We start from the raw sequence: 494,336 nt of genomic DNA, 5'->3' as shown, positions 1-494,336 counted from the left end.
GGTGTGTGATTAAGTAGTCACCCACCCCTTGGTTATCCTCTGCTAACGATCTTATAGACCAACCACTTTCCCTTCCCTGCCCCGTAACCACCCCAGATACAGGAGGGCCTGATAATGCCATCCTCTCCACTGGAAATGCTCAGATTTCCATCCACTGCTTTTAGAAAAATCATGTCCTCCTTGCTCTTGGAGACTGTCTGGGGCATGAGCCTTGTGTCCCTTGGTGGCAGGCAATGGCCTCAGGGGAGAAGTTGGTGCCCTGGTCTGCACAGCAGGGGGACTTCTCAAGGGCTCTTCACTGCCACGCTTCTGCCTGCACTTTATTAGTCATAGTCTTCACAGTCTGGTACAACAGGAGGTGCGTCTTCTGGTTGCTTCTTCCCAGGGACGTTCCATTCTGCAGTTTCACTGCCACCCACGGGTGATTTACAGCCAGCGTCTGGAGCACTGTGGAAGCTGGGTCTCTTCAGATGCGTTATGTTCTGCCTTTTCAATAAAGATGAGCAGTAGTTCAGCCACAGCAGCAAAGTGATGTGTGTTTCTTCTGGAGCAGGGAGACTGCGGGATTTCCAGCATGAGCCTGGAAAGGCCATTTCCGTGCTCTGGGGTGAGCACCTGCGGGTCATACCTGGGAGAAAGGGGGGACTGAGCCCCGTCCACTTTTGCTGTCTCCTGGGTTCCCATCATCCCACACACCTGCAGATGAGCCGTGTGATCCTGGCCTCACCTCATGAGGGACACGCAGCTTCAGTAATCAATGCCTGCAAAAGTGCACTCTGATCTGTGCCGATGGGAACTCCCCAAGTCCCCATTATCTGCTGCACTTGTCATCTTACAGCCCCCCTTGCCACTGGCTCATTGCACGAGTAGGAACTGTTCATGCAGGAAAAACCCAAGAACTGCTCAGAACTTCACACACTTTAGCCAGCCTATATCACAGCATGGCCTCTGAGCCCTGGGGTTTGGTTCCACCTGGTGTGATTTTGCCAAAGTCATATAATAAGCAGGAGCCCAGGAGTCACAGGCTCATGGCATATGGCCCATAGCTCGTGTTGGGGTGAGGCTGTATCTGAAGGTAACCCTCACTGGACTACGGGTCTGGGCCACTGTCGCACACCACCCCCACACCCCTCCCCATCCTCATTTATTTAAACACACATCACACATTTGTGCTACCTGCCTAGCAGCAGAAGTTAACAGGATTCCTGCTTCTGTGGTGCAAGTCTCCATCTTCCTTGGGGGAAGAGAGAAGGTGAACTATCACATGACTACAGATCAGTTGTTAGCTCAGCAGTGTCCATATTCTATGATGGTTTAGGCTCTTGCACACACATCTCATTTAATATTGATAATAATTTCATCAATAGTGATTCTGATTATCATTCTCCAGGAGGAATCTGGGGCTTCACGAGATTCCATTGCCCAGGGTACACACTAGGACAGGTGGCCTGTCAAGGCTCCAAGTCCATCTTTCTTTGTTTGCATGTGCTCACCTGCAGGATGGGAATGGCTTCACTTCTGCCATAAAGGCTGTCAAGAGGGTTGAAATTACTCCTAAAGCTGCTCAGCATGATGCCTGAGAGCCCATACACACTCAATAGGTATAATACAAATCTTCACTGTGAGTGTTAAGTACTCACCAGAAAGGACCAATGCATGTCATAAGGAAGAGGATTGGTGGGATTCCATGTGATCTTCTCACCTTTCTAATCACTGTACAATATTCCAGCTCTTTTCCATTCTCCTTTCTGAACCAGCTACTTTTCTTTCACAATCAGTAGCTGGTTATTCCTCTAAATTTACCATGAAAATATAGTCCATCAAAACTGTGTTTCCTCCCCTTCCTTGGGTCGCATAACCTGAACTTGAGACTTCAAGTTTTATTCAGTGGATAAGCTGAGGACTTAAGCCTGGGAAGTGCCTCTCAGGTAGCTCTGAAGGACTGTTCCAAAGAGGTAAGGGAGGAGCCAGAATACATGAGTTTTTGCAAAAACAAAACCAGACAGACCATCAGAAGATTACTGTTAGTTCAGGAAAAACCAGACATCTCAAGTTAATGAACTGAGCACTTATGTATGTATGGGAAGATAGAAGAGTCTGGGCTCACTGAAATCATTCCTTTGATAAGCATCTTACCTGTCTGGGGCCAGCATCCTATTTCTCTTTATCCTGAATCCCCTCAGGGTGCACAGTCGGCTGCTGCAGTGGCTGCTGGCCCGTTGGCCACACCATCCTTTGTTTACTGATATGGCAGGGGACGTTCTTCATCCACACTAGTGTGTCACTACCTGCCCCCCTTCTCTCCTCCCTCCCAACTCAAAGGAAGAAACATCACGTCCCTCTGGCCCACATCCAGGGTCAAATCCTTTCTCCTGAGTCCATATTGCTCCTCTCAAAACCTGGCTCCACCAATGTTGCCTCATCATGTGTGTGTGTGTTGCCTTTTTTATTAAGTAATTTTATACAACAAATTGAAAGTCATGTCAAACATAAATGCAGTGCAGACAAATAAGTTCATGTGTAAACAGAATGAATGCATACAAAATATGCGCAATATCATGAGCCTTAGTGAAGGCGCAGAAGCTAGAAGACTTGAGGCCAAGTAATGCCTTTGAACTAGGTTTTCAGGGAAAATATAGGATTCTGTATTTTATAAGTGAACAAAAAGTATTTTCAGAACCAATATGACCCAAATATTGCACAGGATCTACCCTACAAAATGCATCCATTGTCCATTTGTTATTGACGTTTAACTGGGCATCCTGTATTTTTCTTTGCTAAACTTGGCAACTCTACTCTGAGCTTTAGTGTATTTTCACTGATAAAATAATACCTAGATAGCTCATCTGGCTGTTAAGATACTCAAATGGGGTACAATGATAGCATGTCATGAATCTTCTTTGACTTAAATATATTCAGCTCTTTGCCTATCTGCTGATGTCTCCAAAAAAGAGACAGAGTGAGAAGGAAACAGAGACCAAGACATGGAGAGGGAGACGTGAAATAGCAGGGACCATCCACCCAGCCCTCCGCTGCCTGAGCACATGCCCGGGGTGACAGTGAGACGGGAGGCTGCTTTTGCTGTCCTCGGTCTCCCTGACGCTGCTTCTCATAATGTGAACACCTGGTGGTTCCAGACTGTGATTCTAGAGTTGAAAGATACTGACTTTTAAACTGTATTTCCTAGTTGGAGTATACTTGCTTTACGATGTTCTACTGTACAACTACGTGACTCAGCTGTAGGTGTATATATCTCCCCTCCCTCCTGGAACTCCCTCATCACAGAGCACCGAGCTGAGCCCCCTCTGCTATGCAGGAGCTTCCCACTAGCTTCTGTTTTACACATGGTAGTGTGTATATGTCAGCCCCAATCTCCCATTTCATCCCACCCTCTCTTTTCCCTACATGTCCAAAAGTCCATTCTCTACATCCGTGTCTCTATTCTTACCCTGCAAATAGGTTCATCAGTACCATGTTCTTGATTCTATATACATGTGTTAAAATACGTTTTTCTCTTCTGACTTACTTCACTCTGTATGACGGACTCTAGCTTCATCCACATCACTAAAAATGACCCAATTTCATTCCTTTTAATGGCTATTCAGAAACAGTTTAGAAAGGATTGAGGCTGTCTTTAAAGATGGTGACACTGAAGGCTCCTGGACTCCCTGCCTCCAGTGAACACCAAATGGACAGCTACACAGAGCAACTCTGAAGAAACTCACTCACTGGTTAAGCACCTCTTACAAAATGAGGGACCAAGATAATGCCTATGTCGAAATGAGTAGGAAAGGCTGAGACACGCTCTTGCTAAAAACCCAGCGGTGGCACAGAGCCCTACAATTGGAACAGAATAGCCAAATACCAGTTTCTCCCTGAGGGATGAAGGGTCTGGACCCCATATCTACAACTCCAGGTTTTAAGTTTCCCACCCAAAGGCCTCCAGACAAGTTCCTAGCTCTAAAAGTCAATGAGGTTTGAATCCACCAGTTCCACAGACAACAGGAAGCAAAGAAGCATTTGTTAAAGGCACAAGCACTCACCTCAGCAATCCCCTCAAGGTCAGCACAGATCAAGCCCACCTCCCAGTCTCTCTCTGGATGGGGTCTACTTGGGTACTTTAAACGCTGCTGCCTGAGGGTCAGGCCTCTAATTGAGCACCTATCTAGGCGCTGACTGCAATCCTCCCCAAAGGCACCATCCCTGCCTGCTCTGTCTGACCTGCTCCAAGTTGCCAGGCCCTCCCTGAAAGAAACCTGTGCACACATCTGCATCCCAGCCTCTGTGGCTACTGGTAGCGGGTGGGTCTCCAGGTCAGCCATCTCTGACAGCCACCAGGGCGTGCCTTCAGAAGGCAGAGAGGACAACAGAGGCGGTTTTAAACTGGACACCCTCCTCCCCCCAGGGGTTAGCACAGAGGGCATATAGAAATGCTCGACTCCCAGTCCTTTCCTGAAAAGAGTCTATTTGCCTACTTCTAAAGCTTCTGCTACCCACTCCAGTATTCTTGGGCTTCCCTGGTGGTTCAGATGGTAAAGAATCCATCTGACATGCAGGAGACCTGGGTTCGATCCCTGGGTTGGGAAGATCCCCTGGAGGAGGGCATGGCAACCCACTCCAGTATTCTTGCCTGGAAAATTCCCATGGACAGTCTGCCAGGGTTTACAAAGGGTCGGACAGGACTGAGCAACTAAGCACAAAGCTTCTGCCTGAGGGTCAGCCTTCTAATGCATTCTGCACCTAGGGGCGGACTGTAATCCTCCCTTAAGGGCAGAGAAGCCAGCAGACACCTCTCCCTCCAGCCTGTCCCGGGTTGCTAGTTATCTCCCTGGAAGGAGCCTGGACACATGTCTCTGTGCCCCAGCTTTTGTGGCTACCTCCTCAGGGATAGGTGCCCAAGCTGCTTGGTTCTGAGAGCAAACAGGACTTACATTCATGTAGCAAACAAAGAAGTTCTTAACACATTATTGGCCAGAGACATATTAATACATCTTCTGTTACCCAAACGTTATTCATTGTACAACTTATGACTGTCGTCGTTATTCACATTTTGCTCTGTGAGGTTTTTGTTCCTACCTTATGTATATTATACATGCAAGTTAATACTACTATAAAATTTTCAAAAATGATGCATCACCAAATTTTGAGTGAAGAATTTTTCGGTCAATTTTATGCAGATACTTTCTCTTGATTGTCTGAGCAACATATACCTAAGTGTCTCAGAAGAAGATTGGAGAAGGAAATGGCAACCCACTCCAGTATTCTTGCCGGGAGAATCCCCATGGACAGAGGAGCCTGGCAGGCTTCAGTCCATGGGGTCACAGAGAGTCGGACACAACTGAGTGGCTAAGACAGAAGAAGACAGTTCTTTAGGACCTCTCTGGTGGTCCAGTGCTTAAGAATCTGCCAGCCAATGCAGGGGAGATTCCATGTCACATGGCAATTAAGCCCGTGTGCTGCAACTACTGGGCCCATGCGCCTAGAGCCTGCAAAGAGAAGCCATCGCAATGAGAAGGCTGCACACTGCAGCTAGAGAGCAGCTCCCCACCTCTGCCCTCCACAACTAGAGAAAGCCTGCACATAGCAATGGAGATCCAGTGCAACAAAAAATAAAGTATTAAAAAAATGACAGTTCTTCAGGTATAGTTAGCACTCAGATGATTTGAACATTAGACCAACAAAAAGACAAAAAACCTTAGTGACCGACTCTGCCACAGAAAGTGAAAATGAAACTCACGGTGCTGGAGAATGCTCCTTTGCTTCTGCAAGAGAGTGGATTGAAGACATTTCATGAAAATTATAAGACTTTATAGGTGTGTCAGATATAATGACTGAATGTAATAACCTGCAAAGTGTTACTGAAATAACAGAATTGATTGTGGGTAACTGCTTTTTTGAGTTAGTCGCTTCTCAAACTTTTATCACCAACAGAATGAAAAATCGTTTAAAAGTATGATAAAGCTTTAAAATGGACTCATGTAAGCAACAGTGACGTAAGAAATTTCTTTTAAAGAAGTTTCTTGAATTTATAATTTTGGTGGACAAATGAGAAAGTCACACTGGATCCATTATTTGAAACATCTATCTTTCCCAAGGTTATGACGAGAAGAAAGTTTGAACAAATAATGACATTTCTTCACTTTAACAATAACTTGGAAACTCCACTCTCTGAAGACAGACTTTCATGAATTAAACACGCTGGGGTTATTCCGATAATTCCTCACGGCGGCGGCTGGTTGGGTGTGGCGCTGTAGCGACCGAGCCGCTGCTCGCAAGGCGGCCGCGCGTCGAGCTCCAGCCCGGGCTCCGCGTGCGCTGCGCACGCGCTCCGCACCCCTGCTGCTGCCCGGGCGCTGAGCCCGCTCTGGCCGGGATGATGGTCAAGTATTTCCTGGGCCAGAGCGTGCTCCGGGGCTCCTGGGACCAGTGTTGGCTGCCTTCTGGCGGCGGTACCCGAATCCCTGTAGCAAACACGTCTTGACGGGAAGACAGGGCAACGAGAGGCGACCTCTGACCAGAAGCTCCTGTCCCGACGACTCCTGACCAAGACGAACAGGATGCCCCGCTGGGCTGAGCGACTGTTTCCCGCCAATGCTGCTCAGAGTACATCCTGGAGGACTCCATTATGGACCCACAAAAGCCAGACCATGACCACCTTTACGTCAACCACGCCCAGCTGATGGTGGTGGAGGAACGATGTGTTTACTATGGGTACTCTGATAACAGCAGCTGGACCGAAATCTGCCAGGAAGCCTGGGTCTCCTCTAGCTTATTTATTTGGCGTCTCCAGAGCTGTCCAGGAATTTGGTCTCACATGGTTCAAAAGCAACTTGACCTAGACTATGAAGGCTTTTAAATACACCTCAGCCAAGCTGCAAAGTGAGGTCCCTCCCAAAACCCTTCTTGAAACAGCCAACGAAACCCAGGAGAAGGCCAAGGAGACAGCACTGGCAGCTACAGAGAAGGCCAAGGACCTTGCCGGCAAGGTGGCCACCAAGCAGCAGCAGCAGCAGTTCATATAGCAATGCCCAGGCCCCGAGACAGCAGCCTAGCAGACTATGGGCTCCAGTCCCCGAGCCCCCTCCTCATGTACTTTATTATTGAAAGCCAGCTTCCAGCCCTGTCGACTGTCTGGGTGGTAGGCTGGGGGTAGGTGCCCTGTTTGGCACCTTCAGCACAGCCAGCTGGTTACCCACATCTGAGCCAGGCCTCCTTACTCCTGCATCAGGTGGCTGAGGACAGAGGCGCAGTGACTTGCCCAGGTCACAGCATCCCGGTGAAGTGGTCATAAATGCTAGACTGTAAGCTCCACGAGGGCAGGGACCATTGTTTTATCCTCTGCTGTGTCCCAAGTAACTGAAACAAAATCTTGCGTGTAACAGGCACTCAATAAATACTTACTGAATTCACTCAGAAAAGAAAAGAAAAAAAAAAAAAAACACTTTGGGGTTATTTTCTACCAGAATTTCAATTGGTCTATATACCCAAACAGAGTTATCACTAAATGAGGCAATGATAAGGTGAAGAGGACAACTCAGATTCAAAACCTATAATCCAGAAAACTTACAAAATATGGAATTTTGGTCAGGATGGTTATAAGTGAAATTAGATATATATGCAACTTTGAGATTTACATGGGTGAAGGAAGGAAACCACAAGAAACAATATTATCGGTCCTGCAGCCTTATCTTGGTTCATGGCACCATGGTTACCAAAGTAATTTTTCCAACAGTGTGTCCACATCTGAAATACTGTTGAAAAGTAAATCCAGAGTTTGTAGGACTATAAGAGAGAACCGTGGTCTACTAAAGCAAATTAAAGGTGAAATCTAAAAATCTACAGAGTGGAAAAATGACATTCTTACAGAAGAAGGATTTCCCTGATGGCTCAGCAGATAGAGTCCACTGCAATGCAGGAGATACAAGAGATGGTGGTTTTGATCATGGGTCGGGAAGATACCCTAGATAAGGAAATGGTAACCGACCAGGATTCTTGCTGGAAAAATCCCACGGACAGAGGATCATGATGGGGTACAGTCCATGAGGTCACAAAGAGTTGAACATGATTGAGTGACTAAGCACAACACACAGAAAGGAATAGTGATTCTTCTTATATGGAAAGACAAAAGGCTAATCTACATGGTGACAACTGTTTATAACACCTCCATCTACAGGAGAGGGAGACAGGAGCACTGGCCATCAGATAACTAAGCCCACTTACATATTAGAGTGTAATAAATATATGAAAAGAGTTACTGATCTGATTAGTATCTGGCAAGCTTCAGTATCTTCTGGAAAACTCAAAAATGGGCTTCTATTTGAGTAATTTTGGTTTATTCGATGCATTTAAAATCTATTGTAGCCTCAATGCATGTAATAAAATGATTTACAAGCAATTTTTGTTACCAGTAGCCACTGACCATTCTGGTGAATGTCAAAGAATGTTCAAGCTACTGCACTCTTGCAATCATCTCACAAGCTAGCAAAGTAATGTGCAAAATTCTCCAAGGAAGTCTTCAACAGTATATGAACCAAGAACCTCCAGATGTTCAAGCTGGATTTAAAAAAGGTAGAGGTACCAGAAATCAAATTGCCAACATATGTTGGATCATAGAAAAAGCAGGCAAATTCCAGAAAAATATCTACTTCTGCCTCACTGACTACACTAAAGCCTTTGACTGTGTGGATCACAGCAAACTGTGGAAATTCTTTAAGAGATGGGAATACCAGACCACCTTACCTGCCTCCTGAGAAATTTATATGCAGGTCAAGAAGCATCAGTTAGTACCAGACATGGAACCACAGACTGGTTCCAGTTGGGAAAGGAGTACATCAAGGCTTATTTAACTTATATGCAGTTAAATATCTTATATGCAAAATGTGATGGGAGGAGATGGTAAAAATATAGAATTTTAGGATCATTCAAACTTAAGTTGTTATCAGCTTATAATAGAATGTTATAACTCTTAGATGTTATATGTAGGCCTCATGGTAACCATAACACAAAACTCTACCAAAGATAGACAAAAGATAAAGAAATCTATGCATACCACTCAGAAAAATCATCAAATCATAAAGGAAAAGAACAAGAAAAGAAAAAAGGAACAGAGGAATTACAAACAGCCAGAAAACAATTAAGAAAATGTCAATAAATCCATATTAGTAAAAGCAGAGAAGTCACTTTGCTGACAAAGGTCTGTATAGTCAAAGTTATGGTTCTTCCAGTAGTAATGTATGAATGTGAGAGCTGGACCATCAAAAAGGCTGAGCATCAAAGAACTGATGCTTTCGAACTGTGATGCTGGAGAAGACTCCTGAGAGTCCCGTGGATGGCCAGAAGATCAAACCAGTCAGTCGTAAGGAAATCAACCCTGAATATTCATTAGAAGGATTGGTGTTAAGTGGAAGCTCCAATACTCTGCACACCTGATGGGAAGAGCTGACTCACTGGAAGAGAGCCTGATGCAGGGAAAGACTAAGGGCAACAGGAGAAGGAGACAATACAGGATGAGATGGCTGGCTGGCATCCTGACTCAATGGACATGAGTTTGAGGAAACTCCAGATGGGGAAAGAGGGAAGCTGTTGTGCTGTACTTATGGGGCTGCAAAGAGTCAGACATGACTGAGTGACTGAACAACAAGTAATTGCATTAAATGTAAATGAACTGAACTCTCAAAAAAAAAAAAAAAAGATAAAGATATACAGAGTGGCTGAATAGATGTAAAAAAAGAAACAAAACCAAGAACCATCAATGTGCTACCTATGAGAGACTCATTTCAGGTTTATACACACAAACTAAAAGTGAAGGGATGGAAAAAAAATATTTCATAAAAATGTATACCCCCCAAAGCTAGGGTAGCTATAGTTAAATAGACCTTAAGACAAATTTTGTAATAAGTCAAAGAAGATCATCATGTAACTATAAAGGGGCCAATCCAACAACAGGACATAACATTTGCAACTACTTATGCACTCAACTTAGAAAAACCTAAATGTATCAAACAAATATTAACAGACCTAAAGGGAGAAACAGCAATACTAGAGTAGTAGGGACTTCTATTTATTGACTACACTTTCATCAATGGATAGATCATCTAGAGAGAAAATCGATAAGAAAACACTAGACGTAACTGACATGTTAGATCAGATAAACTTGGCAGACATTTAAGAACATTCCATCCAACAGCAGAATACACATTCTTCAAGTATATATGGAACATTATTCGAGATACATCACACAAAACAAGTCTCAACAAATTTAAGAGGACTGAAATTATATCAAGCATCTTTTCCAACCAAAGAAGTATGAGACTAGAAACCAATTATAAGAAAAAAACTGTAAAATTCACAGATATGTGGAGATTAAACAACATGTTACTGAACAATCAAGGAATCAAAAAAATCAAGAGAAACAAAAACGTCATGAGACAAAAGAAAACGCAGCAAAAGCTGTTATAGGAGAGATTAAGTGAGAAATGCCTACATTAAGAAACAAGAAACATCTCAGTATGGTAAATAGCTTTCCACTTCAAGAAATTTAGAAAAAGAACAAACTAAGCCTAAGGTTAGTAAAAGGAAGGAAATAACAAAGATCAGAGCAGAAATAAATAAAATGGAGATTAAAATGACAAATGATCAATGAAAACCTGGTTTTTGAAAAGATAAACGAAATATGCAAATCTTTAACCATACCCACCAAGTGAAAAAGAGAGGACTCACAACTAGAAATGAAAGGTGAAATTTTACAACAAATATCACAGAAATGCAGAGATCATAAAATACTTTTCTTTTGGCTATGCTGTGTGGTTTGTGAGATCTTAGTTCCCTGATGAAGGATAGAAAACCTGTTCAGTACAGAGTCCTAACCAATGGCCCGCCAGGGAGTTCCCTTAAGAGACTGTTATGTACAATTATATGCCAACAAATCAAACAATTTAGAATAAGTGCATGTATTCATAGAAACATAAAACCTTCCTAGACTGAATCATGAAGAAACAGAAGATATGACGAAACAATTACTAGTAAGGAGATTGCATCAGTAATCAGAACCTCTCAACAAGTAGAAGTCCAGACCAGATGACTTTGTTGGTGTATTCTTCTAAACATTTAAGAACTAATACCAATTTTTCTCAAACTCTTAAAAGAAAAAACAGAATAGAATATTTGTAAACATTCTACTGGACCAGAATTACCCTGATACCAAAACCAGAAAGAATAGTACAAGAAAATTATAAAGATTCAACAATATTCAGTATTCAACCACATTAATGGGAACATAGAGCATGATCAAGTGGGATTTATTTCAGGGATTACAAAAAGCATAGTTCAACACCCACAAATCAACGTGATATTCACATTAACAGAATCAAAGAGAAACATGACCATCTCAGTAATGCAGAAAACAGTACTGGACAAAATTCAACATCCATTCATAATAGAAACTCTCAATTAACTGGATATAGACTGACTGAACTCAACATAATAAAAGCCGTATGTGGTAAGCCCACAGCTAAGATCACACTCAATAGTGAAAGCTGACAGTTTATCTTCCAAGATCAAGACTAAGACGAGGACATCCACTCTGATCACTTTTATTCAATTGAGTACTGCAAATCCTAACCAGGCCATCACACAAGGAAAAAGAAATAAAAAGCATCCAAATCAGCTTCAGTTCAGTCGCTCAGTCATGTCTGACTCTCTGCGACCCCATGAACTGCAGCACGCCAGGCCTCCCTGTCCATCACCAACTCCCGGAGTCCACCCAAGCCCATGTCCATTGTGTCGGTGATGCCACCCAACCATCTCATCCTCTGTCGTCCCCTTCTCCTCCTGCCCTCAATCTTTCCCAGCATCAGGGTCTTTTCAAATGAGTCAGCTCTTCGCATCAGATGGCCAAAGTATTGGAGTTTCAGCTTCGACATCAGGCCCTCCAGTGAACACCCAGGACTAGTCTCCTTCAGAATGGACTGGTTGGATCTCCTTGCAGTCCAAGGGACTCTGAAGAGTCTTCTCCAACACCACAGTTCAAAAGCATCAATTCTTTGACACTGAGCTTTCTTTATAGTCCAACTCTCACATCCATACATGATCACAGGAAAACCATAGCCTTGACTAGACGGACCGTTGTTGGCAAAGTAATGTCTCTGCTTTTCAATATGCTGTCTAGGTTGGTCATAACTTTTCTTCCAAGGAGTAAGCGTCTTTTAATTTCCTGGCTGCAGTCACCATCTGCAGTGATTTTGGAGCCCAGAATAATAAAGTCAGCCACTGTTTCCACCGTTTCCCCATCTATCTGCCTTAGAAAAAGTAAAATGTCTTTATTTGCAGATGACATGCTACAAAGAGCTTCCTTGGTGGCTCAGACAAACTCCTGCAATGACAGAGACCCGGGTCCAATCCCTGGGTCGGAAAGATCCCGTGGAGAAGGGAATGTCAGTCCACTCCAGAATTTTGCCTGGAGAATCCCATGGCAGAGGAGCCTGGTGGGCTACAGTCCAAGGGTCACAAAGAGTTGGACACGACTGAACAACGAACACACATGCCACTATATATAGAAAACTCTAAAAACTACACCAAAAATGTTAGACAAACTAAGTTGTAGGATATAAAATATACAAAATCAGTTATTATACACACACACACACACACACAAAACCACAAGCAAACTGAATCATTCACTCAACATTCAAAGTAGTAGATAAAAATTTAAAACAACCTTTGGCACTATAGAGCAAGGACCGTAAGGAAATGAGGAAGAAGCGCTGTATGTTAGCCACTCAGTCATGTCCGACTCTTTGCAGCTCCATGGACTGTAGCTTGCCAGCTTCCTCTGTCCATGGAATTTTCCAGGCAAGAATACTCGAGTGGGTTGCCATTCCCTTCTCCAGGGGATCCTCCCAACTCAGGGATCAAACCCAGGCCTCCTGCATTACAGGCAGATTCTTTACTGTCTGAGCCACCAGGGAAGCCCCATAGTGGGCTTTTAAAGAAGCATTAAAGCAATAAAAAGCACAGGTTATTCTTCTACCTCTGCATAAGGATTTAACTAGTAAACAGTAACAAAGGGAAGTGAAGTGAAGTTGCTCAGTCATGTCCAACTCTTTGTAACCCCATGGACTGAAGCCTACCAGGCTCCTCCAGGTCCATGGAATTTTCCAGGCAATAGTACTGGAGTGGGTTGCCATCTCCTTCTCCATAACAAAGGGAAGTTATTACTAAATATCTCAAAACCAAATGAGCTGCTTATAAACAGTTTATTAGAATAAACTCATTGGACTTCTCTTGTGATGCGGTGGATAAGAATCCACCTGCCAATGCAGGGGACATGGGTTTGATCCTGTTCTGGGAAGATTCCACATGTCGTGAAGCAACTTTGCCCGTGTGCCACAACTGCTGAGCCCGTGCTCTAGAGCCCACAAGCTACAACTACAGAGTCTGCGTGGTGCAATTACTGCAGCCTGTGCTCCGCAACGAAGAGTAGCCCCTGCTCACTGCAATTAGAGAAAGCCCACACAAAGCAACGAAGACTTAACACAGCCAAAAATAAAATAAACAAATAAAAAAAATTTTTTAAGAACAAACTCATCTATGCTGCAAAATGGAGAGAAGAGGTGACAAGCCTCACAAGCCTGATGATATTTGATTGTCCAAGAAAAGAAACTTATTTCAACTTTAAAAATTACAAAAAATTATAAGTTTCAACTTTTACAAAGGTACAGCTTTTTAGAAATGGGTATGACCTTATCTAGAGAGTAAAAATAACATCATAGCTGGCTTAAAAGCAGTCACCAATTAAGAAGTCATTCAAGCTCAATAATGACTTTATCTTACTATCAACAATAAGCATATCAATGCCTAGTTTTACACTGGACTGATCTATTAGCTAAAAGAAGCAATAATGTTAACATGAGTAGCAAGAACTATTTCTCCTGTATAAGCTTATATCAATTACTGATAGTTAACAGCTGCTGCTGCTGCTGCTAAGTCGCTTCAGTCGTGTCCGACTCTGTGCGACCCCATAGACGACAGCCCACCAGGCTCCCCCATCCCTGGGATTCTCCAGGTGAGAACACTGGAGTGGGTTGCCATTTCCTTCTCCAATGCATGAAAGTGAAAAGTGAAAGTGAAGTCGCTCAGTCGTGTCCGACTCTTAGCGAGCCCACACAATTCAACATCAAAATACATACTAAGTACATTGTTAACCCAACACAGGCATGCACTCAAGCAGATTTCTTAAAGAGTAAGAGGAACTCAGCAAATGTAAACCCCACTTGTTTACCAAAAATCCATCACCTCTAGCATAACTAGTATTAGAGGCACTGCCTGCCCAGTGGTGACTGTTAAACAGCTGAGGTATCCTGACAATGCACAATGCAAAGGTAGCATCATCATTTGTTCTCTAAGTGAGGATTTGTATGAATAGCCACACGAGGGTTTTACTGTCTTTCACTTTCAATCAGTGAAACTGACCTTCTCGTGAAGAGACAGGTATAACAAAATATGATGAGATGATCCTATGGAGTTTTAATTAATTCACCCCAAGACACTAATTAAACCACCAAGGGATAACAAAATTTTCATATAGGTTGATGGTTTTGGTTGGGGTGACCATGGAGAACAGAAAAGCCTCTGAGTGATTAAAATCTAGACTTACTAGTCAAAATATATTATTGATATATTTTTATTAATATATATTATTTGCATATTTATTGATATCTTTTTTAAAGTTTTTAATAAATTTAAAGATAGGCTACATTTGAGCAAAGAGCGACAGTTTTCATCAAAACAGTAATTAATGTAAAAACTGACATATAAAACATGGGTTTTAAGAGTAGTAATTACAGGGAAACCATTTCAAAATGAAGGTTAAAATTCAGGATTTTCTTTTCAAATACAGTACTTAAAACATGCAAGACTAGTAGTCTTTAACAGAATGTCTCCATAAAAATGAACTTTTGAGCATGCTTTTGAACTGTGGTGCTGGAGAAGACTCTTGAGATTCCCTTGGACTGCAAGGAGATCCAACCAGTCCATTCTGAAAGAGATCAGCCCTGGGATTTCTTTGGAAGGAATGATGCTAAAGCTGAAACTCCAGTATTTTGGCCACCTCATGCGAAGAGTTGACTCATTGGAAAAGACTCTGATGCTGGGAGGGATTGGGGGCAGGAGGAGAAGGGGATGACAGAGGATGAGATGGCTGGATGGCATCACTGACTCGACGGATGTGAGTCTGAGTGAACTCCGGGAGTTGGTGATGGACAGGGAGGCCTGGCGTGCAGGCCTCACGGGGTTGCAAAGAGTTGGACACGGGTGAGCGACTGAACTGAACTGAACCAATAGATGGGCCCCCTGGGTAGCTCAGTTGGTAAAGAGTCCACCTGCAATGCTGGAGACCCCAGTTCGATTCCTGGGTCAGGAAGTTCCCCTGGAGGAGGGATAGGCTACCCACTCCAGTATTCTTGAGCTTCCCTGGTGGCTCAGATGGTAAAGATTCTGCCTGCAGTGCAGGAGACCTGGTTTCGATCCCTGGATTGGGAAGATCCCCTGGAGGAGGGGATGGCAACACACTTCAGTATTCTTGCCCAACAATCCCCATGGACAGAAGAGCCTGGTGGGCTAGAGTCCTTGGGGTTGCAAAGAGTCAGACATGACTGAACAACTAAGCACAGCACCGCACAGCCAGTATACACAGACGGTCAGATCAAGACCATACACAGCATGCTATTTTCAGCAACGGAGAGGCACAGATTACCCTGAGAGAACCGCAAAGAGACCGAAACAAAGCTCTCCATTTTCCAAGCTCTGGAAACTTTAACATGGCAATTTAAAGAATGTTTAAGAAGATACAAGTTCACATGGCAACCAAACTGGACTTCACAAAGTATTTGAATAGAATACAAGCATAAATACAGAATTTTGGATGGCAACAATATTCAGTTAAATTCTATTCACCCTTGCCAGCCAAATATTAGTGAGGGAAATTAATTTTTGTTATGCAAAGTGGGTCACACATAGGGGAAAAAATATTTTTCCATCATAACTGAATTATAGAGAGTGAAATAGGATAAATTCCTTCAAGTTCTGATTAAAAGAATGAGTACCTCACTACTTATTAAATCTATAGCTATAGCCTTTACAGTCTTGATTTATAATAGAAATCACATAGTACATAATCGCCAATAAACTCTTCAAAAGTGACTGCAACTTTAAAATTATTGGAAAAGCAGCCCCAACTAGTGGAGATTCCAAGAAAGAACTAGAAAAAGGAGTTCTACCTTCGGATCTAAACTCCACCAGTTATTAGCTCTGAGACCTGCTTACCTTTGATAAACATTCAAAAGGTGTAGAGAAAAAATAAGAAAGAAAAAAATGACTCCAGATTTTAGGGACAGATGAATGGAGTAAAAGATGATGCCCTGATAGGAAACCATATTATAATGGGCAGCATCTGGAAAGGCTAATTCTTTGGGGGAATAAAGGATTGTAAACTGTGTCAAGTTTAGGTTTGCAGCATAAGCCAAAGCACTAAAAATGTAGGCTTAAGGACAAACTGAGGCTGTGCTCACAGGTAAGTTCCCTGTGACAGTGAAGATAGTTGGAGAATTGGACTTTGGTTGATACCAGCATTCTTCAGTCAAAATTTTTGAGATGATGGAAATGTGCTGTATCTGCATTTTCCAGTATGGTAGCCACTAGCCACAAGTAGCTGCTGGTACTACTGAGGAAGTAAATTTTGATTTTAACTAATTAAAATCAAAAGTTATCCATACAACAGAGTATTATTTAGCAATAAATGAGCTATCAAGCCATGGAGAGACACACAAGAACCTTAAACATACATTGCTAAGTGAAAGAAGACAATCCCACCCACAGAACTGTACAACACAGAGAGTCAAGTGGAACATAAACTATGGACTTCAGTTAATAACTTGTAAATACTGGCATATCAGTGATAACAAATGCACCAAACTAGTGTAAGATGAAGTAACTGTGTAACTGTGGGGGAAGGCATACATGGAAACTCTATATTTTCAGTGTAATTTTTCTGTAAACCTAAAACTGCTCTTTAAAATAGTCCATTAAAACTTTAAATAATGACATGTACCTAGTGGCTGGTAGTAAATAGCACATGTTTATTAATGAAAAGACTGATATGGGAAGAAAATGAGAATGGCATTTCATTTTTTACCACCAACTCCATAAATATGCAAAGTTTATTTTCATCTGGAATACTAACATTTGACAGCAGAAAATGTTCAAATAATCTAGATGAATATCTCTCTAAACTGATTTCTATTAAACAAAATTTAAGTAATAACATTTATTGAACAGGTACTATACTGAAGATATATGTTAGCTGATTTAAATTTCAAAACAATCCTTTAACACAAGATATTACCATTTCTGTTGTCAGAGATGAAGAATCATATATGATAAAATATGGGAACCAAGATACATCTGACTCCAAAGTCTACGTTCTAATATATTCTGTGTATAGTTCTATGATTTCCCAAATCACACACACAAGTGAATTTTTCCAAAATGAATCTACCATCAAGAACAATAGGTCATACAGCAGAATACATAATTAATTAATGATACACTGTATGGGTGTGTTAGTCGCTCAATCGTGTCCGACTCTGAGACCCCATGGACTGTAGCCCGCCAGGCTCCACTGTCCATGGGATTCTCCAGGCAAGAATACTGGAGTGGGTTGCCATTTCCTTCTCCAAGGGATCTTCCTGACCTGCAGCTGAGCTCGGGTTTCCTGCATTGCAGGTGGATGCTTTACCATCAGAGTACTAGGGAAGCCCAATGATACACTAAAGAGTCTAAAGAAGCATCTCTGTATTAAACCATCCCAAGCTAATGTGATAATTCTGGGCTGGATGAATCACGAGCTGGAATCAAGATTGCTGGGAGAAATATCAACAACTTCAGATATGCAGACACCACCACTCTAATGGCAGAAAGTGAAGAGGAACTAGAGAGACTCTTGATGAGGGTGATAGAAGAGGGTGAAAAAGCTGGCTTCACATTCAACATTCAAAAAAATTAAGATCATGACATCCAGTCCCACTTCATGGCAAATAGAAGGGGGAAAAGTGGAACCTGGCAGACTTTATTTTCTTGGGCTCCTAAATCACTGCAAATGGTGACTGCAATCATGAAATTAAAAGACGTTCACTTCTTGGAAGGAAAGCTATGACAAACCTAGACAGCATATTAAAAAGCAGAGATACCACTTTGCTGACAAAGGTCCATGTAGTCAAAGCTATGGTTTTTCCAGTAGTCGTATACAGATGTGACAGTTGGATCATAAAGAAGCTTGGGTGCCTAAGAACTGATGCCTTCAAATCATGGTGCTAGAGAAGACTCTCGAGAGTCCCTTGGACTGCAAGGAGATCAAACCAGTCAATCCTAAAGGAAATCAACCCTGAATATTCACTGGAAAGACTGATGGTGGAGCTGAAGCTCCAATACTCTGGCCACCTGATTTGAAGAACCGACTCACTGGAAAAGACCCTGATCCTGGGAAAGACATGCTGTTTTGAGCAGCAGCTCCTCTCGGCTCCAAGTCCCCATGGCTGTTGCCACTGTCACGGCAGCCACCGTTGACTCTGCCCCAGGCCGCCACCAGCAGCACTGCCTCCAGCCTCCCACCTGCTGCTGAGGCTGCTCCTGCAGCAGGGCCCATCTTGTTGGTCTGCCTCCTCTTCCTCCTCCCTCTTCCATCCTGTTGCTCATTGACCTCATCCCCTTCCTCTCCCTTGGGTTCCCAATATCATTCATTGATCCAAAAATTGATCAATGGAACACGTTACCCTAGGGATAGCAGTGCAATCCTATTCTAGAGTTCATATCAATGATGTATTTGTCATAAATGATTAACCATCTCAATGCTGGACCAGGACTTCCCAATAGTATACTCACTATTAAAGATCCATTTGTTAAATGATTAAAGTCCTACGTAATCTGAGCTCATACCAAAATAATCCAGGTCACTTTCTATCTACTATGTATTTTTCCCAGTGTGAAAGGACATGAGAAATAAGGTCTACATTTAAAAAGTGTCTTAAAACTAATTAATGATATAAACTTAATTTAATTAATATATACAAAACCTTACACAAGAGCAGAGTTTCTTAGAGAAGCACAGCTGGGTAACTGCACAAAGTTTAAACCTTTATAGCCAGGGGTTCAAATCCTCTCCTTAACAAAATGTTCATAATTTTTATAATGAGTTGATAAATGTTTACTTTATAATGAGTAAACTTAATACTTGTTATCCCTATTCTTCTAGCCATGGGATTCCTCACATTAATCGAATGAAAAGTTCTAGGCTACATGCAACTTTGAAAGGGACCAAATAATGTACCATGTGGCCTATTATGGCCTATTGCTGATGTAGTCAAATTATTCATTAAAGAATCACCATGACCAGCTACATCTTCCATTTCCGTATTTATCACACCCACTTTAGCCCTAATCTTAGCTCTAACCATACGAATTCCCTGACCTGTATCTCGTGAAAGTACTGTCAGTCACTCAGTTGTGTCCAACTCTTTGTGACCCCATGACTGTAGCCCACCAGGCTCCTCTGTCCATGGAATTCTCTAGGCAAGAATACTGGAGTGGGCAGCCTGTACCTTACCGCCTCATTAACAAAAACTTAGAGGAGTATTACTGACATTTATATCAGATACGTCAAGCCTAACTGTCTAGGCTTGAGCCTAGACTTTGATCCGGATGACCTTCCAATGCAAAATGTGCACTAACTGGCGCTCTATGAGCAACAGCACCGATAGTTTCACGTGAAGCAATGCTAGCGATTCTTCTTCTATCAGTCCTTCTAATAAACGTATCCTGGGACTTCCCTGGTGGTTCAGTGGTTAAGAATCCGCCTGCCAGTGCAGAGGACATGGACTAGACCCCTGGTCCAGGAGGATCCACACACCGCGGAGCAACTAAGCCTGTGCACCACAGCTACGGAAGTCTGCGTGCTCCAGGGGCTGTGCTCCACAACAAGGGAAGCCACCATAAGGAGAAGCCCAAACACCACAGTGAAGAGCAGCCCCACTCGCTGCAACTCGAGAAAGCCCGCATGCAGCAGTGAGCCCAGCACAGCCAAAGAGAGCGAAATAAAAGTCATGGATCCTTTACGCTCTCAACCCTCATCTCAAGGACATTTACGAATAATCTTCCCATCACGACCCCTAGCCATAAGACAACTTATCTCTACTCTAGCAGAAACTAACTGAACCCCCTTCAGCCTAACAGAAGGAGAACCTGAAACTGTATCAGGCTCCAACATAGAATATGCAGCAGGCCCATTTGCTATATTTTTCTTCACAGAATATGCCGACATCATCATAAAAAAATTTTCCAAAATAATCATTTTTCTAGGAGAATTCCACAGCCCCCCACACTAGAACTATATACAACCAATTTTATTATCAAAATACTATTGTTTACAGTTTTTCCATTGTTCTAGTTTTTTCAGTGTGAAAACAGTTTTACACTGTTTACAGTGAAGTCGAGCATCCTATCCTTGAGTTCCAAAGAATAGCAAGGAGAGATAAGGAAGTCTTTAAGTGAGCAATGCAAAGAAATAGAGGAAAGCAATAGAATGGGAAAGACTAGAGATCTCTCAAAGAAAATTAAGAGATACCAAGGGAACATTTAATGCAAAGATGGGCACGATAAAGGAGAGAAATGGTACGGACCTAACAGAAGCAGAACATATTAAGAAGAGGTGGCAAGAATACACAGAAGAACTACACAAAAAGATCTCAATGACCCAGATAACCACAATGGTGTGATCACTCACCTAAAGCAAATCCTGAAAGATGATGCTGTGAAAGTGCTGCACTCAATATGCCAGCAAATTTGGAAAAATCAGCAGTGGCCACAGGACTGGAAAAGGTCAGTTTTCATTCCAATCCCAAAGAAGGGCAATGCCAAAGAATGTTCAAACTACCGCACAACTGCACTCATTTCACATGCTAGCAAGATCATGCTCAAAATCCTCCAAGTTAGGCTTCAACCAAGAACTGGACATCCAGATATACAAGATGGATTTAGAAAAGGCAGAGGAACCAGAGGATCAAATTACCAACATCCATTGGATCATAGAAAAAGCAAAAGAATTCCAGAAAAACATCTATTTCTGCTTCACTGACTATACTAAAGCCTTTGACTATGTGGATCACAACAAACTGGAAAATTCTTCAGGAAATGAGAATACCAGACCACCTTACTTGCCTCCTGAGAAACCTGTATTCAGGTCAAGAAGCAACAGTTAGAACCAGGCATGCAACAATGGACTGGTTCCAAATTGGGAAAGGAGTGCATCAAGGCTGTATATTATCACTCTGCTTATTGAACTTATATGCAGAGTACATCATGCAAATGCCAGGTTGGATGAAGCACAAGCTGGAATCAAGATTGCCAGGAGAAATATCAGTAACTTGAGATAATGCAGATAACACCACCTTTATGGCAGAAAGTGAAGAGGAACTAAGGAACCTCTTGATGAAGGTGAAAGAGGAGAGTGAAAAAGCTGGCTTAAAATGCAACATTCAGGACTTCCCTTGTGGTCCAGTGGCTAAGACTCTGTGCTCCAAATGCAGGGGGCCTGGGTTCCATCCCTGGACAGGGACTTAGATCCCACATGCCACAACTAAGACCTGGCACGGCCAAATAAATAAATAAATTTTCAAAAAGAAACAACATTCAAAAAACTAACAGCATGGCATCCAATCCCATCACTTCATGGCAAATAGATAGGGAAACAATGGAAACAGTGAGAGACTTTATTTTACTGGACTCCAAAATCACTGCAGACAGTGATTGCAGCCATGAAATTAAAAGACGCTTGCTCCTTGGAAGAAAAGCTATGACAAACCTAGACAGTGTGTCTAGAGCAGAGACATTACTTTGCTGACAAAGGTCTGTGTAGTCAAAGCTAAGGTTTTTCCAGTAGTCATGTATGGATGTAAGGTGAGGGTTGGAGCATAAAGAAGGCTGAGCACCAAAGAATTGATGACTTTGAACTGCGGGGTTGGAGAAGACTCTTGAGAATCCCTTGGACTGCAAGGAGATCAAACCAGCAACCCTAAAAGAAATCAACACTGAATATTCACTGGAAGGACTGATGCTGAAGCTGAAGTTCCAATACTTTGGCCACCTGATGTGAAGAACTCACTCATTTGAAAAGACCCTGATGCTGGGAAAAACTAAAGACAAGAGAAGCGGATGACAGAGGATGAGCTGGTTGGATGGCAACACCAACTCAGTGGACGTGAGTTTGAGCAAGCTCAGGGAGATGGTGAAGGACAGGGAAGCCTGGCATGCTGCAGTCCATGGGGCTGCAAAGAGTCGGACATGACTGACCAACTGAACAACAACAACAATCCTTGATTCTAGTATGATCAACTTTTCAACAAATTGAAAAAATTTCCTACAAGGAACACTAGCCCTGTGCATATGACACATCTCACTACCTATCATAACAGCAAGCATCCCCCCACAATGTAAGAAACATGTCTGACACAAGTTACTTTGATAGAGTAAATAACAGAGGTTTAAACTATCTTTCTAGAATCACAGGAATTGCACCTACCCTTAAGAATTCAAAAATTCTTCCTGCTACTGCATAACACTACCTTCTGTAGTAAGGTCAGCTGAATAAGCTAGTCAGCCCATACCCCAAAAATGCTGTTTTATATCCTTCCCATACTAATAAATCCTATCATCTTTATCATTATTGTAACCATTATATCAGGAACCATAATTGTAATAACTAATCACACCGATTGCTTATCTGAATTGGATTTGAAATAAATACAGTTTCCATTATTCCCATCATAATAAAAAAGTTTAATCCATGAGCCATAGAAGCATCCATTAAATATTTTCTGACACAAGCCACCACATCAATATTATTTGTAATAGCTGCTCTTGTTACTCCATTATATTCCAGCCAGTGAACTATAAAAAATCTTTATCCCAACAGCATTAACAGTCATAGAAATAGCTCTAATCAACAACTAGGACTCTCTCCATTCCATATCTGAATTCTCATTAATAGCATACAATTTTATTAACAGGACACAAACTCACACCAGTATTGCACTGAATTTTACCATCCATTAAACTTAATACAATTAATATTTACATCCATACTATTAATTGGAGGATAGCAGTGAAAAGAAGAGAAGCAAAAAGCAAAGGAGAAAAGGAAAGATATAAGCTTCTGAATGCAGAGTTCCAAAGAATAGCAAGGAGAGATAAGAAAGCCTTCATCAGGGATCAATGCAAAGAAATAGAGGAAAACAACAGAACGGGAAAGACTAGAGATCTCTTCAAGAAAATTAGAGATACCAAGGGAACATTTCATGCAAAGATGGGCTCGATAAAGGACAGAAATGGTATGGACCTAACAGAAGCAGAAGATATTAAGAAGAGGTGGCAAGAATACACAGAAGAACTGTACAAAAAAGATCTTCACGACCAAGATAATCACGATGGTGTGATCACTCACCTAGAGCCAGACATCCTGGAATGTGAAATCAAGTGGGCCTTAGAAAGCATCACTATGAACAAAGCTAGTGGAGGTGATGGAATTCCAGTTGAGCTATTTCAAATCCTGAAAGATGATACTGTGAAAGTGCTGCACTCAATATGCCAGCAAATTTGGAAAACTCAGCAGTGGCCATGGGACTGGAAAAGGTCAGTTTTCATTCCAATCCCAAAGAAAGGCAATGCCAAAGAATGCTCAAGCTACCGCACAATTGCACTCATCTCACACGCTAGTAAAGTAATGCTCAAAATTCTCCAAGCCAGGCTTCAGCAATACATGAACCGTGAACTTCCTGATGTTCAAGCTGGTTTTAGAAAAGGCAGAGGAACCAGAGATCAAATTGCCAACATCCACTGGATCACAGAAAAAGCAAGAGAGTTCCAGAAAAACATCTATTTCTGCTTTATTGACTATGCCAAAGCCTTTGACTGTGTGGATCACAATAAACTGTGGAAAATTGTGAAAGAGATGGGAATACCAGACCACCTGACCTGCCTCTTGACAAACCTATATTCAGGTCAGGAAGCAACAGTTAGAACTGGACATGGAACAACAGACTGGTTCCAAATAGGAAAAGGAGTACATCAAGGCTGTATATTGTCACCCTGCTTATTTAACTTATATGCAGAGTACATCATGAGAAACGCTGGGCTGGAGGAAGCACAAGCTGGAATCAAGATTGCTGGGAGAATATGCAGATGACACCACCCTTATGGCAGAAAGTGAAGAAGAACTAAAGAACCTCTTGATGAAAATGAAAGAGGAGAGTGAAAAGGTTGGCTTAAAGCTCAACATTCAGAAAACGAAGATCATGGCATCTGGTCCCATCACTTCATGGCAAATAAATGGGGAAACAGTGGAAACAGTGTCAGATTTTATTTTTGGGGGCTTCAAAATCACTGCAGATGGTGATTGCAGCCATGAAATCAAAAGACGCTTACTCCTTGGAAGGAAAGTTAAGACCAACCTAGGCAGCATATTAAAAAGCAGAGACATTACTTTGCCAACAATGGTCTGTCTAGTCAAGGCTATGGTTTTTCCTGTGGTTATGTATGGATGTGAGAGTTGGACTGTGAAGAAAGCTGAGCACCAAAGAATTGATGCTTTTGAACTGTGGTGTTGGAAAAGACTCTTGAGAGTCCCTTGGACTGCAAGGAGATTCAACAAGTCCATCCTAAAAGAGATCAGTCCTGGGTGTTCATTGGAAGGACTGATGCTGAAGCTGAAACTCCAATACTTTGGCCACCTCATGCAAAGAGTTGACTCACTGTAAAAGACCCTGATGTAGGGAGTGATTGGGGGCAGGAGGAGAAGGGGACAACAGAGGATGAGATGGCTGGATGGCATCACCAACTCAATGGACATGAGTTTGGTGAAACTCCGGGAGTTGGTGATGTACAGGGAGGGCTGGTGTGCTGCGATTCATGGGGTTGCAAAGAGTCGGACACGACTGAGCGACTGAACTGAACTGAGGCAGTCTAAAGCAAACCAAACTATGAAAAATCATAGCTTACTCATCAATTGCCCATATAGGATGAATTACAGCCATTATATTGTATAATCCAATACAACAATCCTACTAATTTATATTGTAATAACACTTACCTTATTTATATTATTTATTTGTAGCTCAGTCACCACACTGTCACCATCACATCCATGAAATAAAATGCCCACTATTACAACCTTTATTCTCATCACCCTACTACATATATATATATATATGTGTATGTAAATATACATATTAGATATGTGTGTGTGTGTGTGTGTGTATGTGTGTGTATCTTTCTCAAACAGAGGCCTGCCTTGAGTCTCTGCCTTAGGAGTTAGTAACAGTCCCTCAACTGATTATAAGACCTGAGACAGTTCATAAAGTCCCTTGACTAAAGAGGGGGTCAGAATTCTGAAGAAAATCTTGTGGTAACATTACAGAATACTATAAATCTTCCTAGTTATCTACAGGTGCTCCCTAGTGTAAATATGCCCCAGAGAAGGGGAAATCCTAAAGCCTTTATAAGACTGGATAACAGCATTGAGTATCAGTCAGAGGGGATGCTTGTAGGGGCTGGGGCTGGGGTCCCACTGCAAATGGTGTTCTGGCCCAAGTCCACGTCACAGTAAATCGCACAAGTCTGTGAACCCATTCTGCAGTTATTTCCCCAGCTCCCCAGTATGTGGTTGGAACAGACATTCTTGGGGCCTGACACTGGACTCCTGAACCTCACAGTTAAGACTGTGATGGCAGGGAAGGTCAAGAGGAAACCCTGAAGCTTCTCCTTTTAAGCAATGCAGAAGTATATAAACAGTAAATAAACCAGAATTCATAAGAACAGTATTTTACCAAATAGGGAATATCAATAAGGGAAATCATAAAAAGGTACCAAAGGAAAATGCTGGAAGGGAAAACCACAATAACTGAAACGAAAAATTCACTATAGGGGTTCAACAGGCAACTTCAAAAGAGAGAATAAATAATAAGTGAACTTCAAATGGGTCCAGTGAGATTATCCAGTCTGAGAAACAGAAATAAAAAGGAATGAAGAAAAATGAACAGTGCCTAAGAGGCCTGCAGGACACCACTGAGCTTACCAACATACACACAGTGAGAAACCCAGAAGAGGAGGATGAAAAGAAAAGGGCAGAAATTAAATTAGTGGTTGCCAGAGGCTGGGGTGAATGGGAAATGGTTTTCTTTTGGGGTGGGAAAACTGTTTTGGAATTAGATCATGGTGTTGTTTGCAAAACATTATGAATATACTAAAGAAAAAAATTACACCTTACCATGGCTAAAATAGTGAATTTTTTGTTATATAAACTTTACTTCAATAAAAAGAAATAACCACATCTCAGTTCCTCCTGCTTTACACCCCATCATCCTAAGCCACACTGGGTCCAGTTCACTCAGCACCCAATGTCTCTGCTTTATACTATTCCCATGCTTTATATTTTAGTCTCTCTCTGTCCCCTCTCAAAAAACACCTTATCCAAGTTTCAGAATCTGCTCAAAGTTTGTCATGATTCTCATTTCCCATAGTAACTGTTGTAATTCTTCAAAATTTTATAGTGTGGAAGTGGGTAGCTATTGGGAAGCCTTAGGTTATCCAGTCTAACCTCAACTGGAAAGCCTTGTGAGGCATCATTTTAAAAACTTTGGTTAGAAAAAGAAACCCGTAGCGTTTACGACCTTAGCCATGTTTAAGAGTACACTGCAGTAGTGTTATAAGGACACTGCAAAACAGCTAAGCGTCACTAGACCCTGATTTGTGAAGCCTTCCTGAACCCCCTAACTGCAATCAATCACCCCTCCTTCTGTGATCCCATAGCATTTGGGGCACACTCCCATTCTAGAGTTTGACCAGTTTTTTTTTTCTGTTTGGCTCTTGTTTCTGTCCCCTTCCCTAATTTGTGAGATCCCTGAGGGCAGGGCTTATTGTGACTTCATCTCTGAATTTTTTTCCCCTCAGTTCAAAATCTATTTTTTTAAATTTATTTTTAATTGGAGGATAATGGCTTTACAATGTTGTGTTGGTTTCTGCGGTATAACAACGTGAATCAGCCGTAAGCATACATATATCCCCTCCCTCTTGAGCCTTCCTCCCACCCCTGTCGGTGGGCGCTCATCACAGACCCCAGGCTGAGCACCCCGTGCTACAGAGCAGGCTCCCACTAGCCAGCTATTTCACACGAGGTGGTGTGTGTGCGTCAGTGCTCCTCTCGATTCATCTCACCTTCTCCTTCCCCTGCTGGGGCCACAAGTCTATCCTCTTAAGTCTGTGTCTTGATTCCTGCCCTGCAGATGGGTTCATCAGTCCCATTTTTCTGTATTCCATATATATGCACTAATATATAATATTTGTTTTTCTCTTTCTGACTTGCTGCTGCTGCTGCTAAGTCACTTCAGTCGTGTCCGACCCTGTGCAACCCCACACACGGCAGCCCACCAGGCTCCCCTGTCCCTGGGATTCTCCAGGCGAGAACACTGGAGTGGGTTGCCATTTCCTTCTCCAGTGCATGAGAGTGAAAAGTGAAAGTGAAGTCGCTCAGTTGTGTCTGACTCTTAGCGACCCTGTGGACTGCAGCCTACCAGGCTCCTCCATCCATGGGATTTTCCAGGCAAGAGTAATGGAGTGAGTTGCCATTTCCTTCTCCACTTTCTGACTTACTTCCCTCTATAACAGGTTCTAGGTTCATCCACCTCATTTCAATGAACTCAAATTCACTCCTTTTTATGGCTGAGTAGTATCCTCAACATCTAGGCTTCCCTCTCTGATTTCTAAATGAAACTAACTGAACACATGTTGAGGGAAAAATGAGGAGATGAAGACAGAATCATGTACCCAGAATGGTGAGTACTGGAGACATGAAGAGAAAGAAGCAGAGGATGACTGCCTTCATCACCCAGGCTGCCTCCTCTTCATCTACATCCTGGTCTAACTTCTCACTCCAGCCTTGGCCAACCACAGGGGCCAAGGGGATCACTCCATGGGTTCCAGGTCCTGTCAGCTGCTGGCCTCATGGAAACTCTTACCTCCAGGACAGTTTCTTCCACGGCTAACACCCTACAGTAGCTGAACTGCCATTGTCCAAAGCTATCTGCTCTGTGTATGAAGATCCAGTCTCCTCCTAGCTTTCAACTCTCCTGGACTCTAAGAAACATCCTTGTTTATGTTGCTTTCCATCTTATATCTGCTCACCAATCTTATACAACCAACATGCAAGAAAATACCTACTTGGTAAATCATTTCTGGGTTATCCAGATACCATTCCTCCAGGGAGGGGATTAAAAAGCTTCTGGCTCCTCTCCTGCCTCTTTACCCCTGCTTCCATCCCCTTCATGTCAATAGAACTTGCTGTCTTTGGCAGTGGAGATTGAGTATAGTGAAGGGGTAAAGCCCCATGAGTTTGTCTGCTTTCTTCAGCTTTTGCTAAAGGCTCAGAGACGAGGCTGAACCAAGAAACTGAAATGAAACTTTTTGATTATCTGTGTTTTTCCAATTAATCCTGCTCCCCACTAAGGGATCATGAGTTGGCTGCATCACTGTGTCCCTAAGTGATGAATCCCCATTTGCCAGCTGGCCATGCATGAACCGGATGGCCTGGCATTTCATTTCTTCCTATCCAGTAAAATGAGAAAACTCAAACCAGACACTGAAATGTCTTTTTCTTTTATTAAAAACATTTCTCAATTGTGTAGCTGGGTACTCTGAGAGTGAACTTCAATATTTCTGAACCTCTGAATGTTGGAAACAGGGAAAAAACTACCATTCAAAGAAGTGCCAGACAATTACATAATCTGTCTCTGGTCTATGGTTCTCAACCCTGGCAGCCCATTAGGAACAACTGGAGAGCTGTAAATAAAAAGATGCCTGCCAATCTGCCTCCTTCTTACCTGAATGGGGCAGCAACATCAGCTTTAAAAACAAAACAAATCAAGCCAAGCAAAACAAAACACCTTCCATATGATAAAATGCGGCAAGAATCGAGAAGCTCACTGCCTGCTCTGAGGGTAAAATAAGTTATTAGCCTTCAGAGTAAGTACTTTAAGAGTAATTGGGCTTCCCTGGTGGCTCAGTGGGGAGGAATCCGCCTGCCAGTGCGGGAGACATGGGTTTGATCCTTGGTTCATGAAGATCCCCTGGAGAAGGAAATAATAACCCACTCCAGAATTCTTGCCTGGGAAATCCCATGGACAGTGGAGCCTGGCAGGTTACAGTCCATGGGTCACTAAAGAGTCAGGTACAACTTAGCAACTAAACAACTCTAGGAGTAACTATCTCAGGGAGTCCCCTGGGTAAGAAGATATTGAGGTACTTGGAGCACCTCTGAATACCGGTAAATTAATCCAAATACAAATATTAATAGTTATACTGATATGTTAGCTACCTACTGCTGGATAACATAGTACCATATACCTAGTAATAACTGTGTAATTACTAATGACTTAGTGAACTATGAGCTAATACATGTGCATTGCTTTATTGCCTCAAAGTAAGACATGTTTATTGTCTCGCAGTTTCCATGGGGCAGGAGTCTGGGCATGGCTTAGCTGGCTTCTCTGCTTCAGGGACTGTCAAGAGGCTGCAATTGAGGAACTGGCCAGGGCTGGGGTCTTATCTGAAGGCTTGACCTTATTTCCAAGGTCACGTGGGTACGGTAAGATCGGTCTCTTGCAGGCTGATGAACTGAGGCCCTTAGTTCCTAGCTGGCTGTTGACTGCCCTCAGTTCTGTACCAAGTGGCCTGCTCCAGCTGTTTACTTCATCAAAGCATACAAGCCAAGAGGGCAATAGAGGAAGCCCCCGAGTAAGATGTAAGCTACAGTCTCATCTAACCTAATCAAGAAAGTGCAATCCTATCCCTTTACAATATTTCACTGGTGAGAAGTCACAGGCCCTGCACACACCCAAAGGGAGGGCAACACACAGGACATAAAGACCAGGAGCTGGGGATCAGCCAGAGGGATGCCTCCAGCTTTGTTTGGCTTGCTCAAGATTGCATTGGCTACTTGGGGACTTTTGTGATTCCTTAACAAGCTTTAGGATTTTTTAAAATTTTTATGAAAGTACCATTGGAATTTTGATAGGAACTGCATCGAACCTGTATGTGGCTTTGGGTAGTATGGACATATTAACAATATTAATTCTTCCAACCCATATACATGGGGTATCTTTCCATTTATTTGTGCCTTCTTTAATTTTTTCATCAATGTCTCATGGTACTAATCTTTCACCTCCTCAGTTAAATATATTCCTAAGAAATCTGTTGTACTTGATGCCATTGTAAAGTGCTAGTTTTTTTTTTTTTTTTTTAAATTTCTTTTTCGGATAGTTTGTTGTTAGTATATGGAAACACAACTGGATTTCATGTGTTGATTTATATTCTGCAACTTTACTGAATTCATTTATTAGTTCTAATAGGTTTTTACTGAAGTCTTTGTGTTTTCTATATTTAAGATCAAGTCATCTGGAAACAGATAATTTTACTTCATATTTTCCTTTTTGGATCCCTTTTCTTTTTTTCTACTTAACTGCCATGACTATGACTTTCAATGCAATGTTAGTTAGAGGTGGTGAGAATGGGCATACTTTTCTCTGATCTTCAAAGAAAAGCTTTCAGCTTCCACTGTTGAGTATAATATTAGCTGTGGGCTTGTCCCAGATGGCCTTTATTGTGTCCTACTGACATATTTTTAATTACTGTCTCCACCATTTCCACAGCTGAGTATTTTTATGAAGGACAACTGGTAACCGTGAAAGTAGCTGAAAGTCACAGAAGCACTGATAAATCTTTTATTGTCTCCTTGATGTAGTCCAACATCCAACAAAAAGATCCATGTAAGAGTCAGGTAAAAGCAACACAAATCCAGGGTGAAAGGGAACTAAGGATTCTGGAGGCCAACTCCATAATCAAGACCTTCCTTCAGCCCTCTCTTACTTGGGGCTATAATAGCAGAATACCATAGTTTTGTCAACAGAACATGCTGGTCATAGCAAACACCCTTTTCCAACAACAGAACAGACAACACTACACATGGACACCACCAGATGGTCACTAGTGAAATCAGATTGATTATGTTCTTTGCAGTCAAAGATGGAGAAGCTCTATACAGTCAGCAAAAATAAGACCTGGAGCTGACTAGGGCTCAGATCATGAGCTCCTTATTGCAAAACAGGCTCAAATTGAAGAAAGTAGGAAAAAAATCACTAGGTCATTTAGGTCATTCAGGTATGACCCAAATCAAATCTCATGGTTATACAGAGGAGGTGACGAATAGATTCAAGTGATTAGATCTGTAGACAGAGTGCATGAAGAACTACGGATGGAGGTTCATAACATTGTACAGGAGGCAGGGACCAAAACCATCCCCGAGAAAAAGAAATGCAAGAAGGCAAAGGGGTTGTCTGAGGAGGCTTTACAAATAGCTGAGGAAAGAAGAGAAGTCAATGAAAAGGAAGGAAGGAAAGATATACCAAACTGAATGCAGAGCTCCAGACAATAGCAAGGACAGATAACAAAGGCTTCTTACAAGAACAAGGCAAAGAAATAGAGGAAAACAACAGAATGGAAAGACTAGAGATCTCTTTAAGAAAACTGGATATATCAAGGGAACATTTCAATCAAGGATGGGCATGATAAAGGACAGAAATAGTAAGGACCTAACAGAAGCAGAAGAGATTAAGAAAAGGTAGTAAGAATACACAGAAGTACTATACAAAAAAGGTCTTACCATGATCGTGTGGTCACTCACCTAGAGTCACACAATCTGGAGTGTGAAGTCAAGTGGGCCTTAGCAAGCATTATTATGATTAAAGCTAGTGAAGGTGATGGAATTCCAGTTGAGCTACTTCAAATCCTAAAAATGATGCTATTAAAGTGCTGCACTCAATATGCCAGCAAATTTGGAATACTTAGCAGTGGCCACAGGACTAGAAAAGGTCAGTTTTCATTTCAATCCCAAAGAAGGGCAATGCCAAAGAATGTTCAAACTACCGTATAATTGCACTCATTTCACATGCTATCAAGGTTATACTCAAATTCCTTCAAGCTAGGCTTCAGCAGTACGTGAATCAGGAAGTTCCAGATTGTACAAGCTGGGTTTCGAAGAGGCAGAGGAACCAGAGATCAAATTGTCAACATTCGTTGGATCATGCAGAAAGCAAAGGAGTTCCAGGAAAAACATCTACTTCTGCTTCACCGACTACACTAAAGGCCTTTGACTGTGTGAATCATAACAAACTGTGGAAAATTCTTAAAGAGATGAGAATACCAGACCACCTTTCCTATCTCCTGAGAAAACTGTATTGAGTTCAAGAAGCAACAGATAGAACCAGGCATGAAACAATGGACTGGTTCCAAATTGGGAAAGGAGTACGTCAAGGCTGTATACTGTCACCCTACTTATTTCACTTATATGCAGAGTACATCATGAGAAATGTCAGGCTGGATGAAGTACAAGCTGGAATCAAGATTGCTGGGAGAAATATCAATAACCTCAGATACGCAGATGATACCACTCCAAAGGCAGAAAGTGAAGAAGAACTAAACAGCCTCTTTAGAGTGAAACAGGACAGTGAAAAAGTTGGTTTGAAATGCAACATTAAAAAAACTAAGATCATGTCATCTGCTCCCATCACTTCATGGCAAATAGAAGGGGAAAAAGTGGAAACAGTGACAGATTTTATTTTCTTGGTCTCCAAAATCACTGCAGATGGTGACTACACCCATGAAATTAAAAGATGCTTGCTCCTTGGAAGGAAAGCAATGACAAAACTAGATAGCATATTAAAAAGCAGAGAAACAACTTTGGCAACAAAGGTCCACATAGTCAAGCCTATAGTTTTCCAGTAGTCATGTATGGATGTGAGAGTTGGACCATAAAGCAGGCTGAGCACCGAAGAACTGATGCTTTTGAATTGTGGTGCTAGAGAAGACTCTTGAGAGTGTCTCTTGAACTTCAAGGGGATCAGACCAGTCAATCCTACAGGAAATCAACCCTGAATATTCACTGGAAAGACTGATGCTAAAGCTCCAATACTTTGGCCACCTGATGCGAAGAGTCAATTCATTGGAAAAGACCCTGATGCTGGGAAAGATGGAAGGCAAAAGGAGAAGGGGCCAGCAGAGGATGAGATGGTTGGATGGCATCACCCACTCAATGGACATGAATTGATCAAACTCTGGGACACAGATGAGGACAGAGGAGCTGGGTGTACTGCAGTCCATGGGGTCACAGAGTCAGACATGAGTTACCAACTGAACAACAAGGAGGCTTCAACAACAAACTTCCTTTTCACAGTTCTGGAAGCTCAGAAGTTCAAGACCAAAGCTCTGACAGATCTTGTGTCTGGTGGGGGCCCTTTTCCTGGATTATAGATGATTGTCTTCTCCAATCCTCAAATGACAGCAAGCAGAGAGGAAGAAAGACCTCTGTGTAGTTTCTTGTAAGGTTACTAATTCCCTCACGAGGCCTCCAACCCCATGACCTAATCACCTCCCCAAGACATCATCTTCAAATATCTTCACATTGGGGATCAGAGTTGTGACAAATGAATTTGGGTGTGTGTGTGGTGGGGGGACACACATTCAGTCTATCGCCTTCTCCACTGCTGTTTAGGATCCACAGGCAAACTTCCAGTGATGGAAAGAATGCTTCCCCAACAGAAGGCCCTCATTGTGAGAGGCAAACCCACGGTGCTGAGATTTATTATTGTTCTTTTGTAAGTAATGTGAAGATGATTCAGCTTCTCTGTACTAATGTCCCCATTAGTAAAATTAAAAATCAACCTACCTGGTCTTTTTATGTTTATATTTGCTTTCCAACATAGCCCTGGAAAACACATCAAGAAGATGGGTTCTGTACACTTGCTCAAGTCCATGGATCTCCTCCAAGGAGCAGTTCTGCCTACACCCACCCTGTGTCTGCAAGCGGCACTGAAAGCTGGCTTTCTTCCTTAAGTATGACTCTGAGATGGATCCCCAAGGCCATTTTTTACTTGGAGTTAATAACTCAGACCCAAGTCTTTATTTTGGAAGATGTAGATCATTGTAAATCTCTGAGTTACCCAATCCAAGGCCAAGTAAAATCTTTCTAAACGTCAAATGCAGGGAGGGGCCAGGCCTTCAGCTTTCACAGCTCCCTTCCAGGTAACCCCTGTCAGTGTCCTGGAGGCATAAGCCTTCACACCAACCCAATCTGCCTGCTTGCCAAGATCTGTACACATCACGGGAACTGCTGAGAAGAAAACAACACAGCAGTTTGAGAGACAGAATTGTTTTAAATCCTCACAAATTTTTCTTGTGCTGATCATGAGCCTCAGTGATGATGAGAAGAATATTTGTCCTGCCACCATGACAGAGCACTCACCCACCTGCCATAATGCTCACCCATCCATCACCCACCCCAGCAGGCAGGATGAAGCTGGGCCTGCAGCGTCCCCACCCCCATCTGCCCACAGTGATGGATGGCCCACCAGTGACTGCAACAGGGTCACTGGTGAGGGTGGGAGGCCTCAGGGTAGGGGAGCTACAACTGGCTTTTAGCTAAAAAACAAAGGGATTCTCCCACAGCTCTAACCCCCATCACATAGAACCTATTTCTACTTTGAAAATCATGTTGGTCATGATTATACATGCTTTTGATGAATACTTTTGGCCATTTTTAATTTTTACTTTTGCACTGGGACTTTCAAGGATGACATTACTTTCTCTTTTTTTTTTTCTTTTGTGGGTAGTAGTGGGGAGAAGAGGGAAAATTATAACCCACAAAGCATAACAAAGAAAACATAACCACACAGCATTTCACAGATAACTATTCTTACACCTCAAGGAAAAGGTTCTACTCTCATTTTTACCAGTTTGGTGTCAGACACCAGTGCCAACAAGACAACAGCTTGTACACATCAACTGCTTCCCATTTTCTGGCTCTCAAACAATCAAATATCAGCAAGGTTTGGGCCGGAAGGGTCACCAGCTCCTCTTTCCTGGAAACTCAGGCTGCAAAGTCCTAAGCCCTCCCTTTCCTGATTTTCCTTTCAAAATACTGTGACTGATATACGCAGATGTTTCTGGCACTTTATCACACTATTTAGTGAGAAAGAGATAATTTCTCATCAGACTAAAAAGAGGCATAAACAATATTTCAAAAGAGTAGTAAATTCTAACATTTCCCTGCATGGATCATGATTTCTCTCACACTATGAACTCTGGCCTCCTCTAGAAAAATGGAAATTTGAACAGGTTTTCCCTTTGCCTTGATGCCTCCCTAATGGCTAATTCACATGCATAAATTAATACTTTGTTGTTCAGTTGCTAAGTCATGTCTGACTCCTTGCGGCCCCATGAAGTGCAGCACTCTAGTCTTCCCTGTCCTTCACTATCCCCCGGAGTTTGTTCAAACTCATGTCCATTGAGTGGGTGATGCTATCAATCATCTCACCTCTCCCTGCAGTCCAAGGGACTCTCAAGAGTCTTCTCCAGCACCACAGTTCGAAAGCATCAGTTCTCCCAAGAATACCCTTTAGGAACCCTCCTAGGCTATTGGTGGGAATGTAAATTGGTACAGCCACTATAGAAAACAGTATGGAGGTTCCTTAAAAAGCTAAAAATAGAGTTGCCATATGAAGTAGCAATCCTACTCCAGGGCATCCATCTGGAGAAAACGATAGTTTGAAAATATACATGCACCCTTATGTTCATAGCAGCACTGTTCACAATAGTCAAGAAATGGAAACAACCTAAATGTCCATCAAGAGACGAATGGATGAAGATGTGGTACATATATACAGTGGAATACTGCTCAGCCATAAGTATGAAATAAGGCCATGTGCAGCAACGCGGACGAGCCTAGAGACCATCATAGTGAAGATAAGGCAGACAGAGAAAGACAAACACCATATGATATCACTTATACGTGGAATATAAAGCATGATACAAACAAACTTACTTACAAAAGAGAAATAGACTCACATACATAGAGAACAAACATGATTACCAAAGGAGCAAGGGGGTGTTCAGTTCAGTTGCTCAGTCCTGTCCGACTCTTGCGACCCCATGGACTGCAGCACGCCAGGGCTCCCTGTCCATCACCAACTCCCGGAGTCCACTCAAGCCTATGTCCGTTGAGTCGGTGATGCCATCCAACCATCTCATCCTCTGCCATCCCCTTCTCCTGCTGCCCTCAATCTTTCCCAGCATCAGGGTCTTTTCAAATGAGTCATCTCTTCGCATCAGGTGGCCAAAGTACTGGAGTTTCAGCTTCAACATCAGTCCTACCAGTCAACACCCAGGACTGATTTCCTTTAGGATGGACTGGTTGGATCTCCTTGCAGTCCAAGGGACTCTCAAGAGTCTTCTCCAACACCACAGTTCAAAGGCATCAATTCTTCAGCGCTCAGCTTTCTCTATAGTCCAACTCTAACATCCATACAGGACTACTGGAAAAACCATAGCCTTGACTAGACAGACCTTTATTGGCAAAGTAATGTCTCTGCTTTTTAATATGCTGCCTAGGTTGGTCATAACTTTCCTTCCAAGGAGTAAGTGGTGAGAGGAGCTACCCCATGTCCAAGGTAAGGAGCGGCAGCTGCGCTTTGCTGGAGCAGCCGTGAAGAGATACCTCACATCCCAGGTAAGAGAAGCCCAAGTAAGATGGTAGGCACTGAGAGAGGGCATCAGAGGGCAGACAGGCAGAAACCACAATCACAGACGACTAGCCAATCTGATCCCATGGACCCCAGCCTTGTCTAACTCAATGAAAGGGGGTAAGGGAGGGATAAATAAGAATTTGGAATTAGCAGATTCAAACTACTATATATGAAATAGATAAACACTGAGGTCCTACTGTATAGCACAGGGAACTATATTCAATACCTTAAAAAAAATCACAATGGAAAAGAATATGAAAACAAATCTATATATATATATATATATATATAACTGAATCAGTTTGCTGTACACCAGAAACTAACACAACATGGTAAATCAACGATATTTCAACTAAAAAAAAAAAAAGAATACCCTTTAGTTAAGAGTAACAGAAGTCTCAATCGTTGCAACTTCCCTTTATAAATTTTACTGCCACTTCACTGCATATTTTCTTTGCTGGGCCCACTGTCCCTTCTTCCCAGCTCTCAAGAGATTTGGAGGACAGATGTTGCCGGGAAGCAGAGCTCTGTGATATTTTCAGCCTTGTTTTTAGGAGAGCTAGCACGGAGCTTCCCATTCCTCTCCCAGACGCTGGGTACATGCTGCATTCCCAGAACTCTCCACTTTGTTGGCATGGAACATAAAAATAGCCTTCCCCTGCAGGGGACAGTTCTTGATTAGAAACCTTTAAATATCTTCTCAGTTTCACTTTCCATGGAAGGTACTAGATTTTAAACCTGGCAGCTGGCAAACAGCCACATCGGTTTTCAGCTTGCTGGCCCTGACATCTCAAGAGAATAACTCAAAACACCTACATAGATCTTCCATTTCAGGAGCTTAGCAGGGACTTACAGTGGATCCACCCATCTCCGGGCCATGATCCTGCTGATAAGGGTGTATATGCCAGCCTGCTCAGTGATGGGTGCCAGTGGCACCCCACGCCTGTATGTCTTGGGATTCCGCCATGCTGTTTGCCTCTACACTACCTGGTGATTATTCCCTGTGTGGACTTTATACTGCAGTTCCTTAGACCTGACTCATCCTGCATACTGAAAAAGTTTATACCCATTGAATAGCCACTTCCCATGTCCCTTTTGGGCTTTCCTGGTGGCTCAGTGGTAAAGAATCCATCTGCCAATGCAGGAGATGCAGGTTCAATTCCTGGGTTGGGAAGATCCCCTGGAGAAGGAAATGCCAACCCACTTCAGTATCCTTATCTGGGAAATCCCATGGACAGACGAGCCTGGCAGGCTACAGTCTATGAGGTCACAGAGTCAGAGATGACTTACAAGTGTCCCTGCTCCTGGCAAATACCATTCTACTCTCAGCTTCTATGAGTATGACTATTTTGTTAAGAGGGTAGAGCTCATGTTAAATGTTTTTATTATGAACAAAACCAAACCCATTCCTCTTAGGCAGAGGGCTTGGTGATCTGGAGTAATGGCTACTCCAGTCCATGCTCGGAGCATCAGTTATTCCACTCATGGTGTCTCTGGCAAGAGCAGCTCATTCACTTCAACAAGCATTTATTGAGCACCTATTATGTGCCAGGCATGGTGTGAATTCTGGCTGATAGTGATGACCACACATGTAGGGCTCCTTCCATTATACAGTCTAATTCTTTCCACAATGGAGGGGAGAAATAAAAAACATAAACCAATAACTATAAATGAATGATAGGAATGAAATTAACAGTGTGCTGGGTGAGGAAAGGCTGCAAGGGAGGAGATCTATTTTAGATAGCGAGGCTGGAGAAGGTCTTTCTGAGAAGGTGACTTTTAACATACGACCTGAAAAACGGGGGGTTAGGAGGAGTCTGAACATATATATGATCATGCAGGAAAGGGAGTTATTCACCGGAATGTGGTGACTGGCTTTTAGTGTCTATTGAGAAGCATCTCTATATTTGCCTCCCCTTCCCGGTCCCTAGACTTTGCTTCGTGTAGGCACCTAGAGACACTGAACTAGACCTTGGAGAGAGACAGGAGAGATGGTGCCCACTGCAGTTTCAAGGAGATGCAGTAACAATACACTTTACACTGCTGTGGACATTGCCTTCTATCTTTAGCTTCAACTTGCCCCTGAGCTCCAGACTCAGATCCACCTACACACATACCATGTCCATGTGGTTGTCTAATGTGTAGGTCCATATTTTCAAGTCTAAAGCAGAACTCTTTAATTTTCTGCCTGAGTTTCCTTTACTGCAAGAGACACCAACATCTGCCCAGTAGCACAAGCCAAAAACACAAGAGTCATTCTTGATGCATTTTTTTTCTCTCTTTTCCCTCATCCAATACATTGGCAAGAGCTTACCACCAGTATGTGTCCAGAATCATCACTTCTCTCCTTCTCCAAGGCCACCACCCTGTACGGTCCAAGCCCTCAGCATCTGTCCTGCTACAACAGCCTCCTATGAGGTTCCTTGCTTCTACAGTTGTTTCTTCTATGGCTAATTTTCCACAGCATAGAGTGATTGTTGTAAGGTGAAGTCAGGTATTCTTAATCCCCTTTGTAAACCTTCCAATGGCTTCTCGTGGCCTTCATAATTCCTGAAAAGCCACTGATCCCTGCCATCCTCAGACCTAAGACCATACTCCTTGCTCCTGGCTGTCAGCTTGCTCACTCCACTCTAGTCATTTTGAGCTTTTTATTCCTTACTACTCAAGGTCATTCCAGCCTCAGGGCCTTTGCACGTGTCATTCTTTCTGCCTGGAGCACTTGTGCTCCAGATCTCTGCATGGCCTCCTCCTCCACTTCCTCCTACTCCACCTTAAAATTTGGTTCGGTCACCCCTTGGTTCAGCACCCTTTCCTTGGGTACACTCTCTAATTTATTCCCTAGCTAACTGCATTACTTTGTCTATACTAATTTATAACATATTTCCATTTCTATCCACAGTTATATTATTTTAATTTGTCAATGGTCTCCCCATCCTCACTGGAAAATTAGCTCCAGGAGGACAGGAACCCCATCTATTTTGTATATGGCCTTGGACAGCAAAGAGACCAAATTAGTCAATCCTAGAGGAAACCAACTCTGAATATGCATTGGAAGGACTCATGCTGAAGCAGAAGCACCAATACTTTGGCCACGTGATGCAAAGAGCTGACTCACTGGAAAAGACCCCAATGCCAGGAAAGATCACGGCAGGACAAGAGGGTGACAGAGGATGAGACGGTTGGATGGCATCAACGACTTGATGGACATGAGTTTGAGCAAACTCTGGAAGGTAGTGAAGGATAGGGAAGCTTGGCGTACTGCAGTCCATGGGGTCACAAAGAGTCAGACGTGATTCAGCAACTGAACAACAATACCACCCAGAAGGCTGGGTCCATCCTTCCCACTTAGAACAGTGCATGACATGTAGAAGGTGATCATCATACATTTGTTGGATGAATGTATAAGTAAAACAGTGCAAAATATTTTTATGACAGTCTTCAAATATATATTAAGAGAACATTTTATCTCCATTTAACAGATGAGGAACTAGAGGCTGAAAGACCCAGAGAGATCAAGTAACTTGATCAGAATTACACAATGAATCTGCGATGAAGCTGGGATTCAGACCCAAGTGATCTGACTTTAGTTATCTTTTTTTTTTCTTTTAACAATAAGAATCTTTTATTTTTCTTAAAGATTTTTCAATCACCTTTACTGAGTTATAAATCACGTATAATAAAATGTGCCCATTTTAGCTATATAGTCCAATGAGTTCTGACAAATATATATAACCATGGAACTCCACTATGATATAAAACAAAATATAGATTATTTCTATAACCCCCCACCAAAGTTTCTCCGTGTCCCTTTGCAGGCAGTCTCCTTTGTCCTGGCACAGGGAAACTACTGATCTTCTTTCCATTGATATGTGCACTTATTTTTCGGTGTCTGAATTACTTTTCACTACCAAGGTCTCTGGCCTCTCTAAGCTTTAGGTTTCTCAGTTGTATCATGTTATTGTTGTTGCTCAGTTGCTGTCGTGTCCAACTCTTTGTGACCCCATGGACTGCAGCACGCCAGGTTCCCTGTCCTTCACTATCTCCTGGAGTTTGCTCAAACTCATGTCCATTGAGTTGATGACTCCATCCAACCATCTTACCCTCTGTCGCCTCCTTCTCTTCCTGTCTTCAGTCTTTCCCAGCATCAGGGTCTTTTCCAATGAGTTGGCTCTTCACATCAGGTGGCCAAAGTATTGGAGGTTCAGCTTCAGCGTCAGTCCTTCCAATGAATATTCAGGGTTGATTTCCTATAGGATTCACTGGTTTGATCTCCTTGCAGTCCAAGGGACTCTCAAGAGTCTTCTTCAGCACCACAACCGTATTATGTAGATGATGAAATGCAGTGTTTTCCTCAGAGGTGTACACCGGAACAGCTGATGTTTACAAAATGCTTATGATGGTGTTGGCTCTTCTATCAGTCTGTTTGGAAGGACATAGCAATGTACCATAGACCGAGTGCCTCAGACAACTGAAACTTATCTTCTCACAGTTACGGACACTAGAAGGTGCCAAAAGATTCACTTTCTGGTGCGGGCTCTCTTGCTGACCTCCTCACTGTGTCCTCACATGCCCTTAGCTCTGTGCCTGCACAGGGCGAGAGAGAGCTCTCTAGTGTCTCCTATAAGACATTAATCCCATCAGATTAAGGTGCCCATCCTTGACCTCACTTGGTCCTAATTACCTCCCAAAGAACCCATCAGAGCTTCAATGTATGAATCTGTGAAATGGGGTGAGGGACACAATTTAGTCCATGACTGCTGTTATTATCAGAGTCATACAAATAGTAAATTTCAGAGCTGAGACTTTTGCCCAGGACCTCAGGGGCTTGCTTACTCCATTACTGTAGTCTTTCTACCTTTTTACAAAAACTATCAGAATGATATTAATAGTGACAACGGGAGATGGGTCATCTTTACTTGCAGAAATGTGACTTTCCTAGTAGCCCTGCATGGTGACAGTCTGGCCTTAATTCTAGCAGGAGGCAGACTAGATTAACAGAAAGGGCAAGGCTTTGGGGTCAGATAGTTCTGGAACAGAAACCTATGAGATGCGAATAGTACTAGCTGCCCAGAGCACGGCATCGAGCCCATGAGGTCATGTATGTAAAGAACCTCCCACATGCCTGACTTTTAATAGGTCCTCAGCCAATGATTTTAACCTTTTCAAAAATATATTAAAATGATCCTACACTATGATCAAATGGGATTTGTTCCAGGGATGCAAGGATGGATCGGTATCTGCAACTCAGTCAATGTGACACGCCATATTAACAAACTGAAGAAAATCATATGATCATCTCCATAGCCTCAGAAAAAGCTTTTGACGAAATTCAACATCCATTACACTAAAACCTATTAACAAAGTGGGTGCAGAGGGAACATACCTCAACATAATAACAAACCTATGGCCAACAACATTCTCAGTGGTGAAACACAGAAAGCATTTCCTCCAAGATCTGGAAGAAGACTGTCCACTGTTGCACCTTTATTCAGCATAGTACTGGAAGTCCTCACCACAAAAATCAGACGAGAAATGAAAGGAATCCAAATTGGGAAGGAAGAGACAAACCTGTCATAGTTTGCAGATGACATGATACCATATGTAGAAAATTCTAAAGGTGCTACTAAAAAACTATTAGAACTAGTAAATGAATTCAGTAAAGTTGCAGGATACAAAATTAACATACAAAAATCTGTTTTTTTTTACATAAATAATAAACTATCAGAAAGAAAAATTAAGAAAGCAATCCCAATTATAATTGCGTCAAAAAGAATAAAATGCCTAGGAATAAATTTAACCAAGGAGGCAAAAGACTTGTACACTGAAATATGTAAGACATTGATAAAAGAAAATACAGATACAAATAAATGGGAAGGTATTCTTTGATGCTGGATGGAAATAATAATTATTATTAAAATGTCTGACCATTCAAAGCAAGCTACAAGTTCAGTGCAATCCCTACAGTGGCATTTTTCACAAAAATAGAACAAACGATTCTAACATTTGTATGGAACCACGAAGACCCAAGCAGTCAAAGGAACTGGAGCAGGAACAAACCTGGAGGCATTATGCTTCCTGATTTCAAACTATATTACAAAGTTACAGTAATCAAACAATATGGTATTGGCATAAAAGCAGACACACAGATCAATGGAAGAGAACAGAGACCCCAGGAATAAACATGTGCATGTTCAGTCAATTAATTTATGCCAAAGGAACCATGTGTATATAGCAGGGAAAGGATCGTCTCTTCAAAATACAATGTCAGGAAAACAGGACAACCAACATGCAAAAGAATAAAACTGGATCACTATCTTATACCACACACAAAAATAAACTCAAAGTACGTTAAAAATTTGAGTGTAAGACCTGAAACCATAAAACTCCTAGAAGAAATGATAGGGAGTAAGCTCCTTGACATTGGTCTCAGCAATAATTTTCTTGATTTGGCACCAAAAGCAAAGGTAAGAAAAGCAAATATAAAATAATAAGCTTCTTCACAACAAAGGAAATCATCAACAAATGAAAAGCAACCTACTGAATGGAAGAAAATATTTGCCAATCACTAACCTGATAAGGGGTTAAAAGGCAGAGAATGCACACAACTCAATAGGAAAAAAAACTCCAAAAATATCCAATCAAAAATATACCGAGGAACTGAATAGACAATTTTTCAAAAGAAGTCATATAAATAGTCAACAAGTACTCAACATCAACATGAAAAAGTGCTCAACATCACTAATCATCAGGGAAATGCAAATCAAAACCACAAGATATTACCTCATACCAGTTAGAATGGCTATTATCAAAAAGATAAGAAATAACAAGTATTAGAGAGGATGTGGATAAAAGGGCACCTTTGTACACTGTTGGTGGGAATGTAAATTGGTGTAGCCACTACAGAAGTTCTTCCAGAAATTAAAAGTTGAACTACCACATGATCCAGCAGTCCCACATATGGGTTTTTATCTAAAGGAAACAAAATCACTATCGTGAAAAGCTCTCTGCATCCCCATGTTCACTGCAGCATTCTTTGCGATAGCCAAGATACAAAAGCAACCTAAGTATCTATCAGCAGATGAATAGATAAAGTAGATGTAATATGATGGGTATTACCTAAAATTCAGCCATAAAAAAGAAGGAAATGCTGCCATTTGGAACAACATGGATGAACCTTGAGGACTTTATGCTAAATGAAGTAAGTCAGACAGAGAAAGACAAATACTGTGTCATCTTACTTACAGGTAGAATCTAAAAAGAAACTGAACTCAGAGATAAGAGAACAGGTCGGTGATTGCCAGAGGCACGAGGGTGGGAGGTAGGCAAAATGGGTAAAGAAGGTTAAGAAGTACAAACTTCTAGTTATGAGATAAATAAATCCTGGGGGTGTGATAATGTCCAGCACTGTGACAATAGTTAATAACGCAGTATTACGTATTTCAAAATTGTTCAAAATAAATCTTAAAAGTTCTTCTTGCAAGAAGAATTATAACTGTGGTGATGAAAGTCAATTAAATTTACTGAGGTAATCATTTCACAGTCTATACATGTATCAAATTGTCATGTTGTACACCTAAAACTAACACACTCGGCCCTTGTACGGCATAGATCTGAACAGTGCAGGTATACTTATAAGTAGATTTTTTTCACTAAATATACACTACATGATCCATGGATACAGAACCCAATCGATGCAGATCCAAGCCCACAGATGGGAAGGGCCAACTGTGAAGTTACATGCAGATTTTTGACTGCGTGTGCGTGTGTGTGTGTGTGGGCTGGGGGGCGGGGCGGGGAGTGTCAGTGCCCTTAATCACTTGTTCAATGGTTGACTGTACAATGTCAATTAAGTCTCAATAAAAAAGAAGAGAGAGAGGTATAGGGAGTCCCTTTTAACCACTGAAACAGAGCTTCAGTCAGTTCAGTCTCTCAGTCATGTCCGAAACAGAGCTTAGGTTTCGATTATTGAACCAAAAAACACAAGGTCTCATGAATAGCCTACCTCAGGGTATTCAGAGAACACACACACACATAACAATACTACTCTATACTTTACATATTTAAAAATATACATTGAAGATTATTCCATTTCAGTAAATAAATTCCTCATTCTGAAAGCAAGTGATTATTATTGTCCATGGTGGGTTAAGTTTTGTCCATGAACTAAGAGGAGTCCTACTTAGTGATGCTCTCCCCTGTTGTTATGTTAAGTCTAACAAAACGCTCTGGGAACACTTTGCCTTGTGTGGTGCTGGTGTGGACCCTAACGTCACGGGGCAGGGAGGGGAGCTGTGACTAACTGCACATCCCTCCTTCCACTAGTACCCAGGGCGGGGTGTGGCTATGAGTGGCCAGCAGGAAAGCGGGATCCCGGAGGGATGGGAGAGTTCTCAGATCAGGAGTATGACAAAGCGCCCCCTCCAGAGAGACTGAAGCCACACCTACACCTTAGCCAGATGCACTGGAAAGGGGGGCTGCCTTGCAAGGAGGGAGGCTGATACTTAAGTTCAACATGTAAGTAGGACTTGGCTTTCCTATAGCTCTGTTCTCTACTTGAGACTGTAAAGCAAGACATTTCCATGACAACGCCAGTGTCACTCCACTATAGTCCACTGGAGAAGTTACATGTGGGCCCACACAACCCACAGAGGGTCCCTAGCTCCTCCCACAGGTTCTCAGGAATATCCACAATTATGAGCTCCATCCTTAGGAGCTAGTCAGGGCTCTGCTGGGCTGAGTACCATGGGTGGGAAATGGCAGCTTTTCAGAAGGACCTCCCTAAAGGGCAAGAATGTGGTCGGTGTTTTATAAAAAGAACAGGAGAAAAGAGGTGAGTTGGGTGGCAATGGGGAGACTACTGATTCAGACAATTTAGTTTCCATCTTTGATAATCCTTATCATTCAAAACCCACTACAACCTTTCTCAGATGCAGAAGAAAAAAAAATCATCTGCATCTCCACAGTTCTCAACAACAGCCATTTATCACGTCTCAGCCTTCAGCTCTTTTGTACTTTTGCTCAAAACCAGCTACCAGGGATGCTTTTTCTAGGTGTTCTCCCCCACAGTGACGTTAGGCCGAAGCACTCTCTGTTTTTCAGGGGAAAATGGGCATCTTCCTTTCCAAACACTCACCCTTTTGGTCACCACTGTTGCAGCCAACTCTGCCACCACCTCCGCCTTCCATCAAAAATGAACAAATGAAAATCCCTACAGTTTTACAAAGTGACATGCAATTCTGCCTCTTACACACCCTGGTGTCAGGCAGAGCTTTCCTTTGATCCGAGTAATTTACACTCTGACCTCCAGAGAGGAGTTCTGTCAGTGTTTGTTCCATCTGAGGCAAATGCTGCAGTTTTCTGGCCAGAACCTGATTTCCCTTCCTCTTAGGAAGGAAAGGGAATGCTCCTTCTTTCTCTTCTCCCAGCAGAAGTTAGGGGGGAGGATAATGCATTCTACCTTGGTGGGCAGATGCCCATCCCTACCCCACCCAGAACAATCCATTCTGAGCTCTCCCTCTGGGTCACTCGGAGGCAGGGCCCCTGTGTCCATCCCTGAGGAGCAGCAAACTGCTATTATAAACACATTCATTCATTCATTCTCTCTCTCTCTCACCCACACACATGCCTGGGTAAAGAGCCAGGAGTCAAATCTGACATCATGGACTGTTGTCCCAAAATCTCCTCACTGTTTTGAGCCTTAGCTGCCTCATCTTGGAATGAATGAATTGGAAAGAGGACCCATATGGTCTTCAGCTCAAGGAGCCTTTGATTTGATAAATGTTCACATGAGAGCTGGGACTTCCTTGGTGGCTCAGCAGTAAAGAATCTGCCTGCAATGCAGGAGATGCAAGAGACACAGGTTCAATCCCCAAGTTGGGAAGATCCCCTGGAGGAGGAAATGGCAACCCAGTTCAGTATTCTTGCCAGGAAAATTCCATGGACAGAGGAGCTTGGCAGGCTATGTCTGTAAAGTCACAAAGAGTTAGACACGACTGCACAATTGAACACACATGAGAGGTGGGACTGAACGCCCCAAATCCCACAGATCAAGGATCCCTAACCTCCAGGATCTAATGCCTGATGATCTGAGGTGGAACTGGCATCATCATCATAATAATATGCACAGTAAATGTAATGAGCTTGAATCATCCTGAAACCATCTTCCCACCCTGGTTCCTGGAAAAATTGTCTTTCACAAAACTGATCCTGGTGTCAAAAAGGCTGGGGATTGCTGCCATAGGTAACCAGGGAAGATGCTACTATTAGAACCAGGGAGGGCAACTTGATTTTAGAAAACAATCCAAAACACTTGCCACAAAAATCTACACCCCCAGAATGAGTCCTCCCATTCCACTCAAGGGCAGTAGTGAGGATGCTAGCTGGCACCTGAGTGGTCTCAAATATTGGTTCCCAACCCACAGTGTGTTGGAGCTAGATGACACAGACGTGTTAGAGATGACTGCATGCTTCTCTTCCTAACTTAGTGACTTGGTGGCAGCTTAAAATTGCTTACAGCACAAAGGAGGCTCACAGTGTGTTAGTCACTCAGCTGTGTCTGACTCTTTGCGACCCCATGGACTGTAGCTCACCAGGCTCCACTGTCCATGAGATTCTCCAGGCAATAATACTGGAGTGGGTTGCCATTTCCTTCTCCAGGGGATATTCCCGACCCAGGGATCAAACCAGAATCCCCTGCATTGCAGGCAGATTTTTTACCATCTGAGCTACCAGGGAAGCAAGAATATATTAATACAATGGAGAAAAGATAGTCTCTTCAATACATGGTGCTGGGAAAACTGGACAGTTATATGTAAAAGAATGAAATTAGAATACTCTCTAACACCATACACAAAAATAAACTCAAAATGGGTTAAAGACCTAAATGTAAGACTGGACACTATAAAACTCTTAGAAGAAAACATAGGCAGAACACTTTTTGACATAAATCACAGCGAGATCTTTTACAATGCACCTCTTAGAGTACTCAAAATAAAAACAAAAATAAACAAATGGGACCTAATTAAATGTAAAAGCTTTTGCACAGCAAAGGAAAGCATAAACCAGGTGAAAAGACAACCCTTGGAATGAGAGAAAACATTTGCAAATGAAGCAACTGAAAAGAGAAACAAACAACTCATGCAGCTCAACATCAAAACAAACAACCCAATCAAAAAGTGGATAGAAGACCTAAATAGATATTTTTTCAAGCCAACAGACACATGAAAAGATGCTCAGCATCACTAATTATTATAGAAATGCAAATCAAAACTACAATGAGGTACGACCTTCCTACTGATCAGAATGGCCATTATCAAGAAACCTACAAACAATAAATGCAGGAGAAGAGGGAACCTTCTTACATTGTTGGTGGGGATGTAAACTGGTGAAGCCACTATGGAAAACAGTATGGAGGTTCCTTAAAAAATTAAAAACAGAGTTACTATATGACCCAGCAATCTCACTCCTTGGCATATATCCAGAGAAAACCATAATTCCAAAAGATACATGTACCCCAATATTCATTGCAGCACTATTTACAATGGCCAGGATATGGAAGCAACCTAAATGTCCATCAGCAGAAGAATAAAGGAGACGTGGTACATATATACACTGGAATATTACTCATCCATTAAACGGAACAAAATTTTGCCATTTGCAGAGATGTGGACAGACCTAGAGACTGTCATACAGAGTGAAGTCAGTCAGAAGGAGAAAAGCAAATACTGTCTATTACTGCATGTATGTGGAATCTAGAAAAACGGTACAGACAAACCTATTTGCAAAGCAGAAAGAGACAGATGTGGAGAACAAATGTGTGGAAGCCAAGGGCAGAAGGGGGCAGGTAGGATAAACTGAGAGACTGAGACTTAGGCATGTAGCTGCTGTGTGTAAAGCAAAGAGCTGCTCAGGGCCTAATGTATAGTGCATGGGGAGAAAGCAGGCACCGCAAGACCAGGAGCTGAGCGCGGCTCTGGCGGTGAACTCCTCATTGCCAAATTCAGACCAATTGAAGAAAGTAGGGAAAACCACTAGGCCCTTCAGTTCAGTTCAGTTCAGTCACTCAGTTGTGTCCGATTCTTTGTGACCCCATGAATCGCAGCACACCAGGCCTCCCTGTCTATCACCAACTCCCGGAGTTCACTCAGACTCACGTCCATCGAGTCCGTGATGCCATCCAGCCATCTCATCCTCTGTCGTCCCCTTCTCCTCCTGCCCCCAATCCCTCCCAGCATCAGAGTCTTTTCCAATGAGTCACCTCTTCGCATGAGGTGGCCAAAGTGAGGTGGAGTTTCAGCTTTAGCATCACTCCTTCCAAAGAAATCCCAGGGCTGATCTCCTTCAGAATGGACTGGTTGGATCTCCTTGCAGTCCAAGGGACTCTCAAGAGTCTTCTCCAACACCACAGTTCAAAGCATCAGTTCTTCAGCGCTCAGCCTTCTTCACAGTCCAACTCTCACATCCATACATGACCACTGGAAAAACCATAGCCTTGACTAGACAGAGTCGGCAAAGTAATGTCTCTGCTTTTGAATATGCTATCTAGGTTGGTCTTAACTTTCCTTCCAAGGAGTAAGTGCCTTTTAATTTCATGGCTGCAATCACCATCTGCAGTGATTTTGGAGCCCCCCAAAATAGTCTGACACGGTTTCCACTGTTTCCCCATCTATTTGCCATGAAGTGATGGGACCGGATGCCATGATCTTCGTTTTCTGAATGTTGAGCTTTAAGCCAACTTTTTCACTCTCCTCTTTCACTTTCATCAAGAGGCTTTTTAGTTCCTCTTCACTTTCTGCCATAAGTGTGGTGTCATCTGCATATCTGAGGTTATTGATATTTCTCCCTGCAATCTTGATTCCAGCCTGTGTTTCCTCCAGTCCAGTGTTTCTCATGATGTACTCTGCATATAAGTTAAATAAGCAGGGTAACAATATACAGCCTTGATGCACTCCTTTTCCTATTTGGAACCAGTCTGTTGTTCCATGTCCAGTTATAACTGTTGCTTCCTGACCTGCATACGGATTTCTCAAGAGGCAGGTCAGGTGGTCTGGCCTAAATCAAATCCCTTATGATTATATGTAGAAGTGACATGTAGATTCAAGGGATTAGATCTGATAGAGTGCCTGAAGAACTATTGGATGGAGTTTGTAACATTCTACAGGAGGCAGTGATCAAAACCATCTCCAAAAAAAAAAAAAAAAAAAGAGAGATGCAAAAAAGGCAAAATGGATGTCTGAGGAGGCCTTACAAATAGCTGAGAAAAGGAGAAAAGGAAAGATATATCCATCTGGATGCAGAGTCCCAAGGAATAGCAAGGAGAGATAAGAAAGCCTTCCTAAGTGATCAATGCACAGAAATAGAGAACAATAGAATAGGAAAGACTAGAGATCACTTCAAGAAAATTAGTGATACCAAGGGGACATTTCATGCAAAGATGGGCAAAATAAAGGACAGAAATGGTATGGACCTAACAGAAGCAGAAGATATTAAGGCGAGGTGGCAAGAATACACAGAAAAATTATACGAAAAGTATCTTAATGACCTGGATAACCGTGATCATGTGATCACTAACCTAGAGCCAGACATCTGGAATATGAAGTCAAGTGGGCCTTAGCAAGCATCACTACCAACAAAGCTAGTGGAGGTGATGGAATTCTAGCTGAGCTATTTCAAATAAAAATGAAGCTGTTAAAGTGTTGCACTCAATATGTCAGCAAATTTGGAAAACTCAGCAGTGGCCACAGGATTGGAAAAGGTCAGTTTTCATTCCTATCCCAAAGAAGGGCAATGCCAAAGAATGTTCAAACTACCACATAACTGCACTCATTTCACATTTTCACATGCTAGCAACGTAATGCTCAAAATTCTCCAAGCAAAGCTTCAATAGTACATAAACCAAGAACTTCCAGATACTCAAGGTGGATTTAGAAAAGGCAGAGGAATCAGAGAGAAATTGCCAACATCCACTGGATCATAGAAAAAGCAAGAGAATTCCAGAAAAACATCCACTTCTGCTTCATTGACTATGCTAAAGCTTTTGACTGTGTGAATCACAACAAACTGTGGAAAATTCTTAAAGAGATGGGAATACCAGTCCACCTAACCTGCCTCCTGAGAAATCTGTATGCAGGTCAGGAAGCAACAGTTAGAGCCACACAAGGGACAATGGACCGGTTCCAATTTGGGAAAGGAGTACGTCAAAGCTGTATGTTGTTACCCTGCTTATTTAACTTATATGCAGAGTACATTCATGTGAAATGCTGGGCTGGATGAAAGAAGCACAAGCTGGAATCCAGATTTCTGGGAGAAATATACACAGATAACACCACCCTTATGGCAGAAAGAGAAGAGGAACTAAAGAGCCTCTTGATGAGAAAAGAGGAGAGTGAAAAAGCTGGCTTAAAATCAAACATTCAAAACACGAAGATCATGGTGTCCAATCTCATCACTTATGGCAAAAAGATAGGGAAACAATGGCAACAGTGACAGACTTTATTTTGGGGGGCTCCAAAATCACTGTAGATGGTGACCGCAGCCATGAAATTACAAGACGCTTACTCCTTGGAAGAAAACCTATGACCAACCTAGACAGCATATTAAAAAACAGAGACATTATTTTGCTGACAAAGCTCTGTGCAGTTAAAGCTATGGTTTTTCCAGTAGTCATATGTGGATGTGAGAGTTGAACCATAAAGAAGGCTGAGCACTGAAGAATTGATGCTTTTGAACTGTGGTGTTGGAGAAGACTCTTGAGAGTTCCTAGGACTGCAAGGAGATCAAACCAGTCAATCCAAAGGGAAATCAATCTTTAATATTCATTGGAAGGACTGATGCTGAAGCTCCATTACTTTGGCCACCTGATGTGAAGAGACAATTCATTGGAAAAGACCTTGATGCTGGGAAAGACTGAAAGCAGGACGAGAAGGAGACAACAGAGGAGAAATGGTTGGATGGCATCACTGACTTGATGGGCATGAGCTTGAGCAAGCTCCGGGAGATGGTGAAGGGCAGGGAGGCCTGGTGTGCAGCAGTTCATGGGAGCACAGAGTTGGACACAGCTGAGCGACTGAACAAAAACAACGAATCTGACAGCAGGACATAAGTTAACCCTAAAAATGCATTCCAATATACATTAGGTACAGACAAACAATGTTTGATCCCACTTCTACGAGGTAGCTAGAATGGTCAAAAATTGCCAGAGTCAGAAAGCACACTAGTAGATCCCAAGGTCTGAGGGGTACGTGGGGAGTTAGTATTTAACAGGGACATAGTGAAAAATTCGGGAGGTGGATGACAGTGAGAGTCACAGAACAATGTGAATATACTTACCTGTACAGTTAAACATGGCTAAGATAGTATGTTTCGTGTTATGTGACTTTTACCATGATAAACAAACATTTTAGAAATTGGTCACACAGTGCAAGTTCAGTGCATGAAGCAGAGCACCCAAAGTCGGTGCTCTGGGACGACCTAGAGAGACAGGCGGGGAGGGAGGTAGGAGGGGGTTTCAGGATCGGGGGGGGACACATGTATACCTGTAGACAATTCATGTTGGTAGATGGCAAAAACCATCACAATATGTAATCATCCGCCAATTAAAATAAATTTAAAAATAAAATTTATTTTTGTAAAACAGAAAAGAAATTAGTCACAGCAGAAATCAGTAAATGATACAAACTATGGCTCCTTTTTTTTTCTTACAGAGAGCTGGTTTATCAGTACATGTTGTCACTATACACAACAGCCCAGACGTAGAAGCAACTAAATGTCCATCAACAGAGGAACGGATAAAGACGTGGTACATATATACACAGTGGAATGCTGCTGCTGCTGCTGCTGCTAAGTCGCTTCAGTCGTGTCCGACTCTGTGCGACCCTGTAGACGGCAGCCCACCAGGCTCCCCCATCCCTGGGATTCTCCAGGCAAGAACGCTGGAGTGGGTTGCCATGTCCTTCTCCAATGCGTGAAAGTGAAAAGTGAAAGTGAAGTCGCTCAGTCGTGTCCGACTCTTAGCGACCCCATGGACTGCAGCCCACCAGGCTCCTCCACCCATGGGATTTTCCAGGCAAGAGTACTGGAGCGGGGTGCCATTGCCTTCTCCAGTGGAATACTACGCAGTCATAAAAAGAATGAAGTAATGCCATTTGTAGCAACATGGATGGACCTAGAGATTATCATAGTAACTGAAGTAAGACGAAGACAAGTATCATGTGATATCACTCATATGTAGAATCTAATTTTAAAATGATACAAATGAACTTATTTGCAAAACAGAAATAGATTTACAGATATAGAAAGCAAACTTATGGTTACCAAAGGGGAAATGTGGAGAGGCAGGATAAATCAAGAGCTTGGGATTAATATATACACACTACTATAGACAACCAACAAGGACCTACGGTATAGCATAGGGAACTATACTCAGTATTTTGGAATAACCTATATGAGAAAAGAATCTGAAAAAAATGAATGTGTGTGTGTGTATACACACACTGAATAGCTGAATCACTTTATTGTGTACCTGAAACTAATACAACATTGTAAATCAACTATATTCCAATAAAATATTTTTAAAAAGATAAATATATGTATATCTAAATAATGAGCACTCTCTCTCTCTCCATCCATTCATCCATCTTCCTATTGGTTTTGTCTCTGGGGAACCCTGAGTAATATATTCCCAAACCTACAGGTCATCCCCATCTCCTAGTCATCCTCATCTCCTAGAGGAACCTGTATTGCTAAGAAAGAGGAATTTGCATATTTGTAAGTCTCCTTTTACCAAATATAGATCATTTAAATAAAATTCAAAAGGAAAAAATCAGGGAAAAAAAAGCACAAAGAATCCCAAAGTTCTAGGTCTCTATCTTAATTCTGAGCCAACCCTGATTTCTCTAAAACTCTGCCTACAAACTGCTCTCTCTCAGAATCCCTTCTCTATAAATGAAAGAAGGTTTCACCCCAGATGCAAATTTCTGCCTCAGATTCACCAGAACTTCACCAGCCTCAAGTTCCATAGGATCATATTTCTGTCTCCCTCTAATTGCAAGATTTAGAGTGAGAATCATGGCACTCTTCCACCACAAAGCTTATCTGATGCTCTGTCCCCTGGGTAAACAAATTTCCAGCTGGGCCTGCCAGCAGCATGGAGCTCTGGCCAAATTCAGCAGACATCAAGGGCTTCAGGTTCTTTTCCTTGTTCTCGGCTCCAACATGGCCGTGAAATATCCCTACTCCCCAAAGCCCAGCAGGCATTCAGCTATCCTGCTGTGTGCTCGGCTTGCTGACTCAGCCGTCTTCCCTGCGAAAAGCCCTGTACCCACCTTGCACTTGGCTGTCCTTTCTGGGACCAGGGCAGTGTTTGCACCAAGCCTCTGGATGGCCTCACAGCTCATTTCAGCCCTGCTTCCTTCATCCTGCTCAAGAGGGAAACGTTTAGTTACTGGAACCAGGGCAACTTGAGGGGAAAGGATCAGGGTCAAGAAATGTTGACAGCAAATGGCAACCCATTCCAGTCTTCTTGCCTGGGAAATCCCAGGGGCAGGGGAGCCTGGTGGGCTACAGGCTATTTGTCAGACATGTCTTAGTGACTGAACAACAGAACAAAGAGGCATGTAAGCGGCCACATAGTTAATCCCACTTGGGGACTGTAAGCATAAAAAAATATGGGAGAGCCCTTTAAGTGAATGATTATTCAGGAAAGCAGATTTGCTTAACCACGAAACCAAGCAGGCTTGCTTAGCAACAAAAGCTGCAACAGAACCACAAGATAGGCCCCTAAACAATAAAATAATGGCGGCATGAAACCTACCTCCCGTCCAGTGAGCTTGGAAAGTTGATGATCTCTAGGACACGCTCTCTGCACTCAGGGAAAGCAATCATTTGCGGATCTAGTTTGACCATGAAGGACAAGAAAACGCCCCTGCTCAACCTCGATGAGAAGTTGATGATGGAAGCATGTCTACTCAAGAAAAACAAAGAAGTTCTCCTCCTCCTTCCCACTTTTCCTTTGACTGTAAAACTGTAGTCCAGTAAGTTCTCAGGGCACGGCATTTCCTGCCTGCCTGCTTGTAAACCTCACAAGAGTCCTATTCTAATAAATCACTTATCTAAAATATATAAAAAAAGAAATGTTGATAGAGACTGTCCCAGAATTTCAGTTAAAGGCCAAATATAGGAGGAAAAAACCAAAAAGCTGTGCTAGGTACCCTTCATGCTAAAGATAGCCGTTCACAGTTAGGTACCACAAACTGGGGCCAGCCACTCTTCTGCTCAGTAACCTAGGACATGTCCTCTCCTGGAAGATGAGCTTGACTGGAAAGTAGAAATTCTGGTTTTCCTTCCTTGCTGGCTGTCCAATCTTGGCCTCTGCCAAAGGAGGCACCAAATTCACCCCTACAGACAGTCTGCCTCCGTGAGCATGCCATTTCCTACCCAGTTAACCAGAACTTCCACTTCTTCCTCTTCATTTCCTTTTTCTTTCTGGTCACATGGAATGTGGATTCTTGGTTCTCCCACCAGAGATCAAACCTTCACCCCCTGCACTGGAAGGTGGATTCTTAACCACTGGACCACCAAGGACATTCCTTCATTTCTATTTTGATGGTGATGAGATAGAGGTGAAGAATGTGGAGGCGTATTTTGTATCAAAGCCTCAAGAACTGGAGGCTTTGTTTTAACTTTGGACTTCAGCTGAACTTCTGAGAGGTCAGGAAAAATCTCTAGTATTTTCATTTTAACAGAGATTTGTTCCTAAGTTTAACAGAAAGAATAGCTCTGAAAATAAGAATTTCGGATGCAGTAATAGGTTGAGGGTTTGTATTTGCAGACAAGTTGACTTTCAGCGTCTTCCCCATGGGGGACCACCTAGGCAGTAGCTATGCTGCTGCTGCTAAGTCGCTTCAGTCGTGTCCGACTCTGTGCGACCCAGTAGATGGCAGCCCACCAGGCTCCCCCGTCCCTGGGATTCTCCAAGCAAGAACACTGGACTAGGTTGCCATTTCCTTCTCCAATGCGTGAAAGTGATAAGTGAAAGTCGTGCAGTCGCTATAGGTCAGGACAAATCCATTCATCATTTACAGAGAACATCAGTCAACTTACAGCGAGGAAAAAAGCACTCCCTGTGTCCATCTCCTTCTATCCTGTGGCCCCTGACTCCTGTAATGTCTCAGTGCAGAAAGCTGCTCAATGAGCAAGACTTTCCCCTCCCACTGCGGGGCTTTCTCTGTAATGACTGGAATGTAACTCACAAGGCACCAAGAGAACTTAAAGAAAATAAGTCCTAGGGTCAGATCCCTGATGTAGAAACATACTTGAACTAGATGGGGAGTTTCTCTGGCTTCCTTTGAAATCACTGGAGCTGCTTATTATGCAGGGGAGGGGGGGTTGGGGTGATGAGCTGAGGGTGAACATATAGGCTGTGCAGTGAGGATGGAAATCAAATAGACATTTATTGTCCAAACTGGGTCACTTCTGAGAGTGAAAAGGGACAGTGGTGATCAGCTGGGGCAAATCAAGACATAGGTCAGCCTACTTCCTACATGTTACAACTGTGATGCATTAGGAACCTGCCTGACACACAGGTCATCACCCTCACCACACCACTTCAGTAATTCCAGGGCCCATTTTAGCCACAGGAAGAGGATGGATGTCAACTTGCTAAAAAACTTTCTGGATGCTTACACTCACTTTCTGTATTTTTCTCTCATCACAGACTGCATTTTGAGTAGCACTGGAGGCTACTCACAGATATTTTTTAAAAGTAATTTTATTTTTGGCCGTGCTGGGTCTTTGTTGCTGCACAGGCTTGCAGAGAGCAGCAGCTATTCTCGAGGTGCAGGCGTGGGCTTCTCACTGCGGGGGCTTCTCTTGTGGAGCACAGGCCCTCGGGCACGTGGGCTTCAGGAGCTGCAGCTCGTGGGCTCAGTAGTTATGGCTCCCAGGATCTAGAGCACTGGCTCAATAATTGTGGGGCACAGGCTGAGTTGCTCTGCAGCAGGTGGGATCTTCCCGGATCAGGAATTGAATCAGTGTCTACTGCATTGGCAGGTGGATTCCTTATCCCTGAGTACCAGGGAAGCCCCCTCGTAGTAGATTTGAGAGTCTTTATTATGCAAAAAAAAGATCCCAAAGCTTTTTCTGGAAGAGACTGTAACTGGAAAAAGAGCCACAAGAGGTGAGCGGAGCCTAGGCTCTTGGGCTTGAAGTGACAGGGCAGATACTTCAGAATGACAGAAGATAAATAAGGACAAAGTCACTGAAGCCGAGATTGAGGCAACTTTTAGTGGTCACACCAGTCCAATGCAACACAGAGCTGGTGCAGAAGGAACAAATGGAAACATCCAAAATGTAAAGGAGACAAAAGCTATGAATTGGGACCTGGTTGTCCAGCAGAGGCGGGGTGGTCTGTGGATGTTCCCCTCTTCTCAATATGCCCATCACTCCTCAAAGATGGTCACTCCCCTTACATATGACTATCACTTCACGAAATGAGTCTCTTCAAGTCTCACACTCCACAAAGTTTAAAAATAATGTGGCTTTATTCTACTCAGGTGCACGTGTGCTAAGTTGCTTCAGTCCTGTCCAACTCTTCCTGACTCCGTGGACTGTGGCCCACCAGGCTCCTCTGTCCGTGGGACTCTCCAGGCAAGGATACCAGAGTGGGTGGCCATGCCCTCCTCCAGGGGATCTTCCCAACCCAGGAAGATAGAATCAAACCAGAGTCTCTTGTGTCTCCTGCACTGGCAGGGGTGTTCTTTTTCACTAGTGCCACCTGGGCAGCCCATTCTACTCAGGAGCATATCTATAATTTGAGTAGCTCTAGGTCATCTAGAGACATTTTTCAGTGGAAATGAAATTATATATGCCCTCCTCTTGTGCAATTCCCAAAACTGGAAAATTCTGTGGAAGATCTGTGAATGGACACCCATTTTTCTAAGAATTCCCAGCCAGCTATCCGAATAAAGTCTTATTCCTTGCCTCCATACCTCATCTCTGATTCACTGGCCTGTCACACGGCCAGAGAGAGTCTGGACTCAGTAACATTATTTAACTTATATGCAGGGTACATTATGAGAAATGCTGGGCTGGAGGAAGCACAAGCTGGAATCAAGATTGCCAGGAATATTATCAATAACCGCAGATATGCTGATGACACCACCCTTATGGCAGAAAGTAAAGAAGAACTAAAGAGCCTCTTGATGAAAGTGAAAGTAAAGAGTGAAAAAGTTGGCTTAAAGCTCAAAATTCAGAAAATGAAGATCATGGCATCTGGTCCCATCACTTCATGGGAAATAGATGGGGAAACTGTGGAAACAGTGTCAGACTATTTTTGGGGGCTTCAAAATCACTGCAGATGGTGATGCAGCCATGAAATTAAAAGGCACTTACTCCTTGGAAGGAAAGTTATGACCAACCTAGATAACATATTCAAAAGCAGAGACATTACTTTGTCAACAAAGGTCCATCTAGTTAAGGCTATGGTTTTACCAGTAGTCATGTATGAATGTGAGAGTTGGACTGTAAAGAAAGCTGAGCGACAAAGAATTGATGCTTTTGAACTGTGGTGTTGGAGAAGCCTCTTGAGAGTCCCTTGGACTGCAAGGAGATCCAACCAGTCCATCCTAAAGGAAATCAGTCCTGGGTGTTCATTGGAAGGACTGATGTTGAAGCTGAAACTCCAATACTTTGCCACCTGATGCGAAAAGCTGACTCATTAGAAAAGACCCTGATGCTGGGAAAGATTGAGGGCAGGAGGAGAAGGGGATGACAGAGGATGAGATGGTTGGATAGCATCCCCAACTCAATGGACATGATGAGTTTGGGTGCACTCCTGGAGCTGGTGATGGACAGGGAGGCCTGGCATGCTGCAGTCCATGGGGGTCACAAAGAGTTGAACACGACTGAGTGACTGAACTGAACTGAACAATACAATATTTCGCTTCCTCCTCTCTCTGTACCATTAGCCTTCAATGGGGCCCTGCAGATGTCGAAAAGGTATTCAAGATTTGCCATCTTCCAGTGCAGTGTGCTGGGTTACAGAGAGTTTCCAGCATCTAAGAGAAGGTAACAGGCCAGCTAGAAACAGCAGGTTTGGGATATTTACAAGGGTTTGAGGCTGGAGAGAAGAGTTCAGGACCCCATATACAAACCAGGCAGAATTTCCCCTCTTCTTCCTGCCTCTTTAAACCTTGGAGAAATGGACAGAATCTCTACACTCTTGTCTTTAAATTATAGCTCAAGATGAGGAGAAAAAAGTGATTCCAGAAAGGGTTAAAGGATGTTGAGCAAATTCAAGAGCAGATCACAGTAAACAGAAAATCTGCACTAATGTCCCCATGTTAACCATAAACCAGATATTTTATTAATGGCATAGCAACTATGCTAATAAACTTCAAGGAAGAAATAAAAAATAAAGGAAAATTTATAGCCTTAGATGCTTATATTAGAATATCCAGAATACAAAAAGAAATCTAAAAATCAATAACACAAAGAAAGTTTAAAAATGGTAAAAGACTTAAACAAGAATTTTCTAAAGAAAAAAATTCAAATGGGCCAAATAACATAAGGAAAGGTGCAAGACCTCAGTAGCAATCAGGAAAATGAAACTTAAAACCATAATGATATATAAATATAGAATCACTATTTTGGCAAAAATTTAAAGCCTGGGAATTCCAAGGGATGGCAACGATACTGAGTAACAGGACTCCTCAAACAAAGCTGCTAGGGTTCTATGTTAACTGAAACAAACGCTTTGGAAAATTATTTGACATTAGTAACTATAATTGAACTTGTTCATACCCTATGACCTAAGAGCTTCCCTCCTGAAGTATAGTCTATGTTTCAGAAATGTAAGTGTATATATACCAGTAGACACAGAAGCGAATACTCATCAACAAAAACGGGAGGACTTCCCTGGTGGTCCAGTGGATAAGAATCTGCCTGCCAGTGAAGCGTACATGGGTTTGATCCCTGGTCCAGGAAGATTCCACATGCTTCAGAGCAGCTAAGCCCGTGTGCCACAACTACTGAAGCCTGCCCGCTCTAGAGCCCACGCTCTGCAATGAGAGAGGCCACCACACCGAGCAGACCATGCGCCACAACTAGACAGCAGCCCCACTCACTGCGGCTAGAAAAAGCCTGCGCACAGCAGCAGAGACCCAGCACAGCCAAAGTAAATGAAACGATAAAAGACAAAAGCAAAACTGGAAACCAACCAAGTGCCCATTTACTGTAGAATGGATAGATGCATTACAATCTACTCAGGGACATCCTGGAAGGCATTTAATAACAGCGGGGCTGGGGGTCGGGGGTAAGCCCTGATTTGTAGACAATTTTTGTGATGTAAATACTCCCATCATGGCTGATTTTAGGCTCCCAACATGGTATTAACCAGCCTGCAAAATTCCTGAACATTCAACAGTCAGCTCCTCTGAGCCTGTACAAGCTGGTTCCAACACATGATTAAGCAGCATTCATACCCTGGAACCCTGCTGCTGCTGCTGCTGCTGTCGCTTCAGTCGTGTCCGACTCTGTGCGACCCCAGAGACGCAGCCCACCAGGCTCCCCTGTCCCTGGGATTCTCCAGGCAAGAACACTGGAGTGGGTTGCCATTTCCTTCTCCAATGTATGAAAGTGAAAAGTGAAAGTGAAGTCGCTCAGTCGTGTCCAACTCTTAGCGACTCCATGGACTGCAGCCCACTAGGCTCCTCTGTCCATGGGATTTTCCAGGCAAGAGTACTGGAGTGGGGTGCCATTGCCTTCTAGACAGCAGTAAAAATGAATGAACCCCAGCTTCATGCCCTAACGTGGGTGAATCTCACAAACAAATCTCAAAACAATGCACAGACTATGATTCCATTTACATACAGTTCAAAAGAGGCCAGATTAAATCAGAATGTCTAGGGAATGTATACTTAGGTGGCCAACGTATAAAGAATAGCATGGGAGAGATCACCGTAAAAGTGAGGATATGGTTAACTCTCATGGGGAAGAGGAGATTACAGATGGGAAAGGGCATGTGGTGGATGTGTGGGGCGCTGGCAGTGTTCTGTTTCCTGGCCTTGGTGGATTATACGGTGTTCTCTCTAGCAGAACTGGTTACAGTGCACACACAGGTTATATGCATGTGTCTGCGCATAGGTTAGCATTGCTACTGTGCTCCAGTCTGCTGGTCTGCCTCCTCACACCCACTAGTGCTGCTGCGTCCCAACTTCACAGTCAGCGAGACATGCTGGAGGCTAGACATAAGCCATTCCTGATTTCTGGGGCTATTGATACCACTGCAATGGGCAAACAACAAGTCAGTGCTTTTCTTTCCTCCTTCTTCTTTTTTAGAACTGTCTTAATAGTACACTGCACCCTTATGGCAGAAAGTGAAGAGGAACTAAAGAGCCTCTTGATGAAAGTGAAAGTAAAGAGTGAAAAAGTTGGCTTGAAGCTCAACATTCAGAAAACGAAGATCATGGCATCCGGTCCCATCACTTCATGGGAAATAGATGGGGAAACAGTGGAAACAGTGTCAGACTTTATTTTGGGGGGCTCCAAAATCACAGCAGATGGTGACTGCAGCCATGAAATTCAAAGATGCTTATTCCTTGGAAGAAAAGTTATGACCAACCTAGATAGCATATTGAAAAGCAGAGACATTATTTTGCCAACAAAGGTCCATCTAGTCAAGGTTATGGTTTTTCCAGTGGTCATGTATGGATGTGAGAGTTGGACTGTGAAGAAAGCTGAGTGTCGAAGATTGATGCTTTTGAACTGTGGTGTTGGAGAAGACTCTTGAGAGTCCCTTGGACTGCAAGGAGATCCAACCAGTCCATTCTGAAGGAGATCAGCCCTGGGATTTCTTTGGAAGGAGTGGTGCTAAAGCTGAAACTTCAGTACTTTAGCCACCTCATGTGAAGAGTTCACTCATTGGAAAAGACTCTGATGCTGGGAGGGATTGGGGGCAGGAGGAGAAGGGGACGACAAAGGATGAAATGGCTGGATGGCATCACTGACTCGACGGACGTGAGTCCAGGGAGGCCTGGCGTGCTGCGATTTTTGGGGTCGCAGAGTCAGACACGACTGAGCGACTGAACTGAACTGAACTGAACTAATAGTGCAATATTATATTTAACTGACTTAACAGCTAAATATAATAAAGTTAAAAGTTATCTCAAAACTGACTTATTTAGGCATTTAATTTTCCAAGACTGCATACCCTCAATAATCTCAAGGCAAAATGGCATTCAAAAAAAAAAAAACTAAACATGACAATATCTCTGCAGTGAAAAAAGGCTTGAGAGTTAAAGAGAATGAACTGAGAGAACTATAAAGTGTTCGGGACATCTAATTATTTTGTGTGTAATAAAAGCCGTCACACTGATGGTAAAATGAATGGCCTAAGGACCTGCCATCTTTCCTTAACAAAACTGTTCTTGACGAACACTTAGCAAGATGGTGAAAGACACAGTGGATCAGGAACTGTTTTAGTCTACCGTTCAACCTCATGGTCTCGGTAAATTTATAGTACAAGTGGCAACAAATGGTAAACTATTTCAATTCTTTGACACCTATTTTGGGCAGCTCTCCTTGGTAACTACAGTCATAACTTATATAACAGTGAGAAAACATTGTTATTTTCTACATACTTATGTGAGTCTATGTTCTTAAAAGTTTTTAACCCTAGTAAAGAGTGCAATGCCAAAGAATGCTCAACTGCTGCTGCTAAGTCACTTCAGTCATGTTCGACTCTGTGCGACCCCATAGACGACAGCCCACCAGGCTCCCCCGTCCCTGGGATTCTCCAGGCAAGAACACTGGAGTGGGTTGCCATTTCCTTCTCCAAACTACCACACAATTGCACTCATCTCACATGCTAGTAAAGTAATGCTCAAAATTCTCCAAGCCAGGCTTCAGCAATACATGAACCATGAAATTCCAGATGTTCAAGCTGGTTTTAGAAAAGGCAGAGGAACCAGAGATCAAATAGCCAACATCCACTGGATCATGGAAAAAGGAAGAGAGTTCCAGAAAAATCTCTATTTCTGCTTTATTGACTATGCCAAAGCCTTTGACTGATGGATCACAATAAACTGTGGAAAACTGTGAAAGAGATGGGAATACCAGACCACCTGACCTGCCTCCTGAGAAACCTATATGCAGTTCAGGAAGCAACAGTTAGAACTGGATGTGGAACAACAGACTGGTTCCAAATAGGAAAAGGAGTACATCAAGGCTGTATATTGTCACCCTGCTTATTTAACTTATATGCAGAGTACGTCATGAGAACGCTGGGCTGGAAGAAGCACAAGCTGGAATCAAGATTGCCAGGAGAAATATCAATAACCTCGGATATGCAGATGACACCACCCTTATGGCAGAAAGTGAAGAGGAACTAAAAAGCCTCTTGATGAAAGTGAAAGAGGAGAGTGAAAAAGTTGGCTTAAAGCTCAACATTCAGAAAACGAAGATCATGGCATCCGGTCCCATCACTTCATGGCAAATAGATGGGGAAACAGGGGAACAGTGGATGACTTTATTTTTTGGGCTCCAAAATCACTGCAGATGGTGACTGCAGCCATGAAATTCAAAGACGCTTACTCCTTGGAAGGAAGTTATGACCAACCTAGATAGTATATTCAAAAGCAGAGACATTACTTTGCCAACAAAGGTCCGCCTAGTCAAGGCTATGGTTTTTTCAGAGCTGGACTGTGAAGAAAGCTGAGCACTGAAGAATTGATGTTTTTGAACTGTGGTGTTGGAGAAGACTCTTGAGAGTCCCTTGTACTGCAAGGAGGTCCAAACAGTCCATCCTAAAGGAGATCAGTCCTGGATGTTCATTGGAAGGACTGATGCTAAAGCTGAAACTCCAATACTTTGGCCACCTCATGCGAAGAGTTGACTCACTGAAAAGACCTTGATGCTGAGAGGGATTGGGGGCAGGAGGAGAAGGGGACGACAGAGGACAAGATGGCTGGATGGCATCACGGACTCGATGGGCGTGAGTCTGAGTGAACTCTGGGAGTTGGTGATGGACAGGGAGGCCTGGCGTGCTGCAATTCATGGGGTCACTAAGAGTCGGACACAACAGAGCGACTGAACTGAACTGAAAGATTAATGTGATACCATTTATTGTTTATTTTGGCTTTCCTGATGGTTTATGATTTAAAATCTTATTTTACATTAAAATTAGCCCAGATCTATTACACTGCAGAATAAGAAAAGTTTCAGTGGTTTTCAAGGTAAACCTTAAATCCACAGAACATTTGGGGCTTGGGAGTGGCTTCTTCAGAAAATAACTTCAAATCCCTTGTGAGGCTGGGGCACAGAACCTCTACAGCTGTATTTCAGTGGAAAGGTTTCCACTGTTAGAGAAGGAATTCAATGAGGCAAGATTTTTTTTAAATTATAAAATATGACCATTTTAGTTCAAGTATCAATCTGATAATAATGGATTTGGTTAGATGTTAATTCTAATTTAATGATCTAAAGCTAACCTAAAATGAATTTGGTTAGATGTTAATTGATTAGATGTTAGATGTTTTTTTGCAGTAGTCACGTATGGAAATGAGAGTTGGACCAGAAAGAAGGCTGAGTGCTGAAGAATTAATGTTTTCAAACTGTGGTATTAGAGAAGACTCTTGAGAATCCCTTGGACAGCAAGGAGATCAAATCAGTCAGTCCTAAAGAAAATCAACGCTGAATATACTATTGGAAGGACTGATGCCAAAGTTACAGTATTCTGGCCACCAGATGCGAAGAGCTGACTCATTGGAAAGGACCCTGATGCTGGGAAAGGTTGAAGGCAGGAGGAAAAGGGGACGACAGAGAATGAGATGATTGGATGGCATCATCGACTCAATGGACATGAGTTTGAGCAAGCTCCAGGAGATACTAAAGGACAGGTAAGCCTGGCATGCTGCCATCCATGGGGTGACAAAGAGTCAGATGTGACTTAGCAATGGAACAACAAAGATGCTAATATCTGCATGTATAAACATGCAATGTAGAAAATAGCTTGACTGGAAAATACTGCTTTTATTTGGGGGGCCTGCTGCTATGAAGAGTAGGGGTGGGAGAGGTCCCTGACTTCTTGAATGATTCTGATTCATTCGTTGCCATTGAAAACTTAAACATTGGGACCAGATAACCATAAAGTATAGTTATGTTCCCACTGGTTCTTGAGAGGAGTGGTTTACCTTGAGCGGTATGGGATAGGGGTAGAGGAGACTGACTGCGGGAAAGTGCCTTCTTCAAGCTCTGTCAGAACTAAGCCTAAGTCATTGTAAGAAGGGGAACCACCTCCCCCAGTTAAGGGATCTCTTTGTGCTTGTATGTAAGTATTTCTACATATAAGACTAGAATTGGTTAGTGACATGCAACTCTACTTGGCTGACCTTTCTACACAATTATTTCCACCACAATCATGGTATACCATAGTGTGAAGATGTACTGAAATCCAACCACAGGCACTATTGCTCCAGACTATTCTAAGCCATAAGAGAATTATTTCACAATTATTTTCAGTTGAAGGTGGTTTGTGGGAAGAAGAGAGTGGTATATCAGAATTATCGGTGGAGCTCTTCAAAAACGAAAATGTACATTCCAATCCAACCTAATATTCCTACCTTCTCAATTAGAATTTCCTAAAGGATGAGACAGGCAATTTTGTTTGAAAATGTTGATTCTGATACACACTTTCTGGTGGAGAAGTATGTGAAATGGGAAGGTCGGCTTATGAGAACTTCGGACAGGAGGATAAGGAAGAATTCTTCCCCATTTTTCCAGAAACTTAATACATTCAACAAAGCCCCATTCAACAAAGGAAAGAAAAGAAAGAATCCCTGGCTTTAAGAAGCTTGTGTTCTACAGGACAGTTGAGAATTCAAATATGAGCCCCATGAACAAGAAGGCCACAACACAAAGCGGGCATGTGCAACTCCTGGAGTTTGCCTGCCCCTTCTAGTGGAATTAGTAGCCAGCGCCCACAGGGCCAGAGAATTCGGGGGTGTCATCCTGGTGAGGTTACGAAGGCACACTGCAACTCAGAATGTTGAGGATGAGCCACTCAGACATCAGAAAGGGGGGTCTTCAACCACAGCAGACTGAGGGGTTTCCAACTCTCACAGCCATAGTGGGGAACAGAGCTGGAGGAAGGATGCCCCTTGTAAGGGCAGCACTGACCCTCTAGCCCCCACCACAGATAAAGACCTTGCTATCACATCATCCAGCAACTGCACTCCTGGGCATATAACCAGAGAAAATCAAACGTCGAAAAGATACATGCACCCACTGTTCATTGCCGCACTACTCACGATAGCCAAGACAGGGAAGCCATCTTAATGTCCATCAACAGATGAACGGACAAAGACAACGTGGTACATACATATGCAATGGAATATTACTCAGCCATAGAAAAGAATGGAATAATGCCTTTTGTAGCAACATGGATGGACCCAGAGATTATCATACTAAATGAAGTAAATCAGACCAAGAAAGACAAATATCACAGTATCACGTTCATGTGGAATCTAAAAAATGATACAAATGAATTTACCTACAAAACGGAAACAGACTAACAGACTTAAAAAAAAAAAAAAAAACTTTTGGTTACCAAAAGGGAAAGGTGAGGGGAAGAATAAATTAGGAAATTGGGATTAACAATACATACTGCTGCTACTGCTAAGTCACTTCAGTCGTGTCCGACTCTGTGCGACCCCAGAGATGGCAGCCACCAGGCTCCCCGTCCCTGGGATTCTCCAGGCAAGAACACTGGAGTGGGTTGCCATTTCCTTCTTCAGTGCAGGAATGTGAAAAGTGAAAGTGAAGTTGCTCAGTTGTGTCTGACTCCTAGTGACCCCCTGGACTGCAGCCTACCAGGCTCCTCCATCCATGGGGTTTACCAGGCAAGAGTACTGGAGCAGGGTGCCATTGCCTTCTCCCACAATACATACTACTATATATAAAATAGATAATCCACAAAGACTTATTGTAGAGCACTGGGAACTCAACTCAAAACTCTGCAATAACTGATATGGAAAAGGAATTTGAGAGATACATACATATGCACAAATGAATCACTTTGCTATAATAACTAACTGGAATCATTTTTGCTATACCTGAAACTAACACAAGATTAGAAATCAACTATACTCCAAAATAAAATAAACATTTAAATAAAAATGACCTTGGTCTCTTCTCCATACAGAAGGCCCTGCTGGATGGCAGAGAGCTAGTGAGGTGTGCGTGCTCTTCTGCTAGAACAACTGAGAAGTTCATTTAGAGACCCCTGGGGAGTTGCCCACTCTTTCTCACCCCACAGCCACCCCAACTAATTCAGGTCCTCCCTTCCTTAGACAAGAGATGCTCACATTTGGGATGAGTAAGAGGTGCATTTTCTCTCTGCACGGAGTAGACTGGAAACCTGCTCAAAATCCTTTCCCTTGGAAAACCGCCCATATTGTGTGGGTGTAATATTGTCTCTTGTAATGCTGGTCAGTCCTGCGATTTGAGGTGGGAATGACCACCCCTCTGGCTCCAGGGGTGGCCACGGGATAAACATAAGAGCAAATTAACCATTCAGCTTCATTGGGCACAGTCACTCAGGGGTAGATGTGTGGCTCAAGCCAGAAAAACCAGCCTTGAGACTTCCCTGGTGGTCCAGGAGCTAAGACACTGAGTTCCCAACGCAGGGGGGCCGGGTGAATCCCTGGTCACAGAACTAGAACCCCATGCCACAACTAGAGACCCCACAGGCCGAAATGAAGACTGAACATCCCACATGCTGCAATCAAAGATCGAGCACAGCCAAATAAATATTAAAAAAAAATCAGCCTTACCTGTTTCTGCAATGCTCAGAAGAGATGATCTCTTCCACTGGGATCACAAGCTGTTAGGATTCTGTGAGGCCACAGCCCCCAAGGGCCTTCTTTCCCTCTCTATAGAAAGACCTGTATGGAGAAAAAAAAAAGAGCTAAGAAATATGGAGAGAGCTTCCTGGATACATCTAAATACAGCCCCAATGCATGGACTTGTCAGTTATATAAACCCAGTGATTTACCTTTTTGTTTTGCTTCAGTTGTTTGAGCTGGGTTTTTGTCATCTGGAAGAAAAAAAAAATCCATTTATCTATTACATCTCCCAGTTTATAAAATAAAAATACAGGATGCCCAGTTGAATCTGAATAATTTCTAAGTATACCCACAATATTTCATAGGACATACACTTTTAAAAAATTCACTGTTTCTGAAATTCAAAATTTCACTGGGCATCCTGTATCATATTGGATGCATAATGTATGTCAAAAGCCTTTTTAAGTCCTTTACTCTGAGAGGTATGGAGTATTTTCTGCCATATCAGTAAACAAGGATGTCAGTCATCAGCAGCTCCGGCCCTCCAAATGTGAATTCCGGAGCCCTAGGGACATTCGAGAAAGAGAAAAATACCTGTACAATCTGGCAGCCATTAGGCTGTAGCCACTCCCTATAGTGAACTCTGAGGAACTCAGATGTGAAAAAAACAGGACACTGGCCCCAGGAAGCTGAGATGCATATACAGAAAGAACGATTTCAGTGAACCCAGACTCCTGCACCTTCCCATACAAAGGAAAGTGCTAAATTCCTTGAGACACCTGATTTTAATTCATGAAAATATTTTTGATGTTCAAACTACCTGCCATTTGTTGCAAACTTCTATATAACCTGACCCCTCCTCGGAGAGTTCTCTCAGAGTCACGTGAGATGTTTCCCACGGGCTTGAAGTCCTAAAAATTCCCACCAAATAAAATATAATTCTCAACTTTTAGGTTGTGATTATTTTTTAAGCCAACAACTCAAAAGGGAAGAGACTGTTCACCTGGTGGATTTATCCTTAAAGAACACAGAGAGAAGACTGGGACCCATAGCAGCATCTGAATTCAATCTTTCTTTTCCACATCACCCCTGCTTTGTGTAAGCCAAATCATCAGATCTAGAAATCCCTCAGCTGGGCCAGTGAGGCCCCCCTCATGCCCAGTACTCAAATCATATGTGCCTGCATGCTCAGTCATGTCCGACTCTTTGTGACCCAATGGACCCATGACGTGGGATTTCCCAGGCAAGAATATTGGCGTGGCTTGCCATCCCTCCTCCAGAGGATATTTTCCTGACCCAGGATTCAAACTTGTGCTTCCTTTGTCTCCTGCACTGGCAGGAGGATTCTCTGCCACTGAGCCACCTGGGAAGTCCCTCAAATCACATGCTGCTGCTCCTGCTGCTAAGTCACTTCAGTTGTGTCCGACTCTGTGCGACCCCAGAGACGGCAGCCCACCAGGCTCCCCCGTCCCTGGGATGCTCCAGGCAAGAACACTTGGGTGGGTTGCCACTTCCTTCTCCAATGAATGAAAGTGAAAAGTGAAAGTGAAGTTGTTGAGGGAGCTTTAAAATTCCCACTGCAGAGGTCACCCCCCAGACCAATTCCATTAGAACCAGCAAAATGCACATGAGTGATTTCAATGATCATCCACATCCAAGAACCACTGAACTAATCCTTAAGAAAGTCAGCTAAATTGTAGGAGTTCAAACCAAAGACGAGAAAGGTCATCCTGATATATCCCACTCCCAGCCCCCAGCAACCAGGAGTGAGCAAGGCACCCCAATTAGCCGAGAGGGCAGCCTGCAGGCTTGGACGCCATGGGGAGGGCCTGCCACGGGGCCTTCATCCCAGGCTTGCCCAGGCCTGGCCACGTGGTCAGCAGGTGTTCAGGCCACAGAGAAGCAGACAGGGAGGCCCAGCCATGCTCACAATCGGCTCCAGAATGAACAAAGCACGTGACAGTTTCCTGCCTGCACTCAGCTCAGGGCCTGCTCCCCGAGGGTGCGGGAGGGGACAGGCAAGTGTGGTGGGCAGGTCCCTAGATGAGCTCCCGTGATAACCAACTGCAGCCTCTCCTTCAGGCTCTTGCATGTGCAGACAGCCCACCTCTCACGTCAGGATCTGCCACCTTGCATCCCTGCGGGCTCCAGGTCCTAATCCATGACTTTCTATTCCTGTACCTTACTTTCAGAGGAGCAGGTCTATTTCAGAGCCTCAAAATCACCAACAAGGCGCCCGGGGAGGGGACTCCTCACCCACCTCCGAGTCTGCACAGCATTCTTCAGCTGCCAACACAATCTCTGACCATCACATCCCTCCACCTTTGAGGGAGGAAACCATGTCTATTCCTTTTCAGACTATTTTTAGAGCAGTTTTAGGTTCAAAGCAAAAATGAGGGGGATGTGAAGAGATTTCCCATCTACTTCCTGCTCCCAGACATGGGTGGGCTGGGTGAGCTGGCTGGGCTCCCCCCCATCAACATCCCCCACAAGAGCGGAGCATTTATTGTAACTGATGGACCTACATGGATGCCTCAAAGTGGTGTTACCCCTTGGATCACTGCCCAAAGTCCACAGTTTACACTAGGGTTCACTCTTGGTGTTGTATGTTCTGTGGGTTCAGACAAGCACATGACGACTTGTATCCATTACCACAGTATCATACAGAGTATTTTCACTGCCCCCCAAATCCTCTGTGCTCTACCCCTTCATCCTTCTCTCTCAGCTCTCCCCTGGCAACCACGTCTATTGTCAATTAGGTCCTTAAAGCTCCTGCCGTTTTCCTAGGCATGCTGAATGCATCAGATACAATCGACCAACTTAAAGGAAATATCTGGAATTGCCCGATTCCACCGACTTGGAACACTGCCCTTTCCAGCTATTACACTAAAGGGCCAGGCTTGGGGAAAACTGAATCCTGGGTGAACATCCATCCCAGTGGTAGGACAACCCTGAGATGACTCAGAGATGACCCCAGGCGAGGTCCAGGGCAGGCTGGTGACTGGTTTCCGCAGTGGTTGCTGGTGGGTTTGGGTCGCTTCCCAGAAGCCACTGCTACCCCTCTGCGCTCAGCTGGGATGCTCAGTTCTGAACCAATAATACCCTTTCAAGTTTAAAAGTCCCTCTGCCAGGACAAAGAGGGAAGACAAAGGGGATAGGGCAAAACAGGAGCATTCTGAACTCTGTTGCAGTTAGACTTCAAGGTAAATAAGTCCTACCTTATGCTAAGCCTGCCTCTGATGGGCCCCACCAGCAAGCTGATGGAGTCACAGTGGGGCCGGTGGGGACGCTAAGCCAAGTTTCCTGCTGCCCACCCTAAGCAAGCAGGGCAGCAGAGCTAGCGTACCGGCCGTTTCTAAGAGGGCCCTGAACCTACCAGGCTAATGACTGGCCAGAGGGAAAGTGAACCAGCACCGCTGAGGCAGTCAGCGCCCAAACACGCTGGCTCCAGGTGGAAGGGTGCAAGGTGAGTGGCCTGGCGGGACCATGTGTATATCCACCCATGACCTGTAACTGCCAGAGAGGCTGACCTGCCAGTTCCATTTACTAAACCAGTAACTTGGCGATTCATGAACTTGGCCAACAAATAGTTATTCTGAGTGCTGACTTGTGTCCTAAGGATGAAAATAACGAGCAAAACAGTCCTGGCCTTTGCCCTCATTCAGGCCCACCTTCCACTCTCACCATCTGTAACAAAATAGCCAGGGGTTGATATGAAGCAGCCAGGCAGGGGAGAATCAGCCTCCTAAACTGATTCACAAGCAAGTTGGCTCCAAGTGTGAATCTGTGGACAGATGTCTTTAAAAGCATCACAAGCTAATTCACAGTCACTTACGGAAACTTCAGAAAACCGCTTTACTTTCTCTAGGAAAAACATAACTGCACACACATACCGGGGGGTGGGGTTGGGGCACCTTGCTTTGCTTCAACCAAGTCTAGCAGCTTTTCTCCCTGCTGAGGAGGGGAGACCCAACCTGAGAGAGGACGATTTTTTTTTTAACAACTTCGGGGCATGCAGGATCGTAACCCCCAGACCAGGGGCTGAACCCATGTGGTGCCCCTGTGTTCCCCACTCCCCCCCCACCCCGCCCTTGTGGCAACACCCAGCCTTTACTCAACCGCCAGGGAAGCCCCAGACAGCAGATGAATCATTCCTCTCTCTTTAGAGACAGTAGCAGTTTCCAGCTATTCACAGTAGTGTGGGGACCTAGAACTCACAGAGGGTAGCTTCCTTCAGAAAAATCCAGAGTGCAGGAAGAGCCTCAGTGGTCCCAGGAAAGAAATGGCTGCCCCTGGGGCTCCTGGTCTTACCTTGTCCAGCGGGTGCTGGAACCAGTCTTGCCTGGCAAGTCATAAGAGCCAGCTTATTCCCGCTGGACCTGTCACACTGGTGGCTCAGAGGGGACCTTTCTACGAAGAGCTACCCTGCAAGGGCTACTATGCTATCAGCCTGAGCAGAGACGCAGCCCCACTCTTCCGCCTTCAGGGCCATCTTTAGCTGCTCAGCTGTGGCCTGGCCGCCTAAAGAGCATCTCGTCTCCGGCTGGAGTGTCCTCCTGCCAACAGGGGTGCTGTGGTGCCCACCTGCTGGGCTCTTGATGGCTACATCCACTCCTTGGAGTGGGTGGGGATGGAGCAGGCCACCTCCTGATGATGAGTTGCCGCCTCCCTTAGTTACTACCTGTAGCTTCTGTGCTACGTGTATAGCTCACCAATGTCAGCCTCTGTTGGATTCCACCCCTGTTGGCTAATGCCAGCTAAAAAAGGCTCAGAAAAGACCAACTCCCCTGCTGAAGACGCAGAGATGGTAGGGTCTCATTGCTCAGGGTTGCGGACTTGTACCAGCCACACCTGCCTCTCTTGTGAACGTGTTAGAAATTTAGAATCTCGATCCCCATCCCAGGCCTACTGAATGGTAATCTGCAGTTTAACGAGATGCCCAGGTGTTTTCATATGTCCGGTTAATTTTGAGAACCATCGTGCAAGGGCACACACTCCCATTGCAGATGGTTCTCTGTCAGTAGGAGCATTTTACCTGTATCCCTTGCCATTTTCTCTCTTCATTGTACTTCTCTGCTCCACGAGGTCGCAGGTGTCACTCAGCACACTGACTGGAACTTATTGTTTCATAATGCCTGCTTTATAAGATTTGTCACGATGTAATAGGCTTGGATTTTTAAGACAAGTCACTAAGAGGTCTGGATATTTATTCCCAAGTACTTTCCCTCCCTTTAGGGAAACGTTTTCATGGCAGCTTGGCTGGGATTGAGGACTGCTGAACAGTGGCAAGGTTGCCTAATTCCTTGCCTGTCAACTGATGAAATATGTCTCCAACATGTACTGACTGTTGCTCAATGGAGGTAGAGGCCCTTGGAGTAATAAGATACAAATCCAGCTTTTACTTTACCGAGGTATAACTGGTCCACAAAGAACTGCACGTTTAATGTGTACAATTTTATAAGTTTGGACATATGCAAACACCTGTGATGCCATCTCCACAATCAAGGCAACAGAGAGATCCAATACCTCCCAAAGTTTCCTCCTGTCCTTTGGGTTTTGTTCATTTTGGTTTGATAAGAACACCTAACTGACGTTCACAAGATTGCATTGTTAGCTCTAGGCATGGTGTGTATGGTAGATCTGTAGAATATATTCATCTAGCTTAACTGAAACTTTATACCCACTGAATAACAACTCTCCATTTCCCTGATGTCTAAGCCCCTGGAAACCACTGGTACATTCATTCTCTGCTTCCATGAGTTTGACTGTTTTAGATAACCCCATATAAACAGAATCATACAGTATTCTTTCTCCTGAGATTGGCTCATTTCACTTAATATCCTGGTTCATCCATGTTGTCACAAATGGCAGAATTTCCCTCTGTTCTAAGGCTGAATAATATTCCATTGAATGTAAGTACCATATTTTCTTTGCAAATTCAGTTTTAAAAGCCATTTCCCCCGTCTTAGTCAGTCATACTTGCTGGTATGCCGAGCTCATAAAAAAAGGGCCACATTATTTAAGAATTTGTGGACACTACTCTAGTGGTCTGAAGTCCCAAGTTCTCTGGAGTGTCTCAGTCAAAAGACATTAGTACCTATTTACTCAGCTGTGAGTTTCAAAAAATTTAAGTGTTTAAGAGTTAAATATAAACACTGACCTATTGTTTTTTTTTTTTTAAATAAGGTCTTTATGGGGGACTGTTTGTACCTGGATTATAGTTATATATTTGTGTAACATGAGTTACCGCTGGGGGCTTCCCTGATAGCTCAGTTGGTAAAGAATCTGCCTGCAATGTAGGAGACCCCGGTTCAATTCCTGGGTTAGGAGGATCCGATGGAGAAGGGATAGGCTACCCACTCCAGTATTTTGGGGCTTCCCTTGTGGCTCAGTGGAGAAGGCAATGGCACCCCACTCCAGTACTCTTGCCTGGAAAATCCCTTGGATGGAGGAGCCTGGTGGGCTGCAGTCCATGGGGTCACTAAGAGTCAGATATGACTGAGCAACTTCACTTTCACTTTTCACTTTCATGCATTGGAGAAGGAAATGACAACCCACTCCAGTATTCTTGCCTGGAGAATCCCAGGGACGGGGGAGCCTGGTAAGCTGCCGTCTATGGGGTCGCAGAGAGCTGGACATGACTGATGTGACTTAGCAGCAGCAGCAGCTTGTGGCTCAGCTGGTAAAGAATCCACCTGCAATGAGGGAGACCTGGGTTAGATCCCTGGTTTGGGAAGATCCCGTGGAGAAGGAAAAGGTTACCCACTCCAGTATTCTGGCCTAGAGAATTCCATGGACTGAATAGTCCATGGGGTCACAAAGAGTTGGACACAACTGAGTGACTTTCACTCACAGGGTCTTTGGTAGAAAGGGTAGAAGAAGGATATTGGAAAGAAGGGACATTCTATTAACAAGGAAACTAATCTGACTCCATATTGGGTCTGTTTCTTTTACTTAAACCTTTGTATTCTATTGTTTTTGCTAAAGGGTCTTCCCAGGTGGTGCAGTAAAGAATCCACCTGCCAATGCAGGAGGCATGGGTTTGATCCCAGGGTTGGGAAGATCACCTGAAGAAGGAAATGGCAACTGACTCCAGTATCCTTGCTTGAGAAATTCCACGGACAAAGGAGCCTGGTGGGCTACAGTCCATGGGGTTGCAAAAGAGGTGGACACAACTTAGTGGCTAAACAACAACAAATCACTAAAGGGATGTTGCCTTTAGCTTAAAGTAGACATAACGGCCCATCTCTTGGAACTCTGCCTGCTATGTCTGAGCTTAAACTGAAATATCTTTTTTAGCTCACAAGAAATAGCCTGACCGGGCCCACCTGTGAGTGGCTACAGGAAAGAAGAAATTGACACATCTCCTGAGCATGGTTGGAACCAGGAAATATTTGCAACAATTTACAGGCTTTTTTTACTTTACCTTTCCACTTCCCTACTTTGTTCTATGAAAGCAACTAAGCTTCCAAACCAGGCAAGATGGTTCTTTGATGCTAGTTCACCATCTTCTCAGTCTGCTGGCTTTCCAAATAAAGTTGCTATTCCTTGCACTAACAACTCATCTCCCAATTTATTGGCCTGTTGTGCAGCGAGCAACACAAACTTGGACTCAAGAACATCATGACACCACTTTTGGTCCTGTATATTGTCCTGTATATTTGGGTTTGGTCAGTTACAAGCCCTCAGTCAGTCTCCTCCGGTATAAGCCCTCCAACAATAGATGTCTGCATTTTCTATCTACATATTTTTGCATTGCAACTTTTTCAGTTACAACAGTGCTTAGAGACCAAGAATGTCGACAAACTAGACTTGAAATCAGACTCCCAAATTGCTGTGTTATATAAAAATAAACAAGATACTAAATCACATTGATGTGACAGAGATGAATACTGTTTCGTTGACAAGTTTGTTTCGGTCCTGTCCTTTTAATTTTCTATCTTTGTGTATGCTTTGCATGTTCATCGGTAAGTACAACACTAGATGCCCATAATTTCCAAATATATAAACATTCATACATTAGGGATGCTTGCATGCTCAAGAACTTTATCAAAAGAGTGCACAATTGAAACTGTTTGGAGACCAGTAACTAGATGAATGATCTCTTGCTGTTTTTTTGTCAACAAATGGATCAGAAAAGTCCTTTTATTGCCATTCTTTAAAGCCGGCGTCATGCTATCACATTTTCTAGGCCTGAGTCATCCTTGTTAACATTCCTCTTTCAATTTGCTCATTTAACACCAGACTTGGAAAGAACTGACAGGAAATGTGGGTTTCATAACTACTGTAACAAGTCTAATTCACACTCTTCCTTGCCTCTGGAAAAGCCTGAAATTCACAGGTTCTCAGGAAGCAAGCAGGGTACACTAGACATGGCAACACCCTCTTCCAGACAAAGAGCAAAACCCCAAGAGAGACACTGGCCCCCGGCAGAACTGTAAATGAGGATTCGGTGATGTCTGCGTGTCACAGGGTTTGAGGGCTGGAGGCTACCTTGGGGACCTGTCATGGCATAAACGAAGACAGGAGGCAGAGATCAGAATGACTTACTCAAAATTACACAGCTCAACAGTGGTGCACCCAGGACCATGTCTTTGGATTCCATGTGGGCACTGGGACTCCCTGACATCCCCTCAGGGCTGATGTTGGGGAAGGGTGGGGAAAAGCCATGATTGTTGACCTCGGATGAGACACAGACACTGGTGCTCAGTGATCCCAGGCAGTGTTCTAACAACATTCTAGCCACGTGGCTCAGCGTGCCTGTGTGGGGTCCACAGAGAGAGGATTGTAGCGGCCTCCCCCTGGGAAAGTTGCCTCGCACAGCCCTGCCCCTGGAGAGGAGAAAGCTTACCTGTGTCTGCCTCCAGCTCCAACACACATTGAGGGGCTGAAGGCCAATGAAAGAGGAGGGGACGGAACCCCGAGGAGGTCAGAGGTCCTTATGCTAGAGCATCCCCGCCACACAGGAGGTGCTCCGGAAGTTGTTGAGTGAGAGAGGCCTCACCTGAGAGGTTGCGACAGGGGCGAGTGAGGGGACCCAGTTTTCAGCCCTGATCATGCTGGACTTGCAGGGGGAGGAGCCCCCTGCCCGGAGAGAGGATTGGGAAGGAGCCAAGAAACATCCCCAGGCGATGTGTTGTATTTCCTGCCGGCCTGGGAGGCCTCGGCGAAAACGCACATCCTTCTTTCCAAAGCTGGGAAATGAGCCCACTTACATATCCTGCACTTGACAGGCTTCCCCGCTCCTCACTCGCTCAGCCTCTCAGGCCCAACTCTGACCTGACACAAGTCACTTCCTCCCGCTGAGACTCAGTTTCCTCGCGTTCGGAGGCAGAAGTCAGGCGCTTTCCCACCCACCTGCGGAGCTGCTGTGAAGACTGAAGGATAATTAAAGGTCAAGGGCTTCAGCGGCTATGGCGAACTGCTCCGCACATGCGCGTTGCCTTTAGCGAGAAGGGGCCACGTGTATCTGGTCCACTGGTGGATTTCGCCTGGAGAGTGTCCCCCACTATCTTCAGAAGGAGGGGAATCACTTAAACTGGCCCAGAGCAAGAGCCCTTTCCAGTCAGTCTCTGCGCCCGGGTTTAACCTCAGTCATGAGGCCCAGCAGCTGTGGGGCACGGCTTCATTTCCCAGCTCCACGTGGTGCATCGACTCTTGGATCGCTCAATCTCTTTAAGAAGAATCACGTGGGCACCGATTGGTAGATGGGGTGCACCTGCGGATTTCAGGATGTGCATGTCCAAAGCTTACTTATTTTTTTTTTTTTCCCTCGGGGTGCAGTTAAAAGCTTTTTCTCAGGACACAGGGAATGCTGTGTCTTGAAGCTTGCAGCTTCCCCAGAGCCGTTTGCTAAGGCTTTGGTAAGTTTGCGCTACATTCTTACAGCAAATACAAGATTTTAAAGACATTAATTGGATGAATGTCGTTCTGAGAACGTCTGGGCTCTTCGCAGCATCCCAGGGCCCTGTTTCCACTGCCTCTCCCTAAGCACGTGGATTCCGGCCACAGATCACAGTCCAGCCTCACTTCTCTCTCTGGTCAGCAAGCGTGGGTGAGGGGCCATGAGTGAGGCAACAGAGGGACAAAGGTGTGGGAGCCAGCTGTGCAGAAGGCCCCCAGTGGGCCCCACATCCTGGTGGTCACGCCCTTGGGTAACCCTCACTTCTAATGAATAGAATATGGCAGAAGCACTGAGGTACCAAGATCAGGTAATAAAAAGACTGTTGTTTCCACGCTGCTACTTCTGTGTTCTCTCACTGCTGCCTGTCTGCCTGTCTCCCCCTTCAGCATCACTCACTTTGTCAGCAGCCCTAGATGAGGCCCACATGGTGTGGCTAGGAATGAAGCCCATGAGGGCACTTTTTCACCAGCGATCCTGGTGCCGTTGACCCAGGCACTAGTATTTCTGAAATGATCTCAGGGTGATTCGAACGTGCAGGCAGGCATGAGGACCACCAGCGGCAGCAATACCACCTGGGAGCTCAGCCCACACCCCCCAGACCTGCTGACTCAGAATCTGTGTCTCAGCAAGATCGCCGGGGGGCGGGGGAGGTAAGGTGTGGGAAGCTTTGGGATGCAGCTTTGAGGCAGTGCACACTGGGGACCGTTTGTCAAGCAGCACAGCTGAGGGGGTGGGGCTCCCCTTTAGGGCAGTCTGTACCAGAGTGATGCCAAGTCCCCTCACCACTTTTGGTGCCCCTGAGAGTCCATCACTATTGGGACTACTGTCCAGACCTGAGACAATTTGTTTAAAAGACTTACTATGAATAAGCTTTCTCTCCTCCCATAGGGGTGCCCTGTGACAAGCACTCTGGGACAGGTGGGTACAAAAGTTAGCCATGTTCCACTTCCATGCTGGGAACAGCTGGCCCTAACGAGAGGGATCGGTCAGGATGCTCTTCTCCGTGACTACAGCCAGGTTGGCTGGCGGCTCAGCATCCTGTGTGAGTTTTTCTCCATGAGCCGATATAGACAGCCTGAATCAGCAAAGCCCACAGAAATGAATCCTGATACCCCCAAGACAAATGTAATGTTGAAGCTAAAACAATGTTTTTTTATAGACTGGGGGAAGAAGCAGCCTGAGATGAAGGCAAGAGGAAAAGGGTTCATAAGTTGACCACGAATTGCATTTTCCTGGCCCATTAAGTCTTTCTGGACAGAGTCCGTGCTTGCTGGTGGAAACACATTAGGAAGATGAACTCATGCTAAACACAGTTCCTCCCAGGGGAGGATGGAAGAGAACCAGAGATCTGAGACACTGTCTTGAAAATAAATCAGCGTTTTTGAAGGCGATCTGGGGAAAATAGCAGACAACAGGGAGGTCTGCATGTCAGGGATGAAACTCCGTGTATACGAAGAGAATTTCCCAGTGGTATCAATCAGAGTAAGAGAAGAGACTAACTTAAAACACAAACCAAACAACCCAGCAGTGTTCTGATTATCGTCTGCAGCTCTGATTCTAGATCAAATCCAGCTTCTGTGACACTGCCCCTGAGACATGAAACAATGGAACAGCAGAAAACACATGGGCTAGTAACACAGTTAGGCCTGTGTTCCCTCTGCTGTTGTTCCTCATTTACTGAACTTGTGTAAGACTAGGCTGAGATGCTAAGAGAAGTTTCTCTTGGAGATGTGGCGTGACAGACCTTAGGAATGGTGCCGTTCCAGACATTAACTGATTCTATGGTGTCAACTCAATAATTACTAGTGGCCCCCAGTTACTAAACAAATGAAGTCCAGATTGGGCAGTTTGGAATTCAGTGACTTGCAGGGAATTATGAGAGGAAATACACTGGGAAGGCCTTTGATGTCAGTCCAGTTGAGTTTGAAACTCTGCTGCCTGCAGGTAAATCATTTAATCTTTCTGAACCCATTTGGGGAAGAAGGGCACCTTTCTTGTTGAGCTGATGGTTAAATGAGATACTGAATGGAATTCAGTTAGCCCAGTATCTAGAACAGACAGTCTACGGCGTGGTTAGTAGTAGCAGTTATTGCTGCTGATAATAATAACAAAGTATGGTACTTTGGCCACCTCATGTGAAGAGTTGACTCATTGGAAAAGACTTTGATGCTGGGAGGGATTGGGGGCAGGAGAAGAAGGGGATGACCGAGGATGAGATGGCTGGATGGCATCACTGACTTGATGGACGCGAGTCTGAGTGAACTCCGGGAGTTGGTGATGGACAGGGAGGCCTGGCGTGCTGTGATTCATGGGGTCGCAAAGAGTCGGACACGACTGAGCGACTGAAATGAACTGAACTGATGGTTCTTGTCTGGATGGTCAGTTCTGCATCTATGCAGGAAGGCTTTTAATTCTTGTACCACTGGTTCCCTGTATGTATTCTGGCCAATGATAGACAATCCCAAGAGAATGTGAAGAGCAAAGTTTTCCTGAAAAATAGAAGGAAATTTGAGGTGAGTTTCAATGCATATTGAACATTTTTTGAGCCCCAAGGGGGTTTGGTGAATGTCTGAAGGATAGAGGTGCTTGCTGGTCATTGCTGCTGGAACTCAGTGAATTCAGTTTGCCCTTAAACATTTTAACTCTAAGGCTCTAATAAAGATTAGCTTCCTATTAGGATCAGTTTTATACTTCCGTGCACTTGCTTTGGCTAAATTTTCAGTCACAGTTGGTGAGCCTTCTCTTTAATGAATCCTTACAGATAGTTTTCAAAACTGGTTAGGTTACTAGAGTTCCTTCGTTCCATAAAGCCTGCATTAACTATGTCACCTATGCACCCGCTGAATGAACCGTTATGATATAGCTCCTAACCAGGGTCTGCGTTGAGAGAAGCCACATCAGCTAAGAAAGGACTAGACATCAGGTATCAGATGATGGATACTATATTTATTTGGGGCTCACTTATTTCTACTAAGGTTCCTGCTTTTTTCACTTGTGTGGGTGTTTATTCTATATTTCTACAACCACGTCCAATTCCCGTTTTCCCCCTTGACACAACTTATTATTTGGATTGGATCACATCCAATTCCCACCGTATATCTGACGAGCTGTGGGCTGTAGGTGTTCCAACCAGGAAAAACAAACAATCAAACAATATTCACTTTTCTGATTGAAACAGAGCAGGACCCTGTGGTCCTCACCCTCATGTCCTTTGCCTTCATTTTGCCTGTAGAAAAATGTTAGCCAAAGATCGTTTAATTAGAGAAGTGAGAAAATGTAGAAATCAAGGACAACGGTCAAACAAGACCAAATAATGATCGTTCAGTCGTTAAGCAAAGTCAAGAACCTTTAGTTCCTCCTCAAGGGCTGCAGATAATATTCTGAACTATATCTTGTGAGATGTCTTATAGATACTACCAGCGGAGAAGTTTACAGGATGGCTGTGAACTGTAGCCATGACATACGTTGCCACAGTTCCAAGAACTGGCCCCAAGAAATGGAGACAAACTACCCTGGAACTGAAGGTTAACTGTACTTACAACAATCAGGGTGACACTGATCAGACCACTGATGACCAATTTCAAGAAGACTATCCAGAGCTCACTGTGCCGTTTCTGCATGTAAGGCCCTCTCTCTATCTATAAAAGCTCTTGCCCACTGATTGTAAATGGTGGTGGGGGGAGTTAGCCTTTGGTGAGGGGTCTGCCCGCCCCCTCCCTGGTTGTTGGCATCCAGAATAAAGCAAACTTTCCTTTCCACCAACCTTGACTCTTTATTGGCTTTTGAGCGGTGAGCAGCCAGATCCCACTTTTGGTTACGTGGTCAGAAAAGAATCTTCCTCTGGGCATTGAGAATTCCCAGGCTGTGCCCAGGAAATGGACAGGTGTGGGCATGTGTGGGCAGGCATGCAAGACTCAGAGAGGTTTTCCTGAAAATTAGTGTTGGCTTTTCCTGCAAACAACTCGAGTATCTAGTTAGTGTGATCTGGGTTTCTGGGGGCTTCTGGGTCCACCTCCAGCCACCTTCTACAGCAGCAAGGCAAAGGGGGAGGCTGAGAGCCCACCAGAAGCCTCAAAACCAAGCTGTGCCTGCCCTGCCCCCATCCTTGGCACAATTCCTGCATGGGATTCCTGGGGTGGTGATATAAAGGATTTGCGTGTGCCTGCCCTGCCCCCATCCTTGGCACGATTCCTGCACGGGATTCCTGGGGTGGTGACATAAAGTATTTGTGTTGTGTTGTTTCATTCACATCCAACTCTTTGTGACTCCATGAACCATAGCCTGCTGGGCTCCTCTGTCCATGGGATTCTCCAGGCAAGAATACTGGAGTGGGTTGTCATGCCCTTCTCCAGGGGATCTTCCCTACCGAGGGACTGAATCCGCACCTCTTGTTTCTCTTGCATTTCAGGCGTCAGCTGCTAAAGTCACTTCAGTCGTGTCCAACTCTGTGCGACCCCATAGACGGCAGCCCACCAGGCTCCCCCATCCCTGGGATTCTCCAGGCAAGAACACTGGAGTGGGTTGCCATTTCCGTCACCAATGCATAAAAGTGAAAAGTGAAAGTGAAGTCGCTCAGTCATGTCTGACTCTTTGCGACCCCATGGACTGCAGCCCACCAGGCTCCCCCATCCATGGGATTTTCCAGGTGTGAGTACTGGAGTGGGTTGCCATTGCCTTCTCCTGAGCCATCAGGGGAGCCCCATAAAGTATTTAGGGGACCTTATGAATTTCCAGGGGCTCAATTCAACTCCCTCCTTCAAATCCAAACTTAACGGAGGAAAGAGAGAGCTGTTGAAACACTCCAGTCTGGCTGCTTATGGAGGAAACAAACGACACACATCTGAAGGTGATTAATTGTCTTTATTGGAGGAAAACAAGAAGTCATCAATCTCATCATCATTATGATAGAAATCTTGATATGTGTACATGATTGTCAAGGCAGAGAATCATTTGCTACACAGGCCCGTTAACAATTTTGCAGTGCCACAAACCTATGTGGAGTAAACTTCTTGCAGAGTTTATTACATGCATGGAATAAATGCACAGTTTCCCTTCTTTTGGACAAGCATGTTTTTATGGAAAAATTGAACCAATTACAAGCCTAGTAATAATAGACACAGGGACATTCCTGGGTTCAATGTCATAAGCTTTTGGAAAACATGCTCACTGTTGGGAGAGCTGCAAGAAGGACTATGGCATTATTGCAGTGACCAGAGCCAATTTAGAAATTGTTCCAAATTTTATTCTGGACAGAATGTACCTTTTGTATTAATATCTTTCAACCTTAACATGGGGCTAAGATAAATGTTCTCTGAAACATGCTGCCTGTCTTGCAAAACAAAGATGTTGCTGCAAGGTTGTAGCATTTTTGTCATTATCACATTGTTTTTGTTTTTAGAACATGTCAAGAGCCTGGCTGCCAGCGCTGCCCCAGCACCTCCTCCCTCAAGTGCAAGGTTACCACGAGGGCCCAGGAACCTCAGTCTGTCCAGATTAAGGTTTTTCTTTGAGAAGTAATTTATCCAGTGTTTGGGGCTTTTGAGTTCCTGGTGATATCTTATCTCTGTGACGAAAGCCTCAACACTCCTTTCGTTTTCTTTTTTCCTGTCCATAAGAAAATAAAATCACCTCGAAGTAAAAGAAGTTGGTAAATCATCAGAAGACACAATCATCATATGAGAAGTTCCCTGGAGACCAAAAGGTTAAAAATGGATATGGCGAATGCAGAAGCAGCATTAGTACAAAGGGGGAAATGCAGTAGTCAGTCCCTTTGGTGTAGAGAGAGATACAGACACCAAGAAGCCATTCCACACTTTGTCCACGAAACCAGACCTGGCAGCCACATGCTGCAGGGTTGGCTGCCAAATGAACAGCCTTTGGGTTTGCAGAAGCAGAGGCCCCGGAGCCACAAGCGCGGCTGCTCCTGCTACAAGTGGCAGGGAAGGTGGGAGAGACTGATGCTCCCGCCGGTTCCATTTGGCCCAGAGCAGGAGGTGGGCCAGGTCGCGGCCAGCATGCAGGGCTGACTTCACAGTGGGGCTGGGCTCCTGTGCCTTGTGCTGGGCTGCAGACTGTACATGGGATCGATGCACTGGGACCACACTGAAGGTCAGGGCTGAAGGGGGCTTGGGCCTCCTGCCTTCCTCTTTCTCCTCCCTGCCTTCTGGCCAATGTAGAAGTGTCAAGCAATCTCATTGGCAGGCTGGTTTTCTTGGCATCTCTGTGAATTAAGCTCCCCTTTTAGAAATCTGCCCAATTCACCCTTCCTATCTCAACTTTTTCAATTCTGAAAACCAACTGGAACACTCTCTGGCCAGCTTGCAGCCCCAACCTAGGACCAGCCCCCTGTCCCTCGCAAAAAGTGGTGGGTTACAAACTGGTATATACATTTTTTTAAAAAAACAAACTGAACAGTGTTTGGTCTGGAATGTGTTTAAGGAAAAGGCCAACTCTGCAGAGTGTAAGTGGACAGAACGGGAAGCAGTATTGTTTCAGAAGAACATGCAAAGGTTTCGTGCATCAGTTGATTCAGAGGACCTTCATTCCATTTGCCAGAAGTGACAGTGAGACCCTGGGAAAGAGCACATCTTATTTCTGCTTATGGAAATGGGAGGAGCTGCCCTCTACTGGGCCTTGCTGTCCATTTTCACAACCAGAGGAAGCCCAGAAGGGAGCTTGCAGAGACCACAGAAAGTTGGCAAGTCGAAAGTGTTGCAGGCGAAACACAGAGGCCATAACCCTCCTTCTCCCACCCTCACACCTTCTCCAAGGTGAAGAATCAACACAACCCAGGCCCTGGGTGGGTGAGGGGGCCATGGTGGCCAAAGCCTTAAAATACTTAGTTATCTCCACTGGGATACAGTCTTTTCTCACAACACATCAAACCGCAGGGCATGCATCAAGCTGTCACTCCTGCAAAGAAAGGGTCAACCCCTTTCTCTGCAAGAAGGGACCACTTGCCTTCTGTCCCTTTGTCCCTAGTGTTTTGGGCCTTCATTCTAAAGGAGGGGGGTCTTCCTCTTCCATTCATAATCCGCCCAGATCTTCTGGACACCACGGGGGACAAGTGAACAGGATGAGATTGGAGCTGCAGGTAGACTGAGCGGGGGGACGTGTGTCACAGGCCTTTCACCAGCTCACGCTCCCTGAGTGCCAGACACTTGTCTGGTCAGCTCTAAGTCCGACTGCCCAGTTCCCTGGACGCTACGCTCAGAGCCAGCTGAAGGGCTGGGACTTGCTCAAAAGTCTGTCAGGGCACACTTGGGTGTACGCTCTGTTTCAGACAAACGCTAGCCTCCCTGATGGCCTCATGGATGAGATGAAAATCAGGGAAGTGAAGGAGAGACAGGCAGGCAGCTGAGGGCAAGACCATTCAAAGACACTCTTTCAAATAAGAATAACCCACTTGCTCTGAGGAGGTGAAGAGACCAAATTGGTGGGGGTGGGGGGTGTTGGAAGGAAGCCTGTGATGAAGTCCACGGTGCATCCTTAGCCTACCTACACGCACTGGCCTTGAGGGGATGGGCAAGCCGGGTGCCCCTATGAAAAGCTCAGCTTCTGTTGGTATAATCTGACATCAGTGAGGGTCCTAGGACTCTGCCACTCCACTTGGCAGGTGTACCAAAAGGCATATTCCGAGTTCTCTTCCTGTGTTGTAATCAAGTGTAAATAACACGGTTGAAAGAGAACCTCCATTTTTTAACCACTAAGGCTCTCTGAGCAGAGAAGCTTTTCCATGTGGGGCTTATTTTCTCCTCTTCCTAAAACAATGGGGAAAAAACCGGAGGCATCCAGACAGCAGAGATTCACCTGATGTCAAGTTCAACAGAGTCTACTTTTGGGCTGAAACAGTCACTATCTTCTTGCAGTTTGATACTGAGACCTGATGTCGCCAACCATGGCCAAGAGCTGACCCCAAATCACAAAGAGACACCTGCAACCTGCCTGTCTTTCAGCTCTTCTGCACTTTTCAGGTAGGACATATTTTCAAACTTCATTGCATAGAACATGCATCCCACACTTCAGCTTCAGAAAATAATTCACCACCAATAAATCTGGCTTCAGATACTGCTTTCCAACTGCAAATGATGTGTAGTGCACAGTTCAAGGAGCTGGTAACTATTTGGGCACACGTTCTAAGTATCAGATTCAGGCAAAGTATCACCCTTCCTCCATAACATCTAAGAACTTCTCCTCTTATACTGTAGGAACCTGGATCTTCCACTACATGTGTTAGTAAGCAACATTCTACTAAAGTTCTGGGAGACATGCCTCAGTTTTCTGATTCTGTTAATAATATTCATGCTACTGTCCTCCAAATGAGGCAATACTTGCTTCTTAACTGGGTCTTATGTCATTTTATAGACATTTCCAGACTTTTTACAAATTTTGAAGAGTAGCAGCTTGATTTCCACTCTGGATACACGTATGGCAGATGTCAAGTGGGATTCCTGTCAAGGGGCTGAGTGTCTGTGATGCAGGGGACATGGGGTGGACCAGATGCCTGTCTTTCCAGCTGCTCTTACACACAGCTGCACTGCTATCCTGAAGGAGGCAGAATGCAGCTGTTGAGCCTCATAACACTGTGTGTGTGTGTGTGTGTGCGTGCGCACGCGCTGAGGGGGCCATCACTGAACATTTGGCCTACACCCAGGCAAAGGTGTAGAAGTGACAAAGCCTGACCAACGGGATGCACTGAGTGTGACTCTCTGTGGGAGAAGAGCACGAGGACAAGGGGAGTCATGGGACCACCAAGAAGACGTGCAGGGGCCCACTGCGGCTCGAGGCCGACTGTGCGGATGCAGACTCGGGGCGTCGTGTGGGCACGAGGGCTGAGGGAGGGCTTCTGCATCTGGCACCACCCACTCGCTTCTTCATGACAGCATCTTGGAACGCTCGTGGAGAAGCGCTTTGTCCTGGGTTTCACACTGTGCTCGCTCTATCCTGCACACCCGTCCACCACATGGGTGAACAACTTGGCCCAGTTTTCCTGGGACACTGCTGGTTTGAAAGTCCTATATTCTGGGAAATCCTTCAGTCCTGGAAAACCTGGGACCACTGGGGACCCCACCCTCTCAGATCTTTGGTTTGGGGATTCCCTTCGTCAGAGGGATGGCTTTGCATGCCAGCTGGGCCTGGCTAGGGTGGTCTCTGGTTCTCACTGCAGTGTTCAGCGTCCCACTGGCCGGGCAGGTCACCTCTCCTCACCACCTCACATCAATGGGGTCTTTTCCAAGGTCATTGCCCTCTCTTCCCTTCTCTGGATCCTCACCCTCTAAGAACAGTGTAAACACTTGCAGAAACAACTGGTGTGAGCTGGAGGCTGTTTGCAGTTGTAAGATTAGAAATGCATTTTTAAAAAACAGAGAGATCAATTTTAAAACTGCATAGCTGGGCTTTCACATGCCACCCTCCTCATGAGAAAGGAGAGCTGTGTGAGAAATTTGCTCCAAATAAAATGGCATCGTGCTCTTTCTGTGCGGGAGGCTCTGAAATTTTTGCTGGGGGAGAGGGGTCATCTCCTTCATCACAAGTCTAGCCTTTCACCTTGGGGGAGCAGGCTTCTTCGCTTCTGACCGCCGATGGCCAGAAGCCCCAGGGTCTCGATTTGGAGAGGGCTTCGCTAGAGGAGCTGCCAGGCAAGGTTTTCTGCAGGTGCCCTCCCAGGGGCTCCCCAACTCCCAGGGAGGAAACAGGCCTGCAGCAAAGGTGAGTTATCTTCTCAGAGAACTGCCCCTCCAAGGAAGAAAGGGAGACAAGGAGAAGGAATTGAAGTAAAGTGCACTCTTCACCTTGGAGACAGATTCTCGAGCAATCCTCTATTAGAATTTTAAAAAATACTTTTAAATTCCCTTTGAAGGAAAAAGAAAATCTCTTAAAGGTTAACATAAAATTCTACTCCCGACAAGCAAAAGATACAGGTCATGGAAATAAGAAGTATAGCTTGAAAGGACACATTTCTTAAAAGGAAAAAAAAAAAAGAAAAACAAACCCTAATGCACAATATTTACCAATACTTAAATAATCCAGTTGAAACCTTTTTTTTGTCATGAATGAAAAAATACAACATAGACGGTTACCTCTACTGAGAAGAGCGGGAACGACAGGGCTTGGGGAGAGGAACTGAGAAAGTCCGTCCTGTTAGAGCTTTGCGAGATTCATATGTACAGCACCAGATCCTATTAAGTCAGCTCCCTTGAGTCAGTACAGTTTGTGAGAAATGAACACTTCAGAATTGCAGTATAAAATATGGCCATAAAAAAACTGCTGTCTTCCAGTCCTGTGCAGGGAGGCGCACCATGCAAGGTGGGATCACTCTGGAGTGGCTGGTGGCGCTGGTGACCCCCGGGGGCCCCCTTCCCTGGCCTGGCCCCCCGGGCCCCACCTCCGGGGCCAGTCACTTGCTTCCAGAGTGCACTGTCGTCACAGTGGTGGGCCTCGGTCTCCGATCCGCTCCCACTCCTGAGACCCCGGACGAAGAGGACATGAAACTACAGAGCGTGGAGGGTGTCAGACCTGCAGGGGGTCAGCGGACACAGGAAGTTCAAAGCTTTAGAAGAATGTACTCACTCCCTCTTCCCACTGCAAGGGTTTGTTGGGGTGGGGGGACAAACTTTGAGGTCCTTGATTCTAAACTTTTATCTACCCACAGGAAAACATCTGCAAAGATCCCAAGTCTTCTTAGGGACTCATCTTCCCTCCTTGCTTCCACATAGCAATGATAACCGTGTTGTATTTGGATACATCATGGTTTAGCTACCATAACAGGATGGCTTCCATTTACTGAGCATTTACTACATACTAGGCATCAGGCTAGGTATTAAACACATGTGTGTGCGTGTGTGTGTGCGTGCGTGCGTGCTAAGCTGCTTCAGTCATGCCTGACTCTTTGAGACCTATGGACTATAGCCCGCTAGGCTCCTCTGTCCATGGGATTCTCTGGGCAAGAATACTGGAGTGGGTTGCCATGCCCTCCTCCAGAGGATCTTCCTGACCCAGGGAATGAACCCGCATCTTTTATGTCTCTTGCATTGGCAGGTGGGTTCTTTGCCACAAGCACTGCCTGGGAAGCCCGGGAAGTCCTCATAAGAACTGTTTATTTCTTATAACAGTGCTGGGAAAGCAGGGATTTTAAGAGCGAATAAAGAATGACCCCAGCTTGGTGTGTGCTCTGGACTTTTGGCTAAGAAGCATCTGTGATCCAGGGCACACTGACCTAGTCCTGCGTGCATCGCAGTCCCCCAGTCTAGAACAATTCCTGACATGCTGCACCTCCACCGTTCCCCAGGGAGATGCTGGCATCAGAAATGTCCTGTGTGGGATGATCTTAGGTGTGGCAGTGTACCACCCACCCTTGCCACCACGAACTCATGAGCGCAAACACATGGATGCCGTAAAGTAAGTGACGACGATGGCTTTGCTGTCAGAGCCACTGCCTGAATCTTCAAATAGACAATAGATTGTAGGGTTTCCTTTGACTGGAAGGTAGAAAGGATTTGTGCTGAAACGTAAACTGGGCCTAAAGCAGTGTGCAACTGTGTCAGGAAATGCTCAGTGGAGGTTTCCTGGGAGAACTTAAAGGCTGGACATTCAGAAATGAGATGCGAGGATTATTTAAAGATGAAGGGAATCGTTTTTTGAGGAAGGAAGTGTCATGCCAAGGGTGAGACCAAGCTGAAGGGTTTCAATGAAGGAAATTCTGCAGTGCAGATGAGAGCTTCCCTGGTGGCTCAGAGGGAAAGAATCCGCCTGCCCGTTCAGGACACACCTGAGTCAGGAAGATCCCCTGGAGAAGGAAATGGCAACCCACACCAGTATTTCTGCCTGGGAAATCCCATGGACAGAAGAACCTGGCAGACTACAGTCTATGGGGTCACCAAAGATTTGAACATGACTTAGTGACTTAACAACAACAAGAGGTGCAGATGAGCCCATGGAAAAGCCTAGAGATTAAGGTGAACGTGTAGAGCGGGGATTGGGAGAGGAAAGGAAAACAAGGAGGGTGTGCGTGTGTCCTCGGCCATGTATTGCTCCACACAAACGTGGAGAATGAAACATTAGTGTGGGCTGGCCAAAACTCTGGTTGAGGTGTTCTGTAACATATCATGGAAAAACCTGAACCAACTTTTTGGCCAACCTAATATCATTACTCTGATTGCAAAGCCAACACACTTCAAATAAATTAGGCCAAATGATCATCCAATAATGCAGTTTAAAAGTCAGTGAGACCCAGGCTGTCATGAGTCTCTCATTGGTCCCTAAGGGTGACGCCCAACGAGGAGCAAGTCAGATCATAAGGAGATGTATCAGGAAGTGCTGGCTTCCGTTCACACATGGCTGGGTGGGACTTGAGCCACTGATTTCTCATCTCGACGTGGAAATACTAGGACTTAGGGTTACACAGATATTAAATAATTAAAATTTTAAACTATTTTGAAAAACAGTGTCCTGGAGTTGTCGGGAGTGCTAATGAATCGAGTATTAACTGCCTGACACACGGTAAAGTGAAAGTGTTAGTCGCTTAGCCAGGTCCACCCCATGGTCTGTCCATGGAATTCTCCAGGCAAGAATACTGGAGTGGGTAGCCATTTCTTTCTCCAGGGGATCTTCCCGGCCCAGGGATCGAACCAGGGTCTCCTGCATTGCAGGCAGACTTTTTACCATCTGAATTAGCAGGGAAGCCTGACACAGCAGGTACTCAGAGTCCCCTTTTCTCCCTACCAGATCTGTCTCAAACACCAGTTGGAAGGTTCTGTTTTTGCTACATACGCACAATCTTTTTGGCTGGCCAGACTGAGGCTGCTCGAAACACTTGCATTTGAACTGTCCAGGCTGCTGCCAAGATGCAGTTTTCTCATATGTCTCACGACGGCCGTGGCATTAAACGCTTGCTGGAATTTCAGAAAGAGGAAAAGCAGACAAAATATTTCAGCTAATTAGGAAAGCCTCAGGCTGTCTCCTATCATTTCTCTTGTAACCCGCAGCAGTTTAACTTCTGAAAGCGTTCTCACGATCCTCTAGAAAGGAAACTTACATTGCCGCTTCCTCCAAAAGTACATTCATCCTTTGACCCTCTCTCCCCTCATCAAAATACATTTTGGAGATGAAGAGAATATTTTTCTTCTGACATAATAACGTAAACTATAGAATAAATGTAAACCAATTCTCTCCATAATTTAGAAGTGACTTCTAGAATGAAAAGCATGTTGTAATAATGCAGTACCTTAACATCGTATTTTTAAGAGTTTTCATTTCTGATTATTGGTGTTTTTGCCCTAAATAACAGCATTTCCTGTGAATAAAGTAATTCAATGGAATTATTATCTGCATAGTGTCCACTTGTTGGCTCTCATGGAAAAATAGCCAGCTCTTAATTACCCATGCTTATGAGGACACAGGCTAATGGTTTAAGTCCATCACATTTTTACTGGAATGTAGTGATAAGTTCAATTGAGATTTCCTGTTTCTCCTTTCCATTTTTATATTACTTTTTAATAAGAGTCAATTCCTTAAAGTTCCAGCAAAGTGAAGAAAGACAACAGGGATTTCTTAGGAAACTGCAAATGAGGAAGCACTGGCAATATTGCTGTTTCTGGATCTCAGAAGGAAGATATTAAATCATATACTTTATCCTTCTCACACCTCGATGCTCTCTTCGAGTCTTAATCTTTACTACTTAAAATCAGCACCATTATTTGGGTGAGGTTCTGGGAATTTTCATCAGACCTCCTGGGTGAGAACAACCTTTAGAAAGAAGCAGCCCTCCAGCCATAGGGCAGGTCTGAGTGGTCAAGTTCACCGGGAATGCAGGAAATGAGCACTTACTCTCCACTTGCTTTTGGCGAAGTTCTTTCGGATCTGGGCGCTGACCGACTCGTGGATGTTTTTGCTGAGGGCTGTGTCACCAGCGATCCTGAAACCAAGGCAAAGATGCTTCTTCAGAAGGGTTTTGTAGGCGGCGGGGTGGCGGGGGGGTGTGGGCTCTGACACGGGGTCCCATGCTTTCTTGGCGAAGCCATGTCCTGTCCCCTTTGCAGGTTTGCCAAGGGGGTGGCTTGTACCCCCACGGCTCTGGTTGCAATGTTCACAGTCCACCACCACCGCACTCCGAGCCCCGACCCACCTCCTCTCCGCACCCCTCCAGGCTCGGGCAGCACCGTCATGGTAGACCGCTCTGCCTGGCTTCCCCGTCTCCCCTTGTCACCGCCATCCCTGCAGCTTCAGAGTCCACATGGACCACACAGCCTGGGCTCAGCTCCCCTCCCTTTCCCCCAGCTTTCTACCTGCTAGGCCTCACCCCTGAGGCTGCAAGCAGGTCCGCCACCTGGTCTGACCTCCCAGCTTCCTCCCACCGGCCCCTCTCCCTGGCATCACCAGAGCCTCTGGTCCACGGACCACTCGCCGTCCCGGGCCTACCGCTCCATTCTGACTCTATCCCGGCTAAGCTAAGTTCTGCCATGTTCCACTCTTGCTCCCACCCTCGGGGCCCCTTATCTGCTCTGTCCTCAGTGACAGGACCCCAGTCTCAGCTCAGCCCTGATTGGCACACCTTCTCCTGCATTTCCTTGAGAAGTCCTCAGAACTGCAAGGACCACAGCCCCCTAGATCCCACTGGGTCCCTGACATCACTGGGCAATCTTGATGTCATTCCTGCTTGACCTTGGCTTTCTATTACAGGGAAGAAAGGCAGGCTTGGTCTTTGCCTCCTACCCTCGGAGTCCCGCTCATCCTATCACTTCCTCCCTCTGTTTTGCCATCCCTCTCCTCCCTTTCTTCCCTAATTCCCTCCTCCCCTGACCCCAATCTGTTCTTGCGCCTCCCTCTTTTCTCTGGGCCTGCAGACTCCAGTCTCACTGATGGCCCGGGGGTCTCTCCAGCCCATCCCTCTCCCTCACATCCTTCTCCACCTCCACACCACCCTCACTCGACATTCGATCCCCACCCCCATTCTCTGGCAATCTCACAGGAAACTGTTTTGTTTATTCTTTTCTGGGCTTGAATCCACCCATCTTCCCTTTCTCTCAGCACCAAACTATTCAATTTTAAGCTGACTTCTGATGCTTCAGAAATAATTTCTTGGATTTCGGAAAAGTTAAGGGGTAGACAGATGCCGGGGACACTGACCATCCTTTCTGGCTGGAAGGTGACCTGTGGGTGAGGGAGTTGGCCGGGTCTCAGACTCATATAGCCCGGGATACAGGCCAGCCTGGACACAGACTGCTGTGTCCATTCACTTCAGGACATGAAATGAAGAAACCGCTGCTGTATGAAATACACATTCCCACCACCAGCCTCTCCCACTAGAACTGAAAACATGGCTGGTGCACTCTGGAAGGGAAGTCTGTCTCAGGCTGGGTCTAAGTTTAGAATACAGTCTCATATCCCAGCTCAGCGCAAGGCCCCCTCAGTAGACTCCTCTGGTTTTCCCAGCAGGGCCGAAAATACACAACTCAGACGACGCTCAGAAATGAACCTCAGCCAGCGAGGTTTCCATTTCCTTTTCACTTTTTTTTTTTTTTTTAAGTGAAGTATAGTCCCCAAGGACTGTGGCCTGCCAGGCTGCTCTGTCCATGGGATTCTCCAGGCAAGAATACTAGAGTGGGTTACCATTCCCTTCTCCAGGAGATCTTCCCAACCCAGGGATCGAACTCAGGTCTCCTGCATTGCAGGTGGATTTTTCTTACCATTTGAGCCACCAGGGAGGCCCTAGGTTTCCATTTCCAACAACTGTCAATAGCCCCCTTTCCCCAGACACACATCAGTGAAGAGAAATATCTGAATGAACAAACCCGAGGAAGCAGACATGTCATGAAGCCTCTTCTCCTGGAGGGCTCATGCGCTTCCTCATGCGCTTCCTCCTGCGCCTCTTGTAACAGCTACATCCTCAGAAAAGAACACCAATTCCACCTGTCGGTGGCCAACTCTTTCTTGGAAACCTGGGGGCAGATGTGGCTGGAAAGACAGAACTCCTCGGACTAAGCACTGCTGCAAGGCAGAGTTCCCTCCAAACCAAACAGGCTGGGGTGGGGGTGAGGGGGGGGGCGGTGTCAGAGAGACGCCCTTCCCTGTGGGTGAGCCCAGATGAGAGCGGAAGAAAATGCAAACCTTCGGTTGTTCTGGCAAAGTCCTGTGCTCACTTCCCAAAGTGCCCAGGCGTGCTGCCACTGGCGAAGGACCCAGCAGGACAGACAGTGGCCCAGAGGCCCCTGTTAAACACCCGGCTTGGAGGTGAAGCCAGCCACCTTGGCTCATGACAGCTCATGACCACCTTGCTCAAACAGGCATCACTCCCAGCAGCCAGGAAGCTCCCAAGGCTAACGTGGGATGCTCAGCGCTCCCAGCTTTAGCATTGTTCACCGGCAAAACCAGAGGCACAGCATCTTAGAACTAGAAGGGAGCTGGGATGTCACCTCGACTGTCCTAGGAACTGAACAACACCTCAGATACAGAAGAATTTCCTGATGCTTCTGTGCACACATGTGAAGCTACAGGCACCTCTATTTCACCCGGGTCCCCGACTCTCTCTTGCTTCCCAGCTCTCGCCTCTAGACTAACTGGAGATGGCGTTTACATCAGTCATGCTCTGTCAGGCCTGCCTGGCTCTTTCTCACCACACACAGGTCATCAAACTCCTCTCCTCACCTTCTGGTGCTGTGATACTTTGTATACAGTCTATTCTGGGCTTCCCAGGTGGTTCAATGATAAAGAATCCACCTGCCAGTGCAGGAGACACAGGTTCAATCCCTGGGTCGGAAAGATCCCCTGGAGAAGGAAATGCAACCCGCTCCAGTATTCTTGGGACTTCCCTGGTGGCTCAGATGGTAAAGCGTCTGCCTACAATGCGAGAGACCCGGGTTCAGTCCCTGGGTCAGAAAGATATCCTGGAGAAGGAAATGGCAACCCACTCCAGTATTCTTGCCTGGAAAATCCCATGGACAGAGGAGCCTGGTAGGTTACACTCTCCATGGGGTCGCAAAGAGTCAGACACGACAGAGCAACTTCACTTTCACTTTCCATTATTCTTGCCTGAGATATCCCATGGACAGAGGAGCCTGGCAGGCTATAGTCCACGGGGTTGCGAAGCAGTCAGACACGACAGTCTGTTCTATTAGTACCTACATAGCTCTGATTGTGCGTTTTTCTAACCACTTGCTCAAGACAGGCTTGGTGATGCCTAGTGTGTCTCCCAGACCCCTGGGATCCTTCCCAGTTCCTGCAGTTACTGCAGCTCAGCTGCTTGAAGCCCCGGGGAAGGGAGGGGTCTCCATGAACACTGAGGAGAGCTTCAGATACCCGCTGGCTGGGCCAACACAACGTCCCCTCAGGAGGGCAAACTCCTGTTGCCCTGGGGACTGGCTGAGTGTCACCTGGGGTCACCTGGAGTCACCTGCTGACCCCCAGGATCATCACTGTGGTTTGCTTGTCACTGAAACTGGAGGCAGAGGCTCAAAACAATCCAAATGAAGTAAACAAACCTCATCAAGGTGCTTCCCTGTCACTGGGACTGGATTCCCATCCTGCTCTTTAGCCATCAGCCAGCACTCAGTTGGCTCCTGACTGTCCATCACTTAGAGGAAGGCAAGGCCTCCTGTGTGGGGCTGGGGAACATATGCTGAGATGGGCTGACTGCCCTCTGCAAGGACAGCTTGGAAAGGAGCCCTGTCCTGCCTGGAGGGGTCTGTTTTGGGCTAAGGGGAGGCCCTGCCCTAGCCAAGCCAACCGGCCTTGGCTCAGTTGGATGAGCAAGTGCAGAGTAAGAGATGATGCTCTCCGGGTGTCATCCATGAACTGGGACCATGGTTTCCAGAATGGGGATGCTGGTAATGCCACGTCTCACATCCTGCAAGCTCTCAGTTGAATCCGTGTTTTCAAGTTGCCTTGGCAGCTTTACATATGAGAAACAGGTATATTGTAAATGCAGGCAAGCGGGGTGTTTCTAGAATGCTTGAGTCAAACCATCTGTCTTTGCCATTTCCTGACACTTGACTTTCTGGGAATTCTGAAATGCGTAGTAAGAATTACAAAACATGGGGGAAAATCCCCACCTCTGAAGTAAGGAGGCATTTATTTGTGCAGCTCACATGCCAACACATCTCAATGTGACCCAGGCTGACGACCCTGAAGTCATCTCAGACTTGATCTCTTTCCTGAGCTCCAGACTCATTCTGCAAAGCACCCACCAGAATAGACCGGCATCAAGATGACACAGCACCCTTGTTCTCTTTCACTCCAGCCCACCTGTTCCCCCAGCACAGCATCCTCCCAGCCCCTTGAACTGGACAATCTGGAATAACCTCACTGTTTCCACAGGTCAGAGCAGGACCCGTAGCCTCCCCACCCCTGGCCTGTCTTCACCCTCTCCCTGCATTCCCAGGACACTAGGCAGACCACCTCCACCCTCCTGGGGCCAGCCCTCTCCACATGACTGCTCTGCCCCTCCTGGCCCCTCCCATGCCTAGTCCCCAGTCCTGCTGCCAGGCTGAGGTTTTGAAAATGCAAATTTGATCACTCAGCTTAAAACCTGTCTGGGGTCCCCACTGCCCCAAAGCAAAAGAATTCCAATAGACTGGAGATTATTAGGTACTCTTCTTCACATGAATTATCTCATTTTCTCCCTTAAAAATCCCTCTAGGATACATTCCACTGTTATTTCCCATCTCAGAGCCACAGGTGAGGTCCAAAGTTTAAAGAGCTGGCTCACATAGCACAGCCCGAGTCCAGGACTGGGGTCCACTGGGCCCAGCTGGAGCTCACCCCAGAACCTGCTGGGTCTCTCCTTTCCAAGCTCGTCTCTCAGTTCTCCCCGTCCACTCTCACTAAATGCTGCAGCTTCATGGATGGGTGTACAGTGTAAGCCCCCAGGCCCAGCCCAGGAGGCTCATGCAGCCTGGAATCCCTGCCCCACCCTAGGTGGCCTGATGACAGCTCTTTCATAGCACAAAGCGGGCATCTCTGTGAAGTCCTGCTTGATTCTCAGCCCTGCCTTGCCCCTCTGCCAACACCAACAGTCTGCATATTGTACTGGCTGTTTTACTATTCCTGGTGTTTGTCTAAAGAAGGAGGCTCATGATGCTTTAATAAGAAGAGCTTAATGATGCATTTGCTATGTGCCAGATGTGCTAAACCCTCTGTGTGTGCACGTGATCTCAGACACTGCTTACATTGACCCCCAAAACTAGGTACCATCATCCTCACTTGAAAGATGAGAAAATTAAGGCTCAGAGAAGTATAAACCCAAAGTCACCAGGTTCAACCCTAGTAAGTGGCACAGAAACAAGGTGGCTTCAGGCTTCCCTGGTGGCTCAGAGGTTAAAGCGTCTGCCTCCAATGTGGGAGACCCGGGTTCGATCCCTGGGTTAGGAAGATCCCCTGGAGAAGGAAATGGTAAACCACTCCAGTATTCTTGCCTGGAGAATCCCATGGACGGAGAAGCCTGGTAGGCTACAGTCCATGGGGTTGCAGAGAGTCGGACACAACTGAGCAACTTCACTTTCAGGGAACCACAGGAAATGTAGTCCAGGATGTCGTAAACTATCAATTCATCCCACTGGAGGCATCGAAACACTAACTTGAAAAGCATCTTAAAAGAAAAAGAACATATAACCTCAATCCACTTACTGGCTGAGTAATAAGCTCAAGAAATAAAACTCCGCTCTTAAAGCCTCCTTGGGGGATTACCTTCAATAAAAACGAGCCTAAAATATCTCACATAAGGTGAAAAAGCTACAGCTATTTCTTGTACATCTGTCATTAGTGCCTTCAGAGACCGAGTCTTCCAAGGTTGGGTGCGGAAAGGAAGAAAGCGGCTGGCCCGACGGGACGCCAAGCCTCACCCGTGGTTTTCACAGTGGAGACCCAGCCGACTGGCCCCTCGAGTGGGTGCTGTTCTTACCATGGGTGCCGAGCTGCCTGCTCGCAGGTGTATCTTTTATTCGGATCTTTCTCCATCAGGTTCCGAATGAAGTCTTTTGCTGTTCGAAGAGAAGGCGCAAGGAGAGAAATCAGTGTGTGCCTGAGATGCGACAGTAAGATGCCAGTGGGTCTTTGGGAGTATCCAGGGCACCATGACAAACAGGAGACCAGCCTTCCACAGCCACTAGGGACCTGGGACAAAAGGCAGGCGGTACCCGTGTTTGGGGAAAAGAGAAGCTGAGATCTGAGGTTCTGAGTGGTGAGGCAGTGAACGAGGAGGTGCTGAGCCTGGCCTGGGACCCGCCTTCCTGGCTCTGGGTCCCTTCCCGCTGGCAGGCAGCTAGTGGCACCCGTGGCCCAGGGAAAAGATGAACAATCCCTGTCACCAGGCGCCTCTCACTCAGCTCACCGCTGCCTCAGGGAGCTGTTTTGTTGACGCCTTCTCCATGTTAAGACATCACTGATTCAACAAAATTGCCCAAGCACCCACTAGGCTCCCCAGGGCTTGGGCCAGCCCTGCGGCTGCAGACACACAGCCCGCCAGAAGCACCCCCTGCAGCCCCCGTGGATGATGACAAACAGGCAGCAGGAAATCATGAGGAGGAGGTGTGCCCTGGTGGCGAGGAGGAACTGCTTGGAGGCCCAGGAGTGGGTGTGGCCAGGGCAGGACGCTGATCACACGGGGGTGGGGGAGGGGCTGGGTCCCAGAACTGGGGGATGACACGTGCCCGGGGGGAAATCTGTCACCTCGCGGGCCCAGCAGCTCACTGCCCGCAGGACTGGACTTCTGGGGGACAGCTGTGCCCTTCCCAGCTCAGAAGTAAACCGGTCCCCATGCGGCTCTTTCCTGAAGAACCACAGCCCCATCCCAGGTTTTAGGAGACTGAGGAAGAAAGCAGGGCATTTCCAGTTAGGAGGAAACAATGCAAGTAACACAGTGTGATATTTGGATAGGTGGTTCGTTGTTTCATTGGATCCTTATGCCACCTGTCAGAGTGGGGGGCGTAGTGTCACCATCCTCATCTGTTGGGAAGGAAGGTGAAGTTAGAGACGTTTGATCTGCTCTTGTGGGCCTTGGGTTTGATCTTTCTCCCTGAGCGGGAAATGGTGAACTTCCCTGGGAATGTTTCCTGTGGCACAGTAGCTGAGATGCAGGCTCTGGCTTGAAGGTATGGGTTCAAGCCCCAGCTCTGTCACTTACTATCTGTGTGGCTTCAGTCAGGTTATTTCACCTTCTGGGGTCTCAGTTTCCTTATCTGTCAAATGGGGCTAACAGGACTCCCTACCTGACAGGTTGTCCTGTCCTGAGGACTGGGTGAGCTAGCACACATCTGGAGCTTACGGTTCTTTGCACACAGTAAACGCTCAATAAACATGAGCTAACATTGTCTCCTGGAGTTTAGGAGTTTGAGTAAACTCCGGAAGGTGGTGAAGGACAGGGAAGCGTGGCATGCTGCGGTCCATGGGGTCGCAAACAGTCGGACACGACTGAGCGAGTAAACAACAGCAAACACCATCTCACTGCAGAGCACCCAGAGCAGCGTATGGCTGAGCAGGGCAGGAGTGAGTCCCCGCCCCAGTCTGGCTGGGGCACATGGCCCAAGCCTCTCCCTGCTCACAAGTCAATTCAAAGTGTTAGCTCAGCACCATTCTGAGCCGTCAGGGCCTGTCGGAGATGCAGGTGGTCTGGGTGTAGGGGTCCGTGAGCCATGAGACCTACCAGAGTCGGAGATGTCATCCCAGTAGGGGGAGTCAAACTCATATTCCGCCTTGAGGATCTGCTCAAAGAGCTTGGAGTCATTTTCATCATAGAAAGGAGGGTAGCCGCAGAGCCTGGAAGACAAGAAGGCGTGAGGATCTGAACCGGCAAGCTCCACGTGGTGGCTCGACGTCCAGCCTGGAGGAAGAGCTGTCTTCGCTCGAGTGCAGAAACTTGCACTGCGTGTGCTGCAGACACAATCTCAGCCAAGAATCCAAACCTTCTGCGGGTTCACGTGGCACAGAAGTAAAACTGATTTCTCAGGCAGCAAAAAGGGTTAACCCAGGTGGTGACAGAGGATGAACATGTACACTGAGCTCATCTTAAACGTTTCTGATCTTACTCCCTATGATATCATCCCCAGTAGAAAACAGGTTAAGGAAACAAACAGAAGGTATGTTCGGTGTACTCTATAGAGAGCTTCCCTGGTGACTCAGCAGTAAAGAATCTGCCTTCAATGAAGGAGATGTAGGTTCAATTCCTGGGTTGGAAACGTCCCTTAGAGGAGGGTATGCCAACCCACTCCAGTATTCTTGCCTGGAAATCTCATGGACAGAAGAGCCTGGCGGGCTACAGTCCATAGGACTGCAAAAGAGCCAGAAGTGACTTAGGGACTAAAATGACAACAAATACATTTTAGAACCTTCCAGGTTCACTTTATTTAATCACAGCAAAATAGGGAAATTTTACAAACCTGAGTAACCAAGTGGCCCCCAAATGCACAGTTTCACCCTGCCACATCCAACCTGGGTATCTGAAAGGTTGCAATTTCTCCCATTAACATGTAATAAGCAGAAGCTGACATAAGTTATAATACCATAACCTTTTCCCCAATGAACCCTTAAAATTGAATTTTCAAAGATAATCTAGGTCCAGTGGTTAGGACTTGGAGCTTTCACTACAGCAGGCCTGGGTTCCATTCCTGTTCAGGGAACTGAGATCCCACAAGTTGTGAGGGGCAGGCAGTCAAAAAAAAAAATTATTTAGGATGTTGGTAGAGAAAACTTCTAGTTCTGGAGGTACTGACAGTCACAATAGCAACTTGTGCCATGAAACTGTGGGTTCTCCCACCCAGGTCTGCTACCAGCTCTGACGTGACCTTCACCACTAATAGGCCAGTGATACATTTTTCTGGACCAAGATGTCCTCATCTAAACACAAAGAGGCCAGACTGGAAAATTCCTAACATTCTTGTTGGCTTTATGATGCTGTGGCTCTGTGCTGCTTTCCCCCAATTTGTTTGGCTGGCTGTGCTTGCGTGCATTCTAAGTTGCTTCAGTCATGTTAGACTCTTTGCGGTCACGTTAGACTCTTTGCAACCCCATGGAATACAGCCCGCCAGGCTCCCCTGTCCATGGGATTCTCCAGGCAAGAATACTGGAGTCAGTTTCCACTGGCCTCCTCCAGGAGATCTTCCTGACCCAGGGATTGAACCCTTGTCTCTGGCATCTCCTGCATTGGCAGGTGGGTTCTTTACTGCTAGAGCCACCTTGAAGCCCTTGACTGGCTGGGAGACCGAGGGAAAGATCTGGTGCATGCTTGAGGCCTGGGGGCGGGAGGGAGGGACGGGGGCAGACAGGCCCTGGTTGGGACTGGACATCGGAAAGGGGTGAGATTTAGGCTGTGACTGTGATGGACAGAGCAGAGGGCAAGGCTGGATTCCAGAAGGCCAGGCAAAGCTGGATGGCACAGAACTTGGTTCCGGGCCTGAGACAACCCCCAGGGTGGCAGCAGCCACCGTGAGAGAGTCCTGCCCCCAGACGAGCCCGGAATCTTCCCACGCAGCCCAGTGTTGTTCAAAGTACAGCTACAGCCGAGAGACCAGTTTAATGAGAACAAGGGAACAGGCATCAACAGGCTCCAGGCCTTTGAGGGATTGAGGCTGTTGGCACGTAAGAAATTTAAGAAAGGTCCAAAACACAACTTTCAGGACATTTTTTCAGCTGCTCCTGCACTCTGCACAGCCTCGCTGCCTCTGCTGTATAGGGGAAGGGCTGACGACACTTTTAAATGCTGTGAGACATTCTGTGGGCCGATAAGATTCAAAACCATCTCTCCCTACAGGGTTGGTTTAGGGGCTAGGAGCCTGGAAAATTTCATTTTTAAAGATTTGCTGCTTTTGGCGAAATGAGTGAGAGCCAGTGCTTCTGAAACCACGAAGCCCATATTTCACTTCCCAGGAAAGCCTGGGGCTGAGAGACAGACGCAGAAATGCTTCCCATAACGAGGATTCAGGGTAAATGAAATGTGCATATTAGGAAACGCAGACAGAGCGAAATGTTAGTTCATCCTGGAAAACAGCGAACTTGTAGATACGTGAGGTTTCTGTTTGTTAACAACAGAGTGTGTTTTATTTTACAGTTCGGCTTTCAAGGGAAAAAAAAATCTCTAAGAAAATTTCAAGAAAGATTTATTCTTCATGTGGCAATCTTCTTAAAGTAATCTGATTTCTTCTGGTTTTAGCTCTTTTGGGGAGGGGAAACACAAAATACTGTTTGTGTTTCGGTACTGAGGATGGAGGGCTTCTCTGATAGCTCAGTTGGTAAAGAATCCACGTGCGATGCAGGAGACCCCAGTTCGATTCCTGGGTCAGGAAAATCCCATGCAGAAGGGATAGGCTACCTACTCCAGTATTCTTGGGCTTTTCTGGTGGCTCAGCTGGTAAAGAATCCGCCTGCAATGTGGGAGACCTGGGTTCAATTCCTGGGTTGGCAAGATCCCCTGGAGAAGGGAAAGGTTACCCACTCCAGTATTCTGGCCTAGAGAATTCCATGGACTAAAATAAAATAGTCCATGGGGTCGCAAAGAGTCGGACACAACTGAGCGGCTTTCACTTTCACTGAGAATGGAAAGAAAGGAAACGGATGGAGCTTGAGGACTAACTTAAAATTAGGAAAGAAGGTTTTAAAACAGGGATTGAAACAGAATGGAAGGGCAAGGAGAGGTTGTAAAATCTTCCTTAGACCTAGAAATTTCACAGGGCTCCCAGGCAAGGCTATTTCTTGAGTGGTTTGTGTGGCAGGTTCAGTTAGCAGAAATGACAACTCTGAGATGTTTCTATCTCCATATTCAGGATGCTGACTTCCACAGTCCTGGGCCTGCCCATTTGCAGGTTTTGTTTTCATCTCTGTGTTCACATTTTACATATCAAACCAGCTAAATAATCTACAAATTGATAGGTTCTCAAAGACGACAAAGCCATTCCCAATTGTTCTCGGCTAAGAAGCCCGTGGTTCAGAGTAACATCTGAACTTGCCCACGACAGATGGTCCCCCCAGTGCCAGCAACCCGGCTCCACCAGCTCCCCACTCATGTCCATTCCAGCCTCGGAGGGCCATTCAGGGAGCATGCTTACCCCTCCCGCCTTCCCTCTGCTGCTCCGTCTGTCGTCTCATCTCCTCTGGCACACGTACACAGCTGTACGCTGGGCTCTAGTATAGCCTCAGCCGAACGCTTATTCGGGGTCAAAAGTCATACCATGCGCTTTGCTCTATTCTCTCACTTAAACCTCACTCCCCCAGGAGGGGTGCATCTCTGACAGCCTGCCTGGACCTGCAGAGCCACCCTCCACTCCGCTCCGTCCCCGGGAGGCTGGCCTGTATGGAGGGTTGCTGAGGGCTGAATTCTCTGACATCTGCTGGGGGGTCAGCCAGCAGGGACCCCAGGGGAGATGGGGGGGATGGAGGAGGGCAGGGCAGGGCGATGCCCTGGCCCCTTCCACCTGAGACTCAGGCTGGTTACAACACTGAGCCAAGGGCCGTGCTGCTCCCAGGGAGGGGGCTCTACCAGGCTCTCCCTTGGGCGGGCTAACTGCTTCCTCCCTCCCTGATCACTGAGGGTCTGGGTGCAATTATGGCTCAGCTGCCATCAGTCTCAAGGTCACGGTGCTATTCCTGTGGTCCCTTCACACCAGAGCCCTGTATACAGTCCCTTGTATAATTCTCATGTTAAAGGCAGAGAAGCTAAATTGCAGCGAAGTTGGGACACGAGCCCTGTCTGTCTGATTCCGGGTCTGTGTTCTTAACTGTCTTGCTTGTTCACTAAAGGGAAGGAGGCTTGAGAACTGAACCTTAGGTTTCAGTCTTGACTTTGAATTCTCTCTGCAGGCCCTTTTCTTTGCCCACTGGCCCCTTCAACTGCAAATAGAGCCCAGCCACTGGACCCGACTTCCCCTTTCCCAGACACTGGGTCTAGCTGCTAAGACGCTTAGCAGGGTTGGTTTGCAGTCCACAGAGCACTTTTTATTTCTGGGCCAAAGTGAAGGTCTGCACTCTAGCTGGGCTGCCCTCCCCTGGCCTGTTCCAACTGGCACATCCCAGCTAGGGTGTTACTAGGAAGACCCAGTCCTCTGCTGCCGGGCAGTGTGGGTGCCCTGCTCAGTGTCCCGTGGCAGCGCACAGAGCTCTGTCATGACCCTTCCTATACGGCACACTGCCCTGACCTCCACACCCCCCTCAAGGCAGGACCATGTCTCATATTTTGCTTTCTTCTTGGACTTCCAGTGCCCAGCTCAGGGTCTACCTGTGGCAGTTCCTGGGTCAATGTTTGGAGGAGCAAACATGCTTTTGAAGAGGGGGTTCCACTGCTGGCTGCTGAGCCCTCTGGCTGGGCTCTGAAATAGAGACAAGGTTGAAGGAAGCACGCAGGAGCACCCACTGGAGCACAGCCCAGGGCGCCGTCACGGTCCTCACTCACCCTGACTCCTCCCTCCTGCACACCACCCTCCCGGAAGGTGGGAAAACAGCAAAGCTCGGTGCCACTGACGGACGTTCCAGAAGAACCCAGTGAGCAAGGCCAGGTGCTGGGAGCAACCTGGCCTCTGTCTGTAGAGAGAATGCATTGGGTTACCTAAAATGCCACTACCGTTTTGTGGACAAGTCTCATGGAGGAAGTTTTCCATGAAGAGGGCTGTTAACATGAATGAAAGTGAAAATTACCCACGGCCAACCATGGCTGGTCCAGCAAGGCACCGTTATTCTTGGAAAATGAAATGGTGTGATAGTGTTAGAGCTTCCACTGAGTGGTCCTGAGACTTGACTGCATTAATTGTGCTAAATTAAGGGATGTTCCACCTCCTCCTTTGGACAATATCAGGGTCCCTACAAAAATGGATGCCTGCTGAAAAGACTTCCAGATAACAATCAGTTGTTACCTCTTTCCCCTTTTATGTAACTTTACTGTCATGATTCACTGCAGCCTTCTAACTTCTTGCATATCTCTTAGACCTGATTTAAGGTTCTGCTTTTCCTTATTGACTTTTGGTTTGAGAGACAGATACAGAGAAGACAGGAAGGAGCCGGTATCAGAAGTAGTGACAGGCAATGAGTTATTACATTTACACCTGTTAGGATGGTTATTATCAACAAAAAAATAATAAAAGTTAACTAGCGTTAGGATGTGGAGAAAATGGAACCCTTGCGCACTGTTGGTGAGAATGCAAAATGGTGCAGCCACTATGGAAAATGATATGGATGTTCTCCAAATATTAAAAATGGAACCACCACATGATCCAGGAATCCTTCTTCTGGATATATTCCCAAAGGAGAAGACATCAGTGCCATGAAGAGTTATATGGGCTCCTGTGTTCACTGTAGCCAAGATGTGAAAACAATCTGTGTCCACTGATGGATAAACGGATAAAGGTGGCTCAGTGGTAAAGAATCCACCTGCCAAGTGGGAGACATGGATTTGATCCCTGGGTCAGGAAGATCCCCTGGAGAAGGAAATGGCAACCCACTCCAGTACTCTTGCCTGGAAAATTCCAAGGACAGAGGAGCCTACAGGCTACATGAACAGGCTACAGTTCATGGGGTCGAAAAAGAATCAGACAGGACTTAGTGACTTAGCACAGAGAGCAAGGGAGCATGTGAGCAACTGCCTTTGTAGCTGTGCAGAGGATGGGTGCGAGGCAGGAAGGTAAGTCAGCCGCTGTGAGCAGACAAGGAAGGACCGGAGGCACAGGCGGTGGTAGCAGTGGGGGAATGGATTCCAAAAGGAGTCCGGAGGGAAAAACAGGAAGATGAGGTGATTAGCTATGGAGAAAGGGAAGGCCAGGATGCCTCTCTGGTCTCCAGTGTGGACCACGGGGGCTGCGTCAACCACGGTGGAGAACAGAGGAGAAGGGACCAGCGACAGCCCCAACGTGTCACCACAGCATCTGGCAACTCCAACCTCTCTTTTTAATAGACACAGCCCTCCTCGGGGAAGCAGCTCTGGACAGCTGTGTTCTTACAGTTAGGAGATCAACACCTAATGTCCTACCCCAGCCTGTCTTCTAGAAAGACAGGCCCATCAGTGGGAGAGAGGGATGAAGAAAAGTGAACTCGAGTCTTTGCTGAATCAAACAAACCCCAATAAGGTCACATCCGGTAGCCCTGGTTCAGTGCTTGGCTCCCCTGCACTGCTGTAGGGGGTACAGAGGATAGCAAAGCTGCTGTCCAGACCCTGGAGCTCAGGGCTGGGCAGAAGTTCCGGCCTGGCTCTCTTACCCAGAGTAGCTGGGAAAGCAAGTAACACATACAAGCAAACCTGAGCACCTGAAATGTGCCTCCTGGGCTTCCCTGGTGGCTCAGCTGGTAAAGAATCCACCTGCAATGAGGGAGACCTGGGTCGATCCCTGGGTTGGGAAGATGCCCTGGAGGAGGGCATGGCAACCCACTCCGGTATTCTTGCTTGGAGAATCTCCATGGACAGAGGAGCCTGGTGGGCTACAGGCCATGGGGTTGCAGAGTCGGACATGACTGAGCGACTAACACACACACAGCACAAGTGCCCAAACATACTGCAAATATTCTACATAAAAAGCCTCTGAGTGCAGCAGTCCACACTGACAACTGAGTCATCATCTGGAAACAGCAACCCGGAACGTGCCCTTTAGTCTAACTGGAGGAAGAGCGTGAAGATGAAGAGGTGGGTGACTTTGCAAGTCCTGTCCCCTGAGGGCTGACTTTGCTTTCAGAGGCATTTTGTGGTGCGGCTTCCTCAGCCTGGGATTCAGAGAGATAAAAGACACAGATTCAAATTCTGGCTCCAACAAGGCCTGGTGGAGTGACTTTGGGGAAATTATGTATTGTTTCTAAGTCTCAAGTTCTTCTGTAAAATGATGAAAATAGGACCCACATTATAAGAGATATTATAACATATATCACATACATTGTATAATAATTTATATTACATATAATGCACAGATAGATGAACAGATGGATACAAGTAAAATATATAACATAGGAGTGCCCATCACTTCGCAATCATTAAATGCCAGCTCCCCCCGTCTTCTCTCCCCTTGTCTCTTTTCTATCCCACCAGCTCCATCTAACTTTTCAGCTTCCCTCTGCTGAAACATTGTGCAGTGAGGCCCCACTCACCACCAGGAAGACCCAAGGGTGTGGGAGAGAGGAACAGATGAGTCCGAAGGGACTCAGTCCAGTGTCCTACCCTCTAAACATGGAAACAGAGCAACATAATTAAAAATTTTGTACCAAGTCTCAGAATCATTCATGACTGACTGTACATCCTGACCTCAGCTTCTACACTGCTCTGGAAGGGAAGGATAGAGAAACCACCTCTAGCCATGATGTTATGTGATGGATGCACGGACAGGATGTTCTGGAGACCTGCTTTTCAACCTTGATCTTTGAGGATGGGTATTTCCAAGCATTTTACCAAGGAGTCCTCAATTCTAGGAAATTGCTCAAGCTTCCCTGAGAACAATTCCTCAAAGGCATATTAGTGAAGAAAGTATTTTTGTGCATTGATGCTTTCAAACTGTGGTGCTCGAGCAGACTCTTGAGAGCTCCTTGGACAGCAAGGAGATCAAACCAGTCAATCCTATAAAAAATCAATCTTGAATATTCACTGGAAGGACTGATGCTGAAGCTCCAATACTTTGGCTACCTGATTCGAACAGTGAACTCTTTAGAAAAGACCCTAATGCTGGTAAGGACTGAAGGCAGGAGGGGAAGGGAACGACAGACAAGATGCTTGGATGGCATCACTGACTCAATGGACACGAGTTGAGCAAATTCCAGCAGACAGTGAAGGACGGGGAAGCCTGGCATGCTGCAGTCCATGGGGTCCCAAAGGGTTCGACATCACTTAGCGACTGAGCAACAACAGAGCAACTGGGCGAGACAACCAACGTCTACGCCTATCACAAACCAGAGGAACTGAGTAGGGCCAACCCAGGCCCAGCGGGGCTCTGCAAAACGCTTGAAAACTCAGTCAAACCTGGGCTTTCCTCCTCGGGATAGTAGAGTCTGCGGGATGTGTGACAACCACTGGGCAGCCACCAGCTGGCCCTTCGTTTTGGCTGTCTGTGAGACTCAGCAAGTGTTTACTGGCTGAATGTCTGGAACACATACTGAGCAATCTGAGTTCTGTTCCTCTTACTCTGGTTAATAGGGCATATTTTTTAAAATAATAAAATAAAGCGAAGCTTTTTAAGCTGTCAAATCTCTGTTGCTTAGCTGCAAAGCTCCCTTAGCAAAATAGATTTCAGCACATTATTCGGATTTGTAGACCAGAATGACCAGTGAGACCTGAATGTTTACAAAGATGTACTGCAATTACTTCAGCAACTAGAGATTTGCTTATGTGCATGCCAGAGCTTCCTCCTCGCAAACCTGAAAGGGACAAGGGAAGGTTCACATATTAGAACCATGTGCAGGCTGACTTCAGCAAGGCACCGCTGGTGAAATGCAATGGCCAAATGTCCCGTTACCCCTGAGATTTGGTTAATACTTTGAAAGCTGAGAAGGTGGAAGCCGATCCGGGAAAGTTCTAGAGGAGGGAAAAAAAGGGACAATAGAGGGGAGATGGGACACACATCCCTTAGAAAGTTTATATATAATCAGAGCTGAAGTCCAAGAGTTGGGCAGGAGGGGAAGAAGGACAAACGCTCTTCCCCAAGCGTGAGAAATTGGCAGCATACTCCATTCGGAGTGAAATAGTTACCAATAATAATAATAATAATAAAATAAAACTTGTCCACAGTAAAGAGTTGGGCTGGACAAGACATTGTCCAAAGCTGTGCTATGATCCAGGGACCTACTTCCAAATGTGTAACTTTTCAATTCTTGCATCAGCCTAAAGGACAGCATCCCCAGGAAGTCTAGGCGGTGAGCACACAGGGGAAACACATCTGAGGGAGGTTCAGACAAACCCACTTTCAACTCAGCCTCTACTGACAGTGGATTGGAGGTGGGGAAGGGGTGATCAGAGGAGGATAAGTGAGGGGAGCTTCCAACAGCCAGGAAAGTTGTGTTAGAAGAAACACAGCGAAACTTTCAGCAGCTAGAATTAGTTCTCACAAGTGATGAATTTGCACCAATTAGTGCAGACATCCAGGCTGGAGGTGATTAACAGGAGCGCTAACTGATGAGTCTGAACCCCGGGCAGATTGCCAACTCCACCTGTGCATCTTGTGGGGTTTTTGCTCCCTGTCTCCCTCCTCCATCCCCTCGTCTTCCTTCTCTCTCAAGTTCTGCTTGGTAAGCAGTTACGAATCTGTGCATATAACAGCCGCACTTGGGAAATGTCTTGTACGTCCATCCTGTTGGCCTTGGCTTTTGATTGCACTTTTTGCTTGTCCCTGGCCTCCAACAGCTCTCTCACAAGGCACTTTCAAAAAAATTTTTACTTTTTGGCTGTGCCATGTGGCATGCAGGCTCTCAGTTCTCAGACCAGGGATGGAACCCATGTCCTCTGAACTGGAAGCGTGGAGTCTTAACCCCTGAACCTCCAGAGAAGTTCCCACAAGGCACTTGTGAGGATGACTCGAAATTGCTTCCACCCTCAGAGGCTCATCCTCGGACGTGCACTGTGAGAGCACAGCAAGCCTATCGGAAGCTGCGGTGTGGTCTTGTGAGCAGCCCCGGCGCACCTGTACCTGCCATTGAGTCACGGGCTCCTGGTCCCTCCTCTGAACCACCTCCATGGTCGTTCCAGACTTGCTGGTGTGAACTGGTATCTCTCCTCTTCCCACCTCCATCTCTTCTCTTCCTGGTCAGAAACCCAGCTCAGACTAAGAGGTCTGAACTCACGACTCTTATTATTACGGCTCCTAGCGAGCCGGCCACTTTCCTCTCTGTGCGCCTTTTGGTTTTCTAACCAAAAGAAAACCTGTACCACCTGCCTCCAGCCTCCATGCTGGCACACTCCATTCCAGAGTGTAAACCTTTTAAAACATAATAAAAGCCTAGTTTGATTCTTTCGTTCACTCGGTGTGGTGCTAGACAAATGAAACATCCTGATATTCAGAGATTTTACTTTCCCCATCGCTAAGTATTGGTGACACATAAGTTTCAAAGCTGGATCAACTCTTCCAAGTTTTATTTTAAAAATTACGTCTCAAATTGAATGAGCCATCTTTTATCCAACACAGTAAGCACATCATATCCTTAGATAATTGGGTCTTAGATAATTAACCATTTCCCCTGCCTGACAACCTGGTGGATACTTGAAGACAATCCTTCCAAGTCCAGATCACTGTACGCCACTCTCGGGGAGCCTTCCTCAAGGCTTGGGCAGGGTCCACATCTCTTCCAGCAGCTCCTGCCACCCATCTTAGGGACAGGCAGCAAGACCAGATTGTAAGTTATCTGTTGACTGCCTGTTGCCTCTGGCAGACAGGAAGCGCCTGTGTGGCCAGGGCGGTAATGAATCCATTTCAGCAGCCATGCCATATTGCCCAACAAGTATTAGTTTCAATAAATGTTAGTTAAGTGAGCAAATGTCAATCCCCTGCCTTCCATCCTCCAGGCTAAATATCCTGAAGCATTTAGATGCTACTTAAATGACAGTCTCCAGGAGACGACGCTTACATGAAGTAAGCGAGCAGAGGGAGTGAAATGCTTTTTCATTTGTCCTGAAGCCACACTGTGGCAAAGGAGACATTCCCTTCCTGCTTCTCCCGCTGGGCGTCCTTTCTACCTTGTTGTTGTTTAGTCACTAACTTGTGTCCAACTCTTTGTGACCCCACAGACTGTAGCCTGTCAGGCTCCTCTGTCCATGGGATTTCCCAGGCAAGATACTGGGGTAGGCTGCCATTTCCTTCTCCAGGGGATCTTCCCGATCCAGGGATCGAACCTGCATCTCCTGCGTTGCAGGCAGATTCTTTACTGCTGAGCCAATGGGGAAGCGCCCCCCCCCCCCCCCACCCGCTTCTACCTGGGCCTTTGCAGAGACAAAGGCACAGATGGGGTAAACTTCACCTTCCCCAAAGTCACTGGCAGGAAATTGCTCCCACCACTGTGGAAAATGGAGCTTCTCTTGACCTCAGTGGTACTGTTTGTAAATTTCCTCCATCACCCTGTGCATATCCCTGCACCCACTTCTTGAAACCAGAGAGTATTTTATGCTTGGTTCTTTCCTAAGGGTTAGAGGTGAACCACGGAGAAGGCAATGGCACTCCACTCCAGTACTCTTGCCTGGAAAGCCTCATGGACGGAGGAGCCTGGTAGGCTGCAGTCCACGGGGTCGCTAAGAGTCGGCACGACTGAGCGACTTCACTTTCACTTTTCACTTTTATACACTGGAGAAGGAAATGGCAACCCACTCCAGTGTTCTTGCCTGGAGAATCCCAGGGACGGGGGAGCCTGGTGGGCTGCCGTCTATGGGGTCGCACAGAGTCGGACATGACTGACATGACTTAGCAGCAGCAGAGGTGAACCAACTGTCAACAGACCACTAATAGTCCTTCTCCCAAAGCAGCGGAGAGAGGGTCATGAACCCATGAATGAAGCTGAAATATGGTCAAGCAGGTCTTGTAAACAAATGGCACTTAGGCACCCACAAGGTCCACTCAGTATAGACTAGGGGGGGTGGCGAGGATTGGGCATCTTTCTGAGACTCCTCAAAAAGCAGCCACACTGAAATGCAGGAGTAAAATCAGTGAGCCTGGAAATTATAACCAACATCAATGCCTGTTGAAATAAAAACAGTGAGGCTAGAACAACAAAAGAAGAGTGCAGGGTGGTGGCTGGTCTTTAAGGTGGAGGGAGGCAGCAGGTGTAAGAACCGTCTGCACGCGGCCACTCTGCCCAGAGATGTGGCAACAGTGGTCCCCCCTTGCCAGAAATCACTTTTGGGAGACAGAGGTGACCGGAAGCCCATGAAGGGCTTTATGAAACCACCCAAGGCCATCCAAGTCCACCCAACTCCTCAGCTCTGATCCCTGGTCACTAAGGAATCTCCCTGTTGGAGTCTGCTTTCTCCTGGAACTTGCTAGTCTGATGACATGCATATCTCATTACTTTGCAGGGCATGCATCTCATTATGATTTAATAAATGGACATTCCAGTTGTGTTTTTTTGTTTGCTTTGTTTTAAACTCTTTGGAGTCTGGCTAGTATGAATCAATTCCCTGGGATCATCTGTAAGATGGAGCAATAGATCTGATTTCATTTCTAAATGTCTAAAGCCAAGGTTAAAACTATATACCCATGGTGGCCTAGATGTGGCAATATGTCCCAGTCTGCGAAGTTTATGAAAAGATGATGACTGCCGCCTGCTGACAATGCCAGCTCATTATTTCTATCAGGATTAAATGAGAATAGGAACGATCATAATACCCCAGGCTTGGATGTTTCACTGGGGCTCAATAATCACATCGTGTTCTCTCCTGCTGAAGCGTGGGTTTGTGCTGTCTCTAGGGGACACACGGGCCCATAAAGGGGCAGCTCTCAGTGGTGGAAAGAATGATGAGTTCCTTGGTAAGGAGCATCCTTTGTCTCAAAAAATGGACCTAGTGCACCAGGTTAAGCATTCTTAGTTCCATTCTTACAAAGCTAATTCTGCTGTGTACCTTGGTCAATTTATTTCTGTGACTTAGTTTAAAAAATTGAACAATGTAGGAAGCCAGTCAAAAAGCAAGGGTATGAGCATGAGTATTCACCTGGGATTTCCTCTAGGCAGAGAGGTCAGAGGTCACAGCATGGATAAGCGCCCTCACCACCCACAGCAGATCTGGTCAATCTATCCCTAACCATCCTTTAGCATTGACTGGTTTCCTTTAGCATTGACTGGTTTGATCTCCTTGCTGTCCAAGGGATTCTCAAGAGTCTTCTCTAGCACCACACTTTTAAAGCACCAATTCTTTGGTGCTCCACCTTCTTTGTGGTTCAACTCTCACACTTGTACATGACTACTGGAAAAATCCTAGCTTTGAGTATATGGACCTTTGTCAGCAAAGTGGTTTCTCTGCTTTTTCATACACTGTCTAGGTTTGTCATAGCTTTCCTTCCAAGGAGTAAGTGTCTTTTAATTTCATGACTACAGTCACTGTATTCAGTGATTTTTGGAGCCCAAGAAAAGAAAATCTGTCACTTCTACATTTCCCCCTTCTATTTGTCACGAAGTGATGGGATGGGTGCCATGATCTTTTCTGAATTCTGAATTTCAGGCCAGCTTGTTAACTCTCCTCTTTCACCCTCATCAAGAGCTCTTTAGTTACTTTATGCTTTCTGCCATTAGAATGGTATCATCTGCCTATCTGAGGTAGTTGATATTTCTCCCAGCAATCTTGATTCCACTTGTGATTCATCCAGCCCAGCATTTCTCATGATGTACTCTGCATATAAGTTAAACAAGCAGGGTGACAATCTATAGCCTTGACATACTCCTTTCCCAATTTGGAACCAGTCCATTGTTCCATGTCCGGTTCTAAGTGTTGCTTTTTCACCTGCATACAGGTTTATCAGGAGACAGATAAGGTAGTCTGGTATTCCTATCTCTAAGAATTTTCCGGTTTGTTGTGATTCACACAAAGCCTTTAGCATCTCAATGAAGCAGAAGTAGATGTTTTTCTGGAATTCTCTATGATCCAATAGATGTTGGCAATTTATCTGTGGTTTCTCTGCCTTTTCTAAATCCAGATGTACATCTAGAAGTTCTTAGTTCACATACTGCTGAAGCCCAGCATGAAGAGATTTTGAGCATGTGAAATGAGCACGACTGTATGGTAGTTTGAGCATTCTTTGGCATTGCCTTTCTTTGGGATTGGAATGAAAACTGACCTTTTCCAGTCTTGTGGCCACTGCTGAGTTTTCCAAATTTGCTGACACACTGAGAATAGCACTTTAACAGCATCATCTTTTAGGATTTGAAATAGCTCAGCTGGAATTCCATCACCTCCACTAGCTTCCTAAGTAGTAATCCTTCCTAAGGCCCACTTGACCTCACACTCCAGGATGTCCAGCTCTAGATGAGTGACCACACTGTCATGGTTATCTGGGTCATTAAGACCTTTTTTTTTTTTTTTTTTAATAGTTCTGTATATTCTTGCCACCTCTTCTTAATCTCTACTGCTTCTGTTAGGTCCTTACTGTTTCTGTCCTTTATCGTGCCCATCCTTACATGAAATGTTCCCTTGGTAACTCCAATATTCTTGAAGAGATCTCCATTCTTTCCCATTCAATTGTTTTCTTCTATTTCTTTGTATTGTTCATTTAAGAAGGCCTTCTTATCTCTCCTTGCTATACTCTGGAATCTGCATTCAGTTGGGTATTTTTCCTTTTCTCCCTTGCCTTTCACTTCTCTTCCTTCCTCAGCTATTTGTAAAGCTCCTCAGATAACCACTTTGCCTTCTTGCATCTCTTTTTCTCATTAGACTGGACACCAACAAATTCATTATGGTGTCCAGCCTACTCCATCTTCAATCCTTCCCAGAAGCTTAGGCTACTCAGTCAAAGATTTTTTTTTTTTTCCAAGTCCTGATCCCCAAAGGAAGATTCCTGGCAGGGAAAGGACCTACCAAAAGGGTTTTTAAAAAATGAGTCTCCTTGTTAGGAAAAAAAATATTTCTCTTGCCAAATAATAGATAACATAAATGACTTGGAGATCCAAACGAGAACCGATTTATCAAGGATCTACGTCAACAAAATGAAGAATGTTTGAATGGCATGTGGAGAGGAGAAAATGGGGTGTCTGGTACAGCCACTGTTGCTACAAGCTGATATCTCAGGGCGACAGGTTCATCAAGGGGCAATAACGCTGCTGCACCCCCAAAATGGCAGAGGCTGACCTCTTTCCCATGCCAGGAGACACGAACGATCAAAGGCTCAGCACGGATTCCCCCGGGGAGCACCGGCTCCTCTGTGTGCTGCCTATCGGTCACGACCCACTCAGCAGCCTTCCTCATCAGTCTTCAGATCAAGGATGGGATAGGAAGATCAGGCATGGCAGACCCATGCGGAATAGCCAGAGTGTGAGGTCCACGAGTTCTCACTTCCGACACGAGTTCAGCCCAGAGCCGACCTTCTAACCGAGAATACCAACCAAGTCAGAGCCTTTCAGAGCGTATTTTCCGGTCCTCAAACATGCCCAGTTCCTGTGTCTGCATCCCTCCCCAGGTTGGGGTGCTGTCCTCTGGCTTCTCTGCTTACGTTAGTCTTTTCCAAACTTCTGGATATCCTTGGGATGATGGTCCCTCCTTCCTGAATACCCTATCCTCCTCAATGGTGGTTTCATCCCAGGAACTATGGGAGCCGGACAGCCTTGAGTGTCTCTCAGTCTACTTAGGAAACTGCTTGTCCCACCATATACACTGTACTCTGATGAGAGGCATCCTGTCTTTGTCATCTTGATTATTTTCAGCACCACACACAGTGCCTGGAATAGAGAATGTACTCAAGAAATGCCAGTTGTTGACACCAATAATGATGAATTTGAGCCCTATTATGTAGCAATTTATATCTAGGATTTGGCCTTTCACTCATAATAATCTGAGCATTGTGGAAGGTGTAAGTGAGATGTCCAAAGTCCATTTGTTCTCTGCTTGAGACTCTCTGAGCTCTGGAAGGTACCAAGGAAGATAAAAACCCAGGCTGCCACTTTTAAGTCTGACACAATCATGAAATCAACCTGAGATCAATCCTTGAAGCAAAGCTAGTGATGACCAGGCAACCACCAAGTTTCAGCTTATCAAGTTTATACTTAACATGAAAACAAAGAAATACAGTATTTCTTTGCTTAATGCTCTATGGGAATCCAGCCAAATATTATATTGTATACTGCACTGATAAGGAGTGGGATGTATTCATTCTACTGCTCAGCTCATACCCAATAAACCTGTCAGTATCTCTATCCCAGATTTCTGAACTCCACACGTGCTTACCGTAGTCAATGGATGTCTCAAAGGCGACTCAAGTTCAACATGACCAAAATGAAATTCCTAATCTCGCCTACTCCCTAAATTGTTTCTGCATCACTCTCCTAGCATCTGTCCTTAAGTTGGGTTTATCCTTGAAGCATCTCTACCCTTCATCCTTCACATCCACAGTATATATACCATTTCACCTCCATCCCTGCCCCCATGGCAGAAGCAATCATCACCACTCATCCAACCTAAGCCTCTGAACCATCTTTGCTCTCCACTTCTGCCCTGTCTAATCCCTTGTTTGAAGAGTAGCCAGAATAATATTCGAATGAGAATCATTGTAGTACACAATATAATATCTGGCTGAGTTCAAGTAGAGTGCAGGGTGAAAATCAGATCAGGTCACACCTCTGGTCAACTCTTCTTTGACTTCGCACTACAACTTGGGTTAAAATCTAAGTTTTGGGGACTTCCCTGCTGGCCCAGTGGTTAAGACTCTGTGCCTCCACTGCGGAAGGCACAAGTTTGACCCCTGGTTGGGGAATTAAGCCATGTAGTGGGGCCAAAAAAAAAGAAAAAAACATCAGTTTTCTTTCAGGTCTCCCCTTCCTCTGGCTCTTGCTTATATCCTGTCTTGATTCTCTAACCATGTTGGCCTTCTGATATTTTCCTACTAATGCGCCATGGCAGACACAGTGCATTACCTACAGCAAATCCATTTCTTGCCTTCTTCCTCACTAGCAGAACTCTGATTTCACTCAAAGATACACTGCACTGTTATACAAAGGTTTGATATCGTTATTCTAAAGTGTGTGCCAAGCCTGACCTAAAATGTCCATGTTTCAAGGGGATTCTGCTTTAATATTTTCACTAAGCTGAGGTCAACCAAACAGTTTACTGTGGACTAAACTGTGTAACCCAAAGCCATATGTTGAAACCCTACCCCTCAACATGATGGTATTTGGAGATAGTGCCTTTGAGAGATAATTACGTTTAGATGAGGTCATGAAGGTGGGGCCCTCCTGATGGGATTAGTGCCCTTAGAAGGAGAGATACCAGAGAGCTTTCCCTCTCAGCAAGAGGGGGAGGACACAGCAAGATGGTAGCCATCTGCACACCAAGCCAGGAAGAGGGTTCTCACCAAGAACCAAACCAGCTGGCACCTTGGCCTTGGACTTCCAGCCTCCAGAACTGTGAGAAATAAATGTCAGCTGGTTATGTCACTCAGTCTGTGGCATTCTGTTAAAGCAGTATGCGCTAAGGCACCACTGCTTGGCTTTAAACTGCTTATCCTAGCAATGCAGTACATACCTCCTCTCAGGTATTCTGATATATGGTACCCCAGGGCCAAGACTTCAGGGGAATAATTATATATAGACACTAATGCAGACCAGAGCAATGGCTCAAGATTCAGAACAGATGTAATGAAACAAATAAGCAGAAGGCCAGGGAAAGGGTCAGTTTTTCACCTAGACCCATGGAAGATTTCTCTAGATGACATCTGCTTTGGTGCTTTGCAGGAAGAGGACTGGCTTATCACTCATTTCTCTAAGTCTTTCACAGTCAAGCTAGTCAAGGATAAGAGCTTTACTTGAGGGTTTAGGGAGCCAGGGAAACAACACAAGGCCACGGCCAGTGTCTGCTCACCTAGGACCCTCCAACACAGTACGCAAAATTGTATGGGTGTGAGTTTATAGGGAAGAGGATACACAGCTTCAGTAGATTCCCAAAAGGGTCTGGAACCCACCTCCCTGGATCACACTACTGCAGAAGATTGCCAAAGTGCCTCAGAATTGAAAGCACTCTAGGTGCAATGTGTTAGCTTTGTATAATAGCTCAGATGAATCTGGCTTTTACCTAAATTCCATAAGTGGGAGCCCAACACCCAAGTACATCATAACAGATAAAATTCTCCTGTGATAAGAATCTACAAGAGCTGTCAGCTAAATCCTCATTAAATTGCACGAGTTGCCAGTTGAAAGGATGCTGTAGAAAGACTATTTGCTTCCCAGATAATGAGACAAAACCAATACAGGGGGGTGTTTCCAGTCTTTCTCCCATCACAGTCTCTCCTAGCCTCTTGGGTGTGGTGGGCTTTGTCAGTGAGAGAACACTCCCTTCCTTGAGGATGTTAAGGAGAAGAAATTCATCTGCTATCAGTTAGGGACTCACTGACCTAAACCTACCCTGAAAGTATGCTCCATAATAAGTGTTTGAAAATATCACTACAAAAAGAAACTGTAACTTAAAAATAACTTTATAGTGAACTTAAGCAAATCAACACATAACTATAAAAAGGAGGAGAAGGGGACGACAGAGGACGAGATGGTTGGACGGCATCACCAACTCAATGGACATGGGTTTGGGTGGACTCTGGGAGTTGGCGATGGACAGGGAGGCCTGGCGTGCTGCGGTTCATGGGGTTGCAAAGAGTAAGACACGACTGATGACTGAACTGAACTGAAAATAAGTGCAACAGGCCTATGACCGTGGCGTTCCCTGGGTCGCAGAGATAAGGCACCTGAGAAGAAGTGAGGAATTCCAAGGCTAAGTTTTGGTTTTCATCACATTTTTCTTACTGTGATTTCTCTTTCTAATACATGATATTTGGTCTTAGTTGCAGCACCTGGGCCCTTTGCTGCAGCACACAGGTGCTCTAGTTTTGGCTGCAGGCTTAGGTGCTCCATGGCACGTGGGATCTTAGTTCCATGACCAGGGATTGAACCTGTGTCTCCTGCATTGCAGGGCAGATTCTTAACCACTGGACCACCAGGGAAGTCCCTCTTCCTGTGATTTCTGTTGGATTTGCCCTAATATTTTCATATTGGTTTGTATCCTCAAGCCAAGGTGGTAGATGAAAAGATGCTCAACATCACTAGCTGTAAGGGAAAGACAGTCAAGCCCACAATGAGATATGACTTCATCTTCCCACCTAATAGGAAGGCTATTGTCAAAAAATGGAAAAAAATTAATTGCAAGGATGTAGAGAAATGGGACACTTGTGCATCCCTGCTGGGAACGTAAAATGTTGGTGTTGCCTTAGAAAACAGTATGACAACTCCTCTAGTAGTTAAACACAGAATTACCACATGACTCAGAAATCTGAGGATACTCTCAAAAGCATCGAGGTATTACTACACCCGCATTCATAATAGCATTACTCACAATAGCCAAAAGGTGGAAATAACCCAAGTGTCCATCGATGGATGAATGGATAAACAAAAATGTAGTATATACACACAATGGAATATAAAGTAAAAGTGAAAGTGAAGTCGCTCAGTCGTCTCCGACTCTTTGCAACCCCATGGACTGTAGCTTACCAAGCTCCTCTGTCCATGGGATTTTCCAGGCAATAGTACTGGAGTGAATTGCCATTTCCTTCTCCAGAGGATCTTCCCAACCCAGGGATTGAACCCGGGTCTCCCACATTGTAGACAGACACTTTACCGTCTGAGCCACCAGGGAAGTCCCAATGGAATATAAGTCAGCCTCAAAAAAGAATGAAGTTCTGACACACACTACAACATGGATAAACCCAGAGGACATTATGCTAAGTAAAAAAAAAAACAGACAAAAAAGGACAAACATTTTATGATCCCCCTTCCATGAGATACCTAGAGAAGCCACATTCATAGAAGCAGAAAGCAGAGTGGTGTTGCCAGGGGCGGGGGGAAATGAACGAGAGTTGACATTTAGTGGGTTTCTGTTTGGGAAGATGAAAAAGTTCTGGAGATGGATAGTGGTGATGGTGGTGCCATACTGGCAATGTACTTGATGCCACTGAATTGTACTCTTCAGTTCAGTTCAGTCGCTCAGTCGTGTCCGACTCTTTGTGACCCCATGGACTGCAGCACGCCAGGCCTCCCTGTCCATCACCAATCCCAGAGTTTACCCAAACTCATGTCCATTGAGTCGGTGATGCCATCCAACCATCTCATCCTCTGTCGTCCCCTTCTCCTGCCTTCAATCTTTCCCAGCATCAGGGTCTTTTCCAATGAGTCAGCTCTTCACATCAGGTGGCCAAAGTATTGGAGTTTCAGCTTCAACATCAGTCCTTCCAGTGAACACCCGGGACTGATCTCCTTTAGGATGGACTGGTTGGATATCCTTGCAGTCCAAGGGATTCTCAAGAGTCTTCTCCAACATCACAGTTCAAAAGCATCAATTCTTCAGCATTCAGCTTTCTTTACAGTCCAACTCTCACAGTTAGAAATGGTTAAAATGGTAAATTTTGTGTTCAAAATAGAATGTATACTTTGTTACAATTCCTTTTAAAAAGAAAAAAAAAAGAAGCCAAGATGGCAAGCCATACTTACAAGATGTAGGCGATCACCCCGATGGACCAGCAGTCGACGGCTTTGCTGTAGGGCTTCTGGGCGAGGACTTCAGGAGCTGTGAGACAACAAAGGAGAGAGACAGCCAGACCATTTAAATGACAAGAACATAAGGCGGTCTGGGGGCGCCTTTTCACTTTTTTGGTCTGCTACTTGGGCTTAACTTTCGATGATTCTAGAAACTGAGAAGAAACATGCAATCTGATATATCTGTTGACTTCTGTAACTGGACAAAAGGGGAGCGTTCACGTATGTGTATAACTGGAGGCTGTAAATCAATCAGCACACACTGCACAGGAGATAGTTTACGTCAGTGCTGTTCTAAAGCTCAGACCAGACAGAGAGGAGGGAATACCCAGTCTGGGGCCTGGGGTGTGACGTCACCTCAAATCAGTTCAAGGAAGCATTTCTGGCCCCCGTCTAGGGTCTTTCTAGGTGCTGTGGGGAGAGGCAGGTGAACCCCCCTCCTCCTGCCTTCATGGAGCTTATAGTCAAGATTAGACTTAAAAGAAGTCTCCAGGGTCCTGCCTCGTCTGCTCCTAGCTCCTTCTCTAAGGTTTTGGATGGGTTGTCTGTCACTTGTGCCATTTTATTTTCTCATCTGTGAAACAGGAAAAATGCTACTTAATCTCATTTCCTGGTTCTAACACGCTATTCAAGACTCGCCTGTCCAGGGCCTTGGTTTATTCTGTATTATTTCCTGTTCCTGGCCTGTGGCTACTGCCCAATGTTGAACAACCCACCGGGTGTATGACACTTAGCACAGTCTGCTGTATGTATTTGTGCAAAGAGTAAACAAATATAGAAAGGGAAGCAAACCTTCTTCACAAGTAAAACCTCCTTTTTATGCAAACACATCTGGTTGAAGTGTCTAGGATAGACTCTGCAGAAAATTTAAGAAGGTAGAGAAATAGAAATAGCTCCAGGTTACACGGTACTTGTCACAGGCTGATCTGTGTTCTGTGGGCTGGGGATGCATTAACCCCCTACAACTGCATTGGTGGGAAAGAGCTTAGTTACCATTATGCTGTTTCCCAAGTTACAGGTAGGGGTGCATGGGGCCTCAGAGAGTAGGGCACTTTTCCACAGCATCCAGCTACCAAGTTAAAAGTTAGTGTTTAGTCGCTCAGTCATGGCTGACTCTTTGTGACCCCGTGGACTGTAGCCCACCAGGCTCCTCTGTCCATGAAACTCTCCAGGCAAGAATACTGGAGTGGGTTGCCATACTTAATTTCACCTGAATTAAGCGCCTGGGTCTCATTCTGGTCATTCGTAAACGTTCTCTACTGTCCTTCCAAGAACTCTGCACCTCAACAGTAAGGAAAATGAGCCTTGGACATGTGCCTTTTCTTTTTGATTTTAACTAATTAACTAACCTTTGGCTGTGCCAGGCCTTCGTTGCTGCTCAGGCTTTTCTCTAGTTGCGGGGAGCGGGGGCTACTCTCTAGTTGCGGAGCAAGGGCTTCTCACTGCGGTCGCTTCTCTTGTTAGGGAGAACGGGCTCTAGGGTGTGTGGGCTCAGTAGTTGTGGCGCATGGGCTTAGCTGCTCTGTGGCATGCGGGATCGTCCTGGACCAGGGATCAAACCCAGGTCTCCTGTACTGGCAGGCAGATTCTTGAGCACTGAGCCACCAGGAAAGCCCTGAGATGTGCCTTTTCGGACAACACCCAGGAGATATGGCTCAGGAGATACTGAACACAATTCAGTCTCATACTGTTCCTGCTCTTTCCACTGGAACCTACTGACTATGAAGGTGAGCGTTTCTTCAGTCTGCAAGAAAAGCCCTTCTGCAGAAAAACGAACAGGTAAGTCCTCTTACCCTGTTGCAGATACCTTCCTGAGCAAGAGGGAGAGACACAAACTCCTGTGGATGTTTCTGCTTATGATGGTAAGAAATACAGTCCACGGATAACTCCCAAATCTAATTGTAGGTCTCAGCCCCAATTCCTCCAATCACTTAAAAAAAAAAATTTTTTTTTTAACAAGAGCAAAATAAACACATTTCTACATCTTTGCTACATTCACCTTCAACTACAAAGCTAGGGAACCCACCACCTGGAGAAATGGCCCTTGGATAACTGGGAGCTGGCTACAGCCATCGTTTCTTTTCTCCGGAACTGCTCAGAGCCTGTTTCTCAGATACTTCTATTACAGCAATGGATGAAAGGGAGCCATTTCCCACAGCAAACTAATTTAGGAGGTAGGCGGTCTCAGAGCTGATGTTCTAGTCTGAGTGGCCACAAGGGCACAGGTGGTGGGAAGGGCCTGTTTCTGCAAGGAGCTTATTTTTGAGCCTTCAGGGCCATCCTTGTGGCCTGATGGAAAGTTCAAAAGAAGCAGAAAAGGCTCACAGAGCAACGTCTGATCCAGGTCCATGCATGCATACTAAGTCGCTTCAGTCACGTCCAACTCCTTGTGACCCTATAGACCATAGCCCACCAGGCTCCTCTGTCCACGGGATTCTCCAGGCAAGAATAATGGAGTGGGTTGCCATGCCCTCCTCCAGGGGATCTTCCCGACCCAGGGATCAAACCTGTATCTCTCATGTCTCCTGCCTTGGCAGGCGGGTTCTTCGCCACTAGTGCCACCTGGGAAGGCCCTGATCCAGCTCCACCTCCCCGCAAAGCTGAGAGCAGATGTCAGGAGCACCAAGCAGGTGGGGAGAGGCCCCAGCTTCCATGTCACATAGTCTGTCGGGCTCTTTAGGGGCACGAGAGTGGTGCCCAAACACTCCAGGATACCAAAGGATGAGACCCAGCCCCAGCAAAGCACATTGGACTCCTACCAAGAGCTAATCCTCTGTGTTCTCCTCCTGAGCACTCCATTCTCACAGTCTTCCAGTTCTATGAATGTGGGAGGAAGAATTCTTAAAAAAAAAAAAAAATCCTCCTCCTCAACATCATCTGTTAGAAAACAGAAAGTACTGGCCACCATCCACTGTTCAGCAAACAAGGGAATAAAGAACATGGTTTCCCTTTTGAAATCCACATGCCTGGAGACACCTGCCCATCAAGCCCTTGGACTGCAGTCTGACAAATTCCGAGACTTGAAAAGCAAGTGGCTGAATTTTATGCAACTTGGAGCATGGATGTTACTGGGGATGTTTAGATTCTTGAAACCACAGATGACACCTAATTTTTTAAAATATGAGATTCCTGTTTAAATAATACACTTTTAACATCAAGTTATGCTTTTTTATTAAAAGACCTGATATAGAACAACTGCAAAGATGTTAGGGAAAAGTTCTAAATGATGGGTATCCACACTGGGGGTGGAACTCTATGTACTTGTACCGAACATGTCTTGTCCTCTTTGACATTGTGTCTTATCTGGGTTATAGCAACTGCAGCAAAACATAAATACTTTTTAATCAACTGGCACCAGAACCATTTGCCCTCTGGTGAAGTTCTTCATTGCACTTGAACCAAATCCAGAGGGTGAAGCCAGATATCATGCAATATCATGATAAAAAAGACAAAGCAAACTGATTTGGAATTAAAATTCTTACCAACTCAATATATTCTTAAAATTGCATGATGGTGCACACATGAATTGCTTAAATTCTGTTTTCTCTTGAGAACCAAATTCTGTTTTCCTGGAATCAAATGTTCTTTCGGTCATGGTTTGAACAAGCCCACCTAGCTTTAAATGGCTAACTTTTCATCTCATAGTAATTCTTGGAAAAAATAAACTCTCAGGCAATATTCAAAACCTTCTGGACAAATAGACATAGTGATCAAATCATGATGAGCCCCTGAGGTCATGGGGGGATATTTTTCCTCCTAGTCTCCATCTGTGTTCTGCACTTGGCTCTATTGTTCTGTCAGCCGGTTTCACTCCTCTGGTCTTTGGCCCTCCTACCCTTCCCCCTCCTACCACTGTGGCTCAGACAGTAAAGAATCTGCCTGAAATGCAGGAGACCCAGGTTCAATCCCTGGGTCGGGAAGATCCCCTGGAGAAGGGAATGGCAACCCACTCCAGTGCTCTTGCTTAACGAATTCCACGGACAGAGGAGCCTGGTGGGCTATATAGTCCATGGGGTCTCAAAGAGTCGGACATGACTGAGTGGCTAACACTACTCCCACTCCCCTGGTCCCTTTCAAATATAGTGCTGGGGGAATTCCTTTTCTCTGATCTTTTTTTTTCCCTCTGATCTTTTGAAAGACCAGTTTTCATTCTGAGAATCAGCCAAACTCCCTCACGTTATGTTATCAATCTTATACTATTGGCGAGAACTCACTGTAATTCTAAAAAGTCACAGCACCCAACTTACAAACTTTCAAACAACAATTGAGGGCGATGGCAGGGCACTGTCCACCTGGAGCGTCAGGAAGTGATGAGGGTTCTCTGTGCCACTGCCATCCCATCTCACCCCCGGCACCCGCAGGAGCTGCCAATTAAGAACTTTTTCATCAAGCAGAAATAATTTTCTCTAATTGTACCCAGCACGATTCACGTGTTGTGGCAGGTTGGCAATGACTCTAGCCACCCCCACACCGTCTAACTGAGGGCGGCTTTGAATTGAAATATCTTAGCTGGAGCTACTGACAAAGGGCGCAGTCACCGAGAGGCACTGCGGCTTGTCTGCGATGCCATCAGCCCCCAGGCAGAGCAGGAGAGGGCTTGATTTCCAGGCACAGACACAGCAGAAGAGGAAAGCTCAAGTGGAAGAATTCCCTGCAAGCCCAATGGTTAGGACTCCATGCTCCTAAAACAGCAGGTTCCATCCCTGGTCAGGGAGCTAAGATTTTGCACGCCACATGGTGCAGCCAAAAACAAACCAAAAAAACCTAATTTTTTTTCTTTAAAAGACTCAAGTTGGGAGGGCACACATGTTCCTCCAGTGCATTTTAAGGCCTGGACCCATCAGTGGCAGTAGAGGTGTCCACCCACCCAAAGTGTTGAAGGGACAGATCCGATAGGTGGCAGGCCCAACCTCCTGACTGCATCTTAGGCTTGGCCTAAGTCAGCCTTTTAGAGGTGGAGAGAGTAGGGGTGGGGTGTCAGCAGCCCCACCTGGGTGACTTGGGTGGAACCTGACAGTTGGGTTCCCAGGTCCATTCATCACAGACCTGTAATCCACTAGCCTCCAGCAGGCTCCTACGGTACTTTATCCATCCCTTTACTGCTGTGTGAATCACACTGTCAGCACCAGACTTCATGCTGCTGGAGGCCCATCTCTAGACTGTATTTTCCGGCATAGTACATGCTGATTATTCATCAAATGGTGATACAACTGAATCCAACCCACTCCATACACACATGCCATTATTTCTACAAGAAAATGTTGCCCAGGACTTCCCTGGTGGTAGGTGGATACGAATCCACCTGCCAATGCAGGGGACATGGGTTAGATTCCTGGTCCAGGAAGATTCCATATGCTGAGGAGCAACTAAACCTGTGCACCACAAGAAGAGAAGCCACTGCAGTGAGAAGCCGAGCGCTGTAACCAAAGAAAGCCTATGTGCAGCTACAAAGACCTAGTGCACCCAAAAAAAGAAAATTCCAGAGATGATTTACAAATAAACTTCGCTGCCTCAAATATTTTCAGTGAGCAGCCATAGGAACCATAAAAAAGGAAAGAAAACATAAAACATAAAAAGAAGACAAATTTTGGGTTGCAAGCCGCTGTCATTTGGGAAGTCCCTGTATTATGTACATTGTTGTTCAGTTGCTGAGTCTGACCCTTTGTGACTCCATGGACTGCAGCATGGCAGGCTTCCCTGTCCTTCACCACCATCTCCTGCAGTTTTCTCAAATTCATGTCCATTGAGTCAGTGATGCCATCCAACCATCTCATCCTCTGTTGTCCCCTTCTCTTCCTGCCTTCAATCTTTCTCAGCGTCAGGGTCTTTTCCAGTGAGTCAGCTCTTCACGTCACGTGGCCAAAGTATTGGAACTTCAGGTTCAGCAAAAGTCCTTCCAGTGAAATTTTCTTTAGAATTGACTGGTTTGATCTTCTTGCAAACTAAGGGACTCTCAAGAGTCTTCTTCAGCACCACAGTTCAAAAGCATCAATTCTTCAGTGCTCAGCATTGTTTATGGTCCAACTCTCACATTCATACGTAATTACTGGAAAAACTATAGCTTTGACCAGAAGATTAATTGCTAAATACCTTTCCTTAAGCAAATTATTTCTGACATGAATTTGGAGGATAAAAGAAGCAGAATTATCCCTAATTCTCTGAAAGTGGGTGTTTGTCATTCACCCTGCTCTCCTTTGAAAAGCTTTTCTTGAAGGGATTTCAGAATTATTAATACTAGTTCTAGGGCTAAACAGCAAAAAAGGTAGTCTAGTAAGTGATCTCTCAGAACCTCCTTCCTAGATCTTGGGGCTATTAATTCAGATTTTGGGGGGTGCTATTCCCAATAGAAACAGTATCCCATCAGCTGAATTTACACCAGTAAATAGAAGTCATCTCCATGTAAGCCACACAGCCTCGGCAGAGCCTCCCACGAGCTCCTGGAAGGATCTGTGGACAGATGTTCCGCCTTCTGAGCCCCAGGCTTACCCCACGCTCTCCAGTGAAACAGTAGGTTCCAAAATGACAATAATTAAATTTACTGTTATGAGACTCACTACCAACCCACTGTGGAAAATTCCACTTGGTGGGAAATGTCTCCTATAAACCAAGCTGTTCTATATTGATTTAGAGCAAGGATTTCTGGTAAAGGGAAGGACTCCAAAGATTTCAAAAAAAAAAAAAGAAAAAGAAAAAGAATTCCAGAAACCTTTCATGTTGTTTTTAAAACAATTAAGTTGCCCATTTTCCTTACTGAATCAGAGAGAGAGAAAAAGGCCTAACCAAGTGGAATTGGAAACACGGACAGTGGCTTGTGGGAGTGGGGGCCACAGTCATCAATCCTCAGGCTCTAATAAAACAGAAGAGGAATTTTCCCTTTCCCTGCATCCAAGGATGTGCTGCAGAGAGAGGGGAGACTGAGACCTCGCCGTGTTGCCACGTTCATGTTCAAGGTGATTTGTTTCCTCCACGGATGTCTGAGGACCACTCCTCTCCATAGGTCAAAGATGACCACTTCTTGGGGAGAAGAGGGGCGCTGGCAGGAGGGGGTAGCCCAAGGTGGCAGGAGCAGCCCTCAATGCCGGAAAAGAAGAGCCAGTGGTCCAGAACCACAGTGGGGGTGCTTCTCCTTATTCAATCGCTTAACGGGTTGCATCCCACTTCAGGCACTGGCCTATAGGTGACCGCAGCATAGCTGGCCCCTGCCCCCAGGGCACACCTGTTCTCTGAGTCATTGAGGGTACACACAAGCCTCAGCCACCTTCCTAAGGACGATGATTATACTCAGACAAGATCATGGCAGGTTTGAGAGGTGGTGTTGATTTTTAAATTTAACTCATTTGAAATCCAGCTCTGAAGATACTGAAGTTACTCTAAAGTGAAAGTGTTAGTTCCTCAGTCCTGTCTGACTCTTTCATGACCCCATGGACTGCAGCCTGCCAGACTCTTCTGTCCATGGGATTCTCCAGGCAAGAATACTGGAGTGGGTTGCCATCTCCCTTCTCCAGGGGAATCTTCCTGACCAGGGATTGAACCCAGGCCTCCTACATTGCAGGCAGATTCTTTATAGTCTGAGCCACCAGGGAAGCCTTAAAAATATTCAAGGAAAAAAATAAATTACCTCCAATAGTCAAATGAAAAATAAGGTGAAAATAGATAGTGAAAGATACAACCGGGGAAAGAAATTGCTGTGGCCAGTGGTGTTGTAGGAATATGCCTTCATGTTGTACTGTAAGAAAAAAGTAATAGGTGTAGAGATAAATGAGTAGGAGAGGTCTGAAGGATGTGGAATGGTTGCCAGGATTTAGGTTCTTGTAACAGAAAATGACTTTAGCTGCCTGGATATAAGAAGTGTTAAATAGCTGGGTACATTGGCTTTTCAGTGAAAGAAACCTAGGCTCTACCATTTACTGCATGTGTGGACATGGGTAAGTCCCTTAATCTTTCTCAGCCTCCATTTTGCTCATCTGTAAAATGGGAACATCAATAGAGCCCAACTTTGAGGACTGTTATGAGGCTTAAAGGAAATAAGCAGCACATAACTTATGGGTATAATTAGTAGTTATTACGTAAGGAAGAGAAGTTGGTAACATCAAGGGAGCAAAAGGAATGTAGGCTTTATCACTTTCTAGAATTAAGGCTGGATAGATAGATTCCTGATATCATGTAGTACTTTCCTTTGATTCTAGCTTAACATAATGGAAATGATTCATAAAGGAAGATTTCCACCCTTTTGATGAAAACCCTCAAAAGTCAGGACTGAGCCAGGCTCACACAAGACTGGAAGGGCAGGTCGGGAGAGCTCGAGTCTTAGAGCTGGCAGGAGCCAGGTGGACACTTTGTTCATCTAGTTAGGGATCCCTGTGGTCACCTCATCACCAGCACATTTACATCATCCCCTCTTGGTGCAACACCAGCCCTGACCCAGTAACAGGAACAGCCTGTTCATCATGGCGGACTGACAGTGGTGTGAGCATGAGGACCACTTTTCCTGGTATCAGAGATCCATGCGATGGCCGGGGACTCTGGCTGTGAGTGACACCTTCACGGCTCTGCGTCTAGTGAGGGAAGGACAGACTGAGCTCCTTCCACATTTCCCCCCCAGCCCCCACCTCCCCTACACCCACCCTCTCCTACCTCCAGGCCAGGGGTCATCAAGGTTTCTATCTCCATCGCCCTGAGCCCTCCTTATCCTTTAAGCAGTGACAAGGGTGCAAAGCCCAGTTCTAACCAGTTCTTGCTTTCATGGGCCTCAGTGTTAATTCTTTTTTAAAGAAGGCTGAAAATTATTCTGGAAGACTGGTTATAAAAATGCATATATCCTAATTTTTCCCCTAAGTTTTCCTTTATTGAAATATAGTTGATTTATAATGTTGTATTAGTTTCTGGTATATGGCAAAATGATTCAGTTATGTGTGTGTGTGTGTATATTATTTTTCATATACTTTTATACTATTGTTTCTTACAGGATATTGAATACAGTCCCCTGTGCTATGCAGTAGGACCTTGTTGTATATCTGTTTTATATATAGTAGTTTGGATCTGATAATCCAAACTGGTAACTAATCCCTCCCCCAAGCTTCTTCCTTGGTAACCGTAAGTTTGTTTTCTACATCAATGAGTCTGTTTTGTAAGCAACTTCATTTGTGTCACATTTTAGATTCCACACTTAAGTGACATCATATGTTGGTATTTACCTTTGTCTGATTTACTTTACTTAGTATGATAAGCTCTAGGTCCATCCATCCATGCTGTTGAAAATGGCATTATTTCATTCTTTTTATGGTTGAGTCTGGGCTGGAAGAAGCACAAGCTGGAATCAAGATTGCTGGGAGAAATATCAAGAACCTCAGATATGCAGATGACACCACCCTTATGGCAGAAAGTGAAGAGAAACTAAAGAGCCTCTTGATGAAAGTGAAAGAGGAGAGTGGAAAAGTTGGCTTAAAGCTCAACATTCAGAAAACAAAGACCATGGCATCTGGTCCCATCACTTCATGGGAAATAGATAGGGAAACAGTGGAAACAGTGTCAGACTATATTTTTGGGGGCTCCAAAATCACTGCAGATGGTGATTGCAGCCATGAAATTAAAAGACGCTTACTCCTTGGAAGGAAAGTTATGACCAACCTAGATAGCATATTAAAAAGCAGAGACATTACTTTGCCAACAAAGGTTCGTCTAGTCAAGGCTATGGTTTTCCCAGTGGTCATTTATGGATGTGAGAGTTGGACTGTGAAGAAAGCTGAGCACTGAAAAATTGATGCTTTTGAACTGTGGTGTTGGAGAAGACTCTTGAGAGTCCCTTGGACTGCAAGGAGATCCAACCAGTCCATTCTAAAGGAGATCAGTCCTGGGTGTTCTTTGGAAGGAATGATGCTAAAGCTGAAACTCCAGTACTTTGGCCACCTCATGCGAAGAGCTGACTCATTGGAAAAGACTCTGATGCTGGGAGGGATTGGGGGCAGGAGGAGAAGGGGACGACAGAGGATGAGATGGCTGGATGGCATCACTGACTCAACAGACGTGGGTTTGGGTGAACTCCGGGAGTTGGTGAAGGACAGGGAGGCCTGGTGTGCTGCAATTCATGGGGTTGCAAAGAGTCAGACATGACTGAGTGACTGAACTGAACTGAGTATTCCACTGTTCGTGTATGTATACATATGTATATACACACCACATCTTTATTTACTCATCTGTTGATGGACATTGAGGTTGCTCCCCTGTCTTGTTATTGTAAATGGTGCTACTGTGAACACTGGTGTGCACTGCTTAATTCTCTGGAATGTGTTAAACTGCTGCCACGTGAGCCATTTCTGAGATAGAGCTGATGGCACCCTCAGAGCAGCAGCACCTCTACCTGTCTTTAAATGAGCTTCTGTTTTTTGAAAATGAACTTGAAACATCCCACCTACTATGTAGCCTATGACATCAGCAGACAGATAGGCAGGCAGACGGGCAACCTGCCAGTCTATGGCTTAGTCTAAGGTTCATCTGTCGCTCCCTGTGGCTGACCTTGCTGAAGTCCCATACATTAAATGGCACAGTATTTGCATACTATTTACAATATTCTCCTACAAACTTCAAATCATCTCTAGATGACCTGTAAAACCTTATACAATGTTAAGGCTGTATAAATCATTGCTGATAAGCAACAAATTCAAGTTTTGCTTTTTTGGAGCTTCTTCGCAATTAAAAAATATTTTTGATCTGCATTTGGTTGAATTCAAGAATGTGGAATCTGTGGATACAGATGGCCAACTGTAATGTTATGGATGTATGTCCCAGGACACTTGAACCAAGTCTTCCTGTCCCTGAGGAATCTCCACAGGTGGTGAGAAGGGTCACAGCAACTCTGCTGGTGGATAAATGGATAGAGCCTTAAACCAAACTGCAATATAGTTCCAAAGGATTAGTGACATCTGTGTGTCATCGAGGTGGCAAGAAGGACTTCACTGAAACAGTGGGAGATACAAACCACTATATATAAAATAGGCAACCAACAAAGACCTACTGGATAGCCCAGGGAACTCAGCTCAATATCTTCTAATAACCTATAAAGGGAAAGAATCTGAGTAAGAATAGATATTAATACATAGATACAGACGGGCTTCCCTGGTAACACAGCGGTATAGAATTTGCCTGCAGTGCAGGAGACCCAGGTTCGATCCCTGGGCCAGGAAGATCTCCTGGAGAGGGGTGTGACAACCTACTCTAATACTCTTGCCTGGAGAATCCTGTGGATAGAGGAGCCTGGCAGGCTGAGTCCATAGGGCCCCACAGAGTCGGACATGGCTGAACAGACTCAACAGCAGCAGCACCGGCAGATGTAGACGGGCTTTCCCAGGCGGCACTAGTGGTAAAGAACCTGCCTGCCTGTGCAGGAGACACAAAAGACGCGGGTTAGATCGCTGGGTCAGGAGGATCCCCTGGAGAAGGAAATGGCAACCCATTCCAGTATTCTTGTCTGGAGAATCCCATGGACAGAGGAGCCTGGTGGGCTATAGTCCTTGGGGTTGCAGAGTCGGGCACTACTGAATCGACTTAGCATGCACGCATACATAGATATGTATAACTGAACCACTTTGCTGTACACCTGAAACTAACACATTGTAAATAAAAACATAGTGGGAGAGAAAGAGGACATTTCTTCCCAGTAGTGACCTGTTCAGACACAGTAAATAAAATTCTAAAGATCAAGGAAAATAAGATTCAGGCGTATATATCAGAGGAGAATCCAGCCTCGGAGAGAGCTGCATTACAAAGAGGAGGCGGTATTGAACAAGTTTACTCAGATCTGCTTCCTGCCAGTAGAATTTTCAGCAGGAGGGGTATTCAAAAAGAAAAAAACCCTCAGTGAGGGGCTTTACTGTGAGTATAATGTTGCTTCACCTGGATTTAGAGTATTGCAATCTGGATAGCTGGCAAACAAAAACACAGCTGAAATACAGAATCCTTCCTTGCTGGTGGTTTGTCTTCAGCCCGAAGTTGCACAAGTCAGGAGGAGCAGAAGGTATTCGGGACAGCTTGTTCTCATTGTGCTGGTTATAGGTTCCCTAGCTCTTTCTCCTCCTCTTTTCAAGTCGTAATTCACTAAAAATGCATCACAGACGAGCAGCTCACTTGGATTTTCCTAGTCGCTTCTTGAATTTTACCACAGGCATGAAGAGTCTCCATTAAAGCGCCATCCTGGTTTCTCATTACCAGTCTGACTGGAGCTGGGTTACTATTCAAATGCTCCCGAAGCCAAAATGTGGCTGGTGGGAGTCAGGGAAAGAACGGGAAGGGAGTGGAAAACAGGGAGGGTGACTGGTATCTGGTGTTTTCAAATGTGGGAGAGACCTGGAACTCAGCGCAACAGAGGAAGAAAAACGTTCTGAGTAAGGCATTTCAGAGCACGGTGGCATGGATAGCCCCGTAACGTGTTCCCTGCAGGTGGTCCCAAGATTCTGCCTCTGCCCTAAAGGGTTTGTGACCACAGCCAGATGGCTCCTTTGCACTGAAGCCCTCCTCGCTTCTGAAATCTGATGAGCTATACACTTCAACACGAAGAAGACTGTTACACTCATTTCAATGTTTTGGTCTACAATCATTCAAAGGAAAAAAAAAAAGAAAGTAAATTCCAAAACGTGGCAGAGCTTCTTTCCACTCTATCACCGCAAAAATGGTATCAGTTCAGAAACCATGAAATTCCATCCGAGGATTCAAGTATTGAGAGAGGAGCTGTGAAGGAATTCCAGGATGGAGACTGCTTCACAGTTTTAAGAGGGATTTAGTGGGGGCGGGGACTCCTCCAGGGCAGGGCTGCGTTCCCTCTGCTTGTGTTCTGCTCATGACCTTTTGCCCTCACCCATATTCACTGTCAAGGGCTAAAAGTCTTGCCCTAAAACTCTCCCCACGTGCAGGGTGGGGGGCTGTTCTCTCCGACCAGCGGGGTCTGGGTGCAGCGTCCAGTGTGAAACAGTTGCTGTTGGTTGTCACTGGGCAGCTGCTAAGAGCGAAGGAGAGAGGAAGTTCTTATCTGGACCTCCCACTCGGTCATCTGCGTGACAATTTATCAGTTACGGAAAATCCTGTTTCAGCGCTAACAGTCTGAGAGGGCGAGAACAATGATGTAAGGCTCAGAGACGTGTGCTAAAATTTAAGTGAACAACAAGTAAAGCCCCAGCTCTCTGGGAGAGAATGACCACACAAGAGTGCAGATGAAACCATCAGGAACAGAGGATCCACGAGGAACGATGAAAGGAACCAAGTGGCTTAGCTTGCTAAGAGACGGATGATGTCAACTTAATTGAAGTTCTTTCTTGTGTGTTCTGAATGAAGATGGGGAAAAAAAAAGACGGTCAAATTTCCTTGACACACACATATTTATACACTAAAGGATACTAAGTCAGATGTCTGTAGAAATAACAGGATGGTAGAACCAGAAAAAAGGTCACAGAGGTCAATCTGTAAGCATCTTTTGACAGGAAAAATCTCCTAGTAGGAAAGTTCTCTGCAGGTGGCCCCTCTGTCTTGCCTCATCACTAACCTTAAACAAGACGCCCCCATGCTGTCTTCATCTCCGGCCCTGGCACACCGTACTAATCTTTTGTTCACACAGTCCTTTGCCTACATTGTTGGTTCTTTCACAGATCAAAGAAGCAGAAATGAAGACTAAGGAACTGACAGAGGACCAGATCTCTTCCCTAGCTTCTCTTCAGCAATCTTGCAAACAAACTGCGTGAACAAGATAACACCTGAAGAAAGACCAGGAGGAGCTGACCAGCCAGCACACAAGTGCGTATGCGGTGGAGGAGGGTGATGACTGGCCCCCTGCCTCAGGGATTCACAAGAAGACTTCCCTGTTTCCCTTAAAAGCTTTCATGGCAGAGCAGAATCTTGGGAGGTGGTTTTGTGGGGACCCTGAGTCCACCATCTCCCCAGATTGCTGGTGTTCTGATTAGAGGTACCTTTCCTTTCTATCAACGTGAGTACCGTTTTTGTAAGTGGTGAGCAGTGGAACCTGATTTGATAATCAGTTCCGCAGGCTTATTTTACAAATAAGAAACTGAGAACCCAAGAGTTTAAGGGGTGGCTCAGGCTTTCCTCGGAGAAGGCAGTGGCACCCCACTTCAGTACTCTTGCCTGGAAAATCCCATGGATGGAGGAGCCTAGTGGGCTGCAGTCCATGGGGTTGCTAGGAGTCGGACACGACTGAGCGACTTCACTTTCACTTTTCACTTTCATGCATTGGAGAAGGAAATGGCAACCCACTCCAGTGTTCTTGCCTGGAGAATCCCAGGGACAGGGGAGCTTGGTGGGCTGCCGTCTATGGGGTCACACAGAGTTGGACACGACTGAAGTGACTTAGCAGCAGCAGACCTTCCTTACAAGTAACCAGTGGCAGAGATAGAATCTCACATTCAAGACCCCCTGTTGTGATGGCCACCAACTACAGGCTGGGCAGCTTTGAGAGCAGGTCTTCATCCCAACATGAAAAAAATCCCCGGTTTCCAAGATCTCATCCAAACCCCAAGTTCCTCAACAAGTTTTCACAATGCAATGATCTCATGAATTAAAAAAATTTCTCTAACAGTGAAAAAATATGCCAAGAATGCTGACCAACTGTTCTCCATTTCCATTTAGAGGGGAACACACGAAACTTGTCTAAACGATTTCAGACATGTTAAGCCAGGGATAGACCAAAGCCTTCAGCAATGTCTCTGCAGGCAACTAAGTTATGAGAAGAGACTGGAATGCCTCCTTCTTCACAGTTTAAGTAACGTCACAGTAAGGTACCTTCTAAAGGACCAAGAAATAGTTCTGCTTATAAACACAATGACAGCTCAGACAGGCTTCTCTCCTTATTTCTGAGGAACATCCAATAATGAAAAAGTGGTTCCTGGTATGTAATCCAAATGGAAGACTGCAAAGTGAGGGATCATCACTCAAACAGCTCGATGGAAAAAGAAAGTCTCATGGAGCTCAAAGGCAAACATCAGTGAGCGCCACTGAGCACCACGCCTGCCTTTTTGCCCTTTTGAAAATGAAGCTTGCAATCTCTGAAAAAGAAAGACTGTTCTCTCGAAGAATCAGAAAGAGCACAGGCTTGCCCTCTGGTGAAGCACTTCGTCACCTAATCCAGAGACAAAGGTTCAAAGTTCTTTTAAAAGAACTTAATTTTCCAATAGAATTTCCCCCATAGAATCTGAGAAATCACACCAGTGTGCAAACAGCAATTATCTAGAAGTCAAACATCCGCTTTTCCCACCAAACAGAAGTACCTTTGTCATCTCTAGCCTCTCATCAATTACACGACTGGTACGAACGCTTTCCGTGACTTATTGTTTCTGTTCAGTGATTCAGGAGAGCTCGTTGGTGTTTTAATTAATGCAGCAGAGCGAGTCACATAAGCAATGTTGCAAACTTCTCAGCTCTGACTCTCATTTCTTATTGGCGGTGCCAAGGGGAATGTTACATTTGGCTCAATTAAATGGATTCCAAATCCAGGTCAGCACCATATTGACAGTCACCTTGTTACCGAGGAGCTGATTGCTACCAGACAGCCTGATGTTTCTCCTAAATTCTCTCCAAGGACTTATTAATGTACGTCTGCACTCCAAGCCAAGTGAGTCTGCTCATCCCCCCAGACCCTGTGTACCTGAAGTCATTCACAACCCTGGACCTTTGTTCTCCTGCTTGCCTGCATCCATCACTCCCTTCATCTTGGCCCAGCTTCTACCCTGCCTTCAAATCCTGCCTCCTCTATGAGTCTCCTCCCTTGTGGTTCTAGCCCTCACCCATCCCCCTCTCACCCATACTACAAGGTTGCTTCTGAAACGTCAGTTACTAGATACTGCAAACATGGTCCCTTATATGGGTCCATGTTGCCCACTGGCCATCGTGTATTGGAGCAGCCCCCGGTGTCGACAGAGCCCTAGGGGCTGCCTGCAGTAGGAATGCAATACACCCAAACACCAATATGGAGATTCCCGCAATCCTGTCACCAGTGACCTGACTCCCAGCCCAGGCCCAGGTGCCTTATACAGGCTGTGTAAGGACCTCGTGGCTTCCCTGGTAACTCAGCGGTAAAGAATCTGCCTGCCAGTGCAGGAGACTCGGGTTCCATCTCTGGGTCAGGAAGATCCTCTGGAGCAGGAAAGGGATACCCACTCCACTATTCTTGCCTGGAAAATCCCACGGACAGAGGAGCCTGGCAGGGTCCATGGGGTTGCAAAGGGTCAGACACGACTTAGCGACTGATCAACAACAACAAGGACCCTTAGCAGCTGCTAAGGGTCAAGGGTGAAGTTCAAAGGGCTCAGATTCCTTTGCTTTCTCCCAAGGTACCATGTGTACTGGGATATGTGAGATAGACAGCCATTTTTCCAATATTACTTCATTATTAGAGAACTCATTTAAATTGAAGTAATGACGTTGGTAAAACTATTCAGCTGCAGATTCGTTTAGGTGATAACTGACACAACCACAAAACAACCGCACCTGCCGACTGAAACCAGCACGGCTGGGAAGGATTCTGCACTAAAGCTGACAGCCGGCCTCTGCTCCTGGCTTGGGCCTGGGCGCATTCAGGACCCCCAGGATGGGCAGCAGGAGAACGGTACTCTCTTCCTTCTCTCCCGGAAATGCCCACTGGCCCTGCCTTGTTCAGATCAAAAACGGCTGGGCAAAAAGGAGGCTGTGGCTACGGCCTCCACGTCCAAGGTCCCAAACACTTTCCCCATCAGACCACTTACTGGGCGGTTGGGGGGACAGGTGGACAGTCCATTCCCAGGGCACTCTTCTCTCGAACATTACTCTGACTACCAGGTTCCCACAGAAATACCTGATTATTCAATTCATCCATAATTCAAGCTTCCCCAAACAGTGGTCCCCACTCCTCAACCTCCATGTTACCTGAGTTAACAGCCACCACTGACACAGGGCACCTCACCCTTCCTGGAGCACTGTCCAAATGCCGTGCTCCCCTGCACTTCACCTCTGTTCCTTCTCTGTCCCTCCAAGTCCCCAGGACTCAATCCCGGGACCATTCCCTCCTCCTTCTATACCTGCTCGACCCCCCACCGGCCCCCCATCCCTCCTCCACTACACCCGCCCCTTGCGGATTCCATGCAGGCTCACAGCTTTAAAATGCACCAGAGGGAACTTCCCTGGTGGTCTAGTGGTTAGGGCTCCCAAGCTTTCACTGCAGGGGGTGCTGGTTCAGTCCCTGGCTGGGGAACTAAGATCCCGCATGAGGTCCAGCACAACCAACCCCCCACAAAACAAACAAATAGAACACATCAGAAGCTATCAGTTCCCAAATAAAATCCATCCTCACTACTTATGGATTCTGTATCTGAATTTGCCTACTTGCTACAATCCATTTGCAGCCCCCGGATCAATACTTGGCATGCTTTTGTGTTCATCTGTAGACCTGCCCAGAGTGGCCAGAACCTGGCGTTGCCCGCAGCGCTCGCTCCCAGCTGGGGCACACGCAGCGGCGCTCCGTCCTGTTTCACCTCTCACACTGTCCACAGCATGGTTTTCATGGCCCAGTTACTGCCACATTTTCCCACATTTTTGTGCCTCTCGTTGACTTTGCTATTAAAAACAGCCCTCAGGTGTCAGGGCCAAGGTGCTGTCCAGGGCTCCGAAGCCCAAGAAGGCTGGGTGTGCCTTAGAGAGAAAGCGTGTATTCGATAAACTTCATTTAGGCATGAGTTACAGTGCTGTTGGCCTGAATTCAACGTTAATGAATCAATAATAATATTAAATAAAGCGTCACTGAACAGACATACAGGGACTTCCCTGGTGGCTCAGATGGTAAAGATCTGCCTGCCATGTGGGAGACCCAGGTTCAATCCCTGGGTCGGGAAGATCCCTTGGAGTTTATCACAAGGGATAAACTGTCTATCACAGTTTATCACAAACAAACAGAGAGACAAAAATCACAAATACACAACTAACTACAGTTCTGTACCTATACTGTTAGCCCCATTTAGCATCATTCTGAGGGAGCAGGACTGACCTTACATACAAGTCCCTTTCTCCCACAAAACTGAATGAAAAAACAAAGTCAGCATCTTTTAAACCAGTGGCCACATAGTAAAAACTGTACATTGTTGTCCATTCGTTTAAAAAGCAAAGTCGCTAGATGGTATAAAAGTGATAACTGGTACCTTTGTGATGGATGATAAACACTTTTTCTTTAAGGTTGAGAATTAGCTCCACTCTCTACGTAACCAGAGACACTTTCTGTTCTCTTTCCTGCTCAGACACACACACACACACACACAGACACTTTCTATTCTCTTTCCTGCTTTATTTTTCTGCACAGCACACATCACCATCTAAGATATTAATTAATACATCTATTAGCCTATAGTCTGTCTCTGTCTCAAACATAAGTGCCAAGAGATTGAGGATTTTTATATTTCTTTTTTCTTTGTATGGATACATCCCTAGTGCCTAGAACAGAAGGTAGGCACTAAATAAATAATCCTAGAATGATGCATAATGTGATTCAATTCACCTGTTGGCCCTCTGTCTCTCGCAATACTGTGAACATTTTGAGATCAGAGACTCTGTCTATCTAACCCATATTTGTATTCCTAACACTACACTACTGTGCCTGACACATAACAGGAATTCAATAATTGCACCCTGAATGAATGGTAGGGGAACAGAGAAGAAAAATCACTACTGTTCATAAGCTTAGGTGTTTATTCAACATGCATCTGTGCAAAGATCAGAGAGCACAGCCCCTGCTCTACTGGAGCACGGGCGAGACACGAATAAAGGTGGACCCAGATGCAACGTGACCGGGGGCATGAGGAAAAAGGAAAAGAACTAAGAGGACAAAGGAGACGACTGGTGTTGGGATAGCGATCAAAAGAGGGTTATGGAACCTGGGCTTTGGGGGTCAAATAGGAGCGCGCCACACGGACTGTGGAGCAGAAACAACCTGAGCTCAGCTGCTCACTGCCCAAGGCCTGTCTACAGAGACAAGCTCCCCAGTGTGGCGCCTTCTTTGCTCTAAGAGGTCTCTCAGCAGTCTTGGTGCTTAATAAATATGAACAAGCAGAAATGCTCCGTTCCCACGGTCCTCCTCCCCTCTCTCCTCCCTCAAAGCAAACCTGTATCTGATGACAGAATCCCTGATGGCACCACCCGCCACCATGTAGGACGATAAGAGCAAAGGCCACATCCAAATGTCAGTCCCAGTTCCCAGCCCCGCCAGCATCTGACGTCTAAACAGAACCAGACCCCTCGGATGGCAGCCACTTAGAAACCCAAAGAGCCTGCCGTTCCAGCAGCTCTGCCAAATGCAAAAAAGCAGAAATCGATTTAGAAAGTGCTAGAGCTTTCCAACATCAGAGCCAAATATGAGAACGATGTGACCCATATGTAAATATGCACATTCTGTGTCAGGACATCTGAACCCGCTGTCCCGAAGGGGAGCTGGGGGGCTACAGCATCCCCACCGGGACATAGCAAGGCCATTGTGGCCGGGAGACTGGACCCCTTGACCTCACAGGCCTGTCCATCTTCTGATGCCTACGGTTCACCACAGTTGGAGCAGGCTTCTTCCCTCCCTGTCTTTTAAGAGAAATGAGAATAGCCTGTCTCATCCGTTGTTACTTGCTGCTTGCTTGGTGGCTTGGACTAAACCGGAGAAATTCTACACACACACACACACTGCACACTCACACATCACACACACCCATCACACACCCACATTTCCACACATGGCACTACTCCCAGGCATACACGTGTGTCTCCCCACGCATCTCACACCACAGCCACCATTCTGAGTTCTCCTGGTGGGGTGCAGGCTCTTCCTGAAACCATCACTTTTCTGTCCTAGAACAGGGACAACTTACCCTCCCATGCACCTCCATCAGATGTGCAGCCTCCTCAGACAGGATCAGAACATTCTCCCTTCCCTGTCCAATGCAAATACACAACCCGGGGACAAAACCCAGGGGCGGTCAAGAGCTAAGAGGTGCTGAGCACGTCTTTTCCTCCCCGCCCACACTTACACCATCGTGATCTTCTCCCAGGTCTGTCGCTTCTTCCCATCCCCTCATTTTCTTTCTCTATTCCCCTCAAGTCTGTTTTTCCCTCCCCAAGTTCCTTTAAGAGTGCACCGGCTGTGACATGAACAGGGATGACTTCACGCCCATTATTATGCAAGCACCTGAAGCGCCCTGAAGTGCCTCCAAGGTCATTTGGAGTTTTCCACAATGCTCGGGGCCCCACACTCATTCTGGATGAGGCCTGCTTCCCTCATATAAGGGAAGGTCACATGCCACTGGTCATATAACTTCACCTCTTCTCCCTAAGGGCAGGTTTACTGTTATCACTAGGAAAAGCCATCATGGTTTGTATGATGAGAATTCAGCCTTGGTCTCCGGTTCCCAAGTCTTTACCAATTTCCGTTTCTCTGGCTCTTGGACCTTCCCGGCTTGTACTCTCTCCGCAGCACCAGCTTATACCTCCACTCGGAACACTGTCTCCTAACCTTCCCATGGCTGGGGCTGCTTCTCGTCACGAAGGCCAGTGCCCAGGTCTCCTCCTGCCCCCTTAGCCATTCCAACTCTTCCTCACACTTGTCACTCTGTCTCATACCCCTGTTTATATCTTCTTCATAGCATGCAAGGTCTGAAACGCCTCTGTTCACCTGTTTCTTTGCTGTCTGTCCCTCCCAACTAAAACGTCAGCTCCGTGAGGGCAGGTGCCCCATCTATATTCACGGTCTTCACCCTAGTGCCTAGTGCCTAGGACAGCATCGAGCACATAGCAGGCACCTGAGTGTACATTTGCTGGAGGAATGAATACAGTCCTGTAAATGAAGTCGAACTTCATCCACAGCTCCGACGGCCTTTCTCCAGGCCCCCAGAAGATGGAAAACGACTCTCGGTATTTGAGTGCTCGGATCTGCCACAACCTTTTCTGCATTCTGCTGCGTTTGGGACAAAGGATCCGGGGTTCTGATTGTAGGAAAAATTTTTAATTCTTGGCTTCTCCAGGACAGGTCAGGATTGGTGGATAGCCCAAGAGACTGACTTGGTCAAGGTTTGAAGCAGACTCCGCTGATTGATCTTTTCTTTCTACCTGTGCCTATCTCAGCATTTAAATGTCTCGCGTGTGTCTGCACCTTACTGCTGTCTCAACGTGTCACTGTAAATATTTGAAAACATAGATACATGTGCTGTATTTCTGGTCTTAGAAACAGGGAACTGACCCAAATCAATTCCTGCCCTCCACGCAGGCCCACACCCAAATCAAACAGGATTTCAGGGGAAGGTTTCAGGGGAAACCACATCCCTTGAAGCTTGTTCCAGTGTCTCTCAATCTTTTTATTACTCCCTCAAGGGAAACAAAGGCAGGTGCCAGGCTCAAAAGCTAAAGACAAGTGATCGGGCTGACAAATGGGGAAATACAACACGCAAAGTCCTTACCGACATAGCCTGGGGTCCCACATGCTGTGGACATCACGTCTCCTTTGCCTTCCATTTTGGACAATCCAAAGTCACTGATCATGATTTTGGACTCCTCATCTTGGCTGTAGTACAACAGGTTCTCAGGCTAGAAAGAAAAGTAGGAAAAAAAAAATTACAAACTATGTTGATAGCTGGGTTAGTTGTGGAAGCTTCACCAACTCACCAAAACTTAATGACAATGGAAGGACAGACTTGAACTTTACACACAGTAAATACCTGGAGAAAAGCAGTGTTTAATGAAAGCAATGTGGGGGCCTTACCTAGTATTGGGGCATTTATGGATTATCAAGAAATGTGAGTCCATTTCCCTTATTAGTATTTTCTCTAATTAAAACAAATGAAGTATATACTGGAGCAACTAGAAAGTAGATGCCTTCCAGACTTGTCGATTCATTTGCTGGGTTAGGGGAAAGGAGATTTCCAGAAAGAATACAGGTGTTCTGTGGTTTCTTTTATCCTGGCCCTTGCCTCTGACCTAAGGGTCTCTCCCGGATCTCGGAACCCTCCTGAGTTGTGCAGCTCTGCACATGCATTGCACACCCCCCTTTCCTTAGCCAGCTGATACCTGCGCACTCTGCTCCCTGGGAAGCAGAGGGAGGTCATCCTAGAATGCACTGATGTGGAGGATCCAGAACTTTCTGGCCATGTGTCCTCAAGAACTCGAAGCCTCTGCTTGTGTTTCTGTATAACATGGAGTAATGGCACCTCCTGTGCTTCCCTGACTGTAAATGTCAGAGTTCAGGAAGCAGTAATTCCCCACATGCAGCAAAGGTTTGATTATAACTTTGTCTCCACTCCAGATCTGCACGTCAGTGGCACCTTCGTGGTATCTATGTGGGAGAGGCTTAAGGGTGACAACCCTGGGGCAAACTGGGAGACGATGAAACCTCATCTGCATGGCATCTTCTGGAAATTGGGGAACTTGGGTGTTCCTGGCAAAAAATGGGGGAAGGGCTTATGGAGCCCTAAGGAGCTGTTGAGCAAGAACCCCTCTACCCTTGCCATCTCCTCTTAGTAATTTTCCATCCATGACCCTTTGCTCTGTTCAACGGTTATACATCCTCATGTGTCCTTGCTGAACTTGGAGCCCAGCTCTCTCCCCTAATGCGATTTCCCTCTTGCAGGAGTCTTGAATAAAACATTCCTTACCCTTTGAACATCTGTCAGAACCAATCTGTTTTTCCTTTAACAGAATCCCCCCAAAATACTACCCTTCACCCAAAATAACAAGCTAAAAGGAACAGCATTTATCAACCACAGGGACATGAATCCTGTGGACAAAGCATGAGATTAGAAGAAAATCAAACGCATGTTTGCAGATGTTTTCAGTGAATTTTAAACTAGAATAAAATGGGCCAATCAATAGTGGCAACAATGCTCAGAAAGCAGAGGGAAACAATCTAACCAAACAGTGCAGGTGGCTTCTCTGAACGCTTAGGGATTAGCATTTGGTGAAGAGTTAAGAATCCAATCATGGGGGCAGAAAGATTTAAGTTTCTGATTTTGAAACTTCCGATCCCTGACAGTGCTTCTGCAGCTGTCAAGGATCTCATGCTCCTAGACAAGGCTGCATCCAGGCAGGAGATGGCCTAAGAGCCCAGAATCTCTCCTTACACTTTATTCCTACAGGAGATGCACCTAGATCAATAAATGGCTTTTCTGAAGGGCAACTACTGACAAGGATTCACTCAGCTGGTCATCCTCAGGTTAGGTCAATACTTTTACTTGTCTCAAGATTTAGTAACGACAGCAAGACTTTTCTCGATGGAGGGGGAAGTCGGGGGAACAGAGAAGAAAAGTGGGAGAGAAGATGGGCTCAGGGATAATGTGGGTGGGGGCCCCTGGCTGGCAGAAGGAGGGCTGTGGGTGATGGGGGAACAGAGGGGATCTTACAATCCTGTCCGGGGTCCTACAAGGCCCAGGACTCACCTAAAAGATTATTTTTTTTCTGCATTTTATGGAATGTTTGCAAGACAACTGGTGGCCAACACATGACTTGGGATGTCAATTCCAACCCTTGTTCATGTAAGTTTTTAAAAGATCTGAATCAACATTTCCTGTAGAGTTCATGTTACATATAATCATACTCCTAATCCAGTGATATCTTTTGCCCCCCCGAGGGAACACCTGGCAATGCCAAGAGAGACATTTCTGGTGATCTAAACTTCAGGAGTGGTACAGGCGTCTCATGGGCAGGGACCAGGGATGCTGCCAAACATGTCCCCGTGCATGGGACAACCTCCCCCAACAAAGAATGACCCAGCTCCAAAGGCCAACAGTGCAGCCCCTCCCCAATAGGAGGAGGCAGCAAGGACACTTCTCTTGCTTTGAAAAAAGGGCAACTGAGAATCTTCGTAGCTTTCTGGGGCGAGAAGACACAGGAATGCCTTTGTGAAGGGAGAAAGAGGTATGCTCATATGTGGGGGCTGAGTAGTATCCTAAGTTGTGCTCTAATCTTTTAAAAAAAGATGCTACACGGGCTTTTCTCCAGTTGCTGCAGGGAGGACTATTCTCTAGTTGCGATGTGTGAGCTTCTCACTGAGGTGGCTTCTCTTCGTGCAGAGCGTGGGGCTCTAAGGCTCAGGGGCGCCTCAGGCTGCGGCACTCAGGCTCAGCAGTTCTGGGGCACGGGCTTCGCTGCTCTGCACCAGGTGGGATCTTCCTGGATCGGGGATCGAATCTGTGTCTCCGGCACTGGCAGGCAGATTCTTCAACACTGAGCCACCAGGGAAGCTGCCTAATCTTAAATTAACCCAACCGTAAACTCTCTATTTCCCTGGCCTAGATCACAAAGGTAAGTTTTTTAGAGGTTTATGAAAGTTTAATTTCTGAATCCCAACTTCCTCCACATACATAGAATTTATTTGTGCCTCTGTAAAGAGATCACAAAATTGCCTTAAAATGGTAATGTTCTTGCCACAGTGATAAGCCTAGTGATCTTAAAGCTCTACCAGCTGGGAGACGTATGTACTTCTCCAAAAGCATTACCTGCGTATAAAAACCCCTATCTCCCATGCAGCCAATCTGTCTTTCTAAGGGGAAATAGACACTGCCCATCTAGGAAATGGCCTATCTGCTTAGGCTGGATTTCCAGAGAGTACAGATAACTTGCCCATCATATCACATCTTCATGGTCACCAAGCTAACTTGTTTATGAAGAGTTGCCTGCTGAGGTCTAGAACACAGAATCGGCATTTGGTGAGAACACAAGTGAGCAGAGAAGGCTCCACTGCTTGGCTTGGAGGTGCCATGTGGCCTTACCGAGCCCTCACCTGGCCCTCTGAAGGATCCTCAAGGTCCTGAAGATTACCTACTTGTGCTCACAGCCCATTTCACCCATCAAGAAGCCTACAAAGGCTGTAAGAACACCATCAATGTCCTCAAATACCCTCATCCAGTGGTTCTCCAAGTGTGATTCCCAGGCCAACATCAGTATCACCTGTAAACCCCTTAGAAATGCAAGTTCCCAAGCCCCGCTGCAGACCTGCAGGGTCAGAACCTCCGGGGGAGGGCCAGGAATCTGTTTTTCACCACCTCTGCAGATAAGTCTTCGCTAGTGGTAAAGAACCTGCCTGCCAACGCAGGAAACATAAGAGATGCAGGTTCAATCCCTGGGTCAGGAAGATCCCCTGGAGGAGGGCATGGCAACCCACTCCAGTATTCTTGCCTGGAGAACCCCCATGGATAGAGGAGCCTGACGGGCTACAGTCCATGGGGTGGCACAGAGTCGGACTTAGCTTGCACAAATGCAGACAAGTCTGATGTAGGCTAACATTTGAGAGCCACTACTCCAGTCACTGGGAAAAGATTAACACGGAGAAAAGAAGAACAAATTTTACAGTGAGTCCCTATGAAAGAAAAAGCTATACCATTTTACACCCTGACACCCAGTACCAGATAATGGGCAGATGTTAACAATCTGTTTTCACACGTTTATGATTTATTCTTTACATTGATTTAGATTGCCCATAGTCGTGAACATCACGGCTTCAGTACATATAATCCCTGTGTTTCTGACAGGAGTGGTGCGTATGCCTAATGGGTAGGGTTTCCATCTTGACCGGTCAGTGAACCCTGGGGGCTGGGCCTGGACCTACTGTAGAATGAAGCCACTTTATAGTTTCGGGTCAATTACACCAATTTTTTCTGTTCCTCAAATTGGTATGTTTGATCCTTACTCTTGGTACTAGGATACCGACCCTTTGGCATCTACTGGGACCTTTGAGCCAGGGTGACCGAGGCCCAGATCCTTCAATGCTATTAGTAAACGGCGAGTATTCCTAAATATTGTTGGGAAAAGATAAGAATGGAACAGCCAGGACACAGGGAGAAGGCTGTACTTGCAGGTCATTTAATCTGTCTTCCCTGATAATCTTCGATTTCCTTTCTCTCTCATCTCATCCCTCTACGCCGCTCCCTTTGTTTTCCCCCCATGTAGTGGGTTGTGCTGAAGCAGGGCCGGAATTGGGAAGAGTGAACAACTGCACTGGGCAAAGGGTCTTCATGGCCTCTATGTCTTGAACATAATTACTCTTTAGACAAGCTTGAACCAATACACAACCTACCTCTCCCATGGACCTTTTGGTGCATAATGGTTATTAAATGTCTCAAACAATGGTCAGCCCCATTGATTTTCATCATCTTTCAAGCCACTTCTGGGTCCCACAGGCCCTGACAACTAACAGTAGGCAAAGCCCACTTGCCAAACCAAGGCAACCTCATCCCTCCTCTGGAGCCGATCCTCTCCTGACAGTTCATTGTGGGCTGGAAAGCAGCTGGAGAGTGTTGCTAAGTGTTGGCCTCACCTTGAGGTCTCTGTGGACAATACCCATTCTATGGAGATAGTAGACCGCATCCAAGACCTGGCGGATCAGAGTGCTAGCGTCTTTCTCTGTGTAAAATCCTTTCTCCACTATCCGGTCAAACAGCTCTCCACCAGATACACTGTTAATAAAAAACAAAGAACAAATCAGTATAAGTTTTGTTTTTTTTTTTTAAATGTTTTATTTATTTAAAAAAAATCTTTATCTTTTTGACCAGGTCTCAGTTGCAGCACACAGGATCTTCAGTCTTGTGGCACGTGGGACCTACTTCCCTGACCAGGAATCAAACCTGGGCCCCCTGCATTGGGAGCATGGAGGCTTAGCCATTGGACCACGAGGGAGGTCCCCAAATCAGTATACGTTTAAGAAGACACATTGAATTGTTCAGGGAAAACTATCAATAAGACCGATCAGTATGGTGAAAGACTAAAATTTTATCTCAAAAATGAATCTACTTTCAGATTTAAATGCTGTCTCCTTATTCCCCAGAAGTTATACCAGGGAAGTGTTTTATGCCATGATGGCACAGATGGTCTAGAAGGAGAGAAAGCGAGTAAAAACACACTAGGATCTGGGGCCAGGCAGGCCTGAGAAGCCTCTCTTGGCCTTTTTTTCCGTCATGCTGGGACAACATTAAGTCAGAGCAACTTTCCAGAATCATCAGTGACAGGGAGACAACACTGGGGAGGGGCCCACCTCACATGTGAGTGTAGCCTTAAAGATCTGGGCGGTGGGAGGGGGTGTTTGTGGGCAAAACAGCAAGCAGCCAACAGGATGTCTGGGTTCTTGACCCAGGTCTGCTCTTAAGATGCTGAGAAGATGAAGACTCTGGGAACCTTTGCACCTCGGTCTTTTCATCTATGAAATAAGGGAGTTAATCTAGTCACTCATTCCCTCAGATGCATCGGAACGTCAAAGCCACTTCTGAATTACAAAAAGATAGAAGAATGACACTCCAGTATATTGTTTTAATTGGGTTTGGGGGAGAGAATATTCCATTTTAATTTGAGTTTCAGATTGCATTAACCATTTTTCGGTATTTATCAAAAGGGGACCTAGGTCACCAAAGGTCAAAAGGCCTTGGTGGACAACCTCCAGAGTCCCTTTCAGCTCTGATATTTGATGCTGCTCTGAGTTTCACAAAGTAACAGAACTGCAAAATCCTGAACAGAAACAATTCAACACCTCTGCCTTCAAATTCTTAGACTATAGGATTCTCAAAGAAAAAGTGTTTTGTTCAAATAATTAAGCCATCTTGGAAATTAGCTTCAAGGGATTTATTAGCACTATTTAATAAAAGAAAAATAAATTTCCCAAAAATAAAATGAAAAAGATATATTTGAAATACCAAAATCATGAAAGTTTCACAGATAACTTTTACATCTTTAAAAGACAGGCACCAGCAGTAACACACACATACACCAACACATGAAGCTATGATTCATTTTCTGCAAGTCAAGGCAATTAATGTTCAATAACTGAGCCACTGAAATGTTCTTTTTTAAAGAACTAATAAAACAAAATTGCAGCTATAAAAGGCCTGTGTATGAGTCTCTCCCATTACTTATAATCAGTCCGAGCCATATTGAGCTTGGATAATGTCTCATTTCAAAGCAAACTGAGCAATCTAGATAAAAGAGAAAGGCACTCTGGAAAAATAAAAAAGCAATTCAAAGAGTGAAAAGAAACAGAAACAACAGGGGAATAAGTACAGCTGGACAACTGCACTGTCTAAATGACCCATCCCTGGGTAAACCCGAATCCCAGGACACTCACATTCCATCTCAGCAACTCACATCTAGTTCTCACCCCTCTTCCTTTTTTTCCAGACTCTTCTTCCCAGTGAGCTTCAATGCAAACACTGCAGAGTCCAAGAATGTATTACAGGAGATGTACTGAAGCTAGGGGTAGGGTAAACTTGGGTGCATTCACCTGGAGGGAATTCACTTCACCAGATCATTTATTCATCATTCATTCGATGTGTACTGGGTGCCCACTAGGTGCCAGCCACCCTGCGCAGCTGGTGCCAATCAAGGCGTCATTAGCAGTGCAGGAGGAAAAGTCTGTCTTGACTGTGCCCCTCCTCAACCCCTACATCGGCTCACCTTCAGTAAGGGCGCTGAGCTAGTGTTCTACCACTGGGCTGCTACTCATGTGCGCTGCAAGGTGCCTGAAGGCCTTAGGCAACAATGCTCCCCACCCCGACCCCCACCCTTGGCACCCCATAACCTGTACTTTGCCAGACCTCTTCTCTCCCTCCAAACTGATCTTTCCTGCTTTCTAGTCTTTCAAAGTCCTCTTCTCCGCAATGGGATGTAAGGTATTAATAGCTATTGAATAATATTTTCTCTGTGATAGTTCAGCAATGCAATAAGATCTGAAGCAAGGACTTCCCTAGTGGTCAATGACTGAGATTTCGTGCTCATAATGCCGGGGTCCAGGTTCAATCCCTGGTCAGGGAACTAGAGCCCACATGCCACAACTAAGAGCTCACTCACATGCCATAACTAAAAGCCTCCATGTGTCCCAGCACAGATCCCATGTGCCACAGCTAAGGCCCAGCACAGCCAAATAAATAAATAAAACTAAAAAAACATGATGTGAAGCATCAGAATTGAAGTGTAAGATACTCCTGTGCTAGGTAGGGTCAGGGTCTCAATTTTCTGCCCATTTAATATTTCACTTCTTAAATTCCAAATTGCACCAGGGATTTATTTTTCTGAACAGTGCTCAGAAAGAATGCGGTTTCCTTGGAAACCAAGGAACTGGGGAAAAGTTTTAAAACTTGCCAATAAAAAATGTAACAATACTGATAAAAATACCTTAAAGTTTGTAAGTTTTTATACTTTGCAAAAATCTCCTCAAGCATACATTTCAAAAAGGCCATTCTGACAGTTTGAATGTTTGAGCTCCCCCAATTCATAAGCTGAAGCTCTAAACGCCCACATGATGGTATCTGGGGGTGGGAACTTAGGGAGGTAATTAGATTTAGTTGAGGTCATGAGAGTGCAGCCCTGATTATGGAATCAGTGTGTTCATGAAGAGAATAAGGGACACCATAACACCCAGAAAGAAGGCGGCCATCTGTAAGCCAGGAACAGTGCCCTTAAATGGAATCAAACCAGCACCTTGGTCTCAGACATCCTAGACTCCAGGACTGTGAGAAATACATCTCTGTCCTTTAAGCTGCCCAGTTGCTGGTATTCTGTTATGACAGCCTGAGCTAAGACACCCAATCATTTTCAAAATCACTTTTGAACAACCGGAATCCCAGAATCACTGGTAAGGAAATAAATTTAGAATTGTACTGAGGGGCATGTCTCATTTTCTGGCTGGCAGGATGCATGAAGGTTGGGTGGTCAGCTGCTGAGCTGACAGGTGGTTTTCTTGAGTCAATATTCTTCTACAGCGAGCTTCCAGTGTGTGTGGTTTAAAGGTCCTCATTAGAAATGGAGTTCCCCAAGGAAAACTTGCAAAGCACAAGAATGCAATTAGAAGGATGAGGTCAGGTGATTGGAGAAAAGGAGCAGGACCATAACAACAGGTCAATAAATAAAATTACTTAATGGCAGCCATGGGAGAGAGGTTCAGCTTTAGGGAGATGTAAGTATACAAGACTCGATGGACGTGAGTTTGAGTGAACTCCGGGAGTTGGTGATGGACAGGGAGGCCTGGCGTGCTGCGATTCATGGGGTCGCAAAGAATTGGACATGACTGAGCGACTGAACTGAACTGAAGTATACAAGAAAACTGGCTACCCACACTAAAGGAACAGAAGACAGGGGAGATGGCTCAAAAATTCTCTATCCTCTCCGTTGAACTTGGACATTTATTTAGAACAACTTGTCTGCAGTGAACTTAGGTTTGCTCAGTCTCTGACCTCCGTGCCTGTAATAGTGCACTGCTATCACTATGTGAATCTTAACTACTCATATACCAAGTAGCTGGATGTAATGGAGTTGCAAAGAGTCGGACACGATGGAGTGACTGAACTGAACTGAACTGAATGATCTCAATGGGCTTCCCGGGAGGCTCAATGGTAAAGAATCCTCCTGCCAATTTAGGAGACACGGATTCAATCCCTGAGTCCAGAAGATCCACCGGAGAAGGAAAGGGCAACCCACTCCAGTATTCAGTTCAGTTCAGTTTAGTTCAGTCGCTCATTCGTGTCCAATTCTTTGCGACCCCATGAGTCTCAGCACGCCAGGCCTCCCTGTCCATCACCAACTCCCGGAGTTCACTCAGACTCACGTCCATTGACTCAGTGATGCCATCCAGCCATCTCATCCTCGGTCGTCCCCTTCTCCTCCTGCCCCCAATCCCTCCCAGCATCAGAGTCTTTTCCAATGACTCAGCTCTTCGCATGAGGTGGCCAAAGTACTGGAGTTTCAGCTTTAGCATCATTCCTTCCAAAGAAATCCCAGGGCTGAACTCCTTCAGAATGGACTGGTTGGATCTTCTTGCAGTCCAAGGGACTCTCAAGAGTCTTCTCCAACACCACAGTTCAAAAGCATCAATTCTTTGGCACTCAGCTTTCTTCACAGTCCAAACTCACATCCATACATGACCACTGGAAAAACCATAGCCTTGACTAGACGCACCTTTGTTGGCAAAGTAATATCTCTGCTTTTGAATATGCTATCTAGGTTGGTCATAACTTTCCTTCCAATAAGTAAGCGTCTTTTAATTTCATGGCTGCAGTCACCATCTGCAGTGATTCTGGAACCCAAAAAAATAAAGTCTGACACTGTTTCCACTGTTTCCCCATCTATTTCCCATGAAGTGATGGGACCAGAGGCCATGATCTTTGTTTCTGAATGTTGAGCTCTAAGCCAACTTTTTCACTCTCCTCTTCCACTTTCATCAAGAGGCTCTTTAGTTCCTCTTCACTTTCTGCCTTAAGGGTGGTGTCACCTGCTTATCTGAGGTTATTGATATTTCTCCCAGCAATCTTGATTCCAGTTTGTGCTTCTTCCAGCCCAGCGTTTCTCATGATGTACTCTGCATAGAAGTTAAATAAGCAGGGTGACAATATATATAGCCTTTGACATACTCCTTTTCCTGTTTGGAACCAGACTGTTGTTCCATGTCCAGTTCTAACTGTTGCTTCCTGACCTGCATACTGACTTCTCAAGAGGCAGGTCAGGTGGTCTGGTATTCCCATCTCTTTCACAATTTTCCACAGTTGATTGTGATCCACACAGTCAAAGGCTTTGGCATAGTCAAGAAAGCAGAAATAGATGTTTTTCTGGAACTCTCTTGCTTTTTTCCATGATCCAGCAGATGTTGGCAATTTGATCTCTGGTTCCTCTGCCTTTTCTAAAACCAGCTTGAACATCAGGAAGTTCACGGTTCATGTATTGCTGAAGCCTGGCTTGAAGAATTTTGAGCATTACTTTACTAGCGTGTGAGATGAGTGCAATTGTGCGGTAGTTTGAGCATTCTCTTGCATTTCCTTTCTTTGGGATTGGAATGAAAACTGACCTTTTCCAGTCTTGTGGAAAACTGACCTTTTCCACTGCTGAGTTTTCCAAATTTGCTGGCATACTGAGTGCAGCACTTTCACAGCATCATCTTTCAGGATTTGAAACAGGTCAACTGGAATTCCATCACCTCCACTAGCTTTGTTCGTAGTGATGCTTTCTCAGGCCCACTTGACTTCACATTCCAGGATGTCTGGCTCTAGGTGAGTGATCATACCATCGTTGTTATCTTGGTCATGAAGATCTTTTTTGCACAGTTCTTCTGTGTATTCTTGCCACCTCTTCTTAATATCTTCTGCTTCTGTTAGGTCCATACCATTTCTCTCCTTTATGGAGCCCATCTTTGCATGAAATGTTCCCTTGGTATCTCTAATTTTCTTGAAGAGATCTCTAGTCTTTCCCATTCTGTTGTTTTCCTGTATTTCTTTGCATCGATCGCTGAGGAAGGCTTTCTTATCTCTCCTTGCTATTCTTTGGAACTCTGCATTCAGATACTTATATCTTTCCTTTTCTCCTTTGCTTTTCACTTCTCTTCTTTTCACAGCTATTTGTAAGGCCTCCCCAGACAGCCATTTTGCTTTTTTACATCTCTTTTCCATAAGGATGGTCTTGATTCCTGTCTCCTGTACAATGTCACGAACTTCATTCCATAGTTCAGCAGGCACTCTATCAGATCTAGGCCCTTAAATCTATTTCTCACTTCCACTGTATAATCACAAGGGATTTGATTTAGGTCATAGCTGAATGGTCTAATGGTTTTCCCTATGTTCTTCAATTTAAGTCTGAATTTGGTAATAAGGAGTTCATGATCTGAGCCACAGTCAGCTCCCGGTCTTGTTTGTGCTGACTGTATAGAGCTTCTCCATCTTTGGCTGCAAAGAATATAATCAATCTGATTTCGGTGTTGACCATCTGGTGATGTCCATGTGTAGAGTCTTCTCTTGTGTTGTTGGAAGAGGGTGTTTGCTATGACCAGTGCGTTCTCTTGGCAAAACTCTATTAATCTTTGCCCTGCTTCATTCTGCATTCCAAGGCCAAATTTGCCTGTTACTCCAGGTGTTTCTTGACTTCCTACTTTTGCATTCCAGTCCCCTATAATGAAAAGGACATCTTTTTGGGGTGTTAGTTCTAAAAAGTCTTGTAGGTCTTCATAGAACCATTCAACTTCAGCTTCTTCAGCATTACTGGTCACGGCATAGACTTGGATTACTGTGATATTGAATGGTTTGCCTTGGAAACGAACAGAGATCATTCTGTCGTTTTTGAGATTGCATCCAAGTACTGCGTTTCGGACTCTTTTGTTGACCATGATGGCTACTCCATTTCTTCTAAGGGATTCCTGCCTGCGGTAGTAGATATAATGGTCATATGTATTACTGCCTGGGAAATCCTGTGGACAGACGACCCTGGTGGGCTACAGTCCATGGGGTCACAAAAGAATCAGATGTGACTGAGCAACTGAACAACAATGATCTCAATAATATTTCCTAGCAAAATTTTAAGTAATGCAGATCTCTTCAAATTAAAAAATAGTCAAGAAACAGTTTCAAAATTGCTGGATCAAGTAAGTAAACTGTAAGTTTTAATCCTAGACCATAATATATTCTGTAATGTACTATACACAACTTTGTCAGTATACCATGCATCCATTGTTGGTATTAGGCAGACTACCCTGCTTTTTACATGCAGTTGAACTTTTCCATCTGATTTTGGTAGATTGTTGTTGTTTAGTAGCTAAGTTATGTCCAGGTCTTTTGCAACCCCATGGACTATAGCTCTACCAGACTCCTCTGTCCATGGGATTCTCCAGGCAAGAACACTGGAGTGGGTTGCCATGCCCTCCTCCAGGGGACCCTCCTGACCCAGGGATTGAATCTAAGTCTCCTGCATCTCCTGTTTGGCAGGAAGATTCTTTACCACTGAGCTACCTGGGAAGCCCCTGATTTTGGTAGATATTATCCTCTTATTTTAAGATTTACTGTTAATTACAGCATGTGTTATAAGTTATAACAATATCATCCACACATCCATTCAAAACTTATATTTGTGCTAATGTGGGAAAATAGGCTCCAAAAATCTATTACTCCAAAAGTTAGATTTAATAAAAGATGAAAAAGGCCAATGGAAACCAGAGTATGTCACCCCAATATATGCCTCTTAGACATAAAATTATTTTGAGTTGAAGGCAGTTAAGAAGTAAGTGTAGGAAAAAGCTCCCCCTGTCCTGTCTAAAGGGAGGAAATAATTTCTCCTTTCACTGGAGACACACTCTGATCAACCCAGAGTGGAACTGGCAACCAAACCGAGTTCAACTAATCCTTCTCACCTTAGTTATGTCTTCCTCATTTACTACCCCTATTCCAAAGCCCTTTGTATTGTTGTTGTCCATAAATGTATTGTTTGCCTAAAAGGTATAAAAGCTTTCTGCTCTGGTCACTTATTGAGGACTTAGTTGCCTTGTGTAGGGTACGTATGTAAAGATTCAATAAAATGTGTCTGCTTTTTCCCTATTCATGTGTCATTGTGAGTTTCATCTTCAGATCCAGCCAGGGGCCCTCAGAGGGTTGAAGGAAACTTCCTCCCCAACAAGACCAAACAGTATAGCACTGTGCTATTAATATTAGAGACAGGAGTCTGAGAGGTATCAGTGCTGATACTGGGATAATACAAAGCAGTGTTACAGCAGACATGCCCTGAAATTCACAAGACTGTCACATAATGAGGCAGCACCAGTATTAAAGACCCAGGTGACTTGGTTACAAGAGCCATATGGCCTTAATGTGCCCCAGTGCAAGACTGGTTACAATTGTGTGTTTTCTAAGAACCATTTCCCCTATTTACATAGAATCCTGAGGGGAAGGCAGTCCTGAAACATGCAGGTTGTGATTGAGAGGCTGAAAGCAAAGCATTTTTCAAGTGTGAAAGCCCAAGGCTCAGATGACAGAAATACACATTCTTTCCACCCAGCCAGGAGAAAGAAAGGGGCCATCAGTCCTGCCTCAATCATGCCTCTAGGACTTGCCTCCTCCCACACAGGACACACACTGTCACTTCGCCCCCACTCGCCAATTCTCGTGACTTCATCTGCCTTTGGTGCCCCCACCTTCTGCTCCTGGGGGGGGCTCTGTCACCCTCTCCAGGAAGATTAAGGGTTTATTTCATGAAACCTCTGTCCTCAATCTTTCTCTCCTTCAGCAAATCCCACTTTAATAATAAAAATATCTTTATTCTCAGAATTCGGTTTCACAACATCTTCCCAGCCTCAATCTGTTCGGAAACTTCTAAAACACAAACACATGCCTCTCCATGGGATGGACCAGAGACATTTAACCCCTTGTTATGCCGCTGAATTTTGATTCTGGCTCTTTTGCTCTCTAGGTATCAGGGTGTTGTGGACGGAATTGTGCCCCCCGATCCTAGTTTCTTAATGTTGAAATCTTAACCACCCCAGTACACCTCAGAATGAGACTGTAGTTGGAGAAGGGCCTTTAAACAGGTAACACAAGTTAACTGAGGTACACAGGTCTAGTATAGACGCCAGGGATGAACAGAGGCTGGACCCTGTCAGGACATAGTGAGAAGACAGCCGTTGGCACACCGGGGAGAGGCTTCGAGAAACCAAACCTGCCCACACTCTGATCTTGGACCTGAGTCTCCAGATTGGTTAGGAAGTAAGTTCCTGCTGTTTCAAGTCACCCGGTGTGTGGCATTTTGTGGCGGGCCACTCCACAGCAGATGAATACACTGAGCAACATCAAGGACAGTCCATATCCGTGTAGTGAATCTTTGGATGCATTATTGTTGTTTTGTCACTCAGTTGTGTCTGACTCTTGGTGACCCCATGAGTAGCCCACCAGGCTCCTCTGTCCATGGGATTTCGCAGACAAGAACACTGGAGTGGGTTGCCATTTCCTTCTCCAGGGGATCTTCCTGACCCAGAGATCAAACTCGCATCTCCTGCGTTGGCAGGTGGGTTCCTTACAAATGAGCCACCAGGGAAGCCCCTTCAAGTGTATACCCTTCTTTATATTTTTTCAAGGTTTATTGGGAGAAAACATTTTTGCTACTTGACTTGTATGCTTTTGTATTCACCTAATCAAATAGTCTTGTATCACTTGATAAAATGTGTTTTCCTCTTTCAAAGGGGCACATGGCCCAGTGTGTATAGAGGGGGTGACTAGGACAGACAGAGAAGAGAGTTGGGACTGAGGGGTGAGGGTACTTTGGAAGACCACAGAAAGACACCTAGAAGAGGCCCCGGGGACAAGGCAGGAAAAGGTGAATCGAAGCCGTCTTAAAGAAGGAGCAGTATTTGGTCAAGTGGAGAAAAGCCCGGTGGGCAAGGAGAGTCCAGTCATTTGAACGATCATGAAAAGAGTTCTTGCTGAATTAATTTCCAGGGAAATAGAGTCAATGAAAGAAGTGTTAAGTGAGCACCGTCTATAAGCCCAACACGTGGCATGCAGTTTAGCTCATATTTGGGGAGCTACAAACGAAGTTCAAGTTGACCATCAAGACCACTAGCAAATAATGACTTGCCAGATTGTGACCCAGGCTGGCTGACCACAGCACAACCCAGAGGGGAGAGATTTGTGGTTAGAGAAGGTTCCTGAAGGGGATGTTGGAACTTCCTCTGTGTCTGGGAGTCTGGCACAGCACTCAGTGAAAAACGTCAGCTGATTCCTGAAGGAAGGCGTTAGGAGGAAGATCACGACAGGGAGGAAGAAGAGAGAGGTGGGAACGGAGAAGATATGCAAAGAAGCCTGACTTATCTGGAAGATGCGAGTGGTGAGGATGAGATCAAATCACGAAGGATTTTGAAACCCGGGCAGTGGAGACGGTGTGGGCTGTGCTGGATGGTACTTAACTCCAAGCCGCCTGTGACCTAACGAACCCCCTTCTGAGAGAGACGCTGCTGAGAGTGTGGCCATCGGTGCCTGTGGGCGTGGAGGCAGGGACGTACTGGAAGGGGAGTCCTTTCGCAGGATATGCACACGATCCTCCAATGTAGGTCTGTCCTCCCCATCCTGGAGGTTCACTTGCTTTTACAGTTCTGATCCTGCAGGCTTCCTACCGCCTTCAGATATGCGCACAAGAGCAAATCCACTCCTCCAGCCCCAAGTCAGTCAGCTCTGCAGTGTGCTCTGATTCTTTCATCCATCGAGGCAACAACTTTCATTGCTTTGGTGGGACCTCAGTGATTCCTTACGACCATCTCCCCTATTTATCAACTATGAACCACCCCCTCAACCACCCCTCCCCACCTCCCCCAGTTCCCATCCAGCCTCGAGGCTGGCCTGGAAAAGTGTGGTTAGAGCCGAAACGATGGGTAAGAAAGAAGTGAAAGTGTTTTTATTTTGAGTATGAAACCTGCCAGCTGAGACTCTGATAAAGAAATTTTACTTTTGCATTACTCATAAGAAAAGGATGAAAAGATTTATTTAAAAAATTATCAGCATGCTCAAGATTAAAACAGCTGATCTCTTCTAACTCCAACACCTGTCCACATTCCAAAAAAAGATAAGTTAATTACAGATCATTTTTATGGGCCCAGCACGCTTCCGCGGCGCCACTCTGCTACAAATCATTTTTAGACTTTTGTATTCCAAGAGGGCAAAGCATGTCTTATCCATACTGAATCCCTAGTATCTATGACTTATGTTCCAGTGAGGGAGGAAGAAAAAGGAAATAAACGAACAGATAAACGTGAAACGGTGTTGTTGTTGTTTAGTTGCTAAGTCATGTCCAATTCTTTCGCGACCCTACGGACTGTAGCCTACCAGGCTCTTCTGTTCACAGGACTTCCCCGGCAAGAATACTGGAGTGAGACATTAAGAGTCTGGAATGCTGTGGGGAGATGGAAACAAGCTTGGGATGAGTATCTGGTGGAGCCACTTTAACGTGGGCTTCGAGATGGCCCCATTGCAAGACAGGGAAGAGCCAGCCAAGTGATGACCAAGGGGAGCTTCTGGGCAAAGGGGTGAGCTTGTCCTAAGACTAGGATAGCCCAGTCTTAGGGCATTTGGTGACCAAAAACAAAGTCATGGTGAACTGGAGTCTGGTGGGCAGTGCAGCGTGGTTGAGAAATCGAAGGCCTCAGTCATATAGGGCCATGCATTATGTGTTGAATGTTTATCCCTACCCCCCACAAATTCATATGCTGACCTAACCCCCAAAGAAATGGTATTAGGAGGTAGGGCCTTTAGGAGGTGACTGGGCCAGGGGTGGAGCTGTCATGAATGGGATGAGCACTCTCATCAGAGACTCCAGAGACCTAGCTGGCCATACTTCCACTACATGAGGACACCAGGAAAAGTCGGGAGAAGCCAGAAGAGAGCTCTCACCAGAATGCAGCCATGCTGGCGCTCTGACCTGGGACATCCATGCTCCAGAACCATGAGGAACAATCTTCTCTTGTTTCCAAGCCACTCAATCTACGGTACCTTGCTATGGCAGCCCAAACGGACAAAGATGCCAGGTAAACTAAGATTTAACAACAGTGGGTTTATGCTACATCAGATGAAGTATCATTGGAGGGTTTTCAACCAGAAGACAGGAGAACTGTTTTACAGTTTTCAAAGACTTGGCTTTGAAGTGCCTGTGGGCGTGGCTGCCTGTTGTGTGGACGATGGTTATAGCACAAGAGTGGAAGCAGGCAGATTGCTGGGGAGTCCCTGTAGCGATTCAGGTGACAGAGGCTGCTGGCTCAGCTTGGGGAACGCTGGGGTCTGAGAGGAGTACAAAGACATGAGATATGTTTTAGGGACATAGGAGACAAGACTCACTGATAAAACTGATACAAGGCATGCTGAAAGGAGAGGAATCAAGAATGTCTCCTGGGACTTCCCTGGTGGTCCAGTGGATAAGAATCCTCCTGCCAATGCAGGAGACACGGGTTCGATTGCTGGTCTGGGAAGATCCTACATGCCAAGGAGAAACCAAGCCCATGCAGCCCAACAACCGAGCCCACATGTTGTAACTACTGAAGCCCACAGGCCTAGAGCTCAGGCTCTCTGCAACAGGAGAAGCCACTGCAATGAGAAGCCCACGCACGGCAATGAACAATAGCCCCTGCTCGGCACAACTAGATAAAGACCGCACTCAGCAATTAAGCCTGAGTGATAATAAATAAACTAATAAACTCCATAAATTCCAGCATTTACTCCATAAACTCAGCGCAGCCAAAATGAAATAAAATAAAAAAAGATGCCTCTAAGATTTTTGACTTGAGGAACAACTAGATTATCTGAAAAGGGGGTCCCTGGTGAAAGCACAAGTTTGGAGGAGATGAAAACAACTAGGTCAGCACTGACCACCAGAACTTCCTGCAGTGATGGACATGCTCCTTATCTGCCTTCTGATGTGGTGACCACGACTCACAGGGAGCTACTGTGCATTTGAAACGGGGCTCGTGGCACTGGAAAACTGACTTTTAAATCTTATTGAACTTTAATTAATGTAAACAGCTCCATGGCACCACCATATTGGACTGCACAGATCTGGAGCCTTGGGTAGGATAAGGAAGTCTGAGGTACCTAGAGGATGGATGGAGAGGTCAAGCAGGTAGCCATGGATATGAGACTGAAGTTCAGGGGAAGATCAGGGCTAGAGTTCAAAACTAGCAAGTCATCAGCATGCAGACGGCCTTCAAAGCCAAGAGGGTAGACCTGATCCACTGGGAGAGTGCAGCTGGATAAGAGAAGGCGGCTGAGTGCTGGGAATGCCAATGCTCAAAGACGAGCCAACAAAGGACCAGACAGAGGTAGGAAGCAAAGGAGCAGTATGGGGCCATGGAAGTCAAGGAGGAGGTCTGGTCAACCCTGACAGATGCTGCTGAGAGATCAGGGAAGATACGGACAGGAAAATGTCCACGTGTTTAAGAAGATGAAAGTCAGGACTGGAGGCAGAGAGCCAGGAGTCAGCGGTATATGAAATGGTTTCTCGACTTTGGGACTGAAGATGCCTGAGGACACAGAGAAGAGAAAGGTACCCAGGACTGGCCTCGCTGAGCCTCATTTTCTCAACTACACAAGGCGGAATTATGCTTGCTTTAAGAATTAAGTAAGACAACGAAGGGAAAATCCCTAGGCAGACTCCCAGCATGTTGTAGTGTTTTATAAATGTTGGTCCCCTTATCCCTTTTCTGCAGGGCATGGAGGGGAAGTGGGGCAGGAGCTGATTGATAAGGGATCAGTGTAGAGGGAGTTGGTATAAAGAAAGGAGCTTGACATAAGAGCTTCTGGTTCCACCAGCATAAGGGTCCCCTGCTCTCCTCTCTGCTCTGGGTAAACAGGCTGGGCTTTTTGAAGATATTCATGCACTTCATCACGACGTGAATTTGTGACAATGTCAGCTTTCTTATGTAATCTCACAACTTTGTATTGTGACTTCTGTATTAATTACATGTATTCCTGTAACTTTACATAATGAGGACTCGCAAGGTGAGGGTTGAACGTTGTTGACCTCTGATGGTGCGTTTTCCGAGATGTTCTTAGTTAACGAGAAGCTAACTGATGGGCCAGAGTTCCAAGCAGTGACCTTGTGGTAGAACATACATATACGCACGAGCTCTGTATTAACAGATGTTCTTGAATACATTAATTATAATTTTTGGAAAAAATTCTGTAACGAAATGTTTGTTACATACCAGCCTTCCCACCGCTAGTTCCAATGAGGAAAATTTCACTTGGCAACAATTATTTTCTTTTGCAATTTTCGAGTATGAACATAATTTTGTATTTCTCAAGTAGGTAACAACTGGAGGAGATTGGAGACAGCTTTGGAACAGGTCTGGAGTATGGGTTGGTTACAGATAGTTCGTAAAATCGCCAGCTCCCACGTGGGGAACTGCCAGCTGGCTGTCAGCACATCTCTGCCTATCTTGAGTGAGTTTGTTCAAAACTAACCGAGAACAATTACGCACCTTCACACATGCTCAGAGGTTCAGAATCTGAAGGAAACTTGATGCAGCCCCAATTTTATGACAAGTCTAAAAAATATATTTTAATTCTTTTGTTTGTTCAGCTTTAATTTACTATGTGTATTTATATTCATTCTAGTGTTTCTCAGCTAATCTCTACTGAAAATCTTACAGCAGGTGTGTGTGAAAGCACATGCAGGGAAGTAATATGAGAAAGGTCTTACAACGCCTTCAAAAAAGCACAACCAAAGTAAAAACTGTCTACCTATCATTCGGACTTAAATCTGTGGAGTTCAAGTTCACACTTTATCATCCACAAATGTGCAAGATTACAGCTGCCCACTGTAGGGTTCCCTGGCTCTGGGCCACCTTTGTATCTGTTGAACCACACACATTTTTTATCTTCCTAATTATCAATCATCATTTAGATCCAAGCTTGGACATCATGACTTCAGAAAAGGCTTTCCTGACGCCCATACCACATTAGGTCCTCCCCTCCTCCTGCCCCAAAACACTCTCTCTTAGCATCTATATTTCTGTCCACCACTCATCGTAGAATTAAACATTGAAATATTTGTCCAATGCTGACCCTCCTATGCCATTCCTGCCTATTCTGGACTGAGAACTCCACAAAGGTACAGGTACCATCAGCCTCTTTGCTGACACTGTTTTATCCAGGACCTGGCACAGACAGAAAGCTAACTCAATAGATGTTAAATAAAGAAAGATTTTGCACATATGCAAACAAAACAAAACAGTGAGTGGGATCTGGGTGTAGCCGGGCATGGCTTACATAAGCAGTCATGCAAATCCTCAAAGCAGACACCATGAAGCGTACAAGAGAAAAGTTCTGAAGCCCACCTCATCCATCCAGCCATCCATTCTCAATTCTCCCAGGCACCTCAACTTGCTACTGGTTTGCATCTTACACCTCTATCTCTCCAATCTTATCTCCCCTTGACATCCTAATGCCCTGTGTTTTGCTTTATTGCTTGGAAGAGGCACCCCACTGAACAATGTTCTAGAGCCCCCAACTCACCCAATGAATGGTTCTCCTGCCTGGTTGGTTCTGGCTTTGTCTGTGAACCCTGAGCAGGCAAGACTCGGTAAATTCCTCTTAATAGAAGATTGCACCTAAAAGCATCTAAATAAGAGGACCTTTCAGCATATTTTTATAACTATCCATTTTAAAATCATGTCAAAAATCCGTTTAGGATAAACTGCTAACAGGTGAGTTATGAGTGATACAGAGCAGTGTGTGGGGACAGAGTGACCCAGGGTGTGAGTGCCTGGCTGGCAATGTCATGGCCCAATTGTGTCTCCAGGACAGATGGGGCAGATCAGAAAGAAAGGCTTTCCTTCAGATCAGGAAACCCTTTTCTGAAATCATGATGTCCAAGCTTGGATCTAAATGATGATTGATAATTAGGAAGATAAAAAATGTGTGTGGTTCAACAGGTACAAAGGTGGCCCAGAGCCAGGGAACCCTACAGTGGGCAGCTGTAATCTTGCACATTTGTGGATGATAAAGTGTGAACTTGAACTCCACAGATTTAACTCCACACCAAAGCCATTTGTAGAATGAAAGCAGCTAAGCCATCATAGTTTCCCTTGAAATTGCATAAACATAAATTATATGCTGAAATGGCTTCTTCAGTTAATTTGCTCTTTACGAATGAAGACAATAAAATAGAGATTTTACTTAAGTATACACTACTGCTCTTTCTCACTGGGAATATACCAAAAGCTCCATCATACATGTCCCATGTGTTTAGTCCATTACTGGGCAAAAAGAATTCCTGCTGATAGATTTCTACTTTTGTAGCATCCATACATTTACCTTGCACATGTAGCACAGAGTGAAATAAGATGTAAAATGACACTGAACGTGATCCCTGCAACATATTTGAAGACACCATTTAACAACCTACAAAACCTCATTAGGGTTGTGTTAAGGACAAGCCTCAATACAAAAACAAAGAAAGGTTTTCTCCTAAGACAGACACCACTAACCCCCAGGAATGAAGAGCAGCTTTGTGAAAACCTCCCTGAGATTTGGAGATAATTTAGAATCACTACCTCTGAGACATCATGCCTGAAATATAGGAGCTGTCTTTAAACAAAGACTGATGGTCCAAGTGTGAATAACTGGTATGACCTAATGTTCATGCTTTCACATGAGAAACTGTCTCTCCATAAAAACAAATTATTAGAATAAGAGTGTGAGTACAGAGTTCATTATGTGGTGGAAATATTCTGGAATCACATAGTGGTGATGGTTGCACAAGCTTGTGAGTATACTAAAACCCCAGTGAATTGCATTCTTTATTATAAGGGTGAATTTACAGTTTATGAATTATATCTCACTTATTCTTAAAAATGTTTTTCTTTTTAAGACCCATTATTTTATCAATAGGATGACAAATGTGCACAAGGCATTTATACCAACCCTGGAAAGAGCTTAGTTTTTTGCCTTGACCATTTCAGTTCAGTCGCTCATGTCCAACTCTTTGCGACCCCATGGACTGCAGCACGCCAGGCTTCCCTGTCCATCACCAACTCCTGGAGCTTGCTCAAACTCATGTCCATTGAGTCGGTGATGCCATCAAACCATCTCATAAGTTCCCTTCTCTTCCCGCCTTCAGTTTTCCCCAGAATCAGGGTCTTTACCAATGAGTCAGTTCTTCGCATCAGGTAGCCAAAGTATTGGAGCTTCAGCTTCAACATCAGTCTTTCCAAAGAATATTCAGGACTGATTTCCTTTAGAATGGACTGGTTGGATCTCCTTGTAGTTCAGGGGACTCTCAAGTGTCTTCTCCAACACCACAGTTCAAAAGCATCAATTCTTCAGCTCTCAGCTTTCTTTATAGTCCAACTCTAATATCCCTACATGACTACTGGAAAAACCATTGCTTTGACTAGATGGACCTTTGTCAGCCAAGTAATGTCTCTGCTTTTTAATATGCAGTCTAGGTTGGCCATAGCTTTTCTTCCAAGGAGCAAACGTCTTTTCATTTCATGGCTATAGTCACCATCTGCAGTGATTTTGGAGCCCCCCCCAAAATAAAGTCTCTCACTGTTTCCATTGTTTCCCCATCTATTTGCCATGAAGTGCTGGGACTGGGTGCCATGATCTTAGTTTTTTGGATGCTGAGTTTTAAGTCAGATTTTTCACTCTCCTCTTTCACTTTCATCAAGAGGCTCTTTAGTTCTTCTTCACTTTCTGTCGTAAGTGTGGTGTCATCTGCATATCTGAGGTTATTGATATTTCTCCTGGAAATCTGGATTCTAGCTTGTGCTTCATCTAGCCTGGCATTTCACATGATGTACTCTGCATAAGTGAAATAAGCAAGGTGACAAGCTTGACATAATCCTTTCTCAATCTGGAACCAGTCTGTTGTTCCATGTCCGGTTCTAACTGTTGCTTCTTAACCTGCAAACAGGTTTCTCAGGAGGCAAGTCAGATGGTCTGGTATTCCCATCTCTTGAAGAATTTTCCACAGCTTGTTGTGATCCACACAGTCAAAGGCTTTGGCATAGTCAAGAAAGCAGAAGTTGATATTTTTCTAGAACTCTCTTGATTTTTCGATGATCCACTGGATGTTGGCAGTTTGATCTCTGGTTCCTCTGCCTTTTCTAAATCCAGCTTGAACATCTGGAAGTTCTCGGCTCACATACTGTTGAAGTCTAGCTTGGAGAATTTTGAGTATTACTTTGCTAGTGTGTGAGATGAGTGCAATTGTGCAGTAATTGACATTCTTTGGCATTGCCTTCTTTGGGATTGGAATGAAAACTGACCTTTCCCAGTCCTGTGGGCACTGCAGCTGGCATATTGAGTGTAGCACTTTCACAGAATCATCTTTTAGGATTTGAAATAGCTCAGCTGGAATTCCATCACCTCCACTAGCTTTATTTGTAGTAATGCTTCCTACATCTCCCCAGGTCACCTATCATGTGACCTCAAATGGCACCTCACTCACTCAGAGGAATTTGTCTTTTAAAAATTCCTATCAATAGATCTCTTCAGCTAAGAATTTAATTGCATTAAAACCTCACTAAAGTGATCTGCTTCAAAATATACCAGGAGTCATTTTCAAAATGACTCTAATATGCTAATTAGGGTAATAAAAATGTTCTGAAAGTGGATTCGAGTTGCATAACTTGATAAATTTACTAAAAATCACTGAGTTGAGTGAACTTTATGGTACATAATTATACTTCAATGAAGTTGTTAAAAACAAAACAAAACAAAAAAGCCCAGGTGGGCAGAAGTGGGAGAAATGGGTGGAAGTAGAAGGCAAGCAAGTTGTCCCTTAGGCTGACAATGGAGGAGGCTGGGTGATGGCTAAAAGCAGTGGATACTGCTGGTGTCAGAGCTTTCCACATGGTTCAGTGGTAAAGAATCCACCTGCCAATGCAGGAGATTCAGGAGACTCAGGTTTGATCCCTGGGTCAGGAAGATCCCCTGGAGGAGGAAATGGCAACCCAGGCCAGTATTCTTAGCTGGGAAATCCCATGGACGGAGGAGCCTGGTGGCCTATAGTCCTCAGGGACAGGACTGAGCGCACACATACACTGCTGGTATTGCCTAGTGTGCCCCTTCCAGGCCACCCTGGTCCACAATTCTTAGAAGTGACTGAGGACGTCATTGAAATTGCCTTTAACTCACCTCCTCTCTCTGACCTGACCGCTTGTTTCACTCCTGACAGATGCTGATCCCAATAGCTCTTCTCAGACAATCACCTGCACCCGAATTCCTGCATCAGAACCTGTTTCCAGGGAACCAGACCTAAGACAGAGGCCTATTAAACATTCTCTCTACATTTTAAAGTGTTTAAAAATTTTCATAACAAGAAGTGATAAACAAAGTTTACACACCTAGAAGTTTCCAAAACCGAAGTGCCACAAACTCTAGAAAAATTATACAGGATGTTTCACAGACATTGGGGCCAATACTAAATCTGTCATTCTATGAACTCCAAGTCATAGAAATCTGCCACCTCACTATCTGTCTTCCAGGCTCTTTCATAACGGATGGTGAGATGCATTCACCCATCCGTTCAGATGGATTTGCTGAACTCAGAAGGTCTCTTCTTACCCTGTCGGCAATAGCTTCAAGAGTACGTGTTCTCTGCCGAACACAAAGAAAGGAAAATGAGAAAATCTGAGAGTAATGAGATCCTCAAGAAATGCAAAGAAATGCAGGAAAGTCTCGAATTTAAGAGTCCATTTTTCCCCCTACATTTAATTTAATTGCACTTTCTGCTAGAAAGCCTGCAGGCAAGGGGATAATAAGATTTTGGTGATTAAATTATTTAAAGTCTCTGATATTATAGCATTTTAGAGAGCGTTCCACATATTTTGTCTATTAAAAGGATGATCCGGAAAATCCCTTTTCCTTAGGGAATCCAGGAGCCACCAATTATCTGAAATTGCTTTACTTAAAAAAATCCCACTTATTTGAATTGGGATTGCTTGTTGTCTTACTGTTATTAACTCCCACTGGCCCATTACATGAATGTTGGCACTATACTAAATGTCCTCAAACAAAGAGATGCTAATTACAGATTTTGTTATGTATGGTAAGTCCAAATAATACCTAGCACTATGGAGTGTACTGTCCAATGCAAAAGACAGATCTCTCCCAAGGAGGCAATGCCACCTAGGTTCTTGCAATTTGCTCCAGAACTGCCTCAGTTTACCTATCTGCTCCTTGTTCAGTGTCTCATCTCCTCCAGATGTAAGCCTATCTTCATCAGTTCATCCTGTCTACCTCTGGTCCCATCTTCTGCTTCCGATCTTGGTACAGACCTCAATGGATCGCTCACTTACAACACAAAGTCCTCTCCTCATGTGCATTTTCCCCCACAGACTGGCCCCTGTGCATGCTGACCTACAACCCCAAACCACATGTGCTAGAGGGTACGGCCCCAAAGGAGAAGAGGGGGATCTGGGGCATGGGCAGGGCAATGCACAAGGAGAAATCAAGAAAATTAGACCCCAAAGTATGTGATGAAATAAAAAACCACACTGCTCAGTTACGACACTATTATATAATATTTTTACAAGTTAGGAAAAACATTTGGCATAAATATCACCTTTCAACTCTTAACTGCTGTCAAACTTTATCTTTCAAAAATATTTGTGTAATCAAAATGGCAATATGAGTTTTCTGCTATCTTACCCCCAAGGAATGCCCAACCACTTCCCCAAAGCCCAGGGGTCCAGAGGAGATGTTCCAGGACATCACTGGAGCAAAATAAAATCTGAGGTTGCATCCACTGAAAGGGGTGAGAGGAACAGTTTCAGTTTTCCCATGTCAATCTCCCCAAGACAGCTCAGGGCTAAGAGGACTTCTCAGCCTGTGATTCCTCTCAGAGTCCTTGGCTTTCCCAGCTGTGCAGAACACTGTCAGAGACCCATTTCCATAACAGAGGGCAAAAGAAGGGGAGAAGGGGGCAAGAAAAGTGAGAGCATGGGCCCCCATATGGGGGGAACTCGCGGGTCACTTGGAGCACGAGAAGCTCCACAGAAGCCCTGTCATTTGGCGCCATGATCGAAACCTCGGGATGAAAAGAGGGCATGTTTCAGGACTTGCTACAGATCTGGCTCTCCTCCATACCAGCTCCTTCCGGCAGCAGAGCCTTCCAGCCGGTGCCAAATTTAAACAAAAAGAGCCCACAGCACTCACTGGCTCAGAGCTTCTTTAAAATTCCTCAACGTGCCTACAATGGAATTTCAATCAAAGTCAGCTTATCCTTCTTTTTCCCCTTGCAATCTGAGCATGCTGCCAGCTCTCTCTCAATCCTACAGCAATGGAATACTAGGGGGTTGGGTATGAGGAATGCAGGTTTTTTTTAAAGGAGACTTTCTTCTAGAGCAGTTTTAGATTCACAGCAAAACTGAGGGGAAGAGACACAGGTTTCCACTTACCCCACCCCTCACATAAGCACAGCCCCCCTCATTATCAACACTCCCCATCATTTGTTATAACTGATGAACTTACGCTGACACATCAGCATCACCCCAAATCCACAGCTTATAGCAGGGTTGACTCATGATGTTGTACATTTTAAGTGTTTGGACAAATGCATAATGACATGTATCTACCATTACAGTCGTAGAGAGTTCTTTCACTGCCCTAAAAATCATCTGTGCTTTGCAAATGAACCTATCTACAAAACAAAACAGACTCAGAGAGATCAGACTTGTGGTTGCCAAGGTGCGGGGGTGGGTGGAGAGGGATTGACTGGGAGGCTGCAGCTGGTAGATGCAAACTATCACATTTAGAATGGATAAATAAGGCCCTACTGTATAGTACGGGGCTTCTCTTGTAGCTCAGCTAGTAAAGAATTCACTTGCAATGCAGGAGACCCTGGTTCAATTCCTGAGTCAGGAAGATCCCCTGGAGAAGGGATAGGTTACCCACTCCAATATTCTTCGGCTTTCCTGGTGGCTCAGCTGGTAAAGAAACTTCCTGCAATGCGGGAAACCTGGGTTCAATCCCTGGGTTGGGAAGATTCCCTGAGAAGGGAACGACAACCCACTCCAGTATTCTGGCCTAGAGAATTCCATGGACTGTATGTAGTCCTTGGGGTCATAAAAAGTCTGACACGACTGAGCGACTTTCACTTTCACTGCACAGTACAGGGAACTATATCCAATCTCCTGGGATAAACCATACTGGGAAAGATTTAAAAAGAATGCATTCCTGTGTTGCCGCTGGTGCTTAGTCGCTTCAGTCATGTCCGACTTTGTGTGACCCCATGGACTGTAGTTCGCCAGGCTCTTCTGTCCATGGGATGCTCCAGGCAAGAGTCCTGGAGTGGGTTTCCATGCCCTCCTCCAGGGGATGTTCCTGACCCAGGGATCGAACCCAGGTCTTCCGCACTGCGGACAGATTCTTTACCATCTTTGAGTCACTTTGCTTTTCAGCAGAGATTGTCACAACACTGTAAATCAACTATACTTCAATTTTTTAAAAAACAATTTAAAAATCATCTGCGCTTTGCCCATTCATCTCCCTTCTCCTTAACTCCAGGCAAACACTGATCCGTTTACCATCTCCATATTTTTACCTTTTTAAGAATATTATTGTAATCATACAGTGGGTAGACTTTTCAGACTGATTTCTTCCCTTTAATAATACGTATTCAAATTTCCCCCGTGTTCTTTCATGGTGAGGATAGCTTTTCATTTCCTTTCTTTGTTTTAAAGAAACACACTGACTGTGCCACCCCGTAACTCCACTGGGACTTGAACTGGCCAGGCTGCCCGCTGCTCCCTGCTCCACGGGCAGAGCAGAGCATTCTACATGGTGTTTGGTGACCTGGACCAAAGGATGCAGGGAGAGGGCTGGCACCCCAGATGGAGGAGAGTGTCCAGTTCCTTCTAGAGAGACACACTCTGCCAGTGTTATTGTGCGGACGGAATACAATGAACGGAAGTGGGAAAGGTTCCAGGTGCGTCCTTGCCCCTCTGCTTCCAGCTCCCTGAGTTCAGGTACCATACTTTACACCCTAGATCTCGTATCCGTAAAATGGGCGCAGTAACTGCAGGTATTGCCCAAGATCATCGGGAAGATTCAATAAGGTGACGTATGGAAAACAGGCACAGAGCAAGCGCTCCATAACCACCAGCCATTATTATTATCATAGTCACTGTAAAGCACTTCGAAACAAACACCTGCGGGCACATCTCCATGTCACAGATAGGACTGAACAAGTGTTTACTGTTCAAACAAATGTTTACTGAACGCCTGTTTTGTGATAGGTACTCTGAGGTGTGGGGAGGGATGGGTCCAAACGCCTAAATCCATCCTCCTAAAGAACTACTTATGCACAACCCGGTGCCAAACAGCTGGCTGCAAAGTCCTTTTGAAAGGACGCAGGAGATACAGCAAGAGGAAAAATATGTACTATGAGAAATAAAGCCACGTAAGAGAGTCGGACACGACGGAAGTGACTTAGCAGCAGCAGCAGCAAGATAGCAAAGTGAAGACGGGGGAGCAGAGAGGCAAACTCGCAAAGCCACCAACTTCTCTGTCCCCAGTGAAGGCAGTCACAAACTTGATTCTAAGATGTTTCTACAGCCAAGTCCAGGAGGTTTGTGTCTAGAATTTAACATGAACCAATCGCTCAAGGGAAGCACAAAACATGGAGGACTCGAATGGAGACTTATTCTGGGGGCTTCATCACAGAGGGTCTTAAACAAGCTTCAGATTTCATCTGCTAAGATGTGAACCTCTGGCTTTTCAAAAACTTTAATTTAGAAATTAATTATACATGCATCAAACACACGTGGATATGTGTGCTTTTGAAACTCGCAACGAAACAAGTGAATTTTTCAATTAGTTGGAGAAAAGCAAGTTCAATTCAGGACCCAGGAAACCATTTGAGCCAAATGTCTCTGAGAAACGAAGGCAAATAAACCTTATGCAGCAAACAGCTGGTGCTTCCCAAGAATAGAAGGATCAACAGTCACTGTGCTCCAGACTGGAGGCACAGGGTCTCATGTGAAGATTTGGGACCAGGGAGTGACATTGTAATGATATTGTAAGCAGTTACTATATGCCAGGCACTCTGTTTAACGTTTTATATACATTATCTTATTTGACCTTTACTCTATGGACATGAGTTTGAGTAAGCTCCGGGAGTTGGTGATGGACAGGGAAGCCTGGCATGGTGCAGTCCATGGGGTCGCAAAGAGTCAGACACGACTGAGCAACTGAACTGAACTGAATCTCTGGGGTGTGTACTATTATTGTCTCTATGCAACAGGTGAGGAAATTGAGAATGAGAGGGGTTAGTACTTGCCGGACAGTAAGTGGTAGAGATAAGATCTAAAATGAGGTCCAGGGAGTTCTCTGTAGTCTAGTAGATAGGACTGTGAGCTTCCACTGCAAGGGGCAAAGAAAGATTTGATTCCTGGTCAGGAGAACTAAGATCCTGCCAACAAATGAATAACCAAACAAGCAAACCTATCTGCTTGGCCAAAATATCTAAAGGGAACATGAGTGCATTTAAGAAATAAAATGAGGTCCGTTGTGGCTCCAATGCCAATGTCTTAGCTCAATCCTAAGACACAGATCATCTTGCCAAATGCTAGCTAGCATCATGGTCCCCCATTGCTGCTGAAAACTTTGGACTCCAGATCCCTTCCGCCATACTTTCCAATGATGTCATTAGCTCTTTGTTGACGGTCCACCTCTCCAACACCATAATGCTTAGTCATTTCTCTACACATAGATTACCCTGCTCATGCCTGAGTCTCTCAGAACCTTGAAGGAGGGCCTCTCGGATCCTTCAACGAGGCAGTCGTGCACCCTAACCTCACACACATTCATGGTCCTGGCTGTACCCGGGGCCTTGTCATTACTAGTAACTGCAATCCATCCACAATCAACACCAGGCAAGCTCCTATCTGATCTCCACCTTCAATCTTTCCAACCCACTCCTTCTCATATGCAGAATCCAGCAATCCTTCAGCTCCACTGGACCCCTAATCCATCATTTCCACCTGTCATCTTTTCACTGTCTCTAATCAGCTCCAAGTTCTCTCTTGCTCCTTTAACCAGCTTCAACTCCATTATAACATCCCCTTTTATATCCCCTTGCTCCTCTCCTGTCTCATTTACTTGGCAAAGCCATGACCCTGGTTGATCCAGCTCTACCTATGTTATGCCTGTACCTGTGCAGCTAAACACGGTGGCAGAAGACACACGAGGATGCCAGGCCCCACTTTCAAATCCCCGACACTGCTTGGCAGCTACAGTCTCTGTTTCCCTACATCCACTCTTTGAGTTATTCTGATAGACCGTCACCTCACAACTTCTCTCCTCCATTCTCTATCTTCCAAGACTTAGTTGATAGGATCTAGTTGATTTCTTTCTTCCCTGACAAAACTGAAACAATCAGAAGAAATTTCCAGAGGCTTTTACCACCTAAAGCAACTACACCAAGTTACTCTGCCCTTTTATAGTCGACCTCATTCTTCTAAAGTCAATCCTCCTGCCTGTGCACGAGGTCTCCTTTCCTGGTCCAAGTCCACATCTGGACAATTCTCCATGCTTCCCTCCATAGTATCAGCTTGTCTCATCTCTGCTGGATCATCCTCACTGGAACACAAGTAAGTACACTGCACCTTTTCTCATTAAAACAAGACTCTTATCTTGATGTTGCTTCCCTGTCAGTGACTGTCCTATTTCTCTCGTCTCCTTGGTAGCAAAGCAAAATATACTCTCTACACTTAAATTTAAATCCTCTCCCCACAGTTCTAAACCCTTCACCTCCCATCAGGCTTCTGCCCTAGCACTTCACTGAGACTGCTTTCATTAAGATCACCAAAGTAGGAACTACATTAGTGGTTCAGTGGTAAAGAATCCACCTCCCGATGCAGGGGACACAGGTTTGATCCCTGGTCCAGGAAGACCCCATGCCTTGGAGCAGCTAAGCCCGTGCATCACAACTACTGAGCCTGTGCTCTAGAGCCGTGAGCTGAAGCTACAGAAGCCCACGTGCCTAGAGCCCATGCTGCACAAGAGAAGCCACTGCAAGGAGATGCCCAACCACGGTAAGCACGGTGTAGCCCCCACTTGCGGCAACTACAGAAAGCCCACATACAGCAAAAAGACTTGGCCCAGCCAAAGAAATAAATAATTAAAAAAAAAAAAAGATCACCAAGGTGGTGATTCTCTACTGCTCAACACAGCTGTGAAGTCTCAGTCCTCAGCCTACTGGAGCCATCAGCACATTGGACAACCATGGCCATGACTTCCTTCCCAAAACACTTTCTGGGCTCACCTTCCAAGGATCTGGATTTCCTGCCCAACTCACTGGTCACTCCTTTTCAGCCTCCTTTCTGACTCCTCTTCTTGCACCCCCTACATGCTGGGGAGCCTCAGGTCTTGGTCTTCAGTCTTTTCTCTGTCCACTCTCACTATCTTGGTAATCTCATTCTGAGATACAGACAAATTCAAATCAACATACCAATGACTCCCCAGGGTCTATCTACAGGACTGACCTCCAGCCTAAATGAATCAACCTGCCTAATCCAACTCTCCACTTGCTTACATCTCAGGCAATTCAGACTTAGCACATCCAAGAATGAAATGACCTTCCTCCCCAATCAGCTCTAACTCCAGCCTTCATATCTCGCTTCAGTTCAGTTCAGTTCAGTCGCTCAGTTGTGTCCGACTCTGTGCGACCCCATGAATCGCAGCACGCCAGGCCTCCCTGTCCATCACCAACTCCTGGAATTCACTCAGATTCATGTCCATCGAGTCTGTGATGCCATCCAGGAATCTCATCGTCTGTTGTCCCCTTCTCCTCCTGCCCCCAATCCCTGCCAGCATCAAAGTCTTTTCCAATGAGTCAACTCTTCGCATGAGGTGGCCAAAGTACTAGAGTTTCAGCTTTAGCATCATTTCTTCCAAAGAAATCCTAGGGCTGATCTCCTTCAGAATGGACTGGTTATCTCGCTTGGTGGTAACTAAATCCTTCCAGCTACTCAGAGCAAAAATCCTGGTACTACTCCTGATGCCTCTCTTTCTCTTCTGGGTATATTTCCAACCAGGGAATATTACTGAACCTCAAAATATTTCCAGAATCCAACCACATCTCCCTATCTCCCTTGCAACCATCCTGGTCTGCAGCCCATCCTAACCGGGTCAACGCAGCAGCCTCTTTTTCCCTTTAAGACTTCTTTATGTATTTCTGGCTATGCTGGGTCTCCGCTGCTGCATGGGCTTTTCTCAAGTTGTGAGAGCAGGGGCTACTCTCTAGCTGGGGTGTGCAGGCTTCTCACTGCTTCTTACTGCACTGGCTTCTCTTGATACAGAACATGGACTCTAGAGCACAGGCTCAATAACCGTGGCACACGGGCTCAGCTGCTCCACGGCATGTTGGGTCGTCCCTGACCAGTGGTCCAACTCTCATCTCCTGCATTGGCAGACTCTTCACCCCTGTGCCACCAGGGAAGCCCTGTGGGAGCCTTTCAATGGGCCGCCTGGGTCCACCACTGCCCCCTATAGTCTATCATCAGTGTAGCAAAGCAGCAGAATTCTTTTACCATGAAGTCAGGTCACAATTCACCTCTGCTAAGAATCTCCCAAAGATTTTTTCAAGCAAAGATGTGCACAGTAAGGGACCAGAAATGGTATAGACCAAACAGAAGCAGAAGATATTATGAACAGGTGGCAAGAATACACAGAAGAACTATACAAAAAAGATCTTCATGACCCAAATAATCACAATGGTGTGATCACTCACCTAAAGCCAGACATGCTGGAATCTGTAGTCAAGTGGGTCTTAGGAAGCATCACTACGAACAAAGCTAGTAGAGGTGATGGAATTCCACTGAGCTATTTCAAATCCTAAAAGATGATGCTGTAAAAATGCTGCACTCAATATGCCAACAAATTTGGAAAAGTCACAGTGGCCACCGGACTGGAAAAGGTCCGTTTTCATTCCAATCCCAAAGAAAGGCAATGCCAAAGAATGCTCAAGCTACTGCACAATTGCACTCATCTCACACTCTAGCAAAGTAATGCTCAAAATTCTCCAAGCTAGGCTTCAACAGTACGTGAACTGTGAACTTCTAGATGTTCAAGCTGGATTTAGAAAAGGCAGAGGAACCAGAGATCAAACTGCCAACATCTGTTGGATCATCGAAAAAGCAAGAGAATTTCAGAAAAACATCTACTTCTGCTTTACTGACTATGCCAAAGCCTCTGACTGTGTGGATCACAACAAGCTGTGGAAAATTCTTCAAGAAATGGGAATACCAGACTGTCTGACCTGCCTCCTGAGAAATCTGTATGCAGGGCAAGGAGCAACAGTTAGAACCGGACATGGAAAAACAGACTGGGTCCAAATCAGGAAAGGGGTACGTCAAGGCTATATACTGTTACCCGGCTTATTTAACTTATATGCAGAGTTCAGTTCAGTTCAGTTCAGTTCAGTCGCTCAGTCATGTCCGACTCTTTGCGACCCCATGAACTGCAGCATGCCAGGCCTCCCTGTCCATCACCAACTCCCGGAGTTCACTCAGACTCATGTCCATTGAGTCGGTGATGCCATCTGGCCATCTCATCCTCTGTCGTCCCCTTCTCCTCCTGCCCCCAAACCCTCCCAGCATCAGAGTCTTTTCCAATGAGTCAACTCTTTGCATGAGGTGGCCAAAGTACTGGAGTTTCAGCTTTAGCATCACTCCTTCCAAAGAACACCCAGGACTCATCATGTGAAATGCTGGGCTGGATAAGACACAAGCTGGAATCAAGATTGCTGCGAGAAATATCAAGAACCTCAGATATGCATATGACACAGCCCTTATGGCAGAAAGTGAAGAGGAACTAAAGAACCTCTTGATGAAAGTGAAAGAGGAAAGTGAAAAAGCTGGCTTAAAACACAACATTCAGAAAACTAAGATCATGGCATCTGGTCCCATCACTTCATGGCAAATAGATGGGGAAACAATGGAAACAGTGACAGACTTTATTTTGGGGGGCTCCAAAATCACTGCAGATAGTGATTGCAGCCATGAAATTAAAAGACGCTTGCCCCTTGGAAGAAAAGCTATGACCAACCTAGACAGCATATCGAAAAGTAGAGACATTACTTTGCTGGCGAAGGTCTGTCAAGTCAAAGTGATGGCTTTTCCCGTAGTCATGTATGGATGTGAGAGTTGGACTATAAAGAGAGCTGAGCACTGAAGAATTGATGCTTTTGAACTGTGGTGTTGGAGAAGACTCTTGAGAGTCCCTTGGACTGCAGGGAGATCCAACCAGTCCATCCTAAAGGAAATCAGTCCTGAATTTTCATTGGAAGGACTGATGCTGAAGCTGAAGCTCCAATACTTTGGCCACCTGATGTGAAGAACTGACTCATTTGAAAAGACCCTGATGTTGGGAAAGACTGAAGGCAGGAGGAGAAGGGGACGATGGAGGATGAGATGGTTGGATGGCATCACCGACTCGATGTACATGAGTTTGAGTAAGCTCCAGGAGTTGGTGATGGACAGGGAAGCCTGGCATGCTGCAGTCCATGGGGTTGCAAAGAGCTGGACACTGTTGAGCGACTGAACTGAACTGAAAAATCTCCCAAAGGCCCCACAATCTTCTCAGAGTCAATCCAAAGTCCAGTCATGCACATACAGCTACAGAGAGTAGAGAATCCATCCCTTACGGATCTAGACCCCTGTCTCCATCTCTTCTCCCCTGCCTCACCCTCACCAGCCACACTAGCCTCCTCACTGTTCCGTGGCCAGACCAGCCTCAGATCTTTCCACTTACTGTTCCCTCTGACTGCAACAATCTTCCCCTAGATATCCACGACGTTTACTTCCTCAGCTCCTTCAAGTCTCTGCTCAGATGCTACCTGCTCAATGAGGTGTTTCTCACATTCTGCTCCTGTGTCCTTGAGCACCCTACACTGCTTCATTTTTCTTGAGAACTCAGCACCTTCCAACGTATTACAGAGTAAACTTATTATATTTATTGGCACTGTCTGTGTCCTCTCCTCTATAGAGACAGATTTTACTGTCTATTGTAAAATATAACCATCCTCCACATTCAGTACATACTTAATATACAAGACTGGTTTATGAAAAACATACACACACAGAACAGCCCTGTCTAATGTTTCAAAGCTCTATTATTCTGGGAACTCAATTATACTCAACCACAATGACACGCAGGCACAAAGAATGGCATTCATCAGGATACTGAGAACCTGAGTAAGGATGTAAGGCCAATTTCAATTATTGATACTTTTCAGATTTTTCATGTGCTGGATTACTTAAAAATTTTTTTCTCCCTTGTTTATAGAATTGGTAGTCATCACAATTGCTCATTGTAAGCAGGTACACCGTAAGTAGAGATACTCCGATACTGTCATACCTTCTAGCATTTTTGTAGGTAAACAACTAACCAAAGAATCAGGTCAGAAACATGAGTGTACACACACAGACACATCAAAAGCCAAAGCATGGTGGCAGCCTCTATAGAATCACTGACGTTGGCAGTGAAAGCATGCAACCCTGCAGTATGAAAAAGCAAGGGGTTCCCCGGGGAGGGTGAGTGAATAAAGTTTAAACAGCAGAGACAGAAACCAGCCTGCCTCATCTCATGCAGCCATCAAAGGCGCAAAGACAGCATCTCTCCATAATGATTTTAGAAGCCAGGTGTCTGGCTCAATCCTGTTACCACTTGCATAATGCAATATTGGAAGGCTTCTTCCCAAGGACTAATTCATAGCCTCCAGTTCCTGCACGTGGACCCTATCAGGCCACTTAACTCTGTTCTAATGCCAGTTCCCATCACTGGCTGTCTCCACCCTGCAGTGGCTGTTACCCTCAGACAGGGGCTCTCCTGATGGACTAAAATTAAAACATAACCCCAATACTTGTGTGGGTGTAACCGGTCTTGCCCAAGGATCTGTACAAGCGGCAAACTGGGATGACAAAAAAGATAGAGCTGTCCCTGCAAGATGTCAGCAAAGATGGGTTGCTACAAAAACATGCAAGATTTACTTAGGTCTTGAATTGCAGAAACTGCATATCCAGGCATTTAGTAAGACGGGTAATATCAAGACTGTATCAGCCCACTAACACGTGATACCAGAATCGCAACTCGGTGTCATGGAATCAGCTCTCTGCTTTGCTCCCAGGGAGGCATTTAAGCACATCTTCCAGTTCAGCTTCCCTGGTGGCTCGGACAGTAAAGCATCTGCCTACAATGCGGGAAACCCGGCTTCGATCCCTGGGTCGGGAAGATCCCTTGGAGAAGGAAATGGCAACCCACTCCAGTACTCTTGCCTGGACAACTCCATGGACTGAGGAGCCTGGTTGGCTACAGTCCATGGGGTCGCAAAGAGTCGGACACGACTGAACGATTTCACTTTCACTTTCCAGTTCAAAGGGCACAGATCTACTTAGAAATTGACACATTTTAAAAGTTCTATAGCTCTTAGATACATCACAGGATATTACATAGTGATACACCAGGATCTGATCTTGCACATAAATTGAAACAATAAGCCTCACTGCCTTGATGTTGAGAGCTGTGTGTAAGGCTGGGACATATTTCAGGGATCACCACATGGTACAGAAGTGTCCCCTAAAACACCCTCATCCCAGTGTGTGTGATTTCTGCCTCTGAACATTTTATTTATCAACCCATTCATTACACTTGATCTATAAAATACAACGGGCCAGCACACACTGTACACGATCTCAGTTCAAATGTCAAAATGTAAATTGCTTAGACATTCACATGCCATCAGTAAAAAAACTACTTGAAGCAAGATTTTAAGAACTATTGAATTTCAGAACAGACTTGTGACAACTTCTTTGTCCTCAATGATTATTTAACTTCAGATGACAAATATACCCTGGTGTGATGGTTTTGAGTCTTCATTCTTCTAACATTTCTGGGCTTGAAAGGGATTATTTTAAAAAGTCTGCAGAAGGCTTTAAGTTGTAGCCTACGGTAATCAGAACAAGCCTGATTTTTGCTTCCCTTCCTGGGGTAATGAGCTTTTAGAAAACAGCAAAGCCCCAAATGCTGGCTTTTTTGACCCCACAACCCACAGCCCTTGCATGCAACAGGCACCCTGGGTAGAATGGTCAGAGGACCACGGAGGGGGAGGGTCCGGATATGATCGCAGGCACAGCTGTCAGGGGGCATGGTTTTAATGCAACTGCCCCTCCCCTCAGCCTTGGGGGTCAGGAGTACAGCACAGAGGAAATTTGGTTCTGGTGAACTTTCACCTGGATGAACAAACAAGTACAAAGTATAGTTTTTTAAAAAAGCTATTCTGGAGGAAACAAAAGTGGAAACTGGGAACTCAAACCCTCCCCGTATCTGAAACCCAGTGGTGGTAAGCAAAGTTTGGGACCTGGGAAACGTGAGAACAGATCCAAGCTGTATCACCCAGGCGAGTCACTTTTGTCTCCCGATCTCAGCTTTCTCAGCCATCACAGAAGAGGCATGAGGAGACGGTAAGGCGTCTGTCTACAATGCGGGAGATCCGGGTTCGATCCCTGGGTCGGGAAGATCCCCTGGAGAAGGAAATGGCAATCCACTCCAGTACTACTGCCTGGAAAATCCCATGGACAGAGGAGCCTGGTAGGCTACAGTCCATGGGGTCGCAAAGAGTTGGACACGACTGAATGACGTCACTCACTCATAAAATGTTCAGCACAGCTTTGCTCCATAACAAGGAGTCTACAAGTAATCACTAATCATAATAACATGCTCTGATTGTGGCTTTTGTAGAATTTTCAGGACACATCTCTCTGAACTCTGCCAAACTGGATCTAATTAATGTTGACAGCATGTAAGTCTGTTTTCTATTAGCCTTCGGTATTCCCATTTATGACATTAAATGTCATCAATTCCATTTTATAACCTAAGTAAAAGTCCTGATTAACTATTTATTAGCTAGAAAAAGCACACAGCATGTGAATAGGAATGAAATACTAAAAACTTCCACCCCAATAATTCCTTTCCAAAGTGTTTGCAACATGTGGGGAGAGTGGAGAAATTACTGTTTATTTTGAAGATTTTAAGTGCTGTCTATAAATATGTTATGCAAACAAAATCTACTTAAAGAAAAACAAATGATAAAAGTGTGTGTGTGTGTGAGAATCCATTTTAAACACATGCAACATCCAATTCCAAAATTTCATTCTGCTATGGTCATTGACTGTGGAACAAAATTGGAAATCCTCCATAGCAATGTTATTTTGAGCCTACGTCTTTCATACTAAGTGTACTCAGAAGTACATTAAAATGGTTTTGACCTTGAACATGGGTGAATCAAGACTATTCCTTAGAAAGAGACAGAGCCTTATACAATCAAATGCCATACTATTTGGCAGCATCTAATCTGCTAGGAAAAGCTGACCAACTTTGAAATCCTTTATAATCCTTCCCTCTCAGGACAGGTACAGACATGCCCTATGGTATTAATTTTATATGCTAGACTCTAAGATGAAAGAAGATGAAATCTGAGGAGAAAAGTATTAACTGACATTGCCAGAGGGTAATTATGATTTTTTAAAGGGAGCAGTTAAAAGTTGTCTGATTACAAGCACTGTGGATGAATATTCTTTGAAAAAATTTTAAAATTATGTTTGTGTTAATATATCTGAAGTTGTTTTGTGACAGTAGTTTATAAGGGAAAAAATTCAAAAGATACCTCCATTGGATACAGTATGAGCTATTATCCCTTCTTTAAAAAACGAGAATAACAGAAAACATCCCATTTTTATAAAATTAGTTTTATTTCATCAACAAGGATACCTCTAAAACAGCTGGCAATTTATCTGACACCTCAGTATATCAATTTATTATTGCCTGGTACATATTTTTACGAATATAAGACTTAAGTATAAGGAAACTGTACAATTATTTGTTTACCTCTTGATAAGCAATCTGGAAAGATATCATAACACAAGGAGTATGATTTGTTTACTATATAGGCCACTTTTCCACACTTAAGAAATTTTTAAACAAGGGAAATTGTACATAAATTTCATAATGTGGCTTATAATTTCTTACAAGGAGACAAAGTTGACAGGTCAAAATTAGCATCTGAATGTCAACACTGAATCAACATTCAAAGTTTTAAATAACTTTTGACAAAGTTATTTAATGTAATATTCTATTTTTAAAAGATAAAGCTATCAGAATTACGTAGTCTATTTAAATTAATCTCTTGTCTATGCCTGAGAATTTTAAATTCTTGATGTCAAGTTTCAAGTAAGCATTCTTTAAAGCTGTGTGCTATTTAAGAAAATGCACTATATTCAAGTGTCAGTGTATTTTTGTTTCTGTAGCATTGCTAAGTCTACATAACTGTTCAAAGCATTTATATGTTTGTATATTCTGGTATACTTTTATAAACAAAAAGACATAGCCAGACCAGGATAAAGTGCAATACTTAGCATTGGTATAGCATTATAATTTATGAGGTAATAATCAAATCATGAAATTTAACTACCCTCAATAAGACACTCTGGGCTCAGGTATTTTAAGTACTTTTTTTTAACCAAACAATTTCTTTTTTTGTTTGTTTTTTTGTTGTTGTTGCTCAATAACGTACCATATTTTTCCTCTTTTTACCTTTCGAACCCCTTCACCAATTTCTCCAGCCCCTCACCCCTCCAACCCTAGCAATCACCAATCTGTGAGCTAGATCTGAGTTGGGCATATATCTGAGTTGAGGTTACATTTACTCTCTTTAAAATGAGTATTTCATGTCTTTTTTTTTTTACTATGAAATCAGTCTATTTTTTAAAAAAATTTATTCAAGTATAGTTGATTCACAATGTTGTGTTAATTTCTGCTGTACAGCAAAGAGATTCAGTTACACACATACATATATACGTATGTATGTGTGTATACACACACACACATCTTCTTTCACAGCTCTTTTTCATACTCTTTTCTGTTATGGTTTATCATGGGATATTGGCGATAGTTCCCTGTGCCATATGGTAGGACCTTGTGAAAAGACCCTATTTTTGAGCTGAGATGTATAGGAACATACTAAGGCCTGACATTGGTGAGGATTTCCACAGTCATGACCACAGAGCGCTTTCACGTGCATGTTCTTACTCAGCCTGTGGCAATCTGGTGAGCAGCCAGGACAGGACAGATCTGCAAGCTGATCTTGTAGACAGAGGACTGTGGATCCGAGAGGCTCCCCAATTCCCCCAAATTACATGGCTCCAGAGAAACGGGACAGGGACACCCTTCTACTGCAAACTGCTAGACAAACGTACTTACTTATTATTCAACAAATGTAAATCTTCAAGAAAGTTGTGATAGAAAGAAACATGCCTTTAATACTTCCACGGTTGCATCAAGCATCTCAGGTGGCAGAAGGTGGGACACAGATGGACACACCATGCCACCTCTCAGACCTGAGGGAAGGTCCTGAGGAGTAAGGCTGAGTGGGGCTTTACTCCGTTCTAGGTAGAAGGAGTATCTTACTTTTAAATCTTCAAAGTATTAACACTTCCCCAGACAGCCTTTACATGCAAGTACCTCTCAGTGTCTATGACCATGTACTCAAGCGCCTTCTTTAAAGCGGACTGACAAAGTTTTGTTTTTGTCCAGCAGTCGTGGTTCATTCTTACCCCTGAAGATGTGGAGGTACGGCTGCAATACATCTAAAGCAGATGAAAACTCTGAGGACGTGAGGTGACCCCTACCTTCAGTTACTGTGTACATGCTAAGTTGCTTTGGTCGTGTCCAATTCTCTGTGACCCCATGGACTGTACCCCACCAGGCTCCTCTGTCCATGGAATTCTCCAGGCAAGAATACTGGAGTTGCCATTTCCTTCTTCAGGAGATCTTCCTGACCCAAGGATCAAACCAGAGTCCCTTATGTCATCTGCAGTGGCAAGTGGGTTTTACCACAAGATCCATCTGGGAAGACCTGTTACTGCAGAACCCTCTGCAGACCTGTTACTGCAGAACCCCAAAAACCCCAGAACACAAACACTAAATAGCACAATCACTTCTCCCTAAGTACTGATACCCTTTTCCTTACACTTTTAAGATAAAAGACAACCAAAAATAATATGATACAAATCTGGAAATACATTTTAAAACCTTGCTTGTGTGCGTTAAAACTACCTCCAGGTCACAAGCATGGTAATTTATGTTGTATTTTAGTAGAAAAAGTTACTTTCTGCTACATAGCAGCTCTGCTGCCCATGGAGTGCTTGCTCCCATGAATATATAGGCTGATGAACTTAAAGCGAACCAGAAGATGCAGGTTCCCTGGGCTATTGTGCAGTCACAGCATGTTCTCACGTAACTGATACATCTGTGGTATGTTTAGTCATGTGCTTCCTTACACAGATGACTTCCCCCTTCTTTCTGAGATGCCCTGAAACTGAGCATTCAGCTTGTAACAACTAAAACATGCCAAGAACTTGACTATGGATTTCTCATAACACCTCTTTGAAGAATCCTTTTCTCCATCTTCTAGATGAGAGTGATGGAGAATACATTTCTATTACTTCCAAGAGATGACTTTTCTATCTGTGCTAACTTCAAACCTCTTTGGGATTATATTAAAATGCAACCCAAATGTCAGCAGCTCCTGCTGCCTTCCACTTCCTGTGTCCCCTGATCAGACTTTGTCATAGCCCACTGCCAGCCTGGACACAGAACTCAGCCCATCTTTGAATTTATCAAAGAGAATTCAGCCACAGAAAAGCAGCAGTGAGCGCTGAGAACCAGCTGAGGTTTTAAGGAACCACAGAGGAGGGAGTTCACCTCTGGATCCACTCAGCAACAATAAAGAAGCAAACCCTCATGAGACAGCGCTGTTCTCGTGCTAAAGTCCTTCCCCGACCCGTCCGTCACCAGCAGTCCTAGGTTTTCACCAGCCCTCCTGCTCACAGGCTTCCAGGCTCCAGGCTCCTCTCTCATGAACTGCTCCCATTTCTCACTCCCTCTGCAGTACAGACCAATTTTCTCTATCCTGCAACCACTCCTCCACTCACTTCTTCCTAATGCACCTCCAAGATCAGTGAAACTGGGGTCCCTCTAGGTGCAGAACCCATTGCAGTTAGAGACCAGCAAGCAGTTTAATTAATTCCTATAAAAACTTCTGGTATGGAATGTTAGGTCTACCCTGGTAATTCTGACATGTAGAGTCGAGCACTGTATCCATAATAACACAAAGGCTTGTCTATAGGAAGGAAGACTTGGGCTCACCCAAACCTACCATTTCCTGCCAACGTTTTCAAACAGATCTTCACAACGCTCAACACAATCGGAAGGACCTTGACTGTTTATGTGTGGACTTCATTTCTGGGTTTCCCTCTAACAGATAATAAGTTCTGTGAGCGCATGGCCCTTGTCTGCTTTGCTCACTCCTGTATTGCTGATTCGCAGAAAGGGCCTTTCACCCAGTAGATGCTCAGTAGATAGTTTTTGCATGAATGATTGAACAAATATATGAATGAATAGTGGCCAGAGAAGGTAGCATTCAGTTTTGAAGCTCTGAGCCATCAACAGCATGCATCCCAGATTTTGACCTGCAACCAACAGTGCAAAACTGAGTGATAAATGATCTCCCCAACACTCCTGATGAAATTCCATTCCTCCCTGTGTAAAGTTCTAGAAAGTGTTTTCATAACCTGAATGTGGAGGGAGACAGAAGTAAAGAGACTGCTCTCTCTCAGTGAGGATGAGAAAATGTACTGTGATTCATCTTGAATTATTTACTGAGTGACTGAAATGTACCAGAAACTGGAGTAGGCAAGGAGACTACATGAGTTGCAACACGGTCTCTGTCCCCATGTTCATATATCCATGCTTTTCCAGACACTAGTCCTTTGACTTTGAAGACCTTGGTTGTGCCAGGCAAACTCACTCTCCTCTCAGGCTCTGCTCACTTGCACCTCCCCTGACAACAGGCTGTCTACTGTTGGTGCTTCCCAAGCATACTGGGATTACCCAATATCTACTACTCCCGAGACATAATTCAACCAATCTGTTATTATCTGAGTACATACATCTACAACCCACTAAAACACAGCGAGCCTGATGAGTCAAAGCCTACATATACGACCTCACAGAATCTTACCGAAGATCTCTGCTGAATGAATTAGTAATTTGCAGAAGACAGGTGTGCTGCTCTTGGCTTCTGAGAACTACTCACAAGCATGGTGCAAAGTACATCTTTGGGCTGCAATTAATTCTAAGGCTGAAAATATTAACGAATGACTGTACACACAATAGATTTCTCAGCATAACCTGCCAAAACCCACCGTTCTTTAGATCTGAAAAGTCTTAGATATAAACTCCTATTGATTCTTTAGAACCATTCAAGAGAAAAAAATTTTTTTCCATTGCCGCATTTCATTCTCAAAAAGCAGCTTGGCTTGAAAGTCTCCCATTTTCATGTCAAATGTCTGTTAAGACAATCAGGGTTTTGTGCCAGCCATTGGCTGGGAACAATGGATCTGTGTTTACCTTAGTTGAGATTAGAGAATTTGTCAGCAGTCACCTTATCAAAGACATCACTTTTGGGTCTCACTGCCAGTAAGTAATGGTTGGGTTGAAAGATTAGTAAGAATGTCTTGAAGTGACTTGTTAGAGGCAGTAGGTCAAAGACTCGCCATGTTTCTCATCACTCAACCTGGCTCTCCGTGTTCAAAAACAGGCATCCATTCTTCTGCATTACTAATGGGACCATGTCTTGAGATCTGTCTCAATCATCTTCTTCTAGATATAAGTAAAGACATAAAACCAGTAGGGGCATTCCCTACATGATGGTCCAATGCCCTTCCTCTTCTCTCACTGAAACCCTAAGAGTTACTGTTTGCTAGGAATTCTCGAAATGGACCAAGTTGGCTATTTTACACTCTAACTAAAGTTATATGTCTCAAGTCACACAAAATCATGCATGGTTCAGAAAGAAAGAGCTTTCTGTAGCATCACTCTGTTTTTCACCTCAGTTCAGTTCAGTTCTGTTGCTCAGTCGTATCCAACTCTGCGACCCCATGAATCACAGCAAGCCAGGCCTCCCTGTCCACCACCAAATCCCGGAGTTCACTCAAACTCACGTCCATCAAGCCGGTGATGCCATCCAGCCATCTCATCCTCTGTCGTCCCCTTCTCCTCCTGCCCCCAATCCCTCCTAGCATCAGAGTCTTTTCCAATGAGTCAACTCTTCGCATGAGGTGGCCAAAGTACTGGAGTTTCAGCTTTAGCGTCAGTCCTTGGAAAGAACACCCAGGACCGATCTCCTTAAGAATGGACTGGTTGGATCTCCTTGCAGTCCAAGGGGCTCTCAAGAGTTTTTCACCTACAAAAGCATTTTTCACCTACTAAGCATCTCCTTAGAAGTGACAACGAGTATTAGAAGCATGTTCTCGAAGGTCTTGATACTCAAGGAGGAACCCCTGGAGGAGCAGCATTAGCACAACCTGGGAGTACAATAAAATGCAAATTTATGCCTCCTTTCCTACCCAGGTTGACTGAATCAGAATTGGAATAAAGGTGGGACTGAGGAATCCTCGTTTCAACAAGATTGCCAATGATTCTGATGTGCACCAAAATTTGAGATGTGCTTTCAAGTACTCCCATGTCGATTTCTCAGCCATACTTCCCTAAGGACCAAAATTAAAAAGCTGGAACAGGCAATCATTTTCAGGTTCCTACAAGTGCTAACAGTGTTATACACAGGTTTTGCTCTAGGATAACTGCAAGAGAGACTTGCTAAATAAAACTTGTTCGCCAAAGGAGCAGAAGTAAGATTGACAGGGGAGGCAGAGGTCCAGAACTAGCCGTTGGTTCTCTTTAAGTTCCTAGTGTTTGCTGATGAGTGGTTTTGGGTAAGGTCAATACAGAGTAGTTCTAACCGCCCCCAAGGAAAAGAGGATTATGGGTGAGTCCTCTTATGGATGAGTTTAGCCTGCTTACTCCTCCCTGCCTCACATGAGGTGATCACAGAAACATCAGGTGAACTTCTCTCCACAGATTTCTTCATCATTACAATAATTTGCACCATGAGACATTCTGTGGTACATCTATGAAATGAGTGAAATTCTGAACCATTCTCAGGGTGAATCTTTAATGAAAAACTTCAGAAGAGACATTACAACAGATGGAACTGATGCTTCGGAAGTGAAAGAGATCATAAGAGACCACTATGAAAAATTACATACCATCACATTACAAAAAGCCAGTGCATAAAACAGAAAAGAAGCAGAGTCAACGACAGAGAACAAACTAGTGGTTACCAGTGGGGAGAGGGAAGGGGCAGGGGCAATATAGGTTTAGGGGACAAAAAAGGGGTCATTATGGGATTATATGAAATCACATGTGTGAAACTTTCAAAAACTGTACAGCACTACAGAATTTAAAGAATCTTTCATTCAATGAAAAAACACATTCATGACAAGGAAAAAAAAGGCGTGTTTCTATACACCTTATGGTGTACTATAATAATAAACCATACAAAAGGGAAGTTAAGAAAACAATCACAGCCAAAAGAATAAAATACTTAGGAATAAACTTAATCAAGAAAGCAAGACTTGTATGCTAAAAACTACAAAACAGAGATGAAGAAGTTAAAGAAAACACATGTAAATAGAAATATATCTTTCTAGTCTTCATAGACTGGAAGATTTGATATTGTTAAAATGTCCATACTACCAATAGTCATCTAGAGAGTCAATGCAATTCCACAATAATCTCAATGGCACTTATAGGAAGAGAGAAAGCAATCTTAAAATTCATACAAAATCACAACAGACACTAAGTAGCAAAAACAATCTTGAGAAAGAAGAACACAGCTAAAGGGATCACACTTCCTGGTTTCAAAATATATTACAAAGCTAAGCAATTAAAACAGTATGGTGCTGGCATAAAGATAGACATATAGATCAGCGGAAGAAAATCAAGAACTCAAAAATAAACCCACATACATACGGCAAGTGATCTTCCACAAGGGTGTCAAGAAAATGCAACAGGGAAAGGACAGTTTCTTCAACAAATGGAGTCTGGGAAACTAGATATCCATATGCAAAAGAAAGAAATCAGATACTTACTTTATATCTTGCATTAAATCAACTGAAAATGAATTAAAGACTTACACTTAGGACTTAAAACTGAAAAATTCCTAGAAGAAAAACATAGAAGGAAGCTCCTTGACACTGCACTTGGCAATGACTTCCGAGATACAATACCAAAAAAAAACCAGGCAGCAAAAGCAAAAATAGGCACATGGGACTACATTAAAGGAAACTATCAACAGAATAAAAGAGCAATATATGAAGTGGGAGAAAATATTTGCAAACCATTTACCTGATAAGGGGTTAATATCCAAAATATATAAGGGATCCCTACAACTCAATAGAAAAACACCAAATAATCAGATTTTTTAAATGGGCAAAGGACCTAAATAGACATTTCTTCAAAGAAGACATACAAATGGCCAACAGGTATATGAAAACGTGCTCAACATTACTAATCCTCAGGGACATGCAAATCAAAATCACAAGACATCATCTCATATCCACTAGAATGTTCTGTGTTTGTGCTCAGTTGCTCAGTCACATTTGCAACCCCATGGACTTTAGCCCTCCAGGCTCCTCTGTCCATAGGATTTTCCAGGCAAGAATACTGGAGTGGGTTGCCATTTCATTCTCCAGTGATCTTCCTGACCCAGGAATCGAACCCATGTCTCTTGCATCTCCTACACTGGCAGGCAGGTTCTTTACCACTGTGCCACCTGGGAAGCCCCTGTTAGAAAGGCTGTTCTCAAAATCTAGAACTTATTCAGCTGAAGATCTGCTGTACAACATTGTGCCTATAGTTAATGATACGCTACTGTGCAGTTTAAAATTTGTTAACACGTTAAATCACATGTTAAATGCTCTTACCACAATGAAAAAAACAATCCCATTATCCCTTTCCTCTGTCTCATTTTGATTAAACAATCTCCCTGTGGGGTTTTGGAGTTCTTGGCAGATGTGAAAGTGCCCGATTGTGAGGACTCTGGGAAGCAAGAAGGCAAGGTTAGCAGAGACTACCGACTTCAGATAAGCAACAAAACTTCCACATTCTGCTTTGAGTGTGAACTCCCAGAATCTTCAGAAAGCTTAGGGCCAGTTGTGAAACCCCTAAGGCATCATACATTCAAGTTAAGCAGGACAAAAAGCAAACAAGATACAAAGCATTTGTACCTTGAATGAAAAAAAAAAAACAATAAAAAGAAAAGCTAATGAAGAAGATAAGTCATGATGCATTGGTGAAACCATCTTGAGAATCTTGTATAATCACCCCTGATAGCTCTAACCTATCAATTCAGCTTGAAACTATGAACATCTGCTCACATTGTCACTTTTTATTATTCAAAATTTACTGAAGTCGTTTTTTCAAGGCAAGTCCATTTATTTAACCAAGTGGATATTTAAAAACCTGAGGGAGCCATCTGGTGGCTTGTGTGCCTAATTAGAATCCTTCTCCTGGGCACAAGATTGCTGCCCTTTGGGGACAAGACAAGACAAAAAAGAGTTGACAAAAAGCATTCTTATGGTGTATGAAAGCCAAATAGTGTCGTTTAGCTACAACCAAACCAAAATTAAGGGTGGGCATCCTTAAGAGTAATTCTGATATTATTTTCTCTACCTGTTCTGAAAAAGAAACTAAATAATGGCTATGAGTAACAAAAAATTCTGTTTTGAACTCTATTTCAAGATTGCATTTTCCCATAGAATAAGGAGGCAATTCAATAATCAAAAAACTAGAAATCAAACCAAAAACATACATTGATGGCTTGCTGAAACAATGCTTAGGTTTAGCCAGCTATACATCTTATTCTGACTTTGTAAGAGAGCAATAGCATAAGATGGGAAGATACAAGTCCTGCCCAGAAAAATAAAAAATTCAAGTCCTGAGCATTGTTAATAAAATAATTTAGTATTTAATACACCTAGTACATCCTTTTATTCAGGTCCAGAATGTTAATGGTTTCGGTGCAGAGTCTACTTCTTCAAATACTGGAAAATTCTTTCTCTGTAATACATTTTTTTCATATTTTAAAAAGCATATGCACAATGCTCATTAGGAAGGAGAAAAGAGGACTTCAAAATTTCAGATAATTGCCTTGAGTAAGAAGTGGTTCTTCTGTAACAACACACTTTATAAACTTTTCTTATAAAGCTTCCATTACTCCAACTTGCCCAGGATCAAATAAGTTACTGGAAATGATTTTTTTTCCTTTGACATGAGGAAAACCCAGTTTCTTAACGCAAAAGACGAATTACACTGATTTCACTGGCAACCATGAAAAACAAGCACTTGAGAGTTTCTCATTATTGCCTGCACGGTTTGTTGTTAAAATAGAAACTGGCTATAGAAATGTACCAGAAAGCTGGAGTAAATGCTGAAAATAAACATGAAACTTTTCAGATTTCTTCTAAAACCAATACAAAGACTACTTAAAAAAAGATGTATCTCCTAAACTACAATTTAAACCAAATACAACATTAAAAGACTATGAAATGCACACTGTTGCTGGACTGTGTCTAAATTAGTGGAATTCTTTTTTTCATCATTTAACATTTTTTAACATTATTATTGTGGTTGTCTTGGATAAACTGAACACTTTCTGTGGTTGACAGCTAGAAGCATGTAAATTACATGCTAATTTAAACTACTTTAATTACATTAAGAGTATGTTCCACCTTTTATTGAACTGTTATCTTTAAATCAGTCTTAACTCCGATTGTTACCGCCATATGTGTTTATTTTCCACGGATATTAAAGCATATCCTGTTTTTATTTTTAATTTATATTCATCTTTGTTTTGTATTCAATATGAAACATTGTTCAGTTTCTAAAGCTCAAATGATTTCTTCACATTCAAATCAGAAATTCATTATTTTAAACTTAATGAAACAGAGGCATTTTTTGTTGTAACACTTGCTTTGGAAATATGAACTTGTTCGAACATGACTGATATATTACAAAATTTCCCATTTGCATAAATGTAATTCTGCCTGTGAGAAACACTAAGTCAGATCCAAATCAGGGCAATTTTGCTCCTGAGAGGATATCTGGTGATGTTCGGAGACATTTCTGACATTTAGACATTAAAGGCGCTGGCAATCATCCTACCATGAGCAAGACGGCTCCCCCAACCCCCCAGCACAACACAGAATTATCCAGTACCAAACATCAGTGGCAAAGCGGGTAAGGGACACTGCGCTTGGTGAACAAAATGGTGGGCTGGGCAGGAGAAACAAAACGCACACACTGCACATCCTTCAAGCCTGGACCGGGCACCCTGGATTTCCCTGCGCCTCTGTCACAGTTACAACTTCCCGTCGGATTGCTGACCGTGCTCCGCCCCTCCCCTTCCAGTAACCAACAAGCTCCAGCCCTTCTTACACCCACTTCCACTAGCACACTTCAAGTAGAGTTTTCAAGGGAACTACTTCTAAACCACTTAACATGCAAACAATTATGCTGTCTCTAGTAGGTTCCCATGGACTTCTGGAGTGTTGCATACCTCACACCATTTCTCCATAAGCTCTGTGGTTTTTGTGATGATTGTGTGATTTTTGCATGACACAAGAAGTCTTAGAAAAATATACAATATTATTATAGTAGAAATGAATGCATTTTTATTTCTGTGTTAAATATACATATTCTTCTCTCCTCTCTGATTAAATTTCTTAACGTTAAAGCATTTTCAAAATATGTTCCATGGTCTACACAGATTTTTAAAACGACTTCCAAAAGATGGCTTCTAAGCATACATAAGGGCACGAGAAAGGGGTGTTCCCCTGGTTCTACCACTACCTAGAACTTGAAAATAGATGTCTACTCTGCCTGATATATAACAGGCACTCAGTATTTACTATATTTACTAAATAAGCAAAATGCTTCTGCCACCCCACCCCCAACAAGATCTAAGTATAATCTGATAGAGGGTATAAACATCCATGACATTTCTACATTTAACCTTTAAAAATACATTATACTCTCATATAATATACAATGACATGGCCTTCTGCAAAAGTTAGATGCTCACACAATCAATCAGAGCTTTGCATTTATGACCAAAGTCAAGTTTGAGTTGAATCACCATGCTTGTCTGTAAAACAGTATTTCATTGTTGGAATATCTTTGACATTTTCCTATCATTATTTGCAAAAATAGATGTTAAATGATAAGATGCACCTGAAGCAACTAGTGATAAAAATGAAGATCTTACAACAGAAACGCAGGTGAGACAAAGACGGCGCCTATGAAACTGAGCCAAAGTGACCAACTGACTGCTTACTGCTCTCTGGCTTGTCCACTGTTTGGGTTTAGTTATGAAAGGAAAGAACAAAAGTCAAAGAACTATATGGGATGCTAGTAATACAGCTTCAGAAACTTTGACTGAAGGATTAGGGGTAATGAAGGCTTCTGGATATTTTTATATGCCTATTTATATAAATATTAATGCATTTAAAAATCTGTCTGGAATAGAAATATTTAAGTGTACTGGTCAAGTTTTGCAAGTAAGTGCCATGTTCTGGGGAATACAGTCTGCAAGAGGATAGAGGTTTGTATTAATATTCTAAAGAAGAAACACACCTATGAGGGTGAGCATGGGAATCAAGCAACAAGGGAAACGCAGAGAAGAGGGTCAGAGAGGCCAACCAGGACCAGAGTGAGCAGTGCCTTCCAGCACTGTTGGGGGACACTGACTGTGCCCATCGTCTGCGGCAGGAATGTGCCTACAATGGAGGTGAAGGGTTCCGACTATCCATCACAGCTTGACGGCAGCAACCATTAAAATACCCCCCTTGCTCTGATTCCAAGCAATCTCCTGATTGTAGCTTGCTTCTTCAGATAACTTTGCTTCAAGGCAAAGAATAGAATGCTTAGCAAACATGAGCTCACTGGATAATTACACAGTTCATTATTAATCAATAAAACTGGCTTTCTCCTTCTGTTGATGGATTCTGTTCTGACCAAAAGATCTCCTCTTGAAGTGCTGAGAAATCAGTAAGGTCTAGATGCTGGCCTTGCAGGGCACTGATGCAGCCAGGTATATGCCACCCCTTGAGGGCCACCTACACGCGCAGCTGACCTTCCCCGGCTCTTCCCCAGTCCTAACCACCATCTGCAGCTGCATAATGTTCAAGCACAGGGATGGCCCAACCCCACTAGCTTCCATTCTCTCTACTCTGATTCCTACAAATGTTGATCAAAGTCTACATTCCCTCCCTGGTTGTTGTTGTTTTTTTAAAACCAAGATGCATGTGTATCTGGTGTGCCGACACAGAACGTCCAGGCCTTAAATGTCACTGCCGTGAAAAGCCGGTTAGCAATAGGCACACCTAGAATTCTCAAGAACAAAGTTAACCTAATGCCACACTTTGACCAACCTCTGGATAACAGGTACTTAGTTTATGGAAACTCCAAAGCCTAAACAAGACCCATAACAAACCTATGGTGTCTTCCACAAGTCTTCGACAGTTTGATTTCTTAAAGGTAGAACCCACTTAACAGAAGCCCTAAGGAGATCTGAAATAGGCTCCCCCGGGAGTTTCAAAAGAATCTTTTCCATACAGAAATGTGTTTTATCATGTGATGATGCTTTGCTCTTTTCGCAGACAGTGATCTTTGAAACTCTTCAGAGTGTCAGTTTGACAGTGTAGCCGCTGTTGATAAGCTCCTTCCTCTCTGCCCAGGCGCGCACACACACACGCACTGGGTCTCTCTCCACTTTTTTTTTAAAATGTGGACCATTTAAAAATCTCATTTATCTTGGCTGAGCTGTGTCTTCACTGCTAACAGGCTTTTCTCTAGCTGCAGTGCACGGGTTTCTCAGTGCGGCGGCTCCTCTTGGGGCAGAGCACACGCTCCAGGCTGCATGGGCTTCAGTAGCTGTGGCTCCTGAGCTCTAAAGCACAGGCTCAGTGGTTGTGGTGCACAGGCTTAGCTGCTCCGAGGCATGTGGGATCTTCCTGGATTAAAGATCGAACCCGTGCCTCCTGCACTGGCAGGGGGATTCTTTACCACTGAGCCAACAGGAAGTCCCCGTGGCCATTTCTTGAAGCTGGCTTTGAACTACCTTTATGTGCACGCCTACCCTAGCCCCTTGTCTTCCATTTGACTGTAAATACTCTAGAAACAAGGGCTGCACCTGAACATCCCTGAATGTGTCACAATGACCGCTGCCCTGTGATGTTTCAACAAACGTCCGTTCCTATTGGCTCTGAGGAGCTTCAGGTGAAGAAGAGTGGGATGTTCCTCAGAATGCAACTAAACTCTGGCTCTTGAACTTCTTGGTGAAATTCTTAAAAGTATCTTCTTACATCTTCTGTGTCTCCTGTTCATGGCAAGAGAGCAGATGCCCCAGAGATAGGTACTGACAATATGCATAAGTCAGCAAATAAACCCTACTTTGCCCCTAGAAAGTAGAAGTAAATGAAGTTAAAAGAACAGCAGCTGAGTGTGGCTGAGTATATGAGAAACATGATCAGATGGCATGGTATACAGAATATTTCAAATCAGGTTTGTCCAAGAAAAGTGTATCATGCTTATGGGAAACATGTTTATTTTCCCCCCAGTTTAATTGAGAAATAATTGGCACACATCACTGTGTAAGTTTAAGGTGTACAGCATGATAGTTTGATTTACATATATTGTGAAATGATTACCACAATAGGATCAGCTAACATCCATTTTCTCATAGATATATAAAAAAAGGGAAAGAAGAGAGATCCAAAAATTCTTGGAAATGTATAGCTTATCAAGACTGAATCAGGAAGAAAATAGAGAATCTGAATAGACCAGTAACTAGTGAGGAGACCACATCAGTAATCAAAAAAATCTCTCAAAGTGGTTCTGTGTACCACAGATGGTTCTCTGGTGAATTTTACCAAAACATTTCAAGAAGAATTAACATCAATTCTTCTCAAACTATCCCCAAAAATGAAAGACAAAGGAGCACTCCCAAGCTCATTTTACAAGACCAGTATTGTCCTGATACCAAAACCAGAAACGGACACTACTAGGAAAGAAAACTGTAGGCCAATATCCCTACTGAATACAGAGGCAAAAATCATCCATAAAACACCAGCAAACCAAATTCAGCAGCACATTAAAACGGTCATTCACCATATTCAAGAGGGATTTGTCCCTGGGACACAGGACGGTTCAATATTTGCAAAGCAATCAAATCAGGAAAGCTAATATTTTAGAAGGAAGCCAAGAATATTCAAATGGAGAAAAAATAGCCTCTTCAATAAATGGCGCTGGGCTAATCGGATATCCATATGTAAGAGAAACTGAGCCCATATCTTATGCCACTCAGAAAAATTCACTTGAAATGGACTGAAGCCTGGTACTGGGTTTGCCCTGGGAGCCAGTTTGCCTGCCCCTCTCTTAGCTTGAATGTTGCTGAGCCACACAGCTGCCAGGAGTTGTCACCAGCATTTTTTAATCAGACGGGGCTGAAGGCACCCTCCACACCTTGCCTGGAGTGGGGCAAACCTGGCTCTAGGGCCAGCAAAACTCCTCATTTGAGGATCCCAATCAAGCAAATCTTTACCTCGCCCCGTTTCCTAGTCTGAGTGACTCCTGACTTGGTTCTTCAGGTGAGCAAAGCTGCTGGTTGGGACTCTGTAGGCAGGAACTCCGTTTGTCAAGATTCAAGTGCTAGGTGTTGCAAATCCTTCCCCTCCTCTCTGTCACAGTCAGATTCCCAGGGGTTTAGCCTACAGATTTCCCTGTAATCCCCACTCCATGAGATCAGAATCGGGGCTCCCACAAAGTCACCCACAACGCTGGGGGAGGTCGGGTGTCTCCCCAGGTTTTCTTTCCCTACTGGAGGAACCAGGGGCTCAGGGCAGACCTCTCTATGCAGTGTGGCAACGGCCCGGGGCAGGGCAATGGGGTCAGCACATGGCTGCTCCTCTTATCCCTCCAGAGCAGCCTGTCTTGCCTTGGTGATGCAGGGGGTACTTCAGTCTCACCCCCAGTTCTACCATTCTCCCAGTGGTACCCTGTTCTTGAATAGGTGTTAGTTGTCCTCCTCATGAACACAGTGGAGCTAGAAATGACCGAAGTGGCCATCTTGGTAACATCACTCTCTCAGGAAGTATACATACAAACAGAAGAATCCCGGTAGAACTCTATTGTGGACCAACTCATTTTTCCCGATATATGGAAAAACTAATGTTGGATACTCTTCATTGTCAAGATTCTCTTAATTCTAGCCTAGCACTGTTGGAACAGGTGGGTGGGTACAAGTGGCCTAGATATTTAGAACAGCTGGAAAGGACAGACATCAAATGGTGTGACAACTGTGGTCAAGTCAGAATGTCCTTCCCTGACTCATATGGACAGAATTTGCAGGAACATTCACTTTGTCTCATCAAAGCAAGGAATGTTTGCATGCACTGTTTTTTATTAAAAGAGTAGCATTAAGCAGCAGGTGCTCTGGCGAACAATTTTAGGGTCTCCGCACTCTAAAAGAGGGAAAAAAGGGCTCCCCTGGTGGTCCAGTGCTTGAGAATTCCCTTCTCAACGTCAGGGACATGGTTTCGATCCCTGCTCCAGGAAGATCCCACATGCCGCGTGGCAACTAAGCCTGTGCGCGGCAACTACCGAGCCCACTGTGGCAACTACTGAAGTCCACGTACCTAAGAACCCGAGCTCTGCAGCAAGAGAAGGCACTGCAATGAGAAGCCCCCGTTGGAACTAGAACTAGAGAGCTGCCCCCCACTCTCCATAACTAGAGAAATCCTGTGCGTGCTTCAGTGAAGATGCACCCAGCACAGCCACAAATAAACAAACATGAAAATAAGTGAAAACACAAACTTTTGGAGCTCTGAGCATTGCAAAAGGCAGGCATGAAGGGAATTCATCAGAACTCTTGCAAGGATGCATTCTCATGTGTGTTTATCCACAAGCAATCCTGCCGAGTTTTTTTTCGCTATTTATCTTGTGGAACTACCTCTTAATTTTCCTTTCTTTCCTGCAAAGCAAGGTTCCGATGGTTCTCACTGGGTGTTTTCCTCCCTCAGCCCTGCAGATGGCGCTTCTGCTCCAGGGCGCTCGGGCTGCCCCGCTGGAAATAGATTGTTTCCTCAGAAGCTAGTATTTGCTACATCACCTTATGTAACTAAAACAGGCAGTTTTCTATTTCACTTTTAGCCAGAAACCAACTGTTCCTGGAATCATAGGGCCATTAGATTTTATTAAGCTGAAATGAATACAAAGAGGGAGAGAATAAAAAAGAGAAGAGGCTTTCATGATTGAGAATTCTAGGCAACAGGTTTAAGTGGGAGATGGATTTTTAAATTCAGGGTCAATCAGACAAACAGTACATACAAAAGCACGGTCTACCAACCACAAACCCATCTTCAGTCTCAACAAATTGATGGAAATTCCAACTACAGAGGATCAAATATCAATCAAACACAACAGGGATCTGTGTAACTCTTGTGTGCTGGCTGTGTGGATGGATGCCTTGGTGTACCCTTGGGGGAACACGTCCCTGAGAGCCCCTTGTTCTTCTTGGGCTTCTCCATTGTACGAGGGCTGTGTTGTGTGACTGTTGCTTGCTTTAGTGGAATACAGCATCAATCTTCACAAAATCTCCCTCTGCCTGGATTCTGACTACAAAAGTATTGCGCTTTCACTGGCTGAAGTTGGATAGTGTACCGGGCAGCCATAGGTGGGTTAGTCCAAGCATGCTGGCCACACTTTGAGGACCTGAGTCCTAAAAGAGCCAGTGACCCCGGTCTTCTCAATCATCATCCAGAATGCTAACAACTTTCAGGTAAAAACCAAGAGCTGTCATACTGCATCAGAAGTACTGCTTTGCTGCTCTGTGTCCACTAACCTGCAGGCTCTTTATTTTTCATCTGGTGCCTTCCACAGCTAGTGTAAGCCCTAGTCCAACACAGGTGTCCCATAAACATGTATGGAAGGAATGGCTTGGTACCGCTCAACTACAGAAAACTGTCAAGAGACTGTCCAAAACCTTCTTGAAGGTGGCACGACACTATCACGTATAAATCAATGGCTTCCCATCTGGACCCACCTATTATACCCGTTTACGGAGATATAACCTAGGTTCTAAGTGGGGAAACTAAAGAAGTTGTTGTGTGTCTTTCGTCAGTTGGTTATAAAGGACAATAGGCGATATTTCTTTGAAAAATTATGTGACAGATGCAGTGTTAAAATCTCATTTAATGCTCACAACAATCTGTGAGATAAATATTTATTACATGTTAAAGAGAGGAAATTGAGGCACAGAGAAGGTAAGTGATTTGCTCACACAGTAGGCGGCAGAGTCAGGTGCAAACACATGTAGTCTGACTCAAGAGCTGGTTCTTTGAATCATCACACGGTCCTGCCTCCCTTTACTGTGGGGTCGTCTCTGATTCTCTTAATGGAAAGCCTGAAGCAGCACCCACACTAATACCAGTAACTTCTTTCTTGAAGGTAGGGAATGGGGAGAGGTAGGCAATGGCATCCCACTCTAGTACTCTTGCCTGGAAAATCCAACGGACGGAGGAGCCTGGTAGGCTGCAGTCCATGGGGCTGCTAAGAGTCGGACATGACTGAGCGACTTCATTTTCACTTTTCACTTTCATGCATTGGAGAAGGAAATGGCAACCCACCCAAGTGTTCTTGCCTGGAGCATCCCAGAGACGGGGGAGCCTGGTGGGCTGCCATCTCTGGGGTCGCACAGAGTCAGACATGACTGAAGCAACTTAGCAGCAGCAGCAGGCCTTATTCAACCTTCTCAGTAGCTGATGATCCGTGTTGTTCCTATATGCATATACATGCGTGCTCAGGTGTATCCGACTCTTTGTGACACAATGGACTGTAACCCACCAGGCTCCTCTGTCCATAGGATTTCACAGGCAAGAATACTGGAGTGGGTTGCAATTTCCTCCTCCAGGGGATCTTCCTGACCCAGGGATCAAACTCGAGTCTTCTCTGTCTCACGCGTTGGCAGATGGATTCTTTACCTGGGAAGCCCTTTGTAGTTCCTACACATACATCATCGTCCACTATGGGGAGTTTCCAGCTGTTTACTTCAGAGTTTCTGTAGTTCTCGTCATTTTCAAGTGCTTCTTGCAGACCCCATATTCTAATTCAGATGAAAGAGATTACCTAATGAAATTATGATGACAAGCTCTCTGGGACAAAGCCCCAAATTGTACAACGGCTCCAAGGCAGCAGACATTGATTTCTTGTGCACACAAGCCCATGAGCTCATGATCACTGCTCTCCTCTCGGGAGTGACTCCTGGATACAAGATCCTTCCTTCCAGTCATCCCATCTTCTCCAAGAGGAAGGGTCTGCATCTCCACCCAGCCAGTGACAGGAGAAACAGCAGAAAGAATTTTGCATGGGAGGTTCAGATGGGCCAGGCCAGGAAGGGCACTTACCACTTTCGTTCACATTCCATTGGGCAGAATGCAGTCATGGGGCTGAATCTAATTGCAGGATGAACTGAGGAATTCAATTTAGCATTGTGCCCAGGAGGAAAAGGAAATGGGTTTGATGAATAGCTAGCCAGCTTCTCCCACAGGCTAATCTTAGAATTGACAGAAGATGCAATCAATAAAAGAACTTCAAACCTCTTCATTATTTCAGTATATCACGTATACATTTTTTTTCTTTCTTTTAAAAGAGAGAACCATGATGTTAGAACTTTCAGGCTCTTTATTTTGTGTAAATAGATCACCATCCCTCTGTAAACAGGACATGGGCAATCTGAGACGTGCGTACACAAAATAAAGCAAAGCAAGGACTTTGACCTCCCCAATTTCTAAGACGTTTCATCCACACAGGGAGACCCCTGCTGATCTCCTTCCATTACTTACAGGTTTTGGCTGTGCTGGCAGGAGGATACTGTGCCCAGCAAGTACTGACTTCCGCATTATCATTATAAGGGACACAAGCCAGCATTTCAGACCATCCTCTGATGAAAACATAACCATAAGTGACAGATGGCACAGAAGCAAATGTGCTGGTGGCTGCAGAAATCACAGAGAGATGACCGTATTCTGTGGAAGCAGGGGCAGAGAACTCACCCATCACGCTCCTCACAATTCCTTCTCTCAACCCCAGTCTCCTGGCATCTTAGGGCTCTGGGCGAGAAATTTGAAAACTACTATTCAGGAGCCATGTCAGCAGCTATAAGGAGCTATGGACAGACTGATTTTTAAAAAAAATCTATGCTGTGGGGATGACCCACAGATGTTATGGGGAGGGAGGTGGGAGGGGGGTTCATGTTTGGGAACACATGTAAGAATTAAAGATTTTAAAATTAAAAAAAAAAAAATCTATGCTGTTATCCCCAAAATAAGCATTTCCACATCTACCTCCATAGCTGTGGTTTAACAGCAACAATCTGGCACTGAGGAGCGCCCTTATTTTAAGATAAATACTTGTCAAGTGAAAAATGATGGATGGCTCTATCTGTTTCTGTAAACACATCTATGCAATACTGGAGCTTTCTCAGGACTTAGGCTCAGAGCTCACAAGCCTGGGGACCAGCCACAGATGCCAACTTCTATGCCACTTTCACTGCAAAAAAAGGGTATCTTGCCACCTTTGCCAGAAATCTGAGATTGCACCTGCCCCCATGCCTTTCTAACTGACCAAATAAACTGAGTAGGATCCCAAATAAGTCCATGTCTAAACTTGGATATCCAATGACTGGTAATACAAAGCAGCAAAGAAATTTGACTAAGACATTCAATTATTTGTAAGCCTTTGTGATGAGTTAGCTACCTTAAAGGATTTACCTTTTAGAGGATTTGTTGTTCAGTTGCTAAGTCGTATGCGACTTTTTGCAACCCTATGCGCCACAGCATGCCAGACTTCCCTGTCCTTCACTATCCCTTGGGATTTGCTCAAACTCATGTCCTAGTCAGTGATGTCATCCAACCATCTCATCCTCTGTTGCCCCCTTTTCCTCTTGCCCTCAATCATTCCCCAAATCAGGGTCTTTTCCAATGAGTCAGCTCTTCACATCAGGTGGCCAAAGTATTGGAACTTCAGCTTCAGCATCAGTCCTTCCAGTGAATAGTCAGGACTGATTTCCTTTAGGACTGATTGACTTGTTCTCCTTGCTGTCCAAGGGACTCTCAAGAGTCTTCTCCAGCACCACAGTTTGAAAGCATCAATTCTTCAGCACTTAATCTGTCTGCAATGCAGGAGAAACCTGGGTTGGGAAGATCCTCTGGAGAAGAGAAAGGCTACCCACTCCAGTATTCTGGCCTGGAGAATTCCATAGTCTATGGGGTTGCAAAGAGTCAGACATGACTAGCGATTTTCACTTCACTTTAACCTTCTTTATGGTCCAACTCTCACATCTGTACATGTCTACTGAAAAACCATAGCTTTGCTATGTGGACCTTTGTCAGCAAAGTGATGTCTCTGCTTTTCAATATGCTGTCTAGGTCTGTCATAGCTTTTTTCCAAGTAGCAAATGTCTTCTAATTGCATGGCTGCAGTCACTGTCTGAAGTGATTTTGGAGCCCAAGAAAATAAAATCTGTCACTGTTTCCATTTTTTCCCCATCTATTTGTCATGAAGTGATGGGACTGGATGCCATGATCCTAGTTTTTTAAAGCTAATGTTGAGTTTTAAGCCAGCTTTTTCACTCTCCTCTTTCACCCTCATCAAGAGGCTCTTTAGTTCCTCTTCACTTTCTGCCATTAGAGTGGCATCACCTGTATATCTGAGGATACACATGCTCTAATTCGAGAAGACAGAATGTCATTGCACTGCTGCTGCTGCTAAGTTGCTTCAGTCGTGTCCAACTCTGTGCGACCTCTGGGATTCTCCAGGCAAGAACACTGGAGTGGGTTGCCATTTCCTTCTCCAATGCATGAAAGTGAAAAGCGAAAGTGAAGCCACTCATTCGTGCACGACTCAGCGACCCCATGGACTGCAGCCTACCAGGTTCCTCTGTCCATGGGATTTTCCAGGCAAGAGTACTGGAGTGGGGTGCCATTGCCTTCTCCGGTCATTGCACTAATCTATTTCTATTTTCCTTTCTTTCAGATGATAAAAAGGACAGTGAGGCAATCATGCTCTTAAAAAGAAAAAAAAAACCTCTTCATGGAGGTGCCCTAAGTGGTCTCTATGTAAGCATGACAAGCTTAAAAACAAAAACAAATTCCCAAAAGTGTAAATATGACACAACACCGTAAGTCAACTAAATTTCAACACTTAAAAAAATGTAAATATGGTCAACTGTGCTTATAACAAGAAATTCTGGGCACCTAGTCTACCTTCTTGTATTTCTTTCCTATTGGCTTCCTGTCAAAAGTAACTTTTCCTTCAAAATGTACCAACTGCTGAATATGCTTAAAGTCTGCCAGTGACTAAAAATTGAATTAAACAAAGTGGCAAAACTCAAAAGAGAAATATTATCAAGCTGATCGAATCATAAATTCTTCTAAGGCCCTCCTAACATGCTGGGTAAACAGACAGTTTCACGGATGCTGCTACAGGGAGGAAACAGGATAACTCAATCCTGCAGGCGCTGAAGACAACGCTTGCCATTTCTGAGTTAGCAGACTCTCAACTTTGGGCTCCAAGCCTCCATTTAGATACTTTTATCCCCATGAGATTTAAGAACAGTCAGTTCTTTATAGGCCTCATATTTTCACTCTCCTTCCACTGACTCTTAATCGCATTGCAAAGTCCTCTTTTCAGTTTGTCTCTGTGTCCACCAATAGCCCATGGGTGGGGAGAGCTGAGTCCCCATCTCCCTTTACTAAGAAAAAACAAACCAAAAAAGAAGAAAAAAACAAAAAGCAAAAACCCTCCAACAATGGCCTTAGCACTCTCCTCACATTTTCTCAGCCAAGAACTTTTTTAGCCACAATGTATTCCATCTTTACAAACCCTCCATGTCTTTTTTTGAAAAAAACTTTCCATTTATATCACTGTGGAGGCTTTCCCTAGGTCTCCACGATCAGGTTCTTACCCGCCCCTAAACAGTGACTCATCCAGGAGCAAAGTCTGATGTGGGAGGCTGGGTTGGGCAGCAACCTCATCCAAGACAGCCACCCACCACCCCCCAGCACAGCTCAAGCCCTGGAGAGTCAGGGCCCCTCTCTTGGCCTTTCTGCCAACTGGGATGCTACAGAGGAGCGCTAGCTCCTGCCCACTTCCCCTAGCCCAGCTTCACACCTAAGGTCAGCCATGCTTCCAGAAGCCACCCCAGCAGGTCTCAAGAACCCTCTGGGCCTCAGGCCTCTCAGTTCTGGCTTTCAAATCTCTTAAGGACATGCAGACCTGGATTTGGATCCCAGTTCAGTTCAAATCCTTGTGGCTCAGCTGGGAAAGAATCTGCCTGCAATGCAGGAGAGCTGGGTTCGAAACCTGGGATAGGAAGATCCCCTGGAGAAGGAAAAGGCTACCCACTCCAGTATTCTGGCCTAGAGAATTCCATGGACTGTATAGTCCATAGGGTCACAAAGAGTCAGACATGACTGAGTGACTTTCACTTTCACTTCAGTTCAAATCTGTGAAGTACCCATGAGTTAAGCATCACCCACAGGACCCTCTATTAAACGCCTCCATCAGGTAAATTTCAGGCTTCCCTAATAGCTCAGCTGGTAAAGAATCCGCCTGCAATGCAGGAGACCCCAATTCGCGTCCTAGGTTGGGAAGTTCCCCTGGAGAAGGGTTGGGCTACTCACTCCAGTATTCTTGGACTTCCCTGGTGGCCCAGATGCAGGAGGATAAAGAATCCACCTTATATGATCATGCCTGCAGTCAGTGAATTTCACCTGGGTCCCCAGAGCACCCCCAGTCTCTGCTGCCTCCATGCCTGCCTGACCTTACCTGTTTTCTTATTCTGCCTCATACACTGGAGACCATCAGCATTTGCTTGCTTGAGGGCCCAGGGGTTCAGTTCTACCCTGAGAGCTCCATGTAATTCTGTTATTTCTTTGCATTCTAACAACACTTGAGCAGGGCCAGGCACCGGCTCATGCATTCTACAGAGCGACAACCTCCGCCCAGAAGCCCCGTAACTTGTTCCAGGGGCCTGAGCTAGTAAAAAGTACAGATCTTTTTTTTTTTTTTTAACTCCTAAAGTTCCATATTATTTTCATACTATCTAGTGTTTCTGATGATCACTTCGGATTTGCAAATAAGTTTCAAAATTAATTACCCCCAGGCTTTCCAATCATGCTCATAAATGGTAAGAAAGGTAAAGTCACAGAGTAGCCAGGGAAGCCGCCCACAGGCTTCAGTTTGGTAGACACTGGGTGGTCGGAGTGAAGCTGTCGACAGGCCTGAGCAGTTCTGGTCTTTGAAGATTTTTTTGAGTGTAATATTTTGAACTGATTTCAGGACACAAGTTGTCACCATCTGCCTGTGGTGTTTAATTTGCTTGATGACTTAAAAGCAGTGGGGGCAGAGAGGAATTCAGACTAAGAATTTCATAGGATCTGGGAGCCTTGAACCAACGACTTCTCCCCAGGGAGTTCAACAGCCTTCCCCACAATGAGCATCTCAGCTGGACGTCAAGACCCAACTCACTTTAATTTTACAACACTGGGTTTTGAAGAAATGTGCATCTGTGTGTAGAATGTAGCTATCTGTTTCACATATTTCCAAAAATCAAATATTTGTGCCTAGGCGGTTTAATACTACAAGACAAACTCTAAGGAATGGAGAGAGATGGGGGAAATTGACTTTGAACTTTGTGGAGTGTTGATGCCAGCTCAGCTTCTTACCAGGTGACCTGAGGATTTCAAGACCCCAACGTATAAGCATGATCATTTAAAATAAACTCCAGTACATCAAACAAGACATCCATGTTCAATACCCAATAAAATCCCAGATTAGTCAAATCAGAAGTATACCTACAATATTACGAAAATAAGAAGCAGTGAACGGTCCCGCCACCTGCTATTCTGATTACAGTGTCTTGGGAGTTAATATATGTAAAATGAGGGACGAAATCGGTGCCACTGAAGAATAGAGAGACGCACAAATTCTTTGAAATGACAGGAAAAGGAAAAGATCCCCAACTCTCTTGCTGAGGTCATCTGAGGACTTTAGAGAAACATGGAACAAAAGTGTATTATAGCAGGGATCCCCAACTTTGGGGATCTAATGCTTGATGATCTGAGGTGGAGTTGATGTTGTTTATTTCTATGTAATCATAGAAATAAAGTACACAATAAGTGTAACGAGCTTGAATCATCCAGAAACCATCCTTCCTCCCCAAGTCTGTGGAAAATAGTCTTCTACGAAACTGGTCTCTGGTGCCAAAAAAGATTGGGGACCACTGTATTACAGACTTTCCCACAAAACCAACTGCATTTATGCTACCTTAGCCATATTTTATTATTCTAAGTTGACATCTAACTGGGTTCAGGAACCAGGCAGAAGAGAAGTAAATATACACAGTATCTTGGTCATCCTTCCTATGCTTTTCTGACGTGCAGATTGAGTTAAGCTGTTTTGTTCTGCACCTCACCTTCCTACCACCACCACCTCCCAAAGTCCATATTAACAACAGTAACAGAGCACGTAAACACACACCCCTGGGACTTGGGAAGAACCTCCCAGCTCACAGAGGGGGAGCGCTGCCAGCCTGCATCACAGATGGCAGCATTCAGACTACACAGACGTGTAACTCTCGGGGCGAGGGGTGTTATTAAGACCGCAGGTAAAAAGACTTGATTTGCACTGCAAGGAAATCCTTCTGTTGTACAAACCTGCTTTGAATGTGAGAGGGAACAAGCCCAGCTAGCTGCAATGCGTGCCCAGCCACCGCAATCACCATGTCGTTTTCTGTTGTTCAGCTGCCAAGTCGTGTCTGACTCTTCGTGACCCCACGAACTGCAGCATGCCAGGCTTCCCTGTCCTTCACTGTCTCTTGAAGTAACCATGTAATATGAAATATATATACTGTATCTTCTTAAAACAATCGTGTGTGTGTATATACATATACATATATACACAACATAATATTACTCAGCCATAAAAAAGAGTGAAATATTGCCAAGTCAGGCAGAGAAAGACAGATATTATATAACATCACTTATACGTGGAATCTAAAAAATAATACAAATGACTATATACAAAACAGAAACAGACTTACAGATACAGCAAACAATCTTATGGTTACCAAAGAGGGAAGGGAAGGGATAAATCAGGAGGATGGAATGAACAGATCCAAACTACTATACATAAAGTATATAAGTAATGAGGACTTACTCTATAGCACAGGGAACTATATCAGTACCTTGTAATAACCTATAATGTCAAGTAATCTGCAAAGATATATATATATATACACACACATATAACTGAATCAACTTGCTGTACACCTGAAACTAACACAAATTGTATATCAATTATATTTCAATTTTTTTAAAAAGATGCCAGATTGGATTTGTAAGGAAAAAAACTCATCATCAGTATTATACAAATCCCATTCTACCCTAGCCAGAACAACTAAACCAACAAAAAATTACCCAAAATCTCTCCTAATATAATTAAAACGAAACACATTATTATGATCCTGTTTTCTTATACACTTAAACACAGTGAAATCTTAATTAACCAGACCTCCCCTAACTGGCACTCTGAATAACTAGAATTTTTGTTCTGAATTCAATCTTTAAAAGAAGCAATGGATACTCAAAGCATATCAAGTGCTGATTACAGAAACATACACTGCGTTCTGGAGTCACAGTGTCCCCCCACCCACCTCTCTAAAAACTCCTATCTTTCTGCAGCTGGAGGAGTTTTCTTTTGTCTGTTAAATTTTAATTTCAAAATTCTGTGGTGGGTGTTATCTTCCTAAACCATGCATTCAGTCCTTCCTTCTTTAACATCCCAGATAACTTTACACACACGTCTCTCTATTCTATCACTTGTCATCCTGAATGGCTGTTGTGTATCTACAAATCTGTTTCTGTCTCTGGACCAAGGGACAAGGTCATTATCTTAGGGTTCCCACAGCATAGCACATAGTAGGTGCTCAAAAGAAAAGCTTGCATTCGAGAATAAATAAGGAGAAGCTGCTATAGAGCACAAGGAGCTCAGCTTGCTCTGTGCTCTGTGCTCTGTGATGGCCTAGACGGATGGGATGAGGGGTAGGGGGCGGGAGGCTCAAATGGAAGGGGATTTATGTATACTTACACTGATTTATGTATACTTACACTGACTCATGCTGTACAACAGAAACTAACACAACACTGTAAGGCAATCATAATTAAAAATCACAATTAAATAAGGAAATGCATAAACAGCTCTTTCTCATCTTCTATCTCCATATCCATAGATATGGAAAAGACCCTGCCGCTGGGAAAGATTGAAGACAAAAGGAGAAGAGGGCAGCAGAGAATGAGATGGTTGGATAGCATCACTACTGACTCAATGGACGTGAATCTGAGCAAACTCCAGGAGATAGTGGAGAACAGAGGAGCCTGGCGTGCTACAATCCATGGGGTTGCAAAGAGTCAGACACAACTTAGCGACTGAACAATAAATATCCATATCCACATTGCTGCACTGTGGTTCTTTGTTTCAGAATGATGATGATGGAATTTCCTAAATTGATAAAGATGCAAGGCCTTTAGCATAACTAAGTGCTAAATACGGATGCTGAAGTATTACAAGGCATCTCATAGAGATGTTCAAATAGTGACAAAATCATGAAATCGGGAGTTTCTAGTTAACACTGTGCATGTGTGCTCAGTGGCTTCAGTCATGTCCAACTTTTTGCAACTCCATGGACTGTAGCCTGCCAGGCTCCTCTGTCCACGAGATTCTCCAGGCAAGAATACTGGAGTGGGTTGCCATGCCCTCCTCCAGGGGATCTTCCCGACCCAGGGATCAAACCTGCATCTCCTATATTGCAGGTGGATTCTTTACCTCTGAACGACTGGAAAAGCCCCTTACCTACATATGGTAACTAACATTTCCTACTCTTTTTTCTCTTTGTAAAGCCAGTTATAATCCAATGAACTGAATTCAAAATTAGATGGTGGATCAAGACCTCAGTATGAAGAAATCTACCCTGTAGTCAAAAAACGACCAATTAAGCAGCACACAAGTCAGCTCCCTGAGTCATCCCTGATCCCTCCTGATCACAAATGATGGTATAGAGACAGCACACCAGTCCCTCTAATTTTTTTTTTTTTACCAAGTCTTATTTCACACTTCTAGAACCAGTATTACTACCAACGCCACCACTGCAAGGGAATAATTAGAGGAAGAAGAAAACTAAGTGATGTTTAACTCATAAATATACACTAAAAGTAGACCTTCCATGGGAGATGTATAAAATGAATGCCACCAAACATTTAAAGGCATTATACATACACGCAATGCTCGTCATCTGACAATCTTCATGTCCTACTCCACCCCCTGCCCAGAAAGTTTTACAAAACCCACTGTAATCTCAGTCGTCATTTTATTGATTGTCAATCATCCAGAAAAAGTACTTCACTTGAGCTTCTACTCCTGATGACTCATTCTTGGGAAAATATCTCTTCTTTTTGAGTTATCATCTTAGGTAGGGAAAATAAGATGTTTGAAAAATGTAGCATGTTGTATAAAGCCAGTTATAATCCAATAAACTGAATTCGAGATCAGATGGTGGGTCAGAAGCTAAGTATGAAGAAATCGACCCTGTAGTCAAAAAATCATTGATTAAACAGCATACAAGTCAGCTTCCTAAGCTATCCCTGATGCCTATTGTTCACAAATGATGGGAGGTCTGGCTATACAGACAAGGGTCTCAAATCAAAATTGCAAGAGCAGGTGACAGGGCCCAAGGACCCACATTTTTCATTTATCCCCAGCCATTTTAACTCAGTGTTTCATACAAAACTAAGATAAAACTATAACTGGCAAAATGAACTCATGTTTCTTTTTCAACAGTGGGAGGGTACTGATAACTATAATTAGCTATGTCGACAGGATTTACTGATAACAGCAAGGGACTTTACATAAACAATGTTCTGGTTTTTAAACCTTGATCTAACAAGGCTGCCTCTTAAAATTACCTTTTAAAAAGGTTTAAAAGGAGGATGAATAGCACAGCTGTGGGCATATCTGCAGTGAGCTCATTCACATCACTAACTGGAGGGGCCACTGAATCCTTCAGCCCACACACACACTCACACACACACACACACACACACTTCAAGACAGTCAGAAAATAAATAACTCAGAGGACAACACTGGTCTGTTTTTGGCTCTCCAAGAAGAATGAATTGAGTGTCAAACCTTGGATGGTTCGTCTATGGTATCCATTGTTGTTGCTGTCCAGTCGCTCAGTCGTGTTTGACCTCTTCGCGACCCCACGGACTGGACTGTAGCACAGCAGGCTTCCCTGTCCTTCACCATCTCCTGGAGTTTGCTCAAACTCATGTCCATTGAGTCAGTGATGCTCTCTAACCACCTCATTTTCTGCTGCCCTCTTCTCCTGCCCTCAATCTTTCCTAGCATTAGGGTCTTTTCCAATGAATTGCATCAGGAGTCCAAAGTACTGGAGCTTCAGGTTCAGCATCGGTCCTTCCAATGAATATTCAGGGTTGATTTCCCTTAGTATTGACTGGTTTGGAATACATGTAATCTATACCTTTGAATAAATATGAGAGTTTACTTTTTGATAGTATTTCACTTGTTTTACTAAGCTTAGTCATTTTAAAAAAAAATATCTGGGTGATGGATGAAAGACTGCTGTTTGATAAGGCAGTTAAGTGCGTGCCATTTCCAGGTGGGCACTACAAAGGCACCTTTCCTTAGGGGGACTTGAGTCACTAGGAGACAAGACCACTGCAAGACTGACTCCCACAACCCATGGGCCTGGCAGCTTCCACACAGGCTGTCCTGAGCCCTGCTAGCAGGACCCTTGGAGCCCTCTGCCATTCTGCACATGAAACAGTAACTCCAGCAATGAGAATCTTTGCCTACTTGGGAGTGACAGCTGAAGGGGAACCGCAGAGCTCCAGCCAGGTTCCCAACTGGATGTCATACACATGAGAAAGAAGCTTCTATCATAAGCCTTTAAGAACTGGGACTGATCTGCTCCATCAGGAAAGAACTCCAGATTTCTTTTCCAGGAGCAGGTGACTATTACAACTTGTGTCTGGAGAAAAAGAAAAGAGCCTGAATTTATACCAGGCTCCTCCAGAGAATACTAGCAAATTACCTGGAATTTGTGGGAAGATGGATATTTAAGAAACACTTCCAGATGTTTATCACAGGGGTGTCACTTTAAGAAACCACACTACCTTAAACATACTGACCTGACCCGGAAGAGGCAATCTAGCTCCGGACCAGATTTATTGGAAGAGTCTGAAGTCTGTTTAGGTGTGGACTTAAAGCCATGGAAATGATGACGATTAACTGCAATTAATTGAGTAATTAAGCTTTCTGTAATCTTTGCAGGTGTTCATATTGTTCTGTTTTGTCTTTACAGATCACTTTAGATTATGATTCCAAGGAATAAACCACTGGAAGAGAAGGTTATTCATTAGACACTAAAGAATAAGGTGTAGGAAATACAAAAATGAAAATGTCACCATTTAAACATGGTGACAAGTTTTCAAGCATACCCAAGGAGTGATAGAGAATTCAATATGCTGGTGCTGCTGCTAAGCCACATCAGTCGTGTCTGACTCTGTGTGACCCCATAGATGGCAGCCCAATAGGCTCCTCTGTCCCTGGGATTCTCCAGGCAAGAATACTGGAGTGGGTTGCCATTTCCTTCTCCAATTGAATTCAATATGATTTACAGTAAAAAACAAAAACCAGCTACCTTGAAAAGTGAAAGTTGATCAGTTGTGTCTGACTCTTTAAGACCCCATGGACTGTAGTCCATCAAGTTCCTCTGTCCATGGAATTCTCTAGGCAAGCATACTGGAGAGGGTTGCCATTCCCTTCTGCAGAGGATCTTCCCCACCCAGGGACTGAACCTGGGTCTCCTGCATTGGAGGCAGATTCTTTACCTTCTGAGTTACCTTGCTGCTGCTGCTGCTGCTGCTGCTGCTGCTAGGTCGCTTCAGTCGTGAGTTACCTTAGGGGTATGCAAAATATAGCCCAAACAAGGTTCTGGAATAATACAAGGATTTGCTCAGAATTTAGAGGCAACAATGGAATCAGATTTGGCTTAAACATCCTGAAGTCTCTCAAAAGCTTCTACCTGTTATACTTCCAAGAACCAGAAGCGGAGTGAGAATGTAGAATTTTCCAGGGACAAGAAAGTGATCCTCTTTTAACAAAGGCTCACTCTTTTGTTACCAAGTGTGAAGCAACAGAGATTAAGAATAGGAATGTGGGTTCAAGTTCAGCAGTGTTGCTAAATGTTTTGAGAATGCAACGACATTTCTTAAAATCAAGGACAAATGAAAGACCCTTGGCACAGGGGTACTTCCTGCATCTCCACTGACATTACTGACCTTACCAGCCTTTTGGCTTTGGTTGGGATTTTGGCCACCATTTGGAGGGAAACACCCGACTTGTGTTTCACCCGTCTGTAGAGAAAGGTAAAGAAAATTAAAATACAAATCCAGTCGGACCTCATCAGTCGTGGATTTCCTATTTGCGAATTCACTTACTTGCTAAAATGGCTTTGGGACCCCAAAATCAATACTGGCGGCATTCTGTGGCCATTTGAGTACATGAGTAAAAGGGAGAAAGAATATTTAAGTCCCAACATGCATGCTTCCAGCTGAGGTGGAACAGAGCAGTGTTCTCACTCTAGAAACCAGTATCCTCTTGCTGTCGATTTATTGCCACGGTTTTCGCATTTTTGTTGCTGATTTTGCTGTTGAAAATGGCCCCAAGCACAGTGCCAAAATGCTGTCTAGTGTTTCTGAGCTCAAGAAGGCTGGGATGTGCCTTATAAAGAGAATATATGTGTTAGATAACTTTTGTCCAAGTATGAGCTATAGGGCTGTTGGCTGTGAGCTCAGTGTTAATGAACCGACACTAACTTATTAAATGAGGTCTCTTTAAACAGAAACACACAGAAACCAAGGTTATGTACTGACAGGTGGATGAAAATGTGACCAGAGAATCACAGGCACCTAAGCCTCTTTTCCCCTAAGTACAAGAGCTCAGGATTTGCTAATTAAGTGTTCATGGTGACGTCATACGTCTAAAAATCCCAGTGAATATAGCTTTCAGGAGCATGTATTGTTTCAGCAGTTGAGGCACACTAGAAAACTGGATCCGATCTGACAATAGAGTTCTACTTACAAAGTTACCACCATGAGAAAACGAGCGTCACTCTTTCAGTAAAGAGCAGCCATTCCAAGGCCATCCAAGCTTTCCTATCAAACCAGCAACTCTCGGCAAATACACTGAATGGCCTTTGTAAGACTTAGTGGTTTTGGAAACAACCAGAGCCATTTCCTGCAGATCATCTGCAAAGCTACTGACCTTTTACACCACGTGGCTGCCTGCACCCCAAACCCTGAGTGATGCCAGCCAAAACCCAGACTACAGCCAGAAGCTCAGTAACATCGATGCAAATGCAGAAAGTGTGCCTGGGTGGAGGGGTCTTTCCCTTGTCTTTGATTTTTAAATGCATTATTGCCTTCTCAAAAAATTAAGCAACACTGCTGAAACTTAGCCCAGATTCCTATTATTAATCTTTGCTGGTTTTTCTACAGTAATAAACTAGCAAGCCAGGAGGTTAAAAGTACAGAATGATTTCCTGGTCCCCAGAGAATCCCCAATTCCAGTTCCAGCTCTAGGATATATGAAAAGGTAAAAACATTTCAAGACATTTTAGGACTATTTAACCCAAACCTGATTCCATCATTGGTATTGGGCATTGGTATATTATTTCTACCTCCTGCTTTAGGCTATACTTTATCCTCACCCTAAAGTAGCCTGTTTTTACTGTAAATTATGTTGAATACAGCATCCTTTTTTTTCTTTTCTTTCTAAATTCAGTGAAAAGCAACGTTGGTACGATCACAAACAAGCTGCTTAGCTGAGAACTCGAATCCATTCTGAAAAAAATCCAGGCAGATAAGTGTCCTAGAATATTAACTGACACTGCCAAGATGGAGCCACGTCTAACCCCAAACTGTGTGTATTTATACAAAACTGTCAGAGCTTCATGAGCTATTTTCTTCGAAAGTCCCATTTTCCCATAAAAGCAAGAATTCAAAGTTTATTACTAGAACTACTTGTTCTACTGAGTAGAAAATTCTTCTGTTTCCAAATATAATGAAGAACATCAAGAATTACAAGTAGAATTGAGTCAGTAAATGACAGCTTGTAGAGAACGACATTTTCATCTATTAAGACAATTACTGATGAATGTGAAGATGAATATGTAACTTAAGTAGATGGATATTTCTTCAGGCATTCAGACTCCTGAGATAATTTTAAAGCAGCAATTTTCAAGCTTTTTCAACCTGAGGACAATTACTGAAAAAATCTGGGAAATATTCAAACTCCATGTCTCTTTTATAAGTTAGAAATTGGCAGCATTTCCAAAGAGATGAAATATCCCTTTATTTTTTAACTGATACATTGTTACATGTATTATATCACAGAACTGTTAAATTTCAGAGCCGGGTGGGAATACAGTGCTTCAATTGGGGGTTATCAAAATGTGGCTGTAACTAACAAGAAGGGCATCTATCAAGGGGTCTGTAAGCCCTTCTCTACGTCCAGACAACTACAGGCCACTTCATGGTAACTAAAGCATGGACCCTACTGTGTGGCATAAAATATCACCTTTTACTTACAGTAATTACCAATGCCACTGTCATAATGCCCTGGCCTCAGGACCATGGAGGAGAGAGAAGAGAGCTGGGAACGGGCAGGGATGAAGCTAAAGGCAGGCCCCAAGGATGGGGTAGTCAGAACAGTGGCTCCCAAAAGTTGTCCTTGTCCCCACAACCCATGAGCCTGACAGGTTATTGCCAAAAGAGACTTGGCAGATGTGGCGAAATAAAGGATGTGGAGATGGGAAGGTGAGCCTGGAATGCGCAGTGTAATCACAAGGTTTCTTAAAAGAGCCAGGGTGAATTCCTTGGTGGTTCAGTGGTTAGGACTCAGCGCTTTCACTGCTGAGAGCCTGGGTTCAATCCCTGGTCAAGGAACTAAGATCCTAAAAGCCACTCAATGCAGCGAAAAAAAGAAAAGAACACATATTAAAATTATTCAGTAAAGACATTGCTTGTGGAAGAGCAGTGATTTGGGGTGGATCACCGCCGGGCCTGGCAACTTAACCTTTGCCTGCATGGTGCGTTACCTGCTCTGTCATGCCCAACTCTTTGCAGCCCCATGCACTGTACCCTGCCAGGCTGCTCTGTCCATGGAATTCTTCAGGCAAGAATACTGGAGTGGGTTGCCAATCCCTTTTGCAGGGCATCTTTCCAATCCAGGGATCACACTGAGGCTCTTGCATTACAGGCAGATCCTTCACCACCTGAGCTGCCGAGGAAGCCCTGCCTGCATGCTGGGTAAGTACGAAGTTAGGAAATGCTCTGTAGCTCTGGACAGGTGATGCATTATCTTTAATTTGACCAGGTGATTAAACCTGCTTTCATTAAAACATATGACTCTCTGGTTCCCCTGGAAGAAAAAAAAAGAGAAAACCTATTTAAAAAAAAATAATAAAGTTTCTCTTGATAAAAAAAAAAAAGCCAGAGAAGGAGCTCTCATGGAAGAGAGAAAGATGGCATACTGATAGCTTTGAAGGTGGAGGAAGAGGCTGGGAACCAAGGAGGGCAGGTGGCCTCGAGGAACTGGAAAAGGCAGGGAAACATTCTCCCCTAAAGCCTCCAGGATGGAGGCTTAGAGTATGCCTTGATTATGTAGCCTAGTGACCCCCACTTCGGACTTGTCACCTCCAGAATACTACATTTGCATTGCTTTAAGCCACCGGTTTTATGGTAATTTGTTACAGCAGCAACAAGAAACTCACACAGAAGACAACATCTAACTGTCGGCATGTAAGAAGAGAATGAGACAGTGAGATGGGGCAGGATCCCGGCTATCATCGGTACTTCAGGGTAAGTCAGCGACTTCAGTCGTTGGAAACAGAATCATAGTGATTGGGGTCAGGGTCTTGGCTGAGTCTCTAGGAAGTGAGGTTTGGCAAAGGCTAGGTAAGTTTGGGCCAGGACCCTAGTCCCAACAGGGACCCCACCATATAGATGGAAACCACGGTGGCTGCTCTGCCTCAGTGCCCAGGCATTCGAGAGGGCGGTGAGAGGACAAGCAGACAGTGAGTTCCTGCCCTGCCTTCTGCTGGAACTTCCGGGGAAAAAGGAGAGTTCCTTCCACAAGTTGAAAACATGAGTCTAGGGCTGTCAGCTGGAAAAATTGCCTAAAAAATAAAGAATCCAAGAGGACACAACTAGATGATGAAAACAGATTCGGAGAGAAATCCAATTGCGTCAAGAAGCAAGTTTGACCCCTGATGACTTTTAGTTTGGAAGCGATACTTTGTGCTTAATCCAGTGTGAACAGGGTTGCTAAGTGAATGAGTCCTGAATAACACAGTCATTAAGAAAACTCTCTCTTCACATAGAAAACATTAGCTCTCTGGCATTTTGCTTGTGTAGTTGCTAAGTCGTGTCTGACTTCTTTGCAACCCCACGGACTAAAGCCTGCCAGGCTCCTGCCAGGTGAAAATACTGGAGTGGGTTGCCATTTCCTTCTCCAAGGGGTCTTCCTGACCCAGGGACTCAAATCCACATCTGCCTTGGCAGGTAGACTCTTTACCACTGAGTCACCAGGGAAGCCCATTTTAATGAGGGCAAATAAATTTGCGGGGAGGCAGATGGAGAGGAGAATAAAGGCTGGAATGCATGCGTCATGTCTTTTGTTTAGCCAGCCCAGCACTCTAACAACTCTTTTAAATACTTAACAAGTTAACATAGGAACTGTATAACTACAGACACACATACAAAATAAAACAAGTCACCTGTTATTACAGCAGTTCCAGGAGAGAATGGATGAGGCGCAGTAAGCAGGTCTAGCGCTGGCTAGTTGGAAGAGTTTCCGTGATGAATGACTTAGTTTGAGCAATAGCTAGGGTGTAGGGGTTGCCTTAAATTGTCTGGCCCTGAAGGATTAGAGGAGTGTTGTTCCTGAAAGTAAGAGCCCCACAGAGGAGGAGGCGAGGGTGTGGGCTCTGGGTTGGCTGGTCATACAGAAGGCATGATCATAGGTGAGTCATGGACTATCTCTAGGAACTGGCTGATACTGGGAGGGGCAATCCTTCCAGCATTAACAAGGCCCCAAGATGTCAAAACTTCAGAAACACATGGTTAATACACTTATATCATCCCATAACACTTCACCCATGTGCTATTTTCTTGTTAATGTATTTATGTTCTGTTTATTTTCTATTAGCCCCACTGGAATGTAAGCTCCTTAAGGCAGGATAATTATCTGCCACATTCACTGCTAATTCCCAGCACCTACAACCGTAGATGATGCTTGATTCATGTGTATTGAAAGAAAATGAATTTCTCTTCCTGGAACTGCTATTTCTGTCCCTTGCCCATTTTCCTATTTAACAATGCCTTGTACTTTTCTTATTGCTTTGCACTTTAATGAATACAAAAATTAAAGCTTGGTCAGTGATATGTTTTGCAAATATTTTTTCCAGTTTCTCTTTATTTTTTAAGATGGTCTTAGCCATAAGGATGGAGAAGGAAATGGCAACCCACTCCAGTGTTCTTGCCTGGAGAATCCCAGGGACGGGGGAGCCTGGTGGGCTGCCGTCTATGGGGTTGCACAGAGTCGGACACGACTGAAGTGACTTAGCAGCAGCAGCAGCAGCAGCCATAAAGAAGTTTTAATTTTTATTTTCATGTAGTATCAAAGTTATCAATATTATTCTTTATGGCTTCTGAGTTTTAGGTCAAGTTTCTGCAGCTCAATATGATATAAAATAGCATGATATTTTAGGGTTTCATTATAATTAATATTTGGGACAATTAGAAATGATTTTGTACAGAGAAATAAGGTGGGGATAATTACTAGCACTATTTATTCAACAATCTACATTCTCCACTGGTATAAAATACGTTCTTTAACATATACCAAATTGTGTATGTATGTGTGCATGTGTACATTTATATTTTTATACACACACATGTTTATAAACCCAGGTCTCCCACATTGCAGGCAGATTCTTAACCAGCTGAGCCACAAGGGAAATCCAAGAATACTGGAGTGGGTAGCCTATCCCTTCTCCAGCAGATCTTCCTGACTCAGGAATCGAACCGGGGTCTCCTACATTGCAGGTGGATATAAATTGGGAAGGGCATATTTTGTTCTGAACTCTCTGTGACCCCTGACTAGCCTTATATCAATATCACATATTACCTCAATCGCTATGAACCAACAGCCTCTATTCTAACCAACAAGAGACAGGCCACACTCTATTAGCAGATCATTAAAGGGGCCAGTTTTGCAGCTGACGTGAACAGCTGTATCAAAACACAGAAATGCCTGCAAAGGGGAAATAAAAATACCAAAGTGTAACCCCCCCCCCATGCATGAAATCAAACAGATACTCTGTTAATATAGCCCTTATGATAGAGCAAAAGAGTTCAATCATTTGGTTTAAATCACTTTACCTTAAAAAAAAAAAAAGCAAAACAGGAATTGCCACACCTGTCTCATCTCTCTTTGGAGCCAAAGGTGATTCTACCGACCTATGTCAGCCTCAGGACCAAAGTGAGCTGCACCAGAGGGCCGGGGCATGGGTCCCCACAGCTACAGGGGGGTCAGAGTCACTTTTCTTCATCATTTCTGACCATCTCAAAACGGACACCTATAGGATACAAATGTTGGTTTGGTTATGGAAGGCTTCCCTCTCCTCCTCTTCATTTTATTCACAGAATTTAATCTTGCAGATTAAAATACAGAGAAACTGAGCCTATGCCAGGCATCAAACCTCTCTGTCCGGAGTCCTTCCACAAATGCGCGCTCACACTGCGGCCTGACCACCTTCATTCAACTTCTCCGCGTGTAACCTCTATGTCACGTATCAGCCCAACTTCTGGAAGGCCCTACCCACCATGACTCTTTGTCAGTTTCAAGCATCACTTTGAGGACAACTTTCAAGAATCTGGGGGAAGGAAGAGGGAGCTTCCTGACACCCTCTGTGCTGTTTTTTGTTTCAGAAATGAGTGCTTCAGCCACGCACATGTGACCATCTGTGTGTGACACAATGGTGGTAAGCTCTAGTCAGCGGGAGGTATGACTTGAGTTGCCTTCAGTAGCTGGCACTGAAATATTAAAGGAGTCGGCACACACAGCGCGTGGAACACTGGCTGGTCCCACAAGTGCTCAACACTCGGGAGTTCATCAATATTCTTGCCAGCTCTCCATGATTCTCGTCAAGCCTACAGGCATGTGACACACAGTCCTGGCATGTTTGAATGAAGCTGACAGGTCCCAGTGGACATCAGAGAGAACCCACCAGTCCTCAGGGCATAGATTACGGGTCAGAGTTACTATCAAGACAAGTCATAGCAATTTCCCTGGTGGTCCAGTGGCTAAGACTCCAATGCAGAGGTCCCTGGTTCGATCCTTGGTCAGGGAACTAGATTCCACATGCCACAACTAAGACCGATCATAGCCAAATAAATAAATTCAAATATTTTTAAAAGACCAAACTCATAAAACAACATCTCTCAGCATCCATGATCCTGGCACACTCAAGAGTTCTCTGTGCACTGTCTTATTTACTTTTAACCTTTCAGCGAAACTGTGAACCCCTGAATCAGCATGAACCATAAAAACGACAAAATAAACCTCCTTTTGCTTTCCACCTAATGATAAACTGAATACAATGAATTTTATAAATAGTAGGCCCAGTTCAAACCAGTTCCTAATATCTACACTTCTGTAAGAAAACCACTTCATATATGCTTTTACCCGAGTTTTCTGTTCAACTATACTTTAAATTGTAGATGAGGGGTAAGAGAGAAGTGAAACCTCTTTATGAAGCAAGCTGTCAAACTGCCATGATGAGAAATAAGCTATTAAAGAGTATACTTTATTTAGTTAATGAGCCTACATAACCAACTAATAGAGATTAAGCTTCATTTGAAAGGGGAGGGGATGGGAAAGGGAAGAGAACTGAGTGAGTGATGAGAGCTGGTTGCCAGGGAAACTTCCTCTCTGAAAAAACAGTCACCCCACAGGGTGGTCATAATTTTTCTCCTTTTCAGTTTAATCCAAGTTGTAGGAAGCAGGAAGTCAAAGGAGGGGGGCGTTAATCTCTCTCCTCTAAAGGCTTATATAAGATGGCTGAGAAGGGAACTCTGTGCTTCTTTTCTCAGAAGCATAAACAGCCTTCTAAACAATCTGAAAGAATATAACTCATTACCCAGACATCTGAGGATAAGTTGAAGCTGTAACCGTTTCGGAAATTAAAGGAATTCTAGGCCCTGAAGGATCTACATCATCTCACTGACTTGCGACCAAGAAGTTCTGCATAAGTTTTCTACCCAAACGTGGCAGGGGGAAAAACTGCCGATGTTGTAACAGTAACATCAGGACATCAAATTCTATTGACTTGTTTGTAATTCTTAAAATCTTTCGTTCCATAATTTATCTTCAAGAAGCTAAACACGGGTTGGTAATTAGCGACTGGTTTGCACTTATTCTTATTTCAATCAGTTATTACTTTTTTAAGGATGAAAATAGATGTGTGTGGCCAGAAGCCCTCGCACTATGAATGAGTCATTCACACCAAATGAAGTCTTATCAGCTGACCCACAGGCCACTCATCCACCTGCTGCCAGGAGAGGGTCAGGCCTGGAAAGAACCAAATGGCCCCTAGAAGGCAATTCTGGAAAACAAGAGGACATATGCCACAGTGATATTTTTCTAACCTTACAAAACAGAATTAGAATGTGAAAATACTTTCTCAGCAGAGCCTGGGTTGAAATGGTATTTCATTCATCTTAGTCCCGGCTGGTTTTCATCATGTCCATTTCTGGGGAGCACAGATGGTCTGTTTTCAAGCAACTTTAACATACTGGACACCTGAATATATATAGGTCATTAATCAAATGTATTTTTGCCCATGCTTAAAGTCACAGAAGTCTTGAAATCACAAGAACTGAGACGAGACACACTGTTCCTGGGCTTACTAGCCAAGATGTTCCTGAGACAGTGTCAGGGAAGAACATGAGGATAATTGGCAGAGAAGCATAATTTGTTACAGCCACACAGATCTTCAATGGGAAAGCCAAGCTTCCTGGTTATCACAGTCCTCAGCAGCCTTTTTTTAAATTTATCTCCAGAATAGAGAGAAGGGGTCTTTATTTCAGTCTACCACTTGCTCTGTTGCTTGCATTATGGCAAAGGATGCCTCCTGTTCCAGCCTGATGTCTAAGCCCTTTGGTTTGGACACTCCACTCAGACGGTAAAGCGTCTGTCTACAATGCAGGACACCCGGGCTCGATCCCTGGGTCGGGAAAATCCCCTAGAGAAGGAAATGGCAATCCGCTCCAGTACTCTTGCCTGGAAAATCCCATCGACGGAGGAGCCTGGTAGGCTGCAGTCCATGGGGTCGCTAAGAGTCAGACACGACTGAGCGACTTCACTTTGACTTTTCACTTGCGTGCATTGGAGAAGGAAATGGCAACCCACTCCAGTGTTCTTGCCTGGAGCATCCCAGGGACGGGGGAGCCTGGTGGGCTGCCGTCTATGGAGTCACACAGGGTCGGACACGACTGAAGCGACTTAGCAGCAGCAGCAGCAGGCTATACATACACAGAGGCCTTCAGTTTGGTTTAGTGATGTGGTCACAAGAAAATATAATCCTGCTAAGACTGAGGCACCAGTCCTGGTCATCCATCAACCATTTCACATTACAACAAAATGAGAAGCTCATTAATTCACAAAGGTTCTATAATCATATATTAAAGTCATGATGGAAATTAAACAGCATCTTTACGGCAAATGTAAAATCCAGCAGGGAGAGAACAGGTGTAAACATTTCCGGCATACAATTCTGGAAGCACAATACAAGCAGCATTGTGTTGACAGGCTCTTTGTCACAATAGATGGCATGATATGTTTTTTCCTGAGCGTAGACTCAATAAATCAGAGGGAATGGCTGACCCTGAATCAGCATGAATTGCTCAGTGAGATTAATAAAGACCCAAACCATTAAGGACTCAGTTCGACAGTTGATATTAAAAATGAATCTGTTCTGAAAATGCACCATATCAGATTTTTTCTCATTTAGAGTCTGATATTATTTGTCAATGTAACTGCCTCTCTCTTAATCACATCTTCATGGTGGAAGATTTGACAGCTGATTCTCGATGCTTCAAAAATTATTGGTAGAAGCAAAATAATTACTATTCCAGGCTGGCAGTGAAAGATCCAGTGGGTGAAAGACCCAAAGGGTCTTAATGATCTGATAAGTCATTTACAATAAAGTCTGAAAACCCCGGGGTCCCTTAATTTTAAAAAAAAAATATGGTTTAAGAAAAGAAATTCAAGTAGTATAAAAGGGTATATATTAAAAATAAGTTTTCTTCCTATTCTAAATGTGAATGCTTTCCTCCAAGAATGAACTCTGAGCAGTTTTCTGAATATTCCTTTAGACACTCCCTGTATATATAAGCATACATGTGCCTGTATAACCTATATAACCTTATTTAAAAACACAGGTATGAATACATGCTACAGGGACTTCCTGGTGGTCCAGTAGTTAAGAATCCACACTGCCACTGCAGAGGGCTCAGGTTTGATTCCTGGTCAGGAAAGTAAGATCCCACATGTGGTGTGGTGTGGCCAAAAGATTTTTTTTTTTAAGGTACATGCTACATAATGTTATGCACAGTGCTTATCAAAACCACCCATGTAAGAAATTAATGAAGTAACTTTATCCAGGGCATAACATTTCCATGTACGTATGAGAAATCTGTATGCAGGTCGGGAAGCAACAGTTAGAACTGGACATGGAATAGCAGACTGGTTCCAAATAGGAAAAGGAGTACGTCAAGGCTATATATTGTCACCCTGCTTATTTAACTTATATGCAGAGTACATCCTGAGAAACGCTGGACTGGAAGAAGCACAAGCTGGAATCAAGATTGCCGGGAGAAATATCAATAATCTCAGTTATGCAGAGGACACCACCCTTACGGCAGAAAGTAAAGAGGAACTAAGAGCCTCTTGATGAAAGTGAAAGAGGAGAGTGAAAAAGTTGGCTTAAAGCTCAATATTCAGAAAACGAAGATCATGGCATTTGGTCCCATCACTTCATGACAAATAGATGGGGAAACATTGGAGAGAGTGGCTGACTTTATTTTTCTGGGCTCCAAAATCACTGCAGATGGTGACTGCAGCCATGAAATTAAAAGACGCTTACTCCTTGAAAGAAAAGTTATGACCAACATAGATAGTATATTCAAAAGCAGAGACATTACTTTGCCGACTAAGGTCCCTCTAGTCAAGGCTGTGGTTTTTCCTGTGGTCATGTGTGGATGTGAGAGTTGGACTGTGAAGAAGGCTGAGCGCCGAAGAATTGATGCTTCTGAACTGTGGTGTTGGAGAAGACTCTTGAGAGTCCCTTGGACTGCAAGGAGATCCAACCAGTCCATTCTGAAGGAGATCAGCCCTGGGATTTCTTTGGAAGGACTGATGTTGAAGCTGAAACTCCAGTACTTTGGCCACTTCATGGGAAGAGTTGACTCATTGGAAAAGACTCTGATGCTGGGAGGGATTGGGGGCAGGAGGAGAAGGGGATGACAGAGGATGAGATGGCTGGATGGCATCACTGACTCGATGGACGTTGAGTCTGAGTGAACTCCGGGAGTTGGTGAAGGACAGGGAGGCCTGGCGTGCTGCGATTCATGGGGTCGCAAAGAGTCGGACACGACTGAGCGACTGAACTGAACTGAATATGGTATAAACGGAACTTTCGGTGTAGAAACAATGTTAATTTCTAGATGCAACTTGAGCGTCTAGAAGCTTAGAATCAAGATGTCCCTGTGCAACTATGTTGATTTACTTACAGAGGCCACTGCAGAGGTCTGACTGTTACTCATGGTTACTTGCTGTACTCTAACCCAGAAAACTGTTTCTTTCTCTGCACAGGATGCATTAACCCTCTGGGTCATATGCAGAGTGGGTGGGGTGCTACAGCTGGGAGATGGATGAAACAAAAAAATACAATTGAAGGGCCCTCAAAATCTCCTGCAAAACTTCCCTGAAGTGTCCAAAATTCCTGCTACTGTCCACTCAGTTGTCCTCGAGATACAAGTCCACCCACCTCTGGGCACTCACCCACCCTTAATCTCCCATGTTTCCACCACTCAGAAATGCCATCTCCTCTAACAAGCTGGGGATGACTGAGAACAGAAGATAGTGAGTCACCATAGAGAGGGGCTGGGAATGGCTTTTCTGAATATAAATATGCATAATTCAGTGGCTGGAAAACTATTCCTGGAATCAGATGATGAGCTGCTCAGGCTCTTCATAAGGGACCAGGGTCAATTTACTTAGTTAAGCAAACTGCTCTTGGGAAGGTAGATATTTGAGCAAAGTTAGTCATTTAAACATTATTTTAGAACAAGTCCATTATTTGCATGTACTTTAGTTTTTAGATACATGAATTAATAAATTCCAACTCTACTCAGGAATGGCTAAAAGATTTAGCCACCTCCTTCAAGGACCTTTATCAAGGGTTTATAAACTAAAATAGCTGGAGTCCTTTCTTCCAAATAACTTGGCATCAATCGGCAGGAAATGTTCTGGTTGGGACTGCTTCTGAAACGCTCACTTCCTCTGCACTGACCCCATATCTGACCCAACACGCTTTCTCCCCAACTCCCCGTCCCCATCCCATCTGACCCTACAGAGATGCAGTTCAGACAGATGTTACCAATCCTCGAAATCCCCTGCTGACTCAAGGAACTCCACTCATTCCAGGAGAAGGATGGTTTCTTAAAACTTTTTAAGATGTTAGAAAACACTTCCGGCCGCATCCTAGTCCCTGAATGGGAGCCCCTCTGCCTATTCATAAGGCTTACAAACTGGGCTCTGGGCTCTGTGGTTAGTATACTAGTGATGTCTATGTATATCATGCTCTCGCAGACAAGAAATTCCCCTTCTTTAATGATGCACTTTGCTTAGGCTTCACTGGTTTGTTTTAAAGGCATCAGATGTCACATCTGTATGCAATGCAACTTCATCCCTATTTTAGAGAGCACTCCTGCAACCGTTATGAGTGCAGCTGCCCTGAAATGTTTTCAATCTCATGTGCTTGTCACTATGGGGTCTGAATAAATGGTTATTGAACAGTGATGAAAAGAAAGGTATGTTGAATGCAAATGCATATGGACACGTTACCTTATTAGGGTGTTGTACAAAAAAAATCCCTAGATTTCTAAATTCATTTGCTTAACAATCATTTTATGAATAATGATTTACTTAATAATCATTAATAATCAGAAATACTCATTATCAATAATCAGAAAGATTTACTTAATATTCATGAACCTTTTCAGTTCCAGGCATTGGGATGAATCTTGATAATGCACAAATGAGACAATGTTTCAAGGGAGCTTACAGTTAGAAGAGAGACATGTGTGAGCAAGTTAAGAGCAAAAAGAGTGCAATGAAATCATTTATGGGACAGTAGGAAAAGACAGGAAGGACTGGTTTAATTCTTAGAGATAAGGCAGATTAGAAAGAGAGTTGCAGCAAGAACTACTGAATTACTTAGGAACTAACCAGCCTATTCAGAGAGTGAAAGAAGCCACTGAGGTTAATAAAATCATATGATATCTGAATTTTTTATTTATGGATGACAACTGGCTTACCACAGTGGTATGTCTATGAAAGAGAATTTTGTTTAATAGCTATCTGCAAAAAGAAACTTATTTCCAAAAAATAAAATAACTTACATCCACATATATTAATTAAAAAAAAACCTTTCTGTTGACTATATGAATATCAGAAAATAATGTAAGCAGAATAAATACTTCTGGAACATAGTCACCTATTTTCATTAATTTTTAATTGATATCCCTCTTTAAATCCATATCTAAAGAATTCACTTTTTCTAATGTGGACCTATTATTTAAAATTTTTCATAAAATTACTTACAATCTTCAAAGTTATATTTTACAATCACTAAATTTGAAATTGTGAACACCCGTGGTGGATTCATGTCAATGTATGGCAAAACCAATACAATATTGTAAAGTAAAAAAAAAAAGAAATTGTGAACAACTTCAAGTGAATTTTTTCTATTAGCCATATTTTTAACTTAGAAAACACTCTATGTAACTGCTTCATTACCTAGTAATTCAAAGTAAGTCCTGCTAAATAAAAACATTCTAAATTGTAAATTTTAAGTCAAATTAAGTATAAATACTTCAGCCCAAGTATTTTTATACAGTAACTGTCATTTTTCTACATTTCTTGAACAAATACTATCTTTCTTTGATAAATACTACCCTCCTTTTAGAGAAGGAAATGGCAACCCACTCCAGTACTCTTGCCTGGAGAATCCCGTGGAGGGAGGAGCCTGTTAGGCTACAGTCCATGGGGTCGCAAAGAGTCAGACACGACTGAGCGACTTCACTTCACTTCCCTTCACCCTCCTTTTAAAAGATAAACCCTGTCAAATTTGTCTCTATTGATAATTTTTTAAATGTTTATCTATATGTGAAAGCTGCAAAACAGTCTTCCCAGTCTCAATCCACTGCAGCACAGATACACAGTCACCCAATTAAAAGTAGGAGTTCTACCAAGATGCTGCTCACAGATTCAGTTATTCCAAAGGACAATCAAAAAATTTGAAACTACGAGTTTGTGTACATATATACAATGTATATGTATATGACATTACTTGTATCTGTATGTGACATTACTTGTATATGTATGTATACATATACATATATGCATATATATAAGACTTTATTTGAGCTCTCATCATGTAATTTGTTCAGTTTCTTTCTTTCATGGGGACGTGTTTTCAAGTTTTGTCTTCAGTAACTGCAATTTGTTAAAAATGTCAAAAGTTGTTATTGTTTTGCACTTGAATTGTTGAATACTTTGATGAAAGATTTCCAGCTGCTTTTTTAACTTATACAATCAAAATATGGGGGATTTGTTTACAAGAAGCTTGATACCATTTTAGTATCCTTGTATTGATTTACAAAGCACCATCCTTAAAGGCTCATACAGTTCTAATACCCAATCGATGGAGCAGGTAGCTCAGAAGAACAACGCATGTCTGGAGTAAGGGGAAAACAAGAGAACAGAAGAAGAATCTTGCCAGAATCACAGGAAAAGAAAGCTGAGTGATGCTGGACTGGGCTGAGATTGGAGACCATTTCATTTTCAGCAGATCCAAGCCACCAGAATGTATCCTATCTTCCAGTGGTACCCAGCAGCGCTAATGTAGGAGCAGAAGTCACATTGATGTCAAGTTTTGCATCTGCAAGATGGATACAGCAGGCAAGGAAGGAAGGATGCTGGCAGGGGAGTGTCCATGGAGATACTGGAAGGGTGCTGACTATATAAGGAAACCCAGCAGGGAGGCATTGGGGGACCCCAATAATGCCAAAGAAGAGGCAAGAAACTTTAAAAATTGAGGGATTGTTGTCAGCTAGGCTGAGAACAGGTAGAAATTGATGTGTCAGAAAACAAAGTATTCAATGTATAAAAGAAGGTGGGGCCAAACAGTACAAACTTCCAATTATCAATAAGAAGGAGGCATATAATTTACAACATGATAAATATAAATAATACTGCTGCATATTACAAATGAAAGTTAAGAGAGTAAATCCTAAAAGTTCTCATCACAAGTACCTATATGAAATGATGGATATTTATCAAAGGTATTGTGATACCACTTCATGATGTAAATGAATCAAACCATTGTGCTGTATACCTTCAACTTACGCAGCCCTGTGTGTCAATTCCATCTCAATAAAACTAGAAGGAAAGAAAGAAGATGGGGATGACAGAAACAAGGAAGGCTGAAAGAAAACAAAGCTTGAGAGTCTGAGCCTCAAAGAAGCAAGGATTTTGATTTCAAGATGTAAAGTTAATTATCCAGATCTAGCAGAATTCTAAATGCCTGCTTCCAGACAGCAACCAGAGAACCTCTCTACAACCCCCAGCCATTCCCGCTTACCCCGCCCTGTAAAACATCAAATTTCTTACACTAATCTGGGCTGCCACACCAGCTTCATCATCAACCTGCCTTATTTATGAAGCCCCATGGATTCACAGAGACAGAACATGGTTTTAAAAGTACCAGCTTGGGAAATGGAGAGACTGGGCTAGCACATGCAGAAAACCAAACTGCTGGATTTCTCATGTCTATGCTTGTTTCACACTGAGAAAATGGGGACAGCAGATGAAGCAGACTACGGAACTTGAGAACTGAGACCTCCGGCTTGTCTGACACAAGAAAACAATGATAAGACTCTTCCACTTTACAGACAAACCAGGGAGGCCAGGAGCTGAGCTGTCAAGGGACTCATCAGAGTCAGGAGATGGCCCGGCATCCATGGTACTTTCCATTTGCAGCATCCTTAAATTAATTTCTTAAATAAACCCCATGAAGTGAAGTGAAAGTTGTGTCTGACTCTTTGCGATCCCATGGACTATACAGTCCATGGAATTTTCTAGGCCAGAATACGGGAGTGGGTAGCCTTTCCCTTCTCCAGGGGTTCTTCCCAACCCAGGGATCGAACCCAGATCTCCCACGTTGCAGGCAGATTCTTTACCAACTGAGCCACAAGGGAAGCCCAAACCCCATGAGACCACCCCCAAATCTCCTTCCAGATGCTGGACAAAATCTCCAATGGAACAGGAGGGAGTTTACACTGAATAGCCTCAACCTTCCCCATGAAATAATCTGAAAAACCATTTGGATTTCCATGGTCCTAAGGAAAGGGCAGTGATTCCCTCAAAAGAACAGAAGTTGGTGTTGAATTCGATTATTTCCAAGGTTATCTTGGGCTCTATCCCAGGACTTAATGGTGTCTCTGCCGTGCAGGAACTCAGATGTGAATCGGCAATCCAGGACGCAGTCACTTAAAAGTAAATGTGCCACGACACAGGTAAACTGCAGAGTGTTCTAGAACTCCCCCCTTCAGACCTCCTCCCTGCTACCCCTCCTCCTCCTGAATCCAGGCCCCACTCGATGTGCCCCAGCTGGGGCCCTTCTGCTGAGCTGCTCACCTGCGCCCTGCCTCTCAGCGGCCTCTCAGGCCCCCTGACTGTCCCCTACTGTGGGGCGCACCTGCTCCACCCTCACCATGCACCTGCGGTCACGCTACCGGGATGTTTTCTCTGACAGCCACATGCAGGGTTGGCCACAGCAAAGGCTACATGAAGTGCAAAATAAAACCAAACGTTTCTTGCTCAGACACCAGGAAAACTTTCCTCCCCCCCCCACTTCTTCTACTGTCTCTCACTCAACCTGTCATGGTGCTTTTTTCTTTTTTTGCATTATTTAACGTCATGCTCCTTCAGTCACGGGGATACTCACCTGTGGGGTGAGTGCAGACCCCACGGCACCTGCAGTTCCGCTTGCACTGGGGTGTGGGCTGCAAACATCTGACCAGAACCCCTACCATGCCCAGATCCCCACAGGGTGGGAGCAGGGGAGAAGGTGGCAGGTGGGAAGACAACAGGAGGTGGAACTTGATACAAGCCGATGCTCCAAGCTCCTGGGACTTCACTTACAAAACACAAATTCAGAGTCAATCACTGCTATATTTAGAATGGACAACCAACAGGGACCTACTGTATAGCACAGGGAACTCTGCTCAGTGTTACGTGGCAGCCTGGATGGGAGGGGGATTTGGGGGAGAATGGATACATGTGTATGTATAGCTGAGTCCCTTTGCTGTCCACCTGAAATTACCACAACATCGTTAATCAGCTATATTCCAATATAAAATAAAAAAGTTTTATTTAAAAAAGAAAAAAGAGAATTTTAAGATGGCAAGTACAAAATACTGACCTCCAAGTGTGGGGGCTTTTATGGGTGCGGGGCTCCGTGAGCCACACCAGTGAAGTCAGGCCCGGCCATGTGGTTCATGACCTCACTCCCTGCAGGTCTCTGCTCAAATGCCACATCTCAGAAAGGTCTCCCCGACCATGTGTATAAAATAGCAAACCACTCACCCACCTTTCAGAATTTCACATCCTCCGACTCTCCTTTTCTCGACAGACCTTACCACTGCCTGGTAGATGGGATCTTGTTTATTAAGTGACTTGTTCATCTGTTTCTGTCTCTCCTGCTATAATGTTTGCTCTGTTGAGGAAGGGCGTTCGCAGTATTCATTGTAACATCTCCTGGGTTAATAAACCCACACATATGGCAGGGGCTCCAGAAGCACCTGCTGAGTACATGAATGAATGGTTATTAAGCTGCACAATGACCGCGACAGGTTGTAAATGTGCAGAATTTCAGGAAAGAGTGAGTCTTTGTGAGCTGGGGCCCTGGGACCACAGCAGGTGCACAGCTTACATTCTAAAGAGGAGCAATTTTATCACTGCTTTCTTCAAGGTTTGTGTAGAATTCTCTAAGGTCACAGAGAAGGCTCTAGTGGAGATGACACCCTTAGGTGGAAGATGATTAGGACTTAGCTTGATGGATGTGCTGGGCCTAAGGGGGTTGTGCTGCAGGCTGAAGGGCTGCTTTAAAGAAAAAAAAAGAAGCATTAAGGAGTCTGGGTGGTATATGAAGGATTTAGTCTGATGGTCCAAGAGAAAAGAGAGGGTCCAGATGCCTCAGAAGAAGAGAAAGAGTATTTAAAAACCTCGTGTATACTATCATGTAAGAATTGAATCGCCAGTCTATGTCTGACGCAGGATACAGCATGCTTGGGGCTGGTGCATGGGGATGACCCACAGAGATGTTATGGGGAGGGAGGTGGGAGGGGGGTTCATGTTTGGGAACACATGTAAGAATTAAAGATTTTAAAATGAAAAAAAAAAAAGAAACACATTAAACAATACAATCCTACTGTAAAAAAAAAAAAAAAACCTCGGAAGATATGAGAGAAACTCTGAGGCTAGGACATTCACATCCTATTTGCAGAGCATGAGAAAATTGGTTTGCTTGGAGTAGAGAGTCTGGTTCTTTTAATAAGTCATCAAATGGAATTGTAATTCAGGGGCATCTTATACTAGAACGTCTAATCTGATATATGCAGAAATTTATTACAGAAATTTACTGTATTAATTAATTTATATGCATGCTTTTTACAAGCCTCAAATGTTTATCTACTAGAGAATTAGAAGCAATGAAGTCCACAGAGATATCGCTATTTTTTCATTTTATAAGCTCCAATTGCTGACTCTACACCATTATATGTATTCTTAAATCAAATAAATATGTGTACAATGTGTAAGTTAGTAAGTGGGTAATTTCTGAAATTGATGTTTTATATTCTATGGATGCCTCTACTTTTTATATATGTTTATGGATTCTCAAATTTGAATCCATATTAGTGACCAGATGCAACCTATCAAAATTTTTACAATTATTCTAAAATGTATGGTAGTGGTAGTTTAGTTGCTAGGATTTTTAAATTGTGCATACTTTAAAGAACTCATTAGATTTCATTAAAGTAGTTCAACTTTGTTCAAACTGGATAAAATGGTAAGATGTTGCTTGTACTGTGCTTAATTGCTCAGCTGTGTCTGACTTTTTGTGACCCCATGGACTGTAGCCCACTAGGTTCCTCTGTCCATGGGGATTCTCTAGGCAAGAACACTGGAGTGGGTTGCTGTGCCCTCCTCCAGGGGATCTTCCCCACCCAGGAATCGAACCCAGGTCTCCCACACTGCAGGCCGGATTCTTTACCATCTGAGCCACCAGGGAAGCCTAAGAACACTGGAGTGGGTGGCCTAGCAACTGAACGGGGGTCTCCTGCATTGCAGGCAGATTCTTTACTAGCTGAGCTACCGGGGAAGCCCAAGATGCTGTTTAGAATAAAATTATAATGTATCAAACATAATTGCATTAAAACACGATTATAAAGTCAAACTGTTATAAGAGACAATGAAGGACATTACATGTTGATAAAAGGATCCATTCAACAAGAAGACACATGCATCAAGCATGTATCATGTCAGAGGTCCAAAATACATGACGCGAACATCAAAAGGACTGAAGAGAAAAGCAGCTCTATAGAACTAGAAGGAGACTTCAATACACTACTCTCCATAACAAACGGAACAGCCAAACAGCATGTCAATAAGGAAACAGAGGCTTTGAACATCACTACGGCCCAACTGAACCCAAGAGACATACACAGACTATACCACCCAGCAACAGTACGTGCACATTTTTGTCAAGTTCAGATGGAACATTCTCCAGGATACATTAAGAAACAAGACACACAAAATTAAATTTTGAAAGAATGAAGTCATACAAAGTTTCTTTTATGATCACAAGGGAAGGAAACTAGAAATCAACAGCAGAAGGAAAGCTGGAAAATTCATAAATATGTAGAAATTAAACAACACACCAAGTCAGAGAAGAAATCACAAGGGAAAGGAGAAACTATCTTGAGACAAGTGAAAATGGAAACACAATATACCAAAAATAGGATTCAGCAAAAGCACAGCTAAGAGGAAAATTTATAGCTGTAAATGCTTACTTAAAAAAAAAATCTTAAAATAAAAGATCTAAAAAAACGTGATTGTATTTTGGCAGTTTCACAGCTGAACCTAGTGAAACTGGTCCATGATTATACTTCATCTCGGCTTTTTCTTTTCTTTTCTTCATAACTCTCTAAACTCTTTAACTCTCAGTAGGTTTTTCAGTGGCAGGAAAGACAATAAAGCCACATTACGTAATTAGCCTGGAAGATAACAGCTGCAGTACTGGGTTTGTCTCCGTCACAGACTCCAGCCATATCTCCCACCAAGAGGACACACCATCTCCAATCCCAGCCAGACTGAAACCCCACAGGACTAAAACCACATAGAGCGTGAACCCCCAGAGACATGTCCCTACAGACCGAACACATTACAGAAGGCACCTTTCACAGGCCGGACCCTCCACGGATTGAGCTCCTTACGACAGACTGCATCCCCCATAAACTGAGACCCTTAAAGAACCAACTGCCACAGACTGGACCCCCTTCATTCTAAACCCTTCAAAAACTGGACCCCCCCCACACACACTGGACCCCTCACAGACTAAACCTCTCATAAACTGGACCCCCCATAGACTGAGCCCCTCACATCCCACCCAGGCTCCTCAAAGCCTCTCTGTGTACCAGCCTTTCGGCCTTGCATGTTATGATGGTTCCTCTGCAAAGAGAGCCTTGAATTCCCCCAACCACACCTCACATGGGTCCCCCAGCCCCCTGCCCACCCACCCAATACTAAACAGAAGTCACAGGTCTCCTGGGCTCTCAATCAGTGCCTGTTGTGAACAGAGATAAGACTTTGGTAATCTATATGTAAATATACTAAGGTGTCATAGTCAGTAGCACTTCTGTCTCCATGATTATGCTTGGCTACTTACAAAAGACTTTCTATTGGGAGTCATAATTTGTGTTCTAATTAAAACTGTTTCTGGGAATACACAGTATGAATTATGAATACAATGTCCACATGAAGCTAACACTGACAACCCACAAGCAAGGAGCTATTCAAACAGCTTCGTACACCAGCTCGTGAAGTAGATAAATCATATTTTCCCTTGGAAGCTGCATACGTTTTTGTGTCTTGGACTGCTCAGGAATCAAATTAACATTCTTTAAAGAATATGTGTTTAATCACTAGTTTTCAGGCTCAGCGGGTAACTAGCTGTACATATCTTAATGCTATCATGGAATAAAAGGATATCTTTATCTTATGCAGTATATGCCAATGCAGAAAGTCACAATATTGATAAAACACATTCATTCATTTCTTCATTAACTGAAAAAAATTATCTAAGAAAGAGACATGATCATTGCTGTGAATGAATTGAGATTGCTTTAGCGTTTCCTGTGATATCATTTAGTAAATTTTCCCCCTCACAAACTACTACAAAATAAAGGGCATTTTATAGTTAGCTAAGCTTTTATGAAATCCTAAGTAATACATTTTTCCAGGTAAACTGAACTACTCACATTAATATTACCTACGAGATTCTTTCCTAGAAAATGTCATCAGTATATTGTATTACACTGATTAAGTGTATCCACTGGGTCACCCTCTGGCTTGGATGAAGGATCCAACATTTCTGCTCAGGTCCTTCATGTACAATTGGGATAAGAGTTGCTCCTTGGGGTAAGAATTAAATGAGTGAATAAATGTTAACCACTTTTCCTTTTATATGTGATCATTAATGGAACAAATGTTTGGTAAGGGCCCACCATAGGGTGCAAGCACATTTCTAAGCAGAGAACAAAGCGGAGGGACGTTTTCTGACGGTGGGGTAGAGAAAAATCGAGCTGGGAAGAGGACAGGGAATGAATGAACATGTGCCAGGAGACGGGAGGAGAGGTGCTGTTTCACAGGGGAGCTGGGGAGCAACTCACTGGAAAAGTGACATTCGGCAGAAATTCTAATATTTCTAGCGTTCCCATGACAGCATGAAGAGACAGTTCCAAGCAGAACAAAGGTCCACTGGGGCGCAGGCACAGTGTGTTTGAGGAACAGCAAGGTGAATGAAATAACGCAGCTGAATGAAGTAACGAGAGAGGAGTGGGAGATGAGGTCAGAGAGGTGACCAGGGTGTCTGGACACGGGCGATCCCGGAGACTGCTGCCAGGACTCGGTCTCAGGACCTTCCCTGGCAACGCAGTGGTTAAGACTCCGTGCTTCCACTGCTGGGGCTCTGGGTTCTGAAATGCAAAGGCAGTGGGAGTCCACAGAGGCATGGCAAGGTCTGGCTAACACGCTGAGCGAGAACAGTGCAGCGGGGCAAGGCTGGGGGAGGAAAGACGAGCTTCATTCATGGCGGTGATGAAGGCGAGAAAGCGGCTGAATCCTCAGGATAGTCTCGAGGGGGTAACCATAGGGGGTGCCAACGGACGGGACTGCGGGACATGAGAGAATAAAGAGGAGTCGAGGAGGACTTTGCTTTCGGCCTGAGCAATTGGAAGAAAGGAGTCTACCATTTGCTGAGATGAGACCGACAGCAGAAGCAGATGCTGTGGACCGTTCAGCAGTGTATTTCAAATCTCATGAGTGAGTAACACTCATGACCCAGCCAAGCGGAGCCACTGGGCAGACAGCTTGGGTGTACAGCCTGGCTGCAGGGAAAGGTCTGGACGGAGGATGTAAATTCAGGAGTTACCCACATATAGGCATTTAAGCCTAACTGAAAATAGGATATAATTCAACACAAAACGAGGTATAATCTCATTCTTTAACAAGTATTCTGATTTGTCCTTTGACAAATCAGCCTGGAGTGTATTTCACATCCTAAGTTGTTACAGGTGTGGAAGGGGAGGAGTTGAGGGTGGTCTTTTATCATCTCCAGGGATGTGGGCCAGAAAGTCAGGCCAGAAATGAAGTTTAAACAAACTGACTTTTCTTCTATAACTTACCCCAGTGTCATTTTGACCTCACAGTATCTAAAGAAGAATGTTCCAAAAAGAACTATTCATGATGTTGTACACCTAAAATGAATATGAAGTTATAAGCCAATTATCTCTCAATAATCACAAAAAGAACTAAAACAGAGAAGCAAGTTCCAGAAAATAGCATTCTGAGAAAAAAAGATATTTGTCCCAAAACCCAAATAAAATTTAAATATAGACCTCTATAAACAATCTAGTCTCTTTTGCTGCAACAGCAATGGAACAAGTATGCTACATACTCAGAGTTGAAACAGCAATTAGCTAAGTAATAAAATTAGGGGGCTGAGCATCCTCTATTATATCTAAGTGTCAATGACCAAGATGATGTTTCCCAGGAAACCAGCAACCTCCCAGGCACAAATATTGTGAAATACAGTTCCCCTCAAATGCCGTGTTCTAGATCAGTCCCGAGGACAGAGAAAATAAGGTCTTTCTAAACTCTTCAAAAACAAACAAAAACACCCAAACCTCCTTCCACTGATGTAGGCAGAAAAGACACGGGGGTCTTGGGAACAAAAACTATTGAGACTTATCAATAAAAACTAAAACGCAACAACAAAAACAATAAAGCCCACCAGTCCTCAACCTGACTGAAGATTTTCCCAGGACTGTATTCTGATATATCAAAGCTTTTCCGTCATTGCTTTTTTCCTTCTTTCCTTCCTTCCTCTCTCCCTCGCTCGTTTCTTTCTTTTTTGTCATTGCTTTAAAGAAATATCACTGGTTTAGATAACAAACGGAGAAGAGGAAGGAATAAGAAAAGTCAGTCTCAATTTTTAAAATATCTGACATAAAATACTTTAAAGGAATATAATTAGGACATTAAAATACACTTAATATTTAGGACTAAACTATCAGCACTTTACCAAATACAATTCCTTTGGGGACCAACCAAAATTAATGTGAATTGCAGATGACATGACTATTTAGATAGAAAATATTTAGGAATCCACAAAACAACTACTACAACCTGTAAGTCAATCTAGCAAAGTTGTAGCTTAATGTACAAAAATCAATTGTATTTTTATACAATTATATATACTATATATATAATAGCAGCGAGTCAATGGAAACATGAAATAAACAAGAGGATTGAAAAGAGAAAATATTTCAGAATAAATTCAACAAAGACCATGGAAGATTTACACACTGACAATAACAAAGTAGTAAGAGAAATATTTCAAAGTTTGTCCCATTCTGGACACTTTCATGCTCTCCTGCCAGCCCACCTTTACACACGCTTCTGCTCCTAAGTATATAACCCAGCTGCTTAGAAAGGCAGAATTCAAATGTACCCTGAACTTTATCTCATAAAATTAAAGACCATCTGCAGAGACAAACTGATAAAATGATATAATTCCATAAAGAAATTAGTCTGCATTGAGGACCTATTATTTATGACAGATTATTTCTCACACATTTTTCTCTCTCAGTACTCACTACAGCCCTCTATGTAAATATATTATTATTGTGTAAAATTTTTTCCAGTAAGGAAACTGAAACTGAGAAAGGTCCAGTTATTTGCCAAAATACACCCAGCTATGAAGAGGCAGAGCTGAGACACATATATTTGGGGTGCTTTCCACTTATTCAGTGGCATTACCATAAACAGAGAACTTAAGGCAAGTGAAGACATGTAGTTTTAGATTCAACTATCAATACTTTGGGGGTTTTCTGTATCACCAATAAAAAAGCACACATTTAAATATACTACTGACATTTTGTGGGGCTTTTTCTTGTCACCAAAACATCCTATTTTTCCTACAGGGCAGTCAGTGTTTGGTGGAAAGGTGATTCACCTGCTTCTTTAAGAGGTGATTCTGTATAAAACAAAGTTACATGAGCTTCTGGGAAGTACATGAGACTTGGGGAGAACTAGAAATGTGCTAAATTATAAAACAAACAGAATAGCACAGAACTAGGAAAGACCACACTCATGATATTGAAAATTTAACATGGAACCAGTAGTCATTACCTACTGTACAGCAGACAACACCACATGAACCTGTAAAACTGCTGTCGCCATCTCGGACTGTCATTCGTCAGAGAAAAAACACCCACATGCTTCCAACCTAGACACTTTTAGAAGTATCTATACAAAAATCTCATAATCTACTAAAAATACTTTCAAACAGTGAAATGTTAAACAAATGCATTGATGAACAGCTGTTTGCATGTTAATATGATTCCAAGTTAATACACTGTTACAACATTCATAAGGAAAAGGAAAATCGATTAAAAAAAAATGAACTGTTAGCCTGACCCTCAAATCTTCTACCTTTGGAAATCCAGTCTGCAAATCATTAATAAGTAACAAAATTTATATATTTTGACCTTCAACAAAAATCCCCTTTGGTCATTAAGCTCAGTAGTATAGTGTTCCAGAATTTACTCAAGTCGTGGTGAAAATGTAGCACTCTGATCCAGTTTCCATCACTTAATGCTAACAAATTTAATCCTAGGATACTCCTACGAATTATATCACTTAGAAGAAAGCATTCGTGTAAGTGGGGAGGCTAATTTCATCTCACATTTTAAAAAAACAAATGTTCAAGTCAAGTCTCTACCTAGATTTTCAGCTTTCTTATTTCTTCCACTTTCTGGTAAGCTCCAGAGTTACTGGAATGCTGAAATATTCTAAAGGGGGACTATTGTTAATGGCACAGTCTGACTCCAATTATATGTCTCTTGTGTCTGGCATGAAGCTCACGCACTTTCATCTGCCCGCAGCAGAAGAGAAGAAGGGAAGGGACAGAACGCAGAGCTGCCATCTGCTGCTGCCCCCCAGGTCTTGAGAAATGAAGACGAGGCGGGGAGTTTCTCCTGGAGACAGAAGCAGTGTGTACTTCCCAGTGGGACCATGAAGTGCTTCCAGGAAGCAACATTTGGACCTCGCACATTAAAAAGCAAAAGAATTTCCCTGGAAGCCCATTGATTAAGAAGCCAGGCTTCCACTGCAGAGGGCATGGGTTCAATCCCTGGTTGGGGAACTAAGATCTTGCAAGTCACGTGGGAATAATACACAAATAATTTTTTAAAAATCCACACTTAAAAAAAATGTACAAGAGACATCCCAAATAGGGTGACCCTGCAATAGTAGCACTGGATTCCATTATGAGAACTGTAGCTTTTCAGATCCAGCAGCTACAGACGAGAGCAAGTGAGGTCTCAAGGTCACTGTCCTTAGACAGACACATTCTTAACCCAGTGTCCCGCAGTTTCCACCCCCCACCGCGCCCCCCCCCCCCAACCCCGGGTCTTACCTACTGACCCATTCCATTAATTCAAGTTTCACAACCGCGCCCTTTAGGGATCTGAGTTTGCAACCCCAGGTCTGCAAACAATTAAACACAGTACTTACAGCTGCATGACCAAGTACAAGTGATTTGGGCTTTCATAGATGTCTTCCAGGGCCACGATGTTCTCATGCTTAATCCTGAAAGAAAAAAAAAAAAAGTGCATACATGGAATAAATACCTGAGACATGTAAGTACAAAGAAACATGCTATCTTAAAAAAAAAAAAAAAACACATCTCATAATAGCAACAAGTTCCAAGACAGAATCTAAACACTATAAGGTGATGTTTTAAGATGCCGCTTCATCTTTTCCCCAGACTTTTTTCCCCGACTCATCTTCCATGCTCTCTGCTCTTCTCTCTGGAGGCTCTGTATCTGATCTTGTAGCAAAACAGGATAACCATCCCTGCTTCCCTGTACAGCCTACCCCTCTAGCATTTATTCACAGGAATCTCAGGAATGGGCCAAAATCCTATTATCTTGCAGGGCCCTCTTTGGACGGCTGAGCCCCCAAGGAGTATTTACTTGCTCCCTCTTTTGCAGCCTCACAACGGCCAACACAGACTGACCTGAACAGCCCACTGTATGCAAATCCATCCCCACAACAGGCTGGATGTTCCAGGGATCAGCTTCACCTTCAGGTTTCTGACTCCAGGGTGAGCAGTGGAAAACTAGACTGACCACCTCATTGGGGTTCTAGTCACCATCATCCTCAAAGGGCAGTTCAGTACCCCAAGCAAACTAGACCGATGCTTCCCCAGGAGTGCTTCCCAGACAGGCAGCACCAGCATCTCCTGGGAGATGGTGAGAAATGCAAATTCTCCTCAAACAGAATCAGAGTCTCTGGAGCCCAGGCTGGAGAGGAACCTGTTTTAACAAGATCCTCAGATGATCAGTCTGCACAAGGGGAGGTGGAGGAATTCTATATTATGACAGGGCTTCTCGAAGGGCACACATGAATCTCCGGGGATTCTGGTCCCAGCGCACATTCTGATTCAGTGGATTCTGGGCAGGGCCTGAGAGACTGGCATTTCTAACAAGCTCCCAGGAGATGCTGCTGCTGCTGGTCTGCAGACCACACTGGGAGCAGCAAAGTCTTAACAATAAAACTAAAAGAAAAGAAAACAGTCTAATTCTTGCCCTTCGAACTACCGATTAGGAATAGCTTCTGCTCAGAACGTAGGACTTGGTGTTTATTTAAAATGTTTGAGAGAAGAATCATTTCATTATGAGCTAATTAGCTCTTACCACAAACTTCTTTGAAATGACTGCTGAGCCATTTAAAAGCAAGCATTGAACAGGCAGATAGATTCCTGTGAATCCCTGAAAATAGGTATGACAGCCTACTCATCCTGTTTCCCCTTAGTACCTAGCACAGAGCTGCTTGATAGCGTAGAGCTGCTTTGCTCCTAAACAATGAGTTATTATTTATTTAGGGGAAATGAATGCAATTTTCCTAAGCATGAAATGTCTACCCCTCAAAAGAAATTTGTAAGATAGAACAAACCAAAATATGAATTTCCTTTTGAGCAGATGAAACAAGAGAACAAAAGAATTAACTGAGAGAGGCTATGCTTTGCTTTGATCACTGCAGCTCTTATCAGCCAATGCAGTTGATGTGTAGGAAGTAAGAACACAGATTATCCCAAATTCACATTTCATCTGATTCCAAGGCAGAGAACCTAATTATTTGTTAGCAGTGGCTTCTGTGGTCCCTGAGCAAAATAATCTCAGCAACGTATCATATGAACCAAGTAAACTATTCCACCAAGGAAACCATGAGAGAGTAACCTGGCACCCCGATACCCCAGATGTTTGTGGAATTATCATTATTGGACACGTGTGAAAAAAATATGACAAAAACAGTACAGAGTACACGGATTTTCCCCTTTTCCAATTAAAAAATTGCCATTGGAATCCATCACACAGGCACAAATGTCTTCTTTCAGTGAAGTTTACTTGGGAGTTAATTAAGAGCTTAGACTTATGGGAATGTGAAAGGAATGGGGTTTATACGGAGAACTGCCAGAAAAAACACAGGACACTCAGTTACATTCAATTCTAGATAAACCATGATTACTTTTAAAATATAAATGTGTCCCAAATACTCCACTGCAGTTTATCTGAAATACAAATGTAAGTGGGTGCTAGATCTGGCCACTCAAGTACATGAATCACAATAAATGAGCCTCCAAACTGGGCTTGGGGGTTGTACCTAGAATCTTAGCTCCCCTCAGAGGTTCAGCCAGGAAGACAATTTGAACCCTGGACTACAGCCATTAATACAGATTCAACTATATACAAAGAGTCAACTATATACAAAGCACCTGCTCAGCCAAAGTAGGAGACTAATAAATTAAAAATATAAGTCCCTTATTTGGATGCAAGGCATAGAGAAATTAAAGTCTATTTAACTTGCTACACCTTACATGAGTTCTTATAGTGGCTCAAACGGTACAGCTACTGACTTTCCCTTTGATGAATCAATCAATCAGTCAATCAATCATCACTTCCTGACTTTCTGCTCTGTGTCTGGGAGAACATAAGAAAAATATAAAATAAGGTTTGCCTTCAAAAATCTTGTCATCTTGATGGAGAGACCCATGAAGCAATGAGGTTAGAATTAAACGCTATGTACTGCACAACTGTTGTTAAATTCAGAGAAAGCAAGGCCCTGGGTCAGAATTATAGTGAAGGCCTCAAAAAAAAAAAAAAAAAAAAAAGATGGAGGTTAAGTTGGGTAAGATAATGTATCAATAAGCATATCATAAATTTCAGGACGTCCCTGGTAGTCCAGTAGCTAAAGACTCTGAGCTCCCAGTGCAGGGGACTTGGGTTCCATCCCTAGTCAGGTAACTAGATCCCGCATACAGTAATATGGTCCAGCAGAGTCAAATAAATGTTTTTAAAAATTTCCAAGAAATTCTAAAATGGTCTTTTAAATGTCTCTTAAGAAAAGTGGTTTAATTCACTTGTAAATGTTACAATGTGACAAAAGATTACAGCCTAGTCCCCCACAGCTGTTCTCCGGTACTTTATTCCACCCTCAGATTCCTTAAGGAAAACTGAACTGAAAATTTTAAACATTATTTCATAGCCAGATTATCCCTACAAATGCCATGTGAATATTCATCCACACATCTCTGCATGCTCACCATGTACTAACCACACAACTAGGAATCACAAGGGAGGTACCTCAGCCCTCTAGGAGCTCACACAGCTGGGCGTCCAGCTGCAGCCAGGACACTTCACAGGCAATCTTTCTTATATTTACCGGAAATCATCTTCTTTAGAATTAGTACTGTCTCCTGGTGTCAACACAGAACAAGCTTACACATCACACAAGCCCTTCTCACATATCCTGCAAATATTTGTGGGATATAATTTCCTACTAAGCTCACTCTTCTTATCCCTCAGCTCTCTTCCAACATGAATTCTAGTCCTTCCGTCGTGTTATGTCACTTTTGTTTGTTTGTTTTGTTCTGTTTGTTCAGAGCAGGGTGTTCTGAACTGAAAGTAATGATCCCAGTGCAAGATACAGCATCAAGAATAAGATACTAAATAATAGGGTAACGCTGGTGGCTCAGACAGTAAAGTGTGTGCCTACAATGCAGGAGACCGGGTTCGATCCCTGGGTCAGGAAGATCCCCTGGAGAAGGAAATGGCAATCCACTCCAGTACTATTGCCTGGAAAATCCCTTGGACAGAGGGGCCCGGTAGGCTACAGTCCATGGGGTCGCAAAGAGTCGGACATGACTGAGCAACTTCACTTCACTTCACTTCATTAACTGTGCTGAGCTGGATATTATAACTTTGCAGACAAAGCTTAACCTTAGGTCCATTTTTTCAGGCAGCTGCATGATGGTTGGCATATAAAGAATATAAGCTCCATGGAGGCAGGGATTTTTTGCTGCTTTGTTCATTACTGTCTCCCCAGTGCTGGGAAAAGAACATGGCAGGTAGTATTAATGCTTTCAGTACATGCTGCTTGAATGAATAGAATAATATCAAGTTTAGGGTCAGTTAAATGACCAGACCATTTTTACCTAAACTTCTACCAAACAAGATCTCCTCTCTTACTCAGGCTTGACTTTTTGAACTTAGCTTCATTAAACTCAGTCTTTTGGGGAGCCTGGTGGGCTGCGTCTATGGGGTCACACAGAGTCGGACACGACTGAAGTGACTTGGCATAGCATAGTATAGCATGTGATGCTTCAGATAACCAGAAATATTCTGGAGTTTGATTCTCTCTTCTATTTATGACCCTTCACCACTTTGGGCCATCTGCATACTTTGTTGGGACACATGCATTCGCTATTTCTTCATCCAAATTCCTAAATTCTTAAGTGGGAAAGTTACAAGCCAGAACTCCATGGTAGTCCACCAGAGACCCCATAAAGAAAACCAAGACATTCATCAGCTGGCTTTGATGGCTGCTAAGTTGCAAAGCCAGCAATTTTAGCCCATTTATTTTACTGGACTAGCCATAAGTGGACAATTAAGATTCGTTGCTGAAACGGCATTCCTCACTTTGAAAGCGAAGTCACTCAGTCGTGTCCGACTCTTTGTGACTCCATGGACTGTCAACTATGAGGTTCCTCCATCCATAGAATTTTCCAGGCAAGAGTACTGGAGTGGGCTGCCATTTCCTTCTCCAGGGGATCTTTCTGACCCAGGGATCGAACCTGGGTCTCTCGCATTGCAGACAGATGCTTTTACCATCTGGGCCACCTGGGACTTTACATACCACATAATACTATTTAAAGGGAAATGGGTATTTGGGAAGAATCGTTCTTGGCAAGCCCATGGTGACTCCTAGCAACCACTACAGTTTTTACTAAATGACTGTAATCCATATGGCTAATTTATTGTTTCAGAACTTTGCTGTGCACTGGAGTCACACTTTCTTGTCTATACATCTCATAGTCTACCTTTTTAATATTTTGAAGATTTGCCAATATCTCTTACGTTGTTTTCTCAGATATTTCAACTGGGACTCTTGAGATAAATGCAATTTCCTTAGTCCCCTGGGATGTAACACATCTGAATCAAGTGAATTAATTTTATAACTTTCTTTAGGCCCCACTTACATATGTTTTGTACATACCATGTTTTGAGTGTTAACTATGTGTCAAAACTATACTAAGTATTTTTAAGGATTTCATTTAATATAGTAACCCTACAAAGTAGCTATCATTCTCCCTATTTTTAAAAGAAAAAAACTAAACTAAAACTAAACTTAAACTAAAAGTAAGACCCCCCAAGAGGCTAAGAAAGCATTCCAAAGTCGTACAACTAGTAATGGATTTGCCAAGATTCTAACTCCTAAGACCCTGTTTAAGCACTTATGCTATAACTTCATGTTAACTAACTTATAATGAGAATATCAAAGATATTCTCATAAATTCTGAGTTGTCTGTATAAAATCATAACACCTAAAGTTAAAGTATTAAGTTTCATAACTAACAATATAATATCCACCTTTGGAGGCAGTGAGGCAGTCACTACTGGAAGCTCTGGAAGTTTCTGGTCAAAGTGAGCCAGAGGGAGAGCTATTCAGAAGCAGAAGCAACAGTTAGGAGTCCAGAAATTCTAATTAGGAAGAGCCTTCAACCAGTCTACATCTGGTATCATCAGAAGGGGGAAGAAAGTGGACAGAGAAAAGAGGTGGGGCACCTCATCAACAAGCAAATGGAAAACCAAAGTTCTGTTACCCTTGCATAGCTGAATCCCTAGGTCAGCACTCAATTTCTCTAAAACAGGGCCAAGAGAACCTTCATACATAAGGAATGTTCACTCTCAAACAGCAATCTTTTCTAAAATGTGCATAATTCAAAAGAATAATGTCACTAAAAACAACTCTGTGATGAAAAGAACCTCACTCAGTTTTAATCACTTACCTACCAGGCCCAAAGTAAGCACCGGGTGGTACATCTACATACAGAGGGTAAATGGTTTAAGTAGTAATCTACACTAAAATTAGGCTTCCCTGGCAGCTCAGCTGGGAAAGAATCAGCCTGCAATGCAGGAGACCTGGGTTCGATCCCTGGGTTGGGACAATTCTCCGGAGACGGGAAAGGCTACCCACTCCAGTGTTCTGGCCTGGAGAATTCCATGGACTGTACAGTCCATGGGGTTGCAAAGAGTCGGACACGACTGAGCGACCTTCACTTTTACACTAAAACCTCCATAAATCTCCACTAATGGATAGAGGAGGTGAGCTGAGGAGAGTGGGCCCAGAGAGAGAGGGAGAGAAAAGCTGAGTGGGAAACCAGAGCATGGACACTGCTGCAGACTTCTGCCTGCATGGCGACGACAGCCACGCAAGAAAACCCCACGGAGAGCCAGGAAAACGCTTTAAAGTTCATCCAGGCAAAAAATGAGCCAAATGCACAAGCAGGCCCCATGCCAAGCCCCCAAGCTGCAGAGAACATCAGGACCCAAGGACAAGCATCCTACTGACCACACACGCTCCTACGAAATGATAGTGACATCACTTCTCCCTCTGGTCCAGTTCTCCAGTGCTTACAGAAGCCACACATTTTGAACTCCACATAAAATGGGGGAGGTTAGAAAAACACTAAAGAGAAGAGAAAAGAAGGGAAATCCTTTTTTTTTTTTTTTTTTTTGGCTTTTTTTCATCCTTTCTTCACTGATCTTGAGGGGAACAGGGACATGTAGCAGCAATTATGAACACAATGAAGATTATCAGAAGGAAAGGCAACAAAACATCTTTCCTTTGTGTGGTCTTTAGAAAAGGTCACTTTTCTACTCAAGTTAAAGAGGCCACAGGAGAATAAGAGATGGAAGTAAATGTAATCATAAGGGGACACCAGACGAGGTGTTTACTAGTGAAGGTATAACGAGCATGGTGGCGGAACGGATCTCAGCACAGGTACACAAGATGGAAGTCACATCAATGAGCAGCGACTGGTCTCCTGTCCTCCTCCCTTAAGCACTTCTGGGCTAACAGTCCAGTCTGAGAAAGCTCTTTCTCAGGGGAAACGCAGGCCCCTCTCAAGCAAAGACCTAAAGGACTAGCTCTTTCACTACCCACGACTCTTAACTTTTTTTAAACAGTCCAGAAAACTTAAATTTCATTCACAAAAAAGATGCTACAGTTCTCAGGCATCGCAAATGGCCTCAAAAATATCTGAAGAGCATTCCGACATGTTGGCAAACACTCTTGCTTGTCTAAGCAAACAGTATGTTTTCTTTTTTTTAATAAACAAAATCATTTCCTCCTTTCTTAGGTCATTTTTTTTTCTCTCATTATAAACAATACAGTGGCTCAGTGGTAAAGAACTCGCCTGCAACGCAGGAGCCTCAGGAGACGTGGGTCCAATCCCTGGATCGGGCAGATTCCTTGGAGAAGGGAATGGCTACCCACTCCAGTATTCTTGCCTGGAGAACCCCATGGACTAGGAGCCTGGCGGGCTACAGACCATGGGTGCCGGGAGCCAGTGTGTGGAATCCCACCCATGACAAGGTCATGCGGAGAGGCCTGATGGGCAAAGCGAGTCAAGCCTCAGGGTTTCCGCCTGGTATTTCCTGAGCATGTACCCCAAGAATAAGAATCTGCCTGCCTTATTGTATTGTACTTTTCCACTCTTCTGACACTCTCTGGAAAAAGTTAATTCAGGGCTTCAGTCTCCTGCAAAAGAATGTCTCGGCTTAAAACCCCCTCTGATAGCTCTCTAACTTGCCTAACAGGTTCCCCTGGTCCTTTTACAGCTTGTGAATTGCTTACAGCCCCCCAACCGCGAGAGGCACAAAGCTTAAAGCATCTTAAAGATACAGAGCCTTTTCTAAAGAGCTAAAAATCATATTGGTGATGGATTTCACTGTTGACTCAATGACTGCTGCCAGGACTCCATATTCTTTATCTTTTAGGCACCTGGGAGGATGTTAATCAATGTAATCGGGATATGGAAAAAGGTATATAGTAGTTTTGATGTTAGCAACACTAGACTTTTGAGTTAATTACTTTTCTTTTGTTATAAATCACTGTACTCCTTTTACTTGTTATAAATTGCTGTATCTTTGCTATGTAAGAATGTAACTTTATTTAGTGCTTTCTGAGAGTGGCACCAGACTTTGAGAAGAACAACACAAATAAGTCTTCTGGTTGACAAACCCTTATCAGAAAAAAGGCTGTAAAATGTTAGTTGGCCCTTTTGGCCAGAAGATGATGTAAATCACCTAAGACTTGTGTATACAACTAGGTATGCGGAGAGAAAAGCCTGGTTTTGATAAGAGTCTGGGCTGCTAACGCTGCATAATTTTGTATTACCCATTGATCTCTATGTACAATCAAAAAGGTATAAAAGGTCTTTCTAGACAATAGAGGCCAGTCATTGGAAGGACTGGTTTCCCCGATGTCTCCTCTTTACTCTAATTTCAGGCTGAATTCCCATCTGGGGCATGGAGGCTCGCCATGTCTACTTACTTACCCCGGCTTCTAAGATCCACTCGAGAGGGAGCCCAAGGTGGGGCACCCTCCGATATGCAAGAGGACGCCGGTGGCCTAACTTGGATAGTGCAAGCTCCTTGTCTGGAACTTTATTGGCTTTCCACGTAAACCAAGTTATTCAGCATCTTTTCTCCACTAAATTTTCCTCCTACACTATTTCTTCCTAATCTAATCTTATATTAATAAATAAATGAGTTTTTTCCTCGCCTACTCCGTCTCCCCTTCAAATCACCCTGGATCCACTGGGGCTGGACCTCAGCACATGGGGTCACAAAGACTCGGACACGACTGAAGTGACTGAGCACATATATAAGCAATACAGGAAATACTGTTGAGAAAATCAGGATATTTTCACAAAGGAAAGTGATAGAGCTGAAATATTTGCCAGATGGTATTAAAAAAATAATACCTTTCCTTTTTAGAACTTAACAGGCACATTCACAGATGTTATCGCATTTCATTTTCACAACAACTCTGTAAAGCAGGTACTGTTATTCCTATTTTATAGATGATCACTCCCAATTTATAACCACTTAATCGTTCTTCCATCTTCCCTCTGGTCTTGCTCTCTTTCTAACCATTCTCCCTGCTGTTTAAAGAGCCATCATTCCACAATATAGAATATACTGACCAAACCGACTGAAATTCATCAGTGGCTCCCCTTAGTTCAGAATAAAGTCCAAATGACTTGACATGACCTACAAGGTAGCATGTTGCTTGGTCTTCACACACCATCTCACCCTCCAGTGCTGCCAGAACTTTTCTGGACCCAGGCAGCTCTCAAACACCAGTGCACACCTTCTTCTCTGGCCACACAAGTGTGCTCATGCCTCTCAAATCTTCTCACTCAACTGTTCACCCTCTCAGACCCATTCGACAGCACCTCCACGGTGAATCCCTTGCTAGTCCTTACCTTTTGTAGGACTGATTCCCTCTCCTCTGGACTACCCCAGCTTTTTCATCACCTGTTGTTATACACACGACATTGCATCCATCTGTTTGAATGAATATCCATGTACATACTAAATGGTTTTACATGCAGAGAATAAACGTCTAGGATACAGTTAAACTGGTGAGTACCTCCAAAAGTAGGCTAAGATGGGAGGATATTTTTACCCTCCAGTTTTTGTTAATTAGAAACGATTTGAGTGACTATTTTCTCAATTCTTTCAAGGACGGCACCATACTAGTTGCATAGGAGAGAAAGTTAATTCATTATACATAATAAATTCTTTAGGGCATGAGGGCCTGATTCTCTTACTGAACCCAAGTACAAAAGTCAATGGATTGTTGTATTGCCAGATTTTTACTAAGAGGTACTTTTTAAAAGGCTCTTGATCAAAATCATCAACAGCTGGTTCACCAAAATGTATCCATAACGCTGGACACAAAGAAACACATATTGATTAGTTTAAATGCTCAAGCAATCAAGACATACTACAGGTCTCAGCTCTGACACCTCCTGCAAGATTTTGGACAAGTCATGAAATACCTTCTGACTTGATTTCTCCATTTATTAAATGAACACTAATTATGTGGTCTCATTATCTACATCTATACACACACACATATATATATACATGTATAGAGATAAAATTATCAAACATACATGTATCTATGATATTAGATAGACATGGAGAGATCCTGTCTATTAGGAATATAGGCCACCCAGGGAAGACTAGAATTCAAAGTCCAAAAGCTTTGAATCATCTTTCTTTGCAGCCAGCAGATGGGGCTGTAGTCAACAGGACAAAAGGAACAAAATTCTAGTACTTAAATCAAGAACATCTTAAGAATGCAAGCCACTTTCGTTGTCTTTTTTTTTTTTTTCGTTGTCTTTTTAAGGATTAAGTACCTAGAACAAACACTCAAAAATGATGTCCTTTTCATCATAGGGGACTGGAATGCAAAAGTAGGAAGTCAACAGATACCTCAAGTAACAGCTAAATTTGGCCTTGGAGTACAAAATGAAGCAGGGCAAAGGCTAACAGAGTTTTGCCAAGAGAACACACTCGTCATAGCAAATACCTTCTTCCAACAACACAAGAGAAGACTCTACACATGGATATCACCAGATGGTCAATACCGAAATTAGACTTATTATGTTTTTTGCAGGCAAAGATGGAGAAGCTCTATACAGTCAGCAAAAACAAGACCGGGAGCTGACTGTGGCTCAGATCATGAACTCCTTATTGCCAAATTCAGATTAAATTGAAAAAAGTAAGGAAAACCACTAGACCACGCAGGTATGACCTAAATCAAATCCCTTAGGATTATACAGTGGAAGTGACAAATAGATTCAAGGGATTAGGTCTGATAGACAGAGTGCCTGATGAACTATGGACGGAGGTTCAAGACATTGTACAGGAGGCAGTGATTAAGACCACCTCCAAGAGAAAGAAATGCAAAAAGGCAAAATGGTTGTCTGAGGGGGCCTTACAAATAGCTGTGAAGAGAAGAGAAGCTAAAGGCAAAAGAGAAAAGGAAAGATATACCCTTTGAGTGCAGAGTTCCAAAGAACAGCCAGGAGAGATAAGAAAGCCCTCCTCAGGGATCAAGGCAAAGAAATAGAGGAAAACAATAGAATGGGAAAGACTAGAGAGATCTCTTCAAGAGAATTAGAGATACCAAGGGAACATTTAATGCAAAGATGGGCACAATAAAGGACAGAAATGGTATGGACCTAACAGAAGCAGAAGATATTACAAACACATGGCAAGAATACACAGAAGAACTGTACAAAAAAGATCTTCAGATAATCACAATGGTGTGATCACTCACCTAGAGCCAGACATACTGGAATGCAAAATCAAGTGAGTCTTAGGAAGCATCACTATGAACAAAGCTAGTGGAGGTAATGGAATTACAGTTGAGCTATTTCAAATCCTAAAAGATGATGCTGTTACAGTGCTGCACTCAATATGCCAGCAAAACTCAGCAGTGGTCACAGGACTGGTAAAGGTCAGTTTTCATTCCAATCCCAAAGAAAGGCAATGCCACAGAATGTTTAAACTACTGCACAATTGCACTCATCTCACATGCTAGCAAGGTAATGCTCAAAATTCTCCAAACTGAGCTTCAACAGTACATGAACTGTGAACTTCCAGATGTTCAAGCTGGATTTAGAAAAGGCAGAGGGACCAGAGATCAAATTGCCAACATCCATTGGATCATAGAAAAAGCAAGAGAATTCTAGAAAAACATCTACTTCTGCTTTCTTGACTATGCCAAAGCCTTTGACTGCATGGATCACAACAAATTGTGGAAAATTCTTCAAGAGATGGGAATACCCGACCACCTTATCTGCCTGCTGAGAAATCTCTGCAGGTCAAGAAGCAACAGTTAGAATCAGGCATGGAACAACAGACTGGTTCCAAATCGGGAAAGGAGTACGTCAAGGCTGTATATTGTCACTCTGCTTATTTAACTTATATGCAGAGTACATCATGCAAAATGCCAGGCTGGGTGTAGCACATACTGGAATCAAGATTGCCAGGAGAAATATCAATAACCTCAGATACCACCCTTCCACAGATGATACCACCCTTATGGCAGAAAGTGAAGAGGAACTAAAGAGCCTCTTGATGAAAGTGAAAGAGGAGAGTGAAAGAGCAGGCTTAAAACTCAGCGTTCAAAAAACTAAGAGCATGGTATCTGGTCCCATCACTTCATGGCAAATAGATGGGGAAACAATGGAAACAGTGACAGACTTTATTTTTGGGGCTCCAAAATCACTGCAGATGGTGATTGCAGCCATGAAATTAAAAGATGCTTGCTCCTAGGAAAAAAAGCTATGATCAACCTAGACAGCATATTCAAAAACAGAGACATTACTTTGCCAACAAAGGTCTGTCTAGTCCAAGCTATGGTTTTTTCAGTAGTCATGTATGGATGTGAGAATTGGAATATAAGGAAAGCTGAGTGCCAAAGAATTGATGCTTTTGAACTGTGGTGTTGGAGAAGACTCTTGAGAGTCCCTTGAACTGCAAGGAGATCAAACCAGTTCATCCTAAAGGAAATCAGTCCTGAATATTCATTGGAAGGACTGATGCTGAAGATGAAACTCCAATACTTGGGCCACTTGAGGCGAAGAACTGACTCATTTGAAAAGACCCTGATGCTGGGAAAGACTGAAGGAGAAGGGGACAACAGAGGACGAAATGGTTGGATGGCATCACTGACTCAATGGGCATGAGCCTGAGCAAGCTCCGGGAGTTGGTGATGGACAGGGAAGCCTGACATGCTGCAGTCCATGGGGTTACAAAGAGTTGGACACCACTGAGCAACTAGACTGAAGTGAAGTATCACATGTGATATTCTCTCATTTTGAAATGAGTTTTGCTTTGAATCCTTAAAAACAAACACCAATTAAAATCTTGCACACTGCTGATCATAGTTTTTAAAGAGCATCTTGCACATCCTTAGTACAAGACAGGGTACACAGAGTGGAGCCTTACGTCAGGAGGCGGGACTAGAGACTATCACGGTAACATGTGTCTCAAGGGGGTCGTATGTCAATTCCATTATTTTCCAGAGTCTTAGTTTCCTCCTCTGGAAATTAACTAGGCAAACAGGAGACTCCCTCAGGTCCTTTCCAACTCTAGCAATCAATGAATCTAAAATTATAATGAGCAAAGTATACTGAAGTATGTATGATCCCACAAAGCTTGATTCTAAGCCAATATGCAGTGTTCTCCAGGATTCTGCCTGCTACACAGAAACCTGGATTACAAGTCATGCTTCAACAGGCTCTTTTGTGTGGGCAAATTTGTCGGTTAGACATGGAATAGAATTTCTTGAGATAAGAATCCATTTACAAGGAAAAGACTTTCTTTTCCCTCTCCCACAGTTAGCCTCTACAAGGCCCTGAACCAACAGAGAAAGGACCGAGTGGTTTGTTCATATCTGGAATAACTCCAGAAGTTCCAGCCAAGGCTTGGTTGTCTTTAATTCAAAGGAGAAATGAGTTAGTTTCCAGTCAGTGTGAAAAACTCAGTGCTTGGCACATACCAGCACTCAGTAAATGTTGCAGAAGAATGGATAAATCAATGAGTGACTAATCTCAGCCTTCCTAAAGGGTTACAGGCCAAAGACATGCAAAACCTGGGCACCTGAATCAAAAAAGGTTAGAAGATTCGACTCTTTCTTTCTTTCCTACTTCTATCACCACCCATAATAAATTACAGGTAGGTCTCAAAATCAGAATTATCTGATTTTTTGATAATTTTTAGAATTATCTGAGGAGTTTTTAAATATATGATAGATTTCCCTGGTGGTCCAGTGGTTAAGACTCCATGTTTCCACTGCAGGGGGGCACAAATCTGATCCCTACTCAGAGAACAAAGACCCCCGCAAACTGCTCCTTTAAAAACAAATAAGTAAAATTAAAATAAAATATATGCTATCTGGATCCACCCCCCTGGAGATTATGATTTAATTGTCTTGGAAAGTGGCCTAGGCTTCTGAATTAGGAAAAAAAAAAATCCAAGTGATTCACATGCAAAGTCTGAGTTCCTCTGATAAGTTACTGAGTTAATAAAAACCTTGAATGGTGAGAAAGGATTTACTTTTAAATACTTGGCTGAATACATTTATTTCATAACTGATCTGATTTAAAGATAAGATGCAGGGTGTCCTGAGAATAAAGGTTCAAGGCTACTGGGCCTACGTATCAGTCCTCTGGGAAAAACAATATGAAAATTTAACAAATTTCAACTGGTTAACTTTAACATTTCTAATATTTTAAGGTCTTAGTAAGGCCTTGAAACACTAACACATTTTAGGGAATGTTGTGATTTCCTTCTCTGGATTTTTGGCTACCTTTCTGTTAAAGGGTAATATACATTTCTCTGGATGTTTTAACATGAGAAGATGCCTTGGAGTCTTGCAGAACATAAGGCCCTTACTTGCCTGGAAACAGAGATAAAGTCTTATAACTTTCATTTACCAGCTATGGATGTGAGAGTTGGATTGTGAAAAAGGCTGAGTGCCGAAGAATTGATGCTTTTGAACTGTGGTGTTGGAGAAGACTCTTGAGAGTCCCTTGGACTGCAAGGAGATCCAACCAGTCCATTCTGAAGGAGATCAGCCCTGGGATTTCTTTGGAGGGAATGATGCTAAAGCTGAAACTCCAGTACTTTGGCCACCTCATGCAAAGAGTTGACTCATTGGAAAAGACTCTGATGCTGGGAGGGATTGGGGGCAGGAGGAGAAGGGGATGACAGAGGATGAGATGGCTGGATGGCGTCACTGACTCAATGGACGTGAGTCTGAGTGAACTCTGGGAGTTGGTGACGGACAGGGAGGCCTGGCGAGCTGTGATTCATGGGGTTGCAAAGAGTCAGACACAACTGAGCAACTGAACTGAACTGATACGAAAATCCAGCCTCCAAAGACACCTTACGAAGGGACTCTCAGAAAGCTTGTTCCAGGGTCACTGCAGGTCATTCCAGTGCGAACTGAGAAGCCACGCAATGTGCGATCCTGTGATGACCTGCAGCCAGATGCTGACAGCCGGGGCTGCATCCCACGGCTTCCTCACACACACACTGTGCCCCAGACCAAAGACATGGGGTCTGCATTCAAGGAGCACCTCTAAGAGGCTTGTAGCTCTGAACAACTGGCATCCCTGTGAGCATAAAGGAAAGGGGGCCAAGACAATGCGTTGGAATCTTGGGAAAAGACATCATGTCCCTTTTCTTTCCTATCACGAGAGCCCTGTGCTTTCTCTGTGCCAATACCCACAGTGAGGTCCTGTATTTCACAACTTGAATCCAGGCTCTGCCAAGCCCACAGGTGCCCAGAGTGGCTCAGGGGCACGGCCCTGGCACAGCACAGCCTGCAGGTGAACGTGGAGCCCTGGGAGCATGGGGAAGGAATGCAGAGGCACGCGGCTGCCGCCTGTGCTCCCTCCAGACAACGAAGCCTCACGGCCAGAGGAGCAGGAGGCTGGAGGCTCCGTTAATCTGCTGGAATACTGTGCTGTTTATTGCTAAAGCGAGGAGCAAGTTATACAAGAAAAAGATGGGGTGAAGAAGAGTTAAAAGAGAAAACTAGAGACGGAAGTCTGCTCTGAACAACTGTTTCCCATCAGCTCCATTTCAGACTGAGGAGGAGGAACTAGACACTTCTCAGTGTTCTAGAAAAGTGCCCACCTTCAGACAACTGGCCAGAATCGAGCTTTCTTTAGCTTTTAAACATCAGTGATAAACAATGTCACTGCTCAGGGCTGCTCAGGTCAGCCCCAGGCTTCAGGAAATCTAATGCATTTGATGGAAAAAGTTGTGTTCAGGCACTTTCATGAGGATGTTTGTGGCTGACTGTGTGTATATACAGCACACAATCAGCCACACACACACACACACACACACACACACACACACACACACACACACACACGCTGTGTTCAGTCACTCAGTTGGGTCTGACTCTGTTGTGACCCCATGGACTGTAGCCTGCCAGGCTCCTCTGCCCATGAGACTTTCCAGGCAACAATACTGGAGTGGGTTGCCATTTCCTTCTCCAGGGGATCTTCCTGACCAAGGGATAGAACTCATGTCTCTTGTGTCTTCTGAACTGGCAGGTGGATTCTTTACCACTGTGCCACCTGGGAAGCCATATATATATATATCTGTTTTTAATTGTATAAATTATATATAATATATATTTATCTGTTATATATAATTTATTTTATTATATTTATATATTTATAATATATATAATTTATAAGACTTAAAAAAACACAGAGGTAATCTCTGCGACTGTCTAATAAGGGCAACTCTGTTCCTTCTTGAGAAAGCAAGAGTGAATTTCTTCATAACTGCAATTAGAGACATGATTAGAAAGAACAACATGTTTTGCTTTGTCAGTGATTGTTAAAATGATGTATCTGATACATGCATCACCTCTCCAAATCGTAGTTTTATGGTAGATGGGTATGAAGTGCTGAGGTAGTTTGGACTTTATAGTTTTACGACGTCCTGCTAATAAAAGATTATGATAACCCAGGGGATGAGCACCAGGGCTATGAGCAAATTCTCAGGAATGATACTATTCACAGATGGTGGCTCATAAACTAATTTCCATTCACCCCGCTTTCTAATCAGAATTTAAAAGGGAATTAGGAATGCAATCGTGCTGTGAGGAATAAGGGAATGGGAGAAGCCCCGACATACGACATACGGACTGACCCTGAGAGCTACACAGGGGTAGCCCGGGAGGGGATGGCGGCTGTCCCTGGGCTCCTCCGCACACGCAGAGGAGAGCTGCTGTGCCCAGGCGTTGGCCACAGTCCGCAAGCCAAAGACGGGGGACGGCAGGCCAGGCTGCGGGCATGCACAGCCCACCAGGTGCGTTTAGGTGACTGCCTTTTTCAGAGCAAAGCCATGGAGACTTTTTTCCCCTCCAAACATCCAAGCATCTTAGTCCAACGACCAGACTTCCTTGAGGTCACTTTGGATCCGAGCTTTCCAGTCTGGTTCCCCCCAACTCCTCCATGTTCTTAATAAGTATTTTAGAGCCATCATGAAATACAACTTTTACAGACCCAACTCTAAAAGACACCAAATGTGAATACAGTGGACACCACCAGCAGGTTGGCTTGTGTTCCCCTTGAGAGCACTTGTAATAAAAGTTACAAAATGGGATTCACACATTCACATTGATAAAATACCACTTGTCTTACCTGTGTGTGTACTGGGGCTCTCTATGTATAAAAACGTATTTTTTAAAGGGTTCTGTTATTTAAAGAAAGAAGAAAACAAAACAAAAAAAAAGATAAGGAAAAAAGAAACCACTGCACTACATAATGCAGAAGGGAATTAAAGTTTCTTCCCTGCTCTACCTAAAGAAGTCTAGTATTAATATTATGAGTATATTTTCAGATACAAAAGAGTCCTGTCCTCAGAAATTCATTCCCTAAGATGCTAATGTTCTTTTTTTTTTCTGAATCTTTGGCCTCTTTAGAATTAGTTATTTAAGTTATGTTAAAATCAGGAAGACTCAAACAATGCAAAAAAAGCGAAACAAATGACAACCACTCCAGGATTCTTGCCTGAAGAATTCAATGGACAGAGGAGCCTGGCAAGCTACAGTCCATGGGTCGCACAGAGTTGGACACAACTGAGCAGCTAACACTTTCTTTCTTTTTTTTCCTTATGCACTGTCTAAAGTCACACAGTGCTGGGTTCACAGTGTTGGAGTTGCTTTCTCACCAGAGGCTGGGGGGCAGCCAGCACTGTGGAATACACTCTTGCAGGCACAGAGCCTAGCAGAATGATTTATCTCAGGGAAAGGATGCCAAGATTATTTGAGGAGTAAAGTACAGAAAGAATAAGAGCCTGGATGGAGGAAGGTGCAGAGTGTGGTACCTCTTGCAACGTACACACAAAACTGAGTCAGAAGCCCCTGTGTGGACGGTGTGGACATGAGATAGTTAATCAAGGAGCCTTGGGGGAAGGAAGCTTCAACGTGGAAATGAAGACCAGCCGTTGCAGGATCTTGCAATGAGTGTGGAGTCAGATGAACCATCTGGTAGCTTTCCCTCTTTCATCTTTTTTTTTTCCTCTCTTTTTTCCTGGGGTGTGGGGGATTGGGCTGGTGGCAAACCAAGCATCTGAAGGTCTAATGTGACTTTAGGACAAATAAACACGCAGAAGCTCAGCTCAACAGGACAGTTAGTCAGCTGTCAGGATGAACACTGCACAAGAATGCTACCAAATGCACTGCAGGTGGGCGACCCAGGGAAGGAAGGGAAAAGCACGAGCTCTTAGAGTCGCCACCACTCTTCCTCAAAGTCCACTGTACACGAGAGCCCTTGGAGGAGCATCAGCGCACATCACTTGCAGATAGCCAGCATAAAACTCACAGACCTAGACTTCATCAGACATCAAGAGAGTACATGTACCTATGACTGATTCATGTTGAGGTCTGACAGAAAACAACAGAATTCTGTAAAGCAATTATCCTTCAATAAAATCAATAGTTTTTAAAAAGATAGGGAGAAATCTTGAGGGCAGATTGAAGAACATTATGAGAGGCTTGCTTGCTAGCTTCAACAGTGTGAGTTTTATGCTAAAGAAACTGGGAAGCGGGATGCACATGTCAAACTCCAGCTCTGAAAAAAAGTACATGTAGTATTTTGTTTTGCAGGGATAGTTAAATACAGCCAGTAAGAAAAGCTAAGATAAGAATCTGCCTTCAATGCAGGAGACACAGGGTCGATCCCTGGGTCAGAAAGACGCCCTGGGGAAGGAAATGGCAACCCACTCCAGTGTCATCGCCTGGAGAATTTCATGGACAGAGGAGCCTGGTGGGCTATAGTCCATGGGGTTGCAAAGAATTGGATACAATTGAGAGGCTAACATTTCAATAAGAAAAGCTATGAAAAACCCAGATAGTGTATTAAAAAGCAGAGACATCACTTTGCTGACAAAGGTGTGTGTGTGTGTGTTTGTGTGTGTGTGTGTGTGTGTGTGTGTGTGCGCGCGCGTGCTTCAGTCGTGTCCAACTCTGTGTGACCCTATGGACTGTAGCCCACCAGGCTCCTCTATCCATTGGATCCTCCAGGCAAGAATACTGGGGTGGATTGTCGTGCCCTCCTCCAGGGGATCTTCCTGATCCAGGGATGGAACTGGTGTCTCCTGCATTGGCAGGTGGCAGGTGCCACCTGGGAAGCCCCTGCCAACAAGGGTCTGTCTAGTCAAAGCAATGGTTTTTCCAGTAGTCATGTATGGATGTGAGAGTTGGACGATAAAAAAAAGCTGAGGACTGAAGAATTGACACTTCTGAATTGTGGTACTGCAGAAGACTCTTGAGATTTCCTTGCACACCAAGGAGATCAAACCAGTCAATCCTAAAGGAAATCAACTCTGAATATCCATTGGAAGGACTGATGCTGAAGCTGAAGCTCCGGTATGTTGGCCACCTGATGATGAGCTGACTCATGGAAAGCCGACTGATGCTGGGAGAGACTAAGGGCAACAGGACAGAGTAAGATGGCTGGGTGGCATGACTGACTCCATGGATATGTGTTTAAGCAAACGCCAGGAGTCAGTGAAGGATAGGGAAGCCTGGCATGCTGCGATCTGTGGAGCTGCAAAGAGTCAGATGCGGTTTAGCTACTGAACAACAACATTTCAAAATAACTATAAATGGAGTACAGGTTTTTAAAAATATGAATCACTAAGCTGTACACTTGAGGCTTATATGATACTGTAAATACCTCAAATTAAAAATACATATAAAATTTTAAATACCTCAATTTTTAAAAAAAATCAATACATTATTTACTTAATTAAGCCTTTTGACCTAGTTCCTTATAAACCAGGCTTGAAGTCCTTAACCTTCTCTCTCTCTCCTATCAATGGTATCACTTAAACATGAAATTTCACTTTCCTCCAATTTTAATCTCTCAAGTAGAAAGTTCATACACACTTCTCTATTTCACCATGAACAAGTAGAAAAAGTCAACTCGACAAATAAACACACAAAATGTGAAGTTCATGACTCCTTTTGCCAATAGTTTTTTTTTCCTCTACAAAAAAAGAGAATTGTGAGAAAGAAAATAGTATCTGCAACAATCTGGGGTTTTGCTCTTCAGTCTTCTTATACCTCCAGAATCAGGATACCGTTGATGGAATATTTCTTATTATTTTCCAAAAAAACACTGTAGAGATCTGAAAGACCTGTTCTTCTTCATCAATTACCAACACTTGCAACAGAGGAAACGCCAGCTACTTGAAGGGATTTCTGATAATGCAGAGACCCATCCAAATTTTCCATGGGCCTCAACACAGCCTCTGATCCTTTTAGAGACATATCTATCTCCTCTCTTTTCTTAACTGATGTTCAAATTCGGTACTGAATAATAACACAGGATAGCCTCTCTGTATTAATGTGAATTAAAACTTGGCAAAGCGCAGACCTTAACAGAACTGGACATAGAGTCTCAAAGTGAACACTAAGCGTCGCCATATAGAACATTTTTAAGGAAACTGATATATGCTTCTAAAGTAAAAGAAACCTGCATGACAAGGGATAAAGAATTTCTAAACTTTTAAAATAATTTCCTACAATTCGGTTGGATCTTGATTTTTTTTTTTCCCTTATTCAGTTCCATATTTTTTTGTAATAACTATCATTTACTTAGAGCTTCCTATGTGTAGGACCTTGGGCGGATCCCATTTCAAGAACTGAAAATGCTAAGGGAGGAACCTATTATCCTTACTTTACAAGAAAGGAAACTGAAATTCAAAGGGATTGGGTAATTGGCCCCAAATCAGCTAAATGGAATGTCCTGTATTCAAACCCATGACTCATTCCTAAGCTCACTACTTTCTACAGTAAATGCCTTGGAAAGGAAAGTCTGGATGTATTCCTCCACATTTCTGTAAGATAAGAAAATTTTTCCAGAGAAAGAGAAGTCTTATTACTTCTGTAACATTATAACAATATTAGTTACATAACAAGCTCTCTCTTAAATTTCTATTATCTGTAATGGTGGTCAGAAAAGGTTTTTTGGAGTTACACAAGTCAGACAGAAAGAAGCTATGAATATTCAGATGAAAGAATATTAAACATTCTCACTGAGATTGCAGGAAATTACTATCCTAAAACCTGGAAAAAAATCTTTTAAAATCAATTATAAGAATGCTCTGCACTCAGAAATCATCTCCCATACTGAGATTGGAGTTTTTAACCCAGCTTCTGGATAAAAATAATTAATAGAATAAATCAAAGAGTAAGGAATTTTTCTCATAGAAATTTATTTTCTATTTAATGGAAGATACTAAACAGAAGCTATTTACAATGTTTCAATCACTTGCTAAAATACTAGAACCCACAGAGATGTTATGGGGAGGGAGGTGGGAGGGGGGTTCATGTTTGGGAACACATGTAAGAATTAAAGATTTTAAAATTAGAAAAATAAAATAAAATAAAAAAAAAAAAAAAAAAAGAAGTGTGTGAGAAAATTACAGAAATTCTCCAAATAGTATGAAAATACATAAAGTCAGACACCCTCATGATGAAAATGGACAAATAAATATTTCTTTAGGGGACTTCCCTGGCGGTTCAGTGGCTAAGACTGAGCTCCCAACACACGGGAGCTCAGTTTGAGCCCTGGTCAGGAGCTGGATCCCACACGCCTCAACTAAGCTTTCACATGCTGCAACTAAAGATCCGGCACGTGGCAACAAAGATCCAAGATCCCACATGCCGCAACTAAGGCCCGGTGCAGCCAAATAAAGAAAGAGACATATTAAATAAACACATTTCCTTAGGAACATTCACAATGTAGCCAGCATTTTCAGATAAGAGGCTCCTAAGTTATTTTTTAGAAACCCCCATGGTGTGATAGATACCAGGTTGCCTCCCGCTGGCCATGCAGCCCTCTTCCTTGGTGAAGTTCTTGAGTTTTCACTTGACCTACTCAGTCCCACATAGCTTGTGCTTTGGGCAAAGTTAACTCTACCCCTAACAGTAAGACCAGGGCATTCTAGCTCAGGCCTTGAATAAGAAGCCGAAGATCTAAACATTGCTCCCTGTCATCATGGGACCAGAAGAAGGGATTAACTATAGGATGGCATTGTGGAGAACCGAGCAAAGGAAGAGGGTAGGAAACAAGCTCTTGATCCCGGTATTATTTCACTGCGTGAAACTGAATGTTTAAGGCAGCCCTGTCTCTGGAGGAACAGACATATCCACCGATTTCCCAGCCAGTTTCTCATACAAGCTTTGTATTCTGTTGCTTAGGATCAAATGCACCCTAATTGATACAGATGGTCCAAGTGGAGAAGTTCATGCATTTCTATCTTTCTCCGTAAGTGTGAACAAAAATAGAAGTCTGCTTCATAGCTAGGTTCAGAGATGAATTTGAAAATGATAGCACTGCCTTAATAACGAATAAATTATTATTGTGAGTCTTGACTAAAAATAGCAGGGGATAAAAAGTTGCTCCTGTCAAACAAAATGTGGGAAAACGTTCACTGCTCTTCATATACTTCATAAAAACAGACATCCACTTAAAATGTGAAAGAAATAAGGGAGACAGAGGAGGATGCGAGCTCTGGAATAACTGAGCCATCTGAGACATACAGTAAAGGCCAGAGGCCAAGGAAACGACAGCTTTGCAGAAGGAAAGGAATGGATTTAAGCCGTTTGTGATGTGCATCTAACCTTCACACAATCCCACTTGGATTTCTGCGTATTCGAAATCCACTCCTAACACAGGAAATTTTTAAGGAGCCATCTGACATCTATTTCCACTTTCTTCAGAAGAGACCCACTGAATGCAGCTGTCGAGGGATAGTAACACAAATCAGTATTTACTTGTAATGGCTTATGGAAAAATAGTGAGGAAAGTCATTTCTCTGTGGAGCTCCGTAAGATATGAATTAGACCTTGCACTGCCTGTAAGGAGAAATGTATAACTTAATACAAAAGGCCTGGAAGCCCCTTCAGAATCAGAGGGAAGTCTCACCATTGGGGCTCACTAAAATTCCAGGGGAAGCTCAGATGGCTGAGAGGGGCCAGGAAGAGGAAAAGACGAAGGAAGCCATGCAGTGAGGAAGCAACAACCCAGGGAGGAAAGAAAGCCAGGTTCTGAGGAAGAAGGTCGTGGAGGTTTCCAGAGATGAGGTAAAGGCTCTGAATAAGGAAATACTCAACCTGATGGCCAATTAAGATGGCAAGTTTTATCTGGTTTGTCACCAACGTGAAAGGAATTTAGTTTGGATGTCAAAGGTTTGGTCATTTGGCACAATCCTTTGGTTTGAGTTGTGTTTATTTTTTGACTCACACTAATGGAAAAAAATAGAAATTTATTTTTGTTGAGAAACTCAAAGAGGTAAGAACTCTGTCCCGTTTTACTCAGGCATCCCTAGTGGAAGAGATGACACCCCAAACAGGCTAAGTCACACGGACTGCACTAAACATATGTATCTAGTTTAGGGAAGGGAATAGATAAGCCTAGTTTTTATCATTATTTTGGGGAAAGAAAGAAAAATAAGTTATATAACTCACTCCCGTCCAAGGCTACCTTGGACCTTTTTACTTTTATATTTTACCTCAAATATACTAGGAAAAACTGTTAAGTTTTCTTCACAGAATATTTCCCTAAACTCACTGGAAAATGACTATACAGCTTTCTTCTGCATTGTCAAAACCCAATCAAAACTTGAAACCCTAAAATAAACTAAAAAGAGTGGGTGGCAAAATTAAATTAAAAGCATAAAAAACATGAAGAAAAAAAAAGAAACCACTGTTAGGATAAATTTAATTTATTGTGTCATTTATTATTGGTAGAATTATTTCTGAATCTAGTTTCTGGCCATATGTAAATTTAATTAGTATGCCTTCTATGTCTTCTTCCAAGCTATTTATTTTTCCAATATTGGAAAGAATATATCCTGAGCCTACCCTGGGGCAAAATCCCCAGAAATTTTGTTTCAGGTTTATATTTTCTACTGATCAACAGCCTTTGGGTGTGGCTACTTGACCAATTATGTGTCCACTTAAGTGTGGTATATTATGTAGCTCACATTTTCCCATCTCACCTATCAGGATATTCATTAATGTATTCAACAAACATTTACTGAACACTTGTTACGTGGCAGGCCCTACAAGTACTGGACTAGATGACTCTTGGTCCAGGCCTCAAGAAAATCAGTCTAGTCCGTCGATGGGCCAGTGAATATCCACAACAGAATCTGAATGATAAGACAGCGTCTCCAGGCACAGGACTGCTCATCTATGTCAAAATTTTGCTCAAAATTCTGTGCTGACTCGAAGTGGTCCCTGCTTACTTTCCTTATGATGTTCACAGCCCATTCCTTCCATGGTATGTTCTGGGGTCTTATCTGCTGCTGCTGCTGCTGCTAAGTCGCTTCAGTCGTGTCCAACTCTGTGCAACCTCATAGACAGAAGCCCACCAGGCTCCCCCGTCCCCGGGATTCTCCAGGCAAGAACACTGGAGTGGGTTGCCATTTCCTTCTCCAATGCATGAAAGTGAAAAGTGAAAGTGAAGTCGCTCAGTCGTGTCCGACTCTTAGCGACCCCATGGACTGCAGCCCACCAGCCTCCTCCATCCATGGGATTTTCCAGGTAAGAGTACTGGAGTGGGGTGCCATTGCCTTCTCCGGGGTCTTATCTAGCATCAACTTATTCCTTACAGTCCTAAATTTACATGTTTCAATGGTTTAAATACTGACTTATTTTTTAAAGTCAAAAGTTTACCAAAATTGTATTTTAAGCCAAAAAATAGCCATGATGATGGATAAATTATTCTTTAAAATCAGTTTGAAAGAATTTACCTATTAACAGAATATGCAGAATAGAGATATCCAATCTTTCTCATGTCACCACAGTGTGTAAAAGACATCATATTTGTAAAGTTCTGCACCAGTGTCTTTCTACCAATTACAGGGAGATGCAAACTGCCTGATTCCACTGCATGAAAGAAAAGATTTCTTGTCTGTTTATCCATTTCTTATATCCTCATGGTTTAAACCCACGGAGAAAATATGGTACTACTTGTTTCCTGAAATTTTCCAGCTGATCTGTCCAATGGGCTTACAAATAAGATCCTCCAGTGGAGCTGAATGCCACCCACACAACCTACATTTATTGAGAATTTAATGCATGGAAAGCTCCACACTAGCTTCTTGAGGACCCACCTCTGAGACAGACAGAAGAACCTCTATTTCTACTGGGAACCGAGAGATGCCCTAACTTGCCAAGTATCCTGGAGTTAGGTTTTCCTGATTCTAAAATCCTTTTCCTTTCCTCCATCCCTGCTGGCAAAACCTCTGGCAAAACCTTCCTTAATTGCACAGGGTGAAGGCAAGCTGACAGCAAACAAAACCCCCCAGATGGGAGAAACATTCTCACGTGCAAAGCAAATGAAAAGAGTTTTCTAGGAGTAGAAATTTCTGGGTCTAGGAACACAGATTCTTCCCAGTGAGAGGAAGGAGCCATGCTGTGGAATAATAATAAGGACATCTGTTGGTTTCTATCATCCAAAAGGGGAGTTTCACAGAATGTTATATCGTAGGGTTTTTTCCCCTCCTGTTAAAGTCTCAGAGTTTGAGGAATTCGCATTATCAAAAATCACTGATTATTCCAGTAGATCTATCAAGAGAGGTTTCGCATAAAATTTCAGGTGCAGAGAAATCTCCAACTGAATGGCAGGAATATGGACAGACTCCAAATAAGCATTATAATTTCCATGAATCATTGACTGTTAAATAAATCCTTTTCCAGACAGCAATGTAATGAGAAATTACCTAGGGGCCAAGATGATCTGGTTGTGAAAGCAAGAGCATGCAAACCAATGAAACTAAACCAACAATAAATAGATGGACAGTGGGAAACAAAATGGTAATTAAGTGAATAAATGTTAGCTCTCCCTTGAAACAAGTTTTCACATGTGTCCTAGAGAAAATGGAGATGGAAATTCTCCTAAGAGTTCCTTGCAATGGACAGATGAGCCGGACATTTAACCCTCAGAGAGCCCATCCTGGTTCTCATCAGACCTTTTGAGCACTTTCTCCATAATTTGTAAGAAAAGGAGACAGCACCTTCTCTTCCTGATGCTCAAAGTCCTATATATTGCTGTCAACTGCATTCATGAATTCCTATAATTCAGCAAATAGACACTGGGCATTTTGTATATCCCAAGAAGGAGCTATGTGGTAGAGCCAAACAGGGAGCCAGCCGGGATGAGGTCTCAGTGCTTGTGAACAGAATGGTCCAGAGAGGATAAAGGAGGAGAGCAGACAGATAAGATCACTTACAACTGTAATGAAAACTGGGAGGGAGGTGGTGGGGACAAAAAGGTCAGTAATGGAGATGACAGTGCCAGATAAGGTCTCCCTGAGGATGAGTGTTTTAGCACAGCAGAGGGAAGGCAGCCTCACCTTCCTCTCTCCTGCTCTTCCAGCACATTTACAGCCTGAGTGGTACAAAATGAGGGTGGGAGGGGAGGGCTTCACAGCCAGCGTGGGACGGAGCTCACCCCTTCCTTCAGGTGCAGAGAAATCTCCAGAACGTGCAGAGACATTTACTGAGCTCTGACGATATCACAACCTGTGAGCCCCTCAGGTTGCCCAGCGAGACTCCAGTGAGCAGGCTATTCTGATGTGTATGTTACGTGTTAATGTGGGGAGCAGGGGTGGGCTGCGGGATCTTGCAGAAGGGCAGCCTGGCCAGTTGTAGGGGCTCCAAGATGACTTCCTGATAGAAATGAACATGGTAGATGAAGAAGGAGAATTCATCACAAAAAAGCAGGGGGCGTGTGGGGAGAGGGGTGCAGGGCGTAGGAGATAAAAAGGGGACAGAATCCTCCGGGTAGAGAGAAGGGCCTTTACAAAAGGCTGAGGTGACCAAGAGCACAGGGTGTGGCAAGGGGTTCTGGGTTTGGAACAGTCAGATAATAAAGGGCTGGGGGTAAGGATGGGGAAGCCTGGGTGGATGTGGTAGGAAAAGCCAAGAACAAAGGTTGGATCCTGGAACCAACCAGGCTAGGAGTTGGGGGACTTTATCTAGATGGCAATGCAAAGCCATGCAAAGTAGATCTGAGGGGATTTCCCTCGTGGTCCAGTGGCTAAGACTCTGCGCTCTCAATGAAGGGAGCCCAGGTTCAATTCCTGGTCAAGGAACCAAGATCCCGCATGCCGAAACAAAGATCAAAGGTCCCAAGTGCTGCAATTAAGCCCTGGCTCAGTCAGATAAATAAATAATAAGTGTGTGTACATATATATGTATACATACACATATATATTTTAAAGTAGACCTGAGGAGGGTCATGAAGGACAGCTTTGGATCTGCAAATGAGAAAAAGTGAAACAGTGGCTAGAAGCCTAGTCTTCATTAACTTCTGTCCTCCTCCAACTTTGCAATGAACTATGGTCAATCAATGAGGGAGAGGAGTGTGTGTGTGTGTGTGTGTGTGTGTGTGTGTGTGTGTGTGTGCGCGTGCGTGTGCGCGCGCGCGCGCGCACGTGTGCAGAGGAGAAGGGGAAGAAAAGGGAAAGGATGAGATGCGGGGGTAGGGGAAGGAAGTAGAGAGAGAGAAAAAGGAGGAAGAGAGAAGGTTCCTGAAAACACAGCGGTACCCTCCTTCCCTGTCGTGCGGTCCTCCTCACCAGGAGCATGTCTGGAACTTCCCCACCCACCCCCCATGCTGCTGCCTCTTGTCCCTGGAGGCACAGGCTGGGAGGAGAGGTGGGAACGGGGAGGGAAATCTTGGAGGCTCTGGGCTGGGGTGTTGAGTGGCCTTCTTCTACTCTTTTAGAAGCCAGATTATGCATCTGTGAAGTTTTCCCTCTTATTTGCACGTCAAACTAGAGAAGAGGCACGTTTCTTTCCTTCTCGTGCCATATGGCTTGAGTCCCCATCTGAGTGATACGGCTGAATATAGCACCACAGCCTCACAAAGGGGAACAACGCCGAGGATGCTTCACCTCTAGTTCCTGACCATGTTCTCAAACAGACTGCTTCTTCCAAGGAGAAAAAAGATTACTAACATTTGCACGATTTTTGCAGCTGACCTGGCTCCCCGACAACAAGGGCACTGGCACATCAGCAGGTCCAGCAGCACCAACACCGAGACCTTCCCGGGACCTCCTTGTCTGGAAAATTCCATGGGCAGAGAAGACTGGTGGGCTGCAGTCCATGGGGCCCGCAAAGAGTCAGATATGACTGAGTGACTGAGCATACACACTCTTTAGTAGTAACATTTCTACTACCTCCCTCCACACCCAGGCCAGCCACGATGAGATTAAGAAGGGAACTTAAGTCACGTGTCTGTGTGTTTTCATAAAGACACAAATGCCAGCATCAGTGGGCAAGAATGTAAAGTAACAATGAGAATCACTTCTTCATACTACAGTTAAAAACCAACACTTGACTTTCAGAAGGGAGAATATTCTAAACAGAGGTACGTGCAGTTGTCGCATTTTAGGGATCTAAGTCTCCAAATCCTCTCCGAAGAGAGTATGGTTTTGATTTCTAGTTGCTTTTGCAAATGCCCATTGTGTTGGTGCTCACGTGCGCTGATTAGGAACATTCAAGCACAAAGGAAACACGATCTATATTCTGGGAAAATGTGACCGGAGCCCTGATCTGTACTGAAACAGTGACTGGCAAAGGCAAGATGCCAGAATTAAAACTTTAAACTGAAAATCACTGTGAAATGGTTGGAAAAACCTTGGCTTCGGAGGAAGTTGCATTCAAATTCCAACATCTATTGACTGTAAAACCTTAAACAAGGTACTTGATCTGTTTTCTTATCAGTAAAAAGAGAGTATCGGCACACCTCATTTTATTACACTTCGCTCTATTGAGCTTCACAGGTACTATGGGTTTTTTGTTTGTTTTCTTCTTTTATTTTGATTAAAAATAAAAAAAATAAATTGAAGTTTTCTGGTAACTCTGCATCAAGCAAGTCTACCGGCACCATTTTTCCAATGGCATTTGCTCACTTCATGTCTGTGTGTCACATTGTGGTAATTCTGGCAATATTTCAAGCTTTTTCATTATTAGTATATTTGTGACAATGATCTGTAATCAGTGATCTTTGATGTCACTAGTGCAAAAAGACTCACTGAAGGTTCAGATGATGATTAGCATTTTATAGCAATGAAGTATTTTAAAATTAAGTTACATATATATATATCTTTTTAGACATAATGCTATTGCAAATTCAATAGTCTATAATGTGGATATAACTTTTTTTTTAATTTTAAAATCTTTAATTCTTACATGTGTTCCCAAACATGAACCCCCCTCCCACCTCCCTCCCCATAACATCTCTGTGGGTCATCCCCATGCACCAGCCCCAAGCTTTTAAGTGCACTGAGAAACCAAATAATTCATGTAAACTTGCTTTATTGTGATATTCACTTTATTGCAAGGGTCTAGAACCAAACCTGTCATATCTCCAAGGTATGTCTGTATATAATATGCCCCTTATAGGATCATACTGAGAATTAAATCAAATATAAATTTGATTACATATCAAATACATGTTATATACATTTGACATATATAAAATGCTAGTAATAGTGCTGTGGCTAAATAAAATACACAAATCAGCAAGAGAAGCTGCAAAAACTCATGGTCTTTTCATAAAATGAAAAGGGGTCTCTGGATGGTTGGTGGTGATGGTTTCCACTAAATTATACCCTTTAAAATGGTGACGATGGTAAATTTTATGTGCATTTTATTGCAATTACTGTTAAGGAACTACTCCAGCAACACAAGAAACAATTTTTTCCAACTACAGTGGGGCTGAAAGTCATCCTACAAGACAGGAAAAGCTCCTAAGCTGATCCCAGGACAACCCAAGACCCTCAGCATCTGGCCTCAGGCTCTTGTGGTTCCCACGACACCAAGTGGACCAGAAGGAATCCTCCATCCAAGCTCAGCGTGAGCCAAGCCTGAGAAGTATTCCTTCTGTTCAGACTTCAGGCTACCTCAATCATGGCCTCAGAGAATCAAGTGAATGTAAACAGTCAGGGCATCTAGAACAAGAGGCTTTTTGGAAGAACTGCTTTGATTTTTCACACAGTCTTAGGGACCAAGTTTCCCCTATTCACCCTGAGCGATCCGCATAGGTATCCAACAATGCTTAGTGCTAAGAGGCTCACAAAGCCAAAGCACTCTATCAATATACTGGAACGTGACCTTCTCCAGTTTAACCTTCTGCAGAGATGGAAGGAACTTGCCAGAAACCTATTATTTGTGGATTATTACTGCCTCACCTCTAACTGTTGCCTGTCAGGAGTTAAAAAAAAAAAATTACAAGCCTTTCAGCTGCTCTAATCTTCTCCTGCAAGACCACGAAGGTAGCCTTCGATCTATTTGCCCGTTTCTCTCAGGCACGGCCAATCTCCCCTCTTCATGCTGAGGTGTGGCAGACAAGCCAGGACCCCTAGAGGGATGGGGCCCAGAGCAGGAAAGGAATGACTTCTGAGCTCAAGCTCAGCCCTCAGCATCTATGTTACCACCTTTTTATCTATCAGAGGAGGCACAACTCACTCGCTGCAGGTCAGCCTCTGGGGGCCTCACCAGAGGAGACCCACAAATGGGGAGATAGCCCAAGTTTTAAGTCACGCACAAGACTGCAGACAGAAAGAACTCCCAATGGGCCATCAGAAGGTCTGGGGTCCAGCCTCCAAACCCCTTGAAGTTTCATTCTTTCATCTCTAAATGGGAATAATTATATCTGACTGACTGGCTCCAGGTTGCTGTGAGGTTCAAACAGGCGGGAAAACATGTAAGTCAGATACCAGCTCTCGATAGCTCCCTGTAATTAGATGATAACCCATTTTCCTGAGGATGACCTCATGGCCCACCACGATCTCACCCCACCAGCCTTTCCCACCACTCAACTCACCTGGCTGAGTGAGTTGAGTCTCTCCAGTCCCGTGGTCTTGCTGTTTTCCAGCAGCCCAAGGTTATTCCCTCTTGTTGTCGGTGGTGTTTAGTCACTAAATCTTGTCCCACTCTCTTGTGACCCCATGGACTGTGGCCTGCCAGGCTCCTCTGTCCATGGAATTTCCCAGGTAAGAATACTGGAGTGGGTTGCCATGCCCTCCTCTAGGGGATCTTCCTGACCCAGGGGTCCAACCCACGTCTCTTAAATCTCCTGCATTGGCAGGCAGGTTCTTTACCACTAGCGCCACCAGGGAAATCGCTATCCCTCTTTAGGGATTTCATATTCCAATAAGGCTCATCTCCAGATTCTGCAAGGCTGAATCCTCATGCTTCCAACTTCTACTCAGAAACATGACATTCTCTGATTCCCTATCTATTTAAAACAGCCAAGGGTAAAACAGAGGAGTTGGTGGTCGTTACCTGCAACAGGAAGGTATATCTTACTTTATCAAGTCTGCCCCCCATGGAGAAGACAAAGAAACTGAGTTCAGTGTGACCTTGAGCATACAGAGGTCTTGTTCATCAACCAGGAGGGAGGGGCCCGGGATGGGGAAGGATCAGTTCAGCAAGACTGGCAACAACCAACCTTGGCAAAGTGTTTTTGGGCCTTTATTCATTTACTCCTTCATCTAACAGATATTTACCGAGTATCTCCCGCTTGCCCTGCTGGGGCTGGAAACAGAGACAGAAACAGTTTCTTTTCTCATGGTCTGTATCCTCCCGGATACATTTTCAGAAAGAAGCAAGTGCGTATTCTGAAGGCAAGCTCTCCAGTCACATGGCTCCACTTTCTTCACAGCACATGACCTGAACGGTCCCCTGTTCAATGATGGACAGTGTCTGGCTTTTTCAAGGCCACCCATCAGATGGAAAACTTTTTAACAAAGATTCACCAGCTTTCTTAAAGTACCTACTCCCTGATTTTACCAAGTTCAATGGCAAATATTTCGCACACAGAAAAAATGTCCATGAGAACAGCAGCATCTAGCTTCCAGGATCTGTCCTAATCTCTGGAGACTTACATCACAAAAACACTGCTGAAAGTCTTGGCTGCCACCCTCAGAACAGTCCTCTGCCCTGTTTCTGTCTGTTCACGTTGTAAGATCATGAATCATCAAGAAGCGGTACAAGGCACAGTTGCTTCTCTCAAGGAATTTTCACTGTGGGGGGGTGGGAGCACCCTGCCTCATCACTAGCGTTGCATCTTCTTGGTGCCTCCCCCCTCATCCACTGATCCTCAGGGGTAATTCTGAAAACAGCACGGATAAAGTGCTGTGTTGTTTTGTGTACAAAGTAGATCCAGCAGGATCTCAAAGAAGGGAGGTGTCAAGAGAAGCTCAGGTCAGGAGGGAAAGATGCGATGAAGAAAGGAAACAACGCTGGGCAGAAGAGGGATGAGAAGAGAAGACAAGAAGGGTGCCACGTGTGGTCATGGTGTATGCACGTGATGGGGTGGCGAGGAGCACTGGCCTCAGGAGGGAAAGCAAGAGAGATGGTCCAGAAGCAGAAATGAGCTCACTGGGGCCCAAGAGGAGGAGGTGCAATGGTCTAAGAGATGACTGGGAGATAAACAGCTTCAGATATCAGGGTGAGGAATTTGGGCTCAACTGTTAGAATCCTATACCCTGCGGGGTGGCAAGAGATCTTGGTCCAAACCGTACCCAAAAGCAAGATAAAAAGCACACAGTGGGAGCATTAGAGCCCTTCTGCCCTGAGGGCCCTCTGAGCTCACTAAGGATCAGCTGATCAGTACAGAGGGGTGCAGCCCCGACTCTGTCCACCCTCTTTCCGTGTCCATAACCCTGAACTCCTACCCATCTCAATGGAGACCTCCTTCTGGAGCCTCTCACTTGGGCGGATGCTACCAGCAAACACTGCTTTGAACTCAAAGAAGTGGAACATCTTAATGACATTGAGAACTCTAAATTGAAAATAAACAACTATTCGGCTCTTGTAAGAGTTACCATTTGGCACTTCTCTGCAAGATATTGTGGAGGTTGAAACAAAACCAGAGGTAGAGAATACGTCCCATCTCTAATGACTATAATCAGATCTTCCCACACAAGGAGCTCTTCCCTTCCCAGTCACACAGGCCTCTCACTTGGCTCCAGGGGATGTGCTGACAACCTTGATGTGGAAACCACACGAAAGTTCCGGCAGAAGGAAAAGCCTTTAGATCCTGTACTGGTTTTATTTTATTTATTTATTATCATCTTGGGCTTTCCACACCTTGGAACAAGATTTTCCATGATATCAAATGGAGGGCAAAGTGGATTGCATAAAGTTATAATTTTCAAGATCACAATAAAATATTCCCCTGGTAAATTAAACAAAAGGGCAATGTTTGTCATATGTTAAAAAAAAAAACAACTAACAAGCAAAAACTCAACATCTTAAAAAAAAAAATCCCCTTTAAGTATAGACCATTAATGCCCTGTTGTTTTATTTTTAAATAAAACAAAAATTTTTTTCTCTGTAGCCTGATAACACTTTACAGAATAAGCTAAATGTTAAGGTGTTATGAGACCAGGATAGAGCTTCCAAAGAGGCACAAGTGGGAAAGAACCCACCAGCCAATTCAGGAGACGTAAGAGACATGTGTTCAATCCCTGGGTCAGGAAGATCCCCTGGAGGAGGGCATGGCAACCTACTCCAGTATTCTTGCCTGGAGAATTCCATGGACAGAGGAGCCTGGTGGGCTATGGTCCACGGGGCAGCAAAGAGTCGGACACAACTGAAGCGCCAGCACGCCAGCACAAATGAGACCAGGAATGTTTGTGGCCCCTCTGAATAGGATGTGACATATTTTACCTCTGCCAAGGTTAAACCACATTTCAGAGCAACATCCCAACCCCAGTGCCTCTCAAATGAAGGAACTCATCAGAATCAAGCACAGAGCTTCTACAAACACAAACCCCACAAACCCCACAGACCCCACAGACCCCACAGACGCCACAGACCCCACCACAGGCTCAATGAGGCAGAATCTCTCCAAGGGAATCACAGGTGTTCCTCAGTTACACTCATGATTAAGACAAAGAAATTACTTTCTAACTGCGAATTCTCACATTTGGTAAGCTCTCACATTGATAGGAAAATGTGCAAAGTATGAAAATACTCTAATACTCCTAGAGAGAAACCAGCATAGGTTCTGTATATGAAGCTCTCTTTTCAGAAAAGAAAAGCTCCTCAATGCACTCCAGAGGGGGAGAAAGAGCCCAGACTCTCAGAAAGACGGCGGGAAACTATTACCTTTCCCTGAGTATCTAGATGAGTCCATACAAGCTAAACTGGGTTCATCTCATTTCTTCCCACAAAAGCTGCTCAGGTCTCATGCCTCAGTCTGGTTCTCTAACAATGGGTTAGAATATCCTGAATAATCCGCAGCATGCCCCCTAAACCAAACACTGTGCCCTGAATCGAGCCTGTGAGAGGAACACTGAGCTGTGAGACCCCATACTCTGAATCAGTGTTGCAGAGTTCTAGGGCAGCAGTTAGGTTGTTTTCTGGATATGAGTCAGAACAAGGTAAACTGGGGAGCTGGTTGTGCGTGAGCTGATCAGTCACCCCGAAAGCCACTCCCCTAACCTTCCCTTTAAAATCCCTCCCCTGAAACCAGTCAGATAGGTCAGGTCTTCTGAGCATGAGCTGTCCTTTCTCCTTGCTTGACCCCAGGTCAGGTGCCTTGCAATAGATATTACACTTTCCTTCGCCACAACCTGGCATCAATAGATTGGCTTTGCCTGCCATTAGGCCAGTGGACCCAAGTTTGGTTTGGTAACAAACCCAGTCCCACCACCCCCGTCAGGTTAACGAGGCAGCCTGCCCCACTCCAACTATCTCCTCATGCCTCCACCTCCCAGGCACCGGATTCTCTCTGGAATCAGTTCTTGTGCACCCCCCATCCTGGAGACCTGGAACCAGGGGGCAACCACTGGCCCCAAAGGTAGGCCTTCCACTATCCAGAGATGTGACCTTGTAAGCAGGAAGCAGGTTAAAGTCAGAACAGTAAAAATCAGCAACCAGAGGGGTCACAGTGCTTAATGAGGCCAGTCTGAGCCCTGTTCACTATGGTCCAGAGGGAAACGCTTTGAGCCTCTAACAGCCACAGGAACAGAACATTCTCTTCCTAGAAGGAAAACACGTCTCAGACCAGATAGGTAAGCAACACCTAGCATCTCCTCCCCAGGGGGAACGAGTTGGAGTCCTGCAGGGCGTCGTGGGTGTCCCCAGCCCCTCACTGAGGACACAATGTCCCATGCTTAACAGGAGCTCAGGGACTGTCCACGTGAACTCCAGTCAAAGCTCTTGGTATCACGTGGAAACTCAGGAAATGTTCCTTTGCCGACCTGAGGAGCCAATGGTTATATTTCTGTTTTCTCCCTTACTTAAAAAAAAATCCAGCAGTACTTTTTAAACTCAATCTTAAGTCATGTTGTTGTATTTATTTACTTTTGGCCACATCTTGAGGCTTATGGGATCTCACTTCCCCTACCAGAGGTTGAACTCAGGCCACAGCAGTGAAAACCAGCATCCTAACCACTAGGCCACCAGGGGCCACCTCCGGTGTGGCTGAGGGGCCAGAAGAGCCCCTCAGAGTACACAGGTGACCGAACAAAGGCTGTGCGTGGTTCAGCTCCAAACACTAGCGGCCAAACTCCATCCCCATTCAGCTAAAGACACATGCATGTTTACGGCAGCTTTATTCATAACTGCCAAAGCCAGGAGGGAACTAAGATGTCCCTCCATAGATAAATGGACAAACAAACTGTGGGATACCCAGACAATGTAATGGTATTCAGCACGAACAAAAAATGAGCTATCAAGTCACAAAAAGACACGGCGGAACTCTTAACTGCATATTGCTAAGCGGAGGAGGCCAATCCAATCACTGTACGATTCCAACTCTATGGCATTCTGGGAAAGGCAAAACTAGGAAGACGGGTGAAAAGATCGGTGGCTGCTGGGGTGGGGGTGGAGGGAGGAAGGGAAAGGGAGACTCTGCGACCCCATGGACTGTAGCCCGCCAGGCGCCTCTCTCCATGGGATTCTCCTGGCAAGAAAGTGGTTATCCTGCTAGAGCAGGCTGTCATTTCCTTCTCCAGGGGATCTTCCTGACCTAGGGATTGAACCCATGTCCCCAGAGTCTCCTGCATTGGCAGGTGGATTTTTTACCACTAGCACCACCTGGGAAGCCCCCAGTAGGTGGAGATGAGGGTATTCTTAAGGCGCTGAAACTATTGTATGATACCGGGTACATGTCATTACACGTTAGTTAAAATCCATAGGAAGTGCAACAGAAAGAGTAAACCCTAATGGAAATGATGGGCTGTAGCTAAATAACAGTGTATCAATATTGGCTTATCTATTGTAACAAATGTATCACACTGAGGCAAGATATTAATCACAGAGGGAACTGACGGTGAGGGTTTATGGGAACTCTAGACTCTCAATTTTTCCGAAAATTTAAAACTTCTTAAATAAACAAACAGCTAAAAAAATACATAAAGTCTGTTAATTTTTGAAAACCCTGCAATGAGTCATGCCTACACAAGCACTAAAAGGGCTAAAATTTAAAAACAGCACCAAATATTGATAAGCAATTAGAATTCTCTTATGCTACTGGAGGAAATAAAGATGGCACAATCACTCTGGAAAACAGTTAAACACACATACCAAATTACCCAGCAACGCCCCTTCTCAGTATTTACTCAAGAAAAATGAAAACACACATGTATAGAAAGACTTGAATATAAATGTATATAATAAGTTTAACATAATAGCTGCAAGATGGAAAGAACTCAACTGTTCATCAACCGGTTGGTGGATAAAAACTTTATATATATTTATACAAGGGACTACTATGCAGGCATGCTGCTGCTGCTGCTGCTGCTGCTACTGCTGCTGCTGCTGAGCTGCTTCAGTTGTGTCCGACTCTGTGTGACCTCATAGACGGCAGCCCACCAGGCTCCCCCATCCCTGGGATCCTCCAGGCAAGAACACTGGAGTGGGTTGCCATTTCCTTCTCCAACACATGAAAGTGAAAAGTGAAAGTGAAGTCACTCAGTTGTGTCCGACTCTCAGCGACCCCATGGATTGTAGCCCAGCAGGCTTCTCTGTCCATGGGATTTTCCAGGCAAGAGTACTGGAGTGGGGTGCCATTGCCTTCTCTGTATGCAGGCATGAAAAAGGACAAATACAGCAGCATAAATGAAGCTCAATAACATTGGGCTGAGTGAAAGATAAAAAACGAAGATACCATATATACTGGATGCTTTCATTATGTGAAGTTTCAGAACAGGCAAAAATAATTACAGTGGAAAAAAAAAATCAGATCCGTTGATTGCCTAGGCCGGAGTAGAAGGTATTAACTTGGAAAGGACACGACGCTTTCTGAGGCTATGGAAATATTCTGCATCTTTATACTGTTAATGATGATCTGAATGTGTACACTAGTCAAAAACTCATGGAACCACAGATTTTAAATGGGTGCATTTATTATATAAATAAAACTCTGATAGAGGCCATTCAAATTTAAAAGATAAAAAAGGTATTTATTAAATCCAGAGGGAAACCAAAAAGGCACAAGGAAGAAACTGTAAGCCTAATACACCTTATGATTTTGCTGTGAATATTACTTACATAGTTGCAATAAAGTAAGCATCGATCTCTGATTTAATCATTCAAGGGGTGTGTGTGTGTGTGTGTGTGTGTGTGTGTGTGTGTGTGTGAGTGAGTGAGAGACAGCGAGCAACTGAGTATATATGTGTTTGTGGGGTTAGATTGTAAAAAAGCTAAACCCTCTAGTTAGTACAATGTCAACAAACGATGTTTTAAAACCCAAATGAATCAAGAAATAGTGATAGAAATATTGTGGTTAGAAACTTGGAGGTAAATGTCAGAAGAAACAGTTGAAGAAGTTCAAAACGTATCATCTTCAGAAGAAAAAAATCAAAGAGTAGGAAGGGGAAGGAAGAAGAACTAGTATTTTAAATCTAGCCTTACTACTCTTCCCAGATGGGAAAAGTCAGGTCAACTGCACAGACTATTTTCATTCAAGTAAGAAAAGTCTACTTGAGAAACCAGATTAAGATCAAAAGGTGGCTTTCTGAGCCCAAAGTCAGATCATCTATCTGAGGGGTCAAGCAGAGAAAGACTTGAGTCATCTTTCGAGACCTGAGATGTCCTTGCCAAAAGGACCGACTCTTTATGCTCAAACTCCTCCCTTTCTGACGTTCCATTGCACGTTGCCATTTCCTCCTCCAGGAGATCTTCCCTACCCAGGGATTGAACCTGGGTCTCCCGCATTGTAGGCAGACACTGTACCGTCTGAGCCACCAGGGATGTTCCATTACACGTTAAGGACTGGGAAAGGTGAGGTTCAGCCTGTCACAATAAGACAGCAGGCTTTTCTGGGAGGCAAATGACAGAAGAAGAGATAACTGAGAATGGGGGAGGGAAGCACCCGTGAACCAGGGGGTGCCCAGGGAGAGGGGGCCAGGGTCACATCAGCACTGAGGGTGGCATACCCAGTGTCACCCTGCCTATAGCAATGCTCCAGGGAGTCTGTGACCTTGAAACCCAAAGCCATCTGTCCATCTCTGTTTTTCACCCGGCCACCCCGCCATGACCACTGAGGTCAGCTCGCTGAGCTTCTCTCCCCAGCCGGGATTCAGGGACCTCAAGCTGGTGGCTTTACATCTGCCGTGTTGGGAGTGTTTACACCACAGAAATGGGTGAAGGCTGCCAGAGAGCTGGTTGTTAAACACTGACCAGCTCGCCACTGGGCTGTCTCCCCACCACTTGCTGAGATGACCCTTATGGAAATGACTTCACTGTCTCTAGATCCACAGGACACTGTCTAACCTTCCTTTTTCTTGAACTAGCTGGTATGTTGACAGTCAGTCATGTCTTCCCTCTTGAACCTCCTCTCACCCTAGATTTCTGAGGCTCTTTGCTGACTTTTCTTTTCCTTCTAAGCGCATTTGTATCAGGTTCTACAGATTCTTTCCCCAACCAGCCCTGCCACATTGGTGTTTCCGAAGGTTCTCTCCCCGGTTATCGCATTGTGTCCTTTAACACTCAGCCAGGGCATTGCTTCCTCCCAGAAGACCTCCCTGACACGCCTGGTGTGGGCTATGCCCATCTCTAGAATGCTCCTGCCCTCTTCTCCACCACAGATGAACGTCTGTCTGCTGTGTGACCCCTCTGACGGAGGGTAAGAACCTAGAGGACAAGGCCTTGGAACCACGAGAGCAACAATAAAAAAACAGTAATGACAAACAGCTGTTCCTGGCGTGCATGCTCCACCAGGCACCAGCCCAAGTGCTCTGCACAGATTATTCCATTGACTCTTTACACCAAGCCTGTGACTCTCCCAGGAGACACTTGACACTTGCAGAGTTGAAATAACTTGCCCAAGATTACACAGACTCGAACCTTGACGCGCAGGCGCTGAAATCGGACTCCTTAACCAACGCCCTGTGGTGGCTCTTCCAGTTGGCAGAGCCCAAGAATTTGATCACCGAATCAAAGGACATGAGTTTGAGCAAACTCCAGGAGATAGTGAGGGACAGAGAAGCCTGGTGTACGATGGTCCATGGGGTCACAAAGAGTCGGACACAACTTAGGGACTGAACGACATGCATGAGGAACAGAGAGAGGAACAGATAGGCAGGCTGCTGCTGCTGCTGCTAAGTCACTTCAGTCGTGTCCGACTCTGTGCGACCCCATAGACGGCAGCCCACCAGGCTCCTCTGTCCCTGGGATTCTCCAGGCAGGAACACTGGAATGGGTTGCCATTTCCTTCTTCAATGCATGCATACATGCTAAGTCGCTTCAGTCATGACTGACTCTGTGTGACCCAGTGGACAGCAGCCCACCAGGTTCCTCTGCCCATGGGATTCTCCAGGCAAGAATACTGGAGTGAGCTGCCATTTCCTTTTCCAAACAGATGGGCATGGCATCTAGTAAATGTCTTGATATTAATATTTCTTTTTTTAAAATATTTTATTTGTTTATTTGGCTGCACTGGGTCTTAGTTGTGGCATGTGGAATCTAGTTCCCAGGCCGGGGATCAAACTCAGGCCCCCTGCATTAGGAACGTGGAGTCTTATCTCCACCAGGGATGTCCCTAAATGTCCTGATACTTCAATACAAGTTCGTGCTTATAACACTGTTGAATAAACAAAACAGTTCTTAGCTCCAATTTACTTGGTTCTTTACAACTGCTATTTTTCAGGCCAATGCAGCTGGATTTTCATACAATAAAACACAACGTATGGTTCCTTCTTAGTGAAAGTGTAGCACAGAAGAAGAAAAAATGCTACTGAAGACATAACCTTCAAACTTTTGACACAAACAGCAAAACACCATACACCACAAAAACAGCTTCTGAATTCCATTTACGTTCTCTAGTGAGTCTGTTTTGTTTCTGACTCTGAGGTTACCCTCCCCACCAAAAAAATAAGAAGTGCCCTGTGGGTTTGAACTCCTGTTAGCTTTAAAAGCAAAAGCACCTTTGTCTTTGGGGAGGAACGTGCGACGATCTACTGGGGCAATCTGCAAAGCTAGGCCTTGCTCCAGATCCTCGGGTGGCTCAAGGCTGCCAGTCACTTGCTGGAAAGCTTGTGCTTTGTATCTGCGGCCAAGGCAGTGTGTGCTCAGGGCGCTGAGAGAACAGGAAGAGTGCAGGGAGACATTCCTAGGAAATTAACACATCACTAAATGGCCCCAGAGGTTTTCCATATTCCTCTCATTAAAAAGCCCACAACACCCCTCCAGAGCAATTTTCCCTTTACGTTGATGCTGGGGGATAGTTTATAGGAACACATACCGTTAGCCCTGGAGTTCCTTCACTACTGAAGGGAACGGGACAGGCAGGTGATGGGTGTGTGTGTGTGTGTGTGTGTGTGTTAGCATGTGTGTGTGTGTTAGCGGTGTGTGTGTGTGTTAGCGGGGTGTGTGTGTGGGGGGGGGTGGGTGGATGTGTGTGTGTGTGTGTGTTGGGTGGGTGGGTGTGTGTGTGTGTGTGTGTGTGTGTGGATGTGTGTGTGTGTGTGTGTTGGGTGGGTGGGTGTGTGTGTGTGTGTGTGTGTGGGTGGGTGGGTGGGTGAGTGTGTGTGTGTTAGCAGTGTGTGTGTGTGTGTGTGGGTGGGTGGGTGAGTGTGTGTTAGCAGTGTGTATGTGTGTGTGTGTGTGTGTGTGTGTGTTAGTCCTTCAGTCCTTTCCTACTCTTTGCAACCCCGTGGACTGTAGCCCTCCAGGCTCCTCTGTCCATGGGGTTTCCCAGGAAAGAATACTGAAAAGGGCAGCCATTCCCTTCTCCAGGGGATCTTCCTGACCCAGAGATCGAACCTGCACTGCACACAGATTCTTCACTGTGGGCCTTACTTGGCTTTAAAGACAAGAAGGAGAGATGGGGAGAGGAAGGCAAAGAAGGAAGAGACAAGGAAGGAAGGAAGAAGGAAGGGAGGGAGGGAGGCAAGAAAGCCATAAGGGAGGAAAGAAGAGAGAGGAGGGAGGGGGCGAGAGAGAAAGACGAAGGAAGGAAAGAAAAGGAGAAAAGGGGAATGAAGAGAAAATTAAAGGAAAGAAAAGTCAAATCACTGGGAATGTCCCTTTGCTCTGTCTGAACAGCCAGCCTTGTTTGGGGGGCCCAGGTATGGGGTCCCTGAGATGATCCCCAAAATGTAACTCACCGGGGCCCTGACTTCCACCCTTCCCTTCAAGAAGAGCATGACTGCACGCACATCTTGTCACTGAGCACCTGAGAGTCTGGGCTTGTCCACTCCTCCACCGAATTGGGAAGACCCAGCTCACAGGGTCCTGGACTCCCTGTGTCACGCGGTGAAGCACACAGACTCACACGGCCTGTGTGCGATTCTACCAAGCACGTGCCTCCTACAGCCGGCAGCTCTAAGAACCAGACTCTCGACTCCAAGCTCACTCCTCTGGCACCGTCGCCACGGGAACAACAGTCACCGTGCCACGCGCTCTCTGAGCACTCTGGGGTTGTAGGGAACCAATACACAGCATCCCTTCTTTCTCCTGCTGAGTTTAGAAACAACAGAGAATGGTTCAGAAGAGGATGGAGATGAAACGTGAGCTCTGTTCCCAAGACGCCAACTAGACCCCAATCTGGCGAATACTGGCCCCTGAATTCTGCAGCCCAGCCCTCCCAGCACAGGCCCCTGAGACCAGGGGCTGCAGGTCTCCGCTGGGACGGGATGCACATTCCCAGAGGGAGCTCGAGGCGCAGATGGGGCCAAGCCCAGAGCTCAGCCACCCTCCTCGGGGCTCTCCAGCATCACCACCTCGCTCCTCCTCCCAGGGGAAGGACAGGGAAGAGGCAGGGCAGAGCCTCAGGTGAGGAAGTCTGGGGGAATCTGAGGCCCAGGAAATGCAGGTTCTGTTTCAAAAGCGTCTTCTCACGTCATCCTCAGAAACGCTTTACACGGTAGGACTTTCAGGTCTCCATTTACTTCTGACAGCGAGGCTTAGAGAGATGGGAACAAGGGTCCAAGGTCATCCAGGCAAGTAGGGAAGTGGGGTCTGCAGCACCCCTGTGCTCAGCCCTGCCCCAGCGGTGAGACCGAGGCCCCAGTGAGCAGTTTGGCCAGACACCACACATCCATAGCAGAAGGAAGCGAAAGACTGAGTGTAACGCTGTTTTCTGATCGATCAGAGAGATGTTTTTCATTGGACAGCTTCATTTCTCCAACTGTCTATCATCCAAAGAGAAAAATAAGCCTTGATTGATCATTAAAAATTTCATTTGCAAAATGATTCTGCTGTCATTAGAAATCATTCCGCATAGCTCTGTTTGACCTCTCTGTGTATCCTCTCCCACAGAAGTCAGAGAGTAGACTTGTCTGGGCCACACAATTGTGAAAGGGCTCCCACGCATCTGGCCGCACCTCAGAGCTTTCAGATTTCTCATTTTAAACTCCCCCTGGCCTCCCTAAAAGTGATTAACTCACAAGACTACACACTGCTGAACCCCCTGGTATAGGGTGTCAGCAGAAGAGCAAGTGATTTTCCAGAACTACTGGAGGTTTTTGAAGGTAGAAACGTGGAAGGAGAGGAAAGAAAGATGAAGAATGCACAAAAGATGTACCTAGAGGTTGTCATCCTGAGTGAAGTGAGTCAGACAGAGGAAGACAAGTATCACACGGTATTGCTCATATACAAGCAGAATGTAAAAAATTGTACAAATGAACCTATTTAAAAAACAGAAATAGAGTCACAGATGCGGAAAACAAACTTACGGCTACCAAATGGGGAAAAGGGGAGGGACAAATTGGGAGGTTGGGATTGACATATACACAGTACTAAACATCAAATAGGTAACTACTAAGGGCCTATTGTATAGCACTCTACTATACACTCTGGGCACTATATAACTCAGGGCACTCTACTCAATACTCTGTAACGACCTATATGGAAAAAAGAATGCAAAAAAAGTGGATATATGTATAGCTGGCTCGCTGCTGTATAGCAGAAACTAACGCAACATTGTAAACCAACTACTCCAATAAAAATTAATTTTAACAAACGAATACATGGAGAATGGAACTAAAGGAAAAAACTAGTATTTATTGAGCATATTCCATGGGTCACGTACTGTTCCTGGTGTCTTATGGGCATTAATTCACCCAATCCCACACTAACCTTCAAGATAAGCACTACTATCCGCACCTTTGTACAGATGGAGAAAGGGAGGCACTGGGACATGAAGTACTCTGATCGCTCGGTCTGTGAGACCGAACGTGCAGCCAGGCAGGTCTCAGAGCCTCCCCTCGACCCGCACATCACACCATCCAGCCATCAAGCACAGGCAACCACTGGCCTTCAGAGCAAAAGACAGTCTCCTCCCCTAGTCCTCCTTCCCTCCAGTCTTCAAGGAAAGGAGGGCAAGGGTGGCTGTTATCAAAAAGGCAAGAGAGGACAAGTGCTGGTGAGGATGCAGAGAAAAGGGAACCCTCAGACACTGCTAGTAGGAATGTAAATTGGACAGCCAGTGTGAAAATCAGTATGAAGTCTTCTTTAAAAATCGAAACTAGAACTATCCTACGATCCAGCAATCCCACTCCTGGGTACATACCTGAAAGAAGTGAAATCAGGGTCTCAAAGAGCTCTCTTCACCCCCACGTCCACCACAGCACTATTCACAGTACCCAACACATGGAAACAACGCAGGGCCCATCATCAGATGAGTGGGAAGGAAAACGTAGCAAATGTGTACGATGGAATGTTATTCAGCCGCAAAAAGTAAGCTCTTGCCATTTGCAAAAAGATGAATGAAACGTGAGGCCATCGTGCTAAGTGAAATAACTCAGAAGAGAAAGACAAGTGCAGTATGATCCCACTTACATGTGCAAATCTAAGAAAATCCAAACTCATAAAAGCAGAGCCTAGAACCGTGCTTGCCAGGGGCTGGGGGCAGGTGGGGGCATGTGGAGATGCTGGTCAAAGGGTACACACTCTCAGTTATGAGATGATTACATCTGGGGATCCAACGCACTGCACTGGAGTAAAGGCAACAGGCTCTATTTAGTACCAGTGTATTAAAGAAGAGATATTAAAATGTCCCCACTGTAACACCAATAAAAACTGGTAACTACATGATGTGACTGAGGTGTTAACAAACTTGATCATGGTAATCATTGCACAGTATACATGTGTATCGAATCATCACTCTATACACCATCAATCCACACAATGTTGTATGTCAAGTATAATCTCAACAAAGTAAAGCTGAAAAAAACAAAGAACCGGCCCATCCTAAAACCAAACAGGCATCCGCTCCCTGGGACGGTAAGTAGGAGTCTGAGTTTTGGGGAAAGAACAGGGCTTGAATATTTGCAAAAGGAGCCTCAGGTTCCTCATCTACAAAATGAGTGAGATATAACCTAGCTCCCAGTATCCTTCTGGTGATAAGAAGAGCTCATGTATACCATGCGCTCAGTGCTCAGTGCTTGACTCACTGCAGAAAATCAGTAATGGGAGCCGCCATCACACAGACCATGGGTGTGACACAGAACGTGCGCATCCTCAGGCTGGCTTGAGTCTAGGAGTAGATCAGGGGCTTGATGGGGAGGACATTTCCCACACTCGAAAGCATCAGGAAGCCACGAGCTGAAACCCGTGGCTTCTGTGAGGAGCCTCACCATGGGGGGACCGTGCACGATTCCCACAAGTACCTAGCAGACCTTGGAGCCAAGCCCCTTATTTAGGATGTGCTGTCTTAAGAACCTCAGGGCAAGCTCAGTCAAGCAGGTTAAGGGAAACGGGTGGGTGGACAGTGTCGAGAAGAGCTGGTTCATTTGTGAATTATCCGGCATCCTGGGCTCTCTGAGACCCAAGTTTTCTGCCTCTGGATGTTGTTCTATCTATGAGGGGCCCACAGGACAGAGAAAGCAATGTGTGAGTCAGAGGCCCTAGGGGTCCAAGGTCTAGTGGTCCCTCCTCTCAGGGACCTTGGTTTAGTCACCATGTCTCTGTTCAGCTATGCAATGAGGATAAAGCACCTGCTTTCACTCAAAGTAAAGAGCTATTCTGGGTACTTTCTGCTCCAAGTTGCATGGCTAAAAAACGAACAGAGAAAGTGTTTCAGTTGGCCCTTTTCCCCAAGCTCCATCTGCCCATAGCACTGAGGACTCCAGCTACACCTGAGATGCCCACGTCTGCCCCGTGGCTCCCAGCCCTCTGCATCTGCCTCGGGCCCCACAGGCAGACTGAGCCAGGCTGCTGGCACCAAGTCCCTGCACCCCTGGACCCCAGGGAGAAGCTGGGCTGTTTACTTTTGGTTTCCCAATAACTGCTGTTTCTAAGAGCTCCCTGCCAAGGGAGAGGGAGGGAGGCAGCCACAAATGGCCAAGGCCAAGGGCAGCCCAGGGCTGAGGCAGTACTGTGGAGCCACGTGGGCCACGTGCTGGGCACCTCTGCCTAAGGGCCCCCACAGCTGCCTTCATCAGCTCACTCCTGAGAAACCCCCTTATCTGAATCGCCCTCTGAAGGCCGCAGACAGAAACTATACTTGGCAAGTTCCACTTGGGACACAGAACAGCAGATGGAGAAGAGGCGCTGGGGCTCAGGGTGGGTCCCTGAGTGACTGAGAATCACCAGGTGCTGGGAAGCGAAGGGCGGCCGGGGGCAAAATGATGCTGACAGGTGGGCAGGTGAGCAGACACAGAGGCATACCTTCTGCTGGGGGCCAGTCCTGACCCGGCACGTGTGTCTGATGGCCTCGCTCTTACACTTACACACACACACACACACACACACACACACACACGGCTTCGTTCCCCTCTCTCACCCTGCATTAGACAGAAGCCACGTGGTTCACAGTGATGGCCCCTGTCCTGACCCGGCATGTGTGTCTGATGGCCTCAATCTTACACACACACACACACACACACACACACACACACACACACACACACACACGGCTTCTTTCCCCTCTCATCCCGCATTAGACAGAAGCCACGTGGTTCACAGTGATGGCCCCTGTCCTGACCCGGCATGTGTGTCTGATGGCCTCGCTCTTACACACACACACACACACACACACACACACACACACACACACACACACACAGCTTCTTTCCCCTCTCTCACCCTGCATTAGATAGAAGCCATGGGGTTCACAGTGAGGGCCGCTGACCTAGGAGCTGGAGGCCTAAGCTCTGGCACCAGCTCCACCACACCCTAGTGGCACAGCCTTCATCTGTCCAGGCCTTGGGGATTTTTCCTTCATAAAATAAAAATACTGACTGCAGCGGATCAGTATTTCTCAACATGGAGCTCTACATGCACTAGCGTCCAGGAAAGAGGATCCCGGGATCAACTACATTTTCAAGCCCCTCGCACCCCAGTACCAGGGCAGGCCCCTCCCATTCCTGGAGATTCACGCCCTTCACTTCCCCGTACCCCTGACACGTGATGGATGAAATACACATTTGGACAGTTAATTAGAATCTGAATCCCTAGATGCGCTCAAAGTATCACTCTGCAGTTACGGGTAGAAAACTATTACTATTCTCAGGAATGAGTTATCTGGAGATAATTAATAAGACTGACCCTCACATTTTTGACCCTTTCTGAAGAGCATCACACCACTGATTCCAGAAAGCTCCCCTGAGAAGCTGAGCACGTGGATGACGTCCCTGTGTGAGGGAGAAATTCAGTTTCCTGTATGCCAATGCTGCGAAGCATTCGGCTAATTAGTCAAATATTTACTGTATGTTGTATACAGACTCACAAACATAGAAAACAATCGCATGGTTATCAGAGGTGGGATGGGGGGATAAATTAGGAGTTTGGGATTAGCAGATACACACCACTGTATATAAAACAAAGACCTACTATATAGCACAGGGAACTGGACTCAGTATCTCGTAATAATCTATAACAGAAAAGAATCTGAAATGGAGATATATACACATATATATATGAATGTGAATATACACAGAAAACTAACGCAACATTGTAAGGCTACTATACTTCAATAAAAAATTTTTTTTTTCACTCAGCAGCTGCCAGGTCAGGGACACCATGAGATTTAGAGAGTGTCACGTGTCATCGCCCTGTGCTTTAAGATAAGGCCCAGCCAGAACAGAATGGGACAAACCTTGTCATAAAAGAAAAACTTGCTCCCACTGTTTAGAGGACACAGACTGCTTGTGGGCAGAAGTTCAGGCCACAAAAGACTGATAAACTTTAAAGATGTTTAAAGACTTAAACATCTCTGAGCACACAGCCTGCCTGCTCCAGTAAACGAGAGAGAAAATGCTTTCATTATCGGACATTTCAGCTGCTGAAAGGGAGAGATGACCACACTTCACTTGATCAACATATGCTAAACAAAGGAGCCTGGAAATTAATCAAAACACATGTTCACCGAGTCCTCCATATTTTGTTTAAAAATAAAAACCAAAATGTTAGTGGACTGTAGTGTGGAGGCTCTTTCGGGTTTTACCTGGAGTTACCCAAAGAATTTGAGTTAAATTGCAGGGTCCACTGTCTTGGTTGGGTGTTTCTGAAGTCTCCCTTGGGTGGAATAGGTCTCAAAGGGAGCACTTAATCAGATTTGAAGACACTCATCCAGCCTCTCACTTAAGCAGTGGTGAAAGTGAAAGTGAAGTCTCTCAGTCATGTCTGACTCTTTGCAACCCCATGGACTACAGCTCACCAGGCTCCTCTGTCCATGGGATTCTTCCAGGCAATAGTACTGGAGTGGGTTGCCATCTCCTTCTCCAGAGGATCTTTCCAACCCAGGGATCGAACCCGGGTCTCCTACATTATAGGCAGATGCTTTACAGTCTGAGCCCCAGACAAGTCTCTAGTGGTGCTCAAGTCAAGCAGTGGTGAACTGGAGTCAAATCTACTTTAGTCAAATGCTGTGTGACCTCATATGCTCAGCCATGTCCAGCTGTTTGCAACCCCATGGACTTGTAGCCTGGCAGGCTCCTCTGACCATGGGATTTTCCAGGCAAGAATGCTGGAGTGGGTTGCCATTTCCTCCTCCAGGGGATCTTCCTGATTCTGACAGGTCTCTTGGGTCTCCCGAAATTGACAGGCAGATTCTTTATCACTAGCGCCACTTGGGAAACCCCAAAGGCTACTTTAAGGAGTAGTCCACCTCCTTTTTTTTCTTCCAGATTGGGTATTTTTTACAAACTTCTATCGTTCTGTTTGCAAAATAAGGCCCCTAGTTCAGAACAGGGTTTTGGCCTAGTGTATGCACCAACCATCCCCTGGATGGTAGTAAGGGATTTACAAAAGTCTGGAATTCTTCTCATCTCCAGAGGCTGACTCTGGGGAAGCCCCAAGCCCTCCCTGTAGATCCCCGCTGGAAACTGTATTCATAACCCTGGGCAGGGGTGTCCTATGTCAATGACAAGAGCTCACAAGTGCTCATAAAATAACAGCATCTCTCAGTTGGAGAGACGAGGCCAAAGTGCCAGGACGGGAGCCTCAGCTTCACCGTCAGTCCTTCCAATGAATATTCAAGGCTGATCTCCTTTAGGATTTACGAGTTTAATCTCCTTGCAGCGCAATGGACTTCCAAGAGCCTCCTCCAACATCACAGCTTGAAAGCATCATTTCGGCGCTCAGTCTTCTTTACCATCCAACTCTCACAACCAAACATGACTACCAGAAAAACCATCACTTTGACTATACAGGCCTTTGTTGGCAAAGTATTCAGTTCAGTTCAGTCGCTCAGTCGTGTCCGACTCTTTGCGAACCCATGAATCACAGCACGCCAGGCCTCCCTGTCCATCACCATCTCCTGGAGTTCACTCAGACTCATGTCCATCGAGTCAGTGATGCCATCCAGCCATCTCATCCTCTGTCGTTCCCTTCTCCTCCTGCCCCCAATCTCTCCCAGCATCAGAGTCTTTTCCAATGAGTCAACGCTTCACATGAGGTCTCCAAAGTACTGGAGCTTCAGCTTTAGCATCATTCCCTCCAAAGAAATCCCAGGGTTGATCTCCTTCAGAATGGACTGGTTGGATCTCCTTGCAGTCCAAGTATTATCTCTGCTTTTTAATATACTGTCTAGGTTTGTCATAGATTTCCTTCCAAGGAGCAAACATCTTTTAATTTCATGGCTGCAGTCACTGTCCGCAGTGATTTTGGAGCCCAAGGAAATAAAATCTGTCATTGCTTCCACGTTATGTCCTTCTTAAGACTATGCCAATGCAAAAAAAGAGCATGCGAGGGTTTAACTTCTCAGCGAGTTGTTCTAAACTTTGCAGAGGCAGACTATCCCCAAACACATTCCATTTTCTTCTGAAAAGGAGTTTGCTTCCTGAGACATGAAGAGGGTGATGGGCACTGAGTAGCTACCCAATAAACCTCAGTTCAAACCACCTGGGATCTCACTACACTTCTGTTTCCTCTAGTCCCCTCTTGGGGTAAAGTACGTATTGATGCATCTTGGGAGCTCTTTATGGGTAAAATATCTGCATCGTTCAAACGTAATCCTGCTGGAGAGCAGCTGTAGGAAATGAAACAAACAGGCTGGAGTGGGAGCCGCACAGAATCACATGCTCCAAGCAGGTGTGCGGCCGCGACGGTCAACCTCGGGTGCACATGAATAATGGAAACGCAATCGAATATCCTTCAGTATTTTTTCGTTTTCACAGCAGGAACCCGGGTTCAGCTATTGCTTTCATGCGGCGACACTAAGAATCAAAGCATGAATGAGGTCTTACTGAAGCTAATAAGCAATGATTCTTCACCAGAGAAATGTGATTCGAGTGTCTACACATGCATATATTTCATAGCATTGTCTTTTTCTTTTTTTTTTGGCTGTACCACATGACATGTGGAACCCTAGTTCCCTGACCAGGGATCAAACCCACACCCTTTGCATAGGAAGCGTGGGATCTTAACCGCTGGACTGGCAGGGAAGTCCCAGAATCGTGAATTCTTCAGCTCCTGGACTGCTTGGTGTTCCTCCTCCACAGCATCTAGTTCAGTAACACCCCCACAGTAACTGGCAAATATTAGTTGCTGTTGTTTGATAATGAGGCCAACGCTGGCAGGACATCCAGGTAACTGTCCCAGGTGTGATGATCACAGAACATATCTCCCAGAGATCTGGTTGGAGCACAGAGAAAGCCACCCAGCTCGTGCTCACCAAGGTCAAGCTTTTGCTTTATCTTTTCCGAGAGAAGGAACGGCTGAAGGCGGATGGTGAAAACAGTCCTCTGGGCAGCCCAGGAAAACAGGCAAGTTAGCACCAAAGAACTGGCCGAGGATGTGGATGAAGTGATCATCTGAAGCTGGAATGGCTCAGTTTACAGGAAGGACCTGACTCTCCACACACCTGGGCCACACAAGTGCCCCCTGTGAGAAGAAAGGTACCGTCTCTGCTTACAGTTTAGGCCTGTTACTTCCAGGGCAGTAACTTCACAGCCACCCCCTCATTTACTGAGGTGCCTCTCAGAAAGGGAAATCCTGTGCCCTCCAGAGCTAAATGCATCTGTGAAAGGAGCCTTGCAACCCGGAAGGCCAACGACCTTGAGATAGCAGGGCTGTGAGCTCCAGGACACCCTGGCCTCCATTCCTGGAAGTTCAACGTGAAGTTTCCACAGTGGGGACATCACAGCGGGGGTTCCGTTCTCAAGGGGGAGCCACAGATGTTCCCCCGACCATTACGTCATCACAGAGTCAGACTGATGCTCAGGAAACCACCACAGAAGCCAAGTGTGATCTGCAAAAGTGGTTGTTTGTTGTTTCTTTTTCCAAACAGACTCTGTTCCCCCAACTGCTTGAACCCTAGTGAGAAGTGCTAAGCTTCCCCACAAAGCTGTAAATTCCCACGGGGCAGGGGCTGTGTATTTACAGTTCACATGGCAGGGGCTCAAGACCTGTTGAATGAATTTGACCCCAAACCCCACAGATAATTCAACAGCCTCATCTTAACCTAGCACTCATCTTACTAACATTTATCTTTAACATCTTCAGTCCCTTTGGGACTTCCCGGGTGGCTCCATGGTAAAAGAATCCACCTGCCAACGCAGGAGACTCAAGAGATGTGGGCTCGACCCCGGGTCAGGAAGATCCCCTGGAGAAGGAAATGGCAACCCACTCCAGTTTTATTGCCTGGAGAATCCCATGGACAGAGGGGCCTGGTGGGCTATAGTCCATGGGGTCACAGAGAGTCGGACACACCTGAACATGCACACACTCCACTTCAGTCCCTTTCTCAGAGAGAGCTAATAAAGACAGATAAACAGCCACTCCCCCAAAAAAATGCAGAAAAGGAAAACAAAAATGCCAGATCTGAAAACATTGTGGGAGGGACTGGTGGTCTGCAAGGTACAGAGGGTGGGACACCAACGACAGATCTGAAACGCATCTTAATCGGGGTCTCAGAGAACCCACCCCCAACTCCACTTATACTCTGTGTCTCACAGGATCTTGGCGTCAGAATCCTTAAGGGTAAGGCTCCACACCCATACATTCTCATCTTTAAACACGCTCACCGATTTCTTTCTTAAGTTTTAACACTGATCTACAGGCTACAGCAGGAAGCTGAATCTAGGAACAGGTAGGTTACCTAGGAGAATCAAATCAGCAGCTTTGGCAATAAATTCAACCCCTCCCCCAATCTCCCTACGTTCACCTCATTCCCTGTCCCCCTTCTTCGGGGGTCTTACTAGGTCATGTCCCTTATTATGACGGCTGGATCTGTCCTCTCCCCCACTTCACAGGGTGTCTGATGCCCACCCAAGGGGGGAGCCCTCCAGACTACACTTCCTAAACTCCTTCATGACTGGTTCTCCTCCGACAGGTGCAGGGGAGATGGACGTGAGGCAGAAGCTGCTTGCTACTCACAGTCCTGGACGTGTCTGATTTATCCAGGGCTGGTTACATGATTTGCAGAGTCTAGTGCAAAATAAAAACACAGGGCCCTTAGTTCAGAAAGCAGGGGTGAAGGCTTTCCCCTTGCTTCCACTGTCTCTTTCTCCAACCTCTCCCTGGAATTTTTTATTTGCCATTTAATGTTGGGCTTCCTTGGACACAAAGATGGAAGGTCGGCACCTTGCCCTACCTCCTTCACAGTCCCGACCCTTCGCACACTCACGCTGGGCCAGCACCAGAGAGGATGTGGCAGGGGTCACTGGAAGAGGGCAGGGGATACATGGCTGAGAACCTGCCCTGGAGAGGCGGTCAGGTGGTGGGAGCAGAAACTCATGAGCCAAAGTGAGTAAAACATGTTCATTATATTTAGTCTGCAAAACACAAATGCAAAGATAGAACAGACAGCCGATGGGAATTTGCTGTATGACTCAAGGATCTCAAACAGGGGGTCTGTGACAATCTAGAAGGGTGCGACGGGAAAGGAGATGGGAGGGAGGCTCAGGAGGGAGGGGACATGGGTCTACCTATGGCTGATACTTGTTGATGTATGACAGAAAACCAAAAAATTCTGTAAAGCAATTATCTTTTAATTTTAAAAAAATTAAAAAAAAAAAAAAGAATGTGAAGGCGGCCCAGATTTACCACCCACCAAGGTGGCAGAGGTCCCAGGCCCTGGGTCAAGAGTGTAGAGTTGGAAGAAGTGTTGATTCCACAGCCCACCGCATCTCAGTGGTCCCCCAGGTTCTGACCATTCTTCGTGTTCTGATCCTCCTCTGCCTTCTGACTGCAGCCAAAGGGGAGTCTCCTAGATTCATTTTGAGGATCTTTCCTGGCACCCCTTCTAATAACCGTGTCAGCACCAAAATCCCTCTGTTTTGGGCTGTTTGTCTCTCTCCAAATTCATCTGTTGAAGCCTTAACTCCCAGTGTGATGGTTTGTGGAGGTGGAGCCCTTGGGGGTGATAAGGACGTGAGACTGGGGCCATCACGATGGGGCTGCTGCCCTTAGAGTAGGAGGAAGAGGGTCAAGCGCTCTCTCCACCTCCTGAGGACCCAGAGAGAAGACAGGAAGAAGAGCCCACACCAGGCCCCGGAATCTGCTGCCACCCTGATCTTAGACTGTCAGCCTCCAAAATCATGAGAAATAAATATCTGTGTTGAAGCCACAAAGTCTATAGTATTTCTTACCACAGCCCCGGTGACAAAGACACCCTGGACTACTGACTTTGCACTTCAACAGGAGCTTCTGCTTTTTCTGCAACTGAACCTTGATAGTAAGCTCCACTCTCCTCAGTCCTAGTCCCGGGCCCCTGGGCAAGGCTATGCCGCCACTTCCCTGACTTCTGGGACCTTCCAACACTGGCAGGCTAGACAGGCAAGAACCACAAGTTCAATCTTCTGGAAATAGGTTTGTACCAGGAAAGCAAGTATACTAAAAAAAAAAAAAAGAAAAAAAAAAAACGCATTTCCCCACAGACACACTGCTAGTAACCTAAACTTGCCTTGAACTTCCCGATCATGAGAAACATTTCTACATCTGACATTGAGAAAGGCTTGGGCTCACTGACTCCCTGAAAGTCCACTGCAGGAAATGAGGGCAGAAAATGCAGAGTCCACTAGCATTGGCTCTGCTGGTGGGTGTTTCCACATCCCCCCTGACTCCTGGCTCTGTAGACTCTGAGGAGTGTCGACAGCCCCAACTACAAGGCATTTATAAGATAAAAATACGACTAGGATCAGCATGTCCCAAACGGCACTTTGAAAGGAGATGCCTATGTAAACAAGGCTCACACCTATAGACTTAACTGTGGTTGAGCAAAACAAACCTGTTTGGTTGGTATAAAAGAAATTATTATCTCTTGAAATGCTTGGGGAAGGGTTGCTAGGTGGCAGCTGGGCGTTTTTTTTTTTCCTTCCTTTCCCCAAATCACATTAATAACTTCACTCCCATGTTTTAATGAGAGAAGGATCGCAAATTCCCATCTGGCACAACAACTGCCCGGCCAAAGATAATTACCAATTGAGTGGCCCAAGCTTGGGAAGACAGGTAAGTCCAGAAGAATCTAGTCTGGAGGGAGAGGAGGAAAAAAGGCCAAAGACCACCTAGGATTTTACTTTAAAGAAATACTCACAGCTGAAAGATGAAGAAAAAACTTGACAAACAAGACTGAAGACAGTGGGAAAAGGCAGACCTCGATGCCTGTTGCATTTCCACCTTATTCATTCATTCAGTAAACATTTACCACGTACCTGCTATATGCCGAGACCTGTGATTCTCTGATAGATACATAAATAGACGTCAGTTAAGCCCTGTATAAAATTTAACAAGCTTGAGTTCAGAGGAAGAGAGATAACAGACAATCACACGATAACACTATGCAGAAAAACTTCAAGGTAATCTAGGACAGGGGCTGGTAAACTACAGCCAGAGGCCCACACTTGTTTTTGCAAATAAAGTTTTATTGGAACTCAGCCCATCCACTCATTTACATAATACTTTTGGCTGCCTTGGCATGACAACAGCAGACTTAAGAAGTCACCAGCACGGCTGCAAAATCTAAAACATTTACTACTGGGTTCTTTAAAAAAATATTTACTGAGCCCTGGTCTAGAGAATAAATGGGAACCCTAACTCAGACTGAAGTTTAGGACGGTTTCCTGGAGGAAGTGACATCTTAGAGGCATAAGAAAGAAGAGGAGGAAAGAGGCAGACAGAAAGAAGAGAGAAGGGTTTTAAGCAGAGAGGACCATGTGGGTAAAGGCAGAGGTGGAAGACAGCTTGGCAAGTTTAAGGACTGTAAGGGGTGACGCACACAGGAGGGAGAGAAAGCAGCAACTCCACGCATTCTCTCCGATAGAGGCAGGGGTGACAGCAGCATCTGGCAGACACGGAGTGAGAACTACGGGCCAGGCTGCATTGAAGCACTGTACACACGTTAACTCTTCACTCCCAAAGGGGCTTATGGATCCAACAGAATTAGAAATGAGGGACTGGCAACTGTAACTGCATGACAATTTCCCTAATGTTGAGGAACTGGGGTAGGGAGACCAAGAAGGAGGGAATATATATCTATACAATGTGTGTGTGTGTATATATAGGTATATATGTATATACATGTATACTTATGGCTACTTATGGCTGATTCACATTGTTGTACTGCAGAAACCAGCACAACACTGTAAAGCACTTATCCTCCAATTTGATGAAGCAATTATCCTCCAATTAAAATAAATAAGTAAATTTTAAAAAATAAAAATAGAAAAGATAAACATACTGGGAATAGAAAAAGTGTTGAGACACTGTCAATTGCTCACATCAGAGAATTGGGAGGTGGGTGTGGACCAGTAGATACTAAATCCCTCACCCCTCACCTTCAAGTGCCCCTTGGCATTGTTACATGCAGAGGGAAGTGACATGCAAGTTGGTCTCTAAAACAAAATAATATTATTCCTTGAATTAAAGTGAATTACTGGCATTCTAAAGAGGAATATCAACCTTATTGGTGATTTCAGACCTTTACCTCTTTACTGAGAGATCCTGGAGAATAAGAAAAATCCTGATTTTCAAAATGAGAGAAAAGGGTGGATTCCAGAAAAAGGACAGATGATGCCTGAATCCTCCTCCGAGCAATATTCTAGGGAGATTATGAAATGGAAATTTTATAAGCATTCAGAAAACACTGAGGTGAGGTCACTGAGCCACCCCAACCTCCTGGCCTGTCTGGGTAGAGTGATGGGGTTGACAGATCAGAAAAAGGCCACAGACTATATTTTCATTAGAGCCAAGCAATCCAAGACTTTTCCATATATTCTTCTGATAAAGGAGAGACAAATAGGCTTTTTTAAAAGCCTATGATGCAGATGGAAGGACTGGAAGAAGCATAAGCTGGAATCAAGATTGCCAGGAGAAATATCAAGAACCTCAGATATGCAGATGACACCACCCTTATGGCAGAAAGTGAAGAGGAACTAAAGAGCCTCTTGATGAAAGTGAAAGACGAGAGTGAAAAAGTTGGCCTAAAGCTCAACATTCAGAAAACGAAGATCATGGCATCTGGTCCCATCACTTCATGGCAAATAGATGGGGAAACAGTGGAAACAGTGTCAGACTTTTTTTTTTTTTGGGCTCCAAAATCACTGCAGATGGTGACTGCAGCCATGAAATTCAAAGATGCTTATTCCTTGGAAGAAAAGTTATGACCAACCTAGATAGCATATTCAAAAGCAGAGACATTACTTTGCCAATAAAGGTCTGTCTAGTCAAGGCTGTGGTTTTTCCTGTGGTCATGTGTGGATGTGAGAGTTGGACTGTGAAGAAGGCTGAGCGCCGAAGAATTGATGCTTTTGAACTGTGGTGTTGGAGAAGACTCTTGAGAGTCCCTTGGACTGCAAGGAGATCTAACCAGTCCATTCTGAAGGAGATCAACCCTGGGATTTCTTTGGAAGGAATGATGCTAAAGCTGAAACTCCAGTACTCTGGCCACCTGATGCGAAGAGTGACTCATTGGAAAAGACAATGATGCTGGGAGGGATTGGGGACAGGAGGAGAAGGGGACGACAGAGGATGAGATGGTTGGATGGCATCACCGACTCAATGGACATGAGTCTGAGTGAACTCTGGGAGTTGGTGATGGACAGGGAGGCCTGGCGTGCTGCGGTTCATGGGGTCACGAAGGGTCGGACACGACTGAGTGACTGAACTGCACTAAACTGAAGCAGATGTACAGCTGGCGGCACATTCAGAACCAGGGAGAACATCAAGCAGGCGGGACTGGTCTTTGTGGCTCTTCCTCCATAAGGGTGTTGCTGCCGTTCAGGCACTTAGTTGTGTATGACTCTTTGCGACCCCATGGACTGTAGCATGCTAGGCTCCTCTGTCCTCCACGATCTCCTAGAGTTTGCTCAGATTCATGTCCATTGAGTCGGTGACGCTATCTAACCATTGTATCCTCTGCCACCCCCTCTCCTGTTGCCTTCAATCTTTCCCAGCATCAGAGTCTTTTCCAAATGAGTCAGCTCTTCACATGAGGCAGCCAAAGTATTGGAGCTTCAGCTTCCACATCAGTCCTTCCAATGAATATTCGGGGTTGATTTCCTTTAGGATTGACTGGTTTGATCTCCCTGCAGTCTCAGAGACTCTCAGAGTCTTCTCTAGCATCATAGTTTAAAAGCATCAATTCTTCGGCACTCAGCCTTCTTTATGGTCCAACTCTCACATCCATACATCACTACTGGAAAAACTATAGCTTTGACTACATGGACCTTTGTCAGCAAAGTGATGTCACTGCTTTTTAATATGCTGTCTAGGTTCCATGAGGATTTCTAGGTTCACCATAAGGGAATGCAAATGATAACAGGTAAATGCTAATTATTCAGTGTCTACTTTAGCAAGGAAGTCACCTACCACCACTGGCATTTGGCAGAGACTCCAAACAGGCAGAGAGGTGGGAAAGTTTGTGGTGGAAAAAGGGAAGGTTTCAGGAATGCCCTGATTGCTGTCAGCATGGAGAAGCTACAAACTAAAGTGGGGCATCCTGTGGTTGGTTTGGGAAACATATCAGGCTTCCTCAGGCTGCTCCTAAGACAAATACTAGGAAAGTATCAGTGATTGGTTAAGTCCTGGTCATTTAGGACAAACTGCCACAGAGGTTATTGTGTGGTTCCTTGGACTGGTTACTTCAGAGGTCAAAATTCTCATGTCTTTTGTGGTCTGGCCACATTCTGCTTCCTTCTCACATCCTCTCTGTGACCAAAGTGGGGAGAACAGATAAACCATTCAGGTAAGTTTACTTCAAAGTGGCTTGAAGAAATTTTAGAAAGTAGAGAAAACAAATCTGGAGGAGGGCACAGCAACCCACTCCACTATTCTTGCCCGGAGAATCCCCACGGACAGAGGAGCCTGATGGGCTACAGTCCATGAGGTCGCAAAGACTCGGACACGACTGAGCAACTAAGCACAGAACGCACAGAGAAAACAAAAGCAGCTGATTAGCCCCAAATTCAGAGGCAACCAAATTAAAAAATCAATTAAATATCTTCTGCAAGGAAAACCAAGGGCATACAGAACGATGACATTTACATGTACTATAACAGGTAGCTAAAATAATTGCCAGCAAAGTCGGTTTATATGCAGCTTATCAATGCACAGGTTAGAATGAATGGCTGATTCATCCACGGTTAGTTCTGCAACCTTGAACAAATCACTTGATCTCTATCAGCTGTAATTGCTTATCATCTGTAAAACAAACAGGCTGAATTAAAATCTCTCAAGTCCTTTATGGCTATAAAATTTTATGGTTCTATGATTCTGGTCACTTGGGGAGTTCTTTTATTCTACATGTGGCAGCTTTATGTCTGCCCAGTTAGATATATTAATTCATTAGGAGCTGAATTGGATAAACAAAACAAATTACATCCATGTTTTATAAAAGTGCATTCATTCCACAGTAATTTCAGAACAGTAACTATGGATAAAGCACTCTCCTAGGAGCCATGGGAGAGACAAAGAGACCAGACAGAGACCCAGCACTAAGGGACCACAGCTGAGAAGTGAAAATATGCCCTGAATTAGCTCTAAATAAACAAAGTATTCAGTGCCCTAAAATGATACAGAAAGTGCTCCAGAAAAAATGACCAATACTCTGGACTCTCTGGACCCTTGAAGGTTGCAAACAGAATGATTAGCTAGTGACTTATTTTTTCGTACATATTGCCATTTGCATATCGTGACTGGCAAACAATTTTTGTTTGCTTTAAGTTTCATTTGCTCTCACTCCTCTCCCCCTCCACTTTGGGGTTTGGCACATCAGAGCTATACTAGCTGGTCCCTTCTGCAAAGGACATTTAAAAGGAGGGTTTAGGACCTCCTTGGTGGCACACTGGATAAGCATCCATCTGCCAATGCAGGGGACACAGGTTCAATCTCTGGTCCGGGAGGATTCCACATGCCACGGAGCAACTAAGCCTGTGTGGCAACACTACTGAGCCTGCATGCTGCAAATACTGATGTCCGTGTGCCTAGAGCTCATGCTCTGCAATGAGAGGCCACCGCAATGAGAACCCATGCACTGCAACCGAAAGCATCCCCCACTCTCAGCAAACAGAGGAAGTCCGCACAAAGCAATGAACACAGCACAGTCAACAAGAAAACATTTTTTTTTTAATTTTTAAATAAATAAAGGAGGTTTATGCCAGAATGCTGGCATCCCTACATGTGACAAGATGTTCTGGCCAGAGAAAGCCCAGTCTCAGAAAATACTAAATAACTTCATTAAAGGGGCAATGAAATGTTCCCATGAAGCTGATTTTCTTCAAAGTCCGGTTCCTAGGAAGTGGTAAATACTGACAATTATCATTTCCTGCTCCCCTCCACACCTGTCTAAAGCTACTGAAGTGTGGGGTGGGGGTAGGGTAGATTTTTTGAAGATACAGTTTCATAACGTTAGAATGCCTTATGTCTTCATTGGCAAGAGAGGGGTTCTGGAAGATTTTCACTTGCCCCTTCCTGGCTAGGAAGCCTGCTCCTTAATGTCTGCAGCTCTGTGGCAGCCATCCAAAGATACTCTGATTTTCCCTAATTTAAGAGAAACAGGCAAATCACAAATAAAAAGTGCTCTCTGCCCAGGAAGTACAGCCACTGCCTGCAGGCATGCCTGTCAAACTGCCTCTGGCCACAGTAAACAAGTCAGTCTCTCCAACACACCAAACAATTCTTGGTTACATTTTACAGTCTGTTACCAATGAAAAAATAAACTGATACCAAAAAAGGCACTTTAAACTGACACAACTCTCTCAAGTCCATTGCAGAGCATACATTACTTTCTTGAATAGCAGGTGAGAACTGCACAAAGGCTGTCTGGGTTGGGGTTTTTTTTTTGTTTTTGTTTTTTGAGGGGGGAGGGGGAGATGTCCAGGTCAATGGAAGGGCTTTCTTTTGCTAGCTGTATCTTCCTCTCCAGGGTGGCAGGCAGCCCTGAGCAGGTGCACTGCAGAGGGGAGAGACAGATGAGGGAAAGACAGATGAGAGGAGCAAACAGGAAGTTCTTACAGACCAGTGGCTCCTGGTTTGTCAATTACCAAAAAGCAGGCACCCAAACATTGACTCGATATTTACTAAACCTGATAAGTGGTTTGGAGGTCCCGCCTGATGCTGACTCCATTGACTACAAATCCCCAAACAATTAGCAGGCACTTTTGGAGAGCAGGGCTTCTCTCGGTTTTCCTGCAAATTCTCCTGGGTGTGCCTCCTTACTTACATTGTGACTAAAAGCCCTCGAGGATGCTGCTAAATCTGCAGTCAGAGTGTCTAATCATTATTCTTAACAAGTTCACCCTCTTCATGTGGCCAGACCAGCTACGGGATGCTCCCCACCCAGTCCCAATGGCACACATTCGGCAAGGTGTCACCCACAAACGAGATACAAAGGGACAAAGAGCAGCTGCGGTCCCCAGAGGCCCAGACAACTGCAACAGGTACTGAACCACCCAAGTTTTTCCCACCCCGCTGGGAATATTCACTTCAGAACTGCTATTCTAAACTAACTCATTTCCACAAGACATAGATGTGGACCCTTCTACTTAATATTCATGTTCTCCCACAAAGCTTGCCTGTAAACATATCCTTTAGAAACAATAACAAAGTCACTGTTTTTGAGCTTGAAGGCAAAATCTTCACTAATTCACCCTTTCTACAGCACAGACATTCCTTCATCTAAAGAAAAAAAAATGCAGAGATGCTAATGCAAACCCAAATATTCATTCTCGAGCATCGAAAAAGAAAAGGAGGGTGAACATGTTTTTCTAAAATGATATGCAAAGATGAGCCTTTTTTTTTACAGAAGCCATTTCACCTGCACATTCCTGAGGAGCCCTGCCTGATCTGTCTTTCCTGCTGTGTTTGTTATTCTAGTCCAGGGATTCTCAATCCTGGCCCCACATTAAAGGAGATCTGGATTTTTGTTGGACCATTTTTTAAAAACTTGCAAGTACAGTTCATTTACAAGGTTGTGTTAGTTTCAGGTATATAGCAAAGTGATTCAGCTACATATATATACATTATACATATATATACATATAGACATATTCTTTTTCAGATGGGAGATTCATTTTTTTAATTTAATTTTAATCAAAAGATAATTGCTTTACAGTACTGTGTTGGTTTCTGCCATACATCAACGTGAATCTACCACAGGTATACACTTGTCCCCTCCCTCCTGAACCTCTCTCCACCTCCCTCCTCATCCCACCCCTCTAGGTTGTTACAGAGCCCCGGTTTGAGTTCCCTGAGTCATACAGCAAATTCTTGTCCGCTATCTATTTTATGTATGGTAATGTATGTGTCCATGTTACTCTACACACCCCACCCTCTCCTTCCTCCTCCCTCACGGTGTCCATAAGTCTGTTCTCAGCGTCTGCGTCTCCTTTGTTGCCCTGCAATAATTTCATCAGTATCACCTTTCTAGATTCCATATATATGCATTAATATGCAACATTTGCTTTTCTCTTTCTGACTTACTTCATTCTGTATAACAGGCTCTAGATTTTTTTTTTTTTTTTTTTTTTGGCTCTAGATTTTTAAATATTCACGTCCAGATCCCAGTCTAGATCCCAAAGATTCTGATTTAATTGATCTGGATCAGGTCCCAGTGGTTTTAATACACAGCCAGAATTCAGGACCACAGGCTAAAATCAAAGGTGGTAAGTCACTGTGATCCATCACCTAACCCTAAATAAACGTGGACAATGAGAAAGTGAGTACATTTCTAGCTCCGAATCTCCCGGAATTTTATATATGGGATATTATTAGAGGAACTCCAAACTGTTGTTTGTGCTGGCTTATTTTGGAAATCAGAGCATATTTTAGGAAAGTGACTGTGGCCTGGCTAGTTCCCAGTTGTTGCTTATTAGTTTTAGGTTGTGTACCATCAAACCTTTCCCAGCACTGCAGGGAAGGCTGTTTCCCTTTGAAAGGAAAGGAAACCATGAAATCAGAGCCTGCTACTCAGAGATCATTTTCAGCCAGACAATTAACAGAGGAGATAAGTGAAGCCAAGAGTGAAAACAATGAAAATCACTAACAGAAAGATGCCCCAAGCGACAGGGAACCAAGACCACAGTCCAATTTTCTGGTAGAAAATGGGGTGAAGGCCAGCCTCTGTGCTTCTGAGACTCCTGTTTCCTATCAGTAAGAGAACCCTCTGAGAACAGCTCTGCGCAAAAGATGCTCTTAGCCAGAGTCAGGCAAGTTCTCACCTGTCAGCAATAGAAGCAAAAAAATAAGTAGGAAAGGGAGCTCTTCAGAAATCTTGCTTTTATTTCTTACTTAAAAGGCTGTTATTTCTTTTGAAATATACCTTTCCTGTGTGTTTTATAATGTTAACTTTATTTTGTGTAATGATTTTCACAATAGATTTAGTTGGTTCTGATGCATGTGTGGGTGTAAGAGTTGGACTGTGAAGAAGGCTGAGCGCTGAAGAATTGATGCTTTTGAACTATGGTGTTGGAGAAGACTCTTGAGAGTCCCTTGGACTGCAAGGAGATCCAACCAGTCCATTCTGAAGGAGATCAGCCCTGGGTGTTCATTGGAAGGACTGATGCTAAAGCTGAAACTCCAGTACTTTGGCCATCTCAAGTGAAGAGTTGAGTCATTGGAAAAGACTCTGATACTGGGAGGGATTGAGGGCAGGAGGAGAAGGGGACAACAGAGGATGAGATGGCTGGATGGCATCACTGACTCTATGGACATGAGTTTGAGTGAACTCCAGGAGTTGGTGATGGACAGGGAGGCCTGGCGTGCTGCGATTCATGGGGTCGCAAAGAGTCGGACACGACTGAGCGACTGAACTGAACTGATGCATGTATACAGAGTAGCCACTGAGTTGATGTTTCAGGAACAACTGAATTGAAAGCTCATATTTCTTGCTATTGTTCATTCGCTAAGTCATGTCCGACTCATGTACACATAAGGGACTGCCTACTGTGTGAGGCTCAGAGTACATTTTTTAACCAGCAAGAGGGTAGATAATGCCCTTTGGTGGTCAGCAATGGATTAGTACTTCAAAGGACAGAGATACCGTTGATATCCACAGTAGATTTCAACGGTCATACGGGATCAGTGACTCAACCTTAGGGAGTCGTGAAGGTGAAGGAGGGGATAAAACACCTTCTTCCCCACCAGATGTGCACATCTCTCCTGAATCAACACTGTTGCTCCCTTTCACATTCTGGTACAGACACATCTGGGGCTTTCCAGGGGGCGCTAGTGGTAAAGAACCCACCTGCCAATACAGGAGACACGGGTTCAATCCCTGGGTCAGGAAGATCCCCTGGAGAGGGAAATGGCAACCCACTCCGGTACACTTGCCTGGAAAACCCCATGGAGAGAGGAGCTTGGTGGGCTATAGTCCATGGGGTCACAGAGACAGACACGATGGAGCCCATGCACGCGTGTGCACACACATGTCTTTGGAAAACCAGGAAGAAGTTGGTGGAGACAAAAGCCAAATCTTGCCTGAAAAGTGTGGTTGTGTTTTGCTGCCCACCCCCTGGAGCATGCATGGTGCCCTCCAGAGATAGGAAGTGGGGTTGCAGGAGGGGCCAAAGGAAGACAGAAGGGGAACTGAATCTTTCTCTCTTGGCCTGGGTGCTAACGCTCAGCATTTTCCTTCTACCTGTCGAGTGAGAGATGATGGGAGCAAGCTGAGAACGAGGAAGGCAGATCCTCAGACAGACCCACATGGACTAGACAGAACCCCTGGGCTCTGGAGAGGAAACTGCTGTGCATCCCTCGGAGGACAGAGCATTTTGATTCGCGGAAGTCTCCCTGTTTGACCGTTCCTTTGTAATACCCTAGCACTGGGTAGTCTCAGAAGTGCCACAGGGAACCAAAGGAAGAGACACCAGGGAAAGCTGTTTGCCTGTGTCTGAGCCTGGGTATAAAGGGACAGAAACAGGTGGTCACACTCTCAGAATGAAACAGAGAGAAGGTGACTCTTGAGGCTGCAGGGGAGGCTGGGAGTCAGCTCCCTCTCTTTACAGGGTCTTTTCTTGGAACCAGGTTTGGGAGCAGGGACCTTGGCAAAATCCCTCTTTGTTTTAAGAAGCTGATGGCGGTTTACCTGCTGCAGCTGATCACCAGTGAAAACGCCCTGGGCATGCTTTAAAGCAGTGCTCCCTAACCTTTTTGGCACCTGGGACTGGTTTCATGGAAGACAAATTTTCTATGGGCCGGGGGTGGGGGGTGATTTGGGGAGGATTCAAGCGCATTACATTTATCGTGTACGTTATAATAATAAAAGTATTTGTACAGGAGGCAATATGATACCAAAAAAGGCTTAGATTCTAAAGAGATCTAGATTTTAATCTCAGGTTTAGGCAGCTACTGAAACTTTCTGAGTCTCAGTTTCTGCGTCAGTCAAATGGAGGTCCAATACCTGGCCGACGGTACTGTTGTTGAGTCTGGAGATAAATATGCATGGGAACAGGTATACGAGTGCTCAGTAGTGGACACGCGGCCACCCTCATCATCACCGCCTCCATCCTCCTCCTCACCATCCTCCTCACCATGACCATCATCTTCATCCCCATCCTCCTCCTCACCTTCATCATCGCCATCCTTCTGGTCATAACCATTATCGTCACCACCATCCTCATCCTCAACAACCCCCCACCCTGTTCTTCCTCCTCTGCCTCACCACCACCACCATCATTATCATCTCCAAGTCCTTTCACGTGCATCGCTTACTTCTTGAACAACAGCCTCTAGGCTTTTGGTGAAGGAAATTCTATTTCTTCTTCCTGACATGTTACTCATTCTTAATACTTCCTTAAAATTTATTGCCACTTTTCCAAATAAGAGCAATATACCTAGTAGAAGCCTCTTCCTTCTGATAGCTTTTTATTTACTGACATAAATTTTATGGTTCAGCATCATTTTAAGGATCTAAACTCACAAGGTATCAACTAGAACCTGAGCTAAGTCGAGCTCAGCTTTCTGCCCTCCACAAACGGAGAGACAAAAAGGAAAACAGGTGCTCCCAGGAGGACAGACATTGTTTCCACGGAAATCACATGGTCACCATGCCCGAGTGCTGACAGCCACTTTGCCATCATAACATTCTGATTATTCTAAATCTAGTCAGAACAATCACACTCATGCAGTCCTTGGACAAATAAAAACAAATAGGAGATGCTACCTAAATGGAGTGTATCAGGAACATGGAGATACTCAGAAAGACTGACAACTATTGACAATGTCAGATAAAAATCTAAGAGTCCTACTGGGAAACAGCATCGTCTTTGAACTTAACAAAAAGCACAATGCCCTCACAGAACGCTAGCCACTCAAATACAATAATAAACATATATAAATGGATGTCAAATTTCTATAGGTAAAATAATAATAGCCATTGCTTCTCTTTCTCCTCCCGGAACCTAATTTCCATCCTGTGGCCATTCCTGTGGCTACTGGTGGAACCTTCCCAAGCACTCTTGCATCCTCCCTAGGCTGGTACCCAAATAAGCAGACACAGTATCCCATGACTCTTGTTTTCCTCTCCAGTGGGGCCTAAATGATACAGTCATTTCGTTATGATTTACATTCTATTTTTCAAGTACAAAGTGAAATTTGAGCTGGCTAACAAGCCGTGTTTGAACAGTAAGGCTTCTGCATACAAAGTACATTTTCCACCGTCATCTGAACCAGGGTTCTCAGAGGGCTTAATCTGCAGCTAATTCAACACTTGTGGAGTCACTAGCTTTGCATACTGAACACTGTGAGCTGAGAGGCAAGTGGCTGGTCCCAGAAGGCTCCAGTCTCTCTTTGACACTATATATAGAGAACTAAGCCTTCAGGATCCCCTCCCTGAGGAATTCTAGCTTGGCCCAAAGACCCTCTGTGGTTTCACAGGACAATCTTGGCCTCCATAAAAAAGGTGGGATCCCTGGATTCTCTGCTCAAGGAAAAAAGTACCCAAGGGAGACACAGGAGAAAAAGCTTAGCGTGGACACCTTTCTAAATGACCCTACCATCTGAGCAAAAAGATGCCATCTATAAACCAGGAAAACAAGGCTGGTTCTTTTCCTGAGCGTCAAAGAATTGATGCTTCCAAACTGTGATGCTGGAGAAGACTCTTGAGAGTCCCTTGAACAGCAAAGAGATCAAATCAGCCAATCTTGAAGGAAATAAACCCTGAATATGTTTTGGAAGGACTGATGCTGAAGCTGAAGCTCCAATACTTCGGCTACCTGATGCAAAGAGCTGACTCGTTAGAAAAGACCCTGATGCTGGGAAATATTGAGGGAAAGAGGAGAAGGGGGTGACAGAGGATGAGATGGCTGGATGGCGTCAGCAACTCAATGGACATGAGTTTGAGCAAGCTCCGGGAGATAGTGAAGGACAGGGAAGCCTGGCGTGCTGCAGTCCATAGGGTCACAAAGAGTTGGACATGACTAAGCAAACTGAACTGAACTGATGAACGAGGAAGCAGTTCCCAGCCTTCAGAACTCTTGAGAAATAAATTTCTGTCATTTATAAGCCACTCACCTCTGGTATTTTGTTACAACAGCTGAACAGACTAAGCTAGGAGGCAAAGGTACTTAAATGCCATAGCTAAGCCATCTGAGAGTTGTAACAGTGTAGCACTGGTCAACAGGGTCTAGGGTTTCAGAAAAATTAAAGTGAATCTACACTTTGAAAAGCCTATGATGTTTGGCAACTCAAATTATTTGGAGCTCTTTGGGAAAAGAGCATCAGTAGCATGGCTGGGCAGAAGCTGTACTGTAAAGAGTTGCTAAGTGAGTTGAGGGAGGAAGTATAGCAGTCGAAGGAGGCAGAAACATGATTTAAAGTCTCGTAGGGAAACAGGGCAGGAAGAAGGAAAGGAAAAAAATGAGAAAAAAGGGGGGCATTCTGAAACCACTGGGAGTGACAGGGTGAACTCACTGCTCCAGAAGTCAGAACTTTAGAGGAGAAATCCTGCCACAATGTGTTGACAATAATACTAAGTGTTGGCTTCCTCTGTTGTTGTTTAGTTGTTACTTCGTGTCTGACTCTTTGCGACCCGAGGGACTGTACCATTACGGAGTTAAACAGGAAGATGTGCTCACAAAGGGATCTGCCTCCCAAGTGTTCTAATGTGTGTGCGCTCAGTCACGTCTGGCTCTTTGTGACCCCGTGGACTGTAACCCACCAGGCTCCTCTGTCCATGGAATTCTCCAGGCAAGAATACTGGCGTGGGTAGCCGCTTCTTCACAGTCTTCCTGACTCAGGGACTGAATTCTCGTTTCTGCGTCTCCTGCACTGGCAGGCGATTCTTTACTGCTGCACCACTAGAGAAGCCTAATGTTCTAGACGATACCACTAATATTCAACCCAAGACAGGGGTGCCACCTAAACTGCTACTCTGCCATCTTTTCAGGCCACCTCCCAGGGTCTGTGTCAAGGGAATCTGTCCTGGAGGCGCCCTGCCAGGATTAAACACACGCACACACACACAACAGCAAGCAACACACCAGACATCCACAGTGAGGGAATCGGGGCTGCATGTTTGGAATTACAATTCAAACCAACCCCCTCAACTGGAGGGATGCACTGGTTTTAAAGAAATAGCCACATTATCCTTTGCTCTGCAGCAAGGAGACTCACTAGAAAGAACATCTAATGTTGAGTAACAACTTCTTTCTGGAATTTTACTTTTATATCTAGAAAAAATTACATATGAATGTGTAACACCTTGATATTGAGGAAAATTCTGTGGCTACTTGAACCGATGGGCTTATCCCTCCAACAGTACCTTTCCTGGGTGGTCAGCTCCTCAGCGGCCTCCACTTCCTGTGGCACCTACCCTGGGGCAACTGCAAAATGACCCACGTCCCTCCACCCACTCTGATGCCCAGGACAGTATGAGACAAGCCATCTCTCCGTTTGTTTCTAGAACACTGCAGAAAGGTACAGAAAGAGGGGTCAAACAGAGCAAGCAGACACAGGACCGGAGCCTGGGTGCTCAGCACGTCTCCCTCTCCTAAGCCACATGGGGAAGGCGCACAGGTTTCTCAGACTATGACCCCTCCAACAGCAGCACTTTCCATATTTCCCTAATTATTCCACAGTCTGGAGCTGGCTTCTTCCTACTGCGCTTCTGAGAAGTAGTATCGCCACTCTGTTGCCAAGAAGCTGGCACATAGGACCAAGGTCCTCAAACACACCCGAAATGGGAAGGAAATATTCCCAGAGGTTCATCTTTAACCCAGACTCTGAGTTCCTCTGCAGCAAATTCCAGGGAACCAGAGGCAGCTGGGGGCAGAACACGAGAGCAGTCACAGCAGCCTGCAGCATCCCTGCATCAGCACCCAGGCGGGGAGGCAGAAAGAACAGCACAGATAACTGAAACCACCAGGGGAATTTCTGGAACCAGATCCCATATCTCACACTGGAATGTGGCCAGGGTACCAGGGCAGAACCTTCAGTCTCTGTAAACATACCACAGTGCCTTTCAAAATGAGGAAAAACTGACCTTCCTGGAGGTCCAGGGTTAGGCCCCTATGCTCCTAGTACAAGGGGCATGACTGGGGAAGATCCTGCATGCCACATGGGATTAAAAAAAAAAAAAAAGCTACCTTTCTGATGAGTAGGAGTCATTTTCTTGCATTCTCCCAAGGGATGCTCTACAAGACAGTCGGCGTGGTGTGTAGATGGAGTTCTGGAGGAGGAGGCCAGAAACCATCGCTCCGGCTGCACGCTCACATGAGTCTGTTCTGTGCCCTTGGGCCACTCGCTTGACCTCTCTACACCTGTTGTTCCATCTGGAGGTCAAGACAACTGGACCAACATCTCTAAGGTCCTTTTCCAGGTCTAAGGCTCAGTGACTGCCACGTTAGGGGAGAAAGACAGCAAGAGAGACAAACAGTATCTGCTTTCACAGCTTAAGAGAAACAGTAAAGCGGATGCATTCTTGACAACTGCAATCACGCCGGGCATCAGCTCCGTGGTACGGCCTCTGCTGGATGAGGGAGCTGCCTCCCTGTGGCTGGCCGCGCGTCCTCCGCCAGCAGGGCCTCTGTGGGCTCCAACAGGGAGGCCGTACGCGTGTGATGTGGCTTCTGGGAAGGCACTTCCTCCCGTTTCCACTCTCCAGCCAGATGTCCCTCATACATGTAATGATATAAACAGCAAACACTCTTTGAGCTCACACAACGTGCCAGACACTGTTATAAGCACTCTGTATGCGTCAGTTCTTTAATCTCCGTAACAACAATGTGAGGTCAGTACCAACATCTTCCTGATGAGGGAGGCACAAAGTTGAAATCGTGTGCCCAAAGCTTCTAGGGCTTCTCTGGTAGCTCAGTGGTAAAGAATCCGCCTGCCAACGCAGGAGACGCGGGTTCGATCCTTGGGTTGGGAAGATCCGACCCCCTGGAGAGGGAACCAGCAACCCACTCCAGTATTCTTGCCTGGGGAACCTCATGGACAGAGGAGACTGGCAGGCTACGGTCCACAGGGTGGGAAAGAGTTGGACGCAACTTAGAGACTAAACAGCAACCACCACCACGGCCTCTAAGTGGGGGAGTCAGGTGAAAACTCAGGCTAATTCTGAGGTCTTCACTAAGATTTTATCCTGACCCTCTAATGGCAGTATAAAATAGAGATTATTTCCTTTCACTATTAATGAGCACCCCTATGCAGTGGGCTGCGGTCAACACCAAGAGTATGTGGCCCTGTTTTAACAACATGGGAACACCAGACAGAGCAAATCATAATGGGAAAGACAGACAGATCTGGATCTGACTTCCTGCTCTATCTACTTACGAGGCCTCCAGAAATTTCTTAAATAAGTCTCAGCTTCTCAACTGTAAAATGTGAAGAATAATATCCACTTCAGAGGTTTATAGTGAAGGTTACATAAAATGAGGCTCCTAGAAGTCCCAGCTAGTTTTTAAATGATGACAAATTAGAATATTTGTTTTTAAGATCTCAAAGGGTAGATATGTATGGCTCTAGACTTCAGATCACAAGGTTGGGACAAAAGCTTGAATTCTGATTTTAGAGTTATCAGTCTGTTAATTTAATCAATTGATATCTATTGCCTTTTTAAATCTATTGCTATTTCTTCCTACTTGTTGGGAGTGATAAGACTTCTTTTGGCTATTTGGCTTGTGAGGTCTTAGTTCCCTGAACAGGGATCGAACCCACGCTCTCAGCAATGAAAGCACGAAGTCCTACTCACTGGACCGTCAGGCAAGTCCCAGGAGTCATAAGACTTCTGATTCCCCAGGGCTGCATCTACAGTGAATAAAGTTCCCAAAGCAGTTCCCTAACAGAAGGGCAAGCTGGGGATCCTAAAAGATGGGAAACAGCTCCACAACGTCTCCCCAGCTTCATCTCATCCAAATTACAGTCTCTGCACTTCAAAATGGGTACAATTTCTGCTCTGAGCTCTCCCACCAATTTATTCTGCACTCTTACCATAGTATGATGAGAGTAGCAATGCCTAACATTTGCATAATCCCTAACGCTGGAAGATTTTAACAGTTTAAAAAGGCTTCTCTTATGCCTTATGATCTTACTTAGGCACCCAGACAGCAGATGATTGACAGCCTTGAAGGTATACTGACTAAATTAAGCAAAAGGAAGTTTTTGCTCTTAAGTGAAAAGATGTAAAACAAACAAACAAACCTGAAATGCATTTAAAATGTGTATAAGTGTATATGTAAATATGTGAATCTACATATGCATACATGTGTCCATATTTATGCACATATACACATATATAAATGTGTACATTTAGCATATCAGTTCAGTAACCTTCAACAAAAATGAAAACACCACATCCATCACACCACTGAACTTGTTTACAAATAAATATCCTTGACGGTTAGGATTCCTCAGTGAGACCTACCTCATGCCTGAATCATGCAGTCAACGTTATTTTTAAAATATGTATAAAAGAAAAATGTAAATAGATAAAAATGAATATTAAATCCCATTTACCAAATTCCATATATGTGTGTGTGTGTATGTATACATATACATACACACACTATTTTAGAAATTATTTCTTTCAGTGTATATATAAAAACTTCAGACCAGTCACCTAAGACTCTAATCTCAAACTTAGACTGACTTGGAGGACAAAAGTCAGTGACAAGGCCTTCAAATGGTAACCGTTTAAACCACCCAAAGGGTAACCTTGGACTTGAAATATGTAAAATAAAGTCTATTCACCAAACTTTACAGAGTTTAAGCTAGATAATGAGTCATAAATAAAGCTTCACTAGAATCATTTATCCAAGTAAACAATGATGCAACTATGTAGAAAATAGAATTGACACAACCTAAAGTTTAACAGAAAAGAAACTGAACTTCTGGTGTATATTTATTTCTTTTTCTGTATTTGCCATCCTGGTTTTATCCCAGGACTCCTTGTACTTAAGTCTTTCAGGTTTCGAAGGATCCTCAAATATAAGCTTTTCTGATTTTTTTTTTTGAAATATCAGATAAGATATGTAGGTATATATGTGTACACACACACACTTATGTTGGAATCATTTAAATGAAATTTATATGAATCATTAGCTAAGTAAGTTGACTGAAGAAGAGAGAAAACACTTCCCAAGATAATAATAATTTAGAGGAATTTAAACCACCAACTAATCCACACAAGTGTTGAGCTACCCAAGCACACAGTCAGATTAGATGACAGGGAGACAGCACATGGAAATAAGCATGCAAATAACTAACACTGTTCTTAAAAGTGTGATAAAACACAATGTTTCTTCAAATACTCTAAATATCTGCAGAGTCATATATATAGTATAAAAAGTGGTAGGAACAGCCAGACTAGATTAAGTCAACCCTGTTGCTGTAGAAGAATCATCTTCCCCTCAAACCTGGCTCGTCTTCTAGAAGGCGCCCCGCCCCCCCGGCTGATGGAAAGCCCATGAAAATCAGCAGAGGTTTCTTCCCTGCTCTAGTCTCTACTGAGTCAGCACCTGCACCCAGCGTTTCTAACCCTCGTTATCACCTGAATCCCCTCACCCACCCCTCCCCTCGATGCTCCCCACCTTGCCTTTCATTCTGGGCTGGACTCTGGAAATCCATGGTCTCAGGAAGAGGACCTCACAGGCACAGTCAGGGGGGGACAGAGGTAAGACTGTGCCATGGGGTCTCAGAGGGAAGGGCCCCCCAGGGAGGGACAATCGGGGGAAACCCTGAAGAAGAGGGTGTCTGAAACTGAGGCTCAGCCCACTGAAGCAGAAAGGAAAGAGGAGAGGCAGGGGTCTGGATCATCTATGCAGGAGTCATCTGTGCCTTTTGGAGGAATGAACTTGAACTTGGACGGTGGGGAGGTGAAAGCTGCTGATGGTAAAGTGGAGGGGAGGGTGCTGTTTACCAAGGAGTCTGGATCCCATCAAGCAAGTGACTTCACAGAATTAAGGTGGAGAGGGTCAACAGCAGATGTGCAATTAAAATCTCATGTGCATGAAGAAAAAGTCTGTCTGATCATGAGAGCCACACTTCACGTGGTACTTGGGAAGCAGAAAACGCACGCAGGGAGACACTCCAGAGGTTCATGGTCCCTGGAAAGATAAACCACCGTTCCTGGCCAGACTAGTCTGAATATCCCTGTTGCAGCAAGGAACACCACCAATTCTAGTCTCCTCCTATTCACAGCAATACCCAAGAAATTGATAGAACTCATAAAAATTCACTGCTCCTGGATCTCAAGTCAAATTTTTTAACTGTTCCTGGATTATCTGCCTTGGACAAAAAGCACCATGGGAAAGCCACTGGGAAGCACCCCATGCATCCTCTTTTGGCTGTACAGTCACGTTGGCACGAGGCCAGTTTTATTTCTTATACACATGCCCACCATTAGGATGAAATAAACGATGACCAGCAAATAGTGGTCTGGACAAAGCTGAGTTTACAGTCAGATCCACAGGGCTGGAAGAAATGGAGAAGTGAAGTACAGAGTTAGAGGAGAAAGTTCACCAAATTCGGCAAGATTCCAAGGTCGGCGGCTCTCCAGCAGGGCCAGATGGACTAGCGTTGGCTCTTATGTATGTTTGATGCTTTCACTAAGCCTGCAGTGAACAGGTCCAAGAAGGGCTGTGTCAACTTTCCAACGCGACTCGAGTCCTGCAGCTGATACACCCGCATGTGCACGCTCCAAGCTTGACAAGACTGTGGCTTTAATCATAGACACATAGAACAAAAATAACCACCATCAAATAACCTAACCACATCCCTCAACCTGTTTTGCTGGAATTGCATAGTTTTTCCCAAATTAAGGGAACTTTCAGCAAAAGTTTTTCAGGGTAGCAAAGGGTTCCAGGATCATAACAGAGAGAGAGCCACCTCCCTATTTGTTATCTCATGGTCTCCAGACATTCCTTTTCACACTTCCTGCCTATGTCCTTCATTCTGAGAGTATGTTTCCACAGGAAAGGTCTCTCCGTGCTGGAACACCATCTTCTAGGCAGATTAGATCCTTAAAAAGTTGTACTGGTGCCTGAGAAACACAAGTATCAGCTTTACCAGCTTGGCCATTTTCAGTCATTGGAGAAGTGGTTTTGTTCGCTCTGAATTGATGAATTTCTATTGAAGTGTCTGTTTCTCTGACACACACAATAAACTGGCACTTGGCAGTGATTTAAAGAAGCAAATGGGCCAGCTTGCCGTCAGAACAAAGCTGCAGGAGCAGAAGCAAGCCAGATTTAAACGAGTTAATTTACAGAAAAGCCTTTCTCTGAAGGCTAATACTTAATTCAAAACCAGCTGTCCTCTCCTTTGGGGGTTCAAGCTGCCTGCCTTGCCTCTAGTTAGTCTGTGCTGAGAGAAACATGTCTAGTCCAAGAGAACCAGGGAATGAAGCTCCTGTAAGGAGTGCCCAGGCCTCCGGAGCCTGGCTGTGGTGCTGACTCATGCCCTCCCAGGAAGACAGCCTCACCACCCTGTCCGCAATCCATCCTTGACCTTGGCCATAGCAGATCCTGGGCTTTGGTGTCTGCTGCCTTCAGCAGCCCTGATTCCCTTCGAATGGCGGGCTTGCCAGTGAGAGTCCTGCTGACTTGACCAAGCCTTATGCCAGCCTCTCCAGTCTGGGAATGGCCATTACTGCCCCTACAACCCGGCCACCCTCAAAGAGCCAGGTTCTCACTCCTGAACCCAACTCGTGGCTGGTGCCTGCTCCCCACTGAGGGGGATAACAGGGTCGAGTCAATTCCCCTCTAAGGATGAAATCCAGCTCTTCAAGAGGGACCACATTTGAGTTTGCTCCAGTAAATGAGCCCTCTCACCTAAAGGAAGCATCATCTGGGGTGTGTGTACACATATATGGATGTTTACATCTGGTGTGTGTGTGTGAGTGCACATATATGCATGTTTACATCTGGTGTGTGTGTATGTGCACATATATGCATGTTTACATCTGGTGTGTGTGTGTGCGTGCACATATATGCATGTTTACATCTGGGGTGTGTGTGTATGTGCACATATACGTGTGTTTACGTCTGCTGTGTGTGTGTGTGCGTGTACATATGCGTGTTTACATCTGGTGTGTGTGCATGTGTGCACATAATGCATGTTTACATCTGGTGTGTGTGCATGCATGCACATATATGCGTGTTTACATCTGGTGTGTGTGTGCGCGCGCACATATATGCGTGTTTACATCTGGTGTGTGTGCGTGTGTGCGTGTGTGCACATATATGCATGTTTACATCTGGTATGCGTGTGCGTGTGTGCGTGCACGTATATGCGTGTTTACGTCTGGTGTGCATGTGCGTGTGTGCACATGTATGCGTGTTTACATCTGGTGTGTGTGTGCATGTGTGTGTGCACATATATGCGTGTTTACATCTGGTGTGTGTGTGTGTGTGCACATATATGCGTGTTTACATCTGGTGTGTGTGTGTGTGTGTGCGTGCACATATATGCGTGTTTACATCTGGGGGGTGTGCATGTGTGCACATATATGCATGTTTACATCTGGGGTGTGTGTGTGCATGCACATATATGCGTGCTTACATCTGGTGTGTGCGTGCGTGTGCATGTGCACATATATGCATGTTTACACATTTCTCCATACTGCTGGGCACATGAAGAGCATCTTCATCCCCCCGGGAAGTGAGACCACGAAGCCAAAGCCTTTGAGCAGCTCTTCTCAACACTGACCTGGCTGCATGTAAGAGTTCTGGGGTGGAGATGGGGTGCTTCTTAAAATTTCCCAGTAGCCACCATTATCTCCAATTCTATCTCAATTGGTCAGGCTGGAGCATGGGCGTCAGGATGTTTGCAAAAGACTCCTGGGTGATTTTCAAGTGCCATCAGGGTTGAGAAACACTGATTTAGAGGGAAAAAGGCAGAGACCCTGAGCTGAGACTCCCCCGTATATCCACAATGAAGTACTTGCAGTTTAAAAGCAATTCCTACCCAGGCGAGAATTCTCCCCAGGAAAGATCATCTCTGCAGCCAATAAAGTACCCATTAGAACCATATGGAATCCTGGGGCCATGTTTCATGAACACAGTGACTCTTGAACCAGTCCAAGCCTTGGTAACCCCAACTATTAGGAAAAGGGTTACTCTGAAAACATCGGTTTTGCTTCTCTCGTCTCCTATATTCCATCTTCATGCATTCCCTTCATCCGTCATTTCAGTGCAGGCTGTTTGTATATTTTGCTTTCTGCTGCTGCGGCTGCTAAGTCGCTTCAGTCGTGTCCGACTCTGTGCAACCCCCCAGGCTCCACCATCCCTGGGATTCTCCAAGCCAGAACACTGGAGTGGGTATTTTCCTTTCTACTTCTCCATAAATGCTTTATGTGTTGCCTTGAAATTAGATTTGAGCACTGCCTGCCCTCTAAATAAATAATACCACAGAAACGATAAGCTCCATAATCCAGTGGTTAACACTAACATTGTGATATTCCATAACGCAGAGAACATGCCCTTCACAGGACCTGAGCTAACCATTCCTCCAGGGAAGGCTGGTGCTGAGCCATACAGACCCAGCCTCCTGCCAGTTAGACAGAATCCCTCGATGTTACATAGCAACTGCCTACCATGAAGCCTGTCTCTTTTTATTCCCTCTGATCTTGGTTTAATATCCACTTATCAAGTAGGAGATTCATTTTGGAACTATTTTCAGGGCAAGAATAGAGACATCCTAAGGATATATTAGCTACATTACTTTAATCCAATGAAAAACATAAATCTCTCACCCTGCAATAAACTCAGCACAGAGGAGGGCAAGCAGTCTCCCAGATGGGCCTCCTTAGATGAAAAATAGCCTGAAAATATACCAACGACCAGGGAATACGACAGAATTTGGAATAATGCAGGCCTCTTTGGAACCCTGTCTTCAAGGATTTAGTTACAGAGGACCAAAGGATTTTTTAACACATGGTTTCAGACTAATTTAACATTCAGCAAGCCCAGGACATGGCTGGGCTTCAGACCTCCATCGTCGACCGGCCATCCCCCAAGACCAGCATGTCTGAATCAGAACTCACCACCTCCCTCCTGCTCCTGGATTTCTGATCGCAGTTAATGAGGTTGTCATCCACCCACCTAGCCAATCAGAAGCCTGGAAGTTATCCTAGACTCAGCTCTCCCCTCAACTGTCTCCCAGCTCCTCCCCAGTCTCTGCGTCCTGGAGATTCCATTCTGCCTCTTGCATCCCAGCCCACAGATCCGATTTTGATGCACTGCCGCGCCTCCAATGGCTGCCTAACTACTTCCCCGCATAGTGAATCTTGCCCCACCTTCTTCGTTCTGCGACAATAATCTTTATGAAACAATCCTGATCAAGTTGCTCCTTCCATTAAAACACTCCAAGGCTCCCCGCTGTCTGCAGGATAAAGTGGGGGTATACAGCATCCCATGATCCAACCTCCCCAACCTCAGGGCCCTCACATCTCACCTGGAACCCTCCGCCTGGTCCACTGGGCTCCGTGGAGTTCCCAGCACACCAGCTTGCCTCCCATCTCCTTTCCTCTGTTTACCCCGCCTCCTCCTGATTGGAATATCCCTCTGCCCTTCTTCCCTTAGCAAAATATACTCACTGTCTAGACGCACCTCCTCCAGGAAGCCTTCTCTCACACCTAACCCCAAAGGGAGAAATGGGAAGCCCTACTCTTAGATCCCTGGTAAGACCTCTCATTCGGTATCTACAATGTCATTGCACTTATCTAGCTCCCGGAAGACAAGAATTGTATCTTGTTTTTTCAGTCTCAGCACCTAGCAGTGCCAACTGATGCACAGGAATTTAATAAACATCAGTGAAATGAATGAATGTTTCAATGGTGGCTCTTGACAGTAGTTCCAAAACTATCTTTTCTACAACTAATATATTACACTTTGCTTTCGACTGCTTATGACATGAGACAGCCTCTTATTCTACTTGTAAATCATTCACAGGGACCAAAACCCATATAGGAGATACAGCCCATTTTCTCCCCTGAGAAATCACTGGTTTTCCATTCCTGAAAGGAGGGTCACACTTCAAGGCACCCCAATAGCAGAGAGTGAGAACTATCAAAACAAGTGATTCCCAGTCCCTGGTCCTGCCTTGCTTGAACCGCCCTCTTGCTGAAGTGTGCACCATTTGAGGGAGCCACGGGGTGGAGGCGCTACTGAGGCAGAAAGACCAAGACGTGAGCCAGGACTGGTTTATGAAGTTTGCATCTGCTGCCCTTGCCCAGGGAGACAGAAAATATCACCAAAAAGAAAACCTGACCTCCTTGGTTTTGTGGCTTCTAAGCTCATGAGGGAGACACCCAAAAATAAAGGCACCCATCACTGATTCAGCAACAGGCAGCCCTTATGTCCAAGGCAGAACCTCTGGAAGGCTCTGAGCCCACCCAGATTTCCATCTAAAATGTCAAATATCTGCAACGTGGCTTCAACTTAATACGCAGCCAAATCCCTCTTCTCTGGGTGCTGATTTCACATTGGAAAATGGGCAATTTAAATAAATGTTTCATTAACATAGTGTTTTCCTGCTTGATGCTAATGTACGTAGAGAAATTTGTTTTCCCAAATTCTTTGCCACAGAATTATTTCATGCAGTCCTCACAGGACAACGTGAAACTCTTCAGGTCCCTAAGAGATCAAACAAATAAGAGAAAATGCTTGTAATAAAAAGTACTATCGAGACCCATTTGTTCCAGAACACATATCACATATGCTGAAAAGGACAGGAAGATCCCAACCACCTCGGTGGCGCTGGGTTTGTACTGATGGCAACAAAGCGTCGTTCAGTGGGCACAGTTGGTCTCTAAGACACAGAAGTGGGAGAGCTTATTCAGGAAAACCCAGACACTTTGTTTTGAGACCCAGTAAGGCGTGTTCCCATTCTTTTTCACTTATCTGTACAGGGATTCTTGCTCTGTGCTGATTCCAAATCCCCAAAATCTCAAAGATATTTCTAGCATCTTTTGCTAATAGGAGAGCTTAAAAACTTCATAGCACAATGCTCGGATACACTCCACTCACACAAAAGCAAGTCCCATATAAAACTTTGTTCCCTCAAACCCTGGGAGACATGGGGGGAATGGCTTGACCGTGAAAATGAGGGGAAAGGCCTGGACACCGTGCTAACGGGAGACCATCTTTTGGGAGGATCCAACCACATCAGAACAGTTCTCGGCACCTTTGAGCTGGAGGCATTACTCTGACTTAGTTCTGAGATGCTGGGATAGGGCCTCCCACGTGGCACTAGTGGCAAAGAACCCACTTGCCGACACAGGAGACATAAGAGACCCGGGTTCGATCCCTGGGTCAGGAAGATCCTCTGATGAAGGGAAAGGCAACCCACTCCAGTACTCTTGCCTGGAGAATCCTATGGACAGAGGAGCCTGGCAGGCTACAGTCCATGGGGTCACAAACAGTTGGATACGACTGAAGCAACTTAGCACGCACGTAAGAAATATACATTTGGTCTTGTCCACAGGTCCCAACTTCCAGCTCATAGAACTCTTGGAATTTCCTAAGTGTAAGAGACAAAGGTGTCTTTGTTATGTGAATGAGGTGACTTTTAGAAGCACCAGGCTGGAGGCTGCGTGTGTGTGTGTTAGTCACTCAGTCGTGTCTGACTCTTTGCAACCCCATGGGCTGTAGCCAGCGAGTCTTCTCTGCCCATGGAATTCTCCAGGCAAGAATACTGGAGGGCGTTGCCTTTCCCTTCTCCAGGGGATCCTTCCAACCCAGCAATCAAACCTGGGTCTCCCGGATTGCAGAGAGAATCTTTACCATCTGAGCCACCAGGGAAGCCCAGGCCGGAGGCTAGCTGCCAGGAGAACCAACTGTGTGACTAGAGGGTTGGGGCTTTCATTCCATCCCCCAGATTTCCAGGGAGAGGAGAGGGGCTGGAGGTTGAATCAGTCACCAATGGCCGATGATTTTATCCATCACAACTATATAATGAAGCCTCCATAAAAGCCCCAAAGGACAAGTTTTTGTTCCTTTTTGGAGAGCTTCCGCATTGGGGAACCAGAATGCTTCTGTGTGCCACGCTGGCTTCACGCTTCAGGAGGACAGAAGCCTCTTTGTTCAGGACCCTGCTGTGTGTATCTCTTCATCTGGTTCTTGGTTCACATCCTTTAAGATCCTTTCATAATAATTCGGCCGTTTAGTGAGTAAATGGGTTTTCCTGAGTTCTGCAAGCCATTCTAGCAAACTGATCAACGCCCAGGAGGGGGTCGTGGGAGCGTCTGATTTAGAGCCAGTCTGTCAGAAGTGCAGGTAACACGCAAGCTTCAGACAGCAGCCTGACGGGGGTGATCTTGTGGGACTGAGCCCTTCACCTGCGGGATCGGACTCTGTCTCCAGGTGGACAATGTCAGGGTTGAGCTGAACTCTTGGACAGCTTGCTGGCAACAGAATCGCTTGCTGGTGAGGGAAAACCCATGCACGCTGGAACTGGGTCCAGAAACCCCATCCAGGTTCTATTACGGGGGGAACAAAACCAACCTCAGTGAAGAGGTAAAGCAGGTAACCAGTGAGCTCTGGAACTCACTGGGTGCCAGGTGCCAGGGTGAGTGGCAAGAGCAAGAGGCCCACCAAACAGTGTGGAAATCACACTGGTGGGGCTGACCTCCCAGGCTGTGCCACATCTGAGCTGCAAGGCGATGGACAAGTGACTTTCATCTCTGAGCTTCACCTCCTTCTTATAAAATAAAGCAACAACAAGAAGCCAATAATACTACTGGGCACAGTGGCAGCGGCAGCCACCCTTTCACTGAGCACTCACTCTGCAGCAGGTGCCGCACAGATACTTGCTAAGCACCATCTCACTTAATCCTGAGAACACCTGGGGGATGTTACTAACTCCAGTTTATGGAGAAGGTGCAGAGCTCAGAAACAGCCCAAGGTCACCTAGCTGGAGGGAGTGGCGGGGTCTCAGTTCAAAGCCAAGTCCATCTGATGGCCCTGTTCTTTGGAAAGAATAATGACCTCAAGTGACTGCCACGAACATTAGGAGATGAAATACAATATGGAAAGTGCTCTGGACGCCCCACATAAACAGCAGTCAGGATAAACGAGCCCACTCTTCACTGCAGGTCAGCATCCTGGCCGCCCTCTCTAGCCACTGGGCGTGCAGCTCCCTGTAGCCTCCTCCTTCCCTTGCATCAGAGACCTCATCATCTTGGCATGACCCCCGGTAAGGGCGTGGGGAGGCCGCCCTCCTGCACTCACCTTCTCAGGACGGCGATCTCATTCTCAATGCTGCTTTCTTTGCCCTTCAGCGCCTTCTTGGGAATACACTTGACCGCAAAGAGTTTTCCAGTTGCCTTCTCTTCAGCTAAGACCACTTCCGAAAATGCCCCACTGTGAAAAGAGAGGGAGAAAAAGAAGCAGATTAGATTGAGGAGATCTGGGGATCCCTGACAGGTCCTCTGATTCCACTTCCAAAATCAAGTGTAATAGCAACAATAAGAAGGATCCCTGGTGATTTGTTTAATCCAACCACACTCCTAACCAAACATCTTTATGCAAAGAGTAAACAGAGGCAAGGGTGACCGCTTGCAAAGGGACACGGGGATGTCCATGTGGGTGTGGCCACCTCCCCCTGTCAACTGCCACTCTGATAACAGCCAAGCGATGATAACTCAGGAGTCACAGGAATGCTCCAGGAAGGTTCCTGCAGAAAAGACTGCACCCATCTGAAGCTGTCGGCACCCCCAACCTCAAGTAGACAGGAATGTCTACATTCCTCCCAGGCCCTTTCAGTCCCAAGAAAATTTCGGAGCACTTAGCAAACTTGCAATTAATTCTCACAGATAGGTAAAAGTGTAATTAATGTGTACAATGTGTGGTATTGACATGGGTTAATTAATTGGCAGGGCTGTGCATGGCTGCAGTGAGCAGCTTATTTCTCTTCTAAGTCAAACAAAAACAAACATGATGCCCTGAGTCAGGGAGACTTTCCTGCCTGAAAACATAAATCTTTCTCTGTGAGGTCAGAGCCCCAAACTGAAAATGTAACCAGAACATTTCAGGCCCAGAGATTACCTATCTCCTGAGAGGTGGTCCATGAGTGCCAGAGGCTGCCTTGTCCCTCCACCTGCCACCTTCTCTATCTCCAGCAGAAAACCTCTGGGTGCCACTCTCGGGAGGGGGCACAACTTCCCTAATGACTCAAACAAAAACAGACACCTTCCTTGTCTGCTGCAGATCTCAGTAACATGGGTTTTGTGCAGGCCACAGAAAGTCACTGAGTCATTCTTGGTCTCCAGACTTGCAGGAGCAACTCCTGTTTCCTTTGAGAGACACTAAACACAGCGGCTAAACAATTATGATCAGAGACAAGCTCTCCTGCATCAAAAGAAGCCACTAGAAGGACCAATGTCATCCCAACACTGGTGCCTTGGGGCCTTTGTTCTTCAGTCAACCTCCAAGAGATGCCTAAGCAATGGATGAATGGATAAAGAAGATGGGGTGCATATACACAATGGAACACTGCTCAGCCCTAAAGAAGAACAAAATAATGCCATTCGCAGCCACATAGGTGGACCTGGAGATCATCATACTGAGTGAAGGTAAGTCAGACTGAGAAAGACTCACACCATGTGATTCTGCTTAGTGAGAAATCTGAAAACAAGGCACAAATGAACCTATCACAAAACAGAAAGAGTCACAGATGTAGAAAACTTATGGTTACCAAGGGAAAAGGGGGCACGGGGAAAACTGGGAGATTGGGATGGACACATATTCACTACTATACATAAAACAGGTAATAAAGACCTTCTGCATAACACAGGGAACTCTACTCAATACTCTGTAATGGCCTATATGGGGAAAGAATCCAAAAAAGAGTGTATGCGTGTATATGCTTAACTGATTCACTCTGCTGTATACCTGAAATTAACACAACATCGTAAATCAACTAAACTCCAATAAAAATTAATTTAAAAAAAAAACAACAACAGATGCCTAAGCAAGAGCGGACTTTTCTCTCCCCATCCTGTGCCACCTGACGGAGATAGGCATCTGTCCTGGAGCAGAGACATACTGATAGACAGATTTTAAATCCTTTCCAGTGGGAGGAATTCACCACTGAGTGCAATTAACTGTGAGTCTTCAGGGCAAGTGTTCCTCCTGAACCCCAACTCTTGAGAGAGGAGTCTGTCTTCCAGGCCTGCATCTAATTATAGAAAGCCGAGAGACAGAAGATCCGTAGCCCACGAAGACCCAAATGGCACACGTCAGAGCAGATATCTGCCCACGATCTCCGGCCAGGTCACAGTCTCCCCAACCCTCCACATGCCTGGCATACACAGACACCTTCTCGACTCAGCCAGAACAGCAATTATGAAACGGAAATACATAAAACCCAGGGCAGATTTATCAGAGTGATATATGGTACTAGACATTCCCAGTGGCATTTGGTCACTGCCAATGGCTTTTGTCCAAAAAAGCCAGTTCATAACAACTTGAGGGAATCCTCCAGCCAGCAGCTGCTCTTCCTGCTCATGTGTGTCTGGGGATGAACTGAGGTGAATTCTCCTCCCAGTGAGGGCTCCTAGGCAGAAGGAATGTGAAGGGTTATGGACTCGCTCCTGGGGAAAGGGGGGGGGGGGAAGGAGGGATTGGGATTGGTACACATATACTACTGATACTATATATAAAGCAGATAGCTAAGGGGAACCTGCTGTGCAGCACAGGGAACTCTTCTCAGTGGTCTGTGGTGGCCTAAATGGGGAGGAAATTCAAAACAGTGGGGATGTATGTATACATATGTGTGCTAAGTCACTTCAGTCATGTCCGACTCTGCAACCCCAAGGACTAGAGCCTGCCAGGCTCCTCTGTCCACGGAATTCTCCAGGAAAGAATACTGAAGTGAGTCACCATGCCCTCCTCCAGGGGATCTTCCCGACTCAGGGATGGAACCCGTGTCTCTTACGTCTCCTGCACTGACAGGTGGGTTCTTCACCACTTGTGCCACCCGGGAGGCCCAGGTATATATATAGCTGTACAGCAGAAACTAGCACAGCATTGTAACGGAACTATCTTCTAATAAAAATTAATTCTTAAAAAATGGTTACATTGGAAAAATTTGACAAGCCTTTTCACTCCTTACCTCTCTAAAGGAGAAAGAAGTTATATGAATAACTGGAGGCACTGGATGTTACATACCACTTGACAGTTACAAAGTGCTTTGGCCCATTTCAATGAATCCAATTCATATGGCAACCCAAGAAGTGCACAGGAAGTTACTGTCCTCTGTTTTGCAGAGGAAGATACTGAGGCCCAGGCGAGAAAGGTCAGAAAAGAAAACGCAGGTTTCCTAACCTTTCCCAGGTCCTTTTCAAGACACTCTGCTGGGCTGCTAGCAGGGAGCCTGCCCCACAAGAGGGGCAGGTGGCAGGAAGGGAGGGCTAGACACTGCCTTTAGGTGAGCCGTCTCCTGTCCTCCCACCCCAAGGGTGCAAACCCACCTCGCGGCCTCGCTGAGCCAAACGGTGTGCATCTATCCAGCTTTAAGCTTTCCAAAGACAGAGCTCACTGGTCTTCAGGGGATATAAAGTAAGCATAAATTGCTATTGTTCCTACAATAAACATAAATCACTGGAAGACACTTTCCCATTCCAAGAAAGCTAATTAAAAATATCAGAAGCTCATGAATGAAGAGTGGGGGCACTTTCAGTGTAATTACACAACAAAGTCAGGCATGTGTCTGCTTGTGTGCAGTAGGGGAGAAGGAGAGGGAGACAGGCAGAAAGAGGAAGGCTGGGAAGGGGCTGGTCACGGGAAGGAAGACAGCAAGAAAAATTATCTGAGAGCCAGAAAGTCTCCAGACAACCCAGGGAAATAAATTCCTAAGAACGCAAGTAGGGACTGAGAGTTACCAAGTTATACAAAATACAGGGAGGTCAGAGCAGGTCGCACTCCACAGCTGTAAGATACAAGGGCTGGGCATTTCATACTGGGCGGGACAGCCTTCCAGCCAGACTGAGCCACACCTGAAGCTTGAACTGGCGGTCTGTACGGGGGCCGCTCCTGCCTGGCACCCCCTTGTCCTCCCTCCGTGATCTGACTCCTCCCTTTGTCACCCCTTGACTAGAACCAGGAGGGCTGGCCACTGGAAGGTGGCAGGGGTTGACCAAATGCTAAACCCAGGGCTCTCCTGCTGCTCATCCTATCAGTCTCTTGTGTGACCTCTGACGGCGGTAGCCTCCTTCCTAAAACTCCCTCCTTCCTGGTTCTACGACCGCTCTCTCCTCCCATCTGTACATCCAGCTTCTCTCATTGCCACCTGTTCCTCCTCTTATCAAATGTCAGCGATCCCCTAAGTCCCATCCTCAGCCCAGCCTTCATCCTACTCTATGCCCTCCCCCGGAAAACCTGGGGGTGTTTCCTGTTTCCACACCACCACCCATCTCCTCATGGTCCCCTAACGTTGATCTAAATTGTAACCTCCCTCATCTCATCTCGTGTGCAAATCTCATCTTTCCAGCTGCCTACTAGGGCCCTAGTATCTTCTTCCCCAAACTTCTATCGCTTATACCCACTCTTATTTCTATAGATCCAGGAAACCAGCCTAGAACTCAACCTCATTCCTTTCCCACTTCCACCACCAAGTAGATCCAGGTTTTCACTAACAAGACTCTCAGATGACTGTCTGTCTTTCCATCCCTACACCACTGCTTTGAGTTCCAGTTATTCCATTCAGGACTCTCTCCTGGCTCCTCTGGCCTCAGCAAGCCTACTTCCCACCACTATCTTCTACCTATTCCTGGAATTATTTTTCCAAAGCAAAGATCTGATTATGTGACTACCCTACTTAAAACACTGAGACTTCAAGCCTACACAGGATAAAGTTTAAACTCCTTTGCAGGTTTCCATGGCATTCAACAGGCTTCCTGGTGGCTCAGACGGTAAAGAATCTGCCTGCAATGCAGGAGATCTAGGTTTGATCTCTGAGTCAGAAGATCACCCGGAGAAGGAAATGGCAACCCACTCCAGAATTCCTGCCTGGAGAAGTATATGCACAGAGGAGCCTGGCGGGCTACAGTCCACAGGGTTACAAAGAGTCGGACACGACTGAGTGACCAACACTTTCACTTCCATGACATTCAAAGCTCTCCCCAATTTGACCCCAACCTGCAAGCTCCTCCACCACCAAGCCATCCCCAGCAAAAACGTGCCCCACCATGCACACATCATCTCCACTCAACCACAAAGGTCAGCTGGCATTTCCCAAATACACCCATGCCCTTTCATACCACTTGAGATAGGTTCCAGTCCACCCACCTCCTCTCTTTCTTGAATACCATTCCTTTTTCTTTCTGCTTGGCAAAACTCTGTTTCTATGGGAATGGCACCCCACTCCAGTGTTCTTGCCTGGGAAATCCCATGGATGGAGGAGCCTGGTAGGCTACAGTCCATGGGGTCGCGAAGAGTCGGACACGACTGAGCAACTTCACTTTCCCTTTTCACTTTCCTGCACTGGAGAAGGAAATGGCAACCCACCCCAGTGTTCTTGCCTAGAGAATCCCAGGGACGGGGGAGCCTGGTGGGCTGCTGTCTATGGGGTCACACAGAGTCGGACACGGCTGACGTGACTTAGCAGCAGCAGCAGTTGATATATTTCCTTATCTTTGAAGGCTTTTTTAATTGTCTTCCCCTCAGACAGAATGAAGCCGTCATTCTGAGGCTCACACACTTGACTCAAACCTCTATTGCCTTATGCACACATGCCATTTGTGGCCTTTTGTGTGCTTGCCTATATGAGAGCAGAACTCCTAAGCTGTTCTCTTCTGTGTCTCCATTCCTAACAATGTTTGGCGCTGAACGATGCCCAAGGCAGTTTGATGATCACCATTACATGAGGCTCTCCTCAGATTCTCCCCTGTGCTGCAGATGGACCGAGTAAATGATGTTCTCCAAAGACCTTCCACTCGGTGTAGGGGAAAAATACTGTTCCTTCCCACCTTTATAATGTAGTCCTCTGAGTTTCTATGCAAGCCTATGCAGAAAGATCCTCAAAGGTTTCTCTTGAAGCATAAAAATTCTTTGCACCTTTCCAGATATATTTTAAACTGTGTGCCTATGTACCTGAATGCTTAAATCATATTCTACAGTTGAATAATCCTGAGGACACTAATTTGTGAATTTATGGCATGATATTTCTCCCCATAAATCATTATCTTGATTATAGAAGTAAAATTTGTTAGGAAAATGGAGAGGGCAGATTTTTAGATAGGTAAAGGACCTTAGGAAATGCACAATCATGGGGGAAATTAAAATCCCAGGGACTTGAAAACGGTATTTCTTCAAGTTGTGACAAGATATTTCTTTGAGTTTCAAAGAACACTACTCTATTTTTTAAAAACACACCACATTTCCAATTAAATTAAATCTTTATGATGAATTACTGAAAAGGTCAAAGAAAAAAAATTCTTCGTGAAGTGCTAAATATTTTCATCTCCTGAAGATAAGCTGCACAAATTACAAAAGCTGAATCTTTCCCCCTTTTCTTCCACATTTCAAAGCAAATCACATCATTACCCGGAGGGACACCTTACTCTGATTGTAAGCCAGGCACATTGGAGAAAATAAACAATCTTTCGAGAGCTGAATTTCCAAGACTCGAGGGAAATGTCATATTTTCTATATTGACTAAAGAATTCCTCTCGCTTCTAACTTCATAAATAATGGCTCTGAAAAACACTGCTTTGTTTTTGCTTTATCTAGTTAGTCGTAAGAATGGAACCCTGGTGTTGTAATGAGAACGATCCACGCCATAGACTATAAAGACTGCAAAGTTCAACCAGTGGTTGGCACCCAATCCTCTATGAGCGAAATGATTCCCAACTCCCAACTGACTAACGGGAAGACAAGCAAAGGAGCGGGCCAGGTTCCAGAAAGTCCTTATATTCTTGAGCTCCCTAGAAAAGCAGCACAAAATCCATGTGCATCAAGGATGCCTTGCTTTAAATAGACATTTAAGGGTTTTGTGAATCACAGTTAGACATTTACCTTCCAGGTGTTAAAGAAAACTGCTAGAGCCATTCAGACCACCTACCTCCAATTGTGCTGCAATATATTGAGACTAGAACTCAGAGCAAAGCCACACCCACAGATTCACTGGATAGCACAACTACTATCAATTCTGATCATAAAAAGTAAACACAAGAATCTATAAGGAGGAGGGATAAATTAGGAATATGGGATAACAGATATATACCACTACATATAAAGTAGATAAACAAGGATTTACTGTATAGCACAGGGAACTATATTCCATATCTTGTAATAATATATAATGGAAAATCTATAATGAAATATATACGCACATATATATGGACAACTGAATCACTTTGCAGTACACTTGAAACGAACACAATATTTTAAATCAACTATACTTTAATTTTTTAAAAAGAGGATCTCTGGATTCTGCTTTCTCGGTTTCTATGATCTATAATCTGAAGTTGTTAAGAACAAATATCAGGTAGTACCTAAGAAGAGGAGCTGATGTGCCGGCTCTCCTAAGCGCACATAATGTTAAAATAAACTCTTTTCACAAACAAGAGCAACTGCATCACAAAATATGCAAACATTTAGTCTCTGACTACCTGCTATGACTTGTATATTTTTGGTGCTCCCCACATGTCCATATGACTGACCTGGGGAAACCTCTAAAAGACACCGCTGATTTTTAAGCAAAATCAGGAATTCCAGGGCTGTCTTTCTGATTCTGAGAGTACACTAAAGTGGCCACTCGATAAAATTATATCCATCTCAAATTAGACCAAGAAATAATCAGATGCTGCTGAAATGATCTGCCCTATTAGTTCAGAGCCAGCTATTACTTGTCCATTGAGTTTCCAAGCTTCTGAATCATTCTACATGCAAATCAGATTGGCTGTGTTATTATCTTTATTAACACCATCACCTCTAGCCCACTGCCACTACTAAAATGTGCAACTGGACAGACAGATGTTACCCCAGGCTCTGGACCATAAATCTAAAATATTCTTTTCCACTAAGCCTACTGTTTTTCCCAGTGTCAGGCCAGGACAATATTAAGGGCTGATGGGAAAGAAAAGAAAAAAATCTAAACAGTAGAAATGAAGTTGGTAATATTTGGCTTGAGACAGCAGAGAAACAAACAGGTGCCTTTGAGACCTCTTGTTCCAGAGCAGAATCAATTCTTAAAATAGGAAAACCTGTGTGCTCACCCCAACAGTTGTCTTACTGACCCCAGAGAATCCAAATGGATAATAACAGTAGTGGAGTCAGATGGTCTCAGTGTCTAAGCTCTCCAGGCAGAAATTAGGCAATTTTAGAAGTGGCAATAACTCTTTCTGGTAGAATCTTCACTTAAATATCTTCACTAATTCATATGCCACACGTGACATTGTATGCTAATTCAGTCCAGTGACCTAAAGAAAGACATGCCCGATATGAATAAAGCTCTGACAAGCAAGCAGAAAGAGAAGTCTTAATTCATCAACAAATATGTGTGCATGAAAACTGGCATCTCTTCATTAATAGATATAACATCTATTACTTTAAGTGTGTTTCCTCAAACCCTCCATTTGACAATTACATAGTACTCACTTGAGCAACTGAACTGAACATGATAGTTCATAGCGACGCTTCAGCTAGAAGTAATACAAACTTCCTTTTTTCAAGAAAAAAAAGTATAACAAGCCCTCATTAATTTTGACCTGTGTCTCACCAGCCAGCTCACATAAGTGACATTTTCTTAACTTTAGTAAGGAAGACTCCCATTAAAAATAGCTATTCTTTTTCACCCAGAAATACCCTCTTCTTCTTCAACTGGCAAATTCCACAACGACTAGCCCCCAGATTCGAAAACAGCTTCAAGAGCCATGACAGAAATGTTCTAAACATTCATCCAATTAGTGTGATTGTTGCCCAGATCAATTCTCATTCCAAGTACATCCCGCATCTGAAACCACTGGAGCGGGCGATGGCGACACTCGTCACAGGGAAAGCTGCAAAACGGCACTGTCCTGCGGGTGACAACTTGGGTTCCTTAAGGTTTTTCTTGGTGCTAAATCTTTCCAGCTAACTGCTTCACTGATCCAATTGCAGAAGAGAAATAAATTCCAAATGAATGCCTCCTGCCGTATTTTAAAGAACATACTTCATTTAATAGCACAACTTTCCCCTTCACGTCTCTGCTGTGGTCCCACGTCTTCTCTCTGCGCTTCTCCAGTCACTTGTGAAAGGCTGATTTGGAACTTGAGTGAGTCAGTCATTTTTTCCTCAGCACATCCACAGGGAGCATTCATGGAAGCCTGGTTTTTGGAGGAGATGGCGGAATAAAAGATTCCGTTCTGGGATTGCAGAATCTCCCTGTAGCCATGGCTAAAGGGCCGGCAACACTGAAAGGCACACAGGGCATCCTTGTGGGTCACACATGCCTTTGCTGTGAGAGCGCCTTTTACTTGGGTGATGGGGTGATGACTTGGATGAAACTAAACTCCCAGTATCTTCTCTATGTTCCTGGTCAACCGTGCAGACCTACGAGGCCGGCAGCCTTCATAGATCTCCTGTTTGGCCAAGATTCTCCGGACCGACGTGGCTCTTCAGAATGCCCCGGCCCTTTCTCACTCCCGCTTCTCATGGCGGGCTAACCAGGCCTAGTGTGCGTTCACGTCCCCCTGCTAAGAAGGTCCAGCTTCCCCAATGCCGAGTCCACAGGCTTCCGAGGGACGGGGAGCGAGGGGTGGGCAAAACCACAACCCCGAAGCCAGGAGGGGCATTCACGTTGACCCAGCTGGCCATGCCTCATACGGTCATTTTTACTCATTGGTAGGCTTGTATGTGAAGCCCTCTTTTAAGCTTCTTTGAATTCTTGCTCAGGGCCGATGCAGTAATAGGTAACTTCAAGGGAAATGCCCTTGAGCTCCATGACAACCAAACTTACACAACAAGGTACCCTTTCATTAGTCCTTCAAGCTCCCCCATTAAAAAAATAGAGAGAGAGAGTCCTTATTGGCATAATAATTACTACATTGAAAAGACATTTGGTTGTATCTATAGAAAGAAAACAGGAGGCCTAATAAAACTTGGTTTAAAAAAAATTAATATAAGTTTGAAGTAGCAAAGCACTGTAAATATCCTAAATATCATCAAACCTCAGAGATATTGCAGCTTTTGGTTTGAGACCACCAAAATAAAGCAAATATCACAAAAAAGTCACATGAATTCTTTGGTTTCTCAGTGCGTATAAAAGTCATGCTTATGCTACAGTCTATTAGGTATACAACAGCATTACATCTCAAAAAGCAATGCACATACCTTAATTTTAAAATATTCATTGCTGAAAAGTGCTAACATCTGAGCCTTCAGTAAGTTGTTGTCTTTTTGCAATAGTGACATCAAACATCACTGATCACAGGTCACCATCACAAACACTCTAATAGTTCAAAAGTTTGAAACATTGTGAGAATTGCCAAAATGTGACACAGAGACAGGAACTGGGCCAATGTTAGAAAAATGGCACCAACAAACTTGCTCAATGCAGGGTGGCCCCAAACCTCCCACTCAGTAGAAAATGCAGTGAAACACAATAAAGTGAAGCAAAACAAAATGAAGTCTGCTTGTGTCCAGCAACAGGAAACTGACTGAGTAAATTACAGCCTAAAAATACACGGAACTATTATGCAGTCATTTAAAATAGTTAAGCAGACTTAACGTGGGCCAATATGGAATTGTACCCAAGATACATTGTTAAGTGAAAAAATAAATGTGTAGAGCAGTGTCTTTTGTGTTATTGTTTGCATCACACACACACACACACACACACAATTTATGAGAAGACAGACAAGAAGCAAGTAACACTATTTCTTCCAGAGAGAGTCCTAAGAATGAGGCTTGCTGGAAGACTTCCTTCCCATCCATTTTACTAAGTACCCAGTGTATGTACATGCACTGTTTTTCCATTAAAAGTTACTTAATGAGGTAGAGAAAATTTTGGAAAAAGACAGAGAATAATCAGTAACTATCTATGCAAAATGACTACCCAGCTAGCTAAAGGCTTATACTAGAAGTCTAGTTGGATTAACCAACTAGCCATATGTTATTGACAAAACGTCAGCAACAATCCCATTACAGAGCCAAGTTCACGCTTGTGCTGGGTGGATAACCCGCCTGTCCAAATTGGGTTGGTATGAACTAGTGACTCAGCCTCTCAACCTGTCTCACAATAGCCCGAACACCTTCACCAATGCAGAAATTCAATGGCTTTTTTGAAGAAAAACCTCTTCTTCACAGAGATCATTCATACATAACACTAGGAAACTCATGCTAGGGCAAGAGAAATTTGAAACAGGCCCTGAAGGATGAGTGTGTTTCAACAGACACAAACATCAGGGAAACAGAGCAAAGTCAGGAAAGACTAGTGGACAAAAGCAGAACAGTGTGGCAGCTGTCACACGCGAGAGGAGCGTGGGAGGAGGGAAATTTACCAGGAGGAGACAAGGCTAAGAAATGCTATGTGTGCTCATGTGCGTGTAAAGCTACAAAACACACCCTCTCTGTTCACAGCACTGCAGCACCCTTTGGTAGACAGAACAGTGTCCTCCTAAAGACGACCATGCTCTAATCCCTGGAGCCTGTGAATATTAGCTTCACGGCAAAAGGGACTTGGCATCTGTGACGAGGTTAAGGGATTTAAAATGGGGAGAGTACCCTGGATTATCTGGGTGGCTCAATGTAATGACAACGGCCCTTACAAGTGGGAGGCAGGAAGGTCAGAATCAGAGAAGGACATGGGGTTCCAGAAGCAGCAGTCAGGGGGCTTCCCTGGGGGTCCAGTGGTTAAGACTCCATGCGCCCAGTGCAGGGGGCCTGTGTCGAACCTATGGTCAGGGCACTAGAGCCCACATGCATGCATGCTCCAAGTAAGACTCAGGGCAGGGGGAGGGAGACTGGGAGACGAGGGAGGCAGGGAGAGAGAGAGAGGTGGGGCGGGGGAGAGAGAGAGAGAGGAAGGAGCGGTGGTTGGAGTGATGCGAAAGGGGCTGCGAGCTGAGGAACAGAGGCAGCCTCTAGAAGCTAGGAAAGCCAAAGAAGAGGTTTTCCCCAAGGCCCTCCAGAAGGAACAGAGCCCTGCAGTTTCTCGGCTTTAGCCCTGTAACACCCACTTCAGAGCTGCTGACCAGAACTAGTAAGTCACTAGGTCTGTGGTAATCTGTCATACCAGCAATAGGAAACGAATCCAAATCTCCAGTATCCGTAGTTATCCCCATTTTACAGACGGGAACACTGAACTCATCAAGGTCCAAGAACTTGCCCAAATCCCAAATCTCAAATCAAGGACTGGAGGAACCAGGATTCAAACCCAGGTGTAAGGGTGGAAGAGAAAGCAGCCGCCGGACAGAGAACTTGCAGGCACACTGTGAACATCATGAATGTCAGACGGAAGAGTGTCACTTCATGCAGCGGGTAGTCAGAAGGCGTGAGGTTCTGAACAAACAAGGGAAATGAACAGAGCTGACTGACATTCTCAACCCAGTCCAAGGTATCACAGGTAATCTTGCATGTCTGTTTTCCTCATTCTGAATGGAAACAGAGATGGGTCCTCCCTGTCACAGTGATATGATATGGCTTTGCCCTGCAGGACATTCATTGATGGCAAACATTTCCCTATTTGTAGTCCTGAATAGTATAAAAACAATTTTCACGAGGAAAATTCCCTTCTCTTTCTTTTTTACTTTAGTGGTTGTTCCTAATTGGCTGCATCGCCCTACACTAAGCTGATGAAATGGTCCACACATATTCCCATCATTGAGCTGCACGTTGAACAGGCTGGAGACAGAACCTGGATGCAGGTTATTCTGTGCTTCCTTATAGGTGCAAAGTTTCAGCCCAGAGAACAATGTTCTTCCCCTAAAAAGATTGGTTATTGTGAAAAGAATGAAGCGTCCCTAACCTAGATTATCACCAACCACCACCACCATCAACATCATCATCTATACTGATTACTAAAGAAAAGTGAAAAGTGAAAGTGAAGTTGCTCAGTCGTGTCCGTCTCTGCGACCCCATGGACTGCAGCCCACCAGCCTCCTCTGTCTCTGGGATTCTCCAGGCAAGAATACTGGAGTGGGTTGCCATTTTCTTTTCCAGGAGATCTTCCCGACCCAGGGATTTTACCCGTCTCTCGCATTGTAGGCAGACGCTTTACCGTCTGAGCCACCAGGGAAGTCCACTGCTTACTAAAGCCTTATTAAAAGCTTACTTTGAAAACTCTTTGCCAACAGTTTTCTGATTCTACCAATAACCCTGTGTGACTGCATCATACCCACGTGACAATTGACAAAACGGAAGCTCCAAGAGCTTCAAACTTTTGCTAATCAGTTAATCAATTGACAGTCAAACTCTGGTTTGATGCCAGAGCCACGCTTTTTCATTTATAAAACTATGCCACCTCCTCAGGTAGAGTTAATTTCATAATTCATGAAGGGTAAAGAAGAGTGGGTGGGGTGCAGAGGTTTGCCTCACTCTATTTCATCCCCGAATTGTCCAAATTCTCATCCATACTGTGTCAAAGACGATCTGCTTCTAATGGGTAAATTCACTTCTTAACCTGTGAACAGAACCCCAGGAGCCTTGGTTTTCTGACACTGTTTGTCCATTTAAATCCCAAGGAGCCGAGGCACAAAGTTCTCCTTCCCACCTCCGGGAACCCACACGCTGCAGGAGGAGGGTGGGCGAATTTTTAATTTGGACTTTCTGTCAATGTTCCTAAACTACTCCTCCAGGTTTTCAAATTAGGCCCCCTCCTTACTGCCTTTATGTCTTAATATCCTACACACTCATGTTCATTCCTTTCAAAAGTATAAAAACTCAGTAGACTCGAGATCAACACTGAGGGGGCCCCACCTGCTGAGCCCTTCTCTTCCTAAACTGCCCACACACCCCATTCTTCATCTCCCCATGAAGGGAACCAACTTAATCTTCAAACGCAATGGCCAAGTGCTCCGTTTCCTTGTAGTAGCATCATCACATTAACATTATCCCAGATCAAAGAAAAGTTCCTACATCCATCCACAGGCTCTAGCTTCTTGCTGGAAAGCTTTACTTGCTTGTCAACCACAGACACACCAACTACTAAACAATTTGCTGCGAGGGGCTGATGACATTATCTCCAGCCAAACACAGTGGTGTGCACCTGCCTAGCAGGGGCCCCCAAAGCACAAGAGCTTCATCTGAGATACTGATACCTCTGCACAGAAAATGAAAGCCAGAAGCCTGGGGATACGGTTCACTGGGCTTTTCTCCATGACTTTACCATGAGACCATCACAGAGACCTGGGAAAGGAATACGGAGGCAACCTTGCTCCTGCCAGCCCTCCCTAAGTCCCAGGCCCCAGGAACGGTGACCTGGATGCTCTGATGCCCAGAGAGGAAACTGGTCCTCTCTGCGTGGCTTCTCCCAATAGGACTGATAAGTACACCTGTCTCTCCCAGTGCAAGAGGGATGCCGTCTTTAGAAACTCCAGGATCCCGTCCCCCTGACAACGCTCTATTCAAGTCCAGGCTCCTTTGAGATTTCTAAAAGGTAAACCAGGGTCAACCCTCCAATCAGTGAGACTCCCCAGAGCTGGGGAGGGACTCCAAAAGGCTTGTCTGCCCCCAGAATATCTCCCCGTATTTGCCCACTAAGGTGCCTGAGCCACTTCTTCGTCTAAGGGACATACCTCCTGCCCTCCCCTCCGAAGTCCAAGTGCATGGCCTGGGCACGTGCCACCTTCACACCTGCTCAGCAGGAAGTCCTTAATGACACTGGGGACCATCTGGAGTTTAAACATTACTCAGCTCTCGGCCGTGAAGATGAACTTCAGTCTCAGAGAAACGAGCTACAAGCGTCACTGACCGCTGTTTCCTGGAGGTGGTGACAGATGGGGGCAAATGTCCCCAGGCCCTGCTGCTGTCTGGGGAGCAGGTCCCCCACCTGTGAGCCCCCAGTGAGGACAAAGGCCAGGCTGCTTGGTCAGCACACATGCAGTGAGCATTTGCCAGACCCTGTGGAGAGGGAGGGAGGCAGATGAAGTGAGCTTTCTGCCCAGGAAGCTCCCAGGCCAGTGAGAAGGGAGATAGACCATAAACAAATGTATATGTCAGGCGCTGGTCAGAGCTAGAAACAAAGATAGAGTGTGGGGGCAAATATATATATAAAATAGCATGGACATTTCTAGATGAGGCGGCCAGGGAAGGTCTCTGTGCTGAGAACTGAATGGAACAAGGAAGAGGGATATTCCAGAAGCATATCTCGAAGACTTTTCCAGGATGAATGCAAGGCCCTGGGCTGGCGAGGGTCCTGGCTTGGTAAAAAGCAGGCAGCCAGGGTGCCTGGAGTGTGGGAAGGAGGAGGGGGAGGAGCCTGGGAAGTTCAGACAGAGCATTAGGACTTCTGGGCCATGGTTCTTGCCTGAGTTATTTCACAAAGCTGCCCAGATGGGCCTCTTTAGGCCTCAGTTTTGCCATCTACACAATGGGGGTTATGTTCTACCTGCTGCACCAAATAAGAGTCGTAAAGGCGATGCACGCCAGGCCCGCTCTCAGACTCCACAGTGAGCAGGGGCTTGAAACCCAAAACTTAACAGCTGTTAAACTTCACAGCAACCCCACACTGTTGCACCCACACCTCCTGCGTGGTGCTGGCTGAAGGGGGAATAAAAATGCCATCTGCATCTCACTGCTCATCTACCAGACACCAAGCTACTGGTCTGCACCCCCTCAGCCCTTCCTGGAACTGGCACTTCACCTTATAATGGCTCAAGTCATATCATATAGATCAACAAGAGGAGGTTATGAAAACACATCAAACACACACACACACACACACACAATGTGATACTAAAATGATTTAACTTTCTTTCTTCATTCGTCACAGACCTGAAAAGTCTGCTTAAAAAGAGAAACTGGATCCACAAATTGTTTACACCATTAAATCAGATCCACTTCTCAAGCAGCAGCAAAATGAACTCCCTTCCTCCAACCCTGGCTGTCTTCCTTTCTTCTCCAGGAACAAATCACTGTGTCTCAACCATCATAAATGACAGGAGAGCAGAATGGAAGAGATCAATTGTCAGGAGGCTTCTGTGCCAGCATTCTCCCGAGGGTAAACATCAGGGACGATTATAATGGCCTTATTTCTTTACTTGATTTTTCAAACAAAAATACCAATCCAGAACTTCCTCCTAAGTGTGAGCAACCGTCGGCTGGCTGTGCCTTTCTTCCCCTCCGAGAGCTTCACAGCATTTGAATGGGAAAGATCAAAGTGTCGTCTTGAAAGAGAAAAAGATGAGAACACATGTCACGGCATCGTTCTTCAGCAGAGCATTTGACACAGCATCCCAGCCAATGTTATTTAGTCAGTGAGTTCCCAGGCCTTAGCCAGGCTGTATTTACATATCAAGAAAACCTGCATTGCTTAAAATTTCCAGTTAAAAAAACAGAACTGGTGGAAATGCTTTAGGAAAAAAGAATTAGAAGGTATGTGTAAGTCAACATTTTCAAGCAGGGCACAAAACGACAAAAAAATCTACTGTAGAACAGAAAATATTCAAGCCTTATGAATTAAAAGTGGGGCAACAGTAGAAGACACTGTCAGCAAAGTAAAAAATAAAGCTAGGATGAGGTAGAAACACAAATTTTGAGTAAAGCTGGAATGGTATATTCATATCATGGAATATTATACAGCTATTGAAAAGAATGAGTTAGTTATATGAATTTATCTAGAGGAATGTAATACTCCTAAGTTAACTATACAGATATCACTGCAACCCATGAGACAAGAGTTAACATCCCTCTAATTTCAAGGGCTTCCCAATAAGACAATTCCAGGGGGCGTAACTTATAGAATCCATGCTCAGCAGAGATACTCTGGTCCTGCAAATTGATGTGAACCAGGATACAAATATGAAGTTCACAGAATGGCCAGTGAACATATTAACTGATGCTAAACCTTCCTAGTGGTCCAGAAAAAACGCTAAATAAAACTTCAACAGAACAGCTTCCTTCTCTAAGGTTGAAAAAAGGTCAATTTATGTGTGAAACCTCCTGTCTACAAACTGTTAATGACATTTTTGGAAATGAACTGGCTATCCCTGTTCAATTTCATTTTAGGAAATCCATCCTTTAGAAATAAAAGCATTCTATAAGGAAACAGATTAAAATATGCTGATTATAGCACTATAAGAAGTAGAAAATAATGAAAACAGCATGAATTTCCAATAATATTGGAATGGTACATCCATAGCATGGACTGTAACATGGGCTGAAAAAGAATGAGTTAGAGTTATATGTATTTATCTAGAGGGATGAAATATTACATGTATCTATAAGAATATAGATACCTCACATAACAAATAAAGATACTCAGCAGAATACTCTGTAGCAATTAAATGATGAGATCTACTTGAATTAACAGGGATAAATCTCAAAAACATAATAATGGCAGAGAAAAATCAGGTTACTAAAAGATACTATAATACTGATGTCATTTATATCACTCTGTTAAACACACATACATACACATCAACCATACAAAGCCTACACTGTGGGATGTCCAGTGTATACATATGGAGTAAAAGTATAAAGACACACAAGAAGAACATACACACTAGCTTCCCATACAAGCTGTTTGTGGGATGGCAAGAGAATGGGACATAGATCCATAACTGTGTGCTGTAACAACAGCATTTTTTGCAATATCGAAAGCAAATATGGTTATATATTAATTAACATTTGCTCAGCCTGGATGGTGGGCCCATAGTAGTCTGTTCATTTAATTTTCAGTGCTTTTTGGTCAATTTGAAATATTTCATGATATTTTAAAATTTCGCCAAAGGCAGAACAGACAGTGGTGCCTTAAGGAACAGTCGTGCTCAGTCACTTGAGTCGTATCTGATTCTTCGTAGCTCATGGACTGTAGCCCATCAGGCTCTTCTGTCCATGAGTTCTCCAGACACGAATAAAGGCATGGGTCACCATTCCCTCCTCCAGGAGATCTTCCTGACCCAGAGAGCAAACCTTTGTCTCCTGCGTCTCCTGCGCTGCAGGCGGGCTGTTTACCGCTGAGCCACCAGGGGATCCCAAGGAACTGGAGAGTCAGGCGCCGATATGGAAGTCCTGGGCCCTGACCCCGTAGCACAGACCCCATTGCACCTACCACCCTCACAGAGCAGTAACAGACTACTCTTCCACTCTCAGTAGCCCTAGACCACACGACGTAGCCTCTCATTTCCTCCTCAGTACAGCACGGATGGTGACACTCCATACCTCGGGAAGCTGTTTGAAGATGGAACGAAAAGCCAGGAATTACACCCTTACTCCCTGGTGTGCTCTGTACCAGAACATCAATTATTCTGATGAGGCAATAGGCCCTAAAACAAGATTTAAAAAAATGCACAAAACATTACAAGAACTCAGAGGAAAAGAAAACAAACTTGGTCTGGCCAAAATGACGCATCAGACTTTTACAAAGCAGAGGCATTTGAGCAACCTCTTAGGAATGACATTTCTAGAGTAAACTCAAACTAGAGAAGGGAGGGCCCTGTTCAGGTTGGGAGGATGAAACCGACAGAGTTAGAACACGACTAAAGATGTCTGGAGGCCGTTAGCATGGGCCTCTGCATGTCGGCCAGAATGTTTTAACTCCTGGCCTCGTGATCTTTGACTGATTTCACAGAGGACTTCATGTTCATTCTCATGAGGAGGACATATCACCTACCCACTAATTATGGTCAAAGAAGGTTAAAGTGCCCGCTTTCATGTCTTTGGGGAACAAAAATCAAGATTCAGGAAACACCGAACAAATGAAAACAAGTCACTCTGGAAATAAGAGCTAAAATTGGTGGGATGGACAGGAAGTGGCTGAAGTTCCAATACTTTTGCCACCTGATGCAAACAGCTGACTCATTGGAAAAGACCCTGGTGTTGGGAAAGATTAAAGGTAAGAGAAGAAGAAGGCAGCACAGGATGAGATACTTGCATGGCCTCACCAACTCAGGGGACATGAATCTGAGCAAACTCTGGGAGACAGAGGAAGACAGAGGAGCCTGGCGTGCTGCAGTCCATGGGGTCACAAAGAGTTGGACACGACGTAGTGACTGAACGAGAAGAAGAAGTTGGAGAATGGAGAAAACATCAAGGGTTGCTGTCATCAGACCCAGAAGGGACAAGGCCTGATCTGATAACCTGGAACAAGAAGCGTCCCTGCGGGAAACAGGAACAGCAGGAGCTTATGTCAGGCTGTGGCTGAGACTGTTACCATTCATTTCACGGCTCTCAGTGTTGTAATGTCTTTCCCAGTAACAGAATCCTGACATCATGGGGGCAGCAATGTGCCCAGGGGCTGGCCATTTCCATTTTGTCCCAGACACACAGCTGGACTCTAGTTCCCAGCTTTTCAGGGACACATGACCACGTGACAGAGCTCTGGCCAATGGGGCATAAATGGATGTCATAGGCCCCTTTCAGGCTGATCCAGAAACATCCCACATAGGACTCTCTACCATTATTTACAACCTGCGCATTCAATGCAGAGGACGGCAGGTCCTCAAGGAAGGTAATACCAAAGAGACAAAATTTGGAGGTTGGTTTGTTCCAACAGCTAACGTAAGTCTAATACACCAAGCTGCAAAGGTAAAATTCCCAATGTCCCTTTGAGCTAAAGGTGGTCCATGAGATTTAAGCCAGGGTCATTGTGTGAGGCTTACAGAAGACCCTTCAAAGGGGGCTGACTTGCTGTGATGCCTATTTCTTTGTCCTTGCTCTTCCTTTGCTTCTGGAGGAAGGGTATGATGGCTGTGTCGCCAGTAGTCAGCTTATGACCCTCAGGATACAAGTCCTTGCTAATGGTGACAGAACAGAAAAAAGAACCTAGGTCTCTGTGTCTTCACAGAGCCACCACGCTAGTCCTGGATTCTCTAATTTTTTTAATTTTTTCTACTTGAAATAATAAGCCCACAATCTGTTCACAGCAGGTTAGTAGAGACTCTTACTATCTTCCAAATCTACTTTACTAATAAAATGGTCATATCTCCCCAATTACACTCATTTCACGTGCCAGCAGGGTAATGCTCAAAATCCTTCAAGCTAGGATTCAGCAGAATGTGAACCGAGAACTTCCAGACATACAAACTGCATTGAGAAAAGGCAAAGGAACCAGAGATCAAACTGCCAACACCCACTGGATCATAGAAAAAGCAAGGGAATTAAAAAAAAAAAAATCAACATCTGCAAAAAGCCTTTGACTGTGTGGATCACGACAAACTGTAGGAAATTCCTACAGAGATGGGAATACCAGACCACCTTATCTGCGTCCTGAGAAATCTGTATGCAAGACAAGAAGAAACAGTTAGAAACAGACATGGAAACAGACTGGTTCCAAATCGGGAAAGGAGTACGTCAGGCTGTATACTGTCACCTTGTTTAATTAACTTATATGCAGAGTACATCATGCGAAATGCCTGGTTGGATGAAGCTCAGGCTGGAATCAAGATTGCTGGGAGAAATATCAATAACCTCAGATATGCAGATGATACTACTTTAATAGCAGAAAGTTAAGAGGAACTAAAGAGCCTCTTGATGAGGGTGAAAAGCAGGTTTAAAACTCAACATTCAAAAAATGAAGATCATGGCACCTGGTCCCATCTCTTCAGGGCAAATAGATGAGGAAAAAGTGGAAACGTGACAGATTTTATTTTCTTGGGCTTCAAAATCACTGTGGACAGTAACTTCAGCCATGAAATTTAAAGACCCTTGCTCTTTGGAAGAAAAGTTACGACCAACCTAGACAGCATATTAAAAAGCAGAGACATTACTTTGTCAACAAAGGCCTGTCTAGTCAAAGCTATGGTTTTTCCAGTGGTCATGTATGGATGTGAGAGCTGGACCATAAAGAAGAATGAGTGCTGAAGAACTGATGCTTTCAAACTGTGGCGCTGGAGAAGACTCTTAAGAATTCCTTGGGCAGCAAAGAGATCAAACCAGTCAATCCTAAAGGAAATCAACCCTGAATATTCATTGGAAGGACTGATACTGAAACTGAATCTCCAAAACTTTGGCCACCTGATTCTAAGAGCCAACTTGTTGGAAAAGACCTTAAGCTGGAAAAGATCGAGAAGAGAAAGGGGCGAGAGGATGAGATGGCTGGATGGCATCACTGACTCAATGGACACAAGTTTCAGCAAACTCAGGGAGACAGTGAAGGACAGGCAAGCCTGGCGTGCTGTAGTCCATGGGGTCACAAAGAGTTGGACACGACTTGGCTACTGAACATACATTTTTTTAAAGGAAAGTGGAAAGTGTTAGTTGTTCAGTCGTGTCTGACTCTTTGCGACCCCATGGACTGTAGCCTGCCAGGCTGCTCTTTCCATGAAATTTTCCAGGCAAGACTACTGGAGTGTGTTGCCATTCCCTTCTCCCAGGGATCTTCCCAAACCAGGGATTGAACTCGCGCCTCCTGTGTCTCCTGCGTCTCCTGCATTAGCAGGCGGAGTCTTTACCACTGCGCCAATGAGTCAATACATTTTTTAAAGGCCTACACAAGAAAGAAGAAAAAGCACAAAGTGTTCTGTCATATTAAGAAAAACAAACCCAATTATGTGTGGATAAAATGAAGATTTTTTTTTTCTCTCCGAGGAATATTTCAATTGTTCACTAGCACACCCAGGGAGAGCATGATCAAGTGGAAATGATCAGCTGGCCTGGTCAAAGCTCTCCACTGGGTAGTGTTTGGAACATTCCCTATTGCGAAGACTTGGAATAGGGACCTGTTACAAATGACCTATGAAAGAGCTCCTAGATTATAAATCTTTGTAATTAGAGACAGAAAATCTCCTTTGAGTTTACTATCAATTCCCTGGCCTCAGTTACTAGACCCCAACTCATCAGTTAGTAGTTATTTACCACATCAAGCACCCCATGAGGAAAGCCAGCAAAAGTCATTTTCTAGTTTATGACCGACCCAGACAGAACAATACGAGAACACAATCACCAGGAAACAAAGAAAGGAAATGTCAGGTGAGAGCAAGTCTTGTTTCCGTTATAATTACACTGCATTCAATAGTTCACTGTTTCATGCCATTTTGCGCAAAACGGGTTTGGTTTGATTCAGTTTGGTTCAGTCCTGACGACTCCTGGTTGTCTCTCCTGCTCCAGGGCTGTTCACAATGACGACACTGGAGCCGCTGTGTTTATCATTAGGAACCTGGTTCCAAATAACTGGACTTTGCTTGCTGACAATCCGTTTAAGCAAATGTGATGCATACAGGTGAGGAAGGGCCAAGGCACAGGGAAACTTCAGAGGCTGGTAATTTCCACGCATCCCCAGCAATGATTATCTCATTTCAGTACAAGGTGGACAAGGATGAATGCACTCAAGGCAGGCTGGGGAGAGAGCTTTGCTTTTTTGCCTGGGTAGTGGTGGTGGTAGTTTAGTCGCTAAGTCGTGTCCAACTCTTGCAACCCCATGGACTGTAGCCTGCCAGGCTCTTCTGTCCATGAGATTCTCCAGGCAAGAATACTGGAGTTGGGTTGCCATGCCCTTGCCTGAGTGGGTCCCTAATATACACTACATCCTCCTGAAAAAAGGTATCACCAGCTCATCATCAAATGGTGATGGTCCAGATTAAGAATACTGATGTGAATGTAAACTTCCTACATCTTCTACTTCCTGTTCTATTTGCCAAGGAGAAGCTTGACACTGAGGGTCCTTTAAGCCTGTGCTCTAATTGTTTGATCCTGGATAATCTCAGAATTCTTAACACCTCAGTCTCCAAAAGTAATGGAAACGAAGGGAGGAAGCTTGGAATTATAATGTGGAAAGATGGAAGGGGTCCACAAAAGTAATGTACAAAAATGGCCCCTGGCAGGAAATACATGAGAATCTCTGCCACCTTTGTACCCTCAAGGCCATGAGGACCCTCTTCCTGTAAACTCTTCTAGTTCAGTTCAGTTCAATTCAGTCACTCAGTCATGTCCAACTCTTTGCGACCCCATGAATCACAGCACGCCAGGCCTCCCTGTCTATCACCAACTCCCAGAGTTCACTCAGACTCACATCCATCGAGTCCGTGATGCCATCCAGCCATCTCATCCTCTGTCATCCCCTTCTCCTCCTGCCCCCAATCCCTTCCAGCATCAGAGTCTTTTCCAATGAGTCAACTCTTTGCATGAGGTGGCCAAAGTACTGGAGTTTCAGCTTCAGCATCATTCCTTCCAAAGAAATCCCAGGGCTGATCTCCTTCAGAATGGACTGGCTGGATCTCCTTGCAGTCCAAGGGACTCTCAAGAGTCTTCTCCAACACCACAGTTCAAAAGCATCAATTCTTCGGTGCTCAGGCTTCTTTCCAGTCCAACTCTCATATCCATACATGACCACTGGAAAAACCATAGCCTTGACTAGATGGACCTTTGTTGGCAAAGTAATGTCTCTGCTTTTGAATATGCTATCTAGGTTGGTCATAACTTTTCTTCCAAGGAGTAAACGTCTTTTAATTTCATGGCTGCAGTCACCATCTGCAGTGATTTTGGAGTCCAAAAAAATAAAGTCTGAGTGGAAACTCTTCTGAGTCCTGTATAAACCACAATGAAGAGGACCTTCAGGCCTCTTCATTTGTAATAAACTATTATCATGCAAATTAGTAAGCTGCATTTTCCAACCAGAATGTCTACTATGCTGAATGGGGACCCCAATCAATTTCAGATCACAAACTATTAGATGAGTGGTGTGTGTGTGTGTGTGTGTGTGTGTGTGTGAAGTCACTTCAGTTGTGTCCAACTCTTTGTAACCCTATGGACTATAGCCTGCCAGATTCCTCTGTCCTTGGGATTCCCAAGGCAAGAATACTGGAGTGGGTTGTCATGCCCTCTTCCGGGGGATGTTCCCGACCCACAGACCAAACCTGCGTCTCTCATGTCTCCTGCATTGGCAGGCAGGTTCTTTACCACCAGTGCCACTTGGGAAGCCCCAGATGAGCCATACACGTCATCAAGTTCAATCCCCTCGCTTCTCAGAAAAGGAAATGAGGTCAAGAAAGACTGAGCAACTGGCCCAAGGCCCAGGCATTTCCAACACTGGGGTAATAATTCAGTCTAGCACTTTCCTCCAACAAGATACTCATATTTACCTGGGAGGTAAGACAGCCCAAGGTTCCCCATACACAGCTCACAGGGAGGAAGCAGCTTAACTGTGCTCCTTGTGCTGATGCCAACTGCCTCTCAGTTCATTACAGAGAAGTGTCCAGGAAAGCATGGCCTCTGGAGCTAGAGAGACCTTGACTCGAATCCCTACACCAGCACCAATCAGCTGTGCAAGTCTGGAGCAGTAACTGAAGCCACTCTGAGCCTCAGTTTCCCCACACAGAGAACAAGGATGTGAACCCCTCCCTTAGAATGGCAATAAGCATTACATGCTTATGAATATTATAAGGTACATTACCCAGCTCAATATATCATGACCAGTTGGATAAACATGTTTTTCACGAGCATGTAAGAGGAAAAAAACCAGGCTTCCCAGGTGGCTTAGCGGTAAAGAATCTGCCTGCCAATGCAGGAGACACAGGTTCAATTCCTGGGTCGGAAAGACCCCACTGAGAAGGAAATGGCAACCCACTCCAGTATTCTTGCCTGGGAAATCCCAGGGACAGAGGAGCTTGGCGGGCTACAGTTCACCAAGTCACAAAGGGTCAGACTTGACTTAGTGACTAAAGAAAAGAGAAAAAAATCACATTCAAGTTGTTTCCATTTCTAAAGCCTTACCTCCAGGAAGCAAATGACAATGGATCTCCCTTCATCTCAATGTAAGACAGAGGGAAAGAATCTTATCTATTCTCATCCACACTTAATTATATTCATCCTGAAAGGCTCATGAGACTCTAACCCTAGAGAAAAAATTTTTAAAGTACATTAGTTTAAGAACTTTCTTCTATCTGCTTCAAAAATGGCCTCTCTAAATCCACAATGATGAGCAAAATTCATAAGTGACCTCAGTCCACCGCATAAAGCAATACCCAGCTCCATGTGGTTCACCTCTAATGGTCTTAGGAAACAGACCCACAGATCCATTAATACATCCTCATGAATACTGGCCATCTACAGCATTTTATATCATCTGAATCAAACTATGGCAAATATTAATTATGCAAACTGGAAATAAAGACTAACAGGAAGGGTTACCCTTTGCCTTGGCCTGCCCAGGACAGTCCTAGTATGACGACTACTCAGGTTCCCTTTCACTCAGAAAAATGTATCCCAATTGGGACAACACGTGTGTTCAGTCGCTCAGTCATGTCCGACTCTTTGTGCCCCCAGGCTCCTGTGTCCATGAGATTTTACAGGCAAGAACACTGGAGTGGGTTGCCATACCCTCCTCCAGGGGATCTTCTCGATCCAGAGATCAAAGCCACGTCTCTTGTGTCTCCTGCACTGGCAGGTGGATTCTTTACCACTAGAACCACCTAGGAAGCCCTTGGAATAACTTAATGATGATAATTACACATATGATCAGTATGTGTCAAATACTTATAGGCAGGAAGACACGTAAAAGAACAGTGACCCAAGTGTGGCCCCTTTGCTGGGTAAGTTACCTATCATCTCTGAGCATTCATTTTTCTCATATCTAACAAATGGGAACCATAATACCTATTTAGCAAGGTTATTTTAAACATCGGAGACGTGTCCTGCAGAGTTCCTGGGACATTTCTGTCCTATAAATGCAGTTATGTGGTGATAATGAACGTAAGGATTTCATCAATTTAGTTCTCCAGAACTGCTTCCTTATGCATGACAACTAACATTCATGCATCATTTTACCTTTGACAAGGTGCTTTCTGATACATCATGATGTGTGATCAATAAAATCAGGAAGTAGGACGCCCCCGGCAGTCCAGTGGTTAAGACCCAGAGCTTCCACTTCAGGGTTTGGCCCCTGGCTGGGGAAGTAAGATTCCACACGCCATGTAGCATGGCCAAAAATAAATAAATAAATGCATTAAAATGTTTAAATAATAAAAATAAAATCAGGAGGTAAATTGAGACCACGTGAGTCTCTTCCAACTTTAACTTCCTATGATTCTATTTCTCCAAGTCGTATTGGCTAGAAATATACTATACTTTCCAGAGAAGACAGCAACAATCATTGAAAATATCACATCTCTAGTCTAGAGATTCTATTGCCACCTCTCCAGAAAGTCGCCTGACTTTTCTCAGATTTCCTACATGCAGAATGAATATACTTATTACTTTAGAATGAGAAGTGTGATGTGCTCATAAAGGCATTTCATTCTGAAGGTGATTTGTACTCTTATCACTAAAGTAATTTTCTAGCAAGCAGGTGCTGGCATGTGATAGATAAGTGTTGGATTTTATCATCACTGTCATTATTATAATAATTGTAGTTATGTGTAAGGACTTTTGAGCCAGACAGGCTAGACAGCTCCTCTACTGATTAGCTATGTTACCTTGGACCAGTTACTGCACTTAATTTCCCCCAAAAGGCATCATCATCATCTGTAAAATGCGAATACTACTACCTACCTGGTAATACAGCCTATGTAATAATACTACTTACCTAATAGGGTCGCTGCAAGGATTAAATGGATTAATAAATGTATGGTAGTTAGAACAATGGTTGGCACATTAAGCATTCAGTAACTGTTGTTTTATTGTCGCTGTTAATACCATCATTGTTATCTCTAATGTGTACTATTAAGTAAAAACAAAAAACAAGTGCCAAACCAATAGCACACTACTGTTTGTTTTTTAAAAGGGGGATGTAAGACTTGTGGGACCAGCCAAGATGACGTAAGCTCACAAAAGCCTCTCTCTCCCACTGATTACAAGTAAAATCTCTGCACAGGACACAAAAATCAACTTCTTGAGGCCTCTGAAAAGTAAACAGTATCAGAAAGACTAAGAAGGAAGTTAAAAATTGAAGAAACACACATTGGCAAATTTCCTGGATTAAATTTTCCTCCATTATCTCTTGGCTTTGACTCAAATGTGGGTCCAATTAAGGAAATGCACAGTGGGAGAAGATAACAAAAACTCCAAGAAAAACTCCTTTCTGGGCAGACAACTAGGATAAAGGGCCCTTTGAAAAAACAAAGAGCGGAATGGGATATTCCTGGTATCTTTTTGTCTTTTTTCCCTCCCCGCCCGGATCTAAGGTTGGACCTCATCAGGACACTGATCTGCTGCTGTGCATCATGAGACCCTACAAGCCTAGGAAATAACCCATCTCTCTGGCCAGAGGAACTGGGAAAGGCAGGCCCTGTGGTCTTAGGAATGCAAGAGGATACTGGTTATTTTTCTCTCTTTCTCTCTGGCTACTTTGCTCTGAGGGCAGCCCCCACTGTACAGAGCGGCACAATAGCATGTCTTGGGTGAGAGGGGAAAACTCCAACACACATTCAACTTTCTGACTCAAGAGCTGAGAGGAAAGACTGCTGAGAACGAGAGTGAGGAAAATCCCAGAGAGGGGAGGGCTGGGGAAGGAGACCATGCAAATCTATAATATGGATCAACACGAGTTTCAGACTACCCACAAGACACACACGAGTGAAACACACCCAGAGAAGCAACGGCTTTGAGGACTTGCGTGGTGGTCCAGTGGTTAAGAATCTACCTGCTATGAAATCTGCATTATAATGGATAGAGCACTAAATACAAGCAGTAGAAATGGGTGCTGGGTATGCACATGCTCAGTTGCCCAGACATGTCCAACTTTTTGCAACGCTATGGACTGTAGCCCCGCAGGTGCCTCTGTCCGTGGAATTCTCCAGGCAAGAATACTGGAATGAGTAGCCATTCCCTTCTCCAGAGGATTGTCCCGACCCAAGGATCAAACCCACGTTTCCTGCACTGGCAGGTGGATTCTTCACCACCAAGCCACCTAGGAAGCCCCAGGTGCTGGGAGACCCTCCCGCTAATCGGCCAACCGGTGACATCTCCCTCTTGCCTCATGAGAGCAGACTGATGAGACAACTGTTATTAGTAATGACATTCATGAAACCTTAATGTTTCCACACTGCTCTCCAGCTTCAAAGCACTTTCAGACTCATTATGTCATTACTTCATCACAACAACTCAGGGAAAGTCAGGTCTCTCCCAGACAGCACAAATGACAAGGGCCTGGGTGCAGAGGGCATCATTCAGGACGCTCTTAGGACCAAGCATGGCCCACCACCACCACCAAGCAGGCCACAAGACAAACAAACGCTTGATCTGAGCACACGAGACCAGTGTAGATACGCAACACACCGTCACTTGGGCTGTGACTACTCTGAGTTTTCACTTTAAGCAAAGGATAAGGAGGGAATTCCCTGGCTGGCCAGTAGCCAGGGGTCTGCGCTTTCACTGCCGAGGGCACGAGTTCAGTCCCTGGCCGGGGAACTAAGATCCTGTGGGCCGAGAATCCACCTGCAATGCAGGAGATGTGGGTTTGATCCCTGGGTCAGGAAGATTCCCCTGGAGAAAGCAATGGCTACCCACTCCAGTAATCTTGCCTGGAGAATTTCATGGACGGAGGAGCCTGCTGAGCTACAGTCCATGGGGACTCAAAGAGTCAGACACAACGTAGCAATTAACACTTTCCTTTTCAGGAAGAAGACCTTGGACAGGCAGAAAACTGAGAGGTCAGTCAAAAAAACCGGCAAAACATCTGTCCAAGCAGCTGCAGCCAGAAACACGTGACCGGGAACACTGCTCACAAGCAGCCCCATCAGAACCTCCTCTTCTGGGGCTGGGTTGGGCAGGAGAGCCAAGCCTCTGCAAATCATCGTGGGGTGAGGGGTGACAAGACAATCCTGCCTGAATTCTCTGAGATCTGTGCTCTTGATTCCGTTCAAGAAAAGAAAACATAGTCAGCCCTCTGTAACGTAGGGCTCTGCATCCTCAGATTCAAACAACCACGGATGGAAAATATTCAGGAGAAAGAAATTCCAGGCAGTTCCAGGAACTTGCATTTGCCACACACCAGCACCTGTTTACACAGCATTTACAATGTCTGATGAGTACCCTAGAGGTGATTTAAAGTGGATGGGAAGATTGTACAGGTCATACGCAAATATGACGCTGTTTTATATGAAGGCCTTGAGCATCTGTGAATATCCAATATCCGTGGGGTCCTGGAACCAGCCCCAGAAGGATACCCAGGGACAACGGTAACTGAACCAAAGTTAAACAAAGTCTGTTCGCGTTGGTCCTTCTATTACGGGAACTGTCAACAACAGCCCCGCAGCGGTTTGCTTGTTTTTCCCCCTCACTCTTTGAACAGACTGAAATCACCTGGACCAGGAAACATTTTTTCCCTTGGACATAAGTGAATGCCCCTATGAGTTTTAGTGAGCTTTACGAGCACAACCTTTCTCCTGGGTTTAACAAAACACGCAGATGCTCTCATGCCCGCTTTCAGGCTCAAAGACATGGAGAAGACAGCAACTGGAAATGAATAAAACACAACGGTGGCAGCCAGGAAGTCTAAATCCCGGAGGCCAAAAGGAAGCCCTATATATTAAAATGAATCATACTATACTTAATTACAGCTCCAGGAAAGAGCCTTGAATCTCCCGATGGGCAGGTGCAAAAAAAAAAAGGGGGGGGGCGGGTTGGTGAAGCAGGTGGTGGAAACGTCAAGGTGATCTGAATCCAGGGGCAGCTGAATGCGGGGCCTTCTGGAGCTTTGATGGAGCCCATGTGAGTCTCTCTGCTGGAAAGGGTTTTATACATATTTATTATGAGTCAACACATTCTGATACCTATTTGTACCCTCCAGCCACATGCCATGGGTTTAGACAGTTATAATCCACTGGGCATCTTATTACAGCAAAATATGCCAGCTTCCTCGAGCATGTGTTTCATTCTCTTTACCACCGTGCCTTCACATACATGCATGATTTCATGACATTCTCTCCAACAGCTCAGTGAGGAACACAGGGTAGGCACCGTTATCCTGATTTCACAGATGAAGACACAGAAGAACAAAACCCACACTTTGAGCCTGTGAATAGATGGGGCTTCTACCCACATGGTTCAGACCTGCTGTTCCTGCTGCTGGCTTGGTGAGATATCAGAGATGGCCCATTTTTAGATTTGTAATGGAAATAAATCCCTATGTCCATCGAGGTATGAGCATCCTTCTGTGTGGTCGCAGGGTTCTCTGTACTGATGCCCAGTGGAATTACCGAAAAGCCTGATTTTTTCAAATACCAATGTATTTGAAAAAATACATTGGGCACCATTCAGAGATTCTGATTCAGCTGGACTGGAACAGGGCCTGGGTATGTGCTTTTTTTTTCAAAATTTCCCCAGGAGATTATAATCTGTAGCCACTGATGAAAACCACCAGCCAGTAACCTCTTTGTTGTTCAGTCACTAAGTTGCTCAATTCTTTGCAACCCCATGAACTGCAGCACGCCAGAATTCCCTGTCCTTCACTATCTCCCAGAGTTTGACAAACTCATGTCCATTGAGCTGGTGATGCCATCCAACCATCTCATCCTCTATCGTCCCCTTCTCCTCCTGCCTTCAATCCTTCCCAGCATCAGGGTCTTTTCCAATGAGTTGGGTCTTCGCATCAGGTGGCCAAAGTATGACCTTTAGCTAGCAGGTCATAAACATCTGAGTTCACGAGAGCACTGGAGTGAGAATCCATAAAGGCTGAGGACAGGAAATGTTTGATTCTGTAACCTAGATTCTCTACCATCTACACATCTACAGCGCACTGAAGTGGGTCGACGGGGCAGGTACTAATGAAGAAAAACTCGAGCCTCTTTGTAACAAAGTGGGCCATCAACTGCACATTTAAGCCATGCACACAGTATAACTGCTGAAAGAACGAAAAGTGAAGGTCGAAACACCCTGCTTCAGAATCCAGGTCTTTTGCAAAACCTAACAGCCTAATCCTTCCCCTACCTCAGGCTCCATTTCTCATCAGACAGCAGGGACTGCCTGTAAGGAATGAGAAATCTAGTGTGTACACAGCGCTGCTGAATTAAGGCTTCTCGAAGCTTGTCGGCACTGCCTTTCTGCATCCATCTGCATTCATTTCTACTGTATTCCTGCAGAATGGATGCATCCACAGGCAACCAGAAAATGCTAAGCTTGTACATCTGGACTCCTCTGCAGCCTGCTGAAGGCCCTCCTCTGATTCACTCAGCGATGGCCAGAATGAAATTACATGTCATCAGTGACTCGGGGGAAGGACTGAATTACTGGGTGGTCCCGAGGCTGTGCTGGCAGCTGGCCCAGAAACCAGGACCACCCTCCTCTCGGCAAATGGTCTGATTCCGCTTCACCCATGTGCAGCCACCTTAGCGAAAATGCATTCAGTTCTCAGCTGTGTGTCTCGATGCAGGAGCGCTTTTGTGATGGATAACAGGGAACAATTATAGGAGATCTTAAGGCATCTTTGGAGAAGGCTTCAAAAGCTTTCCGAACCGTCTTGGACTGAGCAGTGTGGCTCTGAGTTTAGGCCAGCAGGACACACAGATGCTGAAGGCTAGGACTGGATTTGTATTCAGGTTTTTCTATACCCACGATACGATCTCTGAAAGTCTAAGGGCATTTCCTCCTCGACAACAATGAGAGCAGACAGCAACACAGAATATATTCTTTTCAGTGACCCCAGTACCTAAATGGAAACATGCACCCAGCCAGCAGGCCTGGAAGGAGTCAGCAGAGGGAGCCAGGCCTGTGTGTGATTCACCTGGTGCCCTGTGCCTACTTCTGAACCACTGACTGACAAAGTCCCCTGTGAAAGGAGGACAATCTCCGATGAATTAAGTGCAGCGGCAGGGATCCACAAAGCACCTGTCTGGGGACAAGGACCACTTAGAAGTCACATTCTCAAACCTCAGAGTTCTGGAAGAAAAGTGCGCTTCCACCCCACCCATGTCAAAACACACAAATTTACATCTAAAAGGAAGGTGACGATCCACATTCACCTGTGCCATTATAAAACCACACTGCTTTGGTCAAACACTGGTCTCCATAATTGCTTTTCCTCCTAAAGGGGGATTCCAGGTCAGGAAATGGCTGTGTGTGTGCCAGGCGTAGGATAGTGACCAGTGCACTCGCTAAGGGCAGGTGGAGCTACTGGCCTGGGGCCCCTCCCACTGGCAGCTACTGCACGGAAAGACGTGCAAGGAACCCAAGGAAGGCTCTTGCCAACCCTGCATTTTGGCACAGGCTGCTTCCTCTTCTGAGATGCTTTCCTGCATCTCAGAAAATTTAATAAGATGTGAATGGTCGCAATGTCTCTGCCCACACTCCCTCTCAAAGATGGCCTCGAACTCCACCAGAACTGCCAACCCAGTCTTGGGCGGGGAGGCAGTTTTCCAGAAGTGTTAATGTTGCTTACAAATTCATTTTCCTTTAATAAACACACAGGACATTGTGTGTATTGGCTAAGGACAGTCCTGGTTTTATTACTTTGGTTTAAATGCACAGACTACATTAAGTAGGTTCCTTCCAGCTTTCTCCAGGTTGTATCCACTAAATATGGATCAAGATAAGGACTAGAGTTAGGGAGAGTGGGGGAACGACAGATGTGTCTTTTTGTTGTTGCTTCTGTTTTTTTGATGTAACATAAAATTTACCAACTTAACTGTTTTTAAATGTGCATTTCAGAGGTAAGTACATTTACCTTGTACAACCATCACCTCTGTCCATCTTCAGAAATTGTTTTATCTTCCCAAACAGAAACTCTGACCCCATTGAACAGTAAGAGTCCACTCCCCACCCCACCCCCATCCTCAGAACCTGGCTGTCTACAAATCTGATGACTCTAGGGACCTCGTATAAGTGGAATCAAGCAGTGTTTGTCCTCTTTAGACTGGCTTCTTTCACACAGCGTAACGTCCCCCAGTTCATTCATGCTGTAGCCTGTGTCAGGATTTCTCTCCTTTTTTAAGGCTGCATAGTATTCCAGAGTACAGATACACATCGCATCTTGTCTATCCATTCATCTGTCCATGGACTCCAGCGTGGCCTCCACCTTTTGGCTGTTGCAAATAAAAACATCTTTACTTTTGGAAGGATTAGTCTAAGGCACTAAAGAGATACACAGAGGGAAAAAGTACAGAGTTGAAAGTCAGGATTTCTTGATGAGGGCAAGCAGCCAACATGGAGACTGCAATTTGAGAACATCATCCCAGAGCTGTTTCCCAGGATGTCTCAAGATGCCTGTTAAAAGGTCTTGACCCCATCAAGGCCCACGGAATCAAACAAGCTGGAACAGGACTCCAGGTCCTGCATTTTGCAAGCTGCCCAGGGGATCAGACAGACACGGGGAACACAGGAGTCTGTATACAGAGAAGAGGGGGCAGCTCATTCTAGAACACAAGCTTCAGAAGCACCTATGTTCATACAAAGGAAAGATCAACATGAGCCGCGGAGAAGGGACAGGGAAGATAAATGAGTTATGTGCAGAGGCAGCAAGGGGATCAATAGGAATAAAAGAATCAGAAAGAGCAGTGAGGGCCAGCTGAGGGGAAGCCAGTCGAGCGGGACCTGGTTGGTGGACTTTTAGAAACTGAACTCTCAGGGAGCCAGGAGCCCACACACAGTGCCTTCCGCCAATTTTCAAAAGCTTCCCTTCCTCTGGGTGCCCCCTTGACCAGCAGCCTACAGAAACTGGAGCAGCTGCAAGGCTTAAATCAATCTCCTCAAGCTCCCCATTATTCCTGGAAAAAGAACAATAGGATTTTCTGGCGTCAGCAGCATATGATTCTCTTGGTGAAAACCAGAAGTTGAGATTCCCTCCTCTTCACAACATGTTTCATCTGGGTGAACTTAAGCCTTCCCTCAACTCACGACCAGAAATTAAACAGACAGACAATACCTTGCTGTGGCTGGGCAGTCCTCATTACTCAGGACAGAATCCTCAAATCCATCAACTACTGGAGGCAGGCATCATCTGAGTTGCCACAGGAAACCTATTTCTACTGCACCAGGGTTTCCAGGGTTTTCTTAGCCTCTTGGTTTTCTCCATGGTGTCGAGCAGCTTGAGGGACATATACTGTGCATACTACCCACTGAAACCCACTCCAGTATTCTCGCCTGGAGAATCCCATGGACAGAGGAGCCTTGCAGGCTACAGTCTATGGGGCCACAAGAGTCGGACACAACTCAGCACTAAACCACCACGACCACCACCCACTGGAACAAAGAATCACAAGGAAACGGAGCCTCCAGAAAACCCCAAGTTGCAGTCTCACTCCAGACAGCAAAGTATATTCAAACAACAGCTCTAAGGCTTTCAATGCATTCAAAAATTCATCCTCACCTATCCTTAAAAATTGTTTCTTTTGAAACTTTTTTTTTTTTTTCCACAAATAACACAAGCAATGTATTTAGGATCACATGACTGAGTCAGGTTGGTATGGTGGGAAGACATTTTTTTTTCTTCTGCAGTTTGCTTGTGTTTGGTTGTGGGAAGAACACTTAACATGAGATCCAGCCTCTTAACATGCTTTAAAGGGCACCACACAGTGTTGCCAACTACAGATGCAGCGCTATACAACCAATCTCTAGAACTTACTCATCTTGGCAAACTGAAATTTCATGCCCATTGAAAAGTGATTACCCATCCCTCTCCCTCCAGCCCCTGGCCGCCACCATTCTACCCTCTTCTTCCATGAGTTTGACTATTTTAGATTCCTCTCTCTATATAAACGGAAACCCACTCCAGTATTCTTGTCTGGAGAATTCCATGGACAGCGGAGCCTGGCAGGCTACAGCCCATGGGGTCGCAGAGTCGGACACGACTGAGTGACTAACACTTCCACTTTCATATATAAGTGGAATCACACAGTATTTATCCTTCCATGAACGGTATATTGTACTTCACATAATATCCTCTAGGTTCCTCCATGTTGTGGTAAATAGTAGAACTTCCTTCCTTTTTAAGGCTGAGTAATATTCCACTGCTCATGGGGTTCTCAAGGCAAGAATACTGCAGTGGTTTGCCATTCCCCTGGCGATGGAGAGGGAAGCCTGGCATGTCACCGTCCACGGGGTCGCAAAGAGTCAGACATGACTGAGCAACTGAACTGAACTGAATATTCCACTGCAGGTGTGTATCACATTTTCTTTATCCACTCATTTGCCAATGGACATTTGGATTGTTTCCATATCATGGCTGTTGTGAATAATGCTGCAGTGAATGTGGGTGAGCAATAGATCTGGGAGATTCTGATTTCAATTCATTTGCTATCCTTAAAAATTTTAATGAGGTACTCAGCTCTGTAACAAACAACCAATAAATTGTTTCCTCTATTAATCGGTGCAGTTCATTGGAAAAATGTTCCCAGCTTTCCCTTTCTATGGGGACTATTAAGACTTCTCCAGCTTCCTTTCATTAATTCCACAAACATTTATTGAGCTGTGCTGGGAGCTAAGGAGGGCTTCCCAGGTGGCACTGGTGGTAAAGAACCCCCCTGCCAATGTGGGAGACACAGGTTCAATCCCTGGGTCAGGAAGATCCCCTGGAGGAGGGCATGACAACACACTCCAGTATTCTTGTCTGGAGAATCTCATGGACAGAGAAGCCTGGCAGGCTACGATCCATAGGGTCACAAAGAGTCACACACAACTGAAGCGACTTAGCAAGCAGGTATACAGGAGCTAAGGACACAAGGTAACTGGAAGCAGCAGGGTCCCCACCTTGGGCCTGTGCCCGCTGGTACCCAGTGCTGGTGAGCAGGAAAGAGAAGGCCTGGGTCCTTTCATTCACTCCTTTACAGCGTGTAGGGAATCTTAAACATCCCAAGCACTGGCTTTATACAGCCTTTTCTGAGCCTCACGAAAAACTCAGGAAGCTGGCTGTGTGCATGCCCAGTCACTTCAGTCATGTCCAGCTCTTCAAGATACCAGAGTGGGTTTCCATGCCCTCCTCCAGGGGATCTTCCTGAGCCAGGGACTGAACCCATGTCTCCTGCATTACAGGCAGATTCCCTGGCAGATTCCCCACCAGGGAAGCCCCAGGAAGCTAACTAGACAGGCATAATACACCCATGGCACAGATGAGAAAACCAAGGCTTGGGAAGTTAAGTGACTGGCCAGCCCTCACATGTTTGGCATGTAGTAGAGCCTGGAATGGAGAAGGCAATGGCACCCCACTCCAGTACTCTTGCCTGGAAAATCCCATGGATGGAGGAGCCTGGTAGGCTGCAGTCCATGGGGTCGCTAAGAGGTGGACACGACTGAGCAACTTCACTTTCAATTTTCACTTTCATGCATTGGAGAAGGAAATGGCAATCCACTCCAGCATTCTTGCCTGGAGAATCCCAGGGACGGGGGAGCCTGGTGGGCTGCCGTCTATGGGGTTGCACAGAGATGGACACGACTGAAGCGACTTAGCAGCAGCAGCAGCAGCAGAGCCTGGAATCCGCCCAGATCCCCCTTGCTTCTAATCTATGACTCTCATACAAAAGATGAATGAGGTGCCCCTTCTTTTGGGGGAAGTGATACATTCTTATACACCTGTGAGGTGATAGGGACAGGAAAGGTCAAGAGAGGATGAGCAGGAAGGCAGTTGTCTGACATCATCTATCAGAGCAGCCCTCCTCTGCTCCACCCTGGTTAGCATGTGGTACATGCCTGAGCTTGCACTGGCCTTGATAAAGAACAAACAGCAATAAAGCTTCAAAGCACAGAAGAGCCCCAACCTTGCCAAGAGAAGCATAATTAAATTCTCATGAAACACACTGATGCTGCCCCCATTTGTTTTCACTACTGTTTATTCCTGGTTGCACAACCGAGCTGAAAAAGCGGGGGGGGGGGGGGGGGAGAAGACAGACCCTGCTTGTGAAGGAATTTCAGCTGTTCCTGTGGCTGAGGAAGTGGCCAGGGAAAGTTCCCTCCAGAAAGTAAAGACCAATCTTCCTAATATCGTAACATGTGGAAGCTTTGGTTTCACCTTCGAGAAATCTCTACATCACAGTTTTATTGCCTTTGAAATTATTCTGCCTTCCTATCCCATGATGGGTTTTGCAGAAGCACGTTCATTCCCCTGGGACCTTGAGAGAAAAGAGGTCCAGAAGTGCTTTAGCTGCACCCAGTTCAGTTCTTTAAGGCTCTTGGGAGTCCCCCATCCTCGTGTCCAGAGAGAGGCCAGGCAGGTCCTGCCATCAAGCTTCACTCTAGTCCCCTCCAATCCCACACTCCCTCCACTAACACTTCACACGCTTTCACGGCTTTCGCACCAATCAAGGTATGATGGGGTAACAATGATCAAGGAACACCTCAAAAATAAAGAGCAAGCCAGAAAAACAAAGAAACAAACCAAGAACAAAGAACACAAAGACTAAGGAACAGAAGATGACGGTTCGTGATCGATCTGTCGGAAGCAGGAAGAAGTGAGAGTCCAGGCTCAGCGCGCTGCTCTGTTGCCATCAACCACTGACCTTCCCCAACTAGTGAGGCTTCAGCCCTGCCTCCCGCTGAGAGATACAGGCCACACCTCGGGAGAGGGTCAGAGAGGACCTGGATGCAGAGCGGGGGCAGCCTGGGAGAGCAGCCACCTCCTGGGAGGGGGCAGAAGAGGACAGTGGAGGGTCTCTGATAGGACACGTTTCCATAGGCTCGCAAACCTGGCCTCACCAGATCTGCTTAATGGGCTCCTGATCCGAGTACCACACTCCAGAAAAAGTGGGAAAGCAGGACACCCATGGGGTACTTTGTAATCAAAGCCAGCCAGGTGCCCTCAGACAGGAAGTGCAAGTCTTCTTGAGAAATACTGACTGTCCTGAGGCCAGGGTTTGGCCTGCTTAGGAACTTGGACTTTAAACCCTGCACCTTTAACATTACTGCAAAGCAAGACTCCTAGAGAAACGCTCTAGTACTATCTACCATCTTCCTGACCACCCTGCAGGAGCCGCAGACCTAGCTCAGGAGGACTGGCCCCAAAACACAGCAAAGACTGTTCAGTTAGGAAACACAGAAGTATCCGAATAAGTCATCACTGTCAGTTAATCCTCCAGCAGATGCATTTATTCATAAGGGTGGATTCAGTCCAGTGCTCTGAGGGGAGGCCTGATGTGAATGTTCTGTCTCGTGGTAAGATCTCTGCTCCCAAGTGCCGCCCCTGCTCCTCACCAGCCTGCTCCTGCCATCGCCTCTTCTCTCCCTTCTGCCAGGGAGATGCCCTCCCATCACTTATTAAAAGTAGCCCAGGCAGCCAGACAGCTGTGACACACACCACCCAGAGGGACCTGCCACCAGGCTGGAGCCCAGATCCCAGGAGTTGTTTCGGTTCACACATCTCATCGAATGTATTTAAATCCATTATATGTGGCCACCTGGCTGCACAGGCAAAGGGAGAAGGAAGCGCTCTTCCCAAAAGCCCAGCAGCGTGCGCACACAAACACACATCCACACATCCACATGTATACACAGTTGCAAACACATACACGCACATGTACACACACATGCATATATACATGCACACATTAACACATGCACAAGATGTGCACATATGTACAATGCACAAACATAACCACTCATATATGCACATATACTCACGCATGCACACACATACACACGTACAAATACCACATGCATGCACACACATACACACACAAACATGTACACATGAGTGCACACACACGCCAATACACCTCCCTCCCCCTCCCTCTCCAGGGGCTGAATCCTACTGTGATTGAGGTTCCCAGTCAGTCCAGCCTGCCCTGATCTCTCCCCTGTGACTTGTGCTCAGTAGGTGCCCCCCCAACCCCGGGCTGGTCCTCAGCATCATCACACGCTGCCCCTCAGTACACCCCAGGGTTTTTCAGTGTCAGCACGGCCGATGTTGGTTGGATCACTCTTTGTCCTGGGGGTGGTCCTGTGTGTGGTTTAGCAGCATCCCTGGTGTCTACCCACTAGATGGTGGCAGCACACACACACCCTCCCCAAAGGCCTCCTGGGGCACAATCCCCCAGCTGAGAATCACTGGTATATACAATCTCTTGTTTTTTGTTCCTGCCCCTCAGCATATGGGACCTCAGTTCCCTGACCAGGGATCAAACACAAGACCCCTGCATTGGAAGCACAGAGTCTAAACTACTTGACTACCAGGGAAGTTCCTATACTGTCTCTTCAATTAAACCATTAGCTCCTGGAGAACAGGTTCCATGTTATTTCCTTTTTTATTTCTTCCCAGCAACTCGCACATGGCTGTGCATACAACAGATAGCATGGCGGTACCTGCTGGAATGCAGACATGACTAGGCACACAGCAGGACAATGGCACAGAACAGCAATTAGCACAGGGCCACCTGTGTCCCCAGGTAAACCCAGGCTTGGGCACGTGTACTGTCCCCCATGTTCCTTACTATGTAACACACAAGAATCAGATTTCCTGAATCACTCCACTCCTTAGCGAATTTTAGCCAGTAGGTAGTGCTTTGAATATAACAAGACACAATAAAAAACTGAAGAATGAATAAGGGCAGACCCCAGGCCACTGTTCACAGAGAAAACCATGAACCAAACTTCAAGGGAATTGCTACGGCGGTAGCATTAGGCTGGGACTCCCAGGTTTCCACTTCCCCTGTGTTTTCCTTCATTGCTGGGTAGGCAGAATGGCTTTGAGCTGAGAAACTGTATACAATGGAGAGAAGGGTGCATGCAGTCTGGGGATCAGGTGGGCACAGATGTGGATGATCAAGATGTCAATTCTGAGCCCAGACATCTTTGGCGAGGGATCTCTGGGACCCTCAGTTTCATTATCTGTAAAGGGAGAAATTAAAGGACAACCACAGAAAGTTACTGAGAGGCTTCACTGAGGCAATCTACATGAAAGTGTTCACAGAGCGGGCATTTAATAACAGTACAATTTCCTCCGCTTCCTGATAACAAGAGAATTCAACAGTAATAGTTTTCATCACCAAAAACTGTGAGGTGCAGAGTAAAGCTGCACTGTATACTCTTAATTATAGTATATAGTTAAGAGTACAGCCCTTAACTTCATTAAGAAGTCCTCATCAAGGGTTCATACCTTGGTGTCTTCACCAAGAAAGTCTGACTGGATGACCGACTGGTAGAATGTCCCAAGCCACTTCTGACAGACCATTCTCTACACGTGTCCACAGTCACAAGGTGACTGGCCTTTTCTGCCATACAGGCCCATTACAGATACAGTTCAGGTTCAGTTCAGGACCCCGAAATAAAGCAAGTCACTAAAATTTTTCGGCTTCCCAGTGCATGTAAAAGTTATGTTCACACTATACTGTAGTCTATTAAGTGTGTAATAGCATTATATCTTTAAAATGTGTATATACCTTAATTTAAAAATACTTCATCGCTAAAAATGCTGACCATCAGCTTCAAGGAGTCATAATCTTTTTGAGATAGTGATATCAAAGATCACTGATCACAGATCACCATCACAAACATACTAATCACAAAAAGGTTTGAAGTATTGTGAGAATTACCACAGTGTGCCACAGGGACATGAAGTGAGCAAATGTGAGGAAAATGGCACCAATAGACTTGCTCCCGGCAGGGTTGCCACAAACCTTCAGTTTGGGAAAAAAACAAACAAACAAACAAACCCACAATACCTAGGACATGCAAAAAATGAAGATCATGGCATCCAGTCCCAACCCTTCGTGCACAGCAAATAGATGAGGAAAAAAAATGCAAACAGTGGCAGATTTTATTTTCTAGGGCTCCAAAGTCACTGTGGATGGTGACTGAAGCCATGAAATTAAAAGACCCTTGCTCCATGGAAGAAAAGCTGACAAACCTAGACAGCATATTAAAAGCAGAGACATCACTCTGCCAACCAAAGTCTTTATAGTCCTTTGACCACACGAAGGATTATAGTCCTTTGACCATGGTTTTTTCCAGTAGTCATGTACAGATGTAAGAGTTGAACCACAAACAAGGTTGAGTGCTGAAGAATTGATGTTTTTGAACTGTGGTACTGCAGAACACTCTTGAGAGTCTCTTGGACAGCAAGGAGATCAAACCAGTCAATCCTAAAGGAAATCAACCCTGAATATTCACTGTAAGGCCTGCTGCTGAAGCTGAAGCTCCAATACTTTGACCACCTCCTGAGAAGAGCTGAGTCACTGGAAAAGATCCTAATACTGGGAAAGATTGAAGGCAGAAGAAGGGGATGACAGAGGATGAGACGGTTGGATGGAATCACTGACTCAATGGACATGAGTTTGAGCAAGCTCCAGGAGATAGTGAAGGACAGGGAAGCCTGGCACGCTGCAGTCCGTGGAACTGGACACGACTTAGCAACTAAACAATAACAACAAAGTGAAATAAAGCAAAATGCGATAAAACAAGGGCTGCTTGTACATCAAATACATCCTCAGTCACTAGGAAGGCAGGCCACAGCAAGGGCAGCGACAGCAAGGGCTTCTTCAGTCCCAGAGGCGAAAGACTCCCAGGCTGGCTGCCCGTCCCCACCAGAGGAGACACACCACTGATGGGTGATGCTGGGTCTCACCTGCCTCCATCCTCAGCGAGGGCCAAAGGTGGTGAGCACACCTGGATAGGTGCACATAATGAATGATGCTGCTCCAGGAGAGGAAGGAAGGAGTTACACGGCTTTCTTCCCTTCACCCTCTGCCCCCTCCACCTTCCAGGCAGCCAAAACTACATCCTCTCTGGGCACCCCAGACTGGCCACGGTCTCACTAAATGACCCATGGAGGGTCCTTCTTTCTGTGATTCCTTTTCCTCAAGTAGACCATCGGCAATGTCGGTCTGTCCCGGCGCACCTGGGAAGGATCCCAGAACTGTACCGAAGCCCTGGCAGAGGCACCCTGCTGTGCAGTGGTGCTGCTAACACCCATCAGAGCCCCATGGGGATTCCTCAAGCCTAACCCCTAAAGGGCAGAGAATCTGCTGTAATGCTGTTTTCCCCAGGCTGCTCTAAGGGGCCCTTCTCACATCTTTCAAGCCCGTCCACAGAAAAGAGTAGAAAAATAGCCCTTCCTGGTTCTGTTTCAGCCAAGTCCTAGCACTGGACCCCATGTGTGCCACCCGCCAGACGATGTCTCCCAGGGAGAGACTCAGATATAGGGAAATCCATCCTGAGGCCTCGGGGCCAGCAACAGAGAAGCATTTATTTCTGCTCTTGCCTCTGACGTGTCTCTCTTTCATTTTTCATTTCATTTTTTCAGAAGCCACTGGAAGGTAAGAGAATCATGAAACATGCATGCAGATATGGACTGTGGGCAGCTCAGATAAAGCAGTCAGGTTCCTATCAGAATGAGGATAGAGGTGCAGGCTCCTGGCCGTGAAACAAGATCCAGAATCATCCATCCATACCTTAGCCAAAGCTACTGGTCTCCCCAAACGACCCCGTCCTTCAGCTCTAAGTACTGACATTGATTTTTAAAAGATAACATATGGAAGAATGGCTGGGGAAGTTTTTATTTACCCAACACCCCTTCCATCTTTCTTGCATCTAGTCCACTAATCAATCAATAATATAAATGATGATAAAGCGCCATGCTTGATACGGATGCAAAAATATATGGAACTAGTAGAAGCCAAGAATATAGATTTCAAGTATGACCCAAAGCAAGGTTTTTTAAATCAATGACAATTTATTCACTGCTAAAATTGGGTGTGAATATCTGCTGCTGCTGCTGCTGCTGCTGCTGCTGCTGCTGCTGCTAAGTCGCTTCAGTCGTGTCCGACTCTGTGTGATCCCATAGACGGCAGCCCACCAGGCTCCCCTGTCCCTGGGATTCTCCAGGCAAGAACACTGGAGTGGGTTGCCATTGCCTTCTCCAATGCATGAAAGTGAAAAGTGAAAGTGAAGTCGCTCAGTCGTGTCTGACTCTTCGCGACCCCATGTACTGCAGCCCACCAGGCTTCTCCGTCCATGGGATTTTCCAGGCAAGAGTACTGGAGTGGGGTGCCACCTAAATGCTATTGTGAAAATTGACAGGAATCCTTAACTTAGATAACATCCCATGGAAGGAAAAGCTTCTACATCCAAAGTAAGGTAGAATCATTACTGCTTCTCTTTGCAACTTCTTAACGGAAAAGAAGTGAACGCATTGCAACCAGTTCTAATGTAAAGATGTATTGTGTTCAACAGCAACAATGACCTTGGTGTTTCCTCCCGAGATCAGCCTGGGGGCTTAAATCAGCCTACCTGGATAACCCCAATCTAGGCTGGTCCCAGGTACTCACTCTAAGCCTTCCTTCAGTCTGGCTCAGGCTTCAGTCCTGGAACTCAGATCTCGGCTTCACATCATTAAATCCTTGACAGATAACAATAAATCGTCTCGTACATTTTTTCTGTGTTCCGCTAGTGTAACATATTGGAGTATTTCCACCCTTTCAAAACTGCCTAAATATTTATTCCTTAACTTTCCAAAGGACATAAAACCTTAAGTGAGTAATGCATTCAAATGAACCACTCTGGCATCCTGATGTCTTGGAGAGCTAAATATTTTGCTCCCTTAACTGGAAAAAAAGTCTCTGATTTTAAAAATTATGGCAAATTTTTTTAAACTGGAAAGAACCAACCCATTAAAGCCCTGGATACATGGAAAAGGTGTATCATTGTTTGAATTAATTGTAAATATTCCTTGATAACATTCAGTTCATTCTAAACAGTCACAAAATTGATGTCATCATTGTGTCCTGCCTTATCATAAAGTCATGTGTACTTCTGACAGTTAGAATAAACAGTTATTTGCCTATACCTGGGAATGTTTCAGGCAGTAAAAAAGTTGAAGGCATTTTTCCTTTCTCATAGAAAGCATGGGTTTTCACCAGGGCAGCACATATTGTTGTGAGAAATTCACAAGGGTGGGGGGAAAAGTTGCTTGCTTTGAAACGAGCCATAATTTAAGTTTTCAGCCCATAAATTCACAGTGTCTTTTTTTTTTTTTTTTTTGGCCATGCTACATGGCTTGTAGGATCTTAGTTCCTGAGCCAGGGACTGAGCCCAGGCCCTCCAGTCTTGAAATCGCCAAGTCCTAACCACTGGACTGCCAGGGAATTCCCAATATTTCTTTTTTTTAATTGCCAGATTTTGACAGAGGTGTCTTTAATCCTAAATGAGATTTTCGCCTGAAAAAAATTCCATCTCAAAGTAACTCTTACCCCAGTGATTTCTAGCATGTGTTTAGAATCAGTTTTTTTTTTCAGTAGATATCAAATTTTAAACAATGAGACAGATCTGAATCAATCAACCAATGAAGGTGAAAAATGACAAGATAACCTGAGGCCATAGTGAACATAAAAGCAAAAGCAACAATATCAGGCTTGGTGACACACTCGGCTGGCAGGACATAGGTGGGGGAGAGGGACAAGGAAGCAGGTCTGCCTTCCTATGTATGCCTTCCAATATAACATGTGTGTGTACAAAACTAATGTTAAAAATTAGCATGCGTTTCTCTAGCACACAGCAGCTGGGGAGGAAAGCCGGCTCAAAAATAAGCTGCATGCCAAAAATATTCAGAGTGAAGCTAGCCTGGGATTCAACCTTTCCTAGTGATAATCCACCCTAGATAATCTGGTTCTATAACTGAACTTAAGCTTCTAGTACTTACCTTCATCAGATGTACTGTACTATAAATGGCTGAGATTTTTCTTGTCGGTACTAACATGACACCTGCCAGTCCTGATACACACCCCCTTGCTGAGCAATCTTAATTCCCCTTGCAGACCCCTGGCAAGAATGGTATTTCCCCCTCCACAAGCACTGTGCTGAAGAGATCTTCATCACATTAACCCAGGCCTCAAGTTCAAAGATAAATCTCCTATAACACTCCTTCAATGTCTCTCATACTGTATTTTCCCTCCCCATCCTCATATTGTAATTCCTGCATTTTATGTTATTTCTCTCTTGCTCCATGACCAAGTAAGTTTTCTCTTTTTAATTAATTTTTATGGGAGTAATAGTTGCTTTACAATATTGTGTTAGTTTCTGCTGTACAGCAAAGTGAATCAGCTCTACATATACACATATTCCCCCTTTTTTGGATTTCCTTCCCATTTAGGTCACTACAGAGCACTGACTAGGGTTTCCTGAGTTACACAGTAAGTTCTCGTTAGTTATCTATTTTATACCTGAATGTAAGGTCAGACACTATAAAACTCTTAAGAGGAAAACAGGCAGAACATGCTTAGACATAAATCGCAGGAGGATTTTTTTTTAACCTGCCTCCTAGAGTAATGAAAATTATTTACCATTTGTCCTTTTAAAGCTCAGATGAGGGGCAGGCTTCCACCAGAAAACGAGTGTATGCTTACCGTGGAGGCTAATCTTCAATGTATTTGATCCCACCCCACATAAAAGGAATAACTTAAAGCAGATACACAAACAGGCTGATATCACAGGCACTCTTCTAGGCTGAAAGACATCATCTTTTCTCCATGAGAATTGAGTGTACTTATGAATTCCTCATCTATTTACGCTGGAGTTGGTGTCTTTAATTTCCTTCTGCATTCATTCTCTGAGAGCATGGTTTCACCACTATCAGAAATGTAACTGATACCATTTCCAAAAGTGTATTTCCAATGAAAGGCTCTTTCACACTGCTCACAGGACAACTGAGACTGGGTCTGAGCAGTCAGATGCTTAAAAACAAAGATGCAATGCCCCCTGACTTCAAACTACACTTCAGAGCTACAGTAATCAAGACAGTATACTGGTTTAGTTGCCAGGTTGCATCAGACTCTTGTGACCCCATGGACTGTCGCCCACTGGGCTCCTCTATCCATGGGATTTACCAGGCAAGAATACTGCAGTGGGTTGCCATTTCCTTTTCTCAGGATCAAACCTGGATCTCCTGCATTACAGGCAGATTCTTTCCCAACTAGGCCACAAGACAGAATGGTACTGGCACAAAAAAAGACACATCAATTAATGGAAAAGAACACAGTTCAGAAATAAACCCATGTACTTATGGTCAATCTATGACCAAGGAGGCAAGAAGATACAATGGCAAAAAGATAGCCTCTTCAATAAGTGGTCCCGGGGAAATTTGGACAGCTACATTTCAAAAAATGAAATTAGAACACTCTCCCAACGCCATATGTAAAAATAAACTCAAAATGGATTAAAGACTTAAATATAATACTGGATACTATAGAACTCCTGGAGGAAAACACAGGCAGAACATTCTTTGACATAAATCACAGCAGTATTTTTTTTTGGATCCCTCTCTTAAAGCATAGGAAACAAAAGCAAAAATAAGCAAATAGGACCTAATTAAGCTCTTTTGCACAGCAAAAGAAATCATCGACAAAACAAAAAGACAACCTATCCCTGGGTCAGGAAAATCCCTGGAGAAGGAAATAGCAACCCACTCCAGTGTCCTTGCCTGGGAAACCCCATGGACAGAGGAGCCTGGCAGGCTACAGCCCATGGCGTCACCAAAGAGTTGGATACAACTTAGCAACTAAGCAACAACTGAATGGGAGAAGATACTAGCAAATGATATAACCAATAAAGGGTTAGTATCCCCATACATAATCACAAACTAACCAAGTGGCCGGATATGAGGGAACCATAGTCTTTTCACCAGTGAATAAAGGAGAGCCAGAGTACCCAGGCTCAGCTGTCTCTTATCTATGGTCTATAAACAAATTTCAGGCAGTTGGTGAACTCCTGAAATTGTCTGCAGAACTCCAGGGGTGTGTGTGTGTGCATAAGTGCCTTTTTCTTATGAGAAGATGCACAACTGGCATCAGATATTTTAGGCAATGTGAAAAGGTTAAGAACTAGTACAGGAGGATCTTGGGAGGTTCCTTCCTGCCCTAATGCTTCGTAAGGCAGGTGGGTTGTGGGCGCTGGCCACATCTTCCCCTCAAGGCCACTCTGCAGCCCACTGGCATCTGTTCACCTCCAGACGTCAGCCTAGGCCCCTCAACCTTCAGAGGAATCACTGCCGCTGGCCCCACTGCCACTTGCTTCTAGGCGACCCCAGCAAGACCCTTCTCATGACAGGCCAGGGAACAGACTGGAGAGGGCAAAAGGGTTGTTTATATTGACTGTGGTTATGTGGGTCAGTGAACATGCCACAGTGACCTGCTAAGTTATTGACAAGAATATATAAGCAAGTGTTCAAGGGCTTCATCCATTAACAAAACCACATGGCACCTGCCAGACTGGCCACGTGGGAAGCACAGAAGCGGTGCCGTGGGTGCTAGGAGCGCACACTCAGCCAGAAACAGGCAAGAGTGGGGCCATAACATCCACCCCGGAAAACAGCGGAGGCCTAGTGAGGCTGGCATTCTGTTTTTCTTCAGCACCCATTCCCTTTCCTCCTCCTGTCTTCAAGCTCCCTCCATCACTGCCCTGGCTTCCGCTTAAGCTGGGGCAGGTCCCCAAAGGCCCCTTCCACACCACAGGAACCTTACAGCCACAGTGGCAGAAGAATCTAGCAAGTCAGGGTGTCAGAGCGCCTGCCAGCAGCTGGCTCTGATGACAGCTCCAAGGGCTGTATTGCTGTTTCACAGCACTTATCACACTCTAATTAATTTCAAAACAATGTCTCTCGAGTCCTTTGCCTCCACGCACCAGGCAAGGTGGGGACAACCCTTGAGTGGTTTCCCGAGCCCAATTAAGGCTTCACGGTAGAGGCGAGGGCTGCAACACACAGGGAACACTGCTCCTAGGCAGGGGCCCCAGGAGATTGTACCCAGGAAACCTTGGAAACTACCCAGGGTGGTGCCAGCCAGCTCCCTCCTATGCCCCAGCCACACCTTCCACGCCTGCCCCGCTCACAGCTGTCCCACGCTATCTAGAGCAGGGGACATCATGTTCACCAATGTGATCCCCTTGTGCTAAAGGCAGGAACGCAGCCCCCAAGGTGTCGGAGCGCCTGGCAGCACATGGCCCTCTGCGGAGCTGGCCTCCACCTGCAAAGAGCTGCCCAAGATGCAGACGGTCAACTTGAGGCCAATGAATGTGAGAGCTCGAGATAAACGCTCAGGCAATAGGTGATGGAGATGAAGTGGGGGCCTGATAAAGAGCATCTGCAGGTACACGCTGCAGGAACTGCCAGGAAAGGGAAGCCTGGGACATCATTCCATTAGTTCACATCGTGTGGACAGTCTCTATTAAAAAATCTACTCCAACACCAGGATAGCGTCACTGCCGCCAGCTGCGATCAGGTAAGTCAAGTCAACTCTTCACTGGCTTCACAGGAGACTTCAGGGTCATTTTCACATCACATCCTCATCCAGAGCATAAGGAAGAATCACCATCACATAAAGGATCTGGGCATCCACCACTGTGATGGTGGGGGCAGCTCGGGAGGCCTCCATCCTCAGAAAACAAAAATCTGCACCCTTTAAATAATTAACACTGGAAACTTGACCTTGGACTCGCAACTCTCTGAAGCATCCTGCTAAGCTGTTATCAGTCACTTCAGCTTAGACTGAATGATGTGGTGGGAAACAGTATGGGTGACATCTGGGAAGGCAGGGGAGCTCCAGAAAGGTTTTCCAAACCCCTTGGAGGGAGTGTTTTGCAGGCTGGCACTCCTCAACAGAAGCCCTGTATTGCCCAGGTTGTTAACACAAGAATGTAGGGAGCAGGAGCCCACAAGCATTGCTTATTATTGAATAAGCATCTATGAATATATATTTTTACACTTTCCATTTGAGATAATACTGACATTTGCCGACTCTTGCTAAGGGTCTGTTCTGCTATTAAAACAAATAGAAAAATCTGTCACCTTGACTTTGAGAGCTCTTTTGAGAATGATATCACTTCCTGATAAGAGGAATCCCTGGTGCATGAGTGCATGCTAAGTCACTTCAGTAATGTCAGACTCTTTGTGACCCGATGGACTATAGCCTGCCAGGTTCTTCTATCCATGGGATTCTCCAGGCAAGAATACTGGAGTGGGTTGCCATGCCTTTCTCCAGGGTATCTTCCCAACCCAAGGATCGAACCTGTGTCCCTTATGTCTCCTGCACTGGCAGGCAGGTTCTTTACCACTAGCGCCACATGGGAAGCCCGGAATCCCTGGTAGGACCCATCAAAAATGACTCCAGTTTCCCAGCACCTTCCTTTTGGGATACGTGTCATCACAGTGCTGGGCTGAGGCTTACTGCAGCCCTTGAACAATGAGAAAAGGACTCATATATTGACTGAGGGTCAATCCAATAAAATGAAACCCAAATAAAAAGGGTACAAATCAACCAATGCTCTCTCTGCCACGGGGCAACTCCCAGGGCCATGACAGTTGTTCAAGAACAGTCTGTGAAATCAGCCATCATATTATTAACCTCGTGAGTTGATCGATAAGTTTGCTCAAGGTTAAGCAGCAGAAGCTGGCAGCAGAGGCATGGGGAGTCCACTGGAATTAATCCATGTGTAAATCAAAATTTTCCATATAAAAGAGGGAGCTTATTCATTAAAAGGGCCTTGTGAACAAGCCTATTTTCAGCTGAAAAATGAGCTCCTAACTTCTCCTGTTGCACCAGTTTAAATTTTTAGGCACTGCATTTTCTAAAAGCAAAGCACCCGTGGCTGTGAAGTCTCTGACCCACTGTGGTTGTTACTCAAAGACTAAACCACGAGACCCCAGCCTCTACTGCTCTGTTCACTCACTGCCTTCCTAGCAAATCCTGAAACAGAGAAGGGGGCATCTGGGATGGGCCACAATGTATGACTGTACTTGGCAGCTGGTCATATATTAGTCAGCGTTCTACAGAGAAACAGAAGCAACAGAACCAGAGAAACAGAATCAATAGACTTATTATAAGGGACTGGTGCACAATTACCGAGGCAGACAAGTTGCAAAATCTGCAGGGTGAGTCAGCAAGTGGAGACCCAGGAGAACCGATGGTATAGTTCCAGTCTGAAGGCCAGCAGACTCAAGACTCAGGAAGAGCTGCTACTTCAATTAACAGTCAGACAGGAGAAAGCCATGTCCTAGTTCAAAGGCCATCAGAATTACATATCACAGATTATACTATAATCACTGTACTATAATCACTGTAATACTATAAATATTCTTAAGTCTCAATAAAAGGGTACTTTACTATTTTTTTAAAAAAGGAATTTCCCTCTGGACATACATATACCTATGACTGATTCATGCTGATGTATGGCAGAAACCAACATAATATTGTAAAGCAATTATCCTCCAATTAAAAATAAATTTTTTAAAACAGGAATTCCCTCTGATTTACAGCAGGGTCAGCCTTTTTGTTCTATGCAGGTCTTCAACTGATTGGATGAGGCCCAGCCACACTAGGCAGAGCAATCTGCTTTATTCAGTCTACTGATTTAAATATTAATCCCATCAAAAACACTCGCATAGACACATTCAAAGGTGATGTCTGACTAAATGACTGGACAACCCAGATCCCAGTCAAGATGACACATAAAGTTAACCATCACAATCGTGACAGCTGTTTTCTACAAGAGGGGATTCAGGAGCCGGTATCAGGGGTCCACACAAAGCTGAGGATCCCAGAGGGAACTTAGCCAACACAGGGCAACCGAACTTCAGGGCTAGAACACAGTCATGGGACTCTCAGGGTGTGGAAAGTGTCTTAGCATCAGGCCCACTGTCCAAAGCCCCAGAGAGACACCAAGAGGACCGCCTGGGGTTGAACTTTGTTCTTCTGTTGCCACTACAAGAGGCAGTGACATACCCATATTGCTGGCAGGCGTTAAACCTAGCTAATCTGCAGGGGAAAAAAATAATATGACATCTTGCCATTAAAACAATTTTCTTGTGGAAAATCCAACCTTCCTTGATCCATCACCTTGTTTGGACTCATGAGTATCTGAGACAATCTCCTCTGCTCACAGATTAAAAAAAAAAAATTGAACCAGAGACAGTTTGGGGCAGTGTGGCTATGGCCACATCATCCAGCCATCACCATCTGAGTCTCTGCCTTCCCTTCCAAGACCCTACAGTGCTCACAGTCCCACCAAACAGTCTCTGACTTCCTCCTGCTTACACGGCTCCATGTCACCAGGACTCCCATCCACCACCAAGACAGAGGGAAATGGTGGCTACCACGTATGGATGGGTGAGCCTCTCTACTGAACCTCGGGGCTCAAGGCCCTTCTGGACGTGATCCGCTGGCTTCACCACAGCCATGCTGCCTGCCCCTATGCAGAAGCAGGGGCACAGGGGCTCTAGGACCAGCACAGGGTCTTCAAGGAGTCCTCCATCCTCCAGGAGCCACCAGTGGCCCAGGCAGCCTCAGGCCCCAACAGCTGTGAGGAGGGACAGGGGAGGCGGCCACCACACTCAGCCCCCAGCACTCCGCCCTGCCCTCATCTCCATCTCCCGCACTGAAATAAGCTGCTTTAGCCATATCTGCTAAAAATACACCTCGCTTCTCTGTGACACTTACTAATACATTCTATTTCAGGCCTGTTTGCATTCCCATGTACAAACGCCCGTGTGGGTCGCAGCGAGCATGTGCAGAATGTTAGAGCATTCCCTCCAGGAAGATTCCTCCCGCTCTGCTCAGCACACACATCTGAAAAGCACCTCTTTCTGCACCAGTGGGAGCTGGGTAGAAAATGTTCCTACACTGGATGGGCACTGGGGATAGAAAAGAAATAGGCTGGGGTCAGAGGGAAAAAGAAGAGACCAACAAGGAAGCAGATGTGCACACAGTGAAGGCCACACTTCCTTCTGTTCACACCTGCACCCCCCCAACTGGCACACGGCCCTCCCCCAGCAGCCCTCCCCCACGCCTGGCCCCCTGAGTCATGGTCACTCCAGAAGCAGCTGCAAAACAGCATCTCCACTGAAGTCATATGACACATGCTGGAAACCAGGAGAACATCTGAAAAAAGGCACAACTTGGGCTGAGCTCCAAGAGCCACCCCCGGGAGGGGCTCATTTCTACGTCTGAGGCCTGGAGAAATCATCGTCTCCACCGCAACAGCGGTCCCCTCCTATGAGCTCATCCTTCTCTGAACGGACATTCCCGCTGGCCTGCCTCGGCCGTCCTGGAAGAGCTGCTCAACTTTCCTGGCGTTTCCCAGAACTTGGGCTCTCTCCTCTAATTACAGGGAAGATAAATGACAGCTCTCTGATCTCTGCCTTCCTGAACGGAAGGAGGGAGAAGTCCTGTGTGACCAGTTTTCAAAGGTCTTAATTTGTGCTTCCTTCTTCTTGTTTTATCACAAATCTTAATACATCTTTCTTTGTTTGGAGGTGAAACACGAAGGGAAACAGTGACTGGGAGCCACTGGCTGCAGGGAAGGCAATGGAGGAGGGGAGAGGAGAAGAGACCCCAGTGCTGGGGCCAGAACACGCAGGAGGATGTCTGAGGGGAACTGCAACTCAGACCCAGCTGGTGCCGTACTGATGTCTTTCCGACTGCAAAGCTCTGGGGTGACAGACGCACAGATAAGTGCAGAGTGAAGCGTTCAGAATGCCAACTCCACCCCACCCTTTTCAGGTCCCAGGACTTAGCTGGGTGCACAAGCCCCAAATTGGAGCTGCTGTTCCTCAGTTAAGAAATCAGATCCTTTAAAAAAATTAAAACACTTTTAAAAAAAACCAAAAAAGCATGTGACCAAATGATGGCCCCTCAACCAACACAGACTGGAGCCTCCCAAAGTCTGGAATTCGGGGCTTCACCACCTGCACACACACAGGAATTAGCTGGGCGGAGATTGTTAATGGAAGGAAGGAGGAAGCTAATCCAGCCAGAAATTATCATGATGAAGGATCACAAAAAAAGCTAAGGGTTTCTCTGACTGTATTATCTCTTGCACACTTAGCCAGCACCGTGATTCTGCCAGGGAAGTGATTATTAACAACCCTGACATAGGAGATTCTAACATTTGAAATTTTCCTGAACCCCAGAGATAGCAGAATCTTATTTATCTAGGTTTGATTCCACCCTTAGTAAGAGAAAACACTGGGATAAACAAAGAACCCTCCAGCACCATCATGACACCCTACTGGTGGGTTCAGATAACCAAAAGAGCCTTATCTCCTTGCAGTCTATCTTTGGGTGCTGCCACTGAATCCGATTTCATCCATGTAACAAAAGACAGTCACAATCACAAGCTGTTTATCATGCACGCCCCGTAGGCTTGGCCTGGAAGCCGGCATAGATGCAAATGTGTGTGTAATATACACACGCATATGGAAAAAACCCACTAACGATGCAAAGAAGTTTCCCAGACCTCATCCCTTTTTATTTTCTCTGCTAGTCCTCTGAATAGCTCATCTTGAACACTGTAGCTGCCAAGACAGAAGAATTCACTGCTTGAGTAGGAAAAAAAAAAATTCCATTATTCCAACTTTCTTTCCTTGAGCTTGATGAGAATAATGAACATGCCTGGTGAGATTTCTTTAGCAGAATGAAGGTTATTTCTCCATTTAGCAACCAGGTGGTACAAAGGAGGTGGGGATACAGGTGAGTGGAGTCCCCCACAAGTGGTAACAGCATGTCCACCCAGCTCTGAATGTGAATTGCAGGATATGCCTCATACCCTCCGATGTCACCTCTGCCCCATCTCATCACTGCTGTGTGATCTGTGGACCATGGGGGCAGCGGTGGAGAGAAGCAGGGAGAGGAAGCAGGAGCAGACGATCCCAGTTCACCTCCCTCTCTTCAGAAGGATGCTAAAAGGATTAAAGAGGTAATTATTGCCTCTGGAGCTCTTCAGCTATAAGACACTCTATAAATACCAATAACCACCCCCTCGAGGGAAAACACATCTCATTCCAGTGGAGGTAAGGGCTGCAGCAGCCTGCAGAAACGATGGGCTGCATCTCGAAGGGATCTTCTGGCATCCTGAGTGCTCCAGAGTCATCGCCACGCAGAGCGGGTGGCCTACAGAGCATCCCACTCTGACTGGAGACCGCAGCACCCGAGACTGCTGCGTCTCATACACCCATCCATTTTGATCTGTCCATTCGATGTGCACTTATTAAGCCCCCATGGTCTGCCTGAGGGATGGAGTAGCATCGTGGTTGCCTGGGCTCTGGGGCTGGGCTGCCTGGCAGCAATCCCAGCTCCGCCCGCACTCTGACTGTCTGCCCTCAGGCAACTCACTGAACCTCTATGCAGTGAGGACGTGGAGATCCTCACTCATCCCACGGGGATGATAACAGAAGCCACTTCACAAGGTCACTATGAGGATTCAGGGGTTCGTCTGTGTCCAGTGGTTAGACCTCTGATGGCTACACGGTGAGGGCTAAAGAAGACCGCTATGGAGCTTAACCTACAAAATGGATGGGTCCATGATACGCCATCTATTCCATGACTATTTTAAATTCCATGATTTTAGCATCAACATCAAGATGAAAAGGACGAGTTAGCAATTAGCAGTGGGCCTAGCACTTAGCCGTGGGTGGAAAACAGAAGAGCAGAAGATGAGGCCCCTGACTGGGAGCCTCCAGACCCCAACAATGAAGGGAATTCAGGGGTCTTTATCTTCAGCTGCCAGACTGTTCCCTACGAGGGGAGTGGGAAGAAGAGCGTTATCACAGACGTGCTTTAGAACTGCCAGCTCCCAGCAGACAGCCTTGAGGTCGATGTCATTATGGACTGAGATTCTGTTCTGGCAAAGCCCTCTCTCAGCTCCTGCGTCCACCCCTCCCCTTTACCTCACTACCCCTGAGCATGCCAAGATCGCACCCAAAAAAGAAAGAGCCACCCACTGAACCTCCCACCAGGAAGCCCTTAGTCCCTCCACCCTGGGCAGTGAGCACCAGCCCTCCACTTCAGGGGCCCGAGGAGCACGTCCAGGCCCGGGGGTGCATTCCTGTCCTGCCACTGAGCCGAGTGGCTCTGAGCAGTGGGTCTCAAAGTGCAGTCCCTGCAGCAGCAGCAGCACCCAGGAACCCTTTAGAAATGCAACTCCTCCCACTCGATCACAGACCTGCTGAATCTGAAACTCCGGGGACGGGGACAGGGCCCGGCAGCCTGTGGTTTAACAAACCAGCTGGGGATTCTGATGTCTGCCCACTGGCTTCGAGAAAGTGACTTAGTTTTTTCTGAGTCACAGTTTTCCTCACTCAGCAAAGGGGGTTAACAGCACTCGCCTCACGAGGCTGTAATGTAAGATTCAAAGGAGATGCTAGATGTCAAGCACTGGATACAGCACGCCAACAAGGGCAGGCACTCAGCATCCTCTACTTTTGTCATCACCGTCTTCATCACCATCATCATCACGGGCACCATCACCATCAAAGTCTGAGACAGACTCATAGAAGAGCAGCAGCTCACAAACAGCAAAAATAAGACTGTAATCCATGACAAGCCTGCTTTTCGGGAGAGTGGCTCTAAAGACAGTCCAAGGACAGAAGCTACGGGGAACTGGTAGATATGTGCTACCTTGCCCAAGGCCACCCAAGGGCTGCCAGGGTCCTGGGGTTACTCTTCCACACTACCTGTGATCCATGGAGAGTCCCACAGACTCTGAGCATCTCAGGGGTTGGGAATCCAGGAATGAAAAGCATTCCCTATTTTATTGTCAAAATAAGGGTAATCTGAGTTTTGAGGCAACGCCACCAGAGAGAGAATTAGAGGTGTCTGAGTTCAAATACTAGTACTTCGAACGCATAATAGAAGTCCTTAGAACAGGTTCTGAATTGCTGACGGGTATTTTCAGAAAGGAAGGGTGACAAGAAGAATCATGTACAGACTGACAGCATCTAGAATCCAAGAGATAAGGGGAGAGCATACTAGAAGAACTTCTTCTTGGATTACACACCAGCATTGCCTCAAACAACTGCGGCAGAGGTCATGAGGGCCTCTAACAGCCAAAAGCAGTTAACACTGGTTAACCACTGTACCCTCTGGAACCAACAGTTGACCACTCCATCCCCTCCACTGCCTCCCTTTGACCTCCAACACACCAACACACCGCTTGTCTGGTTCTCCCGTCCTCACCCAGACCTCCCTGCTCCTCCTTCTCTGGGATCCGCCCCCTACCCGCACAGCTACCAGACCTACTGCTTCCCTTTCAGCTCAGCTACTGAGACCCCGTTCTTCCCACTCTGGGGTCTGCACTGTGCATCTGAAGATAAAGGAATGAAGAAGCAGCAGGTCAGGTGCCATCTCTCCATCTCAGTCTATCATCCACTCTGTCCCCTAATATATGGATGCAGAGGTGAACAAAGAAGAGGCTGGGCTGCCTTTGGTGTTTTCTTGTGCCTTTTTTTCCTCTCTGGCAATCGCGTCCCCCTAGCTAGAAATATGGGACTCCCTCCAGATTCTTCTCTCTTCCTTATGCCCCACAATGAAGTGTGGATTCATGAAGGCCCCTATTTCTACTTCCTAGACTGTGCTCACATCAGCACTGCTCTCTCTGCCCTCTTCTCTCCCCCAACTCCACCAGCACCTGCACAGCTCAGGGAGCAGCCACCTCCTGCTTGGAATCTGTCAGTAAGTATTTCCTGTTTCATGCCCACTGTGCTTCCTATTTCATCAAAGTGGGGAGGAGAATCCACTCAAAGCACACTTCTCTTGAAATCCACCTCTTACATTAAGTCTGATTCAACATGGTAGGAATGGAAAGAAAAGAAGAAGGCTACTTCCATGCCTATAAACACAACCATACTAGAATTCTTAAACCCACATCTAGGAGGACTTAAGACCTCACGGAAGACCCAAAAGAACTGAAAGTAGGGAACTGAATAGATAACTGCTACATGTTCACAGCAGCATGGTTCACACTAGCCCAAAGACGGAAGCAACCCAAGCGCCCATTGATGGATGAATGGAAACAAAATGTAGTTTATCCACCTAGAGATTATCATATTAAGTGAAGTAAGTCAGAGAAAGACAAATACCATATGCTATCACTTTTTTGTGGAATCCAAAATATGACACAAATTAGCTTATCTATGAAACATAAATAGACTCACAGACATTTGTGATTGCCAGGCGGGGGTTGGGGTTGGGGAAGGGAAGGATCAGGAGTTTGGGATTAGCAGGTGCAAACTATTATATATAGAAAAGATAAAAAAACAAGGAGGTCCTACTATATAGCACAGGGAATTATATTCAATATCCTGCAACAAACCATAATGGAAAAGAATATGAAAAAGAATGTGTGTGTATACACACAGACACACAGACACACACACACACACACACACACACACACACATCCGAATCATTGTGCTGTACAGCAGAAATTAACACAACATTGCAAATCAACTATACTTCAATAAAATAATTTTATGTGATTTATCTATACAAACCAAGGTGGAATATTATTCAGCCTTGAAAAGCAATGAAATTCTGTCACATACTACAACATGGATGGACCCTCAGGACATTATAAATGAAATAAATCAGATACAACAAGACAAACATTATATGATTTCCTTCCTATGGAACACCTCCAGTAGTTAAATTCACAGAGACAGAAAGTGGAACAGCAGCTGCCAGGGGCAGGAAATGGGGGAAATGGGCAATCATTTAATGGGGTATAGCATTTCTGTTTCTGGACATGGATGGTGGTGATGGTTGTACAACAATGTGACTGTACTTAATGCCAATAAACTGTATACTTAAAAGTAGTTAAAATGGTAAATTTATATTTATATATATATATATATATATATGTCGTGTGTGTATATATGTGTGTGTGTATATATAGTACTACAAAAACATGATTAGAAACCCATTTTGTGTCTCATGGATGAGGTACCAATTAAGGTCAGTGTCCCAGAGCAGCTGCCTTCCCTGGCTTCCATGGATTCCCCAAAGGTACTATTAGTGAAATTGCCAGTCTCCCATCCAACCCAGAAATGGAAGGAAAGTCCAAAGAGACTTAAGAGAAGCATCTAATAAAAAAATTCCTTTCTATTATATAGCAAAATATCAGTACTTTAAATAATATCAGCATATCTCTCATTTAATTCAAACATTAAGCTCCATTAGCATATAGGGCAAGCTTTGTTATAAATGAATGTTGGTTTAAAGATAGGTTCCAGAATTGCCTTTTCAGTATACATAATTCCGAGAAAGTTATTCTAAAAAGACTGTTCCACCAGAGCCCCCACAAAAATTGCAAGGACTTCTAAACAGACTTCCTCGATCAAGTTTCCATCTGTCTCCAAAGAGAAAGACTTATCTGTACGAATCTCAGATCCCTTCCCCCATGACATCCCACCCCTGGGGCCAGCCAGCATGTCCAGCTCTGGACTATGAGAGGCTGCCGCTTAGAGAATGGCCTCTGGGCCCTGTGGTCACTCAGAGCTCATGGCTTCAACTCCAGCCCTACCACCGGCTGTCTAAAAGACCTCCTGTAAACCTCAGCCTCTCTGGCCTTAGTTTATTCATCTGTAAATTGGAGACAATAATAGTTCCTTCCTCTTAGAGTTGTTACAAGGATTAAATGAATTAATAGCTATAAAATCCTTCCATGTGTCCAGTTCAGTTCAGTTCAGTCGCTCAGTCATGTCCGACTCTTTGCGACCCCATGAACCACAGCACGCCAGGCCTCTCTGTCCATCACCAACTCCTGGAGTTCACTCAGATTCACGTCCATCGAGTCCGTGATGCCATCCAGCCATCTCATCCTCGGTCGTCCCCTTCTCCTCCTGCCCCCAATCCCTCCCAGCATCAGAGTCTTTTCCAATGAGTCAACTCTTCACATGAGGTGACCAAAGTACTGGAGTTTCCGCTTTAGCATCATTCCTTCCAAAGAAATCCCAGGGTTGATCTCCTTCGGAATGGACTGGTTGGATCTCCTTGCAGTCCAAGGGACTCTCAAGAGTCTTCTCCAACACCACAGTTCAAAAGCATCAATTCTTCGGCGCTCAGCCTTCTTCACAGTCCAACTCTCACATCCATACATGACCATGTGTTAGCTATTATCATTTTGATATACAGGGATCCTCATGATGTGGCCACAATCTGCTTTATCCAAGTGCAACTTCTGCCCTTGATTCCTGCACAGATAACCCTGCAAACTGATCTTCACCAACACGCCACACCATTTATGCCTCCAGCTCTGCATGCGCTGTTTCTTCTGTCTGCACACCCTCTGCCCCAAGTTGACCTGGTAAATTCTTTAAGGGGCATAACTTCACCATGGGTGGCTTTCCTGGTCCTAGATGGACATTTGTCCACTTTTCTCTGAGTTTCTGGTGGCCCTTGCTTACCATGGAAGCCATCCCCACCTTGGACACGTGTCTGCTCACCTGGCTCCCTAGGTAAAGAGCAGTGAGCTCCTGCGAGGCAGAGTCTGTACTAAAAATGATCCCTGTGCACATGGCCTCAAGGAGAGGCCTGGCACATAGAAGACATCCAATGAAAGCTGAATGAATGTTGAGCATAAAGAGTGAGACCAACACCAGGAAGGAAGGGAGAGGAAAGAAAAGACAGGCTGGAAGAAAGCTGTGCCAGACTTCACATGGGAAGAAGCATGTGCTCCAGGGAAAGGAAGAAATGCAGGAAAAGTGAAGTCACTCAGTCATGTCCTACTCTTTGCGACCCCATGGACTGTAGCCTGCCAGGCTCTGCTGTCCATGGGTTTTCCAGGTAAGAATACTGGAGTGGGTTGCCATTTCCTTCTCCAGGGGATCTTCCCAACCCAGGGATCAAACCTGGGTCTTCCACACTGCAAACAGACGCTTTACCGTCTGAGTCATCAGGGAAGCCTAATCTCAGGAAGGAAAGAATCAAAGGACACGTGGGCCAAGCAATCAGTGACACAGTGCACAGGTTATCCGAGGCTCATGGATCTTGCCAGGGCTCAAGCCATCCATGCTTGTGATAACTTTAGACAGGAACACACAGAGAAGAATGGTGGGGAGCCGTGTGGAGAGTGGCTCCTCTGTATCTCAAAGTGCCCTCTCTCACACCTCAGTAATCTGAGTGATGTAGCCCAAAAAGGGGTAAGTGCACTAAGCGAAGGAGAAGAGCAGAGACATGTCAGATTAAACATGTTCAGAAGCACGACTCTCTCACCATCTCTCCTTGTTACTGCGCCAGCGGTAAATGAAGAAATCTGAGACCCATTCGGCAGGTGGAGAGACGGGTGGAGAACCCAGGGTGGGGTGCAAGGTGGTGGGCGGTTTCTAGTGCTGTCTTTCATGATTCTCAGGAACTGACGAGCGGAAAGGCCCTCAGCAGCCAGGACCGCTCCTGGCCTTTAACCTGCAGGTTCAGGGTTGTTGAGCTCTAGTCAAAGACTCAGGACACATTTCATATGGTCACCTGTCAGGCAAAGCTAGCCCCACACTGAAAAGTGGGCTCACCATCTAAAATGAGGTGCTATTTCCAGTTAGAAGTCAAATCAGGACAAGTTGAGTTCAGGCCCCAAATAAACGTGAAAGGGGATCAAAAGGAAGCTGCCCCACTTGTACCCAGGTGCAGATGTCGACCAGGGCTGAAGCCCACACTCCAGAACGAGCAAGTCCGCTCCCACCACCTGCAGGAAGCATGCACACAGGCAGGGGAGCTGATCACCGTGCAGCAGCTCAGCCTCCGCCTTCTGATCCACACCAGCCAATGCAGAAGGAACACTAAAAATAAGTACGCCAGAAACACACATGGGGTGATAGGAAGGCACGGAGCAAGAGAGGACAGTGAGAGGGGACTGATGGTACTCTGACTGCCAGAGGGAGGGTCAACCCCACACACACTCATATACACACACCACACACACACACACACTACACATACATACACACATACACACCACACAAACCTATACATGCATACATACACCCACACACATCCACACACCCACACATGCATATCCACATACACACCACACACACATACATATACACACACCACACACACACACATATGTACACACAACACACATACACACCACATACATATATATATAATTCATATACACCTATACACATACATACACATATACACACATGTATGCAGCACACAACATCCCCTACACATGCACACACATACATACACACACCACATGCACACCATACACAAAAACACACACATACACAGGGCGGCCCTGTTTAGTATAGAGGTAGCAGTACCCTGGACCATGACACTCACTTCAAACCAAGATTGGATTACTTGGGTTTCAAAAGACACATATAGTATTTGGGGGCAATGCTGCAACATGAGAAAAATGCCCAGTTACGTCATTTCATTAAAACTGGAAGAAACAACACACAATATGAAAGCAACTGTGTTAACTATTTATGCATAGAAAAAGCCCGGAAAATATATTAAAATTTAACAGCGGTTATTTTTGAGTGACAAGATTAGAGTTGATTTTTATATTCTTCGAGGTTTTACATCTTATACAAAGTGGGGGGAGCACACTTTCCATAATTTACAAAAGCAAGCCTAGACGTACTAAGCCAAGGTTTTCAAAGCATTAGAGAAAATCATTATGAAATCTGGGAGGCAAACGCAGCCCTCGAGGCTAACTGTGTTTCTGTAACAATGGACATTTTGAGACCATCTGAAATATCTAATTATCTGGTTGCTTACTAATATGTGAACATTTGGAACCACTGAGATGTATCTTTGAATACAAAGAAGAATCCAAAGCAATCAAGTGGAAATTCACCATCCTTTTTCTGGTTCTCATCCATTTACTTAAACATCAGAATGTGCCCCGAAGAGAATGTTCAATACTTAAGAAGAAGAACCTAGTAAACCAAAAAAGTGAGGACACAGAACAAAAATCTACCAGGAATAACAAGGTTCAGAGAGATTGATTATATATCAGAGCCTAAAAGAATAATTTAACACGTGCATTTTCCAAGTCCCTTGAAAGGGTCTTTTTAACTAAATCATCACTCAAGTAAAATACAGCATTAGTTTCTCCAGAAGCTACAAATTTGAAAACTAGTTTCTTAAAAATGTACAAAATAATATTATACTATATTTGCAAAAGCATGTTATTACATTAGCTTTTCCTAGGGAAGAAAAAGAAAAGCTCTCAGGGTTCCCACATAGTAACTTGCTGTTTACACAGTTACTTAAGAATTAGTAATTCCTATGAAAGGCGTGTCTTTTATTTTCTAAATGTATAGCACAGGGTGGCAAGCCAAATAAGGGAATATTATCCAAATGTCGCCTTCCTTGGCTGTGTCTAAGCAAAGGCAAGGAATGGAAGGCTGGTTGCCTGTGCATCCCAGAGGGAAGGCCTGCCTCAGCGGCAACTTGGACAGGCTGAAATGCAGACACTTACAGGTCTATATACACAAAAGGGAGGGTGGGGGAACCTCAATTTTCTACTCTAGAATGCTGAATTTAATTCAGGAGCATAGAAATGATGGGCAGCTTTTTCTCTTCCCAAAATGAAACAAGGCCACCTTTCCACTTCAGATGAGCCCCTTGGGCTCACGGGGGCTGTGATATCCAGGATCGCAGGAACAGACCCAGCTGTTTGCCCTACACAGGACCACCAGCCTCCTCTCCTGTTTCCTCTGTGTCAGCGGAGCTGCAGGTCTCCCTCCCCTGAGCATCTCTCCCCGTGGAGATGGTGACCTCATTTCCATCAGCTTTAATGACCCACCTCTCTGGGGGCAGGATGCTGTGTGGGTTGCTGGGACAGATGAGATTTGGGAAGAGACTGCTAAATAATGGATAAAAGGAGGCACCACCAGCCCTCCAATACCTAATTATTTGCTTGCCTGAATCCAATAAGAAAAACAACTTCATAAAAGGAAAGGATGACAAAGACAGAAGCTCATTCTTCTCAAACCTTCAGGAAACTGGCTCCAAACGGGTAGGGTGTGGTCAGGGATTCGGCTGCAGACCAGACTCGAGCTCCTGCAAGTGTGAACCATCACACATGTTCCTGCCACGTGGGCTGGAGAGAAAGGGGGGCACAGGCAGGCAGGAGGGGCACCCACCAGGGGGCCAGCTCATCCCTGGAAAATGTATGACAAGGCTCCCTCCTTGCCTTTGAGCTGCCAGACAGTTTTCTTCTGTTTTCAGTTCAACCAATAGCCTGGGAAAACCTCTCCTCCTCAACTGGGGACTCCCCACCCCATTCATCCCACACTCACTTCTTCTCTGCATCTGGGAACCAGCCTCAGCCCAGCAGCTGTCCACAAAATCAAGTTCCATCTTTGCCATGCAAGCCCACTTCCTGGCTTTTATCCTCCAACCAAATTTCATTATTTTCAAATCACTTGGATGATACCTCACTGAGAAATGCAAATAAAAACTACAATGAGGTATCATATCATCTCACACTGATCAGAATGACCGTCATCAAAAAGTCTACAAACAACAAATGCTAGAGAAGGCATAGAGAAAAGGGAACCCGTTTATAGTGTTGGTGAGAATGCAAACCACACAACCACTATGGAGGACAGAATGGTGATTCTTTTAAAAATTAGGAATAAAACTACCATTCGTGGATGCATACTAAGTCACTTCAGTCGTGTCCAACTCTATGCAATCCTATGGGTTGCAGCCTGCCAGGCTCCTTCCATGGGATTCCCCAGGCAAGAACCCTGGAGTGGGTTGCCATGCCCTCCTCCAAGGGATCTTCCTGACCCAGGGATCGAACCTGTGTCTCTTAGGTTTACCTGCAATGGCAGGTGGGTTTTTTATCACTAGCGCCACCTGGGAAGCCCTAAAAACTACCATATAACCCACAACTCCACTACCGGGCCTATATCCTGAGCAAAACAGAATTGAAAAAGACACAAGAATCCCCAACGTTCACTGCAGCACTATTTACAATAGCTAGGACATGGAAGCAACCTAGATGTCCATCAGCAGATGAATGGATAAGGAAGTTGTGGTACATATACACAATGGAGTATTACTCAGCTATAAAAACGAACACATCTGAGTCAGTTCTAATGAGGTGGATGAACCTAGAGCCTATTATACAGAGTGAAGTAAGTCAGAAAAAGAAACACAAATATCATATATTAATGCATATGTTATATGTATTATATGCGATGGCACATGAGCGTGGCCGAGAGGAGCTACCCCACGTCCGAGGTAAGGAGCGGTGGCTGTGCTTTGCTGGAGCGGCTGTGAAGAGATACCTCACCTCCAAGGTAAGAGAAACCCAAGTAAGACGGTAGTTGCTGAGACAGGGCATCAGAGGGCAGACAGACTGAAACCACAATCACAGGCAACTAGCCAATCTGATCACATGGACCACAGCATTGTCTAACTCAATGAAACTGAGCCATGCTGTGTGGGGCCACCCAAGACGGACGGGTCATGGTGGGGAGGTCTGACAGAATGTGGTCCACCAGAGAAGGGAATGGCAAACCGCTTCAGTATTCTTGCCTCAAGAACCCCATGAACAGTATGAAAAGGCAAAAAGATAGGATATTGAGAGATGAACTCCCCAGGTCAGTAGGTGCCCAATATGCTACTGGAGATAAGTAGAGAACTAACTCCAGAAAGAATGAAGGGATGGAGCCAAAGCAAAAACAATACCCAGCTGTGGATGGAACTGGTGATAGAAGCAAGATTCAATGCTGTAAAGAGCAATATTGCATAGGAACCTGGAATGTTAGGTCCATGAATCAAGGCAAATTGGAAGTGGTCAAACAAGAGATGGCAAGAGTGAACGTCGACATTCTAGGAATCAGTGAACTAAAATGGACTGGAATGGGTGAATTTAACTCAGATGACCATTATATCTACTACTGTGGGCAGGAATCCCTTAGAAGAAATGGAGTAGCCATCATGGTCAACAAAAGAGTCCGAAATGCAGTACTTGGAGGCAATCTCAAAAATGACAGAATGATCTCTGTTCGTTTCCAAGGCAAACCATTCATTATCACGGTAATCCAAGTCTATGCCCCGACCAGTAACACTGAAGAAGCTGAAGTTGAATGGTTCTATGAAGACCTACCAGACCTGCTAGAACTAACACCCAAAAAAGATGTCCTTTTCATTATAGGGGATTGGAATGCAAAAGTAGGAAGTCAAGAAACACCTAGAGTAACAGGCAAATTTGGCCTTGGAGTACAGAATGAAGGCAAAGGCTAACAGAGTTCTGCCGAGAGAATGCACTGGTCATAGCAAACACCCTCTTCCAACAACACAAGAGAAGACTCTAGACATGGACATCACCAGATGGCCAACACCAAAATCAAAGTGATTAATATCCTTTGCGGCCAAAGAAGGAGCAGCTCTATACAGACAGCAAAAACAAGACTGGGAGTGGACTGTGGCTCAGATCATGAACTCCTTATTGCCAAATTCAGACTTAAATTGAAGAAAATGGGGAAAACCACTAGACCATTCAGGTATTATGTAAATCAAATCCCGTATGACTATACAGTGGAAGTGAGAAATAGATTTAAGGGCCTAGATCCAACAGACAGAGTGCCTGATGAACTCTGGACGGAGGTTCATGACATTGTAAAGGAGACAGGGATCAAGACCATCCCCAAAAAAAAGAAATGCAAAAAAGCAAAATGGCTGTCTGAGGAGACCTTACAAATAGCTGTGAAAAGAAGAGAAGCGAAAAGCAAAGGAGAAAAGGAAAGATATACCCATTTGAATGCAGAGTTCCAAAGAATAGCCAAGGAGAGATAAGAAAGCCTTCCTCAGCGATCAGTGCAAAGAAATAGAGGAAAACAATAGAATGGGAAAGACTAGAGATCTCTTCAAGAAAATTAGAGATACCAAGGGAACATTTCATGCAAAGATGGGCTCAATAAAGGACAGAAATGGTATGGACCTAACAGAAGCAGAAGATATTAAGAAGAGGTGGCAAGAATACACAGAAGAACTGTACAAAAAAGATCTTCACGACCAAGATAAACACAAAGGTGTGATCACTCCCACTCACCTAGAGCCAGACATCCTGGAATGTGAAGTCAGGTGGGCCTTAGGAAGCATCACTATGAACAAAGCTAGTGGAAGCGATGGAATTCCAGTTGAGCTATTTCAAACTCTAAAAGATAGTGCTGTGAAAGTGCTGCACTCAACATGTCAGCAAATTTGGAAAACTCAGCAGTGGCCACAGGACTGGGAAAGGTCAGTTTTCATTCCAATCCCAAAGAAAGGCAATGCCAAAGAATGCTCAAACTACGGCACAATTGCACTCATCTCACACGCTAGTAAAGTAATGCTCAAAATTCTCCAAGCCAGGCTTCAGCAATATGTGAACCGTGAACTTCCAGATGTTCAAGCTGGTTTTAGAAAAGGTAGAAGAACCAGAGATCAAATTGCCAACATCCACTGGATCATGGAAAAAGCAAGAGAGTTCCAGAAAAACATCTATTTCTGCTTTCTTGACTATGCCAAAGCCTTTGACTGTGTGGATCACAAGAAACTGTGGAAAATTCTGAAAGAGATGGGAATACCAGACCACCTGACCTGCCTCTTGAGAAACCTATATGCAGGTCAGGAAGCAACAGTTAGAACTGGACATGAAACAACAGACTGGTTCCAAACAGGAAAAGGAGTACGTCAAGGCTGTATATTGGCACCCTGCTTATTTAACTTACATGCAAAGTACATCATGAGAAACACTGGGCTGGAGGAAGCACAAGCTGGAATCAAGATAGCCAAGAGAAATATCAATAACCTCAGATATGCAGATGACACCACCCTTACGGCAGAAAGTGAAGAAGAACTAAAGAGCCTCTTGATGAAAGTGAAAGAGGAGAGTGAAAAAGTTGGCTTAAAGCTCAACATTCAGAAAACGAAGATCATGGCATCCAGTCCCATCATTTCATGGGGAATAGATGGGGAAAGAGTGGAAACAGTGGCTGACTTTATTTTTCTGGGCTCCAAAATCACTGTGGATGGTGATTGCAGCCATAAAATTAAAAGACACTTACTCCTTGGAAGAAAGGTATGACCAACCTAAACAGCATATTCAAAAGCAGAGACATTACTTTGCCAACAAAGGTCCATCTAGTCAAGGCTATGGTTTTTCCAGTGGTCATGTATGGATATGAGAGTTGGAGTGTGAAGAAAGCTGAGCGCCGAAGAATTGATGCTTTTGAACTGTGGTGTTGGAGAAGACTCTTGAGAGTCCCTTGAATTGCAAGGAAATCCAACCAGTCCATCCTGAAGGAGATCAGTCCTGGGTGTTCAATGGAGGGACTGATGCTGAAGCTGTAACTCCAGTACTTTGGCCACCTGATGCGAAGAGCTGATTCATTTGAAAAGACCCTGATGCTGGGAAAGATGAGGGCAGGAAGAGAAGGGGACGACAGAGGATGACATGGTTGGATGGCATCACTGACACAATGGACATGGGTTTGGGTGGACTCCAGGATTGGTGATGGACAGGGAGGCCTGGTGTACTGCGGTTCACGGGGTTGCAAAGAACTAGACACAAATGAGCAACTGAACTGAACTGAATGCATACATATGGAATCTAGAAAGACAGTACTGACAATCCTACATGCATAGCAGGAAAGGAGACACAGACATAAAGAACAGACTTTTGGACACAGTGGGAGAAGGAGAGGGTGGGATGATTAGAGAGAATAGCCCTGAAACGTATATATTAGCAAACAGCCAGTGGAAGTTTGATGTATGACACAAGGAATCCAAAGCCGGTGCTCTGTGACAACCTGGAGGGATGGAGTAGGGAAGGAGGTGGGAGAGGGGCTCAACAGCGAAGGGTCACAGGTATGCCTATGGCCAATTCACGTCGATGTATGGCAGAGGCCATCACAATACTGTAAAGTAATTATCCTCCAATTAAAATAAATAAATTTTTTTCTTAATTATTTGGGGAAAAAAATTTGGGTAAAATCAGCAGATCATCCTAATGTCAGGGTGGCCTGTCATCTAGGGGCTACAGTGCTCTAAGATGTTACCACTGGGAGAAACTGGATAAAGGGTACATGTTGTGGTTGTTCAGTCACTATGTCCAACTCTCTGCAATCTCATGGACTGCAGTACACCAGGCTTCCCTGTCTTTCACTAACTCCCAGAGTTTCCTCAAACTCATGTCCATTGAATCGATGATACCAGCCAACCATCTCATCCTCTGTCACTCCCTTCATCTGGCCTCAGTCCTGGCCCACCAGGCTCCTCTGTCCGTGGGATTGTCCAGGAAAGAATACTGGAGTGGGTAGCCATTCCCTTCTTCAGGGGACCATCCTGAACCACGGATCGAAACCTGGTATCCTGTATTGCAGGCAGATTCTTTACCATCTGAGCCACCAGGGATGCCCCAAGGGTACATGAGCTCTATATATATTATCCCTGTAATATGTTATATGTATGTTACTCCCATGTTCATGTAAATCAACTATTGCCTCAATTTAAAATGTCCACTAAAGAAAAACCAAATAATACCTGTTTCATGTGAATAGAGACCAACCAAGAGGTCATCCTACCCATGACCATCACACAGCCTGAGCCTGACTACCGTCCAGGCTGCTGTCATTCAGCAAATACATGTCGTCCCTCAGCACGCTAGTTACTACAACAAGCATTACGATGTCTGTCTCAGTTGATGGTCTCAGAAAATGAACAGTGATGAGAGAGAAATCAGTGAGGAAGCCCTTGTGTAACTGATAATCTGATTTTTTAAACAGAGGTGAAAATATTTAGACACCCTTGAAATAACTGCACTATTTACACCAGAACGTTGCCCCAGTAACAATTCATCTGCTCCCAGGATTCCAGCTGCCCAGAAAATATGAGAGTGGACTCCCCACCACCAACTCTGACTACTTAACTATGGCAGCATCCTTCATTTTTTTCTGCTCTTCACATATTCAGGAGCAAGTTTCTCAAGGAGCAGGGCTGATAGAGAGAACCTGTACTTCGTTTCAGAATGAGTTCTCAAAACCCTGTGTACCTTTTAGCCAGAAGGTTCGGGAGATCTTCAACAAGCAAGTGTGCTCCAGGCCATGACAACCTTCATTTAACACGCTGCTTTGTTTGGCAGCTCTTATTTGTCCAGACTAGATGTTGCTCTCAGCCAGCTTAAACAGCCCTTCAGAGCTACCAAGATGACCCTCCCGTAACCCAGAAGGACTGAAAGTACAGTCACAAAAACAGACTCTTCTCAATGGACAGTGGTTTAAGGAACCAACACTCTTCCTGGGCATATTTATTGCTGCTGGTGCGTATCAAAGTATTTTTAATCCATGATCTCATTTGCTTTCTACAATTTGTATCAGTACTTTTACATGAAGAAACTGAAACTAACTCTCTCAAATATTTATCAGTTCTTGGTTACTCAGGACTTGATGATTCAAGATTATTTTAACCTTTCTCCAGCCTCCTCCTAGCGTTTGGGACATTTTACCCCATTTCTACCAGGGAGCAGGCAATAGTTTGAGAGAATGTGCCTTGAGTTGGGGAGGTGAAATTACTCCTCAGCCCCATAATTCACCGGTGACCTGGCACTTAGCTTCCCTGAACCCTGGTCCCCTCATCTATGATGTGGGCTAACATCCACACTGCAGGGTTGAAGGGATGATTCAATGCAACAGTGTGAATAGTCTACTAGTGGCTGCTCAAAATGTTACCCCTTGGGTCCAAAGCTGTTTTTGAAATGAGACTCATTCAATAGAAACAGGAAAGTAACAACCAAAGTGACATTTCAGGATTATCAGAGAATTTTAACTATCTGCACCAATCCCTGGATAATTGAGAATGGTCTGTAATAAGCAGCTGCCTCAGAAATGCCCAGGTAAGGAGGAGGATTTGTTTCTTTTCGTTTATCTGAACTGATAAAGAAATGCCACCCTGCTATCTTATCCTTCAATTAGAAATCCCCCACTAAAGCTCTGCATATAACTAACATACATAGAATTCTAGGGACTTTGCGGGCGTGTCCTCACCAGATTTCCACTTTATGGCCATACACACAAATGCAGGGTTTAGAAATGATTATCCCCTGCTGGATGCTCAGAATGACTGGCAAGCAAGTGTGTACTTGGACTTCTACTGAAGAGAACTGCCTTACGAACAATTTCTAAGTGGCCAAATTTCAAAGAACTTGAAATGTGACAAAACACACCTGAAGTGACTATACTGGATCACTCTTTGCTGCCTTGTCTGACATTAGCCATTAACACTAAACTTCTAAAATTATAGTGTGGGTGCCCGGGGGTGGGAGAAGCCACAAGATTACGATGGCACATCTTCCCGATGCATTGGTGTCCTCAGGACAGTCCGTGAACCACCCAGAGATGTCTGAGAGCGTGTATTTGCTTCTCTCCACTCTGGAGAGTACTGGGGGAAAGGTTAAAAAGCACTTCTGCTGGTGAAGGAAAAGAACATTTTACTGAACATCCATCTGCCAAGGCCTGTGCTAGGTGTTGACACACCATCATCCTGGTTAATTTCTTACTTAGAAATTCAACAATCCTGAGAAGAAGGACAAACAGCCAGGGGCTTTTTATTACTGTTTTGAGATACATTTTAACTCAGAACCCAGCTCAGCATTTTATATCACATCCTCTGAGTCTCAGGTGAGAAGAAAGCACCAGCAACTTGGTAGTGAAAACACACCAGTGGCAACCACAAATGTGAGAAAATTGGTTGATAAAGATACAGAAGTGCTGGTGGGGAATGAATTCTCCTTGTTTACTTAAAAAGGTCAACTTCTGAATATAAACAAATGATTAAGTTTACTAAAAAATACTCATAAGCACCAATACATGACACATTAATATATGTGTGTGTGTGTATGCATGCATACAAGCATGCTCAGTCACTCAATTGTGTCCAACTTTTTGCAACCCCATTGACTGCAGCCTGCCAGGCTCCTCTGTCCATGGGATTGTCCCAGCAAGAAAATTGGAGTGGATTGCCATTTCCTTCTTCAGGGTATCTTCCTGACCCAGGGATCAAACTCACAACTCCTACATCTCCTGCATTGGCAAGTAGATTCTGTACCATTGTGCTCAACCTGGGAAGCCTATCCCTAACCCTCTTAGTCAGGAAATAAGTTTGCTCCCAAGACAAACTGCAGCCACAGTTTGCTCAACAGAATTTTGCCAAGAGATGCACGTTCTCTAGTATCATGCTCCTTTTTTCTTTCCAGCCCTTCACAATGGTCCTATCCATGCTGCTGTTAAGTGCTTCCCTCTGCATTATCTCAGCAACATGTGAAGACCCCCTTATCTTAACCAGTTATTAATACATAAAAGCTCCCTGGATCAAATCAGCCCATTGAGCCTGTTTCATCTGTCCTTTGATCTCTCTCCTTTCTCATAACACATATGACAAAGAAATCTTAGTGAGTGCCAATAAAATACACAAATGTCAACTCTATTCTGTTGTCCTTGATACTATTACACTTTACACCCATCCTTCCAGGTTGCCTTGAGATGTTCACAAATATGGTCAAATGCTTATCAGTAGTTTTAAAAAATCTTAACAGGCCAGAAATATAAACTGTTCCTTCAGGAAAACATGTCCACAAAAGAATCATCTATTTTTCATGAAATTAACAGAGGTGGGGCTTGGCCAAAACACTAAGACCACTGTAAACACACATTCATCTTCTTTCACTGACTCACAAAAAAGCTAAGGCTCTTGATTTGTGCAGAAGATGTATAAAATGTTGGACAGGAATATTCAGGGGAAATGGATACCAGAACACAGCATCTACTGTGCACACAGGACATGGAGGGGGTCCCAGGAGAAGCAGACTTCAGTTTCCGTGACAAGCAACAAACTTCTGCCTCCAAAGATATGTTGATAAAACAATATAGTCTCCTCTCAGCACCACTAATCTGCAATTAGGAGCATATATCAACTACAACTGTAGAGGAAGAAGGCCTAAGACTAGTTGTGAAAGATCCCTAAGCTGGTGCACTGCTTTGGGGGTATGCTTCCTTTATTTTTTTTAATTAATTTGTTTTTTAAATTAATTTATTTATTTTACTTTACAATATTGTATTGGTTTTGCCGTACATTGACTTGAATCCAACATGAGTGTACATGTGTTCCCCATCTCAAACCCCCCTCCCATCTCCCTCCCCATCCCCTCCCTCTGGGTCATCCCAGTGCACCATCCCCAAGCACCCTGTATCATGCATCAAACCTGGACTGGCGATTCATTTCACATATGATAATTTACATGTTTCAATGCCATTCTCCCATATCATCCTGCCCTTGCCCTCTCCCGCAGAGTCCAAAAGACTGTTCTGTACATCTGTGTCTTTTTTGCTGTCTTGCATACAGGGTTATCATTACCTTCTTTCTAAAGTCCATATATATGTGTTAGTATACTGTACTGGTGTTTTTCTTTCTGGCTTTCTTCACTCTGTATAATAGGCTCCAGTTTCATCCACTTCATTAGAACTGATTCAAATGTATTCTGTTTAATGGCTGAGTAATACTCCATTGTGTATATGTACCACAGCTTTCTTATCCATTTTTTCTGCTGATCGACATCTAGGTTGCTTCCATGTCCTGGCTATTATAAACAGCGCTGCAATGAACACTGGGGTACATGTGTCTCTTTTGATTCTGGTTTCCTCAGTGTGTATGTCCAGCAGTGGGATTGCTGGGTCATATGGCAGTCATATTTTCAGTTTTTTAAGGAATCTCCAGACTATTCTCCATAGTGGCTGCACTAGTTTGCATTCCCATCAACAGTGTAAGAGGGTTCCCTTTTCTTCACACCCACTCCAGCATTTATTGCTTGTAGACTTTTGGATAGCACCCATTCTGACTGGCGTGAAATGGTACCTCATTGTGGTTTTGATTTGCATTTCTCTGATAATGAGTGATGTTGAGCATCTTTTCATGTGTTTGTTAGCCATCTGTATGTCTTCTTTGGAGAAATGTCTGTTTAGTTCTTTGGCCCATTTTTTGATTAGGTCTTTTATTTTTCTGCAGTTGAGCTGCAGGAGTTGCTTGTATATTTTTGAGATTAATTCTTTGTCCGTTGCTTTGTTTGCTACTATTTTCTCCCATTCTGAAGGCTGTCTTTTCACCTTGCTTATAGTTTCCTTTGTTGTGCAGAAGCTTTTAAGTTTAATTAGGTCCCATTTGTTTATCTTTGCTTTTATTTCCAATATTCTGGGAGATGGGTCATAGAGGATCCTGCTGTGATTTATGTCAGAGAGTGTTTTGTCTATGTTTTCCTCTAGGAGTTTAATAGTTTCTGGTCTTATGTTTAGATCTTTTATCCATTTTGAGTTTATTTTGTGTATGGTGTTAGAAAGTGTTCTAGTTTCATTCTTTTACAAGTGATTGACCAGTTTTCCCAGTACCACTTGTTAAAGAGATTGTCTTTTCTCCATTGTATATTCTTGCCTCCTTTGTCAAAGATAAGGTGTCCATAGGTGTGTGGATTTACCTCTGGGCTTTCTATTTTGTTCCATTGATCTATATTTCTGTCTTTGTGCCAGTACCATACCATCTTAATGACTGTGGCTTTGTAGTAGAGACTGAAGTCAGGCAGGTTGATTCCTCCAGTTCCATTCTTCTTTCTCAAGATTGCTTTGGCTATTCGAGGTTTTTTGTATTTCCATACAAATTGTGAAATTATTTGTTCTATTTCTCTGAAAAATACCATTGGTAGCTTGATAGGGATTGCATTGAATCTATAGATTGCTCTGGGTAGCACCCTCGTTTTCACTGTATTGATTCTTCCAATCCATGAACATGGTATATTTCTCCATCTATTAGTGTTCTCTTTGATTTCTTTCACCAGTGTTTTATAGTTTTCTATATATAGGTCTTTAGTTTCTTTAGGTAGATATATTCCTAAGTATTTTATTCTTTTTGTTGCAATGGTGAATGGAATTGTTAAAAACATCTCTCACTATCCCAAAGAGCAAAAGGCATTAGAGAAACAGCCCACCTTGGTTGAAATTTCCCATCACCCAAATGTCTCACTTTGCATCTGTGTCGCTCTTATTTCCTCTTTGAATTCAGTAGAGTTATAGATGTAGAAAACAAACCTATTGTTACCAGGGGGAAAGTGGGGGAGGAATAAACTGGGAGATTGGGGTTGATATATATATATACTATGGTGGGCTGTAGTTTATGGGCTCACAAAGAGCTGGACACAACAGAGCAACTAACACTTTCACTTTCACATACATAAAATTGGTATATTAAGGACCTACTGTATAGCACAAGGAACTCTACTCAACACTCTGTAATGACCTATATGGGAAAAGAATCTAAAAAAGAGTGAATATATGTATATGTGGGGCTTCCCAGGTGGGGTTAGTGGTAAAGAACCTACTTGCAGGAAATGTAAAAGACCTGGGTTTGAACCCTGGGTCGGAAAGATTCCCTGGAGGAGGGCACAGCAACCCACTCCAGTATTCTTGTCTAGAGAATGCCATGGACAGAGAAGCCAGGCAGGCTACAGTCTATAGGGTCACAAAGAGTCAGACATGAATGAAGTGACTTAGCACTCACGCACGCGTATGTATAACTGACCCACTTTGCTGTATACCTGAAACTAACACAACACTGTAAATCAGCTACACCCCCAGTAAAAATTTAAAAATAAAGATAATTTTGTAAAAATGAATTCAGGAATAAAACACAACTCAGTGAGCACCGAGTGTGTATCCTCACAGTTCCTACATTCCTCATGTTATCCCTGAGCACAGCCGCTTGATGCATGTCAATCACAGTTTACAAGGCTGTGGCCTCACTGTCAATGATGGAGAGTGTGGACAGTCCCACCATCATGGGACCAGCTTTAGTGACCTCCCCAAGCCAGGTCCAGTGATGCCGGCAAACGTTCCATAAGGCAGGTGGCAGAGTGGAAGACCTCGTGCGGTCACAGCCTCTCCTCTTCTTTATCTACCAGGAAGCAAAGACCATGTCCTCCTGAATTCACCCTGAGATGGATTCCAAGAGAACAGATCTGACAAAGTTCTGAAACATCCAATCTCAAAGATGACCCAAACCTCTTCGTCAATAGAGCAGAGGGAGATACAACAGCAAGCTTCCATCCTCACCTCGCTGTGCATTTCCCAGGATGGCTGTGGATTCTGGAACCCCTGGACATTCCATTAACTATTCCACAGAATGGACTTTATCATGATTAATAAAGATCTCATTACTCTGCATTTTTCAAACCTTAAAGCAAATTCTGATTGCAGGTGCTTCTGTACCTTACTCACAAGCCTAGGATTGTTTGTGAACACGCTGGCTCCAGATACATCTATATTTTGGACTTTGGTTGCCAGGAAAATTCCAGACTCCCAAGTCTGGCAGCCAGTCTGTGTTGTTACTCCTTTGTATCTGAGCAAGACTCAAGTCATAGAACTGGAGAGGCAAGAAACACTCTGACCATCAGATTTTTCCTATGCCTTTGATCTCTGTTCCTCATGTTTCACCAAAATTGACTTGAACCCAAAGAAACAGAGAAAAATCTCTTTCAAAAAGTATTTCATCATAGAAACTTCAAAAAATAACCATATTAATCTTTCATCTGATTCAGAAACTATGAAAGAGAAATCTGCCAATAAAGACACCAGAATAAGAAAAAAATAAAATAAACACAGGAAGTAAATGTTCCACACGTCTATATTATCCACTGTGGAACTATCTCCATGGCATTTTCAGACAATGAATATAGAATGTGAAGAGTACATGGTGTGCTGTGTGTGTTTATACTTTCTATAGTTAGTATGTTACAGTAAAGGGACAATTTATATTTAACCACTTTATGAATGGAAAAAACAAATAACAGACTTGTCATAGAAATATCTTACCTATTTAATAACCTATGGTTATAGTCACAAATCATATAGAAAATTATCCCCACTACAGCCCCACTGTTGTGAAAACAAACCATGATGGCCAAATCCACTTTTTATTTATTCCACTAAATTCAGGTCTCCTGCCAACACGGCAGTAAACTCGGGTACAGTGACTGCTCTGATGTCTTTATGTCTCTGTTTGAAACTTCAGTGATACTGATCTTACAGTAAAATGAAATCTTGACTGCTACAGCAAAAGATTAGAATTGAGAACTGACCCTACTTTATTATCCCATGTGCAAGAATATTGTTCATGGAGGCACCATGAAGACAGAAGGATGAAGATCAGCAATGACCCTCCCTTCTGACCTCAGCATGGGCTCCTTTTACTTCTTCCCCTGGACCTCAGCAGCAGGAGGCTTCTCTCCCTCACTCATCACCTACTTGTCTGTCTGCTCTTTTGAAAATGCCGGCTTTGCGGAAGCTTGGTGCCTGGCATGGCAGACTGGCTGATTGGCTCAATAAGCACTGAATGTACTGACTTAGCTTCTGAGAAATGAAACAGAGCGGGTAGCCTCACCTTCTCACAATGCATTCAACCAGCTTCACCTTCTGCCGCCTACTCATGGTCCGGTCCCGTGTCAAAGGGCATGCTGGGACAGATGCACTTTCACTGGTTTGTTTTTCTGCATCCTTCAAAATGTCAATGTAATATTAAAAAAAATATACACAGGAGCCTGTCCTGTATCTATTCCTGATCACTCTGTTCTGCTCTGCCTGCTCCAGGAACACATCTGTATGTTTCCTGTTTATCCATCCAGTGTTTCTTTATGCAGATATTAGCAAATTCACCTACAAATCTTCATATCCCAGTCTTTCTTACATAAAAGTACCATACTCTCTACACTGTCCTCCACCTTGCTTTCTGCACTTGGCAATGAACCTGGATGTCATTTCACATCAGAACACGGAGCTTCCTCATCCTCTTTTAATTGTACTGTACACATACACCACACTTCAACCACTTCCTTATGACTGATTACACTGGGTGGCTTCTGATGTTTTGGCGTTATACACAGTTTCAGTGATAACCTTATACAGATGTCATTTCATTACCTGGGCAGGAAGATTCCCAGGACAGGACTGCACATCTGTAATGCTGGTTCATACCACCAGACCCCTTCTGTCAGGTTGTTAAAAATAGTGTTAGCTGGCTATAAAGAGGTGTGATGCCTTAAACGTATGGCTATGGCATCCATCACTAGAATTTTTCCCATTCTTATTAAAGGGAATGCTAACCTAATTCTTCAGTTTCATTAAACACAGACACTATTAAAATGTAAATCAATGCAATATCCCCGATGACGGTCAGTGGTAGTTTTCCTATTCTACTTCCATCCATCAGTTCTCTAGGCTAACAGATTTTCCTGCTAGCAACCTATTAGAGGCTCCCTAAAGGCTAGCAACAGGCTCTCTAAAAAAGCCTTGAAAGCCTAGTTAATACAGGGGGAATTAAATTTTTATAAGAGTATTCAGCAGTTCTAAATCAGCAGCAAATATTTTTTTCCTCACAATACCCAAAATGACATGGAAAGAAAAACAGAAATGAATATTTAAAGCCTTTATTCATTCCAATGCAGGGGACCCCCCCCCCCAGACAAGTTTATATTCTCAGAGTTTTTAGTAATTCATGACTCTTTTTCACAGTGAGAATCTAAAATTAGAAAATGATGCCTATTTGCAGAATTAATGAAAAGGTCTTTTTCCCACTCCTTTTAGAGAAGGCATAAGGAAACAACATAGTTTCACATGAGAATCTTGGCTTTCAGGAAATTGGCCCTCCAGCTTAGGATATTTATCATTGTCAAGGAGCACAAAAGAAAAGATTTGCTTTTACCAGAACAGTTTGCTAAATACAAGTATACTAGACTAATTCATTCCTTTGTTTGATACACAGTTGGCCCCTGAACAATGTGGTGGCTGGGGTACCAGCCCTCCTGAAGTCAATAATCCAAGTATAATTTAGAGTGGTCCTTCCATATCCACATTTCTGCATCCCAAGGATCAACTAACCACAGGTGACATAGTACTGTAGTAAATACTGTAGTATTTACTAACGAAAAACAACTGCATGTAAGTGGAGCCACAGAGTTCAAATTCATGTTGTTCAAGGGTCAACTGTACTTCAATATATTTTAAAACCATTTGGAATGATATCCTCCCCATGCTCTTGAACGTAAACTTCAATCCTAGAGACAGTCTGTTAACCTTAATCAATAACTCATACTCCATCCACCGAAGACACACAAGAGCATCTTTAGCTGCTGTATTCATACTGGCCCCAAACTATAAACAAATATCTATCAAGTGTAGAATGGATAGCTAAATTTCATACAACAGAGTACTACACAATAACAGAAAAATGAACAACTTACATATGCAACAACATAAAGGAATCCCACAAAATGTAAGTATGACTCCATTTATATGGAATTCACATCAGGCAAAACTAATTTATGGTGACAGAGGTCAGAACAGTGATTACCTCTGGGCAGGGGGATGTTGTTCCAACTGGAGAAAGGGGACCGGGGAGACTTCGGTGACGAAAATGTTCTACCTCTTGATCGAGGTAGTCATTGCACGGGTAAAAGTATTTGAGATTTGTGAACTCTGTGCATGCATGTATGTGTGCTCAGCCATACCAGACTTTCTGTGACCCCATGGACTGAAGCCCGACAGGCTCCTCTGTCCGTGGAATTTTCCAGGCAAGAATATCAGAATGGGTTGCATTTCCTCCTCCAGGGATCTTTCTGACACATGGATCTAACGCACATCTCCGGCACTGGCAGGCAGATTCTTTACCACTGTGCCACCTGGAAATATCAACTATACTTCAATTTTAAAACCACACAGAAAAACTCCATAATATCAAAAAGACTCTCAAAGACCTCAGCTAGCTCTGAATGGCATTGGAAACATTTACGGAGTATACAAAATGTAAGGTTAAACCCAAAACTGCTGGGTTTAAAATGAGTTGACTGCCTCTCTCTGGTAAGTGTACAATTTATCTAACCAGTATCAATGCTCTGTTTGTCCAACCTACAGCTTGACCTACAGGTCAAGGCAAGGGTGAGGCAATACCAACCTGTCTCAACTGATCCCAACTAAGTCATTTCCAAATTTTCATCTCATCCTGATATAGAGTCACAGTCTCTAAACTTTGAATCCGCCTGCTCCAAGAACAAGAGCTAAGTGAACAAAATCAGAGCAGCTCCTTAAATGTATTCAACATAAAGCAACGTGCCTTAGAGATCATTCAGTTAGTCCTGCTTTCTCCTTCCTCCAATGAAGGAACTATAGTGATATAAAGTCAATTCAGTGTATGACCTGACCTCACGTGGGGAAACTGAACAGGAACTGGTATTAGAGGATGTTTAAAAACCATTAATTGTATTATGTGTGATCATATCATTTTGGTTATATGAGGAAATTTCCTTCCATCTTTCCTTCCCTCCTTCCTTCCCTCCTCCCTTTCCTGGCAGGATGGGAGTAACACGTAATCCATATTAAGAATTGTTAGGGTTAGAATGTCACGATATCTATTTTTCAAATGGACATATAACATTGCATAAGTTTATGGTGTACATCATGTCGCTCTGATATACTTACATACTGCACTCTGATTATCACTACAGTGTTAGCAAACACCTCCACTGCCTCACATAATTACCATTTCTTTCTTGTGGCAAGAACATTCACCATCCAGTCTCTTAGCAACTTTCAAGTATATATTAATAATAGAGTATGTTAACTATAGTCACCATGCTATGCATTAGGTCCTTGTCTTTGAACTCCAAGTCTGCACCCTTTGATCAACATCTCCCCAATTTCCCCACCCCTCACCCCATCCCTGATAACTGCTGTCCTACTCTCTGCTTCTACAAGTTCAGCTTTTTTTAAGTTCTACATGTAAATGATGATATCATACAGAATTGGTCTTTCTTTATCTGATTTATTTCACTTAGCATAACACCCTCTAGGTTCATTCATGTTGTTACAAATGACAGGACCTCCTTTCCCTTTTCTCATGACTGAATAATATTCCATTATATCAATACTATATCTTCTTTATCCATTCGTACATTGGTGGATGCTTAGCTTGTTTCCATGTCTTGGTTATTATCAATAATGCTGTAATAATATATCTTCATTTTACTTTAAAGTATCTTAGCATTTTTTGCAAATGGAGTGAGTTATGGGATTTCCCTGGTGGTTCAGTGGTTAAGACTCCATGCTCTGATTCAGGGGGCACAGGTTCAATCCTTGTTGGAGAACTAAGATCCCACATGTCCCACGAAGTGGCCAAAAAAAACAAGATAAACAAATGGAGTGAGTTAAATAAGCAAATGAAAGAATGAACAGCTGTCCTGACCCAAGGTGGTTAGTGGAGGAGCTGGGTAACAGCCATGCATCCCTCCTCTAATGGTTTACAAAGGATCCTTTACATTCCTTTGTATTCCCAGCATCAGAGCAGCTACTCAAGGTGACCACAGAATCCCAGAAGGTCCTTTAAGCTCTGCCCACTCAGCTTTGGAGGGGCTCTGCGCACTACAGATTAGTGTGGCAAAGTGGGCTTTGATGAAACAAGTAAGTTGGTAGACTGGCCTTCTTCTCAGTTTCAAATGACCGAGTCATGGCCCAACAGTCATTGAACACTGCACTGAGCAGACATCTGTCCCAAGTTTCCATGACCATATCAATGTACCAAGAAACTGGAATCCTTATCACGTAATAACACAACCTAACAGAATTAAACAGCATATTAAAAAGCAGAGACATTACTTTGCCAACAAAGATCCGTCTAGTAAAAGCTATGGTTTTTCCAGTAGCCATGTATGGATGTGAGAGTTGGACCATAAAGAAAGCTGAGCACCAAAGAATTGATGCTTTTGAACTGTGGTGTTGGAGAGGACTCTTGAGGGCCCCTTGGAATGTAAGGAGATCCAACCAGTCCATCCTAAAGGAGATCAGTCCTGAGTGTTCATTGGAAGGACTGATGTTGTAGCTGAAACTCCAATACTTTGGCCACCTGATGCGAAAAGCTGACTCATTTGAAAAGACCCTGATGCTGGGAAAGATTGAGGGCAGGAGGAGAAGGGGACGACAGAGAATGAGATGGTTGGATGGCATCACTGACTCAATGGACATGAGTTTGGGTAAACTCTGGGAGCTGGTGATGGACAAGGAAGCCTGGCATGCTGCAGTCCATGGGGTTGCAAAAAGTCGGACATGACTGAGCAACTGAACTGAACTGAACTGAACAGAATTAGAGTATATTCATACAGTAATAGCCATGAACTGCTTACTATATAGCAGAGACTATTCTAAGTGTTTGACAAGAATGATCTCAGTTAATCAATGCAACATCCAAAAAGATCACTGTCTCCATCATACAGATGAAGGGACTGGAGCACAGAGAGGTTAAGAAACTTGCCATGACTACAGAGCCCAAAGGGACGGCATCACTGCTGAGAACGACTCTGACATACCCCATTTCCACATAGTCACACTGGATGCTTTTCACTAGGAGAAACAGTCCAGGGGTACTTCTCACTGCTGTCCTTAAAAATGGTACAAGTGAATGAAAACAAAAGGTAAAAGAGGAAAACAGAATCCAGCCCACAGGCCAAAACACAATGTCCGACATCAGAAAAATCTTTCATTTTGTTTTCCTTGTGAAAAATCCAAACAACCTGAGTGCTGCCTAACCCTCTTCTCCAGCCAAATCTGGAAAGTCAGGCAGCTCTGCGATTTCCCCTCTAGAGAACTATCGAGAGGCTCCCAGTGGACAGCAGAGGCTGAGGCTGCCCGTGAACCTCTCATCCCGATGTGGGCAGCTCCCACCAGTCCCTTCAAGGGCACCAGGCGAGTTTCTACAGAAAAGTTTTCACACACACACACACACACACACACACACAGCAAATAAAGGAAGATGCCATCGGCCTTCCAATGCCTTCTCTAACCCTTCCAGTCCCGACAACGGCTTTGAATGAACCTTTAAAATTAAATTCCCTCATTAAAGTGTGTCTTCAAAGCTAAAATGAGATATAACACTTTAAAAATCAGATTGAAACAACCTATCCTAGAAAAGGTGAGGTGTTTTAGGCTGAACTGGGGACAGTGGCTGTTGGAATGGTCCCACCCCAGAGCTCTCCTTCCATTAATCCAACAGGAGTAAGTTAAGGGTGTATTGTGTAATCTTGGAAGAAGTCACAGAATTCTCAAAGGACTTCAAAGTCAAACCACAGCACATGGAGCATCTGAAAGCCAGAGGGAAGGTTAGACTACAAACCAGATCAACGAGAACCAAGAGTTCTAACTCCAAAGGGCTCAGTAATTATTGGCATGGATGTTTCTGCAAAGGGCCTTGATCACAAAGAGAAAAAGAATTTTTATCTTGGCTACTTTCCCTACTTGAAAAACCTGAGTTACCTCAAAAATTAGTAGGCTGAATGAAGAAGACAATTAAGGCAAACAGGCCCTATTTTCCTATCTGCCATGGAAATGAACGAACGCTGGTATCGACAAATAACAAGAGACTCTTCAAATGGAACTACCTCCTTTCACTAGCCGGGAACTTTTCGTTCCTTCTCCAAATTTATTATTGTTAAAATTAGTATTTGACATTCACTAAATGCCAACAGTAGGCCTCTATCTGCTATTATGACTACATCATTTGTTCATCCCTGAACTGACTTTCAAAACATTGTTAATTTCAGCCCAGAAAACTAGAGTCAGGCACAAAGATAAGGAAGGCAATTCAAAGTTATACTAACAATAAAAAATAAATTAGCAATACAATTTTCAGCCATTGTCAAGGCATGCTTTATGGTTTTTACATTAAAAAGACTGGGAACTCTTTTCTTTCTTTCTTTTTATGACTTCAGACAGTGCAAATACGATTGTTATAATGGCTTAAGGCAAGTCAGGAAAAGAACTTGGGGCGGTCTCCTGTCTAAAAACATGTGTTGACATTACAGGCAATGAAACTTTGCAAACTTAAAGGCAAGTTTCTCTGTTCTGCCACCTTTCTTGCCCATATTTTGGTGCTAAGCATCTCAGAGTTGGGAAAGGCAAGGCCAACATGGAAGCCAGTAAAGTAACCGGAGACAGGAGGCCGATGCCCATACTTCACACCAAAGAAGTTACAATAAAAACACCAGAACCAAAGCTACTTCAAACTAAACTGCAGCCATGCAGTCCCAAGGTGGTTTCATTTCAGAGCTCTCATATTAACTCAACTAGCATATTCTCTTCCTCAAAGTCTCAGAGACCAGGGAAATGGCAATTTCCATGGTCCTTCTCATGCCCGACTGTATGAGCACAGTCATGGTTCATGTCTCCAGGAAGGCAATTACACTATTACATTGGAACCACTAAATTCTATGCTTGTCTGTCCCTTTTCCTCCAAGACAGAGCCCTCAAAACAGCAGTGACACCATTTATCCATCTGTTTGTCTGACAGCAGCACCTGGCTCAGACTGGAAGTCCATCATCTCCATTTCATAAATACTGCACAGATCGTTATAAACACAGAATACCCGAGAAGACTTTCTGCTCATAAATATCCTTCCTGCTTAAGCCCAAATTTCACTGTTAAAGGTTAATTCCTTTGGCTGTGTCTTCCAGTCTTTAACAAAGTAGATCTCTCTGAAGGGTGTCACTGTTTCCTCATCTGCTATGAGAAAATGTATAAAGGGAGTAAAAGGAAATGACTCAAAACCAAAGGGAAAGATTAAAGAGGAAAGAAACAGTGAAGGAGGAGAAGAGGAAAGAGTAAAGGAAATGAGAAAAAGATAAGGTGGGAAGGAGGCAGAGCAACGCCTGCCTTCTTCAATTCTGCCTGGAATCCAGCATCACTGCCTCCTTTCCTGGAGGAACTGAGGGTGTTCCCGGGTGTACTCACTCCTACCGTGCTTCTCCTTACAAATGAAGTGGAGGAAACATGTTTTCACTGTCCCCAAAATGTTCAACGGTGGTTGCAAGTTTCCTTTTGATCCTTTTTTCCTTTTTAGAAAAGAAAGCAAAACAAAAACAGAGAAGAACACTCCGCACACCACCTTTCACCACCTCAAAAAGCAACATCCTTAGACTTCTGACATGAAGGTGAGAGATCAAGGTTTGCAAACTGTTTGTCGCTCAGTCGTGTCCGACTCTTTGCAACCCCATGAACTACAGCCCACCAGGCTCCTCTGTCCATGGGATTTTCCAGGCAAGAATACTGGAGTGGGTTGCCGTTTCCTTCTCCAGGGGATCTTCCCAACCCAGGGATCAAACCCGCATTTCCCACATTGCAGGCAGCTCAAGGTTCAGGGTGACCACTAAAAATAGTGACCAGGAAAGGAAGGGCTTTGCAGATCCAACTGAAACAAAACACTAAGAGAATGAAGTTGCGCTTCTATATAATATTTAAGAGAAATCAAAGTTTTAAGAAAAAAACATTAGGAAAGATCACTTGAATAACTCCTTGAGCATATGGTTTAAATTTTATTGAGTTTTTGGTCCATTCTAACTCATTAATAAGACTCAGAGAATTATAACTGCTGCATTTTTATGCCATCAAAGAGATTCTCTTGTAGAGCTTTAAATGAAATAGCAAATTTCCATTCTTTTCACCTTTCTGTGCATGAAAATTCTATTTATAATATATATATATATATATATATATATGTATATGTATACATATATATATATATCCAAAAGGACTAAAACACAACAAGAATGGCAGGGGAAAAAAACGAGCAACAGATCTACTCTTTCATAATTACTACCTCTTTTAAAAGAGACTTTTATGAGGAGTTACAAGGGATAAACAAACTCCAGGCCCAGGGAGCCTCATCTCTGTCTTTCATCAGATTTAAAGAGAAGTTTCTGCTATAAAGTAAGACATGTCAGGTCACTAAATTTTTCCCCATTTTGTTTGGACAAACAAAATCTCCTCAGCCTGCCTGGTATCAAAGACATAGCAGGAGAAATGAAGGAAGTGCCGGCCCCTCTCAGGACTTGGGGACCAGCAAGTTCAAGTGCAAACCACTCGGGAATGCAGCTCCGCAGCTTGTTCATGCAGCAGATGTTGACACGGATGATGCTAAAGGAAGGAGAGAAGATGAACAGTTAAAAGGAAGAATCCACAATTGTCCTCACAGCTGAGCCCTCACATGCAGGCTGACAATACAATGCACATTCCAGATGTATCAATTTCATCTCCAGGGCACATGGAACGGTGACAAAGCTTCCTGTAAATAAAAAGGGATGTGCATCCACAAAATAATTTTGAAAACATGTGGCTCTTGCTGTCTGACCTCCAGTAAATAAATGCACCCATAGACGAGCACTTTCAATAAATATGAAACCACAACAAACAACCCGTTCTGGTCTCTGAGACACACATAGTCTTTTTACCCACAGAAAGCATCTGTCATACAACTTCAAAAAATGAGCTGAGGAAAAGAATAATAATTTTAGCCTGTGGGATACAGAACAATAGTCCTCAGACAGTGAGGCACTGGGGCTGGGAGTAAAAGCTCCTGGGAGACGCAGACAAGGATGTCTGACCTCTGTCCTACCCAGACGACGGTCTCCTACCCATGAGAGGTGCATGGCTCGGTTTTAATAACTGGAAGGGCAAGATGAGAAAGACTCCTGCACCAGAAGGCTGAGGTCTTGGGAAAATTCCATGGAAAACTCAAATCTAATACGAGTATTATGTCTTTCTAAAAGACAAAATGGAAGTAACATAGTGCTGTTTGAGGATGTTGTTTATACTCAGTGTCCAAAGGCAAGTCTCTTCATTTTTTTGTTCTCTAACTGAAGTCAACACTGTTAACTATGTAGTAGAATGGGACAAAGCAGAGAGGAAAAGAGAAGACATCCTCTATGCTACAGAGAATAAACCCATCACGTCTCTACCTCGATGCCTCAAACTTCAGAAGTTGTGGCAAGAATTTTAAATCTTAAGGTTAATGACCTGTAGCATGACTCCAAAAATGTAGACCCAGTGCGCCTAGTAAGTGATCTGCAGTAGTAAGCAAATATGATTACAATCATGGCATCCAGTCCCATCACTTAATGGCAAATAGATGGGAAAACAATGGAAACGGTGACAGACTTTATTTTCCTGGACTGCAAAATCACTGCAGATGATGACTGCAGCCATGAAATTAAAAGACACTTGCTCCTTGGAAGAAAAGCTATGACCAACCTAGGTAGCATATTAGAAAGCAGAGATGTTACTTTGCTGACAAAGGGCCGTCTAGTCAAAGCTATGGTTTTTCAAGTAGTCACGTGTGGATGTGAGAGCTGGACCATAAAGAAGACTCAGCGCTGAAGAACTGATACTTTTGAACTGTGATGTAGGAGAAAACTCTTGAGAGTCCCTTGGACAGCAAGGAGAGCAAACCAGTCAATCCTAAAGGAAATCAGTCCTGAATATTCACTGGAAGGACTGATGCTAAAGCTGAAGCTCCAATATTTTGGCCACCTGATGCGAAGAACTGACTCCTTAGAAAAGATGCTGGGAAAGACTGAAGGCAAGAGAAGAAAGGGAAGACAGAGGATGAGATGGTTTGATGGCATCAGCGACTCAATGGATATGAGTTTGAGCAAGCTCTGGGAGTTAGTGAAGAACAGAGAAGCCTGGCATGCTGTAGTCCACGGGGTCACAAAGAGTTGGACATGACCGAGCAACTGACCTGACTGACGATTACAATATTTAACTCCTGGACCAGTGAAATTAATACAAAGAGCATCTCAGCAAATAGGAAAGTGGCCACAAGCAAAGACTTTGCCCAGAGAGCTCTACTATTGGAAAAGCCTGGACTTAGAGTTTTCTTAGAAGCTGAACATGCCATTTAAGAAAAGAAGTGAATTAATGTCCTGGGGAGTTAAGCCTTTTCATGCTTCTAATTCAGAGAGGACAAGAGCCATGTAGGTCATCAGGGCAGAGGACCAACAAGGCCGTTACCTGATGTGAAGCAAAGGATGAGGGGTGGAGAGAAGAGGCCAAGAGCTGCTTAGAACGAGGATTCTTCTCCAAGGCAGGGCTGAGATCAGGGGCCAAACTGAAAAAGATGAGGACCAATGGAGCCTTAAAGCCTGGCCTAACCGACAGTGAGTCGTCCCTGTGACACTGAGATTCTAAACACAACCATTCACCAGGTGAGGCCTGACTCAGAACACCCAGCAGAGACACAGAGCAGAGATGCGGCAAGCAGCAGGGCCTCAAACGCGTATTTGTTCTGCAGGCGTGTTGGTCGGGGCTCTCGAGACAAATGGAACCAGGGGGGGATACAGAGAGATACCTGGGGAGACGCGTTACAGAAACTGGCTCACGCAGTTATGGAAACTGAGAAGTCCCACCATCTGCTGTCTGCAAGCCAGGGAACCCCAAAAGCCAGAGGAATGATTCCTTCTGAGTTCAAAGGCCCAAGAACCAGGGAAGCCAATAGGTTAAGTACCAGAGTCTGAAGGCCCAAGAACCAGGAGCTCTGATGTCCAAGGGCAAAAGAAGATGGACATCCAGCTCAAGGCGAGAGTGAATCTGCACTTCCTCCATCTCTTTGTTCTTCTCAGGCCCTGAGGACTGGACAAGCCACGCCCCCCCCCCCCCCACACACACACACACACGTTAGGGAAGGCCCTCTGCTTCATGCACTGCGCTGATTCAAATGCTAATCTTCCCCTGAAACACCCTCACAGACACACCCAGAAATAATGTTCAACCAGCTACCTGAGCAACCCCTTAGTCCAGCCAAAATCTATTACTGCAATGATGCTCTGAATCCGTGGCTTTGCTTTTCTTTCTTTTTTTGTGGTTTTTATTAGTCATTATACACCAAGTGCCAGCTTCCTGGAGAACCACGTGTAAGGCATTTTGGGGAGACAATAAAATAAGATCCTGTTCCCCTTCAAACCAGGTGAACCCTGAACAAGCATTCCAAAATTCCATGTGTTGGAACTAACAGAGTCTGCTTCCCTTGGCCCATTTCATCCTTCTTTTGTTGACTGAATCATCAAGGAAAATTGGAAGCCAGGGGGCAGAATGGTAAGAAAACCTAGACCATTTTGTTAGAAAAAGCAAATATAAAAAATATCAAACCCTTCAATCTGAGAAGGGAGCAAAAACAACAACAACAATAAACAATCACGTTGCAACATGGAAGAGGAAATGAGGGCGGAAAGAATACCGATCGTTGGCAATTAAGTCCTGTGGTCTGCAGAAGAGCACTTTGTAGGGATGAGAAAAAGCAGCGAATCTCCAGGAAAGGGGCAGGCATCAAAGGATGTGAGGCTAGGAAAGGCACTCAGCTGGGAAACCAGGGGATCTCCACGCCACTCTCGTCTCTAAGAGAAGAACAGCATAAAGAGGGTAATTCTGAGGCGGGTTGTGATGAAATCCGAACCAGCACCAGGTGTGCAGTGTGTGGCCTTCTCCTGGTGACATGACATCACCTGTGCCCCACTCACCCCTTCCCCAATGCCCAGGGTGCCTCTGAGTGCAGTCAGCGGCTCTCAGTTATCCAGGGAGAGCTGGTGAGTGGCTTTGCAGTATCTGCATTTACGTTAATTGGCTGGGTCTTACACAAGACTCTCCCCAAGGGTCTCCCCTTGCTGTCTAGGCTCTCCCATCACTGATGCACCTCCGTCTTGGGGGCAGATGGCTGGACTCTGGGCTTTGAAGGGTGCCAAGTGTGACCCCAATGAGAGCAGAGAATGGGTGACAAGGAAACCACGACGTTGGACAATGGGGAGTCTTCAGGGAGCAAGCAACCCCAACAATTCCAGTGGCATAGGTAAGTGCTGCCACTTACCTACGGTATCTATGGCACCTGACACCATTCATCCATCCAACCATTCCCACTTTGGAGGGAAAGTAGAAGACTTCAAACCTGGCCCCGCCTCCTGGGTTGGGCCTGCCAGAGACGCATGAACACAGACAGAGCAGACGCATGAGCCCGGAATCGCCCACAGCATTCCCTGCAAGCGAATGCGGGCTGATGGAAAAGGCTTTGGAGACACAGCTTCACGCGGGCGAGAAGCTCTCTGGGGCTGTCTTCCCTCCTCCAGGGGCAAGTTCCAGTCCACCTCCACTCTCACTAACAACAACTCCCTCTAACTGTCACCAAAGGTGAAGAACTGCTCCCAGTCTCTGGGAGAAGAATTACGCCAGCCCTGAAGCACCTGCAGACCTGGAAACCATCCATCCTCAGATTCACCCCAAATTCTTCCTCACACAGAAGTCAGACCCAGAGGATCCCCACAGCCGGCTCTGCTTGAGGAGATGCACTGAGCCTTCTCGGCTGTCTTTCCCCAGGTTGACCTGACGCTCCAGAGCCCAACTTGCAGCTAAAATGAAAGTCCCAGTTGGAGGTCTGTAGGCTTTCAGGAGAAAAACAGTCAAGAGCTGCAAGAGGCTGCAGAGGGTGTCTCCACATCCTCAATGAAAGCGAGGAAGTTGTAAATCTTAGAATGTAATAAAGAAAACACGAATAATAGCCATCACTCCTAGCTTCCCTAGGCAAGCCCTTCAGGAAAGCTGAGAATTGACGAAAAGTCAGACGTGGTCGCACAGGCACGATGAGATGCCTGAAAGGCAGGGACACTTCCCCACGGCCCCGCCCCCAGAGAGTGAGAGACACACATTCCACCCCCCAACCCCCTGGTTGCTCCTCACCAGATACGCAGGCGCTCTGAAGACTCACACAGGCTTTTCTTATTAGTGAATGTTTTAAGCAAATCATTCCCTAGAGAGATGGGTACCATTTATCACCTCTTGTGGTGTGTGATTAACCGGTTCCCTTGGGGGTGTCTGAAGATTGATCCTACACCCCACTCAGTACCTGAGTCTGAGACAGGCCTGGGACCCAGGGCCCTTTGCTGCAAAGCCTGCACCTGGACACATCTCTCCTTGAGCTACAAAACGCAAAGAAACTGTATAGGACTAAAAAGAACTGCCTGCATGCAGCTGGGGCAAATTCTGGGCCCAAAAGATACAAAGAGACCATAACCCCAACTGCCACTTTTGAGGAGACTGGAGTCAAAGCAGGGTACTGCACATGCCCCCTGCACACAGCACCTGGGGTAGCGGTGGGGAGTCAAAAAACCTAAGCCACCCCTCCAACCCGACCCCTGGACACATCCCTGAAAAGTGTTAGTTAACTCAGTCATGTTTGACTCTGCAGCTCCATGGACTGTAGCCTGCCGGCTCCTCTGTTCACGGGATTTTCCAGGCAAGAATACTCGAGTGGGTAGACATTCCCTTCTCCAGGGGATTTTTCAGACCCAGGGACTGAACCAGGGTCTCCTGTACAACAGGCAGATTCTTAACCATCCGAGCCACCAGTGAAGCCCAGGTCACAATCCTACCCTCACCCCATGTAAGGAACGCGCACAACTCCCTGCCCCCAGAAGCAAGTGAGCCAGGCAACCTGCTGTTTATTCTCACCACCCTCCTGCTGTAGCAAGGGTCCCAAAAGAGCCTTGCCTGAATTCCTTGTGTGGCCTCTAGACAGACTGAATTGAGAATTCAATCCAAAGAACTGATGCTTTCGAACTGTGGTGCTGAAGAAGACTCTTGAGAGTCCTTTGGACTGCAAGGAGATCAAACCAGTCCATCCTAAGGGAAATCAATCCTGAATACTCATAGGAAGGACTGATGCCAAAGCTGAAACTCCAATACTATGGCTACCTCATGCGAAAAACTGACTCACTGGAAAAGACCCTGATGCTGGGAAAGACTGAAAGCAAACAGAGAAGGGGGTGGCAGAGGATAAGATGGTTAGATAGCAGCACTGACTTAATGGTCATGAAAACTCCAGGAGACAATGAAGGACAGAGGAGCCTGGCATGCTGCAGTCCAGGAGTCTCAAAGAGTTGAACACGACTTAGTAACTGAACAACAGCGAAGGAGGCCACGAAGTCCGGTTGGTAACAGGTCCTCATGTCTCATCCTAGTGACTGAAGGATTCCAGCCTCAGATTCATCCAGACCCGGCTGCAAGCCCGGCTCCCTCCCACTCAGTAAGGAACCAGTTAAGAGCTGACCCCAGTGTCCACTTCTGCCCTTAGAAACCAGGAAAGATAGCACGATTGTGAAAAACAGCTCAGGGGCTCCAAGCGACACACTGGAGAGGTGATGCAAGTTTGATTAACGTCCCACGAAACTCCCTTTAACGTTTTGGTTTATTGTTTTCATTTGTTCTTCCTCTCTCCACAACAGTCATAAGACACTGAGAACAAGGTGGAGGGAAGATACATTTTGGAAAATAAGAAAATGAGGCCAAGCTCCTGATTTGTTATGCAAAAGCCCATAAAAGCATTTAAAAATATGAATCACACTGAGACACAAAAGCTCCAAAGGGAAACTAGAGAGAAATCCAACACTCGAGACACGTGGGTTCGGGCTCCAGCTCTGCCCCTGGGGAAGCGTGTGGTCGTTACTGTCCAGGCAGCTCTTGAGCCAACATTTCTTCATTTACTAAATCGGCAATGTCCTGCCTCATTCCCAGACTACAGCGTGTGGCCCACAAGTACGACAAGGGGAAGGTCGTGTAATTAATTCAAACAACTTGGGGTGAAAGCTAATTTGATTCAGGGGAAGGTCTAGATATTCTGAAGCAATCTGATCTCTTTCATGCTCATCAGAAACAAAACCTTGGTGCTGCAGGGCACTCCCCCCCATCACACTGACATCAGCCATCCTGCCATAGGGGCCAACTGCCCCCATAACACTTGGCTCTCTTATAGTGTCGATGGCTGCCCTTGGGTTCAAATGTATCACGTCGCTTTGTCCACCAATCCCTCTTTTTATGGCAAGTACCAAGGTCAACATCAGTTTAATCCCCTCCAAATACCCACAAATTCCAAAAGAGCCGGATCTGAAGTGATAAGGGGTTTTGACGATTATCCTGGACGCCGACTTGTGTCCGAGAGAGAAGGGCAAGAGAGAGAAGGGATGTGTGTGTTTCCTTTATTGTGGCTGGTGTTTCAAATGAACCAAAAAGTCAGAGATTGAAAAAAATAAGAGGAGAAGGCAAGTAAGACAGAACAGAAGGAGCAGATGACCCACGGCCACCTAAGGGACCCCACATCAGGTGTGCTAAGGAGTTGCTCTAAGGGCTGTCTGCCCTTGGCCCACGGGGCACAGGGGTCACCAAACCAGTAACTTAAATCCAACGAATGCAAACAGCCATGCATGCACACCCCAGGGACTTGCCAGGAGCAAAAGCTCAGGAAACTTGCAGCTGTAGAGTGTGCTCTCCTCTCATCCTCCAAAAGGCCCCTGGGTGTACACCTTCCTCAGACCTGACCTTGGTGCCAACGGTCTGCCAGCCCCTGTGCTAAGCACCAGCACACCAGGATGGACGTGTTGAGTCTCAGGTGCCAGGAGAGAGACAGCAGGGCTGGGAAGGGCCACTGTGACACTAAGTGGCCAGGAAAGAGTGCTCGGAGGAGGCGACATTTAAACTGCACGAGGAATAGCCAGGAGAGAAGGTGGGGGCGAGGAGAAGGAGGAGGCAGAAAAGAGGAGGAGCTGGTCCAAGCCCTGAGCTGGGGAAGCTCTTGGGTCCCAGAAGCCAGTGGCTCCAGGCACTGGTGAGGGAGGCATGAGTGCAAGAATGAGAGGGGGGCTGGGGAAGGGGGCAGAGGCCCCACATCTGAAGCCCTGGACCAAGCTAAGGACGCAGGGGTGTCCTCTGCATGCAGTGGGAAACAGATGGAAGCTTTGAAACAGGACATGACTTGACTGACTGCCATCCCCCAGGGTTGCCGGGATGCTCGCATGGAGGAGGCAACACTGAAGAAGGAGAAAACAAAAGGGGGACAGACTGGGAAGCCACCACCTCTGCCGAGGAGAGAGAGAGCCTGGGACTTGGGTGGTGGGAACAGAGATGGGGAAGGACAGACAGCTCTGAAGGCGGACACGGGGCAGAATTCTGAAACCGGAATAAGAAAACTCAGTGAGAAAGAACAGAAAGGTCTGAGTCTTTAGCAAGTGTTGGCTTGTGGTGACCTCAAAACACTCAGACCAATTCCCAAATCCGGAGCCCAGGTGACAAGGCTCTCGGGAGCCAGTGGGGCTGTTTAATGGGCCAGACAAAGCCTGGTGCATTCCTGCCACGAAAGGGTGAGCTCTGTAAAGCAAGGAGCATACTGCTGCTCCCCGGGACAGCTCCCAGGGAGGGGAACACAGGAAACCCAGTGAAGAAAGGGGGACAGAAAGCCGGTCTCCCAGGCCAGGACAGCCCAGGCCGGCTCTCTCCCCGCTCCCACCTCTGCCCTCCGCCCACCTGCGTCCTGCTCCCCGCCCCACTGGACACCTCACTAGGCAGCGCTGTGACGCGCGTGCGTGCTCCGCCACTTCCGTGCTGCCCGACTCTGCGACCCCATGAGACCGGAGCCCTCCAGGCTCCTCTGTCCATGGGATCTTACAGGCAAACTCCTGGAAGGGGCTGCCATACCCTTCTCCAGGGGATCTTCCCGACCCAGGGATCGAACCTGCAGTGCAGACAGATTCTTCATCGCTGAGCCACGGGGGAAGAAGCCCTGGCACTGTAACAGGGAAGAACGAACCTGATTCCATATTGGATCTGGGTTGTTTTTTTTCACTTTGACCTTTGTATTCTATTGCTTTTCCTTCAAGTTAAGAATGTCGTCTAGAGCCTGACACAGTCAGGATAGCCTATTCTCAAGCCTGCGACCTTTAAGAGTATAACACTTTTCCATTCCTATAGAGAGAAAAAGTCGCAGAAACAGAATAACATCTGTTTCGATGGAGGTTTAAAGGAACATTGTGATCTGACCTCTGTGGACAAAAGATTCCAGTGTCAAGAAGTTTGCAACCACCAACCACATCCCTCCCTCACCTTGCCTTTAAAAATGCTTTGCTGAAAGCCTTTGAGGAGTTCGGGATTTTAGGGGCCATGAGCCACCTGTCTCCTTGCACGGCCCTGCAATAAACCTTTCTCCACTCCAAACTCTGACGTTCTGGTGTTGTTTGGCTTCACAGTGCATTGGGCCCAGGAAAGTGCATTTGGTAGCAGCATTACACAGGCTCCCATGTGTGAACATCTGAAGAGCAGAGGGCAGGAGAGCGAGCTCAGGGTAACATGCCCCCCAGGGTACCAGCAGTGGCCTTGTCCCCATGACCACGGCTCCTTCTGGCACACATGGCGCCCTTCTTCAGGGCTCCTCCCTTTGTCCCTTTGCCAGGGAAGGGGGTGGGGAGACTAGACTTTGGTATACCCAAATCTGTTGCTGATTCTTTCACCTCCCACTTTGGTCGTGAGCCCTCACTGGAAGCATCCAGAGTGGGTCCCCATCTGAAACACGAGGGATGCTCAGGTGCCCAGGTGCCTGGACACCCTCTAAGCCAGAAACACAGCGGCCCGTCCAGCAGAGGGATGTGCCTTCCTGGTGCTGGGCTGACTCCACATCTGGTCCATTCCCAAGCGCAAAGACGTCTCAGTAAAGAGGAATCGTTGCCATGCTCAAAATACCAGCTTCTCACACAGAGTGCGCTAGAAAGGAAATTGTAACATAATAGCAGGATCAGCTAAAGTTGGCTAAAGTTAAAGAACTGACACATACCTGGCTGCGGTACAATCACCGCGAGCCTGAATTCTTTAATAGCAGGAGAATGTTCTAGTTATTATTCCCAGTTCTGCCACCAACACATTCAAAAATATAATTCTTAATGCAGGATTTTACAGTCTTCTTGTCATCACACTCAAATCAGGACAACTGATACATGACACTTTGTGAGGAATCCTACTTTAATCCTGCCCCTGTATTCACTCATGTGACATATCCTTATCAGTATTTGTTGCCACTAGAAGGCACTAGGCCAGCCTCAGAGAGAATGACCAAGATGTAGTCCTTTACCCTAAAGGAGATGAGATTCTAGTTTTAAGGAATGAGATCAAGAAACATGCAATTAAATGCAAGGCAACAAGTGGAGCTCAGAGCTCAAGTCAGGAGCGGGGGAAATCTCCAGGAGTAGAAGCGTCTCATCGACTGTGGAGGAAGGAACAGGGAAGGTTTCTGGACAGACTGAAATCCAAGCAGAGGCTAAGAGATGGGCAGGAGACAGTCTGAAGGGGTCAGGCTGGACCCACATGTGAAAAGTGGAACAGGTCCCATGACACAGCCCTAGGCACTCAGAGTACTGAAGCTGAATGGGACCAGAGGTATGCAGGTGAGGAGGCTCCAGGGGGTGAGTGTGACACCTCATGAACGACCTGGTCAATAGGGAAACCTTACGGTTTATCATCCCAACCGGGACATGCTGAGAGGGACATGTTGCGTGCATGGGAAGACACACCTAAGCTGGGACTGTCCTAGAAACACCAGACACAGGGTTGCTCTGCTTACACGACACCTGACACTTCGCACGGACGAGGGCCTGCCTGATGGAGCCTGAGCGGGCGAGGAACATGAGCAGATCTGCGCTTCGGGGAAATCACTGTGGGCACCTCATGGACACTAAGCTGGAGAAAAGCTGGCACAGACCATGAGCGTGGGGAAGCTGCTGCTGCAGAAATTCAGGAAGGAGATGGGCTCACTGCACGGGGACGGGAGTGGGGGTGGTCAGTGTCCACAGATGAAGAAAGACACTGACACTGAAATTTACCAGGTGGGAGGGGGATTAGAGATGGGGGCTGAGAAGAGGGACGGGCACAGGAAGGAGCCCAGCTGGTAACTTGACGTCTGAGCGGGGCCAAGAGAGGAAAACGAGAGGCCTCCGGGAGACAAAGAACTTGGCGTGGGAGCAAGGGAGAGGGTGGGAGCAGGTTCACTCAGGACACGCTGGGCTTGATTTTTCAGGGACGTCCAGGGAACCGATAGATGTAGGGGCCAGGACTTGGGAAGGAGCCCCAGGATGGCAGTGGGGGCCTGGGACTTGCCAGCACACGGGTGATGATCCAAGTGCCCCTGGAATGGGCAGCCGTGACCTTGAGAAAAGTCTCGATGGAAGGCTGGGGCGTACAGGCTGCAGTGAGTGCGGGAGTGAGGGGACGAAGAAACAAACTGGGCCCCTTCCGGGGCTGGGGGACATCAAATAAGACAGAGGGGGACTTGAAGCAGGAAGCTACCGATGTACTCAAATAGAGGGAATGTCACCGCCCAGGGGTTAGCAATAGGCCTCCTTACGTCCAGACACACACCATTCGGGATCTTCTTTATTTCAGTTCCACCGAAAAAAAACTAAAACAACTAAATTAGTCAGGATAAAACATCCAAGGCTGTCTGAACAACTCTTAAGGGAAATGTTTCTTATGCTTAAATCTGAGACACTCAGCTTGTCATTGCACACTGGCTTCAATCTGATAGGTGAGAGGAAGACAAAACTTCTGTCACTGATGCTTCCAGACTAACAGACGAGCTGGGTACCTGGTACTGTACTCCTCAGCATCTCACTCGGCAGCCAAAGGTAACAATTTACTTGTCACAGGGCAGAATTTAAGGGCCTCTCTTTTTGATACAGTTCACTAGTCACTCTTATAATATTAGACGAGGTCTATGAACAGTGTAAGACGAAAACGCTCTCAAGTGCCCAGAAGTACAGGGAAAGGGCATAAATATCCCTCCTCCTTCCTCTAATCATTCTGGACCATGATAACATCCTCGCTTTCTAGATATAAACACTCACTTCATGTACACAAGCAATCCCCCAAAAGTAATAAATAATACTGCGTCTATTTTTGTAAACAAAAATCAGTATATTACCCGCATATTTCCTAGAGAGAGCTCAGAGTGGTAAAACAGTTCCATAAGCCAGAATGCTATTCTCCACTTATCTGTAAGGTCTTTTTCTTTTGAAGCTTCAAGCTTCTCTTCCATTTTGGCTGGGCGTTCCCATGGCACGCTAGCACTTGAAATACAGCAGTTATTCACATCCAAGCAACTGTGTCCCTTCTAATACCTGTTATTATGTGGTCATGCCTGTGGATTTGGGACACCTTCAGTCAGAGCTTGTGAGTGACTTTTTGATCATTGTGTGATTATCTCATTACCAACATGGGCTGAAAATCAAGAATAACAAGAGAAAGAAAATATGACTTTATTTGTCCCTCCTGCTACCCATGACTAAGGTGCCCTCACTAAACATTCATCCCTAACAGATTTATCTGTTAATCAGTATCTGTTAGTGCTTGAAACCAAGGAGAGAACTTCCATATGGTTTAACTACCAAGTATCGGTGAAAAATCATTCCTGAATACCTGGCTTCAAGAGAATAAAATAAAACCACTGGGGCATGACTGAGACTGTCAAAATGTACCCAGGCAAAACGGCCCGACGCAAACAATGGGCAGTGAAACAAGCCACAAGTCAAACAGACTGAGGGCAGTAGCTGATGTGGGAGCCAGCTGTGTGCGGCTTCAATGCAGGCTGGCGACACCAGGTCTTAAGCTCCCTGACAGCAAGCATAGAGGGCACAATTCTGCCCACAAAGCCTCTGACCCTAGAGCCATAGAGACGCGAAATGCTTTCTCCATGGGATCTCACTCTTCTCATCAGACCCACAGAGCTAAGTCCAGGATGATGCAAGCTTGAGAGAAAGTTCTTCCTGCGCTCGGACGTGGGCTTCCCTGGCGGCTCAGTGGTAAAGAACCCACCTGCTGAGGCAGGCAGCGCAGGTTTGACCCCTGGTCAGGAAGATCCCCTGGAGAAGGCAGTGGCAACCCACTCCAGGACTCTTGCCTGGAAAATCCCAGAGACAGAGGACCTGGCAGGCCACACAGTCCACGGAGTCGCAAAAGCGCGGGACACGGCTGAGCACCTGAGCACGCATGCGCACGCAGACGTGAAAGTAGGAAGCGGAAGAGGCTCAGCCACCGGGAGCCCACGCCTGCCTGGCCAGAGGGACAGGCTGGGGCTCACCGAAACCCTGGTGCTGGTCAGGGCCTCCCAGCTCCCCAGGGAAAGCAGTACATGGAGCGGAAGGCAAGCCTGTGCGGCACACACTACGCCGATGTATCAGTAGAAGGGGCCCCCTGCCACCCGCCCCCTCGTCTGACGGCCAGAGCCCCGAACTCTTAGGTTGGCCCGGATCCCAAACTGAGCCCGGAAGAAAGATGACAGCCCCCTGGGAAAGGAAGAAAATACACCTGCTATTTCATTTCATAGGAGGCTTGTTAGAAACTCGACACTGGCTGTGACAGTACTGATGGAATCTAATTGGTTTACTGCTGAAATCTTCTGTGTTCCTAGACTGCATGACAGCCCTTTGCAAGAGAGAAGCTGTTAGAAATAACCAGAAACTTCAAGCTGTCTGGATGTTGCACTTTCCTAGATAACTCCAAAAAACAAAGAATATACTGGACTATTTCCACCAAAAATTCCCAAAGAGTTAACTAAATGAGTAAGTCATGTATGGATGTGAGAGTTGGACTGTGAAGAAGGCTGAGCACTGAAGAATTGATGCTTTTGAACTGTGGTGTTGGAGAAGACTCTTGAGAGTCCCTTGGACTGCAAGGAGATCCAACCAGTCCATCCTAAAGGAAATCAGCCCTGGGATTTCTTTGGAAGGAATGATGCTAAAGCTGAAACTCCAGTACTTTGGCCACCTCATGCGGAGAGTTGACTCATTGGAAAAGACTCTGATGCTGGGAGGGATTGGGGGCAGGAGGAGAAGAGGATGACAGAGGATGAGATGGCTGGATGGCATTACTGACTCGATGGACGTGAGTCTGAGTGAACTCCAGGAGTTGGTGATGGACAGGGAGGCCTGGTGTGCTGCAATTCATGGGGTCACAAAGAGTCGGACATGACTGAGCAACTGAACTGAACTGAACTGAAGCCTCAATTACCTCAAAAACTTACTAATCCACAAAATCCACTGCCGATAACGCCTTGTTGGAGTTCTAAAAACAGATATTATAATTTATAAATAAAAAAAAGATTAGGTACTTCCCTAGTGGTCCAGTGGTCAAGACTTTACCCTTCCAATGCAGGGGGCCCAGGTCAAGGCACTGGATGCCTCGTGCTGCAACTAAGACCCAATGCAGCCAAATGAATAAATATCTAGGAAAAAAAAAAAGGATTACATAATATTCATTCGCCCGAAGTGGCCCATCAGTGTAAAATATTAAAGGGCTACTGTATCACGCCTCTGCTACCTCTATCACAAAAGTATTATTTTTTAAATATTCTATCCAATTCTTCATTGCTTACTAAAGGAATTTTTTAGATCAATTAATTTAGCTAGTTAACTGAAGTAAGTAAGAAAGTAGGATCAATTCAGAGTCGAGCCCCAGATGAAACAGCTATGGTGGTCACTGCTGAGATGCAAAAGCAAACTTTGTTTTTTAAAAACCCAAATAAAACTGCAGGAACCCGAAAATGGTGTTTCCAGTACTCGTATTTTCTGTAGCCTAGAAACAGCGGGAACTCCTCTGGCTTCTCGGTGTCTGTGTATGTGTTTTCTCTTCGGATCTAGGGCTGAATCACTCTCTGGCTTCATTCAGAATAACTGAGGCTCAATGGGGACTGGTTACTTGTTCCCAGTGCTTTATGCCCCAGGAAGCATGGGTCTGACTTACTACTAACGTGTACCCTGTGTTTCGTTAATAAAGGCTGTGGAAAAGTCAGAAAACAGCTCTTGGCTCTCACGTGGATTTTACCTATTTTCTTCACAGTAACTTAGAAAATGTCACTGCTCAAAATCAGTAGGTGTCAGGGAAACCCCCTTCCATTCTTGGAATCTCCAGTAAGTGGCCACAGGCCAGCAAACCTATCACTTTGGGATTAGTTTTCTCAGTTTTGCCTACTCATTAAAATAATAATATTAATAATTTAAAAGATGGGAGGGGCTAGGGGGTAAATACTGATGAGATTATATGTGCCAAATTTTGAAGAAAATATATGGTAAAATCATTAACACTTATGAAACCTCCTGTCCCTGGGATTTTAAAAAGCAGGGCAGGATTTCCATTCATTTGAGATGAGGTTTGAAATGGATGACCTCCCAGGGACCTTTCTAAATTTTAAGTCAAAAATAGAGAAGTCCATTCACTCAGCAAAGTCAAGCAAAAAAGAAGCAGGCAGCCTGTTCCAAAGTTTCCTCTGAGCAATACCCTAACTACAGCCCAACCTCAGTTGACATCCTTCCCCTACAGCAAACCTGTGGACATCTCCCAGCAGGGGGACCCACCCTTCTCCACCTCCCACCCAGGTCAGGGTCGGAACCTCCTAGACAAACACAGTAGTTGGTACCTTTGGCCCAACTGAACATGAGGGTTTCTTGTAACACTTTGATTAGCTTTTAAATAAAAGTCTCATTTCGGGGAACTTCCCTGGCTATCCAGGGGTTAAGATTCCATGCTTCCAGTGAGGGAGCTTGGGTTCAATCCCTGGTCAGGGAACTAAGATCCTGCATGCTGCATGTCACGACAAAAACAGATTTTTTAATTTGTATATAATAATAATAAAAGTTTCAATTTGGACCTTCAAAATAGCCAAAAAAAATTTTGGATGATAATCACTGGCAAGAATGTGATAAGATGGATATGCTCAAACAATATTATTAATAGAAGTATAAATTAGCAAAAATCTTTCTGATAGCCATTATAGCACCATACAACCCCTTAAAACAAATATCTATCTTTTAACTTAATTCTCCAACTCAGAATCTATCATGAGACCCATGCTTACTAAAGCATTATTCACAATTCCCAAGATATGGACACAACCTAAGTGTCAGTCAAAAGGATGGAAGAAGACATGATACACACACACAGCAATGGAGTACTATTTAGCCATGCAAAACAAGGAAATCCTGCCATTTGGGACAACCTGGATGGATCCTGAGGGCATTATTCTGACATATATCAGATAGATACTGCACAGTACCACTTATAGGTGGAAGTATGAAAGTATTAGTCGCACAGTTGTGTCTGACTTTTTACAACCCCATGGACTGTAGCCTGACAGGTTCCTCTGTTCACGGAATTCTCCAGGCAAGAATACTGGAGTGGGTAGCCATTCCCTTCTCCAGTGGATCTTCCAATGCAGGGATCAAACCTGGATCTCCCGAATTGCATGCAGATTCTTTATCATCTGAGCCATGCGAGAAACCTATCGCTTATCGGCAGGATATTTAAAAAGAAGCCAGACTCATAGAAACAGAATAGAAAAGTGGTTGCCAGAGTTGGGGTTTGGGAGACTGGGGAGAGGTTGGTAAAAGAGTATAAACTTTCAGCTGTAAAATGAATAAGATTGAACGTAAAACATGGTACCCATCGCTAATAACACCATGTTGTGTAACTGAAATGTGCTGAGAAAGTAACACTTGAATGTTCTCACAGACACACAAAGATAAATTTGTGAATTGATGGGTGATGGGAGATGTTAACTAGCTGGGAGTTAATCTAATTAACTACATTAGAGTCCTTTCACAACGCATACATATATTAAATCACCACAATGTACACATTTACACTTTAAATATATCACAACTTTGTCAATTATACTTCAATAAAGCTAAAACAAATCAGAAACAGGAGGGAAAAAAAGAAAATCAGGATTGTGAAAGAGTTTTATGCATCAGGTAATTCTCTGCATATGTTCTTTCTAATAGTTAAAAAAAAAAAAAAAAGGAATAAGCCAAATGTTGAACAACATGAGAAGAGATAAATAAACTAAGGCACATCCAGACACCAAGGTATTAAAATGCCACTAGAAAGCATATTTGCAAACAGCTATGTAATACATAGTAAATTACTCTAGGGATAATGTGTATGCTGAAAGAAAAAAACCTCAGGTGTAAAGTTATAGAGTTAGGATGCTACCAACTTAGATAAAAGCAATTTCACTCATGAAGACAACAGTTACAGTACGTCAGTGATGAAGCAAGTCCCTCTCTAATGGTCAAGTAGGTCCATCTTCACCTCTCATCTGTCAACAGCTGGCCAAACTCTTGACCTCCATAGGGCATCACAACATGATAATTGTATCTCTCCCTGGATGACATGTCCTCTAACACAGCTGACCTATGAATGAGAGCTCCCTGCAGGCAAGGACCGGTCCCAATATTTCTTTGGATACCCAACAATTTATTCTGCTCTGACACCCCAGAGATGCTTATTCATTCCTGCATAACTTGCCATATGTCAGCATGGAATGCCCAGATGGCAGGAAGATACTGTCTTTTTTTCCTTTTGTGACTTTGAATTTCTTTTTCTAAAAAATTAATTTATTTATTTTAATTGGAGGCTTGACTTTGAGAGAAAATATGCCCAGTGTGCATTTGATGTCAACATTCGAGCGGGGCCATGGTATCAGAGAGCCCGAGATCACCCCTTGCACACTGATCAGCTGCGGCCTGCCCAGACCTCACTTTTGCAGGAACCAGGAGCCAAACAAAAGCTCAGCTGGCCTGCAGTTCTCTGAGCCTGAAACCTGGTTCCCAGCCCACAGCCCCGCAAAGTCGTCTTTCCCTGGGCCCACTACCCCCATCCCAGCCCAAGCCCCAGGGCCACCTTCTGAGCAATCCTCCTGGCCAAATGCCCTTCTAAGCAACATTTTCCCACCTCCTGCTTTGCAAGGGATCGCTCCTCTGTTTCCTTTCTCAGGGGTCTGTTTTCTCTGGCACTGTGGCACCCCCAAATTCCTGGCTCTCTCTCTTCAAAGACCCAACACTGAAATTCTATTCAAACATCTGCCACATTCCATGAAGCAGTTGTGGTATCTGCAGCCTCTCCCTCTCTCTCTCACACACACACACAGACACACAAAGAAAACTCAAAAGATCACGTCCATCACCCTGTGTTTAGGCAATAATCACAGCTGCTGTTTTGTGAAAACTGACTGTATTTCAGCACTGTGCTAAGTTCTTTCCATGGCCCACCCTATGAGACAAGTACTGTGTCCATTTCACAGATGAGGAAACAGGCTTAAGGAGTTTAAACACTTGTCCGAAGTCACACAAATCAACTGGGACTCGGCCCTAAGCAGTCTGACTCGGGAGCCCCAGGAGCATAATGTTAAGAAACAAGTCCGGAGGCCTCAGCAGCCTACAGCACTGCCAGCATCTTGGGCCCAGGGAGATGCTTAGGGATTCCGGCAACAGACCACTCGTACACACCCACAATGAGGCTCACTTCTGGCAGAACATCCGGGGATGCCAGGAGTCCTGGAGCAGGATGGGCTGGGCCAGTAAGGAAAGAAGGAACAGGAAGAAATAGGACTGCAAGAGCAGCAAAGGCCACCAGCAAAGAGAATTTCACTTGCCCTGGAAGAACTGTTAACACAGACCAGAGCAAGTGGCTTCCAGCACTCTCCACTGCCAAGTACTAGTCAGAACCTCCTCTCTGGTACCCACTGACATCCTGGCCTTATGGCCACCCCATTCTGCAGACAAAGCCTTTTCCCCTACAGTATCGCCCTCAACACACAGTATGTGAGATCAACACTCCCGCCCCAGACCTGCAGGGTCCTGGCTTAGCTTTATCAGGCTCCATCTGGGCAGTTTGGAAATGAAGGCCTCCAGACAGAGGGCCTATAACAGAAGCAGAAACAGGACTCTGGGAGCCTTGAGTCACTCCTCCACCACCCTTCCTCTATGAGCTACACGATTTTTCCTTCTCTGAATTTTATGTGCAACCAGCAATCAAGACAGGAAAAACAAGCAAGGCTTACACACACCCGAGAAAATGCTGATTTGTCTATTCTATTAATAACACCAAATCTCAGCAAATGCAAATAGCATTACATGCCCAATTCCATAAAAAGTTCAATCCAAACTAAATGTTTCCAGTTTAAATGACATTGCAAAGACCTCTCCATTAATTAACACTGATTTTTTAAAGTGACTATGCTATTTCCTAAGGAAAAAACTATGTATCCACTAAGAAATCAACATAGGATCCACACAGTCAAAGGCTTTGGTGTAGTCAATAAAGCAGAAATAGATATTTTTCTGGAACTCTCTTGATTTTTCGATGATCCAGCAGATGTTGACAATTTGATCTCTGGTTCCTCTGCCTTTTCTAAAACCAGCTTGAACATCTGGAAGTTCACGGTTCACGTACTGCCTGACTTGGAGAATTTTGAGCATCACTTTACTAGCGTGTGAGATGAGTGCAATTGTGCAGTAGTTTGCGCATTCTTTGGCATTGCTTTTCTTTGGGATTGAAAACTGACCTTTTGGAATGAAAACTGACCTTTTCCAGTCTTGTGGCCACTGCTAAGTTTTCCAAATTTGTTGGCATATTGAGTGCAGCACTTTCACAGCATCATCTTCCAGGATTTGAAATAGCTCAACTGGAATTCCATCACCTCCACTAGCTTTGTTCATAGTGATGCTTTCTAAGGCCCACTTGACTTCACATTCCAGGATGTCTGGCTCTAGGTGAGTGATCACACCATCGTGATTATCTTGGTCACAATAAACTGGAAAATTCTGAAAGAGATGGTAATACCAGACCACCTGACCTGCCTCTTGAGAAATCTGTATGCAGGTCAGGAAGCAACAGTTAGAACTGGACAAGGAACAACAGACTGGTTCCAAATAGGAAAAGGAGTACATCAAGGCTGTATATTGTCACCCTGCTTATTTAACTTATATGCAGAGTACATCATGAGAAACGCTGGGCTAGAAGAAGCACAAGCTGGAATCAAGATTGCCGGGAGAAATATCAATAACCTCAGATATGCAGATGACACCACCCTTATGGCAGAAAGTGAAGAGGAACTAAAAAGCCTCTTGGTGAAAGTGAAAGAGGAGAGTGAAAAAGTTGGCTTAAAGCTCAACATTCAGAAAACGAAGATCATGGCATCCAGTCCCATCACTTCATGGGGAATAGATGGGGAAAGAGTGGAAACAGTGTCAGACTTTCTTTTCGGGAGGCTCCAAAATCACTGCAGATGGTGACTGCAGCCATAAAATTAAAAGACACTTACTCCGTAGAAGGAAAGTTATGACCAACCTAGATAGCATATTCAAAAGCAGAGAGATTACTTTGCCAATAAAGGTCCATCTAGTCAAGGCTATGATTTTTCCAGTGGTCATGTATGGATGTGAAAGTTGGACTGTGAAGAAGGTTGAGCACCGAAGAATTGATGCTTTTGAACTGTGGTGTTGGAGAAGACTCTTGAGAGTGCCTTGGACTGCAAGGAGAGCCAACCAGTCCATTCTGAAGGAGATCAACCCTGGGATTTCTTTGGAAGGAATGATGCTAAAGCTGAAACTCCAGTACTTTGGCCACCTCATGTGAAGAGTTGACTCATTGGAAAAGACTCTGATGCTGGGAGGGGTTGGGGGCAAGAGAAGAAAGGGATGACAGAGGATGAGATGGCTGGATGGTATCACTGATTCGATGGACCTGAGTCTGAGTGAACTCCAGGAGATGGTGATGGTCAGGGAGGCCTGGCGTGCTGCAATTCATGGGGTCACAAAGAGTCGGACAAGACTGAGCGACTGAACTGAACTGAGTATTTTTTAAATGAATGAAATACTGCCTTTTATTCTGCTACACTACACAAATCTTAGCACAAGAAAAGCTATAATCATATATTAATACATACTTTGGCTCCCACAGTCAACTGCCTCTCTATTTTAAAGAAGACAGAATAACTAGGATTTCAATCTGCTTTGCACAGGAAAGTGATTTCTTAGAGATAATTTTCTAGTTTAGAATAAAGAACCAAAATATGTGGAAGTAAGGAAGACCCTGAGAAAGAGCCATGGACACAGAACCTTTGTAAGAAATAATTTTTAGAATATATAGATACTTATACAATAAATGTGTCTCACTGACATAGACTCCAAGATACCAAAAGAATTGGCCAGGTAAGTAACTGTATTTTTGAAAGAGAAAAATCAGATATGTTTTAAGTTTAAGGACTAGAAAATCTTAGGAAGCCTGAAACATCATTTTTCAAGAGAGGGTTGTCCTGATGATAACAATGGGACTGAAAATAGGAGCAGCGGGAATCTATAAATGTGAGGAGGTAACACCATCAAACAGGGAAACAAGACACATTTACAAGGGAAAATTGGAGCGCCTTACCTTGGTGCTTTTTTCCAGTAAAAATTAAAAATGAATGTGAGCAGGTAATGTAGAGCACAGAAGAGAAACTGACTCTCGGTCATTTATTTCCTGAATCTGAACTGAATTTAGCCAAGCCATCAAGCAAGACCAGAAAAACTTCAGCTAGAATGATGTTTACACAGGAAGCCAAGTGAAGAAATAAGCGAGTCAATCACCCAAAAAATCAAGACAAAAAATCTGGAGACTGGGTAGGAAAGAAGATTTTGTGAGGAAACAATTCAAATTCAAATTCACAGGGAAGAGCCACTCAAGTTTCTTTTCCACTTGGCCTAAAATATTTCAAAACCATGGGGAAAGAATATCAAAACACTTCCAGAAACAGGCCTACAAATGAGCATTAGTATTAGATTCATCTAAAAGTGAGACTTGAGAAAGCTATAAAAAGTTCCCAAAAGGCAAGTTGTTTGTACAAAATGTATATCTCCTGCCGAATAGGAGATAATGAGGCACCGTAGAAAAAAGGTCGGATGAAGAAACCTCACCAGACCCTCTCTGTGGCTGTCCGCTCTCCCGGCTACTTCTGAAACTACAGAGGGAAAAGATGAGCTCCAGGACAACACCTGTCACAGCCAACGAGACCATGTCACAGCCAATGCATATGACTAATCATGGTCCACGGTCTTCTTTGCATGCTGAGCTTGCTGCGAGAGGCAGGGTTTTGCAAAACGAACAGAAAAGAAAGTTTAGTATAAGTATCTCCAGAAAATAAAACAGCCAAGACTTTGCCAAAGTAACAAACGTATATTTCTTTCACCATCCCCATTCTCTACCTCCCACATTCAAGGAGGAAAACACTTTTAAATAAAGGAACTAAACTGCACGTACATGCATTAGATGATCACTGGTGGACTTTCAAGATTCAGAAAGCTGCAGAATTTGCCTCCAAATCAAGGAACTGGAGGAGAGTCGTCAAGCCTTAATTTTTCCAGCAAGGTCGGTACAGCCAAACTACTCATACGGTTACCATCATTTCATGACAGAAAGGATATTTACCATGACAAAATAGGAAAGACAAAATTTGAAGGAAAAAAAAAAGGATAATCATTTACACTTAACATATCTGGATTTCTGGAAAGCCCAGTATATTGTTATGAACCTGGGAAAACTCTGGCATGAACCAGTGCCGAGAAAAAGTGGTCAAGTGAATAGGTGGCTTAACAAGCCCTCCAGCGATTCTGATTCAAGCTACAGTTAGAGGGCCACTGGCAGAAAGCATGTGGACTTCAGAACCGGGAAAGGAGCCCCCAAAGTCTGATTCAAAGCTGACCAGCCAGGTTTCTCACCGTCAAACTCAGTGAAAACAACCCATTTTCCCCCAAACAATGGCACAATTCTTTCCTGAAATATACAGTATGACAAAGGAACCGAACATGTGAAATCAGAACTATATCCCATATCCAAGGATTCACGATCCATAAACACCAGCGAACAACCAGAAACTTCTCTTTCAAACCTTCAAACCACAGTTCCCTGTCCTTCTGTCCGGCGACCCTCATAGTCATCACCTTCCTCACGATCACCAGACAACACTCACACCATGTAAGGTGTGAAGGCGATTCCATTGTTATTTTGATCAACCCAGCAACCCTGTGGAGTAGGTGTAGTAATAGATACGATCACCCATTTGGCTTGGCGAGTGCATCTCAGCTACTCAAGCATTTAGTATTGCTCTTAACAGGAGTTTTATGTTTTTTATTTTCAAAATAGTGATCCTTGGAGAAGGAAATGATAACCCAAATCCAGTATTCTTGCTTTGACATCCCATGGACCGAGGAGCCTGGTGGGCTACAGCTGGACATGACTTAGGGACTAAACGGCAGCAGCAAAGGAAATTATACCTTATTAGATAATGCACAGTAGAAAAGCTCATGTCACACAGACTGGCAAATTATTTTCCTTAACAGATCCCTCTTCCACTGGGTACACAGTTTGTCTTAGTTTCCCAATCTTTCCTTCAACTGGGTGGGACTGGTCACGGAGTATGATACTATCACATTTATGTAATAAATGGCCATCATAAGTCACCTTACATTCTTCCTGCCCTGTGTTATACTGGACTTGAGAGATTTCTGTGGCAGACTTGGGTGCTGTGTATTAAGCACAGTAGAGCGCAAAGTGAAAGGAGCTAGAGGCAATAACTGGGTGAGACAATTCTCCACTAACATATCTTCACAAGTTGTTTTTTGCTTTGTTTTTAAAGCAAGAATTAAGTTTCTACTCTGTTGAGCTCTTACAGATTTTAGTCTGTTGGTTGAATGCATATAACTTAGCCAACTGTTAGAGCTGGATGAAACCTATGAATATAATAAATGTCAGAAGACCTTAAAAAAAAAGCGTTCCTTCATTCTGTCCCTTGCAATTCAGCACGAGAGTCCTTCCCATGGTACAATCCCCAAATTCATGATTGCCTAAGTGGCTGAGTCTGTCGTGATGAATACAGCACACAGAGAATGCTGCTCTGGATGCTTTCCCAGAAGACTTCTGAGGCAGTTTCAGCCCCTCCCTGCACAGGTGGGACAGGCGTTCCACTCAGAGCCTCAGACCCAACGACCTGCATCTCTTCCCTGTAGGCCTCCCTTAGGGTCCCTGAGGACCACCATGTGCTTCCAAGGATTTCCCTGGGTCCCCCTGCACCTCAGCCAGGCTGGCCTTCACCTCAGCCAAAGGTACCAAAGGGCCTTTCTCCCCAGCATTTGAATAATACCCCCACACACATATGCCAAGAGATGTGGGCATCACTGCTAGAACCTCAAGACAGCCAGTTCCCCTGGAGAAGTGAAGGGGCCTATCTTCTATCTAAGGAGCTGCTCTCAGGGAGATGGCTGAGCACCTCCTCTGAAAGTCCTGGAACCACCTCTGTGACCCAAGCCATGGATGGGTGAAGGGCATCATGAGTCAAGTAGAAAAGGTCAGCAGGGATGTTCATGACCTCTTTCCAGGGACAGGAAGAGCCCAGAAGGACCCAACACAGATGACATTGGGGCTCATCTAAAGGAAAGAAAGCGGGAAAAGAGGCTAGAAAATTCAGGGCCAAACACCCCCCACTTTACCCAGACCCGCTTCTGTCACATTCAACCCCAGCACCGGCTACACCTCACACCTGGTTTCATTTTTAATAGATGCCATTGCACTTTTCTCTCCTCAGTGGTTATGGAGAGGTGGGCGAGCACTGGAACGAGCTGGGGAAAAAGTACATGGTGTCTGCTTCCCTCCCGCCTTTCCACCCTGAGCCACCAAGGCCACAAGCTCTGCGAGACACCACAAAACGGGGATCCCAACATGAACTCACACCACTGTGCACAGCCCAAGCCACTGAGGTCAAGTCGAAATTCTTTTTTAACTAGAGCCAGGAACTTGTGAGCTCAGGTTCTTGGCATCCTCCCCACATGCACCCGCCCAAAAAAATAAAACCCGGCCAAGGCTCAGCTATGCCCATGGGATAAGAAAACAAGACGCAGAGGCCTGGCCGACGTCATCTCGTCCCGGAGATGGTTACTCGGCACCCAGACCAGCCCAAATAAATACTCTGTGAGTCAATATTTAGTGAGGTGGGCTCAGAGTTTAGTAAAGAAATGAAAGCACTGGATTTGCAAGCATGTCTTACAACATGAGATGGGGTCTATAAGCATTCTAGAAAGGTCACAGGCTCACAGCGGCCACCGCAACAAAGCACGATGCTCCAGCACCTTTGGCAATTGGTACAAACCCAAGAACAAAAGCACTAAGTATATCTGCAGAGATGGGTTAGACATAATCAATAAAAGCGGGCAGGGGGAAAGAATATCCTTCCAGATAAAACCAAAGCTCAACAAAGACAAGACCCCAGGCTATCCCTAAGGTCCAGAATTGCCTTGCTTCTGGTCACCTATTAAACTGTGTGTCTTTCCAGCTCAGAGAGAACTAGTATCTATTGTCAAACTTATTATATATTTGCTCCACTGCCTTATCACACGGCATGTGTCCTCCTTTGACTTGTGAAACCAGCAACAAAAAAAAATTTATCAATTCACTTTCTCTGGGGAGCAGCCTTCCTGGTAAGTACCTTTTTTTTAATGTGTTTCTTCAGCCTTTCAAGACACATGTACTACAAGGGAACAGATAACAAGCCTGTTTTGAGCAGACTGTAAATCAGGTCACTGTCAAGCTTCAGAGAAACTGGCTTTTCCTTTAAACACTTTTGGGGTGGGAGATAGAGCAACACTGCCCCAAGTTCTTGCAATTCCACCCCAGCCTCCTATTAGCACCTCCAGACACGTTTACAAACTGGATGACCTCACTTATGAGAGATAGAAAAATACACACATATCAAGAAAGTGCACACAGTTACACCCACTCACACCAGGAAATGGCATTTCTGACTTGTCACCACCATCATCTGGCTGGAAACTGTTTGCAAAGTCAGTCAAAAAATATTTACTAGCAATATGGCAGGCAAATCAATCTGGCAGTAACTATGGGGAAGCCCTAAGAAAATAAACAGCATATATTAAGATTTCAAATGACCTAGTTAAAGGAAATGTGGTGTATCCATACAACGGAATGGTATTCAGCCATAAAGAAGCTCCGACACATGCTACCATATGGACGAAACACGAGGACTGGTTTTTTCCAACATAAGTGAAGGAAGCCAGTCACAAAAGGCCAAATACTGCATGATTCCACTTCCATGAGGAACCTAGAATAGGCAAATATGTAGAGACAGAAAATAGATTAGAGGTTCTAAGAGCTCGGGGGTGGGGTAATGGTGAGTTATTGTTTAATGGCTACAGAGTTTCCATTTGGGATAATGAAAGAGCTTTGAACTAGGTGGTGGTGATGGTTGCTCAACACTGTGGATGCAATTAATGCCAGTGAATTGTACACTTTAAAATGGCTTAAGTGAAAAAAAAATGGTTAAAATGGAAACCCTTATGATATACACAAAATACATTAAACATACACACACACATATATATATATTCACCACAATTTTAAAAGGATTATTGACACACCAAGAACTATTGAATGGTATAGTTTACACATGGTGAGTTGCATGATCTCTGAATCTATATAAAATTTATATGGTCTCAATAAAGCTTTATTTAAGATTTCAAGTAGCCAAAGAGAGCTTCCTGACCATCTTGTCTGAAAGAGTATTCCCTTTTTCCCCTTAGTTTCTATCACAGCAGTCATCACAAGGTGTACCTGCTTTATTGCTCTATGTACACATTCAGAGCCTCCATCCCATCTCCCCTCCTACTCAAGAGTGTAGGGACCAAGCACATGAAGGCAGGGGCCATGCACTGGGCCCCTCAGGACCTAGTTTGATGCCTGCTCAGGGAAAGTGCTGAATAAACATTTATAGAATGAGTAAACAAAGTAAGCAAGCAATGAAACGAGCCAAGAATGAAACAAAAATCACAAAAGAGAAAAAATACCTATCTTACTTGAAAAGGATGGGCACAGGCAAGTGCCAATGACTGGTCCACACCACTGGACCAGGCGCTGGGTGACGTCCAGCATGAGGAAGGGAAGCTGCCTGCATTTCTGAGTTCCTGAGTCACCGAAGCTTTGCACATCACCACCTGCCACACCTGCCTGAACCTGAACGCCCTGCACTAGACAGAAACAACTCTCGGGAGAAATATCCGAGAAGACGCCTCTCCTTGGTTCAAACGTTTTTGTGAGCAAAGAAAGTTGACTGGGCCACACGCACACCTGGATGAGTGGTTGTGGGGCTTCAAAGCAGGTGTGAGAAAATGAAAGTCAGCAAACCATGCCCCTCGCAATGGGTGGGGGAATCTGTTTTTGTTTTCCGCGGAAGATTTGCTTGGGGAAAAGCACTTAAACCATGAACCATAAAATGCTCGGGAATATCACCTATTTGGACGAAACTTGTCAACTTCTGCCACAGGTGCAACTGTGGCAGGTTGGATCTACCATCTACCTGACCGGATGTTCATTCAACCAGCCATCCTTTGGCCGCAGCAGCCCCCTTCCTCTCTTGAAGAGGGTCACCATCTATTGGGGAAAACTGTAGTAGCGTGTGCAGGTATGGAGATGGAGTTGGAGAGGGGTCTCTGGGAACCTGTGAAATCATGACCTGGAATCATCCATGGAGTGGAAGGAGGGAGCTGGAAAGCAGAGAGACAGGTGGGAAACAACAAAGCAGAAAGGGTTGGGGGAGGAGGTGGAAATGGAGATGGTTCCCATGAACAGCTCCCTTGAAACTGAAGGCAAGTTTCTGAAGGATTCCAAGCTGGGCCACGACAGGACCCTGTCTACATCTTAGACGCTTGTCTCATGGGGATCTCTGCTTGCAGAGTAAGCATTTTTATCCCCATTTTACTCATCAGGCTCAGTCGGGTCAGAGAGGCTGGATTTCATGCTGGGCTGCTGACCGCAGGGCCCACGCTTCTTCCAGCAGGCTACAGAGAATGTACTGAGGGGTTTAGCCATGACCATCCATAAGGAGCAAGGTAGGCCAGCAGATAGTGGTGCAGGAATGTGGATGTTAAAGATTTCTTTTACAATTTCAGGACACCTGAGAAAGTTTAGAGGCAGCATGGAAAAGAGACAGAGATGAAGACAAAATGGAAAATGCTAAAGAGGAGAGATGGTGGTTGAGGAAGCAGCAAGCTAGGGCAGTAAGGCCCCAGCAGAAGGCATCTTCCTTAGAAAGAAAGAAGAGATTCTGGGGTTTGGAAAAGTGCAGTTGCTACAAGCCACTGTGGCTGGCCTCAATCTCCTCTGTATAGAGACAGAGAAAATCAAGAATAAGCAGCATGGAAAAGGGTTGGAATCATCCATGCGAAAATCAAACGAACAACTGGAGAGATGACTTGCTAGGCAACAGACAAGGCCCAGGCAGAGTCAGAAAGAAAGACTCTGCAGAGAACCCAACAGCTTAATTTTTTTTAACCTTTCGTCAGACATTCATTTATATTTTCTTGTTATTTCTTATGTTTTTATTTCTTTTTAACATTTAACTTTCTAGTATCTGGAACTGATTTTGGTGTCTGGGGAGAAGTGGTGGTCCCTAATCAGGAATGGAAGACAGGGATGCTGACCATCCAGGGATATGAACATTCAGGGATGCCCCGGGCAGGGCTCAGCAAGCAAGAGCCATCATGGCCACAGGACCAACAGGGGCCCCCCACTGAAAAACACCATGTGTATTTTTCCCACCAAGTAAGCCCACAATCCCAGTGTCAACGATTGAGTCACATACAGCTACCCATTTGACAAACGAGCGCTGAGCAGCTCCTGCATGCCAGCACTGTGTCAAACACAAGCAAAGTCAGTACCAGGGCACACAAGTCGTACACTTTATCTCCCCTTTCCCTGCTGATCTTAAGACATCTGTAGAGAAATGCACTTGAAATGTTTTGACATTCATAAACAACTTGAAAGGGCTGGCAAAGTATTCCTAGGCAGAGGCCCTGTATGTCCTGGTAAGAATTATTTGTTATAAACATTTAATTACATGTGCAAATACTAGAGCTAAGTGGTTAAACACTGTAACCACACTTGTATGCTCAGCAAACTCCACTTTCATGGATACCAGCCTGCCCCTGCTGGTTATTGCTGGGCATTCCAAACCAACAGGGGTCTCCAAGAATGAGGTCTTACTGGGGGGTGGAGCATGCAGTACATACTTAAAGAGCAAGACAATTACAGGTGTTAACTATTCTGTGTTTGATCTGACTGACTAATGTTTTAAGATAGATGCTTAGGACAAGGGGCATGTGTGTCAATATGTAAGCCATTCTAAGCAAACAGTGGAGCGGTGTTGCTGGTTTATTGCCTGCCTTCCCACGGAACATAAAAGTGGTGTGCTGGGCTTCCCTGGTGGCTCAGTGGTGAAGAATCTGCCTGCCAATGCAGGAGACACGGGTTCGAACCCTGATCGGGCAGGAACCCCACATGCGTCAGAATAACTAAGCCCATGTGCCACGTCTACTGAGCCTGCGCTCTAGAGACCAGGCGCGGTGACGACGGAAGCCCGTGCACCACCACAAGGGGAGCGCACACACTGCGACTAGCGAGCAGCCCCCACTCGCCACAACGAGAGGGGAAAAGCCTCTGCAGCAATGCAGGCCCAGGACAGCCAAAAATGGCCAAATGAATAAAACTATGCTTAAAAACAGTGTGTGTTACAATTTTTTAAATGGTTATTGGAAAAAAAAAATGGTGTGCATTACAGTTCTGTCATTTCTACAAAGAACACCAGCAGTCCTCCCAAGGTTTCCTCAGCATTCTATCCGCACCGGGAAACATTCCCATGCTTCTGACTCAAGCCCAGCGACTTACACAGATGAGGTCTGTGAAATGAGCTGGCTGGACGGGAGATGGCTGTGGATGTCCCCGCAGGCAGTGATGGGGACACAGGGCTATCTTCGGTATTTCAGAAGTCCCAGCAGAAACCAGACATTACCCACACTTCGGTGGCACAGGTTAAACGTATTTGCTTTAGACTAGGTACATCAACTCAGGTGCAGTGGGCGTGGGGACAGCACAGAGACGTTGGTAGCTAGGTCTGTCCTGTATTAAGAAAAATACACAGGGCACGAATAAGCGCTTCAAAAATACAGTATCCTTGGTCCTCATGATGAAGAAGTTGAGGTTTAAGATTCCTTTTGCTTGATGATCCTATGATTCTAACTTTCACAGGAAGTTCTTACCAAGAGTAATCCATGCTCAGGGTGGCCCTTACATTACATTATGTCCATTACATAATTAACAGTAACAAATAGCTTTCTCTCTTAATCTCCCTACATGTGTTTATATCTTTTCAACTAATTAAGGGCATATTTACTTACAAGGGGTATAATATTTCCAAACCAAATTAGATCCAACTATATAATCTCTGAAGATGTTAAGAAACCACCTAGATTTGCTCAATCTGTGGTTTCTTCCTCAATTCTTCCTCTTCAAAAATCTCAAGAAACTTTTTTCTCTCTGATCTTTTTTTTTTCCAAACAAAAAGAAAGGCTTCAGTGCTGTAATCTGACCAACATCCCTGGAGCTCCCTGGTCTCCATGTTGTCATAGTAAAGTCAGGACCACAATGTCACCCCACTCTGATTCCTATGACAGAGGAGCAGTTGAGATGATATTGGGGGAAAAAATTAAAAGTTCAATGCTTTATATAAATACATTTTACATATAAAATGCTTTATAAAAATACACCATGATGAGATGGCTGGATGCCATCGCCTATTCGATGGACGTTAGTCTGAGCAAGCTCCAGGAGTGGTGATGGACAGGGTGTGTTCTGTCCTGCAGCGCTGCAATCCACAGGGTCGCAAAGAGTCAGACACGACTGGGTGACTGAATGGAACTGACGATTTTAAAGCACACGAAATTTTTGCAAATCAAGTATTCTTAGGTGCACTAACAGGACGGTTTTCTACAGGAATTCTATGGTGCACCTTTGCATAAATGGAGATTAAATCTCTTAGAAAATCAATCTTTATGTTTGTGAATTTACAGTCATTCCATGAGATTTGCTCTTGTAACTATTTCAAGATATGATTTTTCTCAGTACTCAGTGTGTCAAGAATTGGGCTAAGAAATACCATCAGCTATCTTGTTTAATCTGCACAAATAAAGCGGGTTCTATCATCACCATTATGCAAGACAGACGTTTAGTCACAGAGCAGGGACCCGCCCAGGGAAGGGAGGAATGAGGTCTGCCTGAAACCAGAGCCAGCGTTCTGAGCTGCTGTGCAACTCCACAGGGGAATGTGAACACACGATGGCCAGAGCTAATGGTTTGTCTCAGGTCACTTTCAAAAACCAGCCCAAAGCCTCTGCTGCATCTGGTTTCGTGTGCCCACGCTAGTGTTCAGACCACACCAGTAGAGATTTTTTTCTTTCCTCCCAGGTCATTTCACACATTCTGCTTCATGCTCTCTTCCTGCTAACAAACAGATCAACATAAATTACTTAAGTAGATAATGCAGGCAAAAACATGCAACAAGGGAAAAAAAAAAAAAACTTGCTTTTGAGATACAAGCCTGGAGCTGAATTTACACGTTAATGATCTCTCCACCCTGGGGTCCCACAGTCCATGCAACTTTACTCACTACATTTTCCCCACACATCTCTGCTGCGTGTCCTCAGTAGAGGAAGATCTTTTCCAATGCCCAAACATGAAACCTCTTAGCCCTTCTCTCCTTGATGCAGACTGTGAAATAGAAAATGATCCCAAAGAATTAGATTTGACCACCTCAGCCATCTTCTGTCTGTCCCCCTCTCTCTGTGCCCCCTGCCAATTAGGGCACTTACCTCTTCCCAGAGTCCCCCACTCATGAATCCAAGAGCAATTTAACTGGTCTGCCTGATACCCACCTTCAGCTTCCCAACTTTCTCTCCAAAGTGGTCTTTCACACACACAAAAAGACAGATCGCATTTTTCCTTCAATTCCCCCACCTTCAGGATCAATTACAAACTACTCAGTGTGGCCCCCAAAGTCCCTGAAACCAAAGCCCTAAGGCCCTTTCCAGCCTCCTCTCCCACCGTCCCCTATTCTTGCCTGAACCCCCAAGCAGACCCTATGCTCTTCCACCCTCTGGGTCTTAGGACCAGAGAGGACCATCTGCCTGGAAGCCCTCTCTCCTGTGCTGAGCCAGTAAACTCCTACCCATCCCTCAAGCCTCAGACTAAGCCCAACCTCCTCCTCCTCTGTGAAGCCTTCCCTGATGCTCCCAGGCAGACTCTGAGACACCCTGAGCTCAGCTCAGGAACCTCCCCTACCAGCCTCACCATGCTGCGATACAGACGCTTCTCCCCAGGGGAGAGTGGGCTCCTTGACCCCAGGGCTGAGCACTGGCTGGCTGTGTATCTCCAGCACCCAGCATGGGCCCAGACACAACACTGGAGCTCGGCCATATCTACTGATGCCATAAATATGAATAAAAACAGCACACACAGCTTTATAATTTGTTGGGAGGGAAATCAGACTTGGAATCTGATTTGAGCTTACAAAACACTCCACAAAGAGGAGTCGGTGGGCCAGGGACTTGTCACCGAAGGAGGAGGGAATTGAACAAGGACCCTGAGTGCTCACATCACACTCTGGGCACAGGCTGTGAGTCTGTCCACTCAAACACCAAGCCCACATGTGGGGATTCCAGAAGAATTAAGTCACATCTTAAAATACACTTAGCTCCTCAGAATATAAATTTCTCAAAACTATCAGTTACTTTTTATGTACTATTTGATAGGGATGAGTGAGTGTGGGACTCGCTGCTATTAAAAAAAAAAAACAGTGGAAGTCAAGTGACATCAGAAGCTAACTGATGGTTCTGAAAGTAAATCAGGAGGTCGGTGCAGCTCTCAAACTCCGGGCTTCTTTTCTGAAGTCTTTTATTCTTCAGATGACAGAAGCTTCAGTCAAATGGTAAAAGAGTAACTAACTCAGATGCTGTTCCCCTCACTCAGCCTCCATCTGACTCTCAGACTTTAAATTTGCAACCAGAAGCGGGTTCACAGTTAAGTTTAAAGAGCAAAGTCATTTCCCATCATTAGAACATTTCTCCTTTGGGTAAACATCAAAGACTCCTAATGGATGTCCACCTGTGTTACGGAACCACTTTAAAAGACTGTCTTGTAAAAATAAAGTATGCCATACTCTGAGCGAAAAACTTTGAAATCTTTTCTTAAATTTCTAATGTTATGACATCTACATGCAAGTTATAGTCAGCTCAGTTTCCTGACTGACAATAGCTACATCCTATAAAATGATCGCAAGGACTGAATTTGCAAATTCTGAGCCATTTCTCCCAGGGGGAAATACAGGATTGGGGTTCCTACGAGCCTCTGGTAGCAGCAACTCCCTCCACAGATAAATGTGTCACCTTGCTTTGTGAGTTTCTGTCCAGAGACATCTTATTTAATACATTTTCTGGTTCTATAACAGTAAACTCAGGACCAGCGGCACCGAGGGAAGCTTACCCAGCACACACTCTTTTCTCTGTAAAGCACGTGGCAGCCTCCTTGCACCCAGGAACACTAGGCAGCACTAAAGCACTATGCTTGGGTGCCGTTTAAACAGTGACGTCACTGACAAAATGCAAAACAGCACAGCCCTAGAAGGACCATGAAAGGGACCCCTGTTACGGTGAGAGCCGGACCCACAGCAAAGCAGCAGCTTGGATCACCTGCCCTGGAAGCCTGTGCAGCGGGCAATGCACATTCCTCACCACTCTGCTCGTGGCCTTGAATGGTCGCAGAAGCATCTCAGGGATTGCCTGGGGATACAAATACATTTGACTGTGTTGGTGGATTCGCAGACACAGAATTTGGGGATGATGAGGACTGGCTCTGGTCTGTGTTGCACTTAAAATGTTACTGAGATGTTAAGAACAAACACATGGACACCAAGGGGGAAAGGAGGGGAGGGATGAACTGGGAGACTGGGATTGACATATAAACACTGTTGATATTAGGCACCATTAATGAGAATCTACTGCATAGCACAGGGGACTCTACTCAATGCTCTGTGGTGTTAAATGAGAAACAAAATGAAAACAGAGGGGATATATGTATGCATATATTAAACAGAGGTCCACTACGGTTTTTCCAGTAGTGATGTACAAATGTGAGAGCTGGACATAAAGAAGGCTGAGCACTAAAGAATTAATGCTTTCAAACTGCGGTGCTATAGAAGACTCTTAAGAGTCCCTTGGACTGCAAGAAGATCCAACCAGTCAATCCAAAAGGAAATCAATCCTGAATATTCACTGGAAGGACTGATGCTGAAGCTGAAGCTCCAATACCTTGGCCACCTGATGTGAAGAACTGACTCATTGGAAAAGACCCTGATGCTGGGAAAGATTGAAGGCAAAAGGAGAAGGGGTCGGCAGAGGATGAGATGGTTAGACAGCACCACCAGGTCGATGGACTTGAATCTGAGCAAACTCCACGATACAGCGGAGGACAGGGGAGCCTGGCATGCTGCACCCCATGGGATCACAAAGAGTCAGATACAACTTAGCAACTCAACAACAAATGTATAACAGTAACCAATCACAGCAACTAACTACAGAAACTTTTTATAGGTCTTTACAGCCACAGGAAATTTAATTGACACATAAGGACATATTTTTTGCAAGAACAAATTTTATGTTCAGTTTTAACATTGTCTGTGGGAATAGGATATGAATTTAAACTAAAAAAAAGAATAAGGCAGAAATTCCAATGGTTAAAGAAGAGTCCATTTAAGCATTTTTTACATGGATGATGATAGGTATCAAGTCTCTATTTAGATTCTACTGGTTATATTTAAAAGAATGATGTAATTGTTTTATTTCAAGATGTCAATATTTACAATAAGTTGGAAATAACATCTTTTGAAACTCTTTTTTAACCTTTTTTTAATTAGAGTTAATCTACAACATTGTTATTTTCAAGTATACAGCACAGTGATTCAGTTACACACACACACACAGATTGCAGATATTTTACCATTAAAGGTTATTACAAGATATTGAATATAGTTCCCTGTGCTATACAGTAGAACCTTACTGTGTATTTTATATTGGGTTGGCCAGAAAGTTCATTCAAGTTTTCCTGTACCATCTTATGGAAAAACCCGAATGAACTCTCTGGCCAACCCAATATACAGTAGCGTGCATCTGTTAATCCCAAACTCCTAATTTAAAGTAATAAAATTCTTAAATTATGATGAAAAATCTTTGCTGTCAACTCAAAGTGTGTGAGGGGGCAGATGGCTTTATCAAATTATTTTGGGGATTAGGGGAGTAAAAGAAAGCATACAGGCCACCCCGAAGGAGGTTCACCCCTCAGTTCCAGCACAGTCCGGGTCTTAACTTTTTGCAAGAGAAGTTGGAAATCTGGGTTTTCTACATACAATTGATCTTTTTTTAATATACCAGTTTGGAAGTTTTTTCAACAGCTTGCAGGCCAAACAAAACATACATGCAGGCCAGTATTTTTTCTACCTTGATTCTGAGCAATACTTAGCATCCTGTGTCAGTGTTTCCATATACCTAAAGGAGATCCACTCATTCAAAAAAACCTCATTGAACAGCAGGGGCTGGGCCAGGCAGTATCCTGGGCCCTGGGGACCCTGAGATAGCAGCAGAAACACAATACCTGCCTTCAAGGAAGAGAGCAGAGCGTGGGGGCAGGAGGGGCATCGACCAGGAGCCAGCCCTTTGCAGTACTATTAAATCCAGTGCTAAGGGCTTGCTTCCCTGGTGGGCCAGCAGCTAAGACTCCATGCTCCCAATGCAGGGGGCTCTGGTTTGACCCCTGATCAGGGAAGTAGACCCCACATGCCACAACCAAGAATTTGAATGCTGCAACTAAGACTGAAGATCCCCACGTACTGCAACTAAGACCCGGCACAGACAAAGAAATAAACATTTTTAAAATAAAAATAAATCCAGTGCTGTTAGATCCTGGATGCGACGGTCATGCATTTTGGCTTGGGTGGGTCAGGAGCGTATGGTTCCATCTGCAGAAGCTTGGGGCTGAAGAGAAAGCAGGAAGAGAAGTATCCCCAAAAAACAACAAAAGTGTGACTTCAGTGCTGGTTATCAGATTGATCACCTGGGGAAGGCTCCTTGGGAGATGGCCAACCAGGCAGACAGGAGCAAAGAGCATGACAGGACGTCCGAAAACTAAGAACACACAGAGGAGACAAAAACCAGCCCCTCTCCTCACTTGCAGTTCTTCAGTTAAAAACAGGCACAAGATGGAAATAAACCATTGAGACAAGATCCAAAAATAATCTTAACTGGGTGTCCAAGCTCATACAAAAATTCTTGTTTTAATCACTTCTGCAAGGCAGCTGAAAGGTATGCACCAAAGCTCAGCTTGCGAAGCAATCAGTTTAATCTGTTTCTTTGAAAGATTAATTAAACCCGAGATTACTAACAGCGGCAGATGAGTCGGGTCAGCCAACGGGGCACATCTGAGATGAGAAGGAAACTGTTTTACCATCAGACAAACACAGCTGCTGGCCAAGCGCGGAGATGCTGCACAAAACCTGCCTCTGCCTGGGCCCATAATTCAATTTCTGGGGATGACACTTGAGTTAAAAACGCAAACCTTGGGCATGGCTCGAGGCAGGCAACCAGTCTGCCCCGTAGGCAGTGCTGACCGGCAGACTCTGGCCTTGAATTGTGGAATCAAGCCAGCAACAGACGCAGATGGAGCAGGCGGAGGGGAGAGCTGTAAGGAAAGGAATGTTCCCTGATGAAAGGCTGCTTCTTTCATAGACAGGAGAGAGGAGATTAAGTAGGAGACCCTTCTGGAAACCCTAAAGGAACCAGAATCTGAACACACTGTCACTGGACTAAGTTATGATACATTGAAAAAACCTCAACCACACTCATCAGAAAAAAAAAAAAAACAACGTCAGCAACAATTTCCAAGGTTCTTCATTCCAAGAGGAATGGAGGAACACAATAACAACACGGAGTAAGGTGCAGAGGGTGGCGGCAAGGAGAAGCTGCCTCTCCTATCCCCACCGTCTGGGCAAACAGCCCCCCAGGGGCTCCAGCATCCCCCCACCCAGAAAGTCCACTCTGGACGCCCGTTTAAGCAGCCCTGCTCTGCAGACTACGGAAGAATTATTCTTCAGAAAGTTTCCCCAAACATAGAGCATTGCTCGGTCCACTGGATGTCAGAGCCCTGAGTTCCAGACCTATCCTGAGGGCCCTCATAAACCCCCTGATCTCCACCCAGCTCCCCACCCACACCCACCTCCACCCCCCACCACGCACTAAAAAGGGTAGACCCAAATCCTATCTGGTCTTTCTCACTCCAGTATCTTCTTATTCTGGATACATCCACCGTGTGGATTATGTAACAGTGGGCAAGCACTACAACTGTCTTCTTTTAGGGAGGGAAAAGAGTCAGAATCCAGAGAAATGCACCAAAATTTGAATCTCCAGCATACTATGGACACCAAAGGGAGGGTTAGGCTTCACGAATGGTTAAGAATATAGATCCCAGAGCTACCTTCATTTTCTCTTCTGTAAAATGGGAAGAATACTAGCCTAATTTACAGGGTAGTCAGGAAGAGGAGATGGGTTTTTGTAAAAAGCACTTAGAACAAAATTGTGACACCAAGCACTAGGTGTAGAACTGCTTTAGCCACTGTCAGCAAGCAGCTACAAATCACACCTGAATCAAACTGGAGGGGCATCCCCGAAACCCAGCCTGCTTCTCCCAGCTCCCAGGTGAAGCACTCTCTCACCTGAGTCCCCCACTGTGCATCCCGTCACCAGCTCAGGCCCGCCTCCCTGGGACCATTGTGCCTGCCTCCCAGCCCCCAATACCCCAGACACTGAGGTCAGCTTCTCATATTCTAATATTAGGATACTATATTCTAATAACTTGTAGCATCCTGGATATTCTAACTGCTTGTGTCGGCAGCTAAAATTATAAACATTTTAGCCTAGAACTCAAGACACCCTATGATCTGATCCTTTACCTACTCACCCCCACCCTTTTTTTTTAACTGAAGTATAGCTGATTACATTGTTAAGTTTTTGGTATACAGTGATTCAGTTGTACATATATATTTTTTTTATTTCAGATTCTTTTCCCTAATAGATTATTACAAAATACTGAGTAGAGTTCCTTTCTAAACCATAGGTCCTTACTGATTATCTTATATATAGTAGAGTGTATATGCTAATTGCCACCACCTAATTTATCCCTCCCCACTCCCAAAGAATGAAAAGATATGAGAAAAGTTTAAGAGACCTTTGGGACAATGTCAAATGCACCAACATTCGCATTATAGAAGTCTGAGAAGAAGAGGAAGAGAAAGGGCCTGAGAAAATATTTGAAGAGATAACAGCTGAAAACTTCTCTAACATGGGAAAGAAAACAGTCACCCAAGTCGAGGAAGCACAGAAAGACCCATCCAGGATGAACCCAAGGAGAAACATGCCAAGACACACAGTAATCACAAATATATATATATACATAAAAGCAACAAGTAACATACAAGGGAATCTCCACAAGACCATCAGCTGATTTTTTTCAGCAGAAACTCTGCAGGCCAGAAGGGACTGCCACTATATAAAGTGTTAAGGGACTTCCCTGATGGTCCAGTGGTTAAGACTCAGAGCTTTCAATGTAGGGGGCCAGAGTTGGATTCCTGGTCAAGGAACCTACAGTCCCTCAAGCCACTTGATATGTCCAAAAAGAAAAAAAAAAAAAGTGATGAAAAGGAAAAACCTGCAACCTACAACTGCCCCCCAAGAATACTCGCTCCTTACCCTACCTCTCTAAACTTATTTCCTACTGGTTCCTTCATGCGTCCTTCATGCTTACTTGAGTCCCATCCTTTATGCCAACCCTACCATCGCCCATGGTGGTGCTTTGGGCCTGGCATGTTTAACCTGCCCACGGTACCCACCTCCAAAGCTGGACATTCCCCAGGCTTTAAGGACTAGCTCGTGCTTTAACATGACACCCCCCCCCCCAGCTCTTCTCCCCCACAGATGGAATTAACGGCTCCATTTTGAATTGACACAGCTTTCGTCTCTGAGCAGGGAAGGCAGAGGAGTGTCCTGTCTGGAATCTGAATCCCAGTCCTGCCACTTACTAGCTGAACGTCACTCGTTAGAAAATTTAAATCTCTGACAGATTAAAAAAAGATGTGGTGCATATACACAATGGAATATTACTTGACCGTTAAAAAGAATGAAAGAATGCCATCTGCAGGAACGTGGACGGACCTAGACACTGTCATACTGAGTGAAGTAAGTCTGACAGAGAAAGATCATATTTCTCTTTATCCCTTATGTGCAGAATCTAAAAAGAAATGATAAAATTGAACTTATGTACAACACAGAAGCAGACTCACAGACTTAAGAAAACAAACTTAGAGTTACTGGTGGGGGATGTATGGGAGGAAGGGATGGCTAGGGAGTCTGGGATGGACATGCGCGCACTGCTATGTCTAAAGTGGATCACCAACAGGCACCTACTGTACAGCACAGGGGACTCTGCTCAGTGTCATGCCTGGAAGAGAGAATGGATACATGTATGTTTATGGCTGAGTCCCTTTTGCTGTCCACCTACCAACTACCACAGCATTGTTAATCAGCTATTCTCCACACAAAAGAAAAAGTTTTTTAAAAAGAAAATTAAAATCTTTGAATAGATCTCACCATTGTGAGGAGGAGAAGTGGGCATAACATAAAGAAAAATGCCTGGTTTAAATTCTCCTCACCTTCCCTCTCTCATGGAATTTATTACTCCTCTAAATTGTATTACAGTAATTTAGGTTTATAACTTTTCTTATTAATAATATATGTTGCACGAGTGCAGTATTTCTGCCTTTCTCAAAGGAATGAGCAGAAGGCCTGACATGCAGTGAGAGCTGAACAAAAAAGTACTGAATGGAAGGATAGGTGGATGGACAATTTTATACTTGCTCTTTCTATTATTTTTAATCATCCCCCATTTTTACCTATACCGTTGTTAATGACAGCAACCATCCCATAGATTTAGTATAGATATCCAGACAGTTCTGAGGGAGATATTCAAATATTCTGAATCTTGAATGTTTCAATTCCATTCATTCAAATTGGCTTATTTTCTACTGGTTTCTTCATGAACCCCACTAGCAGAAAGCACTATGCCTGATGCCATGTGGCCAATGAGAGGACAGAGTTCTTACTCCCAAATTCACCCACTGGCAGAGTGAGGACACTTTAACCAGCTTCACCAATTTAACCAACTGGAGTGTTTTGTTTTTCTTAAAAAAAAAAAAAAAATCAAAATCACCATCCTGAAAAGGAATATTTTATTCATGCTGGTCTAAGTAATGAGGGGGAAACTATTCAGTACTCAAAATGGAATTTAAAAAAAAAAAAAAAACCAGCATGAATTTCCAAAGACATCTGGAAAACTGGCAAAAGAATTAAAAATACGAAAGCACCGGTAATCCCAGCTGGGCTGAAATTGCCTTCCTGTGGAAACCCTGAATAGAAAATAAGCTTCTAAGAAGGCCCGCTTGATGCATTTTCTTTATATGCATTACCAGACCTAAGACTGCTTTAGGAATTCCCAAAGACAATCCTCTGGAAAGTTCACTTGCACAGTGATTCCGATTTAATCAGGCGAAGGCAAACCTACAACTTGTCCCCAGGGCCCCAAACGGGCTTTAAGTTCACATACTCGATTCTGTATTGAGAATAACATGAAGCCAGGCAGAGATCTGACCTAGAACAGAAGTCAAATCTCACCCTCCCCCCACCCCTTTACCCACAACAGTCAAAGACTGAGATTCTTAGCACACCACACCTGAGAACAGGGCTTCCTCACTCTAAGAGAGTGATGGCTCAACCCACACATCTGGAGGCAGCCAGAACTGACCCTGAATCATTCCTTCCATCTCAACGCCAGATTGTGAGCCCCAACCGAATCCCATCAATTTAACACAAAATCAGCACCACATAGGGCACCATTCCATTGTCACATACACTGAGTCCATTCAGAATCTATGAGCTGGAAGGACCGCCCAGATGCTAAGGCTGGACCCACATGTCAGACCAGGATCACAGCTCACGGGCTATGTGGCCCAGGGGAAGTCACTTAACCCCTCTGGATTTCTGTTTCCTGATGTGTCACTCACATACTGGACAAGAGGCTCTTGCCCTCATGTAACCTGAGCGGCAGGGGACAAAGAGCCTGTTAATATGTGAGTCTTCAGAAGCGCTTCTGGAGGCGTGAGCGCCCTGGCCTGGCCCTCTTACCCCATTTCATGCCTGCATGTTGGGCTCCGTTCTGTTCCTGACTAGTTGTGTATTCCCGAGAGACAGGGTTCCCTTTTCTGTGCCGGGTTTTGTTTGTTTGTTTTTTTTCCCCTCGACAAAACATGGGGATAAGCTGTATCTCTGCCAAGTCCCTTTTAACTCTAGAATTCTACCTTATCAGAGAAACCTTTTCCATTGGGGAGTAAAAGAGAGGCTGAATCACTTCATGGTTTTCCAGTTCCTTGGTGCAAATCACTAGAAGGAGGGCTACAAAAATTCTGCATCACTTTGAAAATGAACAGGGCCATGTGCTTTATAAAAAGTCATGGATAGTGTAAACATTATGTATCTTTCCTCCAGAAAAGCCAGAGCAATCTATTGGTTACACTTGTGACTCAAAATCAAATCCCATTCAGAACCACCAGGCACCTCCCCCAAGTTCAAGTTCAAGTCTCCACGGACCTCAGCAGGGTGCACCCACGGCCAGTGTTAAAATCACCTGCAAGAGGGACTTTCCTAGCTGTCTAGTGGTAAAGACTCCAAGCTGCCAATGCAGGGGGCCTGGGTTCAATCCGTGGTCAGGGAACTAAGATCCCACATGCTGCTGTGGTATGGCCAAAAGATTTAAAAAAAAAAAAACACCTGTAAGAAACATGTCCTCCTCACTGGGGCTCTGAGAGGTCTACTACCAGTGCAGATGCTGAATTCATCCCCCTCCACATGGAAAGCATTGAAAACAAGCAGAAGACCACAGGGGACAATTCAAAGCCAAAAAGACTTTGTGACCACTGTGCTCTCGGGCTCTTCCCCAAGAAGGAAAGGGCTTCAGACAGAATAACAGTTGACAAGGACTCCAGGGGTCAAGAAGGACAGTTTCCTTATAAATAAAACTTTCAAACTCACGGCCATTAACACTCACCCAAAATAACTGGACAGGAGCCGACCAGGAAAGGGCATGTTACTAAAACTGGCCCTCCAGCCTCCAAGAGGCTCAGCAGAATGATTCTTGCAGTGGGGAGGGGAGAAGGGAGGTCTGGTTATTGTGCCAAAGCACTGGAAGGCACAGTAACTAGGTCACGTTCCCACTCGGGTGTGGATAAAGCCACTCGGAGGCTGCTTAGTGGTGCCGGGCAAAGCTGGGTCTGTCACGCTCAGCATCTCTTGGGGAAGCCTGAGGAAGGCGCCTCTGGCCACACCCTTCCCAGGTGAGCAATATCACGACATTTCTCGATATCTTAAAGAGCCTGTCCTCAGAGCAGCGTGCAGAATGTAGCTGGAGGTCTAAGCACACATCAAGGGCTGACGTGACATGAAACACGCATGCGGCAGCCTCCCTTCCACCCAAAGCCTCAACTCGCTCCAGGACCACACAGTGAGTGATGCAACTGTCAGCATGGGAGCTGAATGCAACAAATAAGAGCCCCTTCTCCAGCCAGATGGTCTTGCCTCCTCGGCCAGATCCTACAGAAGGAAACCACACAAACCAGAAGCCCCCGAAATGCAGCCGGGTCTCCCTGGCTTGTAACTCACGTCAACTTAATGAAAATCTTTGCAACTGGCATCACAATCCTCAGCTTCCTTGGGGCTCATTACGCATTTCCTTCCAACAACAGTTTTCAGGAGAACCTAGAAGCATGGTAATATACTCCATTCATGCCAGAGCTTGGGACTTTCTCAGGCGTGAGATTCTCCTTTTCATAGCAGACAGACCTCCAACGCTGGCACAGTTTATCTGAAAAATGGTTGGAACCTCTAGCCTTGGGCGATCCCAGAGCTGCTGATAAGCCCCTCAAAAGCCTTGCAATCATGCATTTTTCATAGTGTATTAATTCAAGAGGCTCGTTAGATGAGATGAGTTCTAATTTTTGCTTTTAACCTCTGCAATTAGCAGGCTGGTCCCTTTCCTTGGGCCTCCGAAGAGCACACAGCGGAGACACAAACACAGAGGCTGCCAAAAATGTTTCCTGGGGAAAGAAGGCGCCCCAGAATATCCCAGGGCTTTCTTCTCCTCTGCTTTTACCCAGTTTTACTTGACACCATTTATTTGCAGACAAAAGACCTGGAAGCTGGAGTCTGGGGAAAAAGTGGAAAGTGACAAAGCTTGTGAGTTTCAAGGCTGACACACATAAGAGTCTACCATCACCAGAAGGGTTTAGAAGTCTCTTCCCAAAGCAAAGGGAAAACGACCCAGGGCCCCAGAACAGTCTCCCAGAATATCAGTGAAGGAGCCACTGTAGACAGACATCACTGGAAAGTGGACATCGCCTGAGCATCGCTGCTCCAAGAACTGCCTCCAGCCACACAGAGCACTGCTCCCAGGTGGGATGCTAAGTGGCAGGTGCCTACAGACAGGAGGGATGCTCTGGACAGAAACAGAAGAGGAAGTACCTGAGGTTTCTTCTCTCCCACAAGAGATTCCATTGACTCACTCACTATGAAAGTGCTTGTTACGAGACCGGAGGGAGGCAGGTGTGAATGAGAGGTGGTTTTATGGCCCAATGATTCTAATCAATAAAATATTTCAGAACTTACGCTCCAACAAAGATAGCTGGAATTTACTGAGCAACTATATGACATAGGAAGATACATGCATGTAACTTTTAGTAAGAGGTTACAGCATCTGTATATATGTTTTCAAGTTCTCAATAAAAGCTATCATATGTTTCTCTGTGGACATCAAAACATGAACGAACGTATTATTCTAAGACTGGTAATAATTGTAAAGTGAAATATGTGGGAAGAAGGAAGAAATATCTTCCTCCTTATTTCATTAGAGTATTAAACCAGTCTTTTATATGGAAGTTGTACATAAAATTTCTTTTTTCTGATAACTCATGCGAAGAGTTGACTCATTGGAAAAGACTCTGATGCTGGGAGGGATTGGGGGCAGGGGGAGAAGGGGATGACAGAGGATGAGATGGCTGGATGGCGTCACTGACTCGATGGACGTGAGTCTGAGTGAACTCCAGGAATTGGTGATGGACAAGGAGGCCTGGCGTGCTGCGATTCATGGGGTCGCAGAGTCAGACACGACTGAACAACTGAACCAAACCAAACACCTGATTAGCATAGAAAATCTAGGAAATATAGCAAGGCAAGAAGAAAATTATTTGTCATTTCCACACCCAAAGATGACTACTCTCACTATAGTTGACGTAGCTACTTTGGGCTCTCTCCCTATGCAAATAATTACAAATGCTCTTTCACAAAATCCAGATGTTAGTTGAAAACTTATTTTTCACATTAAACAGTATATCCTTTATCCATGCCCTTAAATGATATTCTGCTTCCTGAGTTAAAGTCTGCAATGTGTTGCAATCTATTGATGTGTCACGGTTTATTTTGTAAATTTTATTTCATTTAATGAGCTGTTTCCAACTTATTATAGGAAATCAATTACTATAGGAAACACTAGCAGATAGACAGACAGATGATAGACAAGTAAATAGATTTCTTTTTTGTAAAATCTTTGTGCTGTGTGCTCAGTCACTCAGCCGTGTCTGACTCTTTGCACTGTGGACTGCAGACCTCCAGGCCTCTCTGTCCATGGGGATTCTCCAGGCAAGAATACTAGAGTGGGCTGCCCTGCCCTCCTCCAGGGGATCTTCCCAACCCAGGAATCAAACCCAAGTCTCTCCCATTGCAAGTGGATTCTTTACCATCTGAGCCATTTTACAGGGAAGTCCTGTAAAATCTTTATTGAACCATAATTTACAATTCACCAACTTATAAATGTACAATCCAATGGTCTGAGAATACATACAGAATTGCACAATGATCACCACAATCAATTTGGGAATTTTTTAATCGCCCACCCCACCACAAAATCTCAAGCCCATAGCAGTCATTCTCCATTTCCCTTCAAGTCCTCCCACCCCTAGTCCTAGGCAATCACTAATCTGCCTTGTCTCTACAGATTTGTCTATTCTGGAAATTTCACGTAAATGAAATCATACAATGTGTAGTGTTTGTGACTGGCCTAATATTCTCAAGGTTCGACTGTAACATAGCATGTATCAGTACTTCATTCCTTTTTAATGGCCAAACATTGGGTATGGATATACTATACACACACACACTGGACTTCCCTGGTGGCTCAGTCAGTAAAGAATCTGCCTGCAACGCAGGAGATCCGGGTTCAGTCCCTGGATAGGGAAGATCCCCTGGAGAAGGGAATGGCAACTCTCTCCAGTGTTCTTGCCTGGAGAACCGCATGGACCGAGGAGCCTGGCAGGCTACAGTCCACGGGGTCGCACAGAGTCAGACACAACGGAGCAACTAACACTTTCACTTCCATGGATATACGACATTTCATTTAGCCATTCATTAACTGATGAACCTTCAGGTTATTTCCTCTTTTGGAAATGTGAGTATTTTTTATGAATAATGCTGCTATGAACGTTCATGTACAAGTGTTTGTGTGGGCACATATTTTCATTTTTCTTGACTATCCATCTAGGAGTAAAATGGCTGGCTTATATGGCAACACTATTTTAAACTTTTAAGGAACTGCCATCCTGTTTTCCAATGCAGCTATGCCACTGTGCATTCCCACCAGCAGTGTAGGAGGGGCCCCATACTCTACGTCTTCACTAACACTTGTTATCATTTGTGTTTTCCTTACAGTCATCCTAGAGGGCATGAAGTGGTATCTCACTGTGGTTTTGATTTGCATTTTCCTGATAGCTAATGACGCTGAGCTTTGCATGTGCTTACTGGCCATTTGTATATCTTCTCTGGAGACACGTCTATTCATATTCCTTGCCTCTTTTTAACTGGGTTGTCTTTTCATTACTGAGTTGCATTTTAAAACATATTTTAGACACAAATACATTATCAGATTTGCCAAATAAAATCTCCCACGCTTTGGATTGTCTTTTTACTGTCTGGATGGTATACTTTGAAGCACAAACGTTTTTAGTTTTGCCAAAGTGCAATTTATCTTTTTTTCCTTTAGTTGCTTGTGCTTCTGTGTTCTAAAAAAAATATCGCTTACTCCAAATCATGAAGACACACACCTTTGTTTCCTTCTAAGTTTTTAACATAGCTTTAGCTCTGATATTTAGGTCATGGATCCATTTTAAGTTAATTTTGTATACGGTATGAGGGAACCATCTAAATTCATTCTTTCGCATGTGGTATCCAGTTATCCCAATGCTATTTGTTGAGAAGACTATTCTTTCCTCTATAAAACTGTCTTAGCACCCATGCCAAAAGTCAATAGACTATAAATGTGAGGGTTTCCTTCTGGACTCTTAATCCATCAATCTATATATGCCTGTCATAATTTATGCCAGTACCACACTGTCTTGGTTATTGTATCTTTGCAGTAAATTCTAAAATTAAGAAATGTACATATCCCAAGATCATTCTCTTTCAAGATTGTCTCGGCCAGTTTAGGTCCTTTACATTTCCATACGAACTTTAGGATCAGCTCACCAATTTCTGCAAAAGAGCTGGGCTGACATTTTGATAGATACTATGTTGAATCTGTAGAAAAATTTGGGGACTTCTGCTATCAGAGCACCATTAAGTCTTCCAATACATTAATACAGGATGTCTTTCCATTTATTTATGTCCTCTCTGTTCATGTCTTTCAACGATATTTCTTAATCTGCAGCATATGAGTCTTCTACTTCTTTAGTATAATAAATTTATTCCTTTTTTATTCCTTTTAATGCTATTATAAATGGAACTGGTTTCTTAATTTCATTTTCAGATGGTTCATTGCCACAATACATATATACAATTATTTCCATATATTGATCCTGTATCCTACAACCACGGTGAACTCACACATTAGTTCTAATAGATTTTTAGTGGATTCCTAAGGGTTTGCCTGGGCTTCCCAGGTGGCACTAGTGGTAAAGAACCTGTCTACCAGTGCAGGAAATGTAAGAGACATGGGTTTGATCCCTGGGGTCAGGATGATTCCCCGGAGAAGGGCATGGCAACCCACTCCATATTCTTGCCTGGAGAATCCCATGGACAGAGGAGCCTGGCGGGCTACAGTCCATAGGGTCACAAAGTCAGACACGACTGATACAACTTAGCATGCATGCATGCAAGGGTCTGCCCTCTACAGGATCATATCATCTGCAAATCAAGACAGAGCTACTCCTTCCATTACAATCTGGATGTCTTTTATTTCTTTTTCTTGCCTAACTGTCCTGGCTAGAGCCTCCAGTGCAGAGTTAAGTGGAAGTGGCAAGGGCAAACATCCTTGCTTCATTCCTGATCGAGAGGAAACCTTTCATTCTCTCACCACTAAGTATGATGCCAGTTTGGAGCACATAATCCTTAAATGTATTTGTTGTGCCAAAATAAAAAGGCTATTTCAGTATAACACCCATTCATAAGAGATACTAGATACGTCCACTTCCTAATATGTAACATCTTCAATATTTATTTCCCTAAACGTATTTCAACATTCTCTGTACTTGTACTAGGTAGGAAAAGGACAGTGACATGATAAAAGAAAATCTCAAGTAATTCTCAAGTTAAAGGAGACTTGAAATGGACAGATTTAATGAAATTCAACACTTGTGTCTGGTGAAATAAACACATGCTAATATAAAGCCCAAGCAGTGGGCATGAAGTTAAAGTCAATTTGACGTTTCCTGGAGTTGTCAGCCACTCAATTCCCTGTAGAAAGGAAGACCTTATTCTGAGCATGTTCTGAAATTATGTCAATTTCCTTGCTTGAATGTTCCCTGAGTTCTCATTCTGCTGCTCACCAAAATTAGTTCTACCACAAAAGGCTAAAAAAAAGGCACTTGGAAAGATCTGTTCTAATTGTATTTAAATCTGTAAATCCCTGAACAAAGAGGGATTTGACAGTTACTTAATTTGACTATTTAGTCATACCAAATACTTCAGATTAAAAATGTCACCCTAAACCTAGATTACCCAGTTTGACCCCTAAACAAATTACATGACAGCAACATCTTGGTTAGCCTGGACACAGACAGAGGTACAGGGGAAAACAGCTGGACTTTAAAGGACCTGGACTCAAATTCCAGATCTTTCAATTCTTAGCTTCACATTTTGGGCAAGATACTTATCCTCTATGTGCAGACTACTGAGAATTTTTTAAGAACAAAAACTTTTCTGCAGGGAGGTTGTGAAGATTACATGCCATATTACTCATAAAGCACCTGGAAAACAGTAGATGCCATTATTACTAGTGGTAGTAGTAGTATTTCTTAATTAAACTGTTCATGAAATGGAACAGTCCAATCCATTCTAATTTCTGCTTTTCAAACATCTGTGGCTGAAAAATCCTTCTCAACAATATTACTGTTGTTCATCTCTCTGTATTACAGTAGACAGACAGGTGAAGAGAAGTGAAGTGAAGTGAAGTGAAAGTTGCTCAGTCGTGTCGACTCTTTGCAACCCCATAGACTATACAGTCCATGGAATTCTCCAGGCAAGAATACTGGAGTGGGTAGCCGTTCCTTCTCCAGGGGATCTTCCCAACCCAGGGATCAAACCCAGGTCTCCCGTATTGCAGGCGGATTCTTTACCATCTGAGCCACCAGGGAAGGTAGGTACATCTTTCATTTCCAAGTATTTCATATGCAACATCCTGTCTCAGGGACTGAAAAAGGTGTCCAGTTCATCCACAAGTAGCTTAGAAGCTGGTATGAATGAAGGCAATCCACACCATAAGGATGTGGCATGCATGATCGTTACACAGTCTAGTAGAGATAAAGGCGGTGGGATATTGGGCTGACTCTTCAGTGAGGGACCTGGCACCCTCCCTAAAACATGGTTTTCATTAATAAATCTTTCCAAGCATGAGAGTCTTTTCCAATGAGTCAGCTCTTCCTTCATATTAGGTAGCCAAAGTATTGGTGCAAGATTACGTGCAGGAGAAGAGGGCAACAGAAGATGAGATAGATGGGTGGAAGGCCTCATTGACTCAATGTTCATGAGTGTTAAACAAACGCAGAGAGAGAGTGAAGAAAAGGGAAGCCTGGCGTGTTGCAATTCATAGGGTCACAAAGAGTCAGGCACGATTTAGCAACTGAAGAGCAAAATTAATAAATTCAAAATATGAGTTTAGGCTGGTTTTCCTTAAAGGGGGAGCAGAGGAAAAGAACTGAAACCTTTCCTCTCATCTGTATCCCCAAGTTCCCCAAAAGGTCATGTCTACACTCTGGAAACTAGCGATGGCACCACCAAATCCTTTCCTTCTCCCGTGCTAGCCTCCTCCCGATCTGAGCTAACTGGCAAGTCTGAAACTGTCCAATTAACAGGCTAATAAGGACGGACCAGCATCGCGAAGGGGAACCCAGGCTGCTCCCGGACACCACACCACGAACTTCAGAAAACTCAGGCTGTGACGCTAATCACTTCAGACAGGTTCTCCCTGTCTTCTTTGAAAGCTTGAGATTCTAGCTGTGAAAACTGCAGGCACTCGACAACAGTTCCCATCACATAAAGCTTAGCATGTTGGCAGGTAGGGAGAAAATGAGGGAGAGGGGCTCTGTCCCCCGGGGGGCAGTTGCTAAGAACTGACCCCAAGAACCCAGCTGGTATTCACTCCACAGTCTCAGCCAGGTCATCTCCCACGGTCCAGGTGCCGGACTTAGCTGAGCCAGGAACTTTTCAGAAGACAACACAAAACAATTAAACCAGTATAAAATGCCTACCATATGCAGCTAGCACACACAGACACACGTGCACACAGGACTGTCTCATAATTAGTAATATCAGCCACAGAAAACCATTCATCAACAACTAAAACCATCAGGCAATGAGAGAAACAAATCCAACAATAATCTAGCAAACAGAGGCTCCTCCTCCACATGTTTTCCTGAAATAAAATCGGTCCCCTTAGGCACACAGCCAGGCTGAAGGCCACGTGGTCATAAGGCACAAAAAGCTACATCCAGGCCCCAGTGCACTGCTCACTCAAGTCACACAGCTCTTGACAGGAAGACTTGGCATTGACCGAGCACTTACTCTGTGGCAGGTGCTGACTAAAGACTTTATATGTTAGTCCACTTACTTCTCACCACAGCCAGAGACAGGGCCCCCGACTACTATACTCCTGGGCCTCCCTGAGATCTGGATTATGAATCAGAAGTAGGACAAGAAGAAGGAAGGTCGATTTTTATTCATTTTGCAGGAGAACGTACATGCATTTCTCTCCCATAAAGAAGTTTAGCATCTGGAATTCCAGTGCAAAGATATAAAGAGCCCCAGTGCACACTGTACAGAAGTGCTGGGATCACAGAGCGCTGGAGCCACCACCCCTCGCTGTGTGGCCCTGGAGAAGGCCCCCAGCTGACCCAAGCCTCTCTTTTCTCAACCTGATCAAAGAACCAGATGTTCGTCAGGCCCTCTCCAGAGCCAAGGTGTTGAAGCTTGAAAATCAAGGATGTCTGTGCATCTGCCCCGGCCACGGGAAGCCTGCAGGACACAACCCTGGGCTGGGCCTGGCTACCCAAGGGACGATATGATCCACAGGAAAACTTCATGCCGTTCTAGTTCTTCTGACTGGCCACTGAAGAAACGCTACCCCAGACCCCTCCTTGAGGACCCAGATTTTCACCACATTTAGCCAAGCCCTGCTGTGCGTATACCCGGAAGAGGGCAGCGTTAATTCTGTGACTCCATAAGGCACCTGGCCCATTGTTAGTGCCCCACATCTCTACAAGCCTGACCTCCTTTTACCATTATTGTAGAGGCACAGCCGGTTCTTTTCACTTCCACCTCCTTTTTATTTCTTTAAGTCTAATGGGAAAGGGAAGGCTTTCAACGAAATCAAAATGGGCAAAACTCAGAAGATGCACCAGCCACTTACACAGGTATCACCTAGTTTTGTTTTCATTGGAACCTCAAACCATTCATTTTAATCGCAAAGAGATGGGTAAATGCCCAACTAGCCAATTCTATCACTACTGACAATGTGAGCCTTCAATTAATTGAGAAATGCTCCCTTAGAATACGTTGACCCAGGTGCAAAAATCAATCCATGTTACAAGAGCAGCAATCACATGACAGCAGATGTGCCATTATCTTATCTGCTTCATAAAAGGAAGGATTTTTTTGGCCTCCTTTCTGTTGTCAAACTGAATCATTATTACATAAAAGAGGTGACAAGTGTGACTGAAGCCTTGCAGCATCAGTAACCGTTCGCTCATATTTGAAATCGTGTATCCATTTAATCAGAAACTGGAATGGTGTCACAGTCTGTGTTCTGCAGGATTCAGATCCAAGGAAGAAGGAGTTCATCTGAAACCCTGAAATCAGAGCTGCCTCCCCTTCTCTTAACCCTGTTTCCATCCCACCTTCCATGACAGTTATCGAGGCCAAACACACTTATTATCACGTCCATCCCCTCCCATCATGCCTTGCAACCAGAGCCCTAGGACCCTGTGGGTGGGTACATGAGAGAAAAACCTCAGGCACAAATGCCTCCCTTCTTCCAGATCTGAGGATCCACGTAGCAAATAACATTAAAGGGTCCCTTCTAATTTCTCCTTGAAAAGAGAACTGATTGTGAGTTTTTCATTTTGGTCTTGTATTTTTATTTTATATTAGAATATAGTTGATTTACAATGCTGTGTTAGTTTCAGGTATACAGCACAGTGAATCAGTTATACATATACATACAGCCGCTCTTTTTCAGATTCTTTTCCCATAGAAAATATTACATAATATTGAGGAGAATCCCTTGAGCTATACAGTATGTCCGTGTGGATTATTTATATATAGTAGTGTGTATGTGACTTTTTCATCTTGTATACACAGGGTCTATAATTCGGTAGACTTGCATGTGTGTCTGTGTGTACATGAGCTGCACTCTTACCTCTTTTCAATTTGAAAATAGTATTTCTCCATACTCTGGCTTATCAATTTCCAGGAAACTTAGCAATCCCTTCATATGCAGGGAATGACATCCCTTTTTTTCAAATTCTCTTAAAGGATTTATACTGATCCATCTACTTGATGACACATTGTTTTGAACAATCCCTAACTAGGAATTAGAGGTAATATTTGGCCATGAATCGGAGTGGCAAAAACTGGCCCCAAATGAAGTGATGTCAGCTAACATTTTTTGAGCACTTAGTATATACCAGACACTAGGCTGATAAAAAAAAAAAAATGTACTTAAGTCATCTCATCAAAACCTCAAAGCAATTCTATACAATGTGGGCCATTATTATCCCCATTTTATGAATAATAAATACAGGCTCAGCACTATACACACACACATGGCTGGTGAGGTGGTGAGCTGGGCAGAGAATGCTGTATGCCCAACCACAGATCACGACCTCCTTACGAGATCCTTAATAATATCAAGACAGCCAGCAGACCACAACATACTAGGAGCACCGCAAATTTTTGCAAAGTAGTGCCTCAGAGATTTTTTGTACTGAAAAATGAATGCCTATGCTGCTTCTGTTTAGACAGTCATGTCCGACTCTGTGCGACCCCATGAACTGTAGCCCAACAGGCTCCTGTGTCCGTGGGGATTTTCTAGGCAAGAATACTGGAGTGAGTTGCCATTTCCTCCTCCAGGAATCTTCCTGACCCAGGAACTGAACCACAGTCTCCTGCACTGCTGGCAGATTCTTTACCACTGAGCCATCTGCCCAGATGCCCATACCCAGGTCATGTTCACTACCCAGGATATCACTATACAAGACTTTCCCAGGAAACCAAAGAACTTAAGTATTCGATAAACTTTAACAACTAACCCTGAGAAAATTTTAATCAATCAGTAAAAGATCTTAGATATTAGGCTGAAAGGAGCAGAGAGGAATGTTTGATAACTATAAGGGATCAGACCAGCTATGTAACTTGTAGAACCCAGCACCAAAAGAAAATGGTTGTGGTGGGGGAGGGGGCCAATCCTTGTTCAAAAAATTTTAAGAATTTCAAGACAGTGGGAAAAGCTCATTAAACGAAGCCTGGGGCCCTCTGAGCACAGGGCCCCGTGTGACTATGAAGTTTGCACCCTCCGGATGCTGGTTCCAGAAGGGATGGGAATTCAGGGCCCCAGAGGTGACCCTGGACTCCAGAGGAATGAGGCCAAAAAGAGTATGAGCTGGTCTGAGAGCTCAGCTACAGGTGTCAGATGCTTTCTCCAAAAGTAACCACATGCAATATCGGAATCTCAAACTGGAATGTTACACAGTTTGGTTCCTAATACCTCTGGATGTGAACGCAACACGAGATCCAGTGTTAACTGCTTCTTATGCTAAGAAGTTGCCTGTGACAGCAGGAAAAGGTCATCTTGCATAGAAATCATTAGAGAAACAGATATGAAAATATATCCTCAAGAGAAACAAAGAGTAACGTGGCATATCATGCTGGTATGTCTGTCTTAAGAGAGCAGGTGTTCAGCATCTTTAATATTCCTATCGCCTTTCTGCTGGTGTTTTCCAATTAATAAAAATATAAAGAAACCATTTAAGGTCCATCATATATGATGAGGTCTTTACTGCACAACTAATAGCCATTTTTTAATTAACAAGCCCCGAGAAAAAATAAAGCTTATCTAACACATTTTTGAAAAGCACTTACAGTAAGAAAACTAATTATTTTAGTGTAAGCAGAACATCAACAATTTAAAAAAAAGCCCTTCAGCGAGAAAAAAGCACTGAACTGTGAGTCAAGAATATCTGGCCCCTTGTCACTTAACTGCCACTAAGAACCAGCTCAATGCCAGCTCATAAGAAGAGCCGGGGATAGAGATCATGCTCCTGTATGTGTTTTAGCCACTTAGGAAAATAAACCAGACGTGGTCTGAATTTTCCATGACCTTTTGCTAATGGATACCTACGCTATAAATGCTGTGTATTTTTTTAAGTTCCAAAACAACATTTGCCAGAGCCCTGAGGTGAGAACTCTGGTTTTGTTTTCTTTTTTTGCAAATAGTCTGATTTAAAATCTCAGGGTTCTCTCAATGTTTTCAATATGATTTTCTTCATTTTGCCAGTCTGGAAATAGCCAGGCGATAACAAAATCTATCCTCAGCCTGTAACATTTGATGAAGCCCATTTCTCTCTCAGCACAGAGGCTTCTGACCAGCCCGAGCAAGGTCATGAATTCCAAGCGGCAGCATCCTCACCTGCAGACTGAAGATAATTCAACTTCCCAGCTCCAGAGCAAGGCCCTGATGGGCCAGCAGAGAGGGTGGCCCCGGCAACGTTCTGGGGATTCTGTGATAACAGCTAAAACAGACAAGCACACAGCCCTCCTCTCAGAGCCCCCAGGACCATGCCAGGACACACCCCAGGGCAGCCTGCTTCACCTCAGTAGCACAGCTATGAGCTGAGCACAGCCTTCCAGGAGCTTCTTCAGATATATCCAGGTCTAAATCACTGTCCTGTGACCTACAAATCTTGTGTCCTGGGGTCAATCAGGTCTCCTCAACTGTCAAACAGTACGTAATTCACAGGGTTATTGACAGATTAAATGACCCTTCAAGTGACCAGTGAAGGACCCCAGCAGATATTCAAATACTGATGGCCATTATTAGGCTTTTTTAAAGTTACCTCCACACCTTCTCAGTGACACCAGCCCTGCCAACCTTCTCAGAAAACCTTGTTGTATTTTCAGAAAATGTTGTTGTTTAGTCACTAAGTCGTGTCTGACTCTTTTGCAACCCCATGAACTGTAGCCCTCCAGGCTCCTCTGTCCATGGAATTCTCCAGGCAAAAATACTGGAGTGGGTTGCCATTTCCTTCTCTAGGGGATCTGTCTGACTCAGGGATCAAACCCAAGTCTTGCCTGCAAGAGCAGGCAGTTTCTTTACACTGACCTACCAGGGAAGCCCCTTCAGAAAATAGGTGTTGGTAAAAGAAAAACTGCACATTTTTCCACTCAGGAAGTTTGGCCCAGGTACTGAGAGCAAAGAAAACTTTTACGTCCGAGTCAATGAATCTTGGACGTTGAGACAGAGTTTATTGAATTTTCAGGGAAAGAACATCAGAAAAGACTAGTATACTTGCCCAGAAATTTCTCATCCCACCATCAGTTCTACAGACACCACATCTTCAAAAGAAAAGCAGCACAGCTGATAACTACACCTGGACCACCCCTCGATCTGGACAGACCGGCATGCAGGAAAAAAGTCATTAAATCATGAAAAGCCTGACTGGAAAGGGAAGAGTGAAAAAGGCCAACCAAATATCATTTCTATGAGTACCTCAAGACTGCAACAAGCTCGTGTTTGAAGGAGGAACTCTCAGGAAGGAAGATAATAGAAAGTGGAGGTATTTAACACGATACCCCAGGACACAGGCAGCCGTGGCCACCCAACGAATAGAAGGATGTGATAATCCAAATATCACTTCTGTTTAGCTTCGGACTTCCTATTGAGGAAGACTCTGCTTTGGAGCCTGACAACTAGTTTTCTTCTTCGAAGCGCAGCCAGATAGTGGCCAAGAGAAACAGCCTGCCAAAGGGAGGAAGCAAGCAAAGCCCCACAGATTAAAAATTCCCTGCAGCTAATCCACCGAGTGAGTAATCCACACGTGGAAAATAGTGACGATGTGAAGATGAAATCCAGAGGGAGAAAATAAGGGCAGAACATTTGGAAGAGCCTGTCAGTAATGAAAACATTTAGAAAATCAAGCTTCCTAAGAGACCAAGGAGACAATTTTACTACTCTGGATTTTCAACACTGAACCAAACAAACCCTCCATCTATTACTCAGGGTGCAAGGCACTGTGGGAAACACCCAAGAGGGAAACCATGTGGGTGAGAATGTCCCCAGCAAGCACCTCTGAGGTGCACCAGCTGGAGAAAACTCTCACAAAGGAAAAAACCTGCAATGGCTGACCTTCAACAGTAGGATTCTAAGACTGAAAGCACACAGGCAGAGAAGCCACAGTGGGCTGCTCATGTCTGGGGAAACCTGGTGGAAGAGAGCCAACTCAAGTGACCTTGAGACCCTGGAGAGCTGATGGGGAGTGATGGCAGCAGGAGGACCTACACAGGCAGGACACGAGGCTGGAGCAGGTCCAGCCTATCTGGAGGACACAGCGGGGACCACGCCTCTCATCTGCCCTAAATCTCCAGTTGGCACAGCATCGGCCACAAGGGAGAGCTTCACCACCCCTGGACACACAGCTGCCATCTGGGAAATGGGCCACTAGAGAAGCCTGACAAGGAAACCGCATCAGTCACCAGCTCCTATGATCCATCCCCATCTATGACTTCTGATAAAATTACCTCTCTTCCCTTGGAAGCCTTAAAACACTTCGCACCGTGTTTACGTCATCATGTGCTGCTTTGCATCATGGGTCTACGGGCACATGTGCAATTTTTTCTGTTAAAGAGTTCAGAGGACCGAATTTACCAAACTATGAAGTTGGGTATAGTGTTGGTATAATGATGGTTAAGTGCACTGGCTTTGGCCACAGACAGATAACCTAAGCTCAAATCCCAATTCTTCCATATAGTTCTGTGTGATCTTGTCCATGTTATGTAATCCCTCTTGGGTTCAGTGTCCTCTTCTCTAAAATGGTAATAACAATGGAACCTATTTTACCGGACTGCTCTGCAGATTTACTGTGAAAATTCATGTAAAATAGTGCAGTTGGCCCGGAGAAGGCAATGGCACCCCACTCCAGTGTTCTTGCCTGGAGAATCCCAGGGACGGGGGAGCCTGGTGGGCTGCAGTCCATGGGGTCGCTAAGAGTCGGACACGACTGAGCAACTTCACTTTCACTTTTCACTTTCACGCATTGGAGAAGGAAATGGCAACCCACTCCAGTGTTCTTGCCTGGAGAATCCCAGGGACAGGGGAGCCTGCTAGGCTGCAGTCCATGGGGTCGTGAAGAGTCGGACACGACTGAACGACTTCACTTTCACTTTTCACTTTCATGCATTGGAGAAGGAAATGGCAACCCACTCCAGTGTTCTTGCCTGGAGAATCCCAGGGACGGGGGAGCCTGGTGGGCTGCCGTCTATGGGGTCACACTGAAGTGACTTAGCAGCAGCAGCAGCAGTGCCGTTGGCACAGTGTCCAGCACCCAGTAAGTGCTCAGTAAATGGTTGCTATTATTATTATTAAAACTATGTTTCCTTTGTCTTACAGAAGGCAGCACTCTCTTTGGCTAAAGAAGGAGCTCATCAAATACTGAAGAATGCTAGATCTGTTCCACTTCCGGAATTCTCTTAGGCAACAGCCCAGCTCACCACCCCTGAGCCCCAGTCCCAGTGAGGTGCCCCTCTTTGCAGCTTCCACACTGTGTCCCCCAGTGCAGCTTGATAGCTGAAGCATAACTGCATGTGTGTCTCCCCCAGAAGTTCCACAGGGACAAGAACCACACTCTTTATCAACACTTTCACAGTGCTTGGCACAGAGCAGACTCTTGGTCTAAAATATCTCATGGGGACATCCCTGATGGTCCAGTGGCGAAGACTCCATGCTCCCAATGCAGGTGGCCCAGGGTTCTATCCCTGGTCAAGGAACTAGATCCCACGCGCCACAACTGAGAGTTTGCATACTATAACCAAAGATTCCACATGCTGCAACAAAGACCCAGTGAAGCCAAATAAATAAAAAAATTTTTTTAATGTCTGATGAATTTTTTAAAAACTTAGAATCCATCTCACCATTCTCCAAAGTCCTACCTGAAACCCAACAGAGGGGACTAAACGAAAGCACATTTCCAGATGGCTTCTGGCCCCAGGACCAGATCAAGTTTCTTTCATGCCTATGGGACAGACCTGGCTTAGGGGACCCAATCTACTCAGGATTCAAAGAACCCAGGAGCTTTCTGCAGGGATGGGCTGAAACCCCTGGCCATGCTGCTGCTGTTGCTGCTGCTAAGTCGCTTCAGTCGTGCCTGACTCTGTGCAACCCCACAGACAGCAGCCCATCAGGCTCCCCCGTCCCTGGGATTCTCCAGGCAAGAACACTGGAGTGGGTTGCCATTGCCTTCTCCAATGCATGAAAGTGAAAAGTGAAAGTGAAGTCGCTCAGTCGTGTCCGACTCTCAGCAACCCCACGGACTGCAGCCCATCAGGCTCCCCCGTCCCTGGGATTCTCCAGGCAAGAGTACTGGAGTGGGGTGCCATTGCCTTCTCCGCCCTGGCCATGCTAGGAGCCCACAAAACAGACCCCAAAATCCAAATTCCTGGACAGCTTCTGAAGGACACCCAGTTCTTAGGACCTTTGGGGTTAACCAAGCTTTTTAGAGGTTCCTGCATCTACCTGGGCCATTCCTGCAATCCTAGGATGAGGTCACATTTAGGGAATATATTTTCAGGAATTCTTTCAAAAAAGGAAGGAGTGAGGACAGCACACTGATCTGAAGACGCTGAGGCTGCCCTATGCACGTCCCATGAGGACCCCGCCTGCTGGGAGCCTAACCAGCCAGGCAGGGCCTCAAGCTCAAGGTGTAGGCATGGGAAGATTCGGTGTCTGCTAAGAGCCCACTTTCTAGTTCACAGGTAACTGCCTTCTCACTGTGTCCTCTATGGCAGAGGGAGCAAAGGAGCTCTCTAGGGTCTCATTTACAAGGACTCTAATCCCATTTAAGAGGGCTCCATCCTCATGACCTAATCACCCCCCAAAGGCCCAAGGAAGGCAATTCTGACACATGCTACCACGTGGATATGCCCTGAGGATATCATGCTAATATCCATCTCCTAAATCCATCACACTAAGGGTTAGATTTCAACACGTGAATCTGGGGTGACATAAACATTCAGTCCACAGCAAACAGTACTTATTTCATGCCATGAAGTGACAGAGAATCTAGATTCCTGTGCCCTACCCCAGGAGTCAGCCACACTCAGATATGAATATTTTTTACCTCCTGCTCCCTGCATGGGTAATTTGCCCACTGGAAGCCTGCTGGCAACTGGTTCTGTCCCACTGATGACTCCGTCAGTGTTTACAGGTGGTGATGAGAGGAGAGAGGATAATCACGACAATAATCCCAACAATGCCATCACCACCAGCACCAAACTAACACAAAACACCAGCACCCTAAAAAAAGTCAGACGTCCACCACATTCAACAAAGACCAACACCCATATTTCCAGAGCCAATACTCAACCTGTAGGCAGTGGTTCAATCAGACTAGTTGGTAAAATACTGAAATATCTTCATATCAACTGATCAACCCCATACAGCTGACCTCTCCAATCTCTGTTGAGATCTCCCTGCCCACTAGAGGGACCGAAGACCCAAGATTCATCCAGCCAACTAGTTGATGATTCTCATCATCTTCCTTATAGTCTTCCTTATTTTTAAATTCTCTACCAAGATGACATGTTTCTTTTATAATTTTTAAAGAATTTTTCTGACAGTACCAATCACTTAAACACTGAGAATGAAAACAACACACACCTTAATCAGACCAGATAAAATATACTATGAAACTTCGGGTTTTGTGTTGATGGTTTCAGAGTTAAGGCTGATTATGGCCCTACTGCTTAGGAACCCTGCTCAAAAGATGATAGCTAGGTTCCAAAGAGTGTGTATGACACCAACATTTATGAGAAATGACTATTTTAAAGCTATAATCTTCAAAACATAATAATACCCTCTATTTGTGTAAAGCCTTGTTACACATACCTTATCTCCCTCAGGACTTACAACAGGGCTGTGATGGAAACAGGTGTCATCATCCACATTTAACAAACAAGGTAATCCAGACATAGACAGGATAACACCAAGGGTCTATATTTCTCTCTTTGGCCATGACACACGGCATGTTGGCTCTTAGTTCTGCAATTAGGGATTGAACCCTTGCCTCCTGCAATGGAAGCATGGAGTCTTAACCACTTGACCATCAGGGAAGTCCTGGATCCACACTTCACAAATGTCAGAGCCGAGACTGAACTCAGAACTCCTGATCTCAGCTTCCTCCAGAACTGTGCTGAGTCAACTTACACATGCTCAGTTCAGTTCAGTTCAGTCACTCAGTCGTGTCCGACTCTTTGTGACCCCATGAATCGCAGCACGCCAGGCCTCCCTGTCCATCACCAACTCCCGGAGTTCACTCAGACTCACGTCCATCGAGTCCATGATGCCATCCAGCCATCTCATCCTCTGTCATCCCCTTCTCCCCTTGCCCCTAATCTCTCCCAGCATCAGAGTCTTTTCCAATGAGTCAACTCTTCGTATGAGGTGGCCAAAGTACTGGAATTTCAGCTTTAGCATCATTCCTTCCAAAGAACACCCAGGGCTGATCTCCTTCAGAATGGATTGGTTGGATCTCCTTGCAGTCCAAGGCACTCTCAAGAGTCTTCTCCAACACCACAGTTCAAAAGCATCAATTCTTCGGTGCTCAGCCTTCTTCACAGTCCAACTCTCACATCCATACATGACCACTGGAAAAATCATAGCCTTGACTAGACGGACCTTAGTCGGCAAAGTAATGTCTCTGCTTTTGAATATGCTATCTAGGTTGGTCATAACTTTCCTTCCAAGGAGTAAGCGTCTTTTAATTTCATGGCTGCAGTCACCATCTGCAGTGATTTGGGAGCCCCAAAAAATAAAGTCTGACACTGTTTCCACTGTTTCCCCATCTATTTCCCAAGAAGTGATGGGACCGGATGCCATGATCTTCATTTTCTGAATGTTGAGCTTTAAGCCAACTTTTTCACTCTCCTCTTTCACTTTCCTCAAGAGGCTTTTTAGCTCCTCTTCACTTTCTGCCATAAAGGTGGTGTCATCTGCATATCTGAGGTTATTGTTTTTCTCCCGGCAATCTTGATTCCAGCTTGTGTTTCTTCCAGCCCAGCGTTTCTCATGATGTACTGTGCATATAAGTTAAACAAACAGGGTAACAATATACAGCATTGACGTACTCCTTTTCCTATTTGGAACCAGTCTGTTGTTCCATGTCCAGTTCTAACTGTTGCTTCCTGGCCTGCATACAGATTTCTCAAGAGGCAGGTCAGGTGGTCTGGTATTCCCATCTCTTTCACAATTTTCCACAGTTTATTGTGATGCACACAGTCAAAGGCTTTGGCATAGTCAAGAAAGCAGAAATAGATGTTTTTCTGGAACTCTCTTGCTTTTTCCATCATCCAGTGGATGTTGGCAATTTGATCTCTGGTTCCTCTGCCTTTTCTAAAACCAGCTTGAACATCAGGAAGTTCACGGTTCACATATTGCTGAAGCCTGGCTTGGAGAATTTTGAGCATTACTTTACTAGCGTGTGAGATGAGTGCAATTGTGCGGTAGTTTGAGCATTCTTTGCCATTGCCTTTCTTTGGGATTGGAATGAAAACTGACCTTTTCCTGTCCTGTGGCCACTGCTGAGTTTTCCAAATTTGCTGGCATATTGAGTGCAGCACTCTCACAGCATCATCTTTCAGGATTTGAAATAGCTCAACTGGAATTCCATCACCTCCACTAGCTTTGTTCGTAGTGATGCTTTCTAAGGCCCACTTGACTTCACATTCCAGGATGTCTGGCTCTAGATGAGTGATCACACCATCGTGATTATCTGGGTCGTGAAGATCTTTTTTGTACAGTTCTTCTGTGTATTCTTGCCACCTCTTCTTAATATCTTCTGCTTCTGTTAGGTCCATACCATTTCTCTCCTTTATGGAGCCCATCTTTGCATGAAATGTTCCCTTGGTATCTCTAATTTTCTTGAAGAGATCTCTAGTGTTCCCATCTCTTTAAAACCACAAAACACCACAGAGCTGTGGAAAACTATACACGAGTCCCTCTAAAAGTGAAACATAAATTACTACATGATCCAGCAGTTCCACTTCTGGGTATGAAATGAAAAAAGCAAAAGAACTGAAAGCTGGGACTTGAGGAGGGACCTGTACATCCATGTTCACAAAGCACTGTTCATAAGACCCAAAAGCTGGAAGCAGCTCCAAGTGTCCATCAAGAATGGATAAACAAAGCGTGGTCTAGCCATACAATCAAAGACTATTTTGCCTTAAAAAGGAAGGCAATTCTGACACACGCTACCATGTAGATAAACCTTGAGGACCTTATGATAAATAAAATAAGCAAGACACAAAACGACAAAAAATATCTGATTCCACCTATAGGACGGACCAAGGGTAGTTGAACTCATAGAGACAGAAAGTAGCATAGGGGCTGCCAGGAGTGGGAGAGAGGAGAAATGGGGAGTGAGTGTTTAATGGGGACAAAGCTTCAATTTGGGAAGATGAGAAGGTCGAGATGGGGACAGTGGAGGAGCTAGACTGATGGCTGCACAACAGCATAAATGTCCTTGGTGCCGCTGGACTGTGCACTTAAAAACCATTGAGATGGTAAAATTTAGGTTATGCATTTTTTTTTTAGCCACAGTTTAAAAACACACACCTGCAAATATAAGGTCTTCTATTTCCCAGCTGTCAAAGGAGCCAAAAGGGCCCTAAAAAGTCAACATCAGCTTTTTATCATGATTAGGACCACAAACTCCATTGATACTGGCCGCAGAGAGGACCCCACCAGCAGCATCCCCATATATCATGGCCATATACAGGCTGCTCCCAACTTTTATACAAGGTCTGCCCCAAAAGTTCACTTTCAGCTTTTGGTTGTGGTAGTTGTTCAAGGCATATTTTCAAAGAAAAGTGAAATCTCTCATGGGAGTAAGGACCCTGCTCAGGCCTAGAGAAGCCTTGAGTACCAAGGCCCTGCGAGGCTAAATTACAGAGTGAACAGTCCTGGCGGGGTCCTGGGAACAGGGTCTGTGCTGGTGGAGGAGGGGTGGGGGGGGAATCTGAGTGAGTGTGTGTGTGTGTGTGTGTGTGTGGTTTGAATCTTACTTCCCTGAATCCTTGACCCCTGCGGTGGAAGTCCAGAGTCTTAACCCCTGGACTGCCAGGGAAGTCCCTAGGACCTAGTTTTTTATCAGTCAGTCAGCCTAGGATGTCTCTCCCACCTTGCCACTCTTGGCCTTCAATTTCCCAGTTTGCAACTCATTTGTGCCTCCCCAATCCCCACTCAACTAAAGGTCCAAAACCACAATTAGCTACTTTCCTCCTGTCTTCCAGCTAGACTGCTAGTTCTTGTCAGTTTGGCGTGGGAGGAAAAAGTACTTTCTTTAATATCACTTATATCACAGATGACTGATCTCTGAACCTACTTCAAGGCATTTGTATCTTCTAATGTTTTAAGGCAAATTTCAAGCAGTCATTTTTATCAAGGTTAAAGAAATGGGAAGAGCCCTGGGGGTGGGGGGCATGGGCCCTAGGGTGTCTGCCGTCCCCATCACCCCACCAGACCTCTCAGCTTAGCCCAGCTTCATTTCCTTCTTGCTTTTTCCCCACAACACTATGGGTCTTGGCAGGAGGGGACAGCCTCATGCGTGGGGCAGGCAGGAACATCACTTGAAAAGGGGGACTGTCCGAGGTTTTATTGAATATGGTACCTTTAGGATTCCATTTATAGCCCCAAATCCAATTTGGTGTAAAAGCAACTTTAGTGATGGGAGCCATGGTTACAAAAGTCCAAGAAGAGGGCCTCTCACCAGTAAAACTGTTGACTCTGTCCAGGTGAAAAGCCTTTTCTGTCCCCTCTCACCATGTTGCAGAGATATCAATAAACTGTGACCCCAGATCCAGTTTGGCCATCAAAAGGGCTAACAGAGAAGTTAAGATGAGGGATTTCAAAGAAAAACAAATATCATATATTAACATATATATGTGTGGAATCTAGAAAAATGGTATAAATGATCTTATTTGCAAAACAGAAATAGAGACACAGATACAGAGAACAAATGTATGGATACCAAGGGGGAAAGAAGGGTGGGATGCACTGGGAGATTGGGATTGACATATACATACTATTGATACTGTGTATAAAATAGATAACCAATGAGATCCTAATGTATAGCACAGGGAACTCTCTACTCAGTGCTCTGTAGGGACTTAAATGGGAAGGAGATCCAAAAAAGAGTGGGTAGATGTATATGTATAGCTGATTCACTTTGCTGTAGAGCAGAAGCTACGCAACACTGTAAACCAACTGTACTGTGATTAAAAAAAAAAAAGATGAGGAATTTCACCTGATTCAGACATGAGCTCTCCAACTGTTATACCTACATCCTGCAACCTGGGGAATTAAACTTCTGAAATCATCTCCCATCCCTCATCCAACAATCCCTGATAAGGATGTTGTTCAGTCACTAAGTCGTGTCTGACTCTTTGCAACCCCAAGCCTCTTTGCAGCATGCCAGGCCTCCCTGCCCCTCACCATCTCCCAGAGTTTGCCCATGTCCACGTCTAAAACATCCTGATAAGGATAATTTTGAATAAACTGTTACATCTGTTCATGCGGTATATACCTAGAAATGTTGCTTTTTATTAAATTCTCCAGCATTAAAACAAACTGAGTACCTACAGAATTTAAACTTACAAAACTCCCTGATGTTTTGGAACACTGTAATCGACCAGTTACTTCATTCTTCCAAGCCCCATATTATTTTCAATAAGAAAGCAAATCAGAAAAGACTAAAGCCATTCCCAGAAAGGAGAAGCACCTTTCAGCTGCAAGAAGGGCTACAGCTGCATCGAGATCTAAGAGCTGCTGGAGAAAACAGAAACTGCAGTTAGAAGAGGCTCTTGCACAAGCTGATGTAGAGATAGATTGAAGAATAAAAAAAAAAAAAAAATAGCTCAGGGTGCAGGGAGAGGTGCAGAGACACAAAGCTGATGAGATAACCCAGGGAAGGGATGAGTCTGTGTACGCAGCAAACTAGGTCACTCAACACTCAAGCTGGCCCAGAACATGTTGGGGGCTGAGTCTCTTGCTGAACAGCAGCACCAGGTGAACCAACCAGCCTCCTGTGGGAAGCAAATGTTGGATGGTGCAATGCACCCTCCAGATGTATGCAAGTGACCTCTGAGGAGCAGTGTGTCAGCACCGCAGGGGTCAAAGAGACAGAAGGCGCACTTACTGCACACAGACCTACAGCCGTGTCCTGCCCTGAGTGGTTTTCATGCACCCTCGTCTAATGTTCACTGCAACCCTTAGACTGGGTGCCAGTCTTACCCTGTTGTGCAGATGAGGGCACAAGGCTGAGAATGGTGAAATAATTTTTCCAAAACCATATGGCTGGAAAGCAGAGGACCCAGGATTTGCACCCCTGTCCTGGGGACTTAGAGCCTCCGTTCTTAGCAGCTCAGTACTGAGCTGGGTGGACCATCCAGCGAACGTTCTCCCCTGGTTGACTGAGGACTTGTCGGTTTCTTAAATCAACTCTGGGGGGAGGTTATGTATACACCATTCTGCATTTCTATGCCAGGAGCTTCCAAAAATCAATTTCCAACAGACAGGGACTTCCCTGGTGATCCGGGGCTAAGACTCCACCCTTCCAATGCAGGAGACCCAGGTTCGATCCCTGGTCAGGGAACTAGGCCCCACATGCCACAGCGAAGAGATCGCGCACCAAAAATAAAGAAATATTTTTTAAAATTTCCAGCAGATACTGACACGTTCTTCACGGCACTGGCCCTGAACATCCAGTCATCCTCCACCACAGCTGCTAAAGGCAACTGGAACTTGATGACAGCTGCTGTTTACTCAATCCCACTTGTGCCAGGCACCTCACAGGCGTCACTGAATCCTTACAGGAATCCCACCAGGCAGCAACTTCCATCTCCATCTTAACTCAGAAAGTCGAAGGGTGGGCATCAAGAGGGACACAGGTATGAATGGCCGTGCTGGCGCTCCTTTCTATCATGGTTCACCGCCTCCCAGTGCCTCCCCAGCCTGGCCTCAGTCAATATGCTGTCTTATAGGCCTATCCTCAAGATTTGGTGTTAACAAGAAATGGAATTCCTCCATCTCTGAATGGATTTGAAATATGAAGAAAAACAGCACAAGACTCATAGCCGACCACTGGAGACAGGGAATGAACTTGGCACGGAATGAAGTTGGCCTGTGGCATCCATTTGGTCTGGTTCGAACATGAAGAATCCACATACCGCATAACAAACATCTTTAAAAATCAAGCAGGATCTAAGAAAACTGACCCAAGGAAAAGGTGACCTCCTGCATCACAGGGGGTCAAAGGGTAGGACCCAACGTGAACTGAGAAAGAAGGTCATGCTGGCATCTCTCCCAGGGTCCACGTGTTGTCCTGTTGTCACACATGCACTGGATGGACCATCTTGAGTCAGAAAACAAACTTGCATCAGTTGATGAGGGCTCCAGGCTTTGTGCTGGCCACCCATAAGCGGTTCCTTCTTCAAATGAAGAAATGTGTCCCAGGGGCCGTGGGCTCTCTGGCTATTCCTGCAAAATCTGATGAGGACTGGAGGTAATACGAGGTCCTCGGGTCTATCCCTGTGGGTGTAAGTTGACCAATAACGTGACAGTTCCTTGCTTAACCAGTGCTAAGCCCTCCCAGAGAGCAGAGGAGGAGATGAAGGAGAAAGATTGAAGGGGATTTATGGAGATTTATTTGGGGAAAGGAAGGATTAAAGGGATTTATGGAGACCCAGCCAAAGAAAAACTCAACCAGTTAACCCCTAAAATCCTCCCCTGAGAGGGCATGAATGTCCACCTGCCAAGTCTAATTACTGTCCACTCAGTTGCCAAGTTTGAGCCGGAAATTTCTACCAGAGACAGTCTTCATTAGCCCCTCTAGGAATAAGCTCTAAAAAGTGCAATTTCCCAAATTCCACCCTACTAATCTGTAAAGCCATGAGAGTTTATTATCTTTATCACAACAGAGGAAAAACTTCTGGCTTTTCCTCTCTAAACACAAAACATCCTATCAAAGAAAGAAGTAGCAAGAGTTTCTCATGTTTATTATTTTTCACAGAATGTTTGGGCTTTAAATTCTCAAATCAGGGAATTCCCTGGTGGTTCAATGGTTAGGACTTGGCGCTTTCACTGCCCAGGGTACGGGTTCAATCCCAGGTCAGGGAACAAAGATCCCGCAAGTCACACGGTACAGTCAAAAAATAAAGTTGGAGATTTAAAAAATTAAAATAAATACATTCGCAAATCAAGTAGCAGAGTTGTAGGTTATAGGTCCACCTGTCAGAGTGATCTTCCTATTGATAATTCTAGAGGCAAAACATGGCATTTTCACAGAAAGTTAAGCAGTTCATCCAACTACTCAAATGTCAAGCCTATCATGACCTCCTTCCATGACAGAAGAAGAGATACCTCAAGAATCATCCCAAACACAAGCTCTTGGAAAGAAATAGATTAGCCTGAAGACCTAAGGGACCCAGGGAACCTCCCTGGTGGTCTAGTGGTTAAGATGCCCCTTCCAATGCAGGGGGCATATGTTCCATCCATGTTTGGGGAAATGAGATACCACATGCCTTGTGGCATGGCCAAAACATTTTTTTTTTTAATTTCTAAATAAACAAACCCTAGAGTTCCTCACAAGAAAAACCCAGGAGCCCAAAGGATGCGAGCTTTCCCTCCAAACTCTTCCCAAGAGCTTCCCAGAACACAGACAGTCCTGCTGTGCTCAGAGAGCAGGTGCTCAGAAAATACTTGGAAAAAAAAAATTTGACCAAAACCAACAGTGGTATCTCTCTCCCAACCCCAAATCCCAGGCAAATCTCACAGCTACACCCAACCCACCAACAACTCCTATTGGCTCTCCTTCCATATGTTTCCAGAATCCAGCCACTTCTCATCACCTCCAGAGCTGCACCCTCTCCCCACCCTCCACCACCATTCTCCACCCTGCAATTGTTTTCATAGCCTCCAAGCTGGTCTCCCTGCTTCTTCCCTTGAATCTGCCTGTCCATTCTTAACACAGCAACCGCAGCCACAATGGAAACACCCAAGTTATGGCAAGGTACACCCCCGATCAAAACCCTTCAACATTTCCTATTTCTCTTAGAGCAAAAGCAGAGTCGATTACCAAGAATTTCAAGGCTTCCCTGGTGCCTCAGACAGTAAAGAATCTGCCTGCAATGCAGGGTTCAATCCAGGGTCAGGAAGATCCCCTGGACGAGGGAATGGCAACCCACTCCAGTATTCTTGCCTGGAGAATCCCATGGACAGAGGCGCCTGTTGGCCTACAGTCCATGGGGTCACAAAGAATCAGACAGGACTGAGCGCTAACACTGTCACTTTCAAGGCCCTGTGGGAACCTCGACCAACCGTCCCCCAGCTCCACACCCCACACCTGTGTCCCCTCAGCTCCCAAGCTCCTCCTGATGCTCACTCACTTTCAGACACACGGGCCTCCTTGAAGCTGGGCCTTAAAAACACCAGGCCTGCTCCCGCTCAGGCCCTCAGCCCTTGCTGTTCCCTTCAAATGGAACATTCTACCTTCATCTCTTCAGGTCTTTATTCACAGATTAGCTTCTGGACCAGGCCCTCCCTGGCTACCCTATTCAATCTTCCATCACCCCACCCCACCCTACCCCTGCTCCTGCTCTAGAAAATCCCATTTCCCTGCTTTATTTCTCTCCCTAATGTGTCTACTATGTAACATACTCTTCATTTTCCTGATTCATATTTTTAATTTTCTGGCTTCCTCACCAGAGGATGAGAAAGAAATGTGAGCTCCAGGAAAGCAGGCATTTGTGTCTGCCTGTTCTCTGCTGTACCCACCCCCATCAGTGCCTAGAATATAGCAGGTGTTTGATCAATATTTTTAAATGTACAAGAGGCTGAATTTTTATCATGCCTCAAACAAAGGGCTGAGACATGCAAACTTCTAACCAATATTGCATCTGGAATACCCTCTGGGAGAACTCTCGGGGTTGCCCACCCCTCTCTTTGCTCCTCTTAGAGGAGCATTCTTTCGAATGCTTCTCCCAGACTCTACAACTGTGAGTAGTCCCAGAACAAATATTCTCAAAACAGCCAGTCAAATACACAAATCACCAGGAGGGGATCTGCAATCTCCCCCTCCCCCAATATCCATACACCACCACTCTACAACCCGAAAAGAACAGGTGAGTCTGTTTCCTACCCAGGCCTTCAGATAAATCAATCACATGTCCTCAACAGGTGTATTGATTGAGCAATTTCAGAAAAAGGCGGGTATGATACTAGTGGGAAAAGACAGTGCTGGCCTCACAGGAATTTCTATTTATACTCTTCCTAAAGCAGCACCCAGCAGGCACTCATTTCATGAAGAAGCAAAGGCATTGTGCTACTGACATCAAGTGGGGTAAGAATTCCTGTCCTGAGCTATGGCACTTTGCTACTAGCCTGGGCATAAAAATATCCCTCCAAATGGACCAAGCTGTTCTAGCTACACATGAAAGCTACCAGAAAATGATAGTGAGTGCCTCTCTTACCCAGACAAGCCAAAAAACCTTAGGATTGTAAGAGCACTTGAAAATCATCCCATCTTCTCTGCCCCTCTGATTTGATAGGTGATGAAGCTAAGACCTGGAGAAGGCAAAGGCACCCCACTCCAGTACTCTTGCCTGGAAAATCCCATGGACGGAGGAGCCTGGTGGGCTGCAGTCCAGGGGGTCGTGAAGAGTCGGATAGGACTGAGCGACTTCACTTTCTCTTTTCCCTTTCATGCACTGGAGAAGGAAATGGCAACCCACTCCAGTGTTCTTGCCTGGAGAATCCCAGGGATAGGGGAGCCTGGTGGGCTGCCATCTATGGGGTCGCACAGAGTCGGACACAACTGAAGTGACTTAGCAGCAGCAGCAGAAGCTAAGATCAGTCATGTGGACAAATGACCAAGTAGCTCACAGGCCAGACCTTGAACCCAGGCCCAACACCTACCTGGTGCCCGCTCCAGCCCCGTCAAAAAGCAATTATTTCAACACAAAATGTTTGGTCTGCACAGAAAAGCATGTATTCATACCCTGCAGAGATGAATGTCTATTTTCTAGGACGTGCCATTTCTGTACTCCAGGGGAAACGAGGTGTACTGGAAGAACCATTCTGTGCCAACTATCAAGGTCTTTTCTGTTCAGATGCCTTTCATGGTGTGCAAATTATAGAAGCCACCTCCATAAGTCTGGGGTAATTCCTGCACACCATGGTCAAAGCTTTCTTCCCATCCACATCCTTCTTCAGATGGCCTATTTTCATTTTCTTGGTTTAGAAGACGTGGAAAGACATCTACCTATGGTAGAGATGGCCTGAATGGCCTCAGCAAACACGCCACAGAAATGTTTATCACTCTTAATTGCTGTTACACAACATTTATTTGGTCTCATTTATTTGGGGTACCAGGGATCTGAAAACACGGCGTTGATTAATAAATGGTATTTAAGCCTTCCCATCTTGTTTGGAGGTAGGGTTAGGCCCTGGGATTTCCTTTCAAAGGAAGACACACTGAAGGCCACAAGTTAAGAGGTTTCTCCGGAGGCCTGGCTCAGGGGTGTATCAGAAAACCCAGGTCCAAACCACACAGTGGGTCCTTTCCCCTACACTGACCTTTGCTTCCTCCAGCTCTTTTCCCACCCTCTAAGCCAGCCTTCACTCTCATTTTCCCCCCACCCTCCAGCAAGGTCCTGCTAGCCACACAATCTAAATGGCCTGACCCTTTGGCCTTCAACAGCAAACCTTCTGCCCCGCACGGAAAGGTACCTGAACCAGGCAGCCAAATATCAGATTACAAGGTCTGGCCAAGCGAGTGCTCCTTGGGTTTTTACAATGCTTTATTTCAAAGGCATTTTAACAGCTGACAATCTGGCTGCTGGAAGGGCTTTCCTGCCTTAGGATCTTAAAGGCATATGGTAAAAGTGTGACAAAATGACTGGGCTTGCAGAGTACCTTGGAAATGAATTCCAATTGTTAGTGTTGAAGCCCTTGACTGATGCTAGGTTTCACCACAAACAAGACCCCAAACTCGAAATCCACACCGATAGGAGCAGAAGTGACATCTATTTAGACTCAAGCCAAGGTTGCTGGACTTGGCCCCGGGGCGGGGGACAGGAACTCTTAATTTTGGACCACTTCTAGAAAGTCCAAGAGACAAAAAGATGTTGATAATCCAAAAGCTTTGACAAGTTACATGTTTGGATGACAGGTTACCCCCTAATTATGTTTTAACTTAATATTAAAATTAATATAATTCTTTAAAGTTAAAATTAGCCTTCTAAATACAAAAGTTAGTCAAATTATTAACATTTGCTGTTACATAATCCACAGTGGCTCAATCCCATATGCATAATTATAGTTGTTCAGCCTAGTATCAGCTTCACTTAATAAGCAGCTCCTGTTTAGCAGGTCACTTAATTCTCTTTGCCTCAGTCTTCCCATCTGCCAAGTGGGGATAATAGTAAATACCTACCTCATCAGGTTATCTTGAGAATAAATGAGTTAATACCCATAAGGCACTTAGGGTATCAACTGGTACTTGGTATTCATTTAATAAAGTCACCTACAATTACTACTACTATTATTATTATCACCATGCTATTGAGTGAAAACATTTTGATCATTTTATTGTTTGTGTTTTGCTCTTCGAGAACTCCTGCCAGCAGGAAGGAACCATAGCCTGAAGCTCCTTTTCAAAGAATCCTTTCCAAGACAGAAGGCAAAGCTTTGGGATCCTAACAGAGACCCATCCCCAGCTTCTAAGGGGAATGTGGCCAGATTTCAAGAGACTGTTTTGCAAGAGCTCTATGTTCTTTTCGGCACCCATCAAGCATGTCCCCATCCTGCCCAGAAGTGGAACCACCACAGTCATCCTCAAACAGTGCCGACCACAGTAGGAGCCACTCAGTGAAGCCACAGCTCACCAGGCTGAGCATCCCAGACCTCTGAAGAGGTACAGCCTCAGGGCTCTCCTGGGGAGCAGGAGACAGTCAGAGGAGGTTGTATGCGTCTGTCTGGAAGCTGCAGGCAGAGGGACCAGCTCTAGGAGTTCCGGTGAGGATGTGCCAAGCAACGCATTCTCCTACCTTAGGACTCCACTCTCTCCAGCCCCCTCACCCTCAGCCACATGAGCATTCTCAGGATGACCACAAAGGACATGCTTCTTCTTTCTCAGCAACTTAACCATCTCAAAGTCACTCCCCCAAACCCAAATAAACCTCAAGGGTAATTTTCTAAAGTTCTGACCAAACCTCACCCCTTATCTGGCCGTGCTAACGCAAAGCTCTTTCTGTTTTCTTTCCAACAAAGACAAAAAGTCTACACCCACAGGTAGACTGGGTCCCTGAAGTGAGCACAAAATCTGGGAGACCCTATTCTCATTCTAGGTAAGTGTGAATCTCCAGGATCAGAAGCATGGAGGGATGCTTCACGACTTGGCTTTGGGGGACCCACTTCAGATATTGGGGTGGGGAGGGAAAATGACCAAGCAACTCAGTGGACCCTGAGTATGGGGCAGAAAACAACCTGGGTTTGAAAATATGGTTCTGAAAAAGCAAACCAACCACAATGACAAGCAAAAGGGGATTAAGAGGGCAGGAAAGAAGAGCACCCTAATTTGTCTTATGAAACACCTCCTCTTTCTCTTAGCAGCTTGACCAACACCTCCATGAACCCCTGCAAAATGTTCGGCTCATACAGCAGGTATGTGTGTGAATATATATGCTTACATACTGATCACATGAGGGGAGGCAATAATTCCAACTCCAGGTTCTTCCAGCAGCAACCCATCCTCTTTCACTATCAGCCTCCCTACCTATTCTGAGGTGCTTCGAAACAAAACAAACAAAAAACAACTCTTGGGCAGAAAAGGAACAGCAGCTGAATGGAGAAGCACATGCTTGAGCCTTCCTGACATCGACTTCTGGTTATTTCTGCTTTCTTTAGATCAGCCACCAGCCTCGGACTACACACAGGCCTGGAGAGGAACCGTGGGTACAAAGACCCTTGCAGACCCTCCTCGGTGACCCGCACTCCAGCGTGTGCTGCTGAGCCTGGTGAAATGGACTGACGTTCAGGTAAGGCTCGGCCCACACGTGACCCTGCACACTGCGAAATTCCTCCCTTCCCTAATTGCGCGGCCATCCAAAGTCTTGCCTACATCGAGTACGTGCGGATGTCAATTCTCTAAGAATACATGATGCTAGAACAGAAATGGGAATGCCCGGAGCCGGATTTCCTCGTGACCACATCTCTCGCTGACACGGTGCGCCTGTGCACACAGTGAGTAGTCGCACGCAGCCGGTAAACAGGAATATCCACCATGCTCAGCCCACAGTCACGCGTGGGGAGAATGAGTTGAGAGGGCGGCTGTGTCAGGGAAGTGAAAAGTCGCCCGCCTGCGACTGTCCCTGAAATCCCAGGGCCCCCCCCCGCCCCCGCGCGGCGCCCACTCGTGCACGCGGGGCGCAGACCCACGCGGCGGACACGCGGGGGGCTCCGCAGAGCCGAGAATTGGACAATGAGGACGCGGCGACCCTCCGGTTCCTGCCGCGGTGGCGGCGACGGCGGCGGTGGCAGCGAGAACCACCTCTGCACCCGCGGCCGCTGCCACCTCCACCCTCTTCTTCCCGCTCCCCACTTACGTTCCGAGGGTCTCCTTGAACTCGAAGATTTTCTTGATGTCTTCAGCTTGCTTTTTCCAGGAGGAGCTGCTCTCGCCGTTCTCCCGGGCCATGGCAGATGAGGGCGGCGTGCGCGGAGGGCGGCGAAGCAGAGCGGCCAGGGGCGCAGGGGGCCGGGGTGGGCGCGCGAGGAGGGGGCGCCGGGGGGCGGTGGCGCGAGTGCAGCGGAGGCGCGGGCGGCGGCGCGCCGGTCCAGGAGGGCTGGGCGGGCGGTGCGGGGATGCTCGGCGCGGGAGCCGAGGAGACTTTGTGCTGCGGCAGAGCTTCCTCTTCTGCAGTTTCCTCTTTCACTCTCGCCGCCGCGGTCCCTCCCTGGCTCTTATTTCTGCGCGTCTCGGGCACAGACTTCCTGCCGCCGCTCGCCCGGCTCCTTCGCTGCCGGCTGCCAGCCTCACTTTCTGCTACTTTCTTGCCTCCCTTCTCCTCCCTCCCCGCCGCCCGCCCTGCTCCCTCCCCCCTCCTCCTCCCGCGGGCTCCCCGCCCTCTCCGTGCTCCCCGGCCGCCTCCCGCCTCCCCGCCTCCCGCGCGCTGCCGCCTTCGGGGATGTCCTGCTCCCCGGGAGCGCCGTGCCCCGGGCGCGGGGGCACCGCCGTCGCCGCCCGGTCACGCTCCCAGCCGCCGCGCGAGCCCTGGAGCCCGGGAAAGGGCAGGTGCAGGGAACCCAGGCAGGTGCGGAAGTCGGGGAGCTTGCTGAAGGACCCCGGCCCTCCGGGGCTGCCTAATTAATTCTGCAAAGTCAAGTCTGGGGGCGCGAGGGCTTTCCTCCCTAGCGGCGGGAGGGGGCGCCTCTGCGCTGCGCTTGGACGCGGCTGGAAGGGGGCGGGGGTGCGAGGCCGCCCGGATGCGGGGCGCCAAGGGCGGGGGCGTCCTCCCCGGGCGTCCCGGCGCGGCGCGGGGCTGGGCGGGGGCCGGTTGTTATGGCGACGAAAGGCGGCGGCGGGGAAGCTGGCGGAGGTGGGCGTTGACTCGGGCCTCGAGGCGCCGGCCGGTGGCTGACGCTCCCGGAGCCTCACGACTTGGCGACTGGAGCTAATTCGCATTGCACCAAAATCGGCGCTCGAGTCCAATAACGGCCGGGGGAGGGGGCCGCGCAGCGAGGGAGCCGGGAGCCCTGGAGCCGGGGACGCGCAGGACGCGCCAGGCGCTGCATCGTTTTCCCTTGGGGAGCTTTACTACCGGGGTCATCTGGCGGCCGGGTGGCGGGTGTATTCGGGCTCCGCGCACCGCCCAGGCTACCTCAGGCCTGGGGCTGGAGCGGGCCTGGGCGGGCCTGGACCGGCCTGCGCTCCAGCTCGGCTCCTCTTGGTCTCTCCCTCTCCATCGGCCGAAACCCAGAGACTTAGAAGAAAGTGAAGCTCTGCCCTACACCCTCCTCGCCAGGAGGGCTGCCCCTCGTACCCCGGCCGCGCCGGGTTTAGTAGGGCACCCTGTCGTAGGGCATATACCTGGAAATGGCGTTTCCAACAGACTGGAGAAACGCGCCCAGAGCTCCCCACCCCCTCCCCCGGCCGTTCATCGCCGAGGTACAGTCTGACTGCCCATTCTTCTTCCGCGTCCACCTGTCAGAAGGCGATCACTTGCGGATGCCCATCCTCAACCTGCGGGGACTATCTCTTGTTTCAAAAAATTGTAGTTTTCTTCAATTAGACTATCACTCCCTGAGGGCCCCTAGACTGAGTTGGATAAACAGCCTTATGTCTTGATTGCTGACACCTGTCCCAGGACTGTTCCAATTTCACTGTGAAAGGGGGCGGGGGGGAGGGGGGGAATTCTACTGCCTGAAAACTTATTTAGCACCTTCTTCCTCGTTCTGACAGGCTGGATGCAGGCTTACTGCCCTCCCAAAAGCCGTCTGGACTCCCCTCCGGCCTGTACTTTTTCCCTCACCCAATGAGGTGGGAAGATAACCTGGCCTGCCCAGTCCCCCAAATCTGCGTGCTGGATTCTGCCTTTCAGGGGCTGTTAGCATAAAGCTCTCCAGGCTGGGGAGAGCAAATAGGGGATCTTGCTAAACTGACTAAATCGACAAACCCAAGTTCCATCGTGAATTTATAAGGAACCTCTCAAAGTTGGGGCCTATCACCAAAGGCAAACAGCACCACGTCAAGAAGAAATATGTTTGAAGAACTGTACATAGGAGAGGTCTATTGGGGTCAAAGGTTAGGCAGTAAGAAGAGTAGGAGCCAGGCATGACTAAGATCCCAAGGGACATTCTCCCGAACCGGCCATATGCATGTACTCATCCTTTTTCGCCCTTTTCCCGTCCTGGCACTTCTTTTTAGCCTGTTCTTCCCTATTTCACTCTTGCTCCTTGCCTACAGATTATCGTGCCACAAGAGCCCACGGTAATCCTCAGTCTCAGCTTTTGTCCACATAACTAAAGAAGTGGTGATGCTAAAGAAGCGTTGTACCGTTGGAAGTGCTATAGGGAGCTTCCTGTTTCTTTTGAATTTTCCATGTGCATGCATGCTAAGTCACTTCAGTCTTGTCCGACTCTGTGGGACCCTATGGACTGTAGCCCGCCAGGCTCTGTCCATGAGATTGTCCAGGAAAGAGTACTGGAGTAGGTTGCTGTGTGTCTTCCCAGGGATCTTCCTGACCCAAGGATCGAACTCCCATCTCTTAGGTCTGCATTGGCAGGCGTGTTCTTTACCACTAGTGTCACTTGGGAAGCCCCTGAATTTTCCATAATGATATCCATTCAGAGCACTAAGTTATCCTCAGCTGGACTGGATCCTACAGAAAAAAAATCAAAAGTTTAATGGGAGTTGAGATCAAACCAAAGGAATGATACAAAGAAGGAGGTGGAAATGCAGAAGACAAATTCAGTCTGGCTTTAGCATGGTCATTCCTCTCTTACTGGACACCATGTGAAATAAGAGATCTTGACCTTGGGAACTACAGTAGAAAACAAAACCACTATTCCCTAAGAATGATTAAACCTTAGCCTGTAAATGGCTTAATTCTGTTTGCTTGAGGACCCTTGATTGGATGACCATTTCCTCCAGCTACCATGTTTTTCTAGAGGACTAGGTGATGGCTGTGAACTCTTCATTCCACTTCAACTCCCATCGTCAATCAGTTATTGCCTATCAGTCAAAAGCTGTTCATTCCCTAACAATTCCACTGCAGAAAACTCTGCTAGATATTCTTAATTACTAACCTCTATGTCCCAAGTCTTTATATTTCCTTAAAGCCCTTAAAATTTTTATTAAAGAACCCAAAGAACAAGTTGTTTAATAACCCATCATTAAGGACTTACCGATTTTGTGCCTGTCAAACTCTTTCCAATCAATAGACCTGCCAATAGATCAGGCTTGTGTGGCCCAGATTCAGAATTGGGTGGGTGGTGTGGGAGAAATATATAGTATCTAAAGCAAATGTGTAGATTATAGCTGAAAATCTCTAAATTACCTCTATTCAGCCTTTGGGGCTTCCCAGGTAGTGCAGTGGTAAAGACAGCCTTTAGTACCTAAAATGATAAACCAGGAGCACAAGCTGGGGTTGTATAAAGAACTAGAAAGTCTGGGAAACTAGGCTCAAGTTCCAAGTCTGTTGCTAAATTTTTCTTTTTTTATTTTTTTGGCCCAACTAGGAATCAAACTCAAACCTTCGACAGTAAATACATGAAGCCCTAATCACTGGACCACCAGGGAATTCCCTCAAAATTTATTTTTTAAAATTGTATATGACAAGAACTTGCTCATATAGGGCAAGATGATAAAAGGAATTAAAACTGAAGCTGGGATGCTCAGGAAAGAATCAGGAAACAGTAAAGTCACAGATATAAAGACTACATTGGAAATGGAACAAGGAAATTGACTTCAAAAAACTTTTTAAAGGATATAGAAAACAAGAATAGTGAGAAAATAAAATGGAAATGGGCAAAGATGAGCTGGAAAGTTATATGAAACATGAAGTTCAACATATTCATAAATGCCTTCTGAAGAAACTGCAATAATGAAACAAAAAATATTTCAAGATATTATTCAAGAAAACTTTCCAGAAATGAAGACCTTAATCTACAGATTGAAGGGGAACATGTATTAAAAAATATATGGATGATCAATAGGAAGACATGTCCTAGTAGAACTACTTATCTCCAAAGAAATAATCCTTTGATTTTCTCAGAAAAACAAACAAAAAAGGAGTCAAGTTACATGTAATAGGAAGTATATATATCAGCCTTTCATAGGTTTCAATAGCCACATCCAATGATAGAGGCTATGTTTATAAAGTCCCTAAGGCAATTAATTGTGATAAAAGAACTTCATGATAATAACTAACACTTACTGAGTTCATATTATGCATCAGGCTTTGCTCTAAGTGCTTTACCATGTTTACTTAATAATCCTCACATCAATTATATGAAGTAGGTAATATCTCTATTCTTATTTTGTAGAGGAGACCAAAATTTGAAATGGTTTTTAGAAGCACACATGAAGCATGAATGAATAAAACCCAAGCAGCCTGGCTCCAGAGCCCTGGTCTTAAGTGTTGCACCATAATCCTGCTGTCAAAGTGTTGCTCAAATAAAAGGCATCAGACAAACAGTGAGAAATTGTTACTGAAGGAGGAGGGGATGGATGTTGAGCAGGCAAAGGTGATAGACGTCCCCTACAGTGTAAATATCTTTTTAATGAAGAAAAGCAGGAGAATAAGAGTTGTTCAAAACCAAAATAGGGTAATGAAGTGACTGCCAGCTCCAGAAATGTATCTTTGTTTACATTTGCTTGTTTTAGTTCCATTTTTTTTCAAACCTCAAGGAACTTTTAAGTGAACTCACTCCCTTGGGTCTTTACCTGGTGGACATCACCTTTATCTTCCTACCTTAGATCTGAAACAAGTCTTTGGGTTGTTTCCCAGTGTTCTCCCAGACCTGGATCTTGCTCTTTTACAGCTGACTCTGAAACACAGTCTTGTCGGTTCATATTAGAATTAAGAGTCTATTCTTAGCTCAGTGCAGTGCATTTGACAATACGCACAAGGTGCATTTATAAAATTGAGGACGCTAAAAAAAAAAAATCCTTATGGTCCAGTGGTTAGGACTCAGTCCCTTCACTGCTGAGGCCCCAGGTTCAATCCCTGATCAGGGAGCGATGATCCTGAAAGCCATGCAACACAGGCAAATAAATAAATAAAAATAAAATTGAGGACGCTGAAAACAGTTCCCTCTTACATGGGGAACCAAGTCTAAACAAAAATGGCACCTCCTCTGATTTTCTACCCAGATTAGGATCTACAACAGACACTGAAATAGAATCTCATTAATTTATATTTAAACTTAATGGTACACTCCAAACAACTGAAGGAAGTACACTGGATGACGCACATAAATGCGTTTACAACGTTTGAAGGCATTTAGTCAATAAATGCACTGTTTCACATAAGCAAAGCCAAGCCTACATGACAACCACAATGGCCTCAAAAAAAAATATTGCCCATGAAGGTTGATTTTTCTCCAAAACCCCAAATCTTTTAAAAAATCTTTTCCTGTAAAGATGAGTAATTATCAAAAGATGGGAGCCTGAATGTAAGATGTTCTTTCTTCCTTTTTAGCGATCTGAACCACAAACACTTAAATTGAACCACAAACATGTTTAGAATATAATAGTCAAATAAGGAGAAAAAACAATCTTAAGAAACATCTTCCAGATAGGCACATGAAAAATTGCTCATCATTGGTAATTATTAGAGAAATGGATATCAAAACTATAATAAGATACCACCTCCCACTGATCAGAATGGTCATCTTTAAAAACTACAAATAAATGCTGGAGAGGGTGTGGAGAAATGGGAACTCTCCTACACTGTTGGTGGATATATAAATTGGTGCAGCCACTATGGAAAACAGTATGGAATCTCCTTAAAAAACTAAAAAATAGAGTTGCCAAATGATTTAGCAGTTCCACTCCTGGGCATATATCCAGAGAAAACTGTGATCCAAAAAGATACATGCACCCCAGTGTTCATTGTGGCACTATTTACAATAGCCAAGACATGGAAGCACCCGAAATGTCCACTGACAGATGGATGGATAAAGAGGGTTTGGTACATATATATAATGGAATACTACTCAGCCATTAAAAAGAACGAAATAATGCCATTTGCAGCAACATGGATGGACCTAGAGATTATCACACTAAGTGAGTCAGAAGGAAAAAGACAAATACTGTATGATGTCACTTACAGGTGAAATCTAAAATACAACACAAATGAATAAATCTGAAAAACAGAAACACAGACATAGAGCAGTGGTCCCCAACCTTTTTGGCACCAGGGATCAGTTGTATGGAAGACATTTTTGCCATGGACCTGGGTGGAGGGGATGGTTTTTGGATCATTCAAGCACATTACATTTATTGTTCACTTTATTTCCATTATTATTTTATCAGCTCCACTTCAGATCACCAGGCGTTAGATCTTGGAGGTTGGGGACCCCTGACAGAAAGAACAGATTTGTGGTTTCCAAAGGGGAGGGGAGGGGGGGAGGATTGGGAGTTTGGGATTAGCAGACCCAAAGTATTATAGGATGGATAAACAACAAGCTCCTACTATATAGCACAGGAAACTATATTCAGTATCTATGATAATAATAGAAAATAATATGAAAAAGAATGTGTATATGTATAGTTCAGTTCAGTCGCTCAGTCGTGTCCGACTCTTTGCGACTCCATGAATGGCAGCACGCCAGGCCTCCCTGTCCATCACCAACTCCTGGAGTTCACTCAGACCCGCGTCCATCAAGTCAGTCATGCCATCCAGCCATCTCATCCTCTGTCGTCCCCTTCTCCTGCCCTCAATCCCTCCCAGCATCAAAGTCTTTTCCAGTGAGTCAACTCTTCCCATGAGGTCGCCAAAGTACTGGAGTTTCAGCTTTAGCATCATTCCTTCCAAAGAAATCCCAGGGCTGATCTCCTTCAGAATGGACTGGTTGGCTCTCCTTGCAGTCCAAGGGACTCTGAAGAGTCTTCTCCAACACCACAGTTCAAAAGCATCAATTCTTCAGCGCTCAGCCTTCTTCACAGTCCAACTCTCACATCCATACATGACTACTGGAAAAACCATAGCCTTGACTAGATGGACCTTAGTCGGCAAAGTAATGTCTCTGCTTTTGAATATGCTGTCTAGGTTGGTCATAACTTTTCTTCCAAGGAGCAAGCGTCTCTGAATCACTTTGCTGCATACCAAAAGTTAGCACAACAGTGTAAATCAATTGTATTTCAATAAAATTTTTAAAGAAGGATATGTCTTCCAGTGTTTGTAAATCACCAGTTGTAGCTGATGAATTGTAACACCAGTGCGCTGTTAACCATTTTCTGAGTGCCCTAATTTCTCTGTGAGACATTTGTTGAGCTTGTACTTTTTGAAATAGACACATGCAAAAAATGAACAAAGCACAGTTCCTGCCCTCAAAACATTCCAAGTCTAAGACACAAAGACAGACATGTAAATAGGTACCTGCTCAGTTGCTCAGTTGTGTCCGACTCTGTGAACCCATGGACTGTAGGCCACGAGGCTTCTCTGTCCATAGGATCTTCCCAGCAAGAATACTGGAGTGAGTTGCCATTTCCTCCTCCAGGGGATCTTCCTGACCCAGGGATCAAACCTCCTGTATTGGCATGCAAATTCTTTACCTCCGAGCCACCTGGGACTCCCTATGTAAATAAATAGCAAGAATAAAATGTGATTGAGGCTATAATGGAGGTTTGCGCAGAGAGTAGTGGGGAAGCATAGAACAGAAAGGGCCTGAAAGTGTCAAAAGAGACTTGGGAAAAAGGAAGACTTTTGAACTGGGTCTGGAAGGAATATCCATAAGAAATTGCCAAGGAGATAAGGGAGAGTGCATGCAGATTTCAAGCAGAAGAAAAAGCATGTGTGAAGGAACAAAATTCAAAGAAAGGAATAGCCATCAGAATAGCCTGGTGACAATCCCCAAGTCTCGGTGGCTTATAGGAACAAAGTTTTGTTTCTCACATTCGTCAGTCGGTTGGGGAACCTCCTGGCAGAGTAGCCGCCATCTTGGACTTGACTGGTCCCTGTAGCAGAAGGAAATCAAGCCAGGTTTGCACAGCAGGTGGTTGATTGCTTTGTCCTGGAAGTGACACACATCACCTCCACTCTGGCCAGAACTAATGACACAGACTCACCCACTGAGAGGACCTGGAAATGAGAGCTGGAATGATCTGGCAGATAGTGCTAATGCCTACCCCAAAGGCACTGCAGAAGGCTGCACATTCAGGAAATGGTGCTGGGGGCAGGGTAAGTAGGGGCTGGACATTGGGAGTTAGAAGGCAGTGAGCAGACAGGGGAACACAGATTAGACTGGAAGAAATTAAAGGGTCTGTTTATGAAAGGCCTCGGCTGTCCTTCCTTTGGGCCCCAAAATAAAAATTTTAAGTGATTCAATACGTGTAACAATCCGGGTTGAAAACAGCCACACTCCACCTTGCAGTTCAGGAGTGACTGTTACCCACAGAAAGTAAATGGGCTTGTGGCTGCTTTTCTGATCCGAGTAGAACACAGCCTTGACCTTGACAGAACCCTGGACACCTTTGAAGGGATTCCAACCAACAGCTCCAAAGATTGTTACTTCTGATGTTAGTATATTTCAAGTTCTAGTCTTTAAGAAATCATAAGGCCTGTGTGAGGTCATATGTGCCAAGGATGAACTGATTAGCTGGGATTCTGAAATGCAATCTACTTTAGGGGTATCTCTGCAAGCGTGAGTCTCAAGACAGTCAGGGGCACTACTGAATCTTAACTGCAGTCCAGTAGAGTCCTGGTGCCCTGTAATGGTGAGTGGGTGGGTACACCAAGTAAAAGTGACTTTGCAAGCAGCCTGATGCAGGAAATAAGCAAACGAGTAATCAAGTTTGTCAGCCAGTCTGGTAAGAGCTGTTTGCAAGTTCAGGGGGCTACAGCAAAACAGTGGAGTATGTACAAAAGTGGATTTCAACACACACACGGACACAACTGGAGTGAATGGCATCAAGCTTGTGTTTCGATATTGGTACACTGAATGCAGGCACAAACCAGAGCCAAGTGTTGGAATGAAAGAACCCAGGTCTCCTGTGAAATCTAACCCACTCCCTGACTTTAGGCATTTTCCAATCCTTTCTCCAAATAAAGGGACCATGTGGGTATGGAGGAGAAAATACCAGCAAAGAACTCTGGACTTCTCAGAAGAAAGTCAGAAGGTACACATGAGGTGTTAATAGTATGCACCTTTTCTTTTTAATAGCTGTCATATCTGGGGACTTCCCTGGTGGTCCAGTGGTTAAGACTCAGTCTTTCACTGCTCAGACCTGGGTTCGATCCCTGGTCAAGGAACTAAGATCCCACAAACCTTATGGCGCAGGGGGGAAAAAAAAATAGCTGTCACGTGTAGCTCTTTGTCTTTTACCTGGATTATAAAATGAGTGTTGTAAAAAAAAATATTCTACCCAAGACATATCCACCCACAAGATTCCTACTAGATGGTTGCATTTTATATTCAATGTCAATAATCTGGGAATGCCTTGGATTCTTGTTTCCAGGAGGGGTTTTCTAGCTGCAGGAAATAGCCTCATTAGCCAGATCCTGCCAATACCCCACTCCAGTAGTCTTGCCTGGAAAATCCCATGGATGGAGGAGCCTACAAGGGTCACTGGGGGTCAGACACGACTGAGCGACTTCACTTTCACTTTTCACTTTCATGCATTGGAGAAGGAAATGGCAACCCACTCCAGTGTTCTTGCCTGGAGAATCCCAGAGACGGGGGAGCCTAGTGGGCTGCTGTCTATGGGGTCACACAGAGTCAGACACAACTGAAGCGACTTAGCAGCAGCAGCAGCCGCCAATACCTTATTTCCTAAGAGTGTCTTGGCACTGTGGGCATTGACTCTTCAAAATCAAAACTTAAAAAAAAATCTATAAACAGGAACATATTAGCATTTTTGTATAAACCGTAAACCTACAACTGGAGACCACTATTTTTTTTTATGAAAGCAATTTTTTTTTTTTTTAAGAAACAAATGATTTGTTAGTTTCTAAAAAGGATATGCTCCTTCGAGTTGACGGTGCCCCTGGAGGCCTTCATGGTTCTTCTATTTCTCCAAAGTGTTTCTAAAAGGAAAGGTAGGGGGAAATATTCCCCCAAAAATTACGAGGCAAAAAAAAAAAAAATCATTTAAGTACTTCTCAGCATTCCTGGTCCAACAGCTTTTTTCCAGAGTTCACAGACTGAGGCAGCCATGGCATTTATACCCCAGATGGACATAAACCAGACTGTGGAATTATTGAGGCATTAACTACACCCATGATGAAGTGTCAGCTCTCTAGACCTCATGCAAACGCTAGCCTAAAGCTCACACATTGAGGCAAGACATTTAAATTATCAGCCAGAAGAAGAGCCTTTCTTTTAATTGATTTCACACAGGAACTCAGAAGAGGGCCAAGTCAGGAACTTAGGCCTGAGTAGCCCTGGAGCACCCCTCCTTCCTCAACACTCTCCTCCCAAGAAAGTCCAGGCTTCCAGATCTCAGACAACTCGGCGGGCCCCTCAAGGTTAACAATGCTGTTTCCCGTTGAACCAGCCAGAAACAACACTGGAAGTGGGTTTATTTTTACCCCAGGCTTTATCATCTATCATTACTAAAATACTAAGAGACAGGTTTTGGCTGAGTATCCTGTAGAATATTCAAGATCTCCGTGTAGGATCTGGCTCTCCATCTCCCACGTTTGTCTTATTTGGAGTGTACTCCTCCCTTCCAAGGCTCCTCATTAGCAAGGATGTCTGTGTTCCAAATGAGACACCCTCTCTCTTGGTTGGATGACTGAAAGATTCTATGATGATGTCATGATGTAGCCCTTGTGACATCACCACTCCTTTCATGGAAACAAATCCTTGGTACCTGGATGACATGGTATATTTAACCAGAGGGATGGGGGAATAGGTGTCAACATCTCTTGCAGGTTTCTTCAGCATGCAGACATACAGCAAAAACTCACTTTATTGAGGGACCTTCTCTCCAGATTCAGGTATATTTCATGGAGAGTATCTTTTCCTTGATCTCCAAAATGGAAATTATATCACCGGCTGGTGTGATGCCTTCTTGAACCACAGACCCAGTTGTAAGGTAAATCCCGCTTATCTTCTACATGACATTCAGACTAGACTCTCTTGGTTTGCAGAGCACTCTGTTTATGGAACTGGACATACATCTTCCTCATCTTCCTTTCCAGCCAAGCAAACTTGTTGGCTCCTCTTAGAGCAAATCCACAGTCAGTTACTGGGCCCAGCACTGTGCTGAGTCCAGCCCAGTCAGTCCCTTTGCTCTCATTTCCTTTTTAAGTTTTTGCTTCTTTCCTATTTGCAGTGGACTTTTCCCCAAGCACCAGACTACCTGCCCTTCTCAAACTCAACAAATACTTCTTTCAGTATTTTTTTTTTTTTTTGACAGATGTTCCCAAAGGCACAAGTCTATGCAGATAAGAATGGAGCCCACAGTTCATTTCTATCAAAAAGCTCAGAAGTTGTACTGCCACTGAGCAAATAATTGAAATGAGAGCTTGGGGTGAAAGCCAAGGGTCACCATCTATGACCTTTACATTCCTCATTACATGACAACTCTCATGCAAAAATCCTGGCAGCAAAATCTATGCTTCTCACATCCATACACATTCATAAATAAGCGCCAAAGCCAAATTCAGAAACAAAGTGCTCTGGAAAGGGTTTAAGCCCTATAGTGGTCACTATCTGGACCTGAGGCTGAACGGCTCTGGGGCCAGGCTCTTGCCAGTTACCTGAGGGGCTCTACGCTGCCTGCTTTGTGTTGAGAAAGTGGGGTTTCCCCAGATCTCCCACATGTACTCCCCTAACACGCCTGTAAAGACCTTACTTTTTGGCCATGGCATTCCCGAAGGAGGTTTAAGTCACCAGGCACTTAAAACCCAAGATGCTGGGTTTGAAGCAAAACAGCCTTCACCACGCCCACTTAGAACTCCAAAATCCAGCCTTGTTCTCGAATCCCTGGGGTTGCTTTGAGATGTCTCCTGCATGACCAAGCACAGAGCTCCAATTCCTTCCTCATCACCGTACTACCACACTTCACCCCAAGTCAACAACCACACTGTAAGAATTCTATCTCAATCCTCCTACGGATCCCTGGCAGAAGGTCAGTGTGGGGGTTTTCTTCTGTTGCTTGGCTGACTCAGATCTCTCCTCTGCCTTGAGGAGGCCAAGGTTCCAGGTTTTCTGGTTTCAAAATAAATTGGCAGAAATCTGAAGTGATGCCAATAACGCCCTCCTGCCCTCAGGCATCTGGGTCCCAGTGGGAGGTCTCTTAGCAACCAGGCTCAAATCAAATATTTGGGCATCTGGATACATTCGGATCAGGATGAGCTCATCAACAAAAACTTCTCTCTTTCCCTCAGCCCAGCTACTGAGGGTTAGGAAAGACTGCTGAGCCCCCTCAATCACCTCCCTGCACTGGGAGAAGCTGTGAGTCATGACGAGTGTTCAATCAGAGGCAGCCCCGGGTTGGCAGGCCAGGTATCTGGCTTCTATTTCTGTCTTGATACGTATCATTGGATGAGACTCGTGAACTTTTCTGTTGCTTTGCTGACATAAAGCCCATAGTTTTCATCTGACACTCTGCATGTGTCTTTTCACCAGAAATCAGAATACTCAGGGTCACAGAGGGTGTGAGCTTGTTCAGTTCAGACGTGAACCAAGAGGAAGAAGGCTTTCAAAGCCCTCTTCCCCCATCTGCATCCTCCCTGCAAAATTCCCCGCCAGTGACGAATGGTAAATGGGAGGGAGAAGGGGGCCTATGGGTGCTGGCAAGAAAGTTCCACATTTTGACTTTTCCAGTCCAAACCCCCAGGTTTATGCTGCCCTGTATACTCCAAAAAGACTTGCTGTTGTTCAGTCACCAAGTTGCGTCCAACCGTTTGCGATCCCGTGGACCGCAGCATGCCAGGCCTCCCTATCCTTCACCATCTCCCAGAATTCGCCAAGTTGTCCTTTGAATTGGTAATGCCATCCAACTATCTCATCCTCTGCTGCCCTCTTCTCCTTTTGCCTTCAATCTTTCCCAGCATCAGGGTCTTTTCCAATGAGTCAGCACTTTGCATCAGGTGGCCGAAGTGTTTGAGGTTCAGCTTCAGCATCAGTCCTTCCAATGAATACTCAGGGTTGATTTCCTTTAGGATGGACTGGTTTGATCTCCTTGCTGCCCAAGGAACTCTCAAGAGTCTTCTTCAGCACCGGGAAAGACTAAACATACCAAATTTGGCTTTGGATGCTAATTCAAATTGAAATCTTCATGTACAAGGGAGGCCTAGCTCAGCTTTCATGTCTCTAAAATGGAGCTTTTAAATCCTAGTCTCCTGAGAATTCTCTCACCAGAGAGAATTCAGTGGATAGGACTGTTCTCTCACTGCTGAGGGCCCAGGTTTGATCCCTCATCAGGGAGTTAAGATCCCACAAGCTGTTCAGTGCAGCCAAAAATAGGCATTATCTTTTGAGAGATGGCTGGTCAGGGCTCCCCTGCCTCAACCAGCATGTACTCATCATAATTATCCACTATACCACCCCTTGGGCTTCTTTAGTTGCTTATTTCTGTGTGCACAGATGTCTAACCTCTTCATTGAGTCCCAGAAGAAAAATGCATGTTTCATATTCCCTTGGAGAAGGCAATGGTGCCCCGCTCCAGTACTCTTGCCTGGAAAATCCCATGGATGGAGGAGCCTGGAAGGCTGCACTCCATGGGGTGGCTGAGGGTCAGACACGACTGAGCAACTTCACTTTCACTTTTCACTTTCATGCATTGGAGAAGGGAATGGCAACCCACTTCAGTGTTCTTGCCTGGAGAATCCCAGGGACGGGGGAGCCTGGTGGGCTGCCGTCTATGGGATCGCACAGAGTCAGACACGACTGAAGCGACTTAGCAGCAGCAGCATATTCCCTTATCACCTTTTAGGTCACCTCACCCACAGCCCTGGGGGCAAACACCACTAGGTCTTAAAGAAACGCTGAATGTAATGAGCACCCAGACCCCACAAGCCTGAGGATGCTCCAAGGTGGCAGCTTGAAGGGCTCTCCCAGCAGGAAAAGTCATCTCTTCCTTCAGTGGAAGCAAGAAGTTGGAGGGCAGTGAAGGCAGTGAAAGGAGCGTTGGCTCTGGAGTCAGCGCCATTGGTCGGCTTTCCCACTTTCTAGCTGCACGGTTTTGGGCACATAGCCTAGCCTCTCTCAGAAAATGGAAGGCACAGTAGTACCTGCCTTGCTGGATTGTTTTCAGACAATAAATCATCACTGTAAAGCATGTAACTCAAACATCGTCAATAAGTGGTGGTTCTAATTGTCATTTTTTCACCCAATCATTTAATCATTAAATAAAAGTATCCTTGGGTTACTTAGCTTTCTGATTACGAAAGTATTTTAACTATTTATCTATAAAGCTGCAGATGAGTATGGACTGAATAGTCAAGCACATCAGCTTCAAAGACCTGAGTTTAAATCATAACCATTTTAAAATCACTCCTTGGTCTGGTTTTTTTTAAAAAAAAAAAAAAAAAAAAAAAGCATCTGTAGCAACAATAATTGATAGTCCATTTATTTGATTAACTTTTGTATGAGGAACATACAGAAGTTGATCTTTCGGATTCAGTGGTAAACCCTGACTTCTGTGTCATACAACCTCCTTCCTTAATCTGCTTTAAAAGCTGCCTGAACTGTTCTCTGCAAGGCTCAAGGATCCATTTTTGTTGATTTTGTTTGTACTGTAGTCTTCTGATGCCCGACTTCAAGCACTGAAAGACATGCTTCTTTTGAAGAGAGCCTGAGCAAGACTTGACAGTAGACATAGTTTATCCTTTTTACTGTCATCAGCAAATAAAGAAGCCAGCATTATCTCTAACAGCCTCAAACTGGAAGCAGCCCAAGGGTCCAACAGGTCCGGACCATGTTTTCATAAAACAATGGAATATAATTGTATTGATCCAACCACCAGGTTTATAAAATAATAAAGAGGGATAGGATCTCCTAAATTGTAGCTGTTATAAGGATTTGAGCTTGATCCCCAAGAGTACACTTTTTCGATATGTTTTTATTTTAAAATACATGTATTAATATGCGGTATTTGTTTTCCTCTTCCTGACTTACTTCACTCTTTGTGACAGACTCTAGATCTATCCACATCCAGAAAAATGGCACAGATGAACCTATCTCCAGGCAGGAGTAGAGACGCAGACAAAGAGAATTGATATGCAGACACAGTGGAGGCGGGAGAAGGTGTGGGACAAACTGGGAGATTGTCATACATTCACCTCCATGTGTTAAATCGATAGCTAGTGGGAAGTTCCTACAAAGTACAGGGAGCTCACTTTGGTGCTCTCTGATGACCCAGAGGAGCAGGATAGGGGTGAGGTGGGAGGGAAGTCCAGGAGGGAGGGGATGTGTGTGTATTTACAGCTGATTCACTTTGCTGTACAGTGGAGACTGACACAACATTGCAATTATACCCCCATGAAAAAATAAAATACATGCAATAGCCCTTCATTCTATTCAATGTCTACTGAGCATCTGCTATGCACCTGGCATTGCTGGGGAAACAACATTGAAAACAATGCACCATTCTCATGGAGCTTACATTCTGGCGTGGGACACAGATAATAAAGAAAAATGCTATTGTACCACTTTACCAAAAATTTTCACATTTAAGTTGTACAGACAAGTTGTCAAGTAGCTAGGATTTCCTGAACACATCTGATAGATGGGGGAACATACTCAGACAATGTCAGTAGCTAATAAGTGACAGACCTGAGATTTAAACCTAAGTCATCTGGTACTTCCACTCCTGGCAGTAGCAGACTAAGCAATGCAGACCAACCCTCCCATCAAAGGCAACTTTAAAAGCTTTGATGAAATATTTGTTTAATTTTCTTAAAAGCATCAAAGCAATAATAAGGTAGTGAAGGAACACCTGCCAAAACCTAGGAAAGGACAAACCCCAGAGAGGCTGGCCCAGCCCACAAAGCTTTTATCCAAAAGTATTTGTCAATCTGGAAAAAGGGAAAAAAAAAAACTTTGAAAATAAGCTCTTGCTTTCATAGCTTCACAAGACCAAAGTCCAGAGCCTGTCAAAGTTGGGGATTCAGACAAATACTCACCATTTTATGCTGGGTCCCTGGGGTAAGAGAGCAGAGGGTAGCCCTCAGGCTTTTAATGGGTTCACATCAGGTTATACAGCCCTCAGGCTTATAACAGGTTCACGTAAGAACTCAATTCAAGGAATCACAGGCTTTGCACTTGGACCAAGGTGGCTTCAGACAGGAAGTGAATACCTGAATGTATTCAGTGCCTTTTATGTATACACGTGTGTGTGTGCCCTCAGTTACTCACGAGTCAGTCATGTCTGACTCTTTGCAGCTCCATGGACTGTAGCCCTTCAGGCTCCTCTGCTCATGGAATTTCCCAGTCAAGAGTACTGCAGTGGGTGGCCCTTTCCTATTCCAGGGGATCTTCCTGAGCTAGGGATCAAACCTACATCTCTGCATCTCCTGCATTGGATTCTTTACTACTAGCGCCACTTGGGAAGCCCCATGTATGCACATATATATATATATATATATATATATGTGAGATAAGAAAGCCTTCCTCAGTGATCAATGCAAAGAAATAGAGGAAAACAACAGAATGGGAAAGACTAGAGATCTCTTCAAGAAAATTAAAGATACCAAGGGAACATTTCATGCAAATATGGGCACAATAAAGGATACAAATGGTATGGACCTAACAGAAGCAGAAGATATTAAGAAGAGGTGGCAAGAATACACAGAACTGTACAAAAAAGATCTTCATGACCCAGATAACCACAAAGGTATGATCACTCATCTAGAGCCAGACATCCTGGAATGTGAAGTCATGGCCTTAGGAAGCATCACTATGAACAAAGCTAGTGGAGGTGATGGAATTCCAGTTGAGCTATTTCAAATCCTGAAAGATGATGCTGTGAAAGTGCTGCACTCAATATGCCAGCAAACTTGGAAAACTCAGCAGTGGCCACAGGACTGGAAAAGGTCATTTTCATTCCAATCCCAAAGAAAGGCAATGCCAAAGAATGCTCAAACTACTGCACAATTGCACTCATCTCACACGCTAGTAAAGTGATGCTCAAAATTTTCCAAGCCAGGCTTCAACAGTACATGAACCATGAGTTTCCAAATGCTCAAGCTGGATTTAGAAAAGGCAGAGGAACCAGAGATCAAATTGCCAACATCCGCTGGATCATCAAAAAAGCAAGAGAGTTCCAGAAAAACATGTACATCTGCTTTATTGACTATGCCAAAGCCTTTGACTGTGTGAATCACAACAAGCTGTGGAATATTCTTCAAGAGATGGGAATACTAGACCACCTGACCTGCCTCTTGAGAAATCTGTGTGCAGGTCAAGAAGCAACAGTTAGAACTGGCTATGGAACAACAGACTGGTTTCAAATTGGGAAAGGAATACATCAAAGCTGTATATTGTCACCCTGATTATTTAATTTATATGTAGAGTACATCATGAGAAATGCTGCACTGGATGAAGCACAATCTGGAATCAAGATTGCTAGGAGAAATATAAATAACCTCAGCTATGCAGATGACACCACACTTATGGCAGAAAGTGAAGAGAAACTAAAAAGCCTCTTGATCAAAGTGAAAGAGGAGAGTGAAAAAGCTGGCTTAAAACTCAACGTTCAGAAAACTAAGATCATGGCATCTGGTCCCATCACTTCATGGCATATGGATGGGGAAACAATAGAAACAGAGATAGACTTTATTTTCTGGGGCTCCAAAATCACTGCAGATGGTGACTACAGCCATGAAATTAAAAGACACTTGCTCCTTGGAAGAAAAATTATGACAAACCTAGACAGCATATTAAAAAGCAGAGACATTACTTTGCCAACAAAGGTCCATCTAGTCAAAGCTTTGGTTTTTCTAGTAGTCATGCATGGATGTGAAAGTTTGACTGTAAGGAAAGCTGAGCGCCAAAGAATTGATGCTTTTGACTTGTGGTATTGGAGAAGACTCTTGAAGAGTCCCTTGGACAGCAAGGAGATCCAACCAGTCCATCCTAAAGGAGATCAGTCCTGAATATTCATTGGAAGGACTGATGCTAAAGCTGAAGCTCCAATACTTTGGCCAGCTGATGCAAAGAACTGACTAATTTGAAAAGACCCTGATTTTGGGAATGACTGAAGGTGGGAGGAGAAGGGGTTGACAGAGGATGAGATGTTTGGACGGCATCACCAACTCAATGGACATGAGTTTGAGTAAGTTTTGGGAGTTGGTGATAGATGGAGAAGCCTGTCTTACTGCAGTCCATGGGGTTGCAAAGAGTCAGACACGACTGAGCAACTGAACTGAACGGAACATATATATATGTATATACATATACATATTCTTATGTTCATGTATATGTACACACACATATATATTTATTAATATCAAATGCCTAGCAGGAGAATTGAAACACCCAAGGAAACTGGTACTTATGAGCAAAAAGAGCAGAAACAGTCAAGGGTGAGACCAGGCCCCAGAGACTTCAGAAATGGGAATTCTTCGGTAACACTATTAAACAACTTAGTATATTCAGAAACATATGTGCCATACATGAAAATTGTGACAGAGAACTGGAAACCTTACGAAATGACAAAAGACTTTTAAAGAGCCATATAGAACTTCTCAGACTGAGAAATATGATTACCAAAGTTGAGGTTTGGTTAACAGCAGATTATCACAGCTAAACTAAGAATTGTGAACTGGCAGATAGGGCAGGAAAAAAAGCTATTCAGAAATCAGTTTGAAAGGGGGAAAAACATATAAGTATGTTTTACGTATATATATATATACACACACGTTATATATATATGATATGTTCAAAAAGATTCACATACATTTGATTGGCATCCAGAGAGGAAGGAAATTTTGGAACGAAAGCAATGCTTGAAGAGATGGCAGCCAAGACTTTTCCAGAATGAATGGCAAATGTCAATTCACAGTTTTTGAAAGCCTAACAAATCCTAAATAACATGAAGTTTTCAAAAATGCACACATTGATACAACACAGAGAAACATAAACAACCAAACACAGAGAAAT

General features: G+C 44.7%; 1 protein-coding gene, 2 non-coding genes and 1 pseudogene across 3 annotated transcripts; 2 read left to right on the top strand and 2 right to left on the bottom strand.

Moving 5' to 3' along the window:
• Window positions 1–6,376: 6,376 nt before the first annotated feature.
• On the top strand, window positions 6,377–7,022 carry LOC128058749 (PRELI domain-containing protein 1, mitochondrial-like; annotated as a pseudogene).
• An 80,839-nt stretch (window positions 7,023–87,861) lies between these two features.
• On the bottom strand, window positions 87,862–475,254 carry CAMK1D (calcium/calmodulin dependent protein kinase ID). Its single transcript, XM_052651024.1, has 11 exons — window positions 475,163–475,254; window positions 317,683–317,814; window positions 236,762–236,836; window positions 145,882–146,020; window positions 141,035–141,161; window positions 119,544–119,619; window positions 99,097–99,209; window positions 97,357–97,435; window positions 91,290–91,377; window positions 90,238–90,355; window positions 87,862–87,980 (listed from the first exon to the last, which is right to left on the bottom strand). The coding sequence occupies exons 1-11, from the start codon at window positions 475,252–475,254 to the stop codon at window positions 87,862–87,864; spliced, it is 1,158 nt and encodes a 385-aa protein (XP_052506984.1).
• TRNAE-UUC (transfer RNA glutamic acid (anticodon UUC)) lies at window positions 212,865–212,937 on the top strand. Its single transcript has one exon. It is a non-coding gene; the product is annotated as a tRNA-Glu (tRNA).
• LOC128058942 (U6atac minor spliceosomal RNA) lies at window positions 394,182–394,310 on the bottom strand. The gene has a single exon (XR_008200541.1). It is a non-coding gene; the product is annotated as a U6atac minor spliceosomal RNA (small nuclear RNA).
• Window positions 475,255–494,336: the final 19,082 nt, after the last annotated feature.

Source organism: Budorcas taxicolor, chromosome 13, assembly GCF_023091745.1.
Source record: "Budorcas taxicolor isolate Tak-1 chromosome 13, Takin1.1, whole genome shotgun sequence".
Taxonomy (NCBI): Eukaryota; Metazoa; Chordata; class Mammalia; order Artiodactyla; family Bovidae; genus Budorcas; species Budorcas taxicolor.
Note: the sequence above shows the minus strand (reverse complement) of the source record. Positions and strands in the feature narration are given on the sequence as shown.

Bases quoted from the DNA above. Each gene is read 5' to 3' on its own strand.
- CAMK1D (XM_052651024.1), bottom strand. From the start codon at position 475,254: ATGGCCCGGGAGAACGGCGAGAGCAGCTCCTCCTGGAAAAAGCAAGCT. The intron at 91,378-97,356 runs GTAAGAACAGCA...CCTTGGTTTCAG, and splicing joins CAGGCAGCTCGGCACCCATG to GATCGCTGGTGACACAGCCC. The intron at 90,356-91,289 runs GTAAGTGCTCAT...CTGAAATTCCAG, and splicing joins TCGCCAAAAGCAAGTGGAGA to CAAGCGTTTAATGCCACGGC.